Source organism: Ascidia mentula, chromosome 8, assembly GCF_947561715.1.
Source record: "Ascidia mentula chromosome 8, kaAscMent1.1, whole genome shotgun sequence".
In the NCBI taxonomy this organism is placed as follows: domain Eukaryota; kingdom Metazoa; phylum Chordata; class Ascidiacea; order Phlebobranchia; family Ascidiidae; genus Ascidia; species Ascidia mentula.
In genome coordinates, this window is record NC_138573.1 from 18561102 (window position 1) to 19103190 (window position 542089).

The 542089-nt window shown below is 37.9% G+C and overlaps 69 protein-coding genes, 3 long non-coding RNA genes, 13 other non-coding genes and 2 pseudogenes across 103 annotated transcripts; 44 read left to right on the forward strand and 43 right to left on the reverse strand.

Annotated features, from left to right (window-relative positions):
• The first annotated feature begins 24557 nt into the window (after positions 1 to 24557).
• LOC145911377 (uncharacterized) lies at positions 24558 to 25374 on the forward strand. The gene is made up of 2 exons (XR_014403237.1): positions 24558 to 25171; positions 25234 to 25374. It is a non-coding gene; the product is annotated as an uncharacterized LOC145911377 (long non-coding RNA).
• A 100-nt stretch (positions 25375 to 25474) lies between these two features.
• Positions 25475 to 26834, reverse strand: LOC145911376 (uncharacterized; annotated as a pseudogene). Its single transcript, XR_014403236.1, has 4 exons — positions 26268 to 26834; positions 26056 to 26211; positions 25915 to 25988; positions 25475 to 25852 (listed from the first exon to the last, which is right to left on the reverse strand). The product of XR_014403236.1 is annotated as an uncharacterized LOC145911376 (transcript).
• Positions 26835 to 27101: 267 nt separating this feature from the next.
• Positions 27102 to 39158, reverse strand: LOC145912176 (uncharacterized). The gene is made up of 21 exons (XM_082999583.1): positions 39110 to 39158; positions 38843 to 39048; positions 36554 to 36710; positions 36241 to 36434; positions 35597 to 35735; positions 35091 to 35254; positions 34453 to 34609; positions 33701 to 33894; positions 33045 to 33189; positions 32316 to 32473; positions 31643 to 31799; positions 30859 to 31049; positions 30484 to 30637; positions 29840 to 29888; positions 29490 to 29594; positions 29148 to 29289; positions 29012 to 29079; positions 28258 to 28441; positions 27867 to 27968; positions 27563 to 27665; positions 27102 to 27244 (listed from the first exon to the last, which is right to left on the reverse strand). The coding sequence occupies exons 1-21, from the start codon at positions 39156 to 39158 to the stop codon at positions 27102 to 27104; spliced, it is 2961 nt and encodes a 986-aa protein (XP_082855709.1).
• Positions 39159 to 40874: 1716 nt separating this feature from the next.
• Positions 40875 to 42342, reverse strand: LOC145911705 (transmembrane protein 216-like). Its single transcript, XM_082999121.1, has 5 exons — positions 42210 to 42342; positions 41998 to 42110; positions 41852 to 41945; positions 41207 to 41408; positions 40875 to 41066 (listed from the first exon to the last, which is right to left on the reverse strand). Exons 1-5 carry the CDS (start codon positions 42214 to 42216, stop codon positions 41051 to 41053), a joined length of 432 nt encoding a protein of 143 aa, XP_082855247.1. The 5' UTR covers positions 42217 to 42342; the 3' UTR covers positions 40875 to 41050.
• A 213-nt stretch (positions 42343 to 42555) lies between these two features.
• Positions 42556 to 43923, forward strand: LOC145912477 (transmembrane protein 216-like). The gene is made up of 5 exons (XM_082999952.1): positions 42556 to 42671; positions 42861 to 42964; positions 43050 to 43143; positions 43534 to 43735; positions 43791 to 43923. Exons 1-5 carry the CDS (start codon positions 42662 to 42664, stop codon positions 43798 to 43800), a joined length of 420 nt encoding a protein of 139 aa, XP_082856078.1. The 5' UTR covers positions 42556 to 42661; the 3' UTR covers positions 43801 to 43923.
• Positions 43924 to 43996: 73 nt separating this feature from the next.
• LOC145912476 (asparagine synthetase [glutamine-hydrolyzing]-like) lies at positions 43997 to 48964 on the reverse strand. Its single transcript, XM_082999951.1, has 12 exons — positions 48749 to 48964; positions 48231 to 48299; positions 48028 to 48111; positions 47712 to 47865; positions 47115 to 47300; positions 46713 to 46814; positions 46449 to 46576; positions 45914 to 46040; positions 45605 to 45746; positions 45335 to 45482; positions 44966 to 45121; positions 43997 to 44729 (listed from the first exon to the last, which is right to left on the reverse strand). The coding sequence occupies exons 1-12, from the start codon at positions 48929 to 48931 to the stop codon at positions 44517 to 44519; spliced, it is 1692 nt and encodes a 563-aa protein (XP_082856077.1). The 5' UTR covers positions 48932 to 48964; the 3' UTR covers positions 43997 to 44516.
• A 2739-nt stretch (positions 48965 to 51703) lies between these two features.
• On the forward strand, positions 51704 to 62970 carry LOC145912669 (serine/threonine-protein kinase Nek10-like). The gene is made up of 26 exons (XM_083000221.1): positions 51704 to 51851; positions 51924 to 51973; positions 52050 to 52172; positions 52336 to 52529; positions 52793 to 52940; positions 53432 to 53573; positions 53918 to 54090; positions 54224 to 54335; positions 54626 to 54753; positions 55205 to 55322; positions 55686 to 55763; positions 56107 to 56235; positions 56589 to 56772; positions 57037 to 57161; positions 57346 to 57448; positions 57814 to 57945; positions 58020 to 58167; positions 58564 to 58774; positions 59060 to 59270; positions 59928 to 60059; positions 60595 to 60690; positions 60790 to 60905; positions 61158 to 61268; positions 61482 to 61658; positions 61803 to 61888; positions 61953 to 62970. The coding sequence occupies exons 1-26, from the start codon at positions 51771 to 51773 to the stop codon at positions 62002 to 62004; spliced, it is 3360 nt and encodes a 1119-aa protein (XP_082856347.1). The 5' UTR covers positions 51704 to 51770; the 3' UTR covers positions 62005 to 62970.
• A 290-nt stretch (positions 62971 to 63260) lies between these two features.
• LOC145910707 (cytochrome P450 4V2-like) lies at positions 63261 to 64954 on the reverse strand. Its single transcript, XM_082997903.1, has 2 exons — positions 64253 to 64954; positions 63261 to 64194 (listed from the first exon to the last, which is right to left on the reverse strand). Exons 1-2 carry the CDS (start codon positions 64900 to 64902, stop codon positions 63342 to 63344), a joined length of 1503 nt encoding a protein of 500 aa, XP_082854029.1. The 5' UTR covers positions 64903 to 64954; the 3' UTR covers positions 63261 to 63341.
• A 175-nt stretch (positions 64955 to 65129) lies between these two features.
• On the reverse strand, positions 65130 to 67122 carry LOC145912473 (cytochrome P450 4V2-like). 2 transcript variants are annotated; one of them, XM_082999945.1, is made up of 3 exons: positions 66440 to 67122; positions 65875 to 66381; positions 65130 to 65811 (listed from the first exon to the last, which is right to left on the reverse strand). In XM_082999945.1, exons 1-3 carry the CDS (start codon positions 67087 to 67089, stop codon positions 65529 to 65531), a joined length of 1440 nt encoding a protein of 479 aa, XP_082856071.1. In that variant the 5' UTR covers positions 67090 to 67122; the 3' UTR covers positions 65130 to 65528. The 2 variants fall into 2 exon arrangements, with proteins under 2 accessions (XP_082856071.1, XP_082856072.1); XM_082999946.1 differs by having other exon boundaries at positions 65130 to 66381.
• Positions 67123 to 67163: 41 nt separating this feature from the next.
• Positions 67164 to 69927, reverse strand: LOC145912472 (cytochrome P450 4V2-like). The gene is made up of 2 exons (XM_082999944.1): positions 68637 to 69927; positions 67164 to 68568 (listed from the first exon to the last, which is right to left on the reverse strand). Exons 1-2 carry the CDS (start codon positions 69440 to 69442, stop codon positions 67716 to 67718), a joined length of 1659 nt encoding a protein of 552 aa, XP_082856070.1. The 5' UTR covers positions 69443 to 69927; the 3' UTR covers positions 67164 to 67715.
• Positions 69928 to 71328: 1401 nt separating this feature from the next.
• Positions 71329 to 73574, forward strand: LOC145911150 (cytochrome P450 4V2-like). The gene is made up of 2 exons (XM_082998402.1): positions 71329 to 72011; positions 72429 to 73574. Exons 1-2 carry the CDS (start codon positions 71362 to 71364, stop codon positions 73279 to 73281), a joined length of 1503 nt encoding a protein of 500 aa, XP_082854528.1. The 5' UTR covers positions 71329 to 71361; the 3' UTR covers positions 73282 to 73574.
• A 677-nt stretch (positions 73575 to 74251) lies between these two features.
• Positions 74252 to 75869, reverse strand: LOC145912177 (cytochrome P450 4V2-like). Its single transcript, XM_082999584.1, has 2 exons — positions 75220 to 75869; positions 74252 to 75104 (listed from the first exon to the last, which is right to left on the reverse strand). The coding sequence occupies exons 1-2, from the start codon at positions 75867 to 75869 to the stop codon at positions 74252 to 74254; spliced, it is 1503 nt and encodes a 500-aa protein (XP_082855710.1).
• Positions 75870 to 76969: 1100 nt separating this feature from the next.
• Positions 76970 to 78763, forward strand: LOC145911180 (cytochrome P450 4V2-like). Its single transcript, XM_082998436.1, has 2 exons — positions 76970 to 77629; positions 77710 to 78763. Exons 1-2 carry the CDS (start codon positions 76980 to 76982, stop codon positions 78560 to 78562), a joined length of 1503 nt encoding a protein of 500 aa, XP_082854562.1. The 5' UTR covers positions 76970 to 76979; the 3' UTR covers positions 78563 to 78763.
• A 177-nt stretch (positions 78764 to 78940) lies between these two features.
• Positions 78941 to 82026, reverse strand: LOC145911410 (dolichyl-phosphate beta-glucosyltransferase-like). Its single transcript, XM_082998731.1, has 7 exons — positions 81891 to 82026; positions 81435 to 81544; positions 81217 to 81309; positions 80354 to 80467; positions 79811 to 80022; positions 79576 to 79661; positions 78941 to 79138 (listed from the first exon to the last, which is right to left on the reverse strand). Exons 1-7 carry the CDS (start codon positions 82024 to 82026, stop codon positions 79035 to 79037), a joined length of 855 nt encoding a protein of 284 aa, XP_082854857.1. The 3' UTR covers positions 78941 to 79034.
• Positions 82027 to 82746: 720 nt separating this feature from the next.
• On the reverse strand, positions 82747 to 85086 carry LOC145910466 (dolichyl-phosphate beta-glucosyltransferase-like). 2 transcript variants are annotated; one of them, XM_082997597.1, is made up of 7 exons: positions 84885 to 85086; positions 84703 to 84818; positions 84342 to 84434; positions 83886 to 83999; positions 83315 to 83526; positions 83100 to 83201; positions 82747 to 83030 (listed from the first exon to the last, which is right to left on the reverse strand). In XM_082997597.1, exons 1-7 carry the CDS (start codon positions 85018 to 85020, stop codon positions 82757 to 82759), a joined length of 1047 nt encoding a protein of 348 aa, XP_082853723.1. In that variant the 5' UTR covers positions 85021 to 85086; the 3' UTR covers positions 82747 to 82756. The 2 variants fall into 2 exon arrangements, with proteins under 2 accessions (XP_082853723.1, XP_082853724.1); XM_082997598.1 differs by having other exon boundaries at positions 82788 to 83030; positions 83116 to 83201.
• A 404-nt stretch (positions 85087 to 85490) lies between these two features.
• On the forward strand, positions 85491 to 89276 carry LOC145912753 (ribose-phosphate pyrophosphokinase 1). The gene is made up of 7 exons (XM_083000336.1): positions 85491 to 85691; positions 86044 to 86227; positions 86532 to 86630; positions 86756 to 86880; positions 87227 to 87400; positions 88081 to 88240; positions 88747 to 89276. The coding sequence occupies exons 1-7, from the start codon at positions 85570 to 85572 to the stop codon at positions 88837 to 88839; spliced, it is 957 nt and encodes a 318-aa protein (XP_082856462.1). The 5' UTR covers positions 85491 to 85569; the 3' UTR covers positions 88840 to 89276.
• Positions 89277 to 89648: 372 nt separating this feature from the next.
• On the forward strand, positions 89649 to 93118 carry LOC145911706 (uncharacterized). Its single transcript, XM_082999122.1, has 7 exons — positions 89649 to 89775; positions 90725 to 90900; positions 91073 to 91232; positions 91576 to 91790; positions 92084 to 92219; positions 92368 to 92514; positions 92909 to 93118. Exons 1-7 carry the CDS (start codon positions 89712 to 89714, stop codon positions 92992 to 92994), a joined length of 984 nt encoding a protein of 327 aa, XP_082855248.1. The 5' UTR covers positions 89649 to 89711; the 3' UTR covers positions 92995 to 93118.
• A 6135-nt stretch (positions 93119 to 99253) lies between these two features.
• Positions 99254 to 105574, reverse strand: LOC145911420 (uncharacterized). The gene is made up of 3 exons (XM_082998745.1): positions 104693 to 105574; positions 100952 to 101205; positions 99254 to 100431 (listed from the first exon to the last, which is right to left on the reverse strand). The coding sequence occupies exons 1-3, from the start codon at positions 105516 to 105518 to the stop codon at positions 99865 to 99867; spliced, it is 1647 nt and encodes a 548-aa protein (XP_082854871.1). The 5' UTR covers positions 105519 to 105574; the 3' UTR covers positions 99254 to 99864.
• Positions 105575 to 119741: 14167 nt separating this feature from the next.
• LOC145910444 (cell division control protein 42 homolog) lies at positions 119742 to 124873 on the forward strand. The gene is made up of 3 exons (XM_082997571.1): positions 119742 to 120101; positions 121041 to 121252; positions 123777 to 124873. The coding sequence occupies exons 1-3, from the start codon at positions 119975 to 119977 to the stop codon at positions 124023 to 124025; spliced, it is 588 nt and encodes a 195-aa protein (XP_082853697.1). The 5' UTR covers positions 119742 to 119974; the 3' UTR covers positions 124026 to 124873.
• A 231-nt stretch (positions 124874 to 125104) lies between these two features.
• LOC145911582 (uncharacterized) lies at positions 125105 to 135763 on the reverse strand. 2 transcript variants are annotated; one of them, XR_014403249.1, is made up of 8 exons: positions 135544 to 135763; positions 134572 to 134939; positions 134158 to 134296; positions 133341 to 133482; positions 133034 to 133171; positions 132668 to 132800; positions 131962 to 132234; positions 125105 to 125294 (listed from the first exon to the last, which is right to left on the reverse strand). XR_014403249.1 is itself a non-coding variant. In XM_082998977.1 (7 exons), exons 1-7 carry the CDS (start codon positions 135725 to 135727, stop codon positions 132085 to 132087), a joined length of 1254 nt encoding a protein of 417 aa, XP_082855103.1. In that variant the 5' UTR covers positions 135728 to 135763; the 3' UTR covers positions 131764 to 132084. The 2 variants fall into 2 exon arrangements, 1 of the variants encoding a protein (XP_082855103.1); XM_082998977.1 differs by lacking the exon at positions 125105 to 125294 and having other exon boundaries at positions 131764 to 132234.
• LOC145911583 (collagen alpha-5(VI) chain-like) lies at positions 125286 to 128431 on the reverse strand. The gene is made up of 7 exons (XM_082998978.1): positions 128309 to 128431; positions 127448 to 127815; positions 127030 to 127168; positions 126673 to 126814; positions 126366 to 126503; positions 126001 to 126133; positions 125286 to 125568 (listed from the first exon to the last, which is right to left on the reverse strand). The coding sequence occupies exons 1-7, from the start codon at positions 128343 to 128345 to the stop codon at positions 125419 to 125421; spliced, it is 1107 nt and encodes a 368-aa protein (XP_082855104.1). The 5' UTR covers positions 128346 to 128431; the 3' UTR covers positions 125286 to 125418.
• A 1725-nt stretch (positions 135764 to 137488) lies between the features above and the next one.
• On the reverse strand, positions 137489 to 140661 carry LOC145911809 (collectin-11-like). The gene is made up of 8 exons (XM_082999246.1): positions 140481 to 140661; positions 140277 to 140321; positions 138910 to 138954; positions 138664 to 138699; positions 138360 to 138426; positions 138273 to 138296; positions 138001 to 138151; positions 137489 to 137829 (listed from the first exon to the last, which is right to left on the reverse strand). Exons 1-8 carry the CDS (start codon positions 140658 to 140660, stop codon positions 137571 to 137573), a joined length of 807 nt encoding a protein of 268 aa, XP_082855372.1. The 5' UTR covers position 140661; the 3' UTR covers positions 137489 to 137570.
• A 14734-nt stretch (positions 140662 to 155395) lies between these two features.
• On the forward strand, positions 155396 to 158459 carry LOC145912178 (matrilin-1-like). The gene is made up of 7 exons (XM_082999585.1): positions 155396 to 155520; positions 155934 to 156157; positions 156453 to 156570; positions 156889 to 157030; positions 157681 to 157818; positions 158007 to 158124; positions 158307 to 158459. Exons 2-7 carry the CDS (start codon positions 156098 to 156100, stop codon positions 158457 to 158459), a joined length of 729 nt encoding a protein of 242 aa, XP_082855711.1. The 5' UTR covers positions 155396 to 155520; positions 155934 to 156097.
• Positions 158460 to 159028: 569 nt separating this feature from the next.
• LOC145911140 (von Willebrand factor A domain-containing protein 2-like) lies at positions 159029 to 163117 on the forward strand. The gene is made up of 7 exons (XM_082998390.1): positions 159029 to 159196; positions 159670 to 160007; positions 160279 to 160387; positions 160726 to 160867; positions 161131 to 161262; positions 162330 to 162462; positions 162731 to 163117. Exons 1-7 carry the CDS (start codon positions 159160 to 159162, stop codon positions 162878 to 162880), a joined length of 1041 nt encoding a protein of 346 aa, XP_082854516.1. The 5' UTR covers positions 159029 to 159159; the 3' UTR covers positions 162881 to 163117.
• A 2098-nt stretch (positions 163118 to 165215) lies between these two features.
• On the forward strand, positions 165216 to 194743 carry LOC145912654 (collectin-10-like). 5 transcript variants are annotated; one of them, XM_083000200.1, is made up of 14 exons: positions 165216 to 165263; positions 165413 to 165619; positions 165915 to 165950; positions 166202 to 166240; positions 166409 to 166453; positions 170020 to 170064; positions 177109 to 177153; positions 193087 to 193131; positions 193296 to 193340; positions 193612 to 193656; positions 193829 to 193873; positions 194104 to 194173; positions 194236 to 194259; positions 194542 to 194743. In XM_083000200.1, exons 2-14 carry the CDS (start codon positions 165452 to 165454, stop codon positions 194703 to 194705), a joined length of 816 nt encoding a protein of 271 aa, XP_082856326.1. In that variant the 5' UTR covers positions 165216 to 165263; positions 165413 to 165451; the 3' UTR covers positions 194706 to 194743. The 5 variants fall into 5 exon arrangements, with proteins under 5 accessions (XP_082856326.1, XP_082856327.1, XP_082856324.1 ...); XM_083000199.1 differs by lacking the exons at positions 165216 to 165263; positions 165413 to 165619; positions 165915 to 165950; ... (8 more) ...; positions 194236 to 194259; positions 194542 to 194743 and adding exons at positions 175627 to 175829; positions 176094 to 176138; positions 176394 to 176438; ... (4 more) ...; positions 179347 to 179497; positions 180005 to 180648; XM_083000201.1 differs by lacking the exons at positions 170020 to 170064; positions 177109 to 177153; positions 193087 to 193131; ... (4 more) ...; positions 194236 to 194259; positions 194542 to 194743 and adding exons at positions 166686 to 166752; positions 166815 to 166838; positions 167080 to 167230; positions 167355 to 167960.
• Positions 186337 to 191672, forward strand: LOC145911475 (low affinity immunoglobulin epsilon Fc receptor-like). The gene is made up of 8 exons (XM_082998838.1): positions 186337 to 186432; positions 186592 to 186798; positions 187061 to 187105; positions 189055 to 189081; positions 190427 to 190493; positions 190556 to 190579; positions 190703 to 190853; positions 191026 to 191672. Exons 2-8 carry the CDS (start codon positions 186631 to 186633, stop codon positions 191273 to 191275), a joined length of 732 nt encoding a protein of 243 aa, XP_082854964.1. The 5' UTR covers positions 186337 to 186432; positions 186592 to 186630; the 3' UTR covers positions 191276 to 191672.
• A 1924-nt stretch (positions 194744 to 196667) lies between the features above and the next one.
• On the forward strand, positions 196668 to 200051 carry LOC145912179 (uncharacterized). The gene is made up of 10 exons (XM_082999586.1): positions 196668 to 196870; positions 197294 to 197338; positions 197492 to 197536; positions 198072 to 198116; positions 198270 to 198314; positions 198548 to 198614; positions 198677 to 198700; positions 198927 to 199077; positions 199199 to 199444; positions 200012 to 200051. Exons 1-10 carry the CDS (start codon positions 196703 to 196705, stop codon positions 200049 to 200051), a joined length of 876 nt encoding a protein of 291 aa, XP_082855712.1. The 5' UTR covers positions 196668 to 196702.
• Positions 200052 to 202558: 2507 nt separating this feature from the next.
• LOC145911725 (uncharacterized) lies at positions 202559 to 206694 on the forward strand. The gene is made up of 8 exons (XM_082999145.1): positions 202559 to 202657; positions 203048 to 203278; positions 203444 to 203724; positions 204108 to 204225; positions 204389 to 204533; positions 204777 to 204914; positions 205610 to 205754; positions 206343 to 206694. Exons 1-8 carry the CDS (start codon positions 202576 to 202578, stop codon positions 206502 to 206504), a joined length of 1302 nt encoding a protein of 433 aa, XP_082855271.1. The 5' UTR covers positions 202559 to 202575; the 3' UTR covers positions 206505 to 206694.
• A 1514-nt stretch (positions 206695 to 208208) lies between these two features.
• On the forward strand, positions 208209 to 212054 carry LOC145911724 (uncharacterized). Its single transcript, XM_082999144.1, has 9 exons — positions 208209 to 208347; positions 208427 to 208537; positions 208877 to 209092; positions 209434 to 209906; positions 210157 to 210268; positions 210835 to 210976; positions 211106 to 211237; positions 211486 to 211624; positions 211817 to 212054. Exons 1-9 carry the CDS (start codon positions 208251 to 208253, stop codon positions 211961 to 211963), a joined length of 1569 nt encoding a protein of 522 aa, XP_082855270.1. The 5' UTR covers positions 208209 to 208250; the 3' UTR covers positions 211964 to 212054.
• Positions 212055 to 215023: 2969 nt separating this feature from the next.
• LOC145910497 (phenylalanine--tRNA ligase beta subunit-like) lies at positions 215024 to 219040 on the forward strand. Its single transcript, XM_082997637.1, has 8 exons — positions 215024 to 215262; positions 215731 to 215950; positions 216165 to 216649; positions 216804 to 216899; positions 216973 to 217309; positions 217626 to 217808; positions 218153 to 218280; positions 218698 to 219040. Exons 1-8 carry the CDS (start codon positions 215051 to 215053, stop codon positions 218828 to 218830), a joined length of 1794 nt encoding a protein of 597 aa, XP_082853763.1. The 5' UTR covers positions 215024 to 215050; the 3' UTR covers positions 218831 to 219040.
• A 1354-nt stretch (positions 219041 to 220394) lies between these two features.
• On the forward strand, positions 220395 to 262701 carry LOC145910229 (dynein axonemal heavy chain 6-like). The gene is made up of 89 exons (XM_082997276.1): positions 220395 to 220475; positions 220527 to 220619; positions 221039 to 221181; positions 221692 to 221915; positions 222095 to 222228; positions 222495 to 222656; positions 222857 to 223032; positions 223388 to 223537; positions 223766 to 223883; positions 224113 to 224206; positions 224430 to 224643; positions 225124 to 225226; positions 225382 to 225447; positions 225778 to 225866; positions 226072 to 226203; positions 226559 to 226670; positions 226906 to 227126; positions 227940 to 228147; positions 228575 to 228777; positions 229610 to 229817; positions 230066 to 230241; positions 230312 to 230459; positions 230636 to 230748; positions 230941 to 231103; positions 231266 to 231378; positions 231663 to 231795; positions 231943 to 232098; positions 232261 to 232398; positions 232582 to 232808; positions 233069 to 233237; positions 233410 to 233521; positions 233585 to 233726; positions 234049 to 234280; positions 234440 to 234493; positions 234588 to 234733; positions 234970 to 235225; positions 235858 to 235959; positions 236226 to 236381; positions 236737 to 236949; positions 237404 to 237540; positions 237909 to 237987; positions 238464 to 238531; positions 239005 to 239185; positions 239612 to 239729; positions 240258 to 240442; positions 240910 to 241109; positions 241521 to 241704; positions 242133 to 242297; positions 242674 to 242769; positions 243201 to 243408; positions 243629 to 243711; positions 244108 to 244250; positions 244489 to 244681; positions 245018 to 245206; positions 245431 to 245580; positions 246143 to 246294; positions 246561 to 246740; positions 247067 to 247230; positions 247607 to 247838; positions 247969 to 248095; positions 248302 to 248448; positions 248902 to 249114; positions 249559 to 249672; positions 250523 to 250798; positions 251230 to 251379; positions 251583 to 251738; positions 252087 to 252302; positions 252522 to 252632; positions 252968 to 253149; positions 253401 to 253560; positions 253820 to 253954; positions 254241 to 254499; positions 254740 to 254888; positions 255043 to 255228; positions 255542 to 255837; positions 255992 to 256158; positions 256535 to 256731; positions 257015 to 257131; positions 257379 to 257606; positions 258021 to 258096; positions 258375 to 258535; positions 258593 to 258750; positions 259056 to 259246; positions 259547 to 259731; positions 259876 to 260007; positions 260383 to 260506; positions 260776 to 260906; positions 261076 to 261246; positions 262387 to 262701. The coding sequence occupies exons 1-89, from the start codon at positions 220434 to 220436 to the stop codon at positions 262576 to 262578; spliced, it is 14055 nt and encodes a 4684-aa protein (XP_082853402.1). The 5' UTR covers positions 220395 to 220433; the 3' UTR covers positions 262579 to 262701.
• Positions 261272 to 261342, reverse strand: Trnag-gcc (transfer RNA glycine (anticodon GCC)). The gene has a single exon. It is a non-coding gene; the product is annotated as a tRNA-Gly (tRNA).
• Positions 261348 to 261419, reverse strand: Trnae-uuc (transfer RNA glutamic acid (anticodon UUC)). Its single transcript has one exon. It is a non-coding gene; the product is annotated as a tRNA-Glu (tRNA).
• On the reverse strand, positions 262021 to 262091 carry Trnag-gcc (transfer RNA glycine (anticodon GCC)). Its single transcript has one exon. It is a non-coding gene; the product is annotated as a tRNA-Gly (tRNA).
• A 354-nt stretch (positions 262702 to 263055) lies between the features above and the next one.
• Positions 263056 to 263126, reverse strand: Trnag-gcc (transfer RNA glycine (anticodon GCC)). The gene has a single exon. It is a non-coding gene; the product is annotated as a tRNA-Gly (tRNA).
• Positions 263127 to 263131: 5 nt separating this feature from the next.
• On the reverse strand, positions 263132 to 263203 carry Trnae-uuc (transfer RNA glutamic acid (anticodon UUC)). The gene has a single exon. It is a non-coding gene; the product is annotated as a tRNA-Glu (tRNA).
• A 335-nt stretch (positions 263204 to 263538) lies between these two features.
• Trnag-gcc (transfer RNA glycine (anticodon GCC)) lies at positions 263539 to 263609 on the reverse strand. Its single transcript has one exon. It is a non-coding gene; the product is annotated as a tRNA-Gly (tRNA).
• A 995-nt stretch (positions 263610 to 264604) lies between these two features.
• Trnag-gcc (transfer RNA glycine (anticodon GCC)) lies at positions 264605 to 264675 on the reverse strand. Its single transcript has one exon. It is a non-coding gene; the product is annotated as a tRNA-Gly (tRNA).
• Positions 264676 to 264680: 5 nt separating this feature from the next.
• Trnae-uuc (transfer RNA glutamic acid (anticodon UUC)) lies at positions 264681 to 264751 on the reverse strand. Its single transcript has one exon. It is a non-coding gene; the product is annotated as a tRNA-Glu (tRNA).
• Positions 264752 to 265112: 361 nt separating this feature from the next.
• Positions 265113 to 265183, reverse strand: Trnag-gcc (transfer RNA glycine (anticodon GCC)). Its single transcript has one exon. It is a non-coding gene; the product is annotated as a tRNA-Gly (tRNA).
• Positions 265184 to 265188: 5 nt separating this feature from the next.
• Positions 265189 to 265260, reverse strand: Trnae-uuc (transfer RNA glutamic acid (anticodon UUC)). Its single transcript has one exon. It is a non-coding gene; the product is annotated as a tRNA-Glu (tRNA).
• Positions 265261 to 265595: 335 nt separating this feature from the next.
• Trnag-gcc (transfer RNA glycine (anticodon GCC)) lies at positions 265596 to 265666 on the reverse strand. Its single transcript has one exon. It is a non-coding gene; the product is annotated as a tRNA-Gly (tRNA).
• A 955-nt stretch (positions 265667 to 266621) lies between these two features.
• Positions 266622 to 266692, reverse strand: Trnag-gcc (transfer RNA glycine (anticodon GCC)). The gene has a single exon. It is a non-coding gene; the product is annotated as a tRNA-Gly (tRNA).
• A 5-nt stretch (positions 266693 to 266697) lies between these two features.
• Positions 266698 to 266769, reverse strand: Trnae-uuc (transfer RNA glutamic acid (anticodon UUC)). Its single transcript has one exon. It is a non-coding gene; the product is annotated as a tRNA-Glu (tRNA).
• Positions 266770 to 270771: 4002 nt separating this feature from the next.
• LOC145910582 (ubiquitin carboxyl-terminal hydrolase 38-like) lies at positions 270772 to 278947 on the forward strand. The gene is made up of 15 exons (XM_082997768.1): positions 270772 to 271447; positions 271953 to 272070; positions 272258 to 272381; positions 272623 to 272858; positions 273063 to 273185; positions 273338 to 273478; positions 273697 to 273899; positions 274843 to 275011; positions 275240 to 275318; positions 275683 to 275756; positions 276004 to 276268; positions 276547 to 276761; positions 277405 to 277552; positions 278113 to 278447; positions 278804 to 278947. Exons 1-15 carry the CDS (start codon positions 270939 to 270941, stop codon positions 278945 to 278947), a joined length of 2883 nt encoding a protein of 960 aa, XP_082853894.1. The 5' UTR covers positions 270772 to 270938.
• Positions 278948 to 279792: 845 nt separating this feature from the next.
• Positions 279793 to 282789, reverse strand: LOC145910583 (transmembrane protein 185A-like). Its single transcript, XM_082997769.1, has 7 exons — positions 282669 to 282789; positions 282099 to 282275; positions 281696 to 281909; positions 281225 to 281394; positions 280770 to 280857; positions 280442 to 280562; positions 279793 to 280068 (listed from the first exon to the last, which is right to left on the reverse strand). The coding sequence occupies exons 1-7, from the start codon at positions 282704 to 282706 to the stop codon at positions 279818 to 279820; spliced, it is 1059 nt and encodes a 352-aa protein (XP_082853895.1). The 5' UTR covers positions 282707 to 282789; the 3' UTR covers positions 279793 to 279817.
• A 579-nt stretch (positions 282790 to 283368) lies between these two features.
• On the forward strand, positions 283369 to 284863 carry LOC145910333 (purine nucleoside phosphorylase LACC1-like). The gene has a single exon (XM_082997414.1). The coding sequence runs from the start codon at positions 283467 to 283469 to the stop codon at positions 284649 to 284651; it is 1185 nt and encodes a 394-aa protein (XP_082853540.1). The 5' UTR covers positions 283369 to 283466; the 3' UTR covers positions 284652 to 284863.
• Positions 284826 to 290258, forward strand: LOC145910332 (calcium-dependent protein kinase 1-like). Its single transcript, XM_082997413.1, has 13 exons — positions 284826 to 285039; positions 285368 to 285572; positions 285759 to 285843; positions 286054 to 286212; positions 286429 to 286521; positions 286682 to 286823; positions 287018 to 287289; positions 287499 to 287608; positions 287703 to 287861; positions 288507 to 288712; positions 288996 to 289123; positions 289495 to 289614; positions 289830 to 290258. Exons 1-13 carry the CDS (start codon positions 284880 to 284882, stop codon positions 290073 to 290075), a joined length of 2085 nt encoding a protein of 694 aa, XP_082853539.1. The 5' UTR covers positions 284826 to 284879; the 3' UTR covers positions 290076 to 290258.
• Positions 290259 to 291063: 805 nt separating this feature from the next.
• Positions 291064 to 294704, reverse strand: LOC145910690 (fructose-bisphosphate aldolase A-like). 4 transcript variants are annotated; one of them, XM_082997884.1, is made up of 11 exons: positions 294601 to 294704; positions 294072 to 294195; positions 293712 to 293813; positions 293377 to 293461; positions 293043 to 293155; positions 292920 to 292974; positions 292531 to 292691; positions 292154 to 292237; positions 291788 to 291962; positions 291291 to 291490; positions 291064 to 291204 (listed from the first exon to the last, which is right to left on the reverse strand). In XM_082997884.1, the coding sequence occupies exons 3-11, from the start codon at positions 293760 to 293762 to the stop codon at positions 291115 to 291117; spliced, it is 1014 nt and encodes a 337-aa protein (XP_082854010.1). In that variant the 5' UTR covers positions 293763 to 293813; positions 294072 to 294195; positions 294601 to 294704; the 3' UTR covers positions 291064 to 291114. The 4 variants fall into 4 exon arrangements, with proteins under 4 accessions (XP_082854010.1, XP_082854008.1, XP_082854009.1 ...); XM_082997882.1 differs by having other exon boundaries at positions 293377 to 293475; XM_082997883.1 differs by having other exon boundaries at positions 293712 to 293842.
• Positions 294705 to 295868: 1164 nt separating this feature from the next.
• Positions 295869 to 299205, forward strand: LOC145910687 (uncharacterized). Its single transcript, XM_082997878.1, has one exon. It carries the CDS (start codon positions 295869 to 295871, stop codon positions 298779 to 298781), a length of 2913 nt encoding a protein of 970 aa, XP_082854004.1. The 3' UTR covers positions 298782 to 299205.
• A 91-nt stretch (positions 299206 to 299296) lies between these two features.
• On the reverse strand, positions 299297 to 304772 carry LOC145910688 (fructose-bisphosphate aldolase C-like). Of its 2 annotated transcripts, none has more exons than XM_082997879.1 (9): positions 304632 to 304772; positions 303358 to 303456; positions 303033 to 303145; positions 302617 to 302671; positions 301724 to 301884; positions 301337 to 301420; positions 300783 to 300957; positions 299955 to 300154; positions 299297 to 299572 (listed from the first exon to the last, which is right to left on the reverse strand). In XM_082997879.1, exons 1-9 carry the CDS (start codon positions 304732 to 304734, stop codon positions 299474 to 299476), a joined length of 1089 nt encoding a protein of 362 aa, XP_082854005.1. In that variant the 5' UTR covers positions 304735 to 304772; the 3' UTR covers positions 299297 to 299473. The 2 variants fall into 2 exon arrangements, with proteins under 2 accessions (XP_082854005.1, XP_082854006.1); XM_082997880.1 differs by lacking the exon at positions 304632 to 304772 and adding an exon at positions 303960 to 304570.
• Positions 304773 to 306269: 1497 nt separating this feature from the next.
• Positions 306270 to 309449, forward strand: LOC145910691 (hydroxyacyl-coenzyme A dehydrogenase, mitochondrial-like). Its single transcript, XM_082997886.1, has 7 exons — positions 306270 to 306398; positions 306928 to 307094; positions 307366 to 307523; positions 307664 to 307738; positions 307903 to 308044; positions 308399 to 308588; positions 309089 to 309449. The coding sequence occupies exons 1-7, from the start codon at positions 306320 to 306322 to the stop codon at positions 309208 to 309210; spliced, it is 933 nt and encodes a 310-aa protein (XP_082854012.1). The 5' UTR covers positions 306270 to 306319; the 3' UTR covers positions 309211 to 309449.
• Positions 309450 to 315551: 6102 nt separating this feature from the next.
• On the forward strand, positions 315552 to 319788 carry LOC145910525 (uncharacterized). Its single transcript, XM_082997678.1, has 2 exons — positions 315552 to 315645; positions 315778 to 319788. The coding sequence occupies exons 1-2, from the start codon at positions 315552 to 315554 to the stop codon at positions 319761 to 319763; spliced, it is 4080 nt and encodes a 1359-aa protein (XP_082853804.1). The 3' UTR covers positions 319764 to 319788.
• A 7961-nt stretch (positions 319789 to 327749) lies between these two features.
• On the forward strand, positions 327750 to 329472 carry LOC145910221 (ubiquitin-like FUBI-ribosomal protein eS30 fusion protein). Its single transcript, XM_082997269.1, has 5 exons — positions 327750 to 327791; positions 328161 to 328277; positions 328533 to 328635; positions 328785 to 328840; positions 329304 to 329472. The coding sequence occupies exons 2-5, from the start codon at positions 328170 to 328172 to the stop codon at positions 329427 to 329429; spliced, it is 393 nt and encodes a 130-aa protein (XP_082853395.1). The 5' UTR covers positions 327750 to 327791; positions 328161 to 328169; the 3' UTR covers positions 329430 to 329472.
• Positions 329473 to 329777: 305 nt separating this feature from the next.
• On the reverse strand, positions 329778 to 333466 carry LOC145910220 (ras-related protein Rab-15-like). Of its 3 annotated transcripts, XM_082997268.1 has the most exons (10): positions 333424 to 333466; positions 333106 to 333188; positions 332877 to 333041; positions 332355 to 332415; positions 332238 to 332298; positions 331348 to 331425; positions 330971 to 331060; positions 330780 to 330914; positions 330430 to 330515; positions 330177 to 330303 (listed from the first exon to the last, which is right to left on the reverse strand). In XM_082997268.1, the coding sequence occupies exons 3-9, from the start codon at positions 332998 to 333000 to the stop codon at positions 330477 to 330479; spliced, it is 588 nt and encodes a 195-aa protein (XP_082853394.1). In that variant the 5' UTR covers positions 333001 to 333041; positions 333106 to 333188; positions 333424 to 333466; the 3' UTR covers positions 330177 to 330303; positions 330430 to 330476. The 3 variants fall into 3 exon arrangements, with proteins under 3 accessions (XP_082853392.1, XP_082853393.1, XP_082853394.1); XM_082997266.1 differs by lacking the exon at positions 330430 to 330515 and having other exon boundaries at positions 329778 to 330303; XM_082997267.1 differs by lacking the exon at positions 330430 to 330515 and having other exon boundaries at positions 329778 to 330303; positions 332877 to 333038; positions 333424 to 333465.
• Positions 333467 to 334965: 1499 nt separating this feature from the next.
• Positions 334966 to 335964, reverse strand: LOC145912180 (L-threonine ammonia-lyase-like). The gene has a single exon (XM_082999587.1). It carries the CDS (start codon positions 335962 to 335964, stop codon positions 334966 to 334968), a length of 999 nt encoding a protein of 332 aa, XP_082855713.1.
• A 2771-nt stretch (positions 335965 to 338735) lies between these two features.
• LOC145910988 (translin-like) lies at positions 338736 to 339661 on the forward strand. Its single transcript, XM_082998217.1, has one exon. It carries the CDS (start codon positions 338996 to 338998, stop codon positions 339659 to 339661), a length of 666 nt encoding a protein of 221 aa, XP_082854343.1. The 5' UTR covers positions 338736 to 338995.
• A 212-nt stretch (positions 339662 to 339873) lies between these two features.
• LOC145910987 (L-threonine ammonia-lyase-like) lies at positions 339874 to 340977 on the reverse strand. Its single transcript, XM_082998216.1, has one exon. It carries the CDS (start codon positions 340891 to 340893, stop codon positions 339898 to 339900), a length of 996 nt encoding a protein of 331 aa, XP_082854342.1. The 5' UTR covers positions 340894 to 340977; the 3' UTR covers positions 339874 to 339897.
• Positions 340978 to 341974: 997 nt separating this feature from the next.
• Positions 341975 to 345849, forward strand: LOC145910727 (DNA repair protein RAD51 homolog 1). Its single transcript, XM_082997926.1, has 7 exons — positions 341975 to 342098; positions 342183 to 342320; positions 342705 to 342822; positions 343046 to 343137; positions 343602 to 343810; positions 344076 to 344205; positions 345480 to 345849. The coding sequence occupies exons 1-7, from the start codon at positions 342027 to 342029 to the stop codon at positions 345723 to 345725; spliced, it is 1005 nt and encodes a 334-aa protein (XP_082854052.1). The 5' UTR covers positions 341975 to 342026; the 3' UTR covers positions 345726 to 345849.
• Positions 345850 to 346029: 180 nt separating this feature from the next.
• Positions 346030 to 350323, reverse strand: LOC145911519 (DNA polymerase alpha subunit B-like). The gene is made up of 12 exons (XM_082998899.1): positions 350171 to 350323; positions 349873 to 349997; positions 349648 to 349818; positions 349246 to 349328; positions 348970 to 349169; positions 348452 to 348696; positions 348048 to 348159; positions 347721 to 347836; positions 347421 to 347533; positions 346954 to 347041; positions 346559 to 346728; positions 346030 to 346361 (listed from the first exon to the last, which is right to left on the reverse strand). Exons 1-12 carry the CDS (start codon positions 350250 to 350252, stop codon positions 346094 to 346096), a joined length of 1773 nt encoding a protein of 590 aa, XP_082855025.1. The 5' UTR covers positions 350253 to 350323; the 3' UTR covers positions 346030 to 346093.
• Positions 350324 to 350875: 552 nt separating this feature from the next.
• LOC145911701 (mediator of RNA polymerase II transcription subunit 18-like) lies at positions 350876 to 353172 on the forward strand. The gene is made up of 6 exons (XM_082999116.1): positions 350876 to 351025; positions 351120 to 351249; positions 351596 to 351718; positions 351946 to 352027; positions 352358 to 352521; positions 352779 to 353172. Exons 1-6 carry the CDS (start codon positions 350899 to 350901, stop codon positions 352792 to 352794), a joined length of 642 nt encoding a protein of 213 aa, XP_082855242.1. The 5' UTR covers positions 350876 to 350898; the 3' UTR covers positions 352795 to 353172.
• Positions 353173 to 353406: 234 nt separating this feature from the next.
• Positions 353407 to 363114, forward strand: LOC145912181 (protein sel-1 homolog 3-like). Its single transcript, XM_082999588.1, has 29 exons — positions 353407 to 353556; positions 354769 to 355023; positions 355311 to 355568; positions 355725 to 355810; positions 355868 to 356013; positions 356177 to 356297; positions 356359 to 356483; positions 356841 to 356956; positions 357445 to 357503; positions 357563 to 357686; positions 358087 to 358219; positions 358281 to 358377; positions 358600 to 358708; positions 358762 to 358902; positions 359004 to 359121; positions 359181 to 359242; positions 359394 to 359513; positions 360040 to 360177; positions 360230 to 360324; positions 360529 to 360670; positions 360944 to 361071; positions 361244 to 361327; positions 361387 to 361477; positions 361538 to 361625; positions 361841 to 361947; positions 362185 to 362315; positions 362388 to 362490; positions 362650 to 362768; positions 363003 to 363114. Exons 1-29 carry the CDS (start codon positions 353407 to 353409, stop codon positions 363112 to 363114), a joined length of 3558 nt encoding a protein of 1185 aa, XP_082855714.1.
• Positions 363115 to 363699: 585 nt separating this feature from the next.
• LOC145912729 (SH3KBP1-binding protein 1-like) lies at positions 363700 to 370097 on the reverse strand. 2 transcript variants are annotated; one of them, XM_083000301.1, is made up of 15 exons: positions 369936 to 370097; positions 369723 to 369776; positions 369594 to 369639; positions 369400 to 369532; positions 369029 to 369202; positions 368603 to 368718; positions 367865 to 368027; positions 367427 to 367645; positions 367115 to 367231; positions 366680 to 366853; positions 366380 to 366508; positions 366094 to 366217; positions 365412 to 365602; positions 364933 to 365176; positions 363700 to 364620 (listed from the first exon to the last, which is right to left on the reverse strand). In XM_083000301.1, the coding sequence occupies exons 1-15, from the start codon at positions 369995 to 369997 to the stop codon at positions 363963 to 363965; spliced, it is 2604 nt and encodes an 867-aa protein (XP_082856427.1). In that variant the 5' UTR covers positions 369998 to 370097; the 3' UTR covers positions 363700 to 363962. The 2 variants fall into 2 exon arrangements, with proteins under 2 accessions (XP_082856427.1, XP_082856426.1); XM_083000300.1 differs by having other exon boundaries at positions 364927 to 365176; positions 368603 to 368727.
• Positions 370098 to 371183: 1086 nt separating this feature from the next.
• Positions 371184 to 408761, forward strand: LOC145912576 (WD repeat and FYVE domain-containing protein 3-like). The gene is made up of 68 exons (XM_083000096.1): positions 371184 to 371402; positions 371800 to 371934; positions 372258 to 372326; positions 372612 to 372776; positions 373126 to 373356; positions 374342 to 374534; positions 375049 to 375265; positions 376341 to 376507; positions 376852 to 377059; positions 377290 to 377382; positions 377510 to 377635; positions 377921 to 378072; positions 378316 to 378530; positions 378856 to 378943; positions 379347 to 379480; positions 380874 to 381166; positions 381405 to 381531; positions 381912 to 381983; positions 382515 to 382657; positions 382780 to 382966; positions 383232 to 383334; positions 383680 to 383792; positions 384130 to 384232; positions 384518 to 384684; positions 385054 to 385291; positions 385500 to 385633; positions 385926 to 386090; positions 386624 to 386770; positions 387021 to 387247; positions 387594 to 387758; positions 387895 to 387983; positions 388235 to 388358; positions 388806 to 389098; positions 389727 to 389914; positions 390196 to 390324; positions 390842 to 391027; positions 391228 to 391413; positions 391705 to 391873; positions 392210 to 392281; positions 392722 to 392854; positions 392931 to 393014; positions 393207 to 393301; positions 393723 to 393844; positions 394206 to 394355; positions 395436 to 395528; positions 398188 to 398265; positions 398574 to 398795; positions 398924 to 399095; positions 399361 to 399787; positions 400427 to 400570; positions 400729 to 400870; positions 401052 to 401137; positions 401340 to 401481; positions 401728 to 401847; positions 402127 to 402244; positions 402467 to 402576; positions 402889 to 403042; positions 403156 to 403306; positions 403507 to 403648; positions 403883 to 404033; positions 404290 to 404453; positions 404776 to 404922; positions 405363 to 405545; positions 405980 to 406168; positions 406376 to 406438; positions 407110 to 407290; positions 407718 to 407829; positions 408093 to 408761. Exons 1-68 carry the CDS (start codon positions 371361 to 371363, stop codon positions 408154 to 408156), a joined length of 10194 nt encoding a protein of 3397 aa, XP_082856222.1. The 5' UTR covers positions 371184 to 371360; the 3' UTR covers positions 408157 to 408761.
• Positions 408762 to 409231: 470 nt separating this feature from the next.
• Positions 409232 to 411768, forward strand: LOC145910416 (retinol dehydrogenase 14-like). The gene is made up of 6 exons (XM_082997536.1): positions 409232 to 409413; positions 409623 to 409761; positions 409961 to 410070; positions 410587 to 410759; positions 411017 to 411223; positions 411496 to 411768. Exons 1-6 carry the CDS (start codon positions 409234 to 409236, stop codon positions 411593 to 411595), a joined length of 909 nt encoding a protein of 302 aa, XP_082853662.1. The 5' UTR covers positions 409232 to 409233; the 3' UTR covers positions 411596 to 411768.
• LOC145910417 (uncharacterized) lies at positions 410774 to 411926 on the reverse strand. Its single transcript, XR_014403205.1, has 3 exons — positions 411871 to 411926; positions 411063 to 411207; positions 410774 to 410945 (listed from the first exon to the last, which is right to left on the reverse strand). It is a non-coding gene; the product is annotated as an uncharacterized LOC145910417 (long non-coding RNA).
• Positions 411927 to 415509: 3583 nt separating this feature from the next.
• Positions 415510 to 417683, forward strand: LOC145910560 (retinol dehydrogenase 14-like; annotated as a pseudogene). Its single transcript, XR_014403212.1, has 5 exons — positions 415510 to 416008; positions 416241 to 416379; positions 416711 to 416820; positions 417050 to 417218; positions 417469 to 417683. The product of XR_014403212.1 is annotated as a retinol dehydrogenase 14-like (transcript).
• Positions 417684 to 419764: 2081 nt separating this feature from the next.
• LOC145912719 (retinol dehydrogenase 14-like) lies at positions 419765 to 423496 on the forward strand. 2 transcript variants are annotated; one of them, XM_083000281.1, is made up of 6 exons: positions 419765 to 420065; positions 420501 to 420639; positions 420946 to 421055; positions 421306 to 421474; positions 421849 to 422059; positions 422323 to 423496. In XM_083000281.1, the coding sequence occupies exons 1-6, from the start codon at positions 419886 to 419888 to the stop codon at positions 422420 to 422422; spliced, it is 909 nt and encodes a 302-aa protein (XP_082856407.1). In that variant the 5' UTR covers positions 419765 to 419885; the 3' UTR covers positions 422423 to 423496. The 2 variants fall into 2 exon arrangements, with proteins under 2 accessions (XP_082856407.1, XP_082856408.1); XM_083000282.1 differs by having other exon boundaries at positions 423050 to 423496.
• Positions 423497 to 424439: 943 nt separating this feature from the next.
• On the forward strand, positions 424440 to 427030 carry LOC145912182 (choline/ethanolamine transporter flvcr2a-like). Its single transcript, XM_082999589.1, has 3 exons — positions 424440 to 425856; positions 426457 to 426667; positions 426931 to 427030. Exons 1-3 carry the CDS (start codon positions 424440 to 424442, stop codon positions 427028 to 427030), a joined length of 1728 nt encoding a protein of 575 aa, XP_082855715.1.
• A 2039-nt stretch (positions 427031 to 429069) lies between these two features.
• Positions 429070 to 431660, forward strand: LOC145912183 (choline/ethanolamine transporter flvcr2a-like). The gene is made up of 3 exons (XM_082999590.1): positions 429070 to 430486; positions 431087 to 431297; positions 431561 to 431660. Exons 1-3 carry the CDS (start codon positions 429070 to 429072, stop codon positions 431658 to 431660), a joined length of 1728 nt encoding a protein of 575 aa, XP_082855716.1.
• Positions 431661 to 433675: 2015 nt separating this feature from the next.
• Positions 433676 to 436265, forward strand: LOC145912184 (choline/ethanolamine transporter flvcr2a-like). Its single transcript, XM_082999591.1, has 3 exons — positions 433676 to 435092; positions 435692 to 435902; positions 436166 to 436265. Exons 1-3 carry the CDS (start codon positions 433676 to 433678, stop codon positions 436263 to 436265), a joined length of 1728 nt encoding a protein of 575 aa, XP_082855717.1.
• A 2034-nt stretch (positions 436266 to 438299) lies between these two features.
• Positions 438300 to 441648, forward strand: LOC145912185 (choline/ethanolamine transporter flvcr2a-like). Its single transcript, XM_082999592.1, has 4 exons — positions 438300 to 439716; positions 440322 to 440532; positions 441028 to 441091; positions 441523 to 441648. The coding sequence occupies exons 1-4, from the start codon at positions 438300 to 438302 to the stop codon at positions 441646 to 441648; spliced, it is 1818 nt and encodes a 605-aa protein (XP_082855718.1).
• Positions 441649 to 442922: 1274 nt separating this feature from the next.
• Positions 442923 to 444350, forward strand: LOC145912186 (choline/ethanolamine transporter FLVCR2-like). Its single transcript, XM_082999593.1, has one exon. The coding sequence runs from the start codon at positions 442923 to 442925 to the stop codon at positions 444348 to 444350; it is 1428 nt and encodes a 475-aa protein (XP_082855719.1).
• Positions 444351 to 449889: 5539 nt separating this feature from the next.
• LOC145912187 (choline/ethanolamine transporter flvcr2a-like) lies at positions 449890 to 452480 on the forward strand. The gene is made up of 3 exons (XM_082999594.1): positions 449890 to 451306; positions 451907 to 452117; positions 452381 to 452480. Exons 1-3 carry the CDS (start codon positions 449890 to 449892, stop codon positions 452478 to 452480), a joined length of 1728 nt encoding a protein of 575 aa, XP_082855720.1.
• Positions 452481 to 456460: 3980 nt separating this feature from the next.
• On the reverse strand, positions 456461 to 459805 carry LOC145911270 (uncharacterized). The gene has a single exon (XM_082998557.1). It carries the CDS (start codon positions 459787 to 459789, stop codon positions 456859 to 456861), a length of 2931 nt encoding a protein of 976 aa, XP_082854683.1. The 5' UTR covers positions 459790 to 459805; the 3' UTR covers positions 456461 to 456858.
• Positions 459806 to 461777: 1972 nt separating this feature from the next.
• On the reverse strand, positions 461778 to 464878 carry LOC145911342 (uncharacterized). Its single transcript, XM_082998658.1, has one exon. It carries the CDS (start codon positions 464850 to 464852, stop codon positions 461916 to 461918), a length of 2937 nt encoding a protein of 978 aa, XP_082854784.1. The 5' UTR covers positions 464853 to 464878; the 3' UTR covers positions 461778 to 461915.
• A 6887-nt stretch (positions 464879 to 471765) lies between these two features.
• Positions 471766 to 475028, reverse strand: LOC145911112 (uncharacterized). Its single transcript, XM_082998359.1, has one exon. It carries the CDS (start codon positions 474960 to 474962, stop codon positions 471936 to 471938), a length of 3027 nt encoding a protein of 1008 aa, XP_082854485.1. The 5' UTR covers positions 474963 to 475028; the 3' UTR covers positions 471766 to 471935.
• A 3073-nt stretch (positions 475029 to 478101) lies between these two features.
• On the forward strand, positions 478102 to 491051 carry LOC145910371 (E3 ubiquitin-protein ligase RNF19A-like). The gene is made up of 17 exons (XM_082997469.1): positions 478102 to 478261; positions 478717 to 478850; positions 480160 to 480260; positions 480454 to 480548; positions 481278 to 481442; positions 481962 to 482055; positions 482473 to 482578; positions 482845 to 482986; positions 484591 to 484753; positions 485018 to 485135; positions 486103 to 486327; positions 487058 to 487201; positions 487556 to 487616; positions 488183 to 488276; positions 488634 to 488766; positions 489410 to 489597; positions 489737 to 491051. The coding sequence occupies exons 1-17, from the start codon at positions 478191 to 478193 to the stop codon at positions 489878 to 489880; spliced, it is 2178 nt and encodes a 725-aa protein (XP_082853595.1). The 5' UTR covers positions 478102 to 478190; the 3' UTR covers positions 489881 to 491051.
• A 216-nt stretch (positions 491052 to 491267) lies between these two features.
• On the reverse strand, positions 491268 to 498204 carry LOC145911214 (DEP domain-containing protein 7-like). 2 transcript variants are annotated; one of them, XM_082998478.1, is made up of 12 exons: positions 498082 to 498204; positions 497599 to 497715; positions 496824 to 497410; positions 496517 to 496632; positions 495800 to 496375; positions 494854 to 494972; positions 494522 to 494708; positions 494231 to 494339; positions 493943 to 494039; positions 493585 to 493727; positions 493025 to 493247; positions 491268 to 492415 (listed from the first exon to the last, which is right to left on the reverse strand). In XM_082998478.1, the coding sequence occupies exons 1-12, from the start codon at positions 498113 to 498115 to the stop codon at positions 492075 to 492077; spliced, it is 2649 nt and encodes an 882-aa protein (XP_082854604.1). In that variant the 5' UTR covers positions 498116 to 498204; the 3' UTR covers positions 491268 to 492074. The 2 variants fall into 2 exon arrangements, with proteins under 2 accessions (XP_082854604.1, XP_082854605.1); XM_082998479.1 differs by lacking the exon at positions 495800 to 496375.
• A 7553-nt stretch (positions 498205 to 505757) lies between these two features.
• Positions 505758 to 507075, forward strand: LOC145911835 (uncharacterized). Its single transcript, XR_014403268.1, has 2 exons — positions 505758 to 505925; positions 505991 to 507075. It is a non-coding gene; the product is annotated as an uncharacterized LOC145911835 (long non-coding RNA).
• A 1236-nt stretch (positions 507076 to 508311) lies between these two features.
• Positions 508312 to 511810, forward strand: LOC145912188 (uncharacterized). Its single transcript, XM_082999595.1, has 4 exons — positions 508312 to 509010; positions 509237 to 509377; positions 511195 to 511546; positions 511774 to 511810. The coding sequence occupies exons 1-4, from the start codon at positions 508650 to 508652 to the stop codon at positions 511808 to 511810; spliced, it is 891 nt and encodes a 296-aa protein (XP_082855721.1). The 5' UTR covers positions 508312 to 508649.
• A 275-nt stretch (positions 511811 to 512085) lies between these two features.
• Positions 512086 to 513080, reverse strand: LOC145912189 (uncharacterized). The gene is made up of 3 exons (XM_082999596.1): positions 512831 to 513080; positions 512610 to 512705; positions 512086 to 512297 (listed from the first exon to the last, which is right to left on the reverse strand). The coding sequence occupies exons 1-3, from the start codon at positions 512832 to 512834 to the stop codon at positions 512086 to 512088; spliced, it is 312 nt and encodes a 103-aa protein (XP_082855722.1). The 5' UTR covers positions 512835 to 513080.
• A 5134-nt stretch (positions 513081 to 518214) lies between these two features.
• LOC145912718 (thialysine N-epsilon-acetyltransferase-like) lies at positions 518215 to 519613 on the forward strand. Its single transcript, XM_083000280.1, has 2 exons — positions 518215 to 519323; positions 519399 to 519613. The coding sequence occupies exons 1-2, from the start codon at positions 519109 to 519111 to the stop codon at positions 519604 to 519606; spliced, it is 423 nt and encodes a 140-aa protein (XP_082856406.1). The 5' UTR covers positions 518215 to 519108; the 3' UTR covers positions 519607 to 519613.
• A 202-nt stretch (positions 519614 to 519815) lies between these two features.
• On the forward strand, positions 519816 to 520702 carry LOC145912717 (protein STIP1 homolog). The gene has a single exon (XM_083000279.1). It carries the CDS (start codon positions 519936 to 519938, stop codon positions 520647 to 520649), a length of 714 nt encoding a protein of 237 aa, XP_082856405.1. The 5' UTR covers positions 519816 to 519935; the 3' UTR covers positions 520650 to 520702.
• A 582-nt stretch (positions 520703 to 521284) lies between these two features.
• LOC145911637 (uncharacterized) lies at positions 521285 to 523049 on the reverse strand. Its single transcript, XM_082999041.1, has 3 exons — positions 522859 to 523049; positions 522321 to 522422; positions 521285 to 521814 (listed from the first exon to the last, which is right to left on the reverse strand). Exons 1-3 carry the CDS (start codon positions 522959 to 522961, stop codon positions 521783 to 521785), a joined length of 237 nt encoding a protein of 78 aa, XP_082855167.1. The 5' UTR covers positions 522962 to 523049; the 3' UTR covers positions 521285 to 521782.
• Positions 523050 to 532875: 9826 nt separating this feature from the next.
• On the forward strand, positions 532876 to 535043 carry LOC145912273 (uncharacterized). The gene is made up of 4 exons (XM_082999695.1): positions 532876 to 532995; positions 533291 to 533468; positions 534082 to 534252; positions 534474 to 535043. The coding sequence occupies exons 1-4, from the start codon at positions 532906 to 532908 to the stop codon at positions 534818 to 534820; spliced, it is 786 nt and encodes a 261-aa protein (XP_082855821.1). The 5' UTR covers positions 532876 to 532905; the 3' UTR covers positions 534821 to 535043.
• Positions 535044 to 537261: 2218 nt separating this feature from the next.
• Positions 537262 to 539729, reverse strand: LOC145912250 (uncharacterized). The gene is made up of 4 exons (XM_082999664.1): positions 539585 to 539729; positions 538850 to 539021; positions 538277 to 538447; positions 537262 to 537881 (listed from the first exon to the last, which is right to left on the reverse strand). Exons 1-4 carry the CDS (start codon positions 539672 to 539674, stop codon positions 537535 to 537537), a joined length of 780 nt encoding a protein of 259 aa, XP_082855790.1. The 5' UTR covers positions 539675 to 539729; the 3' UTR covers positions 537262 to 537534.
• Positions 539730 to 542089: the final 2360 nt, after the last annotated feature.

Genomic DNA, 542089 nt, shown 5'->3' on the forward strand with positions numbered 1-542089 from the left:
AAACAAAACCATTTTTGATGAATTTTGATGCAACGCTATCAGTGTGGACAAAGTTCGTCGTGTTAAAAGCTTTTTTTGCTTTAAACCAAATAGTAAATCAAAACAAATCATTTCGCGATAATGACTACAACATAAATGAATGTTATATGCAGAAGTAAAAATGGCGTGGGCACCGATAAAACCTTGCAGGTTATCGAGTCAGGCACCTATGTGATAGAAGCTCATGGAATCCCCAGGTTCCGCACTTTGGAAATCGCTGCTCTAGCTTTCAAACAAATGTTGCGAGATTCACTTGTTTACAACTTTCGCCAAATCCCATATTTCCTTTGGATATCAGTGGGCGAGTTCAGTTCGATGCCATTTGTTGTGTACGCCAGATTAATGGATGTCAGTATTGTATGATTAACATTTTTCGTAGAGTTGTACCAAAAATTACCAACCTTTTGCTTTACAACATGTACTTATCTTTGCCCAACAGCAGTATGTGATATATTGCCATTGACAGATATGCTTGAGGTAATGTTAGACTATGGTGACCACGCGTTGCTAGGGAATGTCTTTAGCGAATTGTTAGGTGATTGTAGTGGTACCAACCTCCTTTGTTACAATACAAAAACTTTCTATTGACGTAGAAAAAGAAATCTTGTAAAAACACAAGGGTATTCTGAAGCACAAACAAACGTTGTTGATCTTGTTGTATTGTTTGTCTCACTGTGTGGAAATGATTGTTTTGAAGTTGAAAGAATAGATCAGTTGAGATTTTCCGAGTGAAATTTAATTAATTCCACGTAGCTAGTGCAAACAGTACCTCATGTATTATATATTATTAATTCCATGTCAAATATGTTTTACCGTGGCAAGCGGTTAGATCTTGTCAAGTTGCACAAAATTTTATTCAAAATCTTGCAAGTTTAACTATCCGCATGCAATAAAAAATCATGAAGCTACATGTCCTTTTTTGCAAACAATTTAAGACAAATTAAGACAGCAGTTGGCACCATTTTTGTGCCTTGTGACCCAAGCCACCATTGAGAGACCCAGATTTAAGACAAAGTATGTAAGTATTTAATAGTTAGGATTTACAGACTTTTTATTTCATATTATTCTCTGGATACTCCTCTACTAACATTTTTGCGTTGGTAGTTTGGTCGTCTGGAAACAGGTTTCGTTGACTACGATCCAAACATTTATACGACCGTCTCTTTATAAGTAGACGTGTATCTAACCAGTAAGTCTAATAAATACTGCGTTTTGTTGGGACCGCCTTTTGTTGCAATACAAGCGCCTTTTTTCCGAGCTGACATCACGAAACAATAGATATGAATACGAGTAACACAATTAACGAGTAAAGATTCGTTTCTAGTGTCAATGTTTTCTTTGTCTTACTGTGTCGAAATGAATATGTCGAGTCCGATATAAAAGCTTCAGCAAGAAGCAATACAACAAGTCTAAGTCAGTACTTGTCACAGATGCAAACTCGAGGAAGCATTGCTTAGTATTTTCAGAAATGCTTTCCGAACCTGATCTGGTTCAGCAATTAAAAATACAGTGTTCGACAAATGGAGAAGAAATCAACCCCAGAGAATCAGCAAAGCTTCTTCATAAACTGGGAGTTGTTTACAAAGAGAAGGGTCCTGATAAGATCAGCCTCATTCAGAGTGTTGCTTTGATGTCATCGGCTATTATACGTGAACCTGATAATGTTGAAGAAATTAAAAAGGATCTCACTGATTTATGCTTGCGCATTTTAACTTTGGCCAATGCTTCAAAGTTGGATACTAGTTTGGTTGATGAAGCTGTAGCTGAAGCTAAACAAGCAATTAAAGTGTTTCGTGAAACAACAAAACAGAAACTAGAAAGTTTAAAACCAATCAGTGACGACCTCAGAGACGATAAACTCATTTCAAAGAGAAAAAAGAGAGTTAACTACATCCAAGAATTACAAGATTATGTCACCAAACAATACACTAAAGTAATAAAACTAATTGCTAAACACACAACTACCGTAATGGGGAAACCACCTTGCAAGTTTGCACTGGTTGGAATGGGATCTCTTGCCAGAATGGAGGTCACCCCATTCTCTGATTTGGAGCATATTATCATTTTGGAAGACAAAATTAAAAAGTTGTCGAATTATGAAAATGCATTGGAATATTTTAGATGGTTTTCCACTGTCTTTTTAACTATCATTGTCAGATTGGGAGAAACTGCTTTGAAATTCTTGGCAATTCCCTGCTTAAATGATCCATTTAACGAAGAAAACAACTGGTTTTATGATAAATATACTCCATGTGGGATTTGTCCTGATGGGTTTGCTCCACAAGCTAGCAAGAATCCATTAGGAAGACAAACAAAAACAAAGAAGAAGCCATGGATCACTGAGCTGATCAAACCAGTTAGTGAGATGGTTAAGTACTTGGATACTGAAGAAGATTTAAAAGAGGGGTATCATTTGGGTGATATGATGACCAAAACCTGTTTTGTGTATGGGAGTTATAGGGTTTACCGCTTATTTGTACAAAAAGTCAAAAGCAAATCACCAATTTTTAATGAGCAGGCAATAAAAGAGGCAAAGAAAGACCTGAATAATTATTCTCTGAAAAATTCAAATCAAAAAAGTCACAGGACAATAGATATCAAACGGCTTGTTTATAGAAGCTGCTCACTGTTTATTCAGATATTTGGTGCAATGCACGAATGCAACCACCCAAACAATTTTAAAGTTGTTGGTGAACTGCTGAAACGTCAGATCATCAACAATTCGCAACATTTGAAACTCCTCTTTTGCGTTTCTGTCGCGATTGAAGTTCGATTGAGAAGTTATTGCAAATCTTTAGCACAGGATGACATGCTTCATCAGAATATGTTTCTTGGTTTACCAGCTTCTATTCAGCATGTAGCCGAACGAATTGGCGAAGGAGCATTGGTTGATTGTCTTACTACTGCAGCAACATTACAAAAATGTATTGCTACATGTTTAACATCTTGTGAAATAATCCCTTCTGTGCATTTGGAAGATACACAATTAACCAAAATACACATGGCAGAAATTTTGAAACTGAATAAATATGCAATCCGATTGATAGAAGAATGTGAAAATCCATTGTCAGCTGATGATGACGTTGATCAACTTGAACTGATCACAAGGAAACTTGACAATTTGCGAATGAATGAGGAACACGAAACATGTATTAAAAATTTCTGGGTCAACTTCTCCAAACTGAGTGGCAACGCTTCAGCTTATTGCAATGCATTATGTATATGTGGTCGGTCATTAATGGAACTTGGTGAAATCAGGCATTGGAAAATAGCACTCAAGCTTTTCCGAGAAGCAAATTCTTGCATACATTTAATAAAATCGCCATCTACATTATTACCCCGCCTTCAAACTTGGACAGGTGATTGCTATAAAAAACTTGGAAGAAACCAAAAAGCTCTCAGGTATCTAAAAGCTGCTTACAATGCAACAAATAAACAAGATGACCAACTTTATGAAGAAAACTTTGAAGCAATGACAAATTATGTAGTAGGTCTGAATCGACTACATAAGTTTGAGGAGGCAGAAATTATCCTGGAAGAAATATTTCGAAAACGGAAAAGATATCATGTCAACGAAGACACTGACATTATAATGAACTTCGCCTTTGCAAACCTTGGTTTAAGTTTGTGTGGGTTGGAAAGGTATACAGAAGCATTGCCAAATCTTAACAGGTCATGGAATTGTAGACGTTTATGGCAAAACTATCTTGGTGAACCAGAGGTTGTTTATGCAAAGGCAATAGTTTATTGTTTGACGAAAACCAACCAACCAGAAAAAGCTTTTGAGTTCACTGTGGGTTACCTAAAGAATCTTGACACTGATGTTTTACCAAACGATTTTATAGAACTGCTTGAAAATTGTTCTTTGTTTGAATGTGCAATCATGGCAATTGAACGGATGCTACAAACAGCAAGCAATGCTGAGCAAAACAAAAATGTCAGGAAATTTCTACACCAACTAATGCAAAAACGGCATACGCTTGAGAAGAAATCTGACAACTACAGCAAATATAGTGGTTGTTATGACAACGTAAATTGGGAAGACATACAATTGGGATTGATGCATGGAGTTGAAAAGTTTATGGTTTTGTGGAGAGCAGGGGAGTTTGAAGGAGCATTTTCCCACTTGAAAAACCTTGAGTCAAACCTGTTACTTGATGTCAACATATCCAGCATTAAGGAAGGCCAGGATCCTAATGTACCTGCACCTCACGTTTTACTTTACTATCAAATTGCGGTTACTTCATTGCAAATCGAAAGAAACAAAGAAGCCCTTTACTATGCTAAAAAGGCTTTACATCATGGATTGTACGTTTATTGGCCACGGTGTATTACTTCCCTTGTTTCTGCTGCGTTGATGATAGTAGAAGTATTTTTAGCCAGTAAACGCTATTCTGAATGCTTGAAAGCTGCGAGACACTGTATTAAGCTATGTCAATATTTTTTCGAAAACTGTGTAATTGAACCAGAGTTTTTCCAGGTAGTGTCTGCTTACGCCATATGTGAAGAAAAGTTGAAACTCGATCCTCTTCCGTATGATTGCGTACCTTCAGTATTTTTCAATGCTCCCTATCGCCATAAGCACATAATGGCTTCTCTACCAGAACGAAACATCAAATACATATCTAAGGATTGAATTGATCGTAGAGTATACATTTCGTAGTGCGTAAATGATATCTGATTTGTGAATGCTTTACAAATGTTGCATATTTGATTCATGTGTTTTTGACGTCGCTTAGTTGCGCATAAATTGCATGCAGTGGCAAATAGAAGTAAAAAATACAAATAAACACAGAAACGTACACTTAACTTTACCATAGTGGAAGGCCTTGCAACTACAGTGACACACATATAGGACACGTAACAACATATAAGATCGTAAGGAATTACTCCTGGTGATAGAACGGTGGCTTACGCAAAGGCAATGGTCAATACTCTGGCAAAAACAAGAAAAGGCTTTGAATTTACCATTGCCTACCTACTGTGAAAGATGTGAATATTAAATATTATTGTGTACAACTGCTAGAAGACTATTCATCCATCTGAACCACCACAAAATATTTGATATTTCTCTATTGATAAGTATTTTTGCGACAATTTCTTTTTTAAGTGTGCCCAGCACATGATACAAATACTGTGTGATTTTTCGCTTGGATTAATGGAAGATGCCAAGTTTTAGTTGATCAAAATAGGTCGAGGGGTTCTACGGGAACACATTCTAATGTAGGCAAAAATGTCTTTCTGATACTTGCGTATACGGAACATGCAATCAAGTACAACCGACATAGCTAACAGTTTTCTCCTACTAGCTACTTTAACACAGTTCTACACACACGTAGAAACTTGTATTTTTACACACCTTTTGAAAACGCCAGTAAGCAGTGGTAATACGTACAAAACAATGTACAGTCAATTTTAATTCAGTACTCTTTTCACAAACACGTTAGGTGTTCTTGAAAAAGCGACCTCTCAAAATACGGACGATCAAAACCAACACAGAAAGGAGCAAAAGAACGATGACTCCAACCGCAATGTAAACTATTTTCCGATTGTGAAAACCTTTGCTTCCCAGCTCCTCCTTCATCCCTAAAAGGAAAACATGTATTGAGTAACAGTATCAGGTGCTCACTATTCCTGTCCTGCTATCTTGTTTCCCAATTTCTACTTTTTTGCTTGTATTTCTTAAACTTACCAGTGCATGTTTTCCCATCTTCATCCAGAAAGTAACCTTTAAAGCAAGAGCACTGCACAACTCCGTTCACGTCGTTACAATAGTGAGAACAACCTCCATTACCCTAAAAGCAATATTTACGAAGTAAGCAAATTCACTCGACTGAAGGCAAGAGAAGCACAAGTTGTTAGAATAGTTTGCTTTAGATAAATAATACCAGCGTGTTTGTATGCATCTCGCGTCTATGGATTTTTTGACAGTTTAATAAAGTTTTGCGCTTGCCTGTTCACATGAGAGATCAGTGGTAACGTAAAACGGTCCAACAGATATGACCTCATCTGACCTCTCCCTCACAGATCTCCGTTGACGCCCTTGAGAGCAATCCTATGCAAAAAAAAACAACTTTACAGTAAAAATAAAAAACAAATGAATTCAAAATTTTCTGCCTAGAGTTACAAGGGTGGAAGAATACTTAACTCTCTGTGCAGTAAAATTTAGCTTAGAGTAATACGATGGGGTAAAGCCAATAGCATTGCTATATAAATTATCTGTGTATATAACTCACAAGCTGCGGGCAATCATCATTTGTGTTGTCGCATAGTTGGACGTAGCAGTGGGCAAATAGGGTTTGTAGATTTTCAGACACGTTGTGCCACACAAATGAACGGAACTTGAAATTTGCGAAGGTTGGTTGGTAATTCCTCGTCACCACAATCGCGTCGCCAACTTCAGAACCATGCACAACTTTGCAACTAAAGAAAAAACAAAAGACCTTTGCACTTTAACAATTAGTGAAGTTACGACCAGTAGGTTGACAATTTTTTCGATTGGGTATTGATTTATGATAAATGGCCAATCAGAAAGATTCAAGTTTAGACAGAGGATGTGTATAAAAATATATAAACGAACGTTGGGCCTGGGTAGCCCAGGGTCGTGAGTTCAAACCTCACCGGGAGCTCCGACTTGTCAGGAAAAAGCCTGGGCTACCAAGCCTGAAAACCTCATGATCGCGATACGATAGCTGTGATCGCCAAGCAAGGACCTGCGCAGTGGGGCGGTCCTGCCTATCATGCCATTGCATGTAATATTATTGCGTTAAGAAATAAACAAATTACCTTTCTCTAATGAGATCATATCTTTTATTTTCCTCCAAATTTTTGGCTCTGGTGATCCAACAACTTTTTAACTGCATTAAAAATCAAACAATGCTGTGAAAGACTTTGATGGACATTGATAAGGTCAATCTTCCTACCTGTATACTTAGCTTTATGTTAGGAGTAAGTTTTGAAACTTTGCCATATATATATTGTGGGACTTTGACTGTAGATTCTGTTGTTAGGGGGGTTTCCATTTGCTCGTCACCAAACAACTCGAAGCCGACGGAAAAATTTCCGAAAAGTTTTTGAGATCCTACAGATTTCTTTTTTCCATCAATGCTGCGGATCAGATTGAGAAATGTTTTGCAAATAAAGTTCTCGAGGTTTGCGAACTAACTTACACAAGTTTGGTTGAAACTGTTCCAGCGCCAACTTTCACGGTGGCCGGGTAATTGCATGAAACCTCCCAGTGGGGTTGCTGGGAAATTCTCCTCACCACCTGGTCAGACCGGAAGTTGCGGACCTCGTACACGTATCTTAAGGTTACATTGGACATCTATAAAGAGACTACTATGTTTGTTACGTTTGTGGTGTTGTTGCTTTTCCGTTTAAACCTTAAGATTTTTTCTGAGCGAAGTTTGCGTTATAGAAATTACTAATTGTTACAGCAGTGGTTCCCAACATGGGTTCGTGGATTCCCCAGGGTTCGTTGGGCGGTGTCAGAGGGTTCCTGAATGTCAGATTGCTCACCAAAGTTAAATTTTGTTCTTTGGGTTTTTATCGTTCATTTTCGAGTAAATGTTGGGTTCTACACTTATTATTTCACATCTGTATTTTCAAAAATTGCCCACTTGAAAAACTAAGAAGACTAAGACTGGTTGGGAACAACCGTGTCATAGCAACAACACAAAGGTTTTTGCCTAAAGTCCTCAGGAACATCAAAATAAAGATCAACCGAAAACCTTTTTGTTCGGAGAGCAGTCGTTGAGATCAAATTCAAACACCGGATTACTGGCAGGAGCTTTGCAACTTTGATGGAGTGAATTAATCACCAGTTTAGTTTCATTGGAGATATATAAAACATCGTTCCCCATTGATTGCAGTAGACTTGTTACTTGTGAGCCGACGCTGAAAACCAATGTTTTTTTTAAGTTTCTGCTGGAGCAACACGCAGCATGTTACGCGAAGATCTTACTTTAATTTTACGTTACTGCTGCAAACCATTTCCTCGTGCTTCTTACGTCGACCAGCTCGGATCATATCTTGGTATATAGAATATTATAAGCAGAGTTAGAGTTTGAGGTAACAGTTTCTATATTAAACTGCTAAGCTAATTAAATCATAACATATAGGCCAGACGTTGTAAGCCAACCTAATAATTATTGCCAATTCTCAATCCATAAGTGTATGACGTCAGTCAGTACGTAACAGTTACCATACAGTGCTTATATCTAAGGATGTTGCTTATTTGGAGCTTGCGTGATTATGTTTTGCATTGAATACAGATTATTAATGATGTGGCGCGGTGTGCGCGACTTCGTTCGACGAACAACTTCCAATAAGATACAGTCAGTATTCATGCTGGAATTTATAACATCTTCCAAAACGGACGGAGTTCTAAATATATCTTTTCAGGTGCCAGTCGTTGATAACCCCGATTATAAATCATGCGCATCAGTAAAACTGTTATAATCCGACTCACTGTAATGTTTGGCTGCCAAATGCTGCAAAACGAATTAGAAATTTAGACTGGACTTGACCGAATAATGCGGCAGCCATTAAACACACTGATGTGTGCAATTTCACATTATTCGCTTTATTTAACAAACTGTGAAACATATGTAATTGTTCTGACAATGCGCCATTTTCTAGTCCACTTCCACTTGATGTCGCTATAGGACGTAAACTTTATTTAAACATAAACCTGAATCAATGTGAATGGTTGGTGAAGGTGGGGCGAAGGCGTAAGTGAATAATAGAACGGAGACTCTTCGGGCCTGAATCTTCATCACTTGTGGATCGTCCACAAATATTCCAGGATGTGAAGGATCATCGGACACAATCCATAAAAAGGGCTTGTTACCAAATACTTGTACACTTTACTATATCTCATAGTTTGGCAGAAATTCTTTGATCAAACTTCATCAAAATATAAAAAAGCGTCTTACGTATAAACCATTGCCGTATTTTCCATCGAAATCAGAAATGGACACAGTGAAGTTGGATCTGACTGGACTGAATAAAGTGTAGTTGCAAGCCATGTATGGCAACAATTTTCCATTGTTTAAAGTCGGCAGAACAAGAGTTGTTGGAAGATCGTCGACGTTTATTTGCAAGTCACACGAGGCTTCCTCGGTGACTAAACAACATATTAAATTACTGACTGTATCTTTACTGGTGGCCAACAATGAAATCCCCACCGTGATGCAAATCTATACAAGCTGCCATACTATCACAGCCTTTGGTGCAAGCGGAACGTAGAAAAATACATTCACCTACGTTTTAAGGTACAAGAGTCGAATACATAAGTGCTTCTTGCAATATGTTTTTCCTGCTAATTAAAGCCCTTTACCCAATACCCGGTCCTACCAAAAGGCCCATCTCTCTCATCATATAACTGATTGTTGTAAAAGTACCAAAAATGTCGATCAGAATGTTCACACATAAAAGTTTACAACGGAAAACACACTCAGTGTCTTACGCAGGATTTACATGATGTCGTTTTACGTTTTGCGATTAATGCCCTCATTAGTTATATCATACCTTCTATGAACGCAAAGTATGCGCCGAAGGGATCTCCACGCGTTTTGCCGCAACTCAAATACAAGGAACCGGTATTTGACTTCACAATTCCTGTCGCACTTCCATCACCAGTAAACGTTCCCAGTAAGACTCCGTTTTTGTTGCTTCCTTCGTAAACCTGGAATATAAAATGAAACTTTTAAAACGAATTAAAGCAAGGATTCTAAACCCAGACAAATGTTTACCGAACAAGTGTTGTTACCGAGCGTGTAACGGTACATGTGTATCGCAGAAATTCTCCCACAGCTCGTAGTAAATGCTTGTTCGAAACTTGTGCATGATGATGGAATATCAGCGCCTGTACTGTGACCTATGTAAGCCTCAGGTCGACACAGAGACTCCCCTTCACCTAACAAAGTAATGGTTGTTTTCGAAACTTCAAAATTTCTCAACATAAATTTGGCAAATAAATTTGAAACATTCTTTTACCTGTCACTAATTGCAACAAGAAAAAAAATAAAAGAATTGAATCCATTTTCAAAGAGGTTTGCCAAACTGATTTGTAGCTTCTTGCACGACACGTTAGCGCGTTTATCACAGGAACCGAAACGTCACACAGCTTTGCCAGTTTAAACTGTTGGTGAGCATAGAGTTTACTTATATGGAAATCAATATCTGCAGCCTGTGATCGTTAAGGGCTCTTGATAAGTCCAAGTTGTATGCACAGCAATATTTTCAACGACGGCCCGAACTCATACCAGAGCAAAATGCCTTTGTTGGAAAAGGTTTTCCCCAAAAACAACTGAATGAAATCTGTGCTCTTTCAACAGCCGTGATCCCTGACAAGTGCTCGAAAAACAAAAATGCTTTTCCAAAATGTACAAAGTTTTGTCTTAACTCACAACCCTAGTATTTTTCCGTTTTGTGTTTTTGTGTATTACAATAAACAAAAAAATATATAATACTTGAATGTCGTTGCGTTGATCACAATTCTGTCAATGCGGGTAATTAAAAATCTGGCATTTGCGTTTAATTTTACTCAATATTTAACATATATATGTTTGGCCATAGTTCACTTTACGATGGTTCTTCTCTGTTGTTTGTTTCCCAACTGATCATCGTTGGACAGAAAGGTTACAACAAAGTAGAAATCTGTGTGCCTGATACCCACAGTGCCACAGTCACCAGCTGCTCTGATGAGTCCTTACAAGTTAAAACATTGACCCTGTGTGCAGCTCACTTGGTGCCCGACAATCATGGGAATAAAAACATTGCAACAACGGTTAGAAAATTGTTGACGGATTCACAGGAATAGCACGAACGTTTGATTAAAATGGTCCAAATGTCCAAGATAAAGGGTAAGTATGGGGAGAGGGAATCTGGCACAGACAAATCTAACCAATCAAGTGCGGTAACCGGTGCTTGTATGGCCAAGAGTGGCGTCGTCAAGAACAGATGGACCGACAAATAAAATCACATCAAAGAGAAGCTTGACGTAGAAACCCACGGTAAACCTGTCAACAACGAAACTAAGGAATGTCAATCGGGCGTGTTGATGTATCGAAGGATACGTTGGTATAATGGAAAATGGACGAAGTTCGGACGATATTCGTTAACTCGGCACAATAAAAATTTACACGAAGGCGCTTTTCAAAACACTTAATTAAAACAATAATTAGTAACAAGAAAATGAACGTGTTACTTGAATCGAACCGTCAAACTATACAAATGGTAAAAAAAGATGAATATAAATGGTTTAGTTCAGTATTTGGCATTGGTAAGGGGTGGTGCTTTCGCCTTGGACTTGATTAAACGCGATTTATCCATAAAAAAGTGATGTAGTTTGCGTTTTTCGGTTCATTTGTTACATTACAGACTAAGCATTGCAACTTACATCTTTGTTGGCTGTTTTAACTGAATTAACAACAGTAACAACAACAACAACAACAATAACAGCAACAATAACAACAACAACAATATATGCATCAACTATTTCTCGGCAGATGTAGCGCAATGGATTACTTCATTACTTTGGTTGTTGTCTTTGTCCAATCGCTTGAATGACAAATAACTAAGAGAGGTGGTATTTAAACAAATTGATTTTATGGATCATATTGCTCGTCTTTCACCAGACAACCCACTTTTTTACTCGTCTTTTTGATATTTATAGCTTTCTTGATGACATTAGTGAGTTTTTGTTTGTATTCGCACACAACACTTGCATCTGTTACTAGAGGCTTGTACGTGCAATAAATCCCTCTGAATCGTCTTTCTGAAACATGAAACTTCTTTATTTTAACTAGTATGGGTTAGTTTACCGATTAGTACGGATTGTATTTGAAAAAAAGTCACGGTATCACAGGTTATGGGTACAATTAAACCTGGTTTATCATGCGAAATTGTGATTGGTTTATCAAGTTGTGATTTAGCGACAATATAAAGTATTTTAGGTATTTGCAATGTTCAGGTAACTCATGGGATGCCACGATTGACGTTGGTTTATAGTTTTGAAAAGCCGTCTCACGAAGCAACCGATCAAAGGCAACACAGCTATGACGAGAAGCACAATGAATCCAATTAGGAGGCCATGTTTTTCCGATTTCGACGAACTTTGGTTTTTCACTTTACTTTTGTTGACCCCTGAATGCAAAAAACATTTGTAAACGAGAGATAAACAACAGTCGTAGAGAACAGGCCATAGTTAGACACCTGTTATACGGGCAAAGGAATTTTCGGGATTAATTAAAATTAGCAGTATCATAATAGTTTAACGGATTTGAAGATTGGTTTTATTGTATTACGTTTGCTTTCGCAACAGCGAAAAGTATTGGAAAACTGCTGTCACCTATTTATAATTGTTTTCAATAATATTACTAATGTTTCAGAAACCATGCAAACATTCACTAGACACTTTTACCTGTACATATCTTCTTGTTCCTTTCGAGGTAGCGGCCTTTAAAACAAGAGCAATCTACGAGTCCATTAGTGAAGTTGCAGATATCTGAGCACCCTCCATTTTCCTAATTGAGTCACTTTGGTAAATGTAAAACATATACTGCCAGACCATATATATCCCTAAATATATATTTTGTATTTGCAACTTTTGATTTACGTTTGGAAGTGTTAAAAGTCGTACGTAGCAAAATTTCCAAAACATTTAATGCAATTACCCCACTGTATTGTGTGAATGTAACCAAATGCTTGAAAAATGAAACCCTTAAAAGTGTCCTTTACTGTTAACAGTCGATTGTGGCTTGTTTCAACGATTGCTTACATTTCGAAACAGCAAAATACGTGAAAGATTTTTTCCTTTCATTTTGTGTTGATTGTGTCAAGAATGAAACGTGCACTTTGTACGTTTAACTTGTGACTGTTTGGCTAACTAGGTTGGCTGATACCAACTTTACATGAATTCTTGCGCATGTTTACACAATTTTGCCTTAATTTGATTTGGAATTAGTTTATGCAATGTGTTTTTTGCACGGTTTAAACTCACCTTTTCACACAGGTCCAGAACCGAAACATAGAAAGGTCCAACTGATATGACTTCCTTTAAACCTGGATCCACAGATCGACGTTTACGTTTACGTGAGCAATCCTATGGGAAGAAAGCAAATGATTTACTGTTGCTGTTTATAAAATGCATTTAACAGGACTCGTAATCAAACTATGTACAACCTTGTTATTTTGAAATATTTTAAAGAAGAAACAGAAAATTTCTATGAGATGTACGAATTTAATTTGGTTCTTACCGGTTGTGTGCAGACGGTGTTGGTGTTGTCACATAATTGCACGTAACAGTGAGCGTACAGGGATTGTTGGTTTACAGACACGTTGTTCCATGCGAATGTGCGAAATTTAAACTTTGCACATGTTGTTTGGTAATTCCTCATTACCACAACCGAATCCTCTACTCCATGCACAACTTTGCAACTAAATATTATTTCTCGTAACCAAGACTAATTTTTAAACATTTTTAAACTAAATTTTAGGATTGCTTCAGTTATTGTAGAAAATAAAAAATACCCTTGGTTGATGAGATTATATCTCTCGAGTCCACTTTGGAGATCGGTAATCCAACAACGTTCCAACTGCATCGAGGAGAAATGATATATTAAACAGAGAAGGTACAAATTTTACTATCAGTCGTCAGGTGAATTTTTCTTCTCACCTGCATACTTAATTTTGTACCAGGAGCAAGCAGCATCACTTTCCCGTATATAAAGTTAGGAACAGTTACGGTAGATTCTGTTGTCAGAGGGCTCTCCATGTGCTTGTCGTCAAAAAGTTCAAAACTGACTGCAAAATTCCCCATGTTTTTTTGTGCACCCACTGTAGTTTTACCATCGCCAATTCTACAAACAGTTTGTATGACTACAGGAAAACAACGAATGGACAACTTGACACACTTGACTACAATTCTCTTACTTGAATTTTAGCGCGTTAATGCATTCCAGTTCATCATGTGGCTTGCGCTTTGTATCTTAAACATAAGTTGATTTACTTTACCAAAAAGTCCGCTCTTATTTATAATGTTTCCCTGTAATTTGTACACTTTCTACTTTTAGCAATAAATATTTAATATTTTTTAAATGCTTGGTACACGTACAACGTTTATATCTGTTTGGTGACAAAAATTCTACATCTGCTAAAACAACTAATGATAAACTACAGGTCGGTGAAATTTTTCGTAAAATTTCGGAGAGTTGTTTTGATTTTGTTTCCAACACAAAGCGTTTTGTGAAAGCTTGGTAATAACTCATACCTGAATCAATGTGAATAGTTGGTGAAGGTGAGGGGAAGGCGTAAGTGAATAATAGAACGGAGACTCTTCGGGCCTGAACCTTCATCACTTGTGGATCGTCCACAAATATTCCAGGATGTGAAGGATCATCGGATACAATCTATAAAAATGGCTTGATATGAAATGCTGTATTAGGGCGCTGTTCATTATATCATTTGATTTTGTTCAAAAAATTCACGACACAGTTTTGCTAAAATATGTAAAATCCTCACATATAAGCCATTGCCATATCGCCGACGAAAGCCGGTTGTTGAAATTGTAAAGTTGCGTCTCACTGGGCTCGTCACGGTGTAGTTACAAGCCTGATATTGCAGCAACTTTCCATTACTTGAAGTTGGCAGAATAAGAGATGTAGGGAGGTCATCCACGTTTAACTCCAAGTCACACGAGGTTCCCTGCACTATATATAAGTAAATTACAACAGTTATCAACGTCAACTTTACACAAAGTTTGTGCAGGCTTGACTTCACAGCGACAATCCGGAGCTGAGGAAAATATTCCTCATCACACTTAAATGAGCACAAAGGATTTGTCATCATTTTCTAACATGATGTAGGATTATTTCGCACGTTTCTACGTTGAGGATGATGGGGTAAAGTCTAGGTTTTTATTTGGAATTAACGATGCCTTTGTTGGCATTGTTAATATTAAACTAGGTAATGGTTCCTTCCTCAGCATTGTGTCATGTATTTACCTTCTATAAACGCAAAGTAGGGGTTTAAAGAGCCTCCTGGTGTCCTTGGACAACTCAAAAACATGGAACCGGTATTTGACTTCACAATTCCTGTCGCACTTCCATCACCAGTAAACGTTCCCAGCAAGACTCCGTTTTTGTCGCTTCCCTCGTAAACCTTGCAATAAAAGTACCTTCGGTTAGGAACCACTCCTGTAAACCAAACTAAAAACTTTTATTTTACCGAGCAAGTGTTGTTTTCGAGTGTGTAGCGGTACATGTGTATTGCAGTAACACCACCAGAGCCTGCAACGAATGCCCTCTGATAACTTGTGCATGAGAATGGGATATCTGAGCCTGTACTTTGACCTTTATACGCTGAAGGTCGGCAGGGCGAGGGCGCCATACCTGAAAAAAAAACATTTCTTACTATTAAAACTCTTAAAAATCTTAAAACTTCGAAGTCTCTTTTTACCTGCCACCACTTGAAAGCACACACAAAACAAAAACACAACTTTCATCTTTCAAGTAGAATGTTCCAGACACGTTTAACCAGATACGAATACGTCTGAAGTTGTTTACGGTGAATCTAAAATCCTGTTTCATCTTGCGTTTCAAGCAGAGCGAGACTCCAGTGTCACTGAGTGCCCTTCAAGTGTCCACGTAATTTGCTCAGCCATCATATCAGCAATCTACCATTGTGGTATGGGACACCTTTGTCTTATAAATAACCAAGGTTGCTTTTAAGGCGAAGCTAAATTTTGTGACAAAATCTTTTGCTCAAAACTTACAGAAACTGATGATTAGCGTTGGTGCGATCTCCTGAATGAGTTATTACAAATATCACCATTTTTCCTGATAAAACGGCAACATCAGTTGCGCCCCGTAAAAAGATTCGCTTGGAAGCATTTATTAAACTCCGAAACAAAAAAAAAACGATGACAAATAAGAATTCCAACGAGAGTCAAAAATCAGCGTTACTGTCTCACTACTGAAGTAACCACTGACAAAATATCACATGGATAATTATGAGGACAAATATTCAATAAAATTTGAGGCGCCAATCCACCTCCACACAGTAATTTACCCTTGTCAGCGATTCACTTATCTTTGCTTTCGTGTATAAAACTATACCAAAGTAACAGTAGTCTTACTTGTACATATAAACACCCTTGTAACACTTTCTTGTTGGTTTAAATCTGGGGTGAGCAACCAACAGCCCGCGGCCATATCCGGCCCGTCCAGCAAAATCATTCGGCCGCGACAATTCGCCTTGACAGCATAAATACTGAAGGGAGCGGAATAGAAAAATAGTGTAGAGTGGTTCGTTAAGGCAGAGTTTGCAGGCAGGAATATGTTTTCCGACCCCTGATATAAATCCCCTATAAGCTCAAGTTGTTTTGTTTAGTTACGTAAAGGTGCAAATATTATATTCGTCAATACGGGAATATTAGTGGAATATTCAAAACGATCTCAATTAATCTATGCCTGATCTAAATCTCCCATTCATCACTAACAAAAATTGCCGTGTATGTTTTGTAAGCTGTACAAACGAAAAAATGCAACTGTACTGGGATTATAATTAGGTACTGTGGTACTCAATCTCACATACAATGGCAATCACATAATTCTGTTCCATGGTTTTCTGCCCACCAAGTTAAACTGCAATAGTAACCGAAGCCATCATATGCAATACGCATAATATAACTGCTACTAACTTGCTTAGTTTAATATAAATCTTGTGTATAAAACTTTGTTGCTGCATTTTTTATTTGTTTTTCGAAACTGGCATGACATATATTATATACAAAACAAATACGATGAGTTCGTTTCTTAGAACGTAACATTGCTTAGTACGTTTTACACATTTTGTTGAAAGGGATTATAACTATTGTTACAAATTGCACAGTTCAAATCGAAAAGGAGTGAATATTAATTCAACCTATTTTTTAACATAAAAGCAAAATATGCAAAGTTTCTAAAATGCAACTTTCTTGAATATTCTTTCAAATCAATAAAAGCAAGCGATTGGTAACTGTATGTACAATTAAGTTTAACCCGCAATCATTCAATATAAACTGTTGTGAACGATTGCTGTGTGGTCTTGAACCTGGAGGCAAGCAGTCAGCTACTTTCCACGGACATGTGCGCCCTGGGTGAACACTCCATTCCAAGGACGTGGTTTCAAACGCATTATTATCAACCCCACAACCACAATAAGCAAAAGAACGAAGGCTCCAACAGCAATGCAAAGGATTCCCATTTTCTGGAATCCTTTGCTTTTAAATGCTTGCTCCACTCCTACAATAAATTAAGAGCAAGTAACATTATCAATCCGCCCATTAACGAAACGACAATCTTATCTTTTATTAGCTTAGGTTTCCTTAACTTTTACCTATGCACGTTTTCTTGTCCTTGTCAAGGACGTGACCTTCAAAACATGAACATTTTACGATTCCCTTTATGACGTTGCAAGAGTCAGAGCAATCTCCATTTTCCTAAACAAGCATTAACTGTAATCCATATTCTACGAGCAAGGATTTGGAAATAGTAGATTTGTGTGTCCAAATATTTCTGTTCCTAATACTCAATAAATCGAAAAAGAGGTTCCTCGATGGATTCATAGTTTTAGATATTAAGGTATAATGATAAACTTGCATGTGTCGTACGACTCAACACTCATTCAGTTTAAATAAGTTTAGTCTGTCCAGGAAAGTTGTCGCACATTTTAAACTCACCTTTTCACACAGATTCGGAACCGAAACAAAGAAAGGTCCAGCTGATATGACTTCCTTTAAACCCGGATCCACAGATCGACGTTTGCGTCCACGTAAGCAATTCTGTGAGAAGAAAGCAAAAGATGCATTGTTGTTATCTAAACTCATATTTGTGGTCATGAACAATCTGATAAATAACCGGACATTGACTTCTTACCGGTTGTACACAAACGGTGTTGGTGTTGTCACATAGTTGCACGTAGCAGTGAGCGTACAGGGATTGTTGGTTTTCAGACACGTTGATCCAAACGAATGAACGAAACTTGAAGGTGGCGTAGATCGGTTGATAATTTCTCGTCACCACAATCGTGTCTTCAGTTTCAGTCTCGTGTTCAACTTTGCAGCTAAAAGAGAGGAAATTAGACCCCGACAACTTATTTTGAACGTTTTTTTGTTTATTTTTAAACTTCAGAGGCTTTATTTATGGTATTAAGTCTGTACAAAAATACAAAACAAACAAATATTTGCATCCAAATAAAGAAGGATGGTTTGAATATTTTCTCGGGGTAATTACCTTTCTCTGATGAGTTCATATCTTTCATTTCCTCCAACATCTCTTGTGATCCAACAACTTTTCAACTAAATTGAAACGCGATTAACAAAAAAGCAGTGCACCGTGATATCAGCCAGCACGAATACAAATAGTTTTATCTGTTTTTATCAGATAAGTGATGCTTTTAGCTAACTTCCTTTGTTTATTTTACGAAACGTTATCTTTGACATATATCCAAGGTGTGACCCCATAAGAAACATATCAAATTAATGGCTCGTTTTTAAAAGATTACTCACCAATAAATCTATTTTGTTGAAGGCCGAAATATCTAGTTTTGCGTAGATGTAATCAGGAACGCGGACGATCGAATTTGATGTCAACGGGGTTCGCATTTGCTCGTCACCAAACAACACAAAACTGACCGTAATGTTGCCAACCGTACTTTGTGAAGAGACAATGTTTTCTTTTCTGTTCAAAAAGCTTTGAGGTTGACTTGAACTCGTGGTTGTAAAAATGGTTATTTGAAACCCACTCACTTACACTAATTTGGTTAAAACAGAACCAGCGTCCACTTTAATACTCCTGTTCAATATTTCCGACTCGTTGTAGTCACACGATATCTCCCAGTAAGGTCGGTAGGACATCCTACTTACTACTTGGCTGTTGTACTTGAAGTTGAAAACTTTGTAAACCAATCTTAATATGTCGCTTGTTTTCTAAGAGGAAAGAAACAAGCAATTTGATTTTGTAGAGTTTTAAAACAAACACCCCTTTCTCGTTAATGCAAGGATAACATGAACCACATTAGCACACACACACGTACACTTGAACGAAACAACTTTGGTTTTAATGTAAGTACAATTGGTATTTGTTTGCTTCCTATTCTTTGGCCAACATTCAGTTTGTCAGAAGCAGGTTCCGTCACTAGTTGAATTTGTCAGGTAATAAATGGTATTAGCGGCCATAATTTACCAACTACAATTTATTTTTGTGTTAAGTGGAAGACTATAGTGACTGACAGAACGAATATTGACAACCAATTTTAAAACAATGAACTGATACCTTCGTAGTTGGAGAACATTCGTTGAGATCGAATCGAAAAACTGGATTATTTGCTGGAGCTTTGCAACTCTCCGGAAGAGAATTAAGGTTGGTGGTCGTTTGATTAGAAATATACAAAATATCTTCTCCGCTTGCTCGAAGTAAGTTTAATCCACCGGAACTGACGCTGTAAAGTATTTTTGTTTTCAAATAAATGAGTAGAAGGTTGTTATCCTCTATATTGATACAATGTTACTCTGATAACATTGGTGGGTGATTAGTTTTGTCAACAGAAATATAAATGAATATTTTTCTTCTTCATTCTGGTAAGCTCATTTGATTTTTGCTGCAAAACCTTTGCATAAATACCAACTTTAGCTTGACGGTGTTGGTGCATTCCATTCCATAAAACAACTTGCAAGTTGGGTCTTAATTGAAAAGAGATATTTTTTTAAAAAGATTATTTCAGTAACTTTCTAATTTGCATGTGAGTTAAGTTTTTCATCAAAATACGTGTATAAGCACTTGATTGAATGAAAGAATTCATCAATAAAGTTTGTTACAGTTTCAAGCAGTGACGATAAATTATTCTAACCGAAACGATTAAATTTTCACAAGGGGTAAACTGTTTCGCTTTCGTGTAGACTAGCTGGGATCTTTAAAAAAAGGGGATAAATTTACTGAATTTAAGTTTCTTTCACTATAGGAACCGCGATTTTGGTTTACTTCCACTACTATGTAAGATAATGGTTACAGCATTAATTTTGATTCCAAATTTCTTGTGCAAGTTTATGTACAAGTACCTGTTCTATCAACGAGGTTAATATTAAATCGTTTGTTTAATTAGATTGTGTATTTGTGTTTGTTGTGGTAACAAACATTAAATTTTTCTATGATAAGCAATGTGGAGCCAATAATATGAATTTGTGTATAAGCTGCAGACAGATGGCCACTGTTTCGACCTAAAAGGTCTCATCAGTGCAGCTGGTGTGACTGTCAGACGACTTTGCTGACCAAACGGCCAAGCAAAGACTTCCACTTTGTGGTGACTATACAGTCACCGTCATCCGTTGGGCACCAAACTAGGTGCAACCTTACGGAGCAAACAAGGTGGAAACACTACGGCCAAGCAAGCTCAACCAATAGTGCCGTCAGGCCCCGTGTCACAATAATCATATGATAAGCAATGTGGAGCCAATAATATGAATTTGTGTATAAGCTGCAGACAGATGGCCACTGTTTCGACCTAAAAGGTCTCATCAGCGGATGACGGTGACTGTATAGTCACCACAAAGTGGAAGTCTTTGCTTGGCCGTTTGGTCAGCAAAGTCGTCTGACAGTCACACCAGCTGCACTGATGAGACCTTTTAGGTCGAAACAGTGGCCATCTGTCTGCAGCTTATACACAAATTAAATTTTTCGTTTTCCATGGTTTAAAATATTGCGGTAAATTGTTGACAAACAGTTATGTATTAAACCTGAATCGATGTGAATGGTTGGAGAAGGTGTACGAAAATAAGTGAATGCTTGAACGTTGACTCTTTTGGCCTGAACCGTTATGACTATTTCGTCAGTTTGAGTGTAATCTATTCTGATTCCTGGGTGGGAAGGATCATCTGACAAAATCTAAAGAAGTTTTTAAGTTACAACTTTCTAGCGAACTTCGGTCTGAACAACTTGTGCGATGTAATTAATTTCCTTAAATTGGCAAAGCTTTTCTTGGTCCACATCCTTTAACAATTCAACATATGTTGAAAGAGTCGTTGTGTTTATTTCAGTGATTATTTAATTGATATAAAAAAAAACGTGAAAGGCATTAGCATGTCCAATTTACACTTTTTATGTTACTTGGTTGAACTTCGTTGTAAGAAAATGGAATTTATGATCTGATAACCATTACATTTGTAACCAATTACATTCAAGTGAATGTGTTTTCTACCCTTTGCGTGCTCTTACATATGGAAACAACTTTGTATTTGAGCCAATAGGACCATGACTTTAAAAACCCAATATTTGCCTCACCCACTGCTATTGTATTTTTTGTATCGATTATTTTTTGACATTTATTTATTTGCGATGGTGAATTTAATTTTAGACCAAATCAAAATATCTTGAATAGTCAAAAAACAACCTGCTGTGGTTTGAATTTCAATGCATCTTTGACTTGGTAATGTCAATGCTATTTTATAGTTAGTTATATCACAACATATCACAATTTCTTGGAATTATTCATACGAACTTACATATATGTTGTCTATGGCATAAGTGAGTCCTGACGACACAGTAACTGTAAAGTTGCACCTCACAGGACTTGTCACCTTGTAATTACAAGCAAGGTGTTGCATCAACTTTCCATTACTTGTCGGCAGAACGAATGTTGTTGGAAGATCTTCCAACTCCAAGTCACACGCGGCTTTCTCGTTGACTAAACAACATATAGTGACGTTCGTCGTCAATCAGCACCAATTCTCGGCGTGTTTTTAAATAGGTTTCACAATGCACGGTTGAAATACCCTGTGGGGTAGTTTTATTAACAGTTAAATTACAAAATCATTGCAACCAATTCCAGCAAAGTGGGTGGAAGGCGAAAAAAATCTACTTCATATATCACACAACTTGCTCAACTGAACTTTATCAAACTAAACTGTTTGTTTCGTCATAACGAGTGATTTTAGTTTACAAGTTATATAAAATAATTTACCTTTCATAAACGCAAACTCTAGATAGTTGGTAATGTCATACAACGTGGGACAACTCAAATACAAGGAACCGGTATTTGACTTCACAATTCCTGTCGCACTTCCATCACCAGTAAACGTTCCAAGCAAGGCTCCGTTTTTGTTGCTCCCTTGGTAAACCTACGTCATAATTAAATGGACATCGAAACATATCGAACATATATGACGCGCCAGCAATGTTGTGATCGCTGTTAGAATTTTTAGCAGAATTGTGAGGGTCAACGCTTTGACCTACTTAGAATATTAAAATAAATTTCTGGCAAATTAGATTTTACATCTTTTTTGTATTGATTTTTCCCCGGGTAAATGTTTGCAATGAGATTAATAGAGCACGAAACTTATTATTGTCACAAAAGAGCCATAAGGTTCACTAACATCGCAGTCAAACGGGATCAACCATTTTTCCCGACAATTCGGAGCGAGATGTGAAAATCAAGCTCCCGGTGACGTTTAGACTTACGACCCTATGCTAACCAGTGCCACGCTCTAGCAACTGAGCTCCAGTGGTTAACCTGGGTATATTGTGCTCAAGATACACTGGTGCCTATCGTACAACTTGTCAGGCGACCTTCACATATGCGCGGGGGATCTCTACCACCGTAATCAGCGTTCTTACAAAAAAAGTACACAAAAAAAAAGCACACACACACATTTTTACCGAACAAATTTTGTTGCCGAGTGTGTTGTAATACAAATGTATTGCAGCAGTTCCACCAATTCCAGTACTCAACGCCCTTTCATAACTTGCACATGAGGGGGGGATATAAAAAGAGTAAATGATTTTACTTTTAGCAGCAGGTCGGCAAGCGGACGATCTTCCACCTGCACAAAATACGACGAACGAAGTCTGTGAATGTTCATAAAATATTATTTCAGTGAAGTTGGGTTCATCCAACGCACACAAATTATGTCAGTACATTACTCGGTATCTATGTAGTCACCTGGCAAAACTTGAAGCCACATACAGAGTAGAAGGACGATTTTCATCTTAGGGATTTTCATTTCTTCAAAAGAGCTTTCGTTAAACGTTAGAATAACGCAACTTGATGTTTTACAATTAGTTTTATTTATAATGGTGATTGGATGGAATTGGCTGACCTGTAAAACCTTACGCTCGGGACAATGAAACAAACAAAGAATCCGCCGGCGCAAAGCGTGAGTGAGACCCGGCCTTAGGGATTGAAATATGCGAACATTTTTGACCGTATCACCAACTGGTTGTGCATTAGCCAAAATTAAAATACCTATGTTCCCTTTTTCTTTAATATTCGTGATCAGCCTCTGCCCCTGCATCACTTGCACCATTAACTCATTTATAAATCTCGCTGTGGAGTGAAAACGTTATGGCGCAAAAGAGCAGTATTCGTTACGTTGTCCTTGGCAACGACGCCCTGATATTTTAGTGCTTTTTTTACCAAATATCGTGTTTTGAAGGCTAAAGTTATTATGTTTTACCTTCCACATCAAACCGACATAGTTGCTCTATGTTGTTTAACCACTTCATGGTATCAACAATTATGTTTTGAATCAAACTGAATGTACAGACTTATCTTCATTCTGTGCCTCACATGCAAACAAATATCTGCATTCTGTGCCTCACAGCCTATTATCAACGTTCATTCTTGTCAACTAATGTTAACATGCCACTCATATCTATGCGAATAATAAATAAACTGTTAGTCACTGCTTTGTTACAGAACAGCTGTCATACAACCATGACACACAACGTCAAGTAGTTTATGCAGAGCTGAATAACTCTGACACACAGAACTTTATTTGGTGTCACAGCCATAACTATGAAGAAAAACAGTTTCATGTTAGACTACATGTCTACGTCTGCAGTATCTTGCAGCATTTGCAGGCGTCAGATTTTAACAAACTTAAAAAAAAAGCTAAATACTCAGTCCACGTAAAAACCTTAAATATGAGGGTTTTTTAAGGCTGAATTTTACCCAACAAAGTTGTAAACTATTCTCTTTATAAAGACATCGACGCTACAGCAGTTTTTCAATGATTTGCAAATTATTGAGTTCGTTTTTAATATTTCGCTGCCATTCCCGCATAGGCAAATAATGTTTAGCTTACAGAGGATTTAAATCAAGGGTCGGCAAACATTTTCCTGGAAAATACAACCACGTAATCACAGAATAAATTTGAACATAGTTTTTGCATGAACCCTACAAGTATGCTTGCGGGAATTCCCCCTGACTTTTGACGTTGCACCTTAAATCGTGTGACGTAATTTGTGTTCTTTCTCGCCTTCGCGTGCGTTTTAAGAGGAAAAGGTTTATTTTGTAAAGTCGTAATACCGTTTATTCGCATTGCGGCTCTTCCATTTCAACTTCAAAAAAGTAATGGAAGAGTAATGAAAACATCAATTGTATCCAGTTGGATGGATTGTCCACTGTGAAACCACCAGCACAGTGCTGCTTACCCGATAGTTGGTATGTTTTGTTTATGCTCGTGTACACCAGACGCGGTTGACGGTAGCGGCTGGCGTTGCGGTGCCGTCGCGTTTTTTTCGCGCGTTGTTCGAAGCGGCAGGGGGCTTCACACCCGCAGAGCGGTTGGCGCTGACGGCAATAAATCATTTTTTGTTGCCACGAAAACTAGGCCAATGTGCCAGCCAATTTCAGCGTCTCTGCATCGTAAGATGTTGTGACAAAGCCAATTATCGTTTAAACGTTTAAATCTGTGTTAAAATAAAATATTTACGTCTAGTGTGTTTCCTTAGCACAAGTGTAAAATGAATAATTTTGATTTAGTTGTGATATTACTGCTAAATCAGCAAGTGATATTGTTAGTGGCACTGATGTACAACATTTTGTACCCCAGAAGGTAAGTTGGTTTGTATATTGGTTGCTCCAAAATGAACTTTATGTTTCAAACAGCCAAACAGAGTTGTTGCTATAACAAAAGCTGCATGCTGTTTACATAATTTTTTGCAGATCAAAAATAGGCAATGTGTGCAAAATGAAAAGTTCTATTGTACTGCTTTGTTTGTTGACCGAGAAGACAGAATGGGTAATGTAATTATGGGAGAATGGAGATCTGAAATGCAGAGTTATTCAAACTTCCAATCAATTGGTCGCATGGGTACAAATATACTAGAAGTGCTGCTGCAGTACGAGACCATTACAAAGTTTATTTCATTTCAGAGAATGGTGCACTGCCTTGGCAGAATGCTGTTGTAAATCGTTCATGATTGTTTTCAGTTGTTTTTTTCTATTCAGTGCAGTATCTTGTTTGGTGTATATTTTTTTCTTTTTCACACGCAATAAATCACACAATTTCTTTGATCTGGTTTCATGTTTAGAAGTGAACAGAGAATACAATGAGGTAACACATGCTGCATGACAATTTAAAATTGCTGGAATAGAAAAGTAGAAAAGATAGAACCATTGAAGAATAAACAGTAAAAAACACATTATGCATTGTTAATTAAATTAGCTCGTAGTGATGACAGATGCTCTGTAATTGCAGACATGGCCTTGTATGCCTTTTTTTCGCAGGCTTCTTAAGCTGAAAGCAACAAAATTTCCAAAGCCTGTAAATTCATCATCTTGTCTGGTGTTGGATGCTGTTAATTTTGAAATGCTTTCCTGAAACAGCATGAAATATATGAGTGGCATAAATTACATTTCAACCTAAAAACACTAACCTGAAAATCCAATCGATCAGAGCGTTTCCGTTTCATGCCCTGCCTTGAAGTTGATGGCAGAGATGTACTTGGTGGGGTAGCTATATCTTCTTCCACCTCCTCAAGGGTTATCTCCTCTGCAAACATCATTTGAATGTTTGTTTAAAATAATGAAAACACAAATAAATATGAAAAATACCTTGTTCTGGAACAGGTTCATCTTGTGTAAAATCAACCACAGGTGTTGATGGTCAGGAAAAGTTTCCAACAGTCCTGCAACAAACCATACTTGTTAGAAGTGCAATATATTTATAATTTAGCCCATACCAAAGTCACTCACATTTTATGCCTCAAATGATCCTGCAAAAATTTTAATGCTTCATAATGCTCCCATATTTGCAGGTTTTCAGCAGCAGCTTCCGTGCATTTTCAATTTTTCGCTTTTCTTTTGCAAAACGGTCTTGTAAGCTTTTCCATCGTTTCATACAATTCTCCACTGAATCAACAATTAATTAGTTGCTGGTCCAGACAACAACAGTACATTTATCCTACCTGACTGTCCAGTGCACTCACTAATGTTTTTCCAAACATTTTCTTTTCGCTTCTGGTCTTTATATAGTTTGCTTCCAGAGTCATATATACATGGAGAATCATGTACCATTTGTATTAGCATTTCATTGAATTCCATTATTAAACTTTTAAACAAACGAACTGCAAACAAAATTTCTCCACCAAATAATAATCACAATTTAATTTATAAAATTTAATTGGTAATCAGTATATTCATATGACTAAATAATGATGAAATAACAAAACAAGTGTCAAAACCATTAACTTTTAACCAGAAAATTTACGCCAACTTACCATGAAACAATTAATTTACAAACAAAACTAGCTAAAATTGTCAGAAATAAGTCAAATAACCCACAAAAATAAGTTTCTGCAGCCAGCAGAGCTACTAGCAAACAAAGCGTCTGACGGAAAAGTTAAATCAGATTTAACTCCGCCGTCAGACGCTTCGAGCGAGAAAATCACGCCGTCACGGCATGACGCCGGCTGGTGTGAATCCCCCGCCGCTTCGAAACCGCGTCGCCAGCCGTCAACCGCGTCTGGTGTGAATCCCGCTTCATGCGTGAAATTTTTTGTTGCTTTTTGAGTAAAAGACGCCACACAAGCTGCATTCAATGTAACGGCAATGAGAACTTTGTTTATGCTTGGTGGGTTAATTGCGTTGGTGGCAACCACCAGGATGGGCGCATTTTCAAAGGGTTCTAGTTTAAGTGGAAGGAACCTTACAGGACCAGGCTGGGAACAGAGCGATAGTTGCGATGGTTTTTTATTTGCTTCCATAGCAATCGCACAATATATACATTAAAAGCTTGTTAGTTATAAGATATGTTTAGCATGACGTTTCAAACATCTAATGATGAATCCCAGCACAACAATAAGCAAAAGAACGATGAATCCAACTGCGATGTAAACACCTTCCAAACTCAGAAAACCTCCGCTTTGCAACGTCTCTTTCACATCTGCATGCGCAAATGTTAAAATGTTGTTACTATGTCATTTTAACTTGATATAAACATGGAACTGAATGCAAAGCAAATGAAGAACCCAAACTGCCATTTATATAATTATGAGGATCATTCGGTCAATACAAATATAATATGTTCACGCCTTCGCAACAACTTAATAGTTGAAGTAGAATGAAAATGTAAAACCACTAACACCGAATACAATTGACCCAAAAGTAAAGAGTTAAATGGCCTTAGCACATAGCCTAAGGCAAGCAACAGTTACATTTTCGAACCAGCACCCTACATAGCCTAAATATGCAGCATAATTACCGATGCATGTGTTCTTGTTTTTGTTGAAATATCGACCTTCGAAGCACGAGCAATGAACTATTCCGTTCATGACGTTGCAAAAATCTGAGCATTCCCCATTATTCTGAACAAAACAAATAGGCCAGAGAAATGTCAAAAATGACAACAGTTTGTGCAGGTCGGTGACCGGTATAACATAAAAATAGTCTTCAGAGTTTGTGAGAGGACACGAAATATTCGGATAAAATGAATTTCCAGGGGTGGAAATAAAGTTTAATTTATTAATATTTTAAAGTTTAGTTGTTTCTTGCGTAACAATTTCTACCTTTTGACACAGATCTTGAATTGAAACTGGGAAAGGGCCAACAGAAATAACTTTAACGGAACTTTCTTGGGCAAATCTCCGTTGACGATTTTGTGAACAGTTCTGCCAAATACAATGTTTTTTACGTTAAACTAAATGAAACTTTATTCATAACTTCGGCAAACCCGCGACTTTATAAAAAAAATGGGTTCGTGATAATTTGTTTCTGTGCACATTTGTGTCAGAATTTCATGTTGAAATGAAGGTGACATGCAGATGTTATTTTGAGTTTGCTTGTTTTGTTTCAAGATAAAAACGTTGACTGCAATCAAATTTAATTTCATCCTTCGTCCGTTACAAATTGCTAAAAAGAAGTTATTTAATTCAGTAGCAATCTAACTTTGAATCTTACCGGCCGTGGACATCCACCGTTGCTATTGTCACATAATGCCACGTAACAGTGAGCGTACAGGGATTGTTGGTTTAAAGAAGCATCCAACAGAAAAGAGCGGAACTTAAAAGTAGCGAATGACGGTTGGTAATTTCTCGTCACCACAATCGCGTCTTCGGCTTCAGTCTCATAATCAACTTTGCAACTGAACAATAAAAAAAATCCCTTTTTCTGAAATCAGTGCGACTTTTTAAATTTATAAGGCCATGTTGTACACAAACATCCCAAAAAACTATAAATATATAAATGGACATGTAAAAATCGATTTCGATAGCTTACTTTTAAATTTCAGAATGGATCTCCCGGCAAAAATTAACACAATAATCTAAACTAGGAGTGCTTAAAGTTGTGCCGTTTTAGATTGAAGTCCTACAGTGGCTGGATCATGCGGCAATGAACGTCAACGTATCACTTATAAATCACATGAATGTGGGCTTGCCCGTTTATTTAAGAAATGTTTGCTTTTCGCAAATCCGAAAGTTTACTCCATTCAGTGGAAATCGTCGGGGACTTTTTTCAAACAACGATAAACTTTCTGTATAAATTTGTTACTGGGGGGGAGGACGACTTTATAATTAGTTCCAGGACTTTCAGAAATGGTATTGCAGAACGTTTTTTACAAACTCGATCACGCGAAATGTAAATAGTCATCAACAGGTTTTCATATTTTGATGGTCATTATGTTAGAATCATGTTACGTTCCAGAGTGTGCTACCTTTTTGAGATAATGCTGTGGCCTCCACTTTCAAGCTCGTCGTTGCTAGCGATCGAACAGCTCTTCACCTGTTGTTTTAAACAAAAAATAGAAATAATAAATGTAAAACTTTTTACCAAAAATAGAAATCAATTACCTGAAGATCCAACTCTCTGTGAGACGTCAGTTTTAGCTTCGCGTAGACGTATTCGGGAGTAATGACGACCGATTGACATGTAAGAGGGGTTCGCATTTGCTCGTCACCAAACAACTCAAAGTTGATCGTGAAGTTTTCAATTCTACGTTGCGCAAAGACAAAGTTTATCTCCTCGTGTAGAGAGTTGTGATGTTAAACTTGATAGCAAACGTTTTGGTAAGTGAGAGCCCACTGATTTTAATTAATTTCAAGTTAAAAAAAACATCCAATTACTTCAATGCGTCGCTTGTGTATTAAGATAGAGGTTACAGACAGTTTGGTTAAATTCGATCAGTGTTAAACCTTTTTGGTTGGAAAGTACTCGTTGAACTTTCCGGAAGAGAATTAAGGTTGGTGGTCGTTTCCTCTCCGCTTGTTCGAAGTGGGTTCAATCCTTTTGAACTGACACTGAAAAGCATGTTTTTTCTTCAGATAAGCAAGTGGACTAGAGCTGTGATAAAATCTAATATTAATTTACGTGGCTGGTTGGAAGAACGGCCCTCGATTGGGGACTGTTTTAATTGTAAGAGATTTCGTGTTACATTTTTCTGTTGTCTTACTTCAAAAAACAAAGCGGCAATATTGCCACAATTTTCCAAACGTATGAAGGAAACAATGCGAAGTTTTTTCCAAAAATTTTCACAAATACTCACTTCATCTCCATAGGGTTGTTAACTTTTATCTCACGGGACGACTCGCAATCTGCGTTAAGCATTGAAATGTTTTGCATCAAATATTTTTTACAGATATGCTGACTTTTACAAATACAGCCTCGTACATAAAAGGTTGTCATTAAAATGCATTTTAATACACAAAGACATGACAAACTGCGGGTTGGTGCTTGTTATGCAGCAACAAATACTCATTATTTTCCTCAATATAAGACGAATCTGCATGTTGCAAAAATGATGCCAAATGTGCATTTTTTTAAGGATGTTCAAATTTAAACTACTCCAAAAACATCAACTGAACAGTCAGCTTTGCACATGTACTATATGGCAAATGGTTATGACTCCTTAAATCAGCATATGTTATGAAAGGTAAGATTAAATAGTCGTCCGAGTTCCCTGCGATGCCACATTGGGAACATCTGGAATAGTTGACGTCTTCTATTAGAGGTTTGTTCCATTTTTAATCACCATGATATCGTGTTCCAGCCCGAAACAAAAGTTCAGTATTGTGTTTGCATACCTAATCAACAGTGTGGAAACAACCAATAATATTTGTCTAGGGGTTATCGGTATTGGAATACACTTCCAACTTTCTCTTGGCCAAAGGTCAAAGGTTAAATATAAACCTGGCATAATGCGGATCGTAGGAGTAGTTATTGGAGTATCCCAAGTGATTATTTGAACATTGACTCTTCGAGCCTGAACCGTTGTGGAGACCGTTTTGGAACTGTCCCAGGAGGCAGGTTTGGACCCATGATGGGAAGGATCATCTGACAAAATCTAAACAGTCCAATTCTCTCATTAAAATGTGGAAGCCAAAGAAATATCGTCAACATTCAAAAGTTCTCGACTGCGGCCTCACTATTTGGCGATGACCCACAGTTTGGTAACCATTGATCTGAGCATTCTAATCGTAACTTATACCACGTATACACTGCAACATGCATACACTGTCAAATATAATTTAGTACAGTATAATGTCCACAAATAAACGAACTTACGTATATGGTGTTCACAGAAGAAATAAGCCAGTTAAAAACAGTAATTGTGAAGTTGCATCTGACTGGACTCGAAACCTTGTAATTGCAAGCCAGGCCTTGCATCAACTTGCCATCGTTTGATGTTGACAGAGCGAGAAAGTTGGGAAGATCTTTCACGTTGAACTCTGAGTCACACGAGGCTTCCATAGTAGCTATGCAACATATGCTCATGATTATTGTCAATCTGTTGCTAATGTCAGAGTGTTTTATATAGGTTTTAAACGCGTGGTCAAACACAGCTTCTTTAAAGGCCAATCACAACTACTTGGCACTCTTAAACAAAGTGGATGAGAAACCGAGTTCAACCTTCTTCACACCCAACTTTACGTACTTTTACATATTTAGGTTTACGATTTGTATGAAATAGATACAGAATTTTTTACCGCACCGGGATTCGAACCCAGGAACTCCCGATCAGGTTTTCTACGTGGTATTCGGGTCGGGCGCTTAACCTATGTTGCGTTTCAAATCGTCACCTCTGCTACGCCTCTAGTGTTCGCGAATATGTTTTCTGTGACGGCTTTTGGTGATAAATGTATCGCAAATACCGACCTGCCTGGGTGACAGATCTTTGGTATCTTCCGCTTTTGGTTATGGTTGAACGAGAATGTACGCGTGGTAAAAGGTAAGGACGTATCGTAGTGCAGCATTGGGTTACGTTTTTTGTTTTTAATAAAGTCGGATAAATTCTACCGGTTGGAGCAGACCCGGCAAGCCCTGAGGAAAGTAAATGTTACAAACTTACCTTTTATAAACTCGAAATATGGATATTCGATGTTGCCTCGTAACGTTGGACAACTCAAATACAAGGAACCGGTATTTGATTTCACAATTCCTGTCGCACTTCCATCACCAGTAAACGTTCCCAGTAAGACTCCGTTTTTGTTTTCTCCTTTGTAAACCTGTTGAAGCAATGTAAAGTAAATATTTGATTTTCATCCTAGTTTTCAAGCCGCTATAACTTTGGTCAGTGGAACCTGAATTGCCGGTCCTATCGCCTCAAAGTCCTGTCCAATTGACGCGAACCGAATGATAACATTGTTTGGTTCGCGTTGTGAGAGGGTCCGTATATGGGAGCATGATTGCAGACGATTATATGATTTTTCCAACTTTATAGGTTAATTTGTCCACCACTATAAGATTTGCTGACGAAACACCTGAAGGTCTTTCGGGTACCATGGAATCACAGACTTAGATAAACTGCTGGCTTAGATAAACTGCTTGAAAGAATAGAATGTGGTACCAGAGCGGATACGCACCCGTTTAAACTGTGCCGCTTTATAAGGTGCATTTATGTAAAAAAGGAGACTTTGCAAATGATCTATTTCGTGTAGTAACGTGCTGGTAGTACTGGTTGGGAAGTAACAGTACTAGGGGGTTGAAAAATAACCAATGTTCAGAAAAGGGCCACTTATTACCGAGCATGTGTTGTTGCCGAGTGTGTAGCGGTACATGTGCATTGCAGCAGTCCCGCCATTTCCAGTAGTCAACATCCGCTCATAACTTGTACACGAAAGTGGGATTTGAAATTGAGTTCTGGATCCACTGAGGACCGAAGGTCGGCAAATTGATTTTCCTTCGCACAAACAGAACACGAAATTTCATTACACAAACAAACAACTTTGATAAATCCTAACGCAAACAACAATAACAACAACAACAAAAGTGCCCAAAACCCTACACTGGTAAACTGTCGGCTCCAGTAAAGAGATGATCAAACTGCCATGACATCACAGTTTCATAATTTTTAATAAAAAATCCTATTATCCTGTTTGCCTCTCCACCATCACACTTCAGCGGTGCAAGCCGGTTTTTCGAATTTTAATGGCCTCCGCGAACCTGATATTCTTGTTGTTAATGAAGCGCGTATTTGCACCTATATGTTTCAATTTAGGCATTGTATTTCCTCTGCAAATCATAATCCCTAACAATTATACTAATGTTACAACTTAGAAGCACGCACGAGTGGTTACTACACTGTGCAGTGATATGCAGTGGGTCTCGCATAAGCCCAGGATGGCAATTCGAACGTCCATCTTTGGTTCAAGTATATTGGTTCCAGGTTACTGTGGTGAGAGAACCGAATATTGAAATATTTCAATCCCTCGCCACTGTTATTATACTTGTTATGGAAATGTTACCCCAACCTAAGCCGATGTGGATTGTTGGTGAAGATGGGTTAACCGAGGTGAATATTTGAACGGAGACTCTCCGGGCATGAACTGTAGCAATTGTTTGACGATTTGAATATTTTATTCTGGTTCCCAAATGGGATGGATCATCTGATAAAATCTAAAATAAAAATAAAAAAACCTAATTCGTAATCAACACAGGCACCCTCTTGACAATTCACAACTTACAATGAAATATTTTTTTAAAAAAATAAGCACATATCCAGATCTATTGTGACAAAGGGGGCAGCGTTGATGTTTTAGATTTGCTTGGCTTAGCGTTTCCACCTTGTTTCTCCACATAGTTGCACCTAAATTGGCACCCAAAGTCTTTGCCTGGCCGTTTGGCGGCAACATCGTCTTCAAGTGTCACCAAGCAACACTGATAAAAACTAATAGGTCGAAACAGTGGCCATCTGGCTGCATCGCACATAATTTTGAACATTTTACCCCTCAATACACGTGATATTTCGCGACAACGCGCGGATCCCAAACATCTCTCGTGAACGCTTTTTAGTGTTTGGGTGTTAAAAGTGGGTCTGAGTTAAATCAATCAGGGGTCGTGCCTTATTGTTACATGTGATAAATATAATCAATATTGTAAACGGGAGATTTCCTTAGACTGGACTTACAAATATGCTGTCTGTGGAGGAATACATGAGTCCTGACGAAACCGTAACTGTGAAATCACGCCTCACAGGGCTCGTCACCGTGTAATTGCAAGCCAGCTTCGGCAACAAATTCACATTTGTTAAAGTTGGCAGTTGGAGAGTTTTCGGAAGATCTTTTACGCTCCAATTGAAGTCACACGAGGCTTCCTCGGTGACTGAAAAAGCATATGCTAATGTTTCTTTAAACTGATTTTAAAGGGTTTTGAAAACGTGATCCAAAGCCCAAGGCCATGGTTATAAGCCTACCGAGTGTAAAGTGTGGAACGATTGTGGACGCGTCGTGACTAATTTATTTGCGATAAGCTGTAACCAAAACAAAATTACGTTTAAAACCAATATATGTCATGCCGATGTTCGGCGGGTGAGTTTGAAAGAGCCGGCTGCAGGTTGTTCGTGTCTGACATAGAAAACGACTCCACTTAAATCCAACCACAAATTCAGTGCAACCCATGTAATGTAAGTTATGATTTAGGAAAACGTTTAAAGGTGTGATTGAAGTATCATCGTTAACTTGTCAAGCTGAAATTACTTCAAAAAGGGAAATTTTTGTTTGTTCACAGCCAGCTATTTTAGTGGCTTAATACTGCTCTTCTGGCAAACCTTATTTTATTTACGTATCTCAGAGAAGAGCAGCATTAAGCAATGAAATATGCCTGGCAGCATCAGTAACAAGTTAGCTATTTTAGCTTACCTGCTGTCTGAGGCAGATTTACCTTTTATAAATTGAAAGTATACATTTGAAGTAATGCCTCGTAACGTGGGACAACTTAAATACATGGAACCGGTGTTTGATTTCAGAATTCCTGTTGCACTTCCATCACCAGTAAACGTTCCAAGCAAGACTCCGTTTTTGTTGCTTCCTTCGTAAACCTACGTCAAAAGTAAAAGAAGTCATAAATATCGTAAAACCAAGTTTCTCTGGTTTGGCTTCAGTTTTTCAGGCCAACGAGACAGCTTATAAACCAGAGGCATACGAACAGTTACCCATAATATCCATACCAAACATTTGTGTGAACTTTTTCAAGGGTTAGATATCTTTTTGAACGTAAAACGACACGTAATAAAGGACTTGCCGTGTGTTGCTGACACCTTGTTACAAATCACAATTTTGTCATATCGGGATGTGGTTTCCAACACTATAGGTTCGAGAAGCCTTATCACACTATTTTGATCTTATGTTGTTTCCGTTCTTCTATATTTTTTGTATCTTTCGTAATTAGTTCAGCTTATAGTTCGTCCCGTGCGCATCAGGTAAATTTTACGAAATTTATGTCAGTGACCACTGAAACGTTTGAAATGATTCGGAGGACAGAAAATAGTCCATTTACCAGAATAAGAGACCTATTTTTACCGAGCAAATGTTGTTGCCGAGGGTTTTATAAATAAAATTTAATGCAGCAGTTCCACCACTGTCTGTCGCCAACTCTCGTTGATAACTTGTGCATGATGAAGGGATGTGGAATTTGGCACTGGGTGCACTGAGTATGGAAGGTTGGCATTCTGAGAAGGTCTCATCTGAACAAAAGATAACAGTTCATCAAAAAATTTACAAACTTTCGCATGAACTAGTTCGTAAACAAAACTGTTGCAGAAGCACCAATATTGCTCTGTAACAGAAATTAGCCTACCCGTAGTAATAAAAATACATTATGCAGGTGAATAAAAAATCTAACTGAGGTTCATCACGAAATATTCCAATAAGTTCCACGGCATCGAAGCTTATCCAAAATTGCGTTAAAACCGTCTCATAGCTTGGAAGTATGGGAAACAGTTTATTTAATTGGTGTAGTTATATGTTTATTATTTCAACACGCTTTATGTTACTTCGAGACTTAAAACCTCTTTGCAAACACAAACCCGAGTCGATGTGAATGGTTGTCATGTATGAAGAACTCCAAGTAAATATCAGTACGTTGATTCTTCGGGCATGAACTGATCTGGGAACCGTTCGGTAGTTTATTGAGATTCCGGGATTGGAAGGATCATCCGACAAGATCTGAATTAGAATATTTTTCATTTGTGTATTAAACTGGAAGGATTAGAAACGTCCAGTGTTCCCTGTTGGTCACTTTTATATTCGCTATATTCGTTGAGTCGCTTCTAATTTAGCCCATTTTATCCCTGACTCAAAACCTTCAAGTGAGAATGTATGTCACTATTGGCATAGTGTGTTCGATAGAACAAGGAGGTAACTTATATCTGCTCAGTATCTAGTGTAAGAAAAACGTCCACCTACAAATTGTGATTTTATCATCATATATTGCGTAAATTTAATATTCATCCCTACACGCCTGTGTAACCTTGCAGTATTACTTGGCTGTTTAGCTGGCAAGACCCATTTGTTGTAAGTCGGCAAAGCTGCATGCACCTGATGGCACCTACAGGTCGACGGTATCGGCCCAAAAGCACAATTTAAATAAAACGGAATTTAAATTTTTATGCAAAAATTAATTTCTTGGGATTCCGGAGATTAAACTCGTAGTAAATTTATGCGAACTTACAAATATTTTGTTTGCTGTGGAACCGTCGAGTCCCGACGACACAGTTATTGTGAAATTTCGCCTCGTTCGACTTGTAACCGTGTAATTGCAAGTAAGACCTTGCATTATTCTTCCATCGCTTGAAGTCGGTAAAGCGAGAGTTTTTGGAAGATCGTCCACATCCCATACAAAGTCACATGAGGCTTCCTCGGTGACTAAACAAAAAATCCCAACATTTCTCAGTTAGTATTTCTGATTTTGTTTTTAAAATTTTTGCTTCGTCACAATGACTCCTTTAGTTTACTTTTTGCACAAAATAGAAACAAAAAATTGCCTTTTATCAAAGGGAAGTTTGCATTTGAAGTAACATTTAGTAACGTGGGGCAACTTAAATACAAGGAATCGGTATTTGATTTCACAAATCCTGTCGCAGTTCCATCACCAGTAAACGTTCCAAGCAAGGCTCCGTTTTTGTTTTCTCCTTCGTAAACCTGCAATAAGGAAAATAATATCATATCCAACATAGTACTGGTGACAGTCTTTCAATAAAGTAAGACACCCTACAAACATTGTTTTTGTAAAATGTGGTGAGATTATTGGGTCAATACTTCAGCAAATTTACAACACAAAAGCTAATAAAACTTCCTACCCGATTCTGTATTCAGGCCCCTGAGAAAAGCCTCTCAGGCAACTTACTCTGATGTCATTGTGTAGGGAGGTGAGTAACGACCAGTTTATGTGAATCAAAAAATGCCACGGTTCATGCAAAAAACAATCATAATGTTTTGGCTTGCACTTTACCAGAATGCACAGATGAGGGATAGATCTTTCATAAAACCTTACATGATTTGGCACTTTAACGAACCACTTCACTGTAAATAAACAGCAATACTTTTGCGCGGTCTTTGAACTTAGTTTTCAACAACACAGCACCAAGTAAATAGCTGATAAAAACGCTTCATTTAAAACTTTCCGTAACAGCCACAAATTAACAGCGACAGCACAAGCATACGTGCTCACACTAATATAAAATTGATCTCTATGCATCATGGGTTGCTTTTATGCATACAATTATTCTTTTACAAGACAAATGAAAGAATACAAGGTGGGCATTTTCTGTGGGCGAAACTTATTTCAATAGAATTAACAATACAGAGGCTTTTAGCAGCGTTGCAAATCTTGGAATTATGTTGGGTGTTGAAAGTTGGACGAGATAAAGTTAAGTGTTCATGATTTAATCATTGTTTTCTTCGTATAAATTATGAGAAGGGGCTGTAACGTTACGGCTAACATAGGTAAGCGTCCAAGATCAGTAAACTGGACAAAATCGGTAACCTAAATACGTGACCGCAGCGGCAAACAGGGAGGGTACATATTTTCATCCAAGGGGGGTAATTGAAATCATTTACTTTGTACCTTGTACTGTGTCCACGATAGGTAACTTTGTTATACGTTAGAGTAGTCACGCTATACCTTGTACTATGTCCATGATAGGTAAGTTTGTTAAACGTTAAGGTAGTCACGCTATACATTGCACTATGTCCATGATAGGTAAGTTTGTTAAACGTTAGAGTAGTCACGCTATACCTTGCACTATGTTCATGATAGGTAAGTTTGTTAAACGTTAAGGTAGTCACGCTATACCTTGCACTATGTCCGTGATGGGTAACTTTGTTAAACGTTGAACAATTAACGAGCTTACCTGTGATGGACATAGTGCAAGGTATAGCGTGACTACCCTAACGTTTAACAAACTTACCTATCATGGACATAGTGCAAGGTATAGCGTGACTACCTTAACGTTTACCAAACTTACCCATCATGGACATAGTGCAATGTATAGCGTGACTACCCTAACGTTTAACAAACTTACCTATCATGGACATAGTGCAAGGTATAGCGTGACTATACCTTAACGTTTAACAAACTTACCTATCATGAACATAGTGCAAGGTATAGCGTGACTACCCTAACGTTTAACAAACTTACCTATTATGGACATAGTGCAATGTATAGCGTGACTACCCTAACGTTTAACAAACTTACCTATCATGGACATAGTGCAATGTATAGCGTGACTACCCTAACGTTTAACAAACTTACCTATCATGGACATAGTACAAGGTATAGCGTGACTACCCTAACGTTTAACAAACTTACCTATCATGGACATAGTGCAAGGTATAGCGTGACTACCCCAACGTTTAACAAACTTACCTATCATGGATGCAGTGCAAGGTATAGCGTCACTACTCTTACGTTTAACAAACTTGCCTATCATGGACACAGTGCAAGGTATAGCGTGATTCCCGTAACAATTAATGAAGTTACCTATCCATGACGCAGTACAGGTTAAATGATTTCAATTACTCCCCTTGGATGAAAATATGTACCCTCCCTGTTTTCCGCTGCAGTCACGTGTTTAGGTTACCGATTTTGTCCAGTTTACTGATCTTGGACGCTTACCTATGTTAGCTGTAACGTTACAGCCCTATATGTAAATTATCGTCGCTATATTGCACCAGAATTAAAGGATGAAAGAGCAACGAGTTACTGGATCCAGGATACCCTGCCTCTGTTTAGAGGTCTTAACTATTGTTGCGATATAAGAGTTGTTTTTTACCGAACAAATGCTGTTGTGTAGTGTGCCATCTGTGAAAGATATTGCAGCGATTCCACCAGAACCAGTAATGAATGCTCGTTCGAAACTTGCACACGAAGTTTTGAGTCCGAAATAAGTTCTGACTGGGGCAATATATCCTCTAAGAACCGGGTATCGGCACACTCTCGATCTTTGACCTATACAAAGCACGGCTTCTTGTATGCTTGCTAAATGCGTTAAATGAACACAAATCATGTCAGTGCATTACTCAGTATCTTGTATATTTACCTGGTAAAACTTGAAGCCAGCACATACAAAGTAGAAGGACGATTTTCATCTTGGGATTTATTTAAAAACACATTGCAAATCTGTTCGGACACAATTAATGAGAAACACATCTTAGTATGTACAAAAGAATTATTGTAGATATGAACCATTGGTGTATGTGCAAAAGAACCATAGGAATCGTTGAGAGCGGCAGGCAGGTGTACACATTGTTTCGACCTGTGAGGTCTCATCAGTGCAGCTTTTGACTGTAACTGGTAGTGGAAAGGTATCCCGGTGCCACAGTCAACGGCTGCACTGATGAGACCTTACACGTAAACAACAGTGTAATTATTATAGAAACAGTGTTTACCCTGTCAGCAGCTCTCCGTGATGATCCATTGGATTGGACAAAAAATATGCACGCTGTTATCTCGCGCCGAAATTAATAAATCTATAATAATTGCAGTCACTTTACAAGACTTTGGAGGCAAGCTATCATTAATTACAACATCATGATGATCTTTGTTAGAGGCGTACAGCGTCAATTTTTTAGCCACTACAACCACTTATTCTTATTCCGTTTCCTTTTCAACTTCGTTCTGGATATAAAAAATGTGGCCACGTTAAAGCGCTACAGAGCTGCCTAGACATTCTAGATATCTCCGTCCATGTTTTGTACACTGGACCCTTTTTTTCTTGTGTTAAATGCGTTTAACGACAAAAGTTAAACTGATCCTTTCAACAAATGCAACGCGCGGTACCACTAAAAGTGCCTCGGGTCACTGCTAGCTGCTGGTTCAGATTCTGCCTTACAGTGGCTTTGATTTATTTGAATGCCTGGACCTCGATTAAGAACCAATATTGTAATGTTTTTTAACATTTTCGAAGACAGTCCTCACTTTTTTCTGGCACAAAAGTTATTTCTGTCTAACCATCGTGCAGGTAAATAACACAAGAAAGCAAAGAATAAAAGAACACGACCACCGGTATGAGCTAAACCCGTTTACTAACTGCTGCAATTTTACAAGGAATTTTCACCTGGCAGATGCCATGTCATTGATTTTACGAAATATTGTTCAAATGACACAACTCATGGCGAGAGCTTACGAATGTCGCACGTTCCAGTAGACTAAACAGTTCGCAAGGTTTAAGTAACATTAAGCTTGCATGAAACAACGCTGCAGGAAGCAACGAAAAGTTTGACACAAACAAGAAGTTCTTAAACTAAAACCTCTATTTATCACGCAATTTTCATCCACACCAATATCCGAACCAGTGCACAGGTTGAAAGCGTTGCAATTAATTAAAAAAACACTGTTTTCAAAACCATTTGCATTATGTCGGGGGCAGACTCAATTAAAAGACTGTTTCAAGGTCATTACACCGAATGCTTAAGAATTCGTCGGACGAATCGAATCAAGATTAACCGTGCTCTGTTTAAAAACAGACTTTAACCCAAATAAAAAATTTATCCCTGGTTTACCTTTGGCCAGTTGCTTGACAAGAAATTGCTGCAAAATTAGCAAAGCGATAAGTTTAATTGGTCAGAGTACCACTATTCCTTACTGACGTCCTGCACAACGCAATGTTGCATCATGATCCAATGCACGTTTAAGACTAAAAACTCTGCAGGACGTCGCATTGTTGGTAATCGTCACGAACTTGTGGAAAATGGCTTTAAGCGATCTTAATTTCCTGTTGCAAAATCACATGGACAAATCGACGCACGACGCCGTTCTAATTAAAAACTTGGAAAAGATTTAAGCTCCGAAAGCTTCTTCGGTCAAAAAAGGTTTACCACACAAATAACTTCTGGCACAACACAAAAACACGATTCTATTGTCGAATATATTTTTGTAAAAAACAACTAATCTAAAAAACGCACAGTGAAAGTGAAACTAAAATATTTAGAACTGGACTAATGTTTGATTGTCCAAACTCTCTTGATTTGAGTGATCCATTCTATACCATTGGTGAGCTAAAAAAATATCCATCATAAACACTTATTGTTTTATTGAATGGAAAATTTAAAGTAGTAACACTACAGTATAATCATGTATTGAAAAAGCAAAAACTCATGTCAGTAGTATAAAAAACTGAAATTTCAGATAATCTTACCTTAAAAATGAAATGGCTGCAACAAGTGAAAATATGAACTCAAACAAATGCATGAAAAGCAAAATTCCACTCAAAACCAGGTCAATCCGGAGGACATATGTTTGCCAAAGCAGAAAATAAACAACCAAAAATGCAGAGACCAACAGCAACAAGATTGATATAAAAGTGGAACTGCCTCTCTCTGTCAAATTTGCTTTTGAACCTACAATCAATTATTGCAAATGTTAAGTGTAGGGAAAGATGCAAAATATTATATTAACAATTTTGCTCAATAGGCCAATAACATTTTGCGCACATTATGGTATAGACTTGTCACAAAAACTATTCTGTACACAGTAATGGATTTTTCAGTGTTGTGACATCATTTCAATCGTATCTATTTGATTGTCAAATTCTTCTTTAATGAAAGGATGATATCATCATTATAACATACATATAGTTCTATGTTTACATTAAGCAGAATCAAACTTTAGTGATTATTTTGCATTTCTTACATAATAAATTGAGGCAATTCATTTACAGCTTGAAGTTGCATTCAAATAAATACATTCAGATATGTACAAAAAAATAAAAACTGAGGTAAGCAGTTGCACAAAAAATAATTGGTCAACTCTTACATAAGACATTAAAAAGAAAGTCTCTTACCAATAAAAAGCCGCAGTATTTCCAAAAATGTTAAAACAAAAAGCAGTCCAAGATCAATTCCCAAAGTTTGTGACGGATACGGCAGAACCTCAGCCTGAAGCACGACTCGAGTTACATTTGTCATTTTCCAATAAAAGAAACTTTACCTTGTACACAAAAAGAAGTATCTCTGCAATGAAGAAGAGGCCATAGTAATATGAATTCAAGTCGAAAAACACCTGCAGTGGCAAGGAGGATAACACCGGTTTGCTCGACTGCCCTGAATAAAAAGCAATTATTATTAATATTATGTAACATTGGCACAAAGTTATCATCAAGATATCAGAATTTCCTTCAGTTATGCAATACGCTAACTTACCACGCATCTTGTTTTAACAGCATTAATCAACTGCAAACAAATCTTTTGGCTAACAAACAACAAAATTGTTTTGAAAAATTTGATGGAACTGATTTAACTTTGACACCTCCTGGGAAATATATTTTTATTTCTAGCTGTCATTTCAAAAAAAAAAAATAAACGTCCTGTTCGTACTGTGAATGTTGTACTATTTAGATATTTCTAGAAAAATTATTTCCGGCCAAATATTACTGATGCACTATTTTTTTCTAAAAGTCTGTATATTGTGTGCTAACGATCAAATATTTTCGGTTTCGACGTAAGATTATTCATCCATGACGAACTGACAATAGCGACAAATGTTCAATGAACCGTAACTTACCCAAACAGTTGTTGTTGAAAGTTGGATCAAATTTTGTTTATTTGCAAAGTGTCTCTAGTGTGTCGATATATTTTCTGCTAACAAACATCAAATGATGCAAGGTTAGTGATTAGAGTTGTTACAATTTCAAGCAAATGAATTCTAACGGACCCGACATTGCGTGTTTGAATTTGGGTGTTGAAAGCTCTTTAAAGCTTTCTTTGATTCTGTTAGCATGCTTCAATTTAAATGATAGCTACAAGTCTTTTAGACTAATTTAAGTCTTGTTCAACTAAATCAAATATTTTTAGCAAAACCTCCACGCTCTTCATTGCCACTCCAAATCCTGCTAACATTAAACGCTTATTACATGGTTCTTTTCTTTCTTGGAGAAGTTGCATTGTTAGTTTACAAGGTCAGCACTTTTTTGTTTGTAATAATACCACAGGTTCCTCACATGAATGTAATTGTTTTTTAAAATAACTCTTTGTGTTTTTCAGAATGAGATTTTACCTTATGCACCTGGAATGTTGGCACTTGATGTAATCTTATTGTTGATTCTCGGTGGTTTGGAAATATTATGGATCATCCTAGGTATGTATTGTCTGTAAAACTTGTGACTAAACTAAAGTGTGTATATAATTAGGTTTTAAATTTGTTGATTTGTTTTCTTTTGTAATTTTTAAACAAAATAAATCATAAGATAAGCAAAGTGGAACTATTGGTTGAGCTTTGCTTGGCTATAGTGTTTCCACCTTGTTTTCTCTGTAAGGTTGCACCTAGTTTGGTGCCCAACGGATGACGGTGATTGTATAGTCACCACAAAGTGGCAGTCTTTGATTGGTCGTTTGGTCAGCAAAGTCGTCTGACAGTTGCACTGATGAGACCTTTTAGGTTGAAACATTGGCCATCTGTCTGCAGCCTACACAAAATGAATCATATCTGCAATAACAAGTATACACAATGTATTGATGAATGTTGCAGGTAGAAATGGCAATTTGGCTGAGCAATCTGGGACTCTTGTTGTAGCCCTGGTAACACTTATTGTTTCTATGGTTGGAGCACTTTACTACATTTTTTGGCAAACATATGTGATGCCAATTGATGAACTTATTTGTGGCATTTTGCTTGGAATTCATGGCCTAGAAATTATATTTGCTGTGGTTGCTTTAAGTTCATTTACAAGGTGAGTTCTGTTTAAATGATCCACATGGCTTATGTAACTTATTTATGTTTTACAGATCATACTAAGCTAATGGAACCTATTTGCAGTTTTTTGATGAGAATCATGTTTTGTTTCAGCAATAATGCTGCTATTACTTTTGCTGTATTACCACTGTGCTTTATTGACATTTTTCAATGACAATACAATGAAATTTGCACTAAAAGCAATTTATGTACATTTAGTAGTGTTGTAATTCAACCACAAAGTTTAGCCCATCCTGTTTTATTAAATAAGGCACCAGCAAAAAAACAAACACATTGGTCGCCCTGCAGTTTTAATTGCTGGCGGTTTGTTATGTGGCATTGTGAAGCGCGCCGTATTGCCTGAAGGTAAGACAACTAAAAACACAGACGGACGTTTGACAACAAACTTTCTGTGGCGACATGATTGCAAAAAAATGAAACACACAAAACAAGCACGATGAAAGGCATTTCCCATGGGCATTTGTTCCACTGTTAGCCTACAAATAACTTCAAACATGTGACGTTGACGCATTCCAATAAAAACCTTTTTGGCGTACCTTTTCAAAAACTTGAATAAGTCAGTATCTTGTATACTAAGCAATACAGAAACTGTTCGTGAAAGCGGACTTGTACGCAATTCAAACGTTTCTGTTGCAAATCAAGCTCGAAAACCGGTTACTTGATCGTGATACCGACACAATGTGCCTGGACAAAAACTTACTGATGTCAAAAGTCAAAAATTGGTACAGGAAGACAACAGAAGAAGAAAAGTGAATATTCTAATCTTGTTCGTCGTTCTTATAATGGGACAAAACCCTCGCACTTGGATCGTCGCAGTTAATCCACTTCGGCATCCACTGATAGGGAATTAGTTTCGATAGCCTGGAACCAAACCGTCTCTCAAACACAGACCTGTAGTAATACCCCTCCTTGCTCCGTGGAGGATTATGTGGAAATGTTGTGGATGCCATTGAAAGTTCGTGGTCTGTTACCTGCAAAAATATCTTGTTGTAAAATAAATCTTGAAAATGAAACGGAATTCGTTTCTCCAGCAGGGCTTAGCGAAATATAGATTTTGTTTAGGCAATGTTTTGCTTCGTATCTATTGCGAACTATACCCCTGGTTCGACAATTTACATTTTCACAAAATTTTTGTTTACAAAAAGCTCGAGCAAACACAACTTTGCAGTCGCAGGTAATTAATCATGTGTTTCAGTTCCTTTCTTACCTTGTCCTCAATGTGATCCTGAAGAATCTCGAACCAAGATCTTTTCCGCGATGACACGCCATCACTAAAAGCCTCTTTCCTCCTCCAGAGGATTTCATCAGGAAGAAGATCAGTTCCGGAGAAGGAGGATCTCAACAAATGTTTCTCTACACCGTCCTGGAAGTGAAAAAGTTCAAATTTGTTTCCCACGTTTTGTTAACTTGTTTCTTTGGGTTCCACAAACGATCCCACGTTCTTCATAATCGAAATCTTATAAACGGACTTCATCGCTTCATGCAAAATAATGAAACTATCCACAAAAAAAATCGCACTGAAGTTGGTCGCAATCATTCTTTGTGAGCAATTTTGGTTTTATTTAACATTTTGTACCTTCGGCATTCTTAACTCGGCAGGCAACGAGAGGAAATAGGAGGTAAATGCATGGTCAAGGAACGGTGCTCGCACTTCCAAACCATAGGCGGCTGTACTGCGATCTGTTCGCAGGACATCGTACAAGTATAAATCCTCCAACAACCTCCTACACACACACACTATGTTATATGTCGACAAAACTTTCAACGTTGCTTTGACACACTGGGATTCGAACCCATGATCTTCAGCACACGTGTTTCCCAATGTGGATTTTCGTTCGGATCTTACTTGCTTTCTTTGTCGCCATCTTGCGGTGAAGGTTGTTTGTGGAAGTAGATATAGCCCTGGGCGAGCTCGTCAGCGCCCTCTCCCGACATGATCACGATAGTGTCGGTTTGTGTACTGATGTATTTCGCCAGGAGGTACATTGCTATGCAGCAAATGAATACACATGATTAATTTTTTTTCTGGACACATTTTAATGACATTTTCAAATCGTATCCTTCAAAGCTTTGTATAACTAAACATTTTGTCTGGCAGAAACGATTACCGTGCATCTCTAGTTTAAAAGGAACATTTCGTGTACATTGTACTTACGAGTCGATGCCCGCACGGTGGTTACGTCATAGCTCTCCAAAGCATAAATGACGTCATCAACAGCTCCCAGCCCCTCTTCTGCTGTAATTGTGACCTCGTGGTGCTCGCTACCAATGTGTTCTGCCACCTGTTGGACAAACAAGTTTGGGATATTTGCGACCAGAAAAGGGAGAATTGCCACATGAGCTATTGGACAGTTTCTTTCCTCCGCCTATCACGGATAAAGACAAGTTTGCTTTCTGCTCTTTCAATACCAATGGGATACACTTTCACCTTTTCAATATATGAGTAGGCATATTATTTTTATTGTAAAATTATCCAATAACCGATGCTAGATTTGTGCCACATGTTAAAGAAGAAAACGAGCGTTTTTTTGTTAATGTAAACGTTTCACCCCCGCGTCCCCAATAAAAGTCACCAACAAAATATTGTTTTGTCCGGAAACCCACAAGAAAAAACACTTTGAGCGAAGCAGAGATGCAAAATACCAGTTAAGTGGTAATTTTTGAATGATTGTGGCAATTTTTAGTTTCACCTTTCTCGCCGCTATGACGTCAGGACTTTGTCCCATTCCTATGGAGAAAGTGGGAAGAGGACTTGATGAGTTGTCCTCCTTCATCTTCCGGGATGTTATCGCGGCCACCAACGACGAATCCAATCCCCCTACAAAAAAATTTGTCCGGTAATGGTGATCGCAAGGGAACAATGCACAGACGTTCATAATCTCAACGTTTTCTAGGTTGGAGGAAATTCGCAGACACTGACAACAATTAACACGTTCCCACACAAGGGGAATTACCTGATAGGAGACTTCCAAGTCGTCTTGATGACATCATACGTTTCTCGACGGCATTTGTGAAGAGAGTTCGTATGTTTTGCTTCACCGTTTCGTAGTCACCACCTGCCAGTGCATGAATGAATAAAATGACCAATTGTAAACAAAAAAAAGGGCGGAAATAAAAGGTTATAACCTATGATACTTTGACCATGCACTACACAGCATAGAAAAACACTTTAATGGCCAAGGAAATGAGAAGTTAATGGCCAAGGAAAAAGCAAAAAAGATTTATTCTAATAAGCGTTTTCTTTTTCAGTTATGCGCTCCCAACCTAAGTGAGGTGTCGCATAGAAGGTTTCCAAGGTTCAATACAACTTTCTAACGGATTGGTCCTTTGACAAAAACGTAAATCAAATCAAAGACCTTCGCTAAGTTCGATGCCGTGGTATTTCCAGTGCATCGGCATCTCAACAAACGAATGGAACTTCTTCGTCGTCGACAAACACAACTTTTCATCCTTTGTGACGTCATAGACGGCAAAGTTGGCGGGAGGAAATGGTTTGAAAAAGTCCTGGGTTCCATTTTGTTCGCTGGCGATTTCAACTAAGCCTGTAAAATTGAGTTCGATATTGTGGGGGAGTCAAAATATCATGCAAATATTTTCATACGTATCACAGACAATTTGGATCGAGATAAGATAAATTACGCAACGGTGAGGTTATTTAAGCTGATGTGATTCTACTGAAAAACCTGCAGTTTAAGTTTAAAACCAAGTCGAGTTATTGTACATTTCGTCTCAGACTAACTAATTTATCTTGCGATAGATTTGATGTACTTTCTTGAAGCAGTAAATGCTATAAAAACAACGTAATCACTTCAATTACTCATTTAAGGGTTATAACATGACCCGGTCATAAATTTACGATCATAATTTCACGCCACCAAAGACTTTCCCTCGTTCAATGCTTAAAATGTTGACATGTAGGCTGGCCTCCAATTAATGACACAAATAATCATTACCTTTAGCCTCGGAACAGGCCCCAACCTGACCAGTCGTTGTAGCGAAGTAGAACATGGGTCGCACTCCGTAAGTGTCACGTGCCAACATCACTTTCTTCGCTTCGGCGTCAACAAGAATTATCGCGAACACTCCGTCCAACAACGAACATGTTTTCTGCCGTGATTAAGAATACACGCCGTTGTGTTACAGCGCTGAGAGAACGTTGTTGTTTACTTCTGACGTTTGTATGACGTATACATGCCGACTCAGGTAAAACGTTCAGTCTACTCAGTCTGTATTATAGATACCTAGGCAACTGTTTTTTTGCACCCTTACCTCAATTCCAAACCTTTTGTACAGATGTATTATGACCTCACAATCACTTCCAGTTTCTGGAACGAAGCCAAATTCCTTGCAAAGCTGCAAACAAATTGCTCCCTTGATAGCCATCAGATTGTTTATTGCGTATTTTTTTGGTCTTTGCGCTTACGCACATGGACATTAACAACGTCGCTACGACCTGTATTTTTGTTACTCACCTTTTCGTGGTTGTAAATTTCTCCGTTGCACATAAGTGTGACGTGCGGATATACCTCCAGTGTCATCGGCTGCGTGAAAAGAATAACCTGTTTCTTTTTGTAGCGACCACGTGATGTGTAATATAATTTTACATTATTAGTGTGTACAATTACTGTTAAGCACTTACTGTCACTAGCAAAGAGAAAAGAAATGTTTTTTGGAGCCTATTTTTATTTTGCACATATATTGTTCATGCGCGTTCAAATTCTTTTGTGCAAAAAGACGAAAAACGAATTATGGACTTGAGATATACTTTTTGTTTGATAGGAACGAGTGATTTAAGGGATAATGGATCTTGCACAGTTGCTTCATCAATACAACTGCCCCTAGCTGATCCACTATAGACAAGATACACTCGTGCATGTTTACGTGGTAAATTTGCCACGGTAGGTGATTGTATCAAGCGAGAAATGGCACAGTTAACTGAACAGCCATGACAAAGTTTTTCATGAGCAAGTTTAGAGAGACCGCTGCTCACCTGCATGCTTCCACCGTCTGTTCCCACTATGGCGAGTCTGTGGAAGGCAAGACAACATGACCTCATGTTTCTGACGTTTTGAACATGGAAGTTGTCCGGACCTCTGTGGGCGATGTTAAAGGCGTTGCAGTAAAGTGCCGCCTCGCTTGGTGCGAAACCGAACAAACCCCAAATTCCACACATATTTTATACCGATGTTTTTCTACTTCTTAACAGTTTTCTGTAACACAAAGATGGATGTGATCGTGTTTCTTTAATGTTTGCATTGGATTTTGCATTGACAGTTTAGTCACAGGGTTTCCCCTTACAGTGGCTGTTTAAATGAGAAAACGCATGCAAAAACTAACTAAACTGTTGAAAAGCTCCAAGCCGATAGAAAAATCAGGTCGAGCGTGACGTCATGCAAATGTGTCACTGACAAACTCTGGCCTAATTCGTACTCAGGTTCACAAACCAGATATGATTTCATGCTCCGGTTTCATCGGTGAAAGTGTGGGAAAGTACGTCAGTAATTTGGACGAAAGGTGCCAAACATATTTATTACGTTAGGTAGCACTCACAACGGTTATTGTTAACCTATCGAATGCGTGGGTGTATGTTTATTGGTGTTGGCGCATTACGTACAAATCGAAACCTCGCAGACTTAAATTCCTCTTGTTTTCCGTTTTTAAAGCCAATGGAAATTAATAGCCGTCTCATGCGATCGTGTTTTGATAAAAATGCAATGGGACGTTTTGTTTGCTGAGGCCAACGATATTCCGTTCCGGCCAAACAAAAACAGAGATTTCTTACCTTAGTAATGATACGTGCGTTAAACATTATGTCATACATGCCATTGTGGCCATAATGTTTTTGTGAGAAATTTGCTCCCTGGTTTTAACATTGAAAATCAAATGGTCAGTCGAACCCAACCAAATGGCATCAGCGCATGCATCAAAGTCAGCGGAAGGAAAAGTTTCAAAAAACGTGTTTGAAATCATGGGCTCTTTGTTTGCTTAAGAGTACATGCCATGACTATATCACGGTTCCGGCTTCACGTTATCAATGGGTATGACGTGTGCTGCGCACGCAGCCAAGTAGATACCAGACGCCTCAGTAGCCGTTAATTTCAGACGTTTATTATTGCTTATAAAACTTAATTTTCCGTATTTGGACCTTGGTAATTTTATTCTTCGAAAATTTATGCTTTGGCAAAACTTAAAATTTCCCTCAAAAAATGATTTACCGCTGCGCGACGCGTATTATATTGAAGAACTCATGCAACCAAAACAAGACGAAAGGTTACTGCGACGTATCCGTTGTGATCTCAAGCTTCTGTGTGCGATTTTCACGTTTTTCACAATGTAACAAACAAGTTACGAGTACGAACCTCTTCCCAACATAATCAAAACCTTTGCTTCCTTAAAACTGCCTTCTCAACATTATTGTCTGTTTTCTATGAGACTTTATTGTTATTGTTAATAAAAAAGAGACGGTATAGACCACAAGATAAAAGTAAAACACCATTATTTGATTTATAACCTGACAAATATCACGTCCTAAACACCTAAAAGTCAAGTAAGAATGGTAAACCAAACTCTGTTGTTTCGTCAACGAACTACATTGAAAGACTGCCTTCCTTTTCTCTAGTCACAAATTACTACGTTTCGTTCGCTTATTTCTTATTGCGTCAGTCATTTACGCCGCCGGTGAAAACCACGCGCTCGGTTCGTGCGCAAGGCCTGACAAGTATAATGTTATTGTAGTGCTCGTTACTACATGTAAATAAACCAGTTTGTCACCGGGTCAAGTCACTCTGCGTCATAGAAACTTAGTAACGTGACGTCAACTGGGACACTCCGTCAAAACAACACGTCCTGTTACTTAAAAACAAATGTACTTTGTTATTGTAAGTCAAACGGTATCTAAACAAAACCATACACGGGCGATGTGGTTCGCAATGAACTGATGCACAATGACACACTGCAGTGTCAAATATATCTATTTACTTTGTATTAGCCAATAACATACAGTGCGTACAATTAAAGAAAGTTTTAATTATCCGTTAAAAAGTTGTCAAGCAGTAGCAAGCGCTTTTTAACACAACCAAAACGTACAGCCTTCGTTGTTTCAACACTAATATACATTTTACGAATAATCTGCATGGAAATAAAGATTCGGTCATTTCCGTAAACATCTCGTGACGTATTTATTAGCTTCCGATATTGGGTGAAATAAAGTGACAATGAATAGATAAATTTAATTAACTGCAGTACATACCGGGGGTGGACAAACATGGTCAGTAAAAGATAAACTTATCCACAATCCACAACGCACCGTATGTTGGCAAAAGATGTGAAAAACGTGCAAGTCCACACAGGATTTTGGCTAAATAATTGTCAAAAATAGAGAGGTCAGCTTAATTGGCCCTGTATAGCAGCCACACACTACGAGATTTTCAAACCGTGCGGTTTCCTTCCAGACCTACTGACTACTTACAGATTTCAAAACAAATTATAGGAGCATTACACTATTTGTACTGGGTATTGCGCTAGATGGCATTGGATGTTTAAAAGCGGACGAACGGTATATTAAAATCACTTTTTGACAAGAGAATTCTTGATAGTTCAAAAATAATAGACACACATTAAATTAGATATTCGTTTTTAAACGAGTAAACTATCAGGAAAAATGATATTCGGTTGTAACCCGGTCAAGTGGTCCCATAACAATTAACTTGTAATGATTGACGTCCGTAATCTTCGACAGAGAAATGGAATTCAGCAGTCAACCAATAATTGTAATCAAGTGTTAAAAAACTTTTATCCATAATACAATACATTACAATTTAACAACTGTTTTATGAGATGCAATGATAAACTTACAAATATTTTACCGCACCGCAAAAGTAAAAAGAAAAAAAGTTTTTACTGTACCGCATGGGTTTAAGTGTACAGATGTTTGACATATTTCAGCTGGCAACTGTTTTTCAAAATAATCAAGGATGCTTTTTGCTGAAATGTAACTTTAAATTCGGTTAACAATGAACGGAGAAGTTGGGAAGGAGGGAAAGAAGCTTAAAGAAATTGTTAGGTTGCTCTCAAAATTGGAGCAATTTTCCAAGGTGACCAGAATTAAAGCAGACTTTTACGTTTTTGTAATTTGATGTTTTATTTTCAAAATTGTGATTTTTAAGGAACGGAATGGAATTTCAAGTGCGCTGGAATCAGATGAAAGCAATACACAGTAATTTCTTTCGCAATAATATAGTTAGCTGTTTTATTTTTGCATTGTTATGCTATATTTTTTGATTTTATTTCAGAGAAGAGTTGGGAAACCTGCTGGAATGGTTCAGTTCTCACTTCAAAAATGAAAGAAATTTTAGTGTTCACCGTAACCGTAGTTTATTTGCAAAAATATTAACTGGAATTCTTTCACAGACCAGGTAAAATATGCAACTGATAGTTTTTGGTGAATGAAAAACTACTTATTTGAGTTTCTTTTTCAAGGAATTATACAATATCTTTTGAACAGTTTTTTGACCAAAAATTATTGAATGAATTCTTTGCAAGTTTCAGATTTCAATTGTGTTTTGACATTCTTTGTAGGTTTGACTATCCAGAAAACACCCTAAGAATTGTGATATGTCTGCGTATGTTGATGCGGGATACAAACCACCTAAAGTTATTTACAGCGCACACAAGTTTCCAATACTTTGCTGAAATGTTTAAAGTCAAAGCTCGAAATTACCTTACATGCACTGATGAGCATTTTGTTGTGGATGTGGTTGCAAACTTTGCCTGTAAGTTTTTGTGAGAATAAGTTTTTGATTGTCATATTGTGTTGCCACACAGTTACTGAGCATGGGGCTTTTTATTTTTTGTTACTGAAGGTAATTTTTTGACATGTTTTTAGTTTTTGGTTGCAATCATATTTTTCATCACTAATATTATTTTGTAGTTGACTAATACCTCAATGTTGGCCAAAAGAAAACTAGATTCATTGATCCTAAATAGTGTTAAACATCACAACTTTTTAACTTATGTGTCTTAATGCACTTGACAGCAATTTATGAGAAGTTATCAAGGCACACCAAGTATCATAAGGTCCTCATTCAATCATCCATACATAGAACAATGTTGGTGCTTCTTGGTGCAGGAGACTTATTTGTGTTGCATTGTGCATTGCATGTTCTTGTTGCTCTGGCCGAAAGGTACGGAAAAGCCAATCGTTTATTTGTTTTTTAAATTACTTTCATTGTTTGTTTTGGTAAATGAATTTTATGTTTTTCTAAAATTCTTGTTGAGGTAAGATTGAACCTTACCATGACAAGTCTGAATAATTGAAACATATTTCATAATTAGTGTCCTTACAAGATCAATGTAAAATTCCTTTGTGACAATTTTGCTGATGATTTCTACGGTAGTATATCCAAATATGTCATGGTTGATTGCATCTCAAAACCCACTGACCCTGTCATTACTGCAGCACAAAGGCTCATTATACAGCTGCCCTGTCTCTGAATTGAGATTTAAATAATCCTTTTAGGTCAAACCATTGTTAAAACCATCTGTAAAATCCACAATAAACCACCTGCCTTTCATAAGATTCTTGCCTATATTCTGTTTGATGTAATTTTTTACATATAAACTATGCTTACACCTTAACAAATATGTAACTATTATTTGGTATCTTTTTATGAAGTGAGGAGTTGCGTCATTTAATTGCTGATCACCATGCAACTGAAGGAATTCTGCAGATTATTCATGAATTTGACGACATTTCCAAATCATCCGCTGCCAGCTTGCTTCGCATCCTCTGTTCTGATGCAGAAATACGACAACAGGTAAAAATGCTTGCTTATAAGTAGTTTGACACATGTTGGCATTCTTTTCCTACAGGTTAAGCTCCTATTAAAACAGTCTCAGCTGAACTTTTTATGTAAATACATTCTTTTGTGTCTTGTATTATGCAGTACATATATAATGGACAACTTGAAGAAATACAAAACATTTAAAAACTGTATATATGTAACTATGCATTGAGTAAAGCCTGGATATTAGTTTTGTCAATGCTAATGCCACTTTATTTCCTGTGTGTATTTTTCATTTACATAGTTTTTTGTACAAAAAATTAGAATGATTTAATTTGATTTGGAGTAGGGATTTTAAACCTGTTACTTTTGCACAGATGATAATCTACGATGCTTTGCCAATTCTGTTAAGTATTTTGAACGATTGTGACCAGTGCGACCTCTTGTGGCATGTTGTGTGGACGTTGGTCCGACTCTGCAGTGACAATGAACATGCAAACGAAATACGAATACTAGGAGGCATTCCGCTAATCCTCAACTTGTTAAACACGTAATATTTACTCCATGACTCATGTTTTGACAACTTAAAAAAAATTAATTTGTACTGTTTGTTATGATACTAATTTTACCCAAGCATGCATTACTGGAGTTAAAAAGTCTTATTTTATGTTGCAATCTTTTAGTGAACGGAGTCTAACTTGCAGTCGATACGAACTTTCAAGTGGATATACAAGAAAAAGTCATGCCACTATGTCACAGTCAAACTCAGATGATTTGAACGAGAACAAACTTAAGGTAGATGTTAGAGTGTTTGTGTTAATATTGAAATATTCAAAAGAAAACAATATTAAAAATAATTCATTCCCAAATTATGTATTTGTATGTATAAATATTTTGTTGACAAGATTCAGTTAACATTCTATTAGTTGACACCTGAAGTTTAACCTGATTAGTAAAACTTGCGTTTAAGCAAAAAAAATTTACCACATGAAATTGATAATACTTCTTTAATGGAAAATCATCTTTCTGCAATAATTAACTCCTTGCCCAGTTCAGATATAAACATTTAATTTCTTGCATCTTAGTTGTATTCAGCCTGCTGTGCTGTCTTGACCGAACTTGCATTGGACGACCGTTGCACGCAAACAATTGTTCAAACCAATGGAATCTACATTGTTGCCAAACTTATTTTGCCCAGAAAAGTTTCTGACAAGTAAGTTATTCTGAGTGGATTCAAGTTTCATACAATTGTTATTTATTGGTTTGAGTGAAACTCTTTAAAGCTATGACAATGAAGTAAAGATATTCAATCTAGAATAGAGTTTTTAACAGTGGTCCCCCTTGGAAACCATGGTGTTTTTTCTGGGCCACAAACATTGTCCACATTGATTGCGTTATATTAATATTTTTTTATGGATGAGCAGGGGGCCAGGCTTGAGCATTGCTGCAAAGGGGGCCACAGAGCATATAAGTTTAGAACCACCACTCTAGAAGTTATTGCAACACAATTTCTGCAATATAATCGTTGTTAGCCATTATTAAAAAATATCATGTAAATGTAACTTGTGAAAATGGCTGCTTGATGTTTGTATTGTGGCAATGCCACCTTCGTACTGTCCCAGGGGGTTTTATTTTCCATCTGATTTAAAACATGACTTTGGCAGGTGTAATAACGGAGCGCTTGCCTTACAACGGAACGCCTTCAGAGCTTTGAGGTTCTTTTTCTCCATGGAAAGAAACAGAAAGTTGTTTAAACGTCTTTTTCTTCCAACCATGTTTCAGGTAGGAAGGGTTAAAGTGTCTGGAAATAATTTCTAACCGGATATAAAACTTATTTGAAAGCCGCACACTTTTGGTGAAACATTTGAACTAAGTTGTGATTGAAAATTACCAGATGAGGTTAAAGTTATGTCAGAGTGTTCATACGAGTCAAATGCTTGGCAGCATCAACATCAATTCGGAAACGTATATTAATACGTGTACAAATATGTTCACTATTGGCTACACGAACCCAGTAACTTGAAATTATATTGTCTGCATATCGTGCGCTGTCCCTGTTTGCGTTACTGTGTAGGAAAGAGTATTTAAACCTTAAGCTTAACGCTCGTATGAACAAAATGATAATATATTTTCGTTATGTTGCAGAAATTTATTGACGTCGGACATTACGTACGAAACTCCGATGCATACCGCCCTCTGGTGGACCACCTTAATTCAATGCAGGTAGCGAAATTGAAAAAAAAATAACATTTAAACGAGAAAAAACGGATAACATTTCTATGTTTGTATGACGTGGTATTGATTATTAGAGGCTTCTTTTAAAAAAATAATGTATCACATCCGTCTGCGGCCCATAAAATGCAAGAGAATATTGCCGGTAAAGGTAATGCCTAACCGCTCCCCAGCGGCGCCTGACTGCGTAGTATTGCATGTAATGCTACAAGCAATTTAATTTTGTTTCTATCCGTAACCAATGTTTATTTACGGTTAGGAATTCTGAGGTATCACAGCCGGCGGACGTAGTACCAACCGAAACACATCCATTATAAACTATAATTCAATACAGGAAGGTGGCGTCGACACGATACGAGAGAATGTGGAGGAATTGAACCAGAACAAAACCCCGAAACGTTTCATTGACGATTACGCGATCTACGATATTCTCGGCTCTGGAGCATTCGGTTCTGTTTATCGGGTAGGTTGAAAAACACGAGTTCAAACCTTACCTGGAATTGGAGGTTTTCGATTCTCGCTCGGTCTCGTTGGGTAAAAGTGTCTCAACCACACACCAGGTGCTGGTTGTTTTATCTTGATTCAACCTGGTACGATCGTTAAAATCGACCAGAAAAATTAGAAGCATTTCCTGAATAAAATACATTCATTAGCAACAAAGGGTGAATGTAACAAAGACTAATGACGATGTCGTTTGGGTGAAATTAATATTTCTGTAATAAAAGAACGGACTGACGCTCTCGTCTGTCTCTCTTTCATTTGGCAACGGAACTGTTTTATTATCAGCAGAAATAATTTACGGAAATATTTTTTCAGGTGAAAAAACGTTCCCAGCAAACTCCCCTCGCCCTGAAGGAAGTGAGCGTTGTTGGTGGGGGAGGGAAAAGCGGAAAGGAACGGCAGAAACGTGAGATTGACGAGATCGTGAGGGAGTTAAGTATCATCCGGGAACAGCTCAGACATCCCAACATTGTCAGATATTATTCCACGTTTGAAAAAAGTTAGTCCAGAAATGCAAAATAATATTGTAGAGCTAAACGTATCCCGCGTATTCACATCTTGACACATCAGGTCGTGTGGATTTCTTGGCTGTGATAATAGTAATCAGTTAATCGCTTTCATTTTGATTGAACATATGCCAGCTTCAAAAAACGGAAATCTCAAGTTTTTGAAAATTTTTTGCATCGTTTTGCTGGCAGTGACAACGGAATACTCCTGTATTTCAGCTACCTTCTCTGTTACGAATAGATAACACTATGTTTAGACGACAAACTGTACATTGAGATGGAGTTGATTGAAGGAGCTTCGCTGCAAGAACATTTCGCTTCACTGAAAGAAAAGAAGGAACCCGGGATGGGGGAATCCCGGTTGTGGAGAGTCTTCATTCAGGTTCTTTTTCGTCGTTTTTAAATGTGTTTGCGAAAGTTGGGAAACCCCATCAATGCAATCAAAAACCTTGCTGTGGATGCAACTTTAGATCTAATAGGTCAATGCCATATGTGTGCAACTGACAGAATTCATATTATTAGCCCCATGCTTATATATAGGGTCTCAATATATGTTGTGTGTTAAGATGTGCCTTGCTCTCCGCTATCTTCATTGCGACAAGAGGATCGTCCATAGAGATCTTACCCCGAACAACGTGATGCTCGGAGAAAACGACAAAGTAACGATTAGTAAGTTTTAAGATCAACCACTTGTCCAGTATTGCTCATAGAGTAATTAATGCTGCTGTTCGTCATTTAAATACCAAACCAAATAACCGAAATAACGTGGTTCCTGCTTTCAAACCGAGTGTTGTTCGTACCTTCAATGCTATGTTCTTTGGGCGCCTGACTCGATAACCTCATGGTTTATCGGTGCCCGCATGTCATTCTATTTCTTTTGTGCATTGTTCAGCTGCCTAGTTGTTTTTTTTTGAGCAAAATACTCATGGTTTGATTTTTTTTAAACTCGTATATTGTTGAAAATTTCATGTTTCCGTAACCCTGGTAACCTAAACACAATGAAACATCCCTCGTAACACGTGGTTGACTTTCAGCGGATTTCGGTCTCGCGAAACAGAAGAAGGAAACTTCAAAGTTGATGTCGACGGTTGGTACAATGATGTATTTGTGTCCTGAACTGGTACAGAGTGAACCTTACAACGAGAAAGCTGATATCTGGGCGCTGGGTAACTTGCTTAGCTTTCTTATCTGCTTCGAGGGAAACCGAAGTTTTGATACAAGTTTAACGTTGACCCAACAGGTTGCATCCTGTATCAGATGGCAATGTTGGATCCCCCGTTTCTAGGCAACAACATTCTGACAATTGCCAACAAGATCGTGTCGGGGAAATTCCCTCCTGTGAAACAGAACGATGAATATTCGGACCTTGTGCAGCGAACCGTGTCCAGGTAAACCACGATCGCTCGTGCCATTTATTATTCCGGTATTTTTTTGCCATATTTCGTGCGTTGACGCGGGTCACTGCAAACATTATTCTGGGTAAATAAAATAATTCTACAAGAAACCAGTCTGTGGACACAGCAGACCAATAGACTGTTGGTGTTTACAGGAGTTAATACCAATACTATTTTCGTTGTGTTTGCGGATTCGCAACCAATTATTTTCCGGTTGTTAGTTTTCGTTTGAAATTAACTCTTCACTGTAACGTTAATCCTACTAGTTCACTGATGTTTCACTGTCAGCTGTAGCAATGCCTAATGTACTTGCGGTATAAATTCACGCAACTGGAAGTCATTCTATTAAACTTGATTAATTTTTGATTCTGAAACAACAATTTTCCGCAGCTGTCTAACGGTCAACCCGGACGACAGACCCGATATAATTTCTCTGAGTGGAAAAATATCCGACCAATTGTTGAAATACACTGACCAGATAACTGGTTTGTATCTGGTTGCTGAGAAGAGAGTCGAAAAGGAAAGAAAACGAACCCAACATCATTTCTATGAGGCAAGAAGAAACCGACAACATTACCAATCACTCTTCCAGGCCTCCCAGGTTTGTCACAAGGAATGTTTTCATGCAAACACTTGAGTGAGATGTTCCTCATGCTTCACACGTTTACTCTGAAATATTACCTAATATTAAATCACCTGGAATGAACATTTTAACTGTAATTTGGACACAAACACTAGAAATCAAACAGCAATTTTACATAGAGTTGTGTTAAAATACAATTCTCACGAAACTCATCCCAAGAATCAATGAATCTTTCCATGAAGAAATTTCCATCAATAAATAAACTTCTTTTCACGAATCTTAGGAGAGTTTTCTCGATTTTAGGAGAGTTCTGACCGCTCGTCCAAAACCTTTGAGGCTTCCACCGGTAGCGTGACATCACAAGGTAATGACGTAACAACCGGGACGACGTCACGCAGCAACTCGAGCGACGCAGAAGTGTTCGACAGCGAAACTGGTGACGACATTACCGATTCGTCCGGGTTTGTTTCGACAGGTACAAACAATGGAAAGACGTACACTGCAACAGAACCTGGTGGGTTGTGTTTGGGATGAAGTGATAACGCAACTAAATATAGTCTTAGATGTACACGGAACTGTTGAAAATACTGTTATGTGACGTTTTTGCCTTGGTTGTATGTATAAATAATCCTGAGTGGTCTGTTTAATTTTTTTTGATACATATATTTCGCCTGTGTTTGCAGGCATCATCATCGGTATCGCTAAAAACACACAAACAACGCGGATAAAACTAATGACCAGGAAACCGCAATTGTGTGATCAACACAATTAAATTTGCTGAAATTCTTTTCTAGCGTTTTGACACTAAGGCAAACTGATTTGTGTAAAAAATTCATTAATCGAAGCTTTCGCGAGGCTCCCCTCGCTTCATCAGGTGTGACAAGTGGGTCTGAAACAATAACATGATTGTGGAAGCGATTAAAACAGGAAAGAAAAGGGGGCACGCTGACCACACTGACTGACAACTTACCGCTGTCTTTAATAATCAGTATGACTCAATAAGCGACAAGGCCATATTTAAGTAACTGGAGATTGATACGACTCACTGCATAATTTGTGGTAGTTGAACAAAAATCAACCAAATGCCAGAAAACGCACACAAAACTTTATAGCAAGGACAAGTGTTGTTATATTGCTTTCCGCTTTTAACCATACAAAATGTATTGCCCAGAAATCTTAAGTGGCGTGACCCCAGTGAAAAACCGGATCAGACCGGTTTCAGCCGGAACAAGGCAGCCACACCCGCCCAGTCCCGACTTGAGGAACATGGCACCGAAAAGAGCTCTCAGCTTCGATCTTGCAGGTTTTTGACACTTGTTGTTCGCTTTCAGTAGTTGATTGGGTTTGAAATTAATTGTAAAGTTTTCGATCGAATGCTGCACAGGATTTGACACGGAAAAAAATGGATGTCCCAAACTTTCTGAAAGCAATCTTAAGCCGTAGATGTTAATTGAATGCTACATCGGGTATTTCGAACACTTAACAATGATTTGCATTATATTGTACTGGGAATATGCATGACGATATGTACCCACTGCACTTACTTTATCGATAACTCAACAAATAAAAGTATTTAAGTTTTCCACAACAATGGACCAGGGGTCGGGAATCTGCAACCCGCGGGCCGCACCCAACCTGCCCGCCTAATCATGCCCCTAATCCGCAATATTTAACAACATTATAAAGGTTGAATAAAGCGAAATTGTTTGTGAAAACATACTGGGCCGTTGTAACATTGCAGAATTCGGCTTTGGCCCACAGCAGTCAGGAAAAGGACCCCTGATTTCGTTGCTTTTCAAACACTTTGATATTTTATTAAACTACCGGTTTAACTTCAGGATCCAATAAAGATGAGTCACGTGCAGCATCGCTCAACCGTATCACATCGTCACGTGACTTTTCACGCGGACCATTTTCGGCTCGCGGTCGTCCAGGTAACCCCATTATTACTTCACGACAAACCAGTGAAGTTTTCTATGTTAAACGTCAGTGAACGAAAACACGGCACAAATGAACTCTTTATGACGTAACAGGGAGTTCGTCTGGGACGGCCAAGATGTTGAGTATTTCCCCCAACAAATTACGACAGATCAGTGATCCAGTTCAACAAACGCTCATCCAACTTCACAAAATCATCTTTATTGACCAGGTTTGTTTTGTCACAATGTACTTCCCATATGACGTATGTGGGTCGCGCCATGTTGGTTTTGCGATTGCGCCAAGACTAGAAAATAACTAATTTATAGCGACCAGAAATAAAGTCACCCTTAATATGATTTCAGGCGTAACATTACGAGACGTTGTTATATGCGAAGTAGTTCGACATAAATAAACTCTATGTGTTGGCCGTGGCCCGTGGTATGGATTAATTGTCTTGTTTGTGATCAAACATGAACTTTAGCTTCCGCCAACGAGTGACGTCAACTATCGGCGGAGGATCATTTCCCGCTACAAGAGGGCGCTGTTTTCACCCAACAGTCGTTCTCTCGGATTGAAGGACGAACTTAAAAAGGTAAAATTATTGTGGGTTTTCACCAAATCAAAGTCCATCCTAATGCATTGCATTGGTGTTTCACAAACGCCTTTCTTTGGTTTGAGGTAAACTCTTGTGATTCTGTAAAAATCAAGTGGAAAATGTACTTAAAAATCCATTTTTCATACAACTGGGGAAAATAAACCAAGTCTGTAAAAGCAGTTTCCGTACACATTATTTTCTCTCATCCAGCTACTCAACGGATCCCATGAGACGATCGACGTGAGTTTTATCGTTGACGCTCCCTCCCTTGCACAGAAAGCCACACAAGAGTCCGAAGCACGTGAGTTGCTAGGCAACGGTGACGTCGCCCCTCTGCCCGAAAGCGGGAAACTCTACGAGGAGGGAATTACCTACGCCCAGATGCAGGTGAGTGACGTCACGCGCACCTTCTATGACGTAACTTATCCACTTAGTGAACATAGAAAAATTCGTTTCGTGATGTCATTTCCGCCGGATATGACGTTAGTTCTGGGTGATTTTTGACAGATTTTCTTGTTTTGAATTTTACAGACAATCATTGAGCGAGTTTTGCAGGAGAGTGGTTATTACGACATTTCCGACAAGCCAAAAAGCCTTTTTAATGACGTCAGAAACAGGTAAAATGGATTAAAAAAATCCTCTTTACTGGTGGATGTTATTAAAATATTTTTTCTCCGCTAGATGTCGCACCGTTCCTAACTCGTTGTCTTCTCTCGCTTTCGGAGGAATTTGAGTTTCTTGCAATTAATCCCGTGCGCCAGATCCAGTGTTCCGATCTTTCTTACTTTTCTTTTTACTCTACTGTGACGTAGTATTGAGTAGAAACCACCGGCCCGTGCCATCGTAAGGGCGGATGGGAGCTATCTAAATGTTTTTAACGTTGCTCATATTTTTGATACATCCCCAAAATTTTTATTCATGACCTAATGTTTATTTTCAAAATACCAAGTCTCCCTTATCAATCCACTGGGGTTTGGAGGACCACTTGGTGCCTTCAACAATACCGGGTTTGTTTAATTTTGTCACTCCAACATTGCTTAAGGTTAACAATGAGCTTAGGTGTATCAGCATGACATTAACGTGTTACTTGTGAGGCAATCGCATTGTTCAGCTCATGTCAATCTCGCAATCTCAAAATTTGCGATTTTTAGGTTTCGTTTTTTTCGAGCTTTTATTAGGATTGCGCTTGCATTTCACCATCACTGTAAACTGACCAAGGTTAGAAGTGGGCAAGTTTCACTTTTAGAGCTTTTACAAACTTGCAGATTCATCTTGCAATCAAAATGTGACCAAGGTTGCTTATTATCCTTAAATTGCCGCCTCGACACTCCCAAGCAAATTCGCTTTTCACAAAATCGTACACATCTTTGTCCTATTCTACATTCTCCCAGCAAATAAAGACACTCAGTTCAATGTTAAGTCGGTTTGATGCCATAGCGTGCGAAATCCTTTTCCCCTCAGCCCTCAATTCACCATCAGCCAACATAAGTTGAAACCCCTCTAAAAGGCTGTGGAAATACATTGCTTGTTTTGTACCAAAGTATTTCAAGTTTCAAGAGTGTGTATTACCTGGTTTGTCTTCGATGTGATCAGTATTCGCATTGCTTGAAGCTACCTTGAAATCACTGTGCGGTCGTCGTTATCGCTTGTAGCGCTTTTGAGTTTCAACATCGCTTTATAAAGATTAAATCTATATGTGTGGACGTGCCTTCAACTTCGGAGTGGTTTTTTTTTTAGCTAAAAACAGGAGTTCCAACTAGTTTTGCTGCGGTGTTGCCACAAAATGAAATAAAGACATCATATGTTTTGAACTCAGCTTTTCGCATCAAAAGATATGTTGATCACTTTTCCAAATACAAATAGGCAACGTTATGCCACTTCACAGTTTATTCACATGTTACTTCGTAATAACAATTATAAGTTAAATGGTTACGATGCATCAAACCCATTCTTAAATGTTAGCACAACTAAACAGATTACAAACCGTTTGTCACAAAATAGTGATGATCGCGCAGCACAAAACGAAAAACAAATGAAGAATAAGAAAACGTAAGCAAGAAATCCTTTGAGTTAATTGCGAGGTTCAATTGTAATGTTAAGTGGGTTGAGTGGGCGAAGGATGAGATCCCCAACCAGCCGCAAATCCTCCTCTTCATCATGAGATGTTACTTTGTAGCGTTGTAGCAACTTCGCCAGGATGACTTTTTCCTCCATATGAGCAAACTTCTGACCGATGCAGTTTCTCGGTCCAGCTGAGAAGGGGATGTAGGCGTACGGATGACGACCCGCGCTCCTCTCCTTGCTGAAGCGATCCGGATCAAACTTCATGGGGTCCTCCCATACATCCGGGTTCCTATGTAGATTGTAGATCATCAAAACCACCTGGGTGTTATTTGGTACAACATAACCGTCAAACTTGCAGTCTTCCGTTGTTACTCGAGCAATGAGAGGAACCGAAGGATAAAGTCGGAGGACTTCTTTTGTCACCTGTTCCAAATATTCAAGATTTTTTAAATCTTTCATTTGAGGAGTAAGACCACCCCTCAATACGTCGTCAATTTCATCACAGACGCGTTGTTGTACGTCAGGATGACGTCCGAGGAGATAAAGACACCAAGTCATGGCAGCGGCAGTTGTGTCATGACCTTCAAACATGAAGGTATCAACTTCCTCCTGGATGTCAGAGAGCGAGAGAGATTTTCCATCATCCGTCTTGGCGTGGATGAGGACATCAAGGAATGCCATTCTCCTGGTTATTTCTTTCTCATCTTTATTTTTCATCCTCTTCTCAATCACGCTCTTCGTGAATCCATGAAGAATGTTAAGGAGTTTCTCCTGCTCTTTTCCAATACCCAGTCTTTTGAAGATGAAATTTGGCCAATAGACAGGGGTTCTCTGGCGAAGTTGGATCAGTTCAGACATTCTATAAATATAGCGCATGGATAAGTTGGAAGAAAGGGAACGAAATCCCGCACTTTTACCTGACGATTGCCTTCACATATTCCGATTCATCATTCTCTTGTGCATTGACCGTTTGACCCATGGCAGTCTCACAGATTATGTCAAGGGCGCACAAGGTCACCGCTTTTCCAAGGTCAACCTTCTGTCCCGATTTAAGCTTGGCATCGATGCAAGCTAACATACGTTCGCTCTGTTCATTCATGACCTCCAGGAAGTCCTGCAAGATGTTGAAGTGGAAAGTTGGAGTGATGAGGCGACGACGTTGGTGCCACTTCTGTCCTGCAGCGGTGAGGAGGCCGGTTCCCAGCCATGGATGTAGAAAGTTGTAAACAACCGATTTCACATTATGTTTTGACCCATGTAGTAACGTTTCCGCCGGGTCAGGGTGGAAAATGTTTAGTGTAGGGATGGGTCCCAGCCAAGAAACGAACATCTTTTGTTTAGTTTCAACAATCAATTCATGAATGATGGTTGACGTCACGCGAAAGAATTCAGCCGTGTCCCTCGGCATTAGGTATGTGTGACCTATGAGCGGATAGGCAATTTCACGGGCTTGTGGCAGGCGGCGGATCTTCAATCGATATTTCAAAAATTCCACAAATGTTTTTTGGTACACGAAAACTACCAGTGACACAATTGCCACTAAGGGAAGATACAAGAATATCACCATGACGGTGGCTGGATTCAGTTTAATAAAGGGTATCAGTTTGTACTTGACTTATATTGCTGGAACAAAAAGGTTTGCGGTTACCATATACTGATAAACAGCAATCTAAAGCAAAATGTTATTGAATCAAAAAATATCGCACAGTTAAAGCAAACCGAATAAAAATTCACCATTTAAGTTTCTTGCTTCTTAAATCAACAGCAAAAGGATTTGCAACGCGCTTTGGGTGTTTAGGTACAGAATAATGTCTTCAACATGACTGGATTCTGTGGCATTTTTGAAGTAAATAAGAAAGCAAATGCCATACATATATATTTTATGTTACTGGAAGAACATTACCTTGCATAAGCAACCATTGCATATCGTTTCGTTTTGATAATATTATGACGCTTTCGCATGAAATATTCGCAAGTTGCAAAGTAGAATGAAAATCCGAATTTCGCATCTGAGGATTGAGAAAGGCTGTCACAAAACTCAGCATACAGCAAACAATCAGGCAATCTACAGCATAATAACATGGTGGCGAAATGAAAACAATTAACAAATGAAGAGTATCACAATGTAAAGCGATTAAAAGCACTGTTAACAGTGTTTAAATCAACAAAGTCACAGGAAGTTTATGAAGTCATTTAATTGCGAGGTTCAATTGTAATATTAAGAGGTTTAAAAGGACGGAGGATAAGATCCCCGACCAGCTGCAGATCCTCTTCCTCATCATGTGATGTTACTTTGTAGCGTTGTAGCAACTTCGCCAGGATGACTTTTTCCTCCATCTGAGCAAACTTCTGACCGATGCAGTTTCTCGGTCCAGCTGAGAAGGGGATGTAGGCGTACGGATGACGACCCGCGCTCCTCTCCTTGCTGAAGCGATCCGGATCAAACTGCATGGGATCTTCCCATACATCCGGGTTCCTATGTAGATTGTAGATCATCAAAACCAACTGGGTGTTTTTTGGTACAACATAACCGTCAAACCTGCAGTCTTCCGTTGTTACTCGAGCAATGAGAGGAACAGAAGGATAAAGTCGGAGGACTTCTTTTGTCACCTGTTCCAAATATTCAAGATTTTTTAAATCTTTCATTTGAGGAGTAAGACCACCCCTCAATACGTCGTCAATTTCATCACAGACGCGTTGTTGTACGTCAGGATGACGTCCGAGAAGATAAAGACACCAAGTCATGGCAGCGGCAGTTGTGTCATGACCTTCAAACATGAAGGTATCAACTTCCTCCTGGATGTCAGAGAGCGAGAGAGATTTTCCATCATCCGTCTTGGCGTGGATGAGGACATCAAGGAATGCCATTCTCCTGGTTATTTCTTTCTCATCTTTATTTTTCATCCTCTTCTCAATCACGCTCTTCGTGAATCCATGAAGAATGTTAAGGAGTTTCTCCTGCTCTTTTCCAATACCCAGTCTTTTGAAGATGAAATTTGGCCAATAGACAGGGGTTCTCTGGCGAAGTTTGATCAGTTCAGACATTCTATAAATATAGCGCATGGATAAGTTGGAAGAAAGGGAACGAAATACCGCACTTTTACCCGACGATTGCCTTCACATATTCCGATTCGTCATTCTCCTGTGCATTGACCGTTTGACCCATGGCAGTCTCACAGATAATGTCAAGGGCACACAAGGTCACCGCTTTTCCAAGGTCAACCTTCTGTCCCGATTTAAGCTTGGCGTCGATGCAGGCCAACATACGTTCGCTCTGTTCGTTCATGATCTCCAGGAAGTCCTGCAAGATGTTGAAGTGGAAAGTTGGAGTGATGAGGCGACGACGTTGGTGCCACTTCTGTCCTGCAGCGGTGAGGAGGCCGGTTCCCAGCCATGGATGTAGAAAGTTGTAAACAACCGATTTCACATTATGTTTTGACCCATGTAGTAACGTTTCCGCCGGGTCAGGGTGGAAAATGTTTAGTGTAGGGATGGGTCCCAGCCAAGAAACGAACATCTTTTGTTTAGTTTCAACAATCAATTCATGAATGATGGTTGACGTCACGCGAAAGAATTCAGCCGTGTCCCTCGGCATTAGGTATGTGTGACCTATGAGCGGATAGGCAATTTTACGGGCTTGTGGCAGGCGGCGGATCTTCAATCGATATTTCAAAAATTCCACAAATGTTTTTTGGTACACGAAAACTACCAGTGACACAATTGCCACTAAGGGAAGATACAAGAATATCACCATGACGGTGGCTGGATTCAGTTTAATAAAGGGTATCAGTTTGTACTTGACTTATATTGCTGGAACAAAAAGGTTTGCGGTTACCATATACTGATAAACAGCAATCTAAAGCAAAATGTTATTGAATCAAAAAATATCGCACAGTTAAAGCAAACCGAATAAAAATTCACCATTTAAGTTTCTTGCTTGTTAAATCAACAGCAAAAGGATTTGCAACGCGCTTTGGGTGTTTAGGTACAGAATAATGTCTTCAACATGACTGGATTCTGTGGCATTTTTGAAGTAAATAAGAAAGCAAATGCCATACATATATATTTTATGTTACTGGAAGAACATTACCTTGCATAAGCAACCATTGCATATCGTTTCGTTTTGATAATATTATGACGCTTTCGCATAAAATATTCGCAAGTTGCAAAGTAGAATGAAAATCCGAATTTCGCATCTGAGGATTGAGAAAGGCTGACACAAAACTCAGCATACAGCAAACAATCAGGCAATCTACAGCATAATAACATGGTGGCGAAATGAAAACAATTAACAAATGAAGAGTATCACAATGTAAAGCGATTAAAAGCACTGTTAACAGTGTTTAAATCAACAAAGTCAAAGGAAGCTTATGAAGTCATTTAATCGCGAGGTTCAATTGTAATATTAAGAGGCTTGAAAGGACGGAGGATAAGATCCCCGACCAGCTGCAGATCCTCTTCCTCATCATGTGATGTTACTTTGTAGCGCCGGAGTAACTTTGCCAGGATGACTTTTTCCTCCATCTGAGCAAACTTCTGACCGATGCAGTTTCTCGGTCCAGCTGAGAAGGGGATGTAGGCGTACGGATGACGACCCGCGCTCCTCTCCTTGCTGAAGCGATCCGGATCAAACTTCATGGGGTCCTCCCACACCTCCGGATGCCTGTGGAGGTTGTAGAGCATCAGGATGACCTGGGTGTTTTTTGGTACAACATAACCGTCAAACTTGCAGTCTTCCGTTGTTATTCTGGCAATAAGAGGAACAGAAGGATAAAGTCGGAGGACTTCTTTTGTCACTTGATCCAAATATTCCAGATTTTTAACATCATCCATTGAAAGGCTGCCGTCTTCTTTTACTACGTCGTCGATTTCGTCATGGACCCGTTGTTGTACGTCAGGATGACGTCCGAGGAGATAAAGACACCACGTCATGGCAGCGGCAGTTGTGTCATGACCTTCAAACATGAAGGTATCAACTTCCTCCTGGATGTCAGAGAGCGAGAGAGATTTTCCATCATCCGTCTTGGCGTGGATGAGGACATCAAGGAATGCCATTCTCCTGGTTATTTCTTTCTCATCTTTATTCTTCATCCTCTTCTCAATCACGCTCTTCGTGAATCCATGAAGAATGTTGAGGAGTTTCTCCTGCTCTTTTCCAATACCCAGCCTTTTAAAGATGAAATTTGGCCAATAGAAGGGAGTCTTTTGGCGAAGTTGAATAAGTTCAGACATTCTATAAAAACAGTAAAAGTAAGTTAAAATTGTCGATAAATCAAACCTCTGATATATATGTATATATACCTAATAATAGCTTTCACGTATTCTGAGTCAGCATTCTCCTGTGCATTGACCGATTGACCCATGGCCGTCTCACATATCACATCAAGGGCACACAAGGTCACCGCTTTTCCAAGGTCAACCTTCTTTCCCGATTTGACCTTGGCGTCGATGCAGGCCAACATACGTTCGCTCTGTTCGTTCATGACCTCCAGGAAGTCCTGCAAGATGTTGAAGTGGAAAGTTGGAGTGATGAGGCGACGACGTTGGTGCCACTTCTGCCCTCCAGCGGTGAGGAGTCCGGTTCCCAGCCATGGATGTAGGAACTGGTACATGAATGACTTGGTAATGTGCTTGGATCCCCGTAGCAACGTTTCCACTGTGTCGGGATGAACTATGCTAAGCATGGGGACGGGTCCGATCCAATTGATCCACAGTTTCAGTTTTGACTCGGAAACGAACTCATTTGACTCCGTTGTGACCATGCGAAAGAAGTCAGCCGTATCTCTCGGAAGAAGATAAGTGTGGCCGATAATTGGGAATGCGAACCTTGGGATTGTGGGAAGCCACCAGATCATGGCGCGGAATCTCACGTACTTGAGAATGTTTTTTCCAAACAGTATGATTATGAGAGAGGACAAAGCCAGTATTGCTAACACAGAAAAAGTCGCCATACTCGAAACTTTCTTGATACCTAAACGCATACGGTAGTAACGATTCAGTGCAAAATGTGTACAAGGATGAAACGAAACGGCAAAATACATTTCTGCATTGAGTTGATGGGAATCATTAACTTTCCTCACTACTCTCCTCATACTGCCATGTTCCATTTCATTACGGGCAACATTGGAATTTTATGCTATGCTCTCGAACAGGATTTTCCGCGTTTGCAGAGCAGTTAATTGCACATTCTCTGCTGCGAAAGATTTGCAACACCTCGTTTGCCGCCGTAAAAGCTGGAAAAATAATAAAAAGATTTGTTTGTACACAAAGCGCCCCTTTTTATTGCGACTTACAGCTGTTTAATGATTTGCTAATCGTGCGCAACTATGTATTATTAGTGTATTGTTTAACTTACAGTCACAGCTTGAATTTTTCACGTTCATCACAACAATACAAAACACTGACTACGTAGTGGCATTTCTATCATAAAAAGTAACCTCAAGAAGCTGGGAGTGAGCAAATATCGCGCTCATACAATCGAGTGAAACCAAATTAACAACGACACAAAAAACTAAAAAATTGACAAAACATTTTTTGTGTTGCTTGTAATGCTTATTGCTGAACGTTTTTCTCCAAATAACGATCTTGCACAAACCATTACAAGCAACACTAGCTTCTCGAACAGCTGCAACACGACTATACAAAAGCACTGAACCGTATCACCAATAACATGTAATTGTCGCTATCTATTCCAGAATCAGAAAACAAGAATGACTGAAATCTGTACAACATGATTCAGTCCAGACTCTGCAATGTGGACATTTTCAAAATCACCAACATTAATGAATTATTAATGGTTAAAAACATTAAACTTTCTTTGTTTTTCTTGGCCAAACAGTCACGACAAACCGTAATATGTCGGCTACAAACTACTAACCTCCAAACAATATTACAAAATCCAGAAAAGGCACAAAAGCACAAAAGCACAAAATACAAAGTTACACACTCACTTTGCTCACATATTGTTACAATCAATATATTTACCATAAAAACAAACTCGATTATTTCGGCAATGTTGAATGCATTCCACTAACCTTCACTACCACAACATTTATAAAGACACAAACAATACTTAGACAAGAAAGCAATTCAACTAAAACTTAGCATGTGCTCATAGTTGTGTCCGATGAAAGCATTATACGCTCTTTGCCTTACTCTGTTCACATGCTGTGCAAACCTGTGAGAAAAAAGCGTTTGTCACTTGCCAGCATTTCCGCAGCAAACGCTTCACTGCGATATTGTGCTATGGAGCGAGACGTCAAATTAAGTTTTGTTTTAAAAAAGATGTCTACAATAAACTGTTGACAAATTGACGTTGATCGTTTTATTAGTTTTTATGTCGTTCTGTTAGTTTTTATTTATCAGTTATTTACGTTAGTTTTTAAACAAATGTTTATACGTTTTATTCTGTGTCGTTGTTGCGCCGCCTTATCGTATGTTTGATTGACAGGTTTTTTGCTCGATGTATTGGATTCAGTCGCGTGACGCAGTTGGCTGCGCATTGGTACAGAAGCTTAGAGCTTAAAAGTGCAGTCAATGAACTTGAATTGTTTGAGGGCTTATCATAATGAATCAAACACTGCAGTGTTTTTGCATTATTATTTGTGAGTTATGTATTGGTTTCTCGTGATATTAAAATGAATACCACAGCATTTAATTTCATATGAAAGCCTTGACCGTTTGCAGAACAGTTTGCCATTGAATAGTTGCAGCACTATAATACAAGCCCGATGGTGATTAAGCGGAAGTCGTAGTATCATACGTTTTGTTTGCCGCAACTTGACGTTTGGTTAAAATATTTAAGATCTTGCTTCAAATTGCTGGGTTTGTAAACTCGTGAGCTGTGGTTGTGCAAGATAACAACTAGCACATATATTACTTGGTAACGTTGACTGTTTTGGTTTTTCGTTAGCTTTGTTTCTACTTACACATTAAACGTGCCCACAAACTTTTTCAAAAACTAACTTAGTTGCATTGCTTATGTTTAGAATATAGTAGGTGTTGACCTGGTGTATAGACCACCGGTATGGCCACTTTAACAATGATTGCCATCATGGCCGCGGTGTCTACACTAATACTTGTCTACTGGAAGTCGATAGTCAATGGAATTAAACGAAGAAGCCAAATTCTTCGATTACCAACCATCACAGAAACCGCATACCCTCTTATTGGTCACAGCTACTTGTTTCCAAAATCTACGGATGATTTCTTTCTGTTCATTACAAGCATCGCAGAGAAGGTCATGATCGGGATGAGACACAAAATCAGTGTACTGTGGCTCGGACCTGTTCCTTTAGTGTTTCTGGTTCATCCAGACTGCGCTGAGGTCATAATGCGAAGCACGAAACACATGGAAAAATCATTCGTCTATCGATTCCTGCATCCTTGGCTCGGAACCGGCCTCCTCACCGCTGGAGGGCAGAAGTGGCACCAACGTCGTCGCCTCATCACTCCGACTTTCCACTTCAACATCTTGCAGGACTTCCTGGAAGTCATGAATGAACAGAGCGAACGTATGCTGGCCTGCATCGACGCCAAGGTCAAATCGGGACAGAAAGTTGACCTTGGAAAAGCGGTGACCTTGTGTGCCCTTGACATTATCTGTGAGACGGCCATGGGTCAAACGGTCAATGCACAGGAGAATGACGAATCGCTGTACGTGAAATCCTTGTACAGGTAAAATATTTCGAAAATAACCAAACATACAAACGTGAAATGTTTCTAGAAATATTTAAACAAGAATAAAAAAAGTAGTTTGACAATTTTTGCTGCATCTCTGGTGAAGCAGAATGACATAGCTTTAAATTCACTTTCGGCATTCCCTCGATACATTAAAATCGCTGAGTCGGTGGATAGTGTTTACCTTCAGCTAAAAATATTCATGTTGTTCCAAAGTTTTGTTTGCCAACTGGCATTTACTTTACCTCGCGCTCATGTTTGTTCACGTACAACGAATGCCCAACCTTGTGTTATATTCATGGCTGCAGTGCAACACCCTGGTTACACAGTCCAGCTATGAGTTAATCTGCCTACGAAAGTTTTTAACCACGTTACAAATTAATCACAGCCTCAATATTTCTTTCAAATTTTTAGAATTTCGGAAATCGTTCAGGAAAGACAGAAGCGTCCGAGTCTCTGGTGGGATTTTGCGTTTAACAAGATGAAGATGGGTAAAGAACAGGAGAAGGTCCTGGGTGTCCTCCACGGTTTCACACGAAGTGTTATAAAAAAGAGGATGAAAAATAAAGATGATAAAGAAATATCCAAGAGAATGGCATTCCTTGATGTCCTCATCCACGCCAAGACGGATGATGGAAAATCTCTCTCGCTCTCTGACATCCAGGAGGAAGTTGATACCTTCATGTTTGAAGGTCATGACACAACTGCCGCTGCCATGACTTGGTGTCTTTATCTTCTCGGACGTCATCCTGACGTACAACAACGCGTCCATGACGAAATCGATGACGCAATAAACGAGGACGGCAGCCTTTCGATGGATGACTTAAAAAATCTTGAATATTTGGAGAAAGTGCAGAAAGAAGCTCTTCGACTTTATCCTTCAGTTCCAATGTTTGGAAGAATAACAACAGAGGATTGTCAGCTGGATGGCTACAATATTCCTAAAGGTTCCCAAGTTGTCATTCCTCCATTTTTCATGCATAGGAACCCGGATGTATGGAAGGATCCGTTGAAGTTTGATCCAGATCGCTTCAGCAAGGAGAGGAGCGCGGGTCGACATCCGTACGCCTACATCCCCTTCTCAGCTGGACCGAGAAACTGCATCGGTCAGAAGTTTGCTCAGATGGAGGAAAAAGTCATCCTGGCGAAGTTGCTACAACGCTACACAGTCACGTGTCACAACGAGGAAAAAGACATCAGAATGGACGGCGACCTCATCCTGCGTCCTACAACTCCACTTAGTTTTCATCTTGAAAAAAGATGTTAAGTGGCAATTGACATTGAAGGGTTCTTTTTTCTAATATATTCCACTTATACTCCACTCATTCGTCAATTGGATATGCCAGTTCCTTGGACAAGTTGTCTGCAATTTTCTTGCGACTGTAAACAAAAAAGATAGGCCATTAATAATTGGTCAAAACAAAAGTTTTTAATTAATGCGACTTGGTCGCTTGGTGTCTTTTGGTTTGTTGTCGTCGAGCAATTCTTAAAAAAGTAGCAGTGCACTTTTCGCCAGTCTAATTCATATTTGCAGTAGTTTTATCGAAGCTTCATTCATGCGCGACAAATTGTTTTAAAATAAAATCGCTCCACTTTACAATTTTTTTGTTTTGGAGAATAAGTGGCCTTACTGGAAAGCTGCCGACAGGATGTGTACACGCACTGTTTCAACCTGTAACTTCTCATCAGTGTAGCTGTTGAAGTGGCACTGTGCTAGCTTTTGCACTAGCGGGCACACAAATTTCCACTTTGTGGTACATTTCGGTCAACGTCTGTTGGGTTCCTATACTGAGTACCAAACAACAGAGACGAACCACTGTGGAGCGCACTATGTCCAAACATATCTGCTTGGTTGCCTTACTATCCGCAATCAAAACAGATAGTCAGAAGAAACGATTTTGTGGGTACTTTGAAGTCGTCTTTTATGGCATGTTGCAACAAATACAGACCTTCTGGTTGAAAGCGACAGGTGTTAATAATTAACCAAAGGTCAATAGATAAGCCCATGCTTTTCTGCTGTTTTTGGTTACTCTGACACTGCAAAAATAACTAAACATTCTGTTGTATCGTTTTGCCAAGTAAATACTTGCGACGTAGAGAATTGTTTGTATTGCAAGTCTTATAATAAATCTATCAGCAAAACATGTAATTGCAAATCCCAATTAAAGCAGCTTGACGAGGCATGATACAAAAGCAAGCATGGATTTTAGAAAAGCAACATTTGTTGTTGCATTAAATTATCGCCGCTTCTCCAAAGAAAAGCAAAGTGGGGTCTCCGGGCGCAGAATTAAATCACTGTTAATTCTGAGACCCTCCTCTTTATCATGAGATGTTACTTTGTAGCGTTGTAGCAACTTCGCCAGGATGACTTTTTCCTCCATCTGAGCAAACTTCTGACCGATGCAGTTTCTCGGTCCAGCTGAGAAGGGGATGTAGGCGTACGGATGACGACCCGCGCTCCTCTCCTTGCTGAAGCGATCCGGATCAAACTTCATGGGGTCCTCCCATACCTCCGGGTTCCTATGGATGTAGAAGGAGGCAACAAGAATCTGAGATCCTTTGGGAACATTAAACCCATCCAGCTGACAATCTTCAGAAGTTACTCTTCCAATCATTGGAACGGAGGAATAAAGTCGAAGAGCTTCTTTTGCCACTTGCTCCAAGTACTGTAATTTTTTTACATCATCCATAGTTATAGATTGCCCATCACCCAATACGTCATTAATTTCGTCATAGACCCGTTGTTGTACGTCAGGATGACGTCCGAGAAGATAAAGACACCACGTCATGGCAGCGGCAGTTGTGTCATGACCTTCAAACATGAAGGTATCAACTTCCTCCTGGATGTCAGAGAGCGAGAGAGATTTTCCATCATCCGTCTTGGCGTGGATGAGGACATCAAGGAATGCCATTCGTTTAAGAGGATTCTTTTCAATCACTGTTTGAGTTTTCTTTTCAATCACACTTCTTGTGAAACCGTGGAGGATCTTGAGATGCCGTCGTTGATCTTTCCCCATTTTTACTTTGTCAAAAACAAAGTTGGGCCATGCGAATGGAACTTTTTGTCTTTGTTGAATAATGTCGGACATTCTGAAACAAATCAATAATCTTTCTCTAAATTCGTGTGCGAGAAATTTGACAATGAACGGACGCATTTCTACAATCGTTATCTCGGTATGTTTTCATTCCATTACCACTTACTCACCCTACGATTGCCTTCACATATTCCGATTCATCATTCTCTTGTGCATTGACCGTTTGACCCATGGCAGTCTCACAGATAATGTCAAGGGCACACAAGGTCACCGCTTTTCCAAGGTCAACCTTCTTTCCCGATTTGACCTTGGCGTCGATGCAGGCCAACATACGTTCACTCTGTTCATCCATGACTTCCAGGAAGTCCTGCAAGATGTTGAAATGGAAAGTCGGAGTGATGAGGCGACGACGTTGGTGCCACTTCTGTCCCCATGATGTGAGAAGTCCTTTTCCGAGCCAAGGCTCCAGAAACCTGTAGAAGAAATTCTTCTCCCCGTGTTTTAAACTTCGCATGATGACCTCTGCGCAGTCTGGGTGAACCACGAAGAGCAAAGGCATAGGCCCGAACCAGAAGTTGATAATGCGAGCTTTCTGAGAAACAACTGCTTGCTCAATAGTATTGCAAAGAAACTTGAAAAATTCTGCCGTGTTTTGCGGGAACAAGTATGCGTGTCCAATTAACGGATAAGCTTTCTGCGGCAAGCTTGGCAGAAGTTTCAGCAAGTTTCTTTTCTTCCATGTTGAGGCAACAAAACTCCAGTAGTAGACTAGTACAAAAGCTAATATAACCCCCAATAGGTATGCAACACCGCTACCCATACTTTCTGCTTCTATTTGGCTGCACAGATCTAAACTAAATTTGGTATGTGTTAATATAGAGTAACAAGTTTGCCGACATGGCTCAACCGTTAATCAAAACCGCAAAGCACACAAGCTTTTTCAAAGTCATTGCTGATTCGCTTCCCACACCGCTTCACATGAGCCGGACAAAGGTCGATAGGAGTGCGCTCAACCGTGCAAAAAGAAAAAAAACTCAACCTCATCGCTGGGAACACATTTGTGAAATGTCAGGCATTTACTTGAGTAGAGTAAATTTATCTTACATGAGCAGCTGACTGTGTAATCAGCTTCTTCAGGATTTGGATTAAAATGTCTTTATAGTAAAGATTTGGGTTTGGCTGATGGACCAGGCGTGGATAAGGTATAATTTAACACTGTCACAATAAAAGTTGAGGACTGCTTAGTACTAGCATAAGTAAAAATATGCACGTCACAAAGGTATTGCATTGCACGCACTGTAAACATGTACACAATTATCAATATCTGTCGAATTATGTGAGAAAATGTCGTAGTGCTAACTTGCAGGGGATCTTTGCCTTCAGCAAATGACGATGAAAGTCGACTGACTGTATCTTAGTAGTTTGTATTCAACTAGTGTCTTTGCATACACGCAGTGCAGACACATTTGACTTGTTGGTTGTAGTGCATCATGCAATACCAGTCATATTAAACACAAGAATGATTACAGCACTTTGGTTTGTAGTTTGCTTTGGTTGCAATGGCAGTGAGCAGGACATGCGATAACGCTACATAGAAATACAAAACTCACGCAGAACACAAAACCTCTCATGGTTCATTTAGATATTTGTGAAGACAAATGGCTAACACTGTTTTGTATTCTGTGTGAGTTGTCGCGTTATCGCATGTCTTGCTAAGCTACTAACACCTTGAGTGCAGTCTCTTGGCGTTACCTTGCGTACTTGTTACCACAGCGGCCTGTCGCAGGAAAAGTTTTATCGTTTCGTTTTTTGTCTTGGCAATCCCGAAAGTGGACTTACTGTTGAGTGTTTTGTTGTCGGAGGTAAAACCAGCCATTATACATAATTCAATGCACAATTTATTCGCATAGCAGTGTCATGTAGCGCCAAGATGGCCGTGATATCGACTTCAGCAATTCTTCTTACGGCCACTGTGGCCATTGTTCTGTTTTGGAGGTCTATTGTGACATTTGTGAAGAAACGTCTCGCGTACCAGAAGTTGCCCCAGATTCCCCATATTGCTTTCCCTCTTCTTGGCCATACATACTTGTTACCAAGCAACACATCGGACTTCTTCAAGTTTCTTACAGATCAAGCTGCGATGCTCATAACGGAAAAAAAGCTAAAATTCTGGATGCAGTGGATGGGTCCGATCCCACTGCTCACAGTCGCACATCCAGAAACTGCAGAGGTCCTATTAAGAAGCTCCAAACACTTGGAAAAGTCTTTTGTTTATCGATTCCTGCATCCTTGGTTGGGTACAGGTTTGCTGACCTCCAGTGGCGAAAAGTGGCACCAACGTCGTCGCCTCATCACTCCAACTTTCCACTTCAACATCCTTCAGGACTTTCTGGAGGTCATGAACGAGCAGTGTGACAAAATGATACATATTGTTGACTCAAATATCAAATCCGGCATTCACGTGGACATTTCGAAAGCGGTGACATTGTGTGCCCTTGACATCATCTGCCAGACTGCCATGGGGCAGACAGTGAACGCCCAGAGCAATGTGGACTCGGAGTATGTCAGGGCAATTATCAGGTAAACAAAAATTTATTGTTTAGAATCATCTGTATATGTATATGAGCACTTCACGTAATAACAGCAAAAATTATTTTAAGAATGTCCGAAATCGTGCAGGAACGACAGAAAAGACCGAGTCTCTGGTGGGACTTCTCATTCAACAAGACAAAGATGGGTAAAGAGCAGCAACACGTCCTCAACATCCTCCATGGGTTTACTAGGAGCGTGATTCAGAAGAGGATGAGAAAAAAGGACGGTGCAAAGATATCTCGGAGAATGGCATTCCTTGATGTCCTCATCCACGCCAAGACGGATGATGGAAAATCTCTCTCGCTCTCTGACATCCAGGAGGAAGTTGATACCTTCATGTTTGAAGGTCATGACACAACTGCCGCTGCCATGACTTGGTGTCTTTATCTTCTCGGACGTCATCCTGACGTACAACAACACGTCTGTGACGAAATTGATGACGTATTGGGTGATAGTCGAACACTGACCATGAATGACGTAAAAAATCTCCAGTATCTGGATCAGGTGACAAAGGAAGTCCTTCGACTTTATCCCTCCGTACCTCTTTTTGCCAGAGTAACTTCTGAAAATTGTCTTCTTGATGGGTTCGCGGTTCCAAAGGGAACACAAGTATCGGTTATAGTGTACAACCTCCACAGGCATCCGGAGGTGTGGGAGGACCCCATGAGGTTTGATCCGGATCGCTTCAGCAAGGAGAGGAGCGCGGGTCGTCATCCGTACGCCTACATCCCCTTCTCAGCTGGACCGAGAAACTGCATCGGTCAGAAGTTTGCTCAGATGGAGGAAAAAGTCATCCTGGCGAAGTTACTCCGGCGCTACAAAGTAACATCTCATGATAAGGAAGAGGACATAATGATGGATGGAGATCTTATCCTGCGTCCATCCAAGCCGCTCAATATTCTGCTGACGCCGAGGAAATAAATATTTTCTTATTCCTGAGCGACCGAATTCGGAACATTAAAAATTTAATCATATAAATCTGTTGCAGATGATGACACTCTTCTAAAAAGTAACGTACTGAACGATTAGTTTTTGCGTGGCTTCCTTGTTTGTACATGTTGTATATGAGTTGATGGTTTTGTTGATTTATTGCCTGTCTGTAGGCAAGGGTGCGGTATTAACTTAAACGTCATTGCTTCTGTGCTTAGTGTAACGAATTGCGATACTAACTGGATATCGGTGATTGAAAATTATGATTAACAATACAGCACCAAGATTTTATTTCCAGTAAATAACAATTAGTGACATAGATACATGAGAAACATTACTTAGTCACTAATGACACACAAAATTGCTATTAAATGTTTAATGCATACAAATGGACAGGTTAATTAGACACATATGACAGTCACTAGTTTAGGTAAGTGATTTAAAGTCCACGCATATTTTCATGTTACTGGATTTTGATAGTCCAAATACCAAGAAAATATCGGAGCCATATAAGGAATATATCTTTCGACATTTGAATCCAACTGAAGAAGGGAATAAACTTAGAACCTGTGAGAAAGAAAATGAAACAAACGTCGGAATTATTTTCCTGACCAGCTCATGTTTGAACAATATCGCCGAAATTTTCTACAAATAACTGGTTTCATTACCAGGACTTGCTTATTGGCTGCATGAGAATCTGGCCCTCAGGTTGGCAATGTATTTTTCTTTGCGACAGTAAAGTCTATGTCTTTTAATGCAACAAGCCTCAAAATTTAGCAGATTTGATCCGAAAAATTGATTTTCGTTATGTGCTACATCATTATCAGTTTCTGCAATTATCAATAATAAAACCAACAATACACTACAAATAACTAGTTGGTAGCATACGTTTATCACCCCAGACTACACCACGAATAATGGATGCTTAAATGAAACCTTGCCATTTTTACCATCTTAATTTAAACATTTGTATAGTTTTGAGTTTGATCCTAATTGAGTCTCACCTGCCATTTCTGTCCACTTCACGGCAACTTCTTCTACTGGAATCTTTAACTTCTCGGCAATATACAAAATCTCAGAATCAAAAGCCCTAGGAATGTATTAAAGTTAATCAAAAATTTAAAAGTTGACTCTCTTTTCTCATTTTTTATCGTGACATTTGTTCCGGCGTACTTTTGGTATTTTTTAACTTCAATAAATACGAAAGTAAAGAAAATTGCGATGACAAAAGCCTCTCACCATCTTTCCACGTGTAAGTTGGTGAAGGTTTGAAGAGCCGCTTCTCTCGTGAATAGTTTAAATCCACACTGGGCATCCTTTACATTGCGAACACAGAACAACCAGATTATAACGTGGAAGTACTTCATCACCAGCAGGCGAATGAACGTTCGTTTCGCCAAGGTTTCTTCTCCAACCTGAGCCCTTGACCCAACAGCTATTGCGCTTTTGCCCTGAAATTCAAAAGTGTGCATTTCCGTTTATTACGTAACGCCAAAACCTCCCTGCAACCGACGTTTCAAGCTAGAGGGAGTTTCCCACAAGCTAAGTGCATCGAAACGCATGAGTGATTCGTTCAGAAATGACGTCATAATTTATAAATCTTCACTCAGTGGTTTTACGCAGTCTCAACCAGCGTAACATTACGAGACATTCTCGGCAAGTCGCACATCTGATTGCTACCAAAGAGATCCTCACTAATTGGTCGCCATTGTCCGCTTGGCCATAGAACGAATTCAAGGGTGGAATCGTGAATGTAAAACTTCCAACATAGTAACATTATACCTTTGATTCCCGAATGCCATCGAGTTTGGCTTCAAGCTTGTCGATGTCTGAAAATCTCGTCGCTCCATCGGCATCAACCATTATAAGTTTCCTTCCTCTGGCGCTCAGCATTCCCTACATGAGGAAGGGTTTTGTCATTGGCCATTTGGGCCGAGATAAGCAACATTCTAGGTTTTGTATGAGCAATAGACACGGAGTCTGACGACACTTTTGATTTTAGCTTTTGTTTTGACCACAGTGTTAGCTTTTGTTTGGTCCACCATGGTTTCTGGCGGATTACACCGAGTTTGGTACCCAATGGTTAATTACGGCTGTATAGTCACTACAAAGGGGCAAAATACTAAACAATGTACATTTTAAGCAAAGTGGAGCCAATAATATGAATTGTGTAAGCTGTAGACAGCTCTATTGGTTGAGCCAAGCAAAGCTTAACCAATAGTGCCGTCAGGCCCCGTGTCACAATAATCGAGGCCTGACGGCACTATTGGCTTAGCTTTGCTTGGCCTTAGTGTTTCCACCTTGTTTTCTCCGTTTTAGTTGCACCTAGTTTGGTGCCCAACGGATGACGGTGATTGTATAGTCACCACAAAGTGAAAGTCTTTGCTTGGCCGTTTGGTCAGCAAAGTCGTCCGATAGTCACACCAGCTGCACTGATGAGACCTTTAAGATCGAAACAGTGGCCATCTGTCTGCAGCTTACAAAATGTACATTTTGTTGCTGCTAGGCCTTTCAATTAATCTGTTCTTATGGATCATTTAAACGTCTACTATTATTCATCGTCGTTTCGCTTTCTATTCAACTGGGTCTTATCAGGGTAATGGTGTACGTTTAAATGAAGTTTACCACAAAGAATTTCACAATACCATTTTCACAGCTGCTCCCTTTCCTCTGTTTTTGCAGAGTGTCAAAACTCGGACTCTAGAAGGTCCATACTTTCTCGTGTACTCCTGGCCGACCTGAAATGTTTTGTTTATTTATTTTGTGACTGAAAAGTAAAAAGTTTCGCAATAACATTAAATTATTCCGTCACCAAACCCTGTTTTAAACGACACCAGAGGAACTGGCGTAACAGTTAATATACTTGAGATGTGTTATCTGAGCTTCCATCGTCAACTACGATGATTTCGTATTTGTAGTTTGGCTTCTGTTTGTTCTCGAGATGACGTATGGTTTCGTCAAGCATATTCGGAACTGCACAAAGAAGGAATGTGGACTAGAGCAGTGGTCGAACTACGGGACCGCGTTCTAATATTTCTTCGCATGGCCTCAACCAAAATTTCCGTGGACACAGGCATCCGTTAAAGAAGCAACTCGACCACAAATGTCGCATTAAATAAAGATTAAGTTGTGTTATTCGTGTAATAGTAAACAAAAAAACGTTTGTATCTATATAAATTTCGTTCAGGAGTTCCTCATATATGTCTAATCAAGATTTTTAATTAATGAACAATGTTTTTCTTGAAACAAAATGTCATTTCAACACTAAGTGCACCTTGGTTGGATCATATGGAGGGAGAAAACAAACGTTTGTACTTACGGCGTTTCTCCTCGTTGTAAGCGGGAACAATCACCGATAAATCAAGTGTTGCCTCATCAAACAGACTGGGAAATGAAACTTTCTTGTCCCCAGCAACAAAGTACTTCTCACTTTCATGTCTTACAAATGATGTCATTTTGAAAGCTATAATTTCTTCAACAATTTAAAGCTGAAATCGCAAAATCGATTGAATTTTTTTTGCCCAAAAGAACTTCAACGCGCTAGAATAATAAACAAGGAAAATTAAAATGGCACGAGGATCTACGAAACCATGCGGGTTATCGACGAAAAGGAGCGAAATTGCCTGATCAAAATATGGGAATCACACAAGTTTACTCCTTTATGTTACAGATCGCCATTTAACTGCACGAAAATGCTCATTACCGTAGCTTTTAAATTACCTTTCGCTTAAACTGACATTTTTAGCTGACTGCCCTGTTCAAGTCAAACATAATCATAGTCACTGCAGTGCCTATCTTTCCCGTTAAACCACTATTTAGTCTTTTGTCTAATTGAGTTTGGCATATCATAAACCATGAACTGATTCTGTCTGGATGAAGTATAATGAACACAGAATTTTCAATATTATATGCTCGATACAGTTTGGTATTGCAATATTTGCACACAATTTATTCCCTGCGGCGTTTACGCAAAACGTCACGTTTATATTTGTTGCATTTTTTCATAAATTTTATTAAGTTACAAAAATTTTCAATTTACAAGGACCTGCTTCTCGATAACCACTTTTGGTTCTAAGCTGAACTCTTTAAATTCTTTGAAGTGTATTCTGTCATTTTTCTATTGCCTGTGATGAGAGAATAAATTATGCATGTATTTCACCAAAGATATATTTTTTCTTGAGTTTTTTATTTGTGGCCACTAATCAAATATAAACCTAATAGAATAAATGTTGAAGACCAGAACAAGGTTGTAGCAAGACCGATGGTTTCCTTCTGGTAAGTAAGTGCACTTTCCATCACTGCAATACCTAATTTCAATATAAGAAGATATTCCACCAACAGTTTCTCCATCATTCTGGTGAGACTTTTATGCTCCATAAACCGACAAAATACTGGAGCCAAATTAAAACAATGTCCCTTCCCATCTGTAGCCAACTGAAGACTGGAACAATTTTTGAACCTATTGGGAGTAAAAAACATGTACTGTTTAATTTACAAGGCTGATTAGGAAACAATGGTTTGGTTGCACCAGGTTATGTTGGTACCTTCGATTTCCGTCCATTTCACTGCAACTTCTGCAACTGGAATTTCTAATCTTTCAGCAATGTAGAGCATTTCAACATCAAAAGCCCTGAAAGTTAAATACTGACCCTTAAAACACATTTCAACTTTTCTACAACAACAAACTGTTGCAAATTAGGATTTTAAATTTTATATGTTGTTGAAACCAACCATGAAACTTACCATCTTTCAACATGCAAGTTGGCAAAAATAGGAATCGCTGCAGATCTTGTAAGCAACTTGAAGCCGCATTGTGAATCTCGAACACTCCGCACACATAACAGCCACACAATTAAGTGGAAACCTTTCATTAAAAATGTCCGAAACATCGAGCGACTCGCGATGGATTCTTCTTCCAAGTGTGCTCGGGACCCAACTGCGATTGCTCTTCCATTCTATAAAATACAGAACTTACTACATATTTTTAAACAAGTTTACTATTGTGTATAAGCTGCAGACAGATGGCCACTATATCGGCCTAAAATGTCTTATCAGTGCAGCTGGGGTCAGACGACTTTGCTGAACAAACGGCCAAGCAAAGACTTCCACTTTGTGGTGACTATACAATCACCATTATTTGTTGGGCACCAAACTAGGTGCAACCTTATGGAGAAAACAAAGTTTCTTAGTATTATTCAGTTTTTTGTCACAATAAACATTCTTCTGAGATTTGCTACTTACTGTAGGTCAATTTGTTTGCGCATTAATATCATATTTCCCAGTGCAGATACATTATGCACATTAAAATACTCACTGGCAGTGTGTTGACTTCATCAAGCTTTGCATCAACTTTGTCAAGGTCTGAGAATCTTGTGGCTCCATCAGCATCCACCATGAGGAGTTTCTTGCCTCTGGCACTCATCATTCCCTGCAAGAAAAAACAGCTGCCAATGATATTTTGCAAGTGCCTGGAAAGTCAGTCTGGCCAACCTATTTTCCAACTTGCTTTGTAAACTATAATCAAAAAGTTATAAAAATATTTTAAAAAGTGACTAATTCTATTTGAATAAGAACTGATGATGCTTTTTAGCGGAACAGTTTTCTTTGCAATCAACTGCATTTGACACGAGGATATTTATATTGTAATTTTAATTTGTTTGAGTCTTATCTTGTGACATTAAAGTTGCCTTTTATCATTTATACAGATGTTTGAACTGAACCAACCCTGGCAATAATTTGTCAAAGGAATAAAAGTCATATCAGTCCTCACCAATCTAACTGCTCCTCCTTTCCCTCTGTTTTTCTGCAGAGTTAATACTCTCACTTTATTGGCAGTGTATTTTTCTGTGTACTCCAAACCAACCTGGGAATAAAAGAGATGACATGCATTGATGTCCGAATATTTTATCAGGTAAGTAACAAGGCAATACATTCCCAATTTGTAGTTTGTTTTGTGCCATTTGTAAACTTACATACAACTAACTGTACAAAGCCCAAAATAAGTTAGTAAACAAGTTTGCATTTTGATGCAACAACATTTTGCATGGTTTAGTTTCTACATCCATAACTTACATAGTAATAAAGTAATTTTAAATGTTTGGACATATTTCAAAATACACCATAATAATCACCTGTGTTGTACGATCAGAACTTCCATCGTCAACAATTATAATTTCATAAGTAAACTTGCTGTTTTGCTTTTGTTTGGACTCCAGATGTTCCAAAGATTCCTCAAGCATTACTGGCACTGCAGTAATATTTTTTTTAACTTTTATCCAGATCAAGATTAGTTTTAGAATTACTGTAAACTTACATCTTTGCTCTTCATTATATGCGGGCACAATCACGGACAAATCAAGGCAAGCTTCGTCGTAAATGCTCGGGAACGGAACCTTCTTATCGTCAGAAAGAAAATACTTCTCGCTTTCGTATCTTAAATAGGACGCCATATTTTTCAAGGATAATTCAAGCTTAAAACTAAGTCATAGGATTTTTAACAATGCTACGTTTCAGGAAGGACGTCATCAAATGGGGCTTCCCCAAATTGAAACATACTTTCTACAAAAATTATATTCACACAAATGAATAATAATATTCAAGTGAAAATGCAGTATAAGAACACAAATAAACATTTATTTAAGTTTTAATGCAATGCAAAGCAATAAACATACCGAGTAATTAAAACGTTCTACGAGATATTGACCACAAAAACTTCCCAAGGGTTTGCAAAGTGTGATTTCTTGACAAATATTCACGTTTGCTGTAAACTTGCAACTTGTTGCAGACGGTTTTACCACAGATTTAAGGCGTCCAATGCCACGCTCAAGTAACAAACAAAAAAAATTTTCTGCGAATTACAGTCAAATTGAAACCAAATTTATTTGCAAAACTTTTTTTGATACGCACGGATGCACCACGTGCCAAAGCAGTACGAAGCTAAAACAAATGTTGGTCACGTAAGTCACGTTGTTGCTACTAAAAGCGTTTTTACAGAAAACATGCCGAATATCAAAATATTCAGTGGTTCGTCGCATTCAGATCTCGCTCAGAAGATCGCCGACAGACTCGGAATATCGTTGGGAAAAGTTGTATCAAGAAAGTTTAGCAACCAGGAAACTTGGTAAATAATTAAACCCTGAATCACGTAATTTGTTTTTTTCCTGTTTGTAATTTAACCGATTTTAATGATGAAGGGAATAATTTCTATGGTGTAATTTTGGGATACATGTTTCTGTTATAAACTTGAGAAAAAAACTAGTAAAATAGATGGAAATTATTTGCAACATCCTGTGGCCGTTTTGGCCCCGAAATTGGCTCCTGCTGTGCAAAACCTTGGTGTTTTGTTGACATTTATTGAGTTTGTACATTTAAGTGCCACCAAAGCTCATGGCACTGAGCCTGTCCACCAAAGCATTATCAAAAGAAATTGCACACAATAATTATTATTTTGCATTTTTTCTGCTTCCACCTAGTGTTGAGATTGGTGAGAGTGTACGCGGAGAAGATGTTTACATCGTACAAAGTGGCTGTGGGGCCATTAACGACCACCTAATGGAAATGTTGATTATGATTCATGCTTGTAAAATTGCCTCTGCATCGAGAGTAACAGCTTTGATTCCACTCTTTCCTTATGCAAGGCAGGACAAAAAAGACAAAGTAGGTTATTTTTATCTTTGATTTTTGCAGGGTTTCCGACAGGCCCATAAAAATTAGTTTTAACCGATAGTTGTATATACTCCTGTGTGAATGTGAAAGCCGGATAGACAATTTATCTTCCCTTTGCAATACTACCAATGTTGCGATGGATTGTGTTGTTACATATCTAACCTGACAGCATGTCATCTTCAATATACACAAGTATAAATATAGAATTGTCTGCATTTTAAAAAGTGTGAAATTACCTGTTGTGAACTTTGAATTTTGACTAGGAATATTTATACAATGCTGGGATTTTTCACAGAGCCGTGCTCCTATTTCTGCCAAACTAGTTGCCAATATGTTGTCTATTGCTGGTGCAGATCATATAATAACGATGGATTTACATGCTTCACAAATACAGGTATTTATACATTTCTAGTAGAGCATATTTTGTGATTTAAAATGCCCACATGAATGTTTGTGAGATTGCATTTCTTCTTGTGATATTTGTATTTTTGAAAAAAAACAACAAATTGTTGTGTGCAGGGTTTTTTTGATATACCTGTTGATAATTTGTATGCGGAACCAGCGGTATTAAAATGGATCAAGGAAAATATTGTGGAGTGGAAAAACTCTGTCATTGTTTCCCCAGATGCCGGTGGTGCCAAGCGGTAAATACCAACAATTTCTTTGCGTATTGCTGTAATGCGTTGGCACAGCAAGCAAAGTAAATTTTTATGTTTAAAACGATGTAGGAAGTATAAAAATATGATATTGTTTCTTATTAACCTTCTTTATACACATAGACATATATGCTGTGTATATGTTGTTCAGCAAGTGTAACTGCTTGCAAAAGTATCTATATTTGTAAAGCATCGTATTGAGCATTGCAATAAGAGAAGAAAACAAGCACTGTAACTAAAATTAGTAAGAGTATGTTTGTCAACAGTGTATCTGTTTGCCAGAATAATAGCATAATGGAATTGTAAAGATTGAGTTGTGTGTGTTTTTTAATAGTGTGACATCAATAGCTGACCGCCTCAATGTGGAGTTTGCGCTGATCCACAAAGAGCGAAAAAAGGCAAATGAGGTTGACAGAATGGTGCTTGTGGGAGACGTTACGGATCGCGTTGCCATCCTTGTGGATGATATGGCTGACACTTGTGGGACTATTTGCCATGCAGCAGATAAGTGAGTTGCCTAAAATTTGGCAAATTTTTGTTTGTGATACCTGTGACATTGTCATAACTTGACAATGTGTATACCAACTGTCTATCGATAAAACTACCGAATTTCCCAAATTCATACAAAAAAGTGGTAAGCCAACATTAAAACATGATCAATAAACATTTGGTCAGCTCTTACAAAAGAGGCATGTAATTTCCTATTGCATGATAGAAATATGTGCTGTCTGTTTACATTTTGGATTGTATCGAGTGGCAGTGCCCTAGACGCACTAAACATGCAGCACATAACACGGTTTTATTTGAACAAGTACATCATAAGTTAGCAACATGTAAATACATATATCAACAAAAACCTTGTTGTAAGACAAATGACTTACATGTTAAATATAAAGGTGTCAAACATATTGGTGTTGACAAGCATTATATATTTATCATGATTTCTCCTTTTTGCGGGGATGCTTTATCTTAAAGGTCATAGATAAACAGCATTTGGAAAAGGAGATAAAGTGAATGTTTGAAACCACCATGTTGTAAAGATTAACATGCACTTGTGGAGTGTCTTGTGTGTGTTCAAACTCAAACAACATTTTTTTGAGAAACTGCAAATTTGAAATTAATCCTGGATCTAATTGTTGTTAAAATTAAGGACAAGTTTTACAAATAAAAACTAATTTTCAATTACAGATTGCTGTTGGCTGGTGCAAACAAAGTTTATGCTATTCTGACGCACGGGATATTTAGTGGTCCTGCACTGACCCGGATTAATGGAGCATCTTTTGAAGCAGTTGTTGTCACCAATACCACACCACAGGACGAACATATGAGATCGGCACCCAGAATCAAAGTATAAATTAAATACACTTACGAGCATAACTTTCGTTTATGTAAATGTTTAAGGCAAACAATATAGCTGATTTGCAAACGTTTCAATCAAAGCACGTTTGTATTTGAGAATCATTGTTAAGATGAAAACATTTGCAAATTAATTACCTTTATGTAGCTGATCAACTATTTTGTTTAACTTAATTAAATATGTTAAAAATTTTGCCTCTAGGCTGTGTATCTCCCTTTTTTTAAAAAAACTTTTATTATTCCATTGGTTAACGAAAATGGACATTTCTGAATTGTTGATTATTATTGTCTTGAAACAATTTGTTTAAAAATTTAATAACAGTTTGGCGGCAAATTTTGAAACGCATTTCAAAAAAAATTTGCAACTAAAATTTACTCAAATCAAGCATTTACGCCGGCAAGGAAAGTGACCTGGAAAATTCTTGTAACAAAAATACTATCCTGTACATGCACACAACAAACAAAGAGTTTTAAAATTAAATCTTCAACGATTTTTAGACAATTGATATTTCACCGATCCTAGCCGAAGCAATTCGCCGAACTCACAACGGAGAGTCCGTCTCTTATCTGTTCAGTAACGTCCCAATGTAACCACGAAGTTTCTGATGTTTTTGATCCTGCCAACCCCCCCTCGCATGTTACGTCACAAAGAGTTTTACCTAACAATCAGTTGATGATGTAGTTACCTTGTCGAGAAATCATATGAACTGCGTCGCTTGTTTTTCAAACAGTTTTGTTCAATTCGTGAAGTAGTTTCATACATTAGTCGCGGCACAATTTCTGTTTTACACCAGATTCCATTTTTTCGCTGCTTCGTCGCCACCTGTACGTTCGACCTCCTCCTTGATGACGTCATAGTGTTGCATTGTTTTGTTTTGCGCTGCATGCGAGTGTGGATTTCAACTTACTTTTGCCGCGGAATTCACATAAAAATCACAATCATTTAGTATATTGTACTGTAGTTGCGCAAAATCCGATGAGCGACATGTCTGCCCAATAAACGTTTCGTGGGTTGTACGATGATAAAATGATGCGAAAAGTTGACTTAATACTTTAAACAGGAAAGCCAAAGCTATTATGCTGTTAAACATGTCTTTCCTGTCAAAAGTATTAAACAACAAGTTTTTACACCCAAATTACCTGGATACTTTGTTGTGTTGTACGCAAGTCCGCAACTGTGGCATTTGCGTCGTCGGCAGTTTTTAAACTTCTCTCCATCATAAGGATTGTTTTATTGTCTTTTTACACACAAGACAGGACTTTGTGGCAGCTCTATGACGCACGAGTACCTCCTGGCGGCGCCGACGTCGACTGGAACCCCGTGGAGCCTGGCCCAACGCATTGTGGGCGTCTTCTTTTAACTCAGTCAAATCGGGCATCGTGTGTTGCTAGGGCGACGCGCGATAAGCTTGTTAAATGGTTTTGAGGCGAGTGTTTGAGTTTCAGAGCGTCACTACAGTTTGATGCAAGGTTTGAAGATGGAAGTTTTATATTTTCTGGTGTTCGGTTTTGTCTGTTTCATAGAAGGTGAGTACACGAGTGTGTCAATTGACAACTTAAGTTATGTAATTGATTGACGTTTGGGTAGCAAGGGGATCGTCTGTTTGGACAAAATTTGCGATTGCGCCGTGTATGTAACCTGTTTTCATTCACTTGTGACCTTTTGTACACGGAAATTAACAGAAAATGTCTTTCCGTTGGTCGCCTGCAGTGGATTCACCATCTGCTAACTTCTTAAACCCGACAACTTCAGTGATCGCATTAGTGGCGCAGCAAGTTTTTATTTCGTTTTTATTTATACCTCGCAAACGGTAACCACTGTCGCATAAATAACAGCCAAGATCAAACAACACCAGAAAACATTTAGTCATGAATTTAACTTCTGACGCAACATTAATTCCTCTGGTAAAAGTACTTAATTCCTGTAGTGTAAGTTGATAAAAATGTGGTCACTCTAAAAAGGTCTCCGGGTAATAGTGGTTTGATTGAACTTCGGCTGCCATGTAATCACCATAACCAAGGTTGTCATCGACATGGACCAAAAATAAGCCCGCTGCTTTTGGATGCCGAAATATTTATGTCAGGACTCCGCCCGATTTAAGAATAATTCTTCGTTAGGATGGTTGAACTTTATTTCAGGTGTTCGGTCTAAAAACGTCGAACCCCGCGCTATGTTACTTAAAAATAAGCGCATATACGCATTTTCTAAGACACTGCATGCTTGTGAAAATGTGCACACATCTTAGAAATAAGCCCGGTATGGTAACCCAGCCTTACATATTGCAAGCACAGACAGACGACAACCTGAGTGCGGGCGCCTGACACGATAACCTTATGGTTTTATCGGTGTCTATGCCATTTTATTTCTTTGTATATTGTTCATCTGCGTAGTTGTTTTTTTGTGCGCAAAATAAACATGATTTGAGTATTTTTACTTAATATATTTACTTAATTAACACTGTCCTCATGCTCGCAGGGCAATACACAACCCACGTGATTCCAATGTCGGTCGAACCGTCTCGTGTTTTCGTCGAAGAAAACGAAACCGTCATAATGACATGTGACCTGGTACCGGAGGGAAAACCCCTTAGGTGGAACCACAACCAGGAGTTGATCGCTGTGATATCGGAAGGAAACAACATCCATTACATTGTAAGGAGAGTGCAATTGTTTGCTATTGACGGATGTAGCATCTGTCTACAATGAAAACCAGTTTGCTCAAATTTGTCAGACGATAAATTGCGTCCAGTTTTAAATTGGCAAAATTGAACTAAAAGAGTTCCGCACCAATTAATTTGTGCAATAAATTATTCGTTATTCACAGAACGCGGCGAGAGACAACGCGACGTACATGCTTGTAGCTCCAGCGACACCTGGCGGAAATTACACGATGACGATCAACAAATTTTTACCGACCCATTCAGGGACGGTCACGTGTTCTGTTAGCGAAACGCCGCCACTACAAGCACGCCTACAACTTATTAGTGAGTGGGAAACTGACCAATTTCTGAACGTGAACAATGGATTTCGAAAGTAACATAGTTTGAGTATTATTTTTAGATTTGCTGGCGTTATCGAAAATAAATATTTTGGAAAACTTGTTTAATCCGACGAAAAGTTGAAACATTCGGGAATTGCCAAAATTATGAAATTTATGAAGTCTTTTCGATCGAATAATCAATGTTTCAACAAATTAACATTAAGCAGCAAAAATAACTGAGAAAGTTTTGTTCAAAACTTGGCAAATGTTTATTGGCTTTGTTAAATGCGCGTTTGAACGGGTTTTATCTGTGCTATTTTTTGTGATAAAATCTCCTATTTACGCAGAACCACCTGACAGGATCCAAGTCGCGCGCACCAACAGTGGTTGGGTGATACCCCGCTTCCGAGAAAACTTTCTCATCCGAGCCGAGTCGTCTGATTGGTTGAACTTGACTTGCTCGTCTGTAAACTCGAAACCGCAACCGGTTGTGAAATGGCGTTGGAACGATACGAACGAAATATTTGGCGAATGGGACTCGGTCATTTCAACTTTATCCACGGTGAGATTCACCAACTTATCTGCTTCTCTTCTGACCCTTAATTTTATTTCTGATTTTCAAAAAAACATGAAACCAAAAACTCTTGTAAAACAAACATAATTGTTCGCGGCAAATTTACCTGATAATCTTTGTTATTAAATCAAACATCCTATATTTAAATGACATCTTTATATGCAAACGTAATATGTTATATGCAAATGAGCTTGATGTGGGAGTGCATATTGTCTACGTAGTGTCAACAAAATCACACTCAGACATAATCCACGAATAACCTTGACTTTCTTGAATTCCAGGTCACAGGTGCATTTAACGGCAGTAGTATGTTGTACCTTCCACCAAACTTCTCCGCTATTTTGCTGGAATCATTGGTTACAATAAATATGACGACTCAAACGGCCTCTGTTTCATCAACCGCCGAAACCTTCACAGGTAAAGTCTCGTCACCTAAAATTCCACAACTGATTGCGTCACAAACTTTCCGGCGGCTGTAACTGAAGTTCATTGCATATGCTGCGTAATAGTAACTTATAATTTTTATATAATCCATTTTTACGCATTTACTGTGGCTTGGTTACAGCATCTAAAAGCTCGAATCCTGCAAACACGTCATCGATCGCCACAAACACCACTATGGCGCCTCCTGTGGTTGATCACGTGGTCAAAATTACATGTTCGACCATGGTTGGAGACAGGAGATACGAAAGATCTGTTCTTGTTCATATCAGTAAGTACTGGGACATAATCACGGACATGGAGAGTTGGTTGCGTTTAAGCGTTCAGGGTACAGAGCGTTCTGTTGAGTTTCTTAGGTTATTACGTCACAATTGTTAAACTGCAGCACTTATATTGTCGTTATCGGCTGTTTTCCATTGCATCAAGTTCGTACATTGATTATGCTCAATATGTGAATGTTATCAAGTAAAAGGGGTTATTTTCCCAATCCTCATGTTAAATAACCGGACCTCTAATAGTAATAGTAAATCGGTCAAATGTGCCCGGGACAGTCCTTGCTTAGTAGTGTAGGTTGTATGCAACATATACTGGGCAATCTTAATCCAAATCTTATCGGATTTTCGTGCGTGTCTGACGACTGGGTGGTAAATTCTTTTTCTTTGCAGGAAATGAATGGAACAAAGCAGGGACCAACAAAGGCCATTATGACGTCATCTTTGCGCTGCTCATTGTTTCATGGAATTTTATTTGAAGCACAGTGGACGATCTGTTACGTTGTCGCGTTTAAATGTACATAAGAACGTAAAGAAAAGTAAAGCTATGTTATATGTCATTAATAAAAATACATACAATGTTATCAATAAATTATAGTTTCAATGAAATATTTGCTGTTGCACGAAGCTTTAATGCAGGCGATGAAAGAACAAAGTCACAAATTCTTGCAATGCGGTTTCACAAGTTTTTGCTTTTTCAAATAACCCCGAAATGTCCACAATGTAACGGATATGAAAACTGAGAAAAGAAACAAGAACCGATAAATCAGCATCTGATTACGACAAAATCCTTCGCTTGCTTTGAAGTCAGTCATTTTCCTTCCTCGCCAGAAGAAAGGCTCGTAACATTGCACAGTTTTTAACTTTCTAATGTGTATCGCATTTTGCTGATGAACCCACGCAAGAAACACATTCGCTTCGCACCCGCAAGCCCATCTGTTGCCAGAGAAATCATAATCTGTTACAACAGTTTCCATGTGGCGATATTGCGCCGTATCGCCGATAGTGGCGGGAATAGGCTTTAGTTTGTAGTCGTTTAAAAGAAATTGACTTTCCAAAGCAAGCGTGGGCGAGAGAAACCATCTAGAATCCAATGACACCAACTTATTGTTCCGTAAGCTTATTGTTCTTACGTCCAAGAGCGAGTCGAATAAATACGGCGACAGCCACTCGAGGGCGTTGTTGTCCAGCAATAGATATTGCAATTTTACCAATTCGTCTAGCGCCCCCTCCTGGATGTTTGTGAGATGATTGTCCGACAATTGAAGTGTTTGTAATTTTCTTGCACCAGAAAAACTTCTTTTATTTATAGTTTCCAATTCATTTTTGTTTAAAAGCAATGTTTCCAAAGCGTTAGCGGATTCGAACGACAGGTCCTCTATAATTTCTATGGCGTTGTTCGATAAGTCTGCAATAGTCAGTTTTTTGCTGTAGCGAAAAGTGAAGACATCAAACCATTTTAGTCGATTCTTCTGCAAATAAATTTCCTGTAGCGACGTCATATTGTCCAGTGTTCCTTCTTCTATTGCAAACAAGTGGTTATTACTCAAATCCAACTTCACAAGCTCCATGAGGTTCGTGAACACTTCCTTGGGCACCAGACGAAGCAAATTTCCAGAGATATCCAATTCCTTTAGCTTTAAAGCCATTCCAAGACTTGATGGATGAACTGCTTGTAATTTGTTTCCTCTCAAATCTAACACTCGGAGGCCCCAAAGTTTTGAGAACTCCCGGCCGACTTGGGCCAGTAAGTTGCCAGACAGCCTTAATATTTTTAAATATCGAAGTGGTTCGAAGGTTCTTTCATGCAGTATGCTGCTTATTGTGTTGTTGGATAAATCCAGTTGTGCAAGGTCTTTCGTGTTGTTGAGGGAGCCTGTGGGAAAGGTGCTTCCCCTTCTGGATCCAGTTAGTGACACAGAGGAGAAATTGTTCCTTGCTAAATTCAAATATTCCAACGACGAAAGGTTTCTGAACGACCATTCCATTACAGAAGAGAGTTGACACCTGGGAGAAAAAGGATTTTGTTCATTTTAGGTTCGTTTAAGTGCATAATTTTTTCAAAAGCTTGTTTCCAATCGTCAAAATGAAACGCATTAAAATTTAAACTGGAAAAAAATGGTGTGTGTGGTCCATGTTCGGTCAGATGACTTGCATAAATTTTAATATGGATCGCACATTAGCACTGACCCTAACTCATACCAGTTTACTTTTATCTAAAACGATGTTATTATCCACGTGGGCTCTGTGACCTTGTGGGCGATAAACGAAACAACCCAATGTCACGTAATGCGTCTGGGAGCATAAAAAAGAAAAGTAGTTTCTTAAAACGTTAAAGAGAAAACCCCACCTGGTAACTGACAACCTTTTCAACTTGGTCAACCCTTTGAACATGTTTGGCGTCAATTTATCCAGGTCTCCACCGTTTATAGACATGTGTGTAGTATTTCTATTGATTTCCCAAGGGAAGGTGACATGAGTGGTGTTAGTGCAAGCCACCACATCGGGTGGTTCCCCTAACTTACCACCGATGCACATACAACTGTCCGCACACACGTGGTTTTTACGTCTGTATTTTTTCCGCTTGATGACAGATTTGTCGACGATATGGACTCCTCTGTTTCTCTTCGGTGTTACAACTTGCAAAGGCGCGTTCAAAACTTGAATTTCGATTTTTCGTGAATGTATTTGGCACAACAGACTCGCAATCCATAGCAGCAGAGTCACGTTTACCATGGCAACTCTTATCCGTAACTACAGCGATGTGCCTTTTTTTACAAAGCTTCTCTCACATTTGAGAGTTGTTATTTTCTTCCTTTTCATTTATATTCTGTGTAAAACTAAAACAGGGTGTAACACAGCTATTTCTACATCTTAAAAAATAACAATTTACAAACGTAAAACAATTTTTTCAAAAAAGATTAGGTTTTTGAAAGAAATTTTTGCATGAACCAAAGCATTGCATTTTACATTTGTCCTGTGTGCCAGCATGACACATATGGAGCCTAATAGCTCTCTTGGACGTTTTCGTAATTTACCTTGCTCCCTGCAATAACAAATTTGTTTCTTTGCATTTCAGTCACACTTGAATTAATATTATAAGCTCATGTAGCAAAAATCTCTGAAATGAACTTCGGTCGCTACCCAACGTCGAGTTCGATAACGAGTCTTTTACAAGACGAGCTTGTTGAGTTAATTTACCATCAAGCATGGCAGCCTCACCAAAACCGTTGATTAATACCTGATCCAGCAAACAGACAACGGACAACTAGAGGAAGGTTCAGAGCAAATTGCTCAGGGCGTTTAAACGTAAGTGTCGGCGGTTCGATCCAAGACGTTAGTCGGCAGTCATGAAAAAAGCGGCCGCCCGAAGCAGTTTTAGAACAAAGCAAACACCGGTGCCCATTAAACGATTCCAGTGTCCATTGTAGTACTTTACGCTGTATTTTGTAGACACGTATGATGCTTTGTAGCGAACTAAATTTGTCCCATTTGTAACATACAATAGATTTTAAAACATGGAAATACATGAGAATAAAAACACTTGTAAAAATATTCTAAAGTTTTGAGTAATATTTCTTTGTTACAATGGATCTCCTCGTACAAGACCAACAAGACGTGCACACGCCACAGATCCTGTCTTTATCTTGTTTCGCCTTCACGACAATCTTTTGTATGTTGGTGTCGCTTTGGAGCAAATATACACAATGACAGAGGGATGGAAATGTGATCGAGATTCGTGGCCGGGATATCGCGGGTTCGAATCCTGGTGTGGTAGAAAGGGTGATGGAGTTTTCTTGACCGTTTCGTTTCAACTCTCTAATCATTTTATTTAATGTTTCCGTACAGACTTTCGTCATAGCGTGATTTCTGATAAGAAATATGTCTAAATATCTCACAAAAATTAATTAAACGATGAAAGTCTTTTGAACATAAAAAAATATTAAAAACGGATTTCGCACGATTTCTGTTTTTGCGAACCTTTCCGTGTTTCAGTAGAAGAATTTAAGTTGATCCTGACGCCAGGTTTAAAATACTGCAACTTCTAAAAGCGCAAGGCCCCTGTTTACAAACAGCTGGTGCATCTTGCCAATGACATATAAATGCGATACTTGACTGTTCTTAGATAAAGTGGGTAGCAAATCTTTTATGGGAAGGTAAATATGTCTTTTGTGTGTTTTGACAAATTCGGACTACATAAGCCGCCAGACAAGTGAGTGCCCAACCCACTGTCGAAATTCACCACAATCATGAATAAGGGTACTGTGGGATAGACCACGTGACATAGTTACGTCACAATAACGGGCGTTCGCGTGCGGCTTTCAGTACTTCGTAGTATCAAGTTTACTCGGGGTCAAACGCATCAACTGCATCGCGCCTTTGCGTACTCCCCTCCACGAACAGTCCATGCAGAATCGCGGTCTCTACCCCCGGTTTCCGAATACCAATAAATGGGCCGTAATCTGACCCTTGCGGGGCCCCGCGCCAACCGGGACTGCTCGTCAACCATTTTAACCTCAGGCTGCTGTGGTTTTTTAATTGCCTGCCCCAATGCAAAGGGGGTCAATACCATGAATTGGTTCTCACGGTGTAGCGCCACCTGTCAGTCACCCACCTCGAGTGGGTAATGATTTAATTAGTTGCTGACGAAGAAATTGAGTTTCGCGGCCTCTTGTGTTTGTCCCAAGCACAGATTGTGGAACCTTATATAAGCAGGACGCTGGCGTTCCGCGTTGGGGTCAAAATATTTACCTGCAGACGTTGCTTCTCACAATACGTAGACCGAACTTTGTCCAAGCGACATTTTGAAAGGTTTTCCTAAAGCTGAAAATGGCGAAAAAGGTAAAGTGATTTTTGGCCACAACAACCGCATGTTACGCTCGTCGCATTTAACTTGTTAATCTTTTGCAAATGTTTTGCTTAGGTGCAAAATACTGAGTTCAAATTACTTTAAAATTAAACACCAAAGCTAAGAAACCTGGTGATTATGCATATGTTTCAAAAACTGTGTTTATTATCAATGTTTCGTCTAAGATCTACATGTTGACGTCCACCGTGTAAGTTTCATCGATTAAAGTCAATTCAACCGAAAGCAGAAAATGTCAAGCTGTCCAAAATCCGTCTAAAAATACAAACAGAAAAAACAATAACAATGCATTAAGCTTGCGATCTTAGGCGGCGACCATTTGAAAAGCGACGTTCAATGGAGACGCATAGAAGTTTATTGGAGCGCGGATGGCGGCTTCCACTATCAAAGGAAAGTTTGGATGAACTAAACAAACACTTAAAATAACCGACAGACAACATTATACAGGTGTGGTCCGGGGTTGGAGAAGGCCGACGCCCTCTGTAATTAACACAAATTCACTTCTAAACTACTAAAAAGCTTAGGGTCAAAGTTCAATAAACTTGGTGTTGTTATTCGGCGCAATAAACCACTTTCTGATGAGAAGAGACCGTACAGGTCGAAACAGTGTGTACACCTGTCTGATGTTCTCATTGATTATTATGGCTCTTTTGCGCAAAAAAACACTTTATTTTACCAGATCAACAGAATGTTCATGATCACGGTAAATTCTAATGAACCACATCACAGGCAAGTCAATATTCCTGATCTACATATAAGTATGTTGAACATACAAATTAGTGCGATGTTTCGCCTGTTTGCGAGGTGGTACCGACTGATCTGCCCTGTCTTGCCAGGTATCAATAATATTCACAAAGAGTGATGGACGATCAGTGTTTAAATTATACCGTTAACGTCCTCACAGATTTCTATGTTCCACAGACTTGCAGATGTGAATGCCGGCATGTCTGTGATTCGGTCCTTCAGCATCTCCCGTAACCACAATGCTGGAACTCTGCATGTTGTTTCCACATTTCTTTTCTTTCAAATGTAATTCCCTATATTCTGTAGTCGTGTTTCTGGTCGTTTTTTCTTTTCTCAAAACCGCGTTGTTTGTGTTGCGTAATATCGTAATTACATACTGTGTGTGTTGTGTTAACGCCGTACAATGTTGAAAATGTAATTGAGACGGTATAATAGCGACAATAGATATCATATTTGTAAATTGATTTCTATGGCTTGTACCACTTAACTCGGCAAACAGTCGGGTTTTCTGGGTCACGGAGAACAATTTTTATTTGACCTTTCTGTTGCCGAGGCGCCGACTTGGGGGCGAAAACCCCGCATCGAGACTTTGACGAGTATTTTTTCACGTTCCCATGACAACCCGAACACTTGTTTCTGCCAAAGGTGAGAATTGAAATTCGTTCCGAACTTTTTGCGTCGAGAAGTTAAATAGAAAGGCCACCATGCGGCAACTTCAAATGATGGAAACGTGTTGGTTTTAGAGCGGAAGATACGTAGTAAATATAGTTAGAAGATCCTGGCATCCTTGCAGCATAGCAACGTATTAAAATCATTCAACCTTGTTTTTTTTTCATTTGTTAGTTTCTGGTTTTTATATGGGGCAAAATTAAAACAAGAGTAAAACCGTTTACCTTAAACGTAAAACCCACATAAATGTAAATTCTCTACCTCAACCTTAACTTCATTAAAGTAACAAACATTTGTCAGAATGAAATTGTTTATCCGGGTTAAACTCAAGTGTTTTTTGCCTTCGAAATCAAAACAACGAGATTCGAGATTTTTTTTCAAGGGCACAAAAGACTCACTGCGTTATTTCCTCGCAAATCTTTATTCGCGCGTTCGAAACAATGGAAACGATTCGGGCACAGGCGTTTTCAAAACGACACAAAATATCCGCGCTCGTGAGAAACGCATGGAAACGAACAAAATATTCCGAAAAAGTTTCCTGGAAAGTCCGGAGATGCAACTGATTGGTGCTGTGGCAAATATTTCCGCGAAATTATTTTTCACAATACGGGAACTCTCATGAGCCGGACTAATTTATCCATAACGATACGGTTGTTTTAATAATACGGAGCTGTGGGGTAATATAATTGCATGGAACCGTTAAAGGAAAACAAATGTATTTTAATTTTTTTTACGGTAAGAGGTTTCTTCATGAGTCTAAAATAACTCATCCACAATAATATTGCGAAAATGTGACATTGTTGAAGTTCGGCATATAGTGTTGTTGAAATATTGCTACAAAGTCTGGTTTATCGAAACCGAATTAACTGCATATTTTTAACTGCAAAAGCTTTGCATAGCAGTCAAATGAAACTATGTCTGGAGGCAACAATTTCGCGAGCTTCTGTTTTTCAAATAAGGATAGGATGCATTTGAAGAAGAGAAAACAACTAAAAAACAAAGCTTAGGGAATCAAATCGACAAAAATTTTATCAAAAACTGTCGCAAGAGAAATCACATTTGACCGGTGTTACCAGGCCGGCCACTGCTGCTGCATGTGGTGGTGTGGATAACCTGAAGGATAGGAAGCGGCGGCAACTGCATATGGAGGACTGTAAGGAGAAGCTGACCCGGGGTGGTGACGAAGATGAGATGAAGAATAAGGAGATGAAAATTGCTGCTTGTGGTAAGCGCTGTGAGGGGTTAAGGGGTTGTCAATGTGGGGTGAAGTTTGTTGATGGGGGGACTGTTGGGCGTGATGGGGGGTAAGCTGACCTCCGTAATGTTGAAGTCCGAGGCCCTGAGACGCGATGTGACTTTGAAAGTGCGCCATCGGGTGGGTGACCTGAGACTCGCCGTTGTATGAGAGCGATGATCGAGTCGCACCCATGTTGCTCCCCGAGAGTCCGAAGCAGTTACCCCGGCTGGCGCCTCCGGGAATCCCGGCGTGGCAAGGTTTTCCGTCCTGGACGAGCACAGGAACCATGACACGGCGGGGGGAAGATAGACCGTTGAAGGCTTCGTAACCTCCCCCTCCTCCTTTCTCTTGTCGCGCGCGTTTCATTTTGTATCGGTGGTTCTGGAACCAAATCTTGATCTGTGACAAAATTTATGTGCGTTAATTTTGAGTTGCCATCTTGTACCATGCTGAGAAGTGACATTTTGTGTCGGAAAGTAAACCTAGTGGACAACATTAGGAAAGAAAATCACCAATAAGTTAAATTATTAAACGTGCCGTATCAGTCCTTATATGTCTACGAACTTTATTCTCTTGATTTGGCACTCTTTGAAAAAAACTGATGAAGCGAGAGGTACTCGCGAAAGCTAGTGCGCATTTTTAAATGTAAAAGTCAGTCTTTTTTGAAAGAGTGCCAAATCAAGAGAATTAAGTTCGTACCAATAAAAGAATCGATTTAAGCGCCACCAACAGCTTTCGACACAATCCACTTTACTGTAATACCAGTGTGACGTTTCCTTGAAAAGGTTTACGTTTTATTGGGTTCAGAAATTTGCGCAAATTTAAACGCATGAAAGCTTTTACACAACAACTTAAAAAAATAAGCATATCTGTGTTGCTTTCATGTTCTAACTCTCGAACACAAGGGAAACCCCCTTACCTGGGTGGGAGTCAATCCAATCATGTTCGCCAGAGTTTCGCGCTCAGGTGCGGACAGATATTTCTGGTGACGAAAGCGACGATCGAGCTCGTACGTCTGCGCCTTTGTGAATAACACCCGTCGCTTGCGTTTCTTCTCGAGGTCGGAATCGCTGGGACTGTGCGGCGGGGATTGAGGTTCTTCATCACCGCCGGAAGCGGACGATTTCTCAGGGGTCAGGGTATCCCGTGGCGAGGAAGTTCCGCAATCCATATCTAAACGAATTAAAATTTTAACTACAGTAGGTAAAGGTTGTTGCTCAATCTGTTTTTACCGAAAAAGTGTCATTTAAGAGATACGATATTATTTAGAGGCAAAACACTTTAAATTCCATGTAAGTTTGTCCACTCTGTAGTCCCAGTAAAATGTCTGTTCGTTTTGTACGTCGTCTGTACGTGGCGCGTTTTGTGCAGCATAAGTAGACAGTTATGCGTCGCGCAAATGGATATGGCGTCAGTGCCATTTCTAAAAGCGGCACCACGCCTATACACGGGTGGGGGACTTCAATGGAACCGGCAAACACGCTTTCACTATCGGAATGGTCGCACGACGAAAAGATGCGAGCAAAAAACTGCGGGAAAATAACCTGGCGTTATTGTTGGGGGACGTTTGGTCATGTAAAGCAACCCCAGAGACAGACTAAAACGCCCGCACGGGCTCTGGGACGGACGCTTGGCGCCGAATTTCGTAACCGTGACCGGCTAATGCTATCCGTGGTGTCGTTGGCTCCGTGGGACCACCAAGGGGTCGCTGGGGGCCGTGGGGGCGACGAAGCGGTGCATTTTGGGGTAAACGGATGTTTTGAGAGAGTGGAAACAACAAGAGACCCCGGGTTTCAATCGAAAGCAGGAATAGAAATGTTCAACGCTCCGTTGCCGGTGAATGAAGCTTGAATGAAGGCTTTGGAAAGCATTGTTTGCCTACATTATTATTAAATGAACGAAGATGTTGTTGTTTCCGTTCATAAGTAGTATAAACCTTAACTGTGATCATGTCATGGTTGCGGGGGAAAAATCCCACCTCGTCGCACGATCACAAACTTATGTTGTTCTGCACTATCATGATACCGTCAACATGAAACATGTGATACCAGAATACAGAAGACATTTTCAGCAAGAAACCAATTTTCTAAATTTAAATTTACAGAAATCATTTAAATCATCCCACAAAACATTGACTACACCAATTACCAACTGTAGGTGTGGGTTTCTCAAAAGTTTTGTAATCGCGATTCACCCTTTTTCGATAACCTTTACGGTTTCATCAATTGCCGCGTTTTATTTTCAATATGTATTGGCCACATTTGAGCAAAATGTAATTCGGTTTGATTTTTATTTGTTGAACTCCCTGATGTTGTAAAGGTTTGTGGCAGAGTTCATATCACCTATGAAGCACTGACGTCAGGAACTGGTTAATGATTATCTAAGTGATGTGACAACAAAAACAAGTACACACCTGTTTATTTGTTGCATTTAATTCAATGCAGACAGTAAAAATGATCAACTGATGTTGTGTTATCCGCTTAGTGGGATAGAGAAACCCTGTATATTGTTGGTGTGACGTCAACAAACAAATTTATACATCTTTTACTGGTCAAACGGCAAATTCGTGTTCTGATTGAATTCAGTCAAAGATGCAGAAAAAAACAAATCTAACCATGGTTGGCTTAGAACGTTGCCGGGTCGGGTTTTGCATCAGCTTTTTGCCTGCGGTATGATGCCATTTTGTAAATTTAATATTTCATATCTAGGAATCAATCTCCGTCAAACTCTCATGCCCACAACGATTCCCAACGTTTACCATAGATAAAATGCATGAAAACGTGAATTTCAAAGGTTTAAAAACTATCGCCTTTTTGTTGGGACAAATGCATTCCTCTGTACAGCATCGTACATTACAATAATAACACTGATAATGCTGTTTTACGGAACATATTTGTCTTCTGACATATTTTCCACTGAAAATACGCGTTTCCATAAATGTGGTGTTCATTTCATTTTTGTTTTCTGAAGGCTTGTGTAAGTTACGGATTCAAAATATCATCAAAATATAATTGTGTCATTGTTATTATAGACGGAACAGTAACTGATGGCTAAACATTGTTTAATGCCTAATCTTCATGCACGTGACTAAGGACCTTAGTAGCGTTGCAAATGAAAAGCGGCCCACGCAAGACGTTCACTTCAGCGTGACAAAAACTGAATCAACAATGATGATGTTTTTTATTACGATTTGCTGTTGAAACGAAAATCATGTGAAGTCGATTTCGAACTTTCGCAAAGCTTGTTGCAAATCTTCACGCCAATTTTGCCAAGTGGGCGTCCACGTTTGATATGCACTTTCAAATAGCAACACCGCTGACATTATACACCCTCGTTCCAACGAGAAATTAACCACTACAAAAGAGTTTTCGACACGGCTTTATTGAGTAAAGGCAGAAAACGGGACATTTTTTAATAAAACCAGATTACTTCGACTCAACATTTCCAATCACGTGTCGGTTACGCCTGACTGCACAATGCATACGAAAGACATAAATTTTGGGGTAAATTTAAACAAAACTTCAAAGGAAACTTCGTCGGTGGTTTGGGTGAGAATCTTAACCCCCGAAAACCGCAAGAGAGTTTGCTCAAAGTAATGAAAGTTGATTATTCATTTCGCAGGCACGTGTGCAAAACATTTTTTCATTTACACACCGAGCTACGACCTTTATGCTGTGCTTGCTAAATTGCGTGGAATTTTGTGAAATGGGAGAAAGGGAAATGGCGTTTCTAAGTCTTTGAGGGAAGGTTGCTCCTTATTTCCGATGTGAATTATTTAATTAGACAAGACTAAACATATTTATGGTAAATTGTTTAGTTTGTTTCTTTTTTAAGTGAGCTGCAGACCTATAACAGGTCTCATCAGTGCAGCAACTTTCGTGATTAACAACGATCTTGTTAGCTTAATAGTCAAGTGAGACTTTTGCGGATTACGCAACCTCTAGGTTTTAACCTAGGTGCAACCCACCAGGTTTGTTTATTTGGTTTGGGTTTTCCCAACAAAATCGTAGTTTAAAGAACGCAATTGGCCGATCTGTAACACACTGGCTACAAATCTGACCATGATTTCGAGTTTATTTCCGGCAACAATTCATGATTGTTTTATCCGAAACTTTGAATCATTACATAAATCAAAAGAAAAGCATTCATAACATCGATAAATTATTAAGTTTACTGGTATCGCATCCAACAAGGCATTGCAGTTAACTAAGGTGTTTTGTTTGAATAACAAATATCACGGCGACATTGTAGCAAATGTGGTAACATTTGATTAAAAAGAGATTTTTTTTGCTTCTTGACATGGGTGGCGATAAGCTGCAGTATTATTGACTGGGTTTTTTTTTGTACGTCGACACAAAACAACTTTCCCGTGACCATTTTTTGTGGAAAGTGTAAACAAACAATATTTCGCTTACTTGCCTCAAGTATCTCCCCAAATTATCCCCTTTTAATAAAAATTATTTTCTACATTCCATATTTTATAACGTTTAATTTTTATCACGCTTGCTTCACCATGCAACATGCTTTGCAGTTGAATCAATGCGAGTTGTCTTCTAGTTTTACAAAAAAAAAATCCGTAATTTTTTTAATCTGTTTTCCTTTTGTTGGCTTTTGTTTGGTCAACCATCACGAAAATGTTCAAATTCACACAAAATCTTACTTGTAAATGATTCCGTTTCTTCGGGATTCGATTCCCCAGCGTATATCAAGCTTTTCTCATCCTCATCGCCGCCGGTGAGTTTCGAACCCTCGCCACTCTGATGTCTGCAGTTGATCGTCGGGTTTTTGTCACTTAAATCTCCCGGTTTGGTTTGTTCTTCAGTTCCCCTTGTGTAACTTTCCGTCTCAAATCTTTGTTGATTGTTCTCGAATCTTCCCGCGCCCTCATCGAGAGCTTTGCCGGCGTATGAGGCTTCAGCAAACGCGTCGCTATGGTAGCGGTACGTCATCGTTTGATGACGCGGCGATCCAATCGCCAGAGCGGAGGGTGAAGGCGACGACGAGGTCTCGACCGGGGATTCTACAGAGTTCAGTCTTCGATCGGCGGAAATTTGGGCTTCGTGTTGCGGCTGATGGTAGAAGCTGTGCCCGGGGTAGCGCCGCTCCTCGCAGGGTTCGTATTCTCTGTATTCAGGTTCGTAACCAGTGGAGTGAAGTGGGGCTACACCGGGATACTGGGCGCATTGATAAGACACCGAATAAGTGTCGTAAGCTCCCTCGTATTCGTGTGATCCATCCGTGGGATTGCCATGCTGTCTGTACGAAGGCTGTCTAAAGCCACAGGATATTGATGAGCTCCTGGCATAAGGGACGTCGATGGATGGATTGTCGACTTCTGCTGGCTTCATATCGGGAGCAAAACTGTCTCCCGATGAGGATGGGAGGCGCAGGATGTCTTTCACGGAAAAGCTGCTGTTCTTGTGAACTCCACTGTTGATCGTGGGGTCTTCAACGTTGGTGCTTTCAACCATAGTGCTTGTGTTCATTGCGTCACACACACGCTCTGACAGTAAATTTGAACGCAACTGACATGAACAAATGACAACCTGTGCCGAACAGAAAAACTTTAGATCCTTAAACTGTCGTTTGAGTTGGGCTTAAAAACGTTTGCCGCTGTGAATTCGAATACATTTTATTTTAAATTTACAAAGGAATGTTTAAAGCGTTGCAAAGTATAAGAAAATGGCACTTCAGGAAAAACAACGAGTCTTCTCTGAATTCTTTGTCAGATTCAAACTTCATTTAAATAAGTGAGAAATTTCATATAAAGCTACGTTTAACATTAATACCTAGCGGCGAAAGAAAAATGGTGGTGATGAGTATTTGTTAAAGTTGTACAACTGGAAAACCTTTTAACACAACGAAATACCGCTTTATCAGAAAATACGAGGGGCTTAGGAATATCTATGGGACAAGTTAGGACAAGTGGATCACGTTACAGTACATGCCTGGTGGGCGTTGTTTTATCTCAACGAACTAGAAACCGTTTGTTTCCATACTGTTTCAAAATGGCGGTTATAATTTCTGCACAGGCTGCATTTTGTAATAACTCAGCTTAACTGACTTCAACACACAACAAAACCCCTTTACTCTGCTACAAAACTTTGAAAACGTTCAGGCTAATTATAATGATATCTTTTCAATATTCATTATTACAAACGATTTCGTATCTTTGTGTATCGTTACCCGTATCCTGCTCAGTTAATATGTACGACTGCTAACAGGCTGCAATACTAGTTTATACACTCCAGATGGTTGGGCCTTTTTCTATTAGCGACGTGGGGTCGCGATACAATTGAAAACTGAGTTCAATTTACGCCGCCTGCGTCACGCTAAAGCCCAGAGAGAAGAAAGGTGAACGCGGTGATCTCGTCTGAGGCGACACGTTATTCTCAGCACCCGATGTACGCGGCTGTGTCGTCGTTTTCCACGAGAGGTTTCGTCAATATTTAACTGTTGACCGCAAGTGGCGTTTTATCAAATCCGTTTCTGGCTACCGGCGGAGGTAACGTTTAAAATGCGAGCCTTGTTTGTTCGTGGCCGGGTTTCACAAACAGAAATTTTAAGCAACAGATTTACTCACACTGTGCGTTTATAAAATCACTGACAAATTCCGTTTCCTGTTTTGAAATCCAACACTTTGAAACTTTAAGAGTGTTTAAAAAACTTGATTAAACAAATGATTAAACAAAAGAAATCATAGTGGGGAACTTACAGGCCGGAACCTCACACCCACAAAATTTGAAATCGGCCTGAAGCTTATAAACAAGCATCTGTGTTGCAAATACGTACAAACCTTTTGAATGTGGCTACCCAGACATTTGGTACGAAATTACCAATCCGAATAAACAGCAAAAGATAAAATAACGCAAACTAATATACGCAAAAAAACTGAATTACAGGGTTTCCTTCGAATTTGAGTAAATTTCAAAATTTTAGAGAAAGTCGAAAATTCGCAACAATGGTTACGAGTGTATGAATTTCGCCGTCAAAACTGTGTGGGCAAGGCCACTTGAATTGGCCGGTGCAAGATAAGGCGTTGTTTCATGTTTAACCCAACACACATACAAACATCTAACGAAACCTTTCAACAGCTGCCTTGCTATGTTATATGTCGGTTCATCCTGCATGGATTTTATACAAGTTCCAAAAACAACACTAGCTGTTACTCAGGAAGTTCTTCTTAAATTAGATATATTCCCAGCTCTTAATAATAAGAGCGGAACTTTCTAAACATAGAAAACAATTTTCTCCGAATAGAAATCTTCCCATTCCGCCGGTTCAGAAAGTCAAATTAAGATTTTGGGTCGCATCCGAGTGTGGTGATAGTTGACGTTTCGCCATGAAACAGTTTATGTGTTCACAAGCGAAAGAGGACAGATTATCCCGTGCAGTGGATCCCGTTCAAATGTTTAGATTCACTTCATTGCATCACTTCACCGCAATTTATTCCCTCCCATAACCTGTTTGCGTCTACATCCCCCCGTGACACAACACCGATGTTATTCATGAAAGTGAACCCTTGATAACGTTCGGGCTCCTGTGGTACGAATTCCTGTCTATAAAGGGTCGAAATTATAGCACGTCAACATTCCAAATGATGTGAAGGTGTTTACAATAAATTCAGCAAATCATTTCGTTTCCTAACATCAATGTCAATGTGTATTTAATTGTCTGTGATATTCGTGGTATATAAAAGTTTGGTATACTACAAACTAGACGAAACTTAACTCACGGTTTTGTAAATCTTTTGGTCAAACTATATAGCCTATACATAGCTGATGTAAAATTTATTTGCAAACGTTTCCATCGTTACTATACGAAGTATTTTTGTGTCGAATTTCTGTGATATCATTCGTCTATATCCTAACAATGTGACTGTATTGGTTGCACAAGTTGTATTTTTACTGTTGGAATGACATTAATTTCCAATCCCCTATAGTTTAACCCCCATTTAATGTTCACCCAAACTAATGTTACAATTTCTTGCACCACATCATGGGAAAATGTCTTCCCGTCAAACCAGGACAGTCGCAACCACTCAGCAAATATTGAAGATCCGCCCAAAATGTCGCTCGGTCGCAACTAATTGCTCCTGAAAAGTTCGACACCGACACGTCACTCAGCAAGCCTTCACGCCTGTCGCGCCAGCACACAGCGTATAAGCGTCAGGAGATTTGTCAAAGCTGGTAATGCGATACTGAATATAACAGGGCGACAAAAGATGGATGTCACCGGAGTTTGAGGTGGGGATTTACTGGAGGTTGCACTTGAGGTGGTTAACCGTATGGGCGGGATTTGTTTTTACTCTGCAAGCTTATCTCAATGCACAGCGGAATACCCAATCGAAAAGCTGGTCGATATTGACAAAGGTTATTTAGACTATTCAAAACTATTACAAAAAAGCTTTTCTCAGAAGATAATCTTCGTCACGTTGCTCACTCAAGAATATTCCAGACTTTTGTTATTCTTCAGATGATGCGCACAGAACAACAGGATCTTTGGACATCTTGAGATGATTGAAATTAAGGAATTTAAACACTTTTATGTTTTTCTTTTGTTTGAATAAACTCCCCCAAAAAGCCGAACACGACGAAGGTGGACCTAAAGTCTGGTGAAACTTGCGTCAATATCTGGGTGGATTATGAATTCCCCAATCGGATTACTGCTAAGTGGTTGAAATATGATCTCTATGCTACACCACTGAAGACGATTTCAAATCTGAAATGAAACTCGCGAAGTTTGTTTTGGAAACTCGATTTCGGAAGCCCGAGTGGCAAGAAGACTCGTATAAGGGACCCGCGCGCACTCGAGCGCGACGAGCAGAATCGGGATCGAGTCGGTGACCTCTAATGTTTTGGGCAAACACACCCGGAACTACGACACTGGCACGACATGCGGCTTGCAGGCGCGAAATTTTATCGTCCTCAGTGTAGAATGCACGCGATTTTAAGTGACACCCGATCGCGGTTGTTCGAATTTTCGTTCGCTCGATTGTGGGAATCGTGATCGCGTGGAATTGTGGGAAGTTTACGAATAAAGTCAGCGCTTGTTTTTATTTGAGAAATGTTAAAAGTCTTCAATAATTAAAGTTGGCTGTTTGAACGTGAAATTACCTTAATTAATAAAGCGCACAAGGGATTGCCGGGATCCGTTACCGTGGGCATAACGCATGCAAAGTTTTTTAACCTGTGAGTTCGATCGAGGTTCTTCAACGTTGGAGACCTTTCGGATTTATGCTTTGACAGTTATGTGACGTGAGATATGTTTGTTTGGTTGCTCACATATTGCTGGCATCGCCTTTGGGGAATCGAAATTCGCTGACTCATCATCTTCACCATGACACCTGGCAGAAAAAAAAGTGAAGAAATATTTTGAAAAACATTGAGCCCTTGGTTCAAAACCTTCAAAACCGTTGGCCAGTAAAAAAAACCTAAATTTATACAGTAAAGCACTAACAAAAGTGGTTTTGAACTATTCTACTTTTCCCTCACATTTGGTGGCTGTTAACTTCACAAAGCCAAGTCCCACATCGTCATAAACACGTTCCCTGCTTCGCTTGTAGCACCTGGCTTCAAAGTCACGTAAGCTGAGGTGTTTACGCGGCCCAAAGGCACGCGCGTTCATGTGCGGGCCATCAGGCTCAAAGGGCCCTCTGTAAGAACCCACTCATAGGTTTATCTACCACCGTTGAAGTGGAAGCCGCCGTCGACCAACACACGCACACTAGAAAACATGACAACTTTCACCCGGGGAAGCCGCGCCATCGACATGAAGCACTCGTGTTCGAGAATTTAAACAATCACGACGTCGAGATGGGGGGTGAGGGCCTACCTCGGGCTGAGTGGCCCACTTGAAACAATCGCCAGACGACAAAGTGTTAGGATCTGTTTTACACCAAGCCGAGCGCTTGTGTAAACAGTCAACTTTTCCACGTGTGGAGTCCGACCTTGCTTGTTGCTGTGAGGATAATAATGGGAATAAATGTTCGAAATACGGCCCCGGGGTGAGAAATGTAAAGAAGATCGGGGTCAGAATGGATTTATTTGTTTGGAGCACGCGAGCACTTGACCTCTGCGAAGATCGAAACAAAAAGTAAACAATGGGAAGAATGTGGAACATCCATGCAGAAACAAAACGAATTGCCTCGTGGAAAATATGTTAAAGGATAGAAATATTACTTAAGTTACTTGTATGCGTAATTAAATCAGTGGATATTGTATTTAGGACAAGGTTATTTGCTTGTATAAACACTTAATGAAGGAATAAATGGTAACCACATAAGGACGAAAAGTGTGACTGTAAAATGTACTTTACAAATTATTTCAGCTATTTTGTTAGGACAGTTTGTAGTCAATGTTATGAAACTAAGTTTCAAATTGCAGTCAGCTGATTTATTAGCAATACTGAAAATTTCGCCTGCACGGCATCCTCAGTTTCTACAAATACGAAATTGCAAATAAACACAGGAAGCTATACGGTAAAATGTAGGTTATAGTTTTCAACCAGATCATCGAACAATTCACTGGCTTTTCTACATGAGGCATAATTTGTGGTGGAAAACTGCTATGAATGTGAGGTCGTTGATAATTGGTTTCACGGTTCCTTTAAGCTTCCGGCACTTTTCGCACCAGGAAATGGCCCAGGCATGTAACGTGATGGACCCCATATCATCAATACGAACACCATTATGTCTCTCAAACTCTGCATACATTTTCTGTTTTTCGTGTAAGAAAACCAGAAAATTCGTTTTCTTACTATTTACGCCCTCGGATCAACAGGTCAGCTGTCAGCGTTAACGCGAAACCGAGGCGATGACTTGAACATCCGACCCAAAAATTCTCCATCTTTTCCGCGTCGCAGGTTTGCGTGTGAATGGAGAAGTGCTTTGAGTGTGGGAAATTTCTAGAAAGCGGGATCGTCTCGTGGATCAGGTTGCTGTTGATTGTCATCAGCCTTAGCGCAGGTGCTAGCGCCCTCCCCCTCCCCCCTGTCGACGCGAAGCCGCGAAATCGAACGATTGTCAGGTGTTCGGAAACCCACTGCTTCGGTCCGCCTTAATTTTTTTGTGGAATCGTCCAGCGTAAATCTGCGGGAAATATACGAAGTAAATTGCTGGTTTTTGTGAACTTTCCAAACCGACGTTGGTTTGTTCGGCTGAGAGGAATAATTATTTTAGGCTTTTTTAAAAAAAAAAAATACCACTCCGATCGCAACAATTTAAATCAAACAGCTAAAAGCCATTTAAAGGTAACTTTACTGTAAACCCTTGGCATTGGGTTGGGTAAAGTCATATTATTCCCCCCTCTTGCCCGAAGAAATAAGATTATTTCTTGAGCAATCTCCCGACTTCCTTCAAAATCCGCTTCTAATTCTTGTGAATGGAGAGTTCGTGTCGTTGTGTGAATGGGCAGCTTATAGAGTTTCACACCTCCGTATGTAAACAGGTGCACTCCCAAACCATCACAAAGCACTTGCCACCTTTTGTGAGGCTTAAGTACTGCGGGGAATCACACAATCCGTAGTGATTTTTACGTAACGTTTGTGACTGTCTACATGAGGTTTAATTAAACGTTGTGAGTTAATTTATGAAATTTCATGAATTTCAGGGGAGTGTTTCATTTCTTTATAGTCGTTCACAGGCTCAAAATTATGATGGAAGAAATATTTTGTTGTCCAAACTTTAACCTTAAGTTCTAAAAGAAATTGATAAATAAGTGTTTTGTTTTCTTGAACAACAACCATGATAGTATATCCGTAGGGTGTCAACAAGTAGTATGTATTATTACAACAATTACGAAACTACAGTCAACCTATAACGAGAAGCGGATATGTCTTTTCACATGCAAGCAGACATCTAGAATGAATCCTTGTCAATTTTCCCGTCGCAAACTGAGCTGCCCCGACTTACGTGTGTTTACAGCCTGTTTGAGGCATGTGACAGCAGGGCTCGTTAGGGTGTCACGCCATTAGGGGTGCCAATGGGTGAAATGTGACACCCACAGACCGGGGACCCACGCGTCACACTTAACGTAGCGTGGCTCCCGTACGCGCCACCCTAACCCCAAGCATTCAACGGACCCAAGTCGGGTGATTGACAGGTCACCTGGTCACGTGACTCTGTGGCCAGGTGCGAAGTTTCTTGAGCTCCGTCATTTAACACCGATGTGGGTTTGCGAACGTGGGGCTGGGGTTAGAAGGGTATTGTGTTGAAATCGCGCGCGTTTGTTCGCAACGGACGATTGCACGAAGTCTTCCTGTACAAACTAAAGAATTGGTAAAATCAATAAATTTGCATGTTTCGTTTGTCAATTTGACTGGCAGTTTTTTACAATAAAGTGTTAACGCCCGCGACCAACAAGTTACTTCAATGAGCTACTTTGATGTTAAGATAACTTTAAATGTATATTGTTTTCCATTCCATGGTAACGTATGTAAACAAAATTCGAACCTTGCTCTCTATGGGCTGCTCAGTACAGGCCAGTTTGTCGCGTAGCAACGGTTGACGTATAATCCAGGGAATGTATGCGAAGATCACGTCCTCTCTGTATGTGGCAAGTAAAACGAGACTTGTTTGTCAAGCAAATATGTTACGGGATAACTTTGTCAAAAAAACTGCGCCTCCTCCGTGCTCAGGAATCAACTTGACGTGGACGCAGTGACAAGTCAAATTTAATTTCTGTCAAAAACGTCCCTTAAACGAGCGTTGAAATGCTTTGTTGTGTTTACTTACCTGCTTGTTGGTTTTCTTAGTGGAGATGCTTCATCTATCACGATGATTTGTAAACGGGATGTGCGGTGATATCGGTTACAAAGTTTATTGAAACAATAGTGTTTTAAAGTTTCGAGAACAAATTTTTGGACTTTTGCGCAAATCCACACAGCTTTGCATGATTGTAAAATGAATATTCGGTTAAAGTACGAATACTTAGAGCTTGACGTAAAATCAATGTCTTAAACTCATTGTAAAGTACAATGGGGTAGAGTTAGAAGTTTTCTCAAAAAACCCACATGAAATGATTTCAAACGCAAGTGTGACCATTTGGTTATCGACGATAGAGACAACATCAGGGTGACCACAGCACTCTGGGGGTAGGGGGAGAAGCAGCGTGTTTCGCCATTTTGATTCGATTATTCCTTTCGTATTAAGTCCTTCACTAAACAAGCCACAACACGAGTTTAAACTCATCATCACTCGAGTTTTCGAGTATTTTAACAATCCACTCCAGTTCTCTTATCTCTCGGCAAAACACACACTTCACCCGTAATACCGATCCACCTCGATGGTGAGACTCCAGCAGTGATAACATAACTTCGAAATTTGGAATTCCACCGAAGGAAATTGTTGATATGACGTAGCACAGGTTGTTAAATTGTTTGCAACAGTTGCCAAAAAAATATTGAAATTTTAACAAAGTCATTCAGAAAGTAACCTTGCGCTCACAAAATGGAGTTAATTGAACAAACCAAACTATTATCGCCCAAAAGCAGATACTGTTTGATTTTTAATATTTTTACAACAGGTGCAGACAAACATATTTGGATTCACGTTAAAATCTAACTATGACACAATAATAGTTAATACGCATGAACGCTGATGGCAGTGACGTCACGCCCAGTCATGCGCAATTTTTTTTCGGTTTTTAAAATCTGTAAATAAATTTTAAACTTAACCGACGCAGTTGTGTGGTGAAAAGCTGTGTTGTTGCGATTTCCCAGAGGGGGCGTTACATTGTATGTATGTGGCGGCGGAGGGGGCTTTTCGTGACGATAAGGTCGTGCCGCAGACGGAATGAACAACACGGCCTCGCGCAATTTATCTCCGCGTCAAACGCTGGGCTCCGAAGCAAGCAAATAAACTGACAGCAATTTGTCATTGTTTAACCGGCGCCCGTCAACGTATTCTCACCCCGGTTCGTACAACGCGCTTATGTTAATACACCGAGACGCGACATCGGTCGGTGTGAGAGTAAACAACCCTTATCGTTGGGAGTTTGCTCGATAATTTGACGCGGCACGGCATCGGCGTTTGCGAAATATCCAATTCTTATTCCGACCCCGGCAAAGAGTAAATAACACCACCTCGTTCTTATCGGCTTTTGCAAACACACCGAATTAACACGATACGATTTCTGTGAGGACTTTGAGCTAGGATGGAGGGCGGGTGAGACTGAGGAAGGTGGCAATAGGCCCTCTCTCAAGTGCTTGCCTTTATGCGGGAGAGTTTTGTGTTCTTATAAGTGCACTGGTAAATAGTATTTCAAGAGTAGCCCTAAAGAAATAAAGGGAAAGCACAATTACATGTCAACAAAACCTGTTTCGTTTCCAATTCCGATCGTTTGTGTTTCACTCAGACAGTTTCAAACAATTCGTGTTTTTTCTTCCATGCAATGTTTACATTTTGAAGTGGCTTTTCACCAGATAACCTTTTAAGTTTGGCGGTTAATTTAAACCATTAAAACAAGCTTGACGTACAGTGGAACGTTGAGAATTTAAAATTTTTCAATATGTTAACTTACATTTCAAATGGAATTTCTTTTGAATGTATATGTTTTACTTTATGTTTGCATATTATTCTTTTATTAAATATCGCTTTGTTTAAAAATGAGATCCAATCATTTTTCAACTGTGGACCTTTAGAATGTCATTCTACTGAATATATTGAAAAACGTATCCAGGTTAAGTTCGCATGCAGTAGAGTTTGAATCCGTGGCACATTTTTCTCCGTTGTCGGTCGTGCGTCATTTTTCGTGGTGTTTTAAACTTTCCGTGTAAATTTTTATATTTCAACTGCAACGGAAATCGAACACAAGTTAACTCATGGACACGAACTTCGATGAGGTTTACTGCTTGGAATATGGGTTGGACGCTTTGTTCAATGTTGCCCTTCTCCCGCCAATGACCCGACCGTTTGTCGCTGCAGTCAGTTTTACACAGCTCAAACGCGACACCTTGCGATAGTCCTACAGAATGGTATAAGTCGTGAAGAATTTAAATTCAAACAACATTCTTAGTTTAAATCGGTCTCAAGTTTTATTGTCCTTAAAAATGTATCATGTTTGTTTGTTTATTATTTATGATTGGGATATACGGCTGATGGGATTTTTATATATTTTTGAGTTACAATTATGAGTTCTGTATGCTCATGTTGCTCGTGCATAAACTACTTAATACAGTATGGATAAGTCCTTTATATGTAAGACTATAGGAATAAGCCTACAATGAAAAATGGACGTATCTTCACGCTTCATTGATCGACAAAATTCGATAGATATTGGCAGGTAATGTCATAGTGTCACCATCATTTGCGTGTGATTCATTTCGCCCAGAATAAAATTGTCTGTTTGCGCAAAATTGACATAAACTTATTGTGATATTTCGGTAAAAACATACTTAATAAACCACACAAACAATCGGGTTTTCCAGTCCCAGCAAAGGGACAATGTTGTAAGAATAAAACATTCCCTACAACCAGCCAACATTGGTCGTCGTCGTTGTTAAATTATTCATGACAATTCGGTGACGTAATTTTTTAATCTCAACGACAAGCGGAAACTACAGACAGTTTATAAACTCACGCAAATTTGGAGGAAAACAACTCTAGATAAGATTGATCCAAAATTACTTGCAAAGAGTGGCAGACGATCAGCATCACTGCGATATTATGTCATGAAGTATCACAGAAATGTTAATTTGGCCTAAACGGCATCGTCAGTTTCTGTACTTGTTCAAATAGAATAGCTAAGATTGAGTTGGCAGTTAAAACTGTTGAACATAATTTCAAATCACACATAACGTAAACGGACAGTGTCAGAATGACAAAAACAGTTTTCCACCCACAAAATGCAGCTGAACTTCGTTCTTTCAAAACTAGTAATCGGGAACTGTTAACACCACTACTTTGTGCAGTGCAGAGTGTGAGTTAGGGTAGGTTGGATGGGAGTTAATCCAGGGTGGTTGTATAAAGTTTTCTTGTGGCAACGGTGAGATCCACGAGTATCCGCATGCAGGGGCAAGAGGCGTTTAATTAACTGAACTGCATTCATTTAATTTTTGTAATTTGGAACGTTGTTACCGCGCACGAACAAATGCAATGTTGTTTTAACTCTTAAATTTACAAAAAGTTTTAACTCGTATTCAAAATTCACAAAAAGTAAACAAAAATATTCGACATGGAAATTGTTTCATGGAGTTAAATCCATGTAGAATAATTTAAAAGAAACATTTAAAATATGGCTGCTGTAAGAAAACCCCACGGTGTGTAGCCTTTTGCATATAATTTGCCTTGTATGAGATATGGTAAGTGAATGATGTGATCTGATAAAAGGTAGATAGGAAAACAGCGTTTAATCGGGCGAGTGGCATATGCTGTACCTTCGTCTAATCCAGTTTCAAACGAGGGGTTGAAGCCATGTATTATTCAACAAGGCAAAAACCAACGAGACCAAAACAGACGGATCGATACGCGCACTCGAAAATTCGCTTTGCCAATAATCTCAATGCGCAAATCCTAATTGAATGCCTGCGTGCGCGTGTCTTTTCTCTAAGGCGTGGAATTAAAATCATGCGTATGGTCTTGGGCTTGCGGCGTCGAATCAAACCTTTGTCATGCTGCCGACTGCGGCAGGTGTAAGACAGCAGGTGTTTTTGTTCAGTTCGTTGTGTACATTCTCTAAATCCGTTGTTCAGCGTAGCGACATTTCCAAACAAGACTGAACAAGATATTTACTATTGCCAAGGGCAAATTGAAGTTTATCAGGCCGCACCGAACTGCATGCAAACAAAAGCAAAAGTTTACGAAGGAAATCACAAAACAGTTGCATTTACTACAGATAGAGTTTGGTTGAGGTACATGCTGGTAGCCATGGCAGCGGCGCAATGACGTCACAGCATGTTTGAAGCAGCTTCCTCGCAGGCGCGATTACGTCATTTCCGCCTGCGCGCTCATTGTTGGTGCCTGTTGCTGCTGCTACTGCGGCCAGCAGTCACGCTGCTCTACTGGCGATACAGTCTCAGCTGTTAACTTTTGGTTGTGTGTTGATATCTATTAGGAGTATTGGTAGCGATAAGAAGCGTTTTCATAACCGTGATGGGTTGTTAAGTTGTTGTAATGTGTTCGTCTGTCGTGATAGAACTCCACAGTCCATCACAGGATTGTTGTATCTGTGTTAAAGTCAGCAGTTGTAAAGGCGAAATGTGAGATTATCCCGTTGTTGACGAAAGACACGAGTTGCTTGTGTGGAAATCAGTGGAGAAATGCTGATAGTTAATACTGCTTTATCATCGTGTTCGAACCTTGCTGCCCTCAGGCTACGGTTTATAAACAAAGCTGCGTTTTCTGAACACAAGATCAGCTTTTACCAGAAAACGTAACGATTTCCGGGGATAACTTCAACAAATTTCTCTACGTTTTGGCTCAATTTTACATCTTTAAATAAAATATGAACTTTGTCAGTAGACCTGAGGGCTGTGAGTTGTGTTTCACATTCCTAAACCAGCCAGGTTCCACTACTTGTGACATTTGTATGACAAGATTGTATGAGTTGCAGAGCACGGAAGTAAGTGCGTTCGGTAAAACCGTGTGTATCATACGAACGGAAATCTTGGTATCCGAAATGTGGAAAGTCAGTTGTTCGTTTTAACTATCGACACCAGCCCAAGAAAGCGAAAACTGTGTTTGAATCAGTGGAAAATGAATTTGATCAGTATGAGCTTAAATTTAGGAGAATAAATGAATTAACAGTGCGTGTACACACCCTGTCTACAGCTCGCCAATATTATGGCTTTTTTGCACATTTGAAATGAATTAACTTGTACCAAATTGGGTTAATACTGACAGGGTGAATAGTACATGTGTTGCAATGGTCGTGTGGACATATGTTGCAAGTGTAAATGGCACCTAAAGAAAAGTCGCAGATAATTTTACGAGCAAACGATTTTTAGCATGTTGCTCGTGTTTGAAAAATTATAGCAATGAAAAAACGTGAATTTCAGAGAAAATAATCTCCACGTTTCCACCTTTTCACCTTTTCAAGGTCGCCACTTCGCCACGATTTTATGGTTTTAGCGTGCAGGTACTACGTCACGTTCATGACGAAGTGTTTTTCGAATTAAGATATAGGAGAGGGGGAGTTTGTGAGTAAACGTGTGAGAAGGAAGTGTGGAAGGTTGAGTGATGAACTGTCGGGAGGTGTTGTGTTGTCGTTGTTTGCATGTAAGATAAAACAAGGTCTGTCTGAACGATGCTATACCAATACATCTGTTTGTGAGTTATCTTCTGATTAAATTGAAGCTTGCTAACTGGTATGAATGATTTTGGTCAGGTCCAGTTCTTTCCATATATTTACGTGGCTAACTGAATGTCAATATTTGCCAGTTCAACAAAATAAATTTTGCCTACTTTTAGCTGTTCGTATTTTGCATCTCCTTTTAAACTATCTTCTGTATGTATGATTAATATGAATGGTTTGGTCACAGTTATTTTTAAACCGTTACTTACCTAACTATAATGTCGGTATAGGTTAAAATCTAAAAATATCATTTATTACTCAGTACAGTTGACTGTTCGTACCATAGTTGCAAGGCTTAAATCAGTAAGGTTTCTTTCGAAGGCAAACATGTTTCACTAAGACATCCTCAGTGTGTATTTTGATTTAAGTAAAAGCTTGTGTTGGCTGAGTTACTTAACAAAAGCTTGAATTTAAGAAGCGAAATTATGCATGGTTGCGGTTCGTTAAGCGAGCGATTTTGAAAACTGAATAATTGATTGTTAGCTTTTAACGAGAACATTGGACCTTATCCACTTTATATTCTGAACACACCCTTATTAGGCAAGACATTAGTCAGCACCCAAAGCAATGCAACGGTCAATTATCCTTTAGGGTCAATATTTTAGTACTTTGGTCACCACTCCCTGCATACTTTTGCGAAATTCATCTGCAGGAAAGTAACAGGTAGCCAAACGTAATCCGCGTCTATTGTTTTGAATTTGATGACAACACTGAAAATTAATCGCGGGGAAACCAAAACCGTGAAAGTGTTTGATGATGCGGATTTATGCTCGCCGTTAATGAGTGTGAGCAACACGAAACAATGTGTAAGTTGTATGACACGCATGTATATTCAGTACAGACAAGGTAGAAACTGGCACAAACTAAACGTTGTTGTGCAACTTTCTTGGGTGTGCAGTTTGTTACCTGTGATAACTGCAGGTCATGCATTGACAGCCAATGACAGTAGTTTCGACCTATATAAGGTTTCATCAGTGCAGCTGTAGCACTGGACTAGTTTTTAACTAGCAGGCACAAATTTTGCTTATAAAGAGGTTACTTCTAATGCAAGTTTATGCTTGAGCCGTGTTGAAGGCTTGGGAGTCGTAAAACTTCATGGCCACAGTTATTGGACAAGGATAGCGATATCGGTTTTGCTGTTACTAGATTCTGGAGTGTTGCTAGCTTCTGCCGTGACAAATTTGGTTGGAAAAAGTGCATCTGTGCTTGTTTAGACTAAACAAGTCGCAAGCAGTTATATTTGATAATTTCGCTTTAATGTAAAGGTGTCGAAACCTCTTGCTTTACGTCTGGTAAAAAGGTCTTTGTTTAAAGTGTCGACTTGCCGACTAAATATGGAGCGTCTGTTGTTTCCAATCCTTCTCATTATAAGATAAGACGTCTAACAAAACACCCCCGCGTCTATTTTGTTGCAGCCATATTACGTCACATAAGCGAAAACCCACTGTTGACGTCACAATGCAGTAGCGCGTGCAATGACAATCTGGCTCCGAATTTGGTTTCCATAAACCCGCGGGATCGTATGTTGCTGGTCGGTTGGTGCAAGATACTCAACCGTCGCTAGGCAACCGAAGCACGTCAGAATTGCGACGGAGGCGGACCCTAACTCCTCCTCTTTATCTCCTCCTTCTTCCCCTCAGGATCCCGTTGCCATGGCAAGCCTCCTCCGGTGTGTCGTGGTCGGTGACGGAGCTGTTGGAAAAACGAGCATGCTCATCAGTTACAGCAAAGGGGATTTCCCCGATGAATACGTGCCCACCATCCTGGATCAATATGCTGGTAAGTTAATCCCGTGTAGATTTACGCCATTAGTTTGTTTTTTCCCGCGAAGAATATAAAATGGCCATAGACTGGTTAGCTTCCAAAATAATGGACGCACAAAAATGGGTAAATTTATTGAATGGTTTCACTTAGCGGGTTCCCAACCATTTAAAGTAATGCAAGCGAAATCCTTTGGGAAATTACCAGTGACGTAATGATGTGAAGTGTTAAAGAAAGACATTAATTTTTAATGATGTTTTTGTCAACTACATGAGTGTCCTCCTTTTCACAAGTAGTAGTGTAACAACCGTGTTTGACGTTTTATCTACAAGCGAAGTAACTGCTGGTTGCATGTAACATTCGGGCATCTTCTTTTTTCAGGCTCAATCCAATACACCATGTATTTACTACATTTTCACACAGTTTTTTTGCAACACTGATAAGGTTTAAACCGAAACAAATATCTGAAACGAAATGTAATAAACTTTTCCTCTACCAAAAGATTTGTTAGTAGACCAATTACTGGAGTGTCAATAGTTAAACTGCTCCTCATCATATGTCATTGTAGCCCGCCGTCCTACCAAAATGCGTTCGGCATAACCCTAGAGTTCCACAAAAAATATGAAGGCAACTATCTTCATTCAAAATATATGCTGAACATGTGCGTTAGGGGTTTGGGGATCAAAAAGAAAACGATGCTAAAGATAACATTTTTTAAAATTTTGATAAAAAAAGTTCCTGTTTCCTTGAAGCTTTGAGAATTACTTGTAAGCTTAAATAACCTTGCAGGTTTCTGGGAACAAAATAGTTTGGAAAACACTGTTCTAGTCAGTACCGATCACACGCAAATATCCTTTTATTGAAACGTACGTTGACGGAACATTTTGTATTTTATCGCAATATAACCAATTGTTTGATCTCTCAACACCATAATTATCGTTGCTCATTAACTCACAGCGAATATTAACGTGGGAGGGACTCCTTATCTTCTTGAACTGATCGACACAGCGGGTCAGGAAGACTACGATCGACTTCGACCTCTCTCATACAACAAGGCAGACATCTTCCTTGTGTGTTACTCGGTCGTCGTCCCTTCCTCGTTCACAAACATCAAAGAAACGTGGATTCCGGAACTAAGAGAGCACGCCGCCAACGTTCCCTTCCTACTGGTAAGGTTGATAATAATGTTGATCGCTGACTGAGTCTGATAAGGTTCTGAGTAAAATGCACAGAATTTTGGTGAATGTTCAAAATATTCTATTGTTGAGTGTGATAGTCTGCAAACACAAACTGCGGCCCGCGGGCCAAATCTGACCCACTGGGTCTTTTAATCCGGCCTGCCAGGATTCGCATAAATTAGTGTTGCTCTGTAGTTTTATACAAATAATTTCTACTTTTTTGCAGTTCAATTGTAACTTTCAAATGTGAATTAATATAGGTATGCAATGTGGAGCCAATAATATGAATTGTGTATACGCTGCAGACAGATGGCCACTGTTTCGACCTAAAAGGTCGACCTAAAAGGTTTGATGAGACCTTTTAGGTCGAAACAGTGGCAATCTGTCTGCAGCTTATACACAATTCATTTATAGGCTCCACATTGCTTATCATATGATTATTGTGACACGGGGCCTGACGACACTATTGGTTGAGCTTTGCTTGGCCATGGTGTTTCCACCTTGTTTTCTCCGTAAGGTTGCACCTAGTTTGGTGCCCAACGGATGACGGTGATTGTATAGTAATCACAAAGTGGAAGTCTTTGCTTGGCCGTTTGGTCAGCAAAGTCGTCTTATAGTCACACCAGCTGCACTGATGAGACCTTTTAGGTCGAAACAGTGGCCATCTGTCTGCAGCTTATACACAATTATTATAGGTATGTTAGCGCATAAATTGAAATAAAACTCAATGTCAGAATTGTTCTTATATGGACCAATAAAGAATTGTATATGAGGCACTCTAATAATTTCTGACCAGTGAGTTGAAAAGTTTGATTTACCCTCACTTAATTGTAATTTCAAGTGTGTACAATACTTCTTATATAAGGCAAAGAGTCTAGCGGTTAGTTTACCATTTAATAAAACCTAATGAAATAAAAACTGGGAGTGGTAGGATTTAAACCACCATATTACCTCGCTGCAGATGAAATGCTCTCAGGTACTTGAAGGAAGTGATAATGTCGGCTTGTTACATTTGACGCCGTTAAAACGGATTTCGCAAAATCGGTAACGATTTATTTCAATCGATTGATCAAAAAATGTAATCAGTGCAGTTAAATGGTCGCACACAAAAATCCTCCCCTTGTTGCAATTTTGTGCCATACCTTGACCAGCATTGTAATTTTTTAAATCTTGCTCAACCAAAAATGCTGAATTAAGCATAGTACACTCTGCTAAATGTATTTACCCAAAAGTCGTACGTAGTTAAATTATGTTCTGACATCATTTAATCGAACCTCTGCCGAGTTGCAGTTATGGTAACGTGCTTTGCGAAGCCATCAGTCTATATTTAGCACTACTCTGATCACGTTTAATTCACCCTGTTTCGACCTTTTTAATTGAAATGCCGCCGCACTTACTGCTAGTTGTGGTGCAATCTAATATTATTTCCTGGTGCGTCATCACCTTACGTGTATTTTAGGAGAGGGCGGGCTATTTTTACTGCAAGGGGTTTTAACTTAACCAGTTATTCATCATTTTATTCACCGCTGGCTGTACATGTAGCACTTGTGAAAATTCTTTGCTTTGAAGTGATATCAGTCGGTTCAGTGACATGAAAAGCCTTGTGTTTCCGCCATGGCCCGTGCGACAACCCTGCTTGTACCCGAGGGTCCAAGCTTGCTTTTATATCAGGGCGGTCATTGCTGAATATTCGAAGCTGTAAAGCACACAAATAGTCGCGCGTGACGCTCATGACAACGCCTACAATGACATAGAAACAAGGGCGACCCCAGGTCACGTTTCATGAAACCAAATTTAAAATCGTCAATTATTGGACTAAACCCCCCGTCAATGTCAATCGCATGCGGGTTCGCAAACACCAAATACGTGCTTGGCATCGGCTTGTAAATGTTCAATCTTCATTATGGGTTTTGACGCTTATGGCTAGGTATGAGCGGTATAAGGCCAGACATACAATGCAGCCATTGATAAGGGTGTGGTTTGGCATTGATACACGATGGGCCAAGAGTTAGAAGATGACACGTGTTTCCGTGTACGTGAGGAAATTCCAGTGGGAAATTCAGTTTGTACGTTTCCAAACAAACTGGTTAGACTTTGGATATATGCTAGAAACGAAACAGGTAGCGTTTTTGCTCTTGTTTAAGTGCAGTATTTGCTGCTTGTTATTAAACCTGGTGCGTTTGTTATTGTAAGGTCTTGAAACAGCGCAATTTGCCTAAAATCAGTGGTGACATTCAAAATGTTCAAGAAAAAGTTTCTATCAGAAAAATATGGAACTAATGTAAGCACGGTTGCCATGTTTAACAACCGGTTTGCGATAGAAGGGTTTTCCACGCAAGCTCTAAATGTCCAAAAGCCACTGTTTGAAAGTACATTCGGAAACTGATGATGTGTATGCAGGCGAAATCGATTTTTCAGTAACTTTAATAATGTAGCTGACTTCAATTTAAGACATTTTGTCCCAAACAATTCATTTTCTTTTGTTTCGAAATTATCAACCTACTTTTCTTCGCAGGTTGGAACTCAGCTCGACCTCCGAGATAACCCTCGTCAAATTCAAGAACTCCACAAGAAGAAACAAAAACCCATCACCAAAGAAATGGGACAAAAACGAGCGGCAAAAATGGGGGCAGCGTGTTACAAGGAATGCTCAGCAGTGACGATGGATGGAATTAAGGAGGTTTTTGACGAAGCCATTCATACAATTCTTGATCCGCCCGATAAATCAGACCACAATGACAAACGCCGCTGCGTCGTCTCGTAACGTCACCTGGCGGCAACACTTGGAGAAGAAGTAAAGCCGCTTGGTGACGCTACATGCCATATATTGTAACAGCAGGTTGCAGCCAATATTCCGGCCCATTTCAGCGGTTGAAGTCGATATAAACAACTAACATTGAATTAACCAATAACCGTCATACATTAAGGGTAATTCTTTTAAATCAAACTCAAATCAATTCACCTGTGCAGAAAAAAATGTCGATTCATAAAACAGGTTAAAAATGTAGCGGAAAATTTTATGTCGGATGGTTTTTACATGAAGCAGTGTGATTACGATACCATTCCATCTTTCCAAGCCGTTGATGTATTTCTTGTTAACTCCCTTGCTCATATCGGTTAAATACGTTGCTCTACACACGTAATATATTCAACACGCAAACCGCGACGTTTTATTGCTTTGTTCCAACTCGAACTTTTTAATTCCAGTCTTTTGCAACGGCGTTTTGCACTTAAAGTGAGCCTCGAGTCATGTGACAATATTTCTTGTGATTTGTCGCAAAGTTTGAATTTCTCCGGTGATTTTGTGGCCAGCGAGGCCTAAACCTTCAAATACTTTCCGTGTTTTAACAAAACTCGAAACCAAGTGAGAACAATTCCCAAGTCAACGTTTGTTCGTGTTCTATATCTGGTTTTTACTACGCTTAAACTTTGCCACGTAGCAAAACACCAAACAAACAGGCATAATGACGTCATTCCAGTTTAAGGTACGACCAATTTTGCACCGGGCATTCCCCTGAAATGAGAATGTGAATGTGTGCCTTTCGTTCCAACGTATGATTTCTATGTTTTTCTTCGCCTGGTGAAACATGAATAAAATATGCTTTCTTGTCATTACAAACTGATTGCCACCAGGTACAAAAAATTTAACTCTGAGCTGCGGACAGATGGGCGCTGTTTCGACCAATAAAATCTCTTTGCTTACAAAAAAAAATGATAATAGTTGGTGATAATCTTTCAGAAATAAAACGATTTCTCTTCGTACGAAATCTGTTTACGACTGTTCGTCATCATCAGCTGACGGAGAAACCTTGTCGGACAATTTTACGCATAAACACTGTTTGCTTTTATTGGGTGTGAATGTGATCGCCAAATTTTACAAACACCTTAAAATGTATTTAATGCTACTTGACATATTCACAATAGGTTGGATTAAATCTGCTCAAACAAACGAAAAATAAGCAACATGTTTAAACTCATTATAAAAAGCAACACAAATTTGTGTCGTTTGTCATATTCGTGATCAACGTGATTACTGTGTGTATCAGTAGGAATATAAGTCATTATGTAAAAAACCATACGCTTTTATTCCATTAAAATTATCGGTCAAAATGAAAAGTATGGCTTTGTTCTTGAATAATATGTTAATTCTCTTCTTGTTAGAGAGTACAGCTCTGTTGTGAATGTCCCCACTCGGCAAAACATATGCCCCCTGGCGGATTTTCCAGGTCTTTAATGAAATTTCCAACGTCATAATCCCAACGATCGACGTAAAAATAATGAAAACACCTCCCTCCCTGCGCCAGGATCTGCGAATAAATTTCAACTTTTGTTTGTCAAACTTAGACCTAACTGGTCGTTCTTTCTTAAGCCTAAGTAGGGATTCTTTTACAAGGATTCCCGCACTTTCAGGGGAATCTATTCCTTGGGTACGGAGAGGCTGAGTATTTAGCTTAGGTTATATAATACACTGTATCTATACCAAGAGTGCGAAAACCTGTTTTGGATTATAAAGGTGAAGGTTAAGAATTACTTTATTATTTTAGTGTCATGGCTGGCACATAAGACTACAAGCATAAAAATTACCTTATTTAAGTGCCTTGCTATTCGAAAGCATGGTTTTATACTTCTTACTCAAGTGTTTATAAATACAATTGAAAAACACTGAAATTTCTTTGGTAACAATGTTTTTTTTCAATTCACCGAAAACGTTTCTGTGACAAACGCAGCGTTTCACATACCTTAAGATTTTCTTTGCAAGATGCGCTCAGGCCGACCCCGATCACATAAACGTTAATACCCCTGTTTATCAGGTAGTTGGAAGTTTCCTGTAGAGTTCTGAGACGGGTTGAAGCATCAACACAGTTGGCGCATCTGAAACAAAACCTAGCGTAAATCCGTGATTTTAAGCAGCTAGAATTTATTTTTGTAAAGCAGTAAGATTCAGAATCAAAAAAGAGTATTTGGTTCAAACAAGTTTGTATCATTCCCCATACAATAAAAACTTCTGGCTACCTGACAATCAAACGAAAATGTATAATAGCAATTTGAAAGTTTAAGGCCCTTTTTTCCTTATTTTCTGGAATCAGGTTTTCTGCTTTCTCACCCGTCCGAAATAAGTATAATATCTTGTTCCACGTCCGCTTGACCCCTTCTACCGCCGTTGGGGTAAGAAAGAGCTTCGTTCATTGCATAGCGGAGGGCGTTGTTAAGACAAGTACTTCCTGCTGAGAAATAGTCATACCTGCAACACAAAAATTCAAGCAATAATGTTTTTTTGCCTGGTGATCGACGGCTGTATAGTCGCAAAGTCTTACTTGGTTATTTAGTTAGCAAGATCAAAGCTGCACTGATGGGACCTATTATGTCAAAACAGTGGATCTGTCTGCAGCTCAATATATAAAAATGCATACCTTATATTTGAAATAAAGGAAGTGAGATCTTCCACGGTGTCGAAGTATCGATTTAGGGGAATATGGAAGTGATTGTTTGCGTCGAATGACATCACAGCCACACGAGTCTTGTCCTGATGCACCCGGATGTTGTCACAAAGAACTGTGGGAAGGAGAAGTCTTGTCAGCAAAACAACAAGGAAATACAACATGGTTTCGATATGTGTGGCACATTACCAAGGTTCTGTTGGCATGCTGACAGTGGCATGCTGACAATGACATGCTGACAATGGCGTGTAAACAAGCTTGGAATCGGCTACTTCCTTGTAGTGACGACGCAGCACTTGACCCATCCTGAAATGTTTTTGTTTTACTCACGTTTAACGATGGCTGCTGAGATCCTTTTCACTTTTTCGAATCTCTGTGGTCCCACACTCCCGCTCTCATCCATCATGATGAGAAGATCCCGGCTCCTCTGAGGATTTGGAGGACTTGTCTCCGATTCCCTTGGCGGCGTCTATGTAAATAATCAAAATTATTTGACTGATAGTTTAAAACTACACTGGTTAAATTGACAGTCGGGCCAAACAGTTATGCGATGAAACTGTCCATGGAAGAGTAAGAACGCGAAATATTTAAAATCAATGACAAATGCTGACTACATAATGGCAAGAGTAAGGGAGTACTTAGTTTGGCGCAACGACGGTGAAGAAAAATATACGTTTATTTGTGCCAGAAGAGCAGGTTACTTTAAATATACTGGGAGTATTTTGCGTCTAAATCTCCTTCAGGTCACCTCAATATCTTCTGCAGAACGTTTGTTTCTGGGATTCGACCCCCTTTGTTGCTGAGTGTTGCAGTTTCCCAACAACAGTTGATTCGTTTTCGGGTCACGTATTTCAACACAGGGGGACTGGACTGTAGACACCGGAATCGTGGTTGTTGTGGTAGCTGATGTTTGTACGCGACCAACAAAACGACGGCGAATACGCCTGCGACCAGAAGACCAACCAAAATAACTGGAACCTCTTCTCTTTGTAACAGGAGGCAGCAAGGGGACAACTTTCACTGCTCCCTGTGATTGTTGGGATGCAGGAACCGGTTGAAGAAGATTATCCACAAACGTATTTGCCAGGATGGAAGCCGTTGAACATTTCTGGGTCTCTGGAAAATGTATTTTTGGTTTTAATCACTCTATCTTGTGTTCACAACTCAGACAGAATCTAGGCACAGAATGGAGCAAGACACGTTAGTTGAAGTTGACACGTTTCTAATTATATCACACAAGCGAGAATAACATTAAAACTGAACCAATATCTCTCCACAAATGCGGAAGTAAAATAAACACCATCACAATTAAATAAATCACAATTAAAAAAGCAGCCATAATATTCATTCAGAGCTGCAAACAGTGCACTTTGTTTCCACCTGTGATACCTTCGTTTGGTACCTAACGGATCAACGTTGACCAAAGGGGCAACGAAGTGATAATTTCTGTGCCTGTTTGTTCTACAGTCACCAGCAGCTGCACTGATGAGACCCTATAGGTCGAAATGTCTGCAGCTTTTAGTTAAATCCTTATTTATTGAACCAATGAAAGGTTCCAGTGTGATTATCGTTTTAGGTGATTTTGGAACCGCATCTTAGTCAAACTTACGTGGAATGCAGATTTCTGTGTTATTAGGAGTTGGCATCCGAGTTCGGACAGCGTTCACAAAGTCGACAGGGCATTTGCTCCATTTTCCGAATGTACAATTTCTTTTAAAAGTTTCAAATAACATTCCATAACTGACAGAGCAGAACACGGCTAGTAGCAAGAACCAGGTGTTTGCCACAGACATCGTACTTTTGTTTAAAATGAAGCAAAAGCTGATTAAAAAAGTAAGAAGTGTCGGTAAAAGTGCATTAAAATAAACAACCACAATTAAAGAACATTTCCTACAACAGCAAAACTATGGCTCTATTGCGTAGAAACAACAGGAAAGGTTCCTTTTACTCTGCTGCATCCGCATACCACTCACCGATATCTTGAAAAGCCAAAACAACATTGTACAAAAGCTTTCCAAGCTTTTAGCTCAATTTCAATGGAGTTTGTCCAAGAATATCTGCAAGAAATTACTTCCTTTTGCTTTGCAAGAAATTACTGGCTTTTGCTTTGCAAACCTCCCCCTTTTTTGCTTTCTCTTCGGCGTTTCCTTGAAAAACACCAGCAACAAACTTGGCCAAAACCCTTGTGACTGTTGCTAAATTTATTCTGAGGAGATATTTTGGTCATTTTTAACTATCTCCAGTCTCAATGCACTGATGTGCAACTGCAATGCTAGCTTAAATGAGTTTACTTGTACTGTTGCATAGGCTTACAAACCCTACATTAATGTTTATGTTTTCCGTCACAACTGCATGCAGGTTTGGATTTTTGCGAAAATTCACAGCAATTAAAAGTACGCCAGTTAAGATTGAATCCATATGACAGTTTTGATCAGCATTAAATCAAGCGTTGCATTGTCCCAGATTACAGCATACCAGGGGGCCATATCCATTCCGAGCCGGTAGGTAAATAAGTCTTTGGAGTCTCATATATGTGCAAATCAAAACCGCCGGCACGCTTATGCTTAGGATTAGGTTAGGTCTTAAATATTGGCAATAGGAATGTCTTGATAACGATGAATTTTTTTAACCAGTGTCACCAACATTTCCCTTTTGTCCCTGCAGAATAAACAATTAAACATGAATCTATGAACAAACAAGTTATATATGGAAAATGTCATGATGTAAGGTAGAATCAGTTTATACTGCCGATGATTATCAACATATCTGTCTTTTGAAGACAAAAACAGAAATACTAACCTAGAAATATAACAGTTTGTTTCTCAATTATCAAAAGATTGAAACAAAACCGTTTTAAGTTCGAACTCACCATTGGCCCTATGGCACCGTTCGCTCCTTTGGGTCCCGTTGGTCCCTGGACAATAAAACAATGTTTGTTCACTTCGAAAACTTTCAAACTTTTCGCGTTGCTCGTTTTGAAACGATTTGAAAATGTTTAAATGTTTCTGTGATACATTCCTTAACTCTGGTAAAGCCATCATGCACTGGCAAAGTGTGTGTTGTTGTTACATAAACTCATTGGCGTAGCCACGAACGGGTCAACGGGGCCAGCGGGTGGGTCATTCCTAATTTTTAGGATAACCATTATTTCGGTTGGTTTTTACAAAATGAATTGTTTGTGGCGCATTTTTTATTAAAATTAGCACATCTTGGCGTTTTCTGTTTTGTGAGGTTATATTTTATTCCAAAATATTTTACTCGCTTACATCAACAAAAGCTGCAAAACAACATAATCCTACTCGACGCAACTTCAGAATAAACCACAAAGTACAAGACCACGGTTTTCAGTTCCAGAAAGTTTGTCATGAATGTTGATTTGCCTCGTACTGGTTTGACAACGATTCAATTAAAATTTGCAGTTTGTCAAAAAGATTAATCAATGGACTGGAAAGCAGTTTGGCATTTAAATATCTTTGCCAAACCATAAATGTGCATCTTTTGTAATTTTTTAAATGCTTGTTAAAGGTGCATATATTCCCATTACAACTTACTTTTGCTACCTGGTAATTGGCGTTGTGTTGTTGGACGATCTTTACCGTCAAAATCAGGGTATGCGTTATAAAGGTAATTATTTCAAAGAAATAAACATAGTGCCAACAGAATATATTGAAAATATCACAACACTACATTTCCTTTAATAATCGTTACAATTTGTTGAAGGTTAGACAAATGTCATGGCCAATGACAATCATTGCAACATATTTAAACTTCAACTCACCATTGGCCCTGTGGCCCCGTTTGCTCCTTTGGATCCAACTTGTCCCTTAAAAATAAAACAATGTTAGTAAACTTCATAAAGATTTCAGGTTATACAAGAAAGTTATTCAGGAGGTTTTGTGTAAAAACAAGAATAAGGTGCAACGCGTGTTGTAACCAAGTGCTTTTTTTCATTGAATTTATAACTTTTCAAAATAACTAAAACTATGTACTTACCTTCACTCCTGGCAATCCTCTGTCTCCTTTTATCTCTTGAAGATCAACCTCCCTCCATTCAGTAGAGTAAGGATTGTTGCAAACTGTTGGAATGCGGCAGGTTTGAGTTTCCGTAGAGTTATGACATGTTACTTCCAGTAAACTAAATGAAACGAACAACAAACCCACAAAGTACAGCATCTTGTTATCGGTAGTAGCGCGACTTGCAAATACACTTCAAACAATTAAACATTGCTGTATGTAACACACGCATAAGACTTCGGTCTGCAACGATAAAGTTGGCAAACAACATAATTCTACTTGGCCTAACCACAGATTTAAACAAGGACAAAACAACGTTTCAAGCTGCAGAAAGTTCGGCGATCCGTTTTTGCGTGACTCATTTAACAGTGTGATTACGATACCATTCCATCTTTCCAAACCGTTGATGTATTTCTTGTTAGCTCCCTTGCTCATATCGGTTAAATACGTTGCTCTACACACGTAATATATTCAACACGCAAACCGCGACGTTTTATTGCATTGTTCCAAATCGAACTTTTTAATTCCAGTCTTTTGCAACGGCGTTTTGCACTTAAAGTGAGCCTCGAGTCATGTGACAATATTTCTTGTGATTTGTCGCAAAGTTTGAATTTCTCCGCTGATTCTGTGGCCCCCGAGGCCGAAACCTTCAAATACTTTCCGTGTTTTAACCAAACTCGAAACCAAGTGAGAACAATTCCCAAGTCAACGTTTGTTCGTGTTCTATATCTGGTTTTTACTAAGCTTAAACTTTGCCACGTAGCAAAACACCAAACAAACAGGCATAATGACGTCATTCCAGTTTAAGGTACAACCAATTTTGCACCGGGCATTCCCCTGAAATGAGAATGTGAATGTGTGCCTTTCGTTCCAACGTATGATTTCTATGTTTTTCTTCGCCTGGTGAAACACGAATAAAATATGGTTTCTTGTCATTTTTATAATCTTTCAGAAATATAACGATTTCTTTTATTACGAAATCTGTGTACGACTGTTCGTCTTCATTCGCTGATGGAGAAACCTTGTCGGACAATTTTACGCATAAACACTGTTTGCTTTTATTGGGTGTGAATGTGATCGCCAAATTTTACAAACACGTTAAAATGTATTTAATGCTACTTGACATATTCACAATAGGTTGGATTAAATCTGCTCAAACAAACGAAAAATAAGCACCATGTTTAAACTCATTATAAAAAGCAACACAAATTTTGTGTAGTTTGTCATATTCGTGATCAACGTGATTACTGTGTGTATCAGTAGGAATATAAGTCATTATGTAAAAAAACATTCGCTTTTATTGCATTAAAAATATCGGTCAAAATGAAAAGTATGGCTTTGTTCTTGAATAATATGTTAATTCTCTTCTTGTTAGAGAGTACAGCTCTGTTGTGAATGTCCCCACTCGGCAAAACATATGCCCCCTGGCGGATTTTCCAGGTCTTTGATGAAATTGTCAACGTCATAATCCCAACGATCGACGTAAAAATAATGAAAACACCTCCCTCCCTGCGCCAGGATCTGCGAATAAATTTCAACTTTTGTTTGTCAAACTTAGACCTAACTGGTCGTTCTTTCTTAAGCCTAAGTAGGGATTCTTTTGCAGGGATTCCCGCACTTTCAGGGGAATCTATTCCTTGGGTACGGAGAGGCTGATTATTTAGCTTAGGTTATATAATACACTGCATCTATACCAAGAGTGCGAATACCTGTTTTGGATTATAAAGGTGAAGGTTAAGAATTACTTTATTATTTTAGTGTCATGGCTGGTACATAAGACTACAAGCATAAAAATTACCTTATTTAAGTGCCTTGCTTTTCGAAAGCATTGTTTTATACTTCTTACTCAAGTGTTTATAAATGCAATAGAAAAGCACTGAAACTTTTTTGGTAACAATGCTTTTTTTCCAATTCAACGAAATCTTTTCTGTGACAAACCCAGCGTTTCACATACCTTAAGATTTTCTTTGCAAGATGCGCTCAGGCCGACCCCGATCACATAAACGTTAATACCCCTGTTTATCAGGTAGTTGGAAGTTTCCTGTAGAGTTCTGAGACGGGTTGAAGCATCAACACAGTTGGCGCATCTAAAACAAAACCTAGCGTAAATCCGTGATTTTAAGCAGCTAGAATTTATTTTTGTAAAGCAGTAAGATTCAGAATCAAAAAAGAGTATTTGGTTCAAACAAGTTTGTATCATTCACCGCACAATGAAAACCTCTGGCTACCTGACAGTCAAACGAAAATGTATAAAAGCAATTTGAAAGTTTAAGACCCTTTTTCCTTATTTTCTGGAATCAGGTTTTCTGCAAGTTCTCACCCGTCTGAAATAAGTATAATATCTTGTTCCACGTCCGCTTGACCCCTTCTACCGCCGTTGGGGTAAGAAAGAGCTTCGTTCATTGCATAGCGGAGGGCGTTGTTAAGACAAGTAAATCCTGCTGAGAAATAGTCATACCTGCAACACAAAAATTCAAGCAATAATGTTTTTGTGCCAAGTGATTGACGGCTGTATAGTCGCAAAGTCTTACTTGGTTATTTAGTTAGCAAGATCAAAGCTGCTCTGATAGAACCTATCATGTCAAAACAGTGGATCTGTCTGCAGCTCAATATATAAAAATGCATACCTTATATTTGAAATAAAGGAAGTGAGATCTTCCACGGTGTCGAAGTATCGATTTAGGGGAATATGGAAGTGATTCTTTGCGTCGAATGACATCACAGATACGCGGGTCTTGTCCTGATGCACCCGGATGTTGTCACAAAGAACTGTGGGAAGTAGAAGTCTTGTCAGCAAAACAACAAGGAAATACAACATGGTTTCGATATGCGGCACATTAGCAAGGTTCTGCTGGCATGCTGACAATGACATGCTGACAATGGCATGCTGACAGAGGCATGCTGACAATGACATGCTGACAATGGCGTGTAGTGATGTGTTGCACCGGATCCGGGTACCCGGACCCGGCCGGATATTGACCAATTTTCAATACCCGGACCCGGCCGGATAATACACTTAATTTTTCCGGATAGTTGGGAAAGCATTTTTGTCCTAAAAGCGGACAAACATTTCGCAAATTACTCGTTTTTGGGACCCAGTCTGTTATACTCGCCGACGTAAGATTTTTCTGTTATTTGTTATGAAAGTTTTTCGTGACGTGTTATGCCATATTAATAAATGCCCACGTTTATTTGTTCCACTCATGACAGGCTAACCTTAACATAGCATTTTGTTTGGCAATCAAACATTTTTGCCATGATAAACGAATCGGCGTTAACAAACTGCCGGATCCAAATTATCCGGCCGGATTTGATTGACAACTATCCGGATCCGGCCGGGCCGGATAATTTGGAACTGGGAACATCACTAATGGCGTGTAAACAAGCGTGGAATCGTGAACACGCAGCACTTGACCCATCCTGAAATATATTTGTTTTACTCACGTTTAACGATGGCTGCTGAGATCCTTTTCACTTTTTCGAATCTCTGAGGTCCCACACTCCCGCTCTCATCCATCATGATGAGAAGATCCCGGCTCCTCTGAGGATTTGGAGGACTTGTCTCCGATTCACTTGGCGGCGTCTATGCAAATAATCAAAATTACTGAAAATTTAAAACTACATTGGTTAAATTGACAGTCGGGCCAAACAGTTATACGATAAAAATGTTCAAGGAAGAGTAAGTCCGCGAAATATTTAAAATTAATGACAAATGCCGACTACCCATTGCGAAGAAATAAGGGAGTACTTAGTTTGGCGAAACGTCGGTGAAGAAAAATATACGTTTATTTGTGCCAGAAGAGCAGGTTACTTTAAATATACTGGGAGTATTTTGCGTCTACGTCTCCTTCAGGTCACCTCAATATCTTCTGCAGAACGTTTGTTTCTGGGATTCGACCCCCTTTGTTGCTGAGTGTTGCAGTTTCCCAACAACAGTTGATTCGTTTGCGGGTCACGTATGTCAACACAGGGGGACTGGACGGTAGACACCGGGGTCGTGGTTGTTGTGGTAGCTGATGTCTGTACGCGACCAACAACACGACGGCGACGACGCCTGCGACCAGAAGACCAACCAAAAGAACTGGAACCTCGTCTATTTGTAACAGGAGGCAGCACGGGGACAACTTTCACTGCTCCCTGTGATTGTTGGGATGCAGGAACCGGTTGAAGAAGATTATCCACAAACGTATTTGCCAGGATGGAAGCCGTTGAACATTTCTGGGTCTCTGGAAAATGTATTTTTGGTTTTAATCACTCTATCTTCTGTTCACAACTCAGACAGAACCTAGGCAGAGAATGGAGCAAGACACGTTAGTTGAAGTTGACACGTTTCTTATTATTTCACACAGGCGAGAATAACATTAAAACTGAACCAACATATCTCCATAAATGCGGAAGTAAAATATAAACACCATCACAATTAAATAAATCACAATTAAAAAAGCAGCCATAATATTCATTTAGAGCTGCAAACAGTGCACATTGTTTCCACCTGTGATACCTTCGTTTGGTACCTAACGGATCAACGTTGACCAATAGGTAACACAAAGTGGTAATTTTTGTACCTGTTATAGTTCTGCAGTCACCAGCTGCACTGATGAGACCTTATAGGTCAAAACTGTCTGCAGCTTTCAGTTAAATTGTTATTTATCGAAACAGCACATCCGTGTAAGAAATTTTGAGTGTTTTGTTTTGACGAAATTGCAAACATTTTCTCATATTTTAGCGCAAAGTTCCTGCCTTCGGCAAATGAAAAAACCTTTTACACAAAAGATTTCAATGCGATTATCGTTTTAGGTGATTTTGGAAGCACATCTTAGTCAAACTTACGTGGAATGCAGATTTCTGTGTTATTAGGAGTTGGCATCCGTGTTCGGACAGCGTTCACAAAGTCGACAGGGCATTTGCTCCATTTTCCGAATGTACAATTTCTTTCAGAAGTTTCAAATAACATTCCATAACTGACAGAGCAGAACACGGCTAGTAGCAAGAACCAGATGTTTGCCACAGACATCGTACTTTTGTTTAAAATGAAGCAAAAGCTGATTAAAAAACTAAGAAGTGTCGGGAAAAGTGCATTAAAATAAACAACCACAATTAAAGAACATTTCCAACAACAGCAAAACTGTGGCTCTATTGCTTATAAACAACAGGAAAGGTTCCTTTTACTCTGCTGCATCCGCATACCACTCACCGATATCTTGAAAAGCCAAAACAACATTGTACAAAAGCTTTCCAATCTTCAATTTGTCCAAGAATATCTGCAAGAAATTACTTCCTTGATGGCTTTTGCTTCGAAAACCTCCCCCACATTTTTTCTTTCTCTTCGGCGTTTCCTTGAAAAACACCAACAACAAATTTGTCCAACAGCCTTGTGACTGTTGCTAAATTTATTCTGAGGAGATATTTTGGTCATCTTTAACTATCTCCAGTCTCAATGCACTGATGTGCAACTGAAACGCTAGCTTAAATGAGTTTATTTACACTGGGGCTTACAGACCCTATATTAATGTTTTCCGTCACAACTGCATACAGGTTTGGATTTTTGTAAAAAATTCACCGCAATTAAAAATATGTCAGCTCGAATGAATAGATATGACAGTTTTGATCAGCATTAAATCAAGCGTTGCATTGTCCCTGATTACAGCATGCCAGGGGGCCAGATCCATTCCGAGGCGGTAGGTAAATAAGACTTGGGAGTATCATACATGTGGAAATCAAAACGACCAGCAAGCATATGCTTATAAGAATCTTAGGTTCGGTCTTAAATATTGACAATATCTATGTCATAATACGATGAAAATTTAACACAATCAAAGTTAGGATGATTTCTTTTAAATAAAGTCTAGCAGTGACTATGGACGTCTCCGAGATGTTTGGGAAGTAAAAACCACAGCTATTAATTTGACTTTTAAAACAGAACGATGAGTTGTCTCAAAACGACATCAGGCGACAATCCTTTGCCTTGGAGTAGAGATGCTTGGGGGCGCAACCTGCACCGACAACAGCGATACGAGCACCAAAGTTTTTCAATCTCCAGAGTTACACCAGTGTTAACAATTCAGACTTTCAATCTTTTTTCATTCCATATCCATAGGTCAGCTCTCCTAGAATCAAATTAACTTCCATAAATTATTACATTATGAAAAACAATTCTTTGTTTAAATAACCTTTGTCACAAATTGTAGCAAATTATTTTTTTTTGTTTCACAAGCTTGTATTATGTGGGGCCAATTCAAAAGCCCAGCGACTTAAACGACCTCTTCGGCTTTAATCAGAGGAAAGCAACCATTGTTTGATTTTTCAAATCTCGCTCCGACTTGCCAGGAAAAAGTAGCTGATACCTGGGCTGCGATGCCTGTATACCTACTGATCGCGATACGATATTTGTGATCGCCAAGTGAGGACCTGAGCAGTGGGGCGATCCTGCCAATCATGCCATTGCATGAAACATTAATGCGCTGTCTGTTATCTTAGCCTTCACGATATTTCAGATTTAAATTCCCATAAAATCCAGAAAACTAATAAAAATCAATAGAGTTTGTACGATTTGCTTATGATTATCCACACCCCATACTTCTACAGCGTAAGTTAACGTCCTGCATTTACTACCAGTCCTCGCTATTTGTTTCCGTGTGTTTCGCAAATGCAATCATGTTCAGAACAACACAGCTTTTGACTTGTTTATTCATTTGTACAAACTTATAGTCTTGTTGTTAGTCTGTGAAATATTGAAGTAAGCACAAGAATATTACTTCATGAAAAAATTGCGGCAGTCAGAAGTTCAACCAGCACAACTACCGAGATATTCAGACATTTGTTGCTGGAAACATGTTTTTAGTAACGATATAAAATGTTTACACCGGAGCAATTTCACAAAGAGTCTTAACAACAAGGTGGCAACGAGTGTCATACCAAGCGGCGGATACGGTTGTTACATATACAGCAACACAATCTTCATTATTAAGGGCATTGTTTGGTTCTCCTTGGTGCCAGTTTGTCCATCCCTGACTAGCTGGGACACTATCCTCCCACACAAAACTTCCTTCTGTTTGGATATCGGTCAGACCAATGGCTACCTCATGTAACTGATTCCCGAAACGAGCAGCCAGACTCCTAATAGAAAAATCAGTAATTTTGAACTTTCTTTTTAATGATAATGTTTTATCTTTCGTAACAGCAACATGATAGCATGCAGTTTTCAAGAAAAAATCTGTTGGAAACCGGAAGAAGCACGGTGTATTTAGTTTTAGAAGTTAACCCATTTCAACTAATATACATAGAAACCTGTAAACATTCTCATTTCTCATTCCAACCGAAGCAACTCGACCACCGATGTTTGCACATTCCAACCTCCCTTGTTCGATCCCTGGAGTGTGAGATAGGATCTTGTAACGATATCCGTTGGGTGCACGGAAACCAAAAGCCACCTGCATTTCTGTAAAGAATTATTTGTCCGAATTAGAGTCCAATAAAAAAACTCGTACGTTAACGCCCACACCAGACAAACGTGGGGCTGTTATTTTATCTTTTCTCGTTTAAAACCGTTTGATACTCACCCAATTGGAGTTGTCGAACTTCATCTGTGCAAAAAATAAATCTTGTTTTCATTTTTTCAAGTCTTAGTGAGTGACATTTGTGTTTACCTTGAAGCCTGAGAAAGGAACTATGTTCCGCCAAATCTCCCTTCGCTCCTTTGCTGCCTCTAGGACCCTGTGTTCAAGTAGAGTATTATGTTGGTGTTAAGTTGAACTATCAAGTGGTAAATTTGCCTAATGTTGTGAAAGTTACAAACATGTATAATTGCAACATATTCAAGTTCCAATCTAACCATTGGCCCCAATGCGCCGTTTGGTCCCTGAACAATAAAACAATGTTCTTTAGTTTGAAAATCTTTTTTTTTCTTTTCGAGATTTTTATCATACGAACTTAGTAAAACGTAGAACTCACCACTGAACCAGTGTCACCGAGATTCCCCTTTTGTCCCTGCAGTATAAACAATTAAACATGAATCTATGAACAAACAAGTTATATATGGAAAATGTCATGAAGTCAGGTAGAACCAGTCTATGCTGCCGATGATAATCAACAGATCTGTCTTTTGAAGACAAAATAGAAATACTAACCGAGAAATTTAACAGTTTGTTTCCCAATTGTCAATAGATTGAAACAAAACCGTTTTAATTTCCAACTCACCATTGGCCCTACGGCACCGTTCGCTCCTTTGGGTCCCGTTGGTCCCTAGGCAATAAAACAATGTTTGTTCACTTCAAAAACTTTTAACGTTGCTCGTATGACAACGATTTGAAAATGTTTAAATGTTTCTGTGATACATTCCTTAACCCTGGTAAAGCCATCATGCACTGGCAAAGTGTATGTTGTTGTTACATAAACTCATTGGCGTAAAACAAGATTTGAGAAGTACACGAATAAAGCTTGGGGCTACAACGCAAAGTTGCAAAACAACATAATCCTACTCGACGCAACCTCAGAATAAACCACAAAGTACAAGACCATGGTTTCCAGTTGCAGAAAGTTTGTCATGAATGTTGATTTTGATTTGGTGGTATGAAATGTAAATCAAGCAATGTGGACAATGCTGTGGCAAATAAACAAAAAAAACGCTACAATAGAAAAGAAGAAGTGAAAAAACGATAAGAAAGGGCGAACACAACTGCACTATACAATTATCAGTAACCACACGGGTTATCGGGTTTTTTGGTGCGCCCCATGTTTAACGGCAGAATTTCCTAGCAGGTGTCGGTACACTGTGGGAAACAGAGTTTGCTTTTTGTCATTGAGTGACGCACATACGTATTAATGTTCAATGACTCCAAAAACATCCTCTCTAAAAACGAACGCGAGTCCGACAGGTTCAAGAGGATATTTTTAGAGTTATGGAACATTAATACGCATGTGCGTCACTTAGTAACAAAAAGAAACTCTGTTTCCCACAGTGTACCGACACCTGCTAGGAAGTTCTGCCGTTAAACCTCGCGCACTCCAAAAACCATGATAACCCGTGTGGTTACTGATAATTGTATAGTGCAGGTGTGTTCGCTCTTTCTTATCGTTTTTTCACTTCTTCTTTTCAATTTTAGCGTTTTTTTTGGTTTATTTGTCACAACATTATCCTCATTGCTTGATTTACATTTCATACCAACTGATGGCGGCTGCTGCATAACAGCCGAAACGTCGATAAAAGTAAAGTTTGCCAGAAGAGTAGTATCAACAATAAAATATGCTTGATAACGTCAATAACAATTTACATAAATGTACATCTTGTGTAATTTTTCGAAATGTTTGTTAAAGGTGCATATATTCCTATTTCAACTTACTTTTGCTAACTTGTAATTGGCGTTGTGTTGTTAGACGATATTTACCGTCAAAATCAGGGTATGCGTTATAAGGTAATTATTTCAAAAAATGAACATAGTGCCAACAGAATATATTGAAAATATCACAACACTACATTGCATTTGACAATCGTTACAATTTGTTGAAGGTTACACAAATGTCATGCCCAATGACAAACATTGCAACATATTTAAACTTCAACTCACCATTGGCCCTGTGGCCCCGTTTGCTCCTTTGGGTCCAACTTGTCCCTTAAAAATAAAACAATGTTAGTAAACTTCATAAAGATTTCAGGTTATACAAGAAAGTTGTTCAGGAGGTTTTGTGCAAAAACAAGAATAAGGCGAAACGCGTGTTGTAACCAAGTGCTTCTTTTTACTGAAATTAGAACTTTTTTTTTATGTACTCACCTTCATTCCTGGCAATCCTCTGTCCCCTTTTATCCCTTGAAGATTAATCTCCCTCCATTCAGTAGAGTCAGGGTTGGTGCAAACTGTTGGAATTCGACAGGTTTGAGTTTCTGCAGAGTCTTGACATGTTACTTCCAGTAAACCACAGGAAAAGAACATCAAACCCACAAAGTACAGCATCTTGTTATAGGTAGTAGCGCAACTTGCAAATACACTTCAAACAATTAAAACATTGCTTTATGTAACACACGCATAAGGCTTCGGGCTACAACGATAAAGTTGCCAAACAACATAATTTTACTTGGCCTAACCATAGATTTAACCATGGACAACGTTTCAAGCTGTAGATTCGTTTTTGCGTGACTCATTTAAATTGACACAAACTTACAAACATTCTCATGTTTCTGCTTCGTATAAATTTGCTAGGTTGAGGTTTGCGTTTAGTTGAATGCCAATAATTTAAAATTGAAAAAAATTGGTTGTAAATTTATTTATTAATTTTCGCTGTATTTTTGTGGTGTAAAAGTAGTGGTAAGTTACAAAACTACTTGTATACATGTTGTCGTGGCAACGGGTGGTATTTTGCCACAAACTTCACCCCACTTACCTGGTTGGCAAATTGATTCGTTTCCATGGGCAACGTTTTGTCAAACACGTCACTTTTGAGGGACACCACATTATTTGGATCGTACGAGTTTTGCATGTAAATGGCTTTGACCATGAGAACTCCACTCGTGACAAAACACCACTTGATTATCAATGAGATAAGCGACCCTTGGTCGCAATCATATTGCATACAAATGGAAGACCTACTACATTTGCGCTTCTTATGGCGTATTGGCCTTCCATCTAGTTAATAGTCTCCGTAATGTAAACTAATAACATTTAGCGAATAACAAATAACAAAAAGGGTTGAGCAAGTTGAATTTCAATTGTCTCTGTAATAATTCAAGGCATCGTATATTTGTGACGTCAACCAGCAATCGGTACATCACAATGTGATGAGTTTATTGTTCGGTTTGTTTTTTCCAAATTAGTAAACATTCGATTCTGGACTGTTCCTATTTGATGTAAGACATGTAATTTTGTTGAGACTCGTAAAGCTATTTGCCAGATTGGGCTTTTCTCCTATAAACCAGATTTTCAAAAACTTCTTTTCGGGTAAACAATTCTGACTGAATGTTAACAGATTTATTGACAAGCTTGTATTCTGTCGCGCCTATCCAACAGGCCAGCAACTTAAACGACTTATTTGTCGTCTTTATCAGCCAAAAGTAACCACTGTTATCTAACCCCACTGATATTTAAGCTTTAAATCCCAATGAAAGTTCAAACAAAACCAATAAAAAGTAAAAGAGTTTGCATGATTTACTTATGATAATCCACACCCCATTCTTGTACGCTTCTTTAGCGTAAGTTAACGTCCTGCATTTATTATCAGATCTCGCCGATTGTGTGTAAGTGTTTCGCAAATACAATCATGTTCAGAGTAACACAGCTTTTGACTTGTTTATTGATATATTGAGGGTAGTAACTTCCACAAGCTGTAAGAATTCCAATACATGAAAAAATTGCCGCAGTCAGAAGTTCAACCAGCACGGCCACCGAGATATTCAGACATTTGTTGTTGGAAACATGTTTTTAGTAATAGCGGTTTTGAGATGTCAAAAATTTATACCGGAGCAATTTCACAAAGGGTCTCAGCAATCACATGGCAACGAGTATCAAACCACATAGCGGGTACGGTTCTTTCAAGTAAAACAACACAATCTTCATTATTAAAATAACTGATGTTTGTATTAGGAGTGTGGATTCTCATTTCGGTGCACAACTTGACTATGGAACCATTGGTCTGACCGATATCCAAACAGAAGTAAAATTTGTATGGGAGGATGGAGTCCCAGTTAGTCAGGGATGGACAAACTGGCAAAAAGGAGAACCAAACAATGTCTTTAAACTTCTTTTTAAATTATAATTATTTAACCTTTTGTACCAGTAATATAATTTCATGTGATTTCCGACAAAATCTCTTCAAAAACCGCAAGTACGTATTGTTGTATTTAAGCGGTCGATGATTTATTGCGGGCGTTCCACGAAGTAACCATTGGCGACCAATAAAAAACACACGTACATAAGGCGGATACTGCAAAGCAAAAAAAGGCAAAGGCCCGCATCGACGCACAGGCGACACACTGCAGTTCGGTCGCCGCAGAAACCTCCCGAATTTCGTTGCAGGGTATCTCGTAACAACGACAAAAACTTGACGGTGGGGCCCGTTTCATAGCCAAGAAAATCTCCAGACACTGTTAACTGTTAAAGCTGTGCCGTACACCAGCTCTGCAGAAGAGGTCTTCTTTGGGGGCAGTACTTACACCGAGCAACACCCAAAGTAATTCGTCCAACCAAATGGAGTCAGTTAGTAGAGCAAATGGTGCACTCGTCGAATGGCAATGACGGTGAATACCCGGCAGTGGACGTAAATTAAGGTCCACGGTCTGACGACACGTGACTAGGAATGCCAAACATGTAATCCAATGAAAAACATAGGCAAGTGATTGTGGTGGCATCGGCGATCGGTATAGCCTCTGGTCATTGGGTAAAGTGGTCCACCACCGTCAATAAATACCTTTAACCTTGATTGGGAGAAAGAGGACCTACGATGTTCACAAGGCAATGCTCCGATAGTGGAGCCCAACATGCTGCTGAACCTTGGCGCGCGGGCATGATACGCTTGGGTCATAAAGTTACTTTCTTCTTCAAACCATGAAGCCAAACAAACTTGGAGGCAACAAGATTCTTTGTGGTGAATGCGAGTGGACGGGTGTGATAACCCGTGGGCGGCATCGAACAACTTACTTTGCCAATAGGAGAGGACGCTAGAGCGAGCTTTTCCCTGAGATGTATCACAGAGCAGCGCAGTTAGGGAATAGACAATTGGGCTATCTTTTGGTCGCAATCCAGTTACAGCTGTGAGATAGGATTGGACTTGGTATTTACCAAAGCGTCCGCGATAGTATTCGAGGGGTGACGTATCGGCTTCAGCAATAGGAACCTGGCAATATTCACGTACAAAGTCTATCTTCGAAAAGATATAAAACATATGTGTTTATGACATCCAGCAAGACGAGCTGTGAAATAATGGATAAGTGGCAATGAATATACACCGGCCTGCTCTGCGTCGTAAAGACAGCGATAATCGACACAGGGGCGCCAACTACCGGTCTTCACCAATGACTGGCTGATCGGAGACACAAGAAAAAGGCAATGGCAGGCGAACAGCAGTTCGATCGCCAAAGTTGTTTAATACTAAACCCATTTCAACTAAAGTACATAGAAACCTGTAAACAGTCTTATTTCTCATTCCAACCGATGCAACTTGACCACCGATGTTTGAACATTCCAACCTCCCGTGTTCGAACCCGCGAGTGTGAGATGGGATTTTGTACGAAATCCGTTGGGTGCAATGAAACTTCTTCTCACATCTGTGAAAAGTATTCGCGTATATAGAGGTGTGTTTTATCGATAACTTAAAATTTGATTGGAACCAGCAATGGCTTTTGTAGTGAACGAAACGTAGGAACGGAATTTATTTTTTCTACATAAAGTAAGTTCTAACACAAAAACATCACGCCCCAAAACGTTCGAAACTTACCCAATTGGAGTTGTCGTAATTGCTCTATACAAAGAATAAAAGGTTTGCTTAAATATCATCAAGTTTCAGTAAGTGTCAAGCAAGCAGAATGAATGATGAGGTCGCTGTTGTGCTGTCGATGCTGCTGTCACGTGATGCACCTCCGGCATGTTGCTGGACGTTGTTGTTGTCCCCTTCTGCCTGCTTATTCCCCTTTTTACCTTGACGCTTTGCTGCATGCAGTTCATTTCAGTACTGATGATGAACCAAGAGTTCGAACTAACTTATGTAATATTATTAATAGCATATCAGCTTTGGCTTTCTTATCCAGACTCATTATCTCCGTATTTTGCACCCAAAACCATTTTTATTCCAGCTCACCATTGGCGCCGTTTGCTCCTTTGGGTCCCGTTGGTCCCTGGTAAATAAAACAATGCTTGTTCGCTTCCACAACTTTTCACGTTGCTGGTATTACAAACAGCAAATAAATTACCACTTTGCCAAATACAAATTAACTTTAAACCGATTTCTGAGAATAGTTGCAATTGAAACACACGAACAATCAGTAAAACATGGAACTTACCGTTGAACCACCGACATTTCCCTTTTGTCCCGATGAACCCTGTAGTAAAACTAATGAAATATGAGTCTATCAATAAACAAGTTATAAAAGTAAGAAGTCATAAAGACAGCAAGAATCAGTCCATGCTGCTAGTATTGAACAATGCATTTGACCTTTCTTTTAAAACGTCTGGCAGCTGTTGTGTACGTTTTTTTTTTTAAGAAAACAGAAATATTAACTCAGAAATGTAACTGTTTGTTTCCCAATCATCAAATAAATTAAAACCGTTTTAAGTTCCAACTCACCACTGGCCCAATGGTACCGCTCGCTCCTTTAAGTCCCGTAGGTCCTTGAACACCAAAGCAATGTTCCTAAGCATTTGGCTTCGCAAACATCCAGTTTGTTAACCATCGGTTGGTGTTGACCTGAAGCGGGGTGGGCGCTCAAAAATTCATGGCGAAGTGCCGTCTTTTCGGTACTGCCCGTATTGCCTATCGTCACGTTCCAATCTGACCTATGTTGCGTCCATCGTTTTGAGAATATTTTTTTAGTCTGACCAACGTACTGCCCATTACCGATTTGGTACTTTGCAACGTAAAAGCCATAAGATTTATTCATTTGTACAAATCATTAGGGATTTTGTTGTTAGTCGAGTAAATATTGAGGTTAGTACCTTACACATGCAATATATTAACATCAGAACATGCAAAAATTGCAGCAGCCATATGTTCAGTTTAGTGCGCACTCCAAAAGCAACAGCAGCAAAAATTAACAAATATTACGAAACAACATACCGGAAATACAACAATTCAAAATGAAGCTTCCAACAAATGTACAACTCATTAACACATATGTTTCATATGTTACTGTGGCAACAATTTTGTTTAAAAACGGTTTTGAGTGCAAAATGTTTACACTGGAGGTATTTCACAAAGAGTCTTAGAAATACGATGGCAAGGAATATCATTCCATCCGAATGATGTACTTCTCGCAAATACAACAACACAATCATCATTATGTCTTTTGTTGTTCGGTTGTCCTCGTATCCAGTTTGTCCATCCCAGAAAAACAGGTAATCCATCTTCCCACACAAAACTTCCTTCTGTTTGGATATCGGTCAGACCAATGGCTACACGGTGAAGTTGTGTTCCAAAATGAGCAGCCACAATCCTAATAGAAATCATCGATAAATTTTACCTTTAAATTATGTTTTGGCATTTTTTAACCTAACAAAATAATGCTCAAACAATAATTTCCAATTTCATGAAAGAGAAAGTAATTTTTTTACATTTCTAACTTGCAATTTCATAAATCAACATAAAAACCTGTAAACAGACTCATTTCTCATTCCAACCGAAGCAACTCGACCACCCATGTATAAACATTTCAACCTCCCGTGTTCGAACCCACGACTGTGAGGTATGATCTTGTATCTATAACCGATGGGTGCAGGGAAACCATTATTCATCTGCATTTCTGTGGAGATGTTTCCCTTAGATTATCATACTAATTACTCGTGAAGGCTTCTAATGTTAAATCATTGATTTATTTCTGTTAGCCCATGCATAACTTGTGTGCTGGAAAAACTACGAATTCACATTTATGTCTATGCTCTGAGCTTTTCTTGCAACAAGTAGTTTCTTAGCGGGTCACGAATACCTTGAATTTTGCTTGGTACTCACCCACTTCGAGTTGCCGCACCCGTTCTGTTTCAATAAAATAATTATTGTTTTAATATGAAGATTTGGTAATAACATGTTTGTGTTTACCTTGAAGCTTGAGAAAGGAACTTTGTTCCACCGAATCTCCCTTCGCTCCTTTGCTGCCACTAGGGCCCTGTGTCGAAGTAGAGTATTATGTTTGTGTTAAGTTGAACTACTGAGTAGGTAAATTTGCCTAATGTTGTGAAAGTTAGGTTAACGAATTCCTGCTCAAACTGTTTTTTGACAAAACTTGAATTATGAGAGTGATTGGTATCACATAACGGGGAACATACCATTAAACCAGTGTCACCGACATTTCCCCTTTGTCCCTGTGGACCCTACCGTAAAATAATTGAACATTAATAAACAAGTTATCGACGGAAAATGTTATAAACGCTGCTGGTCTATCCACAGAATAAACCACATAGTACAAGACCACGGTTTGAAACTGCCGAAAGTTTCGAGGTCAATGAACTGATTGCGGACTACACAGTGCACCGAATTAATTCCAACCCACTAATAATCATATTTCGAATGCAAGGAACAGCATTCTTTCTGCAGGATTGGTTTCAAATGAGCATGTTTATATGTATGTGTTGATTTGCCTTGTACTGCTATGACAACCATTCAAAAACAATCTGCGTTTTGCCAAAATGATCAACCAATGGGTCCCAATGCACAAAACCAATACCGTACATTTGTTTGCATCCTAGTGCACAAATGGATCCTAATGCAAAAGTGGGAATTTAGCGCAAGGAAAACGGTCACGACCATGAAACCAACTTAAATGCAAACAAAATACGGCATTTTCTGTCCTTCCGAAAACCCACACCATGGGATTGAAATGGGTTAAAGTATTTGCGGCGGAACTCAATTAAGTAGAAAAATTGGCGCATGTGAAAAAATATTTGACAACCCTTGGCATGACCTTGGCCAATGGCAAACATTCCAACATATTCAAGTTCCAACTCACCATCGGCCCTACGGTGCCGTTTGCTCCTATGGGTCCCGTTGGTCCCTGGACAATAAAACAATGTTCGTTCGTTTCAAAACTTTTCACGTTGCTGGTATTACAATCATCGAGTAAAAATGACCACTTTTGCAACAAAAAAATTAATTCAAAATATACCAACAGTTAGTGAAACTTACCACTGAACCAGTGTCACCTACATTACCCTTTTGTCCCCATGGACCCTGCAGTAAAAACAGCAAAAAATCCATCAATATATGAATATACAAGTTATCGATGGAAAATGTCATAAAGACAGCAGGAATCCTTCTATGCTGCAGGCGATGATCAACAGACATGCCCATATTTGGAAACGTGTGGCAGACGCTCAGCTGTCGTGTGCGTTTTATTTTAAGAAAAACAGAAATACCAGAATAAGACGGGAACTAATAATGACATCCATGATTTTTCAGTTATAATAAACTTACATAAAAATTTGTTTCCCAATTATCAAAAGATTAAATCTAAACAGTTTTAAGTTTCAACTCACCACTGGCCCTTTGACGCCGTTCTCTGCTTTGGGTCCTGCTGGTCCCTAAATAACAAAACAATGTTTGTTCGTACCAAAACTTTTCCCGTAAAAGTTGTTGGATATCTCATGTTTTAAATAAGAAAACTCTTAAGCACACATTTGCGTCTTTTCATACGAAATTAGCTCAGTATTTATGTGCAGGATGAGAAGGCTCTGACCACGTTGGATCTAAACCTTTGTTCCGTAATTAAAAGCTAAAGTCAGTCAAAACCCAATTGCTTAGAGTAAGTGTTCGTAGCCACGCAATCAGGGGTCTTCGTTGGCACATTTCTCCAATCGAACCCGCAATTTACCAACTTAAAAATCAGAAACCAAGCAAACTAAAAAAAGATTCTGAATATTAAAATATTATTATCGTTTTGTCGTGAGACATCTAGCACCGAAAACATCCTGCAACATTCACTCACCCATTCCTGGTAACCCTCTGTCTCCTTTTATCCCCTGAAGATTAACCTCCCTCCATTTGGTAGAGTAAGGATCGTTGCAAACTGTTGGAATTCGGCAGGTTTGTTTATCACACGACGCTATTTGTAGGATTATTATGAAGACCAGCAACCCGAAATAGGGTGACATGTTTTCTCAATATTGCGACAAACAAAAGTTGTCAAGTTCCTGCAATAAATTCAGTGGGTGAACAGAGCATGACAAGCTTAAAGACATACATTTTTATATTCTGACACAAAACTGTCGATCACGATATTATCACTGTCAAAAAACTTTGGTTTATTTCTCAATTTCAATTTCAATCGGAAATTGTTCATCCTTACTTCACGAAGTCGTCCACCTCAAACTTGAACTTTTCTTAAATCTCTCCGTTCCTAATTGCAACCAATTCTTTCTTATCACATGCTACGAGCAGATGTTATTGGTTTCGAAGTCATACCTCCCCGTCATTCTCATGGGATTTTGTGCAACCTTGCACAGTTGTTTGCGGTTAACTGTGAATCTATTTTTGTATGCTCATGTCAAACTTATCCTGCAGTAGCTTTGCTGTTCTTTGTATTCGAAATATAATTATTTGTCGCTTTGAATTGATTCGGTGCACTGTGTAGTCTACAATCAGTTCATTTATCTTGAAACTTCATTACAGCAAGCGAGTCCTCTGTAAAGTTAAAATCTTTGCTGCTTCATTTCATTACTTTTTTTGTTGATAGGTGTTGTTTCTGTGCCTCGGAGGACTTACCAGTCTCCTGGGAGACCTTGTCCGCTACCTAGCAATGCTGCTTTCACAAGGGATGATGCATTGTGCGTTCCGGGAAGGCTGTCTAGGTACCTGCTTAGATGTCATGGTCGGTTCTCAAGGGCACCTATGACAATCGGTACAACGTAAGCCTTGACATTCCACTGCTTCTATATTCCAAGTCGGAGGTTCTGGTACTTGGTTATCTTCTCATGCTCCTTGAGATTAATGTTTCTGTCGTCCTTGGCTGTGATGTCAATTAATTGTTTTCACACGCCAAAAAATCATTGCCAGAAACATACAACCTTCATAAACTTACCGACTGAAAAACTTGCATGACTTAAATTGTACAGTTAATCAAATGTGATTGCTGTAAACCTTTATATATTACATCCACTTATTTGCTCCTAATCTGTGCTCACAGGAAAAGGAGCACGGAATCAGTTCATATGTGTATAAACTTGAAATTATGCACGATTTATGCAGGGTGATCGCCAATATCTTACTTTGCAGAACAGTCACTCGATGTGCTCAGTCAAATTGCCTAAACAGCCCCTGTCCGGTTTCAACCGGAATTTTGATCTTTTTTTGGTTCAATTTTCTGCAACGCCCGGCACCAATTTAGTTCCTAATTTAAAACGCTCAAAGATTTTTGGTATGCCTCACTGATTGCTTTGTTGCGTTATCGTCATATTGTGACGGAGGCAACAAGTGGGTATTTCCCTCCTTTGGACTAATGGAAATGCAGATATGCCGCATTTACAATGAAACAAACGATTAACGTGAAATTATAAACATGATTGAACCAGATCTATGAAATATTGAGGTTAGCAATGTTCACACTAGAGCTGTTCCATAAAGAGTCTTAGCAGCAATACGGCCATAATCAAACCAAGTATGTGGTAAAAAAAACTAGGTCTCCATCTTCCCACGCAAAACTTCCTTCTGTTTGGACATCGACCAGGCCAATGGCTACATGGTCAAGATGGCTTTCGAAATCACCCAGCATTAAATTGTTATTGACGCTGCGAGGCATGTTTTTTGCTGAATACTGCTCTTCTGGCAAACTTTATTATTATCGACGTTTCGGCTGTTATTCAGTAGCCTTAATCAGGAGATATGAAATGTAAATCAAGAAATATGGACAAATCCTGCATTAACGTCTTTAGGACAAAACGTCGGCCCATTATTTTTTCCTCCTATATTCAAAAGTTCTGTATAATTTAGTGAGGTCTCATACAAATGCTTTCGTCACTCAGAAACGTTTGAAACTCTCGCAATTGGACTCGTCGTACTTGCTCTAAACACAAAAGCTTGAATTTTTGGTGGGTTTTGTTTAAATTTTATCCAGTTTTAGTACGTGACGTTTGTTCGTTTTGCATAATTATTCCGCATTTGTACTCTGGGCGTTCTCATGTAAAGGCCGCATCTCTGTATTTCTATGAAAAAGACTTTCCCGGTTGGGAAATGCCCTTCTCGAACTTTGTCCTGCGTAACAGAGTAAAATTATGTGTGACAATGCAATGGGTCATGCATGGGCGCCAGTGTTTTGGTTGAATGAGCGCAGATGATCAGGCTGTTGCCAGGGCGGTTTTCAGCGTGTTTGGGGCAGTTTTACTATGGTTTTCAGGGTTATTAGTCAGGCAGTAAATTGGTAGAGGGTGCTGTTGTACATGTAGCTGAAAAACTACCCAAATATTGAGGTTGATTTTGTGAAAAAATGAATCACAGAAAGTATGTTCAATTTGTGATTTTCTGTTAGTGCCGACACTTGCCTAGGAATTCTGGCCAAATTTATAATCGAAATAACTACTTTAACTGCTCCCCCGGGGGCATTTTGACCCTCTGTTGGCCATCATTTTGGCCAAAAAAGCGGAAAAAAGTGTAGGTTTGTTTTGTGAAAAAATGAATCACAGAAAGTACCCTCCATTTGCGATTAAGTGAAGCCACCAACCCTCCTCTACACAATTCATTAAGAATTAGATGTCTTGCAACTGTCTTGGGGACCCACCGGGGCTGTTTGTACACCCCCTAGGACTGACAATTTAGCAGTTAGCCTTTACAAAACCCCCCAATGTGCTGTCTTAATGCAGCTGCAATCAATTTTTTTTCTGTTCAGCAATAGTAGTCCCCCTTCATGAGTCATCAGACCCGGCAATTGTTTTTGGCAAACAAGAGAAACTGCAACCAGGTGCACAATGACAAATGACTTCTAAAACTCAATTTTTAGGATTTAATTGTGAGATGCGGCCTAAACAAGTAAGTTTGCCTTGTATGAAAACCTAAGGTTTGAACCTTGGAATTAGACTTTCTTGTATTTTATGTTAAACAGTTGTAATTACATTTATACCAAACCTATCCACACTATAGTGGAATGCAGGATCACCGGTGAAATTAGCACGCGCTTTTAATCCTGTTTATCTAGCTCGATACATAAAATTGTTGTGCATTCTTTCTAAGCTGAGTTCGCGTAACTTTTGGGGCGAATTGTAGATTGCAGTGGTCAGGCAGCAGTCGGCATTCATTTAAAGAACTGAACTCTTTTTTTGCCACGATATTTTTTTGACAAGAGTCAAGAAAGTTTTATTCATTTGTACAAATCTTCAGGGATTTTGTTGTTAGTCGAGTAAATATTGAGGTTAAATACAGCAACACAATCATCATTATTGAAGGCATTGTTTGGTTCTCCTTGTAGCCAGTTTGTCCATCCCTGACTAACTGGGACTCCATCTTCCCACACAAAACTTCCTTCTGTTTGGATATCGGTCAGACCAATGGCTACACTGTCAAGTTGTGTTCCGAAATTAGCAGCCACACTCCTAATAAAAACCAACGTTTTTTTCTATTAAATAATCTTTTTTTACATTTTTAACCTAACCAAACAGCTCTTTAAAAGAAGGGAAAAAAACACTTGGTTTATTTCAACATTTAAACTATTCCACAAATCAATAAAAAACCTGTAAACAGTCTCATTTCTGATTCCAACCGAAGCAACTCGACCACCGATGTTTGAACATCCCAACCTCCCGTGCTCGAAACCTACAGTGTGAGATAGGATCTTGTAACGATATACGACATCATCTTGTGACGATCTCCTTTCTGCGAAGAATGCATATATTCTTCATATATTTCCAGTCACATTGAAAGATAATCTTTTTTGCTTTGTTACCTCATCCAATAACCTTAACACACAATTACAACACATTTAATTTTTTAAATAGATACTTAGCTATACTGTCCATATGGGCATTGTTTGTTTGTCCAATTACAACGGTTAAAATATATCGCAAAACAAACAAATTCACAGCTAATTTGCATTGAATTGTGACAGTGGCGTTTCACAAAATTATGCGTCAACAAAGAATTGTCATATCAACCCAGCAACAATTAACTTTCATATCTTACCTGACTCCAGTTCACTTATACGACCTGCACAAAAAAACAAGGTTTGGTAAAAACGTTAATTCAACAACATTTGTTCTTACGTTCCAGGTTTGAGATAATTGTACTTGAAACGGAATCTCCTTTTTTCCCTTTAATACCTGGTTGCCCTGGTGGACCCTAAATTTAAATGTTATAATTATCGTTATGCTGGTTTTTGCATTGAAGCTCTAAAAAACGTTTGCAAATATTGCTACAAATGTATGCCTTACTCAACATTGACCCCGTACCGGCTGGTCCGGTAGGTCCCTTTGGTCCCTGTGCGATAAAACAATGTACATTCACCCCAAATTTTTTTTATGGTTTACTTTTGCGCAAAGATGATGAAATACGGGTTGTTTTTCGGTTTTTTTTTTTTATTTTAAAAATTGTCAAATCACGTGAGAGTCATTTTTTATAATGGAAATGCGTGGCAGGGTTAGTAATGGATTGTTAAACAATGTACTCACTCTCTTTCCTGGTAACCCTCTGTCTCCTTTTATCCCTTGAAGATCAACCTCCCTCCATTCAGTAGAGTAAGGATTGTTGCAAACTGTTGGAATGCGGCAGTTTCGAGTTTCCGCAGAGTCATGACATGTTACTTCCAGTAAACTAAATGCAACGAACAACAAACCCACAAAGTACAGCATCTTGTTATCGCTACTCGTGCAACTTGCGAATGACTTTGCCGATGGCATAAAACATTGCTTCTTGGAGTGATAAGCACATCCCCGAGGCTATGGCAATATATTTGCAAAACAATATAATCCTTACAACATATGAGCAGTTTATACATCAAAGTATAAAAACTACGTTTCAAGCTGCAGAAAGTTTATATCAGGGCGCGTGGAAATAGTCTTACAAACTTTATCGTATGTTCAGGTATTCAAATAGTTTGACATTCAGTAGCATGCCATAATGACATGTAGCTAATAGATATACAATACTGTTGTAAACATACGTGCTTTATCGTATTTATCTTCATAGCATTTTGTTAACCGCGGGAGACATTGCCTGAAGTCAAACATATGCATGTTTACAACCTGTTCGTGAAAAATAATTTAAATTTCAAGAGCCGGATCGCACCGGGTAAATCCCATCACTGCGCATGACAACAGTATCTTCTATAGGCAAATTTAAATACAAGTTGCATCGTTTTTTGACTTTACGTAAATTAAAGTCGGGACCAGGTTTTCTTGTATGTGCAATTATTCTGAGAAATGTTGTTTCAATGGTATGCTGTGGAGTAAAGCACGTGATATAATCAAACATTAGATGGAGGTTGAGTCCATTCTCAACACTCGCTTAAATACGCCAATTTCGCTGAAAGGCGACCGTGAGAGCTGTATTTCTGTTGGCGTCACGCTCAAAACCAGTTCTGCATGCAGGTCGCTCTGGAATATCTGCCCACCTAATCGAAAGACCTAAGTGTACTGAAGAGAAGCTTGTGGAATTATGCAATTGTTCTTTTGGTGAACAATCCGCAAAATCATCGTGATCGATGGGTGGAGAGTGCCTCCCGTTTTTTGGGTGAAATGCATCGGGAATCAACGGTAACTATCGCCTCATGCAGCTACATGGCTTTGTTGTGCGACTTTACCGCGATTATTTAGTCCCGGTCCTATTGAAAAGGGCGACAGATATCACGAAGGGCAAGCTTATCTGATATGTGTTTACACTTTTTGTTTCTTTTTTATACGATCCGTAACTTTTTGTCGCCTTTTATTCTTTGAAGATCAATTTCTCTCTCCGATGCCACGGCACAAAAAATGACCAATAATGATCCCCTCCTCGTGCGTTTTTCCTTCACGTTTTTAGGGCATTTACCGCATTTTACCTTGTCACGTAATCTGTAGCAACTGATAAAGCGAGATTAGTCTCGCGAAAGATCGTGCAAATAAAGTTCTTTAACAGTCTGTCCAAAATAGTGCACCAGCAATTACTGCTGAGATTGACACAGGCGTATTGAAGAAATTGATGCAAACTGTTGGAATGCGGCAGGTTAGAGTTTTCTACTTGGCCTAACCTCAGAAAAAACCATAAAGTACAAAACCACAATTTCAAGCTGTCGCCACGTGAATCGCTTCTGCGTTAAATATTCAAATAGTCACAAACAAACAACTTGTACTCACGCTTTTTATTAAAGTTGTTGAGTCCTGCGTTTAAATCAGTTTTTTCGTCTTCTGGTTATTCATTTTTAATATCATGTAAGTGGAAATATTTGCTTATTGGCGTGTGTTGTGCGAACAAATATTACAACGACCACTTGTACACATGTTGTCGATGGCAACGCGTGGTATTTTACCACAAACTACACCCCACTTACCTCTTTGGGCAAATTGATTCGTTTCCATCGCAACATTTTGTCAAACACGTCACTTTTGGGGGGCACCACCTTATTTGGATTATACGAGTCTTGTATGCAAATGACTTTGATCATGAGAACTCAACTCGTGACAAAACACTTTGATTATCAATGAAATAAGCAACCCTTGGTCGCAATCACATGAACCTTGCATGCAAATGGGGGATTTGCTACACTCACTTCAGGAAGGTGTTCACGCTACTTGCAGCTTATTGGCTTCCCATCTAGTTAATAGTCTCCGTAACGTAAACCAATCACATTCTGTGAATAACAAATATTTTACTCCAACGCGTAGCGATACGCAAGTTAAATTCAAATTCTCCATGTGATAAAGTATTTGGCGTTTGCGTGATATCTGTGACGTCAACCAGCAATCACTACGTCACCAATGTCCTGGTGGTAGCATATAAAACCTTGGGGGTTGCTGTTTATACCTAATTTTGTCCAGTGAGGAATGATGGCAAGTCTAGGGATCGTGGTACTCATAATTCTGTGCTCTGGTAGCAACGGTTTTCTGTTTGGCAGATGGAGAAGAACATGTACATACGAGAAATGGGGCAGATGTAACACGAGCCACTTCTTGAACGCCGTTAGAAGGAGAGTCCCAACTCCTGATAAAGTAGGAACTTGCCTTCCACGTGAGTTGATTTGTTTGCAAATGTTTGGGGTCGGAGGGATTACTTAACAATTCCAATTTCGAAATCAAGCATAGTGTGTAAAGATGAAGTTTGTTTTCATATTAAATCCTCGTCATAACGTCGCATGATTGCTGAGATATCTCTCATCTCCTTGAATAACAATAACTGGACCCTGGATAGGAACTTCTAGATTGGAATAAAATAGTTTTCTGGTTTTCGGGCGAATAGTGAGTCGCGTTTACTGCCGACCGATTGTTTAGAATTGGTTAAACTGGAAAATTTGACAGTGTAACGTATTATTGTAACTTTGAATATAAAAATAAACGTTTTCTTCAATTTGTGCGACAACATCCACCGCAAACATACTTTTCCTGTAGACTTAGTGAAGTAAATTTACGAAATTGTTTTTTCAGAAACGAAACAATGCAGGACGGGTTCAATCCTTGCAAATACATTTATCGACAACCTCCTCCAACCGGTGCCTTACAACATCTTCCGAAGTCTTTCCCCTGGTTTTTCTTCACCTGCACCGTCTACCTGTGTGGAATTTCGTGATCCGCGGACGAATAAGTTGTTGATGGGAAACTGCAACACTGAGCAGCAGAGATGGTCGGCGCGGAGGAACAGGCGTTCTTTGGTGAGGAGAATGATTTTCAGTTTAGTATCCACCCTAATGATCCTAGAGACACACCATGAAGTATTATAAAAAGATTATACTGACCTTGGTCGTCAGTTCCTTTTTCTAGAGTTCCCGGAATATAATGACACGTAGATGTCAGACCTGCACAGACTGATTCCCGCTGTCTTTACGACAATTTTTTCGTATTACTAATAAGTTTGTAGTTTTTCGGTAAAAAATACTGGACTGTTTTTATACAACATTTTTCGGAACGATTTACAAAATGTGTCAACCGTTACTTTACCAATTAAAGGGCAATCACGCTAATCGCCAGAAGAGTCGAGACCTTCTCATCATGATGGATGAGAGCGGGAGTGTTGGACCGATAAAGTTCAAGAAAGTGAAAAGGGTTGCAGCCGCCATCGTCAAACGTGAGTGTTGTCTAAGTTTAGAAATGAACACTGGATAGAAACAAGAATATAGGGAATACATTAGCTTGGCGTAATATATGTGAAGTGCCAGCATATGTAGTTGTAATAAAAGGTGCAAAAATGAAGTAATTGCATGCATATATGCACGAGAAAATGCAAGGGAAATAATTGCTCCTGTATTTGTAGCTCAATTAGCAAAATGAATTGACTGCTGGCACTGTTTGTTCATAAACCCAGTACAGATGTTTATCAATTTGAAGCAGGCCAATCGATCGTTTTTCATTTCCTCAATACCAACGTAAATATACTTTCCTAAAGTGCTTTGCGGTGACATCCGGGTGCATCAGGACAAGACTCGTGTGGCTGTGATGTCATTCGACGCAAAGAATCACTTCCATATACCTCTGGATCGGAACTTTACTGATGGGGAAGAGCTAGCTGACGATATAAAAAAAATTAGGTTTGAATTGGTTTTTAAGTTGTAAATCTAAATTTGCTGATGACTATAAAAAATTGGTTTCCTAGACAGAACACATCACGTACTTGTTTTAACTTCTGTAAGATTATAAGTAAGTTGTGTCATTACGCAGTTAACACTGGTATAAACTCATGCCATTATCCACAAAAGACGCGCCTGCATTTGCAGTGCTGTTTGTTCAGAAAGTTTACATGAAACGTATCAAAAGTTACTAAATCTGTCTGACTTCTGTGTACACTGACAGTCGCTTCTACACATCTTACACTCCTAGTTGTAATTTCGGAACAAGAAACGCAACAGCGACATTCAACTTACTTTTAGGGATTGTGCATAAAATGCCTGTATTGGTTTTAAACGTCTTCGGGTCAGTATTTACTTCACGTGTCACCAATTCGTGGAACTCTCTCAAAGTACTCTTAGAGCTCTCACTTTAATTTTATGCAATAAAGTTAGTAAGATGGGCAGCCATGTTATTTACTGACTCTAGTACAAAGTTTTTAAACACTTCATTTGTTGCCTGCTTTGTAACCAGCTTAATAATGGTGAGTTTTTGAGTAAAAAGGCTAGATTTTCTTTCAGAAAGTTTGTTTAATTTCTGAAACCTAAAATGTAAATGAAGGATTGTCTTGCAGATATAATATTAGTTCGTCGGGAAGAACTTGTCTCGACAACGCTCTCCATTTCGCAGTGAGTGAAGCTTTCTCATCTGCCAGGGGAGGTAGAAGAGGTCATCCCGGCGTCGAACAAGATATTGTTCTCATTTCAGACGGGTGAGAAATGAGTTTTGCACTAATTTATTGTTTATAGTTTCAACAGATAGTCTCAATGATTTGTCAAATTACAAACAAGGGCTCTGGTGTGTTCGATTGCGACGACTTTTATTTTAAACTTTCTCAAAAAGGAGCAAATACGAAAGGAGCAAATACGTGCGATCAACGTCATATTTCAATTGTTTCAGGTGCGCGAACTGTGCTTCCCGCCGCCTTCTGGCGACCTCCGACTTCCTGATAAACATGGATATCAACGTGTATGTGATAGGGGTGCGTCTGGGTGCAGCTTGTAAAAACAACCTTAAGGTAGCACTGATAGATTGGGGTAAAGGTGTTGTTTAGATATTAGGGATTTCTATTCTTACTACTGGCGGTAAGAAATTTTTATTTTTTTGTAAATTTTATGATAATTACAATAAACTTTTTCTTGTGCTTCTGACTCTCTCCCAACACCCAGTCTCATTCCGAAATGTTTATTTTATTTGCAGATCCTGGCGCAGGGGGGGCGGTGTTATCACTTCTTCTATCTTGATCGGTGGGATTATGACGTAGAGAGTTTCATTCATGAGCTGGAAAATCCTCCAGATAACGAATGCATGAGGAGTTGGTTCGACCAATCACAGCAAAGTTGTGAGACGTAGAAGAACCCGAGAGAATCGTGCAAAGAACAGAAGAAACGTAAAACTCTTTCGCATTCCTTTATTTCGAAATGCCTTTGTGTGAAAAAATTAATTATTTGACATATGTTCGCCATGTTATGCGATCAAACATAATACAAACGTTATTGAAGAGCCTTTTCCTTTTTGTATGTCAGAGTCGCTACGAACATTCACAAAAGGAAATCCTGTTACCCCTTTCTTACAGTGTATAACCATTAAAACAGAGTCTTACTGCGAACCTCACAACATACTTTGATTGGGTATAAGCTGCAGACAGATGGCCACTGTTTCGACCTAGAAGGTCTCATCAGTGCAGCTGGTACTTTGATTGGTTAAAAACAAACATTACGAATTTCATGACGTCAATAATGTGATGTTCCTCACTCCTTTCCCAACTGCCCCACTCGATTAAATTTCAACTTCCTGTATTGATTCGAGGAATTTGCTATTTACGTCATCGTTGTGACGTCAATTGGCAATCGACGCATAGCAGTTTCCTTAAAGGAGGTGAATAAAAGAGCGGGGTTTGTAATCACAAACACAAGCACGATGTCAGGAACAACGGTTCTCACTACTTTCTATGTTCTGCTTAGTCAGTTGTGGAACAACATCGCAAAGCGTTTGTACATTCGGAAAATAGAGCAAATGCTCGACCGATTTCTCGAACGCCGTCCGAACTCGGATGCCAACTCCTAATAACACAGAAATCTGCATTCCACGTAAGTTGGTTTTATTTCATGCTGGCATATTTGGGGCCAAAATTTCTACTTTACGCAATTTTTTTAATAAAACCCGTGAAAACGGTCCCAAAAGAAATTTTTTTATTCCTTTTCATGCATGTTTTGATGTATCCACAGTTTAATATAACTTTAGTGAAGGTTTGATAACCCTACAAATATGTAAATTTGCCACATACGATTGCCAGTTTGGGGTACATGTTACATGCCTTGGTGATTTATATGATAGAAAGAATAAATTTGACAAACCTGTACATTAGAGAAGCATAGCGTGCTTATTTTCGAAAACTGACTTTAGAGAAAAGAGACAAATAATTATTGACAATCTACAGGGATTGACAATCTATTGTCATAATTTACCAGGTAAATACGTACACACGGCCCGTATTGTTTCATAACAGCTCATAACTTAGTCGTTTATATAAACCAACGAGAAATTCAACAACTAAATACAGAAACCCAGCCATGCGGAACGGGTGCAATCATTGCAAACGCATTTATGGACAACTTTCTCCGATCGGAGCCAGTTTTCGATTCAACACTGAGGATAGTGGGAAATGTGCGACCAACTGTAATGGAAACAGTTCCACCTGTAAGAATCAGCATTAGGCGACCCTATGGTCGCAGACGCACTTCTGCTCTCAGAACAACAACACCTTCCGTTCCGCTCTTCCAATCTACCTGTGTTGACGTTCGTGACCCACGAACGAACAAACTGGTTTTGGGAAACTGCAATACTCAACAACAGAGGCGGAGGATGCGGAGACACAAACGTTCTTTGCAGAAAAACGGGGTGGGTTTTCGGTTTAGTATCAACCTGGATTGATTTGACCTTCGCCTGACAACTCGACATAACAAACTAATGAACAAATTTCTTCCCGTTTCCTATTATTTGCTGCTGTGTTTGTGCTTTTAAACTTTACGGAACATTAGAGGTGGCTTTTTCAGACTAGAAGGAAAATTATCCCGTGCAAATGTCAAAGCGTCGTATGTTTAAAGTAATGGGTTAGCTTTGTGAATTACACCCATACATTAACTCAAGTCATCATTTTATCCCATTGCAGAGCAGCCTTTCCAATCCTCAGAATCTTCTCATCATGATGGATAAAAGCGAGAGTGTGGGACCAGATAGGTTTAACAAAGTAAAAAGGATTGCTGTGGGCATTGTTAAACGTTTGTCACAAAGTTTACAGATATGTACTGGACGTTGAGGAAGAAATAGAAACATATCAATATGACGCAAAAGAGCTTTAAAATATGCAATATATAAAATTGTAATCAAAGTCTCAGCAATACCGGAAAGCAACTTCAAAGCAATGAAGCTACCCAACTTTTAGCATGAACTTGTCTGCCTACACGCGTGTTCAGGAAGTAATTGTTTCTATTCGTAGCTCAAATAAGTTTACTATACACTGCTTACTTTATGCAATCAGCACCAACGTTTGTTAAATTGAAGCTGGTCGATTGTTTAACAATTCCTCAAAACCCAATAAAAATGTCTCTTCCCACAGTTCTATGCAAAAACATCGAGGTACATCGTGACAAGACTCGGGTGTCTGTGATGTCATTCGACAGAATTGCTCGTTACCATATTCCGCTCAATTGGTTCTACGATGATGTGGAAGAGCTCGCTAGTGAAATTAGGAAAATAAGGTATTGCAGTAATGTTTCATGCAATCAATGCCTGGGCTGCGAAACCTGTAAACCTATGAGGTGTTGATCATATCATTCTATGCCTATCCACGTAAAATTTTTCTTATAACGTTAAAGTAAAAATTATCCTTGCAGAATGCCAAATTCTTTTATCGCCTAACAAGAAACTGCACTAATTTGGGTTTTGGTTTTTTGATAAAACACATCTAACTGCCACCCTTGATAGATACAATGTTTTAAATTTTATTTGCATTTTCTTGTAGATATATCGCGCGTTCTTCGGGAAGAACTTGTCTTAACAACGCTCTCCGCTACGCAATGAACAAAGCTCTAATCAGGGGTGGTAGAAGGGGCCAAGCGGACGTGGAACAAGATATTCTTATCATCTCTGATGGGTAGGAGCACAAAAATATTTATTATAACTAAGATAGATCCTACACACTTTAACGTGTTACGTTTGACCGGCTATTGGAAAAATTAATAGCTTATTGAAGTTTGCAATTTATCTATCAACCCTTTACAGGCGAGTTTGCATACGACACAGGCACACCCGGTTTTCACTTTATTAAAATTACGCCAATCCATTATTCTCTACAAACCAGCACACATTCAACATTTCATTCGATCTAAGTTATTAAATAATAAAGCAACGATTTAGCAAATGCGTAATTTGGAATTGCGTCCGACATATCTCACGTTCAATGAAGGCTCTTCGCGATGTCGCAACAATGTGCTTTCCTGTGCTGGAAATTTTGTTTCCCTGTACGACTTTGCAGCACAAACCAGTACACACAGGCACAATAGTCAAACGAAGGTAGTGTTACGGAATAATTTCGGAATTAAGCCAAGAGAGAATTTGCGTGGTTACCCCTTGCCACAAAACACAACCATGTAACGATTCAACTCTGACTTTGCCACTACGTTGCTTACCTATTTCTTAAAACGTTCTGGACCTCGCAATACCAGCTCACCACTAAAGCCAATTCAATAAGTAAGCGTCCTACTTTGACAAATCCATCATAAAAATGCACCAATGCACTTCCAGCACGATAAGTCGCTCATATCCCATACCTTAAAACACTTGCGCAACGTAAAGCCCATCACAAGTCTGGCAATACCACAGTGACCCGACCAACCAATTAACCGAACGTTTACCTCCAGGGCCACGACGAAACGAAACCGGGCCATCCAGGATTATATATGCGTGAAAAACAAAACTTAATGATAAAGTAGGACAAAAACAAATGAAGAATATATTACGTTGTGCGGCGTAAGTACAAACAAGGAAAGGCCACTGGGAAGTAATTTCGGGATCATGAAAAATTGTAGATGACTTTTCGCCATAGTTGGCTTTACTGTGAATGAGCGACGTGGATCACTGCCCAACGGACTTTAAGAAGCAACATGTTTTTGTTTGGTTTACGTGTTATGATATTACTGAAAGACTTCATATATGTTTCAGATGCGCCAACTGTGTTCATGTTTCAAATCGTCTACGAACCTTACAGGAAACCTCGTCGTATCTTATAGAAAGGGGCATCAACGTGTATGTTATTGGAATCGGTCTGCGTGGCGTTTGCAAAGACAATCTCAAGGTAAACGTCGTGTTGGCAGAATAAAGTCCAAGGTATCCGAGTTCACGCACAAATTATTTAAACTAATTTCGGATTGTGGTGAATTAAGTCAGCAGACGCCCTTGTACCTATAGCTGCGTGCACGTAAAGCTCTTGGAAGCATCAAAATACGGCCAATAATTGATTGTTTTTGTTCAGTACGGTAACAACTGCCGTACCGGTTCCACTGACCATTGGTTGGGTAAACCTGCTTTAGATTACCAACGCTTGAAATAAAATATTTTTGCAGATTCTCGCTCAAGGAGGTCGATGTTTTCATTACTTTTACTTGGACCAATGGGATAAGGATGTCGACAGTTTTATCGATACGCTGGAAAATCCACCAGATGGCGTGTGTCTCTCCGAGTGGGGTTATCCCGAGCAAACTTGTGAAGTATAAAAAGTTTCTTGAACAGTTGGCAGCATCGGATAAGCTAAGAGAAGAAATCGGAATGATTGGACAGGATATCAAAAGTTCGAATCCCGGTGTGGCAGCTTGCAAGGTCTAAAAAGTTTCTTTAGATGCCTACATTTGCCTGCAGTTGCCAACTACATTGTTTGTATTATTTTGTTTGGCATTTACCGACTTGTTGTTGTTGCCGTTTCCATGTTAAAGTTGTATCCACTATTAAAGAACAGGGTGTGAATTTTGTCGTTACTTCTGCAGGGTACTTGCCTTCCCTGACAGTTTGTCTCAATGATGCTAGCGCAATGAGTCTCAATGAAGGTCGGCTGACCTGTTGGCTAGTTGTCAATGAATTATCTGTTCGCCTGTGCTCTCGGCTGAGATGCAGGCAGGCAGAATAACTCCTATTGTAGTTTATTTTATTAATCGAATCGAAATCAGAATTAGTCTTGTTTAAAATAGAATCGAATCATAGAATAGCATAGGATGGACTAGAATAGAATGGTGAGAAAGGGAAAGCGTTACCGTATAAACTGGAAGTCACGTGACAGGCGTTATTGTGAGAGAAAGGCAGTGTGTTCGTAAATACCATGCGGATAAGTCTCTGGGGGCATTATTTAAGATAAAGTGTCCCTGTCAAACAAAAAATCCCCCAATGTTGGAAAACGGGAAAAAGTTCTCATCAAAACAGCTTCCAGTTGCGTCGTTGTCCCACATGCGGCTTTGTAATGCAATTGCGGGCAAATTCTCACTCCCCCAAAACAGTTACTCATACATCGGTTTACATCACACGACCACAATTCCAAACGAATGACGCTGCACTTCACTCTGTGTACATACTGATGATATTGGATGATTTTGTGGATCGCTACTAATAGAAATTACTATAAAGAAAAGATTGAAATATAACAAACATTCTAAGACCAAGTCAACGCACAGTTGTCAGTAAGAAAATATATGTATAAATTTTCTAAAGTCTAACCTTCCTCATGAAAAAACAAATGTGCAGTGAAAGCACGTGATTTGTAACTTGTTGTATTAATTGTGATGTTTACGCCAACCAGAAAGTGCGATTTGTTCAAATGCTTGAGATTTTGAATGCAAAGTAAAACTCATAAAACGTGATCAACGACTTTCATACCAACATATGGCTTTGCAATTTTCTTTGCGTTTATGGCGCAGTTGATAGTTGTAAACAAATTACTAGAAATTAACTTTGTTGTATGAAAGATTTATGTAGTGTAGCTATTTGTACAGTAAACGTTGTTGCTTCGGAAACAAAGGATCTGTAACCTACATCCCGCGAAATTATCCAGCCTAGATTACGTCAAGTTACTTAAATTTTCTTTCCTGTACAACATCAACTTACTGGAAACCCATTTTATGAAATGCAACATTTTGCGTTTTTTTTCAATGTAAAAGTGTTTTATCCTTGATTTGCTTTACAAGCTGGTAATTACAAAAGGACTTCCTGTTTACATTTTGCTTGGTAATCTTTTTGAGAAAAGGCACCAAAGGATGAGTCTTTTCAAAAATTCCTACAGCTAAAAGATCTGGAAATGGATTTTTATAAATACACTTTTGTGACCCTTTGAGAATTATCTCCGGTGTTAACGTTATAACATGCATTCAATAAACTACTGCTGTCACTAAAACGGTTACCAGCAGGTACTAACACTTTCCAACAACGTAGTAATAATTGTGAGTCTAAAAAATCTTGCCTTGGTGCATTTTTTTTAAATGATGATGGCATCTCTACCAAAATGTCTTGGAAATGAATATAATATCTCCCCTGGGAGCCGGTGTTTCCGCCTGTTGAACTTATTTTTGTACAGTTTTTATAAATGCGGGTTAAACTAAATAGCTAACTACAAGCCTATATGTTTGTACAAATGAATCAACTTTTGTTTCGTGGAACAAAGTATTGGCAATGGGCAAATGTAGGTCTTGTTAGAAACGGTTTAATTTCCTATTGTGTCTCAGGAAATAAGAAACATCACACGATAATTTTGTTTTTAACTCACTCGCTTGCATGAAAAAAGTTTCGAGATCAATGAACTGATTGTAGACTACACAGTGGACCGAATCAATTGCAACCCACAAATAAATGTATTTTGAATGCAAAGAACAGCAAAGCTACTGCAGGATTAGTTTGACATGAGCATACGAACATAAATTCACAGTTAACCGCAAACAACTGTGCAAGGTTGCACAAAATCCCATGAGAATGACGGGGAGGTATGACTTCGAAACCAAAAACATCTGCTCGTATTCGAAAATACATTTACGCATTTGCTCGCAGGTAATATAAATGCATTCATTGGAGTTAGGAACAGAGAGATTAGAGAACAGTTTAAGAAGTGGACAACTTCGTGAGGTAAGGATGAACAATTTCCGAATGAAATTTAGGAATAAGCCAAAGCTTTAATATCGCGATAATATCGTGATCGACAGTTTTGTGTCAGAATACAAAAATGAATGTCTTTAAGCTTGTCGTGCTCTGTTCACCCACTGAATTTATTGCAGGAACTTGATATCTTTTGTTTGTCGCAATATTGAGAAAACATGTCACCCTATTTCGGGTTGCTGGTCTTCATAATAATTCTGCAAACAGCGTCGTGTCAAGAACAAACCTGCCGCATTCAAACAGTTTGCACCAACCCTGACTCTACAGAATGGAGGGAGATTGATCTTCAAGGGATAAAAGGAGACAGAGGATTACGAGGAAAGAGGGTGAGTGAATGTTGCAGGATGTTTTTGTTCACGATGTCTCACGACAAAACGACAATAATATTTTCATATCTTGAAAATTTTTTTAGTTTGTTTGGTTTATAATATTTAAGTTGGTAAAATGCGGGTCCGATTTTCAAATTGTGCCAACGAAGGACCCTGATTTTGTGTTTGCGAACAATTACCAATGAGCTCTTATTTCCTAACAGTTTTTTTATTTAAGACATTAGATATCCAACAACTGTCTTGTATAAAGGTAAACGATTCTAAAGTGAACGAACATTGTTTTGTTGTTTAGGGACCAGCGGGACCCCAAGGTGCCATAGGGCCAATGGTGAGTTGGGACCTAAAACAGTTTTGATGTAATCTTTTGATGATTGGGAAACAAACCATTACATTTCTAAGTAAAAAAAATTTTTTTCATTAAAAAAACGAACACAACAGCTGACGTCTGCCACACTTTATAAAGGAAGGACAGATGAGTTGTTCATTACTAGCAGCATAGAATGATTCCCGCTGTCTTATGACATTTTCCCTCGATAATTTGTATATTCATAGGCTCATGTTTAATTGTTTTTACTGCAGGGTTCATCGGGACAAAAGGGAAATGTCGGTGGTTCAACGGTAAGTCCCATGTTTTACTGATTGTTCGTATTTTTTCAAATTGCAACTACTCTCAGAAATCGGTTTAAAGTTATTTTCTATTTGGCAAAAGTGGTAATTTACTCGATGATTGTCACACCAACAACGTTGAAAGTTTTTAAAGCCAACGAACGTTATATTATTGTCCAGGGACCAACGGGACCCAAAGGAGCAAACGGCGCCATGGGGCCAATGGTGAATTGGAATAAAAAATGATTTTGTTTCAATCTTTAGATACTGTAAGAACAAACTGTTACATTTGCAAGTCAGTAAACCTTGCTGTTTCCTGTTTTCAGAAAAAAATACATAATTCGAGTTTCGTAAAAAACATTTTCAACGAGAATTAACATAACTTTCACAACATTAGGCAAATTTACCTACTTGGTAGTTTAACTTAACACAAACATAATACCCTACTTCGACACAGGGACCTAGTGGCAGCAAAGGAGCGAAGGGAGATTCTGTGGAACAAAGTTCCATTCTCAGACTTCAAGGTAAACACAAATGTCACTTACTAAAACTTGAAAAATGAAAACAAGATTTATTCTTTGCACAGATCAAGTTCAACGAATCCAACTGGGTGAGTACCGAGCGATATGTCTTCGAGAATGCTGTCTGAATACAAATTCATCAAAACATTCACAAAAGTTTTTTGTCTGCCCTCTTATCTTTCGCTTATTGTTGTCCCGATAAAAGTGTTCGTATTAAAACTGAAAAAAAATTTATAGACAAAATTCATTGCAGGAGATCACAATATTTGAGAAATTTTTATTACCGAAAAACACAAACATACTCTATTAAGGACAAATAATTCTTCACAGAAATGCAGGTGGCTTTTGGTTTCCGTGCAACCAACGGATATCGTTACAAGATCCTATCTCACTCTCCAGGGTTCGAACACGGGAGGTTGGAATGTTCAAACATCGGTGGTCGAGTTGCTTCGGTTGGAATGAGAAATGAGAATGTTTACAGGTTTGAGCCTAAATGTGAAAATTAAGAACTACAATAAAATGTTTCCATATTCATTTTTAATATGTTTGGCCTATAGGTGAACAAATATAGAAATAAACAAATAAAAAATAACTGTTTGTATTAGGAGTTTGGCTGCTCATTTCGGGGATCAGTTTCATGACATAGCGATTGGTTTGACTGATATCCAAAGAGAAGGAAGTTTTGTGTGGGAAGATGGAGTTCCAGTTAGTCAGGGATGGACAAACTGGCACGACGGAGAACCAAACAATGCCGACAATGACGAAGATTGTGCCCATGTCGATAGCTCAAACACTTGGAATGATTATCAGTGTGACCGTATATGGAGGATCCTTTGTGAAATAGCTCCGGTGTAAATATTATGACTTGCATTCAAAAACTACTGCTGTCACTAAAGCTGTTTCCAACATTAAACTGTAAAACGTTCATTAACTAATATTTCCCAACAACGAAGTAATATTTGTGGGTAATTTTAAATCAGCATTGTGGTTACGAAAGCTAGTCACAAACTTTGCAATAATTCTGAGCCTGTAAAATCTGACCATAGTGCATTTTATTTAAGTAATGATGGCATCTCTACCAAAATTTCTTTAAAAGTTGACTATAATATCCCCGCTGAGAGCCATTTGGACGCATTTTGTACAGTTTTTTTGTAGATTCGGGTTAAACTAAACTGGTTTTGTACAAATGAATAAACTTTTGTTTCGTTGAACGAAGTGGTCGTAGGTCAGGAATACACATATTTAGGTCTTGTTAGAAACGGTTTAATTCGGGCTAAGCTGCAAATGCACCATAATAATTTGTGTGTAAGGCACGAATGTTGGCACCGAGTTAGAATTTGATTTCCTATTGTGTCTTAGGAAATTAGAATTATCACACGATAATTTTCTTAACACTCACGTATAAAACGACATAACAGTAACCGCTTGCGTGATGGATGGGGAATTCGTAAAGACAGAGGGCATCGCCTAATGCGAACGTGCACTGTTTCACGAGAAGTTGTGCGACGTAACGAAAGAAGATTTGCTGGTAGAGGCTCAAACAACGATTAGGTTATGATCTTGCCAGACTACGAACTCGCACCAGAGCAGCATGGTGTTTTGGCGTTAGGATTGAACTTTGTACTTCCACCTGAAGTTGTACCTTGGAAACATGTTTTTAGATTGGGGTGGATCTTGTTGTAAGGCCTGCACATGTCAAATTATTTAGCAAGGTAAACTGCGTGGCGTATAAGCAGCCATGCCAACGTTACTCCAAATGCACCATTAGACCTTGTTTTTCTGTGGTGGACTTTCGATGGACACAATGTAGAGACATCAGAACACATCGGTTATATTTGCTCCACAAATGCTTCATTGCCAATATTTGTTCCTCTAACTTTGTGTGAATTAAGTTCCAGACGAGTAGAATTTCGATTAACAGAAATGTGGGATATCGGTCGTGATGTGTTTCTTGCTTATTTTTGCATCAAATTTAATTCAAGGCAATAAAGCGAAAACGGGTCGAAAGCGGACAGCAAGCCTTTATTGCGGCAGGTAATTTCAATACAAATTACATCACATTCAAGGAATCACGCGGCTGACTTGTAAAAAGAACACTGACAACAATGCCTGATAACGCTTGTGCAGAAAGGTAACCGCAACAAGTATAATAACTAACTTGTACACAATATGTTGGGCACTTATCCAGAGCGTCGATGGCAAATTAACTACTTATTCCAGCCAATGTTTCGGTCAATATTCAACAGAACTTCACCAGGGTAGGTGGGTTAAGTGGGAGTTATATATTGCGCATATGTTGCCTTCAAAAACATCAAACCTAAAATCCAAGATAATGTGAGAGCGAAGTTCCACAAAAACAACCGACGCCGCGAGAGTGAATGACGTCGCGGGAACTCCGGCACAAATCGCCTGAAGGAGCGAACAATTAAACGTCGAAATGTCATTTGAGGTGCGTCACACTCATTTTCATGTGTTGACATTTTTTCTCTTGTTTAAACATACAAAACTCACGCTTATAGTTCTTATGATTCAGGAATGTTTAAATACAGCATAATGGGCCGTTCTTCAATGTAATTGCAGGTAAATAGACTTACTCAAAATAACGTAGCTTCAAATTAAAGCCATAATTAACCCACGCTTATACGTTCCTCTTAAGAATTATTATTCATTTCTGACCAACCCTTACAACAGGTTGACTTTCTGCGGCCTGTAGCGAGAAAAGGAGACAGAGGATTACCAGGAAAGAGGGTGAGTGAATGATGCAGGATGGTTTTGGTTCACGAAGACCCACGACAATAATATTTTCATATCCAGAATTTTTTCGGTTTGTTTGGTTTCTGATTTTTAAGTTGGAAAATTGCGGGTCCGATCGGCTAAATGTGCCAAAGAAAGGCCCTGATTGTGTGGTTACGGACATTTAGACATTCAACAACTTTCTTGAAAATTTTTTAAGCGAACCAACATTGTTTTGTTGTTTAGGGACCACCAGGACCCAAAGGAGCGAACGGTACCATAGGGCCAATGGTGAGTTGGCGGTTTAAATTTATTCTTTTAATGATTCGGAAACATACAGTTATATTTTTGAGTAAATATTTCGGTTTTCCACAAAAAAAAACGTACACAACAGCTGAGCGTCTGCCACACTTTTTAAAGAAAGGACAGATGAGTTGTTCATTACTAGCAGCATATACTGATTCTTGCTGTCTTATGACATTTTCCTTCGATAACTTGCATATTCATAGGTTCATGTTTAATTGTTTTTAATTGCAGGGTCCATTGGGACAAAAGGGAAATATCGGTGACACTGGTTCATTGGTAAGTCCATGTTTTACTAACGGTTGGTATGTTTTGATTGCAACTACTCTCGGAAATCGGTTTGGAGTAATTTTCTATTTGGCAAAGTGGTAATTTATTCGATGATTGTCATTCCAGTACCGTGAAAAGTTTTTAAAGCGAACGAACATTGTTTTATTGTCTAGGGACCAACGGGACCCAAAGGCTCAAACGGCACCTTAGGGCCAATGGTGAGTTGGAACTTGTGTGGTTTTTATTTAATCTTTTGATGATTGGGGAAAAACGTTACATTTCCAAATAAAAAATTCTATTTTCTTTTTAAATAAAAACGTACACCAACAGCTGAGCGTCAGCCACACTTTTTAAAGGAAGGACATATGTGCTGTTCACTACTAGCAGCTTTGACTGATTCTTGCTGTCTTTATGACATTTTCGATCGATAACTTGTATATTCATACATTCATATTTAATTCTTAATTAATTCCTAATTAAATTCTGCAGGGTCCATTGGGACGAAAGGGAAATGTCGGTGACATTGGTTCAACGGTAAGTTCCATGTATTACTAACTGCTGGTATGTTTCAAATTACAACTATTCTCAGAAATCGGTTTAAAGTTATTTTCTATTTGGCAAAGTGGTAATTTACTCGATGATTGTCATTCCAGCAACTTGAGAAGTTTTTAAAGCGAACGAACGTTATATTATTGTCCAGGGACCAACGGGACCCAAAGGAGCAAACGGCGCCATGGGGCAAATGGTGAGTTCGAATAAAAAATGGTTTTGTTTCAATCTTTAGATAATGAAAGAACAAACTGTTACATTTGTAAGTTAGTATTTCTGATTTTCCTTCAAAAACGCACACAACAGCTGATCGTCAGTCACACTTCTTAAAGTGCGGACAGATCTGTTGATTATCATCGGCTATATAGACTGATTCTGCCAGATGTCATTTTCCATAGATAACTTGTTTATTCATAGATTCATGTTTAATTGTTTATACTGCAGGGGCAAAAGGGGAATCTGGGTGACACTTACGTTCCACGTTTTAGTGAGTGTTCGTATGTTGGAAATTATAACTAGCTAGAATTTTTTCTTCTCGTCAAAGTGGTAACTTTTGCTCTCAATGATATCTTTGGTCATACGTGCAAAAATGTTTTTTAAGCCGAAGAACATTGTTTTGTTCTTCAGGGACCAAAAGGCGCAATGGGGCCAATGGTTAGATTGGAACTTAAATATGTTGCAATTATGCATGTTTGTCATTGGCCGAAGTCAGGGGTGGCTAGACCTTGCTGTGTCGTGTTTTTATGCCAATTACTTTCATAATTCGAGTTTCGTTAAAAAACAGTTTGATCAGGAATTCAGTAACCTAACTTTCACAACATTATGTAAATTTACCTACTTGGTAGTTTAACTTAACACAAACATATTACTCTACTTACGCCAATCCATTCCAGCACACATTCAACATTTCATTCGATCTAAGTTATTAAAAATAATAAAGCAACGGTTTAGCAAATGCGTAATTTGGAATTACGTCCGACATAGCTCACGTTCATTAAAGGCTCTTCGCGAGGTCGCAATGGTGTGCTTTGCTGTGCTGGAAATTTTAAACCAGCACACACACGCACAATAATCAAACGAAGGTAGTGTTACGGAATAATTTCGGAATTAAGCCAAGAGAGGATTTGCGCGGTTACCCCTTGCCACAAAATACAACCATGTAACGATTTAACTCTGCCTTTACCACTAAGTCGATTACCTATTTCCTAAAACGTCCTGGACCTCGCTATACAAGCTCACCACTAAAACCAATTCACTAAGTAAGCGTCCTACTTGGACAAATCCATCATAAAAATGCACCAATGCACTTCTAGCACGATGAGTCCCTCGTATCTCATAACTTAAAACACTTGCGCAACGTAAAGCCCATCGCAAGTCTGGCAATACCACAGTGACCCGACCAACCAATTAACCGAACGTTTACCTCCAGGAGCACGACGGAACGGAACCTGGCCATCCAGGAATATATATGCGTGAAAAACAAAACTTAATGATGAAAGTAGGACAAAACAAATGAAGAATATATTACGTTGTGCGGCGTAAGTACAAACAAGGAAAGGCCACTGGGAAGTAATATCGGGATCATGAAACATTGTAGATGACTTTTCGCCATAGTTGGCTTTACTGTGAATGAGCGACGTGGATCACTGCCCAAGGAACTTTAAGAAGCAACATGTTTTTGTTTGGTTTACGTGTTATGATATTACTGAAAGACTTCATATATGTTTCAGATGCGCCAACTGTGTTCATGTTTCAAATCGTCTACGAACCCCACAGGAAACCTCGTCGTATCTTACAGAAAGGGGCATCAACGTGTATGTTATTGGAATCGGTCTGCGTGGCGTTTGCAAAGACAATCTCAAGGTAAACGTCGTGTTGGCAGAATAAAGTCCAAGGTATCTGAGTTCACGGACAAATTATTTAAACTAATTTCGGATTGTGGTGAATTAAGTCAGCAGACGCCCTTGTACCAATAGCTGCGTGCACGTAAAGCTCTTGGAAGCATCAAAATACGGCCAATAGTTGATTGTTTTTGTTCAGTACGGTAACAACTGCCGTACCGGTTCCACTGACCATTGGTTGGGTAAACCTGCTTTAGATTACCAACGCTTGAAATAAAATATTTTTGCAGATTCTCGCTCAAGGAGGTCGATGTTTTCATTACTTTTACTTGGACCAATGGGATAAGGATGTCGACAGTTTTATCGATACGCTGGAAAATCCACCAGATGGCGTGTGTCTCTCCGAGTGGGGTTATCCCGAGCAAACTTGTGAAGTATAAGAAGTTTCTTGAACAGTTGGCTGCATCGGATAAGCTAAGAGAAGAAATCGGAATGATTGGACAGGATATCAAAGGTTCGAATCCCGGTGTGGCAGCTTGTAAGGTCTAAAAAGTTTCTTTAGATGCCTACATTTGCCTGCAGTTGTCAACTACATTGTTTGTATTATTTTGTTCGGCATTTACCGACTTGTTGTTGTTGCCGTTTCCATGTTAAAGTTGTATCTACTTTTAAACACAGCACAGGGTGTGAAATTTATCGTTACTTCTGCAGGGTACTTCGCTTCCCTGACAATTTGTCTCAATGATGCTAGCGCAATGAGTCTCAATGAAGGTCGGCTGACCTATTGGCTAGTTGTCAATGAATTATCTGTTCACCTGTGCTCTCGGCTGAGATGCAGGCAGGCAGAATAACTCCTATTGTAGTTTATTTTATTAATCGAATCGAAATCAGAATTAGTCTTGTTTAAAATAGAATCGAATCATAGAATAGCATAGGATGGACTAGAATAGAATGGTGAGAAAGGGAAATCGTTACCGTATAAACTGGAAGTCACGTGACAGGCGTTATTGTGAGAGAATAGCAGTGTGTTCGTAAATACCATGCGGATAAGTCTCTGGGGGCATTATTTAAGATAAAGTGTCCCTGTCAAACAAAAAATCCCCCAATGTTGGAAAACGGGAAAAGTTCTCATCAAAACAGCTTCCAGTTGCGTCGTTGTCCCACATGCGGCTTTGTAATGCAATTGCGGGCAAATTCTCACTCCCCCAAAACAGTTACTCATACATCGGTTTACATCACACGACCACAATTCCAAACGAATGACGCTGCACTTCACTCTGTGTACATACTGATGATATTGGATGATTTTGTGGATCGCTACTAATAGAAATTACTATAAAGAAAAGATTGAAATATAACAAACATTGTAAGACCAAGTCAACGCACAGTTGTCAGTAAGAAAATATATGTATAAATTTTCTAAAGTCTAACCTTCCTCATGAAAAAACAAATGTGCAGTGAAAGCACGTGATTTGTAACTTGTTATATTGATTGTGATGTTTACGCCAACCAGAAAGTGCGATTTGTTCAAATGCTTGAGATTTTGAATGCAAAGTAAAACTCATAAAACGTGATCAACGACTTTCATACCAACATATGGCTTTGCAATTTTCTTTGCGTTTATGGCGCAGTCGATAGTTGTAAACAAATTACTAGAAATTAACTTTGTTGTATGAAAGATTTATGGAGTGTAGCTATTTGTACAGTAAACGTTGTTGCTTCGGAAACAAAGTATCTGTAACCCACATCCCGCGAAATTATCCAGCCTAGATTACGTCAAGTTACTTAAATTTTCTTTCTTGTACAAATACCATAAGTCTCCGCTAATAGAGACATAAGCTTAAGGTAGGGAGGAAATTTTGTTATAGAACAGGTTACATGCCTTTCTTAAAAAAATAACATTGCTTTCAACGCTTTTCAGAACACTTGTGGTAACTTTTGTGCAATATGCCATGATTCTCTGTTCGTCGAATCGGACAGATTTGTGTCATTCTGGCATTCAAAACAATAGCAGTCGACTTACTGGAAACCCATTTTATGAAATGCAACATTTTGCGTTTTTTTTTCAATGTAAAAGTGTTTTATCCTTGATTTGCTTTACAAGCTGGTAATTACAAAAGGACTTCCTGTTTACATTTTGCTTGGTACTCTTTTTGAGAAAAGGCACCAAAAGATGAGTCTTTTTAAAAATTCCTACAGCTTAAAGATCTGGAAATGGATTTTTATAAATACACTTTTGTGACCCTTTGAGAATTAGCTCCGGTGTTAACGTTATAACATGCATTCAATAAACTACTGCTGTCACTAAAACGGTTACCAGCAGGTACTAACACTTTCCAACAACATGGTAATAATTGTGGGTCTATAAAATCTTGCCTTAGTGCATTTTTTTTAATTGATGATGGCATCTCTAACAAAATGTCTTGGAAATGAATATAATATCTCCCCTGGGAGCTGGTGTTTTCGCCTGTTGAACTTATTTTTGTACAGTTTTTATAGATGCGGGTTAAACTAAACAGCTAACTACTAAGCCTATATGTTTGTACAAATGAATAAACTTTTGTTTCATGGAACAAAGTATTGGCAATGGACAAATGTAGGTCTTGTTAGAAACGGTTTAATTTCCTATTGTGTCTCAGGAAATAAGAAACATCACACGATAATTTTGTTTTTAACTCACTCGCTTGCAGGAATAAAGTTTCGAGATCAATGAACTGATTGTAGACTACACAGTGGACCGAATCAATTGCAACCCACAAATAATCATATTTTGAATGCAAAGAACAGCAATGCTCCTGCAGGATTAGTTTGACATGAGCATACCAACATAGATTCACAGTTAACCGCAAACAACTGTGCAAGGTTGCACAAAATCCCATGAGAATGACGGGGAGATATGACTTCGCTCGTATTCGAAAATACAGTTACGCATTTGCTTGCAGGTAATATAAATGCATTCATTGGAGTTAGGAACAGAGAGATTAGAGAACAGTTTAAGAGGTGGACGACTTAGTGAGGTAAGGATGAACTATTTCAGGATGAAATTTAGAAAAAAACCAAACTTTTTCGACAGTGATAATATCGCTATAATATCGTGATCGACAGTTTTGTGTCAGAATATAAAAATAAATGTTTTTAAGCTGGTCGTGCTCTGTTCACCCACTGAATTTATTGCAGGAACTTTATATCTTTTGTTTGTCGCAATATTGAGAAAACATGTCACCCCATTTCGGGTTGCTGGTCTTCATAATAATTCTGCAAACAGCGTCGTGTCAAGAACAAACCTGCCGCATTCCAACAGTTTGCACTAACCCTGACTCTACTGAATGGAGGGAGGTTAATCTTCAAGGGATAAAAGGAGACAGAGGATTACCAGGAAAGAGGGTGAGTGAATGATGCAGGATGTCAATAGTATTTTCATATCTAGAATCTTTTTTCTTTTGTTTGGTCTCTGATTATTAAGTTGGTAAATTGCATGTTCGATTGGCTAAATGTGCCAACGAAGGGCCGTGATTGTGTGGTTGCGAACATTTACGAAAGAGCTCTTATTTCTTGACAGTTTTCGTATTTAAAACATGAGACATTCAACAACTTTCTTGTATAACGTGAAATTGTTTTAAGGCGAACAAACATTGTTTTGTTCTTTAGGGACCAACGGGACCCAAAGGAACGAACGGTACTATAGGTCCAATGGTGAGTTGGAACTTGAAACGGTTTTAGTGTATTCTTTTCATGATTGGGAAACAAACTGTTATATTTTTGAGTAAATATTTCTGTTTTGCCTATAAAATAAACGTACACAACAGCTGAGCGTCTGCCACACTTTTGAAAGAAAGGACAGATGTGTTGTTCATTACTAGCAACATAGAATGATTCTTGCTGTCTTATGACGTTTTCTTTCGATAATTTGTATATTCATAGGTTCATGTTTAATTGTTTTTACTGCAGGGTCCATTGGGACCAAAGGGAAATGTCGGTGACACTGGTTCAACGGTAAGTTCCATGTTTTACTAACTGTTGGTATGTTTCAAATTGCAACTACTCTCAGAAATCGGTTTAGAGTTATTTTCTATTTGGCAAAGTGTTAATTGACTCGATGGTTGTCATTCCAGCAACGTGAAAAGTGTTTAAAACCAACGAACGTTATATTATTGTCCAGGGACCAGCGGGACCCAAAGGAGCAAACGGCACCGTAGGGCCAATGGTAAGTTGGAACTTAAAACGGTTTTAATTTAATCTTTTGATAATTGGGAAACAAACTGTTACATTTCTGGGTTAATGTTTTTTATTTAAAAAAACGTACACAACAGCTGAGCGTCGACCACACTTTTGAAAGAAAGGACAGATGTGCTGTTCATTGGCAGCTTTGACTGATTCTTGCTGTCTTTATGACATTTTCCATCAATAACTTGTATATTCATACATTCATATTTAATTCTTAATTAAATTCTGCAGGGCCCATTGGGGCGAAAGGGAAATGTCGGTGACACTGGTTCAATTGTAAGTCCCATGTTTTACTAACTGTTGGTATGTTTTAAATTGCAACTACTCTCGGAAATCGTTTTAGAGTTTTTTTTTTGGCAAAGTGGTAATTTATTCGATGATTGTCGTTCCAGCAACGTGAAAAGTTTTTAAAGCGAAAGAACATTGTTTTATTGTCCAGGGACCAACGGGACCCAAAGGAGCAAACGGCGCCATAGGGCCAATGGTGAGTTGGAATAAAAAATGGTTTTGTTTCAAAATACGCACACAACAGCTGATCGTCAGTCACACTTCTTCATCACGTGTAACGCAATTTTAAAGCAAACTACATTAAAACATGCAGGGGCACAAAAAGAAAAAAGGACACGTTGACACCGCTTGTCAAATCACGTGCTAGAGACAAAAACATCAAACAATGCAGGAGACGCAACAGTTACAACAAATTGTTATAAACTGCTGGAAAGTAAACACATTGTTCTTTGTCGTTGATGCATCCACTGTTTTTGTGAATGTGAAGCGACTCAAGTAAGAGCTGCTTGGTGTGGTCCAACTTTTTTTCCAGAACTTGGGCTTTATCGAAGGCAACTTCGTGTTGCAATGTCACCGCATGCTTGGCCAACGCAGTCTTGCTAGCATATTTCGATGCGACATCACGACGATGCTCTTTCAGTCGCGTAATGGCCCTTCCGGTTTCGCCGATGTATATACCATTGCAATCCTTGCATGATATAAAATAACCCCCCCCCCCCCCCTTTGGTTTGGAAGCCTCCGTAGCAATGGGTCGTGAAATTAGATTGCCAAGCGTTGTATGGGGCTTAGTGTAGACTTTTATGCCGTAATCCGACATCAACCTTCGCAATGTTTCGGTAAGGCCAGGAATTACAACTGTTCCGCTAGTGGGCGTTTCATGCTTCTGGGTTACTGCCGGTCTCGCGCTTAACATCCAGGCAGGATATTGGTTTGTTCGCAGCGCATTTTTGACGACACTAATCTCTTTTGCTTGGTCTTCTACTTTCGAAATGTGGGTCTTGGCTCTATCCATTAGAGCGGTGGCAAGATACCCTTCTTGGATGTAAAAGTTTACCGGAACAAGGAATTATCAATACTCCAACACATACGAATCGCTACCTTTCGTTTCTTTCGGCACAACCGATAGACCATAAAAGGGCGGTTGTAAGATCGCTAATGGATAGAGCCAAGACCCACATTTCGAAAGTAGAAGACCAAGCAAAAGAGATTAGTGTCGTCAAAAATGCGCTGCGAACAAACCAATATCCTGCCTGGATGTTAAGCGCGAAAACGGCATTAACCCAGAAGCATGAAACGCCCACTAGCGAAACAGTTTCTAATTCCCTACGTCCCTGGCCTTACCGAAACATTGCGAAGATTGATGTCGGATTACGGCATAAAAGTCTACACTAAGCCCCATACAACGCTTGGCAATCTAATTTCACGACCCATTGCTACGGAGGCTTCCGAGCCAAAGGGGGTGGATTATTTTATACCATGCAAGGATTGCAATGGTATATACATCGGCGAAACCCGAAGGGCCATTACGTGACTGAAAGAGCATCGTCGTGATGTCGCATCGAAAGATGCTAGCAAGACTGCGTTGGCCAAGCATGCGGTGACATTGCAACACGAAGTTGCCTTCAATAAAGCCCAAGTTCTGGAAAAGGAGTTGGACCACACCAAGCGGCTCTTACTTGAGTCGCTTCACATTCACAAAATAGTGGATGCATCAACGACAAAGAACAATGTGTTTACTCTCCGGCAGTTTATAACAATTTGTTGTAACTTTTGCGCCTCCTGCATTGTTTGATGTTTTTGCCTCTAGCACGTGATTTGCCAAGCGGTGTCAACGTGCCCTTTTTTCTTTTTGTACCCCTGCATGTTTTTTTCGAGTTTCGTTAAAAACATTTTGATCAGGAATTAAGTAACCTAACTTTCACAACATTAGGCAAATTTACCTACTCGGTAGTTTAACTTAACACAAACATAATACTCTACTTGGACACAGGGCCCTAGTGGCAGCAAAGGAGCGAAGGGAGATTCGATGGAACAAAGTTCCTTTCTCAGGCTTCAAGGTAAACACAAATTTAAAATGTTATAACCTAATAAAAAAAGCAATGCAAATTATTTTCAACTTTATATCAAACAATAATAATTTTATTCAAACAGAACGGGTGCGGCAACTCGAAGTGGGTGAGTACCAAGCAAAAGTCAAGGTATTCGTGACCCGCAAAGAAAATAATGGTTGCAAGAAAAGCTTAGAGTATTGACATAAATGTAGATTCGTCGTTTTTCCAATACACAAGTTATTGCATGGCCTAACAGAAATAAGTCAATATTATACCAATTAGAAGCCTTCACGGGTAATTAATATGATAATCTAACGGGAACATAAAAATGTTCACAGATAGGTATTGGAATGGAAGTTTCACTGCAGCCAACGGATATCGTTACAAGATCCTATCTCACACTCCAGGGTTTGAACACGGGAGGTCTGAATGTTCAAATATCGGTGGTCGAGTTGCTTCGGTTGGAATTAGAAATGAGAATGTTTTCAGGTTTTTATGTTGATTCTTGGAATAGTTTAAATGTGGAAATTAAGCATACTTTGTTTTTCTTTCTCAAGAATCAGGAAACCAAAAACTATGAAAAAGTGTTTTTTCAATATTTCAAAAAATATTTTTCGCCTATAGGTCAGAGGTCAGGAACCTATGGCTCGCGAGTCAGTGGTTCTTTTGATGACGGCATCTGGCTCGCAGATAAATCCAAGTTAGCATTTCTTAGCACAATTGTTACGAGTAAAACTTTTTCTGTAATTTTCCAAAACGTAAACAATCTATTCGTAACAATCGTGCTAAGAAATGCCAGGCGTTATTTCGGTCGCTTGAACTTGTTTACCAAATGTTGAAAAATATCATATGGCTCTCACTGAAATACTATTAAAAATATGTAGGTTTCATGGCTCCCTTAGCGAAAAAGGTTCCCTACCCCTGCTATAGGTGAACAAATATAAAAAAAAAAACAATAATAAACAAGAAAAAAAAATAAATAACTGTTTGTATTAGGAGTGTGGATGCTCATTTCGGGGAACAGTTTAATGGGATAGCGATTGGTCTGACCGATATCCAAACAGAAGGAAGTTTTGTGTGGGAAGATGGAGTCCCAGCTGGTCAGGGATGGACAAACTGGGATGTGGGAGAACCAAACAATGCCTTAAATAAAGAAGATTGTGTCTATGTTAGTGCAGGACGCACTTGGAACGATAATAGTTGTCTTAATATGTCTAAGACACTTTGTGAAATGGCTCCGGTGTAAATATTATTAATTGCTTTCAAAAACTACTGCTGTCACCAAAACTGTTTCCAACATTAAACTGGAAAACGTTCATTAACTAATATTTCTCAACAAAGTAGTAATAATTGTGGGTAATTTTAAACCAGCATTGTGGTTACGAAAGCTAGTCACAGATTCTGCAATAATTCTGAGCACGAAAAATCTGACCTTAGTGCATTGTATCCAAGTGATGATGACATCTCTACCAAAATTTCTTTAAAAGATGACTATAATATATCCGCTTAGAGCCGGTGTTTTCGCCAGTTGGACTTATTCTTGTTGTTATACAGTTTTTATAGAAGCGGCTCAAACTAACCAGCTAACTACAAGCCTATATGTTTGTACAAATGAATAAACTTTTGTTTCGTGGACCGAAGTGTCGGCAATGGACAAATTTAGGTCTTGTTAGAAACGGTTTAATTTAGGCCTAGCTCACAGCAAGTTTCAAATGTACCATAATAATTTGTGTGTAAGGGACGAATATTACCACCGAGTTAGAGTTTGATTTCCTATTGTGTCTTAGGAAATTAGAAACATCACACGATAAATTTTTTTAAAACTTACTCGTAAAACTCGCTAACGTGAATAAAGTTTCGATGTCAATGTACTGAATGTAGACTACACAGTAAATCGAATCAATTGCAACCGGCAAATAAATATATTTCGAATGCAAATAACAGCAATGCTCCTGCAGGATTAGTTTGACATGATCATACGAACATAGATTCACAACCGCAAACTACTGTGAAGATTGTACAGAATCCCATGAGAATGACGGGGAGGCAAGACTTTGAAACCAAAAACATTTACTCGAATAGGCAAAGCATCTGCTCGCAGCAAGTAATAAAATAGATTCATTGGAATTAGGAACAGAGAGATTAGAGAAAAGTTCAAGTTTGAGGAGGACGACTTCGTGACGTAAGGATGAAATTTAGGAATAAACCAAAGCTTTAATATCGCGATAATATCGTGATCGACAGTTTTGTGTCAGAATATCAAAATGAATGTCTTTAAGCTTGTCATGCTCTGTTCACCCACTGAATTTATTGCAGGAATTTGATAGCTTGTGTTTGTCGCAATATTGAGAAAACATGTCACTCTATTTCGGGTTGCTGGTCATCATAATAATTCTACAAACAGCGTCGTGTCATCAACAAACCTGACGAATTCCAACAGTTTGTACCAACCCTGACTCTATTAAATGGAGGGAGGTTAATCTTCAAGGGATAAAAGGAGACAGAGGATTACCAGGAAAGAGGGTGAGTGAATGATGCAGGATGGTTTTGGTTCACGAAGTCCCACGACAATAATATTTTCATATCCAGAATTTTTTCGGTTTGTTTGGTTTCTGATTTTTAAGTTGGTAAATTGCGGGTCCGATCGGCTAAATGTGCCAAAGAAAGGCCCTGATTGTGTGGTTACGAACATTTAGACAATCAACAACTTTATTGAAAAAATTTTAAGCGAACGAACACTGTTTTGTTGTTTAGGGACCACCAGGACCCAAAGGAGCGAACGGTACCATGGGGCCAATGGTGAGTTGGCGGTTTTAATTTATTCTTTTAATGATTCGGAAACATACAGTTATATTTTTGAGTAAATATTTCGGTTTTCCCTAAAAAAAAACGTACACAACAGCTGAGCGTCAGCCACACTTTTCAAAGAAAGGACAGATGTGTTGTTGATTACTAGCAGCATATACTGATTCTTGCTGTCTTCTGACGTTTTCCTTGGATAACTTGTATATTCATAGGTTCATGTTTATTTGTTTTTACTGCACGGTCCATTGGGACAAAAGGGAAATGTCGGTGACACTGGTTCATTGGTAAGTTCCATGTATTACTAACGGTTGGTATGTTTCAAATTGCAACTACTCTCACAAATCGGTTTAGAGTTAATTTCTATTTGACAAAGTGGTAATTTACTCGATGATTGTCATTCCAGCAACTTGAAAAGTTTTTAAAGCGAACGAACATGGTTTTATTGTCGTCCAGGGACCAGCGGGACCCAAAGGAGCAAACGGCACCGTAGGGCCAATGGTGAGTTGGAAATTAAAACAGTTTTGATTTAATCTTTTAATGATTGGGAAATAAACCGTTACATTTCTAAGTAAAAATTCATATTTTTTTGCAAAAAAAACGTACACAATAGTTGAGCGTCAGCCACACTTTTGAAAGAAAGGACAGATATGTTGCTCAATAGCAGCTTTGAATGATTCTTGCTGTCTGATGACATTTTCCTTCGATAACTTGTATATTCATAGACTCATGTTTTATTGTTTTTTCTGCAGGGTCCATTGGGACTAAAAGGAAATGTCGGTGACACTGGTTCAACGGTAAGTTCCATGTTTTACTAACGGTTGGTATGTTTCAAATTGCAACCACTCTCGGAAATCGGTTTAGAGTTATTTTCTATTTGGCAAAGTGGTAATTTATTGGATGATCGTCATTCCAGCAACTTGAGAAGTTTTTAAAGCGAACGAACATTGTTTATTGTCCAGGGACCAGCGGGACCAAAAGGAGCAAACGGTGCCATAGGGCAAACGGTGAGTTGGAATAAAAAATGGTTTTGTTTCAATCTTTAGATAATGAAAGAACAAACGGTTACATTGGTAAGTTAGTATTTCTGATTTTCCTTCAAAAACGCACACAACAGCTGATCGTCAGTCACACTTCTTAAAGTGCGGACAGATCTGTTGATTATCATCGGCAATATAGACTGATTCTGCCAGACATGTCATTTTCCATAGATACCTTGTTTATTCATAGATTCATGTTTAATTGTTTATACTGCAGGGACAAAAGGGGAATCTGGGTGACACTGGTTCAGTGGTAAGTTCCACGTTTTAGTAAGTCTTCGTATGTTGGAAATTATAACTAGCTGGAATTTTCTCTTCTCGTCCAAGTGGTTACTTTTGTTCTCAATGATATCTTTGGTCATACGTGCAAAAAAGTTTTTTAAGCCAAAGAACATTGTTTTGTTCTTCAGGGACCAAAACGGCGCAATGGGGCCAATGGTTAGATTGGAACTTAAATATGTTGCAATTATACATGTTTGTCATTGGCCGAAGTCAGGGGTGGCTAAACCTTGCTGTGTCGTGTTTTTTATGCGAATTACTTTCAAAATTCGAGTTTCGTTAAAAAACAGTTTGATCAGGAATTCAGTAACCTAATTTTCACAACATTATGTAAATTTACCTACTTGGTAGTTCAACTTAACACAAACATATTACTCTACTTACGCCAATCCATTATTCTCTACAATCCAGCACACATTCAACATTTCATTCGATCTGAGTTATTAAATAATAAAGCAACGATTTAGCAAATGCGTAATTTGGAATTGCGTCCGACATATCCCACGTTCAATGAAGGCTCTTCGCGATGTCGCAACAATGTGCTTTGCTGTGCTGGAAATTTTGTTTCCCTGTACGACTTTGCAGCACAAACCAGTACACACACGCACAACCATCAAACGAAGGTAGTGTTACGGAATAATTTCGGAATTAAGCCTAGAGAGGATTTGCGCGGTTACCCCTTGCCACAAAACACAACCATGTAACGATTCAACTATGTTGCTTACCTATTTCTTAAAAAGTCTTGGACCTCGCAATACCAGCTCACCACTAAAGCCAATTCACTAAGTAAGCGTCCTACTTTGACAAATCCATCATAAAAGTGCACCAATGCACTTCCAGCACGATGAGTCCCTCGTATCTCATAACTCAAAACACTTGCGCAACGTAAAGCCCATCGCAAGCCTGGCAATACCACAGTGACCCGATCAACGAATTAACCGCACGTTTACCTCCAGGAGCACGACGAAACGGAACCTGGCCATCCAGGATTATATATGCGTGCAAAACAAAACTTAATGATGAAAGTAGGACAAAACAAATAAAGAATATATTACGTTGTGCGGCGTAAGTACAAACAAGGAAAGACCACTGGGAAGTAATTTCGGGATTATGAAACATTGTAGATGACTTTACGCCATAGTATAGGCTTTACTGTGAATGAGCGACGTGGATCACTGCCCAACGAACTTTAAGAAGCAACATGTTTTTGTTTGGTTTACGTGTTATGATATTACTGAAAGACTTCATATATGTTTCAGGTGCGCCAACTGTGTTGATGTTTCAAATCGTATCCGAACCCTACAGGAAACCTCGTCGTATCTTATAGAAAGGGGCATCAACGTGTATGTTATTGGAATCGGTCTGCGTGGCGTTTGCAAAGACATTCTCAAGGTAAACGTCGTGTTGGCAGAATAAAGTCCAAGGAATCGGAGTTCACGCACAAATTATTTAAACTAATTTCGGATTGTGGTGAATTAAGTCAGCAGACGCCCTTGTACCTATAGCTGCGTACACGTAAAGCTCTTGGAAGCATCAAAATACGGCCAATAATTGATTGTTTTTGTTCAGTACGGTAACAACTACTGTACCGGTTCCACTGACCATTGGTTGGGTAAACCTGCTTTTGATTACCATCCTTTGAAATAAGATATTTTTGCAGATTCTCGCTCAAGGAGGTCGATGTTTTCATTACTTTTACTTGGACCAATGGGATGAGGATGTTGACAGTTTTATCGATACGCTGGAAAATCCACTAGATGGCGTGTGTCTCTCCGAGTGGGGTTATCCCGAGCAAACTTGTGAAGTATAAGAAGTTTCTTGAACAGTTGGCAGCATCGGTTAAGCGCCCGACCCATATACTAAGAAGAAATCGGAATGATTGGACAGGATATCAAGGGTTCGAATCCCGGTGTGGCAGCTTGTAAGGTCTAAGAAGTTTCTTTAGATGCCTACATTTGCCTGCAGTTGCCAACTACATTGTTTGTATTATTTCGTTCGGCATTTACCGACTTGTTGTTGTTGCCGTTTCCATGTTAAAGTTGTTGCATCCACTATTAAACTCAGAACAGGGTGTGAATTTTGTCGTTACTTCTGCAGGGTACTTGGCTTCCCTGACAATTTGTCTCAATGATGCTAGTGCAATGAGTCTCAATGAAGGTTGGCTGACCTGTTGGCTAGTTGTCAATGAATTATCTGTTCACCTGTGCTCTCGGCTGAGATGCAGGCAGGCAGAATAACTCCTATTGTAGTTTATTGTAGTAATCGAATCGAAATCAGAATTAGTCTTGTTTGAAATAGAATCGAATCATAGAATAGCATAGGATGGACTAGAATAGAATGGTGAGAAAGGCGAAAGCGTTACCGTATAAACTGGAAGTCACGTGACAGGCGATATTGTGAGAGAAAGGCAGTGTGTTCGTAAATACCATGCGGATAAGTCTCTGGGGGCATTATTTAAGATAAAGTGTCCCTGTCAAACAAAAATCCCCCAATGATGGAAAACGGGAAAAAGTTCTAATGAAAACAGCTTCCAGATGCGTCGTTGTCCCACATGCGGCTTTGTAATGCAGTTGCGGGCACATTCTCACTCCCCCAAAACAGTTCACACGACCACAATTACAAACGAATGACGCTGCACTTCACTCTGTGTACATACTGATGATATTGGATGATTTTGTGGATATATAATATATAATATATAAAAATATAATATCTCCCCTGGGAGCCGGTGTTTTCGCCTGTTGAACTCATTTTTGTACAGTTTTTATAAATGCGGGTTAAACTAAACAGCTAACTACAAGCCTATATGTTTGTACAAATGAATAAACTTTTGTTTCGTGGAACAAAGTATTGGCAATGAACAAATTTAGGTCTTGTTAGAAACGGTTTAATTTCCTATTGTGTCTCAGGAAATAAGAAACATCACACGATAATTTTTTTTAAAACTCTCTTGCTTGCATGAATAAAGTTTCGAGATCAATGAACTGATTGTAGACTACACAGTGAACCGAATCAATTGCAACCCACAAATAATCATATTTTGAATGCAAAGAACAACAATGCTCCTGCAGGATTAGTTTGACATGAGCATACGAACATAGATTCACAGTTAACCGCAAACAACTGTGCAAGGTTGCACAAAATCCCATGAGAATGACGGGGAGGTATGACTTCGAAACCAATAACATCTGCTCGTATTCGAAAATACATTTACGCATTTGCTTGCAGGTAATATAAATGCATTCATTGGAGTTAGGAACAGAGAGATTAGAGAACAGTTTAAGAGGTGGACGACTTAGTGAGGTAAGGATGAACTATTTCAGGATGAAATTTACAATAAACCAAACTTTTTCGACAGTGATAATATCGCTATAATATCGTGATCGACAGTTTTGTGTCAGAATATAAAAATAAATGTTTTTAAGCTTGTCATGCTCTGTTCACCGACTGAATTTATTGCAGGAACTTGATATCTTTTGTTTGTCGCAATATTGAGAAAACATGTCACCCTATTTCGGGTTGCTGGTCTTCATAATAATTCTGCAAACAGCGGCGTGTCAAGAACAAACCTGCCGCATTCAAACAGTTTGTACCAATCCTTTCTCTACTGAATGGAGGGAGATTGATCTTCAAGGGATAAAAGGAGACAGAGGATTACCAGGAAAGAGGGTGAGTGAATGATGCAGGATGTCAATAGTATTTTCATAACTAGAATCTTTTTTCTTTTGTTTGGTCTCTGATTATTAAGTTGGTAAATTGCATGTTCGATTGGCTAAATGTGCCAACGAAGGGCCGTGATTGTGGTTGCAAACATTTACGAAAGAGCTCTTATTTCTTGACAGTTTTCGTATTTAAAACATGAGACATTCAACAACTTTATTGTATAACGTGAAATTGTTTTAAGGCCAACAAACATTGTTTTGTTCTTTAGGGACCAACGGGACCCAAAGGAGCGAATGGTACTATAGGTCCAATGGTGAGTTGGAATAAAAAATGGTTTTGTTTCAATCTTTAGATAATGAAAGAACAAACGGTTACATTTGTAAGTTAGTATTTCTGTTTTTCCTTCAAAATACGCACACAACATCTGATCGTCAGTCACACTTCTTCATCACGTGTAACGCAATTTCGAAGTAAACTACATTAAAACATGCAGGGGCACAAAAAGAAAAAAGGACACGTTGACACCACTTGTCAAATCACGTGCTAGAGGCAAAAAACATCAAACACTGCAGGAGACGCAACAGTTACAACAAATTGTTATAAACTGCCGGAAAGTAAACACATTGTTCTTTCTCGTTGATGCATCCACTATTTTGTGAATGTGAAGCGACTCAAGTAAGAGCCGCTTGGTGTGGTCCAACTCCTTTTCCAGAACTTGGGCTTTATCGAAGGCAACTTCGCATTGCAATGTCACCGCATGCTTGGCCAACGCAGTCTTGCTAGCATCTTTCGATGCGACATCACGACGATGCTCTTTCAGTCACGTAATGGCCCTTCGGGTTTCGCCGATGTATATACCATTGCAATCCTTGCATGGTATAAAATAATCCACCCCCTTTGGTTTGGAAGCCTCCGTAGCAATGGGTCGTGAAATTAGATTGCCAAGCGTTGTATGGGGCTTAGTGTAGACTTTTAGGCCGTAATCCGACATCAATCTTCGCAATGTTTCGGTAAGGGGAAGTAGGGAATTACAACTGTTCCGCTAGTGGGCGTTTCATGCTTCTGGGTTACTGCCGGTCTCGCGCTTAACATCCAGGCAGGATATTGGTTTGTTCGCAGCGCATTTTTGACGACACTAATCTCTTTTGCTTGGTCTTCTACTTTCGAAATGTGGGTCTTGGCTCTATCCATTAGAGCGGTGGCAAGATACCCTTCTTGGATGTAAAATTTTAACGGAACAAGGAATTATCAATACTCCAACACATACGAATCGCTACCTTTCGTTTCTTTCGGCATAACCGATAGACCATAAAAGGGCGGTTGTAAGATCGCTTATGGATAGAACCAAGACCCACATTTCGAAAGTAGAAGACCAAGCAAAAGAGATTAGTGTCGTCAAAAATGCGCTGCGAACAAACCAATATCCTGCCTAGATGTTAAGCGCGAAACCGGCAGAAACCCAGAAGCATGAAACGCCCACTAGCGAAACAGTTTCTAATTCCCTACGTCCCTGGCCTTACCGAAACATTGCGAAGATTGATGTCGGATTACGGCATAAAAGTCTACACTAAGCCCCATACAACGCTTGGCAATCTAATTTCACGACCCATTGCTACGGAGGCTTCCAAACCAAAGGGGGTGGATTATTTTATACCATGCAAGGATTGCAATGGTATATACATCGGCGAAACCCGAAGGGCCATTACGTGACTGAAAGAGCATCGTCGTGATGTCGCATCGAAAGATGCTAGCAAAACTGCGTTGGCCAAGCATGCGGTGACATTGCAACACGAAGTTGCCTTCGATAAAGCCCAAGTTCTGGAAAAGGAGTTGGACCACACCAAGCGGCTCTTACTTGAGTCGCTTCACTTTCACAAAATAGTGGATGCATCAACGACAAAGAACAATGTGTTTACTTTCCGGCAGTTTATAACAATTTGTTGTAACTGTTGCGCCTCCTGCATTGTTTGATGTTTTTGCCTCTAGCACGTGATTTGACAAGGGGTGTCAACGTGCCCTTTTTTCTTTTTGTACCCCTGCATGTTTTAGTGTAGTTTACTTCGAAATTGCGTTATACGTGATGAAGTCAGGGGAATCTCGGTCACACTGGTTCAGTGGTAAGTTCCACGATTTACTAAGTGTTCGTATGTTGGAAATTATAAGTAACTATAATTTTTTCTACTCTTTTTTGCTCTCAATGATATCTTTGGTCATACGTGCAAAAAAGTTTTTTAAGCCAAAGAACATTGTTTTATTCTTCAGGGACCAAACGGCGCAATGGGGCCAATGGTAAGAGTGGAACTTAAATATGTTGCAGTTATACATGTTTGTCATTGGCCGAAGTCAGGGGTCGCTAAACCTTGCTGTGTCGTGTTTTTGATGCCAATTACTTTCAAATTTCGAGTTTCGATAAAAACATTTTGATCAGGAATTAAGTAATTAAAAATGTACTGCTCTTCTGGCATAAACGTATTGTATTTTACGACGTTTCGTCTGCCATGCGGCGAGACTTCATCAGGTATGACGCAACAATTGAATCACACTAAAACACGCAGGGGCACAAAAGAAAAAGAAAACAAGAAAAAGGGGAACGTTGACACCGCTTGTCAACTCACATGCTAGAGGCAGAGGCACCAAACATTACAGAAGACACAACAATTACAACAAATTATTGTAAACTGCGGGAAAGAATACACATTGTTCTTTGTTATTGACGCAACCACTATTTTTGTGGATGTGCAACGACTCAAGAAATAGCCGCTTGGCGTGGTCCAGCTCCATTTCCAGGACTTGGGCTCTATCAAAGTCAACTTTATGTCGCAATGTCACCGCATGATTGGCCAACGCAGTCTTGCTGGCATCTTTCGATGCGACATCACGGCGATGCTCTTTCAGTCGCGTCTTGAAGGCCCTCCCGGTTTCGCCGATGCATACACCACTGCAATCCTTGCATGGTATCGAATAGACCACCCCCTTTGGCTCGAAAGCCTCCGTAGCAATGGGTCGTGAAATTAGATTGCCAAGCGTTGTATGAGGCTTCGTGTAAACTTCGTGTAAAGAGCATCGCCGTGATGTCGCATCGAAAGATGCCAGCAAGACTGCGTTGGCCAATCATGCGGTGACATTGCGACATAAAGTTGACTTTGATAGAGCCCAAGTCCTGGAAATGGAGCTGGACCACGCCAAGCGGCTATTTCTTGAGTCGTTGCACATCCACAAAAATAGTGGTTGCGTCAATAACAAAGAACAATGTGTATTCTTTCCCGCAGTTTACAATAATTTGTTGTAATTGTTGTGTCTTCTGCAATGTTTGGTGCCTCTGCCTCTAGCATGTGAGTTGACAAGCGGTGTCAACGTTCCCCTTTTTCTTGCTTTCTTTTTCTTTTGTGCCCCTGCGTGTTTTAGTGTGATTCAATTGTTGTGTCATACCTGATGAAGTCTCGCCGCATGGCAGACGAAACGTCGTAAAATACAATACGTTTATGCCAGAAGAGCAATACATTTTTAATTGCAATATGCCTGGCAGCAACAGGAATTTCATAGGAATTAAGTAACCTAACTTTCACAACATTAGGCAAATTTACCTACTCGGTAGTTTAACTTAACACAAACATAATACTCTACTTGGACACAGGGCCCTAGTGGCAGCAAAGGAGCGAAGGGAGATTCGATGGAACAAAGTTCCTTTCTCAGGCTTCAAGGTAAACACAAATGCCACTTACTAAAACTTGATGAAATTTGACAAGATTTTTTCTTTGCACAGATCAAGTTCGACGAATCCAACTGGGTGAGTACCGAACGTTTTCGAACGACAAAAGATAAAATACCGGTCCCACGTTTTGTTCGGTGTGGACGTTAATGTAGGAGTTTTATTATGAAACTCCAATGCGGACATAAACAATTTTTACAGATAGGTATTGGACTGGAAGTTTCACTGCAGCCAACGGTTATCGTTACAAGATCCTATCTCACACTACAGGGTTCATACACGGGAGGTTGGAATGTTCAAACATCGGTGGCCGAGTTGCTTCCGTTGGAATGAGAAATGAGAATGTTTACAGGTTTTTTTTGTTGAGTTTTTACTTAGATTAAATGTTAAAATAAAACGGAGTTTCTTTCCCATAAATTAGGAAACTAAAAACTGTAGTAAAGTGCTTTTATGTTCTTAGATTTACATTTTTGGCGAAAAAATGTAAACAATAAATTGAGAGAAAAAATATGTGTTTGTATTAGGAATGTGGCTGCTCATTTCGGGGATCAGTTTCATGACATAGCGATTGGTTTGACCGACATCCAAACAGAAGGAAGTTTTGTATGGGAGGATGGAGTCCCAGTTGGTCAGGGATGGACTAACTGGGATGCGGAAGAACCAAACAACTATGAAAATAATGAAGATTGTGTCTATGTTCATAGGCCAGGCACTTGGAATGATATTCATTGTCCAATAATTTCTGGGACCCTTTGTGAATTAGCTTCGGTGTAAACATCATGACTTGCATTAAAAAAAATGGGCCTACTGCTATCACTAAAACTGTTTCCAACATTAAAACCACAAAAATTTACATCAACGCGGGTACTAATAATTTCCATGTAGTAATTGTGGGTTATTTTCAATCAGCATTGTGGTTACGAAAGCTAGTCGCAGAATTTGCAATAATTCTAAGGCTGTAAAATCTGACCCATATTCATTATTCAAGTGATGATGACATCTCTACCAAAATGTCTTTAAAAGATGACTATAATATATCCGCTTAGAGCCAGTGTTTTCGCCATTTGGACGTATTCTTGTTGTTATACAGTTTTTATAGAAGCGGCTCAAACTAACCAGCTAACTACAAGCCTATATGTTTGTACAAATGAATAAACTTTTGTTTCGTGGACCGAAGTGTCGGCAATGGTCAAATTTAGGTCTCGTTAGAAACGGTTTAATTTAGGCCTAGCTCACAGCAAGTTTCAAATGTACCATAATAATTTTTTGTGTAAGGCACGAATATTACCACCGAGTTAGAATTTGATTTTCTATTGTGTCTCAGGAAATTAGAAACATCACACGATAATTTTTTTTAAAACTTACTCGTAAAACTCGCTAACATGAATAAAGTTTCGATGTCAATGTACTGAATGTAGACTACACAGTGGACCGAATCAATTGCAACCCACAAATAAATATATATCTAATGCAAAGAACAGCAATGCTCCTGCAGGATTAGTTCGACATGAGCATACGAAAATAGATTCACAGTTAACCGCAAACTACTGTGAAGGGTTGCACAAAATCCCACGAGAATAACGGGGAGATATGACTTTGAAACCAAAAACATTTACTCGTATACGCAAAAGCATCTGCTCGCAGCAAGTAATAAAATACATTCATTGGAATTAGGAACAGAATAGAGAAAAGTTCAAGTTTGAGGAGAATGACTTCGTGACGTAAGAATGAAATTTAGGAATAAACCAAAGCTTTAATATCGAGATAATATCGTGATCGACAGTTTTGTGTCAGAATATTAAAATGAATGTCTTTAAGCTTGTCATGCTCTGTTCACCAACTGAATTTATTGCAGGAACTTGATGGCTTGTGTTTGTCGCAATATTGAGAAAACATGTCACCCTATTTCGGGTTGCTGGTCATCATAATAATCCTACAAACAGCGTCGTGTCATCAACAAACCTGCCGAATTCCAACAGTTTGTACCAACCCTGACTCTACTGAATGGAGAGAGGTTGATCTTCAAGGGATAAAAGGAGACAGAGGATTACCAGGAAAGAGGGTGAGTGAATGATGCAGGATGGTTTCGGTTCACGAAGTCCCACGACAATAATAATTTTCGTGTCCAGAATTTTTTCGGTTTGTTTGGTTTCTGATTTTTGAGTTGGTAAATTGCGGGTCCTATCGGCTAAATGTGCCAAAGAAAGGCCTTGATTGTGTGGTTACGAACATTTAGACATTCAACAACTTTCTTGAAAAAATTTTAAGCGAACGAACATTGTTTTGTTGTTTAGGGACCATCAGGACCCAAAGGAGCGAGCGGTACCATAGGGCCAATGGTGAGTTGGCGGTTTAAATTTATTCTTTTAATGATTCGGAAACATACAGTTATATTTTTGAGTAAATATTTCGGTTTTCCCTAAAAAAAAACGTACACAACAGCTGAGCGTCAGCCACACTTTTTAAAGAAGGGACAGATGAGTTGTTCATTAATAGCAGCATATACTGATTCTTGCTGTCTTATGACATTTTCCTTCGATAACTTGCATATTCATAGGTTCATGTTTAATTGTTTTTAATTGCAGGGTCCATCGGGACAAAAGGGAAATATCGGTGACACTGGTTCATTGGTAAGTCCATGTTTTACTAACTGTTGGTATGTTTTGATTGCAACTACTTTCGGAAATCGGTTTGTAGTAATTTTGTATTTGGAAAAGTGGTAATTGACTTGATGATTGTCATTCCAGTACCGTGAAAAGTTTTTAAAGCGAACGAACATTGTTTTATTGTTTAGGGACCAACGGGTCCCAAAGGAGCAAACGGCACCGTAGGGCCAATGGTGAGTTGGAACTTGTGTGGTTTTTATTTAATCTTTTGATGATTGGGGAAAAAACGTTACATTTCAAATAAAAAATTCTATTTTCTTTTTAAATAAAAACGTACACCAACAGCTGAGCGTCAGCCACACTTTTCAAAGAAAGGACAGATGTGCTGTTCACTACTAGCAGCTTTGATTGATTCTTGCTGTCTTTATGACATTTTCGATCGATAACTTGTATATTCATACATTCATATTTAATTCTCAATTAATTCGTAATTAAATTCTGCAGGATCTATTGGGACGAAAGGGAAATGTCGGTGACATTGGTTCAACGGTAAGTTCCACGTTTTAATACTGTTGGTATGTTTCAAATTACAACTATTCTCAGAAATCGGTTCTCAGAAAAAGTTATTTTCTATTTGGCAAAGTGGGAATTTATTCGATGATTGTCACACCAACAACCGTGAAAAGTTTTTAAAGCCAACAAACATTGTTTTATTTTACAGGGATCAGCGGGACCCAAAGGAGCGAACGGCGCCAAAGGGCAAATGGTTAGATTGAAATTTAAATATGTTGCAATTATATATGTTTGTCATTGGCCGAAGTCAGGGTTTGTTAAACCTTGCTGTGTCGTGTTTTTTGTGACAATTACTCTCATAATTCGAGTTTCGTTAAAAACATTTTGATCAGGAATTCAGTAACCTAACTTTTATAACATTAGGCAAATTTACATACTTGGTAGTTCAACTTAACACAAACATAATACTCTACATGGACACAGGGCCCTAGTGGCAACAAAGGAACGAAGGGAGATTCTGTGGAACAAAGTTCCATTCTCAGCAGCCTTCAAGGTAAACACAAATGTCACTTACTAAAACTTAAAAAATGAAAACAAGATTTATTCTTTGCACAGATCAAGTTCAACGAATCCAACTGGGTGAGTACCGAGCGATATGTCTTCGAGAATGCTGTCTGAATATAATTTCATCAAAACATTCACAAAAGTTTTTTGTCTGCCCTCTTATCTTTCGCTTATTGTTGTCCCGACAAAAGCGTTCGTATTAAAACTGAAAAAATTTTGAAAAATAAAATTCGGGTTTCTAGTTTTCTCCTAAAGACGTTATTGCAGGAGATCACAATATTTTGAAAAGTTTTATTACCGAAAAACACAAACACTGGATGCGCGGATATTCTATTAAGGACAAATAATTCTTTACAGAAATGCAGGTGGCTTTTGGTTTCCGTGCACCCAACGGATATCGTTACAAGATCCTATCTCACACTCCAGGGATCGAACACGGGAGGTTGGAATGTTCAAATATCGGAGGTAGAGTTGCTTCGGTTGGAATGAGAAATGAGGATGTTTACAGATTTTTCTGCTGAGCCTAAATGTGAAAATTAAAAACTACAATAAAATGTTTGTATTGTAAAGAAAAAATAACTGTTTGTATTAGGAGTGTCGCTGTTCATTTCGGGGATTAGTTTCATAACATAGCGATTGGTTTGACTGATATCCAAACTGAAGCAAGTTTTGTGTGGGAAGATGGAGTCCCAGTTAGTCAGGGATGGACAAACTGGCATGTGGGAGAACCAAACAACTCCGACAATAATGAAGATTGTGCCCATGTCGATAGCTCGAACACTTGGAATGATAATCAGTGTGACCGTATGTGGAGGACCCTTTGTGAAATGGCTCCGGTGTAAATATTATGACTTGCATTCAAAAACTACTGCTGTCACTAAAGCTGTTTCCAAACTGTAAAACTTACATCAACTAATATTTCCCAACAACATAGTAATAATTGCGGGTAGTTTAAATCAGCATTGTGGTTACGAAAACTGTCACAGATTTTGCAATAATTCTGAGGCTGTAAAATCTGACAATAGTGCATTTTATTTAAGTGATGATGGCATCTCTACCAAAATTTCTTTAAAAGATGACTATAATATCCCCGCTGAGAGCCATTTGGACGTCTGCAGCAACAACACATTTAACTACTGTTTTTGACTCCACTTCCATATTGAACTTCTAAACTGACCAACAAGCTATGCTAGAACACATTCACACAGCAATACAGGACAGGCAGGCACACAAAAAAAGCCTGTAGTAAACCTGTTTTCCTGCAACAGGAAATTTAATTGGAATAAAGCTACATACTTTGACTTTTACTACTTAACGATGTACCTAAATCAAACTGCTGTCGTAAATTAAGCAATTAGTGGTGTTTGCGACGAGACAACGACGTTGCTTGTATCATGCGATACGTAACTGCGCCAAAACATTCGAAAAACTGCTGTTTTGCATCAATAGTGAAGCAGTTTTTACATGGCCAAAAAATTACTTGGCCAAAGTCAGTTAAGGACCACCTATTTTGATGGCTCAAAAATTCAGCCGTTTTGGCCAAGTACTCGGCCTGCGTCATTTGCGTCACTTCCATATTTGGTCACATGGCCCAAATACATGGACAAAACTGGCGACATGGAAACAACGGACAAATTTAGGTATATGGAAACAGTTGAATGACATGGAAGTTCAACATATCTTGTCATAAACGATTACGCTACACAATAAAGCAGACAAAGGGAATCAATGACCCACAGTTCCTTTCCCAGGCTTGAAGGTGAAACAAATGTCATATATTAAAATTTGCCAAGGACTTTAACACTTCACTTAAGAGTGCCAATTGCGGTTTATGTTTTGTTGAAATTGGTTAATAATAAAGTTGCAGAGGGGGCAGTAAGTTTAGGACAGCAAATTCCAGGTAGGTTTATGAAGGTTGTATGTTTTACACTTTGTTTTTTTGGGCGTGCGAAATCAGCCAAACATGAAGTAATTTTAAACAATAAATAATAATTTTAATTTTGGAGAGGACTCTCTAGCAGGAATAAAGCTTCAAGATAAATGAACTGATTGTAGACTACACAGTGCACCGAATCAATTGCAACCCACAAATAATTATATTTCGAATACAAAGAACAGCAATGCTTCTGCACGATTAGTTTGACATGAGCATACGAACACTCGACTGTTGATTGACATTCACAGTTAACCGTAAACAGCTGTGCAAGGTTGCACAAAATCCCATGAGAATAACGGGAGGCATGACTTCGAAACCAAAAACATTTGCTCGCAGCAAGTAATAAGAAAGCATTCATTGGAATTAGGAACAGAGAGCTTAGAGAAAAGTTTAAGTTTGGATGAACAATTTAAGGATGAAATATAGGAATAAACCAAAGTTTTTCGATTGTGATAATATCGTGATCGACAGTTTTGTGTCAGAATATAAAAATGAATGTCTTTAAGCTTGTCATGCTCTGATCACCCACTGAATTTATTGCAGGAACTTGATATCTTTTGTTTGTCGCAATATTGAGAAAACATGTCACCCTATTTCGGGTTGTTGGTCATCACAATAATCCTACAAACAGCGTCGTGTCAAGAACAAACCTGCCGCATTCAAACAGTTTGTACCAATCCTTTCTCTACTGAATGGAGGGAGGTTGATCTTCAAGGGATAAAAGGAGACAGAGGATTACCAGGAAAGAGGGTGAGTGAATGATGCAGGATGTTTTGGTTCACGAAGTCCCACGACAAAACGACAATAGTATTTTCATATTTAGAATCTTTTTACAATTTGTTTGGTTTTTGATTTTTAAGTTGGTAAATTGCGGGCACTGACTTTCGCTTTTGATTACGGACGTACAAAGGTTCTATATAATAATAACTGAAGAAAATATTCGGGCCAATATGCAAGAGCTTTAATTCGCACGAAATGACAAAAATGTTTCGTGAGAGTTTGCGTATTTAAAACATGTGATATTCAACAACTTTGTTGTAATATTTATATTATTTTCGCCCAATATAGCCTACTCGGTCACCAACGAGCAGCACAGGCCAATTCCTGCAGTGTTTATCACATTTACCCTCGATAACTTGTATGTTGAATCACTTTTATTTGTTTTTACTGCAGGGTCCATCAGGAAGAAAGGGAAATGTCGGTTACACTGGTCCATTGGTAAGTTCCACGTTTTAGTTCGTAAGTTGGAAATTACAACTACTCTAACAAGTCGATTAAGATTTTTGTCTTTTTGGTAAAGCTTTAATTTTTACTCCATCGTAGTCATAAGTGAAAGGTTTTAAAGTGAACAAACATTATTTTATTGTCCAGGGACCGGCGGGACCCAAAGGAACAAACGGCGCCATAGGGCCAATGGTGAGTTGGAAGTTAAATATGTTCTATGTTCGTCATTGGCCAAGGTCAGGGATGATCAAATCTTTTTTCACATGGACCATTTTTTCAAACATTTTATTCAGCCTCGCCCCAAAACTTTAACCCTTTCAGTCCTACGGAGTTGGATTATGTCATGTAGAGAAAGAAGAGGTTTTGACTTACTTCCTACTTTAATAAAAAAACTTTTGTTGATATTTATCTTCATCTTCAACAAAATCTCTAAAAAAAATTAGGCCCGTTTTCCTTGTGCGAAAATCCGCAGCTTTAAAACCTTGGTCTTGTACTTAGTGGTTCATTTTGAGATTACGCAAAGTAGGATTCTGTTGTTTCGCAACTTAATTCATGTATAACTAAGAGCATGTTTTAATGCAGCCGTGAGGAGAAAAAGAAATATTATTTTCGCCCAATATAGCCTACTCGGTCACCAACGAGCAGCACAGGCCAATTCCTGCTGTGTTTATCACATTTACCCTCGATAACTTGTATGTTGAATCACTTTTATTTGTTTTTACTGCAGGGTCCATCAGGAAGAAAGGGAAATGTCGGTTACACTGGTCCATTGGTAAGTTCCACGTTTTAGTTCGTAAGTTGGAAATTACAACTACTCTAACAAGTCGATTAAGATTTTTGTCTTTTTGGTAAAGCTTTAATTTTTACTCCATCGTAGTCATAAGTGAAAGGCTTTAAAGCCAACGAACGTTATATTATTGTCCAGGGACCAACGGGACCCAAAGGAGCAAACGGCGCCATGGGGCCAATGGTGAGTTGGAATAAAAAATGATTTTGTTTCAATCTTTAGATACTGAAAGAACAAACTGTTACATTTGCAAGTTAGTAAACCTTGCTGTTTCCTGTTTTTAGAAAAAAATTACATAATTCGAGTTTCGTAAAAAACATTTTCAACGAGAATTAACGTAACTTTCACAACATTAGGCAAATTTACCTACTTGTTAGTTTAACTTAACACAAACATAATACTCTACTTGGACACAGGGCCCTAGTGGCAGCAAAGGAGCGAAGGGAGATTCTGTGGAACAAAGTTCCATTCTCAGGCTTCAAGGTAAACACAAATGTCACTTACTAAAACTTGAAAAATGAAAACAAGATTTATTCTTTGCACAGATCAAGTTCAACGAATCCAACTGGGTGAGTACCGAGCGATATGTCTTCGAGAATGCTGTCTGGATATAATTTCATCAAAACATTCACAAAAGTTTTTTGTCTGCCCTCTTATCTTTCGCTTATTGTTGTCCCGATAAAAGCGTTCGTATTAAAACTGAAAAAAAATTGAAAGACAAAATTCAATGCAGGAGAAATTTTTATTACCGAAAAACACAAACATACTCTATTAAGGACAAATAATTCTTTACAGAAATGCAGGTGGCTTTTGGTTTCCTTGCAACCAACGGATTCCGTTACAAGATCCTACCTCACACTCCAGGGTTCGAACACGGGAGGTTGGCATGTTCAAATATCGGTGGTCGAGTTGCTACGGCTGGAATGAGAAATGAGAATGTTTACAGGTTTGAGCCTAAATGTGAAAATTAAAACTACAATAAAATGTTTCCATATTCTTTTTTAATATGTTTGGCCTATAGGTGAACAAATATAGAAAAAAACAAAAAAAATAACTGTTTGTATTAGGAGTTTGGCTGCTCATTTCGGGGATCAGTTTGATTACATAGCGATTGGTTTGACCGATATCCAAACAGAAGGAAGTTTTGTGTGGGAAGATGGAGTTCCAGTTAGTCAGGGATGGACAAACTGGGATGTGGGAGAACCAAACAATGCCGACAATGACGAAGATTGTGCCCATGTCGATAGCTCGAACACTTGGAATGATAATCAGTGTGACCGTATGTCTAGGACCCTTTGTGAAATTGCTCCAGGGTAAATATTATGACTTGCATTCAAAAACTACTGCTGTCACTAAAGCTGTTTCCAACATTAAACTGGAAAACGTTCATTAACTAATATTTCCCAACAACGAAGTAATATTTGTGGGTAATTTTAAATCAGCATTGTGGTTACGAAAGCTGGTCACAAACTTTGCAATAATTCTGAGCCTGTAAAATCTGACAATAGTGCATTTTATTTAAGTGATGATGGCATCTCTACCAAAATTTCTTTAAAAGTTGACTATAATATCCCCGCTGAGAGCCATTTGGACGTATTTTGTACAGTTTTTTTGTAGATGCGGGTTAAACTAAACTGGTTTTGTACAAATGAATAAATTTTTGTTTCGTTGAACTAAGTGGTCGTAGGTCAGGAATACACATATTTAGGTCTTGTTAGAAACGGTTTGATTTAGGCTTAGCTGCAAATGTACCATAATAATTTGTGTGCAAGGAACAAATGTTGGCACCGAGTTAGAATTTGATTTCCTATTGTGTCTTAGGAAATTAGAATTATCACACGATAATTTTCTTAACACTCACGTATAAAACGACATAACAGTAACCGCTTGCGTGATGGATGGGGAATTCGTAAAGACTGAGGGCATCTTCTAATGCGAACGTGCACTGTTTCACGAGAAGTTGTGCGACGTGACGAAAGAAGATTCGCTGGTAGAGGCTCAAACAACGCTTAGGTTATGATCTTGCCAGACTACGAATTCGCACCAGAGCAGCATGGTCTTTTGGCTTTAAGACTGAACTTTGTATTTCCACCTGAAGTTGTACCTTGGAAACATGTTTCTTTACATTGGGGAGGACCTTGTTTTTCTGTGGTGGACTTTCGATGGACACAATGTAGAGACAGCAGAACACATCGGTTATATTTGCTCCACAAGTGCTTCATTGCCAATATTTGTTCCTCTAACTTTGTGTGAATTAAGTTCCAGACGAGTAGAATTTCGAATAACAGAAAAAATGTGGGATTGCGGTCATGGTGTGTTTCTTGGTTATGTTCGCATCAAATTTAATGGAAGGCAATAAAGCGAAAATAGGTCGGAAGCGGACAGCAAGCCTTTATTGCGGCAGGTAATTTCAATACAAATTACATCACATTCAAGGAATCACGCGGCTGTGACATGCGATCTCGCTATCACTGTCTTGTAAAAAGAACACGGACAACAATGCCTGATAACGCTTCGCAGGTGCAGAAAGTTAACCGCTAAGAAAGAAGTATAATAACTAACTTGTACACAATATGTTGGATATTTACACAGGGCTTCGGAGGCAAACAAGTTACTTATTGCAGCCAATGTTTCGGTCAATATTCAACAGAACTTCACTAGGCAATTTATAGTGGGAGGTATAAATTGCGCATATGTTGCCTTCGAAAACATCAAACCTAAAATCCAAACCAATGAGAGAGCGAAGTTCCACAAAAACAACCGACGCCGCGAGAGTGAATGACGTCGCGGGAACTCCGGCACAAATCGCCTGAAGGAGCGAACAATTAAAACTTGAAATGTCATTTGATGTGCGTCACACTCATTTTCATGTGTTGACATTTTTTCCCTTGTTTAAACACACAAAAATCACGCTTATAGTTCTTATGATTCAGGAATGTTTAAATACAGCATAATGGGCCGTTCTTCAACGTAATTGCAGGTAAATAGACTTACTCAAAATAACGTAGCTTCAAATTAAAGCCATAATTAACCCACGCTTATACGTTCCTCTTAAGAAATATTACTCATGTCTGATCAACCTTTACAACACTTTCTGAGGCCTGTAGTGAGTTCAAAAAAACACAATATTATAAAAAGTATTGTGCTGCTTTTGCAGCCAGGCGTCAACAATTTATACAGGATTGCTCTTCTGGTGTAATGTAACAGTCCTGTTCAAATTATCATAGGATTTGACACACAGATCGGTAAATTAAAAACAAATAAACTATTTCAGCACCAAGCCGCAGTTCATTTTACCAGAATAAAAATGAATGTTTTCCAAGTTGTTGGCTCTTACATTCGTAAAATGGATTAAATACGGACCTCACCTAAACATTAGTTTAGTTCAATAGACACAAAAATCTAAGGGCGATACAAATTTGGGGTTGAGACTGCAGCAAACTGTGTGTTTTGCGAAGTGTTTTTTATGAAATCCTTGCGGAGGATATAATTTGGACATGTCACAGACTAATGACAAAACCGGCAGGAAAATATTTGCAGATGGCGTTTGTTGTGGTTTTAGTTTGTGAGAACGCACAATGAAATTTCAAAAACACATAAAATAGGGCAAAAATGAGATTCCACACAGTACAGAGTTATGCAACTATTTTCATTCCGGCCGCCTAATTGCCGCAACTTCAAACGAATCTCACGCTAATGACTTGCAAGAAATTGTGATGCGCAGAGAAATTAAGCAATCAAATGCCGTGAGCGCAGGAGGGAAACTAATTACAAGAGCTTACGGGGAAGTCCGTGACGAGACAAAGCACGAATTTAGCCAGGACTTTCCCCGGCCTGTGGCAAGTTTTTCCTCGCATGCTGGAAAGTCTGGACGTATAAGCGAGTCGTATTCTCGAATTTAAAGAGTCGCTTAGGATTGTTGTCAGGTATGGCAGCATAAATTCCATGTGTTGGTTAAGTGTCAGAAAGAATAGAAAGAAAAGACATCGGATAAATTGAACTCCTTACGAGGCCTAAATTGGTGTGAAAAAAGTAAAACGCCGTACAGTTGGCTTAACGAACAAAACACAATGATATTTTTCCATGTGGCAGATTATCGACCAAACAACATAATGACGACCAGTACGCATGTTGTGATCTGTTTGAAAAAATGATACTTATGTTAGTCAATCTAATGCAAACGTTGTCGTTTAGGGGTTTTTGAGAAAAGGAACACTGACTGTGACAGAAGGGCGATATTAAGATATTTATGAGAGCAAAGAACCCGAAACCAAAACGCAGTTGTCAATAGAAATGCTAATCTATTTTACAACGCAGAAGTAATACCATGCTTTCGCATAGCAAGGCAGAATCGCCCCACTGCGCAGGCCCTTTATATTTCGCGATCACAGCTCTAATCTATTTTGTTCCTTTTTATGTTCAGGAACACTTCGTCGGGTTAGTCATGACAAAACTGATTGTCCTCGCTCTGTTCCTATGCTTCGCAGCACAATGCCAATCACAAGGATTTGACATTTGGAGACGGTGTAAGTTCTAGTTCGACTTTTGCGTAGATAACAATAAATTTATTCAGAGGAGAGAAGTTTGTAGAAAAATTAACTTTAAGTAAATAGTTAAAATGCAAGCAGCCCGACAAGCATAGCATACCCGTGATCAATTACTTTAACGCCATTAGCTCAGGCCATTTAGCTATTAGCTTGTTTATTTTTAGTTTAAAATATCAGTTATCTTCTTGTGAGGGCAATAAGGACTTATGGTATTTTACATACATCGTAATTTACGCTTCAACGTTTTTCTGCGGCTTAAATTGTCTCGACGGAGAGCACCCCGAGAAAAAGAAAGTGTTCAAGTCGGAAGCAAAGCCGAAAACTTCCATACTTTTTCTAACATGTCACAATAACAGCCTCTAATTATAGGGGGCGGGCCTTACACCACAAATGCACCCACACAACCACCAGCCACTACCAAAAAACCACGACCACCGGTAAGAACCACCAAGAAACCAAGACCAACCACTCGCGCACCACCAACCACTGAACCACCATCTAATGACGACAGGTGCAAATACAAAGAAGGAAAGTGCATTCCAAACAACGGAGGAAATGCGTACAGAATCCTAACGTCCAGGGTTGCAGGATGCCCAGATAGTAGGAATTTTTTCAGTAACCCTTGAGCTCATATGAAACATGGTTTAATTTACAAAAACTTGTCTTGACATTGCTTTATATTGCCGACAGAAGCCTTGGTGCACGTTGTGCAAAACTGCCATTTTTTTCTTACGTATGCTTCACACTTTTCTTATATTTCTGCAGAACGAAAAGATTGCGAAGACGCTGAACTCATGGCGCAACTTCTGACCGACAGTTTCATCACTCCGTCCGCTATTCAAAAGCCAGGAGTTGCGGCCGCCCAGAGACCGACCGATGTCGGTGGGAGAACAACAAACATTGGTGGCACAGGGACTGCACAGAAACAGAAACCAAAACCAGCTAAGAAAAACTGCCTGGTGATCAAGAACGCGCAGGGCCGGGTGATAACTGGAGGTTGTACAGATGAAAACGAATATCTGGTCCCGTCGAGAAGCAAACGCTCGGTAAGGGTTTATATCAATTAAAACTGTTTAAATGCGTTTAGTTTCAGTAAACCATATTACATTCTGACACTAATAAATGCAAGGGACAAAACACATTAATTCCTTTATCTTTTCCTCTGACGAGAAAATCATAAAAAAACAACGAAGTGGGCTTAAAGCTTGGGAATGTGTAGGCGTCAGGGAGACGACAAATAACCGTGAAAAAGTTATTAGAATACTTGCTGGGAATAGTGGAAGAAAAAAATTTAAATTTTTTTGTGTTTGCAAGTTTTGTGCGTCCTGGCCTGCATGGATGTATGAAACAAACAATGCGCAGAAGTGTTTCATGCAGTTGCCCTGGCTGCTATGCCTGTGAACCTTACAAACACTGCGCATACTTTCAGGTACCTGTACCTGTTATTGAAACCAAACGTGACGTTCTCATCGTAATGGACGAAAGTGGAAGCGTTGGGGTTAAAAACTACCGAAAAGTAAAGAGGATTGCAGCAGCGATAGTGAAACGTTAGTATGAAATATATCATGATAATGTTTGTCACAAAAACACTTTGCGAGGAAAAAAGTTTTGATGAAAAATTGTATCAACTAACAAGCTGTAATAAAAAGATGTGTCTGGAAAACGCAATCGGACGGAACTAAAGTTTTAACAAGCGAATAATTTGTGCAGTTTTGTGCGGCAACATCCGTTACGACAAAGATTTTACAAGGATTGCAGTGATTTCGTTTGATGAGTATTACCACTTCCACGTTCCACTAAACAAGTTCTACAACAACCCTGATGCACTGGCCACCTTCATCAAAAACAAAATCAGGTATAACATATGACGTCAAAAAATGTTTTTTAAGGGAAATATAATAGTTCGAAGTGCTCACGACAAATTAATCTTCTTGTAATCGTACAATACTAACATAACGTCGTACCATGGTGGTGCTATTATAACTTATAAAATTTAGTAAATTCTGGACTAACAGTTTAAAATATGGATAACCCAAACTATCAAAACCTTGTTAGACATCTAAAAGCACTAAGTTAGTCAACCTTTTATGTGTAACAGATACCATTCCTACTCGTCCGGTCGAACTTGCATGGCGAAAGCGTTGAAGTTTGGTTACCAAGTGATGTTGTCGAAAGCGCTAGGCGCAAGATTGAACCAGTATGACGTGGAACAAGATATTATTCTCATCACTGACGGGTGAGATCAGATGTAGACCGACAACAACGATATCGTTTTTTGTAGCTAAATACACAGTCACGGTTTCGGCCTACTAGCTGCTCTGTGGCCATGTTATAGGCCAGTGGTTACCAACCTTTTTTGTCCTGTGCACCCTTTTAGTCGATATTTAAATCTAATTCCCCTCTACAATTTTTTTTCTCAGTTCATATATGGCAAATGCAGCTATAACACATAGCACAGACAACCAGTTGGATATAAATATTGTGACACAAATCCCCCCTACAAATTACAAAATTCCTCCCTACTGGGGAATTCCCCCTGGTTGTGAACCACTGTTATAGGCTTTATTTGCGTAGTATCTTTTCCGCGGTAATGAAAACTTTTAAAGTTTAAACAGCCATATTGGAAAGTTCATAATGAGCAAGTTAGTAATTAGAATAAAAATGCATTGCAGTCACCCTCAGTGAAGGTGAAGTTTCGCACCAAAAGCCCGCAGGCTACTCTTATTCTTTAAACCGAATTTCAATCCCTCGTGTCGGCTATGACAATTAATTGCGATATCAGCTTGTTTTCTAAACAATGCGTACAATTGTACCAAGCGAAACTGTTAACTCTGCTATTGACGAACTCTTATCTGCGCTCGTCGTCCACTGAAGCGCCAACTTTTCCCTGTCAATCACAAGACACAAAATACAATGCATGGATTTTCGCAGATGTGCGAACTGCGATAGAAGCCACGGTTCCATCGCCCAGACGATCGATTACCTTTCAGAGGAAATCAAAGCAAGAAACATCAAAACATACGTGATCGGAATCGGTCTTGAACGCAGCCGTGAAAACTGCAAGGAAATTTTGCAGGTAACAGTCGACTCAAAATCCGCTGGGCCATGATAAAAACCTCCCAACCCCCTGCATTCTGCCTCTTGACATAACAACCCCCACATAATATGAGATATTTAGTCGTCGTCGGGCACAAACATTCATAGAAGCCGCTTAAAACACGTTTTGTTTTTTAATCACGCATTTCGTCTGCACTTTGTTGGCATTTTTTATGGAAAAAATAAGCTTGGAAACAACAAATGATTTTAAATCAGTGGTTTTCAAAATTTTTGTGGTCCCAACATATTTTGATCCTTACCAATGGTTTTGCGGCACACCAAGGTTTGGTGCCAAATCCCATTTACCTGAACACTACAGTTCACAGCCGTACCTTGAAGGTCGACCGTTTTCGATATAGCTCTACATTAACGACTGTTACGCTTTAATATTTGCAACTTTACACAATATATACCGAAATATCTCGTAAATACTTTCACGGAACAACTGAGCCCGTTTCACGGCTCACTGCAGTGTGGCACGTCATACCGTGTAAAAATACCTGCCTTAAAAAAGGAGAAACGCCACTGCAACCTCAGGTTTAAAATTTCCAACGTTTAAAACCAACAGACTCTGGCACAAGGAGGCCGATGTTTCCACTTCTTCTACCTGGACCGATGGGATTATGACGTCGACATCTTTCTGAAGCAGCTCGAGTTCCCGCCCAACAACGTGTGTCTCAACACATTTGAGCATCCTCTCGGCCAATGTCTGCCTCCCATTTCGCCATAGAAACAAACTTACCGAACAATCACATGTCACTACGTCACTGCTTCTATTTGTTACTGTTTTAATGTTTTCATACTCTATAAATTGACTGCAGCAAATGCATGAAGTTTGGCCAAAAAATGGCATAATTTGTGCTTAACCTTTGCTTGACAACATGGTTTCCAACCGTCTCATCCAATCCCCATGTGTTTATTCCTGTTTCTACAGATATTTCGCAAATAAAAACAAGAGATTGCAGATCATTTTGTCTTTTATTTTGTGGAAAATGAGATCATCACTTTATAACAAAAAGTTTATTGCGTCAGACTAAGTCGACTTTTATCATTCAACCAAATTAAAAAGTTCATATTTTCCTTTGTTTTCTACGTGATTCGCTGGGATTTGTGTAAGCTGCAGACAGAGGGGCACTGTTTCGACCTATATAAGGTCTCATCAGTGCAGCTGGAGTGACTTTTTCGACCAAACGGCAAAGCAAAGACTTCCACTTTGTGGTGACTAAAAAAATCACAGTCATCCGTTGTGCACTTTACTGGGATTTTTTGACAGGTGTTTGCGTAGCAAGCGGCTATTTATAGAAGTTGTTGCTGGGCCGAGTGAAAACTGCGTTGAGGTTTCTGCGCTCTGCCTAAGGGCGAAATATATGCATTCTTACAATCGGGTGTCGTATGTATTCTTGCGACTGTAGGACGATTATACGATACCTAGGTTAGCCCTAACTTTTTGCAAGCGGTTCTCGAATACAGTTGTCAGTGAGTGATCCATACATTTTATGTACCATTACCCTGAGGAAGCCTTGTTGGATAACATTCGAAACGTCGGTTAATAAAGTTACGTTTTTTTATGTGCCAGAAGAACAGATTGTTAAATTATACATTTTATATCTGTGCTTTTTACCGGGTTTGACGTGTTTGTAAAGTCGTTTGTTAGCAACCATCCGTAATGCTTTGAGCCCGGAAACCCAATCGCGGGCCGATTAATCCTGGCATCAATGCAAAAACACTTGCAGACATAATTTTAATGACGCTAATTTGCTATTTTGGGTCCGTAGCGTTTACGCGTGACAAGCAATTACAAACGGAACAAACATTCCAAGCAATTATTCATCCATTTAATGTAGGAGGTGTCATAATGAGGGAAATTTAGCCGTTTCATGTCGCTACTGCGTCCCAACCACTTTCGTTTTCCCTAGAAGCTGTTTAAAAATAGTTACCAACAAATTAATTTTCCAGGCACTAGAATGTACTTTTTTGTTGCGATCGGGCAACTGAGCCGAAGTATTTATAGGAAGTGGGTTGTCCCCAAATAATCAGACTACAGACAACCAAAAACGCCTTTTTACGCAAAGCTAGACTTTTTTACCCAACAGAACTTTATAAGTCAGACATTATGTCGCCAGCACACTTTGATTCAAGTGCTCCTCAGGAATCATTTACAAATTGCATGTTTAGAGGGAACAACCCCCATAGTTTGTTTTCCTAAGTGTTTAAGTCAGACCCACGCTCTGTTAGTACAATTGTAAGCTGCGGTTTGTCATACTGGTTGTGCGACTTGTAAAGGAGGGCGGCTAAGCCGATAATTTAAGGTTATCAGCCTAATTCAGAAGGACAGATTTGCTTTTACTTTAACGGCGACTTACAATTGTGTAAATGCGGTGTGAACTTCATCTGAAAATAAAACGTACAGCTTTAAAGATATTTTGCACGTACAGGTTGAGGTATCTGTACGAAGCTTTAGGGTATCTCTGAAAAAATGCAGTTTTCAGTTCTGGTCAGTTGTTGTGCAATATTTGCTGGCGTCCATGCACAATTTTCGAACCCCTTTCAATTGGTCGGACAGAATTTGGGAGGTTTGTTTGTTGCAAATGTTTGAATGTTTTATAAGTTGCTTGTTGGGTGCTACACACACAAAATGTGTTGTGATTTCAGGTAGTTTGTGCGTGGAGCGCTACACTGCGTATTGTCAGGCAGTAAAGGCAAGTTGCGAGACAACAACATTCTTGAAAGTAATCTGTCCAGTTACCTGCGGGTATTGTCGAGGTAAGTTGACGCAAATTTAACGGAATTAAGAACAAGCAAGAGCGACTACCGATATTTCCTCACATATCTTGTCTCTTACTTTACAAAAACTCACAATGATAATTATCATACCAGTTGTCCCAACTATTTGCAGTTGATCAAAAGAGATAGCTTGCAAATCAACTTCGCAGAATGTGTTCCGGGTTTCACATTTTGACGCAATACCACTTGAACAACTGAATTTACGAATATCTTCAATTATATCAGGATAAAAACTAACCACAAAGTAATGAAAAACGAGAAATTAGTGATTTTGCAAAACCGCTGTAAGATGTCTGCGATGCTTTATTTTAATGTCAGGGAGCAGGCAGCAATCTACACTCCCTCCCCCAGTCCCATACACACGCTATACTCCATTTTACGTACCAATGACTACAAGAAAACCACGACCGACGACCACAAAAACACCAGCGACCACTCGTCGGCCTCCAACAGATTTATGCTCGTATGGAAAGTGGAGCAAATGTACGTTAGAGACGACGCACCAGACGAGGTCGTCCCGATACTGCGGAACTAGTAAGATATTGTACAAACTTAATTGAGGTAGTAAGTTTACACAACTGGCAAAATAAATTTAAAAAAGAAAAATGTTTCTACAAGAGAATAGCAAACCTTAAACCCACAATAATCCGTGGAGCTGTGTAAAGTGACAAATCGCCGACACAAAATAAAAGTTGATGTATAGTGTAGATGGTTAAGTTTGGGTAATTTGTCAAATTCTTCGGCAAAAAGGTGGTTTTTAAGCTTTACTAAAAAAACAACCAGCTGTACTGACCGTCAATCCAAATTCGCCAAAGTTGTAATTTACCGCACAATTCTTGACTGCTCCGGTTTTCGTAAAGAGAGTTTACTTGCAGAGTCCAGAGAATGCAAAGTGGGAGCGGTGATGGCCGACCTTTTCATCGAAAACCTTCTCCAAGCCTCCGCTGACAAAGTGACAACAACCACCAGCACTGGAGGAGGATCCCAGGAATCAGCTGGAGGTGGAGGGTCGTCTGGAGGTACTGGAAGTTCCACTGGAACAGGAGGATCTGCAGGAGCAAGACCTTCTGGTGGTACTGGAAGTTCCGCTGGAGGATCTGCAGGAGGAGCAGCAATAAACCCAGTCGACACGTCAGGGAGGTTCTTTCCACTTCCTGCATTCCCGGCAGGTGGAGGTTTTCAGCAGTTTTTTCCCTCGTTCATCACAACCACGAAACCTCCAACAACCACGACAAAATCTCCCGAGAAGAAATGTGTTGAGATATATTCTCCCTTCGATTCCACACAGCTGTTGGCGGGAAACTGCAACAGAGGTCGCTACACGTTGCCAACAAGGTCAAAGCGAGCGGTAAGTTAATATTTTCACTTTGCCAGTGAACAAAACATACACCGGGCAAGCCCAAAATAACCACAATGTAATGCACCTCCATCAAGTTGTGATCGTTTCTGTGCGACCCATTTACATAGGAAACACAAACAAGACGCTCAACAAAAACACACAATAAATGTTAAATTATCATAACTTAGAATCAAATCAGATTATTTATTGTCAGAACCATTTTTTTAGATAAACAATGTATTTTTCACGGTGTTTTCAGCCTGAATCCTACCAAACCAAACGGGATCTGGTGTTTATGTTGGACGAAAGTGGGAGTGTTGGCAAAGCGAGATTCGAAAAAGTAAAAAGGATTGCAGCAGCCATTGTTAAAGGTATTTGATTACTTTTTAATTTAATATCGTTATTATTTCAAAACAAATCAGTGCAACTTGATAAAAATCAATATCTATTTCAGTCACCACAAAACATTCCAGTCGAAGGCAAAGCAACGCAATAATCCTTTAAAGTCAAAATGTAGGCTAATGTTACCATGATAATCCGATTACCTTAAAGCGGCGGGTTTTCCCACAAAAAATAGAAACTTAATGACGAAACGCGTGGTCGCCCACGGCACTTTAATATCGAGGAAAGTACCGCCATAACAAACAGCGCGATTGTAGCAATGTGTATGAACATGAATTGGCGATGGAATGCTTTCCATTGGAACAAGCCTTAAAAATACTCAAAATAAAATCTTCAAGCTTGTATGTCTTGTTGAAAACCACATTCATCTCAAACATTTTTGTAATCTTCCAGTTTATTTAATAAACGATTATTGGTAAAAGCTGTGACATAAGCTGTTTTTATTTTATTACAGTTTGTCTTGCATTAGGTGGTTTTTATTTGTTGTTCGTCACATATGTTTTCAAATGCGGAAAACGTGTTTTTTTTTCTGCAGTGCTATGCGGAAACGCCAAATACGCACGACATTACACACACATTGCTGTGATTTCCTTTGATAAGAAGGTTCACGCTCATATATCTCTCAACGATTTCTACTTAACCCCGTCTCAACTGGCTACCAGGATTTCAAATATACTGTAAGTGTAACTACAGTAACATCTAGGCTTTTTAATTGTGATTACATATGTAGCAATTTTCATAAGTTTTTTCGGAAATTTTTAAATAATAACTACAAAAATATTTGAAGTCAAAACGTTTTTTTGTAGCTATGACCGTTCCTCAGCTGGCAGAACATGCATGAGCAAAGCATTGAAGCACGTTTATGATGATGAGCTTCAACAAAGCTACAGAATTGGTTATCCAGATGTTGAACAGGATATTATTCTAATTACTGATGGGTGAGTGAAACCCTACAAAGCCATACGACATAACACGAAGCCCTGTCTGATTGTTTCAAATGTATTTTGTTGTATGGTCTGTGCTTGATAAATTATGAAACATTTGTAATTTTATTTGCTTGTATGCACCAAATTACAACTACAGGCTGCATAATTCATCTTGTAAATGCACTGCATGCATATTTCATTAAAAATCATGTTGTAGTATGGTAGGAATATGTATAATAGGAACACTTACATTGTTTCAGATGTGCCAACTGCCCCAGCCGGTATGGAAGGACAGTTGAGCAGAACATACAGGGTTGGGCTGACACACTTCTGGAGAACAACATTCATGTATATGTGATTGGAATTGGCTTGCGTAAAAACTGCAAAAACATTTTAAAGGTAAGATATTATTAATACAAAGTCTATTTTTATTTTCTAATTTTCCAATCATTATAGTTTTTTGGACAAACCAAAATTATAAAAACATATTTTATTTATCCTAAATATTATTGATGCAACTGAGCCAAACCAAATTTGGCATCATGACTGCTCAAATGAACTAGTTTAAACTAATATATTATAAATATTTAGATTCTGGCACAAGGTGGTCGATGCTACCATTTCTTCTACCTTGACAAATGGGATTTTGATGTGGACAGTTTCATCTATCAGTTGGAGCATCCTCCACAAAACAGATGTATCCACACTTTTGAACATCCTAGTGGACAGTGCCTGTAATCATTAAACACAATGCAGTTTAAGTTGCATGGATATTTTGTTTTATTTACATTGAATACCAGCATACAATTTTGTGGATTTTTTTGCGAGTCAGCTCGCGAAATTGCCAAAGACTATTTTGCTTTTGTTTGTAAATAAACAACTTGCATTACAAGTCAGAGTTTACCTTTATTGAGTTAGCCCTACCATGAAAAACCGAATTTATATGAAATTTAATGCCAGTTTTCAAAAAAGTTACCTCACTTGACTTTCAGGCAAAAAAACTGTCAATCAAAGCAGGTTTTCAAAATGTTCGCGCCCAAAAAAATTACATGCAAGTGATCCCAGGGTTGATATCCATACTAGTTTTGAATTAATAAAAAAAAATCGTTATGACACTTTTTTCATGTCTACCCTTATATTTAAATCATATCACAAGACATTTATGTTTTTTTAGTTTAATTGCAAACACGTGGCAAACTGTTAATGACCCACGTGTTGACTTACATGCATGTTATACTTGTTCGTAAAAGAAACATGAAAAGCACATTTAACAACTGATCATGCAAACAATCTTAAAAATCTTGATCTCAACACACATGCTTGTCAATTTATTTTTTAATTTTATTAAAAAACAATCTTTCCCGTAAAAAAGTATTATTACGTCATAAGCTCTGTGACACCATAGAATACTAAAACATGGAATGGAAACTCCGCTGAAAGTGCGCCGTCACGCATGAGTAACACTTTACGCGAAATGAAAAATGCATTGGGTTAAATGCGATTTTGGTGTTTTTTAAGGGGCTTAAAAACCCATTAAATAGAACAAAATTTAAAACTTTTTTTAAAAAACAATAAGTTTGGTCCCTCGTCTTTTGAAATATGTGGATGATTTTGAATAAATCGTGTCACATCATTTTTTACGGCGATTTGCTGTCTACTACCTTTTGGGTCAAAATATGAACAAATAATTGCGCGCTTTTGCTGTTTGCAAGCAGTGGGAGGCTAAATCGAGTAATATTATCAACTACTATGCTTGTTGTGTAAAATCAACTAATTGCTAATTATGTTTTTTTCTAGGACAGTATCTCTGCACACAGTAATGCGGTTGTTTGGGAATATTTATTTTGCAAAAACAGGGCATTTGACAAACGATAGTATGGCTGCTTTTTTCTGCAATTCCTGTATCTTGATGAAGATGGAGAGGAAGATATTATAATGAACCAAATTATTAAAATCAGGAAATACCTAGCCAACGCCATGTTCATACTGCTGAGTGCAAATGTTGCCAGTAAAGTCCAACACAAAACAACATTTTTGTGCATAATATGGGTTTAAAAAAGTTAAGCCTTGACATAATATATGTTGATTGCTTGCAAATACTCAAGGACAGTGGGAATACTTCCAATATAAACCAACTATAACTTGTATATAAGTGTTTGCATATGAGCAAATTCTGAAAACTTTCATCTTTTTCTTCAACATGACATGTTTCTCTCAGAAGCATTTTAATACATATCTAAATCAAATTCTGTTGTGTTTTACTTAAAACTAATCTGCGAAGAAGTGAAAAAGGGTATTTTTAATATATAAAGGTCCAATTTGGCTGAAACAAAAGGCAATTATGTTTAGTTCAACAAAACATGACATACTTTCAACTGTGTCATAAGCATTCAACCAACTGTTATGATAAGAGTAAAAAAATATACTTCTGTTATGTGTGCAATAGTTTGACAAAAATGATTTCCATCCAATTTGATTTGTTTTCTTCTCAGGGATATTAGACTAATCAACACTTAAGGTCGAACTTTCGGACAAAAAAGCCAATATACAACCATATATTTACAATGAAATCAAATAGAAAACTCAGTGATGTGTGGGAAAAATGTATAAAGTAGATTACTAGTACAACAAAAGCAGGTTCATTGCTATTCACAGAGCATCAGCTCATATGTGGCATGAATTGCTCAGAACCAATGGAATATAAAAAATGACACAAGAATTTATTTAATTATGTCAATATTTTTTAGATAGTTACAAGTTACCACTATTTATTTATTATTTAATATTATTTGCACAAAAGATGAAAAACGGCCAGATTTAAGTATGGTTAACCAAGTAAATACAATCTTTAAAATTAAGCAGCAAAATTTGGCCCCATTTTATCTGGTTTACAAAGGCTACAATCTGACATTTTGGGCCAAAAACTGCTTCATGTAGTACTGCACTATCTGTCCAACATATGTCTTTACAAAAAGCGGAGTTATGAAACATTTTGATACATACCCAATAATGACTGCAAATATGTGACCTCTGGGTCAGACTGTTTTGTTCATATATTAGGTTTCTGAATCCCATGATTGCTTTTTAGGCAGATATGCAAATCCAAAACATTACGTCATCACTTGTATGACGCAATTACATGTCTTACGTCATCTTTGAGGTTGACGCGAAGACATATTAACAATTTTTTAGTTTGTAAGGTGACTTGTAACACACGGTCAAAAAGTGCATTATAGCGCGTCATAATTAAAATCATCCACATATTTCAAAAGATTAAGGATGAAACTACTTGAATTACATTTAAATAAATTCTTGTGGTTACATTAACTTAGACTTTTTCGCCGCCGAAAAACGCCAAAATCGCATTTAACCCAATGCATTTTTCATTTTGCGTAAAGTGTTACTCATGCGTGACGAAAAGAGTTTCCATTCCATGTTTTAGTATTCTATGGTGACACGCATGTGGCGTTTTCTCGGGATTCCCCTTAGTAAGCGTTGCATCATTGTGGATTGTTTTCTTATTTTACGTTTAATGTAGAATGGCATATGTTACAAAATGAATTTATAATTTACAAGAAAAAACCTAAAACTGCCGATATTTTAACCCGTTCGTTTTTATTCATGATTCAAAATAATATTTAAGTAAGTTTTAGGCTGAAAGTGTTTGATTTTGCCTGGGCTGAAACTATTCTGGTCTTTGCATCATTTTGCATGAATATAAAAAAGTCCAACTTAAAAAACAATAGGTACATATATGATGTCAACTGTCTGTAATAAAGTGTCACGTTTTTGAAGTAGGTTAGTAACTTTTTGAAGCTTATAAACATGCCAACAATAAGTGTGAATCGTGATGCGTTATATCAAGCACTGGGTAAAACGTACACAGAGGAAGAATTTGATGAACTTTGCTTTGAGTATGGAATTGAACTCGACGAAGTAACTTCAGAACGTGAGCAAATTGAAAAGGAGCAGGGTGAAAGCAAGGCTGGAGATGCTTCTGATGCTGTGATATATAAAATTGACATTCCAGCAAATAGGTAATTAGCAATTCCATTGGAATCAAATATTCCCATATCAGATTGCAAAGTATCAGTTTTTGCAACTTTTCTGTGAGCTGTGGACAGATGAACATTGTTTTGACCTGTACACTATTTTTTTTTTTTTTTGAAAACCATCATCTGTGAGATCGAATGCAGCTTGGTGTGTCTGCAGCTTAAAGAAATCATATCATTGGCTCCACTTTGTGTTTACAATTTTATCGGCAATCTGCACAAAAACACTCAGCTAATGCATTAAATCACGAAAAAAAATCCTCAGCGCAATAACTTCTTAATCGTGACTCTATATCACTAAGGTGAACGTTTACTTTTATTTTAATTTTTTTTTCTGGTTAAGTTGTTTGGGCAATGAGTTATCATGGTAAGACATGACTTCATGTGTTGCAAACATTATTGATAGTTTTATAATATATTTGATGACTTAAAACCTTATTTTTATTTGTGCAGATATGATCTCCTGTGCATGGAGGGTTTGGTTCAAGCCTTCAACGTCTTTTTGCGAAAATGTCCAGCCCCAAACTACCGTATCGTACAACCGGCTGATGGAAACAAATTAAAAATGATTGTCAAAGAACCAACCAAACTCATACGACCTTTTTGTGTTGCTGCTATTTTACGCAACATTACTTTCACTCAGGAAATCTATGACAGCTTTATTGATTTACAGGTTGGGATAAAGTTTTGTTTAGATTTTTCAGTGACATATTTAACTCCGAGATATTCTTTTCATGCTCACCCTTTGTTTTTATATGTATTTGTACACAGCATAAGTTTAGTAAATGTTCCAAAATTCATTTTTTATGCCTTTTTGAGGGAACCCTGATGTTGTCATTTTGAAAACAAGGTTTTGTTGTTGGACTACTACTTCTCCATATTTTCAGGATAAACTTCATCAAAACATTGGTCGCAAAAGGTCCCTTGTCTCAATCGGAACCCATGATTTGGACACAATCGAGGGTCCATTCATTTACGACGCAAAACCACCGGAGGAAATAAAGTTTGCCGCATTGAACCAGCAGAAGGAATTCACGGCCCCCCAACTGATGGAAATGTATTCGAAAGATTCCCACCTACGCTTCTATTTACCGATCATTCGAGACAGTCCGGTGTATCCGGTCATCCACGATAAAAATAACGTGGTCCTTTCCATGCCCCCTATAATAAATGGGGATCACTCGAAGATTAAGCTTTCAACCACAAATGTGTTTATTGAAATCACTGCCACTGATCTGACAAAGGTCAAAGTGACATTGGACACCATTGTAACAATGTTCTCCACTCATTGCAAAGAACAGTTCACGGTGGAACCTGTCGATGTTGAATATCATGATGGAACGAAAATGGAAACACCAGAGCTGAAGTACAGGTTGGTGTCAAGATGGCTCAATGTTCCACCAAGATGACAATGTTCTGTAACAATGTTAGAATATCATATGTGCATATGCATGTATTGATGTAGCTTAAAAAACAACAGAAAAATAATCTGCATTTCAATGCGTTAAAAATATTAATCCTCACAGACAAGAATCAGTGCAAGCTGATGACTTAAACAAAAAGATCGGAATTGACTTGCCAGCTGATGATATTGCCGATCTCCTCACTAAGATGTATTTAAAGTATGTTTGTGATTGAACATCAAATCACTCAAAAAATTATCTTTTTTTATATTTCTCGTAATTCTTCAAATAGATCGGAAGTTGTAAATAAAGATACTGGAAAAATTTTGGTCACCATTCCTCCCACACGATCTGATGTCATACATGCTTGTGACATCATAGAAGATTGTGCGATAGCTTATGGTTACAACAACATTGAATTCACATTGCCACGCTCAATGACCATCGGAGGGCAGCAGCTGTCAATGAAGGTGTCCGAGCGGTTACGTGTCGAGCTGGCAGCAGCGGGTTTCACCGAAGGTCTCACCTTTTCACTTTGTTCCATGGATGACGTTGGAAAGAAAATGAGACAAAGTGATCAGGAAAAGACAGTGGTGAAAATAGCAAACCCAGCAACATTGGACTTCCAGGTTTGTTCATGAATTAGAAGTAACTGTTCCAATTCGTAGGGGAATAATGCTACAGAAACATTGTTTGGTTTTATCAGTTTTTGCCAAATAATTTAATAAATATTTTTAAATTTATATCAATCCATATTTCTTTCTGTTAATTTGCTTTATTTGTTGATTTTTCTGATAAAAATCATGATTGTGGTAATTCCATTACTGGTTGAAATACACAAAAAAGTATTTGTCCTAATTAAAAATCATATTTTGTTAATTTAGTTTTTATCAAAGAATCAAACTAAAACTCCCAAAAAGTTACAGTCTTTATTTTATTGTTGAGGTGGTTCGGACGTCACTGCTGCCTGGATTGTTAAAGACAATTGCGTCAAATCGCAAAATGCCCCTACCTATGAAGCTCTTTGAGATACAGGAGGTAGTTGTGCGTGACTCATCGGCTGAAACTGGTGCAAGAAATCAAAGAAGACTCGCTGCTGTTCATTACAACAAAACACCAGGCTTTGAAGTAGGCATTAAGTGTGAAAATTATAAAGGGAAGATTTAAAATAGGGGATATTTAAACACATGTCAATAATCGGTTTCATAAACTGATGCAAATAAAAGAAGTTTACAGCATTTTATTCTTTCTATTCGCTTGAACTTTTCAGACATAACTAAAAAATAGACATTCATGAACTATTAAAGTAAGGGGCATTTTACTTTATGCTCTCAGTAGTATTTTAAAGCCAGTTTGAATTCAAATAGGAACATATAAATTTCTTGTAAATGTAACTTTCAAATTTCTTTCAAATGACAAAAGCTTAATGTTAAAACTTTTTATTTAAAAGTAAATCCATGTTTATGATACAGGTGATCCATGGTTTGCTGGACAGAGTTATGCAAATATTGGAGGTAAAATGTGCAACAAATGATCCTTCCCACAAGCCAGATGGTTACTACATCAGGGCAGCAAGTGATTCATCATACTTTCCGGGCAGGTATGTTCAACTTTAAGGCAGAAATACAAGGGACATTGTTAGTTATGTTCCAGTTAAAATATTCTGCTCTTCTGGCATAATTGCGGTATCAATACCTGATGATGTCTCGCCGCATGGCAGACGAAAAGACGTAACAATACAGCACGTATATTTTATGCCAAAGACCAGTACATTTAAAATCGCAATACGCCTGGCAGCAACAGGAGTTTCATGTTTGGATTAGTTTGGATTCTTTCAACAATATTAGTTTTAGGAACATAATCCATGGCTTTGTTAAAGTTTCAATTGTATCTATAATCATTGTCTATGCAGTCGTAGTTTGTCCTAAATATTAGTTTTGTAAAAACTCACTCTTTGCAATAGGATTTGTGCCAAATAAAAAAAGAGTTTAAGATCTTCAAAGTACTTTGCATCTAGGTGTGCTGAAATCATGTATCGGGAAACAAGCATTGGAAAGCTTGGTGTTCTGCACCCGGAAGTGATAACGAACTTCGACCTTGTGTGTCCGGCCGCGGCATTGGAAATCAATCTTGAAATATTCTATCGTTAATTGTAGTGTTTTGTTTTGTAACTTAATGGTGATTGTTCCATTCGCGGATACATAGAAATATACTAAGGCAACCCACCGAAGTCACTTAATTTGTCGTAAAAAACGTTCGTCAACAAAAAATCCATTAAATACGACGGCGTAGGAATTTACATTGGCAACGAGAATATTTGTGCTGTAACAGCATGTGGTTGTGAAATAAATAGCATGTTTTATGAATTACTTGCAAATGCATATATTTAATATACAAGTTTCTGTTAATAAAGTCATCTCGCGTAAAATATTTCGAGGTCTAGTAACGATTAACTGCCTAAATCTCTGGGCTATGCATGTTCTGATTTTTTGTGTGTTTACGATAACACCCCGTAGTTAGGAGATTTTTTTTGTTTACGATAACACCCCCCGTAGGAGATTTTTTCGAACATAGGTCCGGCATGATTTGGTTAAAAATACCTACCCCACAGCAGTAGTGGATAGAGGTTTAGTTGGCCCTAAGTTAAATTAAACTAGGCTAAATTATGCTCAAAATAAGTAGATTAAAATCCTGAACGAACGTAATAAACTTCTTTAGGTTGCATCAATCTATGAGTGACCCCGAGGCACGTGGCGTATTTGCCCATATGTTTAATCGTGCACAATCTATTCACAATTCATTGTTTGTTAGCGGTCCAAAAAAGCTTTTGGAGTTATTCTGATGCCGGGTATATCTCTTGAATGAACTTGCTCAATTGACAGAACAACTTGCTGGCGGCCGATCCAAACCAACGTGTAATATTGTGTAAAAGCGATCCCCATGATCTTATTTCTCCCGAGTACAAATACAGTATTAGTCGCTAAACACTTTACCAAGATATAATTCAGCAAAACAATACCTGTCTTCAAAGGTTCTCTCAATCGCTTCGTGCTGGCTTGGTTGCACCGTTTACACGCGGGGAAACGTTCAATGTTCAACCTCCAATCTTATCCATGCGAATAAAAACTACATGTTAATCCATCAAACATTGCGTCATCATCACACCTTCTCCGAACATTCAAACCGTTGTCGCATATTTTCACGTAACTGAACGTGCACTTAAACACTATTATATTTTTTTGCAAATTTTTTTGCAATCGGAAGGTGCGAATCAACCGTATTTTATGAAAAGAAATGATAAATCGTATTTGTTACTTATTCAATGCGCAAAAGTATTTAATTGTGCTATTTTTGCTGCCAGGCATTGTAATTTTAAAGAACTGTTCTTCTGACATAAAGTTACGAGACTTTTATTGTTACCGACGTTTCGTCTACCATCCGGTCTTGTTGGTTGTATTAAAAATCTCGTAATCTTATGCCAAAAGAACAGTTCTTTTCAAGTATTTGATTGGTTTAACCTCGAACAGGAAAAAAAATGAAGTTGCGACAAAACTGAAAAAAATCTGTCACCTTGGATTACGATTTTTATTCGTCCACTTGTGGCGCTATTCTTACAGTTGGTCTTAAGATGTTTCCATGGTTAAGGTACGCGGGATAGATATTAATATTTGAAGCAAACCCTGCAGCTTGCAGCAAATTCAATACATTAGATACAAAACCGTCTACTATGTTTGCTAAATATTGACAGGAGATATGCAGCGAACAAGTGAAATAGACGCCAAGGAAATACAGAAGGTATGAATTTCCTTTTTGTATTTTTTGCATTCTGCAAACCTTGTTTTTTAGAAGCTGCGTGCTCAGGTGTATAGTTTTGCTGAAGACTCGGCGGTTCTACAACTGACCAAAAGTCACAGCGATCTGCAACTCAATAAAAATGCTGTTAGTTCATTGCTTGTTTTTATTTAAAAACTAGTGCCAGGTTGGACACAGAAACAAAACAATACATAAAAAGCAACAAATAAACAAAATAATACTTTTTTTTACCAATACCTATTAAACCTTTGTCAGTAACTTACAATGTCAAAATCTATGCATTAAGGTATATGTAGTGTATTTATGGAAAACCTCCATTAAGACATAATGATGTTTAACACCATGTTATTTTAAATGTAACACAAAACATGTCAGTAACATCAACCAATGCCATGTGTACTGTGTTTAACCATATGTATATTAATTGTATTTTTTTCGACATGTCTACTTAACTTAAAATGAATAATAGCATATTTGCTTTGGCTTTCATATTGAAAGTAATTGACTCCAAGTATTTTGAACCCAATTGTGATGGTTTTGTTTAGTTTGGAACTGAGGATAAAAAACTTCCCTTTGGGGGTTCCACCCTTCGTACGACATACTTTAAAGCAGACCACGAACGAAAGCTTAAGAGAATTCAAGAAAGAACCAAACAGAATAAACTACCACCTTTGCCCGGCCTTAAAAGGTATCAAGATATAAAATAGCAATTGAGTTGTTCTTTGTTATATACGGTATGGCCTTTTAGCATACAATTAACTTTTTTATTGATAATTTTGCAGTTAGTAAGTTAGCTGTTACATAAGTTTTCATTTAACTTTCTTATAAATCATCATTTTATTATTGGTCAACTGCTTTCACAATATTTGTTGAATATGTTGTAAGTGCTTTAAAGTAGTGGCCAGTCTGGGCATGACAGACAAGCTTTAAATTAACTGACCATTGAGTTAAGATTTACAGGTTCTTTTGACTCCATTAATTGGTTTTAAGCCTATAGTTTTCAGTTTTGTTTTGTTTTTCTTTAACATTCTTCGCATAACACTGAAAAAATCTGCTTAGAACAGATAAAAAATTCAGTGGTTTGAAAATATTATACTAATATCCATACATAAAAATTTTCTTGAGATAAAATTTCCTATTGTGGTAATTTACCAGTATTCCTGTTATCTCTAGCAATTTGACTTGTGCTTATTTGCAGTTCGAGACCTGTTCCACCAACAACAATTATCATTGGAAAGACCAGTCCCATTTCTTTGTCATCTCACCACAGTGACACTGAAAGCATAAGATCTCAATCAAGCCATGCTTCAAAGATTTCCCAGGTTGACCAGGTTGTCTGGGAAGACGTACAATCCAAATCAATGCATTCCGTAACAAGCAAAACCTCACTGAAAACCCATACCAGCATTTACGACAACAGAAGTAAGCTTTTCACATTGAAAGGTTTGACAGTCAAGTGGCATTACAATGTATTTTTGCTTATTCTATGCAACAGTATGCAAAATTAGGAGATAAGATTGGTAAAGATGTATTAACCATGCAGTACACACCAGTGCTATACATAGTTAGATCCATTTTTTGTACATTCACCTTCACTTTAGAGCCAAGCGATCCGGATATAATAAACCATATTGTTCGACTACGAGAAGCTCTTAATTGGAGAACAATGCTTCCCAGACATGGGCCGGGGGTAAGACATGCCATGAAAAGCACCAATCACAAAAACCCAGTGAATGTAAGTGTTTTTTTACGTTTTGTAAAACAAGATGTTGTTTCGTGGTGAGCAATTTTTGCTACATAGCTTTCAAACTTTTACTATCCTTATGTTTAACAGGAATGGGAAAGTAGTTATTTTACATCAGAGTATCTTTGTAACTGTAGTTAAAGTTTGACAGAGGTTTTGTGTATATACATTAATAACCCCCTAAAAATAACATGAACAAGTACGAAAATCCATATATTTTAGAATATTTGTTGTACTGCAACCAATACATTTTGCAGGAGTCCCTGGATCTTAAAAAAGACACTGGAGAGTTTGTTTATGCAATACCACGCCCTCAAAGCAAATCACAAATCAATCCTTTCGACCTTCAAGTTGTATCAGCCAATGTTGCGAGATTGAAAGATGTTTATTTTATTGTCACTGCAAGTTCTATTACCAAGGTAAAGTTAATTGTTGACAACTTGATAAAAGTACAAAACAACTGCCGTTTGGTGAACAGTGGATTTTTTGCTCAACTTTTTCTTATTTTCTTGCTAAAATCTGTTGCTTTGGTTATTACTCCATCCACTCCTAAATAAAATGCATGTGAATGACATTCCTCAGTCCTTACCATGTGAAAAGTAAACAAGTGATTTTTTAGTGTGTGAAACATGGACAAACCACTGATTCAGAAATTTACCCAGTAATCTGGTGGCTGTATGAACAGCGTCTCTACAATATGGTGGCAAACCTGTCTGTATTTGTCAAGTTTCGAATGTGGAAACAATTCATTGTGTGGAGAAATGTTGTGAGAGGTTGCAAGACTTCTTCTTCAAGGTGACTCATTTTACACTTTAATGTTTTTCTCCCTGAAATCAACATTTTTTTAACAGAACTGTGACACAGGAAAAAAACTGCACATTTAAAATTACAATGTTAAAAGCCTATATGTCTAAACACAGTTTATTCCGAGAATGCATATTTTGCTATTTTACTCTTTGCATTTGTTTTTTGCACACACTTGGTAAGGCTACAATCTATGTTGGGGCAGTACTAGCAATAATATGGTAATATAAGTATGTTCCTGTGTTGCATCTTTTTCTAAAAAGTAATTTAAACAAGAATTTATAAATGTGTGAAACTTTTTGATCTAAAATGATGGAGTCATTGACATTTTTGCATTTATTTGCAGAGGAAAGGTTGAAAAATCCCTTTTGATTGTTGATGTCCATCTGCAAAGTTGCATCCTCCACGTGAAGAGGATATGTGAGGACTTGTGTGGGAGCAGAGATGGATTAGGAGTAGGAGAAGATGCTGTCCTCCTCCTTAAATATGATCCCAGGTAATTTGTGTGTTCCTTTGTAATAAAATGCACAATTAGAATCAAATATAATAACAACTGTGATTGGATCAATCTGAAAAGATTTTGTAACATTTTAAAGTTTGTGTTAATCTCATCTGCACCCTGTATATTTTATGTGTGTGATATGAATGATTCTTTGCTTTTTGTACAAGTTACTTATGCATGAGTGCATTTTAATTTGTTGGCACATTTTTTCATACAATGCAGAAAAACATACGATCTTTTTGATTTCTGCAAAGACCAGGAAAGACAGAGAGACACCGCCTTAAAAATATTGCAGAAATTTCGCGACTATGTTGTGATGCAAGCTAAGAAAGTTTGTGATGTAAGTGTCTCTGCTTCGTTGCTTAACTAGAATGTTTATGCAGCCAGAAACTTTAATGTGATAGTGACATAAGCAAAAGGCTTTAAATTTTGGTCAAGTATAGGTTGACCAACTTTTGTCCCAAGTGGGCAAAATAAATTTACTTAGTGATGTTCTTTACCAACACCCTACCAATAAACTAAAATCCTTTATATGATGTTTTCTTTTTAACAGAGATTGTTTTTTTTAGACTGTAGCTGAAGAGGAAGGTATAACTGAGGAGGTTAGACGTGGAAATGTGAGTTGCAAACAATTTTCCCAACACACAAAATCAACTGTTAAAGGTGAGTATGTTGAAAATTTATTTGCAATAATATTCTTCACTGTTCATTCCAGTTTATTGTGACTTCCAAACAATTTCATAACACAATCTACATCAAGTAATATTAAACCATACAAAGCCTTGAGACAAATTTTCGATTACAAAGTCCTATCTCACACAACTTGTCAACATTCTACAGTTATATATTTTTTATCGACAACTTGGACACTTATTTCTTGGAACAGACACAACCTACACCCAACTCATACAATGGCGGAAATCCCTCTCCCGCCTTTCATCCTTCATTTCCCTCCTCGACAACGTCATTCATGAGATGATCACACGGGCCGTTACCAAGGCAACCGACTTCGCGCTCGCCTTTCTGTCGGTTTCGAATCGCGACGGAGACTGCGTGATGGAAGAAACGGAATTCGACGAATACGAGCGAGAATCAAATTTGTGAGAAGTTTAACATGCATTAAAAACTAGTCGTGAACAGGTTGTAGTAAGGCACAGTGTCGTCACAACCACTTTTTCGTGGCAAGTCGGATAATAAGACCATTCAATCGTGCTCCCGATGGGGTTCGAACTCACGCCCCTGTGTGTTGCTGTGATTCGTCTGTATTTCCTTTGACAGTAGTGCGATCGAACAACTTTGGCATGAGATAGTCCGCAAGATTATAAATAAGTCAAAATTGCCTATCAGCTGGCCTTATCGAGTCAGTACGTTAGAACAAAGTATGAAAAAACCAGACAATATCCAGATGATAGTACATGGAGGGCTAAGTTTCTGATGCAAATTTTTCATGAACCAGACAGTTTCTGATAGGTGCATGTGTATCATTTGGATATTGTTTTTTTGTTACACTGCATTACAATAATATTATAAAACTTTAACTATAGCCTTAATGTCTGTACTTCAACTGAGCTCTATCCAAGGTACAACGAAGTAACACACTACAGCGAGAGGAACGGTTATTCCCACATTAAAGAAACGACCGCCCCAAAGCTTGTATCGGAGAATAAAGCGGCAGTTTTACTGGTAAACACGCTTGGGTAATAGATTCAAAGTTGTAAATTATTTGTAATCGAATCTTGGAATCAATCCCCTTTCTATCGCAGTGGCGATTTCCACCTCTTTTTAATCGCAGTTGTAAATACGTTTTCAAAAGAAGCCCAGAATATATTTATTTTTAGGGCACAGGAGATTCTTCAAGCAAGGAACAGAAGCAGGAAGTTGAATTTTCCCCTCCTGTATTTATTGTGAGTTGTTTCTTGCATGTGTTCGTTGTCACATTCCGTTCAAAGCAACTTGTTTGAACAAAAAAATATTTTTATATTTTTGCCAGACTTGTTAAAGATTGGTAAATTAGTTTTTTTTTTCAAAATAATTTTATGTAAAACATTCCTACAAGTTTCTGTTTTGCTGAGCGAAGTTGGAAAAAAACTCGCTTAAATTTTTAAAACATTTAGCACAACCAGAAATTTGGACTGGCTATGCCACTGAAGCTAGCCCAGTGTTTAGGATTTAGTGCAACCTATTTACATCCCATGTAAACTGCACAGTTTATCGAGTTTGTGTGATTACCTCAGGTGAGGTTGGTGCTTGAAGTTTACGACGTGGAGATGCGAAGTGTGATTAGCAGCACGAGCACAATGTCGACCAGGAAACGGATTTCAAAGTAGGTTTGGGTCGCAATAAAATGCCAATGGGTAGATACATGTTAATGGGAAAATCCGTCCTTAATTCTTGGTTTTATGTTTTTTTTGCTGTTTGGATACAAGTTTAGGTAAACAACTAGGCTGTAAAATTGTATTTTCTTAAGCTCACGTGGACTTTGGCAACGTAGTTTATAAATATTTGATCCGTGTCTCATTTTTCATCAGAGCCGCCCGCCGTGGAAGCGTCGTGAGATTCGGCAAAAACGTCACTTACTCCGAACCTTCAGTAAATTCACTCGATTCTGATTCTGACGAAATGGAATCTGAGGCGCCCAGCAGAAGGCAATCTATTGTCAGGTGCGAAAAACTACATTGGTTTGTTTTTCAAAAATTTATCTGTGGTAAATGTTGAGATATTTTCACACGTTTTCATGTTGCCAAAACCAACACGTTTCTGCATTCACAATCTACGACGAATTTGCTTTTTGCGAAATTAATTAATTTCTGATTTCTGTAATTTAATACTGGCACTTAGTTGTACAGGAAAACCACGCATATTAACCTGTTGAGTGCACAAGATAGGTTTAAATATTATTTCGCTTCCCAATAGAATTCATAACTTCCAGTACTGGCAGATGTTTCCTCTGTTTGGATGCACGAATCTACACTATGTCTATATTGACGATTAACCCCGGGATAATTTGTGTTATAGTGAACAGAGTCTTGCCGAAGCACCCTCTATGGTGACCCTGTCCCCAAACAAACCAGAGTTTATGTCAGCGATCCAATCCATGCTTGAGGGGTTCGAGTCCATACTGGCAGAGGTCGGTTGTTCTGTTGATACTTCGTAGTTATTGCAACGTCTTCCATGCTTCGCTTTACTTGGCTTTAATGGAAACACATTCAAATATTTCCCGCAAACTTGCACAAAACGAGCCCCAGTCACCTTCCTGTTTCACAACAAACTTGATGGCTGTGAACTTCTGAATATTATAACCGTGGATTTATTTTGATGAATTTAGAATCAGTGTTCGTTTTTTCAAAAGGGTCTTTTTATAGATAAACACAGTAAGCTCGTCGGATGAGCTGAGCGATTTTGTCCGACCACCTGCTTTCGACATCCAGCTCTCATCCGTAGAGGACGAATCGGATGCGAGCACGGTTTACAGCACCGAAATCTTACTTAAGGACACTGCGTACACTTCCAAGGTCAACCGACTTATGGACAACGTGGATTTGGCCGTCACTGAAGCTTCCAAATATTCAAAGGAATACAAAAAGTACGGTTTCCCAAAAATAAAGTAAATTAAAAAATATTGCGGTGAATGTTTTGAAACGTGCAGAATTTTTTAAATGCCAGAGTTTGTCTTTGGAATCTATCACCAACGTACAATGATCATTAAAACTAATCGATGCACCGAAACAGCAATTATTTTATTCGGCAGAAACCAAATATTCGGGCAAAAGTTGTCGAATAAATTCGGCCGAATAAACCGAAACGAATTTTATTTCATCTTTTTAAATGTAATAAATTTAACAAAACATACACTGGATGGGAACTACTTCTATCATACAGCCTTTTATTGGCACTTAAAGAATAACCTCGACTCCTGAACCAAATGCTTAAAGTTGATTTTCATTGTTTCTGTAACAATATACAGATAGAACGAACACATTCGTACAGTTTGAACAATATTTCTAATCCATACTAAACTTTGCGTATCAGCACTGCATACAGTAAAAAAGTTTCGGTTTCGGCCGAATATTTCTGCAAACCCAATTTTCAGTACAACCCTAATTAAAACCATTGTTACAGGTCATAGAATATTGTAGTATGACATAGATATTGGACTGACAGATTTACATCTCAAACATTGTCATCTTCCTTCGATAATTGCATAATAACCAAAGTAAATGCTCTTTTGTTTGATGAATGTACAAGCTGTTTGGGACATTTATATAACTAATTAGTTTTCGCCTAAAAACAGTAAACATGCTGTTGGACAGAGTAACCGTAAAATGACGCCAGCCACAAATAACTGGCGTCGGAATTTCATCAAAATCATGTCCCAACAATTTAGCCATTTGCTCAGGTTTTGTTCGATGGTGGATGAGAGTCGCCTGGTGGATGTTGACGGGAGTATCCAGCAGCAGGAGTGGGGTCCGGATGAGTTTGCATCCGTCCTCTTCCGACACACGGAGATGACGCGGGAGATGAGAGGAATGAAATCATCCAAGCGTGTCGCGATGTTTCACGTGGATGCGAAGGATTTCTGCAAATCTTCCCTCCCTTTCCCCCAGGTTTGAGTTGGTTGATTCGATGCCTCTTCATCCCTCCCGAAAACTTGGGACAAGTCGAATATTTAAAGAAACCAAAACTTGCGAATTTTAAACCCACTGATTTACGTGGGGCCGTATCCCCAACTCTGGCTACGCCAATTTAAATTGTTTTTACATGTTTTTTTTACATGTTTTAGTAATTTTTTAGTCTTATATCTACAACTCAATTATCCTGGTTTGGCACTCTTTGAGAAGACTGACTTATATATTATAAAGTACACGAGCTTTCGCGACAATTCATTTTTATACATAAGACTGATACGGCACATTTCATAATTAGTGTTGTCTACTAACTTCTGCTTGTATTGTTGTTATGTGGAGTTTGGCGTTCAGTATCTGTAAATACGTAGGTGGGATTTAACCTATCATTTCTTTCGTCACAATGCAGGTCGTTATCGACGCGACGCATCGTTGGTTACCGATTATTACGTCACGTCACAACGAGGAACTTCTCTCGGTGATCCGTAGCGCCCGCAAGCGGTTGGACAGCAAACCTGAGACTGTGGAGGAATTTGTTGAGCATCTGACTTTCCTAGCGAGAACAACCACCGAGATGCCGGCACTCGACAAGGAATATTTCGTCGTTACGAGGTTTCTTGTCGTTGGTTTAATTCAATTTATCTGTTACGTTTTAAACTTCTCATTTACCATCACTTAACGAAGATAGCACTTTTTTGTGAGTTTGTTGCCTGCTATGAACCAGCAAAAAGGGAAGTTAGTTGATGGTTTCTCCAATCTCTTATCTATTGCTTGAATAAAATTTAGCACCTGCTCTTAAAAGTATTGCCAAGTATTAAACCGATCTGGGCCTGTTGAAACCCAGGTATCGTGGCAGGCTGTGGATGTGTGTGATTGAAAAAACAATGATCGTACAGACAGCTCAGTTGTTGTTTAAAAGAAAAATATATTTCGCCTAACAAGGCATCTTCATGCACCAACTGAGCTGTCAGCCACTATTGGTGTTTCAACTTCACAAAATATATAGAATCACCAGCAGGTTATGCATTTTTAAGTTTGTTTAACCCTAATCATATCAAGATCAATATCCAAAACTTGATGTTTATTGATTTGTTTCTTTCATTTGGACACGATAAAAACCGTACGCTTGTTTTTAAAATTTCTGTTTTTCGATTCCCAACAACTTACGTGTCACTGCATGGTTTGCTCGGTAACTTTTTGTAACTCTATCATTACCCTGAGGAAGTCTCGCCGGATGGTTGACGAAACGTTGGTTTCAATAAACTCTTTCGTAACTTAAGTGCCAGAAGAACAATTACTATACCTGGCATCAAGAATAGCACTGTATATCATTGGTGTCTGGTGTATATTTATTCGACACACAGTATACGATACTACGTCGTGTTTATTGGAAATAACCTGACCCTGTATCATTTACACCTCAATTGTTCACCGCTGCTTGCAGACTCTTCACCATCATCAAGGAGTACGGAGTTTGGATGGATCCTGAAGCGTTGGCAGTGTTTCATACACTCGTTCCAACCTTCCAGCATCTGAAGAGCGCAATATTGTTTTGCGAGGCGAAGAAGGACGACAACATCATGCGTTTCAGCACAGATCTCGACGTCCACATTCACAAACTCAGGATTCAACTCTTCGATCTCAAGAATAAGGTTAGTGTCTTCATACAGCCATCATTGCTAGATGTTAGTGAAATCTGCAAGTTCTGGTGGTGATACCAAATATTGTAACTTTTAACTAGCCTATCGGTTTGGGTTACGAAATATCACACTTCCGATGAGATTTAAACCCGCAACCCTTGCGTCTTCGTGTCCTTATTTGAATGATTGACAGTCCACACCAGATATAGTCGGTTCCTATTGGTGCAACAACTTAACGTTATAGCGTACTTTATGTGCAGGTCCAAGCCCCCAACCTCCTAAACAGCGAATCTCTGTCAGTGGTTGTCCTGGAAACCATCAAAGTCCTCTCGGAAGAGGCGGAACATCTTTCATCGAAAGCGAGGAGTTACGCAAACTATCAGGATCGGTTCGGTTCATCGTACAGTTCGAGCAAAGGGAAGAAAGTTTATACTGTGTAAGTTGTAGGTTTATACTGTGTAAGTTGTAGTAGGTTTGGGTGCGTTTTAAGCAGACCCGTTTTACAGAGAAGCGTTGATCGCGGAAGCATCAGGTAGTGGTATAAGTGCAGCCCAACTCCAAGCCGAACTCGCTGAAGTGGAACGTGACATCACACTACGTAAGCTGTTGTGGGAATCGAACGATGAATGGGTGAAACTTCACACAGAGTGGACGGTACGATTATTTGATGCATAATCTTGTTAGTTTATTGCATGCCTAGTGTTGTTCTTGTTTATGCCAATGTTTAACTTCTGTAGTTACTACCGATACCGTTCGTTTTTGCCATGTACCTCAAAAATTTAAGGGGTTTAAAGATCTAGTATTGAAAAAAGTTCAACTTTTATGATCAGGTGAGCGAATTTGTGAAACTCAACATTGATCATGTGCAAGAGAACGTCTCACGATTCATGCAGACCGTTTTCATGCTTGAGAAGGGACTTCCCCGCAACGAACTCGTTCCCAAGTAAGATATTACGTTGTTCCCCATTACGTGTTTCAACCTGATTGGTCGGCAGTTACCTGTTATAATTACAATGTGCCACGAAACAACTTTCCCCTTTAACAGTTGCTTTTTGAAGTTACGACAAAATAAGTTCCATTGTTCGTCTGTTTACCTTAAACTGCTTTCACGAAGTTTTCCACTGTGTTGCTACAGACTCAAGCAGTTGGTGATGGATTTTAAACAGGGACTTCCCCTCATCGCCGCCTTACGTAACACTTGTCTCAAGCAAAGACATTGGGATGAAATCCAGTACGCTATTGGTCGATCCTTGACACGTGACGCCACTCTTACGTTGGGGGATTTACTGAAATGGAGGGTATGACTGTTGACATTAATTAGCAAAGTCTTTGGCTACAATATCTTTGTCTGTTTTGAAATTCAAGTTTACTTAGGTTTAAATTTCAGACTGCGTAAATTTATAGTTGACCGTTGAGGATGCGGTTTTCATGTGAAAAATTTGAAACTTTTTGTTCCACAGTTGGTCCAACATAAAGACATGATCATGGAAATTTCAACGAGGGCAACAAACGAATCAACCTTGCAGTCGATGCTGAATAAACTCATACAACTCTGGCACACCACTGACTTTAAGTATGTTTACCGTTTCTAAGTCTTTATTTGAGTTTCCGCGTGATCAAGGCTGTGTACATGCGGTTTCTACTCAAAGAAATCTTCCGATTTGCATCTCTTTTGTGTTCTACATTATTATGTGGATGTCGACACGCTTGAAATTTTCCCTCAAATATGTAAAACTCACTGACCGAGGATATAAAATCTCGTGGACTTCTCGAAGGGAATCTCCCATATATGGAGAATATGTGATTAGTTTGCTACAACTTTTGTATCGCATTGGAGCATTTCAAATCGTTTTGTAGAATGGTTGCCCACACAACCGGAGCTTACAACATCATGATCATCTCAACCGCCGATGAGATCTGGAATCAGCTGGAGGAGAGCCAGATCACCATAGCAACCATCAAAGGATCAAGATACGTTTCTCCTATAAAGGTTTAAAATATATATTGCAGATATGCATTAAAAGTAACTGTACGTTTCCTGTGCGCCGCAACACCCCTGACCTGTCGGAAATTCCCTCCCCTGTCGATTACGTCACAGCCACGTCATCAGTCATCATTTGTTTTTAAAACTTTTCAGGGTCAAGTGGATGACTGGGAACGTAGGTTGATGTTGTTTTCCCGTACACTGGATGAGTGGATGAAATGTCAACGGAACTGGTTGTACTTGGAGCCTGTTTTCACGACAATCGACATACAGAGGCAACTCCCCTCCGAAGCCCAACTCTTCGCCCAGGTTAGTTAATATCAATTCAATAAACACACGTAAAACTCGGTGATCAGACAACTTGGTAAACAGCAAAACGCTTAATTCCAAAACAATCACACTTAATTACATAACTGTACCCATGCAAAGAGTAATTATTCAGTACAAGTGACGTCATTATCAATGACGTAGGTTGACAAGTCGTGGAGGGATTTAATGCGAAGAACCGAGGACCGACCAAACGCACTAAGGTCGGCAACTGGTCCTGGAGTGTTGGAATCTCTACAAGCTTCGAACACGAATTTGGAAAAGATCCAGCGTTGTTTGGAGGTAAGGGCTCCGACTTGTCAGAAAAAGTGGCTGATCCAGCTAGGCTGCAATCCCTGAGCTGCAATGCCTGTAAACCTAATAACGTTTCTTCAAATTTTACAACAAACCAGGTCGTTAATTCCAGTTGTCTAACTTAACAAGTAGAAATAACATGTTTAACAATGGGTTTCCCACAATTCACAGGATTACCTGGAATTGAAGAGACTCGCTTTCCCGCGCTTTTACTTCCTTAGCAACGACGAACTTCTATCCGTACTTTCCCACGGTAGAGAGCCCTCTAGTGTCCAACCTCACCTGGTGAAATGCTTCGCAAACATAAAATACCTGGATATACGGAGCAGTTCTTCGAAGCAACCTCCAGCGGTACATGCGATGATATCAGCGGAGGGCGAAGTTGTCGCCATGCCCAAGTACGAGCTTATTTTTGTCTTTTATGAGTTAGGCCATTTCTGGCCAAAACTGACCACTTTTTAATTACTGGCGAGTTCAGTAGAACAGAAGTCAAAATCAGAAAAACAAGTGGTGTTTAGTTTTTGTTTTGTCAGATTTAAGGGAATTTTAACGATTGAGGCCGGGTTAAGATTGGTTTTATTTCTTGCTTTTGAAACTGAACATCCTCTATAATGCTGAAGACTGATTATCTATTCGAAACGTATTGTTGTTTCCATAGAAACGTTCGCGCGAGGGGGTCTGTGGAACAATGGTTGTCCACAGTCGAAAGTGCCATGTTTGACACGGTAAGGAAACATCTCCGGATGGCGCTGTTGAGCTGGTCGTCTGACTGTGACGCAATAATTACTTGGATGTCACACCACCCGGGCCAAGTCATCTTGACTGTGGTCAGTTGATTTTTTTATGATTATTTAGTGAAATATTTTCATTTCTTTCTGCTTTGCCTGTTGAACGCTGCCTCCTACATACAGAGTTGATCCAAATAGCTGTTGTAAAAAAGCAAAATATAGGCTGTGATTTGGTTGCTTTACTCTTGATTGAGGGATGTGTGTTTTTCAGGCCCAGATCATGTTCAACAAAGACGTCACCAATGCTTTAATGACGAGTTTGACGGAATCACGTCTGCAGAAAATTTACAACGATTTTATCAAAACTCTCAGCTTCCTTTCAGGTTCATGAAACTTTTAATATTTTGCTAATTTTTTTACCAAATCTAATCACCCCCCCACTGTAGATGCGGTTTCGCACCAACAAGTCAACGCTCACCAATACTTCACACTAGAGGCGCTAATAATCATCTACGTCCACATCCGGGACATCGTGGTTGAGTTGATGAGGAACAAGATTGACAACATTGACGACTTCCAGTGGAAAAGGTGAAAGCATTCATTCAATTGACAATTCCACGTTACAGTGGTTTTAGCTTCGTTGCCACAGAAGTAAACTGCCAGGCAAATCTGTTTGTTTAAGGTGGAAAGTTTATTTTTAATATTCCGTTTTGTCTGTCGTGCTATAATTGTTGTTGTCAGCAATAACAATGCATTGAGCCAAATACTGTCAAGAACGCACTGATAAAATGTAGTGATATTTACCAATAATCGTTGTGAAACCCACGAAACAATATATCTACACATTCGAAGCACCTTGACTTCCAACCTCAAAAGTTCCACATCATTAACCTCTCAACAAACATACCAGGCAGCTCCTGTACGAGTGGCAAGACGCGACCAACATGTGCCGAGTGGTCCAGGCAGATGCCCGCTTCACTTACGGATGCGAATATATCGGTTGCGCCTCGAGACTCGTTATCACTCCCCTCACCGACCGATGCTTCCTAACTCTTACCGGGGCACTCAATCTCCATCTGGGGGGTTCCCCTGCAGGGCCGGCGGGAACGGGGAAGTCGGAAACTGTGAAAGATTTGGCGAAGGTCGGTTGTGTTCAAAATACGTTGAAATACTGACCAAAAAATGTGAGTTGGGTGTTTGGTTTACAAATCATTAAACCTCAGAAGCGGTAATATTTAAAAGTAATCTGTTACTTAAGGAATATAACTACATGTTGATATTTTAAACACATTATTCGTCAGATTGTTGGAAAGCAGTGCGTGGTTTTTAACTGCTCGGAAGGAATCGATTTTAAGGTACAGTGTACATTTAAAATAACTTTAATTTTGGGGTACAGTTTACATTTTAATAAGAAAGTTTGACTGATGTTCCATATGTAATATTATGCAGATGATGGGGCAATTCTTTAGCGGCCTTTCCCAGTCAGGATCTTGGTGTTGTTTCGACGAATTCAACCGAATCGATGTTGAAGTTTTGAGCGTTATTGCGTCACAAGTGCACGCGATTAAATCAGCCAAGGATTCCCAAGTTCTCAGGTGAAATATTTTGTTCAGCAATTGAAGCAGGTTGAGTGAGATAACAACACCATGTCTTCTAGAATAGATTTGTTAAAATTTAAAAACTTGAACATGACTTAGAATTTATTTATGAGCAGATTTCTGTTTGTCTTTTACGATAAGTAAAAAACTGACAACAGACACAAACAAAATCAGGCGTCATTCTTCCTTAATGCGCAGGAATCAAAATATTAAACATTTTTTTACGTTTTCAGGTTTTTGTTCGAAGGGCGCGAGATTCGATTAAACGCGAGTTGCGCTTATTTCATCACAATGAACCCCGGTTACCTGGGGAGGGTTGAGTTGCCTGACAACCTGAAGTCTCTCTTCCGTCCCGTTGCTATGATGGTCCCTGACTACGACCTCATCACCGAGATCATCCTCTTCTCGGAGGGATTTAGGGACGCAAAACTCTTCTCCAGGAAGATTGTGAACTTGTATGAGTTGGCGAGCAAACAACTTTCCCAACAGGTGAGGATTCTTGGGATTGAGATATAAATATTGACCTGTTGTACTTTGAGATGACTAAACTTCACAGAAAATTATAAAGATATTGTATTTCAGTCTAAATGTTTAACAGTCAGTGTCTTATCAACACAGTGCACCAGCAATTACCGTAGGTATACACCAGAGACTGACACGGCGCATTGAAGAAATTGAATCAATTAAAAAAATTCAGGGCCTGGCCAAAGATTAAGATTAAACCTGGAGAGATCACGAATGATTTTTTTTGTCACGCTATTTGCTGCATCTAATGAAGCGAGATCAAGCTCACGAAAGTTCGTGCTAATAATGTTGTTTAAGAGTCAGTCTCTTATCTAAACAGAGCACCAGCAAGTACTTTAGGTATAGACCAGAGACTGAGCATTGAAGAAAGTAAACTTTACAGAAATCTATAAAGATATTTGCTTGTTGTTGTTTTTCATATTAAATCGAAAAATACTTTATTTTACAAAAATAAATGCCTAAATTTTATAGAATTCTATGGAGCTCAATTATACAACCATATTTTTGGTTATAATGGATCTTTTGTGTGCTTAGCTAATTATTTGTGACGTACATCTAAAAGTATTTGTTGTATTCCCGATGTATTTTGCCCCTAGGATCATTACGACTTCGGAATGCGTTCAATCAAATCAGTGCTGGTGATGGCTGGGCAGAAGAAGAGGGAGGTGTTGAATGGAGTGGGAGCAATCACTGACGATGTGGGTATTATGACTGTGTCTTACGTTGTCGGTGTAACACGGGTTAGAGCAAGCGGGCAGTCGACTTTTCAAATGACGTTGTGACATTCCAGCTGCTGGTGGTAAAAACATTAAACTCACCGTAAACAAAAATTTTCACAAAAACAACTTCCCCCAAACAATTTTACTTCGCAACAAGTGCGGCAAGGATATATTCTTTACCTTCTTACGGGACACTTCACCTTTTAGAAACCAAACATTAAACCCTTCACCTATTTTTCGATCAGGAAATTGCAGTGCAGGAAAGAAGCATCCTCATCCATTCCTTGAGGAACGCAAATCTTCCTCGTTTCCTTGCGGAGGACGCTCCTCTGTTCAACAACATCATGTCTGACCTCTTCCCTGGGATCACTCCCCCAAAGATGGATAACCCGACACTAGAGGTAGCAGAGTGCTTCTTTTATTTACATTTTTTCTCTGAAATCCATCCAAGGTTTCCTTGCAGCTCTAGTAAAGAAATTACTTCACTGTTGATTTCTATGTTGATAAACAGAAGCAAAATGTGTGGTTTTATTTGAACAAATTGAGACATTTCATAAACTCTAAAACATCTATTAACCATTACAGCAGTCAGTAAAAAACATAAAAAATTAAATAAAAAATTGAACTTAAATCAAAAAATAGATGTCTTGCTCTTATAGTTGTCATTTTCAAAAAAATCAACCAATTTCAATCAGAAAATCCTGTTGGCTCCCATTTTTTGTCGTTTTTATTTTAACTCAACGATCTACGTTGCAGAGATCAATTGAAAGCGCCCTGAACGACCTCAGTTTCGAACTTTGGCCGAACCAAGTCCAGAAGATTGTTCAACTCAACGAACAACTGGCAGTGAGACACGGTGTGATGCTTGTGGGGCCATCTGGCGGCGGTAAAACTACTGTACGAACCGTACTGCAGAGGGCGCTGTCGAGCATGTACGCTACCATGGCATCAAGCCACCATTACGAGGAGGTATGGTGGATAGTTAGTTGTTAAAAGTGACCGTTGTTTATCTTATCCCTATGGGTATACAAGCACACTAAAAAAAAGAACCCAAAATGCTTAACATAACCAACAAAAAAACTTATACGGTCGTGAAACAAAACATGCGACCCATGCTATTGTGGAAAGAAACATGAGGCACCAATGAAGCGGTTATTTATATAATCCGACAAAACTTCATTAATTGTTGTGCGAAGTCTCAACCGCATGTTTTACATACATTGTTTCTACCACTTTGTAGATTTCCTAATGTAAACTTTTAAACGAGATAAGTTTCCCTGAGGGTAAAACTGCAAGAGAATTAAATATATTGTGCGGAAAATTTTTCATCAAACCAAAAACATATTTCCAGTAGTGCAAAAATCAACCTTTCAACCAAGGGTATCCCAACACCTTGTTGCTTTATAGCTTTATTTTTGTGTAGCGAGGAAGTAGAAGGCGAAAGTACGTGGAGTCGTTCCTGATCAACCCAAAGTGCATTTCACTGGGAGAACTGTATGGATACACAGACCCTAACACATTAGAGTGGGCAGATGGACTTCTCGCCTATATTGTCAGGAAGTAAGTGTAAAGTCCATAGTAGCAAATTATCTTTCAGTTACTAATATGCGAAGCAATACTTTTTAATCACAACTGCTTTTCTCTTTTTATTTTCCTAGTGTTTAGATCGAACCAGATTTGCTTTTCCGTCTAACTAAATTAACAATTCTCAAAATAAATTAATTTTTTGCCGCAAGCTCAGCTATTTTGAGAATTTCATTATGCCTGGCAGTAACTTGCAGTAAAATAAGTCAAAAATTTAATTTAAACAAACATAATATTTGCATAGTGTGTTCCAGTGTTAAATACAATTGCTGTGAAAAACAAAATAACTCATAAATGACGATTAAGTGTAAGCAAGATTGCAACGCGACCTTATGTTGGTGCAGATACGCCAAAGAACTTACAAGCAGTGACTTCCAGGGTCAAAGCCGTTCCAAATCTTCGGTTTCATTCCAAGATTCAACGGTGAGAATTCATTGAAAATAAAATATGACGTCATCATCCGAAACGACTAGAGATATAGAGACTTTTTGTGTTATTTTGCGGAAAAACAGTGGTTCCCAACTTTCATAAACCGTTTTGGTAATCGTTCAAAACGTGCATGTTACAACGACGCATCCGAAAAGTGTTCACCTTTCTTGGAGAAATTTATAATGATGACCTTTGTTAAAGACGAATTCGCTTGCGTAATACGATGATTCGTTTGTTTGTCAGTGCAACAGCCGCATTGTCACGCAGTTTGCTGTTAAAACAAAAATTTGTATTTGTGTACAAAGCCTCTGCCACGGTACAACAACATTAAAATGGCGCACTATTTGTAAACAATTGTGGTAGCGCGATTCTTTAGCAATATTTGCTGGTGATTGATGCAACTCTTGTAATATGTGGGGCGATTATTGTAAGCTTGCAATATTTTATATTTGTTCCTTGATCTCCAACAGACGAGTCGAGACACTCCAGCAAGTACAGTATCCGATGAGACGACGAACACTTCACTCCGTCCAACCAAGTAAGTGTGTCCGAGACCGTGTACGAAACCACTGAGAAAGACATGTGCTCGTATACTGTAAATCACATAAAAACTAAACTACCCTTGGTCAGGAAATCCCAGGTTCGAATCCCGGTGATCAAAAAAACTAGGAAACTGCCACAAAGCCACAACTTTTTTGTGGAATGAGCAGAGATGGTTTGTCAGGTGTTCTCGCACCTTCGCAAACCCCGTGACGCGATCATTTACGGGAGAAAAACTATTTCCCAACTTTCCAACCCCAAATATGGGAAATAAAATGTTACGGGAGGCCATGATCAAAACCAGTCGCGCTGGAAGGTGAGACTGCATCAGACGTTTGCCGGCCACCCGGTCTTGCTGCAGGGAAGCAAAATACATCACATAACAAATAATAAATATCACTGCCCACCACAACAAGGCCTTCCCACCAAAGAGTATATAAGGTACAACATGTATTTAACTTCCCAATCCAGAAGCGACGACGCAGAAGTGGAATGGAGATGGATTATTCTGGACGGTCCGGTCGACACAGCTTGGGTGGAGAATCTCAACACAGCACTGGATGATACGAAAACACTTTGCCTCGCTAACGGGGAGAGAATCAACCTTCCCGAAAGCATGAGGCTCATGTTCGAAGTCGACACATTAGCCCAGGTCATTATTACGTCACAAATAGAGCTAGTTGTAAAGTTTATCTGAGTACATTATATTGGTTGACACTTTTCATCGGTGCCTCTCTGTAATCCCAATATATAGAACTTTTAAAATGTGTATAGGAATCTCCCGACAGTCTTTTGGACAACTTGGTATCTGATTTAGCAGAAAACCATTTGTCTTTCTGTTGTTTCTGATATATATTTTTCTTATATCTCTTATATAACTTGTTAATCCCAAGATACATTTACAATTAATCAACATTCAATTGTTACAACTGCCCAAAACTACTTTTAACGTCGTGTTAAAAGTTGAACAACAATCTCAATGTTGTTTTTGTTTCGGTGATTTATCAATTATTCCTTCAACAAATTCATGTCGACATCAACATATTAAAGATGTTGATTTAATTGATATTTCTCATAGGCGAGTCCTGCAACCATTAGTAGATGTGCGATGGTTTACATGGATCCCGTTGAACTTGGGTGGAAACCTTTTGTCAAATCTTGGATCAACAAACTTCCCAAGGGTTTTCCCCAGTCAGGTTTGTACCCGAGCTTAACTAGATAGGTTTGTGGATTGTTAAAAGTTTTTGTATTTTAAACTGCGCTCCCATTGTACAGAAAGGTAGCTGAGGAATCCAAACTCTGAGATGCAAATACCTCAAACAAATTACTTAAAATAAGAATGAAAATTTGTTGTTTAGCATAATGGGCCAGTCCCTGTTTCCACTGGAACACAGTAGTGTTCGACCTGTATTATTGAGAAGCTAATCGACAAATTCTGAACTCTGGCAATCTTATCCTGGTTCGAAACTGTCAGAAACGATTTTATACTTGTTGTTTTTCGTGTGAGTCGATTAATCTGCGCGTTATTCTGACTTGACTAAATACAGTAATTAGTAAGTGTCAGTTAATTCCTTCCTAACCTTTTTATAGTGAGGTGCAAGAAAACCAACCTTAATGCTTTGTTGTAAGAAGCATGTTGAAATTTTATTAAGTTTCTTGTTTTCGCCAAAAATTTTTTCAATAAGATCCACTCTGTATTCACCACCGAACCCTTTAATCTCCAGGCAAAGATCATCTCTTGGCACTCTTCAATCTGAGTATCGATGTTGGACTCGAATTACTCGATAAACGATCAAAACTCCAACATCTCCCAGTAACTCATATGTGCGTGGTCCAGACTTTATGCAGAATATTACAAGCTCTACTTGAATTCATGAACAGAAATGGAGGCTTTGGAGAAGCGGACAAGGTTGATTCCAAATGTTTAAAATATTCCTGGCGCTTTTGTACAATCGCACTGCGACTGACTGCGAATCTAAAATACACGATATTTTTTTTGTTTTATTAACGTGACCTGTAACTATAATTTGACTCACTTACTTTTATATGGAAGTTTAACATTAGGCGTATTTACATTGCTCTTGGTTGGTTAAGGTGGGAAATTTATACCAAGTACAAAAACCTGATTGGGATTCTTTCCATTAATAACCAGGGTTCGAATCCCGGTGTGGTGTAAAAATAGTAAAAGTTTGATTTTTTTCTTATGAACAAAATATGTTTTTAGGGTAAAATATTAAATTATTGTCATGCAAATAACTTTTTGTGATGGTTTTTCTGAGGCTCCCATTGTTCGATTTATTTTTTGTTTGTTTTTATTAAAAAACTTACGACTGCATGAAATCGTAAAAATTATAAATATAATAAACCTACCACTAGGTGGAGGAAGACGAGTCAAAGGTGAAAACGTCGGGATCTGGCGGCAGACAACCTCGAAATATTCAATTCAATTTGGGTAAAAACACGAATGGAAAGAAAGCCAAGTGGTTTATGGAAGTTCACCCCGACCGCCTTTCTATTTTGTTGGGTCGACTTTACGTCTTCGCATTCACGTGGAGTATTGGTGGCGTTTTGAGCAGGTTTGTGTCGTTTGTAATCCATCTGTTTCTTTCAAAGCCTACTACTTTGCGAACTCATTAATCACATCGGCAATACAACATTAATTGTCGAGTTTGTGTTCCTGTTGCTGTCAGGTAAATTTTTTTTAATTTCTTGGGAAGTGACTTCATACATATTCAAACGTCGATTTTCTTAAACGATCTACTGACGTTTCGCCTGTTCTCTAACGAGACTTCAACATAACATTATCGATATGGGAGTCATTCTTGTTTACATATACAATATTTATTTGGGGCAGATGAATTACAACCACCAACTTCAACAACCACAATATGCATTTTTTTGGTAGGACACAATCAAATGTAGCACCTTGTCTGTCCAAACTCAATGCTTTCTTCCCTCCTTGATCTTTTATAATGTTCAAACAATAGGGAGGACGACCAGGAAGATGATTCTCTCATCAGTTCAACCGTGATTGGGAGGGACGAAACTCTCATCAACATGAGTTATGACTTCGATCAATTCGTTCACGACCTCTTTGAGAAGGACACGCCACTGGGTGTCGCCTTTCCATCGGGGAGTCGATCGATTTTCGCCTACTTCGTTGATCTTCAGGTAAAGTGAAGTTGCAGGATCTTACAACATGAAATATGTTTTTATTTTATAGTTTTAGCTCGTTCTGTTGCCATGGTAACAAAAATAAAGAATTTCACATATTTTTTATTTATTTTTGCATGTTTAGATTTCTTATTTGTAATAATTTTACTCTTGCTTTAAATTTGTAAAAGAATTAAATCAAACATAACTCATTTGTACGAGTTGGAATTTTGTTGTTGTGCTGTTGGTTATTTCCAAAATAAAGTGTCAACTGCACATTGGTGACACATGGCATTAACCTGTAACACGTGGCATTAACTTGTTATTCGTAGCATTAACCTGTAACACGTGGCGTTAACCTGTGATTCGTAGCATTCCTCTATGACACGTGTCATAGACCTGTGACACTCGGTATTCATATGTGACACGTGGCATTACCATCTCAGAGCGGACGTTTCGTGCCATGGGATGATTTGGTACCGAGCACGAGAACTTTGATTGAACGTGGACTCACCTACACTTTAGTGAGCAACAACAAAGCGCTTATATCCAATCAGCGCAAGTCAGCAGCTACCGACACGTCATCAACTCTTGTGCCCACAACTGACACAGTAAGTTGTTTTTTAATCTAGCTCAGATATTTCCAAACCCTGGGATTCCATAGAAATTAAAAAGGGTTCCGTGGACGTTGGTTAATACTGTCGATAATTTGCCCGGTAAAAAAACGTTCATGTTGACTTCATGTTTCTGATGTTTTGGGGGTTCCCGGACAATTTAAATAACCTTGCAGGATTACGCGGACAAAAAATTTTGGTAAACACTGATTTAGATCAAGTTTTCTGGTCCTACGAATTGTCGTTGCTGCAGGAAATCATTTATTTTATCAATTAATGTGGTCTAAATGGACGTCAAGTTGCCCACATTTATGTACATTCATATTGAAGTATCAACGTTGTGATTAATCAAATTTATCCCAATTTTACACAGATTCGATATTCCTTCCTCACGGCGTTGCTTCTCTTAAACAAATGCCCTGTTTTATTAACCGGAGATAGTGGAGTTGGAAAAACCGCTTTACTCCAGGTATGCTTTGCGTTGTTTAGCGTATTTTGTTTTGTCAATTACCCGTAGATTCGTGTTTATCTTATGTACCCTGATACACAGACTGTTAAACAATGCATCGTATGTACCCTGATACACAGACTGTTAAACAATGCATCGTATGTACCCTGATACACAGACTGTTAAACAATGCAAGTGCATGTAAAAGTTGCCCCAATATTTTGTCAGCTTGTTTATTTGATCAAGATTTCTATTATTTGAACAAGATTTAAAATAATTACAAATTTTAGGTTATTGTCGTTTGATCCAAGGAATTTATTTTTACAATAATTTTCCTACCACTTTTCGTTTGTGACTTTATTCAAATAAAAGATAATAATTGGATTTATTACAATCAATAACTGTCCTTTATTTTGTCATATATGCAACTATCTTAACTTTGTGTGTTCCAGAACATCCTGGGTAAGCTAAACACCGTGGGAGGGACGAAAACCGACCCAGGAACTCTTCTTGGTGACGTTTTCCACAGCGCGGAAAAAACTTCGTCGATTCTTCAAAACATCGCGAACCTCGGTATCATAGGTGGTCAGCAACAACAGGATAGTTTAACATCGCCTGGTTTCGATCTTGAGGATGTTCCAACAAAGCTGACACAACCAGGTAAAAAACATGATCAGGTTTAAACCGGAAAAGCGGTTGAGTCCGTTGTACTTTTGCTTGATTGTAAAATACAAGTTATTTGGAAAGAATTTAGTGATTAACTCTAAAACGTCATCATTCACGTATAAATACCAAGCTGTAACCCAATCAAAACTACTATTGAAGTGTTACCTTCTGATGGAAATATATATTGTTGATCATTGTCATGACGTTGTTGTAGGCGTGGCGCAAAAAGCGAAGACAGGAGATTTGTTGATCAACACAATCCAGTTCAGTGCTCTCACTCAACCGAATTCATGCCAGGTAATATTTACATGTCATTATTTGAATAAAAGTTTTCCGAAACAAAATTTGCACTTGGAATTTTCAAATCAAATCGAATCAATTTTATTAGAACCCATAGTTGCCACGCATTTGAACGAAAAACGTGAAACATAAAATGGGTACCGATAAAATCATGAAGGTTGTCGAGTCAGGCGCCCATGTGAAAGTGATTTCCTCACGGAGAATCACCGTCTGTCGTAGGATCGCACAGTCGCACTGTGAGGTGATGGGTTGCGACACAACGCATACGACGATTTTATCGACGTAACCAAGTAAAACCAGCAGCAAATACACATAGCTTTTGTTCAACTATGGTGATAAGTTCAAGTTCATTTTGCGTGCATTCTTATCTTAATCGCTTCCCACATAATTCAGGCACAAATTCTCAACAAATTGGTCAAAAGATCCCGCGACTCTGTGGGGCCACCACGTGGTAAGAAAGGTGTTGCTTTCGTAAATGACGTCAATATGCCGTCGAAGGACAAGCACGGATCACAACCTCCACTGGAACTACTCAGGTTTGATGATTATAACTCTAGGGTCACTGTGAGCATTTGCGATAAGTTTTGCTTCATACGAAACTGCAAAGTAGTTTGAAGCAAAATAAATTGATCTGCTCTCTGTGTTGTGTACAGAAAACTTTGTAGTGGAGTTTTAAAATAAATTCCGTTCGAAAATGTTTGTTTGATTTCTTGCACCTCGTGTGTTTTGATCTCGAAAATCGAACTATAGCCGACAATGCCCGTTTGTTTTCAGACAATTTCTCGATCTCGGTGGCTTTTATGACGTGAAAAAACTGTCGTGGAAAGGCATTGTTGACGTCACACTGGCAGCCACAGCAGCGCCGCCTGGTGGTGGACGGAGCATCATGAGTTCCAGGTTTCTGAAGCACTTCACAGTATTCGCTCTTCCTCAACCTTCGACTCGTTCACTCCAGCATATTTACCAGGTAGCTATACAGGTTTGACAAGTAACGTGTTGGTTTAAGTCTGAACTGGTTTGAAAGGGCACGTGGCGACTTATGGTTGGTCGTTCCACCTGTCTCTATATACGTCATTTTCGGCGTATTTTGTGGTAATTTGAAAGTTGAATGCATGACCTTGTTGTATACAAGAGATCGGTAGGAGCGATTCAACAAGCTGAAGAACATCTTGACATATTTCCAGATACAGATCTGTTTACTTTTTTTGAAAAGATATCTGCACTGCTAAAAACTTACTTTATGTCAAAGTCAAGATACATGGTTTCAGAATGGTAAAAATCAATCCCTTCTTATAACCTTCAGGTCCAACTCGGCCACTTCCTCGAAAACCGGGATTTCATGCCCGAAGTTAAGGAATGTTGCAACCTCGTAGTGAGCGCTTCTATAGCTGTTTATTACAAGATGTGCAACGCCATGCTTCCAACCCCTGATAAGTCGCACTACACTTTCAACTTGAGAGACCTCAGTGCTGTCATGAAGGGAATCCTGCAGGTTAGTTGCTCTATGAAAAATAATGATCCCTTTGTGACCAGCAAGGAAATGTACTCATGGATTAGCAGACTTTTTGATAGTTTCGAATATTCTGATCTTTTTTCCCATTCTACAACTTCTTTCATCCAAATTTGCGATTGCGTCAAATCCACAACCATTCACTTGAAACGTTTTTCAAGAAATCTAAATCCTTTCATTGAAATGAGTTTTTTACATCATTCCAGGCCGATGAGTCTGTGATCGTCTCACGCGAAACAACCGCTTATCTTTTTGCTCACGAAGCATCGCGGGTGTTTCACGACCGTCTCACGGACGCCGGTGACAGAGAAACCTTTCATCAGTTCCTCTCGGATGACCTTCACAACTACTTCAAGGTCAGTTGATGAAAATGACGCAATAATACTACACGTCATGTTGACCTTGAGAAAGTATATAGTTTCTTTAAGAATAATAAATATGTTCCAGTTTTATTCTTGCAATCTACAAGTTTCGCTTTTGTACTGTGTTAAATTTTCCGATCGTACAGACAGCTCAGTTGATTAATAGGAAATGCTCTTCTGGCACTTAAGTTCCGAAAGTGTTTATTGAAATTGACGTTTCGTCAACCATCCGGCGAGACTTCCTCAAGGTTATGTCACACAATAATGCTTCAAGCGCATAAACACTAAAAACGCAAGAAAAACACAAGCTCAATTGATGTTTAAAAACATTAGTTTAAGACTTTGCAATAAATCAAAATTTTTCCCAAAGGATTAAAACATGAGTTTTTGAAATATCATGACCGATATTCTATTTGCACAAGATGAAAATATATTTATCTCACACAAAAGTCAATTTATTTTAACCCAGAAAACATACTTTCCCATAATGTCGACTTTAGTAAATGATTATTGTTCTTGTAAACCATCGAGTTAATCTTCCGATTTTATTATCCAGGTAACAATTCCCCCTGAAACACTCCAGAAGAAACCGATTATATTCGGTGACTTCCTCGATATGAACGCACCAAGTTCAAGTCGAGTTTACCGAAGTCTTCCAGCTCACAATGTCCTCTCGTCACTTCTTGAGGAATATTACATGAGGATTAGGTTCGGCTTATGATAAAGTAATTATTACCTGACCAACTCAAGTTGCCCAAGTTTACGTTGCCTTGTTTTTTGGCAAGAGATACAGAAAAATAATGACATGGTTGTCTTGACAAATAGTGTGCTTGGTTTTTGAAAAAATTGTCAAATTTCCTCTATGGTGCTTCTGAGCCCAAAGCTAATAAGGCGCATGTTGTACGTTAAAAACACAAAACACCAAAACTTTTACTTTCTGTAAAGTAAATTACACTGGACGGTTGCATCCACAGTAGCAGCAACGTCAACGCTCCACCACTAGTCTTCTTCGACGCCGCTATTGATCACGTGATTAGGGCGGCGCGAGTGTTTCGTCAGCCAGGTACTCACATGCTATTGGTTGGGATTGACGGGACGGGGAAGGCAACGACATGTAAGCTGGCTGCTCAAATCGCCGGATGCCACGTGTACAGGTGAACACAACCAGATTGAATCAAGTTTTTTTAATATTGGGCGAGAAGATTAAAGTTTTTTTCAGTTATTTCAGTTATTTAACTTTTGGTAACTTAATTTTTGTGTTTCTGTTTTCACACTTTTGGCAATTTCAGAGGCTGAGCATGTCTTGTTAGGCGAAATATGTTTCTTAAACATTAACTGAGTTGTATGTGCGATCCGTGTTTTAACCACAGAAATATAATTTAACTTTAACTTGTTGTAAAATGAATATTATTTTATTTCTGGTAAAATGCACAAAATCACCTCGCTATCATTAAACCAATGAACAAAAACCTTTTTTCAGACTTTCAATCGTTCGAGGATATTCATTGATTGACTTCCGCGAGGAGCTGAAGAAAGTCCTTCGAAGATGCGGAGTTTCTGATCTTCCAACTGTCTTCCTCCTCACAGATGCGGATCTTGTGAGTGAGAGTTTCCTGGAGGACATCAACTGCATCCTCAACACAGGTAGGATCAAAAAAAAAACGCACATACTTAAAATATTTCAGCAAAGATTTCTAACTTTTTAGGTTATTTTTTTTTTTGAAAATTTGACATAAAAACCAACATAGATTCTGGTTAAAAAATGCAAGAACAATCTCTGGTTTTCACCTGGTCTACAATAACTTAAATGAACAACCAAGTTACATTCATACTAGCTCATAACTAGTGTTTGTTTACCTTCGATGAGTCAATAAAGTTTGTGTAAAATATTTTTAAATTTTCTATGATTGGCTTCATTTTATATTTTGTTTATGATATTATATCTATGGTTAGTCGGCATCCATGGAGCCAAAATTTTCAGCCTTATGACGTAAATTTATTGATTATATTTTTGTGACAGGTGAAGATGCTGAGTTGTTTGACCAGGATGAGTTGGATGGGATAGTCATGGAAGTGAAACAAGCAGCTATAGCGAGTGACGTGCCCGACTCCAGGCTCGCCATGCTCCAGTTTTTCCGCCAGAGGGTGGCGCACAACCTTCATATCACACTTGCTACAAGTCCGGCTGGTGGCCATTTCAGGAGGAGATGCAGAACTCATCCAGCGTTGGTCAATTGCTGCACCATTGACTGGTACTCACGTACTTGATTATTCTCAACTGAAAATAGTTTAGTTTATGTTAAATACATCCCTATTTCATTGGACAAAAGCTTTTCAAAGACAAATTGCCTCCCAGGGTAAACTGTTTTTGTGCTTTTGCAGGTACGACCGTTGGCCACAGGAGGCGCTGGTGAGCGTGGCTTGTGCCTATTTTTCCCGAGAACATGTGTACATTGATCACGTGAATGGTTCCGGAGAGGAAACAAATGACAAAGAAGAAGATGAACAAGTGAGACTCCACCATCAGTTTATTATTCCCGGCACTTCTTATGCCGTTTATGCAAAAGTGTAACACTGACTTTTGAATTTAAAACGTGACGTTGTATTTGTTTACTTTGTGTAATTTTCACCAAACCTGCTTTTAAACATGAGAATAAGATGAATGTTTGGAAAGAAAACAATTCTTTTTACTCCTTTTTTTCTTATTTTTTAAAGGCTGAAACGCATCTGTTGACAAACGAACAGATCGCCCAAGTTTGTGTGAAAATCCACTTCAGTTCCGTGAATGCCGGAAACAGGTTGTGGGAAGAAATGAGGAGGAGGTATTACACAACCCCCACCACCTACCTCGAGTTCATACAGGTTTGTTTGGGGAAAGTCAATTCACATCAGAAACATGGCCAGTCGTCTTGTTGTAATCTTTGCTATTTTTGTTTTATGTAAAACACGTAGAAATCAAACTACGAAACCATGAAAAATTGGCAACTCATTACTTACTTTTCAAAACACTCCCGTGGTTGCTGAATTTTTGAAAATTTGGCGTTAGGCACGTCTTGTCGTTTTCTGTGTTGAAAGGCGATGTTTGAAATCAAAAACTGTCATTTTTCGAATCCCTTTAAATACCTGAAAAAAATAGTAACGTCACTGTTTGGGTTCACAAGTCTTCAAATTAGGAACAAATGTTACACTGTGTGCTATGACACTTTCTAATTGTAACTCTACACAAGGAAATACTAAACTTGTCCTCTAACACAAAGAAGGAGAGCCACTAATTTCAACCTGGACAATTTTGCAACGATTCTTGTTTTTTTTTAGCTTTTCACAAACATGTTGGAGAAGAACAAGCGAGATTTCCACAAAGGTCTCGGTCGTCTGCAAACTGGACTGAGGAAATTGGCTGAGGCGAAGTCATTGGTGAACATCATGCAGAAGGAGTTAATCGAACTTGGACCGAAGATTGAGGAGAAAGCTAGGGACACCGAAAGGTTGATGGCTCAACTCAAGAAGGATTCCCATGCTGTGAATGAGGTAGTGTTGTCATTATATGTGAAAAAACAAGTAAGATGGAGAATAGTTTTATAAGTATCTTCTGTCAACAACTTGGTAGAGGAATTGATTTCTTTTGCTGCACAGTTTACTGCACTAAACTTCTCCGGAAAAAATATATTGCAGACAAACATATTGTTTTGCAAAGGACGTAACTGTATCAAAATTAAATCATTTTTATTTTGCACGAAAAACTTGTACGCATATAAGCAATAAATAAGCTGTGATAAAAATTGCATTGGCAGTAAAAGACAACAAACCATAAGGGTTATCGGGTAATGGCTTTAACATACGACGAAAAATGAAAGAAAAAAAAATTTAGAAATTCTAACTTGAAAACCGCAAACCTTTCGAAATCCAGAGACTTGCGTCCTTTATTATCGTTTCGAGCAACTTTTCACCACGCTATTCATTTCCATCCACCAGGTTCAGGAAATTGTGAAAAGAGAAGAGACGACAATGCGACAGGAAACACAACTTGTTCAAGATTTTGCTCAACAAGCGACTGTTGACCTCCAGTCAGTTTTGCCGGCCCTGCAGGTTTGGTCATTGTAATTATGTTGTGATATGGTGTTGATCCTGGAAGTTTTAAGTGTTTCGCTGAAAAAGGTATAAAAAGATTATTTGTGTCGTGTTGATCTGAATTTGCATCCAATGTTACCAAAATTAAGACTGTTGAACTCAAAACCTTCCACACAGCAAATTGAACCGAAGGCTCTTGTTCTTTATAATATATCACATATGACGTTAAGGGTGTTATATTGCTTTGTAATCCCCCAACCCCCCAAAACCTGCAAATGTGGTTCAGAAACATAGTTTGAAAGTAAATTATTCCTTGTTTACGAGGCTTTGAATCAGAGTGAACAATTGTTCACTATTAACTCTTAAACTCTCCATAAAATGTTTGGAACAACGCAGTAATATTCCATGCTTGTTTGGCGATCACATCCAAGCAAGGACCTGCGCGGTGGGGCGATCCTGCCAATCATGCCATTGCATGGAATATTACTGCGTTATCTGATACGGTGGTTGAGATCCCCTACGTATATGTGAAGGTTGCCTGGCAAGTTGTGCGTTTGCGCACCAGTGTACCTTGGCCACAATATACCCCGTTATACCACTGAGCTCCTGTAGCTCAGTTGGTAGAGCGTTGGGCCTGGTTAGCCCAGAGTTGTGAGTTCAAACCTCACCGGGAGCTTGATTTTTCAAATCTTGCTCCGACTTGTCGTGAAAAAGTGGCTGATCCAGCTGGGCTACAATGCCTGGGCTGCCAAGCCTGCAAATCTAATGATGTTTGGAACAATTGCCAAAACATTCCAGCCCTCGTTTCCTCTTAAGTTTATTCCCACATTAAGACAGTGGTTTAACTTTCCCTCATTATCATGTACAGGAGGCGGTGAGATCACTGGATTCTCTTGACAAGTCGGACATCGCAGAGATCCGAGTTTATCAGAAACCTCCCCAACTCGTCCTCACTGTGATGAACGCTGTTTGTCTCCTCCTACAAGCGACTCCTGATTGGCAGACTGCCAAACATCTTCTCTCTGATCCTCTCTTCCTCAAGAGGTTGGTACAGATCGACAGGGATGCCATTCCTGACCGCGTCTTCAACAAATTGAGGAAGATTACGAGAAATTCTGATTTCAATGAAGAAAAAGTCAGCCAGGTGATGACGTCAGCTCAAGAATATTTTTATGATTCTTTATTTTATTTTGGGCAGTTTTTAAATGATTTCTGTTGTATGCGCAAAAGAGCCATAATAATCAATGAGAGCTGCGGACAGGTGTACACACTGTTTCGACCTGTAAGGTCTCAAACAGTTGTTTGGCCATAGTGCGCTCCACGTGGTTCGTCTCTGTTTTGATTGGTACCTAGTTTGGTACCCAACGGATCGACGATTGACCGAAAGGTACCACAAAGTGGAAATTAATGAGCGCGCTAGTGTAAAAGCTAGCACAGTGCCACAGTCAACAGATGCACTGATGAGACCTTACAGGTCGAAACAGTGTGTACACCCATTTCTGCTGTGTTTTACGGTTTAACAATAACATCTTCAAATAATAACAAAAGTAAAATGAGTTTTTCATAAACATTCAGGTTTCGGTCGCCTGCACTTCCATGTGCATGTGGGTTCTCGCATTGCAACATTACAACGACGTGCAACGGATGGTCGAACCCAAGCAGAGGAGAGTCCAGGAGGCAAGGGAGGCCTTGCAAGTTGCACAAGAAAACCTTCAAGAAAAACAGGTGGGATTTTAGGTGGAAACCAACTTGTGTTCAAGGTACAAAGTATTTTGAAAGTTTAACTGTCTGCTGAATGCGTTTTGTTATTCTTGTGGCAAATTCAACAATTTTCTTCAATATTGTGTTGCTGTTACTGCCGGGAATCTTGTAATTTGTAAGGAACTGATTTCTTCAAGTTTTGCAATACCCACTTAAATTTTCTGCAGGCGAGCTTGAAGAAGATTGAAGATCACTTGGAAAAGTTGAGTTTGAAATATGATGAAAGTGTGATACAACGTGAAGCACTCAAGGAGAGGAAAGTTGTAACACGACAGAGACTTGAGAGGGCGAGGGTTTTGATCGGGGCACTCTCCGAGGAAGAAGTGAGTGTGGGATGGAAATAAATATTAACATGAAAACTTTGCTATTTAAGGAATGTTGATGTATGTGGAAGTCTTGCGGTAAAGAAATCAGTAAAATCTAAAATAAGTGTTAATATTATACTTAAAATCACAAAATCAAAGAGTTGGAGGGACTTGAATCTGGGCTTACACCCAAAGATATTTAGAAGACTTATTTTCGTTTTCACATATAGGCTAGTGTACAAAATAGTGCGTGTAGGAATAGACGAGTATACCTCCAACATATAGGACTTTGCCAAGACAAAATACAGTAAATGTCCAAAAAAAGCAGTTGTTTCCCTTCTAACTTGTGATTCTTCATATCCTCAGGGACGATGGGAGGACTCTGTTGACAAACTGAAGAAGAAGTTGGACGGTCTGGTGGGAGACACGCTTGTTTCATCTGCTTCAGTCGCCTACCTCGGACCTTTTATTCGGTCATACAGACTTCGTCTGACGTCAGAATGGCTGACGTCATGTAGCGAGGCTGGTGTAGGGACTTCCCGAAATTACGACATGGTCAGGTTGATGACAGACAGCAACACGGTGAGAAAAATGCTTTTATTTCCTCACAAGTTATTCAGACTGCAAAGCGTCTTGGCATCCAAGTTTTTGTTCTAAACTGAAACCATTTATAAACAAGCAATGCCTTGCTTTGTAAAAGTTTGCCAACAATGACAGTCGCCATCAAATTAAAAAGTTTCATAAATTAACTCCCTACCCCAGCTGTTCTGTACATTAACATATGTTTTTCTTTAAAACCAGATTCGCGAATGGCACAATCAGGACTTGCCGCGTGATGTTCACTCGACCGAAAACGCCGTGATCATTCATGCGGCGCGAAGATGGCCACTTATTGTTGACCCACAAGGACAGGTTGGTCGCTATGGAAACACGTATGCTGAGAATTTTGGAAAATCGTTACACGTTCATGCACACGGAAAGTTAGGAATGTATTTCTGGATTGTCAGGGTTCAGGTTTAGTTAAGGCATAGTGTTGGTCCATAGTTAGGTTGTACCTTGTTCAAGTGTCGAACAACGTTTAATCTCAACATGTCCCATTAAATATCACGCTGTACTTACCCCCAAGTTCAAATCACCTCCAAAACTCCACGTGTGTGCGTATTTGTACTCACCGCAAATTGGTCCCCGTAAATATTCGCATTTTCCCACAATCTTTTTTCACAAAACTTTTGACACTTTTCCGCTAGGCAACAAACTGGATCAAGAAAATGGAAAAGGAAAATCTCCGGGTCGTTTACGCGTCCGATCCTAACTACATGAAATCAGTTGAGAATGCGATTCGTGTTGGGGAAACACTGCTGTTATGTGACGTGGGTGAAACACTGGATCCAGAGTTGAAGCCGGTGCTGCAGAAAGAGTTAACACACAGGTCGGTTGGCACGAGTTCAGTGGAGAATTCGTGCTTTGTTGGGATGTACATCGGTGTATATTTGATTAACATTCTTGTGAACAAAAAGAAATGAGTAACTTTCTTAGTAAATATAAGGACTTCACCCTCTTTACATTTGTATCATTGCGGGTTGTTATCAGAGTGGCCCATTTCCTTGTCCCATTATATTGCCCGACTTTATCGCAACTACCTACATCGTTTCTTGCTTAAAACCACGTGTTTGCACCCAGAGCTGGACAAGATTACATCGTGATTGGTGGAGCCGAAATCAGCTACAATCAAAACTTCCGGTTGTTCATGGCAACGAACAAAACAAACCCACACTTTCTTCCTGCCGTCTGCATCGCTGTGGCCGTCATCAACTTTACTGTCACATTTGAAGGCTTGCAAGTATGCTGGTTGTTTAAATGGTGCTTAAGCCTTCGTTGTTTCTCAAAATGTAATTTTGATGTTTGCTTTGTAAGAAGCCATGTTAACTGTAACCACACACTATACCTTGATATATTATAAACAATCTCTGCAGCTGAAGTAATTGTATTAAAATCCTACCATTTGTGAATATTAACTATTACATTTGCACGGGTCCGTTAATGCAAAATATCAGCACGTCTATAATCACCACTAATCATGTATTTTCACAACGATTAAGGGTCAACTTCTCTCGGAGGTGGTAACTCACGAGCGCCCTCATCTGGAGGTGCAGCGTGGCGAATTATTACTCAACATTGCACGAGACATGAAATTACTGCAGGAGTTGGAAGATAAGGCGCTTATGCTATTGGAGGTTTGTGATGGTTTACTCACTGCTAGATATCCACTTCTAATGATGATCCACTTCTAAGTAGAACTAATGTATACCAAGGCAGAGTCGCCCCACTGTGAAAGCCTGTACTCAGTTATCATATGTCGATCATAAACCCGATGGTTTAATCCAGTTTGGATTTAATCCCACTGTACCGTGTTTAAGAGAAGTTAATAACCTGGGTCTTCTTATGTAAGGTTGATCAAAAGCAGTGTTCGGTCGGCGACTCTCGTTGGAATTTTTTGTAATTTTTCCAACAAATTTACAGAAGCAAGAAGGACATATCCTGGACGACGAGGATCTGATCTTAACGCTTAAGCAGAGCAAACAGACTTCGGCTGAAGTTCTTCAACGTTTGACCGAGTCTGAGGAAAACGAACGTCGTACAGAAGTCGCTAGAGGGCGCTACATGCCGGTCGCCACTAGAGGCGCTGTGCTTTACTTTGTCCTCGCCGACCTTGAGATTTTGAACCCGATGTATCAGTTCTCGCTCCAGTGGTTCAGCAATATGTTCATACACTGTATTGGTGAGTGAAGAAACTTACAGTCTTCTCCACTTTGTGTTTTGGCCAATGATGCAGATCTCCTCAATGTCACCTTTCAAAATCCATTTAATGACGTTTATTTGTGAAAATATTGGGAAACTTTTGATTTCGACAACATGTGTGTATATTAAATACCAGCAAGCCGATTCTGGGAATTATTTCCCATTGTGTTTTAATCGCTGATGTATAAAAATATTAAGTACAAAATCATTTTTGCCACAGTCGAAGCCCATGACGCAAGCTCTGTGACGTCATCGCGGTCAATATCGCGTTCCAATTCAACGGATGAGCGGATGGTCGTAGAGGACGATAATGAACTTGTTTCTATGTTGCAGAGGATGGTGGACGTTCTCACCCAGGGAGTTTACAAGGTTTTGTGTGAATTTAATTTTTAACCTTTAAGGGCTGTAGGCAGTTGTAGTTCACGCTGTTTTCACATATAAGCTCTTATCAAGGAAGCTTTTCACCTCTAAATTAACTCATGTTATTTTAAAATGGTTTTAATAGCTGAAGGATTTTATGTAGGTCGTGTCCTACAGTCTGTTCGCCGAGCACCAAGTCATTCTCTCCTTCCTATTGGCTGCTGCAATCATGCGGAACAACTCTCGTTACCATGACAAATGGCGGGAACTCGACCAGCTTTCCGACCAACATTGGAACATATTTTTGCACACGAGGGCGCTTGCGAGCATGACCGACGATGAAACTTTGGTAAGATTTTGTCTTAAGGGTGGGTGATTGACAGCATCGGAAATCTCATATAACAAGTAGGAAACCTGATCGGGATTCGTGATCAGGATATCCAGGGTTCGAATCCCGGTGTGGTCAAAATAAACATTTTATCCGAATAAAAGCATTTTGTTGTTGCTAATGTTCAGCGCGTGTCACACAATCCTATATTGGAGAAAGGGTATTTCTGTTCACACGAAACGTTACTCTACAACATACACTTGTTCTTAGCGGGGTATCGCATTTTCACATTGTGTTGTGACAAAAATGTCTTAAGTTCAATCTTAACATTTAGGAGAAATTCGACGGACTCTCGGCCATGGAAAGGTTAGAAAGTAAATCTGGGATCGTCTCATCCCGCTTAACTCCCCTTGACTGGATGAGCGCTGAGGCGTGGCGACAATGTCGATATTTATGCCTCAAACTTGAAGAGTTTAGCGGTCTTTGCGAATCCGTAGTCCATCGAACCGACCAGTGGCAAGATTTCTATGCCGACTCCAATCCGTACCACTTGATGGCGCAAAGGTTCCGCTGCACTGATGGTTCCCTTGATCACGTGTTCGACTGGACGACCTTGACCAAGTTCGAAAGGTTAAAAATTTGATATTGTGGATTGATCACAAAAATGTATTTGCCATTTTGCGAAGATTGTCAAGAACACAACGATGTTATTATATTTTATTTCTGTGGATGCATTTTCAATGACAACATTTCTGAGGAATAATTGCCTTTTGTTCTCACAAAGGCTCCTCCTTGTGAAAGTCCTCCGTCCGGAATGTCTTCTTCCTTCAGTCCGGATGTTCGTGGAGCAACAGATGGGAGAAATGTTCGTGAAAACCGGTGGATTCGACTTCCACGAAGTTTACGCGCAATCCCAGTCTAACATTCCTCTCATATTCATTTTGTCGCCAGGTAAAAAGTTCTTGGGTTGAAACATGGTTTTTATCCTAACGAAAAATCAACTTTTAGAGGAAAATAAAACTGTTGAAATTGTGATGGTAAAATTACACAAATGACCGTGGACATCATCGTATGTTTGTTTAACACTTCAAGTCAATCTCACATTTTATTTGAACTTTATTGAGGTTGATAACAGAACTACCTTTCCAGGTTGTATAGAAACAAAATACCTTAATGCGCACATTCCCTTGTCTCTTGTATCGTGATCCAACGGAAAAGCTTTTTCGAAACGTTCGATGACTTCATATCATAGATCCTGATTTTGCTTCACTAAACTGTTTGCAAATAACTTTTACTTTCACGCCATCCTGATCCAATTTATCACCAGGAACCGATCCGTCGACGCAGTTGCTTCGTTACGCAAAGGAAACAAGGGGATCCACCTTACACGTGGACATGGTGTCCTTGGGCAGAGGTCAAGGTCCGAAAGCCGAGGATTTGATCCACAAAGCTCAGATACTTAAAGGAAGATGGGTCTTCCTGCAAAACTGTCATCTTGCTGCATCATTTATGCCACGGCTTCAGGTTCCTAATTTGATTGAATTCTAAACATAGGCCGATGAGTTGCAACATTTTGCTCACATTTTTATTAACAACAAAGAAACAATGTATAATTTCGCATGTGAATGGTGGATGGTGCTTTACTTTCAAGCTATAATAAACATTTAAATATGATATCTGAGATACTGTTACCTTGTCATTCAATAACTAGTCAGGACAAAGCCATCAAATTTCTGGTATTTTTGCAGTAAAATGTTGCAGCCCCTGTTTGTATTCAAGTAACAAAACGTGTTTTATTTGAATTCAGTCGATCGTTGAGGATTTGAGTAGTCCGGGGTCAGAGGTTGATTCGGAGTTCAGATTATGGCTCAGCTCAAAACCCGATCCTTCTTTTCCGGTTCCCATTCTACAGAGAGGCCTCAAGGCAAGATATTGGCGATATGTTTTCATTGAAAAGCATCGCAAATTTTAAACATTTTTTTGTGAATAAGTGTAGTAATCTAGTATTGTATTAAAACGTATAAAGACTGTCGATATATTTGAACAATATTTGTAACGTAAAACTGTTTTGACTGACAATGCCTAAATACAACGGTTCCATTCTTTTTAGTCGCTTCTATGAACGTTTGATACGTTGCTATAGATTTGTAAACAAATACAATTCTCGCTAGATGGCAGTAGAACCACCGCGGGGCATCCGCGCTCATCTGCAATTAGCGTTCGGCTCATCCGGTTCTGGCGAGGTGACAGCTGATCTTTTTGATCACGGCTCGTCCCACGCCTACTGGAAACCCCTCCTCTTCTCACTCTGCTGTTTCAACGCCCTCGCTCATGAGAGGAGGAAGTTCGGGACTCTTGGATTTAATCTCTCATACGACTTCACATCCTCTGATCTTGAGGTCGGTTGTCCGTGGGTATTTTGGCAGAAATTTGTGGTCAAATGGTGCAAAAGTTTGCGTATCATGTAGTTCATGTGCAAGCGACGGTCGTTTGGTAGAAAATAGGCAAAAAAGACATTTTTTTATGGAAACAAAAATCATTGTTGGGCGTTGTTATTTGTCACGTGGTTCAATACAAGCGACTTGTGTTCAGATAAAAAATGTTGTAGAAAATTCATTGCGAATAACGATAAAAGCTTAAAAAACTAAAATCATTTAGAAACTATAAACGAGGTAAGCATCTGGTAAGTTTCTTGAATTAATTTCTGATGACTTCAAATAGCAACAATTAAGTTTTTGCTGGGGTCAAGGCCTTTTTCAAGTCTGTTTAGTTTTCAGAAATTCCTTTGTTTTTAAATCATCTTCACTTTCCAGGTTTCAATCTTAATGCTCCAACAGTTGCTCGGTGATGAGGATTCCGTTCCATGGTCGGCTCTCCTGCATCTCACAGGTTTGTTTCTAACAACTACATACCTTTTATTTATGAAATGTGTGAAAATGCATGGTTAAGAACAGGTTTTCATAAAATTTATCAACTGTGAAACTTGCATATTTAGCATTAAATACAATGACCTGACCTTAATGTTTAAGTTTCAAATCTTTAAGGTCACAGAATTCTAATCAAATGAAAAAAAGTTCGGGGCTCTAATTAAAAATGCCCTTCTGTGGCCCTTCTGTGGCCTATCTCTTAATTAAACGAACTTTGGAATAAAACATGTTTTGCAACAGGCGAGGTTGTCTACGGAGGACGCGTCACTGACCTATGGGATCGACGTTGCTTGGTTGCTACGTTACACAAATTCTATTGTGACGACATAACCATTCCCGGGCACTCATTCTCCAGTGACCAATTGTACAAAGCGCCCACTAGCGGTGTAAACTTTTTGCAGGTAATATTTTTAATCTAATTCGACTTTGATGCCGTTTTGCAATTACCGCTGCCGTAGACACGTGACTACATCAACCAATTACCGCTCTCCGATCCACCTGACGTGTTTGGTATGCATGGCAATGCGGAACGAGCTTACATGGTTTCTGAGGGCAACAAGCTTGTTGACGTCATCATTGACGTACAACCGAAACTGACAACGGCCAGTGTTTTAGAGTAAGTTGAAAAACATCAGAGATGGTAAATTGTGAAATATAACATTAATCAATTAAATGGGTGAAATTGTCACAAAAGATGGCAAGAATCAACCTTTGTTGCCCGGTGTTAAAACGCCGGATCAATATTTTACGTATCCAGGATGGCAGACGACTTGCGTCTGTGCTGCAGGCGAAATTAATAATCGTTTTTTTTTTCAAAAAGTTCATAATGACGCTGATAGTCTGCCAATATTTTCCTGAGATATCGACGTTGTTTGAACTTCAATTCCTTGACGTTGCTTTGTTTTCTTCTGTCCCGCCCAGAACTGGCAAAACTGACGCTGAAGTTGTCATGGAGATAACAAAGGACATGCTACGCCGCCTGCCTTCGTCAGTGGAGCATGACGATTCTCTAAACGAGGCGGAACGTGACGAACAGTTGACCTTGGGCAAATTGCTGACGAGTCAAGTGTGGGCAAATTTGCTCAGCAAAGCAAGCTCAAAAGATCCTGAAGGTAAAATCTACACTGGCCACAATTCATCAACCTTTTGTTTTGTTGCAACTGAGCGTACGGGAATAAATCTGTTGTTCTTCATTGCCTACTTTTTTATTTGGTTTCTATAAATGTTTGTTTGTGACGTCAACATTGCATCGACTCATTTACACGAAGGCAATTCAAAAATGTTTAATTTTACATACAAATATATATTCCTACTTTTCCTCGCAGCTAGCAAAACATGATACAGTAAGTGTCCTTTATAATGTTATTGCACCAAGCATTAACCCTTTAACATGTTGAATAATTCTACGACAGATGAAGGGGATCTCCCTCTGATGCAGTCTGCCCTCCTCACTGTGGCGAGACAGGAAATCGACAGGTTCAATCGACTCCTCTCCACTATAGTGACTAGCTTGAATACAATGACCCGAGCACTGGCAGGGGAAATTGTTATGTCGGAATCCATGGAACAATCATTCAACGCAATGCTTCTGCATAAGGTGACTCCCCACAAACTACATGTTAGTTTATTGTGACGTGACAAGAAACAATGGAAACGTTTTCTTAGATCACAGCGCATCAACCTTTAAATACTTGCTGCATTTGATTAAATGTAGCGAATTTACCAAACCCATTTCTTTCAGGTTCCAGAATCGTGGCAGAGTGTTTCGTATGAATCCTGCAAACTCCTCGGATCCTGGTTGGAAGATTTGCTTCAAAGAGTTGATTTCTTCACCAAATGGTCTCAGATCGTTATTTCAAATGTTCAAGCGAAGGTGAAATAAAATCTAATCGATGACGTAATCGATACGTGTAACTTGTTGCCAGGCAACGTAGTGAATAAAAACATACCTTACAATTTATAATTTTATTTGTACCGTCGTAATGGCAAGCGCAATAACGCAATGCTGAAATGGAGACAGACGACCAACTTTTAAACGAAAGCGGTTGTAGTTTTCCTGTCTGTGATCGTCGCATACTCGAAAACATTGTGTGACAAATATTCCTGAGGATTAGCGTCAAAACACAGATATCGCGATGCGTATCGTGTCTAACTTATAATGTGTATTCCGATATAGGTATTGTATCGTAAATTTAAGTACTTTGTGTTGATAATGACTGAAACATAAATTTATTGACAACTTTTCCAGATTGGAATATCTCGCAAAGAACCGGGTTTGGGAGGAAAACGTGCCGACGATCAACTTATCAAATCTAAAAGTGATTTCAAGGAACCGACAAGTTATTGGCTTTCAGCATTCTTTTTTCCACAAGGTAAATTTACTGTGTAAAGTATTTTGTTAAGCGCGACTTATCCACAAAATACCCTTCGAAAAAAGTCAATTTACGAAACCAAATAAATGAAGATTGTTAAGCAAGTAGGTGTAGTACTGTAACTATTTTAAAGGTTAATGACAAGGCATCCTGAGAAGCATTGTTAAATTCTTTAAGTAATTCAGACTTGTATCTCATTTGTTACTGATCTCAAATTCCTTCTGAGAAACACAATTACGCAACATATTTAGTTCTGCTGCTGTGTGCAGGATTTCTGACAGCTGTCCTTCAGAACTTCGCCCGTAAACACACTGTACCCGTCGACACACTTAAGTTCAAGTTCATTGTTCAAGAAGCAAACCGGGAAGATGACATCACAGACATCAACAAGGATTTAAAAGTAAACCGAACATATTGTGGTCAATTAGAAGGTTGTCATGCCGTCTGATGCTTTTATATTTACCGTCCTTAAAAATCTTGCCAATTAATTATCTTCAGGAACAATTAAATGAAAATGCAAAAAAAGTTAAAGGTGATGAAATTAAAGCTTTTATTACGTCACAATTCAGGTGAAAGAGGTGGCGTTCCGCACGAGTGACTCTCCCCTGGCAGATGGCGTACGTGTGTTCGGTTTATATTTGGACAGCGCGATATGGGATGTTGACAAAAGACAGATGGCCGACGCAGTCCCTAACGCAAGATATTTCAGAATGCCTGAGATTCTCTTTATACCAGAGCAGGTGAGAGGTTAAAAGAATAAAAGTTTGCATTGGCCGGGAATCGAACCCGGGCCCCCCGCGTGGCAGGCGAGGATTCTACCACTGAACCACCAATGCAACTGTTCCTACACCGGGAATCGAACCCGGGCCGCCTGGGTGAAAGCCAGGAATCCTAACCACTAGACCATGTAGGAGACGACTTTGAGCGTTCGAAGTTTGACTACAACAAAAACATTTTCCTACATCGCTTGTAAACATAATCAAGATATGGAGAATTCGATTGGAACAATAATGTTTGTAGTATCGAGTTACAGACCAAATTAAAACAACAGAAAAATATCAATTCCACCTTCATTTTTTCTTCTATGCAAGTAGGTGCAAATAAAAAGTAGATCAAAACAAAACACAAGAAATAGGACTTGATTCTAAAGATGGTTCAGCAAATATATTTTGAAAATAAATTTTGAATGTTTGTAAATATTTAAACAATTTTTTTGACCGGATCAACTTTTTTATTACTTTTTCTGTGACTTGGTTTGTGTTTTCCGTTGATTGTACGGAAAACACAAAAAATGTCAAATCCACTTTCATTTTCTTCCTGCTATGCAAGTAGATGCAAATAAACATTAGATCAAAACACAAGAAATAGGACCTAATTCTAAAGATGGTTCAGCAAATATTACTAAAAATAAATTTTAAATGTTTTTCTATATTTAAAACAATTTTTCGTCGGGATTGACTTTTTTATTACTTTTTCTGTGACTTGGTTTGTGTTTTCCGTTGATTGCAAAAGAGTGCATTGGCCGGGAATCGAACCCGGGCCCCCCGCGTGGCAGGCGAGGATTCTACCACTGAACCACCAATGCAACGGTTCAATGCTTGCAAATATACGTACTTATTGTCCCCAAGGCAAATATTGCCGCCTGAAAAAAATCTACTTTACTCAAAAGTGGTTTCGAAAACTTTTAATGTGGTTCAAACAGCTTGGATGATTTTGTACAGTGAAGTTTTAGATTGCTGAAGTTTTGGCTGCTTTACAGATAAAAAAAACGAATAATTCGTTTGCTTCAAAACTATTGCGACGAAAAATTATTTAAAAATATAATAATTTTTGTCCAAATTTTAGTCTTGTTGCTAATATTGAGTCGCGATTTCATGCAGCACACAAACGGTCCTAAGAAGTTGCAATCAACATATGAATGCCCGCTTTATCGAACGTCGAGACGCGCTGGTGCCCTTTCATCAACTGGCCACTCAACCAACTTTGTGACCTCTGTGACCTTGGACAGTGACGTTCCTTCCGATCATTGGATATTGCGTGGAACTGCTCTGCTTTGCCAACTTGACCTGTAGTTGTTTCTTTTTGTGTTTATATTTGTAATGTTACCTGGAATAATTTGTTTTACCTGAGTTAGTTTAGAAGTTTGAATTTTAATATTCCGTGTAGAATTATTTTCGCTTTCATGTTTTACCTGTGCGTGCCATTAAAACCAATATTCCATATTCAGTGAAATACTTTGATGTTTCATGATCAGTTTTTGATAATATTATGAAGTTGATGATTACAAACTTAGTAACATTCTAATGATTAAGAACCGGATTCAACAAGATCTCATTGTCCCATAGTTTGATGTTGGTCAACATCTCAGTGCTGGTTAACGTCAGGATTCAACACAGAAAACATTCAGATTCGACACAAAATTTAAATACAATTTTATTGCATGTTTTTTTGTTGAACTGTTTCTACTTTCACGCAAACAGATTTCAGAATGCCTGAGATCTTCTCTACGCCATTACAGTTGAAAGTATAAAATACGTCAAGCAAAGGATTGCATTGGCCGGGAATCGAACCCGGGCCCCCCGCGTGGCAGGCGAGGATTCTACCACTGAACCACCAATGCAACTGTTCCTACACCGGGAATCGAACCCGGGCCGCCTGGGTGAAAGCCAGGAATCCTAACCACTAGACCATGTAGGAGACGAGTTTGTGCGTCAGAAGTTTGACTACAACAAAAACATTTTCGGACAATTCTATAGGATTAAAAATGTTTTAAATATCGAATTCAAGAACAAACAAAAACAACAGAAAAATGTCAAATCCACTTTCATTTTCTTCCTGCTATGCAAGTAGATGCAAATAAACATTAGATCAAAACACAAAAAATAGGACCTAATTCTAAAGATCGTTCAGCAAATATTACTAAATATAAATTTTAAATGTTTTTCTATATTTAAAACAATTTTTCGTCGGGATTGACTTTTTTATTACTTTTTCTGTGACTTGGTTTGTGTTTTCCGTTAATTGCAAAAGATTGCATTGGCCGGGAATCGAACCCGGGCCCCCCGCGTGGCAGGCGAGGATTCTACCACTGAACCACCAATGCGACGGTGGAAAACGCGCAAATATACGTACTTATTGTCCCCAAGGCAAGTTTTGCCGTCTGACAAAATCTACTTCACTCAAAAGTGGTTTCGACAACTTTTCAAGTGGCACAAACAGCTTGGATGATTTTGTACAGTGGAGTTTTGGATTACTGAAGTTTGGGACACTTTGATGATAAAATGAAAACGATTAATTCGTTTGCTTCAAAACTATTGCGACGAAAAATTATTTAAAAATATAATAATTTTTGTCCAAATTTTGGTCTTGTTTCTAATATTGTGTCGCGATTTCATGCAGCACACAAACGGTCCTAAGAAGTTGCAATCAACATATGAATGCCCGCATTATCGAACGTCGAGACGCGCTGGTGCCCTTTCATCAACTGGCCACTCAACCAACTTTGTGACCTCTGTGACTTTGGACAGTGTCGTTCCTTCCGATCATTGGATATTGCGTGGAACTGCTCTGCTTTGCCAACTTGACCTGTGGTTGTTTCGTTGTTAGTTTATATTTGTAATGTTACCTGGGATCATTTGGTTTACCTGAGTTAGTTTAGAAGTTTGAATTTTAATATTCCCGTGTAGAATTATTTCGGCTTTCATGTTTTACCTGTGCGTGCCATTAAAAACGATATTCCATATTCAGAGAAATACTTTGATGTTTCTTGACTTGCAGCCAACGCTTTTCCGTTTCATGATCAGTTTTTGATAATATTATGAAGTTGATATTTACAAACTTGGTAACATTCTAATGATTAAGAACCGGATTCAACAAGATCTCCAATCCCATAGTTTGATGTTGGTCAACATCTCAGTGCTGGTTAACGTCAGGATTCAACACAGAAAATATTCAGATTCGGCACAAAATTGGAATACAATTTTATTGCTTGTCTTATATGTTGAACTGTTTCTACTTTCACGCAAACAGATTACAGAATGCCTGAGATCTTCTCTACGCCAGTACAGTTGAAAGTATAAAATACGTCAAGCAAAAGATTGCATTGGCCGGGAATCGAACCCGGGCCCCCCGCGTGGCAGGCGAGGATTCTACCACTGAACCACCAATGCAACTGTTCCTACACCGGGAATCGAACCAGGCCGCCTGGGTGAAAGCCAGGAATCCTAACCACTAGACCATGTAGGAGACGAATTTATGCGTTCGAAGTTTGACTACAACAAAAACATTTTCCTTCATCGCTTGTAAACATGATCAAGATATGTAAAATTTAATGGGATTAATGATGTTTTTAGTATCGAATTAAAGACCAAAATAAAACAACAGAAAAATCTCAATTCCACCTTAATTTTTTTTTCTATGCAATTAGGTGCAAACAAAAAGTAGATGAAAACAGAAAAAAAAGGACTTGATTCTAAAGATCGTTCAGCAAATATGTTTTGAAAAGGAATTTTGATTGTTTGCAAATATTAAAATGATTTTGACCGGATTAACTTTTTTATTCTTTTTTCTTTGACTCGGTTTTTGTTTTCCTTTAATTGCAAAAGATTGCATTGGCCGGGAATCGAACCCGGGCCCCCCGCGTGGCAGGCGAGGATTCTACCACTGAACCACCAATGCAACTGTTCCTACACCGGGAATCGAACCCGGGCCGCCTGGGTGAAAGCCAGGAATCCTAACCACTAGACCATGTAGGAGACGAGTTTAAGCGTCTGAAGTTTGACTACAACAAAAACATTTTCGGACAATTCTATTGGATTAAAAATGTTTTAAATATCGAATTCAAGAACAAACAAAAACAACAGAAAAATGTCAAATCCACTTTCATTTTCTTCCTGCTATGCAAGTAGATGCAAATAAACATTAGATCAAAACACAAAAAATAGGACCTAATTCTAAAGATCGTTCAGCAAATATTACTAAATATAAATTTTAAATGTTTTTCTATATTTAAAACAATTTTTCGTCGGGATTGACTTTTTTATTACTTTTTCTGTGACTTGGTTTGTGTTTTCCGTTAATTGCAAAAGATTGCATTGGCCGGGAATCGAACCCGGGCCCCCCGCGTGGCAGGCGAGGATTCTACCACTGAACCACCAATGCGACGGTGGAAAACGCGCAAATATACGTACTTATTGTCCCCAAGGCAAGTTTTGCCGTCTGACAAAATCTACTTCACTCAAAAGTGGTTTCGACAACTTTTCAAGTGGCACAAACAGCTTGGATGATTTTGTACAGTGAAGTTTTGGATTACTGAAGTTTGGGACACTTTGATGATAAAATGAAAACGATTAATTCGTTTGCTTGAAAACTATTGCGACGAAAAATTATTTAAAAATATAATAATTTTTGTCCAAATTTTAGTCTTGTTGCTAATATTGTGTCGCGATTTCATGCAGCACACAAACGGTCCTAAGAAGTTGCAATCAACATATGAATGCCCGCTTTATCGAACTTCGAGACGCGCTGGTGCCCTTTCATCAACTGGCCACTCAACCAACTTTGTGACCTCTGTGACCTTGGACAGTGATGTTCCTTCCGATCATTGGATATTTTGTGGAACTGCTCTGCTTTGCCAACTTGACCTGTGGTTGTTCCGTTGTGCGTTTATATTTGTAATGTTACCTGGAATAATTTGTTTTACCTGAGTTAGTTTAGAAGTTTTATTTTTATATTCCCGTGTAGAATTATTTTGGCTTTCATGTTTTACCTGTGCGTGCCATTAAAACCAATATTCCATATTCAGTGAAATACTTTGATGTTTCATGATCAGTTTTTGATAATATTATGAAGTTGATGTTTACAAACTTAGTAACATTCTATTGATTAAGAACAAGATCTCATTGTCCCATAGTTTGTTGTTGGTCAACATCTCAGTGCTGGTTAACGTCAGGATTCAACACAGAAAATATTCAGATTCGACACAAAATTTAAATACAATTTTATTGCATGTTTTTTTGTTAAACCGTTTCTACTTACTCGCAAACAGATTTCAGAAAGCCTGAGATCTTCTCTATGCCAGTACAGTTGAAAGTATAAAATACGTCAAGCAAAAGATTGCATTGGCCGGGAATCGAACCCGGGCCCCCCGCGTGGCAGGCGAGGATTCTACCACTGAACCACCAATGCAGATGTTCCTACACCGGGAATCGAACCCGGGCCGCCTGGGTGAAAGCCAGGAATCCTAAACACTAGACCATGTAGGAGACGAGTTTGTGCGTTCGAAGTTTGACTACAACAAAAACCATTTTCCTACATCGCTTGTAAACATGATCAAGATATGGAGAATTTGATTGGATTATTAAGAGAAATAAGAGTAAGGCTTTCTGAATATCAACGCCGGAATGCCTTGATTTCAACAAACCGGAAAGCTGGAGGATGCATTCGCAGGTTTGAACGCTACAGATCTGCGTCTAAATTGTCTGACGCATCAAACGAAAAGCAAACTGATACACTAATATACCTTCGCGGCGATAGGGCCGATGATATTCTAAACTCTTTTGGTTTATCTGATGATGAAGTTAAAATGCACGACATTGTAAAAGGAAAGTTTGATAAATGCTTTGATGTTCGTAAGAATGTTATTTATGAACGATCCAAGTTTAATTCACGTGCGCAAAGACCTGGAGAATCTATTGATGGTTGCTTGATAAAAGTCTGTCTGAGCAATTGCAACTATATCCTAAACATTGAGTGTAAAAAAGCAGCAGGTGGAACTCATTCTTATGCCGAGCGAGTTCAACGCAAGCGCCAATCAAACACTGGAATGAAGCCAGAGGGAAGATGCCAGTGGTATGGAAACGCGAAGGCTCACCCAAGGCAATTCTGTCGAGCGCGCAATGCTACATGCCACACGTGCAACAAGCGGGCATTTCCAGTCGGTATGTAAAAGCAAATCACTTCATTTAACACAAGAAAATAAGTTTGTGTTTGGGACAGGTGTACATTTGTACCGCTATGTCAGGAGACAGAAAAATAACTTTTCTGTTAATGGCAAAATAATAGAATTCCGTATAGACACAGGTGCGGATGTAACTGCTATTTCTTTTCAACTACATAACTTCTTGGATGCCCCGGAATTGCTACCTTGTAGTGAAGTGTTTCGGGGTCCTCAAGGTGTTCGACTTTAGCTGAAAGGAAAATTCTCAGCCAAATTGGATCATGAAGGTATTTCGTCGGTACAAGATATTTATGTTGTCAAAGGATTACGGCAATCACTACTTGGTTGGCCGGCTATAGAGTCTCTCAATATTCTCAAGTCTCTTTGTGCAGTAAAATCTGAAAGTAAGTTTACTGATTTATACCCCAAGATTTTTTCGGGACTTAGACAATTGACACCCACTTATGATATAAAACTCATACATTCAACAAAACCATTTTGTCTCACTTCACCTTGAGAGTGCCACTTCCCTTACATGATAAAGTAATAACCGAACTAAAAAGAATGGAAGAAATTGGAGTTATTTCTTGTGTAGTTAAACCAACTGATTGGTGCGCCGGCATGGTTGTTGTCCCAAAGAAAAACAAAACTGTAAGAATATGTGTGGACTATACTCACTTGAATAAACATGTTTGTCGTGAACGACTGATGCTCCCTACTGTAGATGCAACATCTGCTCGCCTATCTGGTTCTAAATATTTTTCTAAACTGGATGCTAATTCGGGATTTTGGCAAATTTTATTAAAAAAGCTCGATTGCTCATCACTTTTACAACACCTGTAGGGAGGTTTTGTTTTACTAGATTACCTTTCGGTAAAACATCTGCTCCAGAGCATTTTCAAAGACTTACGTCACAAATATTGGACTCGCTTCATGGACGTTCTTCAACATTATGATCCTCTGGCTAGAACTGTCGTTTATGTTGATTCATCATCGTTTAGAGTCGGGGCAGTTTTATTACAGCGAAAAAACGGTAACTTATGTCCAGTAGCCTACGCATCACGAGCACTAACGACAACAGAACAGAGGTACGCTCAAATTGAGAAAGAAGCTATGGCAGTAGCTTGGTCGTGTGAAAAGTTTCGTGAATATTTGATTGGACTAAAGTTTATTATGGAGCCTGATCATAAGCCCCTTATAAATCACATAGGAAAAAGAATATTGATGAGTTGCCCCCTCGATTGCAAAGGTTAAGTGCGTTTGTTGTGGTATCATTTTGTCATAGTTTACGTACCTGGTATAAATATTTGCATGCTGTTAATGCACTATCTAAAGCCCAAGATTCCCATCTTGGTGGCCAGGTAATATCAACGACATTAATCAATTTGTTTCCAGCTGCATTAAGTGTCAGCGGAATAGAAATATGCCAGCAGAACCAATGATTCCTTCTCTTCTGCCCAGTAGACCATGAGAACGAGTAGGAACTGATTTGTATTTCCAAGGTAAAATGTATCTATTGGTCGTAGATTACTTCTCGAGGTTCATTGAGATGTCCCTACTCGCTCATTGTACATTACGGACCGCAATATTCTTCCTATATTTTTCAGTGTTTCGCTAAAGAATATGGTTTCATTCACCAGACCATCAGCTCACGGTATTGCAACGATCTTACAATTAAGCTGAAATATTCTACTTCATCATAATAAATCACCACAATGCATGTGTGTGCTAATCAAATCCTGTTTCCCATGAGAACTGTTAAGTGCTAGTTCAGCATGTTATAGCGTAAATTATTTCCTCTGCTCTGGGCTGCTTGCGTTGTAGTCTGGCCTTTCTAATTCTGATTATATTTTTATCGGTTGTCACGCAAACTGCTAATGTGAAAAGAAATGAAGTTAACATTGCCTGCCTTGTGTCTTCATATTAGCACTTGGTAAGAATAAAATTGTAAATACAAATTGGAAGATTGGATTATTTCGAAAACAGAATAAAGGAGATTGTCATAAACTCAAAATTGAGGTTCACTAAACTCTACGCTTGACCTAAAGCGTTACCTATTGCGATATGCGTTGCATGTGTAACATACGTCACAGAAACCAGTGTTTGTATTGCGTAATGTTTTGCGTGTGTAACATACGTCACAGAGGCCAGCGCTTGCACAATCCCATACTGCGGCCCATATGATAAATTCATCGAATGTTCTCGAGTAAAATAATACAAGGAGGATCAACTCCTTCAGCTAGTGTACAACAGAATGTGTGAACAAGCGACTGCTAATACAGCACGCGTGAATCATCTATATCCGCTCCCACAGATAATCTTGATGTGTACTGTATTTTATGTTCCTGCAATATATTACTTCAAGCGCCTCATGATATCACGTGACATTATTGACCAATCAGCTCTCATAATGGAGAGCGTTAAAGAGCCCAGTTGAGACCGGTAAATTCATTCTATTTGATTCTACTTGATTCTATTTGATTCCATTCGATTCCATTTGATTCCATTCGATTCTACTTGTTTTATCTTATTACTGTTACACTGCTAATATTACTGAGACTCTACAAGCTATTCGCCGGCTTGGGATTTATTCCCATAGCCTGATAATAAACTTATTTTGGTATCAGCGGTTTGCTGGTGAGAACGAGGCAGAAGCAGATTTAACAATCGAAGAGACTCAATAACCGCTCAGGCCATCGAGACACTGTTAAATATCTCAGAAACACTTCGAGTTATTTACACATGCAGTATCAACAAGCAATGGAGAAGCGGAGAGGCCTGTAGAAATGTCTATTAAGCAACTGCGTACGCGTTCCGGTCGGTTGGTGAAACCACCAGTTCGTCTATATTTGTTATTCCGATTTCGCATGAGTGCTTGTATAAGTTGGCCACGTGACCCCCCTTCTATACAAGTGATCCTCTGTGCCGTCAAGGGCATTCTATTGTTACCTACGTTCGTGTGCACAGCTGTTCCGTTCCGTTTATGTTGTATGAAATACAACAATACATTGTTATGGATACCGATAACATCGTAATTGGACCAGACTCTCGTGTAAATGTTTTATCTCGAAGAATATTGCACAACAACACTAATCATCACAATTACACATGAAGCATCACATTTATGTTTTATTCTGGACTGAAAAATCCCATGGAATTTTTTAGGATGCCCAGCACGGTTGGCAAAGAACTTTTTACTACTTGGTGTGTCACCTGCGCCACCCGCAAAAAAACAACTATAACAAATTTCACGCTTGATTGAATGGGTCTGGACTTCGAGGTAGTTTCCCTGGTTTTTTTTTGTTGGGACAGCTAAGCGTAATGTGATTTGAAGGTAGCAGAGTCACCCTCCCTGTGAGTCATGGCAACATAAATTTGTGAAACTTTACGCTTGGTAGACGACTCGCATCTCTGGTAACATTGGAAGAACCTTGGCAATACGGTTCGGTACATAACTTAGTGATGCAAATTTAGAAAATTTGGAAGAGTTTTAAAATGGATTTGTTTATCGAAGCAACCTTTAAATCTGAACATCCGAAGGATATAAAAATCAAACTTCTAAAAAATATCAAGAAAACAGCAGTAAAAACTTTACCAAGCAAACCAACAGAGGAGAAAAAGAAAGCGGTCAGTGTTTGTGTGCATTTTGTACTTTGTGGTGATGAATTTCAACAAGTTGAGTCACAAAGTATTCTGAACCTTATCCTTCCTGTATGCACTGAGGTTTTGGAAGAAATTTTTGATACAAACTCAATAGAAAGTTTAGTGAATGGAGTTTGGAAGGAATTAGCCATTTCTAAAGACTCAACACAGGAAGTTCAGTTTGTAATGAATATTTCCGTGCCAAGAAGAATGTCGGTTATTGAAGTGGTTCTAAGCTGTGTCAACAAACAAACCAACATTCACAAAAAATTCTGCCTAATACTTCAAGCGGAAACTATTAAGTTGCTCTACGAAAGCCAGGATCACAAAAGTTTTGCCGCTGTGTGTAGAATTTTAACTAAGTAAGTGGAGTTCTTGCACTGTATTGAATTTCAGTTGACTGTTTCCCCCTGTGCTAAGAACTTTTGTTCATGGTTAGTCAACTGTGACATTTGTTTGCGCTGTGTGGCGTTCCGAACCACTTCACTTCACCTGACACAGGGTCATCTGCAAATTGATCTTTTAACATTCACTGGTGCCAAAATGCCAAGTCTGTTATCCCTTTTATTTAAAATAAATATACTTTTCATTGAAAAAAATACAATTACACATCAAAGTTTTGTATTCTGGCATAACATGGACTTCACACGTCGGCGGGTGTTATTGAAAAATAATTGAACCGTAACCGTTCAAGGCCACTTCATGACGCGGTTTATTTTTAAAACAGACGACACCAATTTTTAGCGGAGACCTTTTTGGTGAATTTACAACTATTATTTCTTGTGCAACAAAAACTTATTTTAGTTTGAAATTACAATGTATGGTTGGACAATTTTTTGTTGTTTTTAATTTAGTATTTGTTTACAGACACCCACGATGTGTTCCACCAATGTCAAAGGGATTTGCCATTTGTACTTTGTCTATTCATGCTATGAGTGACTTCCAGATTAATGGTGGTATTGCAGCAATCCCAAGTTACGTTCAGGTGTGCTTAGTATTGTTGTTTATCAACAAAAAGTCTTGTTTTTTTATTGTTTATCAACAGAAAATCTTGTAATATGAAATTTTGGCTGCTATGTTGTACACACATAAAAATGTGTTGATGTAAAGAAATCAAGGAAGTTATTCTAATATTTGTGAATTCTATTTGTAATTTTCAATGTTTTTGGAAGGATGTCACCGATATTGCCAAGTTATTGGAATTTATTTGGAAACAAGAGCCAGCTACTTTACTTCCATCATTGGAGGAAATTTTTAAAGTTATTTCTGCTGAAAAAGAACCTTCAAATGCATTGGGTGACAATGATTTATAATTTGTGTACATTATTTATAAATTTGTTATCCTGTAATTTTTTTATATTTGGGAATTCGTGGGATTGGGACACAAAAGGGAAATATTATCTTTCTATGTTAAGTTACACTTTCAACCATATATTGACCTAAACAATCTGAAAAATCTCATAACTTTACTAAAGTATGTTGGGCCAAATCAGGTACAAAAGTAAAAAGGTTTTAATCAAACAATTTTGTTTTCCAGGGTGCCTTGTCAAGTACATTCCAGTTCAACTAACACAAACAGTTGTTCATGAAATTGTTAACGACAGGAGGATTTCTGATGCTAGTATGTACTTGGCATTAACAAGGATGACAATGTGGCTTTCGTGGCCAACAGCAAGTGGAGCGCACACTTGGATCCTGCGATTTTTTACTGAACTTGCTGAAGCTAGAAAGTTTTCAATGCTTATTGACGTCACAATGAAATCTTGCAAGCAGGTAGAGTAAAGAATATGTTGGACATTTTGCCATGTTTGTTCTTCTGCACACTCAGTACAGTAGTATGTTTGGCCATTACTTTGGTTGCTTGTCAACCAAATATTTTTAATAATGAGTACTGAATGTATTATAGTAAACTTCCTGATTTTATTCTGCGTTGAGTTAACATGTAGATTTTGTTTAAAATATTATAATTTGTTTCAGGTTTTCTCCTGCTTACGATTTCCTATGATTCGCCATTCTGCACTTTTTGTTCTCGTTCACATGTTAATGAGCTACAGAGTTTCCCCTGATATTTTCCACAGCATTCTACCACATATACCAAAGGTCTGACAGCTTATGTTTTTTTGTGAAAACAAGAGCCATGAGACTCACATAGAAATCAAAACTACACTCTGTAATTGTGTCTTAGTTGAAACAACATGAGTTTAGTTTTGTTCTGGAGTTCTGCTTTTATTGCCTTTCTGTTTTAAATTCAGATGTTTCAAGACATTGAGGCTGAAACCAATGAAGAAGGCAAGAAAAAAAGTTTGGAGATTCTTGCCAATATGTGTTATTGTCAGATGTATCTGCATACTGGATTCCCAGAACTTTACACTTCCATATTAAAAGTTATAGAAGTGAGTTTACATGCTGGGTAAAATTAGTGAAATGTGTATTAAGCATGGTGGTGTAACTTTTTATGTTGTGAAACAACAGACGTTGGCCAACCAAAACTTGATATTATTAAGTGTTAACAAAAGCCATTACTATATGTTTTGTATGCATTTGTTCACACTTGTATCCGAACAAGTTATTTAGGTGAGATGAAATGTTACAAAAGCTTTTGTTCCATTAGAAATATCCAAAACCCAGGAGAAAAGATTTGGATGCAGCTTTAAAAATGAGTTCATGGTCGAGTTCTTCACAATCGACATTTGAAGAAGTTGAACACTTTTATTTTGACGTCAGATCGAAGGAAACAGACAGAGCCGGTTTAGTAAATTTGGGCAACACGTGTTATATGAACAGTGTTATACAAGCTCTCTTCATGGCAAACGGGTATGAAACAAAAAACTGGAAAACTTTAAAGAATTTCTGAGAAAAGCCATCAACGGGCAAATGTCTCTTAAACTTCTTCGTTTTCACGACTGTTGAAGCAAATACACGTGTAAAGTGATTTACGTAGCAGTGTTAGGTGGCAATGTAAATATTGAAACATTTTTTATTCTATTTCCGCTTCGGTGGATTATTGTTCATTCCGCCGCAGAACAGATTTAGCCAGGGATTTAATCGACCTCCTTAGAATAATGCACTTTTAAATGTGATTTTTACAACCCGCTCAAAAATTAGGTCCTTAAAATCACGACTCCTTTTAAAAAAATCGTTTATACTTTATTATCTTTTGCACAAATATTTACCATGCCACGAACTAAACTCGCTTTTAATGTACAAACATTTAAAATATATTTGGGTTGAAATTAAAGGGGCCTCCAGTTGTTTCTCGTTGTAATTACCCACTTAATTTGACCCCTGTGTGCTTCCACAAACACCGGTAACTTGTATCAACGATTTTATCATTGTAAAAACATACCGGTATTTGCGGATGTGTTTCGAAAACAATTCTCGTATCAGATAATTGTAAGGGTTCGGTTGGATGACCACCGATGGCTTAAGCGCTGCTGTTTTACGATTCTTATAAAATAATTTTTGTCAATTTTTTTTTTAATTTTTGGAACATCATAGTTTGCAGTAAAACACAGCGCCAATTTCAACAAGCATAATTGTACAAGCTTTCTTATTTCCACTAGCGCAAGTGAATGGATCATCTTATCTCAAGCATTTTTGGAATAAAAATTGTGACCAAAAATATTCTTATTCCTGTTTTGTGTCTCGTGAGACCCCAAACTGAATCATTTTACACGAAAAAAATAATTTCCTTGTCTTTACAGATATCATTTAACACAAGCGAAATTGTGAAAATATTACAAAATATCTTTCTCAGATTTCGGTTCAAGATCCTCCAGTTTGGTCACCGGTTTCCCGCCAACTCAAAAATCGGAATGTTGGAAAAAACTTTTGCGAGTTTATTGTTGACGAAAAGGTTGGCTTACGAACCGAAAGACCTCGCCGAATTATCCCGACCATCCTGGTTCACATCTGGAACACAACAGGTGGCTCCCCATCTTCAATTTTGTTTTATCAGTTCATACAGTGACGTGATTTGTTAAAACGTGACTGATTGGATGAAGAGATTAGCCCAGGTTTTAATCTGAACTTAAAATTGCTACAGACAGTTTAACGTGTTGTTTCAATTCTAATGCGTATTGGTGTATTTGGAGGGTAGCCATTAAGCAGAACATTTGTACATCTGAACATTGACAAACAAATTGTTATTTTAGGATTGTTCTGAATATCTGAAGTTTATGCTGGATCAGATGGAGGAAGAAGAAAAACAACTTTTAGCGGTTATTCCAACAGGTGGTAATTTGAAAGTAATTGATTTCTTGTCATTAGAACAGCGTTTCCTAACCGGGGGTTCACAGGGATTTTCCCAAACCATACTGCTTGTTCATCACCAAAAATGTTCTTCAAAATTTTATTCGGTGTTTGGGGGTCTAAAGATTTCAAAATTGGCCAGGTTGTCCACCGGCAAAAATGTGGGGAGAACCCCTGCATTAGAACAAAGTTAGACGACCCCACTGTGCGAGAGGTTGTCATTCGTTCATCCTTCATAGAAATAAGTCCTAACAGAATCCCACAGTAGCCGTTAAAATGGAATCTAAACCTTCATAAACGCTTGACCCGCATCGCGAATTTTCATCAACTTGGATTTTTCATGCAGATTCAACAGCTCCTGATGTCACAATGCAGATTGTTACATCACCGAACGCCATGGAAACCGACGTTCCACAGGAAGTACGTTGCTCTTATTTCTGAACCAATTTTGTCATACTAAAGGGGAAAAAATTGTTTGAAACGTTTTTGAAGATCTTACGTTTGTGCATTTATTGACAAATTGAAAGATTTGTAGAGTTAAAAATTCTTACAAAAATTTGTTCTTTGGCGCAGAAGTTGTTCGGTTTTAAAGTTGTTCATTGTTTGCAAACTAACAAAGCGCTGTTGAGGAGAAAGTTTCCATTCTTTTCACAATTTTTTCACACAGATCCAAGCGACCGCCACAACGCAGACGAAAATCTCTGATCTTTTTCACGGAGAGTCGAAAGTGACGATCGTGTGCGACACCTGTCGGTCACATTCATCACGGGTCGAGTCGTTCGTCGATATCGCGCTACCGCTAGATGTCGCCAGCGAACCACAGACGCGTGGAAAAGGAGGTTGCATGGCGGGAGATCCCCCTAACCAAAGGGGCTCTGGTGCGCCGTCTAACGGATCTGGAACAAGTTCTGAAAGCGGAACAAAAGTGTTTGGTAAATGAAGAGTTTGAACAAAATATTGGGAAAAATCATTGAAATAATTCATATTCAATGAAGTTGTGCAAATCACGTGATATTGTGATGAGCGTAGAACAGACAAAGCACCGTTGGAAAGCATTAGGATTTGTTGATTTCATGGAAGTTTCCACGCAAACTTTCCTGACAAGTCCGCCATTTTAGTGGCGTTGACACTTTTTGAAAACACTCCCACCTTGGACTAATTTCGCCCGCTATATTGTGTGACGTCACACAAATATTTCACTAAATTCCAGAACCTCAAGACAATCAAGGGACGTCAGCGTTCATTGACGAAATTCCACTGCAGGGATTCCCCGTACAAAGCCAGGCTGACGTCAGCGAAGACGGTGATGACGTCACAGTGTCGACGAGGAGTCACAACTTGGTTGAGTTGATTGGAAATTATTTGTCGGATGAGAGGATGGACGGGGATAACAAATATTTCTGCAGTCAATGTGAACAATTACAGGTGATAGGATTGGATTTTTGCGGAAAATTCTGTTTTTTTGGCTGGTTTTGTCCAGTCGAGTTATTTAAGTTCCTTTTTTTAAAGTACTTCAGTAGTTTATACCCTGGTTGTCTCAGACTTTAGTTAATATTCATTGAAAGTAGTTAAACTGGAACTGTGATGTTTTGCTGCTTGGCGCTACTTATATTTTATTTTGTTACAACTTTTTTACAAAATGTATTTCGTGGTTTGAACAAAGATCTGTTTTGGTCGATTTAAATACTAGATATCCTCGTATTTGCATTTACAATAGTATAATGTCTGTAACTGTACAGGTTTTGGATTACATTTTAAACTCTAACTAAAAACTATACTAAACGTATTCTTTCCGGTAGCAATGATTCAAGTTTTCTTATAAAAAGTTTGTCAAGGTCGCAGTTTTAGGTAAAAGTTTTATCGATGTAAATTATCGCATAAATTATTGTAAGTTGAACGCAGCATCATAAAAATAAATGTACGATCAAACTTTCGATAGGTTTGAACTCACGACCTTGATTTCAAAAGGTTTAAGTTGATCATATTATAAGATGGAACAATGCCTGCAAATATGTCCGTGTGTTTTCTCGTTGTAAACAAATTTAAACCCCCTCTGTTTTGTTGTCAGGACGCAACAAAGCACATAGAAATGACCAAACTCCCAACTTATCTCGTTCTAACTTTGATGAGATTTACGTATAACACACAAGAACAGAGACGAACCAAGATCGTCGACAAAGTCCACATCCAACCTGATATTAACGTACCAATGAACGGTAAGTTCATCAGTATTTAAGTTACATAAATGTTAATGGAAATACAACCACAAGACAGAGTTCATGAAACTATCAAACTTGTTCAGCCAGAAGCAGTGGTTTTAAATATGTGCGTAGAGGACGTGTACACAACTGCAGCAATAAATTTACGTGAAGCAGCTGAATAAATGGATCAAGTTTATCACACATTGAATACGTTTAAAAAAACCTATAGATTACATGTGAACAATTCCTGCCTTAAAGTTCAATTTATTCATTGCGCCGTGTCAGTCTCTGGTTTATACCTACAGTACTTGCTGGTGCACTGTTTTGATGAGAGACAGACTGTTTAAAACTTTATTCGCACGAGCTTTTGCGAGCTTGTTTTCGCTTCATCAGGTGCAGCAAATGGCGCGAAAAACATGAAAGAAAAATCGCACGAAGAGATGATCACTGTTTGCCACTTTGTGTCCGTGGTATCTTAATACGTGTAGTGACTCATAAAGCCCCAATCTCTTAAAAACTGTTTAAAACACAACAATTTTGTTTCGTTGTGTTTTAATTTTTTTCCAACATTTGAGGTTCGACAGAAGAACAGCAAAGTTACAAGTTGTGGGCGATCGTTGTTCATTCCGGAGCATCAGCGGAAAGTGGGCACTACTATTGCTACGCCCGATCCCTACCTGATGACGAAAACACATGGTATCTGTTCAACGACAGCCACGTGACTCTAACCACATTCACAAGCATAGAGGATTTGTCCACCACCTTCCTGAGAGACACAGCTTACGTGTTGATGTATAGGAAAGTAGAAGGATCGGAAAGTGAACGTTTAAGTTTGAGTGTAGATGGTCACGATTTGGTGAGGCAGCAACTTATCGCTGCTATAGAGGAAGATAACAAGAAGTTTATGAACGTAAGAAATCTTTTATTAGTTTTCCTTGTTGGATGTTTGACTGAGTAAAGTGCAACCATAGACGATACATTGCATGAACATGTACTTGGTGAAAACCGTTGCATATATGCTAGCCTGAAAGCAAAATTAATTTTTCTTGCGGACTTTAATATTTCCATTAAATATTGTACACAAAATGTATCTGAAGATTCCTAATGTTTGTGTTTTGACAAACTTTTTCCGGCTTATTTTGTAACAAAAATTTTTGTGATTTTTTTGGATGTTTAAAGGTTTATTTAATATCAATGACCTTAAACATCTTTGCACATTTTGCAACTTATAATTATTGCTGACAAACGCGTGTCTTTGGTTTGCAGGAACTTCTCAGCGCCAAAAAGCGATTAACAACCCCCAGTTCGAATGTTCTTGGTTGGAACAATGATGAACCCCCTCCTCCTCCCCCATCTTGCGGCGGGGGTGACGGGGGGAACTCCCTGCAGGGGTCCCGATTAGTTTTCTGATTGCTTGTAGTTTAAATTATTTGAGTCCTAGTTGTGACGTCGTATATTTATTAATGGGTTCATGTGAATTTCGGACGCACGTCTGACATTTTGTTCAAGCAAATGGCTGAAACAAGTTCCAATAAATGAGCCAATATAAAAGCTCTTCCAAAAAAACTATTAAATATGTCTCAAACGTCTTCAGGCAAAACACCAACATTACGTTTGGTAGCGTCATCAACAACTTGTTCCAGTCGATATTTTCTGTCTACACTTGAATCCGCACAGTTTGAAGGAAGAATATTTCCTGCCCGTGTTCTTCAGCACGAGGAGATTAATTGTTATTCGCAATACGACATGCGGATACCGGTGAACTAATCCATTAGTTTGTATGAGACTGACTTCGTTTCAGAGCCTCACAGCTTGTTAACATTTTGACTTAAATTGTCTGTGACGAAATACAAAGTCCCCAATCATTTCGATGAACTGTGTTCTATCCAATCAGACATTGTGGCTAATACGATTTGACATATTTTTGAATGTTCTTTCTTTTGCAACACACTTTGAAACTTCTTCTTCATGTGGAATGCAACAATGGTCAAATATATTTTTGTACTCGACCAATATTTATTTCGTAAAACCTTCTTTATTTTCAGTAGTGTTTTTGCAATGACTGTCGTTTATTATCACATAACGATACCCTTGTACGCTTACATAGAAAAACCAATATTTCAACGCTGAAACTAGAATTTATGTCATTTTCATTCGATTGCTTAGATTGTCTTGATTTGAATTCCTCGCCTTTGTGTGTGTTGTGTATGATCGCAACAATAAACAAGAAATTTACAACATGCAGTAGCACCACAGAAGTACAACAGGGAGAAAGTTGGTTCAATCCGGCGAGTCTATTGACACAACCGGCACCACAGTGTCGAACTTCGCGTGACCTTCGATGTGAATGTCCTTGGAAACGTCCTTGCGGGAAGTCCCGTACAGATGAGAGTTTGTGTAAGGGACACCAAGGTCCCCAGGCTGGCGGTCGTCGGCAGAGGGAAACTTGTACGATATGTTGCCATAGAGACGCATGAAAGGACACTGGTTGAGCATAAACTGGCAGAAATCCACTCTGATCCCAAACCACCCTGGAAAGTACATGCTTGTTAGATCACTTAACATGGTTCTCAAACCGTGCGTGCATCGAAACAATTCAAGCAACATAAGTGACAAAATAAAATATATGTTTCACCAGAAATATTGAGGCAAATAACAACAAGTTAAGTCAGCTTTCTGGTCATGAAAACAACACACATGCGAAGAAATTGTCCTGGTAGATTTATAACTGGGGTGTGAACGCAAAAATGTTCAAGAATCACAAACGTTTACTTTACATCAAGAAACAAGAAAAAACATATCAAACATTCTTGTCAAAAGAACAGACAAAATACATTTTGATTTTTTGCCTGGATTTTGGCAGCAAAACTATTTTAATTTAAGTTTTTGTGTTTAAACACTTACATCTGTTTCCACCTTTGCTTCCAAATGTTCCAATGATGAGAGCAAGAATACTAATGTGGAGTGGAATAAATATGTTGGACCACGGTATGAACGTCCCATCGAGACGATACACCAGTAAAACCTGAAATAAAACATGTTAAGTTTAAATGTTCAACTGATAGTTTCATCATGTTGAGCTTAGTTCCATATTCTTCATTTTATTTATTATTTTACATATTTAAGTGTAATTTATACAACAAGTTAGCTGTTATACTAAAATGGGATTGGTCATGTTGAAAGCATTATAGTTGACTCGTTATAAATCATATGGTCGTTATGTTGTACTCACCTGAAAAGTTAGCAAAGGAATGACAACAAGAATCCACGTGCAGGCCATGACTAAATGCGACCGACGATCTGACTCTGGAAATGTTGATCTGGAAAAGAAATAACAGTTCTTCAAAGTAAACACTTGCTTAATTGATACAATGTAACCCAACCATGTGTAATCTTGCATGTTTTGCTTATTTTAGTCACAAAGTCTCCCATGTACTGAGTATAATATATACTGTTGACAAGAAATTTTACTTATATTTTATTCTTGTTTGTGTTATTATTCTTATATATTTTGCAGCAGCTGGCACATTTCATGAGAATGTGCATTCTATACTTTTCCAAACTTATGATTTTGTTTGGCAAACGGCTTGGTTTGAACATAAAAATGTTTCAAATAGTAAGTGAGAATGTTTATATTGCCGAGCAAAGACATCAATAAAAACAAACTTAAATACTGATTTTCCTCACCTAAAAAATATAAGCGTCCAAATAAAGTAATAGAGTACAGCTATGGTGGGAAGACACATAACAATCCACAACGGAATTAGAACTGCAGCCCAACTCCATGTAATAATATTGTCCAAACGAAGTGCAATAAAGATAAATAATAAAATGTTCAGTGAAAGAATAACTTCAAGCTGAAATACAAAAAATAGATTTTTGTTACATCTGACAAGTTCCCAATTCTGCTGCAAAATATGCTTTATACGCAGAAAACATGAAAATAAATGTATATGTTCAAAATGTCATAAGAGGTATAAACATAAAAGTTAACATTTCGGAAAAATAATTTAGAAAGTACGTGTGCGACACCTAATGCCAAAGAATGCATTAATGTTAGTTTTCCAAACTTAAAATGAAAACAAAACTTAGACATTTGGGAAAACTATTGACGAAAGTAAGTGTTAAACAAGCAAGGCCAAGGAATTTGTCACTAACCTCCAAGGAGCGATCATGTTTAAAACCCCAGATGCAAGCTGCCACGGCAACCGGGGATGCGAAAAACAGTGGAGTAAAAACAAGAATCCACATATTTCTTTCCCCTCCAGACTCCACGTTGTCACAGAGTAAAAGTTCAAACATGAGCAGAAGAAGATGGAGCCCAACTGTGATCAGCATGGCTTTGTAGTCTGTGTGTCCATTATTTTCCACTCTTAACAGAAGCAAGAATGTTCATAAACACTAAATTCATTCACCATTGAAACAAAACCTGGCAAGTTTAATAAAAGTTACAACATCAAGAATCAAGTACAATCAGTAGTTAGCTGCTGTGTCCAAATTTTTAATATACAATATAATTTACTACAGTACAACAAGCACCACATAGGAACAGATGAGATACCTGTATTCAGGATGCCGGCACCAGACAACACTGCCTATAACGGCTCCTATGATCACGCATAGGTTGAGAAACCACATGGGTATGAACAGAATCCACATCGACCAATCAATGTCTCCATTCAATCGAAGTGAAATCAGTATTGACAGAGGAAGTAGACAGGAGAAAAACGCAAATTTACTAAAAAGGAATAAAAACACATGCTTTTCATGAACACAAAGCAGAATTTCTGAGTACTTTTTGTTGGTTATGATAGTTGGGATTTTAGTTCAGAATGTGGAACAGAATAATTAAATGCAGTTTTTGGTTGGTTACAGCTTAGCAAGTTCTATGGTCATTGCTTTACATTTTACATACTGTTGCTTTGTTATGATCAGTATAAATTTCCTTTGCCTATGGTGACACAATATCAGACTTTTTTTATGCTTCCTAATTATCAATTTACATTATCTATGCTAACAAACTTATCATTCTTTGGTATTAATTGGTTTTTGAGTTAACTTTTAAACTACCTATAGTCTTATTGCGTTGTAAACCAATGGAGCAGTCCATAGAAAGAACATAGTTTCTAACCTGGGGTTAAAATCCTTAAAAACCTCTTTAAGGTCCATCCCGGGATGCACGACGACCTCCCGAAGTGAAACAGCGACTTGTTTTCAACAAACAATTATTCACAAAACTCCAACTTTGCTTCGCATAAAAGAAATTAAATCATAATCTTTCATTAGAAAACGCAACTTCGTCCAATGAGACCAGGAAAAATTTGCATTAAATTTTGGTTATTTATTGATATTTTACTATTAATTGTAGGCTAAAATAATATTGGAATCTGAAATAATATTATTATTTTTTTAAAAAAAGACATTGCGCTAGGTGTAAAATCGAGACAACTTGTTTGTTGTTGCAAAAACAAACTTATTTAAAAAAAATACATCAAACTTATCACAAATGCCAGCAATAGCAGAGAAAAGTTAAAATGCAATTAAATTATCAACAAGTTCTTTTTAAATATATTTATTCTTGCAATCGTCATATCTTTTTAGTAAAATATAATGATGCATTTGATGGCAATACGTATCTGTAGGTGAACCACCAATAGGGGAACCCCGCAGTCATTCATTTATGCGCTTTGTTTATTTTGTCTATGATGTAGTAATGTAACTGGATACTATTTTGCACGCAAGTAAATTAAAAATGTGCCTTAGTGCCAACTGAAGCGAAACTCTTGGATCATATTACTCGACACGCAACTAAAAAGTTCCTCTTTTGGTTTAGTTCCTTTTTGGCACATTTCAGTTCCTCTTTTTGTGCTGTTTGGGGAACACTTGACTCAAACAACGCTTCCCGTTAGTTTAACTGTGAGTCAGGACAATGGCGGACGTTCTTGTTGTTGGAGTGTGTGATGCAAAAGTTTTGCTCGGAAAATTGAAAGAATTCCAACTCAATTTGGGTGAAAATATTGTTTTGCTGAGTAACAGTGAATTAGATTCATCCTATCAGGATTCTATTGCAAAAGAATTTAATGTTGAAGTAACTCTTCTCATAACTGATGACATCGTCAATGGCTTGTTTGATCTGAAATGTGCAATGGACAGAAGAAAAGTAAATAATGCAGTCATTTTGTCTGCATCTAGTTTGTTAGAAAATGTAGAAGCTTATTGTAAAGAAGTCTTCCCAGACCACTACTCTGTGCAAGCAGAAATCTTCAGTGATTTAGAGTTTTCTCATTCCACAAAGCAAAGCTCACCAGCAGACGTGTTTAAAAGTTTTCTGTTTAATTTGAAACCAGATGAACCACTCACTTTGTACAGATCACCAGTTGTTCCTGATACTTTTGTCCATGGTTTCTCATCAAGAGCTGGTGGCCTGACAGCATATCCGGGCATGTCCTCACTTAACATGTGCTTTTCAACCAGAAAAAAGGACAGCAGAGCAGTTGTGAAAGCTAATCATTCTCTGCTTGCAAAGGCTGCTGGATTTGATTGTGGAAAGTTTGTGGTTGCTAAAGCTGCACATGGAAATGATGTGTGGGTGTACGAGAAAGATGAGCCAGAATCTTATGATGCAATTGTCACAAACAGCCCTGGTGTGGTTGTTGCTGCTCCTGGGGCTGACTGCAACATGTTGATATTTGCTGACTCTGTCACAAAGGTATGTGGGGCAGCCCATGCTGGATGGAAAGGTATTTTGAAAGGAATTATCGAATCTACAATAACCAGTATGGTTGAAAACTATGGAAGTGATCCAAAAAACATTAAAGTGGTGATTGGTCCATCCCTTAGTGTATGTTGTTTAGAGTTTGGTACAGATGGCATTGAAATGTTCTCCCCAATCCACAAGAATTGTGTAGTGTTAAAGGAAGGTCATCCTAAACCGTTCATCGACCTCCGATTAGCTTCAATAGTTCTGTTGGAAAAGGTAGGAATTCCCAGAGAGAATATTGATGAGTCAAGTTGCAGAATCTGCACTAAATGTGACCCAGAGAAGAGGTTTTTTTCCTATAGAAGAGATGGAGTGATGTTTGGAAATCAAGTTGGCTTCATTGGTGTTAAATAATGTGTTTGTGAATATTAAATATCATTAATTTGCATTTTGCTTGTTATAAAATTGCATTTTTATTGTTGTGTTATGTTTTATCATATACTGCCATTGATCTCTATTGTAGCACACTTTCAAATTAATTAGGAATGAATTCAAGTGTGATTTTTACCAAGAATTTTTAGTTTTTTTTTAGATTGCTCTGTCATTTCATTTTTTTGTGATTTAGAGGTCTTCAGTAGAATAATGTCAAAATTGTTGATTGGTTTGTCTGGGAAAATACTTGAAAAACTTGAGGTTATTACATCAAAAGCAGTGGGAACTGACATACATGATGAGTTGGTGGATATATCTGCAAACTTGAAGGAGCTTAGCAACCGATTAAGAAATCTCAACTTTGAATCTGGTAAGTTTACTTTTAACTCCTCTCTTATAGCACTAAAAAGACTTACTGCTGTTAAATGATGTAAGTATCTAAATTAATTTTTGGTAAATGTGAGCCCGACTCTGTACACATTATGGTTTTATCGGTGTCCATGCCACTTTATTTACGTTTATTGTTCACCGACATAATTGTTTTCTTGCGCAAGTACAAATAATTTGATTCAAATTCTTTTATTATCATTAAGCAACAATTAATACAATAAATGAAACTATGTTGATGGTTTAGTAGCAACTCCACAAGCAGCTATCTAATCTGCATTTAGAATCTATTTTTGTATTTAAATAAACAGAACAAAATGAGTTGAAACCTGAGGAAGTTGGTTTAAAGAATGGACACAAACTTAAAGAACTCGGAAGTGGAAAATTTGGATCGGTTTATAAATCTGAACACAAAGGTTGTCCTGTTGCTGTTAAACTAAGCAAGAAAGTCTCAGGTGATAAAGAAGGTCAAAGCAAGATTAATCTGGACTTTAAAGTGGAATCTCAGTTGCTGAGGTGAGCATATCCACATGAAACAAAAATGAAAAAAAAATCAAGGCCAAAAATTTAAGTATTTTTTAAATAATATTTTTTTAATTTTTATTGTAGATTTTTCTGTATTGTGATAAAATTCCTTGTTTTAAACAAATTGGATTGCATTTTTTTTCATTGGATTTTTCCTTTATATTTGTTTTATTCTAGGTCTTTGAGACACCCTAACATCATTGCACACTGGGGTAGTGGGGTTTACAATGAAGAAGTCTTCATCGTCATGGAGTACATTGAGGTAGTTCTCCACAAATGTCATCTATGGGTGGTGGAATAGATTTGTTTAGTTGTGCTAACTTGCCAGACAGAAACTATTCCACTTTGTGATAACTTTGCAGTCAATGTCAATCCTATATATCATAAACACAACTGTCTGCATATTACTGATCAGTATTGGCTTCACTGCTTGTACATTTTATTAAGTTATACATAGACTTGTTATACTCAGGGAACTCTGAAGGAATACATAAGATCAACTGATACTGATGATGGAAGTGGTTTGTCAGCTTTCCTAACTTGGCATATTTCCAAGCAAATTGCCAATGGAATGGATTACCTCCATTCACAAGGATATAACCATGGAGATCTAAGGCCTGAGAATATTTTGGTAATTTGTTGCTATCTAAGATGTCCCATCTGAGCTAATGTGTGATAAATAAGAATTAAATGAGTTGTAAACAAAATGACCAAACCACAAAAAACATACCGGTTTCAATCTGTAAATTATGCTAATTATTAAAGATCAAACCAATTAAAAACACCACAACTGTACAGTTTGTAGACAAACACAACTTAATTCTGTGACAAAAGCTTTTCTTTGTAGATGGACACCAAACCTCTTCTGCCAATTGCAAAGTTGTGTGATTTTGGATTGTCATGCCACAGCCTTGACTTGAAGAAGGAAGAAGCAGCACAAGTAAACTAAAAATCATTTCCAAAATAAAAGTTAAAATGTTATTTTCTTTGAGGGCACACGTTTACACACAAATCCTTTGTGTTCACCTGTTCCTATAAAATCCTCAGTCTGCATCTTTTTTTATATATATATATATATATATTGTTTCCACTTAACTCAGCACCATGTACGATGGTATGGAGCTCCTGATGGTTGGGATACTCCAGACAAGCGGGATGTTTTTGCTTTCGGTTTGATCGTAGTCATGTTGAGAACAGGGAAAGGGCCCTGGGATGAAACGTCCACAATGTTCCTTGAACCAGGTGTGATGATTTTGATGGTTTTACTATTTTTATGCATTTTTGTTTGAGACAACTTTATAGTACTTAGAAACTTTCACCAACAATTATGTTAATACAAGCTGTGTTCAAAACCCAAAGATTTGTTGTTATTCAAAATTTCTTGACTCTGTATCCTGGCTTCTAGGTTAATATCCTAATGTGAGTTAAATCTGTAGGTCAGAAACATGAAACAAAGTTGAAAGACGGGGGCAGGAATTTCTACATCGATGAAATCAGGATCTCCAGTGACAGCGTGGGTGAAAAAATCAACAACATCATCAGATGTTGCTGTTCCAAACCTGACAAATGTCCGAGTTTCCAACAGTTGGTCGCTGATCACTTATCAGGGGAAAACCCATTTAAATTAAAGGAAAACAAGGGGGAGTTTTTCTCGTGTGGTTTCCTCATGAACACAAACATATTTGTGGCAGACTCGGTTGTTAAAGAGGTGATAGAAAATATCTTGTTATTATTCTGTTCATTCAGCACACAGCATGGACGGAACTGGTTTTAATGCCGTTGATAATATATGCTATAGATTAAACATTTGAAACAACTGCCATTGCAACAGGGCGAAGGCAAGCAATTGGTTTCCAGAAGGTCTTAAAACAGAATTAAAACCTCAACAAACTTAGTGCAAAGTGTTTTTATATTTAGGATGACCCTGAAAGACCGTTATCTGCAGAGGAACGCTTCAATGGCCCCAAACCGACTTACAATGAACGAAACTTGCTGTGTTTTGTGGATAAAGATCGAGAGGAAGAAATGTATGAGAAAATTATTTAAACGGCAAACTTTTTTGTAAATTATTAAAAACTTTAAAAACATACGAAAAATAATGACAATTTATTTTCTTCACAGTCCCATAGAAGAAGAACTGGAACAGAAATACACGGCCAACATGAGAACGTATAAAGAAAAAGCAAAGAAAAAGGAGATTGACGACAACCCTAATATTGCTCTCAAGATGATCATATTGGATCGAGAGGGAGAAGATGAAACACAGCATATTGAATTGAGGTAACAGAATTGTTGACATCCAACGATTTGCCTTTAGTTATTTGCTTTTGAAATAGTTATGGTGTACTATTGGATAATATTGTTACATACCATTATCAATACTGAATATATCAGAAAACGTACATCACAAAATAGACTCTTTGTTAGTGAGTTCCCAGTTCCAAATTATCCGGCGGATCCGGGTAGTTATCGGTCAAATCCGGCCGGATAATTTGGATCCGGCAGTTTGTTAACATTGATTCGTGTATTTTATCGGTATGGCAAAAATGTTTGATTGCCAAACTGAATGCTATGTTAAGGTTAGCTTATCATGAGTGGAACAATTAAACGTGGGCATTTATTAATATGATACAACACGTCACGAAAAACCTTGATAACAAACAACAGAAAAATCGTAAGTCGGCGAGTATCACAGACTGGGTCCCAAAAACCAGTAATGTGCGAAATGTTTGTCCGTTTTTGGGACAAAAATGCTTTCCCAACTATCCGGTAAAATGAAGTGTATTATCCGGCCAGGCCCGGGTTTTGAAAATTGGTCAATATCCGGCCGGGTCGGGATACCCGGATCCGGCGTAAGACATCACTACTTTTTGTCAATAAAATGAGACACCAAAGACTGTAAATGAAGATATATTCACATGGCAGATACAAACAGTCGACGTATTGTCATCACCGAGCAATCCGGGATATCTGGAGAGGATTTGATGAAGAGGAGAAAAACAAGGTGGTTCCCTGCAAGGACGAAGTAAACAAAATGTTCAGCACTTCATTCGGTCTCCACATCGCAGTTTTAACCAACGAAGGAAACGGCAAAAGAAAATTTATCTTTACTCAAAGGTCAAGAGCCAAAGGTTGGTTGAAGAAAGTTTTTGTGCGTGACTATATTTGAGTCACGTAAAATGTCAGAAATGTAAAGTTAGAATTAGTGTTGCCCAAGATGGGAAAAATAAAACGTTTTGCTTTGTAAGAGATTCCTTAAGTTCCTACGACTGAAACGAACCCTGGTTTAAACCGATCGCTGTATGATAATTTCTCTTTGTCAAGTTCGCGTTTTGATTAATTCAAATTGCTCAAGTCAACAACTCTTTGATATGTTTCGTGCGGCTTAACCCATGGCTAATATTTTGTTCAAAGGTGTCGCAAGCCCAGGAGCATTCACATGTGGAGCTGTTGAAAGCTGTTCCGTCAAGGATTATGTTAAAGAGGATTCGTGCGATGCAGAAGTGTCTCTAGTTCGAACTGCATCACGTGGATTGGTTGAGGTGAGCTGGCTGATGTTTGTTGGTTTAAGTTGTCACGTGTTTTGTGAAAGGTAAGCCGGGCAGTTAATTAAAAACTTTTACACATTCACGATATTCAGAAACCTACTTTTGCGATTATTGATCCCTTAGTTGGCAGTTTATTCTTTTGTTTTTGGATCGGTTGTGTTTGACAGCAAGGAAGGGTTTCACAGATTAGCGAATTGTGGATTGCATTTAGCTCCACTGGTTATGAAAGAAGTACTAATTAAACCAAATCCATTCTTATCTTTACAACTGTTTCACAGGAGTTTTGTTTTTGCATTTTTGAATAATTTCCATAAACTCCCTGCATATTAAAAAAAACATGCATTTGACAATCAGTACTTGTGCAGGAACTGGGTCTTGAACTGGACGGGAATGACGAGAAAGCAATTTATCTGAACACAGTTTACCTGAAGTTTGACACTCATGAGTGGGGAATGTGTGGGTTTATTGATCTCAACGATGACAGGGTTGGTAGCGGATTATTTAAATCATTACAGAAATCTTAAAATTGAATTTGTTTGTAAAATATTCGATTAATCTCTTCTTCTGGCACCAACAAACGCATGTTAAAAGTAAACCAATAAACGCGTGTAAAAGTAATGACCGCTACACCTACCACATGCTAAACTAGTTTTCATTATTTTCGACGCTTTCCACTCATATTTGGACTTGTACATTACAGATACAACCAAGCCACCGACTTAATTACGAGCAAGTAAAAACAGCTTTCACGAGCGGGTCAAAGGATAAATTCGAACACAGTGCGATCCAGGGTGTGGATTTCGAGTTAAAGACGATGGTGGAATGGATCAGAGAGCATCACAACCAGATGGCGAGCTCAGGAAAGATAGCAGTCGTCAAAGTGTTGCAAGCTTACTATGGGACTGCCCTGGTCAGCAAGGAATTTGAAAAATATGTTCCGAAGTAGATGATTGTACAAACTAGCCTAGTTGTTCTGTGCAGTTTAACAAAGCAAATTTGTATAGTTTGTGTTGTTCATTTGAGCGAAATCGCTAAACACAAAGTCATTATAGTTATGTGATATTGTCGAAAGTTTAAATACATGTTAAATCGCGACTATTTTGCATCATTCAAATGAAATAAATTTAAATATATGTTTGAACATTACCGTATATCTTTTTCCGCCGATTACTCTGAATCTTCATGGCAACTTTTGCGATAGCCTATTTGTCTGTAACTTCAAAGGCTATCCCTGCATATTAGCGTATGTTGTTTTGTTCTGTGGATATATTGCATAGTTTCACTGAAAGATAAACCCTCCCTTGCAATTACATTTTCTGTGTATACCCTACTCTGAACGCAAACATTGTTGCTAATTTTTGTCAAGAGAAGTTTCCTAAAAGTGCCATACAAACTGTTCTTATGCACTTCATGGTCAATCGAATGTTTTATCATGAAAATAAATATTTCTGCCACTAAAACAAGCAAAGCATATACTTTTTTAACCAATAAGGTATCTTTCGTGCAGCTGGTGACTGTGGCACTTATGGGATAACTTTTAAACTAGCATAAACCTGTCTGCAGCTCTCATCATTTGTATGGTTTTTTTTTTACACATATATAATAACATTGCATTTGAATGCGCCCAAATCATCCACAGAATAACGCAAAACGTTGCTACACGTGGGACGGAAAAATATTACTATTTCTGAAGTTCTTCAGGGCAAACCTATGACAGAGGGCATAGTTGGAAAATTCCCTTTGTGGATATTTACTGAACACTGAACCCCTAAACACATGTACAGACATCATGGAGTGATGCTGCCATGTATTTCATAGTTTGCTGTGAAACTGAGGGATTTCTACAGCAAAAGGCTTGGCCCCCTTTACAATCTCATGTGATCTCCAAAAAAGTCACACTTTTCTCTCAAAGGTCATTTATTGGTAATCTAAATACGAACTGCTCACAATATGTGTGCACGAGACTTGTTTCACAAGAAGTTATTTTAAAACCGGTTGTTGAAAACAAACCCCGGGTCATTTTGTTCCTCCTCAAGAGAAGTACTGTATTTCCCAACCGAGGCAAGACTATTCATCTGCACAAATCACACAGTCTCATTAGTTGGTGTTCTGTATGCGAACAAATAACATTAAGATTTCAGGTGTGAAAATGTCAACATACTCTTGCACGGTGAAGGAAGACTTTCTGGGCAGCCGCCACATTTGCCGGTTTGCCTTGCCAAGCTTTCAACACTGATGCCTGCAGAGCTCTTCCATATGAGAAGGAGAGAGCCCAGGGTCGGAGTGCGTCAACTTTGTTGATTGCGTTCAGATGAGCAGTAGCTGAAGTTTCTGACTGACCTCCGGACAAGAATGTAACACCTGCGAAATGAAACAAATTGAGGAGTGCATTTTTATCAAGAACTTGATGTAGCAAATGTGTGATACGATACATAATAAAACTTACATATTTACCATTAATTATATGCATTGGTTTTGGCATAAAACAAAACGATACGCACTTTTAAACTTTTTGATTTATTGGCAATATCATCCGTCTGAAGCTAAGCTGTCCACGGCGTGATGCATTGCATGATATTCGGATAAGATTATATACAGACATGTGACTATTTGTGTTAATGTTGATCATTGTGTTGTTTTATGACATGATGACGTCACCTTTAACTGCAGCCGGAACAGTGCGTCGTAAAGCGGTAACAGTTGCCATGGCGACCACCTCATCAGTTTCACCCTGTGCACTTGTCAGACCTGGTGCAACTGGGTTGACGGCCAGCATAATTCCTTCCAAACACACATGGTGGCACAAGAGAGCTTTAAAGCATGACGACAGAACCTATAGAAAAACTATTATGTCACCAGATATAATCTGTTTAAAATCACCCATCACAATTTGTTATTATTCATGAGGTCACTGATCAGTTATGTTGTATTACCTGTGTATTAATTCACATGTGATCGTTTGATTTTACCGTTAGTTACAAACTACATGCAACGCCAATAAAGATTAAACAAAACACAAAATACCATCTCAGTAACCCTCAGGCTTTTGGCAATATCATGATCTCCATCAGGCAGAATTTCAGGCACAATTAATGGAACTAAACCATTCTGAAAAAAAGTTAATTTTACTTGAAGGCTGTAACAACTTGGTATGTAACACAGTATAAAAGCTGTTGAATGTGCAGACAATGTACACTGCATACTGTTTTATTGTATCAGGTCTCATTAGCACAGTTCGCATGGACTATGACTTCCTTGCCACTTAACAATCTTGGCAATACATACAAAAAAGATGGTTATATTTTTCATGTAAACAAATACATACAACAGAAAAAAATTAATTGCATATGAAGAAAAATTATTGGATGATGTAATGTGTAGGAATAAAGGAAATAATTTACCAATTGTGAAATTGAAGCAAATCGAGCCATTACATTCGCAACTTCTTCAATTGCAAATTGTGAAGGGGTTGTTTTACTGATTTGTAATCTGCACTTCCATGCAGCAAACACACAACCATCAGACTTGTACTGCTTGCAACGCTCAGCTAAGTTATCGAGCCCTGTTGAAAAAGATTCCTTGATGAAATGCACAGATTTTACTGGTCTAATTATATCATGGTTTCCTGCAGATTTGGCCAAACAAATTCAATTTTATTTTGCACAAGAAAAGAACGCGTATGAACAATAAATATGCAAAATAATATGCTATGGGCACCAATAAAACCATGAGGTTTATCGAATCAGGCGCTCATGTGATTGTGAATCACTCACAGAAAATATAAAGATACCTTGGCTCGTGGTTTCATTTTCTGTGCCAGGAAGATGAACTAAACCTGTATCAATCTGGAACAAATATATGTGAGATCACAATGAGGTATATTATGTCATAAAGGAAAGCAGAGAACTTTTACCCTAATTCCAGTAGAAATGCCACAATCTTTGATATATTTGATAAATGGTGTTCCATCATGTGATTTCTGATACAACGTCTCATGGGAAATAATGACCCCACCAATAAACTGACCTGTTATGTTTTTAAAAGCTTGTCACTTGTAAAAAATCCATATCTATTTATCCTACTAAAAAACATTAAAGTAAGCAATGACTTCTAGTATTGTGTATGTGCGTATTTAAACCACAACTGCGTTAAGCTGGTTTTTAATACAATAGAATTAATTACAGTAGGCACCCATGACATAAGTTTTAAACAACCTTTGTTGTTTTTTAAAAGTTCAAAAATCTTACCCCATTTTTTATCGGAAGTTACAAGCAGTTCTCTGTATTGTCGTCTATTCTCTTCAGTGTTTTCAACTCCTATTGATCGGAACTCCTTTCTCATTGAGTCTGGAATTAATATTAATGATGTAATGCATGGGTTTGAAGTTAATAAGACAGAAAAAAAAGAATGGCAAATATATGAAGAAACTGCATTTAATTTTCCTGGCTTTAAATATACAACAGGATCATTCAACCTAACGCTGGGTCGTAATTGGTGACTTGCTTAAATAAGAATTAATTTTAAGACAACACAAATATTAGATTACTGGAAACTATAAATTTTATTAATAACTAAAACACACCTGAGTTTTCACCAGCATCGAGAATTCCATGACCAGCTTTGATAATCCCATCACAAATTCCTTCCAATTCTTTTATGAGTTCATCAGACAAGTACGCCATTTCTGTATTTCAAATGTGGTTGTTGTTTTATCTAAAATAGACATTGGTTCACAAATAAAAAAATTTCAACAAAATTAGATTTTATTTTCAATGACAACAACAACAACTTTCAACAGCAGGCATTTTTTCTTTTCACTGCATTTACCGCAAAATTAATATAGAGTTTTCATAACCAAACATAAAATCTTTGTTTTTTCAGGTAACCAGAATTACACTGTAACTCGTAGCCCAACTGACTAAAAAGGTAACCGAAAACCTACCGACATAGCAATACAGAAAGGAAGTTCATCGTTCACATAGAAACTCAACCAGAATTTTTGCACCATGACCTTATTTTATTTCCTTCCACCCACAGGAAACTTACAACATGTTCAACACCATTACCTAAAGTGTGATAAAATACTAAAAGTGAAGTCATAAAGTATGTTGAAATTATTACACTGATAATGCAAAAAAATTAAAATCAAATAAATGAAAATATTAGCAAAATAATATTGAACAGGAGTAAGTTCCAAGTAAAAATGTGTTTACATTTAATTTCACAGGTTTTCTTAAGACGAAAAATTATTTTTTACTTTTCTGAAATGTATTTTGTCAAAGACATTTCTTTAAAAAAGCAAAACTTAGAAAGCTAAATAAATTTTATACATCACAAAAATTCACTCAGCACAGCTGATGTCCTGTATGATTTTTCCTGATGCATTTACATTAGTAAAATGTTTGCAAAAACAACTTGAAAATAAACAGTAAATTTTATAAAAATAAGATTTATAAAAACAATCTACTAACCAAATGGAGAAGAAATCAACCCCAAAAGAATCCGCAAAACTTCTCCATAAACTGGGACTTGTTTACAAAGAGAAGAGTCCTGATAAGATCAGCCTCATTCAGAGTGTTGCTTTGATGACATCAGCTATTATACGTGAACCTGATAATGTTGAGGAAATTACAAAGGATCTCACTGATTTATGTTTCACTTGTAGCAGCATTCAACGTTCATTGATTATGATTCATTCCATGTTTGAGTGGCTAATGTGTGGACTTGTTATACTTGGCATTAAAAGTTGACTTGACAACTTACCCGCGACAATTAGAAAGTCTATCAACACAAGGCTAAAAGTCGTAACAGATCTCACTGATTTATGTTTGCCCATTTTAACTTTGGCCAATGCCTCAAAGTTGGATACTAGATTGGTTGATGATGTTGTAGCTGAAGGTGATAATATAATAATAATTATTATATTGCAACACAAGTACCGGTAACACAATTCTGAGGTAATTATAGCACAAGTGAAATCAGTCACTAATATAGCACAAGTATTATTTATATTTAATGTATACTAAGTATTATTGTAGTCCATTATGCAAGGCTGACAGTTCGAAGCATGGGGTTGGACAAATATTAACTTACACGAAAGAAAACAAGTGCTTCAGTCAACACTTTGCAAACAAGCAGCTTTGAGTGTAAGAGGAACTGGGTTTAACACAAAAGATAACAGATCAATAAAAACTAAGGCCCACGTTCACGTGGTTGGAGAGAGAAAACTGATTGTGTCGGGCAGACTCAACCATGTCAAGTGTCAGCAGACAGAAGAAGAAAGGCAGGTGTTGAATTGTTGCTTATTCATGTGTTGAAAAGTGGAAATGGCACCCACATACAGACTGTGATAAATATAGCACAGCCGATCATTGAGTTATCAACAACAAATGAATGTATTTGTTGAGGTAAGAAAATTGCAGGGTTAAGATTGAAGCCAAGTGCCAACATTATAGATCTCACAGTGGCTTTGGTATAAATCCTATTGATTGCCCAATGTTATAAGAAATAAGACAACATCGTTTAAAAATATTGGTCGCCAAAAATATCAGACCATTTGGAAAAAAATAGATTAAACATTCAGTTTATAATGGCTAATCAGTACAGTTTGGTCATGGTACAACAACTCAAAACAATCCAAGCAATAACAGTTGAACAGCAAAATATGTGTTTCAGATGTACAAAAAAGATTTTTTTATAAATTGTTTTGTTTGTTTCATTGAAAATTCAAAAAGTTGTAATGAATGAGCATATGATTGCTGCTGAGTTAAGAAATCAGTGCTCACCAAATGGAGTGGAAATCAACCCCAGAGAATCAGCAAAACTTCTCCATAAACTGGGGCTTGTTTATAAAGAGAAGAGTCCTGATAAGATCAGCCTCATTCAGAGTGTTGCTTTGATGACATCAGCTATTATACGTGAACCTGATAATGTTGAAGAAATTAAAAAGGATCTCACTGATTTATGTTTGCACATTTTAACTTTGACCAATGCTTCAAAGTTGGATACTAGTTTGGTTGACGAAGCTGTAGCTGAAGCTAAACAAGCAATTAAAGTGTTTCGTGAAACAACAAAACAGAAACTAGAAAGTTTGAAACCAATCAGCGATGACTTGCAGGGAGATGAACTTACTGAAGTTAGAAACCAGAGAGTTAAATACATCAGAGGATTACAAGATTACGTCACCAAACAATACACAGAAATAATGGAACTAATTGCTAGACATACAACTACCATAATGGGGGAACCACCTTGCAAGTTTGCACTGGTTGGAATGGGATCTATAGCCAGGAAAGAAATTACTCCATACTCTGATTTTGAACATATCATTGTCTTAGAGGAGGGAATTCAACTTATTAAAAATTATGCAAACAAATTGAAATACTTCAGATGGTTTGCTACAGTTTTCCAAATGATTCTTGTCCAATTGGGTGAAACCATTCTTCCATTCTTGGCTATTCCATGTTTAAATGATCCATTTAACAAAGAAAACAACTGGTTTTATGATAAATACACTCCATGTGGGATTTGTCCTGATGGGTTTGCTCCACAAGCTAGCAAGAATCCATTAGGAAGACAAACAAAAACTAAGATGAAGCCATGGATCACTGAGCTGATCAAACCAGTAGATAGAATGGTAAAGTATTTGGACATTGAAGTGGATCTGAGACATGGTTATCACCTGGCAGACATGTTGACAAAAACTTGCTTTGTTTGTGGAAAAATTGAAGTTCACAAACTTTTCGAAGAGAGAGTAAAGGAAAAACAAATTGGGTCAAAATCAGTAAAAGAAAAACAACATGAAGAAGTGAAAAAGGCTTTAATGGAGTTCACATTGCTAAATTTCAAAAAGAATGGGCAAGTTGATATTAAACGTTTTGTGTACAGAAGTTCCTCTCTCCTTGTACAAGCTTTGGGTGCTTTCTACAGTTGTCAGTCCACAAACTGTTTCAACATTATTGATGAGTTGCAAGAGCGCCAAATATTCAACAAATATAAACACGATGATTCCCAGTTTTGTCTGGCTACTGCTTGTGAGATACGTTTAAGAACTTACAGCAATGCTTCTGCCCAAGATGACATCCGTCACAGAAAACGCGACAATTATGTGCCCACTTACTTCAAAGGTATGGGATCCACCATTGGAGATAGGTCCTTGGTGGATTGTTTAAGTATCGTAGCAGCTCTTCAGGAACATATCAAAGTTTGTTTCAACATTAATCTTGCACCAAAACTTAAGTATGACGAGTGTTATACACCAATTCTGCTTGCACAATACCTGGGGCTGCATAGATTTGCTGCCAGGTTAGTGGAAGAGGCCTTGGAAAGTGAGAGTCATGGTGCAGATCTTCTGATTTCATATCTAGGTTCTCTGTATGGTTGTGAGGAGTACAGCTTATGTCTTCAACATGTCAAAGTGAATGTTGCCACCGTAATAAGAATGGACTTGCATTCTTCAGCTTGTTATTTGTACACACTGGCTGGTAGATGTTTGGTGGAGTTATTTAAGTACAAACAAGCTTTAAAATACTTTAGAAAGGCAAATAAATTACTGTACTTTGTCCCTACACAAGATATACAGTGGTTTAAAATTAACATTCGCTTTGGGGAATGCTTTCTCCACCTGGAAAGAGAGAAAAAGGCATTGAAGTACTTTCAAAGGGCATATAATGAACTAACAAATGGTGAAATAGAAGATCAGTTCATTTCACAATATCTACAAATATCACACATGTATTGCAAGTGTCTGATTCGCTTGGGGAAGCATCAAGAGGCTCAAACTGTGGCCGAGAAAATGTTGATGGAGCGACAAAGTTTGCGCGTAGATGAAGAAACAGATATGCCAACATTATTTGCTCTGATAAGTCTCAGCAGCAGTTTTTGTGTACAGGGAAAGTTTGAAGAAGCCAACTCTTGTCTTGACAAGGTCCTACAAAGTCAAAGTATGAGAAGTGTCTTCATTACAAAGGGCAAATTTAGTTTCATTGGAGCAAAAATCCAGTGTCTGTGCAACCTAAACAAAGTTAATGAAGCATCACAATGGGTTAATGAAAATTTTGACATTAAAAGTGTCGCCAACTTAGACGCGCAGGACAATCTAAGGACGTATTATTTTATGGTAAAGTTAGCTGACAAACTACAAGAACGAAGGAAACCACAGGCAGCTTTAAGGCACTTACAACAAGCAGAAGAACTCCTTCCATTGGCTGAAAACTATTACAAACGTTTAAACAAAATGGGATTGATTAAAAAACATCATGGAATTGCATTCAGTACACGATTTAAATTATACCACAGAATGGCCACTAACCTGTATGGGCAGAATCAGTTCAATGAAGCCCTTCTATTTGCAAAAAAGGCTTTCCACTTCGTATTCCATGTTGACTGGCTGTCTACTCCCAGCATCAAAATGAAAGCTGCATTCAATCTTGTAATAGCACTATTTAACTGCGACTACTATATTGATTGTCTTAGTGCTGCGTGGCACGCAATCCAAGTTTATCAATTTGCTCATCATAATTGCTGTGTTGATGAAAGATTTTGTAAAGTTGTGCATGCGTATGTAACCTGTGAGAAAAAGCTTGGAATTGGGCCCACACTTGTTCGCAATTACACGCCTTCCGTATATTATAATTCAACTAATATAAGTTAGGACCTAACACACGGTATATGTAGATTGTAGAAGGGCACTGTGGAGTGTATAAAGTCCGGTACCAGCATCATTTTATGTGGCGGTTTTGCGACATCACGTTTTCTCTCCCTTACATTTATTTCTCATTGTAGGGATTTTGGCTTGTCGTAAAAGCTAAGGAAATGATTGGAGAAGGTTTTTTAACAAATTTGATTTGCCATATCTGTTGCGCCTTTAGTACGTCCTGCAGAGATCCTATGGCGAACAAATTAATCCCCTCAACAATTTTTTTTTTTTCACTCATTTTACATTTGCACTTATTGCGTTGCATCTTTTTTTAACGTGTGCTACTTCTTGGTCAACTTTGTGACGTAAGCTTAGTGGTTTTTAACCTTTTCTTCTTTTTTTCCTAACTTCATTTTAAACGGAACCCTTACTTCCCATAAGTATTTAATTTTGGAATTAAAAGTATTGCATTTTTACCGCATTGCGTGACTAAATTCCAACAAGTGTAGGCTACAACGCAAACAAACAAGTTGCAACGATTAACTTTTATATTTTACAATTAAACCGAGCGCCAGTGTACTTACATATATACAGCGCACATTAGGGCGATGATATATAAGTGTAATGTGCGGTGTATTACGGTTACAGCATGTGCATTTATTTATTTATTGGAACTGCATCATTACAACGGGTAGTGGTAGAGCGGCTTAGTACTGATGGTTTGCAACATGGAGTGATCCAGCATCTGCTGTTCCAGCTCCCTCCATGGAAGGCTCATACTTTCCTTCGGCAGCCAACGAGTTCATCTGGAAAATGACATTATGAGTAACAGTGAATTACTGGACCCACGGAAAAGAACATATAAAACATGACAGGATTTTCGCAAGGCCATGTAATGCAGGTTTTTATCTGTTTTATTATGAAGTAGACATCAATATATAGGGATATCAATTATGAGTTGCAGTAAATTACGAAGCCATATGGTAATTGAATCTATTTTACCACTTTTTCTAATGCAGGTTTTTTTGTTTTCTCACATATTGTTAAACCTGTTATTATTCTAGTGAAGCACGAAATCCATCTTCATATATGTGCCTAATATTTGATGCACCAGAGTTAACATAGGGGATATCGGGCATTCATTCAAGCCAAAATGCAGTGAGAAACATTTGAAAAATGTCAGCATACGCGTGCACGGTGAAGGAAGACTTTCTGGGCAGCTGCCACATTTGCCGGTTTTCCTTGCCAAGCCTTCAACACAGATGCCTGCAGAGCTCTTCCATATGAGAAGGAGAGAGCCCAGGGTCGGAGTGCATCAACTTTGTTGATTGCGCTCAGATGAGCAGTAGCTGAAGTTTCTGACTGACCTCCAGACAAGAATGTAACACCTTCGAAAATATATGATTTGTTTCAAACAGGATAAATGAAAAAGATGGTCACACATTTCTTTCAGTAGTGGACTGTGGCATGTACTTAACTTGACTGTTTTTAATTAGGCACAATATGTACATAGTGGCTCTAAAAATATTCTCAAAGCTAGTTTGGTTTTTACTAAACACATCTATCAAGGTATTGCATCATGGTCCAAATTCAAAATGAATTTGATGGCACTTGGAAGCAATTATTTATAATTAGACAGAACACCTGATGGTAATTATTTACTTTCAGTTAGTGAGGATTGTTTGCAATTAACCTGCAACAACACATGCAATATCCTGTTTATCAATGAACTGTACTTCGAAAAGGTGTTGCATATGTGAATTGGCTTCGGAACTAAATTAGAAATCAACAAAAGTGTTACAAATGACATTTATATGAATGTAAAATAATGAGGTAACAACATCATTTGAAAAATTGAAATGTAAAAATAAAAGTTTATTTTATTATTTTATGATTTGACTGTAGTAATATTCACAATGCAACCATACAAGTTCTTTTGGCTTGTTTTGTAATTTTCATCCCACTACAACCACCACATTCTTCACCACCAATGCGAGTTTTAAGTAAGAAGCAAACCTGGCATTGCAGGTGGAACTGTGCGACGAAGAGCAGTTACAGTGGCTTCTGCAACCTGTTCCACAGTGTACTTGGTTGGGCAGTCATGACCAGCAGTCACCATGTTTGGTTTAAGGAGAGTTCCTTCCATGTAAACATGGTGGTCACTCAATGCCTTGTAACAAGCTGCAAGCACCTGCAATAAAACAGAATTGTTGAAAGGTCATCACCTTTAACCTCTCGGACTACATAAAGTCCAAAAAAGTAAGTTAAAGGGAGGGGGGAAGTTGGTAAAGATGATACTTTCAAGGTGCCACATATAATTGTTTTTACTTTTATGAAGTCAGAAAAGATCTTAATTTTTCCAAAAAAATTTAAATGAATGTGGAACAGAGTAATATGTAAAATATATGGTCATAAAGATTGTACAGTCAAGTTAATCATAAAGTGAAAAGCGGTACTGTTGCACAGGGGGAGTTTGTATGCAAAAATGAATGGTATACATCACTTTTATTCCTAATAAAAATAAAACAAGCTGTGAAGTGTGGGATTGCTTCACTATGTAAGAAAACTACCTTCTCTGTAACCTCCTGGCATCTTTCCAGTGTGTGGTTTCCATCAGGCAAAATTTCTGGTTCAACAATTGGAACGATGCCGTTCTGCAAAACATAGATCGATTGTTGTAAATGCACACCGAATTATGAGACCTTATTAACAAGATAACAATTCATTTCATAGGAACAGGAACCAGATATTTAATTTTTTTTGCAAGCCACAATAACGTCTTTGTGGCATTTGTCAAAAATCATTGAATTTTAGAGTCCAGGCAGAAAGACAACAAACCTTGCTGTTAACATTACATTATACTGTGGCGACAAAAACAGCAAAGCAAATACATCAACACTTCCCAACAAATATGTTTGTTCTTTGTGATTTTTTTGCGTAGAATTCAGATTACAAACCTGTTGGCAAGTTGAAGCGTAACGAGCGAGTACGTTTGCATTTTCATCGATAGCAAGTTGAGATGGGGTGCTGTCGGAGATTTTCAACACGCATCTCCACTTGGCGAAGTCACAACCATCTTTCTTGTACTGAGCGCATCGTTCACCGAGACCATCAAGACCTACACATAATATTAATCCAAAAAGTCATGTAACATTAGTGTACTATTACATGTTTTCCATTATTTAATCATATTTCCAAAAACGTACAAACAGAAAAAAGTTACTACTTTACACATTTATAGCAGAATAACCAACTCGGATTGCCAACGAGGAAAACGTTATGTCTTACAAAGTAGTGAAGACTAACTAGATTCTTTGAAAAACACATTAAATCTTCCAAATAGTTTGTCACACACAGAAAGCAAAAACACATTGTGAATGAACAACCTCAACAGGTCTGTCCTAACAGCTAAGTATGGGTTTGATACAACTTCGGAAAGCATAATTATCTTGTTTAAATAGAGTTTCAAGTTTATGGATGATTAACTTCTGGCAAATCTTTGGTCATATTTAACACAACAGTTAGTCATCGGTGCATGAAATTGGCCCCTATTCATGTGGGTTTATTACAAAATGAAGTCGAGTGTAAGAAAAATGAATATAATACAAAAACTTTAAACATTTGTAGGATTGTAAAACAAATTCTATAGAACTACAAGCAAAATGTTGTCAATGCTTAGTTCAGTGTATTTGGGAATTGCTTGCATGTGTTAACAAAAGGTTAAAAATATCACTTAACCTGTACAGATGACGACAGGAAAAAGGAGCCAAAATTCAATGCATTTTAATTAAGTAGTGCTCACAAGTTACAAGTTTTCATTTCTTATTACACGAGTTTTATGTTTACTCACCCTGGGTTGTCGTCTCATCTTTGGTGCCGAGCAGTTTCACAACTCCCTTGTCAACCTAAAATTTAATGTATAAATTAACATAAACTTATTAGGCATGGTGTAGTGCAAGAAACAGAAAAATTCCTTCTTGAAGGCAATGGAATCCTTGGTGGCAGGTTTGCTATTAAAAATTTTGTTGATCAAAATCTATACCTTTTGGCTTATTAAAGAAAATAAATTTAAGTACACTAGCCCTGGTTTGACACTTCCTTTATAAACCGAAAACTATTTCCTGAACTAACCACACCAGTTTTATAAATGGAAAATGATGCCATGAATCACAGCGACCAACAATACACAGGAAGACATGTTGGAGGTAATGTCCATTCATCATAGGCAAAATGTTGAAGTCTAACGGTTATGAAAAAATTACATACCTTAATTCCAATGACAATTCCCTTATTCTTGAGGTGGTCAGCCAACAATTTGCCATTGTCATCTTTCTGGTACAATGTCTCATGGAAAAGAATAACTCCACCAATTGATTTGGCTGCAAGCAATTGTCAAGTTTAGTTTGAATTGAAAAGGAGGTTATTTTCCAGGGGTACAACGATAACAACAAACAAACAATGATCTTCAACATCAAGACTTACCTTGCACATGCTTCTGGGCCATCAATTATCATAAATTAAAATTGTATCCTACATTGATTTTACTAATTCACTGAACCACACAGGTTACATTCATATTAAAGTTTAATACCCATAGAATCATCACAAGTCAAAAGCAGGGATCTGTATTGACGACGATGCTCCTCAACATTTTCAACTCCGATCGTATCAAGTCGCTTGCCCATAGTTCCTTTCAACAAAATTAACCAAATTAAACTGGTATTGGATTTATGAGAATTAAGATTTGTCGATATTTCATGCATTTTACACACATATGTTAAGGCAGGGTCTCGTTGTATTTAAAAGGAAAAGCATTGCATTTTAAAAGTCATGTGGCAACATAGAAAGAACTAGGATGCAATTCTTGCAAATAAGAGAACTTAATTTGATAGTGTTATTGTTTATCTGTTACAAAAATGTAAGAACAAAGGTTTGGCACAATGTGCTACATCACACAAATCAATCCTGTTTAGTACACAACACATTAACACAAGCTAACTAATGACAGATTACAAAGCTTAGCAACTATTGAGTATACGTAGGTTACCAGAATCAAACTCAACCAGGACATAACACAATACGCAACATGCAGAACAACAAAATTTGCTGGCATGATTTTAAAATGGTCACGTTTAATTGCATTACACTTCAAATAAAATTGCATCATGTTTCATGATGACTGGAAAAACATACCTGTGCTTTCATCAGCAGCCAAAATGCCATGGCCAGCCTTAATAATTTTTGCGCATGTCTCGCGCATGCTTTTTTTTTGTTCTTCAGTCAATTTCGACATTTTGCACAATCAAGGTGACAAGCACAAAAATCAATACAAACAAAAATCTAACAGCAAAGGCTTGAGATGCATACATAAGTTCATTGTGGTGCAGAAGTGCCTTTTACAAATATTGGCAAAAACTGTCATGCTGATTGCTGACTTGACATAAAGGGCAAGTGTCATGCAGTGTAAACTTAACTGTATTTTCTTGCTACAACTGCTATATACATATTTTGCTTGCAAGTACTGTAATCATCTGTGATCAGTTTTAAGTTAACATTCGATTCTTTTGCCTTGCTTAAAATCTGTGTTTCATTCAGTTACCTTTGTAATTATAAACTAAAATCTTTGTACTATGTTGATAAATATTTGAAAATCAATACTATTGCTGTGGGACTTTTTAACTACGTCATAACATAATTATAAATACCATGTATGCTTTCAGTAGCTATCTTTCTAACCATTGTATACCATGCCATTGGTGATTTGTTAGTATCAATGCAAAGCATTAAATACACAAATTACCGAACATTCTGACTCCAAACCATATAAATACACAGGACACATATCACACTGATATTGCTAAAAACCTGATGATTCATCTGCAGCCAGAATTCCACGTCCTGATGCAACAATTTTCTTTGCAATTTGTGCAAGTTCCTGCTTTTGGGCATCGCTTAAAATTACAGACATGTTGACTTTTTTTCAATTAGTCCTAAAACTTAAATTTAATATCTGCAAAAAAATTAGCTTTATAAATATGCATTGTCAGGTTGCTTAACGTTTACTTTTGACAATCAGCAAATATTCAGTAAAATATTAACGCAAAGGTTATGCAGACAGTCCAATACTGAATTCGCTGTGCAATCCCCAGTTACCCTTTGGTCATAGCTGCAACAATTACACCTTTGCAGAATCAGCAATACCTGAGGTTTATGTAGCAGTTCCGTGACCTTGCGACTCAACATCGCACCCTACTTCACGTAACACGCGCCCATCAGCTGCGCCGCCGACAGCTAGTCACGTAGACCAAGAAAAACATCAAATCATCGCACGGCGAGGAGGGCGAACAACCCTGACTCGAACTTTTTTACCGGTTATTACGCAACAATGATAACTTGTTGTCACCCACGGTAACTAAACAATGGAATATTATTTCGAAACTATGATATTTCCAAAATTTATGATTTGTTTCTAGTCCAGTTTACAACGCTCCCTGACCTTGAATCAAGGTGAAAAAATGTTTGAAATAGGTTCGACCTTAGTTGTTAAGAACAGTCACCTTCAACCTCAACTACGAAAGGTTATTCAAAGCTTATTTAAGCTGAATTACACTCAAACCGTTAGTTACCCCTGGGAAATCATACCTATTTACAATCAAGCTTTTATTATGAATCAATGTAATTATTACAACAATGCATTCTTCATCAGTTTAGCACAATGCCTTGTCATTCCGGTTCTCTTGGTTTTTAGCAGAATTTTCTGACCAACGCCTCCGCAAATTAACCAATAAGAGCTCGCGAAAACCTCCACGTTTTTGCCAAATCACTTGTTCGCATACCGGCAAGTGACGTCACATCTCGAGAAGAGAAAAAGGGGAATCTCCTTAGCAAAACAAGACTGTCAAGTTGTTCAAAGTGCGTTCGCATAATCGCGATGATAAATCTGTATGGCACACAGTGAACTGTTGACTAAAGTAACCACAATGTAATGCACATAAAATTGGCCTTTTGTATGGAATAGTTATCCCAGTAACCCTGTATATCACACAAAAAAATGCACAGGTTAAAGCTGTTAATTATATGTCTGTTTCGAGATTTAACAGACCAAAACAGCGGAGTTTCGCAGCATTGTAGTACACCAGTGCTTTTGGTGGTTGTAATGCAATTTCGTGTAATGTAAGCATTTGTTTAGGTGAGCTAAACATATAATATCGTCAATCAAAGAACGTTTGCAAAAATCCTTGTATGTCAGCAAAATGCGGGGATTTCTAGACTTTCACTTGTGTGTCTTTTCAATATAAATGGAAGTAATACATGGCCTCGAACACCCTATTTATTAATATAAAGACCGGTAAACGCTTGAATGATTTCTATGATTTAGTGTGTGACGAGCGCCAGTCATGCGTACGACCTTGAATGAATTCACAATTTTTTTGCGGAGTTGCAAAACGTTTTGTCTTGGTTTCAATATTTGTTGGTAGCAGTGCTGTTAATCAAGCCTTGTACTATTACTGTTTGTTAGATTTAAGTTGATTGTTTTGTGTTAAAACGTCGTTATGTTGTCGAGTGTCTCCAAGTTAACTCAGCATGGCCTTAAAACAAGTGCAGCTCTCAACAATTTCAACAAAATTGTCGGTAAGCAATCATCAACTATATGGAAAACAAAAACAGACAAGTTATATTCACAAGGACGTTGGCAACAATTCAGTGTTTGGCAAATAATGTTTCAATGTAAATAGCTTATGTGCCAGATAGATTGGGAAAAGTGACCCACACTTGCGAATATTTGCCGATGATCCCCGCAATAAAAATTACCTAACGCATTGACATGAGAAAAACGTTGTGATTGTTTGTGCAATTAACAATCCCTGAATAAAAATCCTCAAGCTTTCCAATCTGGCCTATATGCTATATGCCAATGTGTCATACAATTTGTGTAAAATGTTGCATCGGTAAAAACCTGCCTATCATGCCATTGCATGTAATATTACTCTTTCATGTATTTTGAAATTTTAAATATAAACTGTGCAAAACAAACAAAGTGATTCATTACATGATAATAATTGGCTAGTCTGGGTACCATCCATAAAATTATTTTTCCCAAAATAATCCTCCACGCAAATTATAAACTTTACAATTTGGTCATAATTTTGTTGTTCTTCAGTTATTGGTGGAGGGTTAATGGGATCTGGAATCGCACAAGTGGCAGCAACTATTGGAAACACGGTCACTGTGGTCGATCTGGATTCATCAGTTTTGCAGAAAACCCAACTGATTGTCAAGAAAAGCCTTGAGCGAGTTGCTAAAAAAAAGTTCGCAGATGACCAGGCTGTAAGTGCAGCATACATACAAACTCTTATTGTAAAAAGTTTTTGTTATGCAAGACAGGCTTTACATGTATTTTCAATATAAATTGGATAAGGAACTATACTGCAAGTTGTATTAATATATTGTTTTGTAAGATGACCTTGTGTTAAATTGATTGTTGTTGTGTTGTAAACAGTGGCAACGACATGATTTCCTGTTTCTGTCAAAACTTCAATGTTGTTGTGTATTTATTGTGTGTATGTCTGTAATGTATTTCTTTATATTATTTGTTCAGGCTGGTCAAAAATATATTGAAGACATCACCGGCAGATTGTCTTACAAAACTGATGCAGTTAGTGCAAGTCAAGACTGCGATTTGGTGATCGAAGCAATTGTGGAAAACTTAAAAATCAAACAAGACCTCTTCCAAAAGCTGGATGAATCTGTCCCTGAGTAGGTTATGATTTTTATCAGTGTTTGGTTTTTAAGCCTATTCCAATATTGTGTAACTTTCCAAATGTGTGGTGTTAGTTGTAAACACGAAACCATAGTGTGCTTGTATAGTTGTGTTCTCATGTACATTGTATTTCCAGACACACTGTGTTTACATCCAATACATCATCTCTTCCAATTCAAGACATCGCGAAAACCACAAAACGCAAAGACAAGTAAGTCCCAGGAAGTGTGTTGTTGAATTCTGACAAAATTTACAAATAATGATCTAGGTTAAGCTGCTTTGTCACTGCAACCTTATGATAAAACTATTAAACGAGTGTTGGTGTTAAATTTTAAAGATTAAGAAATAATTTGGTAGATGTTTTTTTGTAAACAGGTTTGGAGGTGTCCATTTCTTTAACCCTGTTCCAATGATGAAACTTGTTGAAATCGTGAAGGCTCCAGAAACAAGCGATGAAACGTTCAACAAACTCATGGCTTGGGGCAAAGCTCTTGGAAAAACTCCAATCGCTTGCAAGGTATGTTGTAAAAATGTGCTAGAACATTTTGGTGTATGAGAACGGAGTAGGTATAACATTTTGTCCATAAATTGAACGACCTGATATAAAGCATCAAACACATGTTTGACTTTCTGTCTTTCATGCAAATCTATTCAACCTACAGCCACCAATTTTTTGTAATTGAATCTGGCAAACATTCCTCATTGTGTAACTATCCCTGTAACAATTCCCACCCCTTATTACAAACAGCATGGAAACCTTTATTTCTTCGAGAAGTAGGCTGACGGAAATAAAATTTTCCTTGCTGCTTGTGCAACTAACAAAACTGCCTTCCCTTCACTGCTATACCAGAATTTACTTTACTTTTTCAAGGATACTCCCGGTTTTATTGTGAATCGCCTTCTTGTTCCTTATTTGATGGAAGCCGTTCGATTGCATGAACGAGGCCATGGTTCAAAAGAAGATATTGACATTGGAATGAAGCTTGGCGCTGGTCACCCGATGGGCCCGTTTGAACTTCTTGATTACGTTGGTCTCGACACTAGCAAGTTCATCATGGATGGTAAGATAGTTTAATGTAAAGGTTCATGTGCATTACTTTACTAGGGATGCACCAAGTTGACAAAGATTCGGGTTCGTGCGAACCAGACATTAACAGTTTGAAATAAAGTTAGTAAATGACGTTTGTTGAATTAACTATCAGAACTCAATAGTGTCAACCCGAGCCGGTAGCACTGTCGGACACCAAGAAGTTGTTTGGCCATAGGGCGCTCCACGTGGTTTGTCTCTGTTGTTTGGTACCCAGCGGATCGACGTTGACCGAAAGGTACCACAAAGTGGAAATCTTTGTGCCTGCTAGTGTAAAAGCAAGATCCGTGCCACAGTCAACAGCGGCACCGATGAGACCTTACAGGTCGAAGCAGCGTGTGCACCCTATCTGCAGCCCTGTTAATTTACGTTTTGGGTGAAACTTTCGTTGCTCTATTCAGTGCAGAGTTTTTCATGCCCCAGTGGCTCACTGTGCAGCACTGTCGTTATGTAAAAATATAAATTGTGTTCCAGGTTGGAGTGAACTTGAGCCAGACAACCCATTGTTCCAACAAAGCGAAATTCTCAACAAACTTGTCGCCGAAGGTAAATTTGGTCGAAAAACCGGAGCCGGATTCTACGACTACAAGAAATAACTTCCTGTTGTAATGCATTGAAACCTGCTACCCGTGTTACTATAAGCTTATGCTGTTCGTTATATTTACGTAATTCAAAGCAATCACTGTGCCTTGCCGTATTTAAACTACTTACGGAGGGCGGGTTGCGGGAATTAATTCCTTAAAATGCCTTTTCTATTATTTCTTGGAATGCTATATACGATTTCCATTGATGACTGCGAGGTATGCAAAGTTATTTAACATTTCGTAGCGATTAATTCAACACAAAATGATTCGGTTATGCGTGTTCTTGTATATGGGTGGACGTGCGGCAGAATATGCACCTCCAGTTCACACGAGTAAGCTTGCTGGGGCTGATTCAGAAGGTGCAACACAACAGTGTTTCATGCAATCGCATGATTGGCAGGATCGCTTCGACTTGCTACAATGCCTGAGCTGCGAAGCTTTTAAATCTAACGTTCATCAGGTGCATTTACCTATCCTGTCAAGCTCATCACCTTCATATGAAATCTTAAAACAGACTACAAAAATTACTCACAAAAACAAAATCATACAATTCAATGTTTTAGAAAGTAAACTACGGCAAAATAATCAAGTGTTAATTCGATGGTCGGGAATTCCTCGGTTGCTTCAAAAACGCTCCTACAACAACACCAGAAATAGCCGTTGTCATGTGACAACGACTCATTGGGCCGCCTGCAGTGCCGATCATACAGGTACCATCAACGTTGACGACAATCTTATGTACACAACTTGTGCGAATGGCCGTTCAAATACATACACTTGCATATGTAATGTTGGCTTGTACTTTGTACAGATGTGTTGGTGACGAACATAAGATTATGCTGGGAAACTCAAAATAAATGCAATCCACCTGTAACATATCTCATTTATGAAACGCAAACGTTGATTTTCCCTTTTGTTACTTTTCTGTCTGTCTACATTCCGCTTCCTTACAACCGTGCTGCGCTTAAGTATTGCGAAGGCAGGGGAATGGAGACAGACACAAAAGTAACTGAAGGGAAAATCAACGATTGTGTTTGCATTGAATATTATGAAAGCATTGTTAGCGATCAGTTGCCCATGGATAGAACCCCGGTTTCAAATGCTTGTTTGCGCATCATTAACAACATCTCGTGTCATAGACGTTAGTTCAGACTATTAACATATTCACACACAAAATCCACATCACGATAAGTATGATGCGCAAAAAAGATAGGTATAACTTTATACCACGTGGTCCGCCGACTTGTTGAAATTTATCCCCACAAAGTACAAATTGCACACAAACACTGACCGCTCTCTTTTCCCTCTGCTGGTTTGCTTGAAAGTTTTCACTGCTGTTTTCTTATTTTTTTTTTTATTTTTTTTTTGATATTTTTTAGAAGTTTGATTTTTATGTTCTTCGGATGTTTAGATTTAAAGGTTGCTTCGGTGAACAAATCCATTTTGAAACTTTTAAACACTTTCAAATTTTTTTCTTAGTTCACCTCCCTCTTACTTCAGCTTCCGCATTTTAAGTTAGTTTGTAAAAAATCATTCAGTAGCTGTAGCATACTTGATTATTTTCCCAAGGATAAATATTAATAAGTAACTCGTCTTGTAAAACAAAGTTTAAAATGACACGAACACGGGTTGCTATGAGTCACACTGGGATGACTTTGCTTCGGTGGAATTCTAAGTCCCCCATAGACTGCCCGGTAAAACATACCAGGGAAACTACCTTGCCTTTTGTACACCCAATTCAATCATGCATAAACGAGAATTTGTTATTTTTTGGAGTGTGTCGCGTTGCTGGGCCAGGCGTCCATTTAGGCGAACTGGGCACTGGCCTAGGACGCAAAATTAGCGTTTGCTTTAACAGCGCCAAAGAGCAATTTCCGAACCCGGCATGATCATCCAGCGAATTCGCATTCCCGATTATCCATGGCAGAGGGTTACTGACTTTTAACTATGGGACCTGTGAGGTCTCATCAGTGCATCTGTTGACTGTGGCACTGTGCTAGCTTTTACAGCAGCAGTTACACTGATTTCCACTTTGTGGTACCTTTCGGTCAACGTCGATCCGTTGGGTTCCCTGTACTAGGTACTAAACAACAGAGACGAACCACCGTGGAGCGCACTATGGCCAAACAAGCGTGTTAGTGACAGTGTAAAACCCCAGTGCCACAGTCCCCAGCTGCACTGATGAGACCTTACCGGTCGAACCATGTCTGCAGCTCTCACGACTTTTCCATTTTCATGAAATCACAAAAAAACGTTACTTGATGCAATTGATTGTTGCATGGTGTGTGGATAACATTTCTATACTTAGTAAGAAGTATTTGCGGATTGACGTATGGCGCATCGGTGTTTTATTCGGGGGCATTGTCATGGAAAGGGTGGCTCACATGTTTCATGGATCTGCGCAAAAACTTTTTGAATGTTTCCTAAATGTTCTCAACAACCATACAGCAGGGTCACGTGTTTGGCAACCCTGGTTTATCTGATCACGTGTTGGACAAACCTGGTTTATCTGATGCAATGCAAACTTAACACAACCACACATTTAAAACCTGATGTATTTTTCTCTTCTCGAAGAGAATTGAAAGCGAGGCAAATTCAACAAACCTCCTTTGAATGGATTGAACGTTCAGTCGTTCCTCTTGCAGACGGGAGGAACGATTGAGCGAAGCGCATCAGAATTTTTGAATTGTTCACATTCACGGGCTTACTTGTGAGCATCAAGGAAGCCTGAGCAGGATGGAGGCAGAGTGATTGATATTGCGGGATGACGTGCACAATTTCCCAAAAAGATCCATTGTTACTCAAAATCCGCAGAATTCCCCGCATTGTTTACCCGCAAATTGCGGTGCACGTTCATGACATGAAGACCCCGGTAGCTTTCTTATGCCCACATATATTTTTTAGAAGTTTGATTTTTATGTTCTTCGGATGTTCAGATTTAAAGGTTGCTTCGATGAACAAATCCATTTTAAAACTTTAAAACACTTTCAAATTTTGTTTCTTAGTTCATCTCCCTCTTACTTCTGCTTCCGCATTTCAAGTTAGTTTGCAAAAATCATTCAGTATCTGTAGCATACTTGATTATTTTCCCAAGGCTAAATATTAATAAGTAACTCGTCCTGTCAAACAAATTGTGAAATATAATGGACACGGGTTGCTATGATTCACACCGGGGTGACTTTGCTTCGGTCGAATTCTAAGTCCCCCATAGATTGCCCGGTAAAACATACCAGGGAAACTACCTTGCCTTTTGTACACACAATTCAATCATGCATAAACGAGAAAATGTTATTTTTTGGAGTGTGTCGCGTTGCTGGGTCAGCCCGTCCATTTAGGCGAACTGGGCACTGATGGCCTAGGACGCAAAATTAGCGTTTGCTTTAACAGCGCCAAAGAGCAATTTCCGAACCCGGCTTGATCATCGAACGCATTCGCATTCCCGATTATCCATGGCAGAGGGTTAGTGACTTTTAACTGTGGGACCTGTGAGGTCTCATCAGTGCAGCTGTTGACTGTGGCACTGTGCTAGCTTTTACACCAGCAGTTACACTAATTTCCACTTTGTGGTACCTTTCGGTCAACGTCGTTCCGTTTGGTACGCAACTAGGTACCAAACAACAGAGGCGAACCAACGTGGAGCGCACTATGGCCAAACAAGCATGTTAGTGCCAGTGTAAAACCCCAGTGCCACAGTCACCAGCTGCACTGATGAGACCTTACCGGTCGAACCATGTCTGCAGCTCTCACGACTTTTCCATTTTCATGAAATCAGAAAAGAAAAACGTTGCTTGATGCAATTGATTGTTGCATGGTGTGTGGATAACATTTCCATACTTAGTAAGAAGTATTTGTGGATTGACGTATGGCGCATCGTTGTTTTATTCGGGGACGTTGTCATGGAAAGGGTGGCTCACATGTTTCATGAATCAGCGCACAAACTTTTTGAATGTTCCTGAAATGTTCGCAACACCCAGGGTCACGTGTTCGGCAACCCTGGTTTATCTGATCACGTGTTGGACAACCCTGGTTTATCTGATGCAATGCAACAAACTTAACACAACCACACATTTAAAACCTGATGTATTTTTCTCTTCTCGAAGAGAATTAAAAGCGAGGCAAATTCAATAAACCTCCTTTGAATGGATTGAGCGTTTAGTCGTTTCTCTTGCAGACGGGAGGAACAATTGAGCGAAAGCGCATCAGAATTTTTGAATTGTTCACGGGCTTACATGTCAGCATCAAGGAAGCGTTTGACGCAAAACCCGTGCTGAGCAGGATGGAGGTAGAGTGATTGATATTGCGGGATGACGTGCGGAATTTCCCAAAAAGATCCATTGTTACTCAAAATCCTCAGAATTCCTCGAATTGTTTACCTGCAAATTGCGGTGCACGATCATGACATGAAGACCCCGGTAGCTTTCTTATGCCCACATATATTTTTTAGAAGTTTGATTTTTATGTTCTTCGGATGTTCAGATTTAAAGGTTGCTTCGATGAACAAATCCATTTTAAAACTTTAAAACACTTTCAAATTTTGTTTCTTAGTTCACCTCCCTCTTACTTCTGCTTCCGCATTTCAAGTTAGTTTGCAAAAATCATTCAGTATCTGTAGCATACTTGATTATTTTCCCAAGGCTAAATATTAATAAGTAACTCGTCCTGTCAAACAAATTGTGAAATATAATGGACACGGGTTGCTATGATTCACACCGGGGTGACTTTGCTTCGGTCGAATTCTAAGTCCCCCATAGATTGCCCGGTACAACATACCAGGGAAACTACCTTGCCTTTTGTACACACAATTCAATCATGCATAAACGAGAAAATGTTATTTTTTGGAGTGTGTCGCGTTGCTGGGTCAGCCCGTCCATTTAGGCGAACTGGGCATTGATGGCCTAGGACGCAAAATTAGCGTTTGCTTTAACAGCGCCAAAGAGCAATTTCCGAACCCGGCTTGATCATCGAACGCATTCGCATTCCCGATTATCCATGGCAGAGGGTTAGTGACTTTTAACTGTGGGACCTGTGAGGTCTCATCAGTGCAGCTGTTGACTGTGGCACTGTGCTAGCTTTTACACCAGCAGTTACACTAATTTCCACTTTGTGGTACCTTTCGGTCAACGTCGTTCCGTTTGGTACGCAACTAGGTACCAAACAACAGAGGCGAACCAACGTGGAGCGCACTATGGCCAAACAAGCATGTTAGTGCCAGTGTAAAACCCCAGTGCCACAGTCACCAGCTGCACTGATGAGACCTTACCGGTCGAACCATGTCTGCAGCTCTCACGACTTTTCCATTTTCATGAAATCACAAAAAAACGTTGCTTGATGCAATTGATTGTTGCATGGTGTGTGGATAACATTTCTATACTTAGTAAGAAGTATTTGCGGATTGACGTATGGCGCATCGTTGTTTTATTCGGGGACATTGTCATGGAAAGGGTGGCACACATGTTTCATGAATCAGCGCACAAACTTTTTGAATGTTCCTGAAATGTTCGCAACCCTGGTTTATCTGATCACGTGTTGGACAACCCTGGTTTATCTGATGCAATGCAACAAACTTAACACAACCACACATTTAAAACCTGATGTATTTTTCTCTTCTCGAAGAGAATTAAAAGCGAGGCAAATTCAATAAACCTTCTTTGAATGGATGGAGCGTTTAGTCGTTTCTCTTGCAGACGGGAGGAACAATTGAGCGAAGCGCATCAGAATTTTTGAATTGTTCACGGGCTTACTTGTAAGCATCAAGGAAACGTTTGACGCAAACCCCGTGCTGAGCAGGATGGAGGTAGAGTGATTGATATTGCGGGATGACGTGCGGAATTTCCCAAAAAGATTCATTGTTACTCAAAATCCACAGAATTCCCCGCATTGTTTACCTGCAAATTGCGGTGCACGATCATGACATGAAGACCCCGGTAGCTTTCTTATGCCCACATATACGTACAAGCGGTAAGCAAAGGTTGCTCACTTTGATTTGATCACTGAGGAGTTTTAGTCAGTTTAATAAAAGGTTGAAATTTTAAATAAAGGTAACTAATCGCTTTATTCAAAACATTCAACGATGACCTTGCAGTTTTTGTTGTATTTTTCATATGAGCAATCTTAAAATTTTCGCAATATTTTGTGGGTCCACCCATGAGGTGATGAAGCAAATTAGTCCATAACAGAAATGCACAAATATTATCATACGTTAAAGGTGGGCGGAGTTTCATTTCACTAGTTGGTAGTTTTGTGCGAATAACACGAGAAGCGAATCCCCTTCAGCGTAATTTTGCTGAAGTGGAAAATTCACTGATTAAGCAGTAAAGTGGCAAATTGCAGACAAAATATAGAAATCGTAGATAATGATAAAGTTGTTTGTGATGTTTGTGTTGATCGGATGGGTGGAAGGTGAATGTCCGGGTGAGGACACAAGTCTGGCTCCTCTTCCCATCACAAGTAAGTGCAGTTGATAGTAGAAAACCATCAGTTTCATTCCTAGAGACTTTTCCAGTTTGGCCATTAATACATAGGACATTAATGTCACGAAAACACCTTTGCCTCAACTTATCCCGGGCTCTTGTATAACAGGAGATGAAAATCTACCGGTTTGTGAATCTCCGTATCTTGATCCCAACTGCACTTGTCCCTCGTCCATGTTCGAATGTGCTTGCCACAAGGTCGGTAAATGTGGATCGAATGAAACAGGATGTATTGGGATGCAGACAGTGAATAATAGAGTCAACAACTGTGGAGATTGGAGTGATGAGTTAAGTGATGTTTGTCCCGATGGTAGATTCCAGTGCGACTGTTTTAACACAACATGTCCTGGAAGTCTCGGATGCTTGGATAAAACTTGGCAATGCGATGGAAGGAATGACTGTGGAGACGGTAGTGACGAGGTTAACTGCACATGTCCAGAGGATAAGTTTGAATGTCCGTGTTACAAAACTAAAAACTGTACGTCATGGTGGGGTGGCTGCATCAGTAAATCTAAGCAATGCGATGGATATAAACACTGTGGAGACGGTAGTGATGAGGTTAACTGCACATGTCCAGCGGATAAGTTTGAATGTCCGTGTTACAAAACTAAAAACAGTACGTCATGGTTGGGTGGCTGCATCAGTAAATCTAGGCAATGCGATGGAATTGATCACTGTGGAGATTGGAGTGATGAGGTTAACTGCACATGTCCAGCGGATAAGTTTGAATGTCCGTGTTACAAAACTAAAAACTGTACGTCAGGGAGGGGTTGCATCAGTAAATCTGAGCAATGTGATGGATGGAATCACTGTGGAGATTGGAGTGATGAGGTTAACTGCACATGTCCAGCGGATGAGTTTGAATGTGCTTGTTACAAAACTAAAACCTGCACGTCATGGTTGGGTGGCTGCATCAGTAAATCTGAGCAATGTGATGGAGGGAATGACTGCGGAGATTGGAGTGATGAGGTTAACTGCACATGTCCAGCGGATAAGTTTGAATGTCCGTGTCACAAAACTAAAAACTGTACGCCATGGTGGGGTGGCTGCATCAGTAAATCTAAGCAATGCGATGGAAGGAATGACTGTGGAGACGGTAGTGATGAGGTTAACTGCACATGTCCAGCGGATAAGTTTGAATGTCCGTGTTACAAAACTAAAAAGTGTACGTCATGGTTGGGTGGCTGCATCAGTAAATCTAAGCAATGCGATGGAAGGAATGACTGTGGAGATGGTAGTGATGAGTTTAACTGCACATGTCCAGAGGATAAGTTTGAATGTTCGTGTCACAAAACTAAAAACTGTACGTCACGGTTGGGTGGCTGCATCAGTAAATCTGGGCAATGCGATGGAATTAATCACTGTGGAGATTGGAGTGATGAGGTTAACTGCACATGTCCAGCGGATATGTTTAAATGTGTTTGTGTTGGATTGAAACAATGCATTGGAAAGGATTCAAAATGCATTAATCGATCTTTGTTGTGTGATGGAAAACCTGACTGTATTAATGAAAGTGATGAGACACATTATACATGCAACTGTTCTGGTACTTACGCCAGATGTCCATGTAATCCAAATAGCACACAGTGCTCACCAGACGGTAGATGTATACCTTTTAGCTGGATAAATGATACATACGTAGATTGTGTTGATGGAACTGACGAAGTTTGTTCATTTTCAAACATCACATGTCAATCTTGTCATGTGGTTGCTGTAACTTGTCCAAGTGAAAAGGAAGCCAGAAATCTCATACATACAACTGATCCATTTGCGTGCAATGAAGTTGTTAGTAAAACGTGCGCTACTGATGTTAATAATTGTGAAGTTGATGAAATAGTTTGTACAATTTCAACATGCAGCAAATCCTGCGAAAACTTATTTTTCTGTGAAAATCAACAACTTATTGCAAGAGAATATTTTTGTGATGGGCAAGCTATTGATGGCTGCAAGGACAAAAGTGACGAAATTCAACATGGGTTTGGGTTTAAATGTTCTGGAACATCAAGAAAAAGTGTTTGTGTTTTACCTCAAACCAACGTCTACGATTCTGTGGCTCAATGTTCTGACAGTTCTGATATTTGTTTCCTCAATGGACAGTTTAGATGTTTCCAGTGTTTGGACAGAAAGCTGATAATTTCAAGCAAGCAAGTTTGTGACGGTGTAGTGGATTGCTTTGATATGTCAGATGAATGTTTGTGTGAAAATCAAACATTGTGTCGCGATATACGAGGATGTTGTCCCCATAACCAAATGCATTGTAAGGACAATTCTACATGTGTGGACCAAGATAAGGTGTTGCGTAACACAAGTGTACAATGTGTCAACCAAACTAACACAAAATACTGTTCAACTGGGACAGCATCAGTGCAAAGTGAGTGTGTAGCAGATGACAACATTTACACACAGAAAAACGAGGGCAACGAATCGTTGTGTGAGAGAGCTATGAAATCGTGGTTTAGAGAAGTTGGCAGGAACGAGGCACAAATATTGAGTTTATATCCCATGTGGTGTGATGGATCTGTCTATGATTTTATCAGAGTTTTTGGAGAAATGTTTTGTCCAAACAAGTTTAAATGTTTCAACAAAGGAGAAATCAACATAGAAAATCAAAAAGTCTGTGATGGAATAATTGATTGCGATGACAAATCAGACGAATATCTAGAACTTTGTAACAATACCCGCTACTACTGCAGAAGTAAAGGAAAGATTTCCATCGATAGAAATCATGTTTGTGACGGAATAATCGACTGCGATGACGTATCTGATGAAAGCAGGTGTCGTTGTGAATACACCAGGTTTTATTGCACCAATAAACAACCTTTGTCAGTTGAAAAGAAACTTGTACAGAACGGAATTAATGACTGCTCAGACGGAAGTGACGAATGTGTTAATTTGGCTGGAAACGCATTTGCAGACGTCAACGAAATGATCGCAAACCCAGTTTATCGAGGTATCTTCTGGGTGACAGGCATCTTAGCACTGGGAGGGAATTCGTTTGTATTTGTTACAACCACACGAGACTTAATTAAAGTCAATAAAGATCAGAATTTGTTTATTAATACAAGCGTTTTTATTCTTAACCTCTGCGTGTCTGACCTTCTCATGGGAGTTTATCTACTGGCAATCATAATACAAGCGATCAGATATTCGGGATCTTATTGTTTGTTTGATAAAGAATGGAGATCAAGTAGCTTGTGTTCAGGACTTGGAGCACTTGCAGTTGTATCATCAGAAGCATCAGCTTTCACTATGGCTGCTATGACAACATTTCGCCTGATATCGGCCTACAAACCTTTCCTCCTGCGAAATGTCAATGTTACTAAATCTGTGATTGCTGAGTTGTCTTGTTGGATATTAGCTGTTTTGTTGGCAACCGTTCCATTGCTCAACGCAACTTCTGAGTACTTTGTTTCTGATGTTTGGTTCCCAAATAACTTTTATGAAACAGATTTCATATCAAGAGAAAACATGTCGGTACTTGCACAAAGAATTTCCACATCAGTGTCAAAGTCTTGGTCCGATGTTAAGCGTACAATTGAAAACGCCTTTCCAGGTAACTCCATAAAGGGAGAGTTTGGATATTATGGTGGAACGAGCGTCTGTATGCCACGTTTGTTTACAACAACCAATGAATTTTCATGGGAATATTCAACATTCCTCATCACAATCAACTTCCTCATGTTCATCTACATGGTGGTTGCTTATTTTCTCATTTACAAGCGAAGCAATCGCATGAAAGGATCCAGAAGCACTGATGTCAGCTCCAAGATGCAGAAGAGAATCAGCAGGTTGATTTTGACCGACTTTTGTTGCTGGATTCCAATTTGTGTGATGGGATTTTTGAGTGTTGGAGGAGTGAAGATGCCAGGAGACGCTTATGTGTTGAGTGCTTGTCTGTTGCTTCCAATCAACAGCGCCCTCAACCCCTTGCTCTACTCCAAAGCATTGGAAGAGCGATTGTCGAAGATAAAGGAGTGGCTCGTTTCCAAAATATCATCATTACGTACATCAAGGAATCGTTCGTCTGATTTCAGTGTTAGATACAACCCCCGTGCTGAGCAGGATGGTTATGGAGGGATTGAGATTGTTGGTTAATGAATGTGAATATTCAAACTAAAACTTTGACGAAATTAGACATTGAAGCGCTTTTGAGAGACTTCGTGGTGATCTTTGTATTTCAACGCGTTCTGTTGCATTCGTGGACAACAATTCGTTAATTCCTGTTTAAATATACTTGTTTGTGTCAATGTTGTAGCTGTGAGAACTTTGCACGCAGTTGAAAGCAGTGACAGCAAAACCAACAAGGTTTAAATAACTGCAAACTTTTTGAGTGGCAAAAAATCACTTTCTATTGAAACCAGGAAAGGGAAATCGGACTAAAATCAGTGTTTCGTGAACGTTTTTGAAATCATTCACCAGTTTTCATCCCCTGGCACTTTATTGAAAACAATAAAACGGATACGACTCGGTATTGCAGCGTACCATCTGGTTCCCGGTCGCTGAGATGCTAAAGCTAAGTCTGCTTGCGTGTTCTTGCTGATATAGACGACTTATTTATTAATGGAAACACACGTTTGCAATGCCAGGCGGCGTAAAGTTTAAATTGTTCCAAGCGCGTTAGTGACTGAGCGAGTAACTTCTACCGCGTGCCAGTTGTTAGTTAAGTGACTGAGACTAGTTGGGTGGCAGAGTAAAAATGACAGAGAATGATGACAAACTAATGACCACGAGGTGACCGAGTAAAGTGCGAACGGGTATTTAACAAGTTACAATGAAAAAAGGTCTGTCGTCGAGCCGGATGCCAGAAGACTGTGCGAGTTCTCCCGGAAAGCTTTACACCGTCTGCAGCCTTCGGTCCGTCTGTGTTTCAGATGTGAGAAGAATTAAGTAGGGAAACATGCGTGTTGCTACACATGTTCCTTCCTTGGGATATTTGATAGTTTCTCTTAATATCGTCTTGTCCTTGTTGTGGCGAATTGAGTAGCATTGAATTCGGTTTTGGTTATCGTCCGCGTTATCGTCTTGGTTTTGCTGTCACGGTGATTTTTGTTCTGTGTACAAAAGAAAACTGGCAGTAAAATGCTCAAACAATTTAAAATATCAAGCGTTTATGGGAATTGCGTGTTGCATGACAAATTAAAAGGGTTATTAAATACTAAAGTGAACCACAAATTCCATCGCATTGAAGCGTGCGCAACAAATGCTTACATTTTCTCTTGGGCCGTCACAAAGTATAGGCAACGACCCGCATGCGATGTAATATGCGCGTATAAAAAATAATAAGGGCTCAGCTGGATGGCCGTCGAAAAGTAAATTGGCTCATCTCGTATAAGAAATAATCAGTACTCCTTCTGGTACGTGTATGAACAAAGAGCTGGCCTTGCAATATGCAACAACAAACGTAGTATAGGTATAACCAATATCCTCAAAGCCAATTTTTGGAATAATGGCAAGTTTGAAGACACGTCACACTTAATACTTCCAAACTGGAGTTAGGCGTCCCCTCGTAAAAATTTACGCTACGCCACAAGAAAATGTCCAAAAGTAGAAGAGGACTAAGTTTGTGGCACTAATAGTAGTAAAAAAAATATGGTTTCGGATTAGACAGCAGCAAAGACCATAAAACGTTAAAAGTGGTAGTTTAGTTTAAGATAAATTCATGTCACAAAAAAATGGGCTAAAACTTAAAATCATACGTGAGTTAGGTTAATCAGCAGTTTCATGCTTCAACCAGCCATAACAACCCTAGCTAAAATAGTGCAAGGATTTCTCCTAAAGGGACGTCAGTCGTGCTTGACTAAATGCCATGCGCATAAAAGTCATGTCGTCAAGACCAGGGAAGGTCTAAGGTATTACGACATAATGACTGGAAATTGTATCTGTGTGACCTTGCTACACGAAAGGCGTCAGGTCCCTAACTGCGCCGCGCCTCTGCTGTGCATATGAAGGACTTTCTAAGCAGACAAAATGTTTAGGCTAGGGACCACAATTCACCATTAAGTAACGTTAAACACGTATGGCAAAAAAAGCTGTCGTTTTAGTTACATAGTAACTTCAAACTAAAGAACCCCCTTCTTGAAACAAAAAGAATATAATACACACATGCATGCTGACACCTTTTTTTTCCATATTCCGACATAACGTTGCACAAAGCAGTTTGCCATATTTCGTGGTTTGTTTGAAGCCTTTTTGAATTTCGAAAACCAAAAACCAGCATAAATAACTTTTCATAATAATTTAAAATCTGATTTACATCTTTATACCTCCTTCCGGATGCTTGCTGCACAGACAAACAAACTGTTGTATTTCTTGGTTGGATCAACTGGTTACACGACGTCCGACTATGATGGTTTAGTTCCACTTTGCTCGCGCCCTCACTCGCCATTTTACTCGCTTTGCTGCTTAGCAACGTTTATGAAATTTACAGCCCGCCGACTTCTTTTGTTCATTATTGACAAAAGCTGCTCTAAGGTTTCCTAAAAACGCAATAAATATGAAGATGACTGGCAGACGCATTGTTAACATCTCCCACCCTGTCGTACACGTTGATTCAGGATATTTAACATATTGCGACAAAATCGGAAAAATTCACTACATAAAAAATAAATAAAACATTAAACCACGTTGTCCGTCATTCAACACTTTTTGCTTGTGCAATTGATTTGCCCCTGTGAGTAAACATACCCAACACATGGAGGAACCTTTGACCTTCGTAACATTATTCCTCGATCTACATAAGTTTGCTGGATGATTCCGATTGCCATGATTTCGCCATTTGTGTCAATTTAGATTTTCTACAGGGGTTTTCGTTCTGATTTTACGCAAGTAACTATTTGAACTTCACAATTTTTAAGTGAAATATTTATCGGGTGCCAAAACATCCGTATACCCCCCTTATTGATTGGTACCAGGATTTCCAACCTAGCGTGTTGAATGAAAATAATGTTCTAATGGTGTAATTCGAGGAAGGTGTTACAATTCCATATGCTAGGCTGGGTTTCCGGTATTGTAAGAAAATCTGCCTCCAAGATAACAATAGCACCGTTGAAACCTAACACATTATCAGGGAAAGTACGGGATAAACCAACCGATCAGTCACGTGACAACAATTCTGTTGTAATCAAATGGGCGGCACTGACGTAAACTTGTCGTTAGCGCAAGTAGTCCAAATGTTGCCCTGAAATGACGTTACCATTCGCCAGTTGGTCTCAGTGCAGCGAAGCGTACAGCAGGTGCCGTCAACGTTGACGACATTGCACAGTAAACACGGGCAATGTGCGAATGTCCGTTCAAATACACTTGCAGATATAATGTTGGCCTTTACTTTTGTTACAGATGTGTGGATTACTAACATTAGCAAATGCTGGCAAAATACTAAAGGCAGTTTCAACCACTGTAACGTACTGCCATTTAACGCAGTCAATATAACGACATTCTCAAACATAGTTTCAACGTTTTAAAAAATTAATAGTATGAAGCGAGGAAACGGGCAAAAAGAATATTGTGTAGAAGGTTAGCGCTTTAAATAACGGAATCAGAACGATAGGAAAAGAGATGGTTGAGACAATCGTGTCAAGCCTGCAGAGTCAGCCACAATGTCATTTGTTTGTTTGAGCTAAAATATTTATGTAACCCGCCAAAAGACGCATTTTAAAATGGTTCAGTAGAAATAATATCTACATTTACAAAGAAAACAAAGTTTTGTCGTTCACAGTAAGAACGCTCTTGTCATCAACTGATCAGCAGGAAAGTTTCTCTTAATCAACAATGACCAGACGTCTCACAATAACCACAGTTTGATCTTCGTAACAGCATTCCTCGATCTGCATAATAACTTGAGCGATCCCAATCCTTATCCTCACGTAGTATTGAAGGATCCAATTGCCATGATGGCTACTTTTGCGTTAATTTGGATTTTTCAAAGGTGTTTTTTTGTAACTTCTGCAAGTAAATATTTGAAGTTTTACAATTTTCCAACAGAATTATTGTCAGAACCGAATAAACCTTACACCTGTTCCTGCTTAATCTGCACTTCTTTACATGCTGCGAGGCGACGACTGGTAGCGTCTATGTTTTTGCTTTAAGTTTAAAGTAAGCCGTATCTGCCAAAGCCCACAGATCAAATAGCGCAGATTGCGCGGTATGCAAAATTGTTTAACATTTCGTAGCAATTAATTTGGTTGTGTGTGTTCTTATATGGGTTGGACGTGCGGCAGAACATGAACGTTCTGTTCATGTGAGTATGCAGTAGCAAGTAGCCATTTGTTGAAGATGGCATCATATGGGAGGAAAAACTTGTCAATCTGGTGCCCGTGCATGTGTTTTGTCGGCTTACGGCAAACTTTTCATATTAATTTATATTCAACTTTTTAAAAGGCGAAAATTTATAACCAGGACAACTGGTTAACTGCCAGGAAAGCCAGGACACCCTGTTATATGTTATGTCTATGCTTAAACGCCAACTCGGTAATCTTATTGCGCAAGTCGGTCAATTACTGATACAGTGGGCATGTGATGTTATTATGGCGCAGGTTCAACGACTACAGCACATACATAGCCACCGTTACCAGGGAAAGCGTAGTTACTGTGGAAGTAGGCTTCTAGGCTCCGTTGACGCAAGATAACAACACACAAACGTGGCAATGCATAAACGAACGTGTTTGAGTTCCAGATACAAAAATACAACAATTCAACACCTGAATCTTTTCATTGGTGTAAAGATGTACTTTGAATTGTTTTCATTTTACCGACAGATTTTTCCAATTTTCTATCACATAAGAGTTAACGCAAATGTGCATGTTTGTTAACCACACTGGGGTTCGAACCCACAAAATAGGACTCGGTATATTGAACTCAATATAATACAGAGTCGTATTGCTGCGTTATTTTCGACGTGTTTTCGACGTGTCACGTGTGTAAAATAATAGGTTGAGTACGGGGGTAAATTTAACATCTCTTGGGTTGATTATAAAAAAGTATGAATTTTGTAAACTTGTGCCTTCCAATTTCTTCCAATTTGTTTTCTTGTGTAATTTGGCAAAACGCACGCCAACAACACTCGAAACACTGTGCAAGTCCAATGACTTAACCACTGTTGACAAAATTAAGCGTAGACAATTATAATTATTTAAGAAATCTGCTTTTGAATAGAAGTGAGTAAAAAAGCTGAAAATGCCGTATATCATGGTGTTTCCTCTATATCCCAATACACAGAAACTCAGAATTTAAGCAATAACGTTTCTCTAAACGCGAAGACTTGCACAACACAATATACGCGACCTTTCGCTCACTAAATTTGAAGCTTTTGAAACAGTTTGTTTTAGCCACCATCGCGTCAACCAATCAACGTCGTCCACGTCCATTACGCATAAAACTCAACACGTGTCTGAAACGATCAGTTAAGTGGTTAATATCGGTATTGACGAAATTCGTATGTAAACATGAAGGAATGTGAAAATAAAGTACAGAAATGTCTCAACTTGCAAACAAACAAAAAATCTTTTAGACTCCCATAAATCAGCGGAGTTAAATAGATAGGTTTGCTAATTCACAAAAAAATGTCTTGCGCAGTTGAACGATCTTGTCTCAAACAGCAACCACAATTAAGTATGTACAGCATAGAAAACAATGGAAGTTTTCGGCAGACACCGTATTACTGCTGGCACAAAAACTTCATGTTTCATCTCAGATCCATTTACGTTCTGTATAACCTGCTGGTTGGCTATCAATGCGTTTAGTTTCATCAAAAACCTTGTCCAAGAAGCCAACAATCCGATACGAAATTGTGGTCATTGTGTTTTCTCCTAAACAATTTTACAGTCAACGTTGTCAGTGATGTACAATCTATTGTAAAATGTTTAAGGCATGTTTTGGTGCTTACTAGTTGATGCGACACAAGCTTGTGTAGAGTGTGACGTCACGGCTTCAGTACACACGGCGCATGTTCGTGAAAATTTAGTTGGCCGTCTTTTACAACAACCGCACATAAGGCAGAAGAACTCACAACGCCCCGGAATTGTGGTCTCCGAAGCTCGCATATAAACTAAAAGAAGGTATTCAGGCAAATGATTTACAATTAAAAATATAATATACAAGTTGCTGTTTTCCAGAAGGTAAAGAAGAGATTTATCGACCCCGAGAAATATGGCACACAGTTTTGTGCAATATTACGCAAGAATATGGATTGGAAATCAACAAGTTGTTGCACAGATAGAGGAATTCTACGCAGATTACCAAGTTTATTTCATCATAAGACCTCGAGTCTTTGTAAATTTATAAAGTATGGCGTTGTGTTAATTGGCAGTATGTTACAATTGTTAAAACTGCATTTAGTTAAAGTCAGCCAGCACATGTTTAATCGTATCCAACACATCAGTACCAAGTACAAACCGACATTACATGTGCAAGTGAATATATCCAATCTCAACAGACATTTGTATTCAATTGGGTTGTGATTATACTATTGTTTACTTCGTTGGTAATTTGTCGCATCATTCATGTGTATGTGTTGTTCATTCGCGTAGTAATGATTTGCGTAACACAGAAATTATTTAATTTTGAATTGGCATCTTTCGCTCAAACGAAATTGTGGTCATTGTGTTTTCCCCTAAACAATTTCACAGTCAACGTTGTCATTGATGCACAATCTATTGTTATTGTTCAATTTCCCAAACTTTTTTGGCCGCTGACCCCATTTCGTGAACATGTTTTTCTCGGACCCCTAATCTTACGTCAGATCATTTTTCCCATGTAATCAGTGAAAAATACTACAAAACAATATCAACAGTAACGAATCATGTTTATTTACGGAGTTATACTGCGCCAGATAAACTCTTCAGTCCGAGTCTATTCATAATCTGTACTTGACACTCAATTTAGTTTGGTGTAATCACACAATCACCTGTAACTTCACTCCACAAAACAACAAATACGACCTTAACCTTATTAGAGTATGTCACCGGCAATAAGTGTGAATTCTACGTCATAGACGCGTAGTAAAATAAACAATTGTTATCAACGTTGAAATCGTAAGATACAAAGATAGTGTCGTTGTCACCTGTGACATACATTCTGGCATGGGTTCCCGTCGTAATACCCGTGTGGTTTCGCTTCTCGAAATTTGTGGCGCGGTCTGGGTTCCCGCACATCCACTGTTTTTGTGAATGTGAAGCGACACGAAGGCAACTTCGTTTCGCAATGTCACCGATGAATGCGTCAACGACAAAGAACAATGTGTTTTCTTTCCGGCAGTTTATAATAATTTGTTGTAACTGTTGCGCCTCCCGCAGTGTCTCTTTTTTGCCTCTGACAAGCGGTGTCAACGTGTCTTTTTTCTTTTTGTGCCCCTGAATGTTTTAGTGTAGTTTACTTTGAAATTGCGGAATCAATACCTGATGAAGTTTCGCAACATGGCAGACGAAACGCCGAACAAATACAGCACGTATATTTTATGCCAGAAGAGCGGTACATTTTAAATTGCAATATGCTTCGCAGCAACAGAAATTTCAAACTTATAATTTGTTTTGATGTCGTAATTCGGTGATACTGGTGCCATTTATTTTATACGCAGTCGCCCCAACTTGTTGGTACAAAAAATTTGCCTTACACTGTAGCATACACAGTTAACAGAGTTGTAAGTGGGCAATGCATGGTTATTTACAAATGTTGTCCCACGAACCATGCAATCTCACTGGTGAAAGGAAAGTCGCTAAATTTTGCAAATTACACAAAAATAACATACTTTATTTGTCAACGTTTTATCGGATAATTTTATACAGAGGTAAAAGTTACGGGCGAAGAACAGCATATTTCTCTAACACCAACTGTGTTACTTGTAACTGCCACATTATCGACCAAGCAGAAAGAATTTAAATGAGGTTTAATACCCCAAAGATGGTTTTGATGAAAAACACCCTGTTTAAAAATAATTAAGCGTGTGAAAATGAAATCGTCGCTGTACGTAAATGTCTCGTTTTTTATCGTGGGCTACTATGTATTATTTTAGTATCTATTGATATCCAAGAAAATATTATTTAACAAAAACCACTGGAGCGCCCTCTATTGAAACCACTTTGACTCGACAGAAGTCTCCGTGAATCTTTTGGCAGCGTGTTTTAGCACAAGGTGGGATTTTGTTGATTGTTTAATTGTTTAACGTTGTAACGATTTGTTACAAGGATTATGGTGCAGTGTAATCTGTCACACTATGTGTAGTTAAAGAAAGTTATATCAGTTTGGGACATGTAACAAGAAAAATATCTGAATAATGAATTTATAAATCTCTTGCTTGCCATGATGCATCTTTCGCCGAGTTTACGATTCCAATTATTCTTTATATTGCAATGTTTGTGTAGTCCAATCATAAGATATACTGTTGGCCTACGTTTTGCCTAATTTATTAAATTAAGTATAGAATGCAGAAATGTACACCTGACTTGAGATTCATAATTGATTTTTTGACTAATGCACTTAGTTTTGTGTTTTCGTTTACAGGTCACCAACATGCAGCTCTTCGTCCGAACAGACAAGTTGCACTGTGTGCAAGTTACAGAGGATGACTTGGTCTCATCTCTCCTGGAAAAGTTCCATACCTTCTCTGCTGAGGAACAGGTACCTTTATCTATTAACAGCAGATTTTAAACCAAGTTTTATGTTGTTATGTCTTGTCTGTCAACTGGCTTTGCTGTTTAGAATAATGTTGCATTAACAACTTTTTTTAAAGTATGAAATTAAGGCATATGTGTGATACATGCTTTTAGCAAATATTTGATGTCATTACTTCATTGTTAATTTGTATTATGTACACTCACCAAAGAGTAGTATTTGGTTGTTACGGAGTTTCAGTGTGTATTTTTGTAACTTCAGGTCCTCAGCTACCATGGCTCAGTTCTAGACCTTGAACAAACCATTGGTGAAGCTGGAATTTCCGACTTGGGAACAATCGATGTGTTGGCCAGACTTCATGGAGGTGTGTATTAGCACAACAATATAAATAGTAGTGTCAGCTGAATACAAAAGGCCACTGTTTCGACCTATGAGGTCTCATCAGTGCAGCTTAGTGTGATTCTTTGCTAATATGAATAATGAGAAATTATAAACTATTTTTTTAATAATCAGGTAAGGTCCATGGCTCCCTTGCTCGTGCTGGGAAAGTGAAGGGACAAACACCAAAGGTGAGAAACTGTGTGTTTTGGTTTAAAAACTTGTAAAACTATTTAGGAAAACCATGTGCATTGCTTGTTATATAAAACTTTTTACAAAAACCAGGAAGTACATTAGATGTTGGTGTTTATGTTGTATTTGTCACTTTAAAATTATTATATCTTCTTCCACATTCACAAAGTAAGTCTCTTGTGTTTGTATGTTTAAATTTACATTTTTTGTGCAACCTGTATGTTTCCACTGTGGAATATGGTCAGTTTTTCTTATGATTGATGACTGCCAGGTCCATAGCAAACATACACGGTATAATTCATAAAACCTGTTTAAACACAATGCAGTCTGTGTTTAGTTGTCGAATTTTTAAAAAGAAATAAAGAACATAAAACTTAACCAATGCAAGTGTTGTGTATAATCTGTCAATGAATTCTACTTGAACTATAATATTGATTTTAACTTTATTGTGTTGCATTTAAGGTGGATGCACAAGAAAAAAAGAAAAAGAAGACTGGCCGTGCTATGAGGCGAATGCAATACAATCGAAGATTTGTGAACGTTGTGCAGACGTTTGGAAGGAGGCGTGGACCAAACTCCAACTCCTAAGTAGCGTGTACAAACCATGTCCACAATAAAAACAAACATGTAATGGTTTTGTGTGATTTTTGATCAGGAATAGCCATCTGAATAATGGAAATCTATTCAATCTCATTAGCAAGGTTATACACTACTAAAAAGTTACCATTTTGGTTTGCCCCCATGTTTCTATATTAAGTGCAGACAGGAAAAATAGATCCAGATGTATGTACATAGCTGGAAGTGTTTTGGACAAATTTCAGGTCAATCAAAAAAAACAACCATTTTCATATGATTTTACCTTAAGATCCTTTACATTAGTTGCACACCGAACAGCATTGGCAACAAAATATCATCTGCCAAAAGTAAAATGCATGATTGTATTTTATTTGTGATTCGTTGTATGTTGTGCAAAAATAAGTGGAAGAAAAATACACATTTGACAAAATAATATAAAAGTGCTAAAGATTGTGAACTGCCTGTGTTTTATGCTGCAGAAACAATAATATTGTTCCGATCACAGGTGGAACTTGTACACTGCATATAAACTGGCTCATACAGCTCAAGACATTGTACTGCAGAAGGTAGAACTATTCGTACCCTCATGTAAAAAGAAAAACATTGCTTTATAAAATAAAGATACACAAAATTTGTCAATAAAAAGCCATGTACAGTATTACACAAGTAAAAAATATCAAATATGACTTTGCAATACGACAAACAGCTGCGAAATTTGCTCGTGCAAAATAGGAGAATAAATATGTTGTTAGTTATTGCAACAAGACAATGGCTTTTCATCTTTGCTGGAAGACATGAAGGAGTTTGTTTTGTCCTTTTGAAGATCTTTGATAATTCCATCATCTTCACTGTTTTCTTCTTCCGATGAAGTCGACAATCGAACTGCCTGTTATTCACCGTGTTCAAACATGTTAAGTGAAATGAGTAAAATTTACATGTAAGTGTCTTAACTACTATAGTTATCTGCTGCAAATCTTGTGACAGGATGATTTTTAAAATAACTTAGCACAACCTTTGGTGAATCAGTTTATCGAAATCCTTTAAGAACTGCATAACAAATCATAGCAGAAAACCACAGATTGATGCAAACGCAAAAATCTAAATGTGCAGAACACTATATTGGTTTTGATAAGCTCTGTCTTCCACATTAAAAGAACTAAGAAGCATTCTTAAATGCCTCTGTTCACTTTTACACAGATATGGAGTGAAACCACAGTTATAACATTGGTCAAAAATGCAGTTAAGTAATAAAATGACCGATCTATCAAAAAAAGTTGTTGGGATTTTATGTAGGCAAAACAAATAAAGCCACTTTGATTGTTGAACATATTTCAATATCCACATAAAGAGAAAAGTTTTTACCTTTTTTCCAGCATCCAGATAATCATCTTTATTTGCCTCAAACACATATCGAGCCATCTCCTTGAACAACTCATCTACATTTGAGTTTGTGTAAGCGCTCGATTCAAAAAATGGCATGTTGAACTCATTCGCCAACTGTGAAGATGCAACCACGGATTAAACTTGTTTTTATTTTCAATTTTTATTCTGACCTTTTGACCTTCTTCTGTTGAAATGACTCTCCCGTCTTCTCTGTCACTTTTATTGCCAACCAATATTGTTTGAACTTTTTCGTCTCCATACTAAAATAAATTTACTGCACTTTCAATATATTACTTTTTCTTATATTTTGTGGATTGTTGGTAATCAAATAAGCAACATTACAATGTTATTGGGAATGCAGAATTAAAAAAAATTAAATTAACAAGGCTTAGTTATAGACAGGGGTTAAAAATGTTTAGGTCTACTGTTAATGTTTCATCACTTGTGCATATTTGCTTGAAGTTACTACAGTTAAACAACATTTTAAGAAACATGGCAACAACACAATCCAGCTGAGAAATTGGTAAGCAAAGAAACTTTAAGAAACCTCTGAAACGTCGCTCGACCACTTGCGAATATTCAGGAAGGAAGTTTCGTTTGTGATGTCATACGTCAAAATTATTCCCTGCAAAATATTTGACAGGTTGCAAAACTATTTTCATGATGTGCTTTGATGCAATATTCTCAGGCAAGGCATGTTTTTCACTGCTTTGTTTAACCACAAGGTCATGATTACTTAATAATGATTTGTTCTGATGCCAAAATGCTGGAAATGAAATCAACCTAGTTTCAATTCCATGTCAAGATTTATGTAAATATATCGGCAAATAAATGAACAAAATTTTCAAAATATGCCAAGAAAAGCAAAAACAAAACAACAAATAAAATCTTTTTGAACGAGATACCATTTTGTCATGTTTTCCTATGTCCATAATGCTTTGGCCAAATATGAACGGAAAATTATTGATATAAGTTAGGTGCATAAGCATTGGTCTTTACAAATTAGCCAAAACATATTGGATGTTTTGAGGTGTTTATTTGTAACTCCAGCTCCAACTTCAAGTCTTGTGCTCCAAATAATTCTTAAATTACTTCAAGAAAGTTAAGTGCAACCAAGATTATTAGTATATCAGTTAAAATTTAAAAATTGGGTTTGCTTTATAAACTTGGCTTGGAAAGGGTTAGAGTGTTGAAAATATAAACAATTCATAGGGCAGCAAGCTTTAAAAAGAATCTAACCGGAAGTTTTATTTATATCAGACAATAGAGAGCCTGCATTGTCTCTATAATTGAATCAATCTGAAGAATATTTTAAAAATCAGCAGATAATATAAACGCTAAAGGAAAAACAAGTTCTTTAAAAACATTGCTAACTATGAAAATAAAACTATGTAAAATAATTGATTTGCAACAAATTTATGAACTTCTCATGCATACCTGCCCTTTTCTGTAATACTGTCTTGTGATTGTCCGGTATCTCTCTTGTCCAGCCGTATCCCTGTAAATAATAAAATCACAGTATCGGTTTCATACATACTTAGCCCAGTACCCTACCAAATTTGTATTCTGACTCTTATTCCATCAATGTTGATCGTTTTCATCTTAAAGTCAATTCCTGAAGAGAAGATAACCGTGATTGTAGGCGGATTAAAAATTGCTTAAAAGAGTTTTTGCTAACTTTAATTGGGAGAATAGAGAAAATGTCAAACGTGACTACAGAAATCAGCATGCAAGTCAGTAACCGTCGGATCTGTACTTACAAATCAATATATATAATTGAATATATTTCTTTTGGAGTTCCAGGACTATAATATACAACTTTAATGGGGTTTAGAAAAACTAAAATTGACTATTGGTAAAAAAAGGCTATAATAAGAATATTTTGGCCTTGTTAAATGGCCAAAAAAAATCAACTGTTTCATAACATTTGTAATGTATGTTCATATGTTCACACTAACACCCAAGATGGTGCAGCGGTGCAACAGCCAAATGTCAAATATTTGTTTATTCATATGTACAACCTAATTGTAAAATAATTTGTATGTTATTAAAATAAAATATTGTAATTTATGTTACCAATGGTGCAGACATGGTTGTATCTGAATTCCTCATCGCAGAATCTATGAAGCAAGCATGTCTTTCCAACTCCAGTATCTCCAAGTATCATAATACGAAATAAAACATCATAATCTTTGTCCATTGCTAGTTCAAAACTTATTTACATAACACCTTCTTCTTCTTCTAAAAATGATGAAAATTATAATCTTGACCTGTGCTATTTGCTGTTGTATAGTTAACAAAATACCAGTGCTGAAAGTTAGCCGGAATGTCGTTTCGGTAAAAGAATTCTTGTCCGTGCACCGTTTGGAATTCAACGACTGGTGTGTCCTAAATAGTTATGATAAAAAATAATTAGGTAAATTATCCACTTATTGAAGAAATCTTATATCACAAACGAAAACACAAAAGTTTGTTTATTTTCCCGGTGAGAATTGTTTTTACTTTTAACCCAGCGAAATACTATTACAAAACCTTTTTCAAAATTATTCACAAACATAAACTTCTTTCCATTTCAAGCGGTTGCTAAGGTGTCGTTTTCAGAACCGTAGTTAAAGTATTTTACCTGCTGTTAGAAAAGTAAGTTTCTGTCCGGCCGTGAAATGACGCGAAACGTAAACATGGGTTTACAATTACGCGATATGCATGACTGCTTTTTACTTTCTGGTTTGTTAATTTTGATAAGTTGTGACGTAATCCGTGCACATGTTTATTTTTGCTCATGTCGTAATACCTGCAAGGATGTAAAAATATAAGCCCCTCACCCAAACTTGATGGATTTAGTTGCGAAAGCGAAAAGTATCATGCGGTCGAAATTATCGACGAAAATTATATCGATTTGACGCTAAACCCTCCACACATTACCAGACTTTTGCAACGTTTCTATTTATTTACTCCGGGTTTCCTTGTCCTAATGCTGTTCTTTAGCACACATTTATTAGCTTACGCGCTGATGACTAGATTGATTCCTATTTCCTTTTTCAGGATTTTTTTGGACTTTAGGCTACTGCATGCATTTATAACAGTTTTGCTTCCAGGGCCAACTTGTGAAAGATAATGGTCTGGATGACATTGCAAATCAACACCAAGGGTCATGGATTAAACAGAACCAGCCAAGCTTATAAATAAATCGAAAAATTGACAATTTTTAATATCGTTGTGCGACATGCATGACTAACTTTCTTTCCGCGCCAAAAATGTTAAAACAATTTTATTTCGTGTTTATGTTGCTGTTTCATTTTACATTTGTCAATATTTCAAACCGTTTCGCATATGGAAGGCGTGTTTATAACATCGAAAATCACTCAAGCATAATACTGCGTCACGTTTTTGAATTTTTGATACAGTACGTTTTTGAATTGCAACACAATGCCAATTTTGTCTAAGTGACGTAATAATGCTAGAGAACTATATTTTATTCTACCATGCTTTGTCAAACTCAGTTGTTGAGGTTTGTGCAGCGTGCTTTAAAGTTGGTTTTAAGTTTATTGCACTGAAGCTAAAGTTACTTATTTTCTGTTTAAATAAGCATTAACAATTTAAATTTGTGTGAAAAATGTGAATCTGTTTGGTTTGATGATATTTCCTCTGTCAGGCTCAAAATTCCGGAAAGCAAATTTTTTATTGCCATAATATCAATGAATAGCTGGGATCAAGAGGGAGTACAGCAATGTGCCCGTGCATGCCAAACTGGAAGGCCCATGAAAAGCAAAAGGGGGTCCACGAACACTAAACTTTGGGATCAAACTAATGCTGAGTTACACCTATAAGTTTAAATGATCCCCAACAAACTGTCATGCAACTTACAACCGTTCTAACTTTGCGGCCCTTTAATTGAAACCAAAACGACCATCAAAACAACATTACTTCCTTTTGCAACACGTAAGCGTTCGGGGTTCATCACAAATGTCATGAAAAATAAATTGACGAAAAATACAAGTCGATGCACCTTGTCCATTGTCTTGCGTTAAAGCTATACAATTTTGCAGAATTTTTTTTATTTTTTGATCACATGATTAAATGACAAACTTTATTGCATTAGCAAAATTTCATTTGAACTCATTATACACAGAAAGAAATATCATGACTGTTAAATTTTTGGAAAGTTTTAGTAATTCTTGGCACTTTCAACTGAATTTATGACAAGCTTCAACTTTTCCATTGAAACATTTCCTCCACATATAACCAATACAACATTTTTTCTAACATATTGGTCACTGCATTTTAAGAAAGCAGCCAAGGCAACACCAGCAGAGCCCTCGACAACTTTGTGGTGTTTATCCAACATCAGATACATTGCCTCCGCAATTTCTTTCTCTGACACTTGCATCCATTTATCAACAAATTTCTGACACAGAGGAAAAGTGACAGAGTCTTCTTCAATTCCACCTGCTGTGGCATCAGAAAGGGTGTCAAGGGATTCTATCTCAATAATTTTGCCTGCTTTAATCGACTCTAGCATGACAGGTGAATTTGTGGGCACACACCCTATTATCTCTATTGGCCTTTTCTGGTGCTTTGCATAGGCCGCAATGCCCCCAATCAACCCCCCGCCACCAACTGCTGCGAATATAGCATCAACTTCAGGTAGATCCTCAACTATTTCTTTTCCAACTGTCCCTTGTCCATAGATCACCTGCAAATCGGCATAAGGTGATATATACACGGCACCACTTGATTCTGCCGTTTGTCTTGCCTTTTTCTCTGTTTCCAAGCAATCTGATCCATATTTTTTTAACTCGACGTTGTACATTTGAAGCACACTTTCCTTTGCTGCAGAAACGTAAGTTGGGACGTAGACGGTGCCGTTCTTGTCCAATGCTGAAAGCGCACAAGCGAACCCCATTCCATTGTTACCAGATGAGGCTGTGACGAAGCGCACGTCATCCTTTTTATTATTACAGCACATTTTTAGCTTATTGAAAGCGCCTCGAGCTTTGATGGAACCAGTTAACTGTTCCGACTCCATTTTGAGAAAGACGTTGCATTTTGTTTGCTGGGAAAGGTGCAGGGAATGTTCAAGCGGAGTTCGCCTAACGTGTGTTGATATTCGATCGTAGGCTTCGTTTATTGAATTATAAATGTCTCTGGTTTCAGGCAAGTCCATCGTGCATATAAATTCTACACAATTTACCTGCGGTAAACGATATTTATTCATTCAAAAAAGTAGCTGAACTGCATACAAGACAAGCTTGCAATATATATTGCCAAAATTTTTACTCCTGTTTGTAATAGAGCGTGACTCATGCCGAAATTATACTTTCAAAAACTTCCAAGGTTAAATTCTCAATCCGGAGCATATTTGTCGTAACATCTAGACAATAATTCCAAAGCACAGAATATAAAAACAGTATTCGATGTTCAAAGATATTTACCAGGTGTCAAATTTACATAGATTATCCATGGTCGAGATTTCCATGTGTTGTTTAAATGGTGATTTATGCGGTAATGCTGTAAACGGAAGCAACTATCATATCGGGAAACAGCTTTGTTTTCAAATACCTGCTGACTCCCCAGAAAATGAAAATTCTTAACTATAATTTAAACTTTGAAGTTCCAATGACCATGACGTTGCAACGATGTACGCAGTAGGTGGCGCGTTAATTTATTGTTAGGCGTGGAGTTCCTAAGTAAACCTCGCTTTAGAGTTTACTGTCTATTTTAAGGCAAATGCCTCGGGTCAACAGACCCGGCTTCCTTTTACTTTCTTAAGTAATTGTTTGTCATTCCTTCCAATTAAAATATGTTTATTCCTTTAAACCTTGTGAATCCAAACAGTTGTTAGCATTGCATTGAGTTTCATATATAATTCGCCTGAAATAGAATTAAAGACCAACCATCAGACTACAACACGGGCAGCCCAGAGCTGAGGAAACCGTTTACGCTGTATCACGGACTATAGTACCTAACAGTTCACGTGGGAAACAGGATTTGCTTAACACACACATGCATTGAACATTCCGCAAAACTCAGCTGTTGCTTTTGTGGTGATAACGTAGCTATAATTGAGGTTAGTTATGTCAATTCGGCGCAGCATAAACTATACGACGAGCTGATATTCCCAATATTGACAAACCAAAATTTGTGTGTGTGCGTGTACACAAGCAAGGTCCAACAACCTCCATCTTTTACATGACATGTTTCTTAGGAATATACTTAGAAGCACTTTAAAAAAGACATATCTGTTATTCTGTTGCGCTTTTATTTGCAACTGGTATACAAAGAAAAGAAAACGACCGATAGAAAATGTTATTTTTAATACATTGAGATCTAATTTGGCAAAAACAAAAGGCAATGTGTTTAGCTCAACAAAATATGAAACATCTTCGACTATGGCATAAGTATTTAACTAAATGTTACGGTAAGAGTAAAAAATATACTTCTATTGAGTGCGCAACGGTTTGACATAAATAATTTTGTTTAAATTTAACTGTTTTCTTTGTAGGGATATCAGACTAATCAACACTTAAAGCCAAACTTTCAGACAAAAATAAATATGGAAACAACAAATATTCACAAAAAGTCAAATTTCAGTGATTTCTGGGAGATAAGTTAAGAAGGATAAAGGTAGCAACAATAGCAGGGTCATTTATATTCACGAAACATCGGCTTATCACATGACATGGATTACTCAGAACCAATGAAAATATAAGAAATGACACAAGAATATACTTGAATATGCAATTTTTGAAGAACTACCGACATTTAAATATTTGTTTGCAGAAATAATAAACTAATTTGAATCACGCAGTAATCCTTTTACTGCGTTCTCAGATTATAGTAGTAGAGATACCATATGTGTATGGTAATGTTGCCTGGCAAGTTGTGCGCTTGCTCACCACCACAATATACCCTGTGAAAGCGCCGAGCTCCCGTAGCCCGGTTGGGCCTGGTTAGCCCATAGTCGTGAGTTCAAACCTCACCGGGTGCTTGATTTTTGGATCAGCCACATCATCCAGCTTAGATGCGAAGCCTGTGAACCTTATGATCAAAATACTAGAGCTGAGATCGCAAAATATAAAAGGCCCGGGCAGTGGGCGATCGTGCCTTGCTATGCGAAAGCATAGGCTAACTATACGTGCTTTCATGTGCTCGACTTCATCAAGCAATTACCACACTAAATTGCAGCCAACGGCATGCGTCAATGAAAAACATGTTGTTTTCACAATCATTGGGTTATCTGCATCAGTGTTTTTTTTTGTTTATTTTACTTTTGTGCTTATTATTTTTTTATTGCTTTCGTTGCCTTCCACCACAACAAATAAGATTCTTCTTTCTCGGCGTGTATCCCTTCATCATTTAATTTAAATCTTTCACTTTCTCCGGTCAGCGTTTCGACAACCACTTTCAGTTCTTAACTGCTCGGTTCTCGGTAATTTTGTGCAAACATTTCGCTAAATTGTATTTGGTAATGAGATGAGAAAAGTAAATTGAATTGAATGGTGATACCCTAACTATAAAGTGCTTTGTTATTCTCATCTACTTTTGTACATTTAATTTTTATGAGTCTGCCCGTGGGCATTAGAATGTCTTCAACACACATTTCTTAACTTACGTCGATGTTTAGAACAATTTCTGTTTCTTTTTTTAGGAAAGTCACATTTTTGCAGGCAGTCCTGAAGGATGCGCTATTTGTGAGAATGAAACCTGATTATTGCGATTGCGATATGTTGGCGTGCAATATGGCATTCCTTTTTTATGCCAATAGACATGGAATAAACAGAACCACTTATAAGCTCGTAAATGAATCGAAAAGTAATAATTTTGACATCGCTGTGCGTCATGCATGACTAACTTTCTTTCCGCGCCAAGAATTTGTTGTTTCGTGATTGTGTTGCCGTTTTACTTTACATTTGTTTTTGTACCTTTGCACATGTATGGAAGGTATGTTGGTAACGTAAGTATAAAGTCGTAGATCGAGGGTTGACAGATTAATCATTTGAAGGCCCACTTGCTCATATGTTTTTCCACTGTTTTACGTAAATGTTGGCTATATTTGAAAAAATTGGTCAATTTTTTTTTAATTTTGACTCTTTACGATTCCTGTCAAAAGGTTTTGATAGTTGTTAAATGTAGCTTGAATCATGCCAGCTCATTTGTAACGATATCTGCATTAGTTTTACATCTCTCAAATTGCTATGGCTGCTAATGCATTTTACACTGAAATTGAAGCTTGTTTATTGAATGAACACGAGTTCAAGGATCAAATTCGCAATGCGACCAAAAACCTTGAAAAACTGTACCGAAAACTGGAAGTAATAATACAAGGAATGCATCGCAACCAAAGCAGGACATTGATTTGTGAAGAAGGGCGTCAAGTGCTTGAGGAGGCAAAGTCTGGATACCAAGGACTTGCAGAACTTTTGGAGGGGAAGCATTATTACAACTACCTTCCCTTGTGGCAAGGAATAACGGGAAAATTGTCATATTCAGCCTGTCTGATTGTCTATTTGGAATCAAATTCGCTTGCATCCATGGATACAGTGGCAGAAATTCTGGGAGTTAAAGTTAATGCAAAAGAAGGTTTTCATATATGTTTGGACGACTATTTGTGTGGGGTGTTGCAGTTAGCAAATGAACTGAGTCGTTGGGCTGTAAATTGTGTAACCATTGGTAACACAGAGGAGCCTTACAAGATATTTGATTTTGTCGGAAAAATTGACTCTGGATTTCGCTTGCTTAACCTTAAAAATGATTTTTTAAGAAAAAGATATGATGGTTTGAAGTATGATATGAAGAAGATTGAACAAGTGGTTTATGATTTGCAAATTAGGGGAATAAATAGGAAGTCTGGTCAAAATTAGCGAGCAACCATTTGCAAAATTTGATGCGAAATTTCAGTTACTGCCCAAATACCATGTTTTCAGTAATTCCCAGTCTATTGTTTTGCAATGCATGTAAACAATTTTGTCATTCGATCTTTTTTTTATGCAATGATCAAAGAATTATGATGAGATGATAAATTTAATTGCATAAGTAAGATTTCATTTGAACACATTGCACAAAAAAATCAGGACCATAAAGTTTTAAAAAAGTTATGTTAATTCTTGGCACTTTCAACTGAATTTATGACAAACTTCAACTTTTCCATTGAAACATTCCCACCACATATAACCAATACAACATTTTTCCCAACATATTGGTCACTGCATTTTAAGAAAGCAGCCAAGGCAACACCAGCAGAGCCCTCGATAACTTTGTGGTGTTTATCCAACATCAGATACATTGCCTCCGCAATTTCTTTCTCTGACACTTGCATCCATTTATCAACAAATTTCTGACAGAGCGGGAAAGTGACAGAACCTTCTTCAATTCCCCCTGCTGTGGCATCAGAAAGGGTATCAAGGGATTCCATCTCAATAATTTTGCCTACTTTAATCGACTCTAGCATGACAGGTGAATTTGTGGGCACACACCCTATTATCTCCACTGGTCTTTTCTGGTGTTTTGCATAGGCTGCAATGCCCCCAATCAACCCCCCGCCACCAACTGCTACAAATATAGCATCAACTTCAGGTAGATCCTCAACTATTTCTTTTCCAACTGTCCCTTGTCCATAGATCACCTGCAAATCGGCATAAGGTGATATATACACGGCACCACTTGATTCTGCCGTTTTTCTTGCTTTTTGCTCGGTTTCCAAGCAATCTGATCCATATTTTTTGATCTCGACGTTGTACATTTGAAGCACACTTTCCTTTGCTGCAGAAACGTAAGTTGGGACGTAGACGGTGCCGTTCTTGTTTAATGCTGAAAGCGCACAGGCGAACCCCATTCCATGGTTACCAGACGAGGCTGTGACGAAGCGCACGTCATCCTTTTTATTATTACAGCACATTTTTAGCTTATTGAACGCGCCTCGAGCTTTGAATGATCCAGTTAACTGTTCCGACTCCATTTTAAGAAAGACGTTGCATTTTGTTTGCTGGGAAAGGTGAAGAGAATGTTCAAGCGGAGTTCGCCTAACATGCGTTGATATTCGATCGTAGGCTTCGTTTATTGAATTATAAATGTCTCTGGTTTCAGGCAAGTCCATCGTGCATATAAATTATACACGAACAAACGGTGGTAAACAATATTTAGTCGATGAAAAAAGCTACTCGACCTTAGACCTTAGACAAGTTACTGCAGCAATTTTTTCTCCTGTTTGCAATGAAGCGTGACACATGCCGAAATTAAACGTTCAAAAACTTCCAAGGTTAAAAAATCAAATTATTGTTGCAGCTATTAATTGCCGTGACTTGCAAACCATAATTTTGAAGCACGGAATATAAAAACAGTATTCTATGGTCAAAAATATTTAGCGGATGCCAAATTTACATGGATTATCCATAGCCATTTTCAAGATTTTCATGTGTTATTTGAAAGGCGATTAGAACGGTGAAGTTGGGTTTTGAAAAATATTGCAACTACTACACCAAGAAACAGCTTTGCCTTTAATCACCTACGCCAACCCCCCAGCAAATAAAAATTCTTCACCGTAATAAACTGTGAAAGTCCAATGATCGCGGCGTACACTAGGATGAGCGCACTGTTGTGGCGCGAGATTTATTTTGTTTACGAGATAACAATGAGTGTTGCCATTTGGGCGCTTAATTTCACGGCCATGTTATTTTGGAAATTTGAACGCAAAAAATGTCGTTTGGCCGTAGAGAGAATATTTTTTTGTTATTACAATTACGCGCTAAATGTGAATGTTCGCTAGACGCGAGACTACTGGGACAATTTATGCAGAAAAGGATTACTTTCCAGGCACAGGCCTACCGAAATGACTTTAGAAATAAAGCAATACAAAACTACCAGGAAGAATTAACCTGCAATCACCAAGAGCCTAAACTTGAGCCTTTAACTCCTTGACGAAGGGAGAAACTGGTGGAACGTATGCCTGTGTTTTGGTTGAGAAAAGATGAACAGGAAAAACTAATGTCATTGCGGAAATTGTGAAAATTTAATTGAAACGTTTGAAATTGAATCAAAGCGATGTAAGTAAATGTATTACTCGTGTTGTAATGTATTACTCGTGTTGTAAAGGATAGGTGAGTTATAGGTTTCCAAATTTTCACAAAATACAGAGGAGCACATAGTTGAGTTGGGAACTTGATCTCTTATCTATTTATTAGGGCAAACATTTAATTGGTCATTAAAGTTTAAGTAAACAAATATTGTGATATGTTGCAAGCTGAAGAAGTTGTGGATGAGGAGGAGGAGAGTGCTGGGCCTTTGCCAATCGCTAAGCTAGAGGTGAGGTTATGTTTGATTGTTTTCTAATACATATCTTAGTTACCTATATGTATAATGGTCAATAAGCTGTTTGTGCATTTTCAGCAAAGTGGAATCAGCGCAAATGATATCAGAAAGCTTCAAGAACATGGATATCATTCCGTGGAAGCTCTTGCCTACGCACCAAAAAAGGAATTGGTTTCAGTTAAAGGGATAAGTGAAGCCAAAGCAGATAAAATCATTGTAAGCCAATATTTTAAGTTAAAGTATTTTGAAAAACATTTTACTTGACTTGTGGTTCAACTCAATTTTGTTTTGCGCAAAAAGAACTTGAATGCAAATAAACATTCAGCAAAATAAAATGGAATGGGCACCTATAAAATGAAACCTTCAGGGTTATTGTGTCAGTTATTTAGAGCAGCAATCCATAAACATTTATCGAAAATATTAAAAGATTCATAGTTCTGTAATCAATTTTCACAAAATAATCTTTTTCAGCAAAAAAAAAGCTATTATTTCTATGCTGTATTGTGTAACTTATATGAAAAGATGGAAATAAATTTTGTGTCATACTATCCACTTAAAATTTTTAAATTATACTTGAACATGTAAATTTACTCTGCTTAGATAGAAGCAGCCAAACTAGTGCCAATGGGATTTACGACTGCAACTGAATTCCACCAACGAAGATCAGAAATCATCCAAATTACAACTGGATCTAAAGAGCTTGATAAACTTCTTCAAGGTTCAAATCATAAGATTATGGCGTTAAGCTTTGAAAACCTTTCCTGTTGAAGCACTCATTGTGTTATGATTTTTTGTTGTTGCTGTTTTTTTATTGTAAATACTGTTACAAACAGTAAAAACATAGTTTTGATGTAGCACCACCTCTTGCATTGTGTTCATCTGACAAAAATCAACCAATTTTCAAGTTAGTATTATTTGACCAGTGTGAATTTATTGTACAGGAGGGTTTGAAACAGGCTCCATCACAGAAATATTTGGAGAATTCCGAACTGGAAAAACACAGATTTGTCACACAATTGCTGCAACTTGTCAGGTAATATTAGATGTGGATTGGGGTTTCGCTCTCCCAAACTTTTTGTTTTGGGGTAACCTTCCGCAAATAAGATAAAATTTAATTGCAGAAATGAAATCTGCATCAAAATTTGCCCAGAAAAAAGTGTAACACTTGAAAAACTTGTCTGATAAGGTTGTAATTTGGCATGTGTTACTTAACACATCAAAATTGAAGAGGAATGGGTTTAGGTCATTGAGTGATTTGACAAGGAATACACAAATGTAGTGGGAAAATCAGTATGTTTGTTGTTTTTGTACAGACTAGTTGCTGAAGTGTAACAGAATCTTGTCCTGATTTCGGCATTGTGTTAATAACATCAACACCAATTTATTAAGATAAGAATTTAACTGTTTGAAACAAAATACTCCAGATTGATGTGTGCTAATTTATGTGTTGAAAAAATAGACAGCACTGTATGTCTAAATAATATAATTTCCTCCTAGCTTCCAATAGAGCAGGGAGGTGGCGAGGGCAAATGCATGTACATTGACACAGAAGGAACGTTTAGACCAGAAAGGTTGCTTGCTGTAGCCGAGAGATATGGATTGAATGGTGCAGATGTGTTGGACAATGTGGCCTATGCAAGAGCTTACAACACCGACCATCAGTCACAACTATTGATGCAGGCTGCCGCTATGATGTCAGAGACAAGGTGAAATGTGTTATTACAGCTTTTTCCTCAGTCGAAAGATTTTAATGCTGCGTTATTTGATCACTTGTTATAAGTTTTACGATAGTATGCACTTGAATTTGCATTGCTAACCAATGTGAAAAAAACTTTTACAGTAAAATGTGATAATGTTTGTTTAAATTTGTGATTACAATTTACCTAGTTTTTAATGTACATAATGTATCATATGACTCATGAAGTATTACAACAACTTTACAGTATTGATTCAACTATACTTTGCTTTTAGATATGCAATCTTAATAGTTGATAGCGCGACAGCTCTGTACCGGACAGATTATAGTGGAAGGGGAGAATTGTCGGCGAGACAAATGCATTTAGCGAGATTTCTCAGAACCTTGCTCCGTCTCGCAGATGAGGTAAAACCAACATAACGTTAAGTAACTTAATCTTTTCTTATATTTGTTGTGGTAACGTAAGTTATATTATCCAAACTTATCTAACATTGTCCAAATAAATTCGGTAACTAGATAGGTGGGCCTATTTCAAAAAAAAAAAATTCGTCAACCAATTCTCTTTGGGGCGCAAGCTCTATACCAAAACTTTATTTTTTGTAGTGACTTTAATGTCCTATGCTGTCTAATAGATCTAGAAGGATCCAGAAAAAATATGAGGGGGGTGTTCGGATTCGGTACCTAATTAATGAAGCCGTTAAATGCGGTTACAATTTTTTTCGGACATTTATCATGCTGTAATTTTTTGTCCAAATCTTGGTGGAAACCAGTTTAGTTGTTGAACACGTTGCCAATATTACGTATGTTGAAAACAACTATTAGCGCTCGCATAGGTGCAAAGAAGAATATGAGGCCACCGCATGCAACATAGTTTTTATTTGTATGTTTTCTTGATAACATAGGCCCACATTTAATTCATTTTAGATAACACGTATATTTAAACCTTTCTTTCAAAGTCGTGGTAATGAAACTACGGCGCAAGCACTACCGCAAAAACTCGCATCGAGTGTTCCACAGTGTTACGCAATTGCGTAAGCCAGGAAGCCACCGTTTATGTGACGATTCGCGCCAACACTGACGTTTGTATTTTGAAATGAATAAACTTATAAGGTCGCGCTTTCGAAAACAGTATTGTTGACGGGTTATTGACCAACAGCACGACAAACGATTGTTTCATAAGCGGTCATCGCCGCGTGAATGCAGCGCCAGCGCGCGCGACCGAGAAACAAAGAAACAGCAGAGACGAACACTTGACCGTAGTGTTCGTTCCTGCGTAGCGGGAAATTAACCGCACTTTCACACCCCACATAACAATGTGCCAAAATGCTGAGGGGGTGTTCTGATACCTAAACACCCCCCCCCTAGATCCGCCACTGCTCTCTATTATAGTTTTCTTACAGTTTTGGAACAAAAATCTTTTACTTTAAATAAAAAATTCGCCTGTGTAGTTAAGTTACTGTTACGTCACAAAGTAACCATTGCGTCACAAAATACCTTTTGTGATGATTCATCTGTTTTGTCACAAACCGCTTATTGGTCCCGTATTTTTTTAGTTTAAATAAGCAAGCTTAAATTGATACATATTATGTTTTTATTGTGTTGCAGTGTTTATATTTTGTTAAATATAGCAATATTTGTTTGTAATTTATCACTTTGCAAAAATGTTCACTTTTTTCCAGTTTGGAGTGGCAGTGGTGATAACCAACCAAGTGGTGGCGCAAGTTGACGGAAGTGCAATGTTCTGTGCCGACCCTAAAAAACCAATCGGTGGAAACATTATGGCTCACGCCTCCACTACCAGACTTTATCTGAGAAAAGGTCGCGGTGAAACTCGGATATGTAAAATCTACGACTCTCCCTGTCTTCCTGAGGCAGAAGCTATGTTTTCTATTAATGCTGATGGTATCGGGGATGCAAAAGACTGAACTACAACAACACTCTTGTGCACATGGTGAAGTTCTGACCGCTTGGCAGTCACGCAATGAATGTTGAAGATACAAGTCTTTCTCCTTTCAATGTAATATTGACCTCAACAAACTTGGTTTCACGTCTGCAGTCTTTCTTATTCAACTTTTTAATTTGTAACCTTGTTGTATTTTTGAAAGAAATGAAATTAAAAAAAAAATTATCATTCTGCCTGTTGCGAGTTCAGTAGCATTAGCGAGGTTGCCATTTTGTGAAAATTTGGAAACCTATAACTCACCTATCCTTATTGTACAATACACTGAATTAAAACACGAGTAATACATTTATTTTCACTTACATCGCTTTGATTCAATTTTAAACGTTTCAATTAAATTTTCACAATTTCCGCAATGACATTAGTTTTTCCTGTTAAACTTTTCTCAACCAAAACACGGGCAAACGTTCCACCAGTTTCTCCCTTCGTCAAACGACCAGGATTCAAACAGACATGACCACTGACACATTTTGCGAAACAGCGTAAATCTGATGGAAGAATGAGCAAGTCTGGAAGAGAATCATTTGGCATCTTTGCTCCAAATTCACTGTTGATCAAATCAAAGGGAGTGTTTTCATGAGGGGGGAATAACGGGTAGAAACTGAAATGCAAAAAAATAGATTAAAGAAAAGGATGTTCCAACCACAAAGTGTTCTGATGGTTTAATTGTGCCAAATTTTGGAATTGATTATGGAAGGTAAATTTATTTTTGCACTTGCTTTTTTTTTTTTTTTTATTTTGTCACAGTATTGTAATGTGTGCAAAAAAAAATTCTGTTATGAAATTAAATCCACCAACCTCTTCTGGCAAAATAAATGCTGACTGAGTCTTGAAAGTCGATCAAGGTCAGAATTTGGATTTCTTGATATTTCCTCTGCACCAATGTGGAACAGAACATCCGTGGATGTGATTCCAATACGGAGGTTAGGGAGGTCAAAGGTCACCGGGTCAGGGAGGTGGTGGACATTCTAAAAGATGTGCAAGCTTATTAGTTTTGTTAATAACCCAGGTGATAAATATGTTGGTCAATAAAATATTATCAAAGTAGTCATGTGTTCGTTTTGCTTATCATCTTAGGGAAGGTGCGTGCGTACTCTCTTGAATTTCAAATAATTTGTTACTCCATAATTATATGAAATGGTGAACTGTGGATTTCTATAAATCATTACTTTTAAAACAAGGAAGTCGGTTACCTGTGTGGATTCTCTGTATGGTGGTTGAGGATAGCAGTAGTGATGGAAAATATCTCTCGTAGAAGGAACAAACACCAATGTGGTGATCCTATACAGCACACAATATTTGTCAAGAAATGACATTAATATTTGTACAGGACAAAACAAATGCAAGAGAAATTGTGATAAAAGACTGCAGGAATCAGTTTGTGCAAGTATGAATTAACCCAGGGATTTTGTCTGCACCAGTTTTCAGAAAACTAACTCAAAGTCAATGTCATCTTTTATTTGTCAGTTTCTGCCTCATTCAAATGGAATCAAAGCAAATTTTAAGAATTTGGTCGACGATAATAAAACTAGAGTGTAAAGAAACATTGAAGCAAATGTTCTAAAAATAGTGAACCATCATCTGTGCTTGTCCTAACAAAATTTATTTAATACTGGAAAGTTGATTCCTTGTTTAAAGTTAATTAACAAATGAAACTTGCCCATCTAATGCTGAAGTGATATAGTTAATCCACCTGTCTGCAAACTCATCAAAAGACTGGAGATCAATGTCTTGTGTAATGGACGATTGGTTTGCGTCAACGATCGGTCCAACCTGTTCACATATAAGCAACAATATAAAAACTTTATCTGAGGTATTGTTTGAATGAAACAATTTATATTCTTGTGATACTATTTTAACCTTTGAAATCAAAGTTAGAGGTAGAAATCATTGTTGTGGAATGGTGGCCGATCCCAGAAATCAATCAACTACATTTGTTTTAGGTGAATATTTGACTCACCACAATTGTTACATCTGGTTTATTTTGCTGAACTGCCGATATGAAGTCTGTTAAAGGTTCGTAACTCAGCGAACTTGTGGTAAACGGACCGACTGCAACCATGAGATGAGTGGAATCTTTAAACACAAAACATGCATTTAAGTTTCAACCCTTATTGGAAGAATAAAGAGCTTAGATTGCATATTTATACAAATACTATACTATGTAGCAACTGGATTATTGACATGACATTTGTAAAATAGAAACATAACCAAACAATAAATCAATCACAGGTTAATTTTAGTTTAAAAACTCCCCAAAATTTTCATCCAAATGAGCTTGTAATACCCGTGAAAGTGGAAGGTTGCAAATCCACATTTCCGCTTTCACATGGGAGGGTATAAACCTTGTTTGCGATGAATTTATGACCAGTAGGGTTTGTTCCTTCCACGGCAACGAACTGGGTGAGAAAGTGGTTTAAAAACTCGTTGGAAAACAGGAAAATTGTGGCTGTTGAAGCCGAAAATGAATGTGGTTAAAAGGATCGAATTACTAAATATTATGCTTAAAACACATTCTTGTGTTTGCAATACTTTAAACGGTGGTTGTAGTACAAATGCTGATAAAACACATAGATATGCAATAATAAATATAGTCAGTGATTATAATGCCTGTATTCAAGTGATAAATATTGTCAACATGGTAAAAAAGCTTTATGTAAAAGGTAACTTGGACAAAAACATTCCACAAACCTGCCCTGGGAAAAGGGAATATTGTTGCAATTCCTGCAAATCCAGAATTACTCTGCGACCAGAAGAGTGAATTCGGTCGCCCTCAAGAACAACTGACTGTGGATGGAGCTTTCCCCCTGATTCACTTGCAATCCTTCCTATGGTGATAACTGGACTCTGACTTGGGATAGCACATGGTGAATATGTGTCCAGATTGAAATGATGCTGCAATTCTTCCCCCGCTGCTTCAATGGAATCATTGACATCTGCAACATTTTTGTAGTTTCGTTTGTCACCAATTTAAATAGTGTAGATTTAAAAATAAAGATGGAATTTTTTTGCAACTTTGAATTATCATAGAAATTTGGTTGAAATATTTTATAACTTTCAAAATTGATTTGATGCATCAGTGCTCATATAATTTACAATATCAAACATTCAATGTTTTACACATTTTTAGGGTAATGATAACTATTTTGTTGAAATCTTTGTATTTTTTGCAAAACCATAGTAGGAATAGGAATACAAGTAAAACTCACAGTCACACATGTCAGTAAGCTTTTGGAACATGTACTTATATGTCTTCTGGAAATGTGAACACTTTACAGAAATATTGACAGGCTTGTGTGACTTTCTTTCCCGGTTCATTTCCCATATTGACGTGGAAGGTGGTTCCCCCCCACTCAGATGTGCGACAACATCACCAGCGTTTATACGACCGGTGTACTTTGGAGAGGGACTAAAATCCATTTGGAAAAGAAAAAACAAATCACCTTCTCGTAGAAAACAAAAATCTGCCCATAAAATTTTCATACGTTATTTGCACTGGAGATAGCAGTGTGGAATTGGGAGTCGCGTGCTTCCTGGGCTGAGCGGTGCTTGTAGGGGAAATTTTTACCTGAAAATAAAATTAGCTGTTTGTACATTTTTTAAAATCTAACGGTATAACTTAAGTAAAACAAGGCATTATCTAGTCAAGTCAGAATCAACAAAGTTAGTGGCTTATAGATTTCTGTCTAATTTCAATTCTGAGTTAATATTTGCTTGCACAAACTAATTTTGAAACTTGGACGCATAGTCACACTTTATATATCTCAAACTCAAATAATGTCTAGCAATGTAGCAACATTGATAGCTGTAGATGATTAGCAGATGCAAAATGTAACAATTGTATGGTTTTTAACATAAGAATTGCTTTAGAAAAATAATAAATATACATTTTTCAGCTGATTTTTGTTGGCTGGGCTGCAGTAGGCTTCCAGTATATCCTGGGCAGGACTCATGAAAGCTTGCGAAATATTTTCATATGTGTGAATACTTTTAGATGGCGTCCCTCTGGGTGCAACAAACTCTGGTTTTTGGAGTTGCTTTGACCGTGACATCTTTAACTGGAAAAAATATATATGTTGTAAAACAAGTAGCAACATTTTACAGTCTCGCACCTCTTTTTGAAACTGGTCAACATGCATGGACTCCAGTTCACATTGCTGATTTCTGCTTTGATATGCAAGCCACTCGTTTACTAACGAATCTGCATCCATGTTGAAGAGGATTGCCATCTCAATCACTAAAATAACATTACACATATTGTTGCAGAAAGTTAACACAAACTTATGGCCATCATATGGAAGAGGTTTGGTGTGAATATATTTTAATGCATTGGTTTTAAAGTTAATCTTTAGAAACTAAGTGTTGTTTTTTGTTGGATCAAAAGAAAGCAAGCTAGAACTAAAACCTTACATTGAGTGGTTATTTCCTCATCCTCCACAGTAATGTCGAACACTTGAAAACTGTCAACAATATCTTCTGCCGTAACCGCCATCGTCAAATATTTTTACTCAAACTCTAAACCCTGGTGTTTGTCAACACGTTATAACCTTACACGTGTGACATAAGATACTCTGTACCCAAAAGCCCAACATAAAGTCCCAATAATTTCGAGGTCAAACGTAGAGTTTTAACGTTTATTTACAGCATAAGAAAAACTTTGGAAATAATAAATAAAATAAGTATCTTCACAAAAATCGATGAAAGCCCAACAAAGCAACAAAACTTTCCCGCCAAATGTCACAATGTATTCTAAACGGTAGGGGGCGATATACTGGTAAAATCATTGTATTTAAACACATTTCTTGGTTTAATAAAACACAATAGTAAAGATGATATAATGACAAACTATATTCCGATGGTTTAGAGATATTTTTGGTTTATTCAATAATTGCAATTTAATAAAATTAACATGCAAAGTAAAATAACTTTACACTGAATTGCAACCCAGGGATTTTCCCGGTGGGGAAAGTATTTAGTAATATATTTTTTGTTTGTCGAGTTGAAAAAAGTGTGAATTCGGCATTTCTGGTGACAGTAAAATAGTAATTACAACGGGAACTGTTGAAAATTTGTCGTGAAACTGTGATTTAATTAAACCTACTTTAACGCAGACATCTTTATCTAAAAAAATTGGTACAATGGTTGAGCCAGCGAATTATCAGCCTTTGTCCGGAGAAATTCCACCAAACGCAAACGTCCAGGAGTATTTTCTACAAGGAAGTGTTCTTGACAACTCAGTAGAAAAACTGAGGCAAAGATTACAAGGTAAATAAATTTAAATCTTGCACATTAGGTCAAAAAATGTTATGTTCTGTGATTAGTGACAAAACATAACTTTTTCTCATTCATAAATTTCCAGGTCTTTGTGACAATGTTCCTCCTGAACCTTATACCGATCATGAGCAAATCTACTTTCTGAAACCTATCGCATCCATGTTTCCTATCATCGTGAAAGCTTGTAAATCGATGGTTAAACCAGATGTACCATGGTAAAAATTTAAAATGTATATTAGGCTGTATGTGGACATTCAATGTAAAGAATGTTCGATGTGAAAAAATTAAGGGGTAGGCAGTGTACCAGGTTGGAAAGTTTGTAAAATTACACGAGTTATCAGACTTTTTTCTGTATATTAATGCATTATCTAATTGTTTTTGTGTGGATTATAGAAAAATAATTGCAGAAGACATTTTTTGTGTGGATTATTTTGTTGGTATAGTTTGGCAAATCCATCTGTCACCCCTGGGTTTTGGAGTTTACAACTTCACACTTTAATTTAAAAACATAGTTATCGATTAAAGTTGAAAAGACCATGTAAAATATCAAATTTGTTTCAGGCAAATCAAATATGTTGGAGGTACGGAGGGTACAGAGCACAACAAACCAACCATGGTTAGAAGTTGTGTCACAGTTGCAGTTTCAAACAATCCAGCTCAGTTCCTTGACAACCTTGGGTTTACGTAAGTCTGACTTCTACATAATGAGAAAAAGTTCAACGCACAAAAAAATTAAATTACTTTTTATTTGCCCACAAAAGTTACTGAACAATAAAAACAAAACATAAAATGGCATGGGTGCTGATAAAACCATGTAGCATTGTCTGGTCAAGCGCCAATGTTAATGTGGGGGTTCTCGAAAAAAAAATTCACAAAAAAATTAACAAACTGACTTCATTGTTTTTGTTCAGATTGCAAAGTGAAGTTGTGCTGAAGGGTCATTTTTACAGAAAAGGAAGATTGAAAATCACAGTCACCAAACTAAACATTCAGGTACATTTCAGTGCTCAAAGCAGGCCAAACATCAACCATATTTGAAGTTGTTTAGAAGTCGTTAACACCCGCTTGTGCAAATAGTTTCGGTTTTTAATTTGTTTGGGTCCATAGTCAATTGTAGCCGTGTGGCCAAAGCTATCATATGGCCAAAGCTTTGGTCCATAGATAACATAGTGAACTTCTTGGACCCCAACATCACTGAGGTCGCCATGAAGAAGTGCAAAAAAATCATTGGTGTTGCAAATAAATAGGCCCAGATAAGAAGCTAATTTAAAATATATCAAAAGTTCAATTAGTTTTTCACTGCTTCGATTCTCTTGTTGTTAGCCAACCTCGTTGAGCGATCAATCCATACTTGAATCTGCCAAAAGTTCTCATCTTGTTGAAGTTAGCACAGTGGCGTCACCTAGGGACGATTCTGCAGGGGACGAAGTGAAAAACTTTTGCCAACATCTGAAACCAACTGCGCTCTTGAGCAAAGTAGACCACAGGTTGGTGACAGGAAAAATTTGTCATTTTGGTTTAAAGTCAGTTCCATGTCACTGTTCTCAACTGTTTGTCCACATATATGTATTGGTAGCATGTTAAATTAACTCTTTGTGGTTCTACCTAAACAAAAATAATCACTGACTAATGTGTTGTATTCATTGCATATTGGTTCCCACTTTTTAAAATCCCTAAGTGCAAAAACGTTGTTTTAAATCATGTTGTGATGCTTTGTAACACATTTTCGTGCCTGCCTTTACAGAAAAATGATGCAGTGACATTTGCCGACCATGTTGTACATATTTAGTGGATGGAATTGTTGTGATTGCCATTCCACTGACAAGTTCACACAGTCACAATTATTGGAGAAAGGATTAAGTTCCAGTTGCTTATAACAGATACGGTTTTCTCCACCATTTCAAATATTGTTGTTTTCACAATAAGATGACGCTGCAAACCACTGTTGTACCTTATTTTGTTGTGTTTGTGCGTCCACAGGAAAATATAGCAATGTTGTTTTTGTATCTCAACCAAAAAAAACAACATTGCAAACGAACAGAAACGAAGTCATCATTACAAAGGCTCCCCACATAATGTCCATTCAATATCAACCATGTATTGTTCATTTATGTTGTTGTCTTTTGTGGTAAATAAAAATCATGCGGCAAAGTACACCGAGTCAAAGCGACGAAGTTTAACACAAAGTCTGATCAACCTCTCCAGCACAAACCATTGTATGATTTTGTGAAATAAAAATTGGATATTTGGTTGGATAAAGTTTATCCAAAAAATGGATAGGTGGAAATAACCAAACTTTAGCGGGTTGTTGGCGCAGAAAGAGTTTTTTTTTTGTCCGAAAATCCTTAAGAATCTGGTCACTAGAGGGCGGCATGGGTCCGGGAGATACGACCGGTCACTTTTTTGAGATATCTTCTTTTGATTATGAAAACCATATGATGTGGATGTGGAAGAAGATGACTCGTCTAAACTTGTTGTTGTGTATTTTACTGACGTGGACAGTTGTGTGTTTTTCGTTCGAGGTAAGATCGTTTTCAGATTGAGTTTAAAAGTTTAATTCTGATTTTGTTGTCAAAATAACCGGCGTGTTGTGTGTTAAGCCCATACGGATTCAGAAAGTCTGGCACCGAAAAGGGGTTTCTTAAACTGTGTGTCGCGCCGTCGTAGTGCGTCGTTTTGAATTTCCAAGGGTGTGGCGTAACAACTTATGTAAAAAAGGAAAGTTTGAGAAAATGGAAGCAAGTCCGCCTTCTGCGACTAAAAATAACAAATCGTCCTGATAGTTTTATGATTGTTTCGTCGCAAGTGACGTCAATCTTTACAAAGCACGATTAAGTTTAAGAACCACTGGCATATCTTATACAGGCAAATCCAGAAAGGAATGGTTGTGAAGTATAAAAACATATGTTTATTGTTGGCAATGGTTAGGTTGTTTTACAAACCAGAAGTTTATACAAACAGCTTCCGGTGCGCATGGCGATAAACGAATAAAGCTGTTCATATTTTGGCACAACAGGGAAAATATAATTTCATGCGAGCCAAGTACCATCTGTGAAATACCGATTTTACAGACAGAAGAGGCCGCGAGATTGCCACTTAACCATCGGCCCGTGTACATCCGGGTTTTCGTCACACAATTTAGCAAACCAGGCCTCTTGTGTGCGGTAGAATTTATGCGACGATCGAAATGTTTTAAAATGTCAAAGCGCTCACTTTAGGTCGAATATGTGACACGTCACAAATGCGCTGTATAAACAAAACGGTCACTTCGACAGTCATAAACAACCGCGAGAAAGTGGTGCCCGGAAAACACATGGTTGTGGTTAAACTGGGCTGATGGACCCTCTTAGATTTACACACTTTTTTTTACATGGGTTTATAGAATATCTGCCTTAGAAGTTTTTTTGCATATGTGTGTGGATAAAAACAAAAACTCAAATATTTTTTGAGATGGACAGAATACCTTTGAATTCATACGGCTTCTTACCAAACCTGAAACAAAAAACTGAACAATCTTAATGGTCTTTTTATAGAGACTTTGTTACGCATTTTCAATACAACTGATTTTAAATACAAAATTTAGGGCGGGGTAAGTTTAATTTTGTGATATAATTTTTGCATTTTGACCTACTTTTTAAATTTTAATTGTCATGCATCACGTGATCAAAAAGGCGCAATAGTTTGTCGACAGACAATATTTAAAACAGATTAAAACAACTTGACTTTTGATTCAGCTTGATGAAAGTCAACGTCGGTACTTAGATACGTTTCAACAACAACAGCACTCTGAGTTTGTGAGAAGGCAACACCAATACAATGCACACGTACGGAACATGCACGGGGAGCCTGCAAGCTTCGATGAAACGCACAGTTTTGACGACACACATTATCCGTTTCAAACTGCCTTTCCTGAGAGAAGGAAAGCTGTCAAAGATTTTGTGACCATAGCTACTTGGCCTAAAAAACCTGTAGAAAATTATACGTTAGCGGTAAGTTGCTTCAGATTAGTTGTTTGATGACTTGTCTGATAAAAACCTGTGTAGGTTTGTATTTTGTACACAAATGTGTTGATAATTATGATAATTTGTAAATCTACGTTTAAATGATGTTGTGACAAAAGAACAAATAAATTAATTTATTGAAGTTATTTACACTAAGGTGGCATTTAGATTTCAGGACAATTATGGACTTGGAATATTGTTAAAGTTTACTCTCTAGAATGTATTCATGGTTTATACATATATAACTTGAACATGTCACCTTTGTCTTAATACAGTTGAAATATCAGTGCAATCGACCACTGGTAGTCATTGTTTTTATGGATGGATACGAAAACCAAGACCAGCTGTTTAGAAATTCCACAATCCACCTCATGGTTCAGGACCCAACCGTGATATTTAGGAAATCCTTTCTCTGTGTTTATTCAGAGGAGGAAAATACCAAATATATAAAACTTAAGTTCCCAAAGCGACTACTTTACAAGCCAAACATGCTGATGAGAAAGGCCTCCACCATGGAAGACATTAAGTTAAAGGTGATGAAGATGCTGTTTTTCTGTCGAAGCAAAATTGTTTTTATTATTTTACCATTCAAATTAATGTATTTTCTAAAAATTTTGTTGGTAAGGTCACTATGTCATTTAGGTAATGTGCTGAAACCAAGTGTATAAAATGTAAAGATTTTTGTGTAGATCTGTATGACTGAATTGCAAGAATGGAGGTATTTGAAAAATCAAAAGAATGGTGTTCGACACAAACTGCACATTCTTTTTGAGAGGTAATGTAGACTTTAATGCCATGCAGAATTGTTTGTGTACACCTGTTGTTTTTTCAGATCCAAACTAAAGCTGAAGGTCTCGATAGACGGTGAAGATCCAATGTCTAGACCGGAAACTGGTTCAAGAAACTGTTTGTCATGGAAAGGTGAACTTGGTGCAAAACTAATTGAAGCTAAACCTGTCCAATCCTTCCCAGATGAAGGTAGCATCATTATTTCATGTTAATTTACATATTACCAGTACAATTTAAAACAATGCTTTTATGCTAGTTAAAGTAATGTGTGTTGCTGTGGTTTTGCCTGAATAGTTGGGCTCGATTCTCGAAATTTGATCCATCTGAACATTGTTTTATTTTTTGTGGACAGAATGCACATCTTTGGTGAATTTTCCGATAGTCATGTCTGAGGAACCGTATGGAATATACAAGACATATTTACCATTTTACAACTCTGAGCTACAAAAGAAACAAAAATCAAACACAGTTCGGTAAACCAGAATTATCACTGCTTGTTTCATTTGTTTTCATGAAAGTGCAACTTTACTGTAGGCTGTCGGTAAATATGGATATCTACTTCAGTTCTTGGTGCAAGAATTACCCAATGTGCAGCATTTTTCAACATATTGATTCAACAGATGAGTTTGAAAGTCCCATACTGCTGATAAATCGCCAAGGTTGGTTTCTCCTGTTCTATTTCTCAATAATAAATAACAAAATAATACAGAGTTATGTAAAGCAGATTGAGAATACTTGGGAATAAAAACCAAACAACTAAATGTAAGATTTTCGGGACACTTTTTGTTGTTCTTTCTGTTCTTTTTGTAGATATCCATGTTGTGTTCCCTAAACCACTTTTGGTTCTAAACTGACCTTTAAAGTGCATTCTGTCATTTTTTGATTGCCTGTGACTAGAGTACAAATTATGTATGTTTAGAAAGGTTAAAGAGTTTTTGCCTAATTTTTGGATTGCACAAAAACAACTTCCGGCTTCTTTTGTAACAATGTTGTTGGTTGTTGGTTATTTTGTCAAGGTCAGTTACATGTTCAGATGAAAGTGAATGATGACAAGTCATTTGCACAAACCTCTCCATGGTCTGTCCCCTTGAATGAGTGGGTCAAGCTGGAATACCAACAAGCCAACGTTATGGTATAGATTTTCCAAATGAAATTGTTGGTTTTCATTACAACATTTGATAACATTCTATTAAAATTTGTTAAATTTTACTTAATGTTTACTTTTGTTTGACAGTGTTCAATTCCTCATTGTATTTTTTTGAACAAAGTTAACCTACATTGAGAACTGCAGACGAGTGTATACACTATTTCGACCTGTTCTGTCTCATCAGTGCAGCTGGTGACTGTGGCACTGGGCTAGTTTTTATGTTAGCAGGCACACAGATTTCCACTTTGTGGTACCTTTCTGTCAGGGTAGATCCAACAGAGAGCTGCAGGCAAGAGTCTCATCAGCCCTGTGCCACAGTCAACAGCTGTACTGACCAGACCTTACAATTTGACACAATGTGAATACCTGCAGCTCTTAATGTATAACATACATGGTTTGCTGGAAAACTTGATTGTGTGATTTCTTGTTACGATTACTCCAGCTCAGAATGTTAAATTGAAGATATTTTTTAGGCCAACATTACTTTGTACCATGGGAAAAACTTTACACAAACTAAAAACTTCACCTTTTAGTGAGTAACTATTGTTATTTATTAACTTTTCATTAGAGATTGAATACTTTTATGTTCAGTTATCACAAACCAGTGACTTTTCTTTCTGTTGATGGTTATTTTGTGGTTGGAGGAACTGTGTTTTGCAAAAACCTTGATGCAGTTATTGGGTCCGCCAAGTTTTGCAGGAGCAAAATTATAAAGGTTTCCCAATAATTAAACTATTTTGAGATGTGAAATGTGGAAATGATTTCACAAATATTACTACAATAAGTTGAAATGTAGTGCTGTAATTCGTAGTTTGACATCCAGAAAAACTTTTTATTGGGTACCTAGACGAGACAGTTTGTAATGATATTTTTGACTTGTTGCTGATGCTACCTAACATAATGTGATTGCTCTTTTAATCAAAAGCTCTTCTAGTAAGAAACAAATTTTTCAAAAGGTCAAAAACACATAAGGGTCTTACGTATTGGGTTAGTTAAGGAAGCATGTGCAAGAAGAGCTTTTAATTTTACTGAATATTTATAATTTATGTTAGTTTCCAAAATGCATGACTTGTGTTTGTATATGATGTAATATTTTAACAAAGGTTGTTTTGTAGCAGGATCACCTAGCAACCAAAATGGATGAAGATATTGTCAAACTCTCAGCCCATGAAAAAAAACAAAAGATTTTAATGAAGATTGTTAAAAGCAAGAGAAAATTTTATGAAAGCATGGTTGAGGAGAACAGAAGTAAATCCATTAAAGTGTTTCTTGGGACGAATTTTGAATTTATTCATTCATTCATTTCCAGATGTTTCAGTTCCATACTTTGTGGAAGTTGTAACAAATGCAAGGAGGGCATCTGAACCTGCTCAGTGTGCAGCAGATGATAAACCTCTTCCTAAGAGGTGACAGTAAATATTTGCTTTGTGTAAATTAGAGTTTTGAAAAAACACAGTAACATAGTGGGGTTTATTGTATTTTTTTATGTTGCTGTTTGTAGCAAAATAATAAAGATTCTGTAATTCCCAGAGAACAAGGTTGAACTTGGCAACATTTTTTTGTAATATTTGAAGCATTTTCACCACATTTTTAACATTGTTTCAATTATTTGGGACAACATTTTGTAGGTTTGATTATATTAACAAAATGCTTCACACAATTCCTTCAACGATTCATACAAGTGATATTGTGGAAAAAGTTGGTGATGAATTGTACAACCTTTTCCTTGAGAAAATGGTACTTGTGGTTCCGTGATCGAAACACCCTTTCTTCACAATTCTTAATTGCAGGAACCAGCAGAAAGTTTGCAAAACATGTCAACCTGCATAACGATACTTGATCAGGCGTCCAAGTTGGGTCATGGCCTTTCACATTTTATGCTTTCAGTTATTTACAAAAATGGAATTTCCACAGAAAAGAATTTAAAAAAGGTTGGTTTAAATTTCAATCTTTAATGGTCAAAAAAATAATAAAATTGCTTCACTTGTTGCAAATAGAGGTAAACTGTTTCATAAAAATGCTGAAATTTTAGGCACGGGAGCATTTAATGCTTGGAGCAAAGGTGGGGGACAGAATGTGTCTGAAAACTCTGGCAAATAATCATCTCACTGGAAATTGTGGATTCCTCAAAGACCCGTATCTTGCATATTGTAAGCTTTAGTGTAAATTACTTCAATTATTTTTAGTGTGAGAGTTATTTGTGTTTTAGTCTACTACCTGAATACTGCACATAAGACACAACAGGATCAGTTGGAGCATAAAGAGGGACAGGTATTTTGTCACAGAACACTGTGCATATATTTGTTATTTGACTTCCCCAGTGTAGGTATGCATTATATTATAAATAAATGTAATACTGGAGGACACATACACATTTTTGTGATACTTCATTTTCAACAATAATATTTTAACTTTTTTGAAGGCTGTTGTGAATTATGCCCGGTTGACGGACGAGAAGAAGATGAAGGAACAATTATCAGAGGAGGATGACATGTTCCAGTGGATTAAACATCAAGCAACAAAGGGTGTCTTCTCTGCTCAAGTATGACTTCTAGATGTATAATCATTTTATAAATTTATTGACATAAAAGAGGTTTTAAATCTGCTGTTTTCTTGGTATGTTTACCAAGTATTAATGAAGTTTATTTTTTTCTAAAAAATTTCACACAAAATGGGGCATATCTTTTAATTTTTTTATATATCAGCATCTCTGTGTTGTCATGAACCAACAATCCCTTTTCTCGATATTTAGATGGTTAGTTGTTATTTAAAGAAAATTAAAATTAAGCCTCACTTTTGTGCACATATAATTTTGGTGAGTTTTGCTTGGCTGGGTGGTCGCCTAACATCACATACAGTCACAAACCATCACCTTCCAGTATGACTGGCTGCAATCTTATGGCAGAGCATGCTTTTCCAGAGGAAATCACCTGAAAATACTCTAACCCTTGTCGTTTTATCAATGTCCATGCCTTTTTATTTTGTAAATTTTCTGTTCATGCCCCTAGTAACTTTGCATGGAAAAAAAAAACTATTTAAAATAAGACTTTTTGCACATGAAATTGTAGAGAAATATGGCAAGACTCATGTACTGGGGTCAACAAGGACTCCAACGGAATGTTGAAGCTGCATTCAAATATTACGAGGAGGCAGCACAGGGTGGTGATCCTGTAGCCATGTATGATTATGGGATTGTCCTCATTAAGGTGGGTTTATTTCTCTAATGTGTTCTGGATTTCTATACAGCTGTGTTTCCAGGGTCATGGAACAGAGGAAAATGTTGATAAAGGTGTCGGTTACCTTAAACAAGCAGCAACTCACAAGAACCCTTCAGCTCTGAACACTTTGGGATGGTTAGTGTATATGATGTTGAGATGTCAGTGTTATCTTGATGGAGTGTAGATATTTTTTTGTAGTGCGTTTTTGCTCAATAAAATTTTGGTAATATAAAAGTTTTTTTGGATGTTCTTTTAATAAAGCATTTTCATGTTCTACTATGTGTTTCCACTTTAATTTCGGAACTTTTGTTCCAATAAAGAATGACATTTTGTGTGAAGGTATTATTCAACCAAAGAAATTGATTTGGAGAAAGCTCGTGATTATTACGAACAAGCAGAGGAACTGGGGAGTATCGATGCAACTTACAATGTCGGACTTCTGCATTACACTGGGAGATACCCGGGGAAGAAACGTGACAAGGTAAACTGCCATTGTTATGAAATGAGGAATTTTGAATAATTTGGAGGTGGAAAAAACCTCTCTGAAATAAATACTATGTGGTAATTTAAAATCATGCAGTAGTTCTTTTGCTATTTGGCCAAAGTTACAATTTGTCAAATAGTTTTTGAATGTTCACAAGAGAAAAACATTGACATACATCAACAGTAATTTTTGTGTTGTTAATCTTCCCACTGAAGAAATAATTTGCTTTTCATATTTATTCTAAACACTGTTTTGTTTTATAATTTACAGCAAATGGCCTTTAGAAAGTTTTACAAAGCTGCAGCAAGTGGCCATGTTGAATCTTGCTTACAAATATCTTTCATGTATGCAACTGGAATATCCAATTTTCTTAGACCCAACATTCATGCAGCTGTGGGGTGGGTTGGTTAAGCACAATATCTGTTTTCTACAACTATTTGTTCAATTAATGAAAAAAACAATTTACTCCTTATTGATGTTAACGTAAATCTTTCATTATATTTTATGAGAAAAACATGTAAAAAACCTTAATTATATCTTCATGCCATTGTTTCAACACCATATGTTTAGATGGGCTTCCTATATCACTGAACGTAACCCAACAATGGGGGCAATCATCAGGGAGGGATTGCAAGCATACAGAAAACAATCATGGCAAGTTGTTTCATTGCTCAAGAAAGTCCTCAGTAATAAGAGATTATTATTTATCTCAGGTCGAAGGCAGTCTTGATGTATCTTGCAGCAGCTGACAGTGGATTTGAGGTTGCTCAGTTCAACGCAGCGTTTTTGTGTGAGGAAAATATGGTAAAAATATGATAATATCAACATGAAGTTGGTCCTACTTCGCTTGATTGTTGTTTTTAGGAAAACCTTGTATCTTCATATGTTAAAGAGGAATGTACATGGAGGTATTGGAATTCAACCGCATCCATGGATCAGCCCCATCCCTATGGTGTGTTGTGTTGCTTTGATTTTTGTTTCGAGCATTTTACTTTTACCAAAGTTTTACACAAACATGTGCTTTCGAATAGGAATCATTTTCTCACAATTTGTAAGTGTTTTACAATCTGAACAAGTTGTGGGCATTCATAAATCCCCATATCCATTATGTTGGGTAACCTTAATTGAACTAGATGACAAACTTTTTAACAGTGATAATTTTTTTAGCTTTAAACAAAATGGGTGATTATTATTACTATGGTTACGGTGGAACAAAGGATATTGGGAAGTCGTTGGATTATTATAGTCATGCAGCTCAACTTGGCTTTCCACAGGTTGTATAAAGTGATTGGCATATTTATAATAGCTGTTTACTTTGTACTTAAACACAATTGTATGAAGTTATTGTTTAACTACACTCCTACCCCCAAACAAAAATGCCCTGCAAGTTACCATGACAATAAAGTATTTTTTTCTTACCATATAAATTTTGCTTTTCTTTAAAAACTTCTTGTTAGAACTGATAAACTGTATTTTTCCTTGTATAATTTCATAAATCTATTTGTTTTCAGGCAATATTTAACATTGCTTGCATGCTGGAACGTAATGAAAGCAACACCCTGAATCACAGCCTCGCTCATCTAAACTTACCACCAGAGGCACTGCAGAGCAGAGAAGACACCATTATTCACCTATACAAGAAGTATGCCAACATACATTTGTTGTCAAGTTTACGTAAAACCAACACCTTCCACAAAACTTACTTTAAATGCAGATGTAGTGAAATATCTGGTGATGAAACTGCCATGCCATGTTATCTGGCATTGGTTAGAACCCAATCTATTCAAATGTGGAAAAAAACTCCATTTGTTAACAAGGTAACTTGTGCATTTTTATTTGAGAAATTTCAGAAAATTTACTTTTGTTCAGATTTGACGAATTATATATATTTTTTTTGCATTATGTCTAATAATTAAACAATAATTCAATATCTGCACTAAAATATTTCTAGACATAAAATAAATTGCTTTTTTTAGGTCATTACATTTGGTGTGATAATACTATCCACTATATTCCTTGTGGCTCTTCAATCTTGGAGGAATCGGAGAAGAGTTGACACAAGAACCACTGATGAAAATCTTCTGCAAGAAATAAGGTTTAAAATATTTGGAAAAACAGAGAAACAGAAGTTACATGCATGACAAAGCAGGATCGTCAATACTGTGCAGCCCTTTTATATCGGTCTCCACTATTCCATTTCAAACATTAGATCTAGTGGCCAAACTCGATCAGCCACAGAATAATGTTTTATTCCCATGGTCGATTTCAGATATTCTAATTCAAACTAAATTTTTGGAAACATTATTTACAACTTCTCATATTTTCTCAGTGACGTCGAGACTGGAGAGGAAATGTTGAACGATGTGAACGCTGATGATAAGAAAACGGAGACAAAGGAAGACGTTGAAGATGTGAAGAAAGACAAATTAAAAGAGTCATAGCCTTGAAATATTATAGCACAAAATTGAACACTGCCATGTAATAATCTCAATGCAATTGTTTTATGTGGCAATTTGTATCTGCTTGAAGAGGTGAATGTATTTGTGTGCTGCATATAAACATATGTAACGGTTATTCCAGACTTATTGTATTCTTACTTGTTGGTAAAAAAATAGTAGCAGGGATTTTGACAAAACTGACACAATTTTTTTTCGACATGTCTTTGTGCTGACAGAAGGGAAATAGAATAAAGTGAGCTTAGTAATGCCATAAAATTAACTGACTGATAGGCAGATATTGGCAACAAAACATCATATGGGTCCAAAGTTGATTTAAGATTGATTAAACTTTCCTGTTTGTAAACCTGAACAAACAACATTGCAATAAATCAATCACAAAGCACCAGCCTTGTAAAATCTAGGAGAACATAATTCAACTTCTTATATCAAGCTGATAAGGGCAAGTGCCCTGTGTGTATTATTTTTTAAAGGGTTACCAGCTTAACTTCATCAGTGCAAGTTTAGATCCACAAAAAAGTAGGAGTTGCTTCAAAGCAAATCTGAATGCTGAGTGAAAGTTGGACACGATAAGTTAGGCAAGTTTATTGCAGTAACAGGTAAAGAAAAAAAACTCAAAACTTAAGCTCATGATTTGCAAAATACTGAGTACATGATAGTTGTAACACTGTTGCAAATCGACAAGGCATTAACATCATACTCAAAGGCCAAAAAAAGCTTTTTAATATTATTTTACTGCAGTTGAAGAATTAATCGAAAATAATGCTTTCCATCAACACACGTGGTAAACAGGGGAAAAATTAGCGACAGAAGGTGGTTTGAGTTCAAACGATCTACTTCTCAGGAGGGTTTTCATCCTGTTTTCTGACAAGTTCTGGTGAATTCATTGTTGATTCATTAATAGCAGATTTGTAGCTGTTTCGAAACGATCCTCCCACTCTAGTTAAATCCACCTTGGAGTGGTGAGCCTTCTCCTGAAATGTTTCGATCGGAGCGTTTGTTGAAGCTTCTATGGACAGTTTTAAGTCTGTGGGACTTGTTGGTGACTTTGGTGGCGAAGTGCAGTTAGATGCAGACGAGCTTGTCTCGTGCGAGTACATAGACTTAAAGTCCTTGAAACTCAAGCGTTTCGACTTCTTGCTCTTCTCTGACTGACTTTTTACGGACTCTCTGCGAACAACAGAATCTCCGACACTCCCATCACCACCACCAGAGTGCGCTTCACGGGGTGTTAACCCTGGCAGTGGGACGCCACCTACTGGTGAGAAATTGCTTGAAACTGACGAGACCGAGAGATGTCGTTGGTGTCTGGATTGCATTGAAGACTCGGTGATGTTATTTTCCACGTACTGACTGTGACGCCTTTTCGTGTCAAGAACAACTGTAGGTTTTTGTGAGAGAACTTTCACTGGTTGTGGAGAAGCATAGGGTGGTTGTGATTCCTCAGCTGCAGGTTTTGTGCTGGATTCTGTTTGTTTTTGGGATGAAACCCTGGAGTAAGTGGAAATTGTTTAGTTGTAAAACAAAAACTTTACAAAAACCCTTAATAACACATGAAAGGTGTTTCTCAAAGTTAGCCGGTTACAAACAGATACCAAAAGCATATTTGAAATACTTTTAAAGTAAGTGTGTAATGTACTAACTTTTTGAACCACCACAATATTTAGGCTTTCAGGTTTTCTGCAATTTAACTAACTTGGTACATATCAGTGTACACCAACATTTGGTGTATATTGGCACTGTATGTGTTGCGACCTACGTTACTGCATGCAACAATGCTAATTGGAAAAAACTGACCTTGACAAAACTGAAGCAGTTGTTGATGGGCCGACAACATCATTCAAAACTTGTGTTGGGTCGATTATTGTGTTGGTGCTTGTGTTGAGGCTTGGGTTTGAAGATTTTAAGGACAGCATTCGGTCGAGTATGTCCGACACTGGGCTCGGAGCACAGTTTGTACCACCGGGTGTCGCACTTTGTGAGGAAAGAGAAAGATCAAACTGGCCAAGAACATCGAGGATTTCCTGCTTCGTGGGCCCATGTGACACTACAAACAAATACAAGGTTGTTGTAGTCAAATTTATGCTTGAAACATGTTGCATAATTAAATAAGGTGACCAGGTTTTTTTCATTTTGAAAGTGATTTTTTTTGTGCAATATATTTAATATTAAGTTTATTAATTTTAGTTTTTTAATAGTGAAAAAATTTTATTGGCTTTGACTATTTTTTTGTTGCAAACAGAAATTCCGCGACATTTTTTATACACACCAAAATAACTCACTATCTTTGTCATCTTTTGATGAGGACGCAAGATCCAGGGCCGTTGTCATGTCCCATATCTGGATGGAACCATTCAAGTGTCCAGTGAACAAATAACGACGGGGACGTGAACCCATGCGTGACGATCCCTCGCATTCATGAAGACAGAAACTTGATATCGGAGATCCGTCAACTGATTTCACTTGTGCTATTCTGGAAAATGTGGTGGAAAGGTTTGTTCTCATGAATTATTTAATTTTCTGATGTCATATTTAAATTATTTTTAAATATTTTCTGTTTTTTTAGACACTACTTTTTATTGATATGTGTTTTTTCCATTATTTGTTTTTTACAATTTTGAAAACAATGAGGTTTACAGGTTACGAGCCAAGGCATTGCAGCTTAGCTGGATCGGAACTTTTTCCTTACTAGTTGGAGTGAGATTTGAAAAATCAAGCCTTGTGGTGAGGTTTGAACTCATGACCCTGGGTTCTACTCTCAAGCGACTGATCCAGCTAGGCTGCAATGCCTGTAAACTTTTTGATGTCGATACGATAGTGAGAACCTGTGGGCGATCCTGGCAATCATGTGATGGCATGAAACTTTGAAAACATTGCTGCATTTTGAAAACAATGTTGTAATGCGAGCCAGTTGCCATATTCAATGCCATCTAGAATATTAAAAGTTTGTGAAACTTCTTTAACCTTCTTCCACTCGATGAAAGTCTGACATAAAGATGGTCGGCAAGGGGAAGAAGTTTTTGGATAAAAACTTGGATTTCTTCCCTTTCTCCGTGGGGTCCGATGTTATTTCCTATGTTGTATTGTTCTGGGGAGAAAATTCATTTTTTTTTTTTAAATTAAAAAATAAACATATAAAAAATTTGACCATCTATTAGAATTATCTTGCTCGATTGCTAATAATGTGTAAAAAATACAGAAATGAACTATCACAAAAACTTTGACAACAAAAGAAATTAAACTAACTTACCACAATTGTGCAATGGATCCAAAGCCAAAACTTTGAACGAGGCATAAGGCATCGAACCTGGTTGGGTAGAAATCATACCACGAAATCGTGTAACATTCCACGTCCGAACATGATTGTTGTCAGAGCAAACTAAAACAAAAACATGTTCGTTCATTTCATAAAATTTAACTATGTTTATGTGTGGTTTAAAAAATCACTATCGTTCTTTTCTAAGCAATCAAACTTACAGTTCAACCATTTGCTAATCAGGAAATCTTCTGACAAGAAAGATAAAAAGGATTGAAAACGGAATATAATCACCAGAGACAAGGTGCTTTTCTGACAACATCACTTTAGAAACTGGGCTTCTGTGGACTGTGAAGGTCTGGAAAAGTTGAAATCCTTGACCCACAAGCTCTGGATGTTGTACGATGACACAGACTGTTCCGTTGGCAGTTCCATAAGCAACTTCTATCCAGTTGCCAGCAATCAATGCTAAAAAATGTTAAAAAAGTATCAAACAAAGCTTTGAATTTTAAGTTATAGCAAACAAAAAACTCTTTGGTGAATACATTCCATCAAGATCATTTGAAAATATTAAAATAAAAAATTGAATAAAAGTTTTTGCTTTTTTTGTTTTGTTTTTAAGCTTTGCGTTTCAAATAACAGAACAAAAAATTCCTCGGCAATTATCCTCCATCCAAATACTTGATTTTTTTAAAGAACTTTTACAGCTTCTTTTGTAAATTTACTCACTGTTTTTTGGAGTTAAGTAAACACTTAATGCTGTGATGGCGGAGTTTGAGTTGTCTTTGTATAATTCCGTTATTAAAAGATCGTTGTCTTTTAACCGAAGGGGAAATTTTTGCATATCTGCATAGAAATCAAACACATCAAAAACTTGAATGTTGAACTTCAGTTTAAAAAACTTTAAATAATCAATTTAAAAAAAAAATTCAAATTTATTTCAGAATAATTATTAGTTTAAAATAAAACCAATGTGTACGTTGTCAGAAAACCAGATTTTTTGCTACCAAAAATTTTATTTATCTAACATGCCCCATTAACCTATGTAGTATATAGTGCCATTTATTCCACCAAGCAAAAGAAAAGCTCCAGCAGTATCGTGACTCATTATACGAACAACATCTTGTCCCTGCCAGTGTTGAGAAACTGCATTCCACACTCCAACCCTCCCACTTGCTCCATTAAATCGTGTTCCGTGAGCAACTAGTTGACTCCCAATGAAAAACAGAGCGTTGATCTGTGAGTCCATGTCAAAAGTGCCTGAAAAATATGTGGTGTTAAAAGTTGAATAAATCCACAAAAAATGATAATGCTTTATTTGAGCATTCTGTTTTTTTCCCAAAAGCGATAAAAATTTAATGAAACTGATATTTTGCACTTTATGTGACCCATTACCATGTGAATACTTTTTGCATCCTCACAAATTGCATCTTATTTATTTAAATTTTCATGGTATTATTTTCATGGTAATAATTTTACCAATTTCAGTGTAGTTGTGTTCATCTTGGAAACTCCACAATCTGATACAGGAGGAAAACGCCACGGCAACCATCCTTGTCTTCGAGTCTGGAGCCATCCCTTGTACTTTTGCATTGATGGCAGCTCGTTCTACACGTTCTGGTAGGTAAGGACTTACAAAAACCTGGAAAAAAGTAAATTTTGGTATTTATGTTGCTCAAAGTAAGTTCGATTGCTGTTCTGCCCAAAACTAGAAAAGCTGGGGATATCATTCCTCAAAAGATTGTAAATTAATTGAACAATTGCAGAAAACATATGGTGACCATCGCAATATGGTATATAAGACTGGTTCCTTATTTTCACCAGAATCTATTCGTTTACTGAGCATTGTTATTACTACCAGCAACATAAATTTATTATGATAGGAAGTCAAAAATCTGGTACTTCTGTCTGGTAACGTTTCAAATTATTATCATCGTATAAATATGTAGCTTTATTGTATGTTAGGTTTCTGCAAAATGGCAACAAATTACAGAAAAGTTTCTCATTGATCAAATGATTGAGTGAAATTATGTTGCATAGCTACAACCTCTGCATGATAAACAGATACCAAACTACTCCTTTTAATCAATACTATGACGTATTTAATGTTGAAGAATCAGTGAAATTTGTTCAAAACCCAGTACAGTTTGCCATAGCTCCCAAGTAAAAAGCTATTGGTAACACATGATTTTTTGAAGTAATGTAGTTTGTTGTCACCTGCTGCCAACCACAGTTTTCCTTCACTTTGTAGCAAATAACACAATGTTTATATGCGACGGCGATCCAGCTATTGTGGCCGGTGATAATAAGCACTTTGTTCTTATCATCAAAATCTCCCAGTTCTAAAACAAAAGCAGCGTTACGAGCAGGTAACTTACCTTAAATTTACATTTTAATAACTTTTATTAATATGTAAATGACAGTGTGTAGTCTTGTTGTTAATTTAGTGCTATATTTTGAGATGTGGTAGAATCCTTAAAACCCATGAACATAAAACTTATAATTTTGACTTTTTTAAGCTTTGATGCATTGGATTTGATCATGGAATTAATATTTTTTGCTGCAAACATTCATTAATTGTAGTCTTACTCTTACTGAAATAAATTTATGTATACACATTAGTTTCAGCACTTGATCACATACCATTTTCAGGAGCTAGTGTGTTAACACTGACAACCTGCTTGGCGACCAAATGTTGTTCCTTTAAACTTGGCTGGTCTGTGATGGCAGGTAAAGTAGGTTGTGGGAGAACGCCGTGAAACAAAACAGTACCACAAGATGTATCATCCAGTTCTTCACACACTGTCAACCTGCTAACTGTAAACAAAATGGGAAATATTTAGAGAAAAATTAGTCCTTGAATAAAATCCATACTTTCATGCTACTTTGTCATAAAAAACATTTAATTAAAATGATGAATGGTTACCAAATATAGTTTCATAACTTTATTGTATGAAGATTGCAATACTAACACTTCAACAAAACTTTCACTTGCTTAACTATTTCATGCTGACCTAATGGAGTAATTCCAAAGTATTCTGCTTCGCGTTTCAGTGACTTTACATTCACATTCTTAATATCCACTTCCCTTGTTCGAAGGAAATTTAAAATAACTTTAAACAAATCAGGATCTCGATCAATAAAAATCTGGATAAAGAACAAGTTGAAATAAACACAGAGCACAGTATATCATAAACGAACAACTCACAGCTCCTTGTTCATCTTGATGAGATGATATTCTTCCACTTATTAAACTGAGGATAGAAATTTGTTTTTTAAGTTAGAGCAACAACTAAAAAGTTTTTTTATGTTAATATTTAAAACGGTAATATAGTACCTGCTAAAGAATGAGTCGGGCACCCAAGATAAAGTTTCCTTTGAAGTTGCAAACCTAAATGTAGTTCAAAACCAATTTATTATTGGCACAAAAGATATAAAAATACGATTTCTACAACCAGGTTTTATGCATGTTGGAAACCATCCAGTTTTTAGAAAACCAAGTTTTAAATGAAAACAGCCACAGCACAAATCACACCATATAATTACATACCTAACACCACCAACATTTAGATTGACAATAGCTCCGATGACCACATTAGCTTGACTTGACATTATCACATAATGCAGCAATGTTGACGACAGTTTCCAATATATTCCAATGCACCAAGCACTTTTTACAAAGAACTTTAACAAAAAAAAATATTTCACAACAAAAAACCTTTTTCATAATTAAACAAAACACAACTGTATGTATCTATGTTTTTCTTGTTAAATAACATTTTGCATTTAACATTTTTGTACATTTTACATTTAACAATTATTATATTCACTTTATATCTTCCCTAAGAATAACCAAGGTATCTTTACCATTACGCATAGTTTTTCATTATTTCTGTAAACATTGCAAGAAACCTGAAACACAAAAGTTATTTACACTTGGTGCGCCATCTAGCGGACATTGTTTTTGCTTTGTGGATTAGAGAAAGTTTTGCCTCCAAATTTTTACTATTTTCACCTTATAAATAACCTAAACACATGAAAACAGTTATGACACTTCAGGAGAAATAATATTTACGACTAGTTGCGTTATCTGACTGCACACAACACAATGTAGCAAGATAATGTTTTTAAATCGGGTCTCGTCAAATCTCTGTGTACACGAATGATGACGTTTGTTTACGATATAATTTTTCATGTATCAAGCCTAATGCATCGTCCATCTTACAAGTTAATAAAAGTTATTCAGTTTTGTAATATTGGCTAACAAAGGTGTGATAATGTACATTATTGATCACTCATGCGAAGCCAGGGGCACAACAGCCGGTAGCGAAGTCACATGCAAGTTTCCGTCTAATATTTTTGTATTTTTACAAATGATCGCAAGATTGCGTTTACGGACAGCAAGTAGTGGAAAGTATTAAGTACGGATGTGGTGAAACTCAGTTTGGTATTGAAGAGCTATTGTTCATTGTGACTAACCTGACTCTGGTTAACTATGAGTCAACGTGAAAGTTGGTTTACTTATCCACGTTTATACAAAACTATTTGTCACATGAATTTGTAAGGCATCTAACAGAGTAGAGTTGTACAGTATGAACAGGAAAATTAAACAATACTAAAATTATTAGTGTTGGAATAGGCCAATATTTTTTTGTTTGAAATATTGGTTTTGTGTTTGTCAATTAAAACAATAATATTCTGTGGTTTTGACCCTTCTCATGTTTGCAGAAAAAACCTGCTTTTAACTGTAGCAAAATGCCAATGTAAATTTAACACAGAAATTTATGTTTTCAGGACAAGGTTTACTGCTGTTAGCTTCTGGACACAAATCACATCAGAATTTTTTTCTACAAATGACATCAGCCACTGATGGCATAAAATCAATCATAAAACAAGTGAAGCAATACAAGTCCAATGAAGCATCCATTTACATGGACATATAAAAAGTTCGCAGTGTGACGTCAACCAAGGCATCATGGATTTTATGCGAAAACTTGTGAGGGGAAACGCTGCCCAGGTAAAAAAAGGAGAAAGCAGATACTTTCTATTCTGTTTTAGTCCCAATCATTTGCCAACGTGGTTTGTGTGACACCACTGTGCCGTGGATTTTGTGTTTTCAAAAACAGTATTGTTGACGAGTTATTGACCAACAGCATGACAAACCATTGTTTTATACGCGGTCATCACCATGTGAATGCAGTGAACGTAGTGTTCGTTCCTGCGTAGGGGAAATTAACTGCACTTTCACACCCCTTTAAACAATTAGAACACCAAAACACCCCCCCTAGACCCGTCACTGCCGTGAACAAAAAAAAAAAAAGGGGGGGATACTTTGTACCCTGTTCATCAAAAGTGTGTCACAATTAAGCAGAGACATTTTTTTCAAACACCTTTGTGCCTTTTTCATATTTTAGGTGGCTCAACCCCAAAACAGCCTGGGTTTAATGACGTTGAGGCGAATGTTCAGAGAACTGTGTATTTCTGCCAGTCCCCTTTCCATGCATGACCAGGAAGAGAAGCTTTACACAATTCTTCCATTGTTTTATAAGGTTGGTATCCATATCTGAGTCATTTATAAGTTATCGACGTGAATGTGGTTTTGAATGATCCATGAAATTCACACATACATTTTTATCTCAATTTAAAGCAACGGTATAAATCAGCGGTGATCAGTATTCTTTTAAAATGTTCAATTATGCTCTAACATTACAGTAATTTGTTAAATTTTATTGTGTTCTGCTACAACCAACTTCCTGATGTGTGTGAACCTATAGGAGCCTATGTTATTCAAAATTATTGTAAACTGTTTTCAAATGATTCATGCAAATGACCACTGTGTACAATCAGTTTTCTAACAGATTTTTTATGTTAGGTTTTTGGAAATCTTCCCTCGCAAGATATGAGAGAAAAGTTTGGAGATGTTCTACAGTTTTCAACCCAGGTTAGTCAGAAGTGTTTTGAGCATATTGCTGGATGCGTCACATAATTTTACATTAAATAATCAAAATGGCCTGCTCACTCTTTCTGTTGGTTCTGTAAATGAAGAAGCTTTATTACAATAACATGATGAAATCACCTTTTCATGAGTTTTTGTGAGATAAACCCTGGTGGTCTTTGCTGTGCCAACGATAACACATATTTCTTATTCTTATGAACAAAATGATGATTTAATTTGATTGATATGTTTAGTAAATTTAAATGCAAATATTCTCAAAATGTTTTCCAGGTATCTCGACTTATGGTGACTGAAATCCGTAGACGAGCTTCAAATAAATCAACAGAGACAGCGAGTAAGGACATCGTTAACTTTCTTATCCCACACGTTCAGGAGTCGGCCAACCGAGGGTGGTTGTTGTTAAACGTACTTTCACTGCTTGCCGGGGGAGGTCAGGTGAGTTCCCAGTGAACAAACAATCATATTATGTTTTCACTTTAAACTTGTAAGTGATCCAAAATCTGGTAGATTCATTGAAAATAAGGCAATACCAGTTTTGCAATGTTTCTATAGCTGTTAGTCACTTTGTAAGCAATATTTTAGTGTTTACAAACAAATTCAACAAAATAAGAAAGTAAAAACCAAAATGATTATAAACTTATCTTGTTGACATAATGAAAGTTGTGTTTTTTTGTATATTTGTACACAGTAACTGGTGGAATTAATCCTGTAAAAAGATTTATTGTCGAAGACCAGTCTTTACTCTTATTCTCTGTTTTCATGATCAAATTCTCCTTCATTGCAGAACATAGTGGATTGTATGACAACTATGCACCTTCCATCGACGTTGGTAAAATGTCTCTACCTGTTCTTCGACTTACCAAATGACGAAAACGACGAATCTGTTGGAAAACCAAACCTGGCAACAAACTCACTGCAGACCCACCTGACAAGTACAGATATGCCAAGTCTGTTTGTTGGAAGTGATTCAAAGTATCTGGATAGAAAAATGATGCTGCAGAAGGTTTTTGTGCAGGTAAATATGATGCTATGTTTTTAAATTGAATTTCTTTAGTCTTTAAATTGTGGTTAGAGCGATAAAATTTATGACCAACACTTTGGTGGTATTTGTGTGATTATATACCAAAAAATATTTTGAAAGCAAAGACAAAAAATTTTCCATTTAAATTTTTACTGCGTATATTGGATACAATACATGTTTGAGTGAGCCGAGAGGGCACCTGGTTTAAAATATTTGAGCCTCATCAGTGCAGCTTGCTCATCACACTAACTAAAATGCCAGGTGAAGACAATTGTCACAATATTTAATTGTGTGGTTGACTGAGATTTGTTTTAGATATTCCTCATGTCCCAAGGTTTCTTTGGACTAAATATCAGATAAGATGAGTCTATTGAAGCAAAATGTGTACTTTTGGTGTGTCAGGAATATATCAGCACATACATGCTTTGTAGACACAACTCTTCATAATCTGCTGTAAATTTTATTGACCCTTAATGTTGTGACATCACTTTCTCCATCATCTGCCCACAAGGCATGTCAAATGTTTGCTCTTGTGTTGCCATGTGTTAAACATGCTGACCATACTAAACTCACTGTATCCTATAATAACTATTACATAATGTTAAGGGTCCTACAGTCACTAAAATTTTATATGTGTCTGGTGTATATATAATAATAAAGATATAGTATAGAAACATAACTGACACATTGAACTCCAAATATTCTTGACTACTTGTTGCGGAAGGTGTTATTATTTTTTAAAATGTCTTAACTAGTTCGTTCAGAAATCGTTCAGAAAAGTTATTTGTGAAAGCCATTTTAGCGGTTAATGTTATCAACTACGCTACCTGCAGACTTTGCTTTCCTCGTTGGAATAAGTTGTATGCCAGCCATTTTTTATATTAATACTTATAAAAATAACTCAATCGGTGCCACTGCACCAATATGTTGTCATGCTACCCCAAGCATCTGATCATTGATTGTTTGAATTCTGTTTCAGACGCTTGTACGTTTGTGTGGATACATCTCACCTGCAGAAGAACTTTCCCATAAAGACGATCTGGCTTTGTTGTTTTCTGCTGTCACTTCCTGGTGTGCTCCACATAACGTACACTGGAGGAACGCGGCAGCTGAAGTTTTAATAACCATTTCAAAGCATGGACTTAGCCACAATGTGGTTCAATATATTAGAGGTAAGTTGGTTGGTCATATGTTTTAATGCTTAGAGGAAAGATTTGTTCAAGACAAAAACACCTTTAAATGAAAGAATAATAAATGGGAAACCGATTCCAACATCTGTATTATGATTGATCTCAAGACATTCATCTTGCAAAACTTTAATATCCACTTATAACAATTATATTTCAAACATTGTTAATTTTGTACAATACAAAATACAAACAAAGCTTAAAAGTTTTTGGATAGACCGACATAAAGTTTCTGATGTCAACCTAATGCATTCTGGGATATGCTGAAAAATAGCACTGAATTTTTTTGTTAAGTTGCTTTTATAAAGTGAGGCAACCTTTGCAGTTTTTTTGTACACTGGTAACTATCATTGCATTGACTGGCGTAACAGCTATGGCATTGCATTCAACACAGCAACTCCTACAATGTTTAATATAATTTGATTTTTGCCAAGAATGTAATTAAGATTAAAAAGTTCACTTTTCGGCACTCAGTTTCTAATTCTTTTTCACCTCATAGGTAAGCAGTGCATCAAGACGTGCATCAACAACTTGTGGAGGGCAATTGTTTCTTATAACGATGACGAATCTTCCGATAATCTCCTCGAAGCTAATCTTGCTGATCAAACTTTGTGCATCCTTCATTTTATCAGCAATACTTCAGACGTAACACAATTGCTACTCGATGACTATCGACAGTGTCAAGGATACACGTTCGTCGGAGAATTTCTCCTCAGGTACATCGAGCTTAAATGCCTCTTAATTTTAAGCGGCCACAAAACCTATTTCTACTGATTAGAGTTTTTGAATTTAATTAAACCTCTATTTTTGTAAGTTGCCTTGTACAGAGGTTGGTAACTGTTAAGTTGCCGTGGAGCCATTTGGAACTTTTGATGCTAAAACATAGTCAAAGCCAGAAAGTCTATGTATGGATTTTAATCATTTGGTTTGATGGACAATGAACAAGAGTTCTCATATGTTACAATAATATCTTGCAAAACATCTGCAAATAAAACTATTAATTATTTGATTTTGTTTTTCAACATTAGCTTGACAACCACTGCCTTATAAATTAAAAGTAAAGTTTATTTAAAATATCACCGGTTACAGTTTTTTCCCACATACATAATTATTATTTTAATACAAAAAGTGATTCCTAGGACTGGCCCAGATTGCTGCTAAATCATCCAACCAAGATATTGTTTTTTAGAATATATATATTCCACCTACACGGCATCATCAGTATTCTTATTCAAGACAATGTCGTATAGGCAAAATATATATTCCAAAAAAAGCAATATCTTGGTTGGATGATTTAGCAGCAATCTAGGCCAGTCCTAGGAATCACACTTTTTGCAAGAATTTCTGTGCCTTTATCCCAAAACTAAGTTGTCACTGGGAGATCTTTAAAACTTTAAAAGATGGTTTGCACGCTATATGATATAGTTTATAACATCTTTCATGTTAACAAGTGTTTCGAACATCGATGTAAGTAATTGCTGATCGACAAAATTGACGAAACGTGGTTTTAAAAAACTGCCATTGCGACGAACTCAGTAGTAAACTTTCTCTACACAAATGATAACGTTATTTCGCTTGTGTTGCGTAATTTAGATCAAGTTAAGTGCCTTTATACGTGCAATGAGAGAAATGTGCCTTCATTTTTGCTGCGGGTTAAACCGGCTAAGCGGAAAGGAGGCGATGCGGTTGTGTTGCTAAACACCCCTGCACCCCCGTACTCTACGCCAACATTTCTATATTATTTTAATGTGTTTTGAATATTTGATGCAGTATTAAGTTTGTGTTTCTAAGGTTGGAGGAAATTGCTGTAAAAAGTGCACCCCACTATGATGGATTGAGAAATGTGGTCACTTCATTGGAGAAACTTACACTGTGTGGATTTAACGAACTTAATGTGGAACCGTCTGTCGCGTCAACTGCGCAAAATAACTTTAAAATTCCCAACCCCCTTGGAAGAGGTAAGTGTTTGCTTGAAGTAAAATAACTTTTTTTTTCATTATTATCCCCCCTATTATTTTTATTTGCACAACATCAAGGGTTCTTGTCCCTTTTTACTGGTACACCCAAAAACTGTTTGACATGAAATAAATATTTCACAGAAATCTGTCTTTATGATAAGTTTTTTTGTGTAGTTAAAATATTTTGAATAAAGATTTTTGCCACACAGATACCTTATCTTTTCACTGTGATATTGTTTTTATCATTTGAGGTGTTTGTTAGTTGTAGTTATAGGATTACATCTGTGTAATTAATTATGTATTTATTTTTATTTTTTCCTAATAATTTTTTAAATATTTTTAAGGTGAAAGTGTGCGAAACATTCAAGCTTTCCAGGTTTTTGAGTCAGTTTACAGTCGATCTAAAACGAATATTTTGAGCTGTGCTGTTCTTGATGCTGTATTTGCTGTTTATTGTCGCGATCCCGCCAACTACTTTATTTTGTATAACCAAAGCACTTTATCCACGTTCTCCGATGGCCTGCCTTCAAAATCATCTGAGGTTTTTCCAAAGTAAGAGTTTGGCTTTCCTGTTCTTTTTATCGTAACTCCTGATAAAACTTTTAATGTAAAAACAATGTTTAAAGAGAAATATATTTGATTTTAAAAAATAAAAAACATTACATTTATTTGAAGTTCCAAGCAGAAATTCCTCAAAAAGACTTACATTAGTGTTGATTTTTTAGAAAATTTGCTACACACAAAAAAAATTCAAGTTTTATAATAATTGAAAAAATTTTCAGATTTTTTGCAATTTTTGAGTATGTAGCACTAACGTTGGGATTTGTTCCTTGCAAAGAACTCATAAGTATTGGATTGCTGCTAAAAGACTCGAGGTAAGTAATTAGTGTTAAACAGAGGTCGGCAACTTTTTTACTGCAGTGTTCCAGTTAACAAATTATTCATAACATAAAAAAGGCAATGACATATATGTTGTTTTCATGTTAAATATTTTCTGTACAGCAATGTAGAATGTGGAACGCACTGTCTTGTTAGTCTCCGTAAAGTTTTGTCGAGCAACACAAAGATTTATCGAGAGACGTTTCGCGAAGTTGGTCTTCTTGAGATGTTAGTCAACTGTTTACATAGGTAAGTCCTATGAAATCAGCTAAACATCAATTTTTCTCCTATATACCCTACAAAAGTTGATGTTTTGGGGAATCATATTTGAAAAAAATCTTTTTTGTTTACATAGGTAAGTCCATTACTGTTTTGACTAGTTAACTGTAATTTTTGGTGGAAAACATCAGTAGAATTTTTAAAACAAATGTCACAGAATTGTTAAGCTACAACAAAGGGTTGCGCATCTTGATTTTATGCCTTTCTGTTGGGTATCGACCTTTGCATTTCCTAAACTTGTTTATTTTAACTTAGATACTCCTCACAATTAAAAGGTTCCGGAATGGAGACAAAAGATGAAGATTTCAAAGTTACAGATCACAATACAAGCGACGCAAACCACAAATATGGGATTCTTGCCATGGATATTTTGGTTGAAATGCTCAACAATTCTTCTGTGAATGCTGGTAATGTTTGTGGTGAATTTTAATCTTGACATCTCATTTTTTTCATCACCAATTTATTTCAAAAATGTTTTTTTTAGAAAACACAAAATATTTTAAGAAACACAGTTCATTGTGACCCAAACAATGTTGGGATGTAAATTAGGAAATTGTGTTAAATATCATTAAAATATCTTGTTTTACTTGCAAATTAAGGGCACATATTAAAATGATTTTTTTTCCTTGCAAAATAAACCTTTTACTCAGGTATATTCCGTGAGACTGGCGGAGCCAGATGTGCCTTCAATACTATCTCATATCCCCAATGCAGGACGTCAGCTCTTGCGTTGGTGCAAGCACTTATATTACAACCTGCATCTGCTGGTAACGACGATGACATGGGGACCTTACTTGGTATCCTCAGCACATTAATGCTCAACGACATTCAACTGAAAATCGACATTTTAAAATGTTTATGCAAGGTCAGTGGTAGTTCGTTGCTGGCTCCAATAGGAAATGCTGTATTGTTTTCTGTAATTGTATTTTGTTCTAAATGTTGCCTCAACCTTGATTTCTGAAATATTGTAAAATTTACAAGAAATTAAACTTTCACAATTTGGACAAAAACATGTGATAAATTGATTCCATATTGTTAACATGTTAGTTTGATGTCACATTCTTTCATTAAAATGACAAACAAATAAGGCCACCATGCAGTGGAATCAGTAAATGGAATTCACTTGTATTCAACACAGACAGCAACATTTTAATTCACTCTAAACGTTACTAATTTTTTTTTATTTCCAGGTTATCAGCAAATCCACTGAGGCTTCAGTTCTGTTTCAAGCTGCCGGCGGTTTCATCAATCTTATTTCAGTTATTGTTGGATTAGAAGGTGAATCCCCTTTTGCAGTCATTATATTAACCCTCCAAAAACATACAAGTTTGTAATTATGAACATTAATGTTATTTCTGTTGGACCAACTCTACAGCTGGTTTTGTGATAAAAGTATCATGGCAAACCTTGGTTTTCTGTCTGCAGTTACATGAGAAAAAAGATATTTAAGGGGGTGCATTATGGATATGCAAGACTTGACTAACGTAGCAGTGGCGATTGTTGAAAGTTGCAGTGATAATTTTTGATCAAACAAATATATAGTTGTCTTGAAGTTATTTTTTCTGTTGGAAGAAAGTGTCTTGTTTTTAAACTGAAGAAACAAAATACATTTTTATATTAATGTTTACATAGTTCATGTTGTCTTTTGAATGTGTTGCTTTATTGTTGTTATAATTTGTAGGTTGCCTTCAATGTCCATCAAGTGCTTATTGGTCTGAACATTCCCAAGAAATTTATGATTTATTTGAAGTTGTTTTCCATACGTTAGCTGTTGGACTTCAACTCCGATCGAACAAGCAATACTTTAAACATGAGGTGAGTGGTTTATGTTCTGTGGTGGTTTTCTGTGGCAGAAGTTTGGTTTGTACGAGTTATTCTGTTTGTACTTCTACTATTTCTAATCACTGCCAGGTCGGAGTGTATTTTAGGTTTGATCAAATGCAATAAAATACAAAGTTGTTTCTTCCCATTTCTACATTTTTTTGTTATATTTTGAATTTATTTTACATTTTACTTTTCACCAATACAAGGAAATAAAACTCATCGAATATTTTTGCATTAAGATTTCATCTATAGAAATAATATTTTTTGATATATTGTGTAATTCAAATAAAATTTTGGAATAATTTTATGACCCAAAATGTTCTGGAAAAAGCTATTTTTTTGCATTTTCTTTAAATCGCTTGTCATATGTTTAAGTTTCATTTCAAAATAACCCCATCCTGTATTTAGTTAAACTTTTTCACATAATTTTTCCTGTCTATTTTCCTTACATGACAAAGCAATTCCCAATCCTGTTTTCTAGTAATGCATTTAGTTGGAATGAAGCACAGAGAAAAAGTGAGGCAGGTTGTTGCATTATTAATCATGGCCAGATGCATTAATGCGTGCTGTGTTTTATTTCACACTAGACAGCTTCAATGCTGTAACAATATTCAGGGTGTCTGTTCGACAATAATCAGGATTTATTGAACAGATTGTGTTGTTTTGCTTCACAGGAAAGTGAAAAAATGTTGTCTTCATTGAAGTTTAGTAGATTTAAAGTATGTAGTGCTGTTAAGGTTAACAACTAGTAGAGTTCCTTATTTTTACAGCAAAAAAAAACTAATTGTCAATTCTGCAATCAAAACATTTTGTTTATCAGCGGTGTAGACATATTTTTATGGATACATTAAATTGCTGTAGTGTGAGTGTAATGTTTGGCTGGGTGTTGGCAAGTTTCAGCAGAATTATTCGTAATTGTCAAGGGTTTTTGTGGAATACTTAGTTGTATTGCCAAGTTTAAATCAAATCCTGTTGTTTGTCAGAGATATGAATTGTTATGAGTACATAGTGTATTCGTTAGCACAGTTGGACATTAGCTTACAAACTGTTAGCAACCCCTGCATATGTTGCAATGTGTAAACTAAACCTAGAAAGAATTTCTTCGTCATTCCTTGCAACGAAAGGTCATTCTGATGAGGTACAAATGACAGAGTGGCAAAATCTGATCAACATGTTCATAAAATCAAACATTTTCTGGATTTTTCTGTGCATCCATTTGGTTAAGAAACACAAGTGTGGAATTAATATACACTGATAGAAGTTTCAGATAAAGTCGTGATTGTTTTTTTTTTAATTGTAAATATTAGAATTATTAAAATATTTTAGGCTGGGAATAAGTGTGGAATAAATGTGCCCTCATCTTCTCATTGACTTTTTGTTCCAGGTTCGATTTCAAAGTCTATTGAGTGCCCTTATGGGTCTTGGGTGTTTTTCAACTGAATTCAATGACAGCAAACCACAACATGACGTCAACACTGCTCCTGTTTCAACAAATCCAAGTTATCTCTCTCTCGCTTTGCCCGACATCAAGTTTCAACATTGTGACGAAGAAAAACATTCGTTTTCAAAGATCGTTGGCATTTTTCATCACTTATACCTCCTTGCTACCGACACCTTCAAAGATGAACTCATCAACAAAATTGCCAAACTGGAACACAGCCTTAGTTCATCTTCATAGTAAGCTGGTTGATTGAACAATAATAATAATTTCTGTCCCAAACTATATTATGCCAGCCATTTGGTTGCAAATATTAAATATTATTTTCATTTTTTGCCTGTTCAAATAGTTAATAACATACAATTATAATTAGTAGCCACACACAAACTTTAGGTAGATAATTTTGTACAGCATAAATAAGTTTGGTGTTCTTAAACCAGAATTTTACATAAGTCAGTAAACCTCTTTTGCCTTCAGCTTGTCACACGATTCCCATGTAACGTTGCACAACGAACCCCTTGTCCATCACATTATCCACCCCGAGGTGGTCAACATTATGCTGCAACTTATTCCATATATTTGTGCTCAAGATTTGTCGCCACAGGTAAAATATTGTGAAAAATACACAAACAAATTCAATTGAAGGAACACTATTCACAGATTTCCACATAATTCTGAGAACAGGAAGACAGCGTGTTTTATAACATGACCGTTTTTGTGTAAGCTCTGTACAGATGGCCACTGTTTCGACCTATAAGGTCTCATGCACTGATAAGACATTCTCGGTCGAAACAGTGGCCATCTGTATGCAGCTTACACAATTCTTATTATCGTCTCCACTTGCTTATCAATTGTACTTTTGTTCTCAAACTCATTTGTTATTTTCCAACTGTTGTTTTTCTAACTTGTTTTCACTCTTAGTTAAATATATTTGTGGCAGTATGAAGGGTGTTGTTTATTATTTCTATGAATGTTGTGTTTTAGGAGGTGACGACTCTGCAATTGTATTTACTTGAAGAAATTCATTCTATAATTAGTACAGAGAGGAATGAACAGGTAATATTACAAAGTTGTTTTCTAAAAAACAATTCATACTTTTTATTTTAATGCTTACAAAAATAAATTATAAAAAAATTATGAATAAGATGATGTTACTTTTTGTTTTTGTGTGTGTGCAAGTTTTGTGGTTGTAACGTAGTTTCAGCTGTACTTAGTATCAAATAGTTATAAATTGTGAGACACACAGATGAGTTATAACCTCTCAATGTAATGTTTTAAAACTATTAGAACGAAAAATTGCTGAATTACAATCCTGTTTTCCAGACTATTATAACAATTTTAGTCTGGCAACAGGCAGTATTGAAAGTATTGAAGTTTTTTGCGATACCTAATGTCAAACAGTAAAAACTTCCAATAAAATATTACATAGATGAAATCCAACATTCAATGCAATGTCATGAATACAACCATAGAATAATTGGGCCATGGGACTGAGCAAGGATGTGAAAACCACACTGTTATTTCACATCTACCATGTGATAAACTGAAACTTTTCAATAGAAAACTCATAAATCCATTTCCTACTAGGTTATGTGTGAAAGTGGGTTGCTCTCCCAGCTGCTGGTTAGTTTTGATCGTGTTCTTGCAGTGGAGAGTCACCCACTCAACGCAACATGCCAAAGAATTCTGGAGCGCCTCGCCAGACAATCTGTATCCCCCCAGGAACTCAGGTAAATGGACTGTGTGTTTGTCTAAAATTTAAATTTTTACTGCGTGCCTCTTATTGCCATGGGTGATAACTTAAATCTTTGACCAATTTCATTTTGATAAGTTTTGTATTTCGTGCATACAGGAAATTTTTGCGCCTGGGGAAGCCCCTTCATTGTGATAACCTTTTGATCAGCAACGACGTTGTTTCCTTGTGTCGGGTCAAGAGCCTTGTTTCCATAGCAACCCCCCACAATCTGGGGCTGCAGCCGGAGTTGTCGGACAACTTCAGACACCCTCCTGCGTTCATCGAGTTTGACATGACAAAGCAGGTGTCCTATTGTTGTTTGTTCTTTCGTGGTAAAATGTGTAAATATAAATCAGTCAAAGTTATCAAGCGATTTACGGATAGTTTTAAATATCCTTTCAATCTTTTGTGGTTTAGTGTTGTTATTTCACAAATAATATTTTGTTTCATCAAAAGGCTATAATCAAAAAAATATTTGTTACCATCATTTTGTCAACCATTGGTTAACTTTCCATCAAATGTCCAGAAAAGCTGTTTCACAGACCCAAGCCCCATTGTTTTTATTTTAGGGTTCGTGTTGTTTGTTCATGCCAAGTATTTTTCCACAATCTCCTCCGAGTCCTTCTGTAGTCGGTGGTGGCTCACTCCCTCTAGTGTCTGGTGTTGGAACAGGTTGGTTATTTTAGATGTGAATGTTCATAGAGTCTTGGAAACAATTTGTGATTTATGTGAAATTTTTATTAACTAATTTTTTTTTAAACTTTGTATTTGCAAATAATATATGATGGTATTGTTGTAAAACTGTATACAATGTATCTGTAATGACAAGTTTTGATTGATCAATTTTTTATTTTTTGAATTTTTTTTTTAAACTTTAAGCTATTGATGCAAACTAGTTATGACTAGTTATTGTAACAACACATACTTTTCCCAATTATCCCAGTAAATAATCTATAACAACACATATTTAAAAAACTTAGACAACAGAAGTAACGAAGTTTTATCTGTTTTGTGCAGATGAACGTGTGTTCCCACCTGCTCACTGCCTGACTGTGTCTGCATGGTTGTACGTCGAACAATTCTGTGCAATGAGAATCCATCCTGTCAGAATTCTAACAATCACCAGACAGGTAAAAAAAACAATTGATTTTGTAGAATGCTAAGTTGTGAGTTCAAATCTCATCGGGGTTGCTATTTTTAGTCTTAATCTGTCGTGTTGTCATTGTAATGTTTCAAACAATTTGGATACAAGGTGGTTTTTAGCAATGCTTGGTGTCAAATGGTCAAAACTTCTAAGGAAATGCCACACAGATGAACAATGAAGGTTCAAGTCACTGTAATGTTTTAAACTATTAGCACGAAAAGCTATGCTGAAACTATCCTTTTGTGTTACTGGACTAGTAACAATTTGTGTCAGACAACATGCAAAGCATTCAAGAAATTACATTTTTATTTGATTTCTTTCAGGTCATGGCAACCAACCAACAATTCTCGTGCTTTTCTCTACAAATTTCTGCCAAAACTCAAAAACTTTTAATTTCTACTTCTGAGAACAACATCTCGTCATTGGGTAAACCTACATTTTATTCTATTTGAATAAAACCTTCAGTAGATAGTTGGCTGCCAAATTAACACCAAATTACTTAACAATATATGTATGTTTTGCACTTGACATATAACGTTTGTTCTACGAGAAGGATCACATCTTTCTAACTTGTTGTGAGAGTTTAAGATTTTTATTAGTCAATAATGATGATTTTTCAAAATAACTTCAAAAACTGAAATAATTTGGAAAATATATGATCTTATGAGTTGGTGACTGATGTTTTTAATACGTTGTACTGTGGTCCTCCAGACCCTGGTGATTTGGAGGAGTCTAAAGAAGTTGTCGGATTCAACATCCAACATCTGCTCTCTGAGCATCAGTGGCATCATATACAAATATCTCTCCAACGTTCAACTGTCCTCAAACACAGCACTGTTACAGCATCACTTGATGGAGTGCTACTGGGAATATCTAAGGTGAAAGCAGTCCAGGTTTATTGTTTGTACTTTGAACTTGTCAAACTTCCACAACCCATCGCCTCAGCTTTAAGGCAACTATTATTACCGAGCTTTGTAGAATCTTCTGTGCATATTCTGTGAGAAATCACAGTTACTGGTTTTGGAAGCAAGTTTACTTAAAGGTTGTTTTTTAGATGTAGCAACCTTGATAAGGTCGACAATCTAATTTTACATACACACGTACAGAATTACAATGTTTGCTGTTTTATTGCAAAATGTGTTGTAGTGTAATTTAGTATGTGTATGACATCAATATTTAACAAAAAAATCTTCTTGTGTTTGTATTGGTTTGGCTTATAACTGACAACTGACAGTGTTGTTGTGTAGTTACGATATATCACCCCTTACCCTGGGACGAGCTCACAACCTGCTGTTCACACTCCGTTCGCTGTTCACGCTTGGGTGGGCACGAAATCAAGTTGGGCTGCTCGCTCCTCCCTCGTGTGGAGAATATCCTCGCTGCTGATTGTCGATGAATTGCCACAGTTGTCTGCAAACTCTGCTGCCCTCCAGTGGAAGTTGGGACCAGAATATGTGGGAAGTTACCAAAACACAACTATGCAAGGTTTGATTTCTATGTTTGCATTGAATTTTTACGGTGCCTGATTATAATAAATTGAATAAAATTCATTTGTTTATGTTTTGCCAAAACACAAAATCCAAAATATGTAAGAAAGTAAAACAAATTTACTCACACATGCAACTTTGTTCATCATTCTGTCAAACGATATTTCTGATTGAAAATCATTATGAAATTTGGGTTTTGATTACAGATGGAAGTAGCAACAATTTGTTTCAAGAAGAAAATATTGCATTTTCACTGCAACCTCACACAGAAAAAGTTGTTAACTGGAATCACATCTCAAAAGCTTGCACGAAACTTGACCAAAGACTTATCCTCAGGGAGGTAAGCAATATTGATTCCAAACTGCTCAATTCCAAACATTGCGCGGTCATCCTGACATTTTTGTAGTTAAAGACCAATAACTTTAAAAGCAACTAATGTTTCAAAATGAAATACGTTAGCAAAAAATTATATTTGAAATAGAACTGAAGATTTGTTTTGAAAGAAAATGCATTTTGATGTAAAGTTTTATAATGTTGTGAGTTTGAATGAAAGGTTTCCTCCAGAGAAGTGGCATGCTGCTGAAATACTTTTTTCATGCAGAAAACCTCATGAAATTATGTTTGTTTTTTAGCTTCAACTTGATTCAGACGATTATTTGACACCTATCACATTTTTCCGTAACTCTAGTGTTCAAGCTCCGGGTCCAGCTCGGTCACTAGGTGGTGTGGTTGTTGGCACAAAATACATCGACTCTCCGAGAAGTTTCTTTCCATGCAGGATTGGTCACATTCTGCAGGTTTGTAGTTGAAGAAAACACCAAGAGTGCGTGTTTTTTAATATTGTGTCCTTTTTTTGTTGGTTAATGGCTATGTGAGGCTCATTGTATTTGGCATTGTTTTTCTTTGTAGGCGTCACATTGAAACGCATTATTATGGCGGTGAACATTGCAGTGTAAATCAATGGTAAAGTAGCAATAAAACGTTTTTACTTCACGAAATCTACCTAATCATCAACACTTCTTTCACATGACACAAGTTCACTTCAAATTTTAGATTCAATCGTAAAGTGTTACAAATATTTTATTGATATTTTCCAAGCGATGACAACGTATCAGATTTAAACATTTTTATACATATTTGGGCCTGAGGAAAATGTGATATTTAGTTGGAAATTTGTTGCTTGGATTGTCCTCAGCCCAGACTCGATCAGACCCCACATTGTTGTCCAAGATCTTGCTTTGTGAAGAGTTCGTATTTGAACTGTGATAAAACTCCCAACTACACATCAGTCAAACAACTGCTTACTCACAACTTGCTCCATATGTAATAGGATGTTGGTGGGATATCAGTGGCTGTGGATCTGGTGTCGATGGCAGAAACGGTGGAAGGACTTTACGCTGCCGTCAAATTCCTCGTTTGTATCGTTAAATCGGATGAGAGGGCTGCTTGTGAGATGGAGAAGAATAAAGGATACCAGGTAGAATTTTTTTTCAAGCACAAATATAATTGAAAAGCTATGTTTACTTTTTGGCGCAGTTTCATTGTCTGTTTCTGTTTGATTAGAATTACCGTCTGTATGCAATGAGGTTAATTATCATCAAAAAAAGCAACTTTTGTCAGCTTTGAAAAGGGATTAAAAATTAAAATCCAACATATGAGGAAATAAATAATACAATTGTTTTTGAAAGTTGTTTTTTCAAAACTAATGTGAAAAATTCTGTTGTCAGTCTCTGGGAATTCACTTAAAGACGAAGCGTGAGTTTCTCAACACCCACATCTTGCACTTGGCATTCTCACTCGCTGGAACTGTTGATTCCGGTCGAGATGCTGCTTCTATCTCAACTCTGTCCGCCTTCGAAGACCTCCTGTGTGATTTGGAAATATGGCACAATGCCCCTGGAGAACTTCACAAATCACTCTTCGATCATTTTTATGAACTTCTCACAGAATCAAGGTAAGCCGAAGTGGAATTGTTTTGTTAAATGTTAATTATCTGTGGGGAGAAGTTGGCAAAGGACTTCTTTATCCTTGATTGAAAATTATGTGAAAAATTTCCCATTTTCATGTGAACCCAAGACTTTAAACAGATATTGGAGCACAACATACATTTTAATGCTCTTTTATGTAATAAATATATATAGTGCCCTCATGCAACATGGAAGTTTGGTTTATTGTTGTGTGGAAAAATTTTTGTTTAAATCAAAACGTTTGCCAGATATTAGAGCACAATTTGCGATTCAAAACTTAAAGAAATAATAAAGTGCAAAGGGTCCTCATTTGACAAATACTTAATATTCCAGTGACAACGCAGCAAACCACAGTGTGATGTCTTCATTTGGAATGGTGAAGAAATGCATCCACTTCCTACTCTCAGACTCCACCCTCTCGTGCAAGACTGTCACTTCCATTCTTAAAGTTATACAAGCCTTAATTTCCAACAAACATTCCCATGATGACATCATCAGGTTTGGGGTCATAATTTAAAAATATGTAAATCTTTTAAAGTAGTTTTAATTAATGGCTTTACAGCCAAGCTGGATTTTCCCGACAAGTCTTTTAAAGTATATTTTTAATCTAATAAGATTTCTTGATATCCCGCAGTTTCGGACAATTCGCCGTGTTGTTGATACCTCCAGCCAACCTTTCGGAACACGAGTATGATTTACTGAAACCAGAGAAAGATTTTGAAGGTAGTTCGAGACTTGTCCAAACTTAGAATTCAAATTCTCATAATCAAATCGCATAATTCGTTCTAACAAATAACATCACCATGTTAAGCTGCAGATAATAATTCACACTGTTTCAAACTTTCACGTTTCATCAGAGCAGCTTTTTAGAAAGACCTGTTCTGTACCCAGTTCCACTAGCATAATTTCCACCTTAACATTTCGACTGTTTAAACCAATCGTAAAATGTAAAGGAGTTTATTTTTTTCTCACAGAGTGCGTTCAAAGTTGCTCACGTTTGGTTGACGACAACACAACAAATAAACGAAATATTCATATAAGAAACTCGGTGCTTGGGGTTTTCGGGGAATGTATCTTGCAACAGAAAGAAAATACACAGTAAGTAACAATGTGCCAGCGTGTTTCCTTAATTGTAGCAGAATGTGGCAATTGATTGGGTGTTGTCTTGATACTAGCGACACCAATTTACTAAGATAGGAATTCAATTGTTTGAAATGATTCCCGCGGCTTCGAGTTTAATCAGTTTCTGCAAATATAAAAACACAGATTCGAAGATTCGCTCGAATTGCGTGTGTAGCTTTACATATGTGAGAATTCATCCTTTAAACAACACCTAAATAATCAGAAATTGCATCGTGAAAGCTTGTGTACTTTGGTTGAAATATAATCGTTTTGTGCAAAACTGTTTTATCTGTCCTTAGTGATGCCAACTATGTATAAAATTGAAAGAAAATTTTAAAATAAAACTTTTATTTTGTTCTTTAACTTTTTGTACAATTGCTGTGTGTCGATGAAATTAATCAATTGTTCAACGTTTTGTGGCAGATTCTTGGAACAACTTGAAGTTCTTCTTGGCTTCGATTGGATTCTCCTTTTCCTCCAACAACATCTTCATCATTCTACCGTAACATCCGCTCTTCATCTCCTCTTCCACATCCTCCGAAGATCTTTCTCCTACACGGGAGCACCTTCCACCAACAACCCAACATCCGGGATCTCTGGATACTCTTCGAGTCCGAGTGCAAGTGTTCTCGAACGATTCCGTAGCGGAGATTTTTTCGGTGGTTGGCTTCGTGGAGCGGATGCTCTGAAAGATAGGAAGGAAGATTCTCTGTTAGGTGGGAGCGGGGGAATAGCTTTCTTCACATAAAATATTAATTAACTACGATACAGACCACTGGCTATTTACAACTTTTCAAATATTTGCAATAAATGCCAATTTCGCTTATTAAACAAAGTTTGCCGCATCCCAAAATACGCTTATGCAACTGTTTTCAGCCATGTTGGTCCGTCTAAAACCGTCAAACATACCCAATATCACCAACAATATTGGGCAAAAAAATCCCAAAATGAAACGATTCTTACAAACAAGCACAGTTGTATTTTCTAAAACCTGCCCGTAAAAATTATCCCAAATCTTAGAATAAGCATGGTATGTTAACCCTGCATACACTTGAAACTGCGACTGGAAAGTAGCTTTCAAACTTTACCTGTTAACCTTAATTTGCACGTGGAGTAAAAATATCTTGGGACAACTTGAAACAGAACAAATAATTTTATTTTGCGCTAAAAGCTACAACATATATGGATGTACAGAAGGTAATATGGTGTGGGCACCGACAAAACCTTAAAGGTTATCAGGCGACCAAAGCAAGCATAGTAAATTCACATAAACACGGTTGGACAACTTTAAACTTCTGCGACATAACGGAAGATATTGAAATGAAGACGTCAAATATTTTCCAGGTTTTAACGTTCGTGGGTCAAACGACGCCCTCTCCATTCACCACGCTGTCTACAAAGAAGCTGCTTGCGTTCCTGGATTCCTCTCACTGCAATATCTTCTGTCATTTCATTCTTATGCAATTGAGGTTGTTCAACTTTTGATGCAATTCGCGCTCGGAAATTATTCGATTGGATTCGAAAACAAACCGGTGAGTTTAGAAATGTTATATTATTAATTGCTGTTGTGCTTTGATAGTGAGAAATTGTGTCCGAGTGAAGTTGTTGCACAGCTTGATCGCAACGTATAAATTAACACTGGCGAATGTGCGACCCCGATTATTTGGGACAAAACAGGCGACATTTCCTGATACAATTAGCGTGGAATGTGGCACAGGGTGCGAAATTAATAAATACAGGGCACGAAAATTGTTGCACTTCACTGGTCACAACAGAAATAATTTAACGCAGCCATTTGATTTTTAAATTTCAGATGGATTTTGATTCTGTAAAAAGACAAACCTCGAACACGGGCAACAAGAAAATTGACGAAACTATCAAAATATTATCGAGTGAAGTTATCCAAATTCTCTGTGCGATGCTGCACCAACTTCTACACCAGGTTCGTCACACTCTTTCATTCTTTATTATTGTGTGGTAATTTTTGAATGGAAGTCCGGCAGTAGCTAAACCCGGGCCGTCTGATGTGCTTTTCTGTTTGTTTTATTTATGTGTCAAATGCCACCACCATAATATAACTAACTAATATTTATAAATAATAATATAATGCTTTAAATATGAAAGCCAAAGCTAATATGCTGTTAATCATCTTAAGTTAAGTAGACGTTTCGAACACGAACTGCGTTCAACATCAGAACGTAACTTAAGATGGTCAACAGCATTTCAGCTTTGGCTTTCATTTTCAAGTACTTTGCACCCAAATATAATCCTTCAACCAATACTAAATAAAAGTATAATGATAAAGAAGGTAGTGGTCGCATCCTAAGAAAAATCCTGGGTCTCCCAGAGGACTGGTAAGTCCTTCGAGTCCCAGATACAACACTTACCGACCAAGAGAGTAATGAAATTAAACCATAAAATAAAATTTTTATAAACAACTAACGTTAAATTATCACCAGGATTTACCTGAGGAGGAAACTGACTCCTGGATCAACAACTGCCCCTCCACCCTCCTCCTCTTCTTCGAGAGTTTGTACAACAGCAAGTCCTCCCCCCACCTTTCAGCCCTATTCATGACGTCAGAAGTGTTGACGTCACTTGTTTTGACGTTGATTCCGCCTCCGGAAACCATTTCGTTTAGCGCTGTGAGTTTTCACGCACGTTTTTAAAGTTTTTAATTAAAACTAAGAGACAATGCCGATAATCGTGTTTATAATCAAATTGTGACGAAACAATCGCCAGGTTCTTTTTCTTGCACAAAGTAAACAATAAAAACTAAACACTTTAAAAGCAAAAATTTTAAAACTAAAAAATTGTGACTTTCTGAACCTAAACTTTTCAACAGAAACGTGAGTTGAGTTTGGACAGTCTGACCGTTCAAGGTTTGCTGCCAAACTTACCTTCCGAACACCGAGGTTGCGCTCATCCGTCCAAGCAACTCGTTCTCAACCTGATTGGTCACGTGATATGGGACGCGGTGTCGAACCCGAAGAATAAATCGACCCAACTTATTATTGATACAGTGTTCGAGGTGAAACTTACACACTAGTACAAATTTTATGTTAATTCTTCTCGTAAAGTTATCTAAATGATAAATTTATCGTTTTCTTAATGAATCAGGTGAATTAAAAACTGACAAAGATGAAGCCATGACCAATTCGTTGAAAAATTTGCCCAACTTAACATAGATTTGGCCGATGAAAAAAATTTGATAAAATGTAATAATATTTAACTTTCAATCCCCACGTCTGACAACCCGGAAGCTTTCGATGTCAAGTACAATTCTTGAACTTTCAAACTCATTGTTATTTTGTTTCGTCAGCTAAACACGGATAAGTGCTGCAGCAGTCAGATCAAGGAATGCGTTTCTGACGTCATCATACACGTCATGAAGTGTCGTCACAGTTCGTTGAGTGAATATATGAAGAATTATCACGTGGCAAATAACGTCACTCATCTCGCTTCAAGAATTGTTGATAAAGTTTGGCAGAGTGAGTTTGTTCAAAAACGTTCCAATAAAGTTGGATTAGATAATGGTGTTTAAAAAGTGAGATTGTTTTCGTAACAGTAAGGATACAAACGTCACAATACCATCTTTCCTCCGATTTTGTGTAGAGTAATGTGTTAACTTTTATGTAGAGAATATTATTGTAAAGATTATTTTCAGTTAAAGTCTTTGCTTCAGCCAGGGACCAAAGAGACCCATTTTCAAAGTTTTTTTAGCTTAACATTTTCGTCAATACATTTTTTGATAAATTTGGAAATTCCATGAATTTAACAAACTTATAAATTATAATTTTGTTGACTTCTGTCATACTTACGTGCAGATATGTTCACCAAAGACACAAAAGATGTTTTCTCGTTCATCGTCGATCTCATACAAATATGTCTCAACAAACGTAAGGTTTTAATTTGAAGTTGAATTCCATTTCTTTAGGGCATGGAGTTATTTACACAAGTAAATAACTCCGAGAGATTTGAATGTTACACTGGGTTAAACGTAAATGAAAGGGATTGTTCTAAACCTTGTCCAATAATTTCATTTTATACCATATTTAAATGGTCATTACAATCTGGAAGTCTTGCTTGGCTTTTTAGCTGGCAAGATAGTAGCAAGTCTCCAAAGCTACACTGATTGAGACGATTTAGGTTGAAACATTGACCCTATCTGCTGCGTACTTAAAACGTTATTGGCACTATTGCTTGTCCATCATATTTAAATGTTCATGAATATAATTCAAAACATCCGTCTAATTGCGAATATACACCAGAAATTAGTCATGCCATAGCAATTCCGAAATTGCCCCTAATTTTGGTTCAAACCCAGCAAATGTTGCAGCGAGCACCCACGCCCTGGATAGTCTCTACAAAAGTCTATCTCGCTTCATCTTGCACCAGTTGTGTCAGAAGCACTCAACCATATCCGAACAGATGATTATTTTGGACACGCTCCACTGCCTCGCCACCTCAAGGTTGGTGAATTACCACGACAGCTCGTGTGTGTTGTAATAAAACTACTGGAAGTCTAGCATGTTGTCTGTTTCACAGGAATATCGTGTTCGGTCCGAAAGTTCGAGATCCCCAGTATCTCTCATGTCTCGCCCACTGTCTCTTCATGGTAACAGACGAAAGGTCAGCGATATATGTGTGTTTGTCTGTTAAGTTGTTGACGTGGGTTTAAGTAAAGACTAAAGAGTTTTATTGTGTTTGGAAGTGCGTTGGGTTTACCAGAAATAACTGTTGTGACGCAATAGCCGTCAAATTCACCCTCATTGACAATTCTCGTTTATTGATTGATGACGTATTGTCGAAATATTTTTGCAGTTGCCAAGACTTCGGTCTCGAAGCTGACCAGAGGCAGACGACCTGGCACGTGACCAACGTTACCGACAAACAAACGGATTCTTCCGATCCAACAGGTACCAAGCTTGCCCTTCAACATTAAACATTGCAAGAAATGTCTGTAACAGTTTTGAAACAATACGGCCGATATAATAATCTGCGGAAGTGTGAATCGTAACCTTGATCTACCATCTCTATTCCTGTGTTATTTTACCGCAAAACCGCAAAAAAATTAACCGAGTACGCTCCGTAGTTTTCTGAATTCTTGTCACCGCAAATGCGATTTTTAAACGAGTAGACGGAGTGTATCACGTGACAAAGTTCGTTTCATTGATTGGTTGATACGTGATACACGTGACCTGCTGGAAAGTAGGTTTCAAGTTTTTTCGAGTTGGTCAATCCGTTCAACACCAAATTACATTTCTGCAAACAACTTTTGGCGTGTCTTCCTCGGTCATATTAATCCTGCCACTCAGAACCACAGATATTTTTTTCCAGATATCTCCAACCACCAGGCTTCCCCATTGGAACGAGGACAAGTTTTATTGAAAAACGCTTCAGCTCGGGTTTGGAGTGAAATTATTTCCACCAAGAAAGATATAATGGCCGATTATTTTAAGGTATTTTGAAATAACACATTTTTATTACAAGGAAAGTCTTGTTTATTTTGGACGTAATTTTTCCGCTATATTTAGTCCTGACAAATGTTTACATAGAAAAACACGCATTTGCTGAATGAGTACTCGCCATATTATTAACCGTTAATACCAAGTTAATCAGTTGTAATATTTTTTTGATAGTATAAAAATAGTTGGTTTAGTTTGAAGCAATTTAAGAAGATAAACCATCTAGCCACAAGTTGGTTCATTTTTCGAGCAAACTTTTAGTTATTCTCTGGTGAACCCTGTGTTAATATGATGTTTATGTGAACATATCAGAAGTGTTTTTTTTTTCTACAAGAAAGTCTTTTTTTTGCGCCAGGTTGATTTCCACGATCTCGGTTCAGAAGTTTCCAACTTAGATTGGGCGAGATCCCACATTAAAGAGGGGGCGGCGAAGAGTTGGACGGCTTACATCGCAACGGAGAAGAAAAACGCATCAGGGTTGGGCAAAGACTCTCCCCAACAACAGGTTTGCGTTGACGTCACATCGAGATCGTGATGAATTTAAACCGAACCCAATCAAGTTCCTGTCGTTTTTACGCCACAAAAATCCGCACATTCCTTCATAATTTTGTGCGACTTAATTATCTGTAAAACGCTGGATCCCATGATAATTGTGAAATGTTAAACAAACTTATGGAGATTTTTGCGACACTTCCTTCAAACAATGTATTCTGGCGTATATGGTAGTCGAACCACAAAATCCTTATTTCCATTAAACTACGTTTAAAATTTTGCCCGAAAAGTTTCCAATCCACGATTAAATGCCTGCGTGGCAACAAAGATCGCGTGTTCTTTGACATATTTTAACGATGCAACGTGCACGCTTCATGTACGTCATAGCAGGGTCTGAGTGGACAAACTTTGTGACGTTTTTTGTGAACAGACACGCCGGTTAGTCACGCGAGTCAAAAGCGGACAAAATGTGTTCACTCAACAGTTTTATGAACTTATTTACAATAAAAAAACATAGCTTTAAATAAGTTTACGAGCTGTAATCAAAAAGCCAAACAAAATCACACTCAAGTTACATTAACATTCAGATACACCAACATCTGGTCAGATATAAAAGCCACGTTTTGCACGTGGACGTAGGTTCCCCATATCTGCTTTATGGTCATATTATCAAATGCAAAACTCGATTTAGCGAATGAGCAGATCTTGCTATAATTTAATCTTGGTTAACTTTCGCCTTATATGAGCCTGTTTTATTATCACCGTGACAGAGAACGCCCTAAAAACGCCTTAAAATTTGCGGATAGACAATGAGTCAAAAAGTTGCCGCTTATATGGCTGTGACGTCATTTGTGCCGAGACCGAAATAAACCAAAAGTTTAATTTTGATTTCAACGAAAATTTGCGACTCCTAAAATGTCGCAAAACCCGCCAAACCTTATTCGTAATAAGTTCGGGATAAAACTCCCACGATTGTTGAAGTTCGAGTTGTTCGGATTACTTCACGTCAGCTGTGGATGCAACCTTCCACGACTAATTCATCCATCTGTGTGGGATACGATTTCTGTGTGTTACCATGGCAATGTTGTTTCAGTTGATGAAGAGGATGAGCAGCGCCGTGCTCGGGGGAGGGAAGAGACCGAAGAAAGATGCGTTGAACAAGCAGGGGAGGAGCATTGTGGTTCAGGTGGGAAAGCGATTGTTGTGTTTGAATATTTGTGGAATTTTGTTTGCGTTTCGACTTAAGTTTCGATGTTTGGTGCGTGGGAAGTCGCTACTTTTTGTAATCGAACAACAACGAAAGTTTTTTTGAGGCGAAGTTTCATTTTTCTTGGTCTTTCGGTTGTTGGGGTCAACCACATATTATCTGCACAAAACTTTTGTTTGTTTGTTGAGTTTTGACCTTGGCAGAAGAGAATATCAAGTACATGCTGTCAGTTAAATCAGGTCCACCCAGTACTAGTACCCCGAGTTCACCGCAAACATAGACTAGTCACACGTCAAAGTCGTTTGAATGGTCAAGCAGAAGGCAGTCTGGTACCCAACTATCACCAACACCACTGAGAAATAGTCCCTCTGCAGCAGTAGTTAATATTATGGAAGATTTCAAGCGTGGTTTCGAGTCAGCTCAACTGTTGTTGGTGGAAGGAGTCATTATAGGGAAGCAATGTTTGCATTTCGCATTTCGTTGCTACGAACTCCCAACTCCACCATTGCAACATACAAGGAGTTTCTCCTCACCCAAACAAGGCTGTAGTGTGTTTTCGGCGTCTGTAATTATAACAAGGAGGAGGCTGCTCACCGCGTGTAGTGGATTACCTTATATGGTATCAAGAAGGCGTCTTGTCCGCGTGTTTGTGTTTGTTTTCTGTCGCCGACACGAGGAGAGCTGACGTTGACGGCACTCCCCAAGCACAAGTTTCTGTTTGAAGAAGTTGTCGCACAGTGGTGACAAAACCACTGACAACAACTTTCACTTTATCCGAGTGTTGGAAATTATTTTATGCTGAAGTGTCGCCATGTAAAGAACTGGTAGAGAATGATAAAACAAACTTCTCGACGTTAATAAACACAGCTCTGAAGAGTCACCAAAATCACATGCGTTCTTTTGACTCAAGTCGTCCGTATTTTTGTTTATTTGTGACGTTGCTTGTGATAATAACAATTTTCCAAGTAAATCTTTCGATAATGTGATAATTTAGATTACTATCCACCTCCAAACGCTTAATTAAAACCGATCGCTCGCGTTGTTGCCTAATAGCCCTACGATAACGATTATGACGTCATGCACGCGTTCTGATGGGAGCGCGAGGATTTTTGTCGTTTGGCGATGCGTTACGAGGAGACACCTTTCTTTGTGAAACAGTCGAGGCCTCGCGGCGTTCGTGTCGCCTCAATTCGTCCTCAGCCCGCGTGCGAAAAAATGCCCTCTGTGATGTCACAAAGACTGGGGTCCTGTCTATTTGTAGAATATTTAGGAGGGTGAAGGTGGAGTTGTAGCTTTGTTTGTCAGGTCTTAAGTTAAACCTATGTTTTGTAGGTGCTGGACTAGAAACGGTTTGTTGCGTTGAATTATATGCAGTCCGCCTGCACAGCTAAGTAACGACTAAAATTTTACAAGAAACCAAATGTAGCAAAGTCATTGACACTTTTCGACCGTAGTCTGACAATGGCCGGGTGTTTGATGAAAATCCTGTCTGGTTTTCAATTCGTACAACAAAAGTTTAGCTTCTAGCTCATGTTATAACTGGGTGGCCATTATATCCAAGTTGGCTTATTTTGCAACTTGATTAAAACAGACGTGGTTGCGCGTTTGCTTCCAGTTTTCTGGGAAATTGTTGTCCCTTGTTTGTCTTTCAAGGTCAAGGTCGTGTTGATTTGTGCCGATGCTTTCTTGCGCAAGTTAATCGCAAACCACATATCGCTCCAGGCGGGCAGGTTATCGTCTGCTAAGCTTGGTTTGTTTGTGCTTCAGCTTATCGCTGCGAGGTACTCAACCATCAAGTGTTTTTAACCCAAGATTTCTTCAACGCAGAGCCTTGCGGAGTGTCCCGTGCGCAAAAAGTGTAGGTAGTGCTTGCAAAAAAACGAAGGACACTAAAGTCGTTGCAGTCTGAAACGGTTTACAAATGCACATGATTCAAATTAGGGCCAAGCAAAAATCTTTTCGTGTTCAACTCGACGGTTTTGTGGCTGCAACTTTCCGAAAAAGCTTTCACAAGTGCTGATAATTTTCTGTTTTGTCTGCAAAAAACTAAAAAAAAAAACATTTCCTTTTCAGCAGCACTTAGTTTTGAAACAGATTGTTATACTGAAACTTTAAACCAATGGAAAGCAACTTTCTGTTCAGCAATAATTCCCCAAAACACCTCAAATGTTTGACCGGTTCCAGTTCAAGCCGTTAGTATTCAAATCCCAGTCAGCCCCAAACTCAGCCGCACCAAGTCCGAGTGCCCCTACTCCACAGCAATCATGGACTAGTCACACATCAAAGTCGTTTGAATGGTCAAGCAGGAGGCAGTCTAGTACCCAACTATCACCAACACCACCAAGAAATAGTCCTGTGGCAGCAGTAGTTAATATAATAGAAGATTTTAAACGTGATTTAGAGTCAGCCCTACGTTTGCATGATGTTTACATATTAGAGGAAGAATCTGGTTATGGAATATTACAAGTAAGTCTGATGGATCTTGAATGCAAACACATAACCCAGCTTTAATTGTCATATCACGGATGTTTAGTACAGTTTTTAACCCAACTCATTTTGCTAAACAAAGGCATTTATTTGTTGAAATCCAACCGGGGTCTTAACAGTAAAATTCAATCAATACATTTTATTTGTTTAGGATAACAACATATGGACATTAAATCACATCTCTGTCGTGAGGAACCTTGTGCGCCTTCAGTTTAATGATCAAGCAGAGGTGAGGTTTTGCTAAAATAAAATATAACGGCTTATGTTGGTTTATTGATCTGTAGAATTTAAACTGACTTTTTGGCCAATTTTTTTTGTAACTCATTGATAATTATTCCATGTCCAGCAGCAACAGCAACAGCAGCACAAAGGAATAATGTTGTTTAATACAGTTTTAAAAATATTATGTGTTGGTTTGTCTTAATTGCCAGTCAACTTTTTAATATGGAGTAAAAATTGTTACCAGTAAAACTGAACACAAAATATTTTGAATATCGACCGCCTGAAACCAAGTTTATTATTTATTTCTCTCCTCAGGATCAGAAACATTTGACTGAGTTTGCGTCGAAGGAGTGGTCACAATCAGCTGCGGAACTTCGTCGGGAGAGAGGTGTCTGGGGTCCGGAGAATCAGGAGTCGTTGACCAAATGGACCCTGGATTCAACCGAGGGCCCGTGTAGGATGAGGAAGCGAATGACGCGAGATGAAACTTTTTACGAGCGATATCCGCACCGCAGAAAGTCCGAGGGAGAATCTGCTGTAAGTTACTGATTGCCGTTTTGCAATTTGCAGGAAGAAATAAGTTTAACACAGTTTTGTTACACTGCTCCAACTTTCTACACAAATTTGTATTCAAAAATAATATCACCTTGTGTTTTATGTTTAAGTTGAGGTCAAAGCACAAAAAACCAACAAGTCAGGATAGTTGGGAATATTATCGTCGCAAAAACTGTCTTTCCCCCTATTTTGATCCTGATGCTTTGAAACAAAACCAGAAACCACTGCTTTCTCTCCCACAACCTGAAAAACAGGAAAACATAGAAGAAAAAACTTCAAATGGTAAAAAAAATTAAAACATAATTCCCAAACATTTTTGTTTCCAATTGGGATTATTCAATATATTTTTTACAACTATAGTCAATATTTATACTTTTACAAAAAAACGGAATAGTTTTAAATTGGTGTTATGATTTTTGAAATGATGCACATATTTAAGGTGATTAAATTAAAAAAGATTTGTTGTGTAAGACTTCGAAATGCACCTATTTCAATTTTTGCACAAGAAATCTTACAGGTTTCCCAAACAATGACTTATGTGTTTCAGACACTTCTGGAAGTGAGGAAGCAGTCCTCCTAAACATCTGTTCAAAGTGTCAATCAGACGATAAAAAAGACGACTCAGTTTTCGTTGCAAACTCAACATCTGAAGAAGTGCAAGTTTGCAGCATGTGTGGACTCATTATTCAAACCACGTCGACACTGGAAAGAAAAAAGAAGAAACGACAATCCAGTGGTAAAGTAGAGGAAGACGGAACTGCCGACCAATCAGACGATCCGGATAAACTCGACAGTCAGTCGGTCGATAACAACATCCAAGAAAATGTGGATAGAAGTGGTTCAATGGAACAAACGGCAGAAGGTGATCTACCGACGTCTGAGTCAATGTCGAGTCTGGTGGATCAGAATCCGGAACACGAGAAACCCGACAACCAAACTATTCTCAAGCTTCTGGAGAAAGGGGAAAAAATTAGGTGAGAAATTAATGATTTTAAAAACGAAACGATGCTCCAATGGAAACATGCATCTGGATAAGATGCAATTAGTTTGTTTCTTACATTTTGCGTAGATTGTTCACTAGAAACTGTGGAGAGTGTTAAAATACAGTAATGAATAAAATGGCAAACACAAGTTTATATTTGAAAAATATTTGTTATTGCCAAGTTTTGTTAACACATTTCCAAACTTCATGCAAACAATTTTAATCATGTCAACCTACAGGAGTGCTCTAGAGCCTGTGACACCTTGATCATCCTTAAAAAAAAACATAGAAGGCAAGCAAAAAACAGCCAAAGAAAAACATTTTCAGTAAATTCCTGTACCATCCATACAGTTTCTGCTTGTGACCCCCAAAAAAACCGTCATAAACTATTTCATTTGGTAATGTATCCAACATTATCATAAAACTGTGTTGCTGCCAGGCAAATTGTATTTTAATATCATGTCTATCTGGCACAGTTAAACGTAACTGTTATTGTCCAACGTTTCACCTGATATTCCAGGCTTCTTTAAGGTAAACCTGGTCAATATTTAATTGTGTGAGAAGGACGAACATATTTGTTCCATAGTTCCAGTTACCGCATGGTTCACAATCTTTATTTCTGATGTTTCAGAAACATGTTTCGATCTGCTCGCATCCAAGGTCTCGACGTTTATGAGGGGTTGCTTCTTTTTGGTCGAGATCATTATTACATCATAGATGGATTTACGATGCTGAAAAGTCGAGAAATCCGGGATATTTCACTTCTGTCTGGAGAGTGAGTTGTTGTGTGGTTTGATGTCACACACTAAGAAAATACGACCGACTCGGTATCTGCTGTTTCCTTTAAAGTCACACATGGAAATTTTCCTATATTTTGTTAAACAATTTAAAGACACCTTGCTTGAAGCAAACACATGTTTTAAACAACTGCAGACATGAACCGATCATTCCTTCTGCGTCGCGCTCAAGCCAGGATTGTGAAGGAAGCGCCATCGATAATCTCGCAAACAGAATGTGCAGCAAATTTTCATATGAAGATATCAAGGAAGTTCACAAGAGAAGGTATCTCCTGCAGGTAATTAGTTGTCAACTCCACTTATTATTAGAGAAAAATCAATTTTAACCAATAACAGCACAATAAAAAACCTCATGTGAATCTTGTTCAAGTTGAAGAAATAAACTCTGAAAAAATATGAAATTTTTCCTTCTTGTTTGTGGTGAAGTGGTCAGCAATATTAACATGAATAAACTTACAGAACATTGCACTGGAGATTTTCAACAGTGACGGCAGAAATTACCTTCTTGTTTTTCCGCAAGGGACAAGAACCAAAGTTTACAACAAGTAGGCTTTTTTTATAATTAGTCCATAAATCCTCATATATTGCTCGTACCAAAAGTGTTTGTGGCACTGGCAGGTTTTATTATAAACACAGAAAATATTTTAAAATTTTCTGTTACATATATTTTTTGATGACTATTATCTATACAGTGGAAATATTTTATCAAAGGGAAAAGTTGTTGCAATTAATTGTACTTTTGTTTAGATTTTTATCATATGCAACTTCACTGTCCGATCGTGGCAAAGATTCGATTTCCGGTCAACGAAGTGGTTTAAACATCGAACAACAAGGACCAACTTTGTTAAGCAATATTATCGGTGAAAAAACTGTCACAAGCAGATGGGAGGTATGGAATTTTCTTGTGTTTTTCGAACTATTTGTTAAAAAGATTGCCTGAGATGATTTCTTGTTAGTTTTTAATGATTGTTCAAAATGTTGGACGGTTTTTTTGACTTTTGGTGTTTTACAAATTGGGGTTTCTTTCCAGTGCCAAATTCTTGTTACTTAAGTTTCAAAATCTGTTTCAATTGCAAACAGCAAACGGGAGTGTTTGTATTTCAGCTTTTACTGATTCTTGTTTTTTATAATGCAGAGAGGTGAAATTAACAACTTCCAATACTTGATGCATCTCAACACATTGGCTGGAAGATCTTACAACGATCTCATGCAGTATCCGGTCTTTCCATGGGTTGTATGTGACTACACTTCCGAGGTAACCAATTTCAATGTGGACGTATAGATTTTTAATTATTTTGTACTGGAGTTGTGTTATTTTTTGTACTGCACATGTATTATAGGCATATCAAATGTACTTTACAGTAAAAATACATCTGAGCTGTCCACAGATCACTTTGTGGAATTTAACATATATTCATATCGATATGGTGTGTGATTGACAGCCTGCCAGGGCTCTTTGGTTTTTAAATTGATCCGTTTTTTTATTCTAATTTACATTGTGTTTTATAGTATTCAAAACCTTTTTAATTTTAAGGTGTTGGATTTAACGGACCCTGCAACATTTCGAGACTTCAGCAAGCCAATGGGAGCCCAGTCGTCATCTAGATTAGAGCAATACAAGAAGAGATACAGAGACTGGGAAGAATTGGGAGGTAGTTATGTTTGTACATTGAATCATGTTTGGAAGCTGGTGTTGAAATATTTTCACATTGATAGGAATTGAATGAATATAAGTGAAAACTACAGGTTTTTTGTGGGTTTAAATTTCGGGAAGATTTATTTTGTGTGTGTGTCAAAGTTGTTTGTCCCAGCAATCAGTCAGTTCATTGCACCTTAAGTTTCTAACATAAAAATCATAAACTTTGTATGAGCAGCTATTGAGACACCTCCGTACCACTACGGGACCCATTATTCCTCAGCTATGATCGTTGCTTCATATCTTGTCAGGATGGAACCGTTCACACAACATTTTCTTCGACTACAGGTTCGTTGTTTTATTTTAGGAATTATTTTTATATCACTGCTCGATGGTTTTCAAAAATTCACCTTAAAAGAGTTTTTCAAAATGTGAATACTGAGTTGTCAAATAATAATGTTTCATTTATATTTACAAACAACAATGGTGCTTTTTGTTGTTTTTTATGTATTTTATACAATATGGTTTTATTCACCTGAACCATCCACTAAGTTAATTACTTTTACCACGGTTATTTTTGTGAAATGTTTAATGTGTGTTTTAACTACTAATGTTTTAATCAAAGCAAACCGTGTTTTATGTTTGCTGTTTTTAACGCAGGGAGGTCACTTTGATTTGGCCGATCGCATGTTTCACAGCATTAAAGATAGTTGGATATCAGCCAGCCAGAAAAACATGGCCGACATCAAAGAACTTATCCCCGAATTTTTCTACTTGCCTGAATTTCTCCTCAACACAAATCGTTTCGATCTTGGTGAGAAAAACAAAATTGTGTTGGTTTGATTCAAAGTTTAAAGATTTTTTTGAGAAATTTAAGGATTTATTTGGTTAATTTTGGTGTTCATTATAGTTTTTTTGTGAATTTAGGTCAGAAACAGAATGGAGTAAAGTTGGATGATGTCATCCTACCTGTGTGGGCAAAAGGGAGTCCCCATGAGTTCATCCGAGCCCACAGGGAAGCACTAGAGTGTGACTATGTGTCTGCACATTTGCATGAGTGGATCGACCTCATATTTGGGTAAAAGTTAATCGACTTTTTTGCATTTAAAATCCTATATTCGACAAAATAAGAGATGAACTTCTCATGTGAAGCAATGTTTTGCAAAAATTCCAAACAAATGTCATCAATTTTTAGAGTTTATTGTGTTTTTCTTTTGTGTATTCATCACCCTGGGGATTGGTTTCTGGCAAATTACTCACTTATGATATTTCCAACAGATGCAAACAACAGGGAGAAACTGCATTGGAATCTCACAATGTCTTCCACCATCTTTTCTATGAAGGTGAAGTTGACATTTATTCAATAAAAGATCCGTTGAAAAGAAATGCGACGATCGGTTTCATCAACAACTTTGGACAGGTTCGTAAAACATTGATGATAATCTATGCCAGAAAACATACAGTAGACAGCAACACTACAAAATAACCTTTTAACAAGTATCAGTGATCCTTGGCAAGCTAATATTTCCAATTTGTAAACAACACATATGCTGACTTTATGCTTCATTGAAATACCTGTTCTAATAATATTTTATTCACATAATAGGCGGAAAGGTTGATTTCAAAGCACCAAAATGAATGTGTTTTTTTGCAGATTCCAAAACAACTTTTCAAGCGACCTCATCCCCAGAAGAAAGGAAAGTGGTTGAAGATTCCACCAGAAGTTTCAACGTCGAACAACTCAAACGACAAAGTGTTTTACCGAAACCTGGAAAATCTGAAACAATCCACAAATCCTGTGAAAGGTGAATTTGTCAAAAAAATAAATGGAAAAGAATAGATGCAAAAATGCTTTAATTTTGGATGTATTGCCAGTTTCACATAATTTGGTAATTGTCACAGTAATCATAGTGCAAATATAAGTGGGGTATTTCGTTTATGATACGGTAAAAGTATCGCGCTTGCACAAAACGTTTGACCAGGAGAATTCACGTTCCTTATAAGCAACTGTTAGTATCGGTGTTAATGCAATTTACCGAATCTCTTCTTACCATGGTGTAGAGTTGAACGCTGTTGTCGGTCAAATTCTACCGAACGATCGAGGAGTTCTGGTGACGGAAGGTGGGAAATTGTTAATTCCACCGCAGAACACCCGGTATCTGTCATGGAATCACAACGATCGAAGCATCAGAGTCGGATATTATGAAAGCGAGAAACCAATACAGGTGAGTTTTGTGATGACGTTGGAATTTCGTTTTGCTGTTAGACACAGTGTAATTTGCAATATAACCGACTGCTGGCAGGAAGATCGCACATTGGCCCTAACACGTGACTATCACCCACGATGTTGCATTATACGCGTGACAATATCATTATATGTGAATCAAAATAAAGCTGTTCTGGTGACCCCGACGTTCGCCGCACCGGCTTTTAATGATAAATTTGTTTCTTTCCCCCACATATCACGTTGAACACAATGCGTTTGTTTTTAGGTGGGTTTTATGTGAGTGGGGTTGATTTTAAAAATGAATCTTTTGTACATCGCAGATATTTGAAAATCTCAGCTGTGGCGAAATCCTGTGTGCTTGCATGGCGACCGAAACTTTATTCATCACTGGAGATAAAAACACGGTTGTCCACGTTTGGAAAATCCCTGCTGTAAAAGATCGGAACAAGGGAATGATCCTTGCTAAGGTCGGTCGTCGTTTGCAATAATTTCACTCATATTTTTGAGCCATATTTGCACATCTTTAGCTGCATTGTCATTATATTAAGACGAATGTTCCACTAAAATGTTTGTAATAATTTCAATCATATTTTTGGGCCACTTTTTCACATCTTTAGCTTCAATATCATTATATTAAGACGAATGTTGCACTAAACCCATGTAAGAAGCTGCAGAAAGTAGTTTATTTTACCCGATGTTAAAAATATCTGTAGTTGAAGAAATTTCATGTAATGTGTGCACATAAAGATTAATATTCATTTTTTTTACATACTGCACTATTTCCTACAATGTCATGATTGAAAATAAATGTTGCGGTAAAAATGTGAATTGGTGTATTTTATGAATCTGCTACAGTAAAAGTGTGCGAACATTTCTTGCGATTTACCGTTCCCTCGGCTGTTTGTAGTCGTTGTACGGGCACACACAACCAGTGACGAGTATATGTGCGTGTGCTGCTTATGGGATCATTGTATCGGGGGATGAAGAAGGTTTGTGCATCCTGTGGGATTTGAACCATCTAGCTTTCGTTCGTCAACTTGTAAACATTCCATCAGCTCCCATCTCCCACATCTCCATCAACGAGAAAACGGTGGGAATTGTTTGGTTTCTCCATTGTTTATTTTCGCAATTTGAATATCTTTTAAAATCGTGTTTTTTTTAAAGTCCTAAGAATTTTTTTGTATCGTAAACTAAAGAAGAAAAAAACAAATAATTGCGTAATAAACGTTTGAAGGTCGTGACCGTCAAAATTTTATTAAAATTAAAACTTTTAAACTAAAAATAAACAGGGGGTACTTAGTAAGTTGTTTTTTACGTTTTTAATTGTGGAAGAACACGAAAGTAAAACTAAAACTAATTTAAGACCTAATTGGATTATTTTCTTTTGTGTTTTGAATTTTTAATTGTGTTGTCTTGGTTGAGTGCCGCTTGTTCATATAGAGCTATGTTATTGTTTAACACTTCCAACAACTTGAACACTTCCCAACTCGTTTTAATTCTCATATCATTGAACACTTGTTCCAGGGTGCCATTGTTACGTGTTCCGGAGCTGACATCAGTCTGTGGTCGATCAACGGACAATTGATAACACAAGCAAGCGCTCTCTCGTCGAATGCGAGACACCAGAAGATAACAGCTCTCTCCATTTGCAATCTCAACGACTGGGATTGTGAGGCTGTGATCGCCACTGGACATGCAGATGGTTACGTCAGGGTTAGTGGTTGATGTAGTTTGCTAAAAGTTGGCGCTGTCCGTCCGGTTCGGTGTCCATTTCCTCTTATCGATATTTTCCCTGCTGTTTTTTTTGTGTGTTTTTTTTCAAATTGAAATGGAAATGTGTTTGCGAATCTGTCTCGAATTTTGCTGTTGGAATATTCGGAAAATCTCGCATGATTTTTAAAGTTCGTTGTTGTTTTTTAGTTTTGGTCTCTGGATCATTTAAAAGTCCCGGAAACCGCAGACATTCTCAACATCGACGGGAAGGTGAGTTGTTATGTAAGCAAATTGTAAGCATATGTCTATGTACAAGTAGCAATAAACTTGTGTAAAAAATCAAGACTTTTGTCATTATTTAAAATGCGATTTCAAATGTTTTTGTTTAAACCACTGATAAATTTTGTTTAAATTAACTGTAAAGTTTCAAATTAAAAAAAATTCTATGAAATTTCAATTTAAAAAACTCATGAAATTTATCCGCAATATTCGATCCAACGTCTATGGAACAATTTGACCTTGATTGGTTTTCACCTTTCTGCTGTCAAACTTTAAACTATGTTTCTGCTGTCACACTTTAAACTATGTTTCTGCTGTCACACTTTAAATTATTTTTCTGCTGTCACACTTTAAACTATGTTTCTGCTGTCACACTTTAAATTATTTTTCTGCTGTCACACTTTAAACTATGTTTCTGCTGTCACACTTTAAATTATTTTTCTGTTGTCACACTTTAAACTGGGTTTCTGCTGTCACACTTTAAACTGTGTTTCTGCTGTCACACTTTAAACTATGTTTCTGCTGTCACACTTTAAATTATTTTTCTGCTGTCACACTTTAAACTATGTTTCTGCTGTCACACTTTAAACTATGTTTCTGCTGTCACACTTTAAATTATTTTTCTGCTGTCACACTTTAAACTGTGTTTCTGCTCGTTTCAGAACGAGAATGGACCGTTCAATTTGAGACAACAAGTTCCAGGTCTTCTGTCGGCCAACCCCGATACCGTATCTCTCACATCGATTGGTGAAGTGACAGAGCTGCCATGGAGCGATGTTCCCAAGGTCGAAGTCATCCAAGAAACTCCACCACCGAACTCTGACAACAAAACAACGACGACAGGTTAGTTCAGTGCTGATTAACATACTTTTCTCAATGTACCCGAAAGATATTCAAAGCTAAATTCACCTTTTTAATTTGTAAATATTATGTTTATGTCTGTATAGTAATGGGAGAAACGAGACTCTTACAATTGATAAAGTAGTTTCTAATATCAAAACTGCGCAATTTTTTTAACAAAGTTCTCTTCTGTGGGAATCCCCCCTCTCATCCAAAACAATCCTGAATATATATATATATGTTTGAGCATAGAAATTAATCGACAAGTCATGGTAAAAATATAAGATTTCTGTATTTGCACAACACTTTTCCCCCAAAAAAGTTGAAGGTATTATTTAGGCCCAAAGACTTAAATTGTTGCGCCATTATATTGAGGTGCTGATGTGTTTTGTTGCAATTTAACCAACTCCACGTTTATATTGGTGTCCAGGTTACGCTTGGAAGCAACAACTGGTGTTGAAAGGAAAGTTGGAAATGGCGAGAAGTCCTAACTTTTCAGGTCATTCTCCTCTTCCCAAGGTCACGAGCATTTCTTCGTCAAGGTTCGTGAAATTTTAAAACTGGAAAGGAAACCTATAACTCGAAGATAAACATAGACGAAGCTGTCGTTTCAAACATTTAACCGAATTCTGTGAATGTGCCTGACAAGGCTTGCTTACAAGTAGACCAAGTATTTTGCGTTCAACCAATTCGTGTTATATTTCAATTAATTAATAAAGTTGGTTCAATCATTTAAACTTTATTTGTTTCGTTTCTCCTTTAATCCTTGGTCATCTTTTACGAAATTATTCCATTTCTTATTCAGAGATCAACAGAAACTCTATGTTGGTGACGAGGACGGCCGCATATTCGTCTGGACCTCTACGTGACGTCACGCGTTACGTCATCACGGTGCAATAAAGGGAAGCCCCCGCTCCGCAAGTCCGGGCTTACTTATGGATTGCGAAGCATTTTTGTTTTTTAGCCGTCGTACGTCATAATATGATTGTGCGCGAATAAACGAATGCAGTTGACGTCGTAAATTGGAACGCGGTTCTTGTTTTTCAGTGTTTTATGCAAATCCAAGTTCTCTGCTCGCCGCGCCTCGTTGTGCTCCCGTTGACCGTTTTATTTATATCAGATATGTGCACTGTCTACACTTGTTTCTTTCCCATACGCTTAGTATTTCTCAACTCTGCTACGTAGTCCGCCAGACGGCGCCCTTCTACTTTCATATGCTGTCTGCTGCTCACAACGGTTTTAAATGTGGTTTTGTCGTTTCTCGTCTGCCAGCGTTCTTGCTACAAATCTGATCCTGTGATAATTGTTATGTTTATTTGCATATGAATAAACAAACTTGCTTGCGGAATTGCATGGATTTTATCCAGGTAATATTTCTCCTTTAACTTTCATTTTAATTAAAACCCAACCCACAGAAAACCATGCAACTTGTTGTGAACACAAATCAATATTGTATCCTGTAGTGTCATTTCACAATAAGAAACAGTGGTTTTGAACCTTTTAAATGTTTGGTCTTGAACAGTCTACTGTGCACAACCAATAAACCAAGTTGGACTTTGGACCCACAGTTTTTATACGACGTGGAAAGGCGTGGCTTGGTTTCGTACTTTTTGAGCAAATGTTCGTCAGCGATCAATTATTTATCAAGATGACGCAGCATGATTGGCAAAAAAGCAACACGCGATTTGAACGTGCGCAGTTACAATGTAAACAGTAAATTAGATGCTCATGAACTTTGCTTTCGATGTGCGTGCCATAGTTTTGATAGTAAAAAAGCAACTGTTTTTATAAATTTACCCAACACAAAATGGTGAATAGTAATCTAAATTCTAGATAACTATGTTGGATTAATTAAATGCAAGATAATATAACAATGAATGATTTTATAAGTTCGTGTTTTTTAACAGGTTCATCAGAAAACGTGGACGTATTTTGAGTGTTAAAAAATGAGCTCAAGTAAGCAAGATGGAAGTTGGAAAAATGTTAAATTGTCTGAAAAAACTGTGATTATTACTGGAGCAAACACTGGAATCGGTTTGTGCACGGCTGTGGATCTTGCACGGCGTGAAGCAAGAGTTATTATTGCTTGCAGGAATGCAGAAAAAGCAGAAACAGCCAGAAAGAAGGTAGCAATTATGTAGCTTCTTAAATTTGGTAGCATTAACAGATGAAATGCTGTTTGTTACACATTTGTGTTTATTGTAACAAAGTTTATTGAACAAAATATATAAGATGACAACCTTTCTTTGTACTTTATTACTCTACGTATATTGTGGTGGAAATCCATTGCTTTTTTGGTTTTAAAATCTGGTGCATTGTGTAACTGTATGTTTAGGTTTTAGAAGAAGCAAAATGTCCTGAGGACAAGGTGGTTGTCAAAAGTCTGGATCTTGCTTCATTTGATTCAATCAGGAAGTTTGCTGAAGACATAAACGCATCAGAAGAAAGACTCAACATTCTCATCAATAATGCAGGTATGGTTCGTTCATTATTTACTATGCAGGAAGTATATATTGAACAACATTTAAAGTTTTATCTTAAATAGTTTATAATTTCAAATACTTTTCCTTGGTGTGAAAATTGCATGCTCAGTGGTGCAATTAAAAGTTTATTATTTATTATTTATAAATCATTCCATTGTAAACTTTCAAATAACCCCTCGCTTGTTTCAAGGTGTTATGATGTGTCCTGAAGGCAAAACTGCTGATGGGTTTGAAATGCAGTTTGGTGTAAACCATCTTGGACATTTCCTTCTTTCACACCTACTGATGGATTTATTGAAGGTAAAATATTGTGCTGCAGTTCATGTAATGTAAAAATTTTCAAACTAATTGACCTTCTGGCAAAAAAAATAAGTACAGCAAAACTTCATCAGGGTTTAAGAAGGCAAATTTTAAACACAATACCACTTAACACTTAAAAACATGAAAGAAAAAGTACTCGCTAAAACTGCTTGTAAAGTCATATGTGCTGTATTCTTCAGCCACAAACAGTTAAAGTGTGTCGATACAAACGGTCCGCTGGTTTTGTAGGCAAACGCAACATGCAACTAATGCCAGGAGCGTAATTAACACATACTTAGGTGCTCAGTAATACCACAGGTACAACCCACATAGGCACATAGCAAAGACACATTAATTACACTGGCACTATATTATTCAAACATAATAATGCCCTTTTGTTGGGTTTACTGTAGGACAGAAAACGACACAAAATATAATGGGTCAAATTGTTGGTGGCACAACAAGTACAAAAGGTTGTGAAAAACTGTTTTTATGCAATGTAATTTCTTGTTTTAGAAAAGTGCTCCAAGCCGCATTGTTGTCGTGTCATCGGCAGCAATTAACCATGGTTCTGTAAATTTTGATGACTTGAACTCCACCAAAAGTTACGATCCATGGACAGCATATTGCCAAAGCAAAATTGCAAATGTACTTTATTCGCGGTACTTGTCGAAACAGTTGGAAGGCAAGTAATACAGTATTTGAAAACAAGTTGTTTCTTTTTAACTATGCAAGGAATATTTCTAAGAAAAGGCTCCCTTAAATTCTAATAAAAAGCAGAATTTTAAATTCCTGTTTTCTGTGAATTTAGGAAAACAATTTTCCCTGTGTTAAAACAAAAATCCACTTCTCAATTTCAAACCCAGTTGTAGTTCCTGTGATGTTAAAATCAAATATTTTTTAGTTGTTTTAAGTTTAAAGTATAATTTTTCATCAAAACAGGAAGTGGTGTCACTGTAAACAGCCTCCACCCAGGAGCTGTGAAAACTGACCTTCAAAGATACGAGGATGAACCGGGAAGTTGGATGTGGAAGACGATTTTGAAACTTCATCGATTTTGCACAACGTGGAAAACACCTGAAGAAGGAGCAGAGACTTCTATATATTGTGCTGTTGCTCCTGAATTAGATGGAGTTACTGGAAAATATTTTGGGTGAGTAATTAATTTCTTCTCAAACCACCAAATTAGGATCAGTTACATTAAGTATGATATACCATTTCTTTTTTTTTTTTTCAAGGAATGACCATCAATTTGTTAACTATCTGCACAAAAGATAAAATATTTAATTTGTTTTGTGGCATAAAGTTGTTGAACTTTGATTGCAATCTTGTTTAGTTTTATGTCCATTACTTAAAAGACTGAAACAGTTGTGTAAACACATACACAGTTAGCTAATGCTATGATGAACTTAATGCATTTATCAGCGACTGCAAGATGGAAGATGAATCAAAAGCAGCAAAAAATGATGCTGATGCTGAAAGACTGTGGAACATTAGTTTGGAAATGACTAAGCTCAAAGAATGAATGTTTTATTGCATAAAACATTTATTTTCAGTGTGCATATTATTTTTTTTAATTTATTTGTACAAAGTTGAGCTAAACATAATTATGTCATGTTTAAAAAAGTTCCTGCTTTGGTAAAATCAATGAATTCTTATGTTGTGTGGCAAACAATTTTTTTTATCATGTCTGTTCTGTAACCCCTTGCAACCTTTTTATATTTTTTCAGCCAATCAATGCATTTGTCCCAATATTACATGAAATAAATGGCAATGCTTTTAAGTTCATTGTCACCTTACCTCTAACATTTGGTCCATTGTCAACACCAAACTTTACTTAAACAGAACAAATTTTCTGAAACAAAAAATAAGATGTGGAAACATTTAAAACTACACACCAGCTCACGTGCGACATTTAGTGGCCAGAAGCAAATAACTGTTCTGAAATTTTGTTTTGGGGGTTTCCCTGTTTTGTTACGATTATTTTGTTGTGGTTGATTAACTAGAAATAATTTTCACGCATCAGTTGAGTGACGTCACAGCTTCCGCCCTTTCTCAAATACCTTCCTCAAAGCACGCATTAAAGTGTTCTATGCAAGTACGTACGCGTACAAATATGCCATCCCTTTAAACGCTAAAGCGTGACAGAAGGTCAGTGTCAGTAAACTGATGACGTCATCAGGTGAAATTACAGTAATTTTCAATATATACACGGAGAATGTTCGGGGTTTGTAAGTTGCACAGCATTATTGAACGTTCCCTCTGACGGCAACGACTTGGTAAATAATGGCAAAACTCAACGTCTTCTGAACGCCAGTATTTCTCAAATGTTTGTGTGTTATTATGCGTGTGTATATGCACGTACTACCCAGTAGAGTTAAATTTAAATTGGGTTGTTTATGTGGAACATATATGTTCTTTTATTGTCAATAGTTTGTTACAGAAGCTGCCATTCAATTATTGCCTCGATCATTTATTTTGTCAGTGTGGGAACATGTTTTGATCCAAGCTATTTTAAAGAGGAAGAGTTTTGGCAAATTATTAACGCCTTCTTGCAAATTTTGGGCTAAAGACCGCATATCGGTATTAATAATAAAAAAGTTTTGCTTGCGGGGAATGCCCGTCCTATGTCATAAAGAAAGTCATTTCGTAACAAAGCAACCGGTGATACATAAAGGTCAAATTTATGGTTAAATGAGCACGAGCGCACGTGCTGTTATTTAGCGTATATTTGGTGCAGTTTTGACCTTTTCAGTCAGCTAGTTAACTTTTGGTCCCTCTAAAAGGGTACCTCTAAATATACCGGGTTGGCAGGGTTGTCCGGGTCGGCAGGGTTGGCAGGGTGGTCCGGGTTGGCAGGGTGGTCCGGGTCGGCAGAGTTAACAGGGAAATGCAGGATTTCTGCGTTCCTCTAAATATAACGGGTCGGCAGGGTTGACAGGGTTGGCAGGGTTCACTTGACAAACGAAAATCGTTTACTTATCTACACTGCAAACAACACTATCACTACCTATAACCCTGTCAGCTCCTAAAGGCCGCATCTCTGTATTTCTATGGAAAAGACTTCCCCGGTTGGGAAATGCCATTCTCGAACTTTGTCCTGCGTAACAGAGTAAAATTATGTGTAACAATGCAATGGGTCATGCATGGGCGCCAGTGTTTTGGTTGAATGAGCGCAGATGAACAGGCTGTTGCCAGGGCGATTTTCAGCGTGTTTGGGGCAGTTTTACTATGGTTTTCAGGGTTATTAGTCAGGCAGTAAATTGGTAGAGGGTGCTGTTGAACCTGTAGCTGAAAAACTACCCAAATATTGAGGTAGATTTTGTGGAAAAATGAATCACAGAAAGTATGGTCAATTTGTGATTTTCTGTTAGTCCCGACCCTTGACTAGGAATTCTGGCCAAATTTATAATCGAGATAACTACTTTAACTGCTCCCCCGGGGGCATTTTGACCCTCTGTTGGCCATTATTTTGACCAAAAAAGCAGAAAAAAGTGTAGGTTTGTTTTGTGAAAAAATGAATCACGGAAAGTTACCTCCATTTGCGATTAAGTGAAGCCACCAACCCTCCTCTACACAATTCATTAAGAATTATATGTCTTGTAACTGTTTTGGGGGCCCTCCCTGGGCTGTTTGTACCCCCCGTGGACTGACAATTTAGCAGTTAGCCTTTGCAAAATCCCCCAATGTGCTGTCTTAATGATTGAGCTGCAATCAATTTTTTTTCTGTTCAGCAATAGTAGTCCCCCTTCATGAGTCATCAGACCCGGCAATTGTTTTTGGCAAACAAGAGAAACTGTAACCAGGTGCACAATGACAAATGACTTCTAAAACTCAATTTTTAGGATTTAATTGTGAGATGGGGCCTAAAAGCATATCCTGCATACCGTATTACCTGGCCAACCCTGCCGACCCGGACAACCCTGCCAACGCGGTATATTTAGAGGTACCCCCTCTAAAAACCCATTGTAGGCATCGTAGGCATTGCAGGCATTGTAGGTATTGTATGCATTGTAGGCATTGTAGGCATTGTAGGCATTGTACTAGACTCAATGCATACAATGCCTACGATGCCTGCAATACCTACACTCAATGCCTACGAAGCTCAAAATTGAATCACAGAAGTATAACTTAATTTGTCATTTTATGTTAGGCCGGCCTGCAAATTAGTTGCAGGATAGTTGCTTAAAGGGCCCCAAGGGGGCATTTTGCAGTGGACCTTCATGGGTCAATATCCACAGGAATTATTTTGGGCAAAAATTCAAATCACTTAGTATGTGTATTAATGCAGATAACCTTCTAAACTTGATGTTGAAGGATTTGACACTTACATGGGGCCTAAAAAGCAGACACAGTGTTGGGATTGCCTTCTATATCTCTTGCAGTATCAATCAAATATGGCCGACGTCAACCCATTAAAACTGCGACCAACATACAGTGCGACTACGCAAAGTCCCGATCATGTAAAATGTTGAATGTGTATCATTGCATATAAATTGGGGGTAACTTCATTATGTGTTGATGAAATGTAGTGGCAGTTATATATAGTTGCATTAGGTTCCGGGAATAGTTTTCCAATATCATAATGATTTTATTGGCTTTGATTTGATGTTTCTGTTCGCAGGTTTTATCGTTTACAAGCATTTAAATGTGGTTTTGTCGTTTCTCGTCTGCCAGCGTTCTCGCTACAAATCTGATTCTGTGATAATATTGTGCTGCTATTTTTTGCTGCCAGGCATAGTAATTAATAGGAATTGCTCTTCTGGCACTTAAGTTTCGAAAGTGTTTATTGAAACCAACGTTGTGTCCACCATCCGGCGGAGGAAGTCTCGCCGGTGATGACACCTGTCAAAATTATTCCCAGGTGGAGAATATTTTAGGATAGGCTCAGCGCTGTTTGTTCGTGTGGCCCTTACATTTCGCACGCATGCCCACTACCGGGGTAGATACGCGTTTGCTTAAGCTTGATTTGACATTGCTAAATCTAAAACAACTCGCAATTAAGGATCACACTTGGAAAAGGACCAGTTTTACTCAGTAAGTAGGCCTATATATACGGTTATCGACAGCCTGTCATGGAGACTTGGTTCACTGAACAAGTGAAGTTCATATTACGTTTTTTCACACTTGGTTAATGTTTTAGGTGAAATCAGCAGGCGTGCCTTTTTCAAAGCATACGCGTGCAAAATTTGGCACGCGCTTATTGTAAAATGATCCAAGTCGAACTTTGAACCCACAGTTTCAATGGAACATAGAAAGATATGACTTCCTTTAAAGTAATTGTTTTAACGATAGTGATACCATGGTGACATACTTACTGCAAAACGTAAAAATTGTTTCGTTTTGATTTTTTGAGCAAGTATGTCATCATCACCGATTTTTCTTGTCACAGTGACGCAGCATTCTTTGCATAAAAAGCAGCGCACGGCGCGAAACGTACAGGGTAGTAAACAGCAAGTTAGTGGGTGTGTTACCGAGTCCCTTTCAAGCAATTCTCATTAAAGCTGTATTCTAACAGAATTTAAAAATTGAAACTTTTAAACTAACTTACTTTCTGTGCGTTTCATCGTCATCATAATAATATTACCTGCTATAAAATGGCAAATGCTACCATCAAACGAGAGCAGTTATGTTTATTTATTTACCCACAAATCACTTCCTAACGTTATAGCCTGTTGCGTGAACTTTTGTCGCAATAACGTTACTTTTATATCAACCTGATTAAAAAACCTGGAGCTATTGGTGCTGCATAATGAGTTCATGTTCAAGTAAGCAAGAAGGAAGTTGGAAAAATGTTTAATTGTCTGGAAAAACCGTGATTATTACTGGAGCAAATACTGGTATTGGTTTGTGCACGGCTGTGGATCTTGCCAAACGTGAAGCAAAAGTTATTATTGCTTGTAGAAATGCTGAAAAAGCGGAAACGGCCAGAAAGAAGGTATTATATTTATATAGCTGAATAGCTCCTTCTACTTAATGGTACCAGCAAGAAAACAATGAAATGCAATTTGTTACACATATTTGTGTTTATTTTGTAGTAATTAAGTTTATTGAATAAAATATCAAAGTTTACATTCATCCTGAGTACTTTGTTACTTTACATTTTCGGTGGAAATCCATTGTTTTTTGGGGGTTTTAAAATCTGGTGCATTGTGTAACTGTATGTTTAGGTTTTAGAAGAAGCAAAATGTCCTGAGGACAAGGTGGTTGTCAAAAGTTTGGATCTTGCTTCATTTGATTCAATCAGGAAGTTTGCTGAAGACATAAACGCAACAGAAGAGAGACTCGATATTCTCATCAATAATGCAGGTATGGTTTGTTCATTACTTACTTCGCAGGAAGTATATATTGAACAACATTTAAAGTTGTGTCTTGTGTGTATGTAATATAGTGAAGCTAATTCCAAATCACTTTTTCACAAAATAAACTTTATAACTTGTGTCATCTGACTCCTACATAAGTTAGCAAAGTTTTTCATAACCAACAACAATTACCCAAAGACAAATGAAAGCAACATATTGCCCAATTTCTTTATCTAAATCTGAAAGCAGGTCCAAAAATTGCATGCTAAGTGTGGTGCATTTAAAATGTCCTTTTATTATTTATGAAGCATCAATTCTGGTTCTTTGCTTGTATGCAGGTGTTATGATGTGTCCTGAAGGCAAAACTGCTGATGGATTTGAAACACAGTTTGGTGTAAACCATCTGGGACATTTTCTTCTTACTCATCTCTTACTGGATTTAATTAAGGTATAACAAAACTGTGCTAAGTTTGGATTATATTACTCAAAGCATGAGGTACATTTATATAAAAAAAGTGTTAAAAGAGATACACATTTGCAGCTTGCAAATATTATGGCTTTTTTTGCAGAGATACACATAGTATTGCCAGAAACAATTTGTTTCCATAATAATAGTTTGAAAATAAACTTGGGTGTAGTGCATGTGTAATTTTAGTAATTTCCTTTCTTGTTTTTAGAAAAGTGCTCCAAGCCGGATTGTTGTCGTGTCATCTTCAGCAATAAACTATGGGACCATAGATTTCGATAACTTAAACTCCACAAAAAGTTATGATCAATGGGGAGCTTATTGCCAAAGCAAAATTGCAAATGTACTTCATTCAAGATACTTGTCGAAACAGTTGGAGGGTAAGTAACACGGTATTCGAAAAATAAATTGTTCATTTTTACCATACAACTATGCAAGGTACCATGATTTGTAAGCACAGGCTACCTTAAATTGTATTTTAATAACAGGTATAACAGTTTAAATTTCTGTTTTCTGTAAATTATAAGAACCTGCTTTAAAACAAAAATTTACTCCTCAATGTCAAACTCAGTAATAGTTTCCCAGCATCATTAAATAAACCAAAGAATAATTTATACTTCATCAAAACAGGAAGTGGTGTCACTGTAAACAGCCTCCACCCAGGAGCTGTGAAAACTGACCTTCAAAGATACGAGGATGAACCGGGAAGTTGGTTGATGAAGAAGGCTTTGAAACTTCATCGATTTTTCACAAAGTGGAAAACACCTGAAGAAGGAGCGCAGACTTCTATATATTGTGCTGTTGCTCCTGAGTTAGATGGAGTTACTGGGAAATATTTTGGGTGAGTAATTAATTTCTTCTCAAAACCGGTAAATTAGGACCAGTCATGTTAAGTGAGATATAATCTTTAGTTTATGTAAGGTCAAGTAATGACCATCAATTTGTTGATCATCTGTGCAATGTATTTAATTTGTTTAGTGGCGTAAAGTTGTTGGACTCTGATAGCAATCTTGTGGCTTTTTTGGTTTTATGTCCATTAATAAGTTTTATAGATTAAAAGACTGAAACAGTTGTGAAAACACATACACAGTTAGCTAATGCTATGATGAACTTAATACATTTATCAGCGACTGCAAGATGGAAGATGAATCAAAAGCAGCAAAAAATGATGCTGATGCTGAAAGACTGTGGAACATTAGTTTGGAAATGACCAAGCTCAAAGAATGAATGTTTTATTGCATAAAAAATATATTCTGTGTTTCTTGTAATGTACTGCCTGGACACATTCAGTGTGCATATTAATTTGTTTAATTTCATTGTACAAAGTTAAGCTGAACATAATTATGTCATGTATAAAAAATTTCCTGCTTTGGTAAAATCAATGAATTCTTGGACTTGTTTTGTGTTGATTTATTGTGTAACAAACAATGTTTTATTATGTTTTTCCTATAACCTCATTACACTACCTTTTTTATTTTTCAGCCAATCAATGCATTTGTCCCAATATTATATGAAATAAATAACAATGGTTTTATGTTCTTTTTCACCTTACCTCTAACATTAAGTCCATTGTAAATACCAAGTCCTGTGAAGTCTTTCTTGCACTTTACCTGTTTTGAGTTGTTTCACAGTTTTGGTTGAAGGGAAAAGTGTCTTCACCTCACCATGTTTTGAGGCACTAGAAAACCTTATTTATTGAGCAATACACGCTTTTTAGAAAGCAGGGTCAAAAGCACCTTTCCATTTTGATTGGGTGGTGGAGATTCATTTGGACGGAAAGAAGACGTCAAGCTGATATAAATGCGGTCCTTCAAACCTTTTCGGATTTGTACTGCAGGCTTTTAGCAGCCCCAGGAAACCCTAGACTTTTGCATCATCAGCCAATTACCAACACGAGTTTATAAAATTTAACTAGTCAGTTTATTCCCAAATTTCAACTAATTGTAATCTGACAATTTTGACGCTGAATCAAGCATGGTCTATGTCAGTGTTTCCCAAACTTTTTTTCAGTACCGCCCCCCAAACACCTCAACAGAACAGACAAAAAACACAACGAATTTATTTGTATTTGTCAATTAATGGGATGGGTGGGGTTGGTGGAATGACACCAATTTCGTCTGATTTCTAATATTTCAACACCAAACTCTAGTTAAAAACAAGTAAACCATACCACCGAAAATCCTCATTTTCGAATAGCGGTTATTAAGCGTTGATTGATGACACATTGTGACATACATAAAATTCGTTGTGACGTCAGAATCAATAACTTTTAGTTCAGCATGCGTGAAAAGGCTCTTTTGAAGTAGCATAAAAAATTGGATTAAATCATTTGGCCCAGTGATTCCCAACTTAACCCGCAAACTACGGAGAGGTACTCCTGGAATGCGGTCGCGTACAAGTAGTGGTACGTACCACCGGTTGGGAAACACTGACCTGCGCTATAAGAGAAAATTTGCCCCACCACCAATAAGCACCCCCCAATCGCCCATTTATTTCCTAGCGCCCCCCAATCGCCCATTTGGTACCCAGCGTCCCCCGTACGAATGCAAAAGCCCTCAGGGGAGCGCTGGCGCCCACTTTGGGAACCACTGGTCTATGTCGTAATATAGTACAGGACTCTAATAGCCAAGAACTGTTTCAAATCCGTCTTAAATTACATAACGAATTCAAGTGCTATTTAACGTAAATATAACAAAGTTTCTCAAACAAAAATTTAGATGTGGAAACATTTAAAACTACCCACCAGCTCACGTGCGACATTTAGTGGCCAGAAGCAAATAACTGTTTTGAAATTTTTGTTTCGGGGGTTTCCCTGTTTTGTTACGATCATTTTGTTGTGGTTGATTTACTACAAATAATTTTCACGCATCAGTTGAGTAGCGTCACAGCTTCCGCCCATTCTCAAATACCTTCCTCAAAGCATGATTCCACTGTAGCTGCGTTAATGTTCCAGCATTAAAGTACTCTGTGTAAGTCGGTCCGAGTACAAAATAGCCAAGATCTTACTGACGCCGAAGTTGCTTTGAAGTATAGGAATTCATGACAAAATGAGCTCAAGTAAGCAAGATAGAAGTTGGAAAAATATTAAATTGTCTGGAAAAACTGTGATTATAACTGGAGCAAATACTGGTATTGGTTTGTACACGGCTGTGGATCTTGCAAGGCGTGAAGCCAGGGTTATTATTGGTTGCAGAAATGCTGAAAAAGCGGAAGATGCCAGAAAAAAGGTATGCTTGTTATGTGGGCCATCATGTGAAGTGTTTAGTTTCAAAGTGTAATATGAAGCGATTATATGACATCGAATACAATTTGCATTGTATAAATATTGGTATATCTGTTTTTGCCAATCCCTTGGTAACTCTGATTAGATTAGAAAAAAAAATAAACAGTGTATTTTTGCAAAAGAGCGGTAATAATTAATGAGAGCTGCAGACAGTAGTGCATAGCTTTTAAAGCTAAAGCTAGTCCCGTGACACAATCACTAGTTGCACTGTTGAAACCCTGTAGGTTGAAACATTAGTACTACAGTCTGCAGCTCTCTAATAAGTGTTTGTTTGTATAGTTTGTTATTTATACACCCACATATGATTCATTAAAACTGTGCATTGTTTATGTAGCAAGCATCTCATTTTATGAACATAATATATTAATATTACCATCAGATCGTTGAAGAAGCAAAATGTCCTGAGGACAAGGTGGTTGTCAAAAGTCTGGATCTTGCTTCATTTGATTCAATCAGAAAGTTTGCTGAAGACATAAACGCAACAGAAGAAAGACTCGATATTCTCATCAATAATGCAGGTATGATTTGTTTGTCTTCTTTCATGTCATGCTCTGTTAACTTTTATTGCTACAGTAAGTGTGATGTCATGTGATACATTATTTTGTGTTTGAAAGATAACATTGTAAGAACTGTGCAGCTTGTTCTACTACTCCTTATCTTATTGCATCACTGTTGGGTAAATACATCTATAAATTAATATTTTTCTTGCTGTTCAAATTAATGCTTATTCATTTTATTGGGACAAGAAGCCCCATTCATTACAAATGTATTCTGGAGACCAAAAACATTCGAAAGCTTTCAAATAACCTCTCGCTTGCTTCAAGGTGTGATGATGTGTCCTGAAGGCAAAACTGCTGATGGGTTTGAAACGCAGTTTGGTGTAAACCATCTGGGACATTTTCTTCTTACTCATCTCTTACTGGATTTAATTAAGGTAAATTACCCAGGGTGTTACCGTTACATAGCAACAAGTTTTGACAAGCATTTAACAATGGAGATATTATATTTTTTTGTTATCCAAAAACATATTTTTCTCGCTGGAGTAAAATACAAATAATAATATAGTTGCACAAAATATAAAAGTGTTGCAGAACACGCATGTTTAAATTGTTGGTTAAATACCAGTTTGTTATAATTTGCTTACTTTTACCAATGGAATTTCAGACATACTTTTACAAATTTAGAAAAGTGCCTCAAGTCGAATTGTTGTGGTGTCATCGGATGCAATAAAGCTTGGTTCAGTGAATTTTGATGACTTGAATTCTACCAAAAGTTACGATTCATGGGGAGCTTATTGCCAAAGCAAAATTGCAAATGTACTCTTCTCAAGATACTTGTCAAAACAGTTGGAGGGTAAGCATAAAAACATGAAATAGGACTGAAATGCATCACTAAACTTATTGAAACAAGAAAATATTGAACAAATTTATCAAAAAGTTTCCGAAAAAAGCTACATGGTTTAATCGTGTTTCAAAGTAAAGAAATTGCATGAGAAGTTCTGTGCAGACATCTTTGCACCAAATTTATTCTTTTCTGTTCAATTTGATTTTCAATTAAAGTGTGACAAAACATGGCAGTTTTGTCCAAATTTGTTTTTCATCGTGATTGTTCATTACTTTCTTGCTAAACTAGAATATTTGTAACCTGGATGTAGTCTGTAGGATACTTTTCCTGCTTTTACTTCCATTTTAATATTCACAAGTTGAGTAAACATGTTGATGAACCAGGTAGCAGTGTCACCGTGAACAGTCTCCATCCAGGAGTTGTGAAAACTGACCTGCAGAGGCATTTTGATGAGCCGGGAAGTTGGATGTGGAAGACTGTGCTTAAAACATATCGATTTTTGACAAAGTGGAAAACACCTGAAGAAGGATCACAGACTTCTATATATTGTGCTGTTGCTCCTGAGTTAGATGGAGTTACTGGGAAATATTTTGGGTGAGTAATTAATTTCTTCTCAAAATTGCTTAATTATGACAATTTCTTGCTTCTTTGCTTCCTACAAAACTCAACATAAAAATTTTGTGTAAACCACGCTGTCATTAGTGATATAAACGTTTACAATACATTGGTTGTAGTTAAAGTGGGACATTTGGGCCAGTTTAATCAGGTTGTTTAGTATTTTGCATTCACTATTGCCTTGTTAATTATGAAGAAAGTTGTAAGCTAGTTTGTAGTGTAGTAATCCCTTTTTATATCAGCGACTGCAAATTGCAAAATGAATCAAAAGCAGCAAAAAATGATGCTGATGCTGAAAGATTGTGGAACATTAGTTTGGAAATGACCAAGCTCAAAGAATGAATGTTTTTCTTTATTATTTATGTGATAAAGTAAAAACTACTTTAATAATCACACTGGGGATCTGTATTGATAAAGTACTTCTTGGTATTTGGTTCATTTGTATAAAATTTTATTGTACACAATTGCATTTAGTTCAAAACATATGTCAAGTTCTTGTTCTATTTCTCCACTTTCCACCAACAGTAACAATGACCAAGTTCATTCATATTGCACAAAAAACTTGTTTTTTTTCGAACTTCAACCTTATTTCAGTGTATTTGTCTCTATATTATGTTAAGTATATAGTTTCAGCATAGAAATGCCATACAAACCCTGTTGTTTGCAAAACATATGCAATGCAATGCCCTTTGTTTTGCAACAATGTTAATTATGTTCATCCTAAATTTGTTTATTTTTTTCGTTGTATTTTTCTCCGCATCTGTCACAAAATGTTTGGGCAAATTGGTTCAAAACTTTTGCATTTTGATTTAATTTTAATGTTTTGCTTCCGTCGGGTTGCATTGTAGCGGACTACGAAATGCTTGACTGTTCACGTTATCTACCGTTTAAAACTGCCGTGCATTTGCATATTCACAGCACATCAGGATATTACATGTTGAATTCAAATTTAAATTATGTCTGTGACAGGAAATAAACACACAGGAAATATTTGGATACATGGAGAATGTCCAGGGTTTGCACAGCATTATTGAACCCACCTGCGTCCACTTGGTAAATTTATGTTGGCAAACCTTAACCTCAGAATTTCTCTGAAAACAAATGCAAATATATGTGTGCGAATTTATAGTTTCCAAGCTAAGTTATAGCTACGTCATCAACACAAAGGCAGCCGCTGAGTTGTGCAATATGTTTAATGCATGTGTGTGGGAAAATCTTGTTTCCCATGTGAACTGTTAAGTGCTGGTTCATGTTTTAGCGTAAATTATTTCCTCTGCTTGCGTTACAGTCTGGCGTTTGGTCATTGCATATTCTTCCATTCTATTCGACACTATGAGAATTAATGCAATGCTAATTTTGTAACGTAAACTTCTGTTAGTAATTTGATGTCAAGTATAATAAAATGTTTAACGTGTATCATTGCATGTAAATTTGGTGTAACCTCATTACATGTTGACAAAATGTGGTGCAGGATATATAGAGTCAGTGTATATTTCGTTGCATTAGGTTCCGGGAATAGTTCTGCAATATCATTATGATTTTCTTGGCTTTGATTTGGTGATTCTGTCCGCAAGTTTTTTGTTTACAGGCGTTTGAAAATCCTATTTAAATATAACTCTTTGCTGACGTTTAGATGAGGCAACCGCTTTTGCATTCTTCTTGCATAGCTGATAATTGTTTATAAAACGTAGCTTACCGATTTGCCTCACTTTTAGCTTTCAGGATTATATGAAAACCTGTGCGTCGTTTTGATAAGTTTTGATATGACTTTTTAGAAAAATCTCATATCATTTACGAAAATGCAATGTTTTTTTCGTGTAAATTCCATCGTCCGGCAATTTAGTTTACTTTCTTCGCTGAACAAAAGTTATTTGGACAAATCGTGACTAGTTTTCAAACAACACGGATTTCTTAACTCATCGAAGTCTGGTTTACCCCGCGTTATGCTGGAAGTTTCAAACTTCATGTGGAAGTGCCATTGATGCAGGAGAGCCAGTTTGTCTTGCACCTGTACAGGGCAGCTTATTGAAGGTTTATTGTTCCACTGCAGTTGAGTAAGTATACTAAGGTCGGATACCTCAAGAAACAATGGTGTTTTTAAAGTTTAACTTACAATAATGTTTATACGTCACCAAGAATCACAGGGAGACAGTTGAAATTTGACAGGTTTTGAAGAAACCATAACACTCACCTTTTCTAAACATTTATTGTCTGAAAATAATTAGTAGCGAAACCCATGTTTTTTGGGCACTTATACATATAAATGTTTCTTAATCACAGGTACATGCATAGGTTATACAACCTCTGTGCTTTGCAAAAGACAATATTTTGTTTTTTGTTTGTACCTAAATAATTGGGCATGGCCGCGCAGGAGATTGCTCTTTCCCGAGTTCGATGGTTGATTGCAGCAGCGACGTCACTGTACCAAGTTGCGGCGGTTGCGAATCTATCTTACGGCGTCGTCAATGATGTTTACGCGGAATATTTCGGTGTCACCTACGCACAGGTCGACCTAATATTAACTGGAGGATACATGGGGTCCATGCTGGTTATCCCGTTTCTTGCCTGGCTCTCGTTTCGGCAGAAGATAAAGTTACGCAGACTTCTGCTGGTTGGAGCGGGTTGTCTGACTCTCGGTCTTGGACTCCTCAGTTCTTCTTTCCTTCACCCCTCGCTCTTCGGCTTGGCTGTATTCGGGAATATCTTGACTGGAATCGGGAGACTTTTGTCCAAAACGATAATTTCGACGTTGGCAGTTTTGTGGTTCGCCGACAATGAAGTTGGGACGGTGATGGGGTTGAGTATGTTCGGGAGTTCGCTTGGCGGGATACTGGGGACAGGTCTGATGGGTTACATCGTTGACCCGGAAACTCCCTCCAATACGAGCTCGAAACAGCTTAACGCATCAGAAGGGATCACAAACCTGTTTGGTGATCATGCAAAGAATTCGCTGGGATCCAGCGTCAAGTCTCTCTTCTTGTACTACATTGCTTACGCTTCAGTGGCGGCTTTCATCTTTTTGTTTTATTACTTTTTCGTCACCGACCTTCCACCAAAGCCACCAACCCACGCGCAATCACTCAAGCGTGTCAAGGAGGAAGTGTCGGACGACCAGACTTCCTTCGTGGAAAACCTCAGGTCATTTCTGGATCAAATGAAAAGACTGTTTTCCGATGGAACGTTTTTAATGCTTGCATTTTGCTGGGGTTTGTATCTTCAGACATATGCCATGGAGATCGCTTTTTTGGGTGAAATCATACGAGCCATGAAGGTCACTAATCCTTACGCAATGACAAGTTGGATTTTGATAAGTTACGGTATTGGCGGCATGTTTGGTGCTGGTTTTGGCGGGAAGCTTGTGGACAGATACAAAAATTACGTCGTAACATTAAAAGTAGCTAATTTGTGTTCCGTCTTTGCGACCGCCCTGGTGGCGGCGGGCGTGTTCATTAATCAAGTCTGGTTCGTGCTTGCGTTCAACGCAGTTTACGCGGTCTTTGCCCGCATTTGTTTTGTCGCTGTCATGGAAATTATCACACAACACACTTACCCGATGGACGTGGGGTTTGTTAACCTTTGGGTGGTTTTCATCGACACTTTATATGGCACTCTAATTACTGAGTTAGGTCGGTTCGTTTACAATTACTTGGGGGGATTCGCTGTCCTGATATTACAAAGCTTGATGATGTTTATTGGATCCATCCTGACATGGACGGCCAGAGTTAAACTTCAAAGACTTGAAGTGGAAAAAAGCGAAACGTCCAGACTGTTGGAAGGTCGGAATTAATTAGGAATCGAACCTGATTATCGTTGAAACTAAACCGGGAAATTATTTTTGCATTTATTCAGTTTATTTTAATGCGCGTTATTGTATCCTTGTGTAGAATTTTGCTTACACCTTAAGATGCTCCAAATGTTTTTAAACGCTTTCACTGATAGTTTGAACTACGTTTTGCTTCGCTTTTCTCATAAACCTCTTAGATTGTGGCTGTTTGTTTTTACCTCGTTTTCTTAAACTATAACTGTCAAAAGTAGCGCAATGAAATAAAAACAACTCGTTATATCTGCTGGATATTTGTTCACTTCTTGCACTTAACAGGGAGATAAAGTAATTCAACTTGCGTTTTTCTCAAAGACAATGAACACTTAATACAACAAAAGCATTTCAAACAGGAACCTAAAACCCTTTGGTGTGTTTCCACTTTCAAATGGTTTAAGGGCAGTGGGTGGGGTTTACATATATCCGGTTTTCTCACTAACAGCATGCCACAGTAACCGCAGGTATACAATGCGAGAAGTGAAACATAGGTCTGCACATACTTGTTGACACTTCCATTTTAATATTCACAAGTTGAGTAAACATGTTGATGAACCAGGTAGCAGTGTCACCGTGAACAGTCTCCATCCAGGAGTTGTGAAAACTGACCTGCAGAGGCATTTTGATGAACCGGGAAGTTGGATGTGGAAGACTGTGTTTAAAACATATCGATTTTTGACAAAGTGGAAAACACCTGAAGAAGGAGCGCAGACTTCTATATATTGCGCTGTTGCTCCTGAGTTAGATGGAGTTACTGGGAAATATTTTGGGTGAGTAATTAATTTCTTCTCAAAATTGCTTAATTATGACAATTTCTTGCTTCTTTGCTTCCTACAAAACTCAACATAAAAATTTTGTGTAAACCACGCTGTCATTAGTAATATAAACGTTTACAATACATTGGTTGTAGTTTAAGTGGGACATTAGGGCCAGTTTAACCAGGTTGTTTAGTATTTTGCATTCACTATTGCCTTGTTAATTATGAAGAAAGTTGTAAGCTAGTTTGTAGTGTAGTAATCCCTTTTTATATCAGCGACTGCAAATTGCAAAATGAATCAAAAGCAACAAAAAATGATGCTGATGCTGAAAGATTGTGGAACATTAGTTTGGAAATGACCAAGCTCAAAGAATGAATGTTTTATTTTATCATTTATTTCATAAAGTAAAAACTACTTTACTAAGTTATAGTGTTTATTTGTATTTGGATCATTTGTACAAAATTCTATTGTACACATTTGTATTTAGTTTAAAACATATGTCAAGTTCTTGTTCTACCTCATCAGTAGTAACATTGCTGTGTTCTGTTGTATTTCTGCACTTTCCACCAACAGTAACGATGACCAAGTACATTCATATTGCACAAAAAACTTGTTTTTTTTCAAACTTCAACCTTATTTCAGTGTATTTGTCTCAATATTATGTTAAGTATATAGTTTCAGCATAGAAATGCCATACAAACCCTGTTGTTTGCAAAACATATGCAATGCAATGCCCGTTGTTTTGCAACAATGTTAATTATGTTCATCCTAAATTTGTTTATTTTTTTCGTTGTATTTTTCTCCGCATCTGTCACAAAATGTTTGGGCAAATTTGTTCAAAACTTTGGAATTTTGATTTAATTTTACTGTTTTGCTTCCGTCGGGTTGCATTCCAGCGGACTACGAAATGCTTGACTGTTCACGTTATCTACCGTTTAAAACTGCAGTGCATTTGCATATTCACAGCACATCAGTATATTACATGTTGAATTCAAATCTACATTATGTCTGTGACAGGAAATAAGCACACAGGAAATATTTGCATACAGGGAGAATGTCCAGTGTTTGTAAGTTGCACAGCAATATTGAACCCACCTGCGTCCACTTGGTGAATTTATGTTGGCAAACCTTAACCTCAGAATTTCTCTGAAAACAAATGCAAATATGTTTGTGCGAATTTATAGTTTCCAAGCTAAGTTATAGCTTCGTCATCACCTCAAAGGCAGCCGCTGAGTTGTGCAATATGTTTAATGCATGTGTGTGGGAAAATCTTGTTTCCCATGTGAACTGTTAAGTGCTGGTTCATGTTTTAGCGTTAATTATTTCCTCTGCTTGCGTTACAGTCTGGCGTTTGGTCATTGCATATTCTTCCATTCTATTCGACACTATGAGAACTAATGCAATGCTAATTTTGTAACGTAAACTTCTGTTAGTAATTTGATGTCAAGTATAATAAAATGTTTAACGTGTATCATTGCATGTAAATTTGGTGTAACCTCATTACATGTTGACGAAATGTGGTGCAGGATATATAGAGTCAGTGTATATTTCGTTGCATTAGGTTCCGGGAATAGTTCTGCAATATCATTATGATTTTCTTGGCTTTGATTTGGTGATTCTGTCCGCAAGTTTTTTGTTTACAGGCGTTTGAAAATTCTATTTAAATATAACTCTTTGCTGACGTTTAGATGAGGCAACCGCTTTTGCATTCTTCTTGCATAGCTGATAATTGTTTATAAAACGTAGCTTACCGATTTGCCTCACTTTTAGCTTTCAGGATTATATGAAAACCTGTGCGTCGTTTTGATAAGTTTTGATATGACTTTTTAGAAAAATCTCATATCATTTACGAAAATGCAATGTTTTTTTCGTGTAAATTCCATCGTCCGGCAATTTAGTTTACTTTCTTCGCTGAACAAAAGTTATTTGGACAAATCGTGACTAGTTTTCAAACAACACGGATTTCTTAACTCATCGAAGTCTGGTTTACCCCGCGTTATGCTGGAAGTTTTAAACTTCATGTGGAAGTGCCATTGATGCAGGAGAGCCAGTTTGTCTTGCACCTGTACAGGGCAGCTTATTGAAGGTTTATTGTTCCACTGCAGTTGCGTAAGTATACTAAGGTCGGATACCTCAAGAAACAATGGTGTTTTTAAAGTTTAACTTACAATAATGTTTATACGTCACCAAGAATCACAGGGAGACAGTTGAAATTTGACAGGTTTTGAAGAAACTATAACACTCACCTTTTCTAAACATTTATTGTCTGAAAATAATTAGTAGCGAAACCCATGTTTTTTGGGCACTTATACATATAAATGTTTCTTAATCACAGGTACATGCATAGGTTATACAACCTCTGTGCTTTGCAAAAGACAATATTTTGTTTTTTGTTAGTACCTAAATAATTGGGCATGGCCGCGCAGGAGATTGCTCTTTCCCGAGTTCGATGGTTGATTGCAGCAGCGACGTCACTGTACCAAGTTGCGGCGGTTGCGAATCTATCTTACGGCGTCGTCAATGACGTGTACGTGGAATATTTCGGTGTCACCTACGCACAGGTCGACCTAATATTAACTGGAGGATACATGGGGTCCATGCTGGTTATCCCGTTTCTTGCCTGGCTCTCGTTTCGGCAGAAGATAAAGTTACGCAGACTTCTGCTGGTTGGAGCGGGTTGTCTGTCTCTCGGTCTTGGACTCCTCAGTTCTTCTTTCCTTCACCCCTCGCTCTTCGGCTTGGCTGTATTCGGGAATATCTTAACTGGAATCGGGAGACTTTTGTCCAAAACGATAATTTCGACGTTGGCAGTTTTGTGGTTCGCCGACAATGAAGTTGGGACGGTGAGTGGATTGAGTATGTTCGGGAGTTCGCTTGGCGGGATACTGGGGACAGGTCTGATGGGTTACATCGTTGACCCGGAAACTCCCTCCAATACGAGCTCGAAACAGCTTAACGCATCAGAAGGGATCACAAACCTGTTTGGTGATCATGCAAAGAATTCGCTGGGATCCAGCGTCAAGTCTCTCTTCTTGTACTACATTGCTTACGATTCAGTGGCGGCTTTCATCTTTTTGTTTTATTACTTTTTCGTCACCGACCTTCCACCAAAGCCACCAACCCACGCGCAATCACTCAAGCGTGTCAAGGAGGAAGTGTCGGACGACCAGACTTCCTTCGTGGAAAACCTCAGGTCATTTCTGGATCAAATGAAAAGATTGTTTTCCGATGGAACGTTTTTAATGCTTGCATTTTGCTGGGGTTTGTATCTTCAGACATATGCCATGGAGATCGCTTTTTTGGGTGAAATCATACGAGCCATGAAGGTCACTAATCCTTACGCAATGACAAGTTGGATTTTGATAAGTTACGGTATTGGCGGCATGTTTGGTGCTGGTTTTGGCGGGAAGCTTGTGGACAGATACAAAAATTACGTCGTAACATTAAAAGTAGCTAATTTGTGTTCCGTCTTTGCGACCGCCCTGGTGGCGGCGGGCGTGTTCATTAATCAAGTCTGGTTCGTGCTTGCGTTCAACGCAGTTTACGCGGTCTTTGCCCGCATTTGTTTTGTCGCTGTCATGGAAATTATCACACAACACACTTACCCGATGGACGTGGGGTTTGTTAACCTTTGGGTGGTTTTCATCGACACTTTATATGGCACTCTAATTACTGAGTTAGGTCGGTTCGTTTACAATTACTTGGGGGGATTCGCTGTCCTGATATTACAAAGCTTGGTGATGTTTATTGGATCCATCCTGACATGGACGGCCAGAGTTAAACTTCAAAGACTTGAAGTGGAAAAAAGCGAAACGTCCAGACTGTTGGAAGGTCGGAATTAATTAGGAATCGAACCTGATTATCGTTGAAACTAAACCGGGAAATTCTTTTTGCATTTATTCAGTTTATTTTAATGCGCGTTATTGTATCCTTGTGTAGAATTTTGCTTACACCTTAAGATGCTCCAAATGTTTTTAAACGCTTTCACTGATAGTTTGAACTACGTTTTGCTTCGCTTTTCTCATAAATCTCTTAGATTGTGGCTGTTTGTTTTTACCTCGTTTTCTTAAACTATAACTGTCAAAAGTAGCGCAATGAAATAAAAACAACTCGTTATATCTGCTGGATATTTGTTCACTTCTTGCACTTAACAGGGAGATAAAGTAATTCAACTTGCGTTTTTCTCAAAGACAATGAACACTTAATACAACAAAAGCATTTCAAACAGGAACCTAAAACGCTTTGGTGTGTTTCCACTTTCAAATGGTTTAAGGGCAGTGGGTGGGGTTTACATATATCCGGTTTTCTCACCAGCAGCATGCCATAGTAACCGCAGGTATACAATGCGAGAAGTGAAACATAGGTCTGCACATACTTGTTAACACTTCCATTTTAATATTCACAAGTTGAGTAAACATGTTGATGAACCAGGTAGCAGTGTCACCGTGAACAGTCTCCATCCAGGAGTTGTGAAAACTGACCTGCAGAGGCATTTTGATGAGCCGGGAAGTTGGATGTGGAAGACTGTGCTTAAAACATATCGATTTTTGACAAAGTGGAAAACCCCTGAAGAAGGAGCACAGACTTCTATATATTGTGCTGTTGCTCCTGAGTTAGATGGAGTTACTGGGAAATATTTTGGGTGAGTAATTAATTTCTTCTCAAAATTGCTTAATTATGACAATTTCTTGCTTCTTTGCTTCCTACAAAACTCAACATAAAAATTTTGTGTACACCACGCTGTCATTAGTGATATAAACGTTTACAATACATTGGTTGTAGTTAAAGTGGGACATTTGGGCCAGTTTAACCAGGTTGTTTAGTATTTTGCATTCACTATTGCCTTGTTAATTATGAAGAAAGTTGTAAGCTAGTTTGTAGTGTAGTAATCCCTTTTTATATCAGCGACTGCAAATTGCAAAATGAATCAAAAGCAACAAAAAATGATGCTGATGCTGAAAGATTGTGGAACATTAGTTTGGAAATGACCAAGCTCAAAGAATGAATGTTTTATTTTATCATTTATTTCATAAAGTAAAAACTACTTTACTAAGTTATAGTGTTTATTTGTATTTGGATCATTTGTATAAAATTCTATTGTACACATTTGTATTTAGTTTAAAACATATGTCAAGTTCTTGTTCTACCTCATCAGTAGTAACATTGCTGTGTTCTGTTGTATTTCTGCACTTTCCACCAACAGTAACGCTGACCGAGTTCATTCATATTGCACAAAAAACTTGTTTTTTTTCAAACTTCAACCTTATTTCAGTGTATTTGTCTCAATATTATGTTAAGTTTGTAGTTTCAGCATAGAAATGCCATACAAACCCTATTGTTTGCAAAACATATGCAATGCAATGCCCTTTGTTTTGCAACAATGTTAATTATGTTCATCCTAAATTTGTTTATTTTTTTCGTTGTATTTTTCTCCGCATCTGTCACAAAATGTTTGGACAAATTTGATCAAAACTTAACTTTTGAATTTTGATTTAATTTTACTGTTTTGCTTCCGTCGGGTTGCATTCCAGCGGACTACGAAATGCTTGATCGTTCACGTTATCTACCGTTTAAAACTGCCGTGCATTTGCATATTCACAGCACATCAGTATATTACATGTTGAATTCAAATCTACATTATGTCTGTGACAGGAAATAAGCACACAGGAAATATTTGCATACAGGGAGAATGTCCAGTGTTTGTTCAGCATTATTGAACCCACCTGCGTCCACTTGGTAAATTTATGTTGGCAAACCTTAACCTCAGAATTTCTCTGAAAACAAATGCAAATATATGTGTGCGAATTTATAGTTTCCAAGCAAAGTTATAGCTACGTCATCAACACAAAGGCAGCCGCTGAGTTGTACAATATGTTTAATGCATGTGTGTGGGAAAATCTTGTTTCCCATGTGAACTGTTAAGTGCTGGTTCATGTTTTAGCGTAAATTATTTCCTCTGCTTGCGTTACAGTCTGGCGTTTGGTCATTGCCATTCTATTCGACACCATGAGAATTAATGCAATGCTAATTTTGTAACGTAAACTTCTGTTAGTAATTTGATGTCAAGTATAATAAAATGTTTAACGTGTATCATTGCATGTAAATTTGGTGTAACCTCATTACATGTTGACGAAATGTGATGCAGGATATATAGAGTCAGTGTATATTTCGTTGCATTAGGTTCCGGGAATAGTTCTGCAATATCATTATGATTTTCTTGGCTTTGATTTGGTGATTCTGTCCGCAAGTTTTATGTTTACAGGCGTTTGAAAATTCTATTTAAATATAACTCTTTGCTGACGTTTAGATGAGGCAACCACTTTTGCATTCTTCTTGCATAGCTGATAATTGTTTATAAAACGTAGCTTACCGATTTGCCTCACTTTTAGCTTTCAGGATTATATGAAAACCTGTGCGTCGTTTTGATAAGTTTTGATATGACTTTTTAGAAAAATCTCATATCATTTACGAAAATGCAATGTTTTTTTCGTGTAAATTCCATCGTTTACTTTCTTCGCTGAACAAAAGTTATTTGGACAAATCGTGACTAGTTTTCAAACAACACGGATTTCTTAACTCATCGAAGTCTGGTTTACCCCGCGTTATGCTGGAAGTTTCAAACTTCATGTGGAAGTGCCATTGATGCAGGAGAGTCAGTTTGTCTTGCACCTGTACAGGGCAGCTTATTGAAGGTTTATTGTTCCACTGCAGTTGAGTAAGTATACTAAGGTCGGATACCTCAAGAAACAATGGTGTTTTTAAAGTTTAACTTACAATAATGTTTATACGTCACCAAGAATCACAGGGAGACAGTTGAAATTTGACAGGTTTTGAAGAAACCATAACACTCACCTTTTCTAAACATTTATTGTCTGAAAATAATTAGTAGCGAAACCCATGTTTTTTGGGCACTTATACATATAAATGTTTCTTAATCACAGGTACATGCATAGGTTATACAACCTCTGTGCTTTGCAAAAGACAATATTTTGTTTTTTGTTTGTACCTACATAATTGGGCATGGCCGCGCAGGAGATTGCTCTTTCCCGAGTTCGATGGTTGATTGCAGCAGCGACGTCACTGTACCAAGTTGCGGCGGTTGCGAATCTATCTTACGGCGTCGTCAATGACGTTTACGCGGAATATTTCGGTGTCACCTACGCACAGGTCGACCTAATATTAACTGGAGGATACATGGGGTCCATGCTGGTTATCCCGTTTCTTGCCTGGCTCTCGTTTCGGCAGAAGATAAAGTTACGCAGACTTCTGCTGGTTGGAGCGGGTTGTCTGACTCTCGGTCTTGGACTCCTCAGTTCTTCTTTCCTTCACCCCTCGCTCTTCGGCTTGGCTGTATTCGGGAATATCTTAACTGGAATCGGGAGACTTTTGTCCAAAACGATAATTTCGACGTTTGCAGTTTTGTGGTTCGCCGACAATGAAGTTGGGACGGTGATGGGGTTGAGTATGTTCGGGAGTTCGCTTGGCGGGATACTGGGGTCAGGTTTGATGGGTTACATCGTTGACCCGGAAACTCCCTCCAATACGAGCTCGAAACAGCTTAACGCATCAGAAGGGATCACAAACCTGTTTGGTGATCATGCAAAGAATTCGCTGGGATCCAGCGTCAAGTCTCTCTTCTTGTACTACATTGCTTACGCTTCAGTGGCGGCTTTCATCTTTTTGTTTTATTACTTTTTCGTCACCGACCTTCCACCAAAGCCACCAACCCACGCGCAATCACTCAAGCGTGTCAAGGAGGATGTGTCGGACGACCAGACTTCCTTCGTGGAAAACCTCAGGTCATTTCTGGATCAAATGAAAAGACTGTTTTCCGATGGAACGTTTTTAATGCTTGCATTTTGCTGGGGTTTGTATCTTCAGACATATGCCATGGAGATCGCTTTTTTGGGTGAAATCATACGAGCCATGAAGGTCACTAATCCTTACGCAATGACAAGTTGGATTTTAATTAGTTACGGTATTGGCGGCATGTTTGGTGCTGGTTTTGGCGGGAAGCTTGTGGACAGATACAAAAATTACGTCGTAACATTAAAAGTAGCTAATTTGTGTTCCGTCTTTGCGACCGCCCTGGTGGCGGCGGGCGTGTTCATTAATCAAGTCTGGTTCGTGCTTGCGTTCAACGCAGTTTACGCGGTCTTTGCCCGCATTTGTTTTGTCGCTGTCATGGAAATTATCACACAACACACTTACCCGATGGACGTGGGGTTTGTTAACCTTTGGGTGGTTTTCATCGACACTTTATATGGCACTCTAATTACTGAGTTAGGTCGGTTCGTTTACAATTACTTGGGGGGATTCGCTGTCCTGATATTACAAAGCTTGGTGATGTTTATTGGATCCATCCTGACATGGACGGCCAGAGTTAAACTTCAAAGACTTGAAGTGGAAAAAAGCGAAACGTCCAGACTGTTGGAAGGTCGGAATTAATTAGGAATCGAACCTGATTATCGTTGAAACTAAACCGGGAAATTCTTTTTGCATTTATTCAGTTTATTTTAATGCGCGTTATTGTATCCTTGTGTAGAATTTTGCTTACACCTTAAGATGCTCCAAATGTTTTTAAACGCTTTCACTGATAGTTTGAACTACGTTTTGCTTCGCTTTTCTCATAAATCTCTTAGATTGTGGCTGTTTGTTTTTACCTCGTTTTCTTAAACTATAACTGTCAAAAGTAGCGCAATGAAATAAAAACAACTCGTTATATCTGCTGGATATTTGTTCACTTTTTGCACTTAACAGGGAGATAAAGTAATTCAACTTGCGTTTTTCTCAAAGACAATGAACACTTACTACAACAAAAGCATTTCAAACAGGAACTTAAACCCTTTGGTGTGTTTCCACTTTCAAATGGTTTAAGCGCAGTGGGTGGGGTTTAAATATATACGGTTTTCTCACCAGCAGCATGCCATAGTAACCGCGGGTATACAATGCGAGAAGTGAAACATAGGTCTGCACATACTTGTTAACACTTCCATTTTAATATTCACAAGTTGAGTAAACATGTTGATGAACCAGGTAGCAGTGTCACCGTGAACAGTCTCCATCCAGGAGTTGTGAAAACTGACCTGCAGAGGCATTTTGATGAGCCGGGAAGTTGGATGTGGAAGACTGTGCTTAAAACATATCGATTTTTGACAAAGTGGAAAACCCCTGAAGAAGGAGCACAGACTTCTATATATTGTGCTGTTGCTCCTGAGTTAGATGGAGTTACTGGGAAATATTTTGGGTGAGTAATTAATTTCTTCTCAAAATTGCTTAATTATGACAATTTCTTGCTTCTTTGCTTCCTACAAAACTCAACATAAAAATTTTGTGTACACCACGCTGTCATTAGTGATATAAACGTTTACAATACATTGGTTGTAGTTAAAGTGGGACATTTGGGCCAGTTTAACCAGGTTGTTTAGTATTTTGCATTCACTATTGCCTTGTTAATTATGAAGAAAGTTGTAAGCTAGTTTGTAGTGTAGTAATCCCTTTTTATATCAGCGACTGCAAATTGCAAAATGAATCAAAAGCAACAAAAAATGATGATGATGCTGAAAGATTGTGGAACATTAGTTTGGAAATGACCAAGCTCAAAGAATGAATGTTTTATTTTATCATTTATTTCATAAAGTAAAAACTACTTTACTAAGTTATAGTGTTTATTTGTATTTGGATCATTTGTATAAAATTCTATTGTACACATTTGTATTTAGTTTAAAACATATGTCAAGTTCTTGTTCTACCTCATCAGTAGTAACATTGCTGTGTTCTGTTGTATTTCTGCACTTTCCACCAACAGTAACGATGACCGAGTTCATTCATATTGCATAAAAAACTTGTTGATCTGTTTTTTTTTTCAAACTTCAACCTTATTTCAGTGTATTTGTCTCAATATTATGTTAAGTATATAGTTTCAGCATAGAAATGCCATACAAACCCTATTGTTTGCAAAACATATGCAATGCAATGCCCTTTGTTTTGCAACAATGTTAATTATGTTCATCCTAAATTTGTTTATTTTTTTCGTTGTATTTTTCTCCGCATCTGTCACAAAATGTTTGGACAAATTTGATCAAAACTTAACTTTTGAATTTTGATTTAATTTTACTGTTTTGCTTCCGTCGGGTTGCATTCCAGCGGACTACGAAATGCTTGATCGTTCACGTTATCTACCGTTTAAAACTGCCGTGCATTTGCATATTCACAGCACATCAGTATATTACATGTTGAATTCAAATCTACATTATGTCTGTGACAGGAAATAAACACACAGGAAATATTTGGATACATGGAGAATGTCCAGGGTTTGCACAGCATTATTGAACCCACCTGCGTCCACTTGGTAAATTTATGTTGGCAAACCTTAACCTCAGAATTTCTCTGAAAACAAATGCAAATATATGTGTGCGAATTTATAGTTTCCAAGCTAAGTTATAGCTACGTCATCAACACAAAGGCAGCCGCTGAGTTGTGCAATATGTTTAATGCATGTGTGTGGGAAAATCTTGTTTCCCATGTGAACTGTTAAGTGCTGGTTCATGTTTTAGCGTTAATTATTTCCTCTGCTTGCGTTACAGTCTGGCGTTTGGTCATTGCACATTCTTCCATTCTATTCGACACTATGAGAATTAATGCAATGCTAATTTTGTAACGTAAACTTCTGTTAGTAATTTGATGTCAAGTATAATAAAATGTTTAACGTGTATCATTGCATGTAAATTTGGTGTAACCTCATTACATGTTGACGAAATGTGATGCAGGATATATAGAGTCAGTGTATATTTCGTTGCATTAGGTTCCGGGAATAGTTCTGCAATATCATTATGATTTTCTTGGCTTTGATTTGGTGATTCTGTCCGCAAGTTTTATGTTTACAGGCGTTTGAAAATTCTATTTAAATATAACTCTTTGCTGACGTTTAGATGAGGCAACCACTTTTGCATTCTTCTTGCATAGCTGATAATTGTTTATAAAACGTAGCTTACCGATTTGCCTCACTTTTAGCTTTCAGGATTATATGAAAACCTGTGCGTCGTTTTGATAAGTTTTGATATGACTTTTTAGAAAAATCTCATATCATTTACGAAAATGCAATGTTTTTTTCGTGTAAATTCCATCGTTTACTTTCTTCGCTGAACAAAAGTTATTTGGACAAATCGTGACTAGTTTTCAAACAACACGGATTTCTTAACTCATCGAAGTCTGGTTTACCCCGCGTTATGCTGGAAGTTTCAAACTTCATGTGGAAGTGCCATTGATGCAGGAGAGTCAGTTTGTCTTGCACCTGTACAGGGCAGCTTATTGAAGGTTTATTGTTCCACTGCAGTTGAGTAAGTATACTAAGGTTGGATACCTCAAGAAACAATGGTGTTTTTAAAGTTTAACTTACAATAATGTTTATTCGTCACCAAGAATCACAGGGAGACAGTTGAAATTTGACAGGTTTTGAAGAAACCATAACACTCACCTTTTCTAAACATTTATTGTCTGAAAATAATTAGTAGCGAAACCCATGTTTTTTGGGCACTTATACATATAAATGTTTCTTAATCACAGGTACATGCATAGGTTATACAACCTCTGTGCTTTGCAAAAGACAATATTTTGTTTTTTGTTTGTACCTAAATAATTGGGCATGGCCGCGCAGGAGATTGCTCTTTCCCGAGTTCGATGGTTGATTGCAGCAGCGACGTCACTGTACCAAGTTGCGGCGGTTGCGAATCTATCTTACGGCGTCGTCAATGATGTTTACGCGGAATATTTCGGTGTCACCTACGCACAGGTCGACCTAATATTAACTGGAGGATACATGGGGTCCATGCTGGTTATCCCGTTTCTTGCCTGGCTCTCGTTTCGGCAGAAGATAAAGTTACGCAGACTTCTGCTGGTTGGAGCGGGTTGTCTGACTCTCGGTCTTGGACTCCTCAGTTCTTCTTTCCTTCACCCCTCGCTCTTCGGCTTGGCTGTATTCGGGAATATCTTAACTGGAATCGGGAGACTTTTGTCCAAAACGATAATTTCGACGTTGGCAGTTTTGTGGTTCGCCGACAATGAAGTTGGGACGGTGATGGGGTTAAGTATGTTCGGGAGTTCGCTTGGCGGGATACTGGGGACAGGTCTGATGGGTTACATCGTTGACCCGGAAACTCCCTCGAATACGAGCTCGAAACAGCTTAACGCATCAGAAGGGATCACAAACCTGTTTGGTGATCATGCAAAGAATTCGCTGGGATCCAGCGTCAAGTCTCTCTTCTTGTACTACATTGCTTACGCTTCAGTGGCGGCTTTCATCTTTTTGTTTTATTACTTTTTCGTCACCGACCTTCCACCAAAGCCACCAACCCACGCGCAATCACTCAAGCGTGTCAAGGAGGATGTGTCGGACGACCAGACTTCCTTCGTGGAAAACCTCAGGTCATTTCTGGATCAAATGAAAAGACTGTTTTCCGATGGAACGTTTTTAATGCTTGCATTTTGCTGGGGTTTGTATCTTCAGACATATGCCATGGAGATCGCTTTTTTGGGTGAAATCATACGAGCCATGAAGGTCACTAATCCTTACGCAATGACAAGTTGGATTTTGATAAGTTACGGTATTGGCGGCATGTTTGGTGCTGGTTTTGGCGGGAAGCTTGTGGACAGATACAAAAATTACGTCGTAACATTAAAAGTAGCTAATTTGTGTTCCGTCTTTGCGACCGCCCTGGTGGCGGCGGGCGTGTTCATTAATCAAGTCTGGTTCGTGCTTGCGTTCAACGCAGTTTACTCGGTCTTTGCCCGCATTTGTTTTGTCGCTGTCATGGAAATTATCACACAACACACTTACCCGATGGACGTGGGGTTTGTTAACCTTTGGGTGGTTTTCATCGACACTTTATATGGCACTCTAATTACTGAGTTAGGTCGGTTCGTTTACAATTACTTGGGGGGATTCGCTGTCCTGATATTACAAAGCTTGATGATGTTTATTGGATCCATCCTGACATGGACGGCCAGAGTTAAACTTCAAAGACTTGAAGTGGAAAAAAGCGAAACGTCCAGACTGTTGGAAGGTCGGAATTAATTAGGAATCGAACCTGATTATCGTTGAAACTAAACCGGGAAATTCTTTTTGCATTTATTCAGTTTATTTTAATGCGCGTTATTGTATCCTTGTGTAGAATTTTGCTTACACCTTAAGATGCTCCAAATGTTTTTAAACGCTTTCACTGATAGTTTGAACTACGTTTTGCTTCGCTTTTCTCATAAACCTCTTAGATTGTGGCTGTTTGTTTTTACCTCGTTTTCTTAAACTATAACTGTCAAAAGTAGCGCAATGAAATAAAAACAACTCGTTATATCTGCTGGATATTTGTTCAGCTCATTGCCTTCCCTTAACAGGGAGATAAAGTAATTCAACTTGCGTTTTTCTCAAAGACAATGAACACTTACTACAACAAAAGCATTTCAAACAGGAACCTAAAACGCTTTGGTGTGTTTCCACTTTCAAATGGTTTAAGGGCAGTGGGTGGGGTTTACATATATCCGGTTTTCTCACCAGCAGCATGCCATAGTAACCGCGGGTATACAATGCGAGAAGTGAAACATAGGTCTGCACATACTTGTTAACACTTCCATTTTAATATTCACAAGTTGAGTAAACATGTTGATGAACCAGGTAGCAGTGTCACCGTGAACAGTCTCCATCCAGGAGTTGTGAAAACTGACCTGCAGAGGCATTTTGATGAACCGGGAAGTTGGATGTGGAAGACTGTGCTTAAAACATATCGATTTTTGACAAAGTGGAAAACACCTGAAGAAGGAGCAGAGACTTCTATATATTGTGCTGTTGCTCCTGAGTTAGATGGAGTCACTGGGAAATATTTTGGGTGAGTAATTAATTTCTTCTCAAAATTGCTTAATTATGACAATTGCTTGCTTCTTTGCTTCCTACAAAACTCAACATAAAAATTTTGTGTACACCACGCTGTCATTAGTGATATAAACGTTTACAATACATTGGTTGTAGTTAAAGTGGGACATTTGGGCCAGTTTAACCAGGTTGTTTAGTATTTTGCATTCACTATTGCCTTGTTAATTATGAAGAAAGTTGTAAGCTAGTTTGTAGTGTAGTAATCCCTTTTTATATCAGCGACTGCAAATTGCAAAATGAATCATAAGCAGCAAAAAATGATGCTGATGCTGAAAGATTGTGGAACATTAGTTTGGAAATGACCAAGCTCAAAGAATGAATGTTTTTCTTTATTATTTATTTCATAAAGTAAAAACTACTTTAATAATCACAATGTGTATCTGTATTGATAAAGTACTTCTTGGTATTTGGTTCATTTGTATAAAATTTTATTGTACACAATTGCATTTAGTTCAAAACATATGTCAAGTTCTTGTTCTATTTCTCCACTTTCCACCAACAGTAACAATGACCAAGTTCATTCATATTGCACAAAAAACTTGTTTTTTTTCGAACTTCAACCTTATTTCAGTGTATTTGTCTCAATATTATGTTAAGTATATAGTTTCAGCATAGAATTGTCATACAAACCCTGTTGTTTGCAAAACATATGCAATGCAATGCCCGTTGTTTTGCAACAATGTTAATTATGTTCATCCTAAATTTGTTTATTTTTTTCGTTGTATTTTTCTCCGCATCTGTCACAAAATGTTTGGGCAAATTGGTTCAAAACTTTTGAATTTTGATTTAATTTTAATGTTTTGCTTCCGTCGGGTTGCATTGCAGCGGACTACGAAATGCTTGACTGTTCACGTTATCTACCGTTTAAAACTGCCGTGCATTTGCATATTCACAGCACATCAGTATATTACATGTTGAATTCAAATTTACATTATGTCTGTGACAGGAAATAAACACACAGGAAATATTTGGATACATGGAGAATGTCCAGGGTTTGCACAGCATTATTGGACCCACCTGCGTCCACTTGGTAAATTTATATTGGCAAACCTTAACCTCAGAATTTCTCTGAAAACAAATGCAAATATATGTGTGCGAATTTATAGTTTCCAAGCTAAGTTATAGCTACGTCATCAACACAAAGGCAGCCGCTGAGTTGTGCAATATGTTTAATGCATGTGTGTGGGAAAATCTTGTTTCCCATGTGAACTGTTAAGTGCTGGTTCATGTTTTAGCGTTAATTATTTCCTCTGCTCTGGGCTGCTTGCGTTACAGTCTGGCGTTTGGTCATTGCATATTCTTCCATTCTATTCGACACTATGAGAATTAATGCAATGCTAATTTTGTAACGTAAACTTCTGTTAGTAATTTGATGTCAAGTATAATAAAATGTTTAACGTGTATCATTGCATGTAAATTTGGTGTAACCTCATTACATGTTGATGAAATGTGATGCAGGATATATAGAGTCAGTGTATATTTCGTTGCATTAGGTTCCGGGAATAGTTCTGCAATATCATCATGATTTTCTTGGCTTTGATTTGGTGATTCTGTCCGCAAGTTTTTTGTTTACAGGCGTTTGAAAATTCTATTTAAATATAACTCTTTGCTGACGTTTAGATGAGGCAACCGCTTTTGCATTCTTCTTGCATAGCTGATAATTGTTTATAAAACGTAGCTTACCGATTTGCCTCACTTTTAGCTTTCAGGATTATATGAAAACCTGTGCGTCGTTTTGATAAGTTTTGATATGACTGTTTAGAAAAATCTCATATCATTTACGAAAATGCAATGTTTTTTTCGTGTAAATTCCATCGTCCGGCAATTTAGTTTACTTTCTTCGCTGAACAAAAGTTATTTGGACAAATCGTGACTAGTTTTCAAACAACACGGATTTCTTAACTCATCGAAGTCTGGTTTACCCCGCGTTATGCTGGAAGTTTCAAACTTCATGTGGAAGTGCCATTGATGCAGGAGAGCCAGTTTGTCTTGCACCTGTACAGGGCAGCTTATTGAAGGTTTATTGTTCCACTGCAGTTGAGTAAGTATACTAAGGTCGGATACCTCAAGAAACAATGGTATTTTTAAAGTTTAACTTACAATAATATTTATACGTCACCAAGAATCACAGGGAGACAGTTGAAATTTAACAGGTTTTGAAGAAACCATAACACTCACCTTTTCTAAACATTTATTGTCTGAAAATAATTAGTAGCGAAACCCATGTTTTTTGGGCACTTATACATATAAATGTTTCTTAATCACAGGTACATGCATAGGTTATACAACCTCTGTGCTTTGCAAAAGACAATATTTTGTTTTTTGTTTGTACCTAAATAATTGGGCATGGCCGCGCAGGAGATTGCTCTTTCCCGAGTTCGATGGTTGATTGCAGCAGCGACGTCACTGTACCAAGTTGCGGCGGTTGCGAATCTATCTTACGGCGTCGTCAATGATGTTTACGCGGAATATTTCGGTGTCACCTACGCACAGGTCGACCTAATATTAACTGGAGGATACATGGGGTCCATGCTGGTTATCCCGTTTCTTGCCTGGCTCTCGTTTCGGCAGAAGATAAAGTTACGCAGACTTCTGCTGGTTGGAGCGGGTTGTCTGACTCTCGGTCTTGGACTCCTCAGTTCTTCTTTCCTTCACCCCTCGCTCTTCGGCTTGGCTGTATTCGGGAATATCTTAACTGGAATCGGGAGACTTTTGTCCAAAACGATAATTTCGACGTTGGCAGTTTTGTGGTTCGCCGACAATGAAGTTGGGACGGTGATGGGGTTAAGTATGTTCGGGAGTTCGCTTGGCGGGATACTGGGGACAGGTCTGATGGGTTACATCGTTGACCCGGAAACTCCCTCCAATACGAGCTCGAAACAGCTTAACGCATCAGAAGGGATCACAAACCTGTTTGGTGATCATGCAAAGAATTCGCTGGGATCCAGCGTCAAGTCTCTCTTCTTGTACTACATTGCTTACGCTTCAGTGGCGGCTTTCATCTTTTTGTTTTATTACTTTTTCGTCACCGACCTTCCACCAAAGCCACCAACCCACGCGCAATCACTCAAGCGTGTCAAGGAGGAAGTGTCGGACGACCAGACTTCCTTCGTGGAAAACCTCAGGTCATTTCTGGATCAAATGAAAAGACTGTTTTCCGATGGAACGTTTTTAATGCTTGCATTTTGCTGGGGTTTGTATCTTCAGACATATGCCATGGAGATCGCTTTTTTGGGTGAAATCATACGAGCCACGAAGGTCACTAATCCTTACGCAATGACAAGTTGGATTTTGATAAGTTACGGTATTGGCGGCATGTTTGGTGCTGGTTTTGGCGGGAAGCTTGTGGACAGATACAAAAATTACGTCGTAACATTAAAAGTAGCTAATTTGTGTTCCGTCTTTGCGACCGCCCTGGTGGCGGCGGGCGTGTTCATTAATCAAGTCTGGTTCGTGCTTGCGTTCAACGCAGTTTACGCGGTCTTTGCCCGAATTTGTTTTGTCGCTGTCATGGAAATTATCACACAACACACTTACCCGATGGACGTGGGGTTTGTTAACCTTTGGGTGGTTTTCATCGACACTTTATATGGCACTCTAATTACTGAGTTAGGTCGGTTCGTTTACAATTACTTGGGGGGATTCGCTGTCCTGATATTACAAAGCTTGGTGATGTTTATTGGATCCATCCTGACATGGACGGCCAGAGTTAAACTTCAAAGACTTGAAGTGGAAAAAAGCGAAACGTCCAGACTGTTGGAAGGTCGGAATTAATTAGGAATCGAACCTGATTATCGTTGAAACTAAACGGGGAAATTCTTTTTGCATTTATTCAGTTTATTTTAATGCGCGTTATTGTATCCTTGTGTAGAATTTTGCTTACACCTTAAGATGCTCCAAATGTTTTTAAACGCTTTCACTGATAGTTTGAACTACGTTTTGCTTCGCTTTTCTCATAAATCTCTTAGATTGTGGCTGTTTGTTTTTACCTCGTTTTCTTAAACTATAACTGTCAAAAGTAGCGCAATGAAATAAAAACAACTCGTTATATCTGCTGGATATTTGTTCACTTTTTGCACTTAACAGGGAGATAAAGTAATTTAACTTGCGTTTTTCTCAAAGACAATGAACACTTACTACAACAAAAGCATTTCAAACAGGAACCTAAAACGCTTTGGTGTGTTTCCACTTTCAAATGGTTTAAGGGCAGTGGGTGGGGTTTAAATATATCCGGTTTTCTCACCAGCAGCATGCCATAGTAACCGCGGGTATACAATGCGAGAAGTGAAACATAGGTCTGCACATACTTGTTAACACTTCCATTTTAATATTCACAAGTTGAGTAAACATGTTGATGAACCAGGTAGCAGTGTCACCGTGAACAGTCTCCATCCAGGAGTTGTGAAAACTGACCTGCAGAGGCATTTTGATGAACCGGGAAGTTGGATGATGAAGAAGATTTTGAAACTTCATCGATTTTTGACAAAGTGGAAAACACCTGAAGAAGGATCACAGACTTGTATACATTGTGCTGTTGCTCCTGCGTTAGATGGAGTTACTGGGAAATATTTTGGGTGAGTAATTAATTTCTTCTCAAAATTGCTTAATTATGACAATTTCTTGCTTCTTTGCTTCCCACAAAACTCAACATAAAAATTTTGTGTAAACCACGCTGTCATTAGTAATATAAACGTTTACAATACATTGGTTGTAGTTAAAGTGGGACATTTGGGCCAGTTTAACCAGGTTGTTTAGTATTTTGCATTCACTTGTAGCGAACACAGTGTATATTAATATGAAAATTGTAATATTGGAACTGTTTATATTCGTGACCGGGCCATTCCATTCCATTCCATTCTACTTGTGGTTTCATTTGGACTGCTGCGTACGTTTCAGCCATCTTAATACAAGATTGATTACCTGATTGGTGTCGGATTACGGAGTTTACAGAAGAACACGCATTAAAACGTAACATTGGTGACCCCGACGTGATGGTTCTTCAGCAACGACAAGGCAAAACTGTAAGTACAAGACCTTTGGAATTATGCTTGCATTTGCTGTAACGCTGAAGTAACCGCAAGAAGTCTGTCATTGAAGAACAATGAACTGTTGATTGACTTCTTTTGTTGGAATACGAACTTTAAACTTGGAAAACTCGAGTGCTGTACAGATTCTTTTCACAACAATTTGGACAAACTTTGGACTTCTGAAGATTGCAAATTTTTGATTCACTGACGCCGTTATGACTGACGCAAAAATTCCACCATTGGAATACTCACTTCAACAAAAATTGGATTCGAGGATTGTGAACTTTTCATACAAGGTTGGATTATATGGAATTTTGGTCCTGTGAAAGAAAACAATTTTCCTGTAACACCTCTACTGGACTATGGGACACGGAACTTTGCTACATCGATGGAAGACCACGCCTACCACTCCTACTCTGACCCGGTACTGTAACCGATACATTTTTTCTATATACGTTTTTCAAGTCGAACTGCTGCAAAGCATGTTTTGTTAAGTTTTGTGAACACAAGTAATACGCCTATCCTTTGTGGTTATGTTATCATATTATTGCCCTATATTGTATTTTCTGTTAAAAATGTAGCCTTAGTTTGACGTAAATCTTGTCACCAAAACATTAGTTGATTTTTTTTTGGGCATACGTGTTGACGTTAATTAATGGTGAATTGTGGAACCTAGCCTAACATTTGTCTGCTTATAGAAAACCCTCACTGAGGTGGCGCAGCTAAGGGCCTGACGCAAATAGCGCTAAGCAAGGTCGCAGATATACACACACAACACTACAGCATTTTTTTTGCCCTTTAGGAAAAAATCCTTGCCAGTTTTTAGTTAGGGGTTATGGCTAGTAGAAGCATGAAACTGATAATGTACTTAATTCGCGTATGAAGTTTTTGGCCCACATTTTTTTTGTGACATGAATTAACTTGAACTAAGCTACCATTTTTATGTTTATGACATTTGTTGCTGCTATTTCCAAAACAAACATTTTTTTACCACACTAGTGCCACAAACTTAGTCCTCGTCTACTCTTTCATGACATTTTCTTGTAGCGTAAATATTTTACGAGAGGACGAATAACTCGCGTAAGCCCATTATTTTCGGAAGCTCACTACCTGTATGGTGTGACGTGCTTTTTCCACAGCATTATTCCAAAACTGGCATTGAGGATAACGGACTTATTACATTTTTTTTATTGCTTTTGCAAGGCCAGCATTTTTTTTACATATATACTGACTGATGAACACTTTTTACATATACGAGATATGAGCCAATTACTTTTTGAAGGCCATACAGCTGAGCCATTATTTTATATATATACGCGCATTTTTAAGTCGCATGCGGGTCGTTCTTTCCTGAACACACACTTATACATACTTATTTTTTCTATCGACCCAAGAGAAAATGCAAGCATTTGTTGCGCAAGCTATAATGCGATGGAATTGTGGTACACTATAATTTAAAATCTAATTTTTTTTTAACGCAGCACGCAATTTTCATAAACGCCTTATTTTTGTGAATATACTCTTCTTTCTTTGTTTTCATTTTTCAGCACAACACTTCGAACCTTGAACTGTACGAGCTCACGAACCCTTGGAGACCACACCAAACATCGGAATCAATAACAACGTCGACGCAACTTGTGATCGTTTATTCCACATGCATCAAGCAATTTTTTTTTGTGTGTGTTGCGTCGGTTTTGGAATTGATTGCGACAATTACCTTTGTTACCAAAACTTTGGTGTGGTTTTAAATTGATAATGAAACATTTCGCACGAAGGGGCAAGTGTAGCGAACACAGTGTATATTAATATGAAAATTGTAATATTGGAACTGTTTATATTCGTGACCGGGTTTCCACGTACAGAGGTCAAACTAAACGTGGTATTACAGACCTTTAAACAACGACCGCCCTGGCTCTAAAACAATAAAGGACTATAAAGTGCTGTAACCTGTTGGTCAGCCCTGACATGCCTAGCGGGCACTTGTGACTTGTGTTCATGCTTTAAATGGGCCACATTGGCTTGCATGATTATTCCATTCCATTCTATTCCATTCCATTCTACTTGTGGTTTCATTTGGACTGCTGCGTACGTTTCAGCCATCTTAATACAAGATTGATTACCTGATTGGTGTCGGATTACGGAGTTTACAGAAGAACACGCATTAAAACGTAACACACTATTGCCTTGTTAATTATGAAGAAAGTTGTAAGCTAGTTTGTAGTGTAGTAATCCCTTTTTATATCAGCGACTGCAAATTGCAAAATGAATCAAAAGCAACAAAAAATGATGCTGATGCTGAAAGATTGTGGAACATTAGTTTGGAAATGACCAAGCTCAAAGAATGAATGTTTTATTTTATCATTTATTTCATAAAGTAAAAACTACTTTACTAAGTTATAGTGTTTATTTGTATTTGGATCATTTGTATAAAATTCTATTGTACACATTTGTATTTAGTTTAAAACATATGTCAAGTTCTTGTTCTACCTCATCAGTAGTAACATTGCTGTGTTCTGTTGTATTTCTGCACTTTCCACCAACAGTAACGATGACCGAGTTCATTCATATTGCACAAAAAACTTGTTTTTTTTCGAACTTCAACCTTATTTCAGCGTATTTGTCTCAATATTATGTTAAGTATATTGTTTCAGCATAGAAATGCCATGCAAACCCTGTTGTTTGCAAAACATATGCAATGCAATGCCCGTTGTTTTGCAACAATGTTAATTATGTTCATCCTAAATTTGTTTATTTTTTTCGTTGTATTTTTCTCCGCATCTGTCACAAAATGTTTGGGCAAATTTGTTCAAAACTTTTGAATTTTGATTTAATTTTACTGTTTTGCTTCCGTCGGGTTGCATTCCAGCGGACTACGAAATGCTTGACTGTTCACGTTATCTACCGTTTAAAACTGCAGTGCATTTGCATATTCACAGCACATCAGTATATTACATGTTGAATTCAAATCTACATTATGTCTGTGACAGGAAATAAGCACACAGGAAATATTTGCATACAGGGAGAATGTCCAGTGTTTGTTCAGCATTATTGAACCCACCTGCGTCCACTTGGTAAATTTATGTTGGCAAACCTTAACCTCAGAATTTCTCTGAAAACAAATGCAAATATATGTGTGCGAATTTATAGTTTCCAAGCTAAGTTATAGCTACGTCATCAACACAAAGGCAGCCGCTGAGTTGTGCAATATGTTTAATGCATGTGTGTGGGAAAATCTTGTTTCCCATGTGAACTGTTAAGTGCTGGTTCATGTTTTAGCGTTAATTATTTCCTCTGCTTGCGTTACAGTCTGGCGTTTGGTCATTGCACATTCTTCCATTCTATTCGACACTATGAGAATTAATGCAATGCTAATTTTGTAACGTAAACTTCTGTTAGTAATTTGATGTCAAGTATAATAAAATGTTTAACGTGTATCATTGCATGTAAATTTGGTGTAACCTCATTACATGTTGACGAAATGTGATGCAGGATATATAGAGTCGGTGTATGTTTCGTTGCATTAGGTTCCGGGAATAGTTCTGCAATATCATAATGATTTTCTTGGCTTTGATTTGGTGATTCTGTCCGCAAGTTTTTTGTTTACAGGCGTTTGAAAATTCTATTTAAAGATAACTCTTTGCTGACGTTTAGATGAGGCAACCGCTTTTGCATTCTTCTTGCATAGCTGATAATTGTTTATAAAACGTAGCTTACCGATTTGCCTCACTTTTAGCTTTCAGGATTATATGAAAACCTGTGCGTCGTTTTGATAAGTTTTGATATGACTGTTTAGAAAAATCTCATATCATTTACGAAAATGCAATGTTTTTTTCGTGTAAATTCCATCGTTTACTTTCTTCGCTGAACAAAAGTTATTTGGACAAATCGTGACTAGTTTTCAAACAACACGGATTTCTTAACTCATCGAAGTCTGGTTTACCCCGCGTTATGCTGGAAGTTTCAAACTTCATGTGGAAGTGCCATTGATGCAGGAGAGTCAGTTTGTCTTGCACCTGTACAGGGCAGCTTATTGAAGGTTTATTGTTCCACTGCAGTTGAGTAAGTATACTAAGGTCGGATACCTCAAGAAACAATGGTGTTTTTAAAGTTTAACTTACAATAATGTTTATACGTCACCAAGAATCACAGGGAGACAGTTGAAATTTGACAGGTTTTGAAGAAACATACAAATGTTTCTTAATCACAGGTACATGCATAGGTTATACAACCTCTGTGCTTTGCAAAAGACAATATTTTGTTTTTTGTTTGTACCTAAATAATTGGGCATGGCCGCGCAGGAGATTGCTCTTTCCCGAGTTCGATGGTTGATTGCAGCAGCGACGTCACTGTACCAAGTTGCGGCGGTTGCGAATCTATCTTACGGCGTCGTCAATGACGTTTACGCGGAATATTTCGGTGTCACCTACGCACAGGTCGACCTAATATTAACTGGAGGATACATGGGGTCCATGCTGGTTATCCCGTTTCTTGCCTGGCTCTCGTTTCGGCAGAAGATAAAGTTACGCAGACTTCTGCTGGTTGGAGCGGGTTGTCTGACTCTCGGTCTTGGACTCCTCAGTTCTTCTTTCCTTCACCCCTCGCTCTTCGGCTTGGCTGTATTCGGGAATATCTTAACTGGAATCGGGAGACTTTTGTCCAAAACGATAATTTCGACGTTTGCAGTTTTGTGGTTCGCCGACAATGAAGTTGGGACGGTGATGGGGTTGAGTATGTTCGGGAGTTCGCTTGGCGGGATACTGGGGTCAGGTCTGATGGGTTACATCGTTGACCCGGAAACTCCCTCCAATACGAGCTCGAAACAGCTTAACGCATCAGAAGGGATCACAAACCTGTTTGGTGATCATGCAAAGAATTCGCTGGGATCCAGCGTCAAGTCTCTCTTCTTGTACTACATTGCTTACGCTTCAGTGGCGGCTTTCATCTTTTTGTTTTATTACTTTTTCGTCACCGACCTTCCACCAAAGCCACCAACCCACGCGCAATCACTCAAGCGTGTCAAGGAGGATGTGTCGGACGACCAGACTTCCTTCGTGGAAAACCTCAGGTCATTTCTGGATCAAATGAAAAGACTGTTTTCCGATGGAACGTTTTTAATGCTTGCATTTTGCTGGGGTTTGTATCTTCAGACATATGCCATGGAGATCGCTTTTTTGGGTGAAATCATACGAGCCATGAAGGTCACTAATCCTTACGCAATGACAAGTTGGATTTTGATAAGTTACGGTATTGGCGGCATGTTTGGTGCTGGTTTTGGCGGGAAGCTTGTGGACAGATACAAAAATTACGTCGTAACATTAAAAGTAGCTAATTTGTGTTCCGTCTTTGCGACCGCCCTGGTGGCGGCGGGCGTGTTCATTAATCAAGTCTGGTTCGTGCTTGCGTTCAACGCAGTTTACGCGGTCTTTGCCCGCATTTGTTTTGTCGCTGTCATGGAAATTATCACACAACACACTTACCCGATGGACGTGGGGTTTGTTAACCTTTGGGTGGTTTTCATCGACACTTTATATGGCACTCTAATTACTGAGTTAGGTCGGTTCGTTTACAATTACTTGGGGGGATTCGCTGTCCTGATATTACAAAGCTTGGTGATGTTTATTGGATCCATCCTGACATGGACGGCCAGAGTTAAACTTCAAAGACTTGAAGTGGAAAAAAGCGAAACGTCCAGACTGTTGGAAGGTCGGAATTAATTAGGAATCGAACCTGATTATCGTTGAAACTAAACCGGGAAATTCTTTTTGCATTTATTCAGTTTATTTTAATGCGCGTTATTGTATCCTTGTGTAGAATTTTGCTTACACCTTAAGATGCTCCAAATGTTTTTAAACGCTTTCACTGATAGTTTGAACTACGTTTTGCTTCGCTTTTCTCATAAATCTCTTAGATTGTGGCTGTTTGTTTTTACCTCGTTTTCTTAAACTATAACTGTCAAAAGTAGCGCAATGAAATAAAAACAACTCGTTATATCTGCTGGATATTTGTTCACTTCTTGCACTTAACAGGGAGATAAAGTAATTCAACTTGCGTTTTTCGCAAAGACAATGAACACTTAATACAACAAAAGCATTTCAAACAGGAACCTAAAACGCTTTGGTGTGTTTCCACTTTCAAATGGTTTAAGGGCAGTGGGTGGGGTTTAAATATATCCGGTTTTCTCACTAACAGCATGCCACAGTAACCGCAGGTATACAATGCGAGAAGTGAAACATAGGTCTGCACATACTTGTTAACACTTCCATTTTAATATTCACAAGTTGAGTAAACATGTTGATGAACCAGGTAGCAGTGTCACCGTGAACAGTCTCCATCCAGGAGTTGTGAAAACTGACCTGCAGAGGCATTTTGATGAGCCGGGAAGTTGGATGTGGAAGACTGTGCTTAAAACATATCGATTTTTCACGAAGTGGAAAACACCTGAAGAAGGAGCGCAGACTTCTATATATTGTGCTGTTGCTCCTGAGTTAGATGGGGTTACTGGGAAATATTTTGGGTGAGTAATTAATTTCTTCTCAAAATTGCTTAATTATGACAATTTCTTGCTTCTTTGCTTCCTACAAAACTCAACATAAAAATTTTGTGTAAACCACGCTGTCATTAGTAATATAAACGTTTACAATACATTGGTTGTAGTTAAAGTGGGACATTTGGGCCAGTTTAACCAGGTTGTTTAGTATTTTGCATTCACTATTGCCTTGTTAATTATGAAGAAAGTTGTAAGCTAGTTTGTAGTGTAGTAATCCCTTTTTATATCAGCGACTGCAAATTGCAAAATGAATCAAAAGCAACAAAAAATGATGCTGATGCTGAAAGATTGTGGAACATTAGTTTGGAAATGACCAAGCTCAAAGAATGAATGTTTTATTTTATCATTTATTTCATAAAGTAAAAACTACTTTACTAAGTTATAGTGTTTATTTGTATTTGGATCATTTGTATAAAATTCTATTGTACACATTTGTATTTAGTTTAAAACATATGTCAAGTTCTTGTTCTACCTCATCAGTAGTAACATTGCTGTGTTCTGTTGTATTTCTGCACTTTCCACCAACAGTAACGATGACCGAGTTCATTCATATTGCATAAAAAACTTGTTGATCTGTTTTTTTTTTCAAACTTCAACCTTATTTCAGTGTATTTGTCTCAATATTATGTTAAGTATATAGTTTCAGCATAGAAATGCCATACAAACCCTGTTGTTTGCAAAACATATGCAATGCAATGCCCGTTGTTTTGCAACAATGTTAATTATGTTCATCCTAAATTTGTTTATTTTTTTCGTTGTATTTTTCTCCGCATCTGTCACAAAATGTTTGGGCAAATTTGTTCAAAACTTTTGAATTTTGATTTAATTTTACTGTTTTGCTTCCGTCGGGTTGCATTGCAGCGGACTACGAAATGCTTGATCGTTCACGTTATCTGCCGTTTAAAACTGCAGTGCATTTGCATATTCACAGCACATCAGTATATTACATGTTGAATTCAAATCTACATTATGTCTGTGACAGGAAATAAACACACAGGAAATATTTGGATACATGGAGAATGTCCAGGGTTTGCACAGCATTATTGAACCCACCTGCGTCCACTTGGTAAATTTATGTTGGCAAACCTTAACCTCAGAATTTCTCTGAAAACAAATGCAAATATATGTGTGCGAATTTATAGTTTCCAAGCTAAGTTATAGCTACGTCATCAACACAAAGGCAGCCGCTGAGTTGTGCAATATGTTTAATGCATGTGTGTGGGAAAATCTTGTTTCCCATGTGAACTGTTAAGTGCTGGTTCATGTTTTAGCGTTAATTATTTCCTCTGCTTGCGTTACAGTCTGGCGTTTGGTCATTGCACATTCTTCCATTCTATTCGACACTATGAGAATTAATGCAATGCTAATTTTGTAACGTAAACTTCTGTTAGTAATTTGATGTCAAGTATAATAAAATGTTTAACGTGTATCATTGCATGTAAATTTGGTGTAACCTCATTACATGTTGACGAAATGTGATGCAGGATATATAGAGTCGGTGTATGTTTCGTTGCATTAGGTTCCGGGAATAGTTCTGCAATATCATCATGATTTTCTTGGCTTTGATTTGGTGATTCTGTCCGCAAGTTTTTTGTTTACAGGCGTTTGAAAATTCTATTTAAATATAACTCTTTGCTGACGTTTAGATGAGGCAACCGCTTTTGCATTCTTCTTGCATAGCTGATAATTGTTTATAAAACGTAGCTTACCGATTTGCCTTACTTTTAGCTTTCAGGATTATATGAAAACCTGTGCGTCGATTATATGAAAAGTTTTGATATGACTTTTTAGAAAAATCTCATATCATTTACGAAAATGCAATGTTTTTTTCGTGTAAATTCCATCGTCCGGCAATTTAGTTTACTTTCTTCGCTGAACAAAAGTTATTTGGACAAATCGTGACTAGTTTTCAAACAACACGGATTTCTTAACTCATCGAAGTCTGGTTTACCCCGCGTTATGCTGGAAGTTTCAAACTTCATGTGGAAGTGCCATTGATGCAGGAGAGTCAGTTTGTCTTGCACCTGTACAGGGCAGCTTATTGAAGGTTTATTGTTCCACTGCAGTTGCGTAAGTATACTAAGGTCGGATACCTCAAGAAATAATGGTGTTTTTAAAGTTTAACGTACAATAATGTTTATACGTCACCAAGAATCACAGGGAGACAGTTGAAATTTGACAGGTTTTGAAGAAACCATAACACTCACCTTTTCTAAACATTTATTGTCTGAAAATAATTAGTAGCGAAACCCATGTTTTTTGGGCACTTATACATATAAATGTTTCTTAATCACAGGTACATGCATAGGTTATACAACCTCTGTGCTTTGCAAAAGACAATATTTTGTTTTTTGTTTGTACCTAAATAATTGGGCTGGTTCGTGCTTGCGTTCAACGCAGTTTACGCGGTCTTTGCCCGCATTTGTTTTGTCGCTGTCATGGAAATTATCACACAACACACTTACCCGATGGACGTGGGGTTTGTTAACCTTTGGGTGGTTTTCATCGACACTTTATATGGCACTCTAATTACTGAGTTAGGTCGGTTCGTTTACAATTACTTGGGGGGATTCGCTGTCCTGATATTAGAAAGCTTGGTGATGTTTATTGGATCCATCCTGACATGGACGGCCAGAGTTAAACTTCAAAGACTTGAAGTGGAAAAAAGCGAAACGTCCAGACTGTTGGAAGGTCGGAATTAATTAGGAATCGAACCTGATTATCGTTGAAACTAAACCGGGAAATTCTTTTTGCATTTATTCAGTTTATTTTAATGCGCGTTATTGTATCCTTGTGTAGAATTTTGCTTACACCTTAAGATGCTCCAAATGTTTTTAAACGCTTTCACTGATAGTTTGAACTACGTTTTGCTTCGCTTTTCTCATAAACCTCTTAGATTGTGGCTGTTTGTTTTTACCTCGTTTTCTTAAACTATAACTGTCAAAAGTAGCGCAATGAAATAAAAACAACTCGTTATATCTGCTGGATATTTGTTCAGCTCATTGCCTTCCCTTAACAGGGAGATAAAGTAATTCAACTTGCGTTTTTCTCAAAGACAATGAACACACACTTTATATAACAAAAGCATTTCAAACAAGAACCCAAAACGCTTTGGTGTGTTTCCACTTTCAAATGGTTTAAGGGCAGTGGGTGGGGTTTAAATATATCCGGTTTTCTCACTAGCAGCATGCCATAGTAACCGCGGGTATACAATGCGAGAAGTGAAACATACAACTACATACTTTTATAAGGTCATTCCGATTCGGTATAAGCTCATTCACTTCCAGGAACTGGTGTAAACCGGCTATATTCCACCACTGTTTGATTCTCTGTTCCAAATTCTATTTGTAATATACTCCTACACGCGTACGCTAAACATGCGGTGATATGCAAAAAAATCATGTTAAATTATTTCTGTGAATTTATTGGCAAAATTTTCTCCTCATATTTTTTTGCGACAAATTCTCATACATTTTTATACACAAGGAAAGTTAGGTTGCATTTAGGGATAAAATTCCAGGTTTCGGGTTAATAAGCGTTTTGCCGCATCAAGGCACTCTCTGTAGCGATGACAGTTGGACAATGACACAACGAGGTTAAATGCAGCGCCAGTTTTTTCAATGGTTTTTCCAAACAATCACCCTTCTATGCTTCGACAATTTCTGCTTTGCCTAAATATGAAATTTTTCTCACGAAATAATTTACAGCAGCGCTACACGCGTTGTATTAAAAAACTCCCTGCCAATGTATTTTCCGCTTATCTTTATCTGCAGCATTGTGACGTCGGACCCATTGTTGACGCAAAACCATGAACACGTGTTACTAGTTTCGAGTTGCTGCATGCATTCTGCTCATCCCATATCGTGAAATCATCTCAGTGACAAACGTTTGTGGAGAACACAACTGATCAATCAATCTTACGATGAATGTACATAACATACAGTGAACAGGATCATGAAGCATACGAACGACCACAGAACCGTATGGTCATATTGTGTCTTCAAAGCAACAACATTCCCAAAATTAAGGTTAGTGTCGTTTGGCGCCTTTTAAATTGGTTTCGTACTTTTTCAAACGGTTTTATTGGTTTAAATTCTCTGCGGTTAACTATGTTTTTCTAAGCTGACCGAGGTGGCTTTTTGACCTTAGGAAGGACATCATTTTTACTAAAAAGCAAATGGGATTTGTAGAAAATTTAACCACAAAGAGCAAATAAAAATTTTTGTTTAGGGATCTCATGGTTATGAAATACTTTTGCCATAAAGCAGCAATTTTGACATAGACATCATACAAAAATTACAAACATAAATTTTAATTGACAATAAGCAGAACATTGCATCAAAATAGCATCACAGTAACAATTAACAGTATGATAAAAAAAAGGCCACAGTGAATGAGAAAGCACACATTACACCAGAAAATTATAAATGACATTCTGGTTGGGAGCTGGCATTAGGCCAGGTTATCTGCCTAATTTAGCGCACAAAAGGCCCGAAGGTGAAACATAACATATGTCCAACCATGTTACACCCACCACATTCTTATTAACATTGAATGTTGGAAATTATAATTCAACCACTTGAATCATGATCAAAGAGTCACAAAGAAAAACAAGCTTTGTAAGACTTGTTGTATCCAAGAAAATGAATGCAAGCACTGTAGACAAATTGCACAAAGAATTTAACTTCTTGTTGGCGACATCTACCGACTATTTATCTGCATTAAAAAATATAGATGGTGTGCATTTATATGGAAGAACGGAGTTGATTCCAAGTTGAGACTCAGACTTAATGTGTCTTTTCACAATTTCACAAAATTCTCTGTTAAAGTAGCAGTCATCATAAGCAAACTTGTAAAGTGTAATTGCATGTTTTGCTGCATCAAGGCATTCTCTGTAGCGATGACAGTTGGACAATGACACAACAAGGTTAAATGCAGCGTCAGTTTTTTCAATGATTTTTGCCAACCATTCACCACAGAAAACAATATGAAAACCCTTTTTGGCATACTTCACTGATTCTGCGAATTGTTCCAGTTCACTTAAAAATTCAACAAATCTTGCATAAAAATCATATTGGTTTGACATGACATGCTGATGAACTGGTTCTCTAGCTTTAAACTTGCTTCCCCCATTCCTTAATTTACCAATACACCTTTCAGCCAGTGGAAGAAGTTGCTCTGCTTGGTTGAAATGTCGCCAAGCTCGGAAAAAACTCCTTCTTTCCTTCATAATGTCAACCAAGTCCAACAGTGTTGTAATAACATCCTGAATGTTTATTTTGTCCAAGCTTGTGAAATACTTAATATTAAAATTGTCGTTGGCCCATTGTGAAGCTTCATGTACTTTTTGTAACCTAACTAGGCATCGGGTTTTTCGGATAAAAAGTGGAAATTCCCCTTTTTTGAGAAGAAACTCATTCAAAAATCGGTGTTTCAATGCTTTTTCATAGCAAGAAAGAGCTTTATCATACTTCATTTGCTTGTAGAAACTGTCACCCAGGCTTGTCAAAGCTATTAATGTACTAGGATCAGATTCTTCATCAACATGTAACTTTTGTCTTTCCATCAGCACTTTGTTAGAGATATCTTCTGATTCCTTGTGTCTATCTAGACCCCTTAAACAGCCAGCATAAGTCTGAAAAAATTCTGGATCAATAGCAGGCAGGTTTTTCTTGTTTTTGCTGTTGGTTAAAATGTCATCAACACGTTTATAGTACTTCAGGGCTTTTGTATATCTTCCTAATTCAAAAAAACATCTGGCAAACTTTATGTTTACTTGTAAATGTACTGCCCCATCTGTGGGATTAGCATAAGCATAGAAATTTGCTTTCCTGTATAGCTTTAAAGCTTGCCTAGACTTCTTCAGAGAAAGTAAGGCTTGACCACCGCTGTACATCAAAACATAAGCTAAATCTTGGTGAGGAGACTTTCTGATAGCAGGTAGACATTTTTTGACAAGTCTTACACATAACTTAAATTGTCCACATGAATTTAGGGAAGTCATCAGATAAGGTAACAACATGACTTTATAGAATGTCTTTTCCACTTCCGGCAAGCTGATTGCTTCTTCTATCAACTGAACAGCAAAATTAAACAACCCTACATAAATTGCAGCAAATATTGGTGTTAAATAGATGTTATGTGGCCTTGATTGATCAATTTGTAGTAACTTGTTGATCTGCTCCTGTAATACTGCTGCAATGGTCAAACAATCCACTACTGCCCTGTTTCCAATGTGTCTGGCTAAATCTTGTATGCAGGATTGTGTATTTGCCCAATGACTGTTGTAACGAAAGTCATCTTGAGCAGAAGCATTGCTGTAAGTTCTCAATCTCATTTCACAAGCGATAGCCAGGGAGAACTGATATTCCTCATGGGTCGCACTGTCGATGATGTCACGACTTAACAAATCATCGACGATGTCAAAACTATTTGAGAAGAGACTGCCATGAAGTGTTCCAAGAGCTTGGATGAAGAGTGAAGAACTTCTGTAAAGAAATCTTTTGATATCGATGTACTCATATTCAACAGAGACCTTAAGGACTGGGAATGGTTGCAAGTCTTCTTTTATTTGTTGCTTTTTTTCTTCCCCCAGTATTCTACTGTCTAATCTTTTTTCAACTTGTCTTTTAAAGAGAGTGTGCAACTCATATGCCCCATACACAAAGCAAGTGTGAGTCAACATATCACCCAAGTGATACCCTTCCTTTAAATCTTCTTCAGTATCCAAATACTTTACCATCTCATTAACTGGTTTGATCAGCTCAGTGATCCATGGCTTCTTCTTTGTCTTTGTTTGTCTTCCTAATGGATTCTTACTAGCTTGTGGAGCAAACCCATCAGGGCAAATCCCACATGGAGTGTATTTATCAAAAAACCAGTTGTTTTCTTTGTTAAATTGATCATTTAAACATGGAATAACCAAGAACTTAAGGATGGTTTCACCCAATCGAACAAGAATCATTTGGAAAACTGTAGCAAACCATCTGAAATATTTTAAACTGTTTTCAAAGTTTTGCAAGTGCTGGACACCTTCTTCCAAAACAATAATATTTTCAAAATCAGAATATGGAGTAATTTCTTTCCTGGCTAAAGATCCCATTCCAACCAGTGCAAACTTGCAAGGTGGTTTCCCCATTATGGTAGTTGTATGTCTAGCAATTAGTTGCATTACTTCTGTGTATTGTTTGGTGACATAATCTTGTAATTTGCTCATAAATTCAACTCTCCGATTTCTTTCAGCAATAAGTTGATCTCCTTTAAGTTCATCTCTGATTGGTTTTAAACTTTCTAGTTTCTGTTTTGTTGTTTCACGAAACACTTTAATTGCTTGTTTAGCTTCAGCTACAGCATCATCAACCAAGCTAATATCCAACTTTGAAGCATTGGCCAAAGTTAAAATGTGCAAACATAAATCAGTGAGATCCTTTTTAATTTCTTCAACATTATCAGGTTCACGTATAATAGCTGATGTCATCAAAGCAACACTCTGAATGAGGCTGATCTTATCAGGACTCTTCTCTTTGTAAACAAGTCCCAGTTTATGGAGAAGTTTTGCTGATTCTCTGGGGTTGATTTCTTCTCCATTTGTCATGCATTTGTTTTTCAACTCATTGGCTATCTCTTTTTCACCATGCATTCTGGAAAAATTAACCTTCAACAATTCTGCAGAAGAAAATACAACACAGTTCGAGGATAAAAATTTATCTTAAAACAATTAAGATTTAATCGGCAAAAATCGAGAGTCGAATGGAAGTTTAGATTTTGAAATCACCTGACAACATTCGAAAATATATGTCACATTATACAGAACAGACACTATTTCTAACTAAGGCGTATCTTACAATACATTAAATTCAATGAATGGTTTTCATATTTTTTGTTTGTTGTTAGTTGTGCTGCTTTCTGAAGCTTATTTTCTACCAGATCTAACTTTTTTTCTTCTCTTTGATTCCCGAATATAGGAAAAATCCCTTTTGTGAAGGTTGCGCATGACTGAATAGGAATGAAGAAATTACTGAAGCAAATTGTCTGGAGCAAGTCCTAACCATTCTTGCACAATACATTCTATAAAAATTTCAACTGCATTTGCATTAAAATTTCAAGTGCTTTGCACCTTGTGAAAAGAGCAATATGTTTTTTTCAGGCCAATGGCTAGGTCGGAATGTTTCCGATCAAATAAACGTCAGAAGCAAACAAGGTCGTTACGTTGTCGTTAAACGATAATAAGGGCATCGGGAGAGAATGTGTTGGTGCGATATGACTTTTTTTAGAGAAGATCATGCGACATTATCGAAGGAACGCAGTCTTTACTATAGAAATCCCTTAGTTTTGAAACAAATAATGATGTCTGTGGGTCCATAATTGCTATTAATAGGCCCCAAAGACGGTTGATCTTCAACCACCTCACGGACGGGCGAAAAGGGATTTCCCCGGGTAATCGCGATATGGGGAAACTAGCGTTTCGGACATGTTTGTTGGAAATATCATTTTTTTCTGAACTAAAATAGTTAATAAGGTATTACACAGAGGTATTTTAAAAACAAGCAACACATCTTACATCATCGAAACGTTTGGTTTGTTCACCACGTGCTTCGGCAATGCTACACACGTCCTAAAGTACCAAAATTCTCCGCCTTTAAGCAAATCTACCAAAAAACAACATGCTCTTGGTGCGTAACGACGTTTTTGCATAAACAAACTAAATATTAGAGTTATAATATTGCAAAGTCTTCGTGGAAACTTATGTTGAGTGGCCACGCATGAAACGGGAAAATCCCTTTTCGCCCGTCCGTGAGGTAGTTGATAAAGTATCCACCGTCAAACACGGATAGAGGCCCTGGTTTCTAAACGCTTGTGACTAATCTCGTCTGGTGGGTTGGTAAAATTCTGCATTTATTAGCTATGAAAAATTCCCGACTATTTTTTTGTATAAGTGCGCTCGTAACTACAGATATGTGTGTACGTCGCCTGTGTTTTCCATTGTGACACAAAGTTTACGCAACATCAAGTCTGAGGGATGTGAAAAAAACAGATCAATAATCTTAAGTTTCACATAAAGGTTTCAATCTTTGCGCATCTCATTCATTCTTTGTTATTCCGCATTCTGTCACAACCTCTGTCGCGATCACCAACTCTTATTCTTTATTGGGAAAATTCTACTGGTTGTGTTCTTTTAGTGCGTTGGGTCAGCATTCATTGTTGGTTTTTGCGTCATTTTGTATGTGACCAGTTGAACTGTTAGATATTTGAAAAATTTCAGTAAAAGAAGTTGGTTCTACAGAAACTGATCAGACTTAAAAGATTATTCACCACAAAGTGGAAGTCTTTGCTTGGCCGTATGGTCAGCAAAGTCGTCTGATAGTCACACCAGCTGCACTGATGAGACCTTTTAGGTCGAAACAGTGGCCATCTGTCTGCAGCTTACACAATTAAAAGTTTATTGTTGGCGGGTTTTGTAGAAAGACAAATCACGTAAGTGCGCGTGTAATAATAACTTATATATACACAATGATAACAGATCTGAATTATTAAAATGAATTTAAACTCCAATCCTCCCTCACCAGTTTGCAGGCGATCAACAACCTCTGTTCGATACCAAGGTTTTATTTGCAAAATCAGGATGCTTAAAGCAGCAGAACTGAAATATCCGCAGCAAGTCAATACACAGACTACAGTTAGTGCTTACTAGTAAATATATGTTCATAACACATCGTAAAAATCGCTAATTTTGTTGTTGGTCGCCTCCCTGGAGGCAAACATTATTCATAAAAAAAATACGGATGGTGTGCAATCATGCGGAAAGCTCGGAGTGATGCCAAGATTGCACTCCGCACTTTTGCACATTTCCACTATTTGACAAAAATGTGAGTCTGTGCAGCAGTTGTCGTACTCGGATTGGTAAATCCTAATCGCATGCTTTCCTGCATCAAGACATTCCCTGTAGCGGTGGCATTCTGATAACGTTTTGACGAGGTTGAAGGTAGCTGCTGCTTTCAGGATTTTGCAAGGAAACCAATTAACATAGAAAACAATGTGAAATCCTTTTTTGAAAAATTTTAATGCCTCATCCGGTTGTTTTTGGTCCCGTAAAAAATCACCGAATCTTGAGTACAAATAAACTTGGTCACTCACAGTTGCTGCGTAGTATGACTGTTTAACATTATGTCTGGTACCATCTGCAATGAATTTGTGGAAACACCTTACAGCCAATGGGAGAAGTTGTTTCGCTTGTTCCAAATGACGACAGGCTCGTGTTGTTTCATTTCGTTCCCTTAAAACGTCAATTAAGTCTGACAGTGCTACAAGTGGCTCTTGGAAGTCCAGAACGCTGAGGTTTGCAAAACCAGTCAGGGTAAAGTTATCATTTGTCCACTGGGAAGCCTCAAGTACCCTGTCCAGATGAATTAAGCATTGGATTTTTCGATGGAAAGCAGTCCATGAACCGTCAAAGTCATACAAACGGTGATTTTGCAAAGTTTTGTCAATACAGTAAAGGGCTTCCACGTATCTTTTCTGTTTGTAGAAATTGTCACCAAGAAGTGTGAAAGTTGCCACTGCGAAAGGATCCGACTCTTCAGTTGAATGTAACTTTAGTCTTTCAATTAAAATATTTTTAGCTACGCGTTCAGATTCGGCAAATTGGTTTAATTCGCTCAAACATTTACAGTAGCCCAAGGAAAATTCTGGAAGTGCTTGCAACAAATTATTCTCTTGTTTCAAATCAGCAAGTTTCATGTCGACTCGTCGAAAGTATTTAAGGGCCCTTTTAAACCTTCCCAATTTTAAGAAACAAAGTGCAAATTCTTTGCTGATGTACATTTTCATTATATCATGTGTTGGATAGGAATTGGCATAAGAATTGATCTTCCTGTAAAACTTCAATGCTTGTTTATACTTGACAAGAGCAAAGTAGCTCTGCGCTACATTACTTAATAATTGGCACGTTTCATGTATAAAGAAACCTTTCTTTGCAAACGGCAACCAATCTTTGACAGTTCTAATGCATGACTTGTACCGCCCACATAATCGCAAAGCAGTTGCCAAATGTGGCATTAAAGTAAGTTTCTTTTCATTCTTTTCAAAAAATGGCTTTCTTACTGTTTCCTTTACCAGTTGGACGGCAAATTCATTTAGCCCGAGGTACAAGGCGACAACTACAGGAGTTTCGTAGATGTTATATGTAAATGATCTCAATGGAATTTCGATTTGATACAAAGAGCTAATTGTATGCTGTAATTTTCCTGCATAGCTCAAACAATCCACAATTGCTCTGTTTCCAATTAGTTTTGCTAAATCTCCGGTGCTTGAAGGCGTCCCATCTAATCGACTGCTGTAACGAAAGTCATCTTGAGCAGAAGCATTGCTGTAAGTTCTCAATCTCATTTCACAAGCAATAGCCAGGGAGAACTGATATTCCTCATGGGTCGCGCTGTCGATGATGTCACGACTTAACAAATCATCGACGATGTCAAAACTATTTGAGAAGATACTGCCATGAAGTGTTCCAAGAGCTTGGATGAAGAGTGAAGAACTTCTGTAAAGAAATCTTTTAGTGTCTATAAAATCAGTACGCCATGGAAGTGTCTCCAGCACTTGAAAGGACTCCAAGTTGTCTTTGATTTGTTTCTTATATTCTACATTAAGTGCATCTCTCTTTTCAAAAGCTTCTTCAACTCGACCCTTGAACTCGTTGTACAACTCATTTGCTCCACAAACAAAGCAAGTTTGAGTCAACATATCTGCCAAGTGATACCCTTCCTTTAAATCTTCTTCAGTATCCAAGTACTTCACCATCTCACTAACTGGTTTGATCAGCTCAGTGATCCATGGCTTCTTTTTAGTTTTTGTTTGTCTTCCTAATGGATTCTTGCTAGCTTGTGGAGCAAACCCATCAGGGCAAATCCCACATGGAGTGTATTTATCATAAAACCAGTTGTTTTCCTTGTTAAATGGATCATTTAAACATGGAATTGACAAAAACTTGAGGATGGTTTCACCCAATCGAACAAGAATCATTTGGAAAACTGTAGCAAACCATCTGAAGTATTCAAGCTTGTTTTCATGATCTTTATTAAGTTGAATGCCCTCCTCCAAGACAATAATATTTTCAAAATCAGAATATGGAGTAATTTCTTTCCTGGCTAAAGATCCCATTCCAATCAGTGCAAACTTGCAAGGTGGTTCCCCCATTATGGTGGTTGTATATCTAGCAATTAGTTCCATTACTTCTGTGTATTGTTTGGTGACATAATCTTGTAATCCTCTGATGTATTCAACTCTCTGGTTTCTTTGTTGATCAAGTTCATCTCCCTTCAAGTCATCACTAATTGGTTTCAAACTTTCTAGTTTCTGTTTTGTTGTTTCTCGAAACACTTTAATTGCTTGTTTAGCTTCAGCTACAGCATCATCAACCAAACTAGTATCCAACTTTGAAGCATTGGCCAAAGTTAAAATGTGCAAACATAAATCAGTGAGATCCTTTTTAATTTCTTCAACATTATCAGGTTCACGTATAATAGCTGATGTCATCAAAGCAACACTCTGAATAAGGCTGATCTTATCAGGACCCTTCTCTTTGTAAACAAGTCCCAGTTTATGAAGAAGTTTTGCTGATTCTTTGGGGTTGATTTCTTCTCCATTTAGTTTACACTGATTTCTTAACTCGTCAGTTATTGTTTTGTCACTAAGAAGATGCGACATTTTTTAAGATAGCTGCTCAATTTTCTGTGACTATAAATTCAAAGCTGTTTATGCAACGTTTTCAGCAATAGTATATTATTTGATAATTTTTTAATTGTGTGCATTAACCTTAAATGACATGTATCTAATAGCCTGTCATTCCTATTGCGTGTAAAAGAAATTGTAATCTGCATTCACTCGATCCTAGTACACCATTTTCTGTGGCTTCATGACCCATTATCTAATTGTAATGGCTTAGTTTGATTTGCTTCTGCTTTACACACATACTTTTCACGTTTACGTGCCTACTTAAAACAGCAGTTTGATAAACATTGCCACAGTACAACACATTACTTGGCGTAACAAAGATTTGAATCTCAAGTTTCAGTGTTTTGTTTGTAATCCCAGAAGTGTTTTTTGTTAAAGAACAGCTTGTCTAGGATTGCCTCGCAAATAGTTTTACAAACCATTGTTAGTTTCGATCTCCATTTCACTACCATACGTTAACACCACTGGCCAGAATCGCCTGCAATCCCTAAAAAAATGATGAATTGGAAGCCGGTGACCCGCCCGAGCACGAGAGCAAAATGTTGAACAACACGACGACCACACGCCGAAGTGGAATTCAATTACACCCATCAATATGTCCAAACCGATTTTCAACGCCTTTTTTGCGTCTGCGTACATATATTACTAAACCTATTATTGCTGTTGAGTTATGTCTTATGACTCATTTACCTATACACGTTTTCTTGTCTTTGTCAAGGACGTGACCTTTAAAACAGGAACATTTTACGGCTTACGTATAAACCATTGGATAAACCCCGTCTATTGAGACCTCGGGGTGTCGAAATTGTAAAGTTGCACCTTACTGGGCTTGTCACAGTATAATTACAAGCAAGTCTTCGCAACAACTTCTCATTGCTCGAAGTTGGAAGAACAAGAATTGTTGGAAGTTCGTCCACGTTCAACTCCGAATCACAAGATTGTTCGTTAACTAAACAACATTTGATAGTTACACAAGTGATATGATTAATACTACATAAGCTCGTAATGTTGGACAACTCAAATACATGGAACCGGTATTTGATTTCACAATTCCTGTCGCACTTCCATCACCAGTAAACGTTCCAAGCAAGGCTCCGTTTTTGTTGCTTCCTTCGTAAACCTAAGTGAAAACAACGGTAATGTAATAAATAATTGGGATTTTTCTGAAAATAGTGGCTGTATCACTGTCTGATCGCTATGGTTTAAAGTATTTAGCTTTAATGAAAAAGCGTAAAAACGATTTGTTTCATTTGTCCTTGATAAGTTTGGTGCATTTTCGTCATCACAAATACAGAATTCTTAATATTCAAATTCCGCACAAAGAATGTTATCAAAATGTACGTTTTTACGTTTTTCATTCTTTCATAGATGCTGAATTCCTTGCAGCAATTATTAAAAAAGTACAGGCAAAAAATGAACTGCCTTAATTATTTTTATTTTGATATACGGTGACCAGTGCCGATATTAATCGTTGCTAACAGAAATTTTTAATCTGTATTTCCAGTGCATTCGAACCAGGCGTTGCTTCCAATGCGTTTTTTTTACTGCCAATGATTTTGGGATAACCGGTCGGATGTCGAAGTAATATGTGAATGTTTAGCGGTATTGATGCAATCGTGGAAGCTGATTTTGAAAAAGTAATTATTTGAATGAAACGGAGAAGTGTTTATTGCAATCGCATAGCAAGGCAGGATCGCTCAACTACATAATTAAGGTCCTTACTTGGCGATCGCAGCTATCGTATCGAGATCATTAGGTTGGCAGGCATTTCCTGGCAAGTCGGTACAAGATATAAAAAATCAAGCTCCCTGTATAGTTTGATATTATAACCCTAACCCAACGATCTACCGACTGAGCTAAGCGGTCTTGCTGGGTAAATTGTAGCCAAATAACACTGGTTTGCAAACGCACAACCTGCCAGGCAACCTTCACATACACGTAGGAGATCTCCACCATGTGTGATATGGTCAATTTCATTGAAAGGGTGGTTAGCATAGCAACAGCTAAATTGGATTTGCACCAACAAATTCCTTGCTTTATTCTGATCGAAGGTTCTTTGCACTCCCGATGTATATTCCAGTATAAGTGTTACAAATCACAAATTTAACCCGGGAATAATTTTGCCCGGGGTTTTATTGTAAGTTACACCGGTCACCAAAACATCGACATAAAATGAATCCCAGTGTAGACAAGAAATAATAACGTCCTCTAATCATTTCTAACCGCACCGGGGTTCGAACCCAGGACATCCTGGCCACAAATCCCGATCAGGATTTCCTCTTAGTGTATGCTGGGCGCATATTGTTGTCAATCATTCTCCTACCCAAAAGCTTTCATGATCCCAGATAAAAGTCAAACGAAACAGCGCCACTGCGTGTGTGAATCGAACTTATGTCCAGTCAATGTTAGTATTTCAACTTTACAGCAAACTTTTGTTTTACCGAACAAATGTTGTTGCCGAGTGTGTAGGAAAACATATGTATTGCAGCAGATCTTCCACTATTAGAACCGAATGCTTTTTCAAGACTTGGACACGAGGAGGGGATTTGGAAAACTGTACTGACTTTAGTCACCGGAGGTCGGCACGTTGTTGCCCATCCTCCACCTACATAAAGTACAGCATGCAATACATTTGCCATCAACGAAAGCAATACATCAGAAGCTTTTTATGTGGTGGAAATACATTAACAATCTTATACCTGTTATAACTTGCACGCACAAACACAGGAAAAGCAGGATTTCCATTTTAAAATATTTAAAAATCTTCTGCAAGATATTCAAGTTTAATTCAAACACAAATATATTTGACTGAAAGCAACTGAATGCATCCATGCAGATACAAGACCTTTCGGTTTAACTGGTGTAACGTGTTATGATGTAATGAGAGTGACTTGCAGTTTTTTGTACCGCCAGGAAATAACTGTCGTTTCTGGAATCACTCGTAAGATGTAATAATCGCATAGTGGTCTCACGCGAGAATACCTTAGTGTGTATATAATCTGTGGTCTTGTGGTCAGAATTCATTCCACATTGTGGAATCGCCTATTCTACACTGGGCTTTGGCTTAGTGTGGGGTCACCGCTCATTCATTATACATTTTGGCTTGCTATTGTGTAGAATCGCCGTCTGCTATTTCTGCACAAGTATTTCGTTCGTATCCTGGTGACAATTGAATAAAACAAACCCAAGTCTGATCTGTTACCAAAGCGGAGTCGGGAGTCAAGGGAAACGCAGTCGCAGCTGAACACGTAATCAACAAACAACAAACACCCCCCAATTCTTACACTGGAATGATTGAAAGCGCCCCAGGTCACTTCTCAACAAAGGTTAAGCTTTCAGCATTCGAGACATGCAGCCTCAAATATTCTTGTTGTAATTTCGCCTCCAAGCAAATAACGTGAAGCTATTTGCACGTACAAACATCACCGGGTGATTTTATGGAACACAAAGTATGGATGGATTTAGAAGCAACAGGAATACTGGGATTCAAGAATAAACTCTGTTACGTCATTTAAATGAAATGAATTGCTCTTTCAAAAAGGTTTTAATACCCCATGGGCTATATTTCGAGCAGCCGTTTTGTGGCTGAAGGTCAAGATTATCGTCAAGGTGTTTTTGCAGCAATTTGTGAGTTGGCTCAAGTTACAACGCTAAACAGCTTCAAATACAACACTTTGTTAACGATCATTTGTTAAGTGTTAGATTCCCAACCACACATTTTCTGACAAGGTCTGTTAACAATAAGATTGTGTTCACTTTGATTCGCAATGTTTCGCAAAAATAATTGAAATCTAATGTTCAAGTGAAAATATTTGTAACACTAATCCGCAAACAGGCAATAGAGTTGATAAACGCAGCATGCACGGCACTTGCAGGATCCAATATCCAGACACAGGATGATGACAAATCTACAGCTTTATCATCACATTCGACCATCACGCAAACGCCCCTTTTTTCTTTAGAGTTGTTGCGCCAAACATCTAGACACGTGCATAATAGTCTTTTTCTGCATTTTTTACTGTCGTTGTTTTTCGAGCTTTGCACACTTCGGCTTCTCGTCCATCCTGAAAACATCCCACAATGTTTTTTAAACGCAAGATCGTGGTACCATCAGCACCCAATCATCCACATCACCATGGTCTGATAGTGACTTGATGCATTTTGTTGTTGATATCAGAGCTGGTATGGGTGGCATAGAGCGAGTTAAGATAGGTTTGCTTTACACGGTTTACTCTCTACGTCAATTCCAAATCATAAACGTGATTAGTGGTAATCACTCATGCGTGACAATGTGTTATTTTTCACCCTGGACTCATTTAGTGACGTTAACGTTTTCTTCTTTCTGGAAGTTAGGGCCTAAAAATGGCGATTACAAACTGGTCTTGTTACCAAAAATGTTAAAAGTTAGCCATTTCTCGAAAAACCGTAGTAGTCTCTTGTATAAGTTTTAAATACTTGCGAATCACCAACGCTTTTAATTGAATTTGGTTCCTCCTGTTCCAACTTCGTTTTTTTGTTAAACTTTTCAATAATACAAACATTATCGGGATTTTACTATTTCTTTCAATTGTGTCTGTGGGTGCCAAAAGAAAATTACTAGAGAGGAAATATTTGGATCGGTAGCAAACCGATGTACTTCAAACATGCTGAGACGGACTGCTAAGTTTTTTGTTTATTTGCTACTTGACAAGGAAGAAGTGCGAAATATGTTGAATCGTTTACCTGGAGAGCTGCGATTGCCCAAAGCTAATTATCCGCATCTGCAACTATGTGGCTGAAATACTTCTCGCATAGCTGGTTGCAAATTAGCAGGTTGTGCGTTGACCAAACGTGGGCATTTTTCATAAATTTATCCCAAAATCTTCTGTCCAATATTACATCGCGAAAGAACTAATTTATTGCGTTGACATTTAATGGGAAAATCGAGTCGAGCTTCAACGAGAAACCGCGTCTACCCGAGACGTCACAATAGGTTGAGATAAATCTCTGACGCCCACTGGCGGTAAACTACAACTTAAAAAAATAAAAAAAAACGCATAAAAAAATTTTTTTGAATTCAATTTTCTTGGTCCATAAAAGTTGAAAGAGAAAGGATAGTGTCGTCATTACAATTAGTACGTCCACTTTAAAATGTTGTGACGACATGATGACGTCATAGCGTCTGATCCAACCCATTTGTTCGATTTCATTAACAATTAGCATTTCTACAAACTAGGGGTCCGCAAATTCAAAACAAAAAGGAATTATTCAGTTCAGTATTTGATGGCCATATAGAGTTGTTGACACTTTATATTCATCCGCGTAGTACGAAGAGTGCAGCGTACCAAATGGTTTCACTCGGCTGCTATGATTGAAACTATATCTGCTCGCGTGTTCTTGCTGTTGATTCAACCCCGTTTGCCGACTTGTTTTTATTAATTGAAACACACGTTTGCAAAATCAGGCGACGTAAAGTTTAATTTGTTCCAAGCGCGTTAGTGACTGAGCGAGTAACTTTTACCGTGTGCAAGTTGTTGGTTAAGTGACCTAGAGTAAAATGACAGAGAGTGTCAGAGTAAAGTGAAACGTGCGTGGTGCTGCAGGACGCGTATTGGTATTATTTTTTAAATAAGTTTCGGTGGTGGGAATGAAATGACCACGTGCAAACCTCTGTCACAATGGAAAAGGTACGTCTCAGAGCAAACCGGTGATGCATAGGGTCAATTTTTCTGTTGAATGAGCGCATATGTGTGTGCGGTTGTAATAGCGAATTAGGATGTTTGGAGCAGTTTTAGAGGGGTTTTGGACTGTTTCAGTGAGGTTGTTACTTGCTGGTGGGTGCTGTTGAAAATTATGGAGAAAATTCAGCACAAAATTCCGGCTGTATTTGTGGAAAAATGAATCGTTTAAGTGGCCTATCATTCGTGATTTTATGAAAGATCCATCCCAGATCAACAAATATTGATCAAAATTGGTCTCTGGAAAAATGGGTTAGCCATCCCCTGGGGGCTTTTGTTCCCCTGGTTAGTCAATATTTTGGCACAAAAATGAAACTAGATATTGCAGAAAAATTAATCGTTCAACTACCCAAGTCCCAACTCTTCTCTACAAAAAAACAAATTTAGTTGGTGAAAAAGTGTCAAAGCCCTCCCCTAGGGCTGTTTATACTGCAGCGTACAAGTAGGATTCCCAGTCGCTGCTTTGCTAAAGCTAAAGTCTGTTTGCGTGTTCTTGCTGATATAGACTACTGAATTAAAAGCTCCGTGAACAGACTTCTTTATTAATGGAAACACACGATTGCAATTACCAGGTGGCTTAAGTTTAACTTGTTTCAAGCGCGTTTAACACGTGACTGAATTGCAGCGAATTTAACTATTAAAAGAACATGCGAACGTTTACAGCGCGATGGCAAGAATAACGACAGGGCCGAGAGAATACGAGCGACTGAGAGTAGGCAAGACTAGCCTAGACTGGGCTGTCGAAGGATTACGAAATAGGCGTTTTATAACAAAGTGTTAGAAAAAATGTGTTGTCCAGCAGGATGCCAGAAAGCCTGTGGGAGCTCCGGCAGGAAAGCTTAACACCGTCGGCAGTCTTCGATCCGTATGTGTTCCAAATGTGTAAAGAATTAAGTAGGGAAACATGCGTGTTGCTACAATACCCCCCTGTTGGTCATATGATCTTCCAGGAGGCTCAACAAGTCCTTGCTCTGTACAGTCTCATCCAGATGCAATTTTTTTTTAACTTTAAACCAGCGGAACAGTCGCCTTGAAAACAGGATTTCTCCAATTTAATACCCACATAGGTCTAACAAGAGCAGTCAACTGGGCTGTGTCTAAAACATGCGCTTTGCTTGTCTGTTAGAATCACGAAACCGAACCGGAACTGAATCCGAACCTTTGTTGCGCAAAAAAGTCATAATTACAGAAAAACGAAAAAGTTTAAATACTGAAAAAGAAAAGTCGTTTTAGAAACCAGTTGTTAAAAGCAATTCCACGATGTTATTTATTCACTGAGTGAAATACATACAGTGTAAATATTCTTTCAAAAATATCCAGACAAACTTAGGATATTTCTTCACCTATTTGTGACCCAAAACACTGATGGTGTGCAATGATATGGAAGTGTTAGACTGATGCCAAGATTAACTTCACAACTTTTACGCATGCACACAATCATAAAAAACTTTTCATTCTCACAGCAATTATCATGTATGTATTGGTAAACATTTATGGCATGTTTAATTGCACAAAGACATGCACAGTAATGTCCACTTTGAAACAACATTTTGACAATGTTGAAGGCGGCACCAAGGATTGTTCTGGTGCATGGAAGCCAATTAACATAGAACACAAAGTGAAACGCTTTTTTAGCAAATATTATTGCCTCTGCTTTTTCATCTTGAATGAAGAATATTTCTGAAAAATTGTTGTAGACTGAATAATGAGCTTCGTATGGAACATTTGTAGGTTTTTCAAACACCAAAGCACCTTCATACTTCAATTTGTTTTTATCCGATACAAAATTCTCATATAGCTCCTTATGTTTTTCATCGTCGACACTTTGGGCCTGCTTAATGGATCCCACTTCTGAGTTAATGCAACTTTCAGCCAGTGGAAGCAAATGTTCTGCTTGTTCAACATGCTTTAAAGCTAACTTATGTTCATTCTGCCGTTCGAAGCCAAGGGCCAATTCTATCAGGTTCAGAATTAACGAGTCTGTTTCCATTAAACTTGAGTTGTGAAACCTTGAAACATAGAAATTTTGATCAACCCAGAGTGAGGCTTCATGCAACCGATTTAAATTGATCAAGCACTGGAGTTTGGAGGGAAAGAAATCAAACACTGTTGTTGAAATGTGATCGTTCATCGTGCAACTTAGAGCTTTGTCAAAAAAGAAAAGAGCCTTTTCAAAGTTTTTTTCTAACAAATGTAATTTACCCAGCTGAACTAAACCGAGCAATGCATATGGATCTGAATCTTTGTTAATGTGTAGATTTTCCCTCTTTCGTAGATTTTTTTCTGCCACTCTTCTGGCCTCCTCTATTTGTCCCACTGATAACAGACAGTTGGAAAGTAACTGAGCTGATAAGGTGTAATCCTCAGTATATTTGTCTCGACTTTCCGCAGATTTGACGTCATTGTAAGCTCGTTTCAAATACCTTAAACCCTTCTTCTTTCTTCCCAAAGAAGTAAAGCAATCGCCCAGGTCTCTGTTGACATGAAATCTTGGAATTGTGGACACATGGTAAACATATGAGTAAAAATTTACTTTTCTAAAGTGTCTCAGAGCATGCTTAAATTTTGAAAGCCCTCTGCAGCTGTGTCCTGCAAAGTGGTGCAATATACAAATTAACTCTTTTGAATCAGCTTTCCTTGCATTGAAGAAGTAGTTTCTTATATATTTTAGTGCTACATTATACTCTTTGCAGTTTAGCAAAGCATTCAGGAAAGCGCACAGATGATACTTTGTAAAAATTTTCTTTGTGGAAGATGTTAAATTCAGAAAAATGCTTACAAGTTGGACAGCCAATGTGTTGAACCCCAGATGGACTGCGATTATGACAGGCATTTCAAAGTCGTGGTATGCCCGAGAGTGGAGTGCAAGTTCCACTTCAAATATCATACCAACTTGCTCTTGCAATCTCGCAGCAATGCAAAGACAGTCTACAATTGCCTTATCCCCAATGCATATGCTTACATCTTCAAAAAAGGGTGGAACATCCAGCACAGAATGTTCCTGTCGGATATCAGCTTGTGCTGAAGCATTGCTATAAGCCCTTAACCTGATTTCACAAGCGATAGCAAGGGTAAATAATTGTCTGCCATGGCCATCTTTGTTAATGATATTGCGCTGAAAGAATTCATCCACAATATCAAAATTATTTGATGACTTACATTTGTGAAAAGTACCAAGAGCTTGAATAAAGAGAGAAGAACTTCTATAAATGAAACGTTTGATATCTATGTGACCATTTGTTTTAAAATTAAGGGCTGAAAAAACAATCAAATCTTTTTTAACTTGTTTCCTTCTCTCTTCAGTAAACATTTCTATTTCACTCAACTTTTTGGTAACCTCACTTTTAAACAGTTTACACACCAGATAATCTCCATACACAAAGCAAGTTTGAGTCAACATATCTGCCAAGTGATACCCTTCCTTTAAATCTTCTTCAGCATCCAAGTACTTAACCATCTCACTAACTGGTTTGATCAGTTCAGTGATCCATGGCTTCTTCTTTGTTTTTGTTTGTCTTCCTAATGGATTCTTGCTAGCTTGTGGAGCAAACCCATCAGGACAAATCCCACATGGAGTGTATTTATCATAAAACCAGTTGTTTTCTTTGTTAAATTGATCATTTAAACATGGAATGGCCAAGAATGGAAGAATGGTTTCACCCAATCGAACAAGAATCATTTGGAAAACTGTAGCAAACCATCTGAAATATTCCAATTTTTCGGAATATTGTTCAACTAGTTGAATCCCTTCATCCAAGACAATAATATTTTCAAAATCAGAATATGGAGTAATTTCTTTCCTGGCTATAGATCCCATTCCAACCAGTGCAAACTTGCAAGGTGGTTCCCCCATTATGGTAGTTGTATATTTAGCAATTAGTTCCATTATTTCTGTGTATTGTTTGGTGACATAATCTTGTAATCCTCTGATGTATTTAACTCTCTGGTTTCTTTGCTGATCAAGTTCATCTCCCTGCAAGTCATCGCTGATTGGTTTCAAACTTTCTAGTTTCTGTTTTGTTGTTTCACGAAACACTTTAATTTCTTGTTTAGCTTCAGCTACAGCATCATCAACCAAACTAGTATCCAACTTTGAAGCATTGGCCAAAGTTAAAATGTGCAAACATAAATCAGTGAGATCCTTTTTAATTTCTTCAATATTATCAGGTTCACGTATAATAGCTGATGTCATCAAAGCAACACTCTGAATGAGGCTGATCTTATCAGGACTCTTCTCTTTGTAAACAAGTCCCAGTTTGTGAAGAAGTTTTGCTGATTCTTTGGGGTTGATTTCTTCTCCATTTGGTGAGCATTCCTTTTTTAAGTGATTGGCAATGTCAAGATCCTTTTTTACATTAATATCCATGTTACTTCTAAATTTTCACCAGAGTAACTTATCAAATTTATTGTTTTGTTTACATATTTTGTTGAATTTGCTGCAACATATTATAATATTATTTTTTTTTAAATATTTCATTAATATTTGCAAAAATAAATTGGAGAAATTTTAACATTTTAATACATAAAATATTTTCAATAGGTCTTTAGTTGCACTGCATTTTTACCCAAATCTAAAAAATGTGCATAAAAATATTAACAGAAGACTTTTACCCCTTTAGTTATTGATGCAAAAAACATGTCTCACAAATTTTATATGTTTGAAGGCACTTCAATCTAAGTTTGCAACAATTGGCTGCTGGAATTTGGTTATAAAATTTTAAGTTTATGTATTTCCTGTTGCTATTTTTGATTCAAAATGTTTTAAATTATTTTTTTGATAAGTTGCTTTCTTAAATTTAAACTAATTTTTAAGTTATGTTAACTTAAAATATTTTATAAAAAAGTTTAAACTGTTTGCATGCTAACCAGGTGTTTTTTGTAGTGATTTTAATACTTGTTTTTGCCACCCACACTAAACTTATTTATTTTCCCTCGTAAATCTTGCTTTTCAACATTTATTTTTGCCAATTCCCAAAACACTTTAGCTATTTTGCATTTCCAGGTTACTTTTTTGTTCAAAATTTTGGATCCAAATATTTTTCCAACAAGATTTAGCCAACGGATGACGGTGATTGTATAGTCACCACAAAGTGGAAGTCTTTGCTTGGCCGTTTGGTCAGCAAAGTCGTCTGATAGTCACACCAGCAGCATTGATGAGACCTTTTAGGTTGAAACAGTGGCCATCTGTCTGCAGCTTATACACAAGATTTAGCCAATTTGCCAATATTAAAAGACAGGAACTGACGATAATGGGCGTTGTTATGTAAACCATCACACTTAAAGGTATGAGTTTTACTTAAATAAAATTACACGTATAGTGGAGACAGTTAAGCTCACCTCCCAAACATTTCCATGTGTAGGTATTTTTCAACATCGACACCGAAAGCAAGCTTATATGCACCTACTAATAATACTTGATCAGTGACCGTACCTCCGCCACGATTGGTTTGAACTATATTACGCCAATCTTTCCACTTTAAAACGCCACATATATGCAGACAGGGCTCTATCTATATGTCGCAAAAACAATTATTGGTTTAAAAATGAATGATTAACCTCTAAATTAAAACGCAAAGTTTAAAGGGAATGTTAAGTCACATTGTCGACATCTTGTTTGTTCAGACTAGATTGGTTAAACTACTGGTATGCTGTTCCCTTGCACCCAAGCGCCAATCGTATTGATTGACAAGTTTATTGACACAATATTGGATCCTTGTATGAAACGTTTTTGCTGTTACAATGTAATATCTATAACCAGAGACCGACACCTTGATGTCCTCGCTGTGCTAACAGGAATACATTCGATTTGTGACGTCATGCCTTCACATTACAAAGCAAATGCTTGTCTCCGAAACGCCTGAAGGGCACATCTCATTTTTTCCCGTGTGCAGTTGTGCTTGACTTGCGTTGTATGGAAAGACATTCTCCATACTCGTGTCAGCAATTCAATCAAAACGTGGTTTTCGCGTGAACAAAACTAAACGCTTTCTATTCTGTTTCGTGCCGACCTGACCTGATAGCGGTTAAGACTAAACCTGTAAAACTTCAGTGTTGTTTTGCAACCGTTTCTCCATATCTTTTTCTTGCTTTATCAAATCAACCTTTTGGTCACGAATCAATCCACCACTAGAAAGGAGGTATATCTAAAAACAAATGTGGAATGTTATAGGTCCAGGTTTCTTATAAATTGTGTGTGGTAAAGCGACTCAGTGTGTGCCTCAAAATTTTTACTAGTTGCGATATTTAAAAACAGTTTCGTCAAGTGTTGCGCGAAAATGGGAAAGAAATATGATAACAGATAGTTCGATTGCAGGTGTCGTTAAATTTCAATCGTTTTTATTGTGTACATGTGACTTATTGTTGTGTAGTCCATACGTGATTGATAATACACATTACTGGTAGCATGAAACATGACTGCGTTTAAAACTGAAAGTTGGCAAGAAGAACCTGCGACGAGGTTGTTATCAGATAATAAGCCAGGAATCAAAAATTTTGTTGAAGAAAACGGCCTAAACCTGGCATTAAATGCTGTTGCGAAACTGTATTAAATTAAACTAAACGATATAGGTGACTAGTTACGTTTCACTGTTTTTGTGTTGAGAACAGTTGTACAAAACGTCGAAGCCTTGGATTCTACATCAGGTGGAAAATCTAATCAGCATAGTCTGGGTTCGAACCCCAGTGCGGTACAAAAAATTTGGAGCCTTGTTTTGTGTTTTTCTTAGTTTCTAAATTCTTAAAAAAAGGTCTCCGCAAAATTAGCTGATATTTGAATTTATTTGGCAAGGTCTTTACAAAAAAATAACACATGACTATAAACGAAAGTATAACTTTATAGATCGGTTAACAAATTTTAAGAAGAAAGTATTTTCAAATACATAACAGTAGAAGTTGCGTCGTTTTGTAAACAATTTTTTGTTGCTCCCCCACTGCATTAAAAAATATTCTCCCCAAGCGACTTTTACTCTGTGACGTAACAGTTAAAGGCTTTTCGTCAGAATAAGGGAGATTTATTTTCGATGAAAAGGTCGCGACTTCGCGACAGATATTCTGAGAACGATTACAAACATTTTCTTTCATGGGTAATACTGCTTAGATTCACAAGTTTATTTTTTCTTTGCGGTATTTTATCATAGAGCGTCAGTTAATTTAGTGAATTTTCCCAGCAATTTGTATCAAAAGAATTTGTCAGGACAGAACATAATGCCTGGCTCTGGCGTGAGTGGCCTGGTATTAGGTATTTCAAGTTAGATTCAAGTAATGCTTTTGTTTTGAATGAAAACTCACTTCAGTACAGTACAGCGTGTTGCCCATACAAACTTGACAGACTAGCCAACTTTTTGCATGTATTAGTTTACATTTTATTGTACGGATTGCTGAAAAAATAGCACTTTGTTTTCAGTATAGTGTGTGGTTAGATGTCCGACCTTAGATTTACAAACTGGAGGAAAGTTGTTGACTAATACATGTGTTCTTTTTCACTAAAAACTTTTTTCCACAGAAGTTGTAAACTATGGTTGAAATGAGTTTCAAATAATAGTTTTTAACTACAAGAATTGAGTTATCTGCTGTCATAATTTAGCCCACAGAAATCATGTCTTCTGGTGACGTAAGCATGGAGCCCAAAAAAACTCGAAGATTATCAAGATTAAGGATATTTTCAAGGTTCCAATTTATTCTTGTTTTGCTGAGTTTTTATTTCACATTTTTCAAAACTGTTTGCTGGAAGTTTTATGTATTGTGCCAATCTAAAGTGCAACTGCCTTTAAAAATTCATCAAAAAGTAACAAATTTTGCAAACTACTTTTTGTCGTAGTTGCATGTATATATACCAGATTGGAAAGTTTGTTTTTTGTGCGGAGGATTTTGTTTCCGCGATTGTTAATTGCGCGGACGAACGCAACGTTTTTCCGTATGTTAATGCATTAGTTCATTAATATTGCGCAGATTATCGGTAAATTTTCGCAAAAGTGACTTTTTTTTCCAGTTTGGCTTGTATATACCTGGTTGATTTTAATCTGGGTTTTCTAAAAATTTATGTGAACCCTTTGAAGGTTTTTACAAGGTTATGTAGAGTTCATTATTTCCTTCCAAGTCGCACAAACTTATTTGTTTTCCAGAAATAAGCGTTGCAGTTCTAAAAGTGACAAGAAAGGAGAAATTTCAACAAATAGTAACGACACTCCAACTACTTCCACTTCTTCATCAGTGTTTGAGCAAAAGACGGTTAAAATTGCTGATGGAAAATCTACTGGTATATAGAATAAATAGAATGAAAATATTTTGTGGTAAACCACAATGATTTTTGACCCACACCTACATTTGTCTTTAAAAAGTCTCAGGCCACTCCAGAATCAAAAATGTCCCACTTAATTATGTACTTGCTCTGGCCAGTGTCGGGTCTAGAAAAAATGTAAGGGGGGTGTTCGGTTTCGGTACCTAAGTATTGAAGCCGTTAGATGCCGTTACAATTTTTGTTAGGACATTTACCATGCAAATTCAGCTTTTGAAGAACAGATAACACATTACAGTAGTTAAGCGGAATATCGAACAAACTTTTTAGTTGCTTTTGTGCATATGCGCTTGTCCACTTTAACGATAAACACAAAAAAACAAAAACAATGCGATTGTATCTGTATCTTTGACGAGTATCAAGTATTGCTGTGGGATCTTTTTTAAACTGTGCCTATTAAAACAAATCTGTAATGGTCTAGGACGTGGTCTTGCACCACTAAATATACATCGATGTTTCAACGGTAGATAAATATTTGGAAATATATTAAAAACAGATGAAATACAAAATACTTGTTTAGCTACGTACATTTTGGTGCAATCTTGTCAAACAATTATAACTCTCACAGCATACAGCTTGTGTATAGAAATTGTAGCAAACATGAATAAGCTTATAAGGTCGTGTTTTCAAAAATGGTATTGTGGGTTATTAACCAACGCAGGACAAACTATTGTTTCATAAGCAATCATCACATCGCCGTGAATGCAGAGCGCGCGATTGAAAAACAAAGCAACCGCGGAGACGAACACTCGGTTGTAGTTCAGTCCTGCATAGTGGAAATTAACCGCACCTTCACACCCCTTAAAACAATGTGCCAAAATGCTGAGGGGTTTTCGGACACCAAAACACCCCCCTAGATCCGCCACTGGCTCTGGTCCACTTGCAAAACCACCATACAAAACTTAAACCACAATTTTTTGTTCTTTATTATTTAAGTATTCATATGTGCAACCAGCTGTGAGCAGTATTAACTTGTGTATGAACTGGAGGTGTTGAAAACACATACTTTGTCGTCACGGAGATGTCAGTTCTAACAATCACACACCATAATTTGTTTCTCTGTATGAATAAAATGGTTTAATAGCCCTAACAAACTTGCCTATTAAGTTCTCGCTGCTATTTTGTCTAAAACTTGAAAATTGTTAAGTTTTAAGTAACTTGCAACTTGTTATCTAAGTTATATGTGGAAAAGTAAATATGTATCCATTAGTTTTGTGTGTGGAGTCTGCCGTTTTCAACTCTCACACATTGTGTAAATGTTCTTTTTTAGCCTCAACGTCTGCCACCGCCGTAAAAGTGGAATTAAAATCTGAAGCCAGCACTAAAAACATTTCTGGTGTTTTGGAATGTCCTCTATGTCTTGTCACACAGGTGTGCTTTTTAATTTTGATTGATGTGAGCTAAAAATTAAATTTCCCACTCATTTGTGAAGGTACTCATGGTTCAATGTTTATTTTGCAGACATCTAGTACTGTTAGTAACAAACTCCTGCCTAATATTTTTATAATGGCTCAGAATGTGTTCCTATTTTTTTGTACAATGATAATTTGTTTTTTTCTGACAGCCGAGTGAAAATTTTCCCCAGTTGAGTACATGCCACCATCGATCGTGTATGGATTGTTTGAAACAATACCTTGCAATTGAAATATCTGAAAGCAGGTGAGGAATCAGTTGATATTTCAATCATACACTTGATTTTTGTGTTGCATAGATAAACACAAGCTAGTTTGTTCCTTGGTTGATCCCGAAACAGAAACAGAAATAGAAACAGTTTTAAACTCATGTTATTGTTCACATATCTGTCATGTATTTACCAAAAAACTGTTTATTTTTGTGTTTGAGAAGATAAACATGGATTATTTTAGTCTATGACTGTGTTTTCCATATTTACTGATGTGAAATAATGTTTGCTTATCTTAAGATTTCGTGTTAGTTGGTGAACAACATGTTTATTCGATCAATGGTGCATTTCTCCTAACAGATCAAATGCTTGTTAAATCTTGCGCAGCTGTGTCTGGGGCAAATAATTGAATTGCTGTTTCTTGTACTGCAGCACACAAATGTTTTTGAAATCCACTTGTATGTGAAAATGTAACGCACAGCAAATTTCTTAAATGGTGAAATTAAACTGGATGTATTCTTCTTCACTCACATTTTGGCAATAAATCAACTCAGTGGAGTTTACATAAAGCTTAAAAGAAACCAGTGTCAGAATCCTTCTGTTTAAAACTGTTTTTTCTTATAAATGACCTCTAGACTTTGATCTAGTTGTCATGAATTATGGGTTTATGTAAACACAGATCAGTTTTCGACCCTAGTAAACATAACCTGATTTATGCACCTTTGTATGACTTGTTATATTTACTCTGTTTATTACATCATAAACAGAGTTAACCTGATGTGTCCGGAATGTCAAGAGCGGCTCCACCCAGTGGATATGAGATTAATTCTCGACACAAACTCACAGTTGATGCAGAAGTGGGAGGAATTTACCCTCCGCCGGGCGCTCTCAATCGACCCGGACTGCCGTTGGTGTCCAGCCCCCGATTGCGGGTTAGTAACACAAACATTTACTCTTCGTTTAAATAATCGAGACCCAAAACTTCATTTTATTGGCTGTTGCTTTTGTGTTAGTTCGTTTGGTTTTAATTTCAAGTAAAATTTCAACTTGAATTGTGGGAACCTGAACAAAAGATTTGATTTTTCATATCAGACACAGCATAATGAACTACTGTATGTTTTTAAATGAAGTAAATGTTGTTGCGCTGAGATGTAAGTTCAGGAGGACAAGTAGTGTTGAACAATGTACATAAATGAAACATTATTGTGTGCTTGGTAAACATGTGACCCAAAACTGCTTGTTACCCGGTCATTAGTTGAGTAATGTTAGTTACCCATTGGTTTAAGGAAGGAGAATTTCCTTTCTTCTGGAAAGTACCTTCTTGGAGATTGTGCAATTCCACTGTTAGGTTTTAATCAAGCACATAAACCAGGGTTTTAGTTGTATATTCTAAATGTTGTTGTCTTTGTTTTTCATCTAAAGCTGCATATACTAATTATTAATATTTTTAGGTATGCTGTGATAGCTTATGGTTGTGCAAGCTGCCCTCGATTACAATGTCGACGGCCTGGTTGTGACACAGAATTCTGTTACCATTGTCGACAGGTACCAATATGTCATACCACCTATATAGTAAACATATTTTATCAAACTGTTTGTTTCCAATTTAAGTTCAATATAGTTTGTTTTCCAATTCCCACTTATATTTATCTTGCCAAATTGAATTAATCTTTAATACACACAGATTTTACCATAAATTTATATTTAATTTAGGTTTCTGTTTTCGCCGTGTTTATTTTATGGAATATCGTTTTTATTAATGGATAAAGTGTCAAGTCATGTCACTGGCTTGCGAAGTGTTGAGTTTGGTTTCCATAAAAGGAAGTCTGTTAGTTCCTTTTGTCACTGCTCATGTCATGAAATAAATTCAAGCAATCCCATGACAGTTTAACATGCAAATTTCCACCCTGTGTTCCTGGTATAACCATGTCACCACCCATAAGTGTTGTGTCATTTTGTTAGGAATGGCATCCAAACCAAACATGCGATGCTGCTCATTTACAACGGACTAAACAACTGCGAATCCGTGCAAATTCCGTTGCGTACAGTCAAGGCTCAAATTTCCACGGTAAGAAAATATCACCATTAACATTAACATCGCGTTTAAGTCAGTAGCCAAATATTCCGAATTAGTGCATAGTTATTTTTGTAAAAAAGGAACGTTGTTATAAATACCTGCTCATAATTTTGTTTTTATGTTACTTGTCTGTTTATATGTCATAAATTTAACAAGCTGTACAAATGCCCTGACAACCAAGTAGCCAAACATTCCACCCAGCTTATAGGTAAATCTGGTTTAAAACCTTTTGAAACATTGTTTATTGATTTGTGCAGATGAAATTAAACCTTGTCCGAAATGTGGAGCTCTTATAGTAAAGATGAATGATGGTTCTTGCAACCATATGACGTGCACAGTATGCGACGCAGAATTCTGCTGGCTTTGCTTGCAAGAAATCACAGACCTGCATTATTTGAGGTAAATACACAAACACAAAAAATTCTGTTATTAGCAAGGGGTTTAGTTTACCAAAATATTCTGAATGGATGTAACATCTAGTTGTCAACAAATATCAAAGTACTTTGCTAATTTTACTTTTTTTGACCAAAGCCAGTATTGATTTTGGTCAATTATATTTTAATCAATGCCATTAATTATGACTGGATTACAATTTTAATGTCTGTGTAAAGATGATCTGTTTTAAATATTGTGAAAATTGTAGAAATTTGTTTGGTTTGAACACATTTTTTGCCATGTTTTTATTGTGTTTGCATTTCATTTTTACAACCTTTTTTTTATTAATCTGATACCATAAAAATGGTTAAACAGAATCAGTTGATTAAAATATCAGTATTTTGTTACATGTAAAGTGATTTACCAACGTATGTTGCTAGTTGTCCATTTCTCAATAATGTGTTCTGTCCTGTCTGTGACATCATAACAAGTCTGTTGTTACTCACAGACACGCCTTATCCAAATAATCACACAACAGCAGTAATACCCCATAGTCATTGCATGTCATAATAGATCTCCCCACCTATTCATCATACTATACATCATATTATGTGTGTTTTAGCAACTACTACAATCTTCTAGTAACCTTACCTTCTAAATGGTTGCAGCTATGTAGAGTTACTCCAGCAATATTTACCGATCACATAGTGTTTGTTACTTTTGACCAAGGAAAGTGTTATGTGATAATAAAAACCTTGTGTTACCAAAGTTCAGTAAAATTCTTGGCAGGGTCTGAAATGTCCACACAAATATCCCATAACTAACTTTAAATGGAGCTTTTTACCATATAAGAAGTTCACAGTGCGAAAAATGTGTGACAATGACCTAAAACCTGAACAAAAGTTAGAGCTTGTATTTTTAAGATGGCATTAAGATGAAAACATAGATGATATTAAAATGACAATAAAAAATGTCTATCATTGAATTCTAAGAAAACATGCAGCCAGGAATCTTCCTTTGTCTGGAATTTCATATTTAGAAACAAAATTGGTTTAAAATGACAACTAATATTTTAAAGTTTCTGCCAAATTGATCTTCTTTCACAAAGTTAAACAAAAATTACCTATTTCAAGTCTCGGTTGTGGTTTTATATAAAAAATTGACGCCACTCTTTCACATTAAGCAGATACATTGTGTAAGTTTGATTGTGAGGTCATAAAAAATATGAATGTGACATAACAAGGTATACCTGATAATCAATAGATTGAATGGAAATTAGTCAGGTTGCACTTTGACACGAGGTTAGATATTGGAAGACTTCCAAACAGAACGCACCAATGATGAACAAAATACAATCTATTTTTCCAAAGCCATATGAGCATAGGAATGCTAACAACAGATGTACTCATAATTCTAAGGACAAAGATACTGGCCTATATTTTGCTGAAAACATTGGCATGTTTTGTTTAACATGTTTTACATAGAATAAAAAAACAAAAAAATTAATGAACCTATAAAGTTTCCTGTAGTTACGCAAAGCTAAAGTTTTTGAATATGCTCATTTTGCCAGACTCGACTGACCAGGTTTTTAAATCTTCAAAACTCATCCTTGTTTGTTTTTCCGACAGTCCATCTGGTTGCACGTTCTGGGGGAAGAAACCATGGAGTCGAAAGAAAAAAATCCTTTGGCAACTCGGGCTTTTGATTGGAGCACCCCTGGGTATCGGACTAGTAGCTGGTATTGCTGTTCCTGCTATTATTGTTGGTTTACCTCTCTGGGTGGCGAGAAGGGTGAGCAGTATTAATAATTACATAACTACAAACGACCATCCGTTGTGCCAGAACCTGTTGTATTTGAGAAATTGTGTTCCTTGTAAAATTAAGCAAATATGTAGAAGTAGATTCACTATTTTCACTATTATAAGCTCCTAAAGTTTTTTTTGTATGTTGCACAATGATCACCATTTACCCTAAATACATTGTTTGTGGTTGCAGCAAGATTTTATTTCCAACAAAATTCAGATTTTAATTAATAAATTTTCACTGGTGTTTCAGATTATGGCTCAGTTTGAAAACAAGGAAAATGTTTCCAAGTACAAAAGAAACCTGTTGGTCGCAACCTGTGTCACTGGTTCCGTAATTCTGTCACCTGCCCTTGCTGCATTGGCTGTCGGTAAGAAAACAAAAACACCTGCTCTATACCAACTGCCACGACACAAATTGCAAATGTATTGATCCGAAACCCAGTGTTTTTGTTAAAAAAAAGCAAGGCCAGATGTGAAACAAAAATCATCGTAAAAATAGCAGCAGGCAGTCTACGTTCAACCCAACAAGGCCAGATGCGTGAAAAATAATAAAATTAAAAAAATAACAATAAATTTTCCAGGTCAGATTAGTGGTTGAATTTGGTAAAATATACAAAAATATACTATTTATGGATGTGAAAATATTTGGACAAATTCTTATTAATCACTTTCAATGTTAGCGCTTTTTTGTGGTTTAACCCAGTGGTTCTTAACCGGGGAGGGGGGATCGCGCTGCCCCAGGGGGCGTCAACCAATTCCCATGGGGGGCACAAGCTCTATACCAAAACTTTATTTTTTGTAGTGACTTTAATGTCCTATGCTGTCTGTCTTTTTCTTACAGTTTCGGAACAAAAATCTTGTATATACTTTAAATGAAAAGCAAAATAGCTTTTGTAATGATTCATCTGTTTTGTCACAAACCGCTTATTGGTCCCGTAATTTTTTAGTTAAATAAGCAAGCTTAAATTGATACATATTATGTTTTTATTGTGTTGCAGTGTTTAGCAAGATAGCTTATTTACGTAGATCAACAAAAACACAATTGCTTTTGGTATAAAACCTATTTACAGTTTGGGGGGACGTAAGGCACAAGTCCGTTACTAAAAGGAGGTGTGATAGAATAAAGGTTAAGAACCACTTGTTTAACTTGTGCATCTGAATGTTAGGTTAACTAACAATTGTTGACTTTTTCATGGTCCGTCTTGCAGAAAAGCTTCTATTGCCAGTGAAAATTTTTGCAGATCGATAATTTGTGATGTTGTTGCACAACATCTGGGATAATGTACATGTGAAACTTGATTTGTTTTTAAGGCAAACAACACTTGATTTGTGCAGGTGTTGGCGTTCCTGTCATGCTGTTGTATGTTTATGGAGTGGTTCCATTCTCACTGTGTCGCACTGGAAGTTACGGGCTGGCAGGAAGAAATGTTAGCGGAAGCAACTCTGCCCTCTCCATGCTTCCCATGAGCTTACGACTGGATCTTGGTAATAACTCTGGCCAATCTGGACCTTCGAATGCTGATGAAACCGGAAACTTCTCTGGTGCCTCAGGAAATGGAGGTAGTTCGTTCAGTCATGTGTAACAGTGTTTCCCAAACTTTTTTGTCTGCGTAACCCTGAAAGGTATTTTAAGTTGACATGAAACATTAAACAAACCTGAACGTTTTTCACCAAAATTCTGTAATTTGTTTTTCTTTTGGCTTCTTTCTCACATGTTGTTCAAACAAATACACCCGAAATGTTCAGAAGGTTTTATTAAACATAACTCCGGTTTTGTACATCTTTAATATAAACAAGATAGCCCATACAATGCTGGAAAACTTCATGCAAACGTTTCGATTGTTTTAAAATCTGTTGCTTAGTTTTTATTAAACACAAATAGTAGCTCATAATATTTTATTATGAAATCCGTTGCTTTGCTAAACAATGCTCCACACAACCATTGTAAACAGATTAGTTGCATAATACCCATTGTGAATGTTAAATACCACCGAAGTATGTGAATACGGAACATTGCATGCTTACCATCAGTTTTCCAGCTTTAACTTTTATATCCAAAATGAAAAACAACATAAAAGGACATTCACCTCTCAGACTTTTGAATAATTCTGTATAAAAAAAAATGTCACCCTTTTGTTGTTAAGAGCTACTGAAATTATGTAAAAAGCAAAACCCAAACAATAAGAAAATGATGGCTAGCAGCAGTATATATTGGCAAAGTCGTTTGTTACAAATAATGTGAGAAGTTTTTTTTCAAAACATCCGAGTCATTGTGATTTCTATGTTTCAGCTCGTTTGGGTCCGATCAACCCCAGCATTGGTGAAGCGAGTGTTGGGGGAATAACCATGGGGAGTTTCAACACCTCGCGTGGAAGCAACATGGACAAAGTTGGGCGTATGGACCCGGACGGAGCAAGCACGATCGCAATCGCAGGTTTAAACATGTTTGTTTGATGGCAATCTTCTAATAATTTTCTGTATTTTTTTATAGTGGTTGGCGCTTACTAAAAGCATGATTTTATATTTTTTCAATTTAAACAAACTTCCTTGGTTGAGATGCCTTTAAACCTAATGATCTCTATAAGATAGCTTTGATCGCATAGCATGGAATTTGCAGTTGGGCCATCTTGTCTTGCCATGCGATACCGTGAAACACTTTTGAAAGTTTTTGAATACTATTTAACTTTCATAGTGGTTTGACATTTAGGCAAACTTAAGTCTGAAATCCACACAACTTCATGTTTCAGTTAAAAAAAAGTAAAAAGTAATATCTGCTTATTATTTCCAGGCACAAGCATCACTGGGAGTTTGTCAGCAATAAGTGGAGCTGGGACACTTGCTAGTAACAGGTGAGCAAAAAGTGTAAAATAAACATATGTCGTCTGACCCTTGTGTGAGCTTTAAACTGTTTAGCTAAAATCAATAACACCGTGCTTAGAACAAAATTGCAAACATGAAAAATAATTATATGAGATTTAATTTGAACTGAATGCATGAGGTGGGAATGTATTTTGCATTGATCAACATTTCTAGTAAAAATTATCAAGATTATGGGGAATCAACGCAAACCTGTTGAAACATTTATTGCACGATTTTACAATGGACTTAATTTTGCCTTTTCCAATAATGTCCTTGCACTTAATTTAATGGAAAGGGGGCTCAAAATATGTCTGTAATTCCACTTGGTGTTTCGTTGCACAAAACTAAACACAAGGGATTCTCACTGGGATCAGCAATGAATAATAAACAACCACATTTCCTATTCAACACCTTAATGGACAAGTGAGCACTGGACTTGATAATCTATGTCCATGCCATTTTAACATTTTGCATATTTTGTTTATGTACATTGTGCCCTTTTATGCAAAATGAACATGATTTTATTTGATTCATATTTTTTGTCTTATTTTTCAAGGATTGAAGTTCATTCAAATTCAAAGGAAGCCGACCAACAATCGACGCACACTCAAATATCTGCCGGCTCCACTCCAAACATTACATCAGCACAAGTAACAAAAAATTTCTTTAAAGTATGAAATAAATAATTTTATAAATTTGCTGAGACAAAAAACATCTCCAGAAACAAAAGTTTGAGTTAAAATCCCAAATAAAAGTTCAATTTGCTGCCAGAACTAAACTTTTAAAACATCAACCGCCAAAGTGTTTGCATGTGTGTTCAACATATGTTCAATGGCATTTAATAATAGATAAAGGTTGAACACAGAATAAGATTTGATCTAATGCTAAAGGCTCCATTTCCATAACATTCCTGTGCTCGGTAAAAACACAATGGATAAAAGAATGTCCATTGTCAGTAGAGACTCCCACAGCATTTCAAGATTTTAACGTCATAATATTTGTTTCAGATCCACATGAACGACAATGTTTCAGAACATAGCGTTACAAGCGCTCCCATCAATTCCTGCTCAACGTCAGGTGTTAAAAAATCTTACTCCGCAAAATCTTTGGGAAGCAAGCGTAAAATCAAACCCATTAAAAGTAAGTTAAAAATCCATCAATAATTTGCCATGCTTTAAAGCTACCTGCTGAATGCTGAGTAATTTGTTTCACTTGAATTACAGATTCCACAATTTCTGGTCACATATCACAACATACACAAAACTTTATTTAATATTGCATGTATGTTTATGACATACTGTCCATTAAAAACTTGCTTCTGCTCTTTTCACACTTAAGACTTGAACTTGCTGTTGAGTTGCTTCTAAACATTAGATATTTTCATTCAATCAGTGGTTCCCATCTCACAGCTTGTGCCACTCACTGTTGTCAGATAAACCGCTGTATTGGTAAAAAAATTACACACTTGAACTATAGCAAAAACAATAACATAGACATGGTAAAATATAAGTGAATAATTTGTTTCTTTTTTGTGCTTTACTGGCACTAAATTTGTGATAAACTCAATGTGTTTCTCTTTTTTGCCGTGGAAGGTTTTCGGACTTAAACCACATAAAATGTTAAGTGATAGTGAAAGAACCAAATTAGCTCTTCTGCCCTTTTATGTTTCCAAACTTTTCCATCTGACACAATTGCCCAAACCAGTTTATTTCTTGCAACCTCCACAATTTGTTACCCATGGTTCAGTCGGTGATAACAATCTTAAAATTATTTCCATCACCAGGGTCATCAGGATCTACCAAGGTTTCTGGTTTTAAGAAAAGTTTCAATGATGAGCCGCATGGGTTACCAGTTGTAGATGATGCTTCCCCCAGACATTCGCCTTCTGCCCCCTGCGTGTTGGCAGCAGACAGTGACGTTCAACATACGAGTGTCAGTTTCGTGAACGAATGCAGTGGAGAAGTTGCTAAGGTGAAGTTGTTGTATTTAGAACCTTAATTAGTTTAATTTGGTAAAAAAACACAAGCTTTTCATAAATGTTTGGTTGCATTTGTGTTGCCAGCAGACGACAAGTAAATTTAACTCATTTCGAAGAATGTTATGTTTGCAGAACTCGAACATGAAATCGCCATCCGGCTCCATGGAGGATGCAGGGAGTGATGCAAGTAGTTGCGGGAGCCACAATCCTCTTCTCTCCTCTCCAACATCTGACGAGGAGAAGCAAATTTCATCCATGCACGAGGTCTCCGTGTGATCACTTCCTCTTGCACTTGAATCTCATTTTCAAGTTTTCTTTGTCGTGTGAAAAAGTTGTGCATTGTGTTATGGAACTCGCAGGCTATGTACTTGAATTATCACAACAATGGCACGCTAGCTATTAATGAACCCAATTGATTCTTTTCTAATTTTATTTTGATGGTTCCCAAACAGTTGACACATTTCAGGAAATCTCACCTTGTGTTGTTACATGTCAGGAAACCTTTAATTGAAATGTTGCGTCATACATGTGGTTGGTAACCATTGGATTGGAAAAACCAACTGGTTGGAATGCCACATTCTATTGTTCCTTATACAGTTTTGTGAATTTTTGCAGCCTGGTGGCTATAGCAGCTTATGTTAGGTAATCTTTAATTTAAGTTATTATGAGTCGTACGCTCGATTCAACACAAATTGTTGTAGGCGTACGTCCCCTTTTTGTTTGTTGTGACTTTTAGTTTTTTCAGACTTCAGTTTGTGTGATTTATATTTAATTAATGAAGAACTGAAATTCTTTAAAGTTTGTTCAATTTCGTTTGTATAGACACAAATCCCCTCCAACATACGACAAACTCCAATTTAAGCCTACACGGTTTTTCAGCATTAGCGAATAAATAATCACGAAAGAGTTCATAAACCCAAGTTTCAATTATTAAGCGGAATACGGTGCTCACACAAATCATCCTCCATCCACAGTTCTGTATATCGTAGGATTATGCGTGAAGATAAAGCTATGCTATGTAACTTTTTGTAAAGGCTTTCTCCAAACAATGCACCGCATCGTTGTTATGTTTTGTAATTTAATTTGCTTGCAGCTTGATGTGCAGTTAAGCATGCAAACAAATTGCCGATGGTTTGGCAGCTTAACGAACCTTTCATCTTGTCTGGAAACGAGGTCTAAGCAACCTTCTGGCACCTTTCTTTATTGCAAGTTTTGTTGTCTAGTACTTTTCCCTTAATTCTGATACTAGTTTACATGCTGATGTGGGTTTTTTTACTCACTTCTAGTTTTTTTGTGCATTTTTAAGGTGAAAGTGGAATGTTAAGAGATTAACCTTCATTTGTTGAAACTATTAAGTGTTTTTTTCGTTTTCGCTGTCAACAGGCTTTTTGCTTTGTTCCACCCTCCTTACAAAGGTTGGATGGATTCTTGTTCAATAAAAACTTTTGCCTAACTTGTTTGGATTTTAAGTTTAGCCTGGTAAATATTGTGCAGTAACGACCAAAACCTGAAGCCATAAAAGGCTGATTTAGATTTAAAGAGTTTCGCCCTCTGTCCAGCTCTGATCAAAATACTTTTTCAATGTCTGTCCACTTCAGTATTTATTCATGAAAACCATACGTCATATTTTTCAATTTGAAAGCAAAAAAAATACTTAATATTTTTATATCTCCTGAAACTAAAGTGAAAAAACATGTAAGCACAAAGCAAATTGGTTGCAGAATATCGATGTTCAAGCAACATGTCATACACCAACCGTCCCGACCGAAACTACCATAACCACAGTGTGAATAATAAGTTGGTTTATGTGGAATAAACACAGTGAGACTACAAATACTGTTCATCATCAAACAAATTATTTATAAAAGAAACTACTCCTTGTCAAATCAGCAAGTTTGTTTAATAGTTTCAACTCATGTAATTTTGGATCAACAAAACTCAAAAAGGGCTGGTCCAGATTTCTGAAGAATTTGTGTCAGAAAATGAAAAAATGGCAGAACTCGGCTGGTCACGATTTTCTTGCTATTTTCAGGGCAAGTAAGAAATATAAAATGTGTAAATCATGGATATTTACATCCCAATGGAGTGTAAATGAAAATCCAGACAAGAGGTAATAATCAATAAACCCCACCCCAGAAAAAGTATAGGTAAGATGATTACGCAAAGCATTTCCAATCACAATTTAATCGACCAATCAGGAAACAGGTTGCCATGGATACACGATTCTTTCTCATTTTTTCGTCTGTTCATCGCAAAATAATAATAACGGGAACTTTCACCATCAGACGCTGCAATGTTGTTTCCATTAAACAAAGCTTTCGAATGGGCTGGGGAGGTGAAAGATTGTTGGTAGACATAATTTTTCTGTCCATTTTGCTTTGCAGCACCCACAACTGTCAGGCAATACTGGACCAAAGATTCTAACCCAGCAAAATAATTCACAAAAGCGTTGAAAAACTTGGTTGGCGAATTAAACATAAATTTGTTTTTGTCTTGATTTATTTCGTCTTCTGGTCAAAGGATCTGAACTGGGAGCTTTCAATATCGCCTGCCTGGGTTTAATGTTCAGCTGTGGTGTTTCCGGTCTCGATACATTTGTGAGAGGATGTGTGGCCTTCATGGGACCTCGAGATCGTTCAAAGGCAGCCGAGTGAGTCGCCTGTAGTTTTTTTAACAAATCTTTCTTCTTCTTGGGTGGGAGGTTGGGATCGCTACTCACAGATCTCGCCAGTTCAGAAACTTGCAACTGCGTGAATTCAACTCTCTGTTGGTTGAATTCTTCACTGCTGATCATCGCACAAAATGTAGAGTCTGGAAAATTAAGTAAAATTCCTGCCAAATTCAACCCTTATACTAATTGTAACAATACATAATTGTTAGTATTGCATCACTACATACATTTGACACTGCTACCTACTTCAATATATAACTCCACTTAAGTACAAAAAAAATAATTTGTGTCACCTGTTTAATATTTAGTTTTACATTATAATAGAACTTGCATATGAATTAAAAATGTACTGATCTTCTGGCATAAACGTACTGTATTTTTATGACTTCATCAGGTATAACGCAACAATTGAATCACACTGAATCACGCAGGTTTCGTAAAAAATCGTCGTAAAACGTAAAAATACAGTACGTTTATGCCAGAAGATCAGTACATTTTTAATTGCAATATGCCTGGCAGCAACAGGAATTTCATATTTGCATATGAATGTTTATTGGTTCTCGACTGCCTATGATTTTGGTCTAATTTAATGGAGAAAATGTTGAGCTTTGCTCAAAAACAAACTTTGGATGTTTTTAAACCTTGGACCTACTAATAGTTACATTTTATAAGGTGTTGGGAGCAGAATTCAAGATTTATAAATTTCTTGTTGTGAAGCTAAATCAAGTAGAAACATACGACTGACAAACCTTGTACAAGAGTAGGACTGTCAACTTCACCAATCTCCAGTAACTTCCTTTTCCTCTTGAAGATAGAAGCGATTGATGTTGGAAGCAGGAAGACCTGATGTCGGTGCTCCAGGATGAAAAGGAAGAGTCCGGAGGATTGTGGATCCGATCTATTTGATTCCAACTTCTTCATGCAGAAGATCGCGGATGGGAAAGTTTGAAGGATAACAGATTTGTTGTCGCACTGTTTGGGTTCAAATACATGAAGATTTGTTTGGATTGAGACAAAATTCATTTATTTGAAAACTTGTTTTTTGAACTTGGAAGGTCACTTAAAACCATCAAAAAGATAGCTGACAAACATCTTGCAATTTGACATCTAATAACATTATCTTGGACATAATACAAAACAACACAAATACAATTATGCATTAGCGGAACTTAGTTACTTAGGGGTATAATAAACTGGAAACAGGCTTTACCTGGAAGTTTTAACGGTTGTTTTTACTTAGGGCCCTGGGAAGCCAATATTTTACATCCATTAACTTTATTGTAAGTTGCATATTGTATAATTGTTATACCGTTGCTATGAGAACGATCTCCTTGCTTTTGCACACGGCGCTAAGAAATGAGACAAGATCTTTGAGCTCAGCAAAAACTGAATCCGGAAGAAGATGAAGAAATAATTGGGTCGCTTCCAGTGCTTCTGACACTGGCTTCGTGGCTTTAAGAAGAAAATGGAAATAACTTAATGCATTAAAATGCAACAAAGACTGTTCCATTAATATCCCAAGTAATTGATGACCCCATTCTTGCACATCTAGTGTTATTTTATTGTAATGAATGTATTTTTGAAAATCTGCACAATAATACAATAAACATTTCAAAATCATGGTTTTTTACTGCTGATAGTTAAAAGTATTTCATTCTACACCTTACCAAGCATAAGAGCAATCGATGAAACAATTTCCTCCATTGATTCATCAACGACCGGTTTGGACAAAGATTTGTAATATTCAGAGATAGCAAAAAACAACTGAAAACAATACATAAATAAATCATTATGTAGAAACAAACTATTATTAGATGACAATAAACAATTTTGACATAAACGAACAAATTCTTACAGTGGATTTTTATTGTTGGTGTGAATCTGTCTTTGTGTTAAAAATTAACACAAAACGCTCTTTTGGCAAACAGAACAAGCAACATGTTATCTGTATTCACCTTGAGTTTCTTCATGTTGCAATGATCCCTTGCATATTTGCAAAGAATGTTGTAACCATTAGGAAGGTGGTGGAGAACCTTGAGAGCTGTTGAAATCCACTTATCGTTGCTACAACACAAGTTAATCCCATTTATAAAAAACACAAACTGTACAAAATTTCACATTATGGAAGGAATAAAGGACAAGATTACGTTAAATTCTTTTATCCCTTCGCAAATCTGTAACATTCAGACTATTGATGTGTTTTGAATTTACAACAAGTTGAAAAAAATACATATCTCACAAAGTACCTGTTGTAAGCACTGACAACTTCACTGTATTGCACACCATGCGATGTTGCAACCTCCCCAACATCAGAGTCTTGACCTGGGGCGTGTCTTTTATCTGTCGGAGAAGTTATGAGACTGTCGACAAACTGAAGGTCAATGATTTGAAGAAGTCGGACTCGGACGCACTCCCTTCGCAGATGGGAAAGTTCTGGGATGCAAAAAGTTCCAAGGAATAATATTTGTAGAATCTTCTTGTCCAAGTGAAAAAGTCACACGAATTCCAATGAAGTAAAGAACAAACAATCTTATTGCTAGGTTTGTAAAGTGTCGAAAAAACATAGTGAGGTATTTACCTTGGGAGGAAAGTTTTCGTTTAACTGCGGTTTCGGAATCTTCCTCTCCTTGAAAAAACACAGAACCTCCATTGGAAGCTGTGGGATTTTGTATAACACAAGACTGCACCTCGTTCTTCCTACATTAAAACATGAAAGCTCAGGATTTTATGAAATGTTAACACAGAGTAAAACGACCAATGGGCATCAAGAGGTGTCTGCCAGTCATTTTATGCTGGTTGAAACAGTGCACGTTATTAGTATGTTATATGACTAAAAAGTCAATTTTTTTGTCAAATTAGCAAGCAAAGGGTGTTTATTTCACTTGCAAGTGGGTCTGGAAAATAGCAAGCATTAAGTAAGAAACTATCACCTTACAAGTGTGTGGGATTGCAACCATGGGACATGAAATCTGATATGACTTTGTGAGTTTCAAATAACATGTGGATATTGGTCAATATTTGTATTCAATAAGGAGGTTTGTCACAAATACTTGATGGAGTTCTATGAGGTTTGTTCGCCCTAACATAAGGTTGCACACCTGATCCCTTGGCATTCATCATTGTTGATCAATTGAGTAAAGTGCTCAAAAAATTTAAAAATTGAGTATTTGAAAAGATTGGAACCCCATTGAATGATTTGGTCGGAAAAATGCTGTAATTATTTTCAAAAGCATTTGGCAAAAACTGTTTGGATGGTTCAAAAAATTTTAGTCTTTTGATTATAATTCGTGAAAAATGCAGATAACGCTGGTTGATTATAGAGAATTTTTCAATCTGAAAGATTTATTTGAATATATGCTTTTGACGAAATACAACATTTTGCCATAAAAAATCACCGACCAAAATAAAGTGCAACAAAAAATATAGTCATCCTTAACAGACAAACGTGAGTGCAGAATCTGTGCCATGCTGCATAGGATTGTGACAATGCAAAAAACAAATGTAGTCAAATAAAAATAGACTACCTTTGTGCTTTTTTGCGTAGAGACATGCGGTTAGCGAGGGATGCAAATGAACTCAAATATGACGAGTTTTTCCGAGTAGAAAACCTGGAGGGGGTTTCGACAATAACATTCATATCTTTCTTTCTCAGCTTTGGAGGGCTTGCGTAGTTGGGAGCATCTTGCGTTGGTTTCACGGAGAGTTTCTTCTTTAGTTCTGGCTGTGAGAGTGTTCCACTCCGTAAGCGAGGTTTCTCACAATATGTAACAGGAACTCTGGTCGCACAAGAGGTTTGTGATTGTTGTTGGAATAAGATTGTGTTTTCATTTGCATCAGCCGACTTGAAACTGATCATCTTTGGTTGGCGCACAGGTTTGCGCAGAAAATTTGGAGTAGAAATCATTCTTTTCATAGAACGGGGTGGTTTTGTGCATTCACTTCGGACAGCATAACTTCGCCTGCGTGGATCAAGAAACTGGGATTGCGATCTTTCTGGGACTTGGACTGTTTCAATTTCAGTTGGTTGTGGGTTGTTCCGTTTAGTGCGAGATGACTTGCTTTGAGCTTTACATTCTGGGATTTCAGTTTCATTTTCAGAGCTGCAATTGTTAGTCGGGTGAGTGAAAAGGAAAAAAAATCAAATTTACATGCAAAGTTTAGCTTCAACTTAAATGTGCCACCATGGTGCAAACATAAAGAAAAAGAATCGTGCGGATTTAGTTGTGGAATTTTTGCCCTACCTGAAGGACTTCTTTCGAAAATTTAGTCGCTGGCTTAAACGAAGTTTCCCCCCTCGACTGATTTCTTCAGACTTTTTGTCTTTTCCATCCAACTGTTCATTATCTGATGCCGAAGACTGCAAGTAAAAATATCAAATATTAATGAGTTTATACTTCAATCATTCTTCTAATCACTAATCATTTGTAAATGTCCTGTGAATGATTATTTTATTTCACAGCACTATTATTTATATATAAAACTTAGATACTTTTAGCACAGTCTTGCAATTTTTGCAAAAAAAAATATTTATTCCAAACATAATCCTACCGTGCTTGATGATTTTTCTTTGGGAACGTTTGATTCAGACGACGAGCGCTTTATCATTCCAACCAAACTTGATGAACGTTTCAATCTCCTTCCAGTCCGTGAAACTTTTTCATCCTCTTCAGAATCGCTAACTTGCAAATTGTTTAAAAACGATTCCTTAAATGACTGGGCAGTAGCACCACTGAATGACGGAAAGCGAGAACGATTTCCAGATCGTCTTGTTGGTATTAACATGTGTTTTGATTTGGGGGTTAGGGACGCATTGTCTTTTTTGCTTGAAGAAATTGAAATATGGTCCAAGCTGTTTCTGATGTCACCATCAATTTCTTTCAGCACCTGTCGACTGTTTACAGGCTTTCCGGCTTCTGTTTCACTTGTAACTTTAAAGTGATACAACGCAGAAGCTGAGTCGTCAAACTTTATACTGCGTTCATTTTCTATCGAGGCACTGATTGGTTCAAATACTCCATTATCAATAAAGGATTGACAAAGACGTGTGATGTTGTCCCTGGATATAAGAGTGGAGTTTGTAAACTGGCCTGGGTTCTGCTTTACAAAGTGAAGTAGAACATCAACTGCATTGGAACCTGAATAAAAAATTAAATTTGATTAAACTTAACTTTTGGTTATGCTATCCAAAAAAGACTAAAAAACCTAAACTAAGTTTGCACAAATTTAAATTCATGTCATATTGTTTGTTGGTAAATTTGCAAAAAAAATGTTGATGCTTATTTTGACAATCAGCAAAGCAAAAATGTTTTTTAATTGTCTGTACCTGTGAAAGACTCGTCATATGATTTCTTCATGTTTCTTCTTCTTTTAACATTTGCATTTTCCTTCAAATGTTGAACTAAAGCATTCCATGTCCGTGTAGCACGGAACTGGTTACTTCCTGCAGAAAAAAAACATACAATTTAATTCGTCAGCAACCAACATGCTTTAATGTGAAGTGAAACAATGCTAACAAATGTTGCAACTTATCATACTGTAACTTTATTGTCCTTCACAACAGTATTTTAACTTCCTTTGCAAATGAGATTAACGCAAGACATGCGTGTTAAATTTAAGCTTAGTTTATAAATTGGTATTACATTTAGATCCAAAGAAATATTTTGCAGCTATTGACTTTTAGTCAACAAAAACACTTCGCAGTTTACATATGTGGATTTTGTTGCCAATTAGGACAAATCTGACATCGTTTACACATCTTTCAATTCATAACTTTAGCTTAAATTACGTTAATTTAGCAAAATCTTACCTGTAGCAGGAGAACAATTCATATTTGCCGCCATCGTTTCAACAAACACAAAAATTCAACTTTCAACTTCAATTCACTCGCGGTAGTCTCGCGCACAAAAATACAGCCTTTATTTACGCAATCTGAAAAAGTAAATTATTTTTAATTTCTATGTGTGGCAAACAGTATCTTAAAACAGGAATAATCACTGCACAAAGCAATGTAGCAACAAATTCAAATATCATTCTTTCTGAACTGTGAAGCCGTAAACTCCCCAATGATCTGAACTTGGCACAAGCCCGCTTGTTTTATACTGCAAATGCGGAAGAAATGGAGGACTTTTTAGAGGATATGCATCACCAACAGATAACGACATAACCCAACTGCAGCGGTTCAAACCAATTACCGACGATTTTCACAACTTCGCTATCCGGCCTCTTAGCAGTCGTTCACTGTGGTAGATAACCAGGAAGGTGCGATAACGACGCATCTGACCACGCTAGAGCCGCAGCGGGAACACCAGACCCATGTCGGGCGCGCCCTGTGTGGCTTATTATCTCCACACTCGCACCTGCCGATCTGGCGGCTCTGTTTGATGGAAAATATATTTGTCAACTTCACCCGTTGAACATGAGCGATTAAACGTCTAAAACGAAACAATCTTGCTTTCTGTTTGAGAACACAACCTTGGCGTTACCAAGCCAACATATGTTTTAATCTACAAAGATTATATAGGAAAGATTACAGCACAAAATATTTAATTATGATTAAGTGTTTCGTTTTTACATTTGGCGGGTGGTTTTTGGCGGAATACACAGATATAACTATAAAACAGCTTTATGCAGAAATGATTTAAACTGTTAATTTGCAAGGTTATCATAGAAACAACATAACATAGTTCAATCGCTAGTAAACTGATCCTTGGCAGTCAATGAAGTCTGTTCAATTTCCCGTTTTCATGCTAAAAATTCGTCACAAAACTTCTTTCATTGATATCCAATTCACGCTAATCACGACCAATCATTGAAATTTTATTAGTTATGAAAAATTCTCAGAAATCACCACAGCGCAATATCTGCCTATCTGGGTGCGGTGCTCTGCTACACCCATTACATATTCGACCATGCTTTCATTTATGAGCTATGCTGCATGTATATATATGTCAAGCCTAATATTATCCAACCAACTTTACTTTTGCCGTTATTACGACGCATATAAGCCAACTGTTTTGTGCTGTAATTGCATAGTGTGAATCTACGTGTAAATTAATGCCCAAAATATCACTGTGGTTTTAACCTGCTGTTGGAGCTGTTTTAAACTTGATAATGTTTTGGTTTTTCGGTAAAAACGACCCACCTTCTGTACACACGAAAGAAACTGGTCACAACCGAATATGGCAGCCTTAAAACGCCTTTACTTTAAATACGTGCAGCGGTTTGGTCGAAATTACTCTATGACGTAATAACGGCATTGTCACGCAACAGTAGGGAGCAGAAGAGGTTGTAGTTTTTCGTCACAAATAAACAACATAATGGTCGTGTTGTTTCTAACAGAATATGGTGGTGGAGAACGTACATAACCCGATCCCCAAAGTTTCAGTGACACGAGAACTTGTTTCACGTTTCCTAACTCGTGTAAGCCACTCAACTCTTACTTCTTACCATTTGGAAAGTGTTAGATCTGCCTCGACATGAACTCTCATAAAAAGAATGGTCTGACTTTTGCATCAATCTGGTTGCCAACATTTTTCTTACCACTAAAATATGCTACAAAAACAAAACCGTTCTGCACCAAAACTGTCATATTTGCTCATTTTTTTAGCTTGTCCTTGTGTGTTTGTTGAACCAAACAAAAGTTCATGTAACCCCTCATATTACGTTAAATGGAGCACTTTGGAAAGCAGCCTCCACACCATCATGACAACGCGCCATTTACTTTAGCTAAAGCGTAAAGCGATCTAGGAGTAATTATTCTACTTGCAAGCACCTAATAACTCTACGAACCTGCGCGTTTTGACAACCTAAGTGACGTTTTCAATACGTCATCATTCAGTGTGACTTCATAAACGTCGTATTTTACGTTTGACAACAACTGACTCCATTTTTTTTTATCATAGTAAATGCCTTAGGTTCACTAGAACTGCTTGCAACCCCAATGTTTAAGGAAGAAGACTTGCTCAAAAACATATCTCTCCGAAATATTCCCGTTATATCGAAAGTAATGTTTACAAACATACAACTCTCTGTTTGATGGCAAACCCGTTGCAGACTGAGGCTAACACGAGAATATTGTCCAGCAATGCGACGTCGTGTTAATCTGGAAACCACGCGTTCTGTGACATTCAAATCTCTACCGTGCAAATATTTCCCAGAAATTCACGCCCGACCTTTGTTACGTAACAATACGATGTCGAATGAGGCATTTGTACATGCAAATGCTGACAATAAACAGTCGCGAATTCCCACATAGGAAAATAAAATATCTTCATAACGATGCATTCAAAAGTCCAAATATGATCTTTGTAACTGAGTGACGTCATATGGCTACTGAATACTTCGGCAACTTGATTATCTTAATTACCAGATTATGCAATACGCACAGGATTACGTCATTTACTCATTATATGCCCAAAAGCAATTTTGACTCCATGCTTCTAAATGAAAGCTTATACGTGAATGCAGGGAAAAAATAGGACCTATATACAGCATGTTCAATAACCACCTACTATTGGTATTTTAGTTTTTCGCAAAATCTACTTGCGCAATGTTTACCTGCAGTATATTCTAAATTGCATGCTTCTTTAAGTCTTGAAACTTCTGCCCGAAATCATATTAACCCAAGCTTACTGTCCCACTATTCTAACAAGTAATATCATCTATCCTTGTATAGACGCTGCACTGCGAAAAACCAAACATGTTTATTTGGGATCGTGGTTGGTCGGGTAAAAATACTTGCCCGGCATCGAGAGCCGTGCCTTGATACCGGGTATTATGGAATCCGTGCCGAGCGTCACCGTTGGTTGAAGTCAATAAAAAGTTACGTTGCTACGAATTTCACGAGGCGTCTACATTGTTTTTGTAACATTCTGTTTAAACTGGGCGTCTTATCAGAAATTCAGTGTTGCTATGTTAGTTTGGGTAAGTGTTTTACCACATTCGATTCATGAGTTGTGTTGATTGGTGTGAGTTAAATTTGCAGTGCTCACAAGACCCACAATTTCTCTTGTTTTGAAAAAACAATGAAGAATATATTTTGCAATGTTATACCCCCTGAATGTCTTTGTAGTTGAACAATTTTGTGCTTTGACATGTTCGAAAACGAACCTCAACAAACGACATTATATCACAAAAGTTTTAATCATGGTTTTCAAGTGATATTACGGGTGTTAAATCAGCTGTAACACATGTGAAAGTCAACCGTGTTTCTGAAAAATTCCCGCAATTTTGTGAATGGGGAATTTGGCAAAGAACGAAATTCAGGAAATCACGCTTGAAATGTCGCCACATACGTTATCTGCCGCAGCCTCCACGTTCCACTTCGTGTTAAGTCAGCAGCGAAACACAAGAAAAAATTGAAAGAAACAAATCACATTGCAATGTCTACCTTAAAACAAACTTTTGTTTTACTTTATTGAAGAAAATTTATAAAATACGAATTTTCTTCCAAAGCTGTCTCATATCTCGAGACCCCACTTGGCATATTTATCGAAGGCCCGATCAGTGGTACTTTACCGCCACCTCGCGGTTATAATATAAAATGTTTTTTTGAATTGATTAAAAGTTGGACTGTTTGTACTTTAATATTGATGACCGACACCATCGTATTTATTGGTCATGATGTAATTGTTAATTTTAACCAGAACGTTTTGCTGCGTAGCGTTAGTTTGGCGCAGCATTTTATGTCATAATTTAACTGAACGTAATTCACTTCGCGGCTCAGTGGAAAATACCGACAAAATTATTTACAAAAATTTTTTACCCTCGCCAAATCGTCATTTTTGTAAACAATAATTAAGCTTTTTAATCCAATTTATATTGTTGTTATTATTCAAATGAGTTTTGGCTAAATATGTTTAAAGCATTTCAAGTACTTTTGCTATGCTCAATAATCGCTGTATACTAATTATAACGATTCTTGTAAGGTTTCCCCCCACTGTATCGCCAGCAATATCGCCTGTAAATAGTTTCGCAATGTATGTTTTACTGCGACAAGATTAGTGGTTTTCCTTGTTATTGGATGGCTCAATCTATTGTTCGATATTGCTACGTCACAATAATGATAGCCTTGTAAAGAACTTTTTTGTCTCTTGATCGCCGTTTATTTCAACAACACATCGATCAAGAGAGATGGTGAACTTTGAGATCTCACGAACACATCTTGGGTGTTGGTTTACTGTCGCCTGTCTTTGTATTTGCTGATTTGCGGGGGAGCCAACTGCATTCAGAGACACCCTACAACTAACAACGATTTAAAGATTTTGACCGAAGACCCAATACAGCAAGGTGCCTGCTTTGTAGATCCACATGCTAATATTGGAAGAAGCACGATGACGTCAAATGATTGTATTCACAACCATTGAGGACGGCGGGAAAGGTTGTATTTCATGCCAGAAACCTCAATGCTGATCTTTCTATCATCTTTCGTTTGTGTTTCTTCGCAATTTTGTCGAAAACAGCAACTTTTTTAAACGGATCCAAATGGCAAATACACAAATCTATAATTTTGAATTGTTTAAGAGTTTAAAATATGAACCTATGAACATTCCTGAATAGCTTTAATGCCTGCGCACAAGTTGTGTGCGATTGTCTTCAGTCAAAACACTTCAGTGTAGGTTATATTTCAGAAGTTATTGAGTGTTTAGAATGGAAAGGCTTCACGACAGCCGCCCCATACGTGTCCTCTTAACACTGTGATATTTTCTTCTCCCTTGTGCTCTCTTGGGACATTCCGTATTTATTCTGTATTTCCCGCATAGCTTTTCTCTAAAATGTGACCAATCCTGCAAACTGACTTAAAACTGGATGGACTCTTGTTGAGTTTTCGACTATGTGGAATGGATGGATTACAACACAAGCAAAACAATCGAATCCTCTGTTCTGTCCCCTTTTATCCACCTTTATGACAAAAGATTTGTCTTTGTTTTGATTTCGTATTGTGCGACTGACGTGAAAGCAATGTTGCAACATCGCTATAAAACAACAATTGCTTTGAATTTAGTATTTCTTTCATTTCCCACATTTCGAGTTGAAAAAAAATACCTATGAAATTCGTTTGTTTCTGATAAAAAAAAGTCCAGGTGTGGGTATGTGGTGGTGATTTTGTAGGTGCTTCCAAATTGTATGGAAAAGGAATGCACGAGTTGATAATGACCGACCATTCACTTACAAAGGGCCCGTAGCTTTGGAAAGTATAGGCAGCACTACATTGTGGCATAAACCTAACAAAACAATGCCGGAAACGCGATACCATCCTAACATTTAACCTGGGAAAAAGGATCCTGACAACCTAAAAATATCTCCTCTAGTCCAGGGAGAGGTAAAACGACACCCGTCCCGAGAAAAAGGATGAGATCGACAGACAACCAGATAACACCTGTACTTCAACTTTCCTGATCGCCATACAACATTCCTTCAAATCATTGAACTTCCTTCTGACTTCTGAGCCCTGTTTTCGTAATTCTGAATATTACACACAAACTGAACACAGAACAACGGAACGATTTGTGTACAGGAGCTCAGGAAAGAAGCTATGGGTTATTTTGAAATGTTGGTGCCAGTCGCCATTCTAACATTATTTGTATTGGAAGTTGTGACAATGGATCGTAGTAAGAAAATTCTGCAACCCGAATCCGACAATGAACAACAAGCAATCCAGTTTGAATATCCGATAACTACCACTGTGACAAAAACGATGACAGATGACCCAACTCGCACCCCTGAAGGTATAAGACTGAAAACTTAATATTTTGTCTTAATTTAATAAAGTTTTTAAACTATACCACTTTCCACTACAGCCAAACTGATCACGTCGGATAATTTCAATCAAAACGAAAGAAGTTGGATTTCATCCTATATTTCTGAGGAACTTATTCAGCCCGTTTTATTTTTTTTATCAGTTTTGTTTTTTATTATTGTTATTGCTTTGCTGCCTGTGGAAAATATTCCCGCCTTACGCCATGATCGGATCTGACAACGGGCATCGTTTCAAATTACACATTGCGAGAGAACCTTTATGTGAGTCCAGGCTTTCGTTGTCGTTCGTTTCCACACCACGTTGTAATTGTGTTGACATGAACGAAAGCCTGGACTCACATAAAAAAAGTCTTTTCATTATTGAACTCAACGTTGCAACGTTTCCTTTACAATCGGTATTCACAGCCTTAAGTTTTGCAACCATATTATTAAAAACCGGAAGTGCCAACATGTTTCTTGGCCCTTTACCAGTCTTCAATTACACGTAATTAATAAAGTTTTAGTTCAAGAAACACAACCATTTTATTTGTACTCAAGTTTGTAGAGAATAGAAACCCGATACATTCATATGTCGCAACCTGTTTTCATATCTGATGTTGCGCCATTGCTGGGAGGAACCAAACAGTTTATAGATGGGTATTGCATCAAACAAAACATATATGAAGTTCAAAAAATTGTATCATATCCCCTCAATACTGCGTATTTTTCAAGGAATTCTTTTTGTGCATAATTTTGGAAATACAGCTTGTTTTGTTGTACAGGAGAAAAAGAACATCCCAAACAAACATATGACAATAGATGTTTTTAACACTCAGTCACAAATGTCACAACACCAGTATGAGAGGTCGGCCAACCTTTAAACAAAAACATTCCCGGCTCCACAAATTCTGATCCAACTTTGATTTTCACAAAACGGAATTTAAAACGTCAATAAACGCTTTCCATACCAACGTTCTTACCAAACATGGTGAAAGCCAGGTAGAGGTATGTATGGAAATATGTGAAAGGGTTCAGTGGCGCAACTCTTACGGACAGGATTGCACCAGCTATATGGAAGAACATATGAATCAACCCTTATATATGGTGAAATAATTTGGAAGTAGACAAAAACAACTTAGCACTTAGTGCCATTCAGTTCAGGGTTTCCTGGGGTAGATGGCAGGTCAAAAATAACATGACGATAAAGGTATAGATTGTAGGCAAACTGTGTACTATATGGTAAACCTTCCATTTATTTAGGAAAGGATTGTTGGGTTTTCTGTATTGATGAAATTTCAAAACATTTTAAATGCCAGTAATGCTGAAGTAAAAAAGGTTGAGGGAAAGGTTTATACACAAGGTTTCAGAGGCAATTTTTAATTGAGACAGAAATACCGTATTTACTCTATTGTAAAGTTTTATAATCTACCGTTTGTGATGCTCATAATTGAGGGCGGCTTATATTATTTAATGTCACCACGATATTTTGTCTGCGCTCTGTGTTTCATGAAATTTACCATCAACTTGCTCCATCATACCAACATGTTTTATCGCCCAAGGTTGTCAGCGTATCTGACAATTTTAAACGACAGATTTGTTGACAATTATTGTTGTAGGGCACCTAAGTTTGCCTTTAACATTTACGTGCGGCTTACATTCGAGGGCGGCTTTTTACCGAGTAAATACGGTATTTCTATTTAGACACTGTTAAAAAACTGTTGTTTTATTAATTTTTGTGACCGCTGAAAGATAATGAGTTACAAAAATAAAATATCAAAATCAATCCCATAGTTAATTGGCGCAGGTGATTAAGCTGCTGGTAAACTTACCTTCTCCGAACAAAAGAGTTCCTCGATCGGGGTTATTGTGTGTCGAATTCCAATTTCCGAACACTGATTGGCTGCTGTCAGTCACGTGAGATCCTTGATACATCTCGTAACCCATCAAGTGTTTTTAATGAAATTTGTTTGACTTCGTAGATTGGAGAACTATTTATGGTATGAGAATAACGACGAGATTCATGGAGAACTCACAAAGACACATAAACATCATTACTCTTTGTTTGCTTGGATTTGCAGCAAATTTGTTGATTTACGGCGCGACCGCTTCCACCAACACTGAAACAAAACAAAAGGATTTAAAGATTTTGACAGAAGAAGATTTTGCCACCAAGAATCCGGAACCGCTTGAACCAAAAAACGGCCCGACAAAACATGGTGCCTGCTTCGTTGATCCGCATGCCAAAATTGGTACAAACACGATGACGTCAAATGATTGTGATCACAAGAGCCCAGAATCGTCATATTTCATGCCAGAGATGTATATGCTGATTTTCCTGGCGTACTTTGCGTTTGGGTTTCTCTATAATTTTTTGCGAGGGTAAAATCTTGCGCAATTTCATCCTTCGGATCCAAATGGCAAAAACACACATAAAAAATCTTAATATTCAAGGTTAATATCCAATTTTATCAATTATTATTTAGCAGCAAGACGAGATTTTTGTGAAACTAATTGAAGAAGAACAAGTTTACCAATCGTGCTATGCCACTAAACTGGACGAACTCTGTTTAGAGTGTTTGAGTAGGCTGCATGTTATTTGTGGGAGTGAATACAACAGATGAACAATCGGGGCTTTTGTTCTTATTCTTTGTCTATTCTTTGTGAAAAAAACTATTTGTCTTTGTGCGGTTTCACTCACTGTGCGATCGATGGATTCCAAAGATGCCACACAGCCATGAAAGGGCCAACAATAACCCTTTTTGGTTTTACCGGAGTTCGTGTAATTTTATGTATAAAGTTCATTGATTATGTGCGTATACAATTGCGTGCAAGTTGGAAGCGATGTGATTTGATTCGAATTGCTTTGACCCAAAATTATTTTATTATTTTCCTGTTTCATTTATGTTACCAATGAATTAAATGTGGCGTTACTATTTGTATTTTTCGGTTAAAAAATTTGTTTAATTAACACGATTCGGCTTCAACTTCTGTTCTTTTTGCACTGTGGTTTGTGAATGTGATGCTTTTGCTTTTACTTTGTCAACAACGGGATTCAAACCCAAGATGTTCTGAGTATGATTAATCGGGATTAGGTTTTCTAATTTTCAGGTCAGGCGCTTGGTTGTCATTGACAACCGCTCACCCCTGCTTGTTGCAAGTGTCGAGTCAGTTTCAATCACATTGTTTTGGTCGTTCTTTTCAACACCAGGTTGGCATTGTTAGTTTTTTTTTTCACAACACATATATATAAATATTGTAAACATGCGTTGGAATTGTTGCAACATCACCTTTGCAACCGCAAGCAAAGAGAGCCACGTTGGAAGCCTTCTTAAAACGTCTGTAAATCTTTCGGAATTTGGTTCATTTTAATACAGAACTTAAAACCTAAACGACGGATTAATAAACAATTGGCATAGACAACCATCATGTTATTAAGCGTCGAGTGTAGAGATGTACAGGTCTTCCTTCTTACCTTTCCAACACAAAACCTGATTGGGGGGGGGGGGGGGGGGGGTTGGACGCCTAAACCAATATTTACCATTTGGCACTGCATTGACCAGCGATGGAAGTGAAGCCAACATAAAGAACCACATAGCTTTTACCATGTAGAAAGGCCAGCATCTGAAAAAAGGTCAGAAACGGGTAGGTACTTTAACGCCACCTGGCGGTTCTGAACAAAGAAAGTGTCGCCACCATTGTTGTGTCGCCTTCCTCTATTTCTTGTCCACCCTTTGTTACAAAACTATCAGTCTTTGTGTGAATATCGCAGAATATGATAGTTTGGTACAGACAGTACGTCAAATCAGTGGCATATCTAGCCTGGAAGTTTGGTTGGCAGTTAAAGGTACATGATCTTTTCTCTGCAATGTGTCAATTAATGCTTTGGTGATCTTTATGTAAAAAGCAAAACAAGTTTACCAGTCCTGCAAGCTGACTTAAAACCGGATGGACTCTTGTTGAGTTTTCGACTATGTGGAATGGACAATCACAACACAAGCAAACAATCGATTCCTTTGTTCTGTACCCATTTATCCACCTTTATGACAAAAGATTTGTCTTTGTTTTGATTTCGTATTGCGTTATTCCAACGTTGCAACATCATCATGAAATTCGCATCAATAATTTCCTTAGTATTTGTTTAGTTCGTTTGCTTTAACACTAGGGGGTGTCTGTCGTAAAGGATGGGTTCCGCCGATAATGTCATATGATCTCTATTAAAAAAGGTTCTCGCACTGGCGCAATCTTTCTCTCACATGGTCTCAGTACTACATCCTGTGCAGGTGGAAAAAACTGAAATAAAACAATAGGGGAATGGGACACCCATCATAAGATTCAACCTGAGAAAAAGAATGCTGATAACCGTAAATAACTGCTTCTGGTCCAGCCTGCTCCCCATACGACCTAGGCAACTTCGTGAAAAGTTGTTTTTTTAGTGACTGGAGTGTAGCACAAGTGAAGAACCTCAGGCTTGGATGCGTGTCATTTATTTGTGTGATCTTTTTTTGAGGGTTTTGTGTCAGAACCAATTCGCAAACACAGCTAGATTGAAGTTTGGTGGATATAAAACAACATTCAAAGAAGGATTGCAAAATAATTTTCGTTTTGTTGGTTCGATTACAGGCCGGCAGAACAGTCTCCATGATTTGGCACCGAGATCGGCTTGGAAGAAACACCTTGTTTGACCAACATCGAAAACCAGAAATGGAAGTTCAAGATACAAACTTTCCGCAACCATTGCACCTTTCTCATCCTGAATTACTTAACCATGACCACGAAAGCAACTCACTTACTCCGCGAAGAAGAACAGAAAACTGCATGAAAGTGGGCTCAAAAAGACAGCCAGGGGTCTGGGTTGGTTTCTTGGTCGTCACTTGTCTTTTATCGTTGTGCTCTGGTGAAATTCCATCGATCAAAAAATCCGAAAACGGGGTAACAAAGTTCGAGGATCTTCGGTTCACCAAAGGCACAAAATCGATGGAAGATGATGATTTGGGAGAAGGTGGGATCGCAACTTTATAAATTTGTACAATATATGATGGCCCATACATACGACTATATAGAACTCCACTCCTTGTCATCTTATCAATGAATTCTAAAACCGATGACAAATTTTAGTGAAACTACTTGCTTGTTTTATATACGAGCTGCGAAACAAACTAAATTGAATCATTTCTAAGACAAATACAAGTGAACTTCATTTTTATTCAGTTTTATCCATTGTGCAGATTTCATGAAAGATAAAAAATCAGAGCCAAAAAAGCTGCCAGACGATACAACACTTATTGGAATCCCTTTTAACGATGTATTAAGCACTCCCCCTTCAACGACAAAACCAGAAATGCTACCAGATTCCCGCACCTGCTGTCGTACGTGTTGTAGATGCAATGACTGCTGCCAGTGCGCAGACGCTATGAGAAAAAAAGAAAAAGTGCCATGGTCATTTTGGAGCTACCCCACCACAGTACCAACATTGGTGCCAGATTCCCGCACCTGCTGTTGTACGTGTTGTAGATGCAATGACTGCTGCCAGTGCGCAGACGCTATGAGAAAAAAAGAAAAAGTGCCATGGTCATTTTGGAGCTACCCCACCACAGTACCAACATTGGTGCCAGATTCCCGCACCTGCTCTTGTGCGTGTTGCAATGACTGTCATTGTTGAACAATACAAACTCAGTATTTCTATCTAAGAAAAACTTGTGGCCATAAATGCCAGAAGTTTTTTTTTGGCAATTGATTATAACCAAGTGTCTCGTTTTTTGATCAGGTTTTTCGCCTATTCCAATGTTGCCAGACCGCTACGTCAATTTTGCATGGGACCAAATATCTGTAATTATCAACGTCATTTTGCAGTTGAACTAAAATCTTTTAAGGAATTTGGTGACAGATTTGACAATGATTGCATTTCAACAATTATGACATGTTCGTATTATTTGAGGATTGGCAAAACCTTTCCGCCTTGCGAAATAATAGAAATGAGTAAAACGCGTTTCAAATGACACCAGTTTCAAATTACACTCAGCGATTTGTAAAGGCGTCATTTCAACACCGTGTTGATTTTGTGTGTATTGATTGCGCAGTATAAACGTACATTGTATAGTATTCATTGTGCTGGAATGTTGCAACATTACCTTCACAATTGCAAGCAACAGAGCAACCTAGTTTTGCAAACATGGATAGTCACGTGGGAACTATATCTGGCACGTTACTTTCGTAATTTAAATTTAGAAACTAAATGGACTTCGTAACGTAAATGACGGAATAATAACATTTATCGTGTCAAATTACGCAAGAAGTCAGTTTGCAAAGAATGTCAACAATTCCCGTTGTTTCGTGGTTGTTTATTTCAACCTTAATTGAATTGACTTGAAAACCTTCATAGTTAAACTTTCACTGTATTTCAACCATTTAAATTTAAAATAGATTACGTATTATAAGTTTCTTGCACAAGGAGTATCGTTTTTATTATTAAGAAAACAAAAACAAATATACACCAATAAAGTTAGTTAACCTGTTTTGTTTGTGCTTAAAAAAAACTCATTACATGCTGTGACCAATAAAGGGAAACTCGCATAAAGATACACACGACTACGGCCCCGGGACAGTCCCTTTCAAAAAACTACATTGTTACTTTTCAATACACGTAATATTGCACCAACATTTTCAAACATATAAACACAGCTTACATAAAGGCAATGTACAGTCTTTAAACACAGGAGTTTGGCTGGTTTGAGCTTTATCAGGTAGTGTTGTTGTTGATTTTTTAGGTGGATAAAACAGTTTAACCATAGGAGAAGCTGACACATCAGTTTGCCATTGGGAAATTTGGGGAAAAATAATAGGAGAAGCTGACACATCAGTTTGCCATTGGGAAATTTGGGGAAAAATAATCAGAGAAAGCGCTTTCGGGATCGCGTGGCATTGTTTTGTTAAACTGCGAACTTGAAATGAAATTTGTTGTAGAAATTGAAATTTACTCTCAAACATGAAGCGTGTTATGTTACAGTACAATTGTTGGGAAACATATCTTTCTCCTAACAAAGGAAGTTCTATGCTTGGCAGTCAATTTTTTAAACTATTAGACACTGCGCGAACTTCGTGATACATAGCATAATAAGCTAAATAAACGTTTCGCGCAAAACATGATTAATACCATGTGCATGTTTTACCAGACAATTTTTTATAGACCATTACCAGTATCGAAGAATGAAGTTTATAGGGATTTTTCAAAGGCTTCTGAACGTCAAAATTCCTTTGCTGAAGTTAGTCGTCGTTTTGTTATTTTTCTGCTTGGTCAAATCAGCGACCAACGAACAGAAAACCGAAACCGACCAAGAGTTTACCGACAAACTCGACACCTTCATGAAAGATGACTGGCCAACATATGTCCACGGTAACACTGAGACAACAACCATGACGTCCGATGATTATATCTTCAACTATAAGGAAAATTCTGAAACGGCTTTTTTTACTTGGGAAAACTTTGAGTCATTCGTGTTCTTCATTTTGACCTTCACCCTTTTTGTGGGCAACGGAAGGTAAAAGCTGTTAAGTTTAAGAAACAATAGTTTAATCATGTTTAATCAAATTTTTTTTTTGCGAGGGTTTAACTCACTTCGTAATTTCAGTTTTTATTTTCTGACAAGATTTTCAGATTTAAACATCTGGGTCTCATGTTTGATTGACTTGTCAAAGGCACGTCTATATATAATATTTCTCGCAAGAGTACTTTGTTAATTAGCGAGAATAATGACGTACATTTTAGGTGGGATAGATTACAACCAGACCCCCAAATCGAATGACGACATCTGTGCACAAAGAAAACTTCGCCTTCATTGTTGTGTCGCCTTGTGCGCTTCCAAACGTCTTTCCTGCTCAACACTGGATGGAAACCAAGAAACCACACAGTTCCCGAATATATGAAAGTTTATTTGTTTGAAATATTTACATCCCGAATATTAGGCAAACAGCAGCAGGGAAGAAGTTCCTTCATATCGCTACCTTCTCCTGCTGGATTGCTGGAAACAGAAACATGTTACATTTTGCATGATGAACAACCTCTAGAGCTTTTATGCATTCAAAAACAAGTAAAGCGTTGCATGAATAATTCACAGCAGCAGCTGGAAGAGGTCAAAGCACCATCAATTGAAACGAGTATTTTTATTCGCGTAACAAAACAACTTATGCCCAGTCGGGTTTGAGAGGAAGCATCGAAAGTTGCTTGGGGAGGATGTCGCCGTAATTGTCGCGTTGTCATATAAAGCTTCCCAACCTTTTTCAGTTTGTGACCTACTTTTAATACAAGTTTTATTGTGCGACCCGCAATGAGATACGACCAAACATGATCTCATAGAAAACTGTAACATTTAGCAATGGGTCGCGACCCACCTGGAAAAGCTTCGCGGCCCACCAATGTGTTGCGACCCACTGGTTGGGAAGCACTGATACAAAGGAATGTCTAAGCTCGATCGAATTCGGTCAAGCAGAAAAAGCCGCACCCACCAAGCAATTTTCCGGTCGACACGACAACGAGCGTTTTATAACAAATTCATTGCCGTGCTGCTGCCAAGTCAGGCCACGAAAATACATAAAATTACTCACTTTCTTTGGTTGGCAGTGGGTTTTTTACTTGAGTTTCCGTTTTCTTCAGTTTGGATTTGTCGAAAGTTGTAACTTCTGTAACATCTGGTTTATCTCCTGTATAATAAGGAATGTGTTTAGCATTAAACAGGTCCCAAAATTAACCGAAACAATGCAAAGTGAAGTTAGTTTCTTGTTGCATTACACAACTGCAAAAAATGACATCAAAAACAACCCCTTACCCATTTTCGAGTTTTCGAGGTTTCAGACCAAATGCAGGTCTAAAAATAATTAGCTTGTGCTCAAACAACTGCGAAAAGAAACAGAGTAAATTATAGATACAACATAGAGGCCTCCAATGTCACGCCAGTGCAATCCATTCAAGCGACTCGGGTAGTTCCGTAACAAAACTGACAAAATGTCGGCGTTGAACTTCGTACTTCCATTAAACAGTGTCGACTTTATATCGCTCACTAAAACTGACCACTTCCTTGTCCAACAGCAACTAATAACGTCCGCACTTCACTGAAAGTATTTTTCAGTTTTTATTTCCAGACAAAAGTTTCAGATTTCAACATTTTTACTCTATTCCGCTATGTAGTATTTACACACATTCTGGATCTGATTTTTGATTGACTTGTCAAAGGCACGTCTATATATAATATTTCTCGCAACAGTACTTTGTTAATTAGCGAGAATAATAACGTACATTACAGGTGGGATCGAATACAGCCATACCCGCCATTCGAATGGCGACTTCTGTGGACAAAGAAAACTTCGCCTCCATTGTTGTGTCGCCTTCCTCTATTTCTTGTCCACCCTTTGTTACAAAACTATGAGTCTTTGTGCGAATATCGCAGAATATGATGGGTTGGTTCAGACAGTGACGCCAAATCAGTGGGGTATTTAGTCTGGAAGTTTGGTTGGGGTCCAAATAGTTGGGGATTTTAAGCGAGCAAAAGTTTTTGGCTAAAAACGCCGCCTCCTGGTGACTCATTTGCTAAAAATGAACTCCGCATGTTTTAACACAAAACGATGTATGTGACGTAATTACAGAATCATTACATTAACATTGGCGGTGAATGGAAAGTTGTAACAAAATCAATTTATTTTATAATATGTCTACACCACGGTATTCTGGCTTCACTCTTTTGTAAACATCAATGTTTTCAGCTGTGCAGGAAAATGTCTGGCGAATTTGTATACTGTATGTATATTGAGTTTTTGTTGAGAGAAATAAAAATGCTTGCAATGATCAACTGTTTGGTTACAAACTATAAACAAGAGGGCAAAATATACGTTTCTTTTATTTGGCCACGCCGGGATTCGAACCCGCGGTATTCTGACCACGAATAAATTTAGACCAATGAAGATTGTGGAACTATAGCGCCACCACGCGACTGTAAACCCTTTTTTATTTAAACCCGTTAAAATGAATCGTTGTTCGTTCCATCTGATAAGAGTGCGGAGTTGCACAAATTCCGGTTCATCTATCAGCTGACAAACCAGTTCAATAAAATCGATACGGAAACTGGAGTTTATAAATAATGTTTACATTTAATAACACTGGTTATGGATTTCCTCATAATGGTGAGAATGAAGGGACCGTCCCATACTAACATAATAATGTTGACGCGTGATATTCGGGAGAGTTAATTTAAAAACTTTGTGTGAGACAAAGCCTTTGACTTGTTGTTGAGAGATAAAGGAAACATGACAAGAGTACGGGTCAGCTTCTTCAGTCTCAGAATTATGTTTACATTTTATTTCATGTTTACGTTTTATTTCATGTTTACGTTTTAATCCCTAGCCTCCAAGCGAAAAGCTTCGTCTCACACCAAGATTTTGAATTCACCGTCTCGAATATCACGAGTCAATTTAAGAGCTTAACAGACGATTTTAGAAAATATTTAGAACTTGTACCCGACATTTGAACCAGTCGGCGATCAAGTCACTGCATTCAGTCGGTGCACTGGCAGTTTAGGCAACTAATTTGCATTTTAACACCAATATGCGTCGGTTAAACTATGTCGAACCACTTAACAGGCAATTAAACCTCGTCAGAGGAAACGACGTCATGTTGGCCAAGTTGTAGCAATTATGACGTCATAAAAGTTCGCTTCCAAACGTCTTTCCTGCTGAGCGTTGGATGGAAACCAAGCAACAAACCACACAGTTCCCGAATATATGAGAGTTTATTTGTTTGAAATATTTACATCCCGAATATTAGGCAAACAGCAGCAGGGAAGGAGCAATCCATCACGCGGTTTTCTCCTGCTGGATTGCTGGAAACAGAAACATGTTACATTTTGCATGATGAACAACCTCTAGAGCTTTTAAGTATTCAAAAACAAGTACAGCGTTGCATGAATAATTCACAGCAGCAGCTGGAAGAGGTCAACGCACCAGCGAATAAACAAGCTGAAAAACAACCTTTTTAAACACAAACTTATGTGTATTAAATCTGCCGTTTAACAAAAAGGGCAAAAATATTTCCGCAAATCAATTGAAACGTGTATTTTTATTCGCGTAACAAAACAACTTATGCCCAGTCGGGTTTGAGAGGAAGCATCGAAAGTTGCCCGGAGTGGATGTCGCCGCAATTGTCGCGTTGTCATATAAAGGAATGTCTGAGCTCGATCGAAATCGGTCAAGCAGAGAAAAAGCCGCACCCACCAAGCAATTTTCCGGTCGGTTCGACAACGAGAGTTTCACAACAAATTCATTGTCTTGCTGCTGCCAAGTCAGGCCACGAAAACACATAAAATTACTCACTTTCTTTGGTTGGCAGTGGGTTTTTCTCTTGAGTTTCCGTTTTCTTTAGTTTGGATTTGTCGAAAGTTGTAACTTCTGTAATATCTGGTTTATCTCCTGTATAACAAGGAATGTGTTTAGCATTAAACAGGTCCCAAAATTAACCGAAACAATGCAAAGTGAAGTTAGTTTCTTGTTAAATGTCGGCACAAATCAACTGCATTACACAACTTTAAAAAATGACATCAAAAACAACCCCTTACCCATTTTCGAGTTTTCGAGGTTTCAGACCAAATGCAGGACTAAAAATAATTAGCTTGTGCTCAAACAACTGCGAAAAGAAACAGAGTAAATTATAGATACAACATAGAGGCCTCCAACGTGAAGCCAGTGGAATCCATTCAAGCGACTCGGGTAGTTCCGTAACAAAACTGACAAAATGCAGGCGTTGAACTTCGTACTCCCATTAAACAGCGTCGACTTTATATCACTTAATAAAACTGACCACTTCCTTGTCCATCATGTCCGCACTTCACTGCCGAAAGTATAAGAGAGAATTACAACAAAGCGCCGCGAGGCACTGCTATTATATCCGCCAGCTATACGCGGAACTGCGAGGCGTCAGCGACCGTTCAGCAAGCCGGAAGAAGCTCATCTGCAAGAGAGAAACGTTACGTGGTACCACGTGACTTGGCTTTCTCTGCCTCGTCACGTTTTTAACGCTCGACGCCGGTGGATGCGGAAGCGGTCGTGTTGCCTGCAAGCTAGCTCTTGTGTTGTGAGATCAATTTCTCCTTTTTTGCCTTGCCTTGCGGGACTTTCATGAAACAAATTCTATTTCTCCGTCGCAGAACTTGTTTATACACCTTACCTGTTTGTGTGTTCACTTTACAAACTATCAAATGCAGCTTTGACACTTTTACAACCCTTTCTTATCTGAAGCAGATATTTTAGTGTCCTTTGCTTGCTGAACAAACAACTAATTTCAAGCATACAAGGACAAAATGACAGGCCTATATAAAAACTAATCATTTAACATATGATACAGGATTGCATGTACGTTGGTATAATTTATATAGCTCTCTCTAACTAAACAATGCCACGGGTAAAAGCAAACCACAACTATGAATCTGGTTAACAACTGTGTGAAGTTACTGCTGTGCTGCTGGTTGGTGTAGCTTACATTTTCATTGTGCGCCTGCGTGCTTTGCATGATAGCCTGCAGCTAAATTACTAGAGGAAATTTGACTGTAAATCGAAGGCTGTCTTTCCCACAGTTCCAATGCGTGAAGCCAAGCGGGCTTCGATGGATTTCGCTTTTCACAAAAACAGTAAACGATTGCTTAAATGTAAACGCAATGTAGCTGTACTTGTCCACAAATCTATCACAAAGTGGAATAAGGTAACGTTTTACAGAAACGTGTACAAGACAGATGTTTTTAACAAGCAAAAGAAGAATAAACATACCTTTTATTGCGATATAATTGCGCACAATTGAAAATATAATTGTAATTGTGATGTAATAGTATTCGATTGTGTTGACGAATACATCTTATGTGGGTTAAAGTGAGTTGTTTTTTGCGTAATTCTCGTCTGCGGGACGACGGGAAACGCGCAAACTAGTTTGGTTCCGGTAAAAATGTGATACGTATTTCCCCAAACATTAAACACTGCTGAAACAGTAAAAGCATAACAATACTTTCCTGCGACACGATAAAAACTTGAAGAAACTAAAGGAAAAAGTTTTAAATTCCACCATCTGGTACAAGCTGTGATGTTATATTACCAAAGTAAATTAAGATACAAAATTATGGAAAATACAAAATTGAAACAAATTTTCACTACTAGAGTTTTTATTATTGGTCCGATTTCATTGGTATGTTTCTGAACATTTATCACACAAACTACATAACTTTTAACCCTTCACCAACAAAGCAGCTGGAAGCAGTTCAAATTGGTGCAAAGGTCAATTAGGTTCAGGTCAAACGCATGGCAACCGCGCCGTAAGCTTGCAAAGTTGGGTCATAAGGAGACAAAATTATATCACCGCTACAAAACGACCATTTATCTCGCCTCAAGGTCACTTTACCTTATTAGGTTAAAAACCCTTTTATTATGACGTAATCTTATTGTGTAAGGCGCAAGAGAATGCAGGGTGTAGAGGTCTGACCTTATATTACGTGTTGCATTGCCGATAAGATTTGCGTTTTGTGACATCGTCCCCGTGTTTGTTATTGTAGACACGCTGTTGTTTTAAAAACTCTGCAAGCATGGAAATAAACGTTTGAACCAAACCAAGTGTTGAATGATTTTGCGTGGCCGTGCCCTTAAAATTTTACCTTGCACTGCTTATATGTAATAATATGCCCAACGTAGCTTCATTTTACAAAATAACCAAATACCTTTTATTAAAGTCGTCGTCTTTTCCAGGCTAACGCTTAGATCTTGTTACAACCATTACGGGTTTTTAGAGATAAAATAACTTGGTCCTGCGGTGAAGCCAAAATAAAGTCTTCAAACAGAAGACGTGCGAATTAATCTTCCTCAAATACGTTAAATTTTGTTGCAATTTGTTTTAGTTGAGCATCCCGAATTGAGTGTTCCACGGGCCGCCAAGGATGCAAAAAAGTTACAGACTGCCCACTGTTGCACATTACAAACCACGCGCCGCTGGGTTACTGTATGGGCCCTTCAAGTCTTTCAATCGATGCATATTTTTTTGGTTCAATAAATGTATACAAATGAGATGACTGACAATGACGGTTGGAAGCCTTGGTGTAAAATATTTTGACCAACCACGACCTCAAGTGACAACACTTAAGTTTAAGTTGGGGGATTAACCGGACATTAAGGCGCTTGATTTCCAATTTTTTCCACGATTTACTTTTTTTATATTAATGTTTAATATTGGAAGTAGAAGTGATTTTCGGAAAGTAATTAGAAGAGTTTTTTATCAGCATTGCCTACAATGACAAGGTATCGTATTTAGTTGATTAATCTTCTCAAGGAAACAAAAATATTTGTCTCTTACCTACCCTAACTCCCCAGTCACTTATAATGATCAAAGGCAACCAGGTTACCCTGGCAACGTGATACTGACCAATGCAAAAACAATAAAGGAGTGTTACTGGATAGGAGTCTTAATGCTTTCAGATTGTAATATGTTGCATATGGTTTTAATGCAATTATAGGCTCTTTTAACTTAGTTTGCTTGCTTAACTACGTGTGGTGCATATTAAAACTTTCTGTGTAAAAAATGTTTGTTAACTTACACTGTTTTGTGACTTTTTATGTATTTTATGCAAAAACCACAACAAAAGTTTTATTTTGCTTTATCTTTTGCAATATACTATATTGCTGTATTGCTACTTCGATCACAATCAACAATTTAATCTACTTTTAATGTAAATTGAGGTTTATAAAATTACATTACATTGCTGTTGTCTTGGTTAGAATAAAAATTTAAAAAGTCCACCCACACAATCAACCAAAACAAATCTCTGCTTGAGTTACAAAATTTCCTGCACAAAATTTACTTCAGCTCTGCTATAATGACATGAATTGTTATTTGGTTGTTATGGTTTGTTGTTTTTTCCATTTTGACGATTGTTTTATCTTGTCATGAATGAATTTTCGTTAAACCCTTTTCTACTTTCATTACTATTTGCAATTGTACAGAAAACATCACATCTGTGTAGGACTGGGTTTCCTTTTCTTGGATTTAAACTAATGTATGATCCCTTAGACAGTAAATTCTTTACAAAATATGACAGACTTTCAATACAAAGTGCGTAAGGCCAAGAAAAGTGATTGCAAGGAGATATTGAAGATGATCGTTGAGCTTGCAGAAACTGAAGATATGGTTGACCAATGTAACATGACTGTTGAAATTCTTGAAAGAGACGGCTTCGATAATGATCCTCCTTATTATTATGCATTGGTTGCAGAATTGGATGATGGCACGCTGATTGCATATGCTCTGTATGTTTATCAATATTCTACATGGAATGGGAGGATAATGTATTTGGAAGATATTTGCGTCCGTGAGGGTTTTAGAAACAAAAAAGTTGGACTGGAAATGCTGAAAGAGGTTAACAAGATTGCCTTGGAAACGGGGTGTTGTCAAATGCGATTGGCTTGTTTGGAATCAAATCCTGCCATGAGATTTTACAAAAGATTGGGTGTCAAAGAACTGACGGAGCTTGAAGGATGGCGAATGCTTAGATACGACTTAGATGTCATGCAAGGAACTCTTTCAAAATAGGGGTGATGTGTAAGAGGTGTGGTGTGGGAGTAGGTTTGTTATTCAAGGAAGTGCTCGGTGTTCTGAAATCAGATATCATTTAGAACATTAACTAGTCAGTAAAAAAACTATTGTTTTTTTTGTATTTTTGTTTAAATTCTTGTTGTTGTATTCCAATTGAGTGCAACACACCATATAAAAGTGTTTGAAAAATGTGCACATATCTTTGTTTTATGTTTACATATGCAATTGATCTATCATACTACCAAGGTTAAATTCAATGAATTCTTACAGGTATAGCACTAAGTGTAACTGTTCCATACTTGGTGTTGTAAATAATTAAAGCAACAATGACATCCAACAAGAGCACTGCAGCAACAATGAAAGCCAAGGGGAATGCCCTAATGAAGGAAGAAAAATTTGTTGAAGCAATTATCCAGTATTCTGAAGGCATTGCAATGGAACCAGCCAACCCTGTACTTTACAGCAATCGTTCGTTAGCTTTTCTCAAAATGGACCAGCATTTTTTTGCAGTGAAAGATGCGGAAATAACGATACGATTGACACCAGAGTGGCCAAAGGGATATTATCGCAAGGGCCAAGCAGAAATGGCTGCTGAAATGTTCCATCTTGCGGTAAAAAGTTTTGAAAGTGGATTAAAAGTTTGTCCAAATGATGAGATCCTAAAAAATGCTCTAAATGAGGCAAACGTCAGACAGAAAAAGTACCAGGATTGGAAGCGCTGGACCATAAAAAAATACACCATTATCTTTGGAGTGCTGGGGTCTTTGCTGACAATGGTTGATATGCTGTGGGACCAAGAAAGCTCATTTATTAAAAAGCCCTGGCAACGTGGATTAATTGTAACATGTTCTGCAGTGCTGGGATATATGTTAGTTACCTTAGTTCTTTCTGTGCACCGCAACACCAAAGCGTCGCTTTTGCAACCTCCACCAGAGCTGTTACAGGGCACAGACCCAGAATATCATCCTGTGCAAGGGTTGAAGCCAAGCCACGGTGCCACAGCCGATGAGAATCCAGTTCCAAAACCAAAGAATGAATAACCCATTTTCCCAGTTTTGTTAATATGCAGTAAATATTATTTTGTTGTTTTTTCATCTGTAAGTTGAGTTGTGTTTTGTTCCATTGTTATGCAATAATACAGTGTAATTGTCCTGTAACCTAGGTAACCGGCTTGGTTGTTGGAAGTTAGTTTCAGATGGCATACATTGCTCAGTCCTGGCCCCAACGTATCAAATCATCCACAAGGCAGTAAGAGAAGTGTGTTAATATTATGGTTTTTGATGGGCACAGACTGACGGGCAGTTATTGGTAAGAATTTGATCGTGTTTTGGACATCATGGTGAGAATCCCGGTTGACGGCTCTGGTGTTAAAATCGGTTTTCTGGGAGACAAATGTGCCCGAATAACCGTGATTTTTAAGACGGTACATTTAGCTGCGACAAATATGCAGAGTTATGTGCGTTTGAAGTTTTGTTGACTGGCGTCTTTTGTCCATGAGGAAATAAAATTTGTCAAGATGACTCCAAGAATTCTGTTTGGAAAAGCGCTTTGACAAATATAGTAACACTGTACTTGACCCAGCCACTGTCTGTTCAATGCCCTGGATTTATTTGCTGGCGCCAAACCTCATCCCAAGTCCGTCAACACTCTCTTCAACATATGTTTTCACAAAAACTTCAAAGTGGTTTGTAGTTGTATTCACACGTCGCATCTGAATAAATTACTCACAGAAATTAGGCGGTTTCACGTGCAAAGCCTCGTACCACACTGCCATCTAGCGGGCACATATGGCATGATGCTACATTCTTTTTTATCCGTCAAAGGGCGCTACAGCGCAACACAACGAAGGTTTGCGTTGATCAGACATTTTTCTACAGTGTTTAACGTAGTTTAACATCGAAGTTGCGACGGTCAAAGTTTTTTAACGCTTTTTTGAAAGGAAACAACGAAAGCAGTTGTGGTTACGAAGAAACAACAGCACTACTGTGGGATGGGGGGTTACAAGGGGACATTCACACGTACAATGTACAAGCACATTAGGCAAAGTGGGTTTGTTTGGGGAAAAAGCGGTAATTGTTGAATAACAAACAATACAAATGTGCCTTTTCGATATGTAGCAAATATTCAATGCGAAGCGGTGGGTGGGGCTAGAGAGCTAAGGGAAACGTCACTTTTAGAAACCACTTTTCTTTTCAGCTTCAATTTCTGCAAAGAAAAAAAGAAATGTTTAAAAAATACTGCTATGAAGAATTTATTGTTCAATCAACGCTTTGATCGTATCTCATTTTGTGTAAGGTTTACTAAATAATACCTTTAATACGTCACAAAGATGTGTTTGTGACTGTAGCGTTTTGGCACAAACACGTATTTGTTTGCATGAAATTTTTCACCAAAACGCTAAACTTGAATTTTGCTTTCACCCCGGGTCGCGTAGAAAGAAGATGAACTTAATTTGCAGAGAAAACGGCGATCACAAAAAGATCGAACTTTCACACACGTCATAATTAAATCTGTGCCTCTGATGAACGGGTCAAAGTACCCACAATTAATTTGCGACGTTACAAAAAAGTTGGTGACGTCAAAACTGTACAAGAAGTTACATAATAATTTATCCCAAACAACTTAACCGTAAACATTATTCAAGTTTGCACTGTGATATACAAAAGGTAAAATCATGACACAAATGGTGCCAACTTCAAACACGTTCATACCTTGTTGCGTCGGAAGGGGGTTCTTCTCAGCAGTGTCAACATGCTTCAGTTTTTCTTTTGCAAAATTCGAGACCTCCTTCAAAGCTTTCTCCTGTGCGTAACCTGCAGAGGAATTTACAAAGGGTGAAATTCCATGGGACCGGCAATATTTGCTTATGTTCCTGATTATTAAAGGCAAAATATGATCAGTTTTTATTCTGTTTGAGCAGTTTGGCGTTAATTCGTGGAGATTTATAGATAATTGTTGTGACGATTCATGGTATTAATAAAACTTCGGCCGCAACCTTTGTTCTGTGCATGTGAATATATCACGTGCTATCGTCGGTATTGTTCGCAGTTCATTTAAGCTATAACGGAAATGACGCATTATCCGGGTTTACGAGCTTTGGTGCTTTTCGGCTGGAGATTTTATTACAGATTTGGAATACAGGCTACTATTTATACTAGGCTGCCTGTCATGACTTCTTCACCCTAGTTGTCTCTAACTAATTTTGACACAGACATTCTAAACCGGTTTCACGTGGTATGACGTCATCACCTTCAAAAGCGCCTTTGTTCTTCTCCTGGGTTTGGACGGAATGTAGAGAGGATTTCTCGAAATGTTCGACTTCAGTCAAGCTTGGTTTGGCATCAGTGGACATGATGGGGAAGTTGGGGGTGAATTCGAATACGACTCAACAGCAAAACGTTAAGTTAACTTATTACCGGCTGTGGATTGAAAACCGTATCAATGAATTTTATTACGAAACAGGGTCAAATTAGCAACAATTAAGTCTGGTCGAAATGTGTGAACACACACGTGAAAGTTTATTATCGATGCAAACAAATTAAACGAAACATGGTCTTATTAACAGCTGCCTAAAGTTGAAGACTTGAGAGTCGAGGAATCAAGTTCAAATCATCAAAACTGATCACTCGCCTTGCAGTTTCAAACCCCCCCACCATCGGGTTTCCATTCACAACGATATGCGCAGACTTTCTGTACATCGCGTTCGCCCGCTAATTGAGTTTAAACAAGTTTCATGGCAAGACAAAGTATTTCTCCGAGCCAGAAGACAACCGCCCGTCTCAACAAAATAAGATAATGTTTCCCAATAAGAAACGCACAGCTCAGCTCTCAGCGCGGGCCAACACAGCTTAACATGAATCTCGCAACCGACACTTCCGTATATGCACACAAGAATCGACCAATCACAACCCGCCTGGCAAATGACGTCAGATCCGGGTCTTTCCCCGCCCGAATTATCGAACCGGGCGAATTTTAATTCAATTAAGTTCTGGCCTGTGCTGTTCTGATAATGCGCTCGTATTTAAATTGTAGGAAAAAGAACATCCCGGATATTATCATGCAAATTCCAAACTCCATTCTACAAAGTTTTAAGTTTGGACGAATCCAACATAGGAGCAGGGACGCCGTTAAGTATTTATTGTATCTAAGTTCGCGAGACGTCGATTTTTAAGTATTTAAATGCGATACTACAACTTATTACATCGCTTACAATTGTATGTTAGTGTTTTTGAAACTTTACCTCTACCACTTTTATTCTTTTTGCGACCCAAGCAGACAAAAGACGATTGTCAGTTTATCTTGCAGTAAAACCTGCTTATAGCCAAACGCAACCAACCTTACACAACTACTTTAACCTATTAACACTGCACTAAGCGTTCAACACAACCAAGCGTTCAAGCTACATCCGTTTCAAGGCGGGCTAAAAGTCAAATCAACCAGACTAATCTGCGCAGTTCCTTTTCAAAGCAAAACGCCGACACTTAACAACGCCATCACCGGTTTACTGTTGCGCACTATGCGGCCTCGGCATCATCTATCTACTGTTTATGTTTTATACAGCTGAGATTGGCCGCTTCCCGTGCTGCTGTGTGAACAATGTTCGCAACACCACTGTGTGCATTATAACTATTCAGGCGGTTGCATGCATTCATATGCACGGCATACCTTCATTAATAAAAGCTTTTGGCAACCCGCATTTGACTTGTGTACAAATCATGTTGGTGGTTTTAGTGAGGCCAGAAATGATTTGCCGTAAATCAAATGGGTTTCTGCAACCTCAAAACGTTTAAATTAGAATTTAATTTATCGACAAATTCTTAGCATATAACTCTCAAACCCAACGTTTGTGATACATTGTCAAAGGAGACTTTATTAAATAATATTTTAACGCTAACTCGTTGTGTCAAACCACCATACGAACTGACTAGTCTATGTGACAACAATTACAAGTTTATTAAGGGGAGACAACCAGTTGTTGATAAAAACAAACAAACAACTGCCGAGAGTCGCATTTCGCAAACCCAGCTACTCCCTTACGAATTACTGGGAGGCAACCTCAATTTGACACACGTTGAAATGTGACGTCACAAAGACCGTTTGGGAAAATTTGCGTAGGAGTTTTAAGACTGGAATAGAGTTTGTTGGGAAATACTTTTAAAAGTTGTTGCACGATGTTTGGCCACGCCACACACAAGAGGTTGGTGATCCACCCAATCACTTGCCTGTGCGACTCCCACGCCCTGGAATGACCGCAGTGAAACTCACTTTAGGCCGGGTCCACACTCACGCTTTGCGCCGGCCGATTCTTTGTTTGTTTCAATGTCCCGAGCGTACGCCCGCACGCCGGCGTATAATGAAACAAACAAAGAATCCGCCGGCGCAAAGCGTGAGTGTGGACCCGGCCTTACATTGCATCACCTCCAAGGTTGGAGCCAACGTTATGTTGTATGGCAGAAGGTAAAAATGAAAAAACACAACTTCTCATAGTTAAGATAAACTTTTGTTACCTTTACTGATGTCAAGAAAAAATTAATTTTGTTACCTAATGACAGTGGGGGGGGGGGTCGTTTACGAAAATTAAGAAGACATCTTGTTCTGTAGCTTAAAATCACACAGAATAAATACAAAAAGCAGTGAAGCCGTTAAAAAAGCCGACAAATCATTATCTTTACAAATGTAACGCATCCAAACAAATTGTTTTACCGCCGTTCTGCCCCAAAACCTATTTACCGAACACAGCAATTACTAATATCCGGATTTAATCATCCAGTTATTGTTCAACCTTGTTACCAAACAACCCGAAATCAAATCTGTTCTACTGTACCGCCATTTGCCCTTCAGTGCAAAACAAATTTGATAAAGTGTAAAAAATATGCAACCCTACCAATACAGAAAATATGGCATACTACTTTTTGTAGGACATACTTTTATCTTTTATGCTCATAAAGTAAAATCAAAACACAAAAAGATGTTTGCTAACTTATATCGACCTTGAATGGTGTCAAGCTATAACCTTAACTCAAGATTTCAGCGGCTTAAGCAACTTGTACTTGTAATAAAAATCGCAAACTTTAAAGGGAGACAGACTAAACGACAGGTTCCAATTCCCCAAGGACCAACAAAAAGCCGATTTAGCAGACGGAAATCGGTGTCTGGGAGCGCCAACGTCATCATAAACCCCAGGGGAAAACTTCAAATGTCGCAACCGCAAGACTTAAAAAAATATAAGTTGGCAACAATTTCAAGGTTTAAATACAGCACACAGTGCACTAAAGTTTTCCATAATTCTGTCATAAAGCGGTCTATTGCGTCACTAAATAAGGAGTTTAACTGGTAGTTTCTGTAGCAATCCCGGTATTTTAAGCTCAATTTTATACTTCCAACTTACACTTGTACCAGTTAAGGACATATCAGTTTCAACTAACCTAATAATCCATCGATTCCTCTTAACAGTGCGCCTTTAATCTCACCAATATAATATTACTTTACTTCACAGCTACTTAAGTATGATGAAAAGAAAAAAAGCACATGATGTAAATTACCGGGCCGACAGGTGTTACGCGGGAGAAAGCAATAAACAGTTTCCACTTAAAAGCGTCATGTGTTGTCCAACTGGCCCTGTTAATTAGCTTTCAGCTGCAGCAGGCTTGTTGGAGATTATTTGTAAACACGTGGTATGCCAAAGTAACCGTGATTAAAAAGTAATGACCACGCCCAACACAGCATGCAGGAAGCTGAATATTAAATGATTGCTGGTTAGAAATTGAAATTAGATTTAATTCCAACTAAACGGTCAAGATGTAGTACATGATCTACAGTGCTGATCAGGGTGTGCATCTGGTGCGAAATAATAAAAACCTATTTTTTTCCTTGAAATCAAAGCAACCAACCAGACTCTTAGAACCGTTATCATTCCCTGGTGACCGAAGTCCAAATTCAACCACAGTCGCCAATGGAATATCCCATTGGGCGTCAACAGTGCAGGACTCGACAAAATATGGAACTCTTCTCCTAGTTTGGCGCTCATGCTGTGAAGAGTTGGCAAACTGTTCGAACCATTGCAGACCACTTCCTATCTATACGCCAACAACTATGACGTAACACACATAGGCGTGGATACATTTCAGTTTAGATCAATCAGATGGCCCACAGCTAGTTATACAAACCTTTAATGCAATAAATTGATTCACAGAAAGCACAGTATCAGTTCATTGTTCTCTACCAACCAACAGATACATGACATACAAAACTTTGGCATCTATGAAAACCTAATCTCAAGCTATGTTTACAACAAACGCATATCATCAATTAAAGTTTCATAATTTCTGTCTTCAACATCATGATTACCAGGAAAATCTGCATACTGTTGCGTATAAACCGTATACTTACTACTACTTTCTTCAGAAGTATAGATGCACCAAAAATGCCAGTGTTCCAAAAAGCAATTGCAGAGACGAATATTCAAAATTTGTTTATTCTCAGCGCAAATTTTGGTATTTGAAAATGTGAATATCAATTTGACACTCAACTTTACACCTCAAGAATATTAAACTGTCACCAAAAAAACAATTTAATTGTCAACGAATTGAACGAAAATATACAACACCTTCTAACGACGTCTTAATTTTCAACCTTAAATCTCATGCGCGTTACAAGACACGTGTTAACAAAACCACTGCCACAGGTTACGCGCTTGCTTCTTATTTCAGTGATCATTTACCAATAGTACAAGCTCGGCAGTGGGGGAGATAAGCATGGAACTGTAACCTTGCACTTACTTGCCAGGCGGGAAGTTGGAGACAGACAGCACGCGACAAGTTGTCGAACATGGAACAGCTTCCTTCCCTGATCGAGAAAAACGAGTAGGCGAAGAGACGAGACAACTCCTACCAAGCGCCGCGGAGTGATATCAAATATTCATGCGCAGAGGAGTTGCCGTCTCGACGCGGTTTTCTGTTTGGCCCGAAAAACCTTCACAAAATCCATTATTCAATGTATCAGGCTTCTGTGCTCCCTGTCTGTCAGTCAAACAATGCCACCGGACCAGAAATTCATTCGATACATATCACATTATTCTATGACGTAACAATATTTATTTGTGACTGCAAAAATGCCTGTTGTTTACTGTGAACGAACGCTGGCGTTGCAGTAAAGGGCGCTGATGTGTTTCGCAATAACCTCTGCAACTATCTAAACTGGATTTCAATTACTTCGATTTGCACAAAACGCGCTCGGGCCACGCGAACACACGCGCTAAATACCAATGCCTTTGGCCGGAACCAAACGCAGGCGCGTGAGCTCACACACTGAGTGGTTACGAATCCCACGTTTCTTCTTTGAGCGCGAGCGTTTTCCTGTTCCGAGAGCGGGGCAAGCCGAGAGCTCACGTGATTTCAACCGATGAAAATTGTGTGTGTGAGCGACAACTTTACAACTAGTGCCTTGCTTGCTGCTGGTTGCAGGTGAACTATCACTGGGTAAGCGGTGGGAAATCGGTTTAACTTGAACACATTCGAAGTACGAATCCTGGATTATCGTCGGAACAACACGGGCCACGGTCACTTTGACAAAAACACAAAATGCAGCTCTCATTGATTATTATGGCTCTTTTGCGCATATAAAAACACAAGACATATACTTGGAAGTTTTACAGATTTTCTAAATTAGATTTGAATTAAAATTGCCGACATATAAACAAACCAAGTTTATTTTTTGTGCTGAACAATTCGCCTATGATTGTAAAAGCTGGTCCCGAATAATAAAGGCCGTTAGATAAAGCAGCAATTTTCGATAAATTAGAAAATTAGATTAGAGCTCATTTAGTTTTTCCAAATTAGATTCGAATCACCGACATTTTGTTCTAATTCGTGGAAACAGAGAATTAGAATTATCCACTGGTCCAAGTTTGACCACAGCTAACGATTTTGCAAAAAAACTTTGCATTTGTTCTCCTTGTTGTGGTTTTATTGCTTTTAGGGTTGACCTTATTTATCTTCGGGAAAGGTTGCCGAGCCCCCATGGAAATATTTAGTCTAACCTAATGACAGATGTTCACCAAGTTCTAAGTTCCTGGCATAAATATTTCATGTTGTTGAGTCACTGAGCCAACTGTTGCGTCACAAAGTAATTGCATTTCGGGAAACTTTGAAGATTACATTAACGTTTCTACGCTATACGGTTCCATTGAAACATTGGCGAAGAAAATTTGGATTAAAACATTGGCGAACAATCTGCACTATTTTAATCAACGCTTTAGAAATAAGGTTATTATTAGAGGCTCAGTACCTTTTTGGCAAAGGTAAAAATATATTTTGGGTGATTGTTTTGTTATCCAATGGACAGCAGCGTTTGCCAAAAAAGAACACTTAAGCCAGATGAATAGTTATATTATCACAGTGTTTGTAACAGAAACAAAGCAATGTTTTAACCTCACATGACCTTAGAAGCCCCGTCAGATGGCAGACGAAACGTCGGTTGCAATAAAAATCTCGTAACTTTTGCCAGAAGAACAATTTTCAATTTAAAATGCCTTGCAGCAAGGATGGCACATACTTTAAGCTCTGTACTGCCACTTGGCGGATATTTTTTCTCTATATAACAAGAGTGGAAAACATACTCGGAGCGACAGATCAGTGGTTCGAATCCCGGTGTGGTAAAGAAATGATTCAGGCCCCGATATATTCTGGTGAGAAGGACAATATGCGATATATACAAAAATGCTATGAGATTTCTACAACTACAATCAAACAATCACTTATTTTTTTGCAAACATTTGTTTGTCACTGGAGTTTTTGTTAAGTTAGCTTGCATTACAAGTGTGAAATAATAATATCAGTTTGCACTGTTCAGCAAAAAAGAGTGAAGTTATTTGGGTATATGCTTCAAGCAGCGTAGGACCACTTTCTTCTGTAATAATTCGTTTCGCTACGGTATTTTTCACTGGCGATGTTTAGTTCTATAGATCTTGTTTTTTGCAACATATTTACAAATTCTGTTATTGTTGGTTTCCTCTCACCGTATTTGCATCGATAAATCACAAATCTGGCACAAAGAAGAGCGCAATTTAAAAAGCATTCAAAAATATTGTTATTTTCATGTCTACCAAACAGTAAATGCGCACGAGAAAAATACAAAGGTACACGAAGTTTAGCGCTTAGCCAACTGCATACATTTTCCCAGTAATGTGCTGCAATAGGGCAATTTAAAAATAAATGTAAAACCGTTTCCTCGGCATTTTCGCAAAAGACACATGAACCTGTTTCTATAAACTTCAGATCTTTTAACTTTTTATTGGTCACAATGGCCCTGAGATTTAGTTTAATTTGAAAACTTATTAATTTAGTTTCCACTGTAGCTTGAGGTATATTTTTATATATTTACCTTCAAGGTACTCTGTCATTGACTAAGGATTCCCATACAGCTTGTGCTTTGGGTTGAATTATATTGGCGGTTTGAAGCCACGAATAGAAAGCCTTTGTGCTCTCGCAATGTGTCAAGATATTTTTTAAAACGTCTGTTAGGTTTTTATGTGAAGGCACTGGTCCATAGTCCCACTCCTCGGGTATGCATGCTATAAGCTTGAGAAACTTAGTGAAATCTGTTGTACTTGGGTCAAGACTAAATTTTGTAGTAAGTGCATCATATTTCAAATATTCCCCATTGTGGTCTAGTAGGTCGTTGTGGGCCATTACTCCCGTGTCTATAAATTTTTCGAAATAGAAGGGTTTACTGCGTTTTTTTAATGCTTTGTTGAGCCAGAGAGGTCTGTTGCATGCGTGGTCGGGGTTTTTGCTCAGGATTGATTTCGCAATGTTTATGATACAACGTAGGGTTCTCAATGGGATGAGGCTCCTGCACTGTTTGCAACACCAGTTTATATAAATCTATTATGAGCGCACCTTGCGGTCGTTGGATTTTTATAAATTTATCCGCTAGTTGTCTCTGGATATCGCAGTTTGGTGTTTCAGGGCTTTTGGCAACAACATTGGTGAAGGCGTCCGACCCACGGGGAATAATCAAACAAGATTGTTGCTTTGTGCTGTGTATCTTGCTCAAGTCAAAACTTTGCAACAAATCTGCTCATAGTTTTCAGCAAAGTGCAGAATTTATTTGTCCACATAATAATCAGCAACAAAAGCTAAAAAAAAATTGATGCAAAATATCGAAATGCGAAAGAATGAGGTTTGTTCCGACCCAAGGATAAATACCCAGGGTTTGTTGCAAGAAAGTCTGGTCATTCTATTGAAATGTTTATCGTGTTTCAGCATTATGACGTGAATGACACAAAGTGTGACGTAATAATAGATTGATTGATATCTACCGAATGCCGCCCACGTTTTGGTATTTACGCCGAATTAGTTCCACTGAGGCCGGTTGTAATAATTAGTTTGGCGCAGTTCGTCGTAAGCAACTCATCATCAGTGATTCGGGCGAATGCCGCTCAAAAAAACGTTAGAATATTTTAAGTAAAAGTTGTTTCTGCCCTGAGGCATTCAGGCACTGAGGCGTTATGTTGCGATCACATCGGAACACGAAACAGAACGGCATCGTGTTCAGATGCTTTGTGCATTCAAGTCGGCATTTTTGACAATGCCGAATAGTTTGTTATGTGTATCTCCGATTGTTGTTGTTCAAGCGTGATAAATTGACAACGATAAGTTTTGAAGATTGCGTGCAGTAAGATGTTTAGTCCTCTGCTTCTCCCCCAGTCTGAGTCGCACTTATTTGCATTTATTCCCGACGCTTCACAATGAGCGGCTGGGAAGATGCGACTGCTTGATGTTATTTGGTCGGAAAGGGCCAAGAAATTTGTCACATGTCTGTCAGCCGGGTTGATTCTTACGAACAAACCCAGGAAGCCAGCCATAAAAAACTTTGGAGAAATTTTAACTGAAATTGAAACTTGGGTCTGGTGTTGATTATTTTACAACTTTTGATCGTTTGTCAAGCAATGAAATCAGCGAAGGTTTTAATATTTTGTAAACATTACTGAGTCGATTCCGGTGCCAGAGTAGCAAATTTCCCGGTGCAGTGTCAAGAAGGCAGAACAAAATACAGAGTTGGACAAAACCAGGAAGTTCAGTCTTGTCGGTTTAAAAATGTTTCCACGAATTCAATTTATGGTCACGCGTCAGTTCCCAACATCGCGGTAAAAATTCTCGAAATCGTCGACCTGACCCTAGTTTTATGGTTCGGATGTAAAATAATTATAAACATGAACTGATCTCAACCAGAGGAAAGTTTCATTATTACGTGAAATGCTTACAGTGTTCAACCATTGTGACGTGTGGGTCACGAATTGTTGCGTGACAATCCAGTGATTGATTGCGAACAAATGCCGCCAATTGATTGGCATTTTCACCAGTTCAAGTCATCGAAGTATTTTATGATTACGAGCATCAAGGTGCATGCGTTGGTTTTAGTTGGGCAGATTTTAATATGGGGAAGTTATAATTTGGACAATCGTGTGTTGATAAACTGTAATGTGGTCTTGGACAAGCTGAGCAAGCAAAAACACAGAGAAAAGTGACTGGAAATATTTAAATAAAGTACAGAACTCACTGACAACTTTGTTTATGACATTGGTCTAGTGGTCATTGCACTAAAAGTCTTGTACAATGTGATTACTAGGAGTGGCCTATAGTGTTTTCGACGATTGTGAATAATATAGGTCAGTCCTTGTAATCACTTTCTACAGAGGAAAGTGCGCACATTTTTACGCGGTTGCTTCAACCCTGCGGCAATTAATTTCAGTAGAAACCCCAGAGGAGAAAATCAAATGGCGGGAAGTTTTACTGAAAGGACTCAAATATTTTATGTAGGTAATTATCTACGTGAATAAATGTAAATTTACAATCGAATAAAAAATTTTCTTTTTAGTCCCTGAAAGTGGGAGAAATGGTCGCCGGTTATTTGTCTTTTCTCAAACGTAAAATGAATTTACATATTTTGGGTGATAAATACCTCGGGTTGTTTGGTTTTTTAACCAGTTGGGTTTATCGTGCATGACCAAAAGTGCTTGTCGAATTGCTTACATGCGGAAATGACATTCACTCAGACTACTGCCTTGTGTGTGGATATTTTGTAATCATCACTAAGTCGACTGGCGTCAGAGTAGCAAAATTTCCCGGGTCAGAGTCAAGAAGGCAGAACAAAATGCAGAGTTGGACAAAACCAGGAAGTTCATGAAACGAAGTTAAGAACTTGACAAAAACCACCAGAAACTCTCAATGTTTTACTTTGCAGACGACCCAGCATATTAGGTTTTCAAAATTGAACGCTATTCGACCAATCAGAATGAACCACGTCAAGATTGTCATAGTAGTGTTGACTGTCCTCACTCTGTTGTTCGGGATTATTGCCATAGCAACCAACTACTGGCTTGAGGTAAGAATTTCTGTTTTTTCGCCGCGAAAGTAAAAAAAATATTCACAGGGAAATCCCCTAGTTTTTGAAGTAAGTTTTGAGCGGGAATTTCAGTGAAGTTTTCTGCAAAAGTCAACAAAGTAATTGTCGTGGTTACAGGTGTAAACTTCTGTAAATACAAGTGTTTAAACCACGTAAATACTTAACATACATTCAGAGCCACATTGCTGTACATTAATATCACCCCATGAGAGACGCACCTTTATGTATGATAACTTAGTTTGCTTGTTTAATTAAGTTTATGACGTCACTATAGGGTTGTTTCGACTTGCATCGTTATCTTGATCTTTACGTGAACGTCCTCAAAGAATCGCCCGATCACGCGATTCCATACATGAACATCATGAATATGTTGAACGGATCTTTAGCGTGTTTTGCTTCAGGACTTTTCAAGTTTGAAGTCGATCTAACGACTTACACCGACACACTTGATCGTGAGTATCATCCTATAGTGTCAATTATCCACTCTTCGCTTGAATGGAAGCGATTCGCACAAATACTTGACGTCTTTACTCTGTATTGCCGCTGAATACCGGCTTGATTACAGGAAAGCAATTCAAAAAACATAGAATTTTGTTTGTGGAAGAAATTCTTAAATTTGTTTGTTGTATAATATTAACACCGGGTAAAATAATGTGAAACAAAAACTGTGATTAATTCTAAGATTTGCACTTATTTTTGCGAGCGGTGGCTTAGCGAGCGTTAATTTCTAAGAACCGCGCTTTTTTCGATTTGCGTGTTTTGTTTTTTTCATTCAAGCGCGCTGTTTTTTTTTCATTAAATACGGAATCTTAGTGATGATGGGTTTTTAAACGAACCAGACGAATTAAAAGAACCTATTTGGCATCAAAATTTAACATGTTTCTTCATCCTGGCCGATGGCACCCACAAAAACTCTTCCAGCATTTCACAGTTCCCGTATTTTAATGCTAATTTTTATTGAACTCTGCATTACTGTAACATATAATAAGCTTAGTTGTATAACTGCTCACACAGCAGTTGGTAATTCATCGTTTAATTTAACAATAAAATCGTCAACACATTCAGATAATAGCGAAGAATCGGCGACTCTTCAAGCAACGTCGACGCTTCTGTTGCTTGGTTTGATTATTCAGATTGTTGCAACTGTTCTGACTCATATCGGATCTTATCAGAATCCTTCCGGTTCCAAGGGAAGAAATCTATTCGTTGCTGGTACCGTTGTGTTCAGTGCAAGCAGTGAGTGGAAACCCTTCCAATATACAAGAATGTTGAAATAAGTTTTAAAATATAAAAAAAAACTTTAAAAGAAATGTAGGGAAGAATTTTGGGAAGCCCCCTTTTATTGCTTTTCTAAGCCAAACCAAACCGGAAACCTTCTTTTACAACTTTACAAAAACAAACTTTTGCAGCGGAAAATGTTTTTATATCTTCAAAACAAACATTACTTATTTATGCAGTGCTTTTTTTAATGGTCGGCATGACGGTCTACACTGCTCTGTTCGTTGACGCAAAACACAGCGATCCCATGCTCTTCTTCGACCAATTTCGTGAGGGAATATTCACCATTGGAAACAAACCCTCTGTTTATTCCAACATATCGTATACCCCACCCCCCGGGAGTATCAACTACGATCTGTTTGATGAAGAAATGGAAAAAGTGGAGAGAGGGGCAGTGGTGAAGTTTGGATACTCAATCTACTTGGGTTGGACTTCATTCTTCATTTCATTTCTCAACCTGTGTGTTGCTGTGTGCGCCTGTTTGAAGAAAAAACGCGAATCTGCAACGCACATAGTTATGTCTTGAATAACCAATGCTACCTACATTTACAATGACAGAAGTCCAACAAATACGCCGTAATAATTTCGTAATGATGAAACCTCACGAAACTTTAATGTTTGCTCATTTCTTTTTATTTGCATTTTTAATTTCTCTATTATTCGTTTTTTTTCATTTGATCAAGAAAAATTCTTGATGCAAACGTTTTAACAAATTAACCCTTAAAGTGTATGTGACACGGAAAAATCAAACATGTTAATAATTAAACTAAGAGATGTTCTTAACTTTAAAATGTTTTTTGCGAAAAAAGTAGCTTGATATGGCGACTGGTTTCTGAGATACAGCTGATCAAATTCGCATTTTTACTGCTGCGAACGAAATCGTGCGAAAGCGAGATATTGTTGCGTGACGTCATAGAAGGCGCTTGGTCGTGTGAGTGCTGGCAACATGCCTTATGCGTAGGAATGGAAAACATTGTAAAATTGGTTTAGTTTGGTATTGCATTAAATAGGGGACAAAAAGTGAACAAGTGCAACAAACGGATTTTGATGTTAATTTGAGCTGCAGACAGATGGCCGCTGTTCACCTATTATGTCTTATTTAGTTGTGTAATAATAAAACAGTTACTGGGACAGGGTGTTCTTGTTGTACAGCAGATAAAAGTAGGTTAATTGAATTTTGAGGCTGGCAAAGACCGCCGAGAAAGGCCGACCAAACTAGCTGATTATGAAACACAGTTATTCTGTCATAATACCACTTTTTGCCTGGCAGTAGCGTTGCCTTGGAGTTCGCGTCATAAATGATTTATTAAATTTGCCACAATCAACCACTAATGTATTTTTCGGAATATAGTTGTAACTAGTAATGTTGGAATCATCAAATTAAAGTCAACACAAAGGTGAGGTTAAAGTTATGACATCACACCCAAAATGACGTCAATGTCACTGAGCAAAGAAACGCACCATCCCCGTCTTATTGAAGTACAGAGTAATGTCGTTGCTGCTATACCCTTTGGTCTTCCGATAATTAGGGACAAATAATCCTTTGGTTTGTGACGTCACAGTAACATATTTTTGTGTGATGTAAAACCCTGTCCTGACCTTTGAGGTAACGTAATCTGTGGATTCTCCTATGTTTGAAACTTTTCGATAATGGCAATAAGGCGCCTTCTCCTATCTAAACAATGCATTTTTTCGACGCGAGCGCCTTGTGGGATGTCATTTCCGCCATAGCGAAAAAGGTTTACGAATTTTGGTCGCCGTTACTTTTCGTGCAGTTTTCTACATTTTTTAGTTGATGTAGAACCGAAAAACTTTGGATATATGTTTGTTGTAGATGTACCTTCAGTTGTAAGCAAAGTTGCCATGGCTGTGTCATATACACTTGAAGTTAAAGTAGCCACGCATGAAACGGGAAAATCCCTTTTCGCCCGTCCGTGAGGTGGTTAAAGTATCTACCGATATTATAACCCTGGTCACGAGTTTAATACAATTAAATGCAACATACAGGCACATGTCGGTGTGCGCCCCCGCTGAGGAACCGTGGTTATACGACTGCGTCTCGGGCCTCGCAACCAAAGGATTCGACTGAGTCTCGATGGCAACTCGGCCACGTAGGCAACTTGCCTCCTCTATCTCAAGGTTTACTGTTGGAGTTAAAGAGCTCCTTTACACAAGTCTGTGCGTCTTCTAAATAGTCTAACTCCCGACTAAACACATACATCCAAGCTTCAAACCAGTCCAAAGTTGTTCAGAAATCCGTTTATTGTCGATAATCCAGTAATATAATACGGCACAGCACAGAAGTTTCTTCAAAACATGGACAGTACTAAAGCAGAACCAACAGCCTAGACCCTTACACAGCAACAGTTAAAACACGCAGATTGGCAGACGCTGGTCGCTCTGCTTATATGGTCTGCGGTTGGCCACTGTTGGCACCTTATTGCGCAATTAGAAGTTGCTATTTGTGGTTGATTGTTTAACTTGAAGTTACCGGTTATGTCGATTACGTTGGTTATTTATATAGCTTGATTAGCTAAGTGCCCTAAATATGCTGTTTTATGTTTTGCTGACTTTTATTCCAATTAACTGAAAGCACTTATGTTTATTTTGACTTTATTTATCATTTGCGAAAGAAATACCTGTGTTAAATTTAACTTGATTTATGCAGTTAATTTTGTTGCCTAAGTTACCTATATGGCTTTATTTCCCAAATTACATGGTTTATAACACAACTATAATGTGGCTGCTTCTACCGGCTACAATTTTTTCACCTGCCACCAGCTCGGCAAGTTTTTCTCACCAAATTGTCCGACCAGGAATTGACCTGAACCGGTAATTAGTTCTTCTTTTTTCCCCATGTCGTTTTATTGGACATCAAAACTTGGACATGCGTTGAACGCGTGATTACAATGACTTTGGTTTTAACTCTCGGTCATAACAATAGTTGTGTGTTTTGGGCGTTTTGTCCAGCGACATAGGAAAGTAAAGTTTCGGAACATTTTAAGGTGAGTGAATACAATTTTATTTACAAAGAGGAATGGGAGAATATAAGAAATTGCAGAATTGTTTTGCGTTTCACAGACCACGGTAACAAAACAACTTTAATTACACAATTTCAAAAGTTAAGCAAATACCTTTATGGCATTTATTGTTTTGCTGTGATTAAGAGCAATTAAATACATAATGTTTTTATGACAAAATCTACCCTGCTAACCACTAAATGTAATTAACTACGGTGATTTAAGACATTCCTATGTGCGTTGCAGATTCGCGTTTTTTCTTCAAACAGGCGCACACAGCAACACACAGGTTGAGAAATGAAATGAAGAATGAAGTCCAACCCAAGTAGATTGAGTATCCAAACTTCACCACTGCCCCTCTCTCCACCTTCAGAAGTTCTTCATTTAAAAGATCGTAGTCAATGTTTCCGGTGGGTGGGGTATACGATACGTTGGCAAAGGAAGAAGTTTTGTTTCCAATGTCCAATATTCCCTCACGAAATTGGTCAAAGAAGAGCATGGGATCGCTGTGTTTTGCGACAGCGAACAGAGCAGTGTAGACAGTCATGCCGACCAGTAGGAGAATCACTGAACATGTAAACAATGTTGTTGTTGTAATTCGTCATTACTTTATTTTGATGACACACAACGGATGGCAATTGCAGAGCTATGATTGGTCCTTCGCTTACTTCAAATGTTCGGTCTTAAAAAAAACTTAAACTTGCGGACGAAATTTTGCTTAATTTTAATTTTTGGTGTCATATTGTAAAAAATCTGTACTTGGTTTATCAAATAAATAGCGAAAAATTCAAATTATGCCATATACGTAAGTATACGTAAAAAATTGTTTACATAACAATTCCGCTTAATCCTTCTTAAAGTTTTAAAATGTGTAACTTTGCTATTTTTAATATAATACAATCTCTGATAACAAGTAGCCTTCAACTTGTAAAGCAAATTCAATAAACAACTGGTATACTCACTGCTTACACTGAACACAACGGTTCCAGCAACGAATAGATTTCTTCCCTTGGAACCGGAAGGATCCTGATAAGATCCGATATGAGTCAGAACAGTTGCAACAATCTGAATAATCAAACCAAGCAACAGAAGCGTCGACGTGGCTTGAAGAGTCGCCGATTCTCCGCTGTTATCTGAATGTGTTGGAAATGAAATATGTCTGACTCGTTTTTCATCTATTTTTCCTGATATGTTGCAGAACTTACATAGAATATTACGCACTTAACTTTACGTAAATCGAGATAAAGCTCTGAAAACGATGTAAACACCTTCTGAAGGGAAAGGAGTTCTATTTATTTTCAACCATTGGATTTACGCTTTTGTGTAAGCCACCATCAAAAGTGGAAAAGCTTTTGTGCCTAAAATTAGAAAGTCGATTGTAATTAAGGCCTGGAATTACAGAAAAGTGGTTTGTGTTTTTGTGGATGGTGGTTTGCTCTCTTTGTTAGCAATATTAATTATTCAGTTGTCATGTTCTTATTGGTTGTATTTATGCTTTGCTATCTGTGTCACTGGATACATTTACTGATACTCACGATCAAGTGTGTCGGTGTAAGTCGTTAGATCGACTTCGAACTTGAAAAGTCCCGAAGCAAAACACGCGAAAGATCCGTTCAACATATTCTGGATTTTCATAAACGGAATTGCAACTTCCGGGGGAGCTTGAATTGTGATTAGCGTGAGAAAACGATGCAAGTCGAAACAACCCTGTAGAATTATACAAACAACAGTTTTTGTTTAAAACAACAACAACAAACGCATCCGTTATATTCTTTAGGTAGCGGATAATAATCGTCTGTTGATAAAAGAGTCTCACTTATAAAGAATTAGAAATAAAAATATTAACCAAACTCTTTGTGGTATCAAGTGGTACAAACTTTTCTTCACAATGGCTGGAACACATAAAAATAAGCTGAAACTTTTCAACAATATTTTATTAGCGTGAAATTCAGGTTATTATTTCTTGTATAAGTTAATCTGTTCTTATTTGTGAATTTCCCAAAATGTACAATTCACGACCATTTCAAAGTAAAACGTATTAATATTCCCTATGACAGCTGCTGCTGTTTCCCTTCTGCCTGCTCAGTCCTTTATTACCCCGACGCTTTTCTTGCATGCGCTCATTGTAGTACTGATGATGAACCCAGTTAGTGTTCGAAACGTTTACTAATGATTAACAGCATTTTAGCTTTGGCTTTCATTTTCAAAATATTCCCTATGACTTCAGCAAATCCTTTTACCTTCCTGGTAAAATTCAAGGAAATTCTTACCTCAAGCCAGTAATTGGTTGCTACAGCAACAATCCCAAATAGTAGAGTGAATACAGTCAACACTACTATGACAATCTTGACGTGGTTCATTTTGATTGGTTGAACTGTGTTTAATATATGAAACCTAATATTTAATATAAGGTAATTAAGTCTGTAAAGTAAACAAAAATACATAGATATTAAAGGATTTTTTTCTAAATTTTTATTACACTCTAGTTTGTGTTCAGACACACTTTGTAAATCAAGACACTTGACACCGTGGTAATAAAGTCAGCCAACTGAGTGCCGCGGATTAAAAACAAAACCTTTTGTTGATCACGTGCCAATTAACAACAACTTACGCAATATCCTCAGGCCCAAACACCAACGCGAAATTCCCTCCACTCTCGGAGGACGCAAGACATAACTGGACAAATTGCCGGGAGCACGAATTCGAACTGCATTTTTTTGCATCAAAGATTTAACATTTCATGACAAACAGCCAAGTTTGTTGCAGGCGACCCGACCCCTCCCCTCCCCACCAAACCCAACCGTCTGGAAACTCAATCACGTTTTTTACCCGAATCCGACCAAAAGCGTGTAGGAAAGTTAACAACCTCGTCATATTTACTTGGTGGTAGACTGCTTCCACGCACAAGGCAGTAGTCTGAGTAAATGTCATTTCCGCATGCAAGCAATGCGACAAGCAGTTTTGGTCATGCACGATAAACCCAACTGGTTAAAAAACCGAACAACCCGAGGTATTTATCACCCAAAATATGTAAATTCCTTTTACGTTTGAGAAAAGACAAATAACTGGCGACCATTTCTCCCACTTTCAGAGACTTAAAAGAAAATTTTTTATTCGATTGTAAATTTACATTTATTCACGTAGATAATTACCTACATAAAATATTTGAGTCCTTTCAGTAAAACTTCCCGCCATTTGATTTTCTCCTCTGGGGTTTCTACTGAAATTAATTGCCGCAGGGTTGAAGCAACCGCGTAAAAATGTGCGCACTTTCCTCTGTAGAAAGTGATTACAAGGACTGACCTATATTATTCACAATCGTCGAAAACACTATAAGCCACTCCTAGTAATCACATTGTACAAGACTTTTAGTGCAATGACCACAAGACCAATGTCATAAACGAAGTTGTCAGTGAGTTCTGTGCTTTATTTAAATATTTTCAGTCACTTTTCCCTGTGTTTTTGCTTGCTCAGCTTGTCCAAGACCACATTACAGTTTATCAACACACGATTGTCCAAATTATAACTTCCCCATATTAAAATCTGCCCAACTAAAACCAACGCATGCACCTTGATGCTCGTAATCATAAAATACTTCGATGACTTGAATTGGTGAAAATGCCAATCCATTGGCGGCATTTGTTCGCAATCAATCACTGGATTGTCACGCAACAATTCGTGACCCACACGTCACAATGGTTAAGCACTGTAAGTATTTTCACGTAATAATGAAACTTTCCTCTGGTTGAGATCAGTTCTTATTTATAATTATTTTACGAACCATAAAACTAGGGTCAGGTCGACGATTTCGAGAATTTTTACCGCGATGTTGGGAAATGACGCGTGACCATAAATTGAATTCGTGGAAACACTTTTAAACGGGCCGAAGTTAGCCGACAAGACTGTGTTGATTCACTTTCCTACACAGAAAAGACAATGGTGGCACTGTGCGTAAATCACTTACTTTTAATCGTGAAAACATTATTTGTTCCATTAAAGACTTAAAGTGCACATGACACGGCTATGGCAACTTTGCGTAAAACTAAAGGTACATCTACAACAAACATATATCCAAAGTTTTACGGTTCTATGTCAACTAAAAGATGCAGAAAACTGCACGAAAAGTAACGGCGACCAAAAATCGTAAACCTTTTGCGCTGTGGCGAAAATGACATCACACAAGGAACTCGCGTCGAAAAAATGCATTGTTTGCATAGGAGAAGGCGCCTTATATTGCAGATATCGAAAAGTTTCAAACATAGGAGAATCCACAGATTATACGCTACGTCAAATGTCAGGACAGGGTTTTCCATCACACAAAAATATGTTACTGTGACGCCACAAACCAAAGGATTATTTGTATCTAATTATCGGAAGACTAAAGGGTATAACAGAAACGACATTACTCTGTACTTCGATAAGACGGGGATGGTGCGTTTCTTTGCTCAGTGACATTGACGTCATTTTGGGTGTGATGTCATAACTTTAACCTCACCTTGGTGTTGATTTTAATTTGATGATTCCAACATTTCTAGTTACGAACTATATTGCGAAAAATACATTAGTGGTTGATTGTGGCGAATTAAATAAATCATTTATAACGCGAATTCGTAGGCAACGCTACTGCCAGGCAAAAAGTGGTACTATGACAAAATAACTGTGTGGCATAATCAGCTCATTTAGTCGGCCTTTCTCGGCGGTCTTTGCCAGCTTCAAAATTTAATTAACCTACTTCTATCTGCTGTACAACAAGAACACCCTGTCCCAGTAACTGT

Excerpts from the sequence above, each read along its gene's own strand:
- LOC145912176 (XM_082999583.1), bottom strand. The coding sequence starts at position 39,158 with ATGAAAATCGTCCTTCTACTTTGTATGTGCTGGCTTCAAGTTTTACCA. Across the intron at positions 29,595-29,839 it reads AACAACCCTATGGAGATGAA|TGTCAGTTCAAAAGGATTGA; the intron begins GTGAGTATTTGT and ends CATGCTTTTCAG. Across the intron at positions 27,666-27,866 it reads TTCAAGATCTGTGTCAAAAG|AATAATGGGGAATGCTCAGA; the intron begins GTAGAAATTGTT and ends TGTTTTGTTCAG.
- LOC145911705 (XM_082999121.1), bottom strand. Across the intron at positions 41,946-41,997 it reads TACTTCTTTTTGTGTACAAG|GCTGAGGTTCTGCCGTATCC; the intron begins GTAAAGTTTCTT and ends GTCGTGCTTCAG. Across the intron at positions 41,409-41,851 it reads AATACTGCGGCTTTTTATTG|GTTCAAAAGCAAATTTGACA; the intron begins GTAAGAGACTTT and ends AATTGATTGTAG.
- LOC145912477 (XM_082999952.1), top strand. Across the intron at positions 42,965-43,049 it reads TTGCATTGTTAGTTTACAAG|AATGAGATTTTACCTTATGC; the intron begins GTCAGCACTTTT and ends TGTGTTTTTCAG. Across the intron at positions 43,144-43,533 it reads AATATTATGGATCATCCTAG|GTAGAAATGGCAATTTGGCT; the intron begins GTATGTATTGTC and ends TGAATGTTGCAG.
- LOC145912476 (XM_082999951.1), bottom strand. The coding sequence starts at position 48,931 with ATGTGTGGAATTTGGGGTTTGTTCGGTTTCGCACCAAGCGAGGCGGCA. Across the intron at positions 46,815-47,114 it reads CGGCATCGAACTTAGCGAAG|GTGGTGACTACGAAACGGTG; the intron begins GTCTTTGATTTG and ends ATGCACTGGCAG. Across the intron at positions 45,747-45,913 it reads CACCGTGCGGGCATCGACTC|CAATGTACCTCCTGGCGAAA; the intron begins GTAAGTACAATG and ends TTTGCTGCATAG.
- LOC145912669 (XM_083000221.1), top strand. The coding sequence starts at position 51,771 with ATGAACGGAGAAGTTGGGAAGGAGGGAAAGAAGCTTAAAGAAATTGTT. Across the intron at positions 54,336-54,625 it reads TGAACGAGAACAAACTTAAG|TTGTATTCAGCCTGCTGTGC; the intron begins GTAGATGTTAGA and ends CTTGCATCTTAG. Across the intron at positions 57,946-58,019 it reads AGCTGATATCTGGGCGCTGG|GTTGCATCCTGTATCAGATG; the intron begins GTAACTTGCTTA and ends TTGACCCAACAG.
- LOC145910707 (XM_082997903.1), bottom strand. The coding sequence starts at position 64,902 with ATGGTGATATTCTTGTATCTTCCCTTAGTGGCAATTGTGTCACTGGTA. Across the intron at positions 64,195-64,252 it reads TATGTGAAGGCAATCGTCAG|AATGTCTGAACTGATCCAAC; the intron begins GTAAAAGTGCGG and ends CTATATTTATAG.
- LOC145912473 (XM_082999946.1), bottom strand. The coding sequence starts at position 67,089 with ATGGTGATATTCTTGTATCTTCCCTTAGTGGCAATTGTGTCACTGGTA. Across the intron at positions 66,382-66,439 it reads TATGTGAAGGCAATCGTCGG|AATGTCTGAACTGATCAAAC; the intron begins GTAAAAGTGCGG and ends CTATATTTATAG.
- LOC145912472 (XM_082999944.1), bottom strand. The coding sequence starts at position 69,442 with ATGGAACATGGCAGTATGAGGAGAGTAGTGAGGAAAGTTAATGATTCC. Across the intron at positions 68,569-68,636 it reads TACGTGAAAGCTATTATTAG|AATGTCTGAACTTATTCAAC; the intron begins GTATATATACAT and ends CTGTTTTTATAG.
- LOC145911150 (XM_082998402.1), top strand. The coding sequence starts at position 71,362 with ATGGCCACTTTAACAATGATTGCCATCATGGCCGCGGTGTCTACACTA. Across the intron at positions 72,012-72,428 it reads TACGTGAAATCCTTGTACAG|AATTTCGGAAATCGTTCAGG; the intron begins GTAAAATATTTC and ends TCAAATTTTTAG.
- LOC145912177 (XM_082999584.1), bottom strand. The coding sequence starts at position 75,869 with ATGGGTAGCGGTGTTGCATACCTATTGGGGGTTATATTAGCTTTTGTA. Across the intron at positions 75,105-75,219 it reads TATGTGAAGGCAATCGTAGG|AATGTCCGACATTATTCAAC; the intron begins GTGAGTAAGTGG and ends GATTTGTTTCAG.
- LOC145911180 (XM_082998436.1), top strand. The coding sequence starts at position 76,980 with ATGGCCGTGATATCGACTTCAGCAATTCTTCTTACGGCCACTGTGGCC. Across the intron at positions 77,630-77,709 it reads TATGTCAGGGCAATTATCAG|AATGTCCGAAATCGTGCAGG; the intron begins GTAAACAAAAAT and ends AATTATTTTAAG.
- LOC145911410 (XM_082998731.1), bottom strand. The coding sequence starts at position 82,026 with ATGACATCATTTGTAAGACATGAAAGTGAGAAGTACTTTGTTGCTGGG. Across the intron at positions 81,310-81,434 it reads GCTCAGATAACACATCTCAA|GTCGGCCAGGAGTACACGAG; the intron begins GTATATTAACTG and ends AAAACATTTCAG. Across the intron at positions 80,023-80,353 it reads ATGGCATTCGGGAATCAAAG|GGCAAAAGCGCAATAGCTGT; the intron begins GTATAATGTTAC and ends TTTGAATTTCAG.
- LOC145910466 (XM_082997597.1), bottom strand. The coding sequence starts at position 85,020 with ATGGCGTCCTATTTAAGATACGAAAGCGAGAAGTATTTTCTTTCTGAC. Across the intron at positions 84,435-84,702 it reads GTTCTGATCGTACAACACAG|GTTGGTTTGGAGTACACAGA; the intron begins GTGATTATTATG and ends TTTTATTCCCAG. Across the intron at positions 83,527-83,885 it reads ATGAAGTCAACACACTGCCA|AATGGAAGAGCAATCGCAGT; the intron begins GTGAGTATTTTA and ends TGTATTTTATAG.
- LOC145912753 (XM_083000336.1), top strand. The coding sequence starts at position 85,570 with ATGCCGAATATCAAAATATTCAGTGGTTCGTCGCATTCAGATCTCGCT. Across the intron at positions 86,631-86,755 it reads TACATGCTTCACAAATACAG|GGTTTTTTTGATATACCTGT; the intron begins GTATTTATACAT and ends TGTTGTGTGCAG. Across the intron at positions 86,881-87,226 it reads GATGCCGGTGGTGCCAAGCG|TGTGACATCAATAGCTGACC; the intron begins GTAAATACCAAC and ends GTTTTTTAATAG.
- LOC145911706 (XM_082999122.1), top strand. The coding sequence starts at position 89,712 with ATGCAAGGTTTGAAGATGGAAGTTTTATATTTTCTGGTGTTCGGTTTT. Across the intron at positions 91,233-91,575 it reads AGCACGCCTACAACTTATTA|AACCACCTGACAGGATCCAA; the intron begins GTGAGTGGGAAA and ends CTATTTACGCAG. Across the intron at positions 92,220-92,367 it reads AACCGCCGAAACCTTCACAG|CATCTAAAAGCTCGAATCCT; the intron begins GTAAAGTCTCGT and ends GCTTGGTTACAG.
- LOC145911420 (XM_082998745.1), bottom strand. The coding sequence starts at position 105,518 with ATGAACACAAGCACTATGGTTGAAAGCACCAACGTTGAAGACCCCACG. Across the intron at positions 101,206-104,692 it reads AGAAACGGAATCATTTACAA|ATATGGATTGCGGAACTTCC; the intron begins GTAAGATTTTGT and ends TAATTCGTTTAG. Across the intron at positions 100,432-100,951 it reads TTGGATTGACTCCCACCCAG|ATCAAGATTTGGTTCCAGAA; the intron begins GTAAGGGGGTTT and ends ATTTTGTCACAG.
- LOC145910444 (XM_082997571.1), top strand. The coding sequence starts at position 119,975 with ATGGCAAGCCTCCTCCGGTGTGTCGTGGTCGGTGACGGAGCTGTTGGA. Across the intron at positions 120,102-121,040 it reads CATCCTGGATCAATATGCTG|CGAATATTAACGTGGGAGGG; the intron begins GTAAGTTAATCC and ends ATTAACTCACAG. Across the intron at positions 121,253-123,776 it reads CCAACGTTCCCTTCCTACTG|GTTGGAACTCAGCTCGACCT; the intron begins GTAAGGTTGATA and ends TTTTCTTCGCAG.
- LOC145911583 (XM_082998978.1), bottom strand. The coding sequence starts at position 128,345 with ATGCCAACTCCTAATAACACAGAAATCTGCATTCCAC. Across the intron at positions 126,815-127,029 it reads CTCAGCAGCCATCGTTAAAC|TTCTTTGTGACAACATCCGG; the intron begins GTGAGTAAAACA and ends TCCTTCCCACAG. Across the intron at positions 126,504-126,672 it reads TCCTTTATTTCAAATATAAG|GTATGACTATTTCTCAGCAG; the intron begins GTATGCATTTTT and ends TTTGTGTTGCAG.
- LOC145911582 (XM_082998977.1), bottom strand. The coding sequence starts at position 135,727 with ATGTCTGTGGCAAACATCTGGTTCTTGCTACTAGCCGTGTTCTGCTCT. Across the intron at positions 134,940-135,543 it reads CACAGAAATCTGCATTCCAC|AGACCCAGAAATGTTCAACG; the intron begins GTAAGTTTGACT and ends TACATTTTCCAG. Across the intron at positions 134,297-134,571 it reads GTTCTGCAGAAGATATTGAG|ACGCCGCCAAGTGAATCGGA; the intron begins GTGACCTGAAGG and ends TTATTTGCATAG.
- LOC145911809 (XM_082999246.1), bottom strand. The coding sequence starts at position 140,660 with ATGCTGTACTTTGTGGGTTTGATGTTCTTTTCCTGTGGTTTACTGGAA. Across the intron at positions 138,297-138,359 it reads TTCCTTTCTCAGGCTTCAAG|ATGAAGTTCGACAACTCCAA; the intron begins GTAAACACAAAT and ends TTTTTTGCACAG. Across the intron at positions 138,152-138,272 it reads AGTTCGACAACTCCAATTGG|AAATGCAGGTGGCTTTTGGT; the intron begins GTGAGTATCAAA and ends AATTCTTTACAG.
- LOC145912178 (XM_082999585.1), top strand. The coding sequence starts at position 156,098 with ATGGGAAACTGCAACACTGAGCAGCAGAGATGGTCGGCGCGGAGGAAC. Across the intron at positions 157,031-157,680 it reads GACGATATAAAAAAAATTAG|ATATAATATTAGTTCGTCGG; the intron begins GTTTGAATTGGT and ends ATTGTCTTGCAG. Across the intron at positions 157,819-158,006 it reads ATTGTTCTCATTTCAGACGG|GTGCGCGAACTGTGCTTCCC; the intron begins GTGAGAAATGAG and ends CAATTGTTTCAG.
- LOC145911140 (XM_082998390.1), top strand. The coding sequence starts at position 159,160 with ATGCCAACTCCTAATAACACAGAAATCTGCATTCCAC. Across the intron at positions 160,008-160,278 it reads GTTCTTTGCAGAAAAACGGG|AGCAGCCTTTCCAATCCTCA; the intron begins GTGGGTTTTCGG and ends ATCCCATTGCAG. Across the intron at positions 160,868-161,130 it reads AGTGAAATTAGGAAAATAAG|ATATATCGCGCGTTCTTCGG; the intron begins GTATTGCAGTAA and ends ATTTTCTTGTAG.
- LOC145912654 (XM_083000199.1), top strand. The coding sequence starts at position 175,662 with ATGTCACCCCATTTCGGGTTGCTGGTCTTCATAATAATTCTGCAAACA. Across the intron at positions 176,650-176,900 it reads ACGGCACCGTAGGGCCAATG|GGCCCATTGGGGCGAAAGGG; the intron begins GTAAGTTGGAAC and ends TAAATTCTGCAG. Across the intron at positions 179,133-179,346 it reads GGTGCGGCAACTCGAAGTGG|ATAGGTATTGGAATGGAAGT; the intron begins GTGAGTACCAAG and ends AAATGTTCACAG.
- LOC145911475 (XM_082998838.1), top strand. The coding sequence starts at position 186,631 with ATGTCACCCTATTTCGGGTTGCTGGTCTTCATAATAATTCTGCAAACA. Across the intron at positions 186,799-187,060 it reads GAGGATTACCAGGAAAGAGG|GGACCAACGGGACCCAAAGG; the intron begins GTGAGTGAATGA and ends TTTGTTCTTTAG. Across the intron at positions 187,106-189,054 it reads ATGGTACTATAGGTCCAATG|GGACCAAACGGCGCAATGGG; the intron begins GTGAGTTGGAAT and ends TTTATTCTTCAG.
- LOC145912179 (XM_082999586.1), top strand. The coding sequence starts at position 196,703 with ATGTCACCCTATTTCGGGTTGTTGGTCATCACAATAATCCTACAAACA. Across the intron at positions 196,871-197,293 it reads GAGGATTACCAGGAAAGAGG|GGTCCATCAGGAAGAAAGGG; the intron begins GTGAGTGAATGA and ends TTTTTACTGCAG. Across the intron at positions 198,615-198,676 it reads TTCCATTCTCAGGCTTCAAG|ATCAAGTTCAACGAATCCAA; the intron begins GTAAACACAAAT and ends TTCTTTGCACAG.
- LOC145911725 (XM_082999145.1), top strand. The coding sequence starts at position 202,576 with ATGACAAAACTGATTGTCCTCGCTCTGTTCCTATGCTTCGCAGCACAA. Across the intron at positions 202,658-203,047 it reads ATTTGACATTTGGAGACGGT|GGGGCGGGCCTTACACCACA; the intron begins GTAAGTTCTAGT and ends CTCTAATTATAG. Across the intron at positions 205,755-206,342 it reads ACTGCAAGGAAATTTTGCAG|ACTCTGGCACAAGGAGGCCG; the intron begins GTAACAGTCGAC and ends TAAAACCAACAG.
- LOC145911724 (XM_082999144.1), top strand. The coding sequence starts at position 208,251 with ATGCAGTTTTCAGTTCTGGTCAGTTGTTGTGCAATATTTGCTGGCGTC. Across the intron at positions 208,348-208,426 it reads GGTCGGACAGAATTTGGGAG|GTAGTTTGTGCGTGGAGCGC; the intron begins GTTTGTTTGTTG and ends TTGTGATTTCAG. Across the intron at positions 210,977-211,105 it reads ACCAGGATTTCAAATATACT|CTATGACCGTTCCTCAGCTG; the intron begins GTAAGTGTAACT and ends GTTTTTTTGTAG.
- LOC145910497 (XM_082997637.1), top strand. The coding sequence starts at position 215,051 with ATGCCAACAATAAGTGTGAATCGTGATGCGTTATATCAAGCACTGGGT. Across the intron at positions 215,951-216,164 it reads ACAGCTTTATTGATTTACAG|GATAAACTTCATCAAAACAT; the intron begins GTTGGGATAAAG and ends CCATATTTTCAG. Across the intron at positions 217,310-217,625 it reads CAGCAACATTGGACTTCCAG|GTGGTTCGGACGTCACTGCT; the intron begins GTTTGTTCATGA and ends TTTATTGTTGAG.
- LOC145910229 (XM_082997276.1), top strand. The coding sequence starts at position 220,434 with ATGCAGCGAACAAGTGAAATAGACGCCAAGGAAATACAGAAG. Across the intron at positions 223,033-223,387 it reads TGCAAGACTTCTTCTTCAAG|AGGAAAGGTTGAAAAATCCC; the intron begins GTGACTCATTTT and ends ATTTATTTGCAG. Across the intron at positions 254,889-255,042 it reads TCACCCAGGGAGTTTACAAG|GTCGTGTCCTACAGTCTGTT; the intron begins GTTTTGTGTGAA and ends GATTTTATGTAG.
- LOC145910582 (XM_082997768.1), top strand. The coding sequence starts at position 270,939 with ATGGATTTGTTTATCGAAGCAACCTTTAAATCTGAACATCCGAAGGAT. Across the intron at positions 271,448-271,952 it reads GTGTGTAGAATTTTAACTAA|ACACCCACGATGTGTTCCAC; the intron begins GTAAGTGGAGTT and ends ATTTGTTTACAG. Across the intron at positions 273,186-273,337 it reads TTCTACCACATATACCAAAG|ATGTTTCAAGACATTGAGGC; the intron begins GTCTGACAGCTT and ends TTTTAAATTCAG.
- LOC145910583 (XM_082997769.1), bottom strand. The coding sequence starts at position 282,706 with ATGGACCTTAAAGAGGTTTTTAAGGATTTTAACCCCAG. Across the intron at positions 280,858-281,224 it reads TGGACGCTTATATTTTTTAG|ATCAACATTTCCAGAGTCAG; the intron begins GTGAGGAAAATC and ends TTTCTTTTCCAG. Across the intron at positions 280,563-280,769 it reads TTCCTTTGCTAACTTTTCAG|GTTTTACTGGTGTATCGTCT; the intron begins GTGAGTACAACA and ends GTTTTATTTCAG.
- LOC145910333 (XM_082997414.1), top strand. The coding sequence starts at position 283,467 with ATGGCGGACGTTCTTGTTGTTGGAGTGTGTGATGCAAAAGTTTTGCTC.
- LOC145910332 (XM_082997413.1), top strand. The coding sequence starts at position 284,880 with ATGTCAAAATTGTTGATTGGTTTGTCTGGGAAAATACTTGAAAAACTT. Across the intron at positions 285,040-285,367 it reads AAATCTCAACTTTGAATCTG|AACAAAATGAGTTGAAACCT; the intron begins GTAAGTTTACTT and ends TTAAATAAACAG. Across the intron at positions 287,609-287,702 it reads AAAGATCGAGAGGAAGAAAT|TCCCATAGAAGAAGAACTGG; the intron begins GTATGAGAAAAT and ends TTTTCTTCACAG.
- LOC145910690 (XM_082997882.1), bottom strand. The coding sequence starts at position 293,811 with ATGGCGTACTTGTCTGATGAACTCATAAAAGAATTGGAAGGAATTTGT. Across the intron at positions 291,963-292,153 it reads GCCTGAGGGTTACTGAGATG|GTTCTGTCGTCATGCTTTAA; the intron begins GTATTTTGTGTT and ends GTTTTTCTATAG. Across the intron at positions 291,491-291,787 it reads TGTTCCGGCTGCAGTTAAAG|GTGTTACATTCTTGTCCGGA; the intron begins GTGACGTCATCA and ends TTCATTTCGCAG.
- LOC145910687 (XM_082997878.1), top strand. The coding sequence starts at position 295,869 with ATGAATGAGCATATGATTGCTGCTGAGTTAAGAAATCAGTGCTCACCA.
- LOC145910688 (XM_082997879.1), bottom strand. The coding sequence starts at position 304,734 with ATGTCTGTAATTTTAAGCGATGCCCAAAAGCAGGAACTTGCACAAATT. Across the intron at positions 303,457-304,631 it reads GGCTGCAGATGAATCATCAG|GAACTATGGGCAAGCGACTT; the intron begins GTTTTTAGCAAT and ends TTTTGTTGAAAG. Across the intron at positions 301,885-302,616 it reads AGATGAGACGACAACCCAGG|GTCTTGATGGTCTCGGTGAA; the intron begins GTGAGTAAACAT and ends TATTATGTGTAG.
- LOC145910691 (XM_082997886.1), top strand. The coding sequence starts at position 306,320 with ATGTTGTCGAGTGTCTCCAAGTTAACTCAGCATGGCCTTAAAACAAGT. Across the intron at positions 307,739-307,902 it reads ACCACAAAACGCAAAGACAA|GTTTGGAGGTGTCCATTTCT; the intron begins GTAAGTCCCAGG and ends TTTTGTAAACAG. Across the intron at positions 308,589-309,088 it reads TAGCAAGTTCATCATGGATG|GTTGGAGTGAACTTGAGCCA; the intron begins GTAAGATAGTTT and ends ATTGTGTTCCAG.
- LOC145910525 (XM_082997678.1), top strand. The coding sequence starts at position 315,552 with ATGATAAAGTTGTTTGTGATGTTTGTGTTGATCGGATGGGTGGAAGGT. Across the intron at positions 315,646-315,777 it reads GGCTCCTCTTCCCATCACAA|GAGATGAAAATCTACCGGTT; the intron begins GTAAGTGCAGTT and ends CTTGTATAACAG.
- LOC145910221 (XM_082997269.1), top strand. The coding sequence starts at position 328,170 with ATGCAGCTCTTCGTCCGAACAGACAAGTTGCACTGTGTGCAAGTTACA. Across the intron at positions 328,278-328,532 it reads CCTTCTCTGCTGAGGAACAG|GTCCTCAGCTACCATGGCTC; the intron begins GTACCTTTATCT and ends TTGTAACTTCAG. Across the intron at positions 328,841-329,303 it reads TGAAGGGACAAACACCAAAG|GTGGATGCACAAGAAAAAAA; the intron begins GTGAGAAACTGT and ends GTTGCATTTAAG.
- LOC145910220 (XM_082997266.1), bottom strand. The coding sequence starts at position 333,000 with ATGGACAAAGATTATGATGTTTTATTTCGTATTATGATACTTGGAGAT. Across the intron at positions 331,061-331,347 it reads GGTCGAGCGACGTTTCAGAG|TATGGAGACGAAAAAGTTCA; the intron begins GTTTCTTAAAGT and ends AATTTATTTTAG. Across the intron at positions 330,304-330,779 it reads ATCTGGATGCTGGAAAAAAG|GCAGTTCGATTGTCGACTTC; the intron begins GTAAAAACTTTT and ends GGTGAATAACAG.
- LOC145912180 (XM_082999587.1), bottom strand. The coding sequence starts at position 335,964 with ATGGACTTGCCTGAAACCAGAGACATTTATAATTCAATAAACGAAGCC.
- LOC145910988 (XM_082998217.1), top strand. The coding sequence starts at position 338,996 with ATGGCTGCTAATGCATTTTACACTGAAATTGAAGCTTGTTTATTGAAT.
- LOC145910987 (XM_082998216.1), bottom strand. The coding sequence starts at position 340,893 with ATGGACTTGCCTGAAACCAGAGACATTTATAATTCAATAAACGAAGCC.
- LOC145910727 (XM_082997926.1), top strand. The coding sequence starts at position 342,027 with ATGTTGCAAGCTGAAGAAGTTGTGGATGAGGAGGAGGAGAGTGCTGGG. Across the intron at positions 343,138-343,601 it reads CAATTGCTGCAACTTGTCAG|CTTCCAATAGAGCAGGGAGG; the intron begins GTAATATTAGAT and ends ATTTCCTCCTAG. Across the intron at positions 344,206-345,479 it reads TGCTCCGTCTCGCAGATGAG|TTTGGAGTGGCAGTGGTGAT; the intron begins GTAAAACCAACA and ends ACTTTTTTCCAG.
- LOC145911519 (XM_082998899.1), bottom strand. The coding sequence starts at position 350,252 with ATGGCGGTTACGGCAGAAGATATTGTTGACAGTTTTCAAGTGTTCGAC. Across the intron at positions 347,042-347,420 it reads ATCACTTCAGCATTAGATGG|GATCACCACATTGGTGTTTG; the intron begins GCAAGTTTCATT and ends TGTGCTGTATAG. Across the intron at positions 346,729-346,953 it reads CATACAGAGAATCCACACAG|AATGTCCACCACCTCCCTGA; the intron begins GTAACCGACTTC and ends CACATCTTTTAG.
- LOC145911701 (XM_082999116.1), top strand. The coding sequence starts at position 350,899 with ATGGTTGAGCCAGCGAATTATCAGCCTTTGTCCGGAGAAATTCCACCA. Across the intron at positions 351,026-351,119 it reads ACTGAGGCAAAGATTACAAG|GTCTTTGTGACAATGTTCCT; the intron begins GTAAATAAATTT and ends ATAAATTTCCAG. Across the intron at positions 351,250-351,595 it reads GTTAAACCAGATGTACCATG|GCAAATCAAATATGTTGGAG; the intron begins GTAAAAATTTAA and ends AATTTGTTTCAG.
- LOC145912181 (XM_082999588.1), top strand. The coding sequence starts at position 353,407 with ATGGGTCCGGGAGATACGACCGGTCACTTTTTTGAGATATCTTCTTTT. Across the intron at positions 356,484-356,840 it reads ACTGCTGATAAATCGCCAAG|GTCAGTTACATGTTCAGATG; the intron begins GTTGGTTTCTCC and ends TATTTTGTCAAG. Across the intron at positions 360,178-360,229 it reads ATGGGATTGTCCTCATTAAG|GGTCATGGAACAGAGGAAAA; the intron begins GTGGGTTTATTT and ends CTGTGTTTCCAG.
- LOC145912729 (XM_083000300.1), bottom strand. The coding sequence starts at position 369,997 with ATGTCAAGTCAAGCTAATGTGGTCATCGGAGCTATTGTCAATCTAAAT. Across the intron at positions 366,218-366,379 it reads GGATCCATTGCACAATTGTG|AACAATACAACATAGGAAAT; the intron begins GTAAGTTAGTTT and ends TTTTCTCCCCAG. Across the intron at positions 365,177-365,411 it reads ATCAAAAGATGACAAAGATA|TGTCACATGGGCCCACGAAG; the intron begins GTGAGTTATTTT and ends ATTTGTTTGTAG.
- LOC145912576 (XM_083000096.1), top strand. The coding sequence starts at position 371,361 with ATGGATTTTATGCGAAAACTTGTGAGGGGAAACGCTGCCCAG. Across the intron at positions 384,685-385,053 it reads TGCTACTGGGAATATCTAAG|TTACGATATATCACCCCTTA; the intron begins GTGAAAGCAGTC and ends GTTGTTGTGTAG. Across the intron at positions 393,015-393,206 it reads TTCATGGTAACAGACGAAAG|TTGCCAAGACTTCGGTCTCG; the intron begins GTCAGCGATATA and ends ATATTTTTGCAG.
- LOC145910416 (XM_082997536.1), top strand. The coding sequence starts at position 409,234 with ATGAGCTCAAGTAAGCAAGATGGAAGTTGGAAAAATGTTAAATTGTCT. Across the intron at positions 409,414-409,622 it reads CAGAAACAGCCAGAAAGAAG|GTTTTAGAAGAAGCAAAATG; the intron begins GTAGCAATTATG and ends CTGTATGTTTAG. Across the intron at positions 409,762-409,960 it reads CATTCTCATCAATAATGCAG|GTGTTATGATGTGTCCTGAA; the intron begins GTATGGTTCGTT and ends GCTTGTTTCAAG.
- LOC145912719 (XM_083000281.1), top strand. The coding sequence starts at position 419,886 with ATGAGCTCAAGTAAGCAAGATAGAAGTTGGAAAAATATTAAATTGTCT. Across the intron at positions 420,066-420,500 it reads CGGAAGATGCCAGAAAAAAG|ATCGTTGAAGAAGCAAAATG; the intron begins GTATGCTTGTTA and ends TATTACCATCAG. Across the intron at positions 422,060-422,322 it reads GTTACTGGGAAATATTTTGG|CGACTGCAAATTGCAAAATG; the intron begins GTGAGTAATTAA and ends TTTTTATATCAG.
- LOC145912182 (XM_082999589.1), top strand. The coding sequence starts at position 424,440 with ATGGCCGCGCAGGAGATTGCTCTTTCCCGAGTTCGATGGTTGATTGCA. Across the intron at positions 425,857-426,456 it reads AACGTCCAGACTGTTGGAAG|GTAGCAGTGTCACCGTGAAC; the intron begins GTCGGAATTAAT and ends TTGATGAACCAG. Across the intron at positions 426,668-426,930 it reads GTTACTGGGAAATATTTTGG|CGACTGCAAATTGCAAAATG; the intron begins GTGAGTAATTAA and ends TTTTTATATCAG.
- LOC145912183 (XM_082999590.1), top strand. The coding sequence starts at position 429,070 with ATGGCCGCGCAGGAGATTGCTCTTTCCCGAGTTCGATGGTTGATTGCA. Across the intron at positions 430,487-431,086 it reads AACGTCCAGACTGTTGGAAG|GTAGCAGTGTCACCGTGAAC; the intron begins GTCGGAATTAAT and ends TTGATGAACCAG. Across the intron at positions 431,298-431,560 it reads GTTACTGGGAAATATTTTGG|CGACTGCAAATTGCAAAATG; the intron begins GTGAGTAATTAA and ends TTTTTATATCAG.
- LOC145912184 (XM_082999591.1), top strand. The coding sequence starts at position 433,676 with ATGGCCGCGCAGGAGATTGCTCTTTCCCGAGTTCGATGGTTGATTGCA. Across the intron at positions 435,093-435,691 it reads AACGTCCAGACTGTTGGAAG|GTAGCAGTGTCACCGTGAAC; the intron begins GTCGGAATTAAT and ends TTGATGAACCAG. Across the intron at positions 435,903-436,165 it reads GTTACTGGGAAATATTTTGG|CGACTGCAAATTGCAAAATG; the intron begins GTGAGTAATTAA and ends TTTTTATATCAG.
- LOC145912185 (XM_082999592.1), top strand. The coding sequence starts at position 438,300 with ATGGCCGCGCAGGAGATTGCTCTTTCCCGAGTTCGATGGTTGATTGCA. Across the intron at positions 440,533-441,027 it reads GTCACTGGGAAATATTTTGG|TTCAAAACATATGTCAAGTT; the intron begins GTGAGTAATTAA and ends AATTGCATTTAG. Across the intron at positions 441,092-441,522 it reads CCAACAGTAACAATGACCAA|GAAATAAACACACAGGAAAT; the intron begins GTTCATTCATAT and ends TGTCTGTGACAG.
- LOC145912186 (XM_082999593.1), top strand. The coding sequence starts at position 442,923 with ATGGCCGCGCAGGAGATTGCTCTTTCCCGAGTTCGATGGTTGATTGCA.
- LOC145912187 (XM_082999594.1), top strand. The coding sequence starts at position 449,890 with ATGGCCGCGCAGGAGATTGCTCTTTCCCGAGTTCGATGGTTGATTGCA. Across the intron at positions 451,307-451,906 it reads AACGTCCAGACTGTTGGAAG|GTAGCAGTGTCACCGTGAAC; the intron begins GTCGGAATTAAT and ends TTGATGAACCAG. Across the intron at positions 452,118-452,380 it reads GTTACTGGGAAATATTTTGG|CGACTGCAAATTGCAAAATG; the intron begins GTGAGTAATTAA and ends TTTTTATATCAG.
- LOC145911270 (XM_082998557.1), bottom strand. The coding sequence starts at position 459,789 with ATGCATGGTGAAAAAGAGATAGCCAATGAGTTGAAAAACAAATGCATG.
- LOC145911342 (XM_082998658.1), bottom strand. The coding sequence starts at position 464,852 with ATGTCGCATCTTCTTAGTGACAAAACAATAACTGACGAGTTAAGAAAT.
- LOC145911112 (XM_082998359.1), bottom strand. The coding sequence starts at position 474,962 with ATGGATATTAATGTAAAAAAGGATCTTGACATTGCCAATCACTTAAAA.
- LOC145910371 (XM_082997469.1), top strand. The coding sequence starts at position 478,191 with ATGTCTTCTGGTGACGTAAGCATGGAGCCCAAAAAAACTCGAAGATTA. Across the intron at positions 481,443-481,961 it reads TGTCCAGCCCCCGATTGCGG|GTATGCTGTGATAGCTTATG; the intron begins GTTAGTAACACA and ends TAATATTTTTAG. Across the intron at positions 485,136-486,102 it reads CCTTGCTGCATTGGCTGTCG|GTGTTGGCGTTCCTGTCATG; the intron begins GTAAGAAAACAA and ends TGATTTGTGCAG.
- LOC145911214 (XM_082998478.1), bottom strand. The coding sequence starts at position 498,115 with ATGGCGGCAAATATGAATTGTTCTCCTGCTACAG. Across the intron at positions 496,376-496,516 it reads TTTCGAAAGAAGTCCTTCAG|CTCTGAAAATGAAACTGAAA; the intron begins GTAGGGCAAAAA and ends TAACAATTGCAG. Across the intron at positions 492,416-493,024 it reads CAGTCCTACTCTTGTACAAG|ACTCTACATTTTGTGCGATG; the intron begins GTTTGTCAGTCG and ends TTAATTTTCCAG.
- LOC145912188 (XM_082999595.1), top strand. The coding sequence starts at position 508,650 with ATGATTTGGCACCGAGATCGGCTTGGAAGAAACACCTTGTTTGACCAA. Across the intron at positions 509,378-511,194 it reads AGATTCCCGCACCTGCTGTC|ACCATTACCAGTATCGAAGA; the intron begins GTACGTGTTGTA and ends AATTTTTTATAG. Across the intron at positions 511,547-511,773 it reads CTTTTTGTGGGCAACGGAAG|GTGGGATAGATTACAACCAG; the intron begins GTAAAAGCTGTT and ends CGTACATTTTAG.
- LOC145912189 (XM_082999596.1), bottom strand. Across the intron at positions 512,298-512,609 it reads CCCACTGCCAACCAAAGAAA|GTCACAAACTGAAAAAGGTT; the intron begins GTGAGTAATTTT and ends TATTAAAAGTAG.
- LOC145912718 (XM_083000280.1), top strand. The coding sequence starts at position 519,109 with ATGACAGACTTTCAATACAAAGTGCGTAAGGCCAAGAAAAGTGATTGC. Across the intron at positions 519,324-519,398 it reads ACGCTGATTGCATATGCTCT|AAACAAAAAAGTTGGACTGG; the intron begins GTATGTTTATCA and ends TGAGGGTTTTAG.
- LOC145912717 (XM_083000279.1), top strand. The coding sequence starts at position 519,936 with ATGACATCCAACAAGAGCACTGCAGCAACAATGAAAGCCAAGGGGAAT.
- LOC145911637 (XM_082999041.1), bottom strand. The coding sequence starts at position 522,961 with ATGTCCACTGATGCCAAACCAAGCTTGACTGAAGTCGAACATTTCGAG. Across the intron at positions 522,423-522,858 it reads GAACAAAGGCGCTTTTGAAG|GTTACGCACAGGAGAAAGCT; the intron begins GTGATGACGTCA and ends ATTCCTCTGCAG. Across the intron at positions 521,815-522,320 it reads CCCCCTTCCGACGCAACAAG|AAATTGAAGCTGAAAAGAAA; the intron begins GTATGAACGTGT and ends TTTTCTTTGCAG.
- LOC145912273 (XM_082999695.1), top strand. The coding sequence starts at position 532,906 with ATGAACCACGTCAAGATTGTCATAGTAGTGTTGACTGTCCTCACTCTG. Across the intron at positions 533,469-534,081 it reads TTACACCGACACACTTGATC|ATAATAGCGAAGAATCGGCG; the intron begins GTGAGTATCATC and ends CAACACATTCAG. Across the intron at positions 534,253-534,473 it reads CGTTGTGTTCAGTGCAAGCA|TGCTTTTTTTAATGGTCGGC; the intron begins GTGAGTGGAAAC and ends TTATTTATGCAG.
- LOC145912250 (XM_082999664.1), bottom strand. The coding sequence starts at position 539,674 with ATGAACCACGTCAAGATTGTCATAGTAGTGTTGACTGTATTCACTCTA. Across the intron at positions 538,448-538,849 it reads TTACACCGACACACTTGATC|ATAACAGCGGAGAATCGGCG; the intron begins GTGAGTATCAGT and ends CAACACATTCAG. Across the intron at positions 537,882-538,276 it reads CGTTGTGTTCAGTGTAAGCA|TGATTCTCCTACTGGTCGGC; the intron begins GTGAGTATACCA and ends TTACATGTTCAG.